Source organism: Trichosurus vulpecula, chromosome 8 (assembly GCF_011100635.1).
Source record: "Trichosurus vulpecula isolate mTriVul1 chromosome 8, mTriVul1.pri, whole genome shotgun sequence".
In the NCBI taxonomy this organism is placed as follows: Eukaryota; Metazoa; Chordata; class Mammalia; order Diprotodontia; family Phalangeridae; genus Trichosurus; species Trichosurus vulpecula.
In genome coordinates this window covers 119,932,196-120,470,402 of record NC_050580.1, presented here as the reverse complement: position 1 = coordinate 120,470,402, position 538,207 = coordinate 119,932,196, and the positions used below count along the sequence as shown (strand labels likewise).

General features: G+C 39.3%; 2 protein-coding genes across 3 annotated transcripts; one reads left to right on the top strand and one right to left on the bottom strand.

The window, feature by feature from the left end:
• Nucleotides 1-24,165: 24,165 nt before the first annotated feature.
• On the bottom strand, nucleotides 24,166-24,345 carry CTXND1 (cortexin domain containing 1). The gene has a single exon (XM_036734543.1). The coding sequence runs from the start codon at nucleotides 24,343-24,345 to the stop codon at nucleotides 24,166-24,168; it is 180 nt and encodes a 59-aa protein (XP_036590438.1).
• A 230,461-nt stretch (nucleotides 24,346-254,806) lies between these two features.
• On the top strand, nucleotides 254,807-515,266 carry ARNT2 (aryl hydrocarbon receptor nuclear translocator 2). Of its 2 annotated transcripts, none has more exons than XM_036737135.1 (19): nucleotides 254,807-255,394; nucleotides 320,800-320,911; nucleotides 328,482-328,529; nucleotides 352,748-352,961; nucleotides 358,459-358,672; nucleotides 406,932-407,034; nucleotides 413,514-413,579; nucleotides 413,745-413,830; nucleotides 447,855-447,931; nucleotides 454,726-454,860; nucleotides 456,399-456,473; nucleotides 467,170-467,321; nucleotides 489,455-489,527; nucleotides 490,379-490,502; nucleotides 496,578-496,677; nucleotides 502,848-502,986; nucleotides 504,187-504,352; nucleotides 512,551-512,687; nucleotides 514,677-515,266. In XM_036737135.1, the coding sequence occupies exons 1-19, from the start codon at nucleotides 255,364-255,366 to the stop codon at nucleotides 514,773-514,775; spliced, it is 2,151 nt and encodes a 716-aa protein (XP_036593030.1). In that variant the 5' UTR covers nucleotides 254,807-255,363; the 3' UTR covers nucleotides 514,776-515,266. The 2 variants fall into 2 exon arrangements, with proteins under 2 accessions (XP_036593030.1, XP_036593031.1); XM_036737136.1 differs by lacking the exon at nucleotides 254,807-255,394 and adding an exon at nucleotides 307,767-307,903.
• The last annotated feature ends 22,941 nt before the right edge of the window (nucleotides 515,267-538,207 follow it).

Here is a 538,207-nt window from a genome sequence, read left to right as displayed (position 1 = left end):
TAAAATATAGGAGTTGAGCTGAGTCTTAAAGGAAGCCAATTAAAGTAAGAGGTAGAAGAAAGGAGAAAGTACATTCCAGGCATGGGGAATTGGCAGCATAAAACAGAGACAAATGTTGGAGTGTCCTATAGGAAAGACAATAGGAAGGTCGATGTTGCCAGACTAGTATGTGGAGGGAGGTAGAGTGCAAGTAGATGATAAAGGTTGAAAGGGGCCAACCTATGAAGATTAAGTGAGCAGCATAGGAGCTTACATTTCCGTTGGAATTTATTAAGTGGGGCAGGGGAGTGACAGAGTCAAATCTATACTTGAGGAATGAAAACTGAGTGGAGGATGGACTGAAGTGGGGAGAGATGAGTCAGGGATACCAGTTAGAAAGGTATTGCAGTAGTCCAGGTGATAGGTGATGAGAACATGAACTTGGGGGTGGTGTCTGTGTGAACGAAGAGAAAGGGTATATTTTTGTTCTTTAGTTGTTTCAGTTGTGTCCAACTCTTCCTGACCCCATTTGGGGTTTTCTTGGCAAAGATACTGGAGTGGTTTGCCATTTCCTTCTTCAGCTCATTGCATAGATGAGGAAACGGAGACAAACAGGGTTAAGTGATATCATGCTTAGGGTGACGTAGCTAGTAAGTGCCTGAGACCAGATCTGAACTCAGGTCCTGAAAGCATTCCACAAGATAGATAGATAGGTATGTATGTATGTGTGTGTCTGTGTGTGTGTGTGTGTGTATGTGTATATATGTATGTATATATATAGATATACATTTATATATACACATGTACATATACACATATGTGTATATATAGAGAGAGAATAATTGAAAAAACAAATATATATGTAATTGAGAATATATGTAATTGAGAAGGCAGAAATGACAAGATATGGCAGTGGACTAGATTTATGATGGAAGAGTGAGGCATCAAGAATGACACCAAGATTGTGTGGCTGGGTATCTGGGAAGGTGCTAGTTACCTCACCTATAATAGGGAAGTTTAGAAGAGGAAGGGTATGGTTTAGGAGGAAAGACAATGATTTTTGTTTTGGACATGTTAAAATTGAGATGCCTAGAAGGCATTCAGTTCAAAATTAATGCAGCAAAAAAGAAGAGGAACCAGGATAGAGCCTTGGAGGATACCCAGACTTAGTGAGCATAACATGGATAATGATCCAACATTCAAGTGATCAGTAAACGTTACTTAAGCACCTATCATGTATAGGGCACTATGCTAAGGGGATGTAAAAAGAGGCAAAGAACAGTCTCTGACCTCAACAAGCTTACAGTTGAACAGGGGAAAAGGTGATCAAGTGTCAAACACTGCAGATGAGTCAAGATGATAAATGAGAAAAGGTCATTAGATTTGGCTACTAAGAGGTCATTTGTAACTGCAGAAGGCGATTTCAGTTGAATGATGAGAAAGGAAAATAGATTGTAGGGGATGTAGGGGTGAATAAGAGGAGAAGTGGAGTCGGCTTTCTCAAAGAGTTTAGCTGAGGGGGGGAGGAGAGATATGGAATAATAACTAGCCAGGATGGTAGGGGCAAGTGAGGGTTTTTTATTTTAAGGATAGGAGAAACATGGTTTGTTGTATTTTTTTTTTTTAGGCAGGAGGGAAGGAACCAGCAGATAGGGAGAGCCTGAAGAGAGAGCAGGGATGATGGTGGAGTAGTCTGATGGAGTAGGCAAAAATGCATTAATCTATGGGAAAACCATAATAAATGTTATCACGACACAAATAAATTCAACATCCTGGTAGGAAAGGGAAGATCAAAGAAATTCATTACAGTTTTTCCATTTTAGAAAAGGAAAATAAGCTATAAAGCAATAGTCAGGGGACTAGAGAGGGAAAAGAATGGAAAAGTAGTTTTAAAAGTCTGTAACACTTTGGAAGCCTAGAGATTATAAAAATTAAAAAAAAATGTACTAGAAGCCCGAGCTTGATTATGTTGAGAATTTCAGAAATGCTTACAAGATAAAACAAAAAACTTGGTACAGCTAATTGGCTGTGGCTGAGAGACTATTGCAAGAAAAAAAAAGTATCCTTGAAAAAAATAGAAAAATAGGCCAGGTGAGGAGAAGTTGGTATATATTTATGTATGGCTCATTTGATACAAATTAGATAGGCTAAAAATCTTTGAGAAGTGTTTGACAAGGCATTCCAAAATGCAAAATAAGAGTTCCTGAAATCCATTTTGAGGGGAAAAGCAGATTATGCAAAGTATGTGCTCAGAGATGAAAAAGAGATAAGCATTAGTAAACTACTTTTATTAGGCAAATGGCTGGCTGGGGGAGTTTTTAGGAACTAGGGGCCTGGTAACAAGCAGCTGTTTCCTTTGGTGGGGCAGGAGAAGGAATAGTTGAGGCAGTAGAGGATTTGATGGAGTGGGGAAGCCATGTAGTGATTGAGGAAGGATAATGTTGATTTTTCTTCCTCTCTTCGCATCTCTTCCCTTCCTACCCTGCATTTCTCTGGCTCTTTCCTCTGAATATCTTTTCATCTTTCTCTTCATAACATGGAATTAAATAATTTGTTTTTATGACTCAGTCATAGAACCGTAAATTTAGAGCTGCAAAGTATCTTAGCCATCCATTACAACCTCTATTTTTATGTATGAAAAAACTGAGTCTTAGGGAGGTTAAGTGATTTGCCCAAAGTTACAAAAAGAGTATATGACAAAGCCAAGTGTCAAACCCATGGCCTTTGACTTTACCAGACTTCTTTTCATTATATTTCAGTATTTAGTGAATGTTTACATTGCCTATTAATTTTTAAAAAGAGGTATGTTGAACCTTTTATACTTTTCAAAGATCCACAGCTCTCTAAAAGAAAATCTAATGAATAATAAAGAAAAAAATTTTTAAACATGTATGGTCTTTGTTTTCTTTCCCCTTCAGTTTCAATGGCCCTTGACCAAAAATAAATAAATAGAAAGTAAAAAGTTGGCCACCCCCAAGCAACTATCTCATTAATAAGGCATTGATTAGTATAGTGGGGAGGACTAAGAAGAAAGGTTAATTTGGTCTTTCTTTCCAGCCAAGTTGGGATCATAAATAATGATATTTTGACAAGTCATCCTAAGTAAAGGTCAGACTGAATGTTCTATTGGGCCACTGACTGATTTAGTGTTGTGGGTTAATGCCAAAACCCACCAATAAGAGCTTATTGCTCACTACAGAGCCAAATGCAGGAGATGAGGGTAATAAAACAGCATACAGTCAAATGATGATTTATTATGCAGCAGATTGGAAACTGAGCTGCAACCTGAATAGAATCGTGATTTCAGCAAATATGACCCAACTTGCCTGTGAGTGTGGTTTTTCTTCTATCTTTCTTGTTAATAAGACATTGATTAGCATTTAGAAAGAACTAAGAGGAAATTAATGAGGAGCACTAATGAGTCTGATGTGATTGATGAGGTAGATAGAAAGAGAGAATTCCTTACGCAGCTCTCTGGAATCTGTTAGAGCTTATACCTTGAGTCTTGAGGACCAGAAGAGGCTGCCATGTTTAGGGCATAGGAAAGGACATCAAAAAAGGCTCCATGATGGTATGGAAAAAGATGAATAAATGAAGGGAGAAGATAGAAAAGAGTAAGTATTAGATTGCAGAAGGGAAGAGAAGAATAAAAAACTGCTGATAAATGTAACTCCTTATTTCAGAGGGTTCCTCCTGACACAAAGAGCCTGGTTTCACTTTAGGAGACTCCTAGTTTCTCTGGCTTGTTGTCTGTACCCAGATGACCTGAGATCTTTAGTATGTGGTACAAGCACACAGTTTTCTCAAGGCATGAACATTTTTACTTTGTTGTTAAGAAAAATGGATAGGACTCATATCTGGAATCCATGGGAAGATAACTATACCTACCAGTAGGCAGTCCTTCCTTCAGAGACCTGATTGGTTGCAGTCACTTACTGCACTGCCATGACTAGGGATCCAGTGGAGGTAACTGGGATTTTCCCTTCCATATCATTGTTCTCCATGGTTTCTCTGTCTGTTTTCATATTTCTAGCAACTCTCACCTCTAGTGTCTCAGGAGACTGGTTGCTGATGACCATCATTTTTCCCATTTTGTCATTGCTGTTGTCCTCAACATTACTTCTTGCAATCTTATAAGCTCCTCCTAGTAGGAGGTAGTTCTGTGTAAGCTCCATTCACTCTCCTTTGCATCTCCATTCAGATTCCAGCAGGTGGTAGTCATAAATCACAATCCCTCCCCCACCTCCTATCATTGTAGTTCACCCTGTCATTCTCCTCAGTCTCCAGCAGGTGGTGCTTATTCCCTTTCTCAGAGGACCATTTCATTAACAAGTACTCCATAGAAGAAGAATGCTCCCAAGGCTGGGGAATCTGGGGCCTTGAGGCCACACGTGGCACTCTAGGTCCACAAGTGTGGCCATTTGACTGAATCTAAGTTTCACAAAACAAATCCCCTTAATAAAAGGATTTGTTCTGTAAAACAGACTCAGTCAAAAGGTTTGACCTAAGGACTTAGAAGGCCACATTTGGCCTCCAGGTTGAAGGTTTCTCACCCCTGCTCTAGAGCTTTTGAATTGGCCGAGTCTGCTTACACTTCGTAAATGAGCCTCTAGACCAGAACACTCCCATTCTTCTGAACTTATTTGCACTGGTTCCACCAGCCTCAGGTCTCAAACACAAGAGACTTCCCTGGGAACCAGAGACATTTTTTTTCCTCTTGTACTTTACACACTGGTGTCTCCACTTTGTTTTATGTAGGCTAATGGGGGCTTGTTACCTTTTGTGTCTTCTCTTCTAGGTGATGTGTCCAGGAGCACTCAGGTGATATATATTCTACTTAGTATTTCCTGCTGACTCTAGGGGATTGGTAGGGAGCATCCCACTCTGTCCCTGACCATCCCTCCATCTTTCTTCCTTCCTCTTAGGCAGCTTGGTTGAGACTTGAATTATCCATGGCTACTTCCTGAAACATCTAGAACAGGGAGTGGAAGGGAGCTGTGTAGTATTGCCTAAAACTACTGAAAAAAAATGGTAATCTCTGCTCCATCAAGAAACCCTTGAGATATGGCAGTGAAGAGAAACAAAAAATAAAAGGGTAAGGAGATGCTCAAGTCTGCTTTGCAAAATAGCTAAGAACCGTGATTCTGGCTTGGTGGTAGGATTTAGCCATAGTTCTTCCTCCAATAAAATAGCTACTTGGATTGGGCTACCATGTTAGGTGATTCTTGTTTTGAGGTATCTCTCATTGGTACCTGGATCTCAAAGGGCTTAACCAGTTCTTTATCAGAGAAGGAAGTGGAGTGTTAAAAATAAAGAAATCTTTCCAAATTGTAGAAAAGAGTAAGGATGAACTCTCTGCTGCAGTCATTCCTGTCTGTATCTGAAGGTCCTTACCTCCCAAGGCTTGTTTCAGGCTTCTTCAAACGCCATAAAGAACTATCTCTACTCAAATTTCTGTATTCACTCAGTAAACCTGCAGCCATTGAGCTCTTGCTCTGAAGGACTGATCAATCAGTTAAGGCTTTATGAAGTATTACAAGAATGAATCAACTCTCTGAGGGAGAGTTTTTAAAAAATGCACCAATTATCCTTCCCTTCCACCCTGCCCCACCCAAAATAATAAAGGACCAAATGCTGAGCCTTGGTGTGTGCCCACAGTCAGAGACAGTAGGAGTTGGAGTCAGTGATAGGAAAAGAGAAAGTTGTTGGAGAAATGGAAAGAATACTAGGATAATGCAGTGTCATAAAAGGCAAAGGGGGTGAGTCCTAGGGAAGGAATCACAAGATTATAGACACAGAACATGAAGGAACCACAGGGCTATCAAGCCCATCCTCATTTTACAGATGAAAAAACAGAGACCCAGAGAGGTTAAGTCACCTGACCAAGGTCACATAGGTATGAACTGGGATTTGAGCTCAGGTTTTGTGACTCAAAGTTGAGTGCTTTTTCTGCCACCATTACTCAAGACAGTCACTGGTTTGAGGTACTCTTGAATGGTTAAGGAGAATGAAATGGTTAAAAGACCTTTGGTTCTAGCAGTATGGAAGTGATGACTTTCAGGTGAATAGATTCAATTGAACGACTGGTACAGAAGTCAGAGTGCTGGGTTTTATGGAGGCAATGGGTGGAGAGATAGATAAGGCAATAGCCGAGACATGAGTTAAGGGTCTTCATAAAGGTGCTTAGAGGAATGGAAAGGAATGGAGATGCCTGAGATACTGTGAGGAAACCAATGACACGATACTTGTAATTACATTTTAAAGTTCATCCAGATACTACCTATAAAACGGAAATACCACCCATTGTGTTCCTTTCTCTGAGTGTCACCAATTTTACTCCTGTCTGCCATGGTATTGACAAAGTGCCTACTGAGCGCCTGGCGACGCGGTATCAAAGATCCCAATTTGGAAAATCTGATAATCAGCCATTGCCCTTAACAAGAGCCTTGATTTATTTAATATCTTTCTCTCAAGAACAACAAACTGCTGATAGAATCACAATGGTATAAAGGACCTTGAGACACCCATCCTCCCTCTTGAAGTAAAACTGCAATGTAACCTTCTCTGAAGGAAGAAAATCTGCCCCATTAATTCTCAAGCTCTCTTCCCTTAGGATCAGAGATTTGAAGGTGGAACAGATTTTTGTTGTTCTGTTGTTTCAGACTCCCTGTGACCCCATTTAGGGGTTTTCTTGCCAAAGAAACTGGAGTAGTTTGCCATTTCCTTCTCCAGCTCATTGTGCAGATGAGGAAACTGAGGCAAACAAGGTGAAATGACTTGCCCAGGGTCACACAATTAGTGTCTGAGGAAAGATTTGAACTCAGGAAGATGAGTCTTCCTGATTCCAGACCAGGCACTCTATCCACTGAGCCATCTAGCTACCTTTAGAGGCCATCTAACCTATACTCTTGTTTTATAAGTGAGGGACGGAAGAGTGAGCTGCTCGAGGTCACAAAGCAGGGGAGGCAGGATTTGAACCTAGGTCTTTTGATCCTCTGCCTCTGCCCACTCCAGTTGAGTCAGCAGCTTAACAAAGCATTTCTGGGACTCAAGTTCCTCCCCTTTCATCAGGGTTTGACTTTCTTCAGGAACAATCTCAAGGTGAGTTAGCATATGTCCTGGACCATAGAATCGTAGATATGTGATCTTGTCCAACCCCCTCACTTTACGGATAGGAAACTGAGGCCCACATGGTGAAGTAACTTTCTCAAGGCCAGACAGGCAGTAAGTAGCAGAGTCGGGATTTGAACTTGGGCCCTTCAATAACAAATCCAGGGCTCTTTCCACTGTGGTTGAAGGGAATAAGCATTTATACAGCACTTATGGTGCCAGGTACTGTGCTAAGTGCTTTCTCTTACAAACCTTATCTCATCCGATCCCCACAACCACCCTACCAAGGTTGGCGCCATTACCGTTTCCGTTTTGCAGTTGAGGAAACTTTGGCAAACAAAGGTTAAGTGACTTGCCCAGAGTCACGCAGCTAATAAGTATCTGAGACCAGATTCCTGACTCCGGGCCCAGCCCTCCATCCACTCTGACACTGAGCTGGCACAAAAGCATCTTCTACTCTTAGCACTTCAGGCCTCAGAGACCTTGCCCGTCTGCATGAAAATGGCAGAAATGGTGGTGGTGTTTTAAGCCGATAGATGTATACATCTCCATTTCTCACATTCCTTCAAGTCTTTGCATGTGCTACCTTGGGACCTCCTGGAGGCTGATTCACTCTCTGAACTAGGTCTAACGAGGAGACTGTCTATACCAGACTGACAACTCAGCAAGAATCTTAACAGTGACATGGCAAGACCTATATGAACCGATGCACAGGGAAGGGAGAAGACTCGGAAGATTAATGTGCATGAATGAGCATCAACTGTGAAAGACTTGGCTACTGCGACCAATACAGTGATCCAAGGCAATTTCAAAGGACTCGTGATGAAAAAATGCTACACTTCCAGAGAGAGAACTGATGAACTCTGAATACCAATTGAAGCATAATTTTCTCAATTTATTTTTCTCGATTTTAATAATATGGAAATATCGTTTGCGTGATTTCACATGTATAATTGATACCATATTGCTTGCCTTTTCAGTGGTTGGGGGAGGTGAGAGGAAGGGAGAGAATTTGGAACTCAAAATTTAAAAAAAAAAAAAGGTTACAAATAAATAATTTTTTTTTAAAAAAAAGGAAAAATAAAGTATCTTGACGGTACACTTAGCAGTTCACTTGGACCCAAGCATATCTTAAACCACACTGATGATGAATCTCTGATGATCTCAGCTGTTTTGTATTTGACTAGTGCTCCTCATGCTTTGATAGTCTCTGTATATACCAATTTACATTTTGAATGCTGCTTCTTGAACACTGAGTCTTTCAAAGTCTCCGTCTCAAATCCAGTAAGTCCTCTCTACATGCAGCTAGAGCTACCTGCATGTTTACTGATTCAAGTGCATTATCAGTGATGAAGGTGACTGGTTCAAAATGGGGCATATTTGATTTTGTGAATTTTTTTTCAACCATAAATTAACAAGTCTAGAGGATTTCTTTGTTCTTCAACTTCATGGCAACCATCATCTTACCTTTATGTGCTGGATTTGTTCTGGGTAGTGGGGAAAGAGGCATTTGGTCTGAAAAGGTCAAGTCATGAGCCCCATCTAGGCTCCAAATTGCACCAGAAATTCAAAGTAAATTTCTAACCAGGTGGACTGGAAAATTCTTGGTTGGCTGGCTAATTGGGGGCATTTATAAGCTAGACTGCCTTCCTAAGTGTTCTTTTTCTTAAGACTTGCTGCAGGTCTCACACTGAGAGTTCTAACTAAATCTCTGGTTCTCAGGCCAGCTATCTGGCCCTCAGCCCAGTCTGCTCTCTGGACAAGGTTAGTCTCTGGAGAATTGAGTAGAAGGCATTTGCTAGCTACTGCTCAGTTATTAATGGGGACTGACCTGATTACACATGGACTAATTATATTTTACAAGTACTAGGAGATATGCATGACAGACAGAAACCTATACATTTTTTAAATCAGGCAAAACCAAATTCAGTTACTTTTTTGCAGAGGTTGAAGCTTATTTGGGGTAGGGGGTTGGCTGACAGCATGACAGATGTAAACCATGGCACTTCTTCAGTTAGAATGGAATAAGAGAGAATCCATTTTCTGACCTCTAGGAGTGTCAGTGATGACTAACCAACAAGACTTCTAATGCAGATGACTTGTGGTAGACACAATCTCACATACGTAGGAGAAACTATTTTATGTGGTCATAGGTTTAGAGCTTGAAGGGTCCTAGAGGTCATTTTATCCAATACCCTTATCTTACAGATAAGGAGGCTGAGGCCTAATGAGACCTAGTGCCTTGTTCATGGTCACAAGTAGCAAACACTGGAGACAGCATTTAAACCTAGATCTGCTGACTCAGGCCCATGTTCTCTCTACCACACCATGTTACCTTCCCTTCTTCCCCAATTCCCAAGCAAGGACACATAATATGGGAGGAACCTCTCAAAAACACAAGGGCAAGGAAAACAGAATCATAGAATTTAAATTACAAGGGCTCTTAGGAATCAGCTTATCTAATTGTCTCACTTTAAGATGAGGGAGAGAGAAGGGATATATTACAATCAGAGATTCTTAATTGTTTTTTATGTCATGGAGCCTTTTGACAATGAAATGAAGCCTCTGGACCCTGTTTCAGAATAATGTTTTTAAATGCATAAAATAAAACACATAGGATTCCAAAGGAAACCAATTATGTTGAAATACATTTTTCAAGATATTAAGATTAAGAACCTCTGCAATTAGATGATATCTAAACATGAGACTGTAAGCTCCTTGAGGGCAAGGACCATATTTTGCCTCTTCTTGTATCTCCAGCACTTAGCATAGTGCCCCAGCACATAGTAGGCACTTAATAAATGTTGATTGATAGATATCTAAGGCCCCATTTGAGCTCTAAATCCTCTGAGAAGATATAATGATTCAATCTGGTTTTAAACTAGGTGAAGTTGACTCTTGTCTGAAAGAGTAGTACTGAGGCACCCTCCATCTTTACTCATTTCGTGTATGGAGAAAAGTGTCCTTATGAAGGGAGTTGTTATATTTATCTTGATGCTATTGAGCAAGGAGTCGAAATATTTATTCTCAGAGCCTTTAGATTCATGTGCTGTCATTGCTTGACTCATAATGTATCTCCCTCCATTTACCAAGGTGATGCTCTGAATCCAAGGTATTTTTTTTTAAGTAATGGAGATGGATATATGCTGACTCATGCACACTAACTAATTTGTTAATCCTTGTTACTAAAGAAGAGTCTTTGTTCATTGGCTAACGGGAATGGGGTAAATAAACCATGCTGACCTACATGGAATTTAGACCAATGGATTTAGTTTCATTGGCACCATACCTGGATTATTCAACATGGGGATAATATTTGCATGTCCTTTATTACTTTCATTTTAGTCCTCATAAGATCTCATCTACAGGAAATCAATATCTTCTTTTATTTTTAAATAGATGGGAAATATTCAGTAATTCACACTCCTCGGACTTGCAAGTTCAGTCACATTTACTAGATATTCATGAAAAATGCTACTGATAACACAGTAGCTCTTCGATTATCTGGTCATCTGTTGAGGGACTTCAGTCATCTGAATGTCTGTTTGACTTCTCTCCCTGCCAAAAGCAGAGATGCTAATAAATTCTTGGCTTGCTTTAATGATGACTTCATTCTTCAAACTATGGAGGAAGCAGAAAGAAGAGTTACAAGTCTGGACAGGATTGTCATTAACAAAGAAGCTGCTGAAGTAGAAATGTTGGGAAACTTGGAGGAAGTGACCACCCCATCAAAGAATTTGTGATAAAGGAGAGAGAAGCTGGACTTCATCTGCCATGCCCCACAGATTTGAAAAAAGCCTATTTCAAAAAGTTTAGATAAAAGGCAAGTGGACTAAAATTTTATAGGACTAAAATGTCATAGAATAAGTCTGTCTGGGAAGAAGGGGAAACTCTCAAAAATGAAATTCTGAAGCTACAAAGAAAAAAAAGATTCTGATGAGAAAGAAAGGGGAGTGTTGTCTAAGGGATCAATGCTGATGTAAAAAAACATCAACTCAGCTTTGATTTTAAGAAAAATTACATGGAAATTATGTATTTGGTGTTTGTTAAGTTCAGAAAAAAAATTAAAAATTCATAGACCTAAGACACAATGGAATGGTCCTCTAAGAACAGTGTAAAAAATATTTAAGTTCAGAATGAGCTGCAAAGGGCAACAAAAGAATCCTTCAGTATGTAGGGGATAAGAAGAGGATATAAGGACTAGGTCTGCCTCTTGTAGTGATTAAAATGATGGTAAGAAACAATTGCCTTAGGCAGGAATATTCAATTTTTATTTAAATTTTTTTCCCCTAACAAGTATAAAATGAAAATGATGAACCTACAGTAGAAACTCAAGATAAGTAGGAAAAAAGAGTTCAGGTCATTAAAGCCCCACTGAACTACATGGTACTGAAAACAACTGGTAGAAATGATTGTTGGATTAGTGATCACTGAAAGACTGTGTAAAGAAGCAGAACAGACACTCATCTATTGGGAAAGGGCTAAACAAATTGTGCTACATGAATGGAATGGAATATCACTGTGCTGTACGAAATGATGATTATAATGAATACAAAGAAGCATGAAAAGAGTAATGTGAACTGATATAAAGTAAAGTAAGCAGAGCCAAATACACACACATGTGCGCGCACACACACACACACACACACACACACACACACACACACACTCTGATTACAATAATGAAAATTGAAAGAACAACCACAAAACAGTAAAAATGAATGTTGTGCAATTGCAAAAAACATGTTTGGCCTAAAGGAAAACAGACCTTCCCACTCCTTTGCAGATGTGTGGAACACTGAATATATTATAAAGGGGCTTTATTTTTTATTTTCTGTTTTGTTGATTTTTTCTCTTCTTCCTCTTTTTCTTTTTGGAAAAAAAATCTGTCGTATGGTTTAGCTCTCTGAGAGAGGACAAGGAGAAGGATATAGGGAGAAATAAGTGAAAATTTTTTAAATGTGTAAAAATGAGAAAGGGCCCACAGAACTGGAGAAGAACAAACTTTGACTTTTTTTTTTTTTAAAGGAAGAGTGGAGTCTAGTCCAATGAACTTGACTTTGCCTTCTGGAAAGATTTTGAAACATATTAAAGGGGTGATTAATGAACATCTAGAAAAGGAAACAGTGATCAATAAAGAGTCCACATATCTTCACCAAGAAGAGACTGTGCCAAGCCAATTTCATTTCCTTGTTTGATTGGATTACTAGATAAGTAGATGCTATAGATATAGTTTACCTAGATTTTAGCAAGTCATTTGATAGTGTTTCTCATGATATTCTTGTAGAAAAGATGGAGAAATATAGGTTACACAATAGTACAGTTACATGGATTTGAAAATGGCTAAATAGGTGGACCCAAAGAACCATCATTAGTAACTTAGTATCTCCAGAGAAGTGCCCCAGTAGTCTGTTCTTGGACCTATAGCGTTCAAAATTTTTGTCATTTATTTGTGTAAAGATATAGACAACATAAATATGGGAGGGACAGCTAAACCTTTGGAAAACATGGTCAGGATCCAAAAAGATCTTGAGAGATCAGATTGTTGGGCCAACTATGGTAATATGGAAGTTAATAAAATTAATTGCAAAGTTTTATACTTGTGGTCAATAAATCAACTCCACAAGGGTAAAAATGGGGTATACTTGGTTAGAGACGTTATCTGAAAAAAAATTAGGATTTCTTTAGTGAACTTCACATTCAGTTTCATTCAGCAGTGATGGCCAAAATAGCTAATGCAATTTTAGACTATTAAGAGAGATATACTATTCAGAAAGCTCTGGTCAGACCACACATATGGAGTATTCTATCCAGTTCTGGGCAATACGTTTTACAAAGGATGTTGATAAGTTGGACAACATAAGAGTTAAAGCTCAAAGAGATCTTCTTGCAGATGATGAAACTGAGACCAAGTGAAGTTAAGTGACTTGCCCAAGGTCACAAAGCTAGAAAGTAGAGTAGACAAGATCTGAACATAGATCCTTTGACCCTCATCCAATGCTCTTTCTTGTGACACCATGCTGTAATCAGAGGAGGATAACCAGGGTGGTGAAGGACTTTTAGGTCATTCTATATGAGGATCAGCTGAGGAAAGTGGAGATGTTTATCCTGGAGAAGACTTAGGAAAGACATGATACAGACATAAACAAACTTTGGTATTTCAGTAAATTAGTAAGAATTCAAAAGATGGCTGCTTGATCAAAATTTAGTCATTAGAGAGCTTAGACATCTGAGGTAGCAAATGACACTGTAGAGTTTAATGGGGCCATGGATACCATCTTAATTCTATGGAAACTTTGATAGGACATGGTAGACAAAGCAGAAGCCTTAGAGTCAGTCATTAGTCTTCCCCATTCCCATTGTCAGAGCCACAAAGCATATAGCTTCTCTGTTAAATGGTGCTTTATTTGACCAGCCTCTCCTTGGATTTGATATGCAGGATTTTCTTCTCATCACCAAAGTGAAAGACTCACAACTGGTTGTGCTTTACAAAATTCTAAAGCTCCTGGGGCGGAGCCAAGATGGCCGCATGAAGGCAGCGTCTTACCGGAGCTCTCTCACAAGGTCTGTCAGATTCCCATAAAAAAGTGAATTTGAGCAGATTTGAGAGAGTCAGAAACCACGAGCAGTCTGCGTGGGGCAAATTTCCGAGCCGGGAGAGTCTGAAAGGCCGGAGGCAAGAACCTGTAGGCTCGGAGAGTGCTCGGTGCGGAGCTGCTCCAGACCAAGGCGGAAGCGGCTGGCCAGGAAATCCACGTGGGAGACAGGCTGGGAGAAAGCTGGGCGCCCGAAACCGGCGGAGATCCCCAGGACTCCCAACACAGGACGGCAGTCTTTGGAAGCGACGAGAGGCAGCGCAACGCCACCCATGAAACACCGTCTCCAGAAGTTTGCAGCCCAAACGTATTAAACGCGGCTTCTTGAACTTCCGGGAGTTCTTAATGTCCAGGTAAACAGCTCTAATCCCTCCCCTCCCCACCCAGAGAATCCCTCGAGAAAAAAAAAAAAAGAACGCTGGAACTGAGCAGAAAGTAGTGGGGCTTCAGTGGTCAAATAGCAGAAGTTCATTAGTCCCATAGGGGCAGAGTCGGCAGGGGTCAATGCCAGGAGCCCAGACATAACCTTGCTCCCCCAGGGGAAGTGCCAGACATCAGCTCAAACAACAAACAGCTGAGACCATTGCTGAAAAGCAAGTGCTGGAGAGCACCCACAGGGAGTGAGACGCCAGGGAGCCAGACCCCTCCCCCACACCTCAGGAAACTGAAGGTTATAATTCTAGACTCACAACCCCCAGAATAAGAAAGCTGGGACAGAAAGCCCTGAGGCCCACAGATAGAAATTCGTTGTAAAGCCAGCAAAAGGCAAACCAACATGAAGAAGAACACAAAAAAAACCGAGGACAATAGATTCTTTTTATGGAGACAGGCAGGATCAAAATACAAATATGGAAGAAGAAAGTAATGATATGGTAGATACATCAGATACCTCAAAAGGTGATATGAACTGGTCTCCAGCCCAAAAAGCATTGCTGGAAGAGCTAAAGGAGGATTTTAAAAACCAAATTAGGGAGCTAAAAGAAAATATGGAAAAAAAGATTGGTGAAATGGCTACGGAGATTCAGAATCTAGAGAGAGAAAATCACACCCTAAGAGGCAAAATCAACCAATTGGAAAAGGAGACTCAAAAGCAAAATGTAAACACTAACTCATTAAAAATTAGACTTGAGCAAGTGGAAGCTAATGAATCTATGAGGCACCAAGAAGTAATAAAACAAAATGCAAAGAATGAAAAAATAGAAAAAAATGTGAAATATCTGATTGGCAAAGCAACTGACCTGGAAAATAGATCCAGGAGAGACAATTTGAGAGTTATTGGTCTACCGGAAATCCACGATGAAAAAAAGAGCCTTGACAGTATCTTTGAAGAAATTATCAAAGACAACTGCCCAGAGGTCCTAGAACCAGAGGGCAAAATAGTTGAAAGAATTCACCGATCACCCCCTGAAAGAGATCCCAAACTGAAAACACCAAGAAATATTATAGCCAAATTTCAGAGCTATAAACTGAAGGAGAAAATACTGCAAGCAGCCAAAAAGAAGCAATTCAAATATCGTGGAACTACAGTCAGGATCACGCAGGATCTCTCAGCTTCCACATTAAAAGACAGGAGAAATTGGAATATGATATTCTGAAGGGCAAAGGAGCTGGGACTACAACCAAGGATCAACTACCCAGCAAAACTAAGCATAATTTTCCAGGCAAGGCGATGGACATTCAATGAAATAAGGGAATTCCAGACCTTCCTGATGAAAAGGCCAGAACTCAATGGAAAATTTGATCTCCAAATACAAAACTCAAGAGAGACATAAAAAGGTAACCGGGGGAAAAACCCCACAAACCTTATTAACCAATAAGGGTAGGTTGTTTACATCTTTATGTGGGATTATATCATCTGATGTATGTTTCATATATATACACACACACATATATAAGTCAAAAATTCTAAAGCTCCTGAAATTGGGTAAATGTATAATGTTGATGCACATTTGGCAGGGATAGAGAGTCTGAAAAGTGAGATTCTTGAATGGTATTGAAAAAAAGTCATTGAAAAAATAAGAGAAGCATCATAGCAGAACAGAATGAACAATGAACTGGAAAAATCAAGATGTGTATTTGTCCCAATTCTTCTATTTTCTGTATGACTCCAAGCAAGTCAAATCTCTCAGCCTCAGTTTTCTTGTTTGTCAAATGCAGGGGTTGAAGTTCATGGCTTCTAAGGTATGTTACAGATATAACTTTCCATGGATCAGTGATTTCTTGTTGCTTATTAAAATTTCATGAAGGAAGGGAGAAAAAAATTCTCTGCCTATCAGGTATTCCCATGACTGAGTTGTTGGAAGGCAGAAAGTCTATTTCTCTCCAAAGCTGAAGATTCTGATTACATGTTAATGACCAGGAAGAGTGCTTGCATTTCTGTAGTGTAGTAAATTTTCTTATTTGAGCCTCACCAACAAACAACAACCACCATAACAAAGACAAACCAACAAATGTTTGGGCTAGGTAGCACAAATATTGTCCTGTTTTTAATGATAAGGAAACTGAGATGGAGATAGGTTATTGTGACATCTATCTACTTGGCTCTGAAGCTAGGCCTTGGATCTCCATCTTTTGAATCCAAGAGCAATACTCTGTCCATTTTAGCAATACTCTGTCTGATACTGATTCTGAACATATTCCAAGCGTCCTTAGTCTATAAAACTTTGAAGTAGGTGTAATTTATCTTTGGCACCCTTCTTTCTTCACTCTGCCTTACAAAACACCCCAGGTCCTTATGATAGCCTGAGCTTCCTACATAGTCTTACTGTAACTATCCATTCTGGTCCATCCTCCCCAGCATTCAGGACCTCTGCCACTTGCCTTCCAAAACAAAACTTGCTTAAGCCCTATGTCATTTTTACTTGGGTATTGCTTTAAGATTTTCAAGGTGACAGGTAGCTAACCTGGTATAACTAATTCATGCAAATATGCAAAGTAGAATTTAGGATATCTCTTTGTTCTCCCTTACCCCCAAGTCAAAGTCCAAACTGCTACATCCGCAGCTTTCCCTCGCCTCCCAGATAACAGTGCTCATTTGAACATTGACCTCATGGAAGCAATGTCTCTAATTTTATGGCTTCTGCACTGCTTTCTGGGAACCATTGTGGAAAACGATGATGGCATCTTGAGATGGAGGAGTTGATCACTAAATCCATAACTCAGCTCACTTGAGATGAGAGAGGAGGGAATTTTCCCAATATGGTGGCTACAGTAAGCATTGAATTCACATTCTTAAAGCTAATCCCTATGGTTTCTGTAGGATTTTTACCTTGCAAGGTTATCTCGGGTCTATTTATGTGTTATCTATTTGTATTTATACATTTGTCTCCCCCATTCCCTGTCTCATATTATAGCCTCTGGTCATATTATGTCTCCACTTTTAGTCTATAGCTAACTTGAGGACAAGGACTATGTCATTTAAAAATTTTTTGTATCTCTAGTACCTGACATGGTACCTTGCAGAGAGAAGGTGCTTAAAAATGCTTGGATATTCACTCCATGTTACTGAAGGTATTGCTGTGTTTTAGCAAAAATTATGACTAGAGTCCTAACCCCTAACCCTGGATTCAAAGGGTCACACTTGAGGACCTAGTGGACCACATGTGGCCTCGAGGCTGCAGGTTCCCCAATCCTGCTGTATATGCTAAAAAGGAGTAAATTCTTGTTTGGTAGATTGTCCAGGTATTCCCTGCTGCTGATGTGAAGTGAGCTGTTTTCATCTTTGTTTTTTCTCGTTCACGTTTCAGAGGATAAGGGAATTATAAATTTAGAGCTAGAAGGTTCCTTGGAGGTCATTTAGCCCAACCTCCTCCTTTTTTCATTTATCATTTGCATGAAACTTTGTGCAGGAAGTACCTTTTGTTCCCCGCTTATTTCTGGGTCTTTAGGCATCAAAGAGAGAAGGAAGCCAAGAGCCTAACAGTCCCAAGGAGGACTGTGGTAGAGGGCAGTGGGCAGGATTTGAGCAGGCCATGCTTCATGGCAAGACCTTTCCAATGGAACGTGCAAAGCTTTGTGATATTAGCCTTTCTGGGCCCTCCGGGGCACAAGTGACTTGTTGAGAAAAGGTGCAGAAGAGACCTTATTGGCTGCAGGGAGCAAAGGGGAACTTTTTGGAGCCAGCTCATGGAAGTACCAAGCGAGTGACTGGCTAAGAGGGGAGTGCAGGTTCTCCAGGCATAGGGGTCAGTGATCAATCCGTGGAGACAGTGTAAGGTGATTGGGGTGAGGCGGTTCCCCCACTTCTGACTTTGAGTCTCAGAATGCTCACTAAAGGGGCCTTTGGATATATCTTTTTCTATGGTAAAAGTAGAGGACAGAACACAAAAGAAGAACTGAAAATCTAGCTTTATCATGGCAACTGTGCTCTGCCCCTTCCAAGCTTTGTGTAACCCTCTGCTTGTGTTTTCACTGCAGTAAATTCTTTTGTCCTATAGGTCAAATGGGTGGTTTTTTGAGGAATTTGCTGAGAAGAGGAATTGGGGATCTAAGTGGATGGAGTTATAATCCAAGAAAATTATGAGTTATTTTTTGAAGCTCATCTGTTCTTCTAGACTTTAAATAGAGTTCCAAGGTATTTGGGAAGTCTTAAATGCCTGGGGCTTCACATATAAACAGTTTGAAATGAATTGACACAGTATGACTAATGAGTTCCTTGTGCTGCTTGGCACAGGTGAAACACCCCGAGTGACTGCTAGAAACCTTGGTGCCACCGTCCCCGGGGGATCCAAAACTTTCTTTGCAAGCAGACAAGTATTACAATAGTGTGTGTGTGTGCATATATATAAACATATGCAACATATATAATACATTAAAATATCATATATAAATAATATATATGCATATGATACACATGTGTGTGCTACGTGTGTACCTACTATATATAGGGGACAAGTATTGTAATATATAATATAACGATATATGATAATATCATGCATGTATACATACTATATACGAGACAAGTATTGCAATATTGTATACAGTATATATTGCATAAAGACAATAAATATGTGTACATACTATATATTATATACAATATTGCAATACATGTGTGTACATACATATACATGCATGCTTGCATATATGTGTATATATACACATACACTTTTTTTTTTGCAAAAGGATCTCCTTACCTGGTAAAGGTAGAATTGTCCAACACAGAGCAATGATACATGAAGCAGGATCAGAACCGATAACATTTGTCATTGGTGGTCCATTGGCCCATTGGTCCTCCCATGCCCTTCTCTATTCCTGTGCAGTGAGGTTTGTTCCTGACTCCCATCTCACAGCAAATATCTCCAGCTCAAGGTGAGGGTCTCAAAAGGACAAAGGAATGATAGCCCCTCTCCTTGCAATTGCTTTTAAACCCAAATGCTGGACAATCTGGTGGGGAGAGGCTTGAAGGGGAGAGTCACTCAGATAATTGTGAAGGGGTGTGTGACTTGTGACTTGAGGTTTGTCTATTTATATTTACACACTTGTCATTCTGACTCCCCATTCCCCCCTACTTTGTAATTTTGTGTTGTTTTTGTCGTTTGCTCACAACTAGTCTTAGCTGCAGCAGAGCCCATCATATGCATAAAGATGAGGAATCTTTGTCCCGGAGAAGTTGAGAGACTTGCCCAAGGTCACACAGGTAGTAAGAGGCAAAGACAGAATTTGAATCCAAGTGCTCTGACTCTCAATCCAGTGGGCTTGCCATTGGCTCACCTCATGACTCCAGTGGCCATGTCTATTAGTCTGGGAGCTCCTAGAACCCACCACTCTGTTGTTCACAGGATGCAGCTCAATAGCCCATTGCTAATGTTGGATAAATGAATGAATCCATGAGGGTGACTGTGCAGATGAATGCCTAAGCCATTTAGGATGTATTAAGAATAAGCTGTATTTCAGAAACATGATTTCTTAAGAGAGCAACCATCCAGGCTTTCAGGGAAGTCGTAAAAGGACCTTCTCGGAGGCAATATCCTCCCTGCTGTTTGAATCTGAGCAGTTAAAGTAATTGAATTTTTGCAGGCCTGATTTAAAATGGCAGAAACTCTTTTGTTGTTTTTGAATTGTATTGATTGTATCCAACTTGTTGTGACCTCATTTGGGGTTTTCTTGGCAAAGATACTGGAGTGCTTTTGCCATTTCCTTCTCCAGCTCATTTTACAGATGAGGAAACTGAGGCAAATGTGATTGAGTCACTTGCCCACGGTCACCTACCTAGTAAACCAGATTTGAACTACGGAAGATGAGTCTTCCTGACTTTAGACCTGGTTCTCTATCCACTGTGCCACCTAGTTGCCCCTAGCAGAGGCTCTCTATATGCCAAATTGGATCCATAAGCAGTGCTTACAGAATAAATTTCTTACATAACAAATCCTAAATGACAAGAAATTCAAAGATATTTTGTATTTATGTGCGTGTTTTATTTCCACCTTTTCCTACCTCCCCCCGCTTCTTGTGCAGAATATAAGCTGCTTGAGGACAAGGACTGGGTTGACTTTTTATCTTTATATCCCCAGAGCCTGCCTAGCACAGTACCTGGCACCTTGTGGATGCTGGACAAGTGTTTGTTGAATTCAAATGAGATTGAGTTAAGCCATGGAGGAATCCGTAAGTCAGCACTCAATCAAAGAGAAGGAGTGACAGGGACTCAGGGTTAGTGCTAGGCATTGACAGATTACATTTTTTCCAGTTGAAGTGATTAATTTTATTATCAGATGGTACATCTGCTATTCATTTAAATGAGTTATTCAGAGTGCATCTCTCTCCAGGGTAGGATAACTATTGAAAACCAAAATGATGACTCAGCAGAGGCACTTGCTACATGCGCTGAAAAGAATAGCAAAAAACAACAGCTCACGTTTGTGTCACGTTTCAAGGTTTACAAAGTGCTTTCCCCACAACAACCCTGTGAGGTAGGTCAGTGGTCCATTGAGTTGCAGAAAATTAATGTCTCTGTTGGCCATTGGTAGATGAGCATTATGGTCAAACATCAGAAGCAGGGAAGGAAGAATTTTTGTTTTCCTTCTTAATTTTCTTGTCATTAGATAAGTAACCTATCTACCTTAGCGGATTTTGGGAAAAGATGGACTGGAGGAAGACTTGGGTTAGGATAACAAGGTAAGACAGGCTTCTCTGAAAATCAGATGCGCTCAACATTAGGAAAGAATTTAATGTGATAAAAGTCTGTAGGGAAGGCATAGGCAAGAGAATGAATCTGCAAAATGCTGACTTTTTTTAATCAACAAAAATAGTCACTCATCTGGACCATAATCTTTAGGAAGGAGGGAGGTTCATTCTGTCTTTAAAATTAGGAAGCATTTAATAGCAGTACAGCTTACATGTTAAAATGTTGAGCCTCCAGGCAGAATTCCACATACCCACAGAGATACCTTGTTTTTACAGAAGCTCCCTCTTTTGATGAATTCCCAATCACTCTAGCTGGGAAGCGAAATTCTGAACTCTGCTCATCTTTGGGGTCTCCAACCTGCTTGTTCTACTCCCTCCCTTCCACTTTGGGAAACTTCTCTCTAACCCTCCTCAGGCTCCAAATACTCTCCTGGTCTTCCCTAGCTCCTCTTTTTCTTCCTCATATAAGGTCCTCACCGGGATATTGTAATAACACTGCCCTCGGGAATTTGCACAATTTCAGGGCTCAAAATCTAAAGGGACCAAGCTATAATGGTAGAATTTCAGGCAATGGCCAGCAGGTGGGGGAGTTGTTGTAGGCTTCTGGTGCTGAAACCTCACCTGTTGTCAGTTGCCTATTGCCTATGTGGGGGATGCTTATGTCTATGGCTCTTCTCCTTCATGCCCCTAGCACAGAAGTTGTACTGACTCCTAAGAAGCTCACCTTATTGTCATGGATTAGGGTGCTTGAATACGGCCCACTGGTATGTTTTTTTTTCTTCTCCAATATTCATGGTAGATTGTTAGGAATTAGCCTTTCTCTATAGTGCTTCTTCCACTAAATTCTTGGTGCTGTTTCATTAATCCCCACAATGGCATGTGAGGTAGGTAGAGGGCAGAGATTTTTTTTTTAAAACTCAAGCACAGTGAAATTAAGCAAATTACCCTCAGTCACATAGCATGCTATTGAGGAAGCTATTGTGTGAATCCAGGTTTCTACTTCTGATTTCTATGCTCTAGTCCCACGACAAAATGAAGGGGAATACTCCTTCTTTCTTCAAAAGATCTCCAGGCACTGCTATATTACTGACAAATCTATCAATTCTGTAAAGTATTTGGCCAGTAGAATTATCCACAAGTTCTAATTGGAGGGTTGGGAGCCCCAGTTGTCTATCATCTGATGAGTGGAAATGAGGCAGGCCTCAGAATTCCCACCTGGGTTTGCCTCTCTTCTGTCTTATTTACTGCACTTTTGTACACAGATCATCATGGCAAAAGATCAAGAAAAGAATGAACAATTAAGCCAGCCTTCCCCAGCAGAAAGGCTACCCAACAGAGAGCTTGGCAGGTTGTTTCCTCTTTCCTGGAGCACACAGGGCTAGGATTTAAGAGCCAATTTCCAGCTCTGGAATTTCTAACTGGAACCCAGTTAGAAAAGCTGCAGGGGAAAATCATCTTAGATCAGACAGAACTGCATGTGGGTGGGCAGAATGAACCCCAAGGGCTCTCCTCTGCTCTCTTCTCTCCTCTGATCATGAGAAGATATTTATTTGCAAAACAAATTCACAAAAATGGGCATTTTTTTCTTAGAAGGTGCTTTGTTTCTCCGAGGTAGACTGCAAACTTGAAGGCTGCTGCATTGGCTGAGTAGAAGAATTTGTCCAGTAGCAGAGGAGAAGATTCCTGCCCCCCCCCGCCCCTCCCCACCTCCATCCCCCCTCACTCCCCCCAGGGACCTTCTCCTTCCTTCCATGGAGTCTAAGACCTGGAACATTCCCTGGGAACTTTGCAGCTTGGTTGATTGCCTTCTGTTTGTTTGTGCTTCCCAGATGAGTGGATGAACCATCAGATGTGTGCCCTGGGACCACTGTGGGACCAGCTGTGTGCCTGGTCAGCTATCTCCAAGTGGTGATGGTGCTCTGAGAGGCTGCTTCCCCCTTGACCCAGATCTACAGATGGGCTTGTAAAAGCTAGGGTGGCTAGAATGCACCTTTTCAAGCAGGTGAGAAGCTATGAGCCTATGATGTCATGATCTCCTGCTTCAGATGATCTCTAAATGTCTGGGTGCTCGGTGATGAAGGGACCCTAGATCACTGAGGGATTAAATCTGTGACCCTTCCTGGTTAAAGAAAGGGTGTCCAGAATAGTTGTAGTTTTTCTCTTGCTCCAAAATAACATGAATAATATTATTAATAATACCACTGATCACTAGAATGACAGCTGTCACTGCCCTAATAGGTCTAGGGCCCAGAAGAAGTGGCTGCAAATACTTTCTGAACAACATTCTAGCTCCTTGGAATAGTCTGGGGCCATAGATGCTTAACTAGCTGTGGGACCATGGGCAAGTCACTTAACCTCTCTGTGCCCCAGTTTTCTCATCTGTAAAATGAGAAGTTTGAACTTGGTAACCTCTGAGGTCCCTTCCGACCTTAAGTTTGGGAGGAGTGGTCAAGGTCCATAAAGTTGGGAAAGAAGCTGTGTCATCCAGGTGTTGGAAGAAGGATCGTTGCTCTTGGTACTAAAGCATTTTCACACCTGTGATTTAATTTCATCCTCACATCCTTGTGAGGTGAGAAAGGGCAAAATTTATCGTCCCCTTTTTACAGATGAGGAAACAGAGGCACCAGAAACAAGTGACTTGCCCAGACTCACCCGGTGAACCAGTGGCAGAGCCAAGATGGCTTCCCAGGTGTCTCTGACTAAACTTCTTTCAGCTGATGATGTTCCCTCAAAAGGCCTAAAGTCACTGCCCGAAGAAAGCCCACATCCATCGATTATCATTCAGTTGGGACACTTCCTGTCTGCTTTCACAGAGGGACTGAGTCTTCACCCCCAAAACTCTGAGAAAGAGAAGCAGGTTCCCAAGGACGATGCCAGCCAACCAGAGCCTTAAAGGTACAGCGCAACCTCCAATGGCTAAGGGTTCTACTTCCCTATACTTGAGCTTGGAGAGAAATAGATCACCTCTATGTAACAATAGGCAGGGGGGACTTGGAAATACCAACAAAAGGGTTCATAAGATCTCTTAATACAGCACTGTAAATAAGGACAAAGCATTTACCAGTCCACATAAATGGTCCTTTAGGCTACCCACTTGCCAGGAGCTACATGGAAACTAAAAAAAAAATTTTTTTAAAGGGACCATTCTCGCTTCCATGCTTGGTTGGATCCATGACTCTCCATTTTGCAAGCGGCTACTTGCAAAGGTTTGCATTATTTTGCATGCTCAAAGACCTTGCTTGGCAAGGGCTTGTGAAGAGCTGGAACTCTCTCATGGCTTTTTTTGGAAAGAGGAGACCTTTGGTCTGAGGCCCCAGGGTAGGGATTTTCATCCAGACCCCCTGAAGGAGGTGAGGTGCTTTCAGTCATCCAGATGCTGTTCTTCCCAGGTTGATGTGGGGATAGCACTGTAGGGGTCCACGATGACTTTGGCACAGCGAATAATCATTAAAATGAGGAAGAGGCAAAGGAAGACAAAACAGGCCAAAGTCAATCCTTTGTCCACATCGACATGCACAGGCATTGGGGTTGGCTCTTCCATTGTGAGGTTGTCTCCTCATCTGGTTTTATTCTGACTGGTACCATCCTTCTATTCCTACAAAAAAAAATTTCCAAACATTAGAAAATGTTTCCTGTAGCCCAGAGGAAGGGTAATAGTTACTGAACAGAAATTGGCTCTTAACTAGTTCCAACCTTGGGAAGTTTTCATATATTATTAATTGTGCAGTTGTTACCTCATTCTCGGAAACTGAGGTGAGAGAAATTGGCTTTGTTTGCCAGGTAGGGTAGCTGACATTCATTCTAAACATTATAGATAGACGTTAAATTTTCCCCACCTAGCAAGCTGAGTAAATGCCCCATAATGCCGGCCTAACTTGTAGGACTGTGTACATTAGCTATGAATGTCATTAGGGCTAAGTCAAGTGTAAGAGCAGATATGGAGCTAAATAATTAACTGTTGCCAACTGCTTTAACTCTTCCTTCATGTTGACCCCTACCCCCACCTCTAAAGGGCAAGCAACTCTATGCATAGAACATTGAATTTAATGTCAAACTTTTTTTATTTGTTGATTAGCTTTGCTGAGTTTTTTTCATTCCTTTTCTTTAAAAAATGAAGTTTGGATTATAAGGAATGGTTCGTTGGTAGAGAGAAGGTGGGGTGGTAGAATATAGGCAATGTAAATGAAATTACATCAACAAAATTATTTATTTATTTTAAAAGTCCAGATGCCCTTGGCTACTGAGGAAAAAAGGTGTCTAAAAGTGGGGCTGAGACAGCCTCTACAAAATAGGTTGGGTAAACTGTCATGATGTTGAATCTTTAGATAAAGGTTTTTAAGTGGCAGGTTACTACTGTTCTCTCTCATACACAAAAACCATGAAAGTGTGGTTGAATGATGGTGCCCCTGAGAGAAATAGTGAAGTCAGGAGAAAGATAACTTAGTTTGGGACATGTTTAATTTGGGGTACTGGTAGGATATCCAGGTAAAGATGTAGTGGTTCCACTGGGCAAAGGCTTGTTGGTTTTGATAGTCTGATCCCGGAATGGAGTAATTGGTGAACACACCTGAATTCATTCTCAAATTCTTCAGCTCTCAGACTCTACCCCATTGGTTTATCTTGGCATAGCACAGGAAAGAACTGAAATGCAGGATAGAATTGGTCACTGTTTCATACAAGGCTGTTGCCTTGACATGCACCTTGGTTCAGACTGTACAGTAAGGAGAGATGAAGAACTTGGGGGTACAGCTGTAAGGTGGAGGGGACCCTAGAACACTAGTTTTATATGTGCTTTTGGACAAATCAGTCCACATTGTCCAGAACTATTGCATTCCACCCTTCTTTATCCTATTTAAATTAAAAGAATTCAAGTGTAGCCTGTAACCACACTTAGTTATCTCATAAATATGGGAAGTAAAAAAAAAAATTGAAAAGAGAACAGAAAAAGAGGTCTGCCTAAAAAAAATTTTGCATGAACTTCACTGGTTTCTTTTAGATACAAACTTAATTTACATAGGGAATGGTAGCATACTAATTTGCATAATAATTTAAAGGGCTATTTCTTATTTATATGACAACTTTGTTGCTCTATAAAAAGCCAGGTGAAAAAATTATCTTGACCCACTCTGTCTTCAACTCCTTTTACTCTGGTTTCAAACCCAACCCTAAGACTCTCCTTTCTTGAAGATCACCAACAACTTCCAAATCCAATGGCCTTTTCTTTTCATTTTTATCCTCCTTGATCCTCTTGAATCATTTGATATTGGAGATCATCCTCTCCTTCTGAATATTTCCTTGGCCTGAAAGATAGTATACAGCTATCTTGGGTCTCCTTCTACCTTTCAATCTTTGTCTCTATCTTTCTCTACCACTTCTTTGCATCACCTAAGGTTCTATAATTCTCTCTCTCCCCCTTTCTCTCTCTCTGTGTCTCTGTCTATCTGTCTGTCTGTCTGTCTGTCTCTCTCTCTGTCTCTCTATCTGTCTCTTTTTCTCTCCCTCTCCCTCTCTTTCTCTCAGCTTTATTACTTATGCCCATTTTTAATAAATGCAGAAATTGAGAGTGAGAGAGGATAAATGACACACTCAGGATTACATAGCTAGAAAATCTACAAGGTAGGATTTGAACTCAAATCTTAACAACTTTAAGTCTTGCAATCTATCCATAATACCTAGCTTCCAATGATGATAATGATGATGTCTATGATAATGGTTGTGGTGGTGATGATGATAACTTACACTTATATAGTGCTTACTACATACCAGGCACTATGCTAAAACTTGGCCTTGCAGTACCGAACTAGGGCAAATCTTGACTTTCAAAAAAGGTAGATTCGATAAGCTATAGGCTGGCAAGGTTACCTTCCATTCCTGTCGAAATTCTAGAACGTCTTATTAATGGGATTGTTTCAGACATTTAGAAAGAGAAATAGCAATCACTAACAGAAAGTATAACATCGTGGAGAACAGATCATGACAGACTAATTTCTTTTTATGGCAGAGTAATTAGACTGGTAGGTGAGGTGAATGCCACAGAAAGAATACCTACATGTCAGCAAAATATTTTACCAAATTTCACATGCTATTTGTGTAGACAAGATGAAGATATTGGGTTAGATGATACAGTAGGCCCTCAGGTAGTACAATGACTGTACCAAAGAGTAGTTATTAATGGTCTGAAGTCCACTTGGAGGGAGATCTCTAGTGGGGTATTTCAGGGATACATTCTTGTACCTTGCTTTGTAATATTTTGAACAGTGACTTAGATGACAATATAATCAATAAATTTTCACTTGATAAAAAAAGTCAAAGAAGGAAGACTACTAATAATAGCTTCTGTTTATAGTTGCCTTAAATTTTGTGAAGCACTTCAGATATACGATCTCATTGATCTTTGCAATAACCCCATCAGGTAGGTACTATTATTACCTCCATTTGATAGATGAAGAAATAAGGTTTTAAGGAGTTTAAGGGAATACTCTGGTCGTGTTTCTTGTCTGATAAGAGAAGCAGGATCTACATATGGGTCTTTCTGACCCAAACCCAGTATTGTGTCTACGAAGTTCTGCTGCCTCTGACAGCTAAGACCTTGGATTATAGAATTAGGATCTCAGAAAGATTTTGGCAGGAACCTGAATGGGAAGAATCTAAAAAGATGGAACTTAGTAGGGACAAATGTAAAATTATATACATAGATTCAAATTAATACCTGCACAAAGGAGAGGGAAGAATAATTGACTACTGTACAAGTTGCTCATGTTCTGTGCAAGTTCAAAGTGAGTTGACAGTGTGACATCAGAGCCAAAAGAACTATTTTCTTCTAGTATGCATGAAGAGAAACCTTAATTTTTATAAAAAGTGATGAATGTCCTTCCGTATTCTGTCTTGATTGGAAAAAAAGAATCTTAATATTGGGTTTCTTTTGGACATCCACCACATTTTGAGAAAGACATTAAATAGTTGGAGCTTATTCTGAGAAGGTCAACCCTTGCTGAAGAGACTGGGGGCCATGATTTACAATGAGCAACAGAAAGAATGAGAAAATCTTTAGCTTGGAGAACACAAGGGGCTGTGGTAAGTTATTTAAGTGTTTGAAGGTTTGTTATATTAAAGAAGGGCTTGGCCCTAAAGGGAAAAACTAGGAACAAAGGATGAGAGTTGCAAACACAGAACTAAGCTCAATGTAAGATGAAGTTCTCTAATAATAAGAGCTATCCAAAAGTGGAAAGGGCTCCCTTGGGATGGAGCAACTGTGGAAGGCTGAGACTTCTAACTTTTCACTTGGGCCCTGGTGGCATCATCATTGGCATTCCCAAATCCCAGCAGTCCCAAGAGGAAATGGAAGACAAGTCATATCAACAGGAACTCCACAGTTCCTTCTTGTCCTTTTCTGTTCCATCTCTGTCCTTCATTCCTTATCAGTTCCCATAATGTTGGAGCTACCATAATAGGCCATAAGAACAACCACAGTTCATTCGACCAAAAAAATAGGCCTTTCCATACAATAAGCGATTGGTGCTACTGTGGCATGATACTGAGGTAAGTCCTATTACTATACCATAATGGGGGATACATGCTGCCAAGATCCTAAGAAACTTGGACTGCAATTTCCTATTGATATTATTGCAAGCTCTATGGTACCATTAATAGTACTATACTTCAAATATATTATGTATTAAACAGGGGTTTTTATAGGCTAGCCTGGGTATATCATCAATCACATTTCTTTTGGAAAACACATTAGAGTTCCAAATAGCCTATATATAATTGAGCTTTTGGGAACACAATCTATTCACACTTTGGGGACTGTCCATATATTACTTTAGTGCTGTCTTACTGTGCCCTCCCCTCAACTAAACCAGCTCCAAGTTTAATCTGGGTGAATCCCCTGAGTAGCACAGGAAATTACAAAAGTAATTTAAGGACAAGGTACATGCTCTGTTATTAGGGCACAGCACTGAGCCCCTTATTGCTAAAAAATGGACAATTAGTGAGTTACTTTGAATTGTTATCAAGGTGAGTAGCTTCAGTTGTCTAAATTCACAGAATCTTAAACTTGGAAAGGGTCTCAGAGGTTGTCTGGTCCATCCTCATGTCTAATATATGAATCTCTTCTACAACATCAAAGAATCTCCAGATTTTTAGACTTTGGAGTCATTTCTTCTAATGTTCTAGTTTCTTTTAATTACATGGCAGATAGGAGTACTACCAATTTTCTAATTTTGTCCAAAACACTGCTTTATAAGTATTTAATGACATAATTGGATCAAATAATTCAAAACAATTTTGTAGCAAATAAAAAAAAGAAAAAACCTACCTGATAAGGTCTAGGCAGATGGGGTCTGCTTTCCCCCCGTCTGGCTTGCAAACCACTCCAACTGTAAAATTTCAGGTTTTGGTGATTCCTCAGAGGAGTGGTCATGCTGTTACAACTCACTCAGGGGTAATTCTGGTTTGGGGAAAAAATACATTTATATTCCTGACTGTAACTTCTGAGCCCCCATCAGTGTACATTTAAACAAACTGGTTACAATGACACTGTTAGCTCTTAAACATAAAACATTTATTAAACAATAGAGCAAAAGCAAAAATAATCACAATATAACATTGTGGAAGGAAAAAGTAGGAAAAACTAAAACATCAGAGAATGCATAAACTTGAGTTATGCTCTCCCACCCATGCACAAAGTATCCAAAGTGGCTGGAGTGGGGAAATGGGTAGGAGTAAGGGACATGAATATGGAAACCTATGTACTTGGAGCAGCTTGACCCTGGACTGTGAGCCTGGATGTTTGTGGACTCTAGGAAATAACCGCACTACACATTAATTATTAGGTAAGATCTGCCTTTTTCTAAGCCTCTCAGCTCCCTTGACAGAGGAAGCCACTTCTCTGTTGTTCTTGAAGGGCCACTGAAGTAATGTTAATCTCTTTTAGACAACAGAAAGTGTAAGTTTGCTATCTAAAGAACTTTGCAGGTGTGCTTCCTTGACTTTGCATTGAGGCAGCATTACAGTTTTCATTGAGAAGCAGTTCTTTCTAATCTTGGATCTATAAAGCTATTTAGCTTTTGTCCTCTAGGGGCTTTGAGGATTTTGTCCCCTTGAGCCATAGATGTAGTAAATGGCAAACCATTGAGGGATTTCTTCTCTCTTAAATTGCACAAGGTGAATAAAGAACAAGGCAACTTTTCCCCCAACCAGCTCTTGCCCCACAGCCAAACATTCTCCTTTTCTGTGGTCAACTTTTTCAAATAGAAATTTTTCTCCAATTTGATTGGCTTCCACCTCTATCTTCATCAACAGCTCTAGTGGCCTGGTCTCAGCTTTTGTCAGCATAGTAGCCCTAATGGCCTGTGTGTTCTGTGTTCCATGTTTTAGCTTCTGATATCTTGGCTTCTCTTATCAACTTCTTTCATGAACTTCTCTCATCTCTCTCCTGAATGTGGCTTCTTGTTTCCTAACTTGATCCAGCTTCAGATTTTGCTTCTAATGCTTCAAATCAGTCTAGTGTCTAGTGCCCCATCTCTAGCTTAGATTGAGAAACCCCAAAACCACATTTCTGTCAGATATGACACAAGTAGTTATTATATAATAGTTCCCAAATAATTCTTTAGTGTCATTTTCCAGCAACGCACTCCAAAGTTTTGAAAGAATCACATTCAAATTAGCCTCTGGGGAAATGATATACTCCTGTCATCCCTAGGCAATTGTGGCTTTGAGTGACCTGCTTTCACTCTGGTCCTCTCAGAACTCTCTGTATGTCTTCTCAAGCACTTTTATTTAAAGGTCTGCTTGTTCTCTCAGAATGCTTTTTTTTCAAATTGCTTTTCTCTGATTCACACCATCTCTCCTTTCCTACCCTTTCCAACAAATAAATTGTCCACCCAAGAGAGGTTCTTACATGCATAAGGTATCTTAACCTAGGATTGTTTGAAATACAAAAATGGAGTCATGATTCTTGCATTCTCCTCTGGGTGTGAAGCTGGAATATAAGAAAGCAAGGATGACTCTGTTTTTGAAGCAATGGCATTTGAATTTGCATGCCTGTGAATGAGATTGCTCACATGTTTTGTCAGTTTGGTAAATGGTTGATTGCCTGATTCCTCGTTTATGGAACCAACCCATGAATACATTGAAGATTCATTTCTCATTACTTGGTTTTCTTATGATCTTTTCTTTCTTCCAGTCTGCAACTTTTTATAATTAAGCATGGTATCTACTTTTTGGGGTTTGAAAATACATCTGCTCAAGAGTGATACACTATGTAGAAATGAAGGCTGAGCTGTGGGGAGCCAGGGCCTTCTGCTGACATAAGCCCTCCCCTTTGGTTCCCCAGCCAATATTTCTCAGCCCTGGCCTTCCACAGCCTCCAGGGAGAAGACAGAGTGATGGAGCAGAACTCAACATGCCCCAGACTGAACCTATTATCTTTCCCCTAAATCTTCCTCTTTTTCTGATTTTTCCATAACTGCAGATACCAACATAGCTAAAATCCCTCAACTCCTCCTCCTCTCTCCCTCCCCATATCCAATCTGTTGACAAGCCTGTCAATTTTACTTTTCATTATTTCTCCTACATGGATTCCCTTCTTTCCTCTGTTACGGCTACCACACTGTTGGGGGCCCTCATCATGTCATGACTGTACCTTTGCAATAGCCTGGTAGGTGGTTTCCCTGACTCAAGTTTCTCTCCACTTCAGTCCACCCTTCTGATCTTCCTAAGGTACAAGTGTGACAGGATCATCCCTATACCACCCACTCAATAAACTCCAGTGGCTTGCTATCACTCTGGCATCCCTCTTCACAACCTGCTTCCACCCACATCTTTTCAATCTTCTTACACTTCATTCCCCATCCCTACCCACATACTCTGTGATCCAGTGATACCGGCTTCCTTGCTACTCCTTGAACAAGACACTCTATCTTCCAACTCCAGGCATTTCCACTGACTTTTCCCCATGCCTGGAATATTATCCCTCATCATCTCTACCTCCTGGTTTCCCTGGCTTCTTCAAGTCTTAGATAAAAATCTCACCTTCTTATTCTGGCTTAATTCTAGTGCATTTCCTCTATTGGTTATCTCCAGTTTATATTATCTACATCTTGTTTGTACATAGTTATTTGCCCATTGATTCTCCCCTTTGTGAGCTTCTTGAGGGCAGAGACTATTTTTACCCAGAACTTAGCACAGTGCCTGTCATATAGCTGGCACTTAGTACATTTTTATCGACTGGCTCCCGAGGTAGTACATTCCACTTTTGGACAGCTCCAAGTATTCGGAAGTTTTTCTGACACCAGTCAATGAATAAAAAAAATTACTAGGTGCTTATTATATGCCAAACACTATGCTAAGCACTGGAGGTACAAATAGACTGCCCCTGCCCTCAAGGAATTCCATTTGAAAATGGGAATGGTTGCCTGGGAATGGGCATTTTGGTCTAAAAAGTCACTGGACTGATAAGTAGAATAGCAGAGAATTTGGTTAATGTGCTCTTTCTAGAAGCAATGGCAATACTGATTTTACTATGGTTCTCAAAGTAAGCAAGAGATGGAAGGAGGAGAGATAGAAAGATTGAGTCTAAATATGCCCCTTCCATCTAATGCTCTTAGCCCCATTGGAGCTAAGCAGAATAAATATAATCTCTCTTCCCTATGACATTCCCACCCCCAAACACTTGAACAGGGCTATCATGTTCACTATAAGACAATTTTGTCTTATAGTACAATTAGTCAGACCCTATACAAGTGAATTTAGTTGCCAAATGACCTAATTTATAAGGTGGTAACATCAGAAGTACCATGAGGGAGTACAGTGAAATGCCTGCTGGTTTATGCCAACACAGTTATGCTTTTGCCTTGATATGCATATTAATGTGATTGGAGCCATCCATAATATTGATTATGAATCTGGGTATATTGAATACTAGAGTTCCATTAAATGTGTAGACACATCCTACAATTTAAGGGACAGAAGATTGATGCAGTCTTTCAAATCTCCTCTGGCTAACCCAAAATTTGCTCCCTGTCTCCATGACCATTTTTTTTCCTTTTGGGACATAATGGATGACAACAATTAAAGTTTCAGGCTGAATGCACCCAACACCATGGCCAACAGTGCAAATAACTCATCTTCAAAACAGCATATCCCCTTTCTCAGTGCAACTTCCAAGAATCAAAGAATGCTCTCGAGGACCTTCTGGACCTTCTGTTCTTCACTTAATAGTTGAAGAAACTGAGAGCCAGTGAGTTTCAGTGATTTGCCTGAGGTAAGCACATATCTGCAAATCAAAACTCAATAGGACAGCTTGCCTCTGTAGCATGCTAGTGGGGATGGGCTCAGAATCCCCAACATGGAAGCTGCCTCTAGCTAGAAGGGACTGTTTTCCTTTGGAACAGGGGTTCATGTTTTCACTATCTGAGTTGATTCCTTTCTATTGGCCCATTTTGTCTGCAGCTGTTGGTTCTGAGCTGCTGATACACCTATTGTTTTATCACTTCCGACAGTGCCTTCTGTTGCCCTTGAAACATTTCTCTGGCTGCTGTGTGACTACCCTCCTCCAGTGCTGAAGTCACAGGCCTGGAAAATTCTCACTTTCCATCTGCCCCAGCTGGGAGTAACATCAGTAGAGATAATCGTCCATGTTCCTTTCCTCTTGAGAGATGCACTTCCCGAACCTAAACCTTGTCAAAGAATGACAGAGCCCACTAAATTGTAAACTCCTGAACTTAGTGACAGAGCCCACTAAATTGTAATAGCTTGAGAATATCTTGTATATCTTTAAACTGTCCCCCTCCACAGCCTCCAACCCCAAGCATGATGTTTTATATATAATAATAAGGTATCATGGGCAGCTAGATGGCACAGTGGACAGAGTGCTGGGCCTGAAGTCAGGAAGACTCATCTTCCTGGGTTCAAAGCAGAAATCACACATCTACTAGCTGTGTGGCCCTGGGCAATTCACTTAACCCTGTTTGCCTCAGTTTCCTCCTCTGTGAAATGAACTAGGGAAGGAAATGGCAAATCACTGCAGTATCTTTACCTAGAAAACCCCAAATGGAGTCACAGAGAGTGACATAACTGCAAATAACTGAAGAACACAATAGTATCATCTTTGAGCCTCAAATAACCTTGTGAAGTAGGTACTACAGATATTATGATCCCCATTTTAGATGAGGAAAGTGAGTCAGAGAGAGGTTAAATGCCTTACCCATGGTCACATAGATAAGTATCAGAGACAAGACTTGAACCCAGCTCTTCTTGACCCTCAGTCTAACACTCTGCCTTCTATTTCATGCTTTCTCTCCATTAAATTTAATGTTGCAGCTAGAAAGGAACCTAAAGCTTATTTAGTCCAAACCTCTTAATTTACAGATGAGGAAACTGAGGCCCAAAGAGGTTAATCTTTCCCAAGGTCACACAGCTAGTGATCAAGACTATTAAGAAAAAAAGAAATCAGTTCCTGATCCCTAAATCCAATGCTCCTTCTATTATACTCATATTATCTGGTGCTCCTCATCTCTGTTCTTTTTATGCACTCAAAGCTGTTAGTGGCTTTGACTCCAAATTCTACCCTGCTTCTCAATTCCACCCTTTATAAGCTGATCTAATCTTCACAGCGAGAACAAAGGTGAGAAAGCAGAGAGTTTCACTAATAATTCAGGTGCTATCACCTCAATCACCCAGCTAATTGATTTAATTTTCTAGTTGGTTTAAAAATTGAGGCCACCCTCAAAGAGAGCTACATTTAAAAAGTACTCTCCCCACAATAAGCCTCTATGGTTGGCACCATACATTATCAAAACCTCCATTTTACAGTCAGGAAGTTAAGGCACAAAGAGAAAGTAATTTGCCTGCAGTCCCATAGATGGCAAGTGGTAGAGCATGAATCCAACATGTCTCCTGCTTCTGTGTTCAGCATTTTCTCTAATACCCCATGCTCTCTCTAGGTCTCTGAAGTTGGAAGGGACCTTAGAGGATATCTAGTCCAACCCCTTCATTTTACAGATGAGGAGTCATAGGTCCAGAAAAATTAAAATGACTTATCCATGGGAACAAGGTAGTAACACTGGGTACAGAGCTAAGATCTGAATCCAAACCTGTAGACTCCAAATCCAGCACCCTTTTCACTGTACCGCACCCCTCTATTGGCCCTACATATATCTATATATCTGTGCTTGTGTGTATGGATTGCAAGTTTTCTTGTCTCTGGAGCAGCTAAGTATAGCTCTGTTGTCACAAGCTTTTAAAGCAGGGAGGATGATTTTATCCCCCAACTTTTTTCATAATTTGAGTCTTTGTCTTTTCAGTTGATGTTAAGAAAATCTTCAAAGGCTGTGGCAATTTGTGGAATGAACTAAGACAATATACCCCTCCTATATTTGTAAATCAAGCCCAAATCCATAACTGGGCTCCTGCATATGGCTTGAGTACATTCTGTTTTCTCCCCTAGAGTCAGGAGGGCTACATCTACCATTTAGCATGGAGTGTCTTTTCTCTATTGCCATCAGCTCAGGCTGCCACTGTCTGTGTTCCTTCCATCATTAGGGGCTGGTGACTGATACCTCAGATCCATTTAACCAGTTAACATTAACTAGTTTTTAACAAAGGAATATTTACTTTAAAGATATTGCAAGAATAAATGTGTAGACATTTTCTTCAATACTTTAGGGACATTCTTCCCCTTACACCACATGAGCAGGGTAGGGAATAGGCTCAGACAAATTCAGTTCTTACACAGTATTAGTTCTATTAAGTTCATGTCCAAAGATAGTCTCTTTGCCAGAGAAATACATATTTTGGCTACCATTGGGTTGAATCATCCAAATCACTTCTTGTTTCTTGGGGTATTGATGCTGGGTTGGCTTTAAAACTTATCCCGGCATGCTGGGACATTGGGGCACCCTGCTAACCTTTCAAAACTCAAAAAGGCCTGATGTTCCAATCTCCCCACCTAAAACAGAAAAGAACAAACAGGCTCATTTTTAAAGGCCTTTTGACCTTAAAGGGGAGAAGCACCAAGGTCACTCCTCTTATTGTATGATCTTTCACTGGACACCATGGGTGGAAGAGTCATAGAATGAGGAATATCCAAAATGACTGGTGCAAGAATGATGGCAGAAGCTGATTAAGATCTTTTCAATGTCCTCAAAACCAACTAAAGAGCCTCCTATTGACCATACGGCTGGCAGACCAGAACCATTTACAGAATGTCTACACGTGTTCTAATGTTTCTCTAAGTACTGACTGCCCTTAAACATCATCACAACTCTCCCAGAAGTAGACTCCCAGTCCTTCCTCATGGAGAGTTGTTATCTGAGCCATCTGCACATTTGAAAGACATCTGTTACTCACTTCCCCTTAATGGAAGATTTTCTTGTATTCATCAAACAGGTAGGGGCGCATTTTGAACATAACTTCCTTGACCTCAATCCAGAGCAGTGTCTGGGGAGGCACAAATATTTTTTTCACTTGTTCCCCCAGTGCCATATAGCAAAGGAATTCAAAAAAGTCAAAATGGCAGAAACTTGTATGGGTTAAAATCATAATTGTCCACACTTACAAATTTATGCAGATTTTACAAAATTTACCAAAGACTGCTGCTTGCTTAATACTCAATAAGTGTCTAATCCAAATTAAAAAAAATAAAAGGTGAAAAAAATTGTCAACTAGAAGGAAATCTAGTCCCCAGAGAGTTATCTAGCCCGTGTGTAGTTCTCCCTGAAGGGATTTTGGTGTTAGGGACAACCAGAAGTCACCCTTTCACTATTAGGCTAGAAACCAAACTGATTTGGTTTGGCAACCCAGCTTTGGGTCTTATTAGGCTGAGGGACTTTACTCTCTTTTTTCAATAGGACTCCTTGCATCTCCTCCAAACCCACACTCACAAAATGAATTTAATCATTGAGGGACTCCCAAAGAAAAAGAAAATGAAGGTTCCCACTTCAGGAAAGCTTGTCCCCCTTTATAATACCAGAGCACTGTCTATGGAACTTGCTGCACAGAGATTAAGAGACCTAGGGTAGATGGAAGTCATCTGATCACGCTCTGATTAAAAACCAGCTGTCCTGGATGAAAACTCTTCCGCAATTCTTCATTTGGAGGGCCATCCGACTGGTCAGGGGATGGACAAATTTTTAAGTGCTCCTTTCTACACAGAGCACACCAAAATTTTGCTAGGAGTACGTGTACCATAGGTGATCAATCCCCTTAGAGGTCTAGGCACCTTTCCTTTGCATACTTATTTCAAAGGCTACCTAATATTCCCCACAGTGGATCCCTGCCACAGCAAGGGTAATTCAGATGGAATCCCAGACTCACCCAATAATAAAACAAGTGGGGATCAGTTAGATAAAATAGCAAAGCAAGGTCAAATAAACCCAAAATAAGGGAGAGGCTCCCAAGAAAAGGAACAAAGTACTAAAAGCTGATTACTTAGGATTTCCAGGTACATAAGAAAACCTTATCCTGTGAATTTGAGAGGCATAAGGATCGTGTAATAAGGGAAACAATCTAGGTCTGTTTAAATGCAACATGAAAATGTGAACATTTCTCAATTGAGCAATATCACTTTATTAAAGCAAACTCCATGCTTTTCATGAGACTCAACATCAGTAAGTATTTAGTAATCTATCGGTATTAATATTTTAAACACTCATTGAATCAACAGATGAAACAGTTTGCAAAATCATCCCCGATGGAACTGACTGGCAAGGAACACACACTGGATAATCTTCCTGTACCATTCCAGCCTAAAGGAATTTTGCCAATTTCTCTAGGTCCCCCAAAATGAAGGTCTCCATAAATAAAATTCCCAGGTGGAGAATACATCTGGAGGTCCACATAAATATAAAGGCCCAATGTTATCCCAGATTAGACCCTACATGTATGAGATATACTCTGCTCTTTCCCCCAGATCCAGTCAGGCTACATTTGTCTGACAGGGTTCTAAGGTACCCTGAGAGATTTGCGGAGTGTTTCTTCTCTATTGCTATTGGTTCAAACCCTGACTAGTTGTGTTTCCCCCATTGTTAGGGGCCAGTGACTATCATACCAGTTCCATTTAACATCAGCTAGGTGGCATAGTAGATAGAGTGCTGGGCTTGGTGTCAGGAGTCATCCTTCTGAGTTCAAATCTGGCCTCAGACACTAGCTATGTGACCCTGGTCAAGTCATTTAACCCTGTTTGCCTCAGTGTCCTCATCTAAAAAAAAGATCTGAAAAAGGAAATGGCAAACCACTCCAATGTCTTTGTCAGAGGACCCCAAATAGTATCACCAGGCATTGTATATGACTGAAAAATGACTGAACCACAATACTTACTTCAAAAACATGGAAAGAACAAATGTGTCAACAGTTGGTGCCCAGAACTGAATACAACATTTGAGATTTGGTCTGATTAAGACAGAATGCAATGCAGAATATCAGGAATTGGTTTGATATTTACAAATACTGATACATTATCCAGGAATAATAATCCTCCTTAAGTGAATAGTTGATTCCCTTTCTGGCTGATTACTTGGGATTTCCAGGTATATAAGAAAACCTCATCCTGTGAATTTGCAACAGCTGATGGAATCAGCCTAGCAGTGTCCTTATACTTATCTCTGACTTTCAAACTCATTTCTACAATTCAAGGACTTCCTCAAAGATTATCCCTTAAAGGTAAAATACTATGTTTGGTTAAAAAAATCAGCGTCATGAGCACAAGATGGGATGTGTATGTGTGCGGCTGGACAATAGAGATATTGGGGTCTTAGCAAACTGGAAGGTCAACATGAAAGAACTATGTAATATGACAGATAAGAGCATTAATGAGAGCTTAGGCTGCATTAAGTCCAAAAGCTTTCCATAATGCCCTCTGACAGAAAATTCTCTCTACCCTGAAGTTCCCCATGGCATTTTATGTTTCTCACATCATGCCTTGCACTAGGTATCTATGTACATGTTTCGTACAAGTATGGATTGTTCATCCCTCCATGGTAGGGACTACATTGTATTAAGAATAAGAGTTCACTATTGCCTTTGAAGATTTAGAAAATTATTTCCTTATAATCATGTGAAGTAGGTAGTGTAAAATCAACCTCATTTTAAAGATGAGGCTCAGAAAGCTTATATTCTTCCTCTATGGTCATACCAGTGTCAGAAACAGGATTCAAACCCAGGTCTCCCAACTGAGTACAGCACTTTCCCCCTTGTGACATCACCTCTTCTGATACACTTTTCATTGTTGTCTGCCCCACAGCACCCACACAGTGCCTTTGTATGGTAGGTGCTCAATGAATGTTTTCTGAGTTAAGCAATAGAGATAAGTACAGAATTCTAAATCATCTTTTGGACAATTCTTCTCTGCTGTCCTCAATCCCTGTTCAGTCTTGGAACTTGCACATGAATAAAAAAAGAAAAGTTAGAGAACAAAGTCGCTGAAACCTCAAACTAACTTGTGAGGGTGACTCCTCATCCTTTGGGACCAATAACAAGCATCATAAACCATAATGTGACAAGAGGAAGATTATTAGCATCTTTCTGGACGCCTTTAGCCAAGGTGAATTCCAATGTAGCATGTGGTGCTGCAAAGACTGGGAATGGAAGTCAGAGCTGTGTCCCAGGGAAGGTTGGAAAATTTAATCTTCTGTGTATTCCTATCTAATGGGAACTTAGAACCTTCCCTATGACAGATTCAACTTAACTTATCAGAAATAATAGAATGTTAAGAAATGGCCCCTGCTCTTATGGAGTTTATGGTTCAATGAAGGAATAAGATGTGAACATAGAGAGCCAAGAAATAATGGATCAAATCTAGGAATTAATGTGGATAAGTGAAAAGTCCAAAACTTAGTCTAAAAAACTCAGCTTCAAAAATGAAGAATAGAGTGAGGCTAGAAGATGGTTACATGAAAAAAATCTGAGGTTTACGATAATAATAATGATAATAATAACTAGTATTTATATATCACTTTAAGGTTTACAAGGTTACATAAATATATGCATATATATTTTCTCTTTTTACCCTCATAATAACCCTGGGAGGTTGTTTCAGTTCTCACCATTTTACAGATGAAAAAACTGAGGCAGATAGAGGTGAGATGTCTTGCCCAGAGTCACACCGCTAGTCAGTATCTAAAGCTGGATTCGAGCTCAGGTCCAGCGTTCTATCCCTTGTGTACTCAGCTGAAGTAGACCATCAACTCAATGTGTCAGCTGTGTGACATGGCAGCCCAAAATAAAAGCTAATTCAATTTTAAAAATGCATTTATTTTAAGTGTATATTTCTAATTAAAAGACTATAGTAAAAAAAAGTGCTTCTTGTGCCTAAGTACCTACCTACCTGTGTTGTCTAAACACAGGTCAGTCAACAAGCATTTATTAAGTGCTAACTATGTGCCAGGCACTGTGCTCAGTGCTGGGGATACAAAGAAAGACAACAATACGGTATCTGACCTCAAGGAGTTCCCATTCCAGTGCTGGCAATGGTACCAGGTGAACAGAGTTTTAGTCTGTAATTAGCTGTATGATCTTGGACAAGTCATTTCATCTTTTTGATCTGAGATCCTCATCTGTCAAATTAGAGGACGGGCCTTGACGATCTCCATATCTATGATATGATGCTTCAAAAATGTCTAACTCAGAGAACTTTTCCTCTTCTTTCTGGTCCCAGCTGGAAGGTACTCATCGTTAAGCTTAATTATTTTAATGGGTAGAAATCTAATCCAGTTTAATGCAGTAAATGGCGCATTTATATTCAGCTGACATTCAGCAAGAAGTAAACAGCTGTCTGGTTCCTGGCCTCTCATTTGGTCAACTTCTATTCCATATAATTATCACTGACGTAATTGCATCGTCCTTCAGCAAATAGCCAATGAGGATCTAAACTCACTTTCTACTTCTTTGGGGTCATTTGATCCAGGAAGGGTGGTGATTCTGAGGGATTTACTGGGAATAAGTTGGCTTGTTTGGGAGAGCTCTCAGAGAGCAAGTTTTCACCTGGGGAAAAATCAATTGATCTGAGTAGAATGGGAATTGTGCCAAAGAAGGAAACCTAAGTCCAGGAAGGGATAAAACAATGCTAAGTCTTATCTGAATACAGAGCTGTATGAATTAGAGACGAGTTGGAAAGGGGAGATATTGGCAAAGACTAATGAGGAACTTAATGGGCCCAGTTCAAAGTGTTCAAAAACAGCATCTCAGACTCATAGAACACATTCTTCCCAGCAATCTTTTGATGTGTACAGCTTTTAAGTGGTAAGAATATATATTATACATGGAAGAAAAGTCGTGGGACAAAAAGGAGAAGGTGCCAAGGCTAATAATCTTATAGTACTGACAGGAAATTAGAGAAATCTGGGGTTCGTTCCTGGCATTACTACTTTCAGTTCGACTCAACCAACATTGATTATGTTATGTTATGTTATGTTATGTTATGTTACGTTATGTTGTTATGTTATGTTACGTTGTGTTATGTTATGTTGTGTTATGTTATGTTATGTTATGTTATGTTACGTTATGTTGTTATGTTATGTTACGTTGTGTTATGTTATGTTATGTTATGTTATGTTATGTTATGTTATGTTATGTTATGTTATGTTAATACAGAGGCAGATATGAATTTCTCTGCTCTCCAGGAGGAATGGTTTTCATTACTCCCCAAGCTGAATACTGTACATTTTCCATTATGCTCCAGAAGCCTCTTCAACCTGGAAGCTTGCTCCAGCCTTGGAATTTTCACACATAAGAAGTACCCCCTGGTCCTGGATGGCTCCCCATTTTAGAGGGTGCCCAGGCCAGCCACATCTCACTCCTCTGTAGGCTCTACTCTGGACTTTCTCGATCATCCTCCATCCCGCCCTACCCCTACCTTTTCAGCTTCCTCTTACGTGTTGTCTTCCCCAACTAGAAAGTAAGCTTCTTGAGAGTAGGGACTTTTTCTTCTTCTTATATTTATATGACACCGAGTGCTTAGCACAGTGCCTAGCAAATAGTAGGTGCTAAATAAGTGCGTGGTACCTGATTGACATTTTACTATGAATAAGTTGGTTGTATACTGGCATTATGCAGCCCCATAAGCATAGTTTCTGCTGCTGGGCAACATAATTGACATCAGTAATATGGACAGTGTCCAGAGGAGAGCAACCAGGATGGTAAAGGGTCTCAAAGCTCATTCCATAGGAAGAACTGTCATGTGGAAGAGCAATTAGATTTGTTCTGTATGACCCCATAAGGAAGAATGGAGACATGGGTAGAAGTTATAAAAAAGGAAAATCAATGTTTGTAAAAACTGCCCAAGACTAGAGCTATCCTGAGTACAATGGATTTTCTTAGGAAGTGGTGAGTCACCCATTATCGTCAGTCTTCAAGCAGATGGCTTGGGGGACTACTTGTCAGGCATGTTGTGATGGGGTTTGTGTTTTGGTTATGGGTTAGGCTATTTGGCTGCTGAGATAACTTCCACCTCTAAAATTCTGTCATTCAGTAGGTGTTTAATAAATGTTTGTTGAGTGAGTTTTCATTCAACAAACATTTATGGGGTCCACTTTAAAAAGTAGCCAGGCTTTATATCATAGATTTGAGTAGGAAACGGACTTTAGGATCGTGTCATTGGGTGACTTCTTGCTAGAATCAGCAGTCATAGTGGGGCACATGAACAGTGAAGGGCCAGGTGTGACACTGTCTTTAAGACCCCAGGCCCAAATGCCATCTTGTGCCAGAACCAAATTCTGTCACTTACCCTGGTGCTGTTTTGCCTTCTCTGAGGAGAGCCACATCACTTTAAGGCACAGAATCTGCAAATAATATCTCCCTCCTCCTACTTGTACCCAACCCAGGGATAGCCTGACTCAGATGGACACCATATTGGAACACGGGACTGGCTGTTAGGAGACCCAGGTTCCATACCTGACTCTATCCCTAATTTCTTATGTGTTTAAGCAAGACACTTCAACTTTCTGAGACCATTTTTGTGGGGGAGGGGAAAGGAAAAGAAGGGTGTTGGACTAAATGGTCTCTGAGCTACTTTTCCATTCTAAAAGTATATGATTTTGTGACAGATTGATAAATGTTGCAAGGGAGAATCTCTGAAGTGGAAGGGACCTCAGAGGCCTTTAAGTTCAACCTCAACAAAAGTCCCCTTTACAACATGCCCAAAGTGTGGTCATCAAGCTTTAGCTTGAGTGAAGGAGTCTTCACTATATAACCTTTCCTCTCCTCTGATACTGTCACTACTCCGGCATAGACTCTCATCACTTCACACCTGGACTACTGCAATAGCCTCCTCATTGATCTGCTTGTCCTAAGTCTCTCCCTATACCAGTCCATCCTCCATTCCACTGCCAAAGTGATCTTCCTAAAGTGCAAGTCTGACCATGTCACCTCCCTATTCAATAAATTCCAGTGGCTCCATATCACCTCTAGAATCAAATATAAAGCCTTCTGTTTGGCTTTTGAAACTCTTCATAATCGGGCCCCTTTTTACCTTTCTAGTCTTCTTATGCCTTATACCACCCCATCTCCATCCCCAACCCTCTCCATGTTCTCTGCAATCCAGACACCTGGTCTCTCTGATATTCCTTGAACATACACTCCATCTATTGACTCTGGGCATTTTTACTGGCTGCCCTCCATGCCTGGAATGTTCTTCCTCCTTATCTCTGTCTCCTGGCTGACTTCTGGTGCCATCTAAAACCCCACCTTCTACAAGAAGCGTTTCTTGATCCCTCTTAATTCTAGTGCCTCCCCTCTGTTGATTACTTCCAATTTATCCTTTTCTATAGCTCGTTTGTATATGGTCATTTGCAGATTGTCTCCCCATTAGACCTCGGAGTTTGTCTTTTGCTTTTTGCCATATCTCCAAGGCATAGCTCGGTGCCTAGCACAAAGGAGGTGCTTAATAAATGTTTATTGACCTCCCGAAGTGGCCCGTTCCAATTGTGGATAGTGCCGTAGTGAGCACCTCCAGATACAAAGCCCAAGTTTGCCTGTTTGCAGCTTTCTGTTGTCTCAAGCCAAATAGAAAACAAAATCCAATCCCTCTTTTGCTGTGTGCAGAATACTAGGCTAGGCACGGGAGGGAATAGACAAGGTGAAGCGTATGAAGAGGAGCATGAGTAGGCTAGGGAGGAGACTGAGGATCATACCACAGGAGGACCAGTTGAAGAAGCTGGGGAAGGTTGGCCTGGAGAAACAAAGACTTAGCGATAGACAACACAACATTTGTCTTCACAGATCTAAAGGGTTGTTAGACGTGTTCTTCTTGGCCCTAGATGGCAGAATTAGAACCAATAGGTGGAAGACGTAGAGATGATTTTGGCTCAATATAAGGAGAATTTTTGTTACTATTATAGCTGTCCCAATGCTTTGGATAGTAGAAGGTGCTGCTACGCTGATGGGGAGGGATCTTCTAGACCACATAAAAGATGTTGTAAAATGGTTTCCTTTTCTGGTGAGCTAGATGACCTCCACAGTCCCCTACAATTCTGATGTTCTATGACTTGGTGAAGGCTCACTATATCTAACCAGCTCCAGAAATGCATTATTCCACCTTTTATGGTGGGCACAGTAAGTCAAAGCTTCCATTGCTATGGTCAAAGGGTGTTTCATCTGTACTCACCATCTTTGTAACTTCACCATGCCCTGGCCACCACTCCCCCGTATGTGTTGTCCCCCTCCATTAGAGTGGAAGCTTTTCAAGGGCAGAGACTCTCTCCTTTGTACTTGCAGCCTCAGTACTTAGCACTAAGTCTAGCACATAGTAAATGCTTAAGAAATACATTTTCATTTGTTCCATCTACACAGTCAAGTATATTAGAGGGTTGAAGAACAAAGTGTTAATGAATCTTATGGCAGTAAGTTGGATCTGGGAAGGGGACAGGACAAGGGAGACTACAGGGAAGGTCTTGGTGATGTTGGGTTTCAGCTGGTCCCCTTTATGGTTATAGACAATGATCAATATGGAGAATTGGATGTAAACATGAGACCTGGGGACCCACAGTCCTGAAGGGACTTGATAGTCTCCCCCATCATCCTTTCTCACTGTATCTCTCTGTTTTTGCCTACTGCCTACTGTCCCTTAACCTTTATCCAGACTGCCATCAGAATTGCTTTTCCAAGGAAGGAAAAAGTATTATTAGATTTACCCTACTGTTAAAGCCATACAAATGAGCAGTCACAGACTCTATTAGGAGGCTGCCTGCTTAATCATCCTTGGCAATACCACAATTAACAGCTCATAACCAATTACCTTCTAGCTGATTGGTTTGGGGAGGTGAGGTCAGCTGAGAGCTTTTTCTACTCTGCCATCTTGGCTCTGCCCTTGGAAATCCTCTAATTGGAGTTCTTGATAATTATTTGATCTTTAGCTAATTTTAGATTTTGATTTGAGTAAGGCCTACAATCTGGCCATGATACAAAAACAGTATGGCCCCCGAAAACCTTTCCAGCTGGATTTTCCATTATTCCCCTTCCTGTACTCTAGAGTCCATTCAAGCAGGTCCTACTGTTCCCACCCCAAATTCCATCTTTTGCTTCTTCTGTTCCTTCTCTCTCACCTCTTCACTTTCATTTCACAGAACTCCTAGTTTCCCTCAACACTTGGCTCAAGCACCATCTTCTACATCAGGGATTCCTAACCTGGGGTCCATGGAGATGTTTCAGGGCAGGGAATTTCAGATGGGAATAATTTACATCTTTAATTCCACTAACATCTAACTGAAACTTAGCATTCCCTTCAATTATGAATGTAGATAACAAACACTATTCTGAGAAGGGGTCCATAGGCTTGCCAAAGGGGCCATGACACCAAAAGTATTAAGAACCCTCATGCTACACAAAGCTTTTCTTGATTCCCTCCTCTTCCTCCCTCTCTTTCCCCCCAAATTTCCCTACCAGGCTGCTAGGGCCTTCCTTCCAAAATCACCTTGTACCTATTTTGGCCAATGCATTTTTTGCATATACCTAGTTTTGACTGTAAACTCCTCAAAGACAGGGACTGTCATACTATTGTCTTTGTATTCCCAGTGACTGGCACACTAGTACTTAATGTATGCTTGGTAATTTTTTTCAAAGATCACTTATAGGATTACACCGGTCACATCTGGCACTTCTTTCAGGATTCTGAGATATAGTTTGTCTAGACCTGGTGACTTGAATACGTCAAGGGCAGCCAGCTTGGTGCTCTCTCACTACTGTCTTTCTTTCAACTCATTATTTCTATTGTATTGTTTACCAATTGGTCATATTTATGTGGGTGTGTATATATAAAGTCTATCATGAAAAACCATCCAACAAATATACATGCAAAGAGTATCTACATATACAACTACCACATGGGTGAATACTTGCCTTTACTATTTAGGTATAATTAAGAGCTAAAGCAGTCTTTCCTGTGGTTTGGAGAATGACAGGGATGAAGTACAGTATAGCTTGACTGATTAGTTCTTTACTTAAAAAAACAATAGAAATGCCTTTCTTTGAGCAGTGGAGAATGAGAGCTTAAACTGGCTGTTTCCATCTACTTAGATTTTACTCCACGATAGTCCTATTTCTAACTTTAATCTTGGCATGGAGGTGACTCCAGGTCCCTGAAGGCTATGTCAGCAGAGTATAAGCCCTGGCAGATCCTGCCTAGTTAGAATACAGGCTTACCATCTGAGGACCAGCCTAGCTAAGTTCAGAGAGGTTCAAGGAATTGATCCTAGAGGGATGACTTTTTTTGGCCCCAACAACTCTTGAAGATTGTAATAACAACTAGTGTACACACACACACACACACACACACACACACACACATCCCTTTAGCATTTGCAGAGCTTTTTACATACATTATCTAATTTGAGCCTTATAACAACCCTATGAGGTAGACACTAGAGGCAACATTGACCCAATTTTACAGATGAGGAAATTGATCTTATAGAGGTTTAAGTGACTTGTCCATGATCATAGTAGCAGGTGTCAGAGGTGAGATCTGAACTCAGATCTTCCTGATTCCAAATCCCTGAGCTAGGAAGACCTGAGTTCAAGTCCTATCTCTGACATATCATGTGTGACTCTGGGTAAGTCACTTAAACTCATAGAGCCCTTAAACTGAGAAGGTTCCAACCTGCATGGGTAGAGGAAGTTTCTGACTGGGAGCTCCCTTCCCTAATGAACTCCCTACACTGTTCTGCTATCTGCCAAGTTTTAAAGGAATGTACTCTGTCAATGAAGGGAGTATTCATACTGATAAAATGAGAAATTCATTAAACATTAAGGGTTTTTTTGTCTTTACAGTATGTTCATGTTTATCAATCTCCTCATTCCAAAAGACGGAAAACTTTTTGAAGCCCAGGACTTTGTTTCTTCCAAATTATTCAACTCCTGTAGTATTTAATTCAGAGTCATATACTTCCTAGGAAAACAATAAATACTGGAGCATCTGCTTGCTTAGTATTCATCTACTTCAATGCAAATATTCTACAAACAAAAACAAGATATATTTTAAAAAATAGAATACTTATGCTGATAAGCAAAAAGATAGCTCCTTGGACTACAATAACATTAAGAGTTCCCTTGGACTACAATAACATTAGGGGGATCATATCTAACAAAGTACAGGAAAAGAGGGTATGTGTTTATAACTAGAATTGAACTCATCTTGAAAGACGACTTTGTCAGAATCACTTTTTCAGCCTACAACAGGGTTAAGTGGATGATGGTTTCCAGTGTCACCAACTCACAGGTATTATTAATTATACTATCACATGGAATTGAAGGTAATAGTTTTGTATCTCTAGGTGAACAGTTTTAAAAAAAAGACTGTCAGATGGAGAATATATGTGTTAACATGCTATTAAAACAATGCCAACTTCTTTTGCTGGAAAGATTAATGGAATAAAATGTGATCTCATTTCCTGCAATCATTGCAAGTAAATGTTCTGGGCCTATCATTAGTTAGCTTCCCCATATATTTGAATTGATAACCCTTAAACAACCTTCAAAACTTGCTGCAGAGAAGCAAGCAACATTAAACAATATATTTTTAGATATTAGTTATGAAAGAAAATGTTTCTGTCACCACGCTACAATTTCATTTCAAATCTCTATTATAAATTACTATACTATTAGTACAAGGCTAGAATATCATTTTAACAACAGGACTGGATTTATATGCAGCATAATTTCAAAGCAGATGCACTTTCACAGGGAAACTTTTTGTTCATTTGGCATGGTCCTATTTCCCTCATTTCCGCTCTGACTTGGGGATTTCTTTCAAGTAAGTCTACTGTCCGCACGTCTGCCAATGACTCACCGTTAGTCAGGTTGCTTCAAGATGGCAAAAGCAGATGTTCCGAGGGAAAAAAATAGAAAAAAAGGTAGGGAAATGTTGTGGTCTGAGTAGAATTTCAGAATTCGTGAAATGGATTCCAGAATAAATTCAGAATTTCATGAAATGATGAGATCCGAGGAATGGTCACATGGGTGTATGACTGAAGCCAGTCAGCATTAAAGGAGATGGAGGAGGTCCAGTAGCATGTCAGCTTCTTGAGAGTAGGGGCTATTGAATTTTTGGTTTTGTGTCTCTAACATCTAGCTGAAGATTAAGAAGATAGATGCTTATCAAATTGTTGCTCAATTGAATTAAGGTCATTAAAGTTAATGAGATTGAAGAGCTGACTTGAGATCACAATGTTAACAGAGTAATCAATGTGAATAGTGAAGTCCCAGATGAAGATGGTAGAGGATGGAGTAAGTCAGTTAACAAATATTTATTAAGTGCCTACTATATACCAGGCATTGTGCTAAGTGGATATGAAGAATGGTAAAAAGACATCACTGCTTTCAAAGATCTGGTCTAATGGAGTCCAATGACTAACCAACTAATGTTCTTTGTAATTTGTAAAAGATACACAAAAGACATAAAATTATGACATAAAATGAAATAATACCTTAAAATAATTTAATTTATTGATACCACACAAAACCTTTTTGCTCAAAAATTTATTATTAGTGTTTTTATGAGGGAGCACTATAATTGAATATACTTTGCTATTTTTGAAAAAAAAATCTGTACATGCTCTGAAGGATAGGGAAGACTGGTAATTATTTCTTAGTAGTTAATTATTCATATAATTATATCAATGTCACTAGCGAATCAGGTTAATTTCTCTTTTTAAAGTTATTTTTAAATTGATGGACGCAAAATACTTAATAAGATTACAGGACATGGACCTATGTCTGAAGGACAGCTCCCATACAGTGTGCCATCACACTTCTGAGAAGACACACAGAACTCCTTTGATTAATTCCCAGTGACTATGGCTGCCTCCAAGATGATAGGCAACTAAAGATGAAAGACCCAGAAGAGCTGCCCCTCTCCAGTGGTAATAAAGGCAAGCTGGCCATGTTACCTCTCTCTTTCTCTCTTGGAATTCCAGACTTGAGTTCAACGGAATAGAACTTTCTCCTGGTGGGAGCAGTGTGTGTGTGTGTGTGTGTGTGTGTGTGTGTGTGTGTGTGTGTGTACTTCTCTCTTCCTTCTACCTCCAGGAACAATAATGGAAAATGAGAACAGAAACACATCGCAATGGAAGGCATGTGCTTCTATGTGGAATGAGAAGGGAGTTCCGTGATACTGTTTCTGGACTATAAGTTGCCATGTAGGTAAGAGAGAAGTGTTTTCTCCCCTCCCAGTTTCTTAGACAGAATAATTCTAGAATCTAGTCTTCTAGTTAAAGAAGAGAGAGTCTCTGGCAGTACCTGCTATGGAAATTGCCTTGTGGGTTAGCTCCAGAGCCTCCCAGAGGGAGCCTTTCCACACCAGCATGCTTCATGGAGAAGAAAGAGGATCTCTAACATGGCCTCCCCAGTTGGAGGACTAGAGGCATATCATAAGGGGACAGATGTACTGGACCATGACAGTCCTCCCTGATAATGCAATGAGTTGCTTAGTCAGTGTAGCTCTTATGTGAAAGGGTAGAGCTTGATAAGCTGAGCTCCTTCCCTCCACTCCCAAAGTGTGTTTTGGGTAGGGGCTGGAAGAAATCTAATGGGTTTTTTTGTTGTATGTTTCTGAGCTCCTGTATCTTCTTTGCAGCTTGTGTCTTTTCTGTGGAGATGTCCCATACCCCAATACATATTACACACTGAGCACCTATGTGAGAAGCGGGGATCTAATTACCTATATTTGGGGAAACTAAGACATGAAATATACTTAAAATTTATTTTGGAGTTTCCCTAGAAGAAAACTCTGGGGTACTGGCCCAGTACTCTTTTTAGCATAGCATTCTAAAAAACTTATGGTTTTACGTTTTATATAGTTACATGTTTTCTACAGTGCTGAGCAAATAACAAAAGAGTTCTCATGTTCATAAAAAAGTCTGGGAGGGGTGAAGAAAGAACCTGCTTCTTCCTTTGTCAATCAAATATAAATTTTGCTCTATAGATTTTTCTGAGGTTCTTAATCTGGGGCCCATAAACTTAAAAAATTCTAAAATTAAATTCTTAAAATTAAAATTCTTAAATTCTAAAATTAAATTTTAAAATTAAAAAATATTGTACTTAAAAATATTTTCCCTTGACAACCATATACATTTTATTTTATCCATTTAAAAATATTATTCTGAGGGGGGAAGTGTCCATATATTTCATCAATGACTTCCATGATACAAAAACATTTAAGAATTCTCTCAGTTAAATTGCCCATACTCTGAGCTATCAGTAGCAACAGTTCCTTATAGGACTTAGAAAGATGACATGGAGTAGAGGGCTATTCTTAGAGTCAGAAATACCTGGGTTTAAATCCTGCCTCTGATATATATTGGCTGTGTGAGTCTGGGCAAGCATTTAATTTCTGAGTGAAGCTAAGTGACTCTCCAAGAGGAGAATTAGCTGATATGAATTGGTAGAGGGAATTTCCTGATGAGGAACAACAGTAAAATTACAGGTCTGGACCAAAAAAAAAGATTTCATTCTAAAAAGAGAGCTTAGAGATTATCTACTTCAACATTTTCATTTTACACATGAAGAAACTGAGGACCAGAGAAGTTGTTCGCATTGGTAGAAAGCGGCAAAAAGAGAGTTTAAACCCAGTAACTGATTCCCAATTTCATGATTTCTCCACTACACCAGATGCTTTTGGCCATTGTATATTTTATTTAATTATCTTCACAGGCTTCCTGAAATAAAAGGTTTGTCCGAATTGAGACAAACCTCTCTTTGTCTTTGCGTTTCTTGGGTTATTTCTTGATATGGTGTTTATTTCTTTATTTAGACCAAGTATTTCAAAACATAGAGCCATTTCTGTCACATCCTTCGTAGAAATATGAACATGGTGAGAAGCTAGAGGACTTAGAGGCTGTTTTGTATAGAGGCTTTGCTGCCAGCTTTTTGGTGGGATGAACTTGGTAGAATCACAGAAAACATTCCTGCAATATGGGATGATGCTCTTTATCCTACAACAACACAACCATGGAAAGAACATTGCTTTTGAAGCCATTAGCTCCTCTGTTATTGTTTGTGTGACCTTGGGCAAGTCATTTAACCTCTTGGGTCCTCCTTTTTCTCATCTGTACAAGAATGGAGTCTTTAAAGTTCCTTCCAGCCCTTAATCTATTATCCTATAGTTTGTAAATCTTTCTAATAGTGCTCAGTGTGCTTCTATAATCTAATGAGGTACAGTAAACTATATTATCATACTGATATTTCTGTCTTTGAATACTGGACTGGGGAGATCCAAGTACAAACTGGTTGATAGAAAAAACCTCTTCTTGTGTCTTAACATAGTCTTTCTCTTCATTTTCCTTCTCTTCATGAAAGAAGAACCAAATTTGATTTTTTGAGAAACTAGTTGATTTCTACTTGGACTGTTTGGCAAGGACTGTCCAATTTAAGTAACTGCCTGATGCAGATGCACTACCACTGAAAGATTTATATTAAAATCTTCCTTTTGAAGCATTTGAAATAATATTGGGGTAGGGAGACTGGGAAGCATCTGATTATAAATCTTCTATTCATCATGCTAAATAAAAATATCATGCCAAAACTTTTCATTTTCCATTCCTCCCAAATTTCAGAAAACAAAATTATAAAAATTATTTTAAAAAAACTAAAATTATCTCCCTTGTGAAATGTACTATTTTCAGGCATAATTGTTAAAACTTCTGGATTCTCAAGGCTATAAGCTAGCATTTTAGAAATGATACTTCTGCCTTTGCTTCATTATATGTTTTTGAAGGAAAATACAGTTTATTACTGGGAGAAAGAGAATAATGAATGGGCCAGATTCTTGTTGAGACAAGAGTGAGGAAGCAAGAAGACTAAGGCTCTTTGTTTCATTATTAAATGAACAGATTCATGCACATTCTCCCCCTCCCCCTATCACCTTTACATGTGTAGATACAAAGAAAAATTATGTTCATGATAGGTGTGGTCTCTTATTTGTTATTTTTAACCCTCAGGGACTTTCTTCCACTAAGGAGGAGGACCTCAGCTTCAGGACATTTTGAGGGTTCAAGAAATCATATTGAGAGTTTGGTTTCTGAACCCTCTGGTAGCTCAGAGGTTTCTGTGAGCATCCCTTTTTAGGGTTGTCCTTGAATTTATTGTTCCAGAGTGACTTTGCAGTGATGGCAAACCCAAAAGCACCACCCTTCAAGATGTCAGGAGATGGAGTTTCTGCAGGACTAGAAGGCAGTGAATGAGTACAGCTGTTGCTATTTCTGATTAAGAGGAAGAATTTCCTCTATTATTCTCCCTACTGTGGGATCAGCTGACACAGGAAGAAATTGTGTTGGCAATTCTGCAAAAGTGTTCAAGCGTCCTAGGAAAAAGGAAGGCTGCTAGTGTTTGAGTGCCTTGGATAGAGAAGAGATAGAGAAGAGATAGAGAAGATAATTATTTAGAGAGTGTATGAGTGTAAGTAAGGAGGATTTTGTTATTCTTTTTAGAGTTGTTTCTCAGGATCCATGGCCACAGGAATGTCTAGTTTCCAGGTGTTAGATAATAACTCCTAGAATAGCCCCATGGATCCTAGATAGTAAGTCCCAGAATCATAGGGTAGGCAGTCCTACCAAGGCTGTGCCGTGAGATAGAGGGGCAACATAATTGATATTTACTACGCTTGCACAGAAAGACAATATTGCTAAAGTTAACTTGTGAGCTTAATGTTGGCAAGATGCTTTCTTTTTCTGTTGCCTTAAAAAGCAAATGCGCACTAGTCAGTGAGGGGGAAATCCATGGGGAACCCATGGGGGAACCCACAGGTAATGCATAGAGAAATGTATGCACCTGCCTCAACCAGCCCCCATTGAGGTTTGAGGGGACAAGCTATGTCTGTCTAGATTGACCCTATCGAGACATAGGGGTAGTTGTCCCCCCTTCTTGCTGGGCCCTGGGAGAAGGGTGATTAGGGAATGCTGTAGGAGTTGGTGCTCCAATTATCAGCACCTTTCTGAGGAGACTAGGCTAGGATAAAGTCTATTATTATCCTCTCTGAAGCTGTCTGCCTGTCTGACCAGATCAAGAGTGAACCTGTTAGAGGCTGGAGTCCAAAAACTCCAGTGCCTCCTGTGCGTTATCTGTGAAACAATGCTGCAGAGTTGTGGTATTTGGTGTGGAGAGAGCATTTGATCAGAGTTGGAGAAAATGATGGAAAAAGAGACCAAGAAACTTGAAATTGCAAGGTGTCTATGTGGTGGGTCTTGGACATCCTCCCATCATATTGCCATTATGCTGGGTGGGGATGTTTGTCAGTCCAGAAAATACCTAGTGGTGTTACTTACGTAAGTACCCAAATAGACTATACAAGAAAGAGAGCAAGCAATGATAAAGCTGTGAAGTCATATCCAGTCTAGCACTTTCTCTCTGAATTATGCTGGCTGGCCTTGAGGTCGAATGCTAAAGTGGAAAGAAAACTGGTTCAAAAATTGACTGTCTACGTGTGTTATCTTGGGCAAGTAATTTCAGCTCCCTGGGCCTCGATAACCTTATCTGTAAAAGAAGGGGGTTGACCTAGATGAGTTCTGAGCTCTAACATTCCATGCTCCAAAATTTCCAGGTCTTTTTGCCAAGACAGGGCATTACTGATGACCATGGAGCATTTGGAACTGAGGTTACTTAACACAAGAGCCTGACTGCCCATCAGCATCCCATCCAGAACTATCAGGTCTATTGGTGCAGAACTCGGCTGTCACAACCAATTTACCAAGATGGACAGAGTAAAGGTTCTTCCCTTCTTTCCTCTCCTTCCTTCTCTCATCTTTTATCTGTTGCCTTAGGCTGTCCCCCATTCCTGAAATGTACTCTCTCTTCACCTCTGTCTCTTCTTTCCTTCAAAATCTTGCTTAAGAAACACCTTCTACCTAGAGGCTTTTCTACTCCATGTCAGCAGCAGATAGAGCATTGGACTTGGAACCGGGAAGTCCTGAGCAACAGAGCCCTGGACTTGGAACCGGGAAGTCCTGAGTTCAAATATAGATTCAGACTCTTAGCAGCTGCCTGAACCTGGACACATCACTTAACCTCTCTGTGTCTCAGATACCTTATCTGTAAAATGGGAATGATAGTAGTACCTACCTCCCCGGGTTGCTCTGAGGGTAAAAAGAAATAATATTTGTAAAGTTCTTTGCAAACTTTAAAGCCCTATACAAATGTTAGTATTATTTTCCACTCAGGTCTTGGTGTGTTTTTCTAACCTTGTATTTATTTTGCATCCATTTTTGTGAATACATTTATTTAAACTCCTCAAAGGCAAGGACTATTTAATTTTTGGTTTTGTATCCCCAACACAGTGCCTGAGGACAGAAGTTGTTTACTGGGCAGCTACGTGGCTCAATGGGTAGAACGCTGGGATTTGGAGTCAGGGAGATGTGAGTACAAAGCCCACCTCAGATACTTTTCAGCTGTGTGACTTTGGGTAAAGCCATCAACCTCTCTGGGACTTAGTTTCTTCATCTGCAAAATGAGGGGGTTGGATTTGAAGGTCTTTTCCAGCTCTAAATCTGTGATCTTATTAGCTGATAAATGGTTTGGACAGCAGGGAACTTGGGTTCTTTGGGCAAGACCTATAGGCCTCCACATCCTCATTTGTAAAATGAGGGGAATGGCCTGGATGCCCAGGGTTTTATTTTGCATTTTATTTTTTTAAAACATATTTTGACATTAGTCATGTTGTGAAAGAAAAATCAGAGCAAAAGGGAAAAGCCACAAGAAAGAAAGAACAAAAAAGAAAACAGTATGCTTCGATCTGCACTGATTCCATAGTTCTTTCTCTGGACATGGGTAGTATTTTCTATCATGAGTCTTCAGGAATTGTTAGGTCATTGAACTGCTGAGAAGAGCTAAGTCTAACAAAGTTGGTCATTGCACAGTGCTGCTGTTACTGTGTACAGTGTTCTGGTTCTGCTCACTTCACTCAGCATCAGTTCCTGCAAGTCTTTCTAGGTTTTTCTGAAATCCATCTGCTCACCATTTCTTATGGAACAATACATCCATTACATTCATATACCACAATTTGTTCAGCCATTCCCCAGTTGATGAGCATCCCCTCATTTTCCAATTCTTTGCCACAAAAGAGCTGCTATAAATATTCTTGTACATGTGGGTCCTTTTCCCATTTGTATGATCTCTTTGGGATACAGACCTAGTAGTGGTATAGCTGGGTCAAAGGGTACGTACAGCTTTATAGCCCTTTGGGCATAGTTGCAAATTGCTCTCCAGAATGGTTGGATCAGTTTACAACTCCACAAACAATGCATTACTGTTCCAATTTTCCCCCATCTTCTCCAGCATTTATGATTTTCTTGTTTTGTCATGTTAGCCAGTCTGTTAGGTGTGATGTGGTACCTCGGAGTTGTTTTGATTTGCATTTCTCTAATCAGTAGTGATTTAGAGGATTTTTTCATATAACTATAAATAGCTTTACTTTCTTTATCCTAGAACTGCCTGTTCATATCCTTTGACCATTTACCAATTGGGGAAGATGCCCTAGGTCTTGGTTGGAGATTAGATTGCTCAAAAGTCAATTATGCCATACTCTGTTACCATGACTCTATTTTCTTAGCTCTAAAAGAAAACAAATTATTTCCACCATCTCTTCTATGAGTCCCCACCTTCCCCAACCTCAAGGGAATGAGTGTTTGTTAAGTGCCTTGGATTTCTTGAGGAAAGATGTTAGAGTTACTCCAAGTGATTAAATTTTTTTTTGCTCTACACTTGTGATTTCACTGATGTGAAGAAACTCCAATGCACATCTCAGAGGCCTTGAAAATGGCCTGAGGGCAGCTAGGTGGCACAGTGAGTAGAATACCAGCCCTGGAGTCAGGAGGACTTGAGTTCAAATGTGGCCTCAGACACTTGATACTTACTAGCTTTGTGACCCTGGGCAAGTCACTTAACCCCAATTGACTTCCCTTCTCCACTCAAAAAAAAATTAAACAAATGAAAATGGCCTGAGAAGAGCTTAAGTGATTTACTCAGAATCATGTAGCCAGAATGTCTCTGCGAAGGGACTTGAAACTAGATTTTCCTGACTTCAGAGGCTGGCTTTTTCTTTACTTTGCCAGACTGCTTATTAATGCCAGTAATATGAAGTGGTATGAGAATATTGTTTTATTTAACATTATTATTATGAGATTTTGTTTTGTGCTCAACTGATTAAAATACAAAAAGCTAAAAAATACAAAACACTGGTTTTTTTTGATGACTGGAATGGAAGTAAACATAACTCCTGATCGTAGTCCTTTTTTCAGACAGCCAATTGTGGTTTGTCGTTCATTCTCGAAGAGGACCAAGACATCAGAAAGATGATGCTATGACTTGCAAGTGAATTGGATTTAAGTGAGGGAGGGCTGTGCAAAGTCATCAGCCTCACTCTCTCTTCTGGAGCCATCGGAATCCAGTGGCCAGATGTAGATCAGGACAACTGAAGATGGCCCAGCCAGGCAGACAATAAGCATTTCTTTAAACACCTCCAAGATGCTGAGCACTGAGCTAAGTGCAAGGGGGGAGGGAAGGGACACAAAGAAAGGCACATGCCCTCAAGGAACTCACTTGTTAATGGGAGAGATAATATATAAATAATTATATCCATACAGGGTACATATAACATACGTGCAAGCCAATCTCAGAGGCAAAAGACTAGCAGTGAAAGGGATTTGGAAAGGCCTCATGAAAAAAGTGGGATTTGAGCTGAGGCTTCTCCTTTAAGGAGGAGCTTCCAGATTGTTTGTCCTTCCTTTTCAAAGAGGATTGATGACATCATGATGGTGATGTCTGAACTTGCCTATGAATTGGATTTAAGTAAGGCAGAGCTGAACAAAGTTGTCAGCTTCATTCTCTCTTCCAGAGTCATGAAGTCCAGTGGAAGACAAAAGTCAAGACCACTGGAGATGGCCAGGGTTGTAGTGGATGACTTTGGCCTTTCAAAATCAAAGTTATGTCCCAGGCCTCAGTTTGTCTCAGGCAATGATCATTCAATGACTGAAGGTTAGATAAGAATTGAAATGAAAATGGTCTAATTTACTTGATTACACCTTTAAGGAGGAGCTCCAGGTGAGGGGACAAGCCTGGAAATGAGCCAGTGAAAAGGCTGAGTTGGAGCTGGAGAGCAGTGTGTGTGACAGCAAACAGGTCCAAGGACTTGGATTACAGAGAATGTCGAGGGGAGTAGTGTAAGAAGATTGCCAAGGTAGGAAGGAGCCGGGTCGTGAAGGGCGCAATACCCTTTTTTCAACCTAAATATAAAACAGAAAGAGCAATTTCTCCCAACACCATCCAACACTATCAAAAATGTCTTCACTGCGCTTTTTTCCTATTGACTTGAGACAAAGTACACTAATAATAGCATTTCCTAGGCTTTTAAAAATGGCTGTAACCTTGAAACTCTTAGCAATCTGACAAGGAGTTACAGCTGGGTTGCATATATCTGTCTGTCAGGCTTGAAAATTAGTAGAATGTCAGGTGAGGAATACAGATTTGATTCTCAAAATCTCCACAGGGCTTAGTAGAAAAGAAAGTCAATTCGTGAAAATGGCATTTCTCTAATGGTGCATGAAAACAGCTCCTAGAGATTCTAAATTTAGCTTCAATGGCTTCTAATCACCGGGATATTTTTACAGAGGTGCAGCATCATTGTTATCACTGCCATCATCATCTCATAAATGTTTGGCACTGTGCTAGTTGCTGGGCCAGTTTTCCAATTCTCTTGAAGTTTTGACAAGTGTTCTCTGCTAAGCTGTTTGCATGGCCAGAAACAACTTTGTGAACCCCAGAGTGCAGTATGGTGAGGTGGAAAGAACACCAGAGTCAGAAAACCCAGGGGAGAGTTCTAGCTCAGTGACTTATCATCTGGTTTACTTTGGAACGTTGCATAACTTCTCAGTTTACATCTTTTCAACTTGTAAAAATGAGGGTGATGCTATCTCTCTGGGTACTTCATGGGAATGTTGTGAAGACCAATGAGATAATGCACATGAACATGCTATGGAAATTGTCAAGTGTTATAGAAATGCAAGATCTTATTAATTATTTTAATCTGTTTTTCTGTTCTCCTAGAGATTCATCCATTGAAAAACTTAAGCTTCAGGGAGAATTCTCCGGGTTACTTCTGAGGGTATCTCATGGACTTGTCTTTAAGAGACAACCTTGGGAAAGCATTCTTAGGTTCTGATCTCACACTGGGCCCTTTCTGATTAGGGAACTTATTTCTTGGGAACTGGGGTGGGTTTGAGGATCTTGGTTGTCTCAAAAAAATGTCACATCTCCCTTTCCCCACAAGCTGCCAACTAGGATTCTGGGCTATACTGGATTAAAGAAGCAGTGTTGGAGACAAGGACCAGAAAAACAAGGACAAGGCTAGAAAGGAAAGGTGAAGGGCAAAAATGGAAGCGAGCTGGATCCAGGACATAACAGGGACTCCAGCAAGTACTCAGGATAGCAGATATGATATTGTTGGCAAGGAGACTTCCAACTAAAGGCAATTTCTGCATGATGCAAGTAAGACTTTTATATGCTTGCTACCAGGTCAGGAGTCATAGAAACACAGGATTCAGAACTGAAAAGGAACTGTGGAGACCAATTACTCCCACAGACCATGAAACTGATTCTCTAGAGGTTAAGAGATTTGCCCAAAGTCAGTTAGATAGTAAGTAGCTGAGCAGGGGTTTGAACCCTGGTTTTCTGATTCAAGTTCCAAGGCACTCTCCGCTGCCTGCTACATAGAAGCTGATGGTAGGAAAAGGTGAACCATATTTAAACAATGGTAAATAAGGTAACTGGCTGGAATGGGAAGTGTGGGGATAGAGATGGGGCAAATATGAACACTCATTTTCAATTCAAATCAACAAACATGTTTCTGAACTACCTGCCATGAGAAAGGCAGCTTGGCATAGTCTTTAGAGCTCTGGATATAGAATCAGGAAGGATTGGCTGCTTGCACTTACTAGTTGTGTGACCTTGGGTGAGTTACTTAACCTCTTCTAGAGGATGAGACCCCACAGTTTAAGAAGTGCTGAAGGGGTCTCTACTGGAAAAACATAACCAACATTGTTCTAAGAAGGAGGCATATGATCAGACAACCAAGTTTATTTCCCAGTGCCTTGCACATATGTGACTACCCGTGGTATGAGAGCTCCTTCTATCCACACAGATCTCAAGCAGTTTATGCCTTAATACAGTGGTGTCAAACTCAAATAGAAATAGGGGCCTCTAATCCATACATAAAGATCCCTGAGGGCCACATATTGACTTAATTTTTAAATATATTATCTAGGTTTTACTGTATTTTTATTTATTTTGTTTAATATTTCCCAATTACATTTTAATACGATTCCACTGCCCTCAGGGAATGTGGCAACAAACTGCATGTTTGACACCACAGAGAAGCGAGATGGTATAAGGCAAAATCGTATACATGCTTCCCCTCTATGGTAAGAAGATTACCCACTAGCCTCTAGTCAGCTCTGCTACCGGCAGCTCAGCTTCGGCTGTAGGTGTCTCTGGCTCCAACCGGAAAAGAAAAGGAGGATCTTCAAGCTGTCCTCTCCCCTCTTATAGAGTTTTTGACATCATCAAGCGCCGCCTGAATGACCAGGGCCGATTGGTTCTTGACTTGGCCCCTCCCCCAGCGTAGACCATGTTAACACACCTCCCCTCAGCCAGCGCCACGACTCATCACACAGGAAGCTCTGGTCCTGCCCCGGAAGAGCAAGCCCCAGCATCCAGGGAAGCTCAACGAGGCGAGCTGAGTCATTCAAAGAAAACAAAGTCCATTCTGGCTACATATGACCTTAAAGATCATCCAGTCAGATCAATAAGTTTATTAAGCACCTACTATGTGCTAGTGTTGGGTATACAAAGAAAGGCAAAAGACAAAGCTCTAACGAGTTACCTAAACCAGGGAGTTGTCCTATCTTCGTTTGAACCCTTCCACCGATGTGCAACTGACCATCTTTCTCACACGCTTTATTGTTAGGCAGCTCTAGTTAGAAAATTCTATCTTATGTTGAGCTTAAACCTGCCTCCTTATAACTACCCTGCTAAAACTTGGGTCAATGCTGGTTTGTATTGAATACTTTAGGTTTACTCTTTAAATACTTCTCCTGCCAGACTTCTTTACAGCCTAGCTTCTGATAGAGACAGCTTGCCTTTAAAGGCACCAGGCTTGCTTTCAAGACCATAACATTTTAAAACACATTCCAACTGCCTATAATGAGGTTTTAAAACAAAGATAAAATGCAACTTTTCTTCAAGCGCATTATTTCAATGGTGGTTTCTGTCCTGACAGAAACTTGGCATCCACAATAGTCATCCAGGAAACAAGAAGGAAAAAAAACAATGAAAAGATAATCAGAGAAAGTAGTAATAGGAAGGGGAAAATACAGATGTGTGACAGCTTTGGAGATGGCCTACAGCCTCTGCCCATCTTAGAAATGTTTCTGAATGTTTGCCTGCATAACCACGGACTAAAAGTTGGAACAGATCGTACAGGCCACTTGGTCTCACCTCCTGCTTGTACAGATGATGAAACTGAGGTCCTAAAACATTAAATTATTTGTCCAAGGTCACACAGGTAGTCACGGGCAGGGCGCGGCTTTGTGTTCACATCCCTTGATTCCAAATTCAATAGTTTCTAATACGCAATACCACAAAATATCGACAGTCACTTAGACAATTCAAGATTTTCTAGGCCATTGAGGGATTGGGGAGGGTTGAATATATGATTATCAACTGCATGACCAGCTGATGTAAGTGTCAAAGAGATTGTTTATTCAAGATTCAAAGATGTTGTTGTTGCTATTGCTGGAAAGTTATGAAGTTATGAAGTATATATTATCTTCCCCTATTACATTTTAAACTCCTTGAGGGTAGGGACTGTCTTTTCCTCTCCTTATTGTATCCCCAGTCCTTAGTACAGTGCCTGGCATATAGTAGGGGTTTAATAAATGTTTATTAACTATGACTATATTACTTTTTACCTAAGTCTAGAAAGGGCAACAGAGAGTTACCAGAGGTTGGGTATTTCCCAGTTCCTATGAGGGAGATAGAGGAATGGAGCTGGGCAGATTGGAAACTGGGTAACAGCTCTATCTCGGGACTTGCTCTGTGAATGCTTGGTAGCCTACCCAGGGATATTATTCATGCTTGAAAAACTCTTATGAAAGTCACTGCACGGGGGCCTTAGAGGTGAGGCAATTTAAACCACCTAATTTTATAGAGGAAGGGGGGAAGGAAGGAAAGTTGGAAGGAAGGGAAGATGGGAGGAAGGAAAGGTAGAAGGTAGGAAGGAAGGACTTATTAAGTATCTACTATGTGCCAGGCACTGTGCTAAATGTTTTACAGATATCTCATTTATTTCCCACAACATGTCTGGGAAACAAAGTGCCGGTGCTCTGAATTGATAGCCAGGGACACAAAGTATCAGATGTCCATAAATGACCAATTAAATGCCAACAGATCATCTGTGCTGATTAAAGATGGCAGATACTTACCTACATGACAGCTGGTACTAAATAGATAAGCAACATAGAGGTTGCTCTACCATGTGTCCCTGTCATCTGTCAACCCAGGCAGCAGCTAGGTATCTTGTACTTTTTGGTTCAGTTATCTCTGGCCTGCCACTAGGAATTGATTGTGCGTTAAAAATCTCCACACCCAGCAGATTTCTTGCAGCTAATTGGTGCCTTTTCCTGGTTAATTCCTTGGTTCCTGTGTTCTGCCCTAGGTCTTGGTTGGAGATTAGATTGCTCACACTTGCCACTTATGGGAAACAGACAAATCGATTTCTGGGAGTCTGAATTCCTATATTTTAAAAATGAGTCATAATATTTGTATCATCTACCTCTCAGTGTTGCTATGAGGCAAAAAGACTGTAGAACAATTACTTCTATACAGGTGCGCCATATTGCTATTAGCTGCTGGGAGTGGGATGGAGCAGGGCAACCTTATTTCCAAGCTATACCTCCAACCTGTCATGTCTGGATTTTGCCTTTGCCCCTATAACAAGCTACCTAGCGTTATCCTTATTTATGTTCATGCCATACTTCGCTTATTGTTAGACAGAGAGAGAATGCTGACAAAAGACAAACAGCTGTGTGTGGGAGGCTGTCATGTTTCAGGTACAGTGAAGCATACTTTTAATGCTAATGTTTTGAGGCTTCAGAGAGGAAACTAATCCCTGGATATGGTGAGGGAGATTGTGGAAAGGGAACTAGTATGGCGGGGTGGAGAGAGAGAGGGAGAAAGACAAACAGACAGGCACACAGAGAGAAAGAGAGAGAGAGAGACAGACAGACAGACAGACAGACACACGCACACGCACAGAGAGACACAGAGAGACAGAAAGACACAGAGAGACAGACAGACAGACACACACACACACACACACACACACATGCAAAGTCAGAGACAGACAGACAGACATAATAAATATTGTATGGAATTGGCAGCCCCTACAGCTGTGGGAGGAAGTCAGATTGTAGTTAGTAGCTGGGGGATTCTGAGAAGCAGGCTGGGAGAAGCAGGGCCTATGAAGGTTAAGGTCACCAGCTCCAGGATGTGCAGATTTGGTTTGAGTTGTGTTTTATGTTATGTTAACTGTCTTCAAGGCTCAGCTCAGGTGCTGCCTCCTACGGGAAGTCTTTCCTGATTCCTCTCTGCTTCCCTCACTATTTAGTGCTTCCTACTCCCCCAAATTGGTGCAGCTAGTGTGTGGGTGGGTAGCTAACAGGAGAGCCAGGGCTGGAGTCAGGAAAACCTAAGTTCAAATCTGGCCTCAGATGCTTACTATCTGTGTGACCCTGATCAAGTCACTTTACCCTGTTGGCCTCAGTTTCCTCATCTGTAAAATGTGCTAGACTAGGAAATGGTAAACCACTCCAGTATCTTTGCTAAGAAAATCCCAAGTGGGGTCGTGAAAAGTCAGACATGACTGAACAACAGCAATATCCCCCCAAGATTTCTTTGTATTTATTTTATACTTATTTATAGTATTTATGTACATCCTGCTCCCCCTGCCCCCACCCCCAGAACAATATAAACTTTTTGAGGGCAAAGATTCCTATTTTGAACTATGAGTCCTCAGGGCCTAGCACAGTGGCTGGCACATAGAAAGTGTTTCATAGATGTTAGTCGAAGTAGATTGAATTGGTGATAAATACCAGCGTCTCCCTGTTCTAGGATAAACGCTGGTGAAAGCAGTACCAGCCTTATTTCAATCTTCTCTTTCAACTGCAGCTTATTTGGAGACTCTTCACATTCAGTGGCAAGACCTCCGCAATCCTACCCCTTCAAAGACAGATGGGTTTTGAGCATCCCTGAAGCTTGATCATTGATACTACCTACCTCTTCCTTTCTTGACATTGAGCTCCTCTTCTACAGGCATCATGGGGGCATCTTGCCCTATCTATCCCATCCTAGTCTAGGGGAGGGGCATTTTCAGATCTACAGAGGCAGGGGTAATGCCATCACTACCAGGTGGCCCAATTCCCTCAACCCCTATCTTAAAAACATCAACTCAAAAGGGCAATCTTCATCTGACTCCTCTGGCTATTGTCTCTACTGTGTCTCCGCAGGCTCCTTTCTCACCTGAAGCCCAGGTCCTGAAGTACTGGTGGGCTTGATGAAAGAACAGGAATGGATTGTCCTACAGTGCTGGCAGGGTATGTCTCTGCCCATACCAAACTGCTCCCAGCTGAGTGGACTCTGGACTTGGGTGCCAATCCAAATAGAGCCCACTTCATTCTTCTCCCCGCCATCCACTCTTCTCTATTCTAGTCTATTGTTCAACTGGATGATCATATCCACCAAACCAAAAAGACTGCCAAGGACCTCACAATTGCTGCCACTCTATTGGCACTGATCTCAAAACTGGTCTCCCAGTCCCACCCCAGGCACTCTCTCCTTACTTATGGAAAGTCCAGGGAGAGGGATGGGGACCTATGGTTAAATTTTTAAAGAGAACTCCTCAATGAGGAAACTCCCATTATTGGTACAGGTTGGCACTTTTCTGCAACTTAGAGCTTTAGAGTTGCTGAGATCTCTGAAAGGTTAAGTGACTTTCCTAGAGTCACAAAGTCAGTAGGCATCAAAGGTATGACTTGAACTCTAGTCTTCCTGACTCCAAAGTCAGCTCATTACCTACTATAACATGCTGTCTTTCATGGAGACTACAGAAATCTGAAAAATTATCATTCAGATAGAGAATCTGATAAAGCATACTCATCATCCCTCCCAATACTGGTATGAGAACTAAAATTACTAACATTTATAGAGTGCTTGCTTTAAGATGTACAAAATGCCCTATGTACATAATCTGATTGGCCCTGATGCACTGGAGTAGTATTAATATAAAAATGAATAAATGAAAAAACATTTATTAAGCCCTTACAATGTACCACACATAAGGTACTATATATAAGCACTGCATATGTATATATATGTGCATGTGTGTATAAATTTGTGTGTGTGTGTGTGTATGTGTGTGTGTGTGTGTGTGTTGGAGAAGGAAGTGTCAAACCTCTCCAGTATCTTTGCCAAGAAAATGACCAGAATGGTACACAGGGTCATGAAGATTTGGATGTGATGAAATGACTGAAGAACAATAAAAAATGTATACGTGTGTGTGTGTGTGTGTGTGTGTGTGTGTGTGCGTGTGTGTGTGTAGATATAGATATATACAATAGAGATACAAATAGAAAATAGAAGTGAGAATGTTCCCTGCCCTTAAGGATCTTACATTCTAATATCACCACCGCCACCACCACTTCTCTGTCCCCATTCCCACCCTGTATTCATTCATCCTGAATCCCTGTGCAACCACTGGGGCTATACTGAAACCAGCCTTCTCCTCATAGTGATTCTTTTTTAAAAATATATTTTTTAGTTATCATGCAATTTTTTCCTCTTACCTATTCTAACCACTGAAAAAAAGAGAGGAAGAAGGAAAAAAAAGAAAGAAGGAAAGAGAGGAGAGAGAGAAAGAAAGAGGAAGGAAAGAAGGAAGGAAGGGAGGGAGAGAGGATGGAAGGAAGGGAGGAAGGAAGTTTCTTCCAATCTACTCTGCTTGTATATTTCACGATTGGGGTTTCAAGTCACTTCCCTTATACACAATCATGCCTCCTAAAATACCACAACACATTCCAAACAAGCTAGCTGTCTATCCATATTTCTTCTCCACACACTCCTAGAAAACTCTGAACCATCTTCCATGATGCTCACTAAACCACCTTAAATCTTCTCAGGGCATAACTGACAGCACCAAAGAAGAGAGGGGTTGTGTCAGAAGTGGAAATCATGGTGAAGAGGGGGACTCGATGGAAATATTCAGCTTAAACATCCATGAATAGATATAGACATATTGGTAGTTCTCAGTATATGGTTTGGAGATTCAAATCAACTTCATGAATATTAAGCGCATATTATATACAATTATAAAAAGCACATACTAAATTCTTACTCTTTGCCAAGTGATAAAGGTACTGAAAGGCATCAATGTTAGGTGCTGGAAATGAAAAAAAATAATAAAGCCCTGTCTTCAGGGGAGCTTAAATTGAAATAAATTGAGCTTATATTATTGCAGGAGGCTCAGTAAGAAGAACAATATAGCCAGCAGTAGTTTCTCCTTTCTGAAAGAGATGCTGGAAGCAGGAAGGTAGAGTCATGGATTTGGAATTAGGTGACACTTGGGCTTGAATCCTGCTTCTAATATTTATTAACTGCATGAACACAGACCAAGCGCTTATTCTCTCTGAGCTTCATTTCCTCATCTCTAAAATGGAGATAGTTATACCTATATCACAAGGATATTGCGAGGATCAAAATTGAATGCATGTAAAATGCTAGAGAATTTTTAAGGCTCTTTATAAATGTTAGCTATTACTATTCTGGTTTCGCTCAGTTTGGGATGTTTTTGTTTCACTGTGCTGTGTGCCCATAGTTAATTAACCTCTAAAACTGGAGACAATAATACTCATATCGACTGCCTCATAGCTTTGCTGGAGGTGGGGACTTTGTAAAACTTTTAAAATGTTATATGAATTATGTTGTTATTCATATTATGACTAGTCACACTTCTGCCCCCTCTTCCTTTACCCCTCCCAATCTCTTAGGGGGCTTCACTGCCTTCCTTCTCTCCCTAGCTAAAAAAGAAGTTCTCTCTCCCCTCGGGTTATAGAATACAATCAAGGGAGGGTCTCATTTCTTCAGTGCCAGGGCCTGGAGACCCTGCCCAGCCCCCTTGCATCATGGGAATTTTTTCAACCTGCTGAGCAAGGGCACCATGACCCTGAGCTCAAGGAGGCAGCCCTCCTCCTGACTACATCCCAGATGACACTGCCAGTGGCATCTGGATTTCCTCTCCAAATGGGATTGACTGCATGCTACACTAATCATTCACTTGACAAAGGAAATTCCATGAGGCATTTTGGCAGCTGTTTCAGTTCCAGAGCCTTTGGGCAAAACAGCCTTCTTTGCAGAAGGTAAAATACACTTGCTTTCTTGCTTAACAACATGCAATTTACATTTTAAAAGGTATTTGACAAAGCCTCACCTTTCATTGGAAAGCACAGCAGAGTGTATTCCAGAGACCCCAGGGAAGCTGCCCTAACCCAACTTTCCTCTAGCTTTTGTCTTCTGACTACCTCTGAAGAAGATTTATGCTGACAGGTGGCTGGGTGACACTTTCCTTTTCATAATACTTTCCCCCAAATTATGCAAATCCCATCTGCATAGATCTAGAGTTCCTGTCTTGTGTCAGAAAGTAAGAGTTGAAAAAAAGCCCAAGATCTGCCGACTATAAAAGATGCTGCTTCATAAAAGGATAAAAGTTGTTTAAAATATTGGCATTTGCTCTCAACAATGAATAAAGGTAACACATCAGAGCCTTTCATAGCCATTTTCCAAAGAAGGTTTGCATTTGTTAAAGACCCAACAGGGATCCGAACTCCCTGAGAGAAAGCTGACATCCAAATTACTATAATAGTAGAGATAAAGTATGAGGCTGCCAACCATTGTTATCCTTAACTTTTTCCAGAGGAAAGGACATCCTGTATTTTCTTCTTTAAGAATCACTCCTCAAACCCAGTTTTATGGGAGTAGAGGCAGAATTGGGTCTAAATTTAGGGAAAGAGCTGAGAGCAGAAAAGCTCAAATCAGGTTGTTGAGTAGTAGGCTAGAACTGGAGGTCAGGGAGTCCCTGGCTGTTTATAAATAATGGAAAGGCTGCAAGAACCTGGAAGAAACAGGGGGACTCACATCAATTGCCTACTACATGCCAGGCACTGTGCTAAGTCCCTGGGAATACAAAAGGGGGAGGCAAAGGCAGTTCTTGCCCTCAAGGAGCTTACAATCTAATGGAGACAACAAGCAAACAAATTATGTACGTACAAGCCATGAACTGGATAAATTGGAAATAATTCACAGAGGGAAGGCGCTAGAATTAAGAAGGTTTGGGAAAGGCTTTCTGTAGAATATAGGATTTTAGTTGGGACTTGAAGGAAGCCAGAAAGTAGAGATAAGGAAGGAAAGAATTTCTGGCATGGAAGACAACTAGAGAAAATGCCTAAGAATTAAATGAGATCTAGGCACTAATTCAGATTCTGGTGCTTATGTAATGTGTGACTGTGAGCAAGTTAACTTAACCTCTCTGAGCCTGAATTTCCTCATCTATAAACTGGGAACTGATCATTTCAATATGTATCCATATGTGTGTCTTTTATAAGGTAATACCGGAACGGTGCTTCATGAATTTAAATCATTATATAAATGAATAAATGTAATTTAATCAAAAACATTTATTAAGCATTTATGTATCAGGCATTGTGCTTATTTTTTGTTATCTCATCTTCTCATTATGTTTAGATGGAGTTAAGATGGAAATGGTCCTGGGGCAGTTCAATTTCCTATTATCATTGTGGTAACATTCTGAAGACTTTGGTGCAGGTGAACCACATGTTATTATTGGTATTCTGAGATGCCCACATATGAGAGGAAAATTTTCTTATGGCCAGGATCTTCAACATTAAGGAGGCAGAAACAGATATAACAGATCTTAGAATGAAATGAAAGGTAGAAAATTAAAGGAAGGAAGGAGATAAGCATTTATTAGGCACCTACTTTGAGCCAGGAATGGTACTAAGTTCTCTACAAACATCCCACTTGATCCTCATAATCCCTCGGAGGTTGGAGCTATTCTTATTCCCATTTTATAACTGAGAAACTGAGGCAGGCAGAAGCTAAATAACTCGTCTAGGTCCACACAGATAGTAAGTGTTTGAAGCCAAAATTGATTTTCCAGACTCTAAGCATAGCATTTTATTCACTGCACCATCTAGCTGCCCACACAAATAGTAGTTCAGACCTAACTTCTTTTTTTCGTCCCTAGCAGCAGATATGATTCTTTTGCCCAAAGATGATTTTTTTTTAAAAAAAGGAATTTGGGATTGATTTGTTTGGATAATGGATTTACTAGTGTGTTTCACCATGCCCGAGAGCATGAAGCTTATAGTTCACATAGGAAGGGTGTAACTAAAGTCTTCCTCTTCCCTCCTCCTCTCCCCATATTGGTGCCGTCTCTGTTGATGGCATTTCCATCCTCCCAGTTGCATAAGCTTATAACCTTAAAGTCACTTTGACCTCTGTCTCATACCCTCTCCCCAATCCCATATCGATTAGTCACTGAATCCTTTTGATTTTTTCTTTGAAGCTTTTCATATATCCATCCACCCCCTTTTCCCCATTCATTGTTTTTACCATCCTTGTTCATACCTTCATCCCCTCATGCCAGGATACAGTGTCTTAAGTGGTCTCTCTGCCTCCTATTTCTTCCCTTTTTCAATCCCTCCTACACTCCACTATCATAACAACTTCCTGAAACATTGCTTTGTTCCTATTTCCTTATTTGTGAGATGGTAGGCGGGGGAGGGGGAAGTTTTATAATAAATGATCTCCAAAGTCTCTTCTTCTATAATTTTATTCTATATCACTTTTCTGCTCCAAAAACCTTCTGTAGTTTCTGGACTAGGTAATTGCTAAGATCTCTTCCAACTCTAAGATTCTATGATTTTATTTCTTAACCTGGCATTTAAGGTCATTCACCATAGCTGCCTTTCAATCCATCAATAAAGATTTATTAAGCACCTCCTATGTGTCAGGTAAGAAGCAGTGTGGCATAGTGGATAGGGAGCTGAATTTGACACTAGGAAGACATAGATTCAAGTGCCACCTTTGACATAAGCTGGCTGTATAACCAGCAGCAATCACTTAACCTCTCAGTGTTTGGGACAACTTTCTGGGGCTCTCAGTTGTAGAGGAGCCAACCTGCATTGGAGGAGGAAGTTTCCTCACCTGAGAGTTCTCCATACCAATGAAATCACACATCTGGTCCTCATCATCTATCTCCTTAAACAAGGCACTGGGGATATAAATACAAAAAATGAAAAAGTCTCCACAGTCAACCTTGATGCTACGGTCTTTCTGTCACTGAATCCTTGTCTTCAGATGGATTGGGGGAGAAGAGAGAGGAAGAAAATAAGCATTTATATCATTCCTACTACATGCAAGACACTGTGCTGAGTATTTTACAAATATCTCATTTGAAGCAGGTGCTGCTATTGTCCCTAATTTACAGGTGGTGAAACTGAGACAAATAGAGGTTAAGTGAGTTACCCAGGATCACACATATAGTAAGTGCATGAGGTTGGAATCGAATTCAGGTCTTCCTGATTCCAGGACCAGTGCTCTATTGGGCTACTTGCTTTCTCCAGAAACTTTCCATTTAAAATGTTTTTTTTTTGCTTTTTGTGTCTTTGATTTATTCTCCCCACCTGAATGAACCCCCTCTTCTTCAACTATATAGACAGTACCCATCTCCCAAACCCAGTTTTCTTCTCCCCCAACTTTCCCTCCCAGTGCTAGCCTCCAAGGGATCTCTCCCACTTCTGAGCTCCTAGAGCAGTTGCCTGCTCATGCGGCACTTTTTCTTATATGACCACATGTCGTTTTCTCTCTGTGTGCATGAATCTCTCGATCCTCACTGTTCTAAGCCCTTTGAGGGCAGGTACAGGGCTTTTACATTGTGTATAGTCCACAGCGTCTAGAACAATGTTCTTGCTGAGTGAATATCTGTTGGTTGACATTCCTCCTAATCTTCTTTTTCAAGCTATCAGATTTCCTGCTGGAGGACTAGCTCCTTCTCCTATCGTATCAGAGAATCTTATACATGGAAGAAAAAAAAAAGATCATGTTAGAAGGAATAGGATGTCTTTAGAGTTTCACATTTTGAACTGGGATAGTGATGCATACATAACTCATTCACCTGACAAAGGAAATAGAGTTCTTAGAAATTTGTCAGTTTTCAATTTAGCAAGCAGCATTTAAAAAAATCCTCTATACCCACACCCTGCAGAGCATGGCCAAATAACTAACCAGGCAGTAATTGTGGTTCTGACCGATGCACATTATTATCAGAATATCAATAGCTGCGAATAAAAAGATTTTGCTTGCAGTTGAGAATGTCCATCTCTTTTCATACAGTTCAGGTTTAATTCTGTTTATTACCAAAGAACTGGAACTCAGAAAAGGAGAGAGATCCTGAGTTATGTGTTGACATTGATCCAGCAAAGGTACATTGTCTTATTATCAATTGCATGTCTTTACTTTATCACGTATGGCCTCCTGTCTCTTCTCTCTCCAAATTATCCTGTACATATAAGGCAGTTATATGTGGATGGACACAGCAGATGGAGTTCTGGATCTAGAATCAGGAAGACTTGAGCCAAATTCTGCTTCAGCTACTTCCTAGCTATGTGACCCTGGGCAAGTCACTTAACCTATGTCTGCTTCAGTTTCTTCATCTGTAAAAGTGAGGGTAATAAGTAGTAGATAGCAGATAATAATAAGTGGGATAAAACTTGGGGCAGATAAGGGACACAGTGGATAGAGTGCTGGGCCTGGAATCAGGAGGACCTGAGTTCAAATCTGACCTCAGACACTTACTAGCTGTGTGACCCTAGGCAAGTCACTTAACCCTATTTACCTCGGTTTTTTTCATCAGCAAAATGAGCTGGAGAAGGAAATGGTAAACTACAGGGTGTTCCGAAAGTCTGGACACATAGGAAAAAATGCATATTTTCAAGAAATGAAATGAATGAAATTTTCAACAACATTTTATTTAATTGGAATTAACAAATAACGTCTTCAATATGATTTCCAAAATTTGTGATGCAAAGGTTGATGTGCTTTGCAAGATTCACGTGAACTCGATGCAATAACTCCACATTGCTGTCAATTTTAGCACATTCGCTCTTTATGCATTCAGTCAAGTGTGTTGCATCTGTGATTTTCATTGAGTGCACCTTCTCCTTTAGCATACCCCAGAAAAAGAAGTCAAGGGGCCTAAGGTCTGTTAATATTCCAAATATTTCAAAATATGCATTTTTCCTATGTGTCCAGACTTTAGGGACACCCTGTAGTAATCATTGTCAAGAAAACCCCCAAATGAGGTCACAAGAAGTTGGATACAATTGTAGACAAAAAAGGGTTAAAACTACCTCTCAGGATTGTTTTGAGGATAAAATGAGATATTTGTAAAATGTTTTGCAGATCTTAAAGAGCTACACAAATGCTAGTTGTTGTTTTATTATTATTATTGTTACATAGCTGCCAGGTTGTACATAGTATTATCATTCTTCATACATACACCTTCAGTAATTCCTAATTGTTTACTGAGTAAAGTTTTGTCCTGGCATTCAAAGCCTTCCATGATCTAATTTCGACTGAAATTTTCCATGCTATATCATGCTTCATGCTTCATGTACTCAACTACTTCACCCAGACTAGTCAACTTGTCCCTTCCCTCCTCCTCCAATACATACCATGCCTTTCATGACTTTGTTCATACTGCCCTCTAGATTGGAAACGCCTTCACTGTCCTTTCACCACCATTTACATCCTACCCACAGGACCATTTTAGATTCAGCATCCTCCATCAAGGCCTGGGAGGCATCAGGTGGTTTTAGTAGAAGATGCAAGTTCAAACAACATCTCTGACATTTAATGACTGTGTGACCCATGGTTTCAGTTTCCTTCTCTGTTAAACGTGGATCATAATAGCACCTACCTTACAGGGTTTTTTTTCTGAACACCAAATGAAACAACTTGTAAAAGGGCTTTGGAAACCTTAACGTGTTTATAAATGCTTGCTATCATCATCACCATCACCATCACCACCATCACCACCACCACAACCACCACCACCACCATCATCATCATCATCATCATCATCACCATCATCACTACCACCACCACCACTGCTATCACCATTATCATCACCATCATCATCACCATCATCACCATCATCATCACCATCACCACCACTACCACCACCACCAAAAGCATCATTACTCTTTCTTTTAGAGCCCTCTCTCTCTCTGCCAGGATGGATGTTATTTCTCCCATCTCACTGTACACTATTCTTATATACCTAGGTTCTTATTCAGTCCTCTAATTTTTATCACATTTCTCTGTGAACACATCCTGTCTATTTGACTACAAGTTCCGAAGGGTAGGGACCGCACTTTCTGTGTCTTTGTGTTACCCTCAGTACCTAATCTAGTGACCTGTTTGTAGTAGACACTTAATTTAGAACTGTCCAAAGGTTGCATGAGCATCCTACATGAGTTGTAGTTTTCCTGTCTCTAGAGTCTCAAGTGAAGTCGAAGGTCAGGGATATTTAAAAGGAATCCTGCTCATTAAAGAATTGGACTAGATGGCCTCTGAGTCCTTTCTAAATTTGGGATGCTGTGACTTTCTGATTCATTTTTTGTTGGATGAATGAATGAATTAGGGGCAGAACTATTGGATACTGTAAGGCCATCTGTAAGTGAAGATCTTCCAGCCCATTGAATAGGCCTCAGGTGGGGCCAACAGAGGGAGGCCTGATTAGAGGCAGCCCACACCCTTTCACTAACTAAGTGTAAGGCCCTAGGCCTTGCACCTTTTTGCTAAGTAGCTCATGAGCCCTCAGGGGCCCTGAACAAGGTATAAGAGCTCTGAGGGTTGGTGTTTTTTTTTCCTTTGGGGGCACACTCATTGAAAGAGTGTTGGTGATAAGACTCTAGGTAGCCATTGAAGCAGCCCCCTGGCTTGTGAAAACCCAGATGTTGGTGCTGTCTCTGGTATTATGTATTGTGATTTGGTTAGAAATGTTGCTCTGTTTATATTGTCTTTGTTTGTAATTTCTGTTTGTATATGCTCTGAAGTTCAGGGTGCTAGCTTTTTCCGCCTGAACTAAGTGAATGGTATATGTATGTTTAGTTAAAGTAAGATTATTAACCCCTTAAAGTTGCTTTCCTTAGAAAAACAGATCAAAGGACCTGTTGCTATCAGCCCTCCTGTGCGCTGGTGTTATTGGCCTTACACAGCCACAGTGCTGCAAGCAGCATTGTTGTTACAGATACCCATAGAATAATGAGCATGGCTTAACCCTCTTGGGCCTGGAAAGTATGATTTACATGTATTCTCCTTAGGAAGAGCTCACTAGCCTTTCATTCAATTCGAGAGGAGTACTGTTCAGCACTGGCAGTCTCCAGGGTCTCCACCATACTGGTTTTTCCATACTACTTTTAGAACAATGCAGGAAGGTTTATGCTACTATGTATTAATGATGAGGCAGAGACTGCAGAGACATTTTATGAGTTGATAGCCTGAAAGGCAAAGCTAGGCAGGAAGCTCTAGATGATGTCCAAATTTGATCACTAAATGTGTGTGCTGCAGAGCAGGGGAAGAGAAGGTGGTGAAGAAGAGGTTCTAGCTTGTGGTGGGTCTCAAAAAGAGAAGATTTGAGGAATCTATGATAGAGCTAGATAAATGATCTCCTCCCAATATTTTCTTGACTTTTCACTTCCTGATGTAGTGCTGATTCCCTTCCATGAGCCTTTCATTCAAAAATTAGTCTTCTTAATTTCAGCCCCTTCCATTTAGTGTCCCATATATATCATAGTACCAACCAGGCCTGGCTTTGGGTTTCTCTGTCTCCTCTCTTTTTTTCCCCAAGGTAGACACCATTTTCTCTTCTTAACATTCCTCTCCACCATCCCAACCCAGCCCTGGAACTTGTCCAATCAGTCACACATGTTGGCTCCATCTTGGGGAGAATATGATAGAAATAAGGGTAAACAGCTGATCTTAGCCCTATCCTAAGCTGTTTCTTTCATGGTGTCTGATTGGAGGCTGCCATAGAATTTCCTAGGTTTAGAGACAGAGGAACCTTAGAGACTACCTATTCCAACTTCTCATTTCAAAAATGAAGACTGTAAATGAATAAAAAAGCATTTATATCTACTGTGTGTCAGGGAATACAAATAAAAGCAAACAAGATAGTCCCTGCCCTCAAGGAACTTGCTTTCTGTAATACCAATATGGTTGGCTGTGTAAAAACCAATAGCACTAGCACACAGTAAGGGCTGCCAGCGCAGGTTCGTCAATCTGCTTGTCTAAAGCAAAGCAACTTTAAGGGGTTAACAATCTCACTTTAAATCAAAACAGTACATGTATCTTCAAATTACAAGCAGAAAATATCACAAAACAATAACACAAACCAGTAGACAGGGCTTCTAGCTTCTGTCCAACATCTTAGTACATAGTTACCAGGAAGCACCATATCTGGGTTTCAAGACAGGAGCTCTTAACAATGGCTTCCCAGAGTCTCGTTTAGTCAAATCACAACATACTCTTCCAGTGAGTGAGAGCCCCAAACAAAACACCAACCTCTGAGTTTATATACCCTCTTAGGGCTAAAGACTTCAAACCTAATCAGCAAAAGGGTGTGGGCCTGGGCTTAACACCTATCAAGACTTAATCAAAGGCACTTGATTGCTTTAGCATTCTAAAAGAGAAAACAGTAAAAAGAAAAAAAAGTCCCATCCTAATTACCACACACCTTCTTATAGAAGACAACACCTTTGGAGGAGTGTTAGCCAAAAAATGTTGTGTTTGGACAGGAAGTCAGAGGATGGCGATTGGAGTCATAAAGCTATTGATCAACACATCTTTCCAGGAATGGTAGAATACATTGGATTACTATTCCCAGAACTAAAGTAGCAAAGAGGGAATGGGGGAGAAAAGGGAATATTCACATAAGTCATGAAGATGGTAGGGAAGTCACGTGTAAACATGGCACTAAACTGGGGTTAAGGTTGTCTGTATGTATGTGGAATGAATAGATCTCTTCCCTTCTTAAACCTGTGATGGTTTTCTCTCCAAATGGATCATCAAAGGAAGAAATCCCTTGCCAAAAAATTGTTAAAACTCTGGAAAAATGAAACAAGAAAGATTATGGTTTCCATATCCCTGAGATTTTGTATGAATATATATCTCATAACATCATAAAATTTAGAGCTGAAGGACCATAGAAATAATTTAGTGAAATCCTCTCATTGATATAGGAAGTAAACTGAGGCCCAGGTTATTTCATAGCAAAGTCAAGATTTGAACCCAGCTCCCCTGACTCCACATTCAATGTGTCTTTCTACAAGATGCTGCCTCTAAGGCTTGGGGACAGAGCTTAGAGACCCTTTCTTAGGAACAACTGAGTAATCCTCTAGAGCTCCACATCAGATCTCTAATTATTATTATGAACCTTAGAATGTGTGTGTGTGTGTGTGTGTGTGTGTGTGTGTGTGTGTGTAGGCTAAGGGAGGAACAGAATGAATCTGTATCAATGTTTGATAAAAGAAAATGTATCATTTAATAATGTGATTCAGATTCATTTTGAAGAGCCAAAGTAATACCAGTATTCACTTAGAAAGGCTCTTCATTTTTAATCAATCGTCCAAGGTCCTAGCCTGACTTTCTAACTGAATTTAATTTAGCAGTAATAGAATCTATTTTCTGGGTGAGAAAGCGAACAGCTTTCATTTGGCTCTGTATTGTGTCCCTTGAATAGGTCTCTCTCCATGTATTTAAAGGAATAGGTTTCTCATCCACTTCAGAAATGTTCTCAAGTTTTGAGTATTTCTTATTCAGCTAAGTAGATTTTACATTAAAAAGGCAAGTGGAGTCACTTACATTTTTCTTCCTCTCCCCCCCACCTTTTTTTAAAGAGTGAGGAGATATCTCTACTTAGTTGGGTTGTTTTGAGATCCTTGCTTCATGTGCCAATGATCTGATAGTTTGCTCATGCTTTGGTACCATTTCATGTGATAGACTGAAAGGAAGGAAGGGTTGGGTTACTAGAAACTTAGACAAGATGTCCTCATGTCCCCGTTGGACTTTAAAATGTATTTGTATTACTTATTTTTACTTAAGAATAGAAAAGGAAATTTACCTTAACATAAAATTATTTTAAAGTTTATGGTCATTGGTTTCACAAGTAATATTTTAGAAAATTTCTAAATAATTTTAGTGAATTTGGCTTGCTACCATTTTGACTTTATAAAAATCAAAACTGTCCATAAGTGAAAGCCCCAATGATGGAGAACCCACTTCAGTAGGTTCCCATCACTGAAGTCTTTCAAATGGGGGCTAGTCAAACACATGTCAGGGATGATCTAGAAGGTATTCCTGTTTGGAAATGAATTTGACTGGATTCTGTGAGTACCTAATTTTTATTATCATTATTCCACATGTAGCTTATCTACCCTCCTAAAATATAGGTGTCTGGAGGTATGGAACAACATTTCATAGATCTTTATATTTCCCACAATGCTTTACGGATAGCATTTTTACCTGGATCAATTTGACAAAAGCAGCCTCTGGAAAAATGAGAAATGAATGAAGAAATGGGGAGGAAAGGGTGTATCACTGAGTATGTCATTACCCAAGTCCTCTCCTGTAAATATCATACATTATTGATGGCTAATAATGAACACAAAGATTGGGAAATACATTGCAAATATCAAATACTGCAATGGGGATAATAGCAAAGGGTAAAAACATCTTCAGGACTTGAATACTTGTTAATGCTGGTTATTTTTGCTTATGCATCTATTAAGTCTTCTGAAAACAGGAACTGAAGAGTCAGCATCCTCTTATATCAGGTAGAAATAAGCATTTACCTATACAACACTTTATGAGGCCTTCTTCAAGTCTCTTCCTGCTCCAATCCGTCCTCCACTTCACTGTCAAATTGATTTTTTCTAAAAGGCAGGTCTAACTCTATTACCTTTCCCTTCAGTACAAGTCCATTGACTCTCCATTACCTCCAGGATCAAATTTAAAAATCCTCTAGTTTTAAAAGCCAAACTCAACTAAAGTCCCACCTTCTGTATAAGTCATTCCCAGTCCTCTTAATGTCTTCCCACTGAGACTACTCCCAATTTATTCTGTACATATCTTGTTTGAACATAGTTGTTTGCATATTGTCTCCTTCCCTCGCTATTCCCACTCACACACACATTCAGGGCCTGATATTTGTAATGTATTTCCCAATTGTTGTGTTCTTTATCTGTCATCCATAAGTGTGATATTTGCAGGTGTGGGACTAGGGTAATTGTCTCCCTCATTAGACTGAGAGCTTCTCGAGAACAAAGTTTTTTTTGCCTTTCTTTGTATCCCTAGCATTCTCTAGGGCCAGTGTCTAGCACATCATAGGTGCTTAATAAATGCTGGTTGGCTGACAATTGAAAGACTCCCCCATCCTCAAAGTATCTATCCCACCAGCAGATGCTGGCCCACTTGCCTGAAATTTGACCATTTTCATTGTCACCCTTTCTGGACAAGGAATTTCCTGTCTAAGCATAGTCCTCTAAATATAGGTAAATAGCCTTGCAAGGAAGAAATCAATAAACATTAATCGAACACTGTATAAGGCCTTGTGCTGAGTGCAGAGGGAGATAAAGAACGAAAAATACAAGATTACTGAAAGACAAGGTGTGAAAACATAAGAAGTTTAGTAATACTAAGGACAAAAATATAAGACATTGATTTCCCAAATGAATGGTACAGACAAAGAGTGATGGTAATTCGAAGAAGAAATGACTCTGAGATGTGCTGACCTGGCATGGCTTCATTGAGGAAAAGGAACTTGAGCTATAGTAGCTCTTAAAGAGTAAGGAGCATTTTTTGTTGTTGTTGTTCAGTCCTTCCTTCCTCCCTCCCTCCTTTCCTTTCTCTCCTCCCTCACCTCCTTTCCTTTCTTCCTTCCTTCCTTCTTTCCTTTCTTTCTTTCTTTCTTTCTTTCTTTCTTTCTTTCTTTCTTTCTTTCTTTCTTTCCTTCTTTCTTTTTTCTTTCTCTCTTTCTTTCTTTTTCTTTTTTCCTTCTTTCTTTCTGTCTTCCTTTCCTTCCTTCCTTTCCTTCCTTCCTTCCTTTCCTTCCTTCCTTCCCTTCTTTCTTTCCTTCCTTCCTCTTCCCCCCCCCTTTCCATCTTCCCTCTATTTCTTTCTTTCTTTCTTCCTTCCTTCCTTCCTTCCTTCCTTCCTTCCTTCCTTCTTCCTTCCTTATTCCTTCCTCCCTCCCTTCCTCCTTTCTTCCTCTTCTTTCCTTCTCTTTTCCTTGTCTTCCTTCTTCCTCCTCCCTTCTTTCTTTCTTTCTTTCTTTCTTTCTTTCTTTCTTATTAGAATAGGGAGCATTTTGGAAATGGATAAGGAAAAACATTCTAGTGTGAGAGATATAGCAAAGGCCCAGAACCAGGAAACTGACCTCTTCAGGGAACAGAAACTCGTTCAGATTGACTAGAACTGTGTTTGAGTAGAGAAGCAGGAGAAAGCTAGCCATTTAGAGTATTGGGTAGCCTTCTAATAGGCTAGACCCTCCCTCTTCTAATCACTGTTACCCCCAAACTATTCTTCATATTGTGACAAACTTGTTTTCCTTATTCATTGTAACTTCTTTCCTGGACTTTTCTTTTTAAAATTAAATTTATTTTATTCTGAACTAAGAAATAAAACGAACATTTCCATAACAGCAGAAAAGAAAAAAAAGATAATTGCCCAAATCTTTCAATGGCTTCCTATTGTCACTGCATCACACAAATCCTTTGATTTGGCATTAAATAATCTCCATAGTCTGGAAATCATCCTACCTTCTAACCCTGTCTAATGCTAGCCATCTCCAAGTACTCTAGCCAAATAAGGCCACCTCACTAATTAAGAACACGCAGACTTTCAAAGATTACAGACCCTAGATGCAATGTTTAGGAAACAGAGAAGTATGGGCCATGGACCCCCGAATTATTTACTTAAAACTCAGTGTGCTTTATGAAGACTCAAGGTGGATATATGAAACCAAAAGACTTTGAAGAGTTTTCAGAAACAGTAATAAGGATTAATTGTGGTTCACTGGTATGATGAGAGAGGCAGAAGGAGACTGAGGATAGACAACCATCTTCAGTCATAGGAAGCCCTAGAAACAACCTCTGTATCTGTTAAATTGCTGTCAATTTACTTAACATCTCAGTACCCTACACAACTTTCTAAAAGCCACCGTGTAACGCAGCTGCCAATCTGCATTAGGTGAGGAATTTCTTTATCAGGAGTTCCTTATACTGATAAAATCATAAGTCCAGAAAAAAATTTGTGGAATGTCTTTAAAAAGAGACATTTAACAATATGCTTCTCATGGAAATAACCCAGATTCAGAGAGATTTAAATAGGTTCAAAATGAAAGGACAGTTTATAATTTACCATGCTGCTTCCAAATCACTAAAAATGGGAAATGACAATAATGATTCTGGACAAACCGGAAATTACTGAATGGATGAGGAAGGACATAATATTATACTAAAAGGTTCCACACCAAATGAATATATCAGACTTAAATATGTATGTACCTCATCGTTTGCAGATTCATAGAGGAAAATCTCATACCCATCTAAGAAGAAATAGCTTTAAAAACCCTCTACAAAATAAGGAATGGGACACATAGCTATAAAACTAAAATACAATTTTCCCTCAATGGCAAAAAGAGACATTACAGGCAATGTATGAGAAGACACAAACTGTTAATAATAACATGAAAGATGCTCAAACTCTTAAATAACAAAGACTATAAAGACAACCTGAAGATGCTGCCCTTATAGATACTAAAATGACCGCCCAAACCCCTTCCCTTTCCCCCCAGTCCCAAACAGATCCACTGTTGAGTGGGGTGTGGGGAATAGGTTCTCTAATATAGCGTTTGTGGGACCACAGATGGTAAAAACCTTTGTGAAGCAATATGGCAATACGTAAGTCATAAAACTGATCGAATCCTTCCACACAGTGATTCCATTGCTAGAATTCTATCCCCAAGACATCATAAAAGGACCTATCTATATGGAAAATATTCTAGCTACTCTATTTGTAATAGCGAAAAATTGGAAATAACCATATGTCCAACAATGAGAGAATGGCTAATAAATAACGCTACATGAGAGGCGAATGGTATAGTGGATACAGAACTGGGGACACAGACAAAAACATGATCTGCCCTCAAGGGGCTGAAATCCTACACACACAAATTAATATGTATCAACTTAAAGAAAATCAATGCAAGGTAATTATTTGGGTGATAGGGGAGGCGGGGAAGATGCCAGCAGCTAGGGGTGGTCAGGAAAATCTCAATGTGGTACTCGAGGAGAATAGTCATTTTGGTTTCTTGGGGACTGTGGATCACAGAATACAGAATCCCAGAATCATGGAGTTGGAAGAGACCTGAGTCGTCATTTAGTTTAACCGATCCCAGAATAACAGTCCCTTTATGACAGAGGTAACAAATGATCATTACTGAAAATTGTTTATTGTGGGATATATTGTGTCCATTGGTTTTCTTTTAATAAGCCTTTCCTCTGAAACAAATAATAACTAGCATTTATGTAGCACTTACAAATATTATCTGGTTTTATCTCACAACAACACTGGGACATAGGAGCTGGTATAACCCCCATTTTTTCCGATGAGGAAACTGAGGCAAGTAGAGGTTAAGTGACTTGCTCAGGGTCAAACAGTGCCCTCAGTGACTGAGGCCAATTTTGAACTCCAGGTCTCCCTGATTCAAGGTCCAGTGCCAGGCAGCTAGTGGCACAACGTATGGAGCACTGGGCCTAGAGTCAGGAAGGACCAAAGTTCAAATCTGACCTCAGATGCTCACTAGCTTTGTGATACTGGGCAAGTCACTTAACCTGTTTGCCTTAGTTTCCTTGTCTGTAAAATGGGGATAATAATGGCATCTACCTGTCAGGTGGTTGCGAGAACTAAATGAGATAATGATTGTAAGTGCTTAGTGGTACCTGACACTTGGCAACACTATGTACATATTAGCTATTATTGTCGCACTATGTACAATACATAATGGATGTAAGGTGCTTATATAAACAATGGCTATGGTACCACCGACATTATGATTTATCCCCTGCTCCATCCCATCCATTAATGGTCCAAAAGATTTATCCTAGACTCCTGGGGTAAGTACCACACTTAGGAGAATAAGTAAAGAGTGAAACACAACTAGAATCGTGCAATTACCTCGTTGGAATTGACTTTAGATACAATAGAGTCCATTTTGAAGATGAGACAAACTATACAGTTTGTTGTCATTGTTCAGTCGTTTTTGGTAGCGTCCGACTCTTTGTGACCCCATTTGGGGTCGTCTTGGCAAAGATCCTTGAGTGCTTCACCATTTCTTCCCCGCCCATCTTAATGATGAAGAAACTGAGACAATAGGGGTAATTGACTTGCCCAAGGTCACCCAGCTAGTAAGCATCTGAGACTAGATTTGAACTCAGAGAGATGAGCCTTCCTGACTCCAGGCTCATCACACCCTATCCGCTGTAACCACCTACCCACCTAGTGTCATCCTGAGAGTTAAAACTTATCCCCAGAAATTTCAGTAGAGTACTTTTCACTATACCACATTGGTTCAATAGTCACAATTATTAATATTAGTAAGACCAACATTATGGCTAATTATTAGGGTTGAAGAGCTTCCTGAGACTGAGTAATATAATTGGGAAATGATAGCAATTATTCTTATTTTAAAATGAGCAGATTATTTGTTAAGCTCATAGAAGTCATACGCAAATATTTTGTTAGCTAAAAAGCAGATTATGTTAAGTGACAAGTTAGGGGCTGATTACACATTCAAGTAGTGTGGTGATGCAACAATAATGTAAATCTGTTTCACATGATGTTCTTCAGTAAATAAGGCTTAGCTAATTATTTTCCAGGCTCCTTTGTAGACTAACAACAACAAAGCAGTTTTTTTTCCATTTATAGGATCAAGAGAAATTTGTTTCTATCGACTATTTTGTCGATTGAAAAGTCAGTTCAATGCAGTAGTTTAGATGGTAAATTCCATGTGAACAGGGACTATGTCTTGCACTATGCTTTTGTATGTCTATTGTATCCTGTACAATATCTGAACTCAATAAATGTTGAATGAATGGAAGTAATGAATGATGAATGGTCTGTAATAGTAATGTGCTGGGTGAGAAGGTTTGTTGCACAGTGGATAGAGCGCCTGGGCCTGGAGTCAGGCAGGCCTTGAGTTCAAATGTGACCTCAAACATTTACTAGTTGTGTGACCCTGGGCAAGCCATTTAACCTTGTTTGCCTCAGTTTCCTCATCTGTAAAGCGAGCTGGAGAAGGAAATCCAACCACTCCAGTATCTTTGCTATGAGTATCCTAAATGGGGGTCAGGAAGAGTCGGACATGACTGAACAATGAATAACAAATTATTAAAATGGTCCACAACATGTCATCCCACCATGCACTGACTTACTGAAGAGACCTTCAACATCATTAAGATCACATGGTATAGTAGAAATGAGCAATCGAGACTAACGGCATTCATACTACCTACTTCTCAGGGTTTTTATGGGGAAGGCCCTCTGTAAACTCTAAAACGATTCTGAATTTGAGATATCATCAGTCACACGAGGCATAACCTCCATCACGGAGTTAAGCAACTTGAAGAAATATGTCAAAGGTGTCAAAAACAAGGACAGACTGATCTCAAGTGTCTAAAACCAATAGCTTCCTTGCCCTTCCATTCTCATTGAGTACATAAGGGGACAACTGGAGGCAAAACTCCTAGCTAAGGAACTGACTTTTCTGTAGGCCAATACGGATAGTGAGGAATACAGAAAGATTTGGGATTTTTCTTCTGTCAGACAGGCATTTCCTTATCCTGGCTACCAAAGAAAAAGCTCTGATGTGACTTTTGGGAAAATGATGCCAATTTAAGCTTATTTTCTCTGCTTCTCCTTTTAAATTACCCAAGACTGTCTGATATATCTAATCACTCAACAAGCATCTACAAGGTTCTTAGATATGGAAGGGACAAAACAAAAACAAAAGCATTAGTCTTCTCCCTCAAGGAGCATTGATGGGGAAAGAATATGAACATAGATAAGTAAGTACAAAACTGCAAAGTAAACACAAAGTAATTTCACAGAAGAGCACACTCCCCTGGGGAAGTCCTAGACATACACACTGGCTTCTCAGAATAACTCTATTACCGAGTGTCTTTCTGACCTGTGTTTGGCTATAAATTGCAGGAACCCTAGTCCTTCATTATTTCTGGCTGGGTGCTTTGAGATCTTTGGACCCTGGCCTTAAGCCAGAATCTCTCTAAGGTCATGTGTCATGACCTCATGTGGGTCAGGAAATTTTCCTAGTCTGTACATATGATGCCCCAGGGAAATTTCTCTGGGTTTTAGTTAATAATGAAAGTTCTCAGGACCCCAAAGAAAACAGGTCGCTTTCAGCAATAAATTGGTCCTCTTTCCTAGTGTGCCTGGAGGCAGAATCAGTGTTTTGCTCTAATCATCTTCTAAACCAGAATTAGTCTAGAAAAAGGTTGGAGTGAAGCATTTTGGCAACCATAAATTCTTTTGATCTGTCCTAGTTCCCCAATTGCATAGGGTCATATGGTACCAATAGGCCTTCAAGAATGCTATTTCTGACATATTTCCCAAATTCTACTAGGGGAATGACATCAGGAAATAGCATTATAGATCGCATCTGGGATGTGCTAGAGCCAACTCTAATAGATAGGGAGGCTTTGTTGTTAAATTTTCAGTGACAGCATTTATACATGGCAAATACGACAAAATAGAGCTTTGATTTATTGATTATTTTATTTCTAGACAAGAAAATTATGGAGAAAATGCAGTGCGGAAATAATGAAGATCAAATTTAAAGTCTGTCATGGGTACATTTTGGGGGGTAAGCCAAATTTTTTTTGTTTATTCTTTTTCCCTTTGTTTTTTACTTTTACATTCTTTCTTCATTCGACAAGTAAACAATGTGGTCTAAGGAAAGTTAACGTTATATTTAATAAGCAAAAGGCCTAAATTCTAAAATCTAGAAGTTCTTTCCTGATCCTTCTCAACTGAACCACTTGCTTATTAAGTGATCTTCAGTAACTTGTCTTCCATCTCTAGGCCCCAAATTCCTCATCTATGAGCAGGGGTGTTGGATCAGATCTCTAAGGTCCATCCAGCTATTTAGGACACTCCAAAAAGCCAGCTTCTCCTCCACACTCCTACAAAGTAAAAAAGAAAAATTCCAACCCTCCACAACACTAAAAACCTAGTATTTGGCTTTTTAAAGGATACCCTTTAGGGAGTTATTATCTGTATCCTTAGACTGCAACTTAAAAGGTCATATAGATTCATGTAAGGTCAATTGTAAAAATGCTTATCATTAGGTCAATAGAGGTGTAAAGTGTCGTACCCTGCTGGCTCATTAGGCAGGTTACAAGATCAACTTTTGTTCCATCCAAAGGATTGTTTCTTCTAGTTAAATGTTGAATGACATTTAAGAATTTTTTTTAAATTTAATTTAATTTAATTCTTTTTACTACATTTTAAATTTCGAACTGTCTACCTCATCTCTCCCTCCTCACCCTGTACAAGAAGGCCACCATTTGCACAGATATATAGATATATGTGTATTACACATACATATGTACATTCACACATAACAATACACAAAAACACACACATATATTATGTAAAACCATTCTATGCATACTTCTACATATCAAGTCCTTTGGTGGAGGTGGATAGCATCTTTCTTCTTCATAGGTCCTTTGTAGTTGATTTGAATATTTATACTCTAGCTTAGTTGTTCATAATTATTTTTGAACAATATGCTGTTACTGTATACAGTGTTCTCTTGGTTCTGCTCATTTCACTCTTCATTATTTCATGCAAGTCTTTCCATGTTATTCTAAAATCAATCAGCTCATTGCTTCTTAAAGCACAGTAGCATTACATCACAATTATATACCACAACTTTTCAGCCATTCCCCAATTGATGGGCATTTTCACAGTTTCCAGTTCTTTGCTAAAATTATATATAGAGATATGAATCACATATACATATACATATACATACATATTTTCCCCTTGTAACATGGGAAACAGATTTAATAGTGGTATTGCTGAATCAAAGGGTATACACAGTTTTATAACTCTTTGGACATAATTCAGGTTGCTTTTTAAAATGGTTGCATCAGTTCATAGTTCCATCAACAGTGTATAGTGTCTCAATTTTTCTACATCCCTTCCAATATTTGTCATTTTCCCCTTCTATCATTTTAGCCAATCTGATAGGTATGAGATGATATCTCAAACTGTTTTAATTTGCATTTCTCTAATCAATAATGATTTAGAGCATTTTTTTCATATGATGATAGCTTGATTTCATCATTTAAAAACTACCTGTTCATATCCTTTGACCATTTTCAATTGGAAAATGACTAATATTCTTATTGGAGAGCCAATTTTTAAACATTTACCAGCACATGCCTGTGTACACCCAATTTGGGGATCTATGGTTTCCTTTGAACTGGCTTAGACAAAGATGAGAACTTAAGAGATTATATAGTTCAATCTTCTCATTTACAGCTGGGAAAACTGAATCCCAGGAAAGTTATAACCCTCCTATTTAGAGGTAGTTCTGTTAGAGTCTCAATCTCCTGATTCCTGGTCCAGTATTCTTTCCACTATATAGTACTGCTTAGTTGGCACTTGCTTCAAAGCACAAAACCCCCAAAGCCATGCCATTACTTGGGTAAAAATAAATTCTGAGCTCCCCAAACTACTCTTTCCAAATCAGTGTTGCCGGTTCTAGTCATTACAATAAATTATAGAATCATGAAATGTCAGATCTGGACAGATTCTTAAAAAGTTCATCAACTGATGCAAAGTGAAGTGAGCAGAACCAGTGGAACATTGTACACAGTAACAGCACTATTGTACAATGATCGACTGTCAGCGACTTAGCTATTCTCAGCAATACAATGATCCAGGACAATTCTGAAGGTCTCCAGAGAGACTCCAAAGGACCTTACGAGATAGAAATGATGGGTCTGCATGCTGATTTTTTTTACTTTATTTTTCTTGGTTTTTTGGGGTGGGTGGGTCTGTGCGTTCTTTTGCAACAAGGCTAATATGGAAATATATTTTGCATGACTGCCCATGTATACTATAATCAAATTGCTTGCCTTCTCAAGAAGGGGGAAGGAGGGTGAGGTAGGTAGGAATTTGGAATTCAAAATTTTAAGAAATGCATATTTAAAATTGTTTTAAATGTAATTGGAAAAATAAAATTAAAAAATTAAACTAAAAAACATAGTTCATCATGTCCAATCCTTTAATTTTAGAGGTAGCTAGGTGGTATAGTGGATAGAATGCTGTGCCTGGAGTCAGGAAGACCTGAGTTCAAATCCAGCTTCAGATATTTATTAGCTGTGTGATCCTAGGCATGTCACTTAACTTCTGTCTGTCTCAGTTTCCTCAACTGGTAAAACGGGGATAATAACAGGATCTGCCTTGAACAGTTGTTACAAGGATCAAATGGGATATTTGCAAAGCACTTAGCCTGGTAGATAGTTATTATGGCTGGTTATTATTATTATGTGACTTGTCAAACTAAAGTCACACAATAGTTAATGGAAGAACTGGGACCAGAATCTGTCTGGGTCTTCAGCCTCCAGTCCATTGGTTTTCCCACATAGCTGTTTATTTCCCAGGGTGGACCATTAGTGTAGTTGTCTCTGACCATATTTAATGGTCAGAATGAAAAAAGAGAAGGCCTATTACTGTCCTTAGATTTCCATTTAGTAGTATAGAAGATGAGCCTTTAAAAATGAAAAACAAAACAAGCAAACAAACAAAAAACCCTGACGTGTCTAGTTCTGGCTTTTTTCACTGGTAGCTCTGAGGGAGCAGAGAGCCTGAGATGATAAATGACATACTGTAATGTATCCGATGAGACTCAGCAAGCCAATACAGGCTGTTTGGTGACCAAAGGAGGGAAGATTTGAGCTCCGTAACCTCATCTTTCTCTCTGTCTTGCTTAACTGAGTCTCTGTGTGGGAGTGACAAAGAGGAGCCATAAAGGTTCCTAGTCCATGTGGGGTGTTATCTCTATGACCAACTCTCTCCAATCAGTTGACTTTGTGATTAACCTCAGCTATTTTTTAAACCCACTCTTTGCCTCCTGCAGAAAGCTTTCTGTTCTGTCTTAAGCTGAGTCTTTGAAATATGGCAGCATAGAAGCATAGATTTAGAGTTGGAAGAAACCTTAGAGGTCATTGAGTTCAACCCTCTCATTTATTCCCTTTTCACTTAAGGAGGCAACTGGGTATCTCAGTGGATAGAATACCAGGCCTGGAGTCAGGAAGACTTGAGTTCAAATCTGGAAGATATTTAGTAGCTGTGTGACCCTGGCAAATCACTTAACCTCTATTTGCCTTAATCCAGTAGAGAAGGAAATGGCAAACCACTCTAGTATTTTTGCCAAGAAAATGTCATGGATCATATGATCCACTGGGTCATGAAGAGTTGGACGCCGTTGAACAACAACAAACTTATTTAAATTAATTTATATTTTTTCCCAATGATCAAGCACTATTTTTTTTCTCCTTCCTATCCACCCTCACTGGAAAGGAAAAGGAAAAACCCAACAAAACCCTCGTAATAAATATGCATGGTGAAGCAATACAAATTTCCACATGGGCCATATTAAAAAATATGTCATTCTGTATACTTAGTCAATCACCTCTGCCTCAGGAGGAAGGTAGCCCAATCCCCTCGTTTTATAAATGAGGAAACTAAGGCACAGAGAAGTTAGGTGATGGCTCATGTCTGAGACAGGATTTGAACCTAGCTGCTCTTGACCCCAAGTCCAGCAGGCTCCATTGTATCCAGCTGCCTCTTACACATGATTTGTTTCTGCCAATTGCATAGCTCAAGTAGTAGATTGTGGACAATTAGCCACTGCTATGTTTTGGGGCAAAACCTTAATCAGTCCACAGCATCATATGATCACAGATTCAGAGCTGGAAGGGCCCTGAGGATAGAGCTAACATGTCATTTTACAGATGAGGAGACCAAGGCCCAAGGAGTTAAATGATTTTGCTGAATATCACCTAGGTAGTGAACATCAGAGGTGGGAGCCAAACATAGGCCCTCTAACTCAAGAACCAATATAATATCTTTTCACTGGACCATACTGTGCCCTCCCAATACACACACACACACACACACACACACACACACACAAACCCCCATTCAAGAAGCATTAATTATATACCTATCACGTGCTAGGTACGCAAAGACAAAATGGAAGTATTATTCTCTGTTGCTAATGTTCTAGGCTAAGACAGAAAGAGGGCAGTGTGGATGGCTGGATGCTGCCATCACTAGACCATATTTCCTTTGGGATGGCAGTGGGTTGAAATGCTAATGAAGTATAGCGACTAGCCCTCCTCCTCACTCAGGGTCTGGTCCACCAATAATCTAACCACCGCTTCTGAAGCCCAAGACTTAAGCTATGGAGCACAGCAGTTAATTAAAAAAGTTGGTAAATTGTAGGTCATTTGGGTGTAGTATGAATCCCTATAATGGTAGCCACAGTGAGTTTCACTTGCCTTTGGTAGTGTGATATGGTAGAAACTGTGTAATGTAAGTCATTGAAAGGAGAAGAACTGAGTTCCATTCACTACTCTAAACCTGACAAGGTGAACGACCATAAGCTTTTAATCTTTTTGAGTCTCAGTCAAAAATACTTGTACTAATTGTGTTTCAGGGGCTAAAGCATTTTGTATGCTATAAGGGGTTTTCCAAATGTTACGTGTTATTTTATTGGCCAACAGCAAGCAAGTACAGGATATATTCAAAGACAAATGAGTCCCAAAGCCAAATGAATTAGATTTCTTAGATTATTTTAGATTCTGTTTCTTAAATCTCTTAGATTCTTAGATCTCTGTTTCTTAGATTCTGTTCTTAGCCATTTTTTTTGCAGAGATCAGTAATTCTTAACCTTTTGGAAGCTGTCATACCCTATTATTATCACTACCAGAAATAATCAGTAATTACCTGTAGTTATATAGCCCTGAGGTACAGAAAGGTTTTTGCTAGAAACACCTTTTATTAAAAGATTGGAAATATGGCCACCAAACCTCAGAGCATGAAAATGATGACAGCAAAAGCAGGAGTAGAGGACAAAGGGGGACTAATTTATGATAGGAAATCTCATTGTATTGTGATGACGGGCAAGTTAACTTTGGACTTTACTAGTTTGGGATGAAAGCTCCTCCTCCTATTTCTCCACCTGCCCCCAGCCAACATGTTGCAATATGACCATGGACAAGCCCCTTCAGCTTTTTCTGCTTCATTTTCCAGCTAAAAATAATATTGACTAATTTTCAGAAGTAATGATCACTTACATTTATAACACTTTATAGTTTGAAATAGCATTTTCATTACATTATCTCATTTGTTCCAATATAGCAAGCATGATTATCTCAATTTACCAGAGACTGGGCCTCCAAGAAGTTGTGACTTGCCCAAAGCTACACAGCTAGTGAGGAGGTGTTTCACAAATAATACACAGGAGGTACTAGAGTTTTTGGACTCCAGCTTCTAACAGGTTCACCCTTGATGTGGTCAGACAGAGAGGACAGGGAAACAGCTTCAGAGGAGTTAATAATCTTTGTTACAGTCTAGTCTTCTCAATGGGTTGCTGATAATGGGAGTACCAACTCCTACAGCATTTCCTAATCACCCTTCTTGCAGGGGCTGTCAGGAAGTGGAGACAACTACCCCTGCATCTTGATGGGGTCAATCGAGACAGGCACAGCATTCCAGCTTATGCACTCCTCTAAATACCCTCAAACCTCGACGGCGGCTGGCTGAGGCAGGTACTTGGATTCCTCTTTGCATTAGCCAAATCCCAAATGGTTCCCCACTCACTGACCAGTGCTGCTTGCTTTATAGGGCAACAGGCAAAGAAGGCATCTTGCCAACATTAAGCTCACAGGTTAACTTTAGCAATATTGTCCATTCAGCGCAATCGTAGTGAGTATCACATTATGTCACTCCTTATCTCATGGCACAGCCTCAGTAGGACTGCCCATCACTATGATTCTAGGAATTACTATCTAGGATCCCTGGGGCTATTTTGGGAGTTATTATCTAATACCTGGAAACCAGACATTGACATGGCCATGGATCCTGAGGAACTAACTCTAAAAAGGGTAACAAAATCCTCCTTACATACGGGGCTGACTCGGGGACTAGATTCCATGCCTCTCTTAGTCTAATTGTCCATGTTCTTTCTATTCTAACCAAAGCTCTAGACAAACAGGTGAAATGGTCAGTTTCTCTTTGTTGTTGTGATAAAAGGCCCAGGTAGGAGGAAGTGTAATATATATATGTGTGTTTGTGTGTGTGTGTGTGTGTGTGTGTATTATATAGCTGAAAAGATACTGCCTTAGGAGTAACAAGACGTGATGGGTTCAAGTTCTGGTCCACCATCTACCATCCTGTGTGATCTTTGGGAAGGTCACTTGTTTATGTAGGCCTCAATTTCCTAATCTGCAAAAATGAGAAAGTTAGACTAGCTCATCTTTCAGGTTTCTTCTAGCTTTAAATGCTGTATCTCATGACTTCTGCTGTCCCCACAGGAATGATGTTTGAAATCTCATCCTTGCAGTTTTATGATATCAAAGTACTTAAGAGTAAACACTAAAGTGGCATAGACAAAGAAATTCAGTTAAGCCCTAAGAGACCATGATTTATGAATCATAGAATATCAGAATGGAAAGGATATTTAAAGATCATGCAATTCCCCTCTGCCCTGCTCAATTTAACAGATGAGGAACCAAGGCACAATGAGAATTTGACTTGTGAAGAGCCAAATAAACTAGTTCTGGATGTATTCTGTTAGAACTATTTCCTGACCTCTTCTCATATCCAGGATCTTCCACTTCAGTTTGCTTTCCTTTGTGCTCTGGAATAATCTCTTTCCCCTAGGAAGTAGGCTGTATTTTGAGGGTTCAAATCTTGCCTGTACAATTACTATCTGTGTGACCTTGGTGGGTCACTTTGTTCTCTTAGTCTCTGTTTCTTATTTGTAGAAATGGGAGAATGGAGTAGATAATCTTTGAGGTCTCAAACCTGCTCTCAGTTTCTTGGTTTTCAGAAAGGCTCTAATGTTCTAACACATGAGAAGAGAAAGAACTGACAAAGACTTGACAGATGAACTCTTCCAGGGACATTTCCATTTTGAATAGAGGATCAAACCTTAACCTTAAAAGCAATGACTTTCTAGTAGTGGAACTTCAGGCTTACATGATAGACTCAGGGGAATAAAAGGAGGAAGGCCTTCCTATGGCCCCTCACAGCACCCAACATGGGTAACCATATATTCAGCTTAGTTATAAGGCTCACCTTTTCTCCAAATTGCTCAGGCTAACAAAAAGTCATGGAAGAAAATGATGTGGATTTCTCTGGGAGTAATTAATCTTTCTGTAATTAACAGCCCTTCACATTGAGGCTATAATTGTCTGAGATTCAAGACTAATTTGCATCTCATAAGAGCTACTTCTTATTGATAAAGAAAACATACCAGTAGTCTGACCTTTATCCACTGGGATTGAGAGAGCAGGTTTAAATGATTCTGTAAGTAATCAAAGAACCAATGCTCATTTTAGCTGAACTCCACTCACCCTGGGAGGGATGGAAAATATCATTCCCTTAGAAACTGAATGGCCACCACTAACTTGCTATGTATGTGACCTTGAGTAAATTGCATAAGCTCTCTGGGACTGGTTCTTCAGCTGAAAAATAAGGGCTTTGGATTTACTCATCTCTAAGGTCCCTCTCAGTTCTGACTGTTCTTGAAAATAAAGTCATCTGTGCCTTCTAGTAGAAGGGACCTTTCCTTCAGATATCTGATAGAACCTTGCCTGGTTCTGTCCTTTGTCCTTATCATCTCCTGCCCTGCCTTATAGCTATATCCTTGTTTACGTGTCTTTTGCCCCACTGTATGTAGACTCTTTGGGCAAGGGCCATATTTATGTTACTTTTGCATCCCCTAGCCCTCAGCAGTGCTTTGCACATAGCAGGCAAGATACTTCCCCCTCCCCCATGCCACTGAATTGAGTTCCCACTTCTTGACCTTAGTAATGTTCAGATATGTAAGTATAAGTTTTGTTTGACAAGAAATACTATGATAATACTCACTCTTCAAGATAATATGGGGACCACATACGTTGGGTCTGAAAGAAATTAGACTGGACCTAAATGCAGTCCATAGACTCACCATTGGAAGAGACCTCAGAGATCATCTAATCCAATTCAACCTGTTGTCCAAAGAAGGAATCTATGAATGATGATCTTTGCTGGACTATCTTTAGTGAAAGGAAACTCACTGACTCTTGATCAATCAATCAAAGAGTGTTTACTTAGCACATACTATGTGACAGGCACAATGCTGAGAGTTGGGGATACAAAAAAGGCAAAAATAATCCCTGCCCTTAAGGAGTTTCTGTTCTAATGGGGTAGATGACGTACAAAAAACTAGGTAATTACAAGACATATTTGGAGTGGATGGGAGAATAATCTTACAAGGAAGCCTATTTCTTTGCTTGCTTTAGGCAAGAAACCTTCTTCTTCAAGTAAAGCAATCTGTTTCCTCATTCCTTCCAGTGGCTGATTCTAGTTCTGCCTTCTGTAGCAACACAGAATACATCTATTTGTCTGTCAGATGCACCGAAGGATAGTGGATCCAGTGTTGAACTTGGAGTCGGGAAGGCCTGGGTTCAAATCCTGCTTTGGACACTTTCTAGCTGTGTGACCCAAAGCAAAGTCACTCTGAGCCTCAATTTTGTTATTTGTAAAAACCTAATACCTGCAGTGCTTACCTCAAAGGTTGTTGAGATTCTCAAATCATTTATTCAAAGCCCTTTGCAAATTTTAAAGCATTAAAGGGATGTCAGTTTTCATTCTCCTTCTACCTCATCACTCTTTACATGATTGAAAGTAGTTAGGTCTTTCCCTCAGTCTTTTCTTCTCCAGACTAAACATTCCTAGTTTTTTCAATCATATGTTACATGGCAGGTCCCGCAGAATCCTCATCATTCTCTTTCGGACCTTCCCTAGTGTTATGAGCTCCTTAAAACGAATTCATTGGGGGCTAACGAAGATATTCTAGACGTAATCTGACGAGTGCATGGTTATTGTGTTCCTGACTTGGATGTTATATTTCTATTGGAGCCAACCTAGACTGGAGTGTGACGTAGTGGAAAGTCACGGAGCTGTCAAAGCAAGGACACAAGGAGTTAAACCCTAGCTCAGCCACTAACTTCCTGTGCTGACTCAGGTAATCCTATCTAGGAATCCATATTTTCCTTTGGAAAAGGGTTGAACAAAATGATTTCTAAGATCCTTTCTAGCTGTATATCTAATCTATATCTATATATTCATGTAGGTATATCTATGTAAATGGGTACATATGGATATATGTGTATACACATACACACACACGTACATGAACACGTACACATACACCTATACACACATACACAAACATATACATATACATATACGTATACATACATATACATGAAGGGAATGCTGGAGCCACGTTATACTGGCTCATGAGAATTGATTATTAAATTTTCAATGTGAGTATCTACATATCAGAAATAGGCAGATACTACATATCAGGGCTTAATGTAGTGTTTCATTGATTGTCTAGACCAAGGGTGGGGAATCTGTAGCCACAAGGCCACATGTGGCCCTCTAGGTCCTCAAGTGTGGCCCTTTGACTGAATCTGAACTTCACAGAACAATCCCCTTAACAAAAGGATTTGTTCTGTAAAACTTAGCCTCAGTCAAAAAGCCATGCCCAAGGACCTAGAAGGCTACATCTCAATACATCAAGGCCTTGAGATTGCAGGTTCCCCATCCCGGTCTAGACTTAAGAGAGTGATGGAGAAAAATTTGTTAATGAAGATTAAATTTAAAAGTGTGCCATGTGTACCTTTCTTTTTAGAGAACCAATTTTTAAGCACTGACCAGCACAAACACATACAATACATATTTATGCTCACATGTATATAAAATCTACATACATAGGAACCCAGATATATATGTTTATAATATGCATAAGCATGTGTGTATCTTTAAACATTGTGTGTATATACCTAGTTATTTATATGTTATGTTCTTCATTAGATGGTAAGTTCCCTGAGAGCAGGGCTTGTTTTTACTTTAAAAAAATTACTAGCTTTTAGTATAGGGCCTGGTATACACACAGACACACACCCCCTCCATGTAACATATGTATGTATACAATATAGTTCTATATATGTATATATCTTCAGATAGATACTTATAGGAAGATAACTCATATCAAGCTTGTTGTTAACTAAAACCCTCAGATTTTTCATATTAACTACTGGAGAGAAAGTCCCCCAGTTTGCATTTGTTTGGTTGTGTTACTTTTTTTCTTTAGCTTAAATGCAGGTGTCTACATTTATCACCCTTTAATTTCATCCAGTTAGTTTTAGCCGCATATTCATCCAATCAGAAACATTTCCCGATACTGTAATCCAACATATTAAGTGCCCCTTTGTTCTGTCTGAGAATTTTCTAAGCATGCATTTTATGTCTTTATTCAAATTAGGGCAAAGCAAGGACAGAGCCTTGTAACACTTGGTTTTCATATCAGGAGCTTCTTTCCTTCCTTCCTTCTTTCCTCCCTCCCTCCCACTCCCTCTCTTTCTCTTTCTCTCTCTCTTTCTTTCTCTCTTTCTTTCTTTAGAAGCAATTGGCTCAAATCTCACTTATGATTTTAAAAGCTATGTGAATATGTCTCCTTGAACAAGATGTGGAATAAAATATCCTTGTCAGTATCCTAGTAAGTTTTCCCCTTGATCTAGACTTGCACTTCTACTGAAGTGCATATATCATATATATCATATAACTTTAAAAAACTATCCATTTGACTTCCATTTTGGAAGAGAGACTGTAAGAGCAATCAGTAGCTCAAGTCCTGGACTTGGAGTCAGGAACACCTGGATTCAAATCCTGCTTCTGATTCTTACTAGCCATGTGATCTGAGCCTCAGAATACTCAGCTGTAACAGGGATAATAAAAATACTTTGCAGGGTAGTTATAAGTATAAAGTGAGATATTGTATGTAAAATATTTGCTAGTGCTAAAGTAAAATATAAATGAATATCATTGTTATTGAGAGTCATTGTAGCATAGTGGACAGAATGCTTGACTTATAAGTCAAGAAGAACTGAGTTCAAATCCTGTTTTAGATGCTTACTAGGTTTATGACCCTGGGTAGCTCACTTATCTTTTTTGAGCCTTGATGTCCTCCTCTGTAAAGTGGGGCTAATCATGGTGCCTATTTAATAAGGTTGCTGTGAGAGTCAAGTGAGGAGATGTATGTAAGGCACTTTGTGAACATATATGGATGTCAGCTACTCCTCTTTGTTATTATCCCTGTGTAACTAGGTCAATGAAGGGAGTGGAGAGATCGTGAAGAATTGGTGAAGAAAGAGGAGAGTGTCCATTAAGACAAGGACCTCCCACAGGAGCTACATTAGGATGGGCTCATGCACGCTAACTCCCTCTTGCATGAATGGGTACAATTCCACGTGAAGTATTAATGTGATGGCTTATTTTCTGTTAATCGCAGACGGTGGGGTCATTCATGGGAAGGTGATGTTAACTTAAGGTAAGAAGGCAGCACATTCTGTGGCAAAGAGGATTTATGCCCAATCTTAACCCAATGTACTCATGGAGGCCAGCTGTAAAATCAACTTGGAAAATTTATGCTCACAATCCAAGCATAATGGGCTACAAATGTCCTCAGGCGCCATTCTGAGTGTGATGGCTAGCATCATTGATTTTCCATTTCAGAAGGATTTGATCCTAAATTGTGTTCATTTGCATAAGCTAATAGCAAACTTAGCTGCATATTTTCTGCTGACAGTTCAAGTAGTGATAACGTTCATTCTTGGCAAGATGCACTGAAGAAAATGAAGCCCCAAATCTCTGTCTTTAGCTCTGACCCATCTCCTGTGCACTGAGTCTCTGGTATCTTTTTTCTGTCTGCTGGGCTTCTTAACCTTTAAACATGTCTAAACCCAAACTCATTATTCTGACCTCCTAAACCTGATTTATATATTATTTGTGATAAATGGGAAGCTACATGGTGCAGTGGGTAGAGCTCTGGGCCTGGAGTTAGGAAGATTCAACTGCCTGGGTTCAAATCTGGCCTCAGACACTTATTATCTTTGTGACTGTTTGCCTCAGTTTCCTCATTTGTAAAATGAGCTGGAGAAGGAAATGGCAAACCACTACAGTATCTTTGCAAAAAACAACAAAACCAAACCCAAATGAAGTCACTACGCTGACTAAAAAAATGGCTGAACAACAAAATTTATGATAAAGAGGAAAGAACACTGCATTCATTGTCAAAAGACCCAGGTTTGGGGTCCTGGCTCTGTCACTTATTGGACGTGTGAACTTGTTCAAGTTCTGAGCCTCTGTTTCTTTATCTGGAAAATAGAGATTGAGATGGGACTTGTTGAAATTGAGAATTCCTTGGTGAGGAACTGACTTTACCAACATATATTGGCAGTCTTCTGCAATTTATAATCTTGGAGAGCTGCCTAGAACAATGACAGGTTAAAAGATTTGCCCAGGGTCACATGGCCACTTTGTGTCAGAGGTGGGCTCTGTAACCAGGTCTGCCCAGCTTTGAGCTCAGCTCTCTGTCCACTGTGCCATGCTCTCTTTCTTGTTTATAAAGTAGAGGTAAAAATTGGACTCTACATAGTACCTACCACAATGTCTTTCTTGCCCTTAGAAGGTACTAAATAAATATTTGTTGAATGAATATTATTCAGGGAAAGATAATCAATGGTAATAGTGGATTTAATAATTTAAATATTGGATTTAAATAATTTAATATTGGATTTAAGTATCATTACTTCTTTATCAATGCTCAGTTGGAAACCAGAACAGTAACTGGGGCAGGTTAATTGGGGCTTTATTCTAAATTGCCAAAATTTAGAAGGTATTGATTGCACTTGTCTTCCTTGAACAGTCAAGGGGAAAAAATTGAGTTTAACACTTAGTTATCAAGAATAATTAGTTTAAACAAGAAACTACAAGATGGTAGCACTTTCTATCCTGCTTACCATACCCCAGGTGTGTTCCTCCCTAGGCTGGCTCAATTCTGCTCTCCTTTCCCAGTGGGAATTAGCCTCCCCAACTCAGCCTCCTCAAAGTGTCCTGGAAAACCATTCATAGGGGATGGTAGTCTGGGATTTTTCTCTGCCCCCATGGGGAAGTATCCTAGGAGCTCTCCTTCCATAAGGACCTTCTGTCCTGAGGTCCAATGTCTCCAATGCCCCACTCCACCCCATTTGATGTGTCTTTTTGCCACTTTCCCCTGGCACATTTGATCTTGCGTGTCTGGTACCAGAATCCATACGTACAGCTCTTTTGGGAGCTACTGTGGTAAAGCAGAAAGGAAGCCTATTTTTTTTTCCTAGAGCAGTGCTTCTCAAATTGGGTCCATGAATTTCGATGGGGAAAAAAATTACTTTTTTGTTTTCATGAATAAACATAGCATTTCCTTCAATTATGAGTTTAGTCAACAAACATTACTCTGAGAAAGGGTCCACAGACTTCACCAATATTCAAAAGGGGTTCATGACAAAAAAAATTGGTTGACAATTTATGTTCTAGAGAATCTAGCCAAGGGGCCAAGGAAAGATCTTAAAAAGGATCCTGGATTTAAGATTGCCTTCAGTCTAGGTACCATCTTGTTGGAGTAGCATTGGAAAACAGGGAAGCTCCTGGGGTAGCCTTTGAGAAAGAGGTACAGTGATAAGATTTAGATTGGAAGATCTGGAGTGTTGAACTTGAATACTGACTTTGCTTTTCATCTGTAGTGCAGGGATGACAATTGTCCCCACCTTCCCTGTTTCACCAGATTGGGAAGCTCGAGTGAAAAAAATGTACATAAAGTACGTTGTGATCTATTAGTCAGTCAGAGAAAATGGGGAAGGGGGCTAGGGGTGGGGATGAACCCTGTTCCTCTCTCACCCAGGTCCAATAGAGCTTTCCCACTGACCTTCTAAGTTGTCTTTGGTGTTGGTGGATTGAAAAGTCTGGAAACTGACAGAGCTGCCAGTGATTCAGTCCCTGAGGCTAACTCCACCCTGTTTGTGCTGGCATGGCCCATGCTAGACTGTGCTGTTCTTTCAGACCAGCACAACAGACCTTTCCTGTTGACTTTCCAGGTTGTTATGGGCTGGAAATTTGTTTCACTCTGTCATTTTGTGAGTTCTGCTGCTCTAGAATTTGTTTAGAGACTTTTTTTAAACAGGTATTTGGAAGAGTTTGGGGGAGAGCTCAAGCGAGGCCCTCCTTTTACTCCACCATCTTGGCTCTGCCCCATGGTTGTTATTTTGGACAGTTTATTGACATGATACATGATAGAGGCAGCCAGGAGGTACAGTGGTTAGAGTACTGAGCCTGAAGTCAGGAAGACCTCAGTCCAAGTCAGCCTCAAGTGCTTATAGTTCTGTGACCCTAGGCAAATCACTTAACCATAAGTCTCTGATGCTGTTTCTTCATCTGTAAAATGCAGATGATAATAATAACACCTACCTCCCAGGGTTGTTTTGAAGATAAACTAAGATAATATTTGTAAAGTATGTTGAATTCTTTAAAATGCTAATAAATGTGAACTATTATGATTATTACAATGAAAAGGACATTGGCGCTGGAGACGGATGATCTGGGTTGAATTCTCAACAGAAAGGTGTTGCTACAGATAGTGAAAAGTGCCTTACAGGTACTTAATCCCTTCTCTTTCATCCTGGCTGGATTGTGGCAAAGCTCAATCCTTCCCAGGCCTTTCTTACCACTTCTGAATGTATTATTTCACCCACTTTACTATGTGATTCACGGTAAGTCACAACCTCCTCAGACCTCAGTCTTGTCATCGAGGAAGGAAGGAAGAAAGGGAAGGAAGAAAGGAAACAAGCATTTATTAAGCACCTACTATGTGTTAGGAACAGTGCCAAGTTCTTTACAAATATTCCCATTTGATCCTCACAACAATTGTGGGAGGTGGGGGCTACTGTTATTCTCCTTTTACAGTTGAGGAAACTGAGGCCAAGAGACTTTAAGTGACTTGTCCAGGATCACACAAGTAGTAAGTGTATGAGGCTGCATCTGAACTCAGGTCCTCCTGACTCCAAACCCAGAACAAAATTCCCTTCCAGGATTAAATCTACAATCCTTATGAAGTCTTCTGATTGTAAAACCAATATACTCTGTGTGTGTGTGTGTGTGTGTGTGTGTGTGTGTGATTTTTTTTTTTTACAGTATCAATGATTGGCTTAAGGGGAAGCTCTTTCTAGGGGATATTGCATTTCATTAGAAAACAAAACTTTAAATATCACTTGCTGTAAGGTCAATGGGGAATAAGCTCTTCCCTGCCCATCAATAGGTCTCATGTGGAGCCCATTAAGGGAAGCTTGCTTGCTTGTAGGAAGGCTTACACACCTTTTGTTAATTTCTAATTAGGCACTGAGCCTGAAGAGTGTATATTGTGAAAGGTGAGCTTTTGCTTGGGGGGCTTGCTTATGAGAAAGATATTGTGATTCCCTGGTCGAGATTCTGAGTGGCCATATGTTCAGAGCTCCCCAACTCCTCAGAGGTAAGGGCTCTCTCGATTCAGTGGTGGATGTAAAGCTTTGATTCAGGCAGTAGAGCCCTGTCTGCTGGTCTTTATTTCTCTGCTCTGTACTATTCTCTGTTTGTATTTTATGTAATTAAAAAAAAAGATTGCTGACGCCTAAAACATCTATCTTTCCTTAGTAAAGCAGATGAAAGAACTTGCACTAGCAGCCATCCTGGGTGTGCCAGGGTGTTGTTATTGCACTTGCTCCCCAGATCCCCCCCACCCAGTTTTTCATCTTTCTTTTCTTCCTAGTGGCCCTTCTCTTCCCTAAGGAAGAATACTTTTGGTTCCCCTCCCTCCCTACACTGTCACCCAGTATTTTTTAAACTAAAGGAATGCAGATTTAATGGAATTTCCAGTAACACTGAGCCAACATGAAGATGCTTTTTTGGACTTTCGGAGGGGAGGGAGGTGCATGGAAAGGGTGTGCCTTCCTGAGATTCTTAAAATGCTCCCATGTAGTGCCTTGGTTCTCCTTATGGCTTAAAACTTACAGCTGCAGCCTGGTTTCTGGTAGGCACTCCTAAAGGGAACTCTAATCTTGCTGTATTTGGTATAGGGAGTTTGAACTGGTTCCCAATCATTGTCCCAAGTGAAATGTGTCTGCACAGCAGTGCCCTTCTTGGAAGAGCTGAAGTTATGAGAACATTTCTGACATTCAGTAAAGGGAAGAGGTTTCTGGTGTTGATATATTTCACTGATTCATTTATTAGGCCTCTTCAAAATACATCTGTTACATGGAGACTTTAGGTGCAGGATATAAAAATCTACTGTAAATATCACAGTTTAATGAAAATAAATCCGGTGATAAAAAACTAAAAGTCCTCGTTAAAGAGAGTGTGAAGAAAAAGAAAGTGATTCCACATTATTCCAAACCATCGAGATTCATTGGCACAGTGGGGCTTAGGGAGATCAGACTGGGGAAGGACAATATTCTTTTAGCAAATGCAGTTGTGACATGAATGGATCTATTTGTAAGACCTGACTCCTACCCTCTAGGATCTTACAATCTAGTTGGGTGTGTGCCTAAAACATACACCTGTAAAACAAGTAAGTTAGTAGGCTGTATGGTTAAGTGCCCAAATGGGTGATCTAGACAACAAATACCATACGAGTTCAGAGAAAGGAGACAAGCATCGGCAGGAATGAATAGGGAAGGCTCCTGAGCAACGGAGTAGGGATTTGAGCTGTACCTTAAAGGAGCAGTAGGATGTGAAAGGTTCTGAGAAAAATACCCTGTGCAAAGGAACAGAGTCACATATAAGCATAGGGGGTTCCAGGGATGATGAGTAAACTAGACTAACTAGAGTGGAGGGTTCCTGCAAGGGAGAAGTGAGAGACAAGATAAGAATTCAGAGACCCATGGAAAGTTTCTAAGCAAGATAGTGACAGGATGGAAATTAATGTTTTAGGAAGATTTGTCTGGCAGCATTTGTAGGATAGATTGGAAGTTGGGAGAAGGAAGGTAGTTAGTATGAAGGGCCTGGACTAGAGTATGGGTGATGGATATGAAGAGGAAAGGGCTGATTTACAAGGTGTTTCAAAAGAAAGATCAATAGGATGTGGTCACTGGTAGATGTAAGGGATAAAGGAGAGGGAGAATTAAAGATGACTTCCAGGTTTCAAGCCTGGGCAACTGGGACAATCATGGGAAGGGGGATGAAAAGAAGGCCAGCTGGTAAGGGGAACTTTTGGAGGTGGATGATAGTTTCAGTCCCAGGACACTATAAAATTAAATCCTACCATTACCACACTGGAAGCAAAGTAATCTCATTTATCTAATTAAGCAGGACGACACTTCTCTTCTAGAATGGCTTTTTTCCTATTTGGGAATTTCCCATTTGGAAAACTTTCCTGGTAAACAGATTCCAGTAGACATAGCAAAAATAAAATAAAATTTAAAAATACTGGATTTAAAGGCAAAACAATAGCTTTGGATTTGGTCTTTGACATTGGCTAGTAAGGTGACCTCAGATAAGTAATTTAAACACTCTGAGCCTTAGTTTTCTCATCTGTATAATGAAAACTCTACTTTATACCTCATTGGGTTGTGGTAAGGAAAGCTCATTATAAACTATAAAGTTCTATATAAATGCAAGCTACTTATTATTATTTAAAAACAATATGTTGCTGTATAGGTGGGGGGGTGCATCTGGACCTATGGTTTCCTTTGTATGGAACTTCTGGTATGCAAATTCCCTTTAGTGCTGCAGATAGGCAACTGAGTTATTTCACTTCTCAATTTTTAGTGTAGTTAGTAAATCATGGTTTTTATGCTGTGTACCTCTGCTTTTCCTTTTCCTTCCTTCTAAACTTCATCATTCAACTAAAATTACTCTCTCCAAAAGTTACCAATAATCTCTTAATTGCCATATCTAATGGTCTGTTGTCAATCACCTGTCTTGAACTCTTTGCTTAATCACCTTCTCTCTGCTCTCTGGCTTTTCACGAACACTGTTGTCTCTTGGTTATCTTCCCATCTTCCCTACTCTCCTTTGGGACATCTTCACCCTTGTTACACCTCCTAAACAGCCCCCAGGGCTCCGTCTTGGGTCATCTTTTCTCTCCATACTATCTCACTTGGTAATCTCATCAGCTCCCATGGGTTCCATCAGCACCTCTATTCACACATTTCCCAGATCTATATATTGAGCCCTAGTCTCTCTCCTAAGGTCCAATCACACATCTCCAGCTTCCCATTCCCATTACTGCTGAAGGCACCACTAGTGTCCTATCACCCAAGTTTGAAACCTCGGCTTCATCCTTGACTCATTGCTCCCAGTCCTTCCATGTATCTGATCAGTTGTCAAACCCTGTCATTTCTAACTTTGTAACATTTCTAGATTTCCTTCCCTTTACTCACACAGTCACCACTTTACCTCAGGCCCTCATATCTCCCTTCTAGACTAGCCCTCGAATTGGTCTCCCTGTCTTAAATATCTCCTTACTCCAATCCCTTCTCCATATGGCTACAAAAATGATTTTCCCAAAGCACAGGTCTGACCATGTCATTAATTAAACTCATTAAATTCCAGTGGCTCCCTGTTAGTTCCAGGATCAAATATCAAGTCCTTCATTTAGCATTTAAGGCTGTTCACAACCTGGCCATTTCCTACTTTTCCAGGCTTCTTATACTTAATTCTCTTTCATTCTCTCTGTGATCTAGTAATACCCACCTACTTTCTGTTCCTTCCACATGATAATCCATCTTCCATCTTCATGCCTTTATACTTGCTTTTCCCATGCCTGAAAAGGTCCTCCCTCTTAACATCCTTGGCCCCTGGTTTCTTTTAATAATCAACTGAGCTAAAGTGCCATCTTCCAAGGTCTTTTCCAGTCTCCCAGTCACTTGAGTCTCCCCCTTTACCTTCCTTCTACTCTATATGTTGCATATACCTATTATTTATATATGTTTCTGCCATTAGGATGTAAGCTACTTGAGATATCCTGTGCTTAGAATAGTAATTGGCAGTAACAATAACAGGGGTCTTTGTTTCTTTGTAGGGCTGGGGTTGAGACAGACGCTTAGCATCTTTGATCATGCTGAATCCTTTTTTGCATAAAATTCTTCCCCCTTTCTCTTATAAAGCATGCAGCAAGAGTCATCTTGATCTATATCTTGCCACTGGACCCAGATGGCTCTAGAGGAGAAAGTGAGGCTGGTAACTTTGCACAGTCCTCCCTCACTTAAATCTAATTCACTTACATGTCATGGCATCACCTCCCTGATGTCATGGTCTTCTTTGAGAACAAAGGATAAACTACAACCTCTGTGAGTACAAACAGGAGCTTCCACACTGGGGACCCAACTGGAACAGGCCAGTTGGGCAACACAGCTTTTTTTTTCTTTCTTTCTTTCTTTCTTTCTTTCTTTCTTTCTTTCTTTCTTTCTTTCTTTCTTTCTTTCTTTCTTCCTTCCTTCCTTCCTTCCTTCCTTCCTTTCTTTCTCTTTCTTTCTTCCTTCCTTTCTTCCTTCCTTCCTTCCTTTATTCTCTCTCCCTCTCCCTCTCTCTGTCTCTCTGTCTCTCTCTGTCTCTCTGTCTCTATCTCCCTCTCTATCTCCCTCTCTCTCTCCCTCTCCCTCTCTCTGTCTCTCTCCCTCTCCCTCTCTCTGTCTCTCTGTCTCTCTCTGTCTCTCTGTCTCTCTCTGTCTCTCTGTCTCTGTCTCTGTCTCTCTCTCTCTCTCTCTCCCCCCTCCTTACCCTCCCCTTGTCCACGTAGGGTATCATACCTTTATCTGCAGGTGCTCTAGCTGAAATCTTTTTTTCTTAAGGACCATACCTTAAATCTAAATCACTCTGGCTCTCATTGATTGGCCAACAATAAATAGGTCCCAGGCCAAGTCCCACTTGGTCATTGCTAGGGCCTTGATTGGCTCAGAGTGCATGTAAATAGCAATTATTTCTGTTTTGGCCAGAAACCCTGAGGATCTTCCCCTCCCATATTGATGTGTGTGTGTGTGTGCATGCAGACACACACACACACACACACACACACACACACGTATATATATTAAGTAAAGAGGCCATTTTCTGCCTCATTTCTTACCTGGTCTTAATCACTGAATTGGCATTGCCTCAATCAAACTGATGCCTGTTAAAAACCCAAGTTTAAAAAAGGCCAAGGTCTCCCACTGCATCCAAGGCCATCTCTAGTCATTCTGATCTATATCTCACCACTGGACCCAGACGGCTCCTGAGGAGAAAATGAGGCTGGTGACTTTGTACAGCCCTCCCTCACTTTTCCAATTCACTTACATGTCATGGCATCACCTCCCTGAAGTCAAACCACCACAAAAGCAGCAAGCACGTATTGAGAGTCTTTGTGTTGTAGTGGGATGAGCTCAGGATTGGGGGTGGAGTGGGGAATCTAGTCCTAGCTCTATATAAATGAATACAAACCAGTAGGTCCTTTTGAACCTCAGGTTTAATTTCTACAGTGAAGTGATTTGAGTATAGGGTGTTTATTCAATGGTAAATAAACATTTATTAGGTATCTGATATGAGCCAGGCCCTGAGCTAAGCCCTGGGGATATAAAAAGAAACAAAAGACAGTCCCTACCTTCATAGAGTTTACAATCTAATAGGAAGGAGTATAAGCAAGCAAATATGCACAAACAAGCTATATATAGGATAAATAAGAAATAATTAAAGGAGGGAAGGTACTAGCGTTTAGAGGGGTTGGGAATGACTTCCTCTAGAAGATGAGATTTTAGTTGGGACTTGAAGGAAGCCAGGGAAACCAGTAAAGCAGAGCTGAGGAGCAAGAACATTCCAGGCATGGGAGACAGCCAGAGAAAATGCTCAGAGTTGAGAGATGGAGTCTTGTCTGTGGGACAGCCAGGAGGCCAGTGTCACTGGATAGAAGAGTACATGGCAGAGAGTAAGGTGTAAAAGACTGGAAAGGTAGGAGGGGGCTAGACTAGGCTATGAAGGACTTTAAACTCCAAGCAGAGGATTTTGTATTTGATCCTGGAGACAATAGGAAGCCACTAGAGTTTATTGAATAGAAGAGTGACATGGTTGGACTTAGCTTTATAGGAAAATCATTTTAGATGAACTGGAGTGGAGAGAGACTTGAGGCAGGCAGACCCCCCAGCCGGCCATTACAATGGTCCAGGTGAGGTAATGAAGACCTGCACCAGGGTGGTGTCTGTGTCAGAGGAGAGAAGGGGGCATATCGGAGGCATGTTGCTAAGGTGAAATTAATAGGCCTTAGTAATGGTCTGCATATGGGAGACCACCCCTCTACTCAAACGCCTTTAGTGGCTCCATATTGCCCATTGAATGATGAATATGGAGATAGTCAAGGATGACTGTTAGGCTGTGAGCCTGATGCATGTGGAGGATGATGCCTTTTACAGTGATAGGGAAGATAGGAGGAAGGGGAGGGTTTAGGGGGAAAGAGATCAGTTTTACATAGTTTAGATGAGTTTAAAATGTTTCCTGGACATCTACTTCGAGACGCTTGAAAGGAAATGTGAAATTGTTGGGCAGAATGGGTGGACTGAAGGATCCTTAGGATAGAGCTAGTAATTAAATTCATGGGAATGGAAGAGAAGAGAAGAGGGCCCGGGACAGAACCCTGCAGGATGCCTCTGAGATTTAACATTCTGTGGCTCTCTGATTTTATGCGATACTGGGGTGGCAAGCTAAGGAGATGTGGTCCCTGCCCACTCAGAGCTTAGAGCTGTCTGTTTCACATAGATCTAAGTCAACAGGCCGAAAAACAATACGTGTCAAGCCAACATGTGGAACTGCAAATTAAAATGTTAAAAGTTAAAAATAGCCAACGTTTGTATGGCACTTACTACATACAAGACACTGTAATAAGTGCTTCACAATTGTTATCTCATTTGATCCACACAACAATGCTGGGAGGGTGGTGCGATTATTACCCCATTTTACAGATGAGGAAACTGAGGCAAACAGGTAAGTGACTTGCCTAGGGTCACACAGCCAGTAAATGTCTGAGGCTGGATTTAAACTTGGACTCTTCCAGACTCCAGGCCCAGTGCTCTCTCCACTGTCCCACCTAGATGGGTTATATAAGTTGTAAATACCAGATAAGACTCATTCTTTTTCCACAATGTGATTCAATCAGAGGCTGAGGGGATGTGGGGAACTAATTTCTGCCTGGAAACAGACTCCTGAAAGGAAAACCAATTTCTTTGGGTACTGTCCTTAGCCTTCTGTGCCTAGGTACGTTGTCATAGATACAGCAGGTAATAAATCAATATTGGCTGATGGACTTGGATAAGCCCCTTAGGAATGAAATGCCTTTCCAATTTGTAACACTGCAAATGGGGACAGCGCTACATCATATAATGAAGAAGTTTTGTGGAGTGGAACATACCTAGCCTTGAACTGCTTCAAAATGAATGTAAAATTACTATATATTTGAATTGGCTTGAGTGGAAATGAATTCCCATGCCTTGGAGTTAGGTATAACCATTGTGGATGAGTCCTAGGGAAATTGATGATTGGCTCTTGTGATTGTGGGGTGATTGTTCAATATAGATATGTCTACTCTAAAGAGAGGATATTGAAGTTGAGTTCTAGAATCCAATCTCAGTTTTCTTCCCCACCCAGTCTTCATTTTCAAAAATAAGAGAAAAATAGAAAGAGAGATGACCTTCCCATCTTTGAAGGGAATCAGATTTCCCCAGGGCCCACAGAACACCCTGAAGGTAGGTTAGACACCTTTTTTTTTGAAAGTGACATTATCTCTAATAGGCCACCAGAGAATCCTTGTCTGAATTAGGACTTTAATGTACCACAGATCAAATTCCTTCGTATTTCGATGAATCTGAAGACACTATCTAAATTATTTGGGTGTACTGGAAGTTTACTGTTGCTGGGATGACTTGAAATAAGGTTCTTTAGTTAGGTCTTGGGAATCTTTTTACTCTACTCATATTTTCCTTAACATTGTATTTGTTGTAACAGGCTTTGACCCTTAAATATAAAAGCTGAAATGTGTCATCCTAATTCCTATTGGCAGCTACATAGACTCTGTTTTTGTTTTTTTTTCTGTACCCTGTCTTTGTAGGACACAGTAGACAGTGCTCCTTGGCTTGCCACCAAATGCAGATGCCAAATAACTGACCTTGTCTCCACTGCCTACTCTGGTCTTCCTACTCTACTTCCTACTTCCCACTTCCTTACTCTGCTTCCTACTCTAGTTTTCTCTTCTTTGGACCACCAGGTCCAGTTGTTCCAGGGGTGAGAGTACAGGGTCTGGCAAGATCAGCGATACTGACTTGGTCTTCTCTTTGGTGGGGTCAGTTATTGATCTCCTCTGAGGTTCTGATCCTCTTGCTGAAGGGGGAAGGAATCTAGCCATGCCACCCCTCTACTCAAACACCTTTAGTGGCTCAATATTGCCCATTGAATAATTCCTTTGGCCAGCATTTAAGTTTCAAGCCTCCACCTTTATCTGATATTACCATTCTCCATTCCAACCAAACTACAATCTTCTCTATCCATCAACCATTTGAATGACTTTGCCCAAGCTGATCCGTCTGATGAATTCTCATCCAGCCTTTAAAACCCAACTCAAATACTACCTCTTCCCCAAGGTATTCCCTGAGCCCCCTTGTTAGCAATGACCTTCTCCTTTGTACCTCATGTAACTCTTTGTCCTGTAACTCTCTAAGGCATTTTTCACATAATATTCTGTCTTATAACTTTCTGTTTGTGCCTTGTGTACCTGTTAGAAGTTATAAACTCCGTGGAGAAAGGGACAAGGCCTTAGCTAAAATTTGTATCTCCCCTACAGCTAGGTTTAATAAGTGGTTGTTGAAACTAAACATGGCTCTCACTCCTAGGTGCTCACTCAAGTCATTGCTTCCTTGACACAGATAGTACACCAGGACATTGTGGGACTGCAAGGGAAGGATGGAAGTGGGAAATGGTGGGCCAATAAATGGACCCTAAAAGAGCTGAGTGAAAACTCTTTTCTCTGTAGTCACAGCAGAATGCTCATTACTTGATAATGCTCTTTCTTGGGAGAGGGGGGAAATTGGGTGGGTGGGAGTGTGGTAAGACAAGAATGAGACTTACAAGGAGATACTAGCCGCAAAGATTTACATTTCTGGTCACTAAAGGGATATGCTTCCCACCTGGTCTTGAGAGGAAGTACAGGGAGTGTTGGAGTTAGTCTGAATGGCTGCATGAGCTGGAATAAAAAAAGTTAGACTTTTGGTGTAGTGTATGTCTCAGATTAAATCAAGGACAAATTCAGAGCTGATATCATTCATCTGACTCTGATCACCCCAGGGTCCCCTCCACTGTTGCTCAGATGTCTGAACCAGATGAGATCATTCTCATTGCCTCCTACTCTGGGTGATGCAAACTTCCATGCTGAAATGGAAACCAGGTTGGCTTTCTTCATAGTTTTGGACCTAGAGTCTTAGAGATAGCAGGCAGTTTAAAAATCATCTAATCTAGTCATTTCAGTTTTACAGGTTAAGAAACTGACCTTCAGAGAGGATCATAGGAGATAACAAATGCTGTAGAATAGAGAAAGTCCTCTCTGGATCTTCTTTATTAACTAATCTTCTTTTTTACAGATTTCTTGGAAAGGTTTGATTGCTTTTAGCTGAATTTACTCTAATGCTGTTTGTAGCCTTATAAAGCAGTAGTTATTAGCCTAGTGTCCATGAAGTTTAAAAAATAGTCTGATAACTGTATTCCAATATGATTGGTTTCCTTTGTAATCCTATGTATTTTATTTTATGTATTTAAAAACTTCCAAGGAAGGGCCCATAGGTTTCCCCAGACTGCCAAAGGGGACCAAGGAACAAAAAATGGTTCAGCATCTGTGTCTTAAAGATTTTTCTTTCAGGGGGACTTGTCGCCATTTTCTAGCAATGTAGAGTAGTTAGTTGATCACACTTGATTTGTAGGTTAAATAATACTTATACCTAAAAGTATTTTATAAATTATAAAAAGCAGTGTGGCACAGTGGTTAGAAAACTGGCCTTGGAAGCAGGAAAACCCAATTTTAAGTTCTTTTATGCTATATTAGTTTGGGGTAAATCACTTCACCCAGGCAATTCTCCAAGTCTCTGCTCTGCATTGATGAAGGGGATTTCCACACCAGGAGTTTCTTAAACCAATGATACAGTAAGCCGGTATAAGACATATTCTCTATATAAATATTTAAAGGATAATAATAGCGATTATTAGGTTATTATGTAATGATAGATTATACTAGTAACATATATTTATGTAAGGCAGCAGATACAGAGCTGGCCCAAGAGCCAGGAAGGCCTGGGCTCATGCCTCTGACACATACCAGCTCTGTAACCTTGGGCAAGTACGTTTTGCCTCAGTGGTCAATCAAGGCAATTCTTTTCATTTGGACTCTAAAAGGCAGAGAAGTTGTCACCCAACAGTGGTAAAAGGAGTTTCCTAAATTGGTGAAATCACAGGTCTGGTCTCCATCAAATAGGTCATTTCCTTTGTGCCTCACAACAATGCTGTCAAGTAGATACTACAGGTATTATTTTATAATTTTATATATTATTATTATAATTATATATATTTTATATTTTATGAAGAGAATCAGAGAAATTAAATGTCTTTGTCCATAGTCACACATCTTTCCAAGTCTTCTTGACACCTGAGACAACCCTCTGTCCACTATGACACACTGCCACTCAAATCACATGGCATCTTGCTCCCTGAAGAATATTTTAAAATAAAGTCATTGCTCCAGCTAACATCCAATGCCCCCAGGTGGTGCTACCTACTATCCGTGTGACCTTGGGTAAGTCACTTCTCTCTTTTTGTTGTTCAGTCATTTTAGTCATGTCCGACTCCTCGTGACCCTGTTTGGGTTTACCATTTCCTTCTCCAGCTCATTTTATATGTGAGGAAACTGAGGTGAACAGCATGAAGTCACTTGTCCAGGGTCACCCAGCCAGTAAGTATCTGAGGCTGGATTTGAACTCAGGTCTTCCTGACTTCAGTCCTGGCGCTCTATCCTCTATAGCACCCAACTCCTTTCTAGGCCTCAATTTCTCTATCTGTAAAGTGGTCAGATTAAATGGATGGAGCGTAGTAGAGTGGAAAGAATTCTGTATTTGGAATTAAGGGATCTCAGTTCAAATCCTGACTCTGCTACTTGCTAGAGGAAATAATTGGCCCTTGGGGAAATCACCGCAGCTCTCGCGGGAGTCCTTAGCGTCTTCATCTGTAAAGTGAGAGGGCTGAACTTCACAGCCTACAAGTTCCCTTCCAGCCCTAAATCTGTGATTTTATGACAAGATAATCTCCAAGGTCCCTTCTAGCTATAAATCCTGTGATATCCCTACAGTAGATATTGCAGCCTCCAGAGTATATTAATTAACATAGCACAGAGGGGACCCATAGCTAGAAAGCAGCATGTTCTGGGGGAGGGTCTCCTTGGTTCCCTTAGAGAGACAAGATTTGCTCTTCCACAAGTATACACATTCTCACGCTTTCAAATAGGTCATGTGTTAATCTGAAATGAGCCTGACAGAAAGTCTGGGGAAAGGAGAACAAGGAGACCTGAATGATAGATACCATGCTGCCTTCGATCCTTGAAGATTCCTCTGTGAGAAAGAAGACCAGCCTTCAGAGTTCTGAAATGAGGCAAGTTTCTGGAATCTTAGGGAAACACTGAGTCTTCTTCTACCCCGTTTTCAAGTCCCCCCTGCCCCCGGCTAGTAATTAGACACATAAGGGGATTCACTCATCCTCTCAGAATGCCACAGCAATCGTTACCAGGATGCCAATATTTTTAGTACTGAATCTTAGAGCTCTAGGGAAAGCTGAGTCATAATCTAAAAGAACGTTTGGGAAGGGACTGTAGAGGTGATTCATTTTACATACAGGGAAACTGAGGCTTGGGGAGTATAAGTGAGTCAGTCAAGAAACATTTATTAAGTGTTTACTATGTGCCAAGCACTGGCGATGGGAAGCGTCTAGAAGATGTAAGTCTAAATCCACTTTCAGGCACTTATTTTGGATGAGTCACTTAAACTTTGTCTCAGTTTTCCCAACTATAATATGGAGATAATAGTAGAACCTACCTCACAGGAGTGCTGTGAGAATCAAATGAGATAATATTTGGAAAGCGCTTAGCACAGTGATTGACACAGAGTAGGCACTTAATAAATGCTTGTTGCCTTCTCTTTCCTTGTTCCCCTTTTTTTAAGAAAAGCAAAAAAACATAGTTCTTGCCTTCAAAGAGTTTACATTCTAATGGGAGAGAGAACAAGCAAAGAACTATATGTGTGTGTGCACACATATATATAATACACACATACATTGTTTGTCCTTTGTCCTTAAGGAAGACCATGACATCAGGGAGGTGATGCCATGACATGCGAGTGAATTGGCTTTAAGTGAGGGAGGACTGTGCAAGGTCACCAGCCTCACTTTCTCCTTTGGAGCCATGGGGGTCCAGTGGCCAGATATAGATCAAGATGATTGGAGATGGCCCTGGATGCAGTGGGAGACCTTGACCTTTTTAAGATAAGGTCTTTAACAGGTCTCAGTTTGACTGAGGCAATGCCCATTGAGGCTAGGTAAGAAAGGAGGCAGAGAATGGCATCTTTACCTAGTTAAAAAAAAATTACCGATCTGGGAGGGGAAGACCCTCAGGGTTTCTGGCCAAAACAGAAACAATTGCTATTTACATTCACTCTGAGCCAATCAGGGCCCAAACAATGGAAGTCGGGCTGGGCCTGGGACTTATTGTTGGTCAATCAGTAAGAGCCTGAGTGACTTGGGTTGGAAGTGTGGTCCTTAAGAAAGAAATCTAACCTGTAAACACCAAGATATCTTAAGATGTTTCAGTGAATGGAACAGGGTATGCTACCCTATCTGGGCATACACATATAGTGTAAGATGGAAGGTGATTTCGGGAGGAAGGCACTAGCAGCTGGGAGACTGGAAAAGGCCTCTCACTGCAGAAAGTGGGATCTGGGCTTACTCTAGAAGGAAGCCAAGGAAGTGAGGAGGGAGAGCATTCTAAGCATGAGAGATAGCTGGTAAAAAAGCACAGAGATTGGGGCTGCAGTATCAGATGGGAACAGCAGGTAATTCCTGGTATCTGAATTATATATAGAAAGGAGTAAAGTGTAAGAAGATTGAAAAGTTAGTAAAGGTCCCAGAAGTGAAGGGCTTTAAATGTCAAACAACATTTTATATTTGATCCTGAAGGCAATAGGGAGCCATTGAAGTCTGTTGAGAAGGAGATTGATACCAGTCAACTTGTATTTTAGGAAAATTGCTTTTAGCAAGTGATATTAACTGGCAAGAATTAATTAATAGGAGGGCTGGGATTCAAACAAAGTCCAGTGGCCTTTCCCATACGTCATGCTTTGTCTCATCGAAAGCCTGTTTTCTTTTCTGTCTCCTTTTTGCTTAGACTTTTTTCCCCCCTGTCATCACCATTTAACTCTTACACTTTTCTGATAATCCTTTCAGGGTACTTCCTTAACAATGCCACTGTTAGAGCTGATCCCCAGTGTTTTAAATGTCTAGTTTACAGATCACTTACTGTCTTTTTCTAATAATAATAAGTAACATTTACACAGCACCTACTATGTGCCAGTCACAGAGCTGAACATTTTACAGATATCGTCTCATTTGATCTTTACAATAACCCCGGGGTGGCCGGTGCTGTTACTATTCTCATTTTCCAGGTGCAGAAGCTGAAGCAAACAGGTTAAAATGACTTATCCGAGTCATAGAACTCGTAAGCGTCCAAGACTGGATTTGAACTGAGGTCTCCCTGATTCTAGGCCCAGTATTGTATCAACTGAACCACCTGGCTTCCTGCTTTCCTTTGCTTATGTATGGAATAAACATGAGATCTTCATGTGTAAAACTTTTCATTTTCCCTCCGCAAATTGTATGTCACTCTCCTCTTCAATATTTCCACATCCTGACAGCTCAGCGAGGGCTAGATTTTTTTATTCTAAGAGTTGGTGGTAATCAAATAGGTATTAACACTAATCCCAAATAGTTCCTCAGTTTAGGTGTCTGAAATTGCATTCATTCCTTGATTCTTTTTTTTTTAATTCTATTCCCTTTTAAGATGCAAGTACTTCTGAGAGGGGTTACTGAATTAATTCACACTAAACTGCAAGTGACTAAACAAAATCAGGAGCAGCCAGGTGGCCCAGTGGATAGAGTACCCGGCCTGGAATCAGAAGGACTCATCTTTCTGAGTTCAAGTCGAGCCTCGGACATTTACTAGCTGCGTGACCCTGGGCAAGGCACTTAACCCTGTTTGCCTCAGTTTCCTCATGTGTAAAAGGAGCTGGAGTAGGAAATGGCAAAACCCCTCCAGTATCTTTGCCAAGAAAACCCCAAATGGAGTCACGAAGAGTCAGACATGACTGAACAAGAAAAACACAGAAACCGATCCTTTTCTCCATCACAGGAGGGATACCAGTTTAAGGAAGGAAAGTGGGAAGAGGCCCCTGCAAAGTTACAGAGGTGGAATTACTGTCACCAAAACCAAGCTTCATATGCTTCAATGTTTTGCTTAAGGCTAGCCTTGAGTATGAGCAGAAATGACCCCCAAAGTTGTATTTATTTTAAGGTTGACAAGTTTGCAGTCATACACAAACTCTGTTTAACAGCTTACAGAGAGAGTGCCCGTCCTAGCCCTTCGATAGATTTATAAACCAAAGACTGTTAGTGCTGGAAGGGACCTCAGAGACCATCTCCCACTACCTAATTTTTCAGATGAAGAAGTTTTACTCCTAGATTTCCTTTTTTCTACTTCCCCTTTCCTACTTACATTTTGAGATATCTTTTTATTTTCCAAATATTCCCTGAATTACTTTCCTAAGAAAATTTTCCCTCTAACAACACATTCCTCTCTCCACTCAAACCCCATCTCCCCACCCTCCAACCCCCACACTGGAAACAGTAATTAGCCTGCCAAGAAAGGATTCACTCAGAGTAACACTCCTTGACTTTGCCAGGGAAGACGAAGTTAAAGGAGTAGCTATAGGTTTGATCTTAACTTGGGTAGGAAAAGGGGAGAGCTACCTGATCTTAAAACATGTCCCTATTGAAGAAATGACAGTATAATCTAGGCCTTCAGCAGCTGCCTGATCCTCCTTCTTCTGAAATGAAGAAAGGTCAGGTTCATGAAACCTGGACTTTGAAAAGAATGGAAATACGAAATGTAAACACCATATTCAACTATTTACAAATCATCTCCCTTTACCCAACAGTAAATCATCCCCTTCACCCCAGAGGCATGTTTGGTTTTGTACCCCCCCCCCATTCAAATGAGATAAATAGCAGAAAGGAAATACATTTTGAGAGAAATAGCTTCTAATTAATTTTTCTAACAATTATCTTTGTCACTGTTATTCTAGAAGCAGGGGTGAAGATGTTAGCTGCATTTGCCAAGGGTAATATACTTTATTTTTTGAGGGGGGAAGGCAGGGCAATTGGGGTTCAATGACTTGCCCAAGGTCACACAGCTAGGAAGTATGTCAAGTGTCTCAGGCCAGATTTGAACTTGGGTCCTCCTGACTTCAGGGTCGGTGCTCTACTCACTGCACCACCTAGCTACCCCAGGGATAATATACTGAGCACTCTTCTTGGACAATCTTAAAACCAGAATTTTAAAAAGACAGAGAGAAGAATGATACAAGAAAGGTAGCATTGTGTAATGGAGAAGAGAACACTGTACCTAGAGTTGAAAGTCATGCCCTAACTCTCTTATTCACTTGGCCTTTATGAGTTTCATTTTCTTCTTCTGAAAAATGAGGATAAGAGTTCTCATACAACCTACCTCAAAGGTTGTAAAGAAATGAGATAATATATACCAAAGTGCTTTGTAACTATAAAGCCCAATGTACCCTATTGGTCAAATATTAGCCACACCCATAAAATCACATCTCTTTGAAAGAAAAAAAGCATGGATAGACATTTAAAAAAATACTGTAAGTTTCACTTAGATTAGATTTGGAAGAGGAAAAATAGGCCCATGTTTGGACTAATATGATGCCTCGCAGCTTTGACCTATTATCTTTTTTTTTAAAGGAATGCAGGCATTATTTAATTAAATGCTGTCGCCATCATTGACTATTACTGCACTAATGTTTAAAAACACTAGAAATTTAGTGATTCCATTTAAGTTCAGTCAGAATGGTTAATTTGCCAAACACTATAAATTAACACTGGGAAGAAGAGAATTCTTTCCAAATATCATCTAGTAAAATAGGTTTATAATTGGATTGTCATCCTTTGAGAGGAAAAATGAAGCCAAGTGCCATCAGACCAGTACTCCTTGTGCATCACCATCTTTATTAGAAGGTATTTTGTGTTTACCCCTTTTCTGAAGCTACTATTAAATCCTAGTCTTCTCTGTAGGTCATAAGTCATTACTGAATACAATGGCGTCCCATTATATGGCTGCTCTTGATGACACAGTATATTGAAACAATACAGGTCAAATCACATTCTCAGAAGTAATAACATACATAAGAGCTGTATTACACATGATCACCTTTAGAAAAGGTTCTAATTTTATACCATAACACCAGCACTAAATTATCTATCCATCTATCCATCCATCCATCTATCCATCCGTCTATCTATCTGTCTATCTATCTGTCTATCTATCTATCTATCTATCTATCTATGTATCCCCTGAGTATGAATGTGTGTATATGTATGTATATGTGTAGGGGGCAGCTAGGTGGCACAGTGGATAGAATACCCAGCCTGGAGTCAGGAAGACCTGAATTCAAAGTTGACTTCAGACACTTACTAGCTGGGTGACCCTGGGCAAGTCACTTCACCCTGTTTGCCTTAGTTTTCCCATCTGTAAAGGGAGTTGGAGAAGAAAATGGCAAACTACTCCAGGATCTTTGCCAAGAAAACCCCAAATGGGGTCATGAAGAGTCAGCATGGCCGAAATGACTGAACAACGACAACGACAAAACTGTATATGTACACACACAGAGAGATAGTATTGCACTAGAATACATAGTTATATAGATTTTCCCCCCAAGGTTTCTGATTTTTCAATATCTGAAAAGAAAAGATGGTTAACCCTCCTTTTCATTCTAGAAAAGGGTGAAAGAGATCGTTATTCTCTGACAAAGTAGTATTTTGAGGTCTCGCATATACCTTACTTATTTGAAGACCATTTATAAGACAGGTAACCTTAATTGTTCAAAGCAATCAAGAGTCAGGAAATAAGCAAAAAAAAAAGGCCCCTAAAGTAGCCAAAAGAGATGCTATAGATTCCTTGCAATCCTTTTTCTTTCAGAAGGGAGCTTCCTTGGAGCCTATTTACTTTTCTTTTATACACAATTATAACAAACTTATCAGATTTCCTATTCCACAAGACAATTGGAGAAGGAAACGTTTGAGAATTCAGAATAAATTCCAAAAGAAGCTAGAAGCAAATGACAACCTCAAAGAGAAGGAAGAGACAGGAAAATTATTCTTTTAAAAAATGTAAATAAGTGAACTTTAAAAAATTTATGAGGAGGCTTATTTAGGGTAGAAGACAAATAACCCTACACAGACTGGTCAATGCACTCTGAAGACTTTGTACACTGTACTATATACAGTACCTGTTCAATATGGAGTGTACTGTGCTTGACATTTATTAACTATCAAAAGGATTCATATTAATGCAGTATAGTGTGAGATTACATAAAATTTAAAATTTATCAAACTGCTTTTCTTTTCTGTTTTAGAACAGATAATCAAGGAAGTTTATCCCCTTGTCTTCTACATGAGGGAACTAAGACCCAGAGAAGTAAAATGATATGTCCATGGTCACTCAGGTAGCAGGTAGCAGTCAGGGTTTGAACCTGTTTCTGACTTCATATCCAGTTTTTTCCCCATTGTAACTTATGTATGATGATGTCCCTTGAGTTGTGTGTGTGTATATATATATATATATATATATATATATATATATATATATATATATATATATATATGTATGTGTGTGTGTTTGTGTAAATATGCATGTGTATACACACATGTGTATGTGTGTACACATGTATATATATGCACATATGTACACACACATATATGTTCATTGCTAATGTAAAGAGACTAAGGAAGGATGTAGTATTTTAAAGAAAGTTTCCTTTGCACAATATTTTTGAAAAAACCAATTTTGTCACTTAAAAGGATAAACTTCAGTTGTCTAGAACATTTACTCACGTACAGCAGCTCATTCCTCAATCAAGACAGAAAAATGAGGCATTACTATACTTCATTGGTCTCAAATTCTTGTTAGAATAATTAAGCACAGATTCTTGGAACAATGACAATTTCATAAACAGCATCCTTTTTATTATGGCAGGGCAAATGAACTCAAGCTCATTCTTCTTGGAGATCACTGCAGTGCCCCCAGCTTCAGTTTTAGTCATGGAAATAATACCAAACCTGACCGTTACTTTGTCAAACATATGGCTCCTATGGATTTAACTATTTTTTGCATTGCCTGAATGTTTGATAGTAGAGATACTGGTTGGAGATAGATTGGGAGCAACAAGCCCAGCATGTTCAAAGGGAATGTCTCTTTCTATTAACATTGCTGAAATGCCCCAGGGATGTACACTCTTTTATTTGCAATTATTCTGTCTGTGACTTAGTTTGCTTTTGATCAATGTCTCTTTTTCTAAACAATTAAGGTTAAAGCTGGAAATGTTTATTTTTTCATAATTGTAAGTCTGTATAATGCCTTTTAAAGCCCAAATGACAAGAATATGCCATGATTAACTGTATTTTGAGCTCAGAGAAAAGTCAGAGTTTTCATTATCTACAGATATAAAATTTTACATCATGTCTAACCTTACCATTTTACCTACCAAATTATGGCCTTTACATATTTTGTTGTTGTTCAGTCATTTCAGTCGTGTCTAACTCTTCATTTGGGGTTTTCTTGGTAAAGATACTAGAGTGGTTTGCCATTTCCTTCTCCAGTTCATTTTACAGATATGGAAACTGAGGTAAACAGGGTAAAGTGATTTGTTCAGGGTAACCCAGCTACTAAGTGTCTGGGGTCAAATTTGAACTCAGAAAGATAAGTCTTTATGACAACAGGCTGAGCACTCTATCCATTGCACCACCTAACTGTCCTTTTGCATATTTAATGATATACAAATGACATGACTGCATGGCAGCATGACTCTAGGCAAGTTATATTTTACTTCTCAGTACCCTGGGCAACTCTCCAAGATTGTAAATTGCAAAACTGTTGCAAACCTCCCTTAATAGAAGGCATCTCCTCACTGGGAGTGCCTCTCACCAATGAGATCTCAAGTTCAGCCCAACATGTACAAAGCAGTGTGGAGTATTGGATAAAGAGCCTTACTTAAATTCAGAAAAACCTGAGTTGGATCCTTCCTGCCTCTGACACATACTGGCTGTGTGACATTGGAGAAGTCATTTAACTTCTCAATAAAGGAAGTTCCATGTTGGGTATTCCCTACACCGAGGAAATTGTAGGTTCAGCTTAAATATATACAAATATGTGTGTGTGTGTTTGTGTGTGTGTGCGCGTGTGTGCGTGTGTGTGTGTGCTTGTATTTATATACACACTTTTTGGCTCAGATCTATGATCCTATGATTTCATTGGTGTAGGAAATTTTCTAACCATGCAGATCTACAACTCATTTGTAATCTATATTAGAGAGTGGCTGGGGGCACAAAGAGATTAAATCATCTGCTCACGGTCACACAGCTAGTATGTGTCAGAAACAGGACTTGAACCCAGGTCTTCCTGATTCTTGGATCAGCCCTCTCTTTTTTGTATCTCTCTTAGAACGCAATGTGATAGAGTGGAAAGGTGGCTGAATTGGGGGCCAGAGGACTTTGGTTTAAAAGTGTTCTCTGCCAGTTGTTTTCTCTTGGATATTGGGTTTCCAAATCTGTAAAATGAGGGGGTAGAATGGGTATGTGGGTGAAATGATCTCTAAAGTCATTTCTAGCTCCAAATCTCTGATCCTATATATAATCACATAAAGGTAATAATTAGAGCTAGATTAGAAATCATGATTGGCGAATTTACAGTTCAGTACAAGTCAACACTGATTCAGCTCCCACTTAAAATAATAAGATGATTTAACCAAAATTTTCATCTCAGACCAAATAAAAATTCATTTTCTCTGTAGTCGGTTCTCAACACAATCTTGTTCTATGTATATTCTCCCCCTCTATTTGTTCTATAAGGGTCATATATCTTGAATAAGTTCACTAAGACATCTTTACAAACAGCCTTAATCCAAACTAAAATGGTAAATCATATTCATGGCTACTCGATTTTTAAACTTATGATGCTCCAGACCCTAAGTGAATTTTCCAGAAGGACTAACAAATCACTTTCTGATAGCTTTCCAATGGCTGCTTAAATAAGAAGAAAAAAAATGAAGAGGGGGGAAGTAAGAGCAGGAACTTAAGGGGAAAAAATCTTCAATAATAGAGTCCAATAAAATTAACACTATAACAAATCTTTGCTCAAATTAAAAGCAGAAAGGTTAGCTAACATTGAATTGGAACCTATCACTGGTTAGTTCATTTGGTGCAGTGGTAAGAACACTGGCCCAGGAATCAGAAGATTGGGGTTCATCTCCTCATTCTTGGGCACTTACTAGCTGTGTGACTTTGGACAAGACACCTAAGTTTCCTGAGACTCAGTTTCCTTGTTTGTAAAATGCAGCTAGTCATACTTTCCTATCTCCCAAGATGTTGGTGAAGATAAAATGAGAACACATTTATAAAGTGCTTCATAATTGTAAAACCCTATATGAATATGAGATAATATTGTTGTTTTGCTAGCAAATGTAAATCTGCAAAAGTACAATTATCCTAGGGAGATGGGGAAACAAAGGTTGTGCTCCTCAGGGACTAGCTCTCTCACATGCCCTTCAGATTACTTAGGCTTTGTGCCTATGTCCAAGTCTCCCCTCAGATAAGAAGCAGTAAATCTATCACTCTATGATGTCCCTAGGAACGGCATGCAGAAAAGCGGTGGGGCCAGCCGTGATGATAACTAGCAATGGGTAAATTAGGGAGAAAAAGGAAGAGTTTTCTCCCTTTCCTTGGTGTTGTGGCAGTGAATCACCATGACCGCTGAGCCAGAGTGGGAGGCAGGGCCATGAAGGGAAAGCTCTGATGGTCCTGACTTTTTATCTCTCTTAGTCTCATTTTTTTCCCATGACTTACAATAACACCCCAGTTTACCCAGTACACTGGAGAAAAAGCAATGTACTCAGAGGTTCAGTTTCATCCCATACCCAAAAGAATATTGTCATAGAACCAAAAATTTTTTGAGTAGGAGGGTATCTCAGAGGTCATTTAGAGCAACCCCTACTCAAAGCATGAATCTCTCCCATGTTGCCAGGAAATGGTCATCTAGCTTTGTTTGAAGACTTCTAGTGACAGTCAAGTACTTACCCAATGCAGCATCCTATTTCACTTGGTACAACTGTCATTGTTAAGAAGTTTTTCCTTAAGTTGAGCTGAAATTTGCTTCCCTATAACTTTAACCTGCTGATCCTAACTTTGCCTTCTAGGGTCTAGCAGAAGAAGTCCAAAATCATTCTTCCACATGAACTTTCTTACACATAGAACTTGAACCAACATGAAAAAGTTTGCTGTAGATTGCAAGGCAAGAATTGTCTTTTACCTAAAAGAATTTTCTATTTAGGGAGAATACAATTATACAAATCGCACTCTTCACTTTAAGTTTATTGCAAAAGTTAAAGCAATTGTGACCTTCAATGGAAACAGTGGGGAAAAAACAACACCCTCCCTGATATTATTCAAAACAGTAAGATAAGAAGAAAGTTCATAACCTCTACTGGACTCAGGAAAATATTCGACTTTTGTTCCACTTCCAGCTTGCAAACCCAAAATGGCAGCCATGTTGAAGGCACTAAGCTAGTGGTCAGCCAAGACAATGATAAGCTGCTCATATCCCCTATGCAAAATGCAATAGATCACTGAACCTCCCAGCACCTTGAAAACTTTGTTTTAGAAAATGAAGTCATTTATACTGGGGGAAGGGGGAACTACATACAGAAAACTAAGCGAAGTCTACAGATTTTCAAAAGGGAATGATCTTGTGTCTGTTACAGGGCAAGCTCCAAGTGCCTTACATTAATTACGGATAAATGAGAGCTTTAACGAAGTTCCATCTTTGTTTCTAAAGTGCCCAGTCAGAACAGCAGCTTACCAAAGTGTCAGAATAGAGGACTAACTGGTGCAAAAAAGTGCTTCTTTCAAACATTTAACCCTTAGAACAAGAGCTACCATAGCGGCAGCCTAGACCCCTTCCCACAGAAAGCTAGGAAGCTAAACCTGGTCCTGGTTTAGCCAAGTGAGTACAGATAATGTTTGTTACCTGTCCAGCACCTATACCAAGTTATTCATACTACAGATAGCTAAGTTAGCTGCCTATTACTTTTCATTTGCAGTGTACAGAGTGTATTTCAATGCCAGATTACTGGTATGAAAAATAGTTTGCAATGGATTATAACGCATAGTAAATAATCAGGAACAGTGGGGCAATCTGGTCATCTTATCACAGCAAACAATTCTGCACAGCATATGTGCGTGCATGCATGCACACACACATACACACACACACACACACACGTGCACACGTACACACATACATACACAGAGTTAACTACCAGAGAGACTAAGAGAAATAAACTAGAGAGAGCTACAGACCTAACAGTTCTTGTTCAGAAACAGTTCTTGTTCAGAACAGGACCAGCCAGCACAACCTTTCCTCTGCAACACACAGGCAAATGTAGCTGGAGATGCCCAAGGTTCCCTGAACCTCAGCACAGTTCCTTCCCCAAATTCACACCGAGGAGAAATGCCGAAAGCTCTGGCTGATAATGCCCCCCTTGCCCAACCTCACTCTCCTCTAGCCCCTGCCTGTCTATCCCCACAAAGCTGCAAGGCATCCATCCCTAGCCAACCCAAGGAAACAGCCGGTGCCTGCTGCAGTATCCCAGTCACTTACTGCAATGCTTTCTTAGCTGTGTGTAAGTGGCTCTTCTCCCAAGCCCCACATGGCTCTGTCAGCTGGCGAGTTGCTGGATCCAGCACAATTCAGCTCCAAAGGATCTGCATGTTGAGTATAATTGCATGCGATCTTGACTGAGAAATTCTGGCTGCAGTGACTGCTCACCCTATCCATATCCTCTGGTGGATGCTAAGTAAGCAATCCACTGGGTCTTCATAATGAAAGAAAGAGAGGAGGCACAGCTTTGGAGACCAGATAAGAAGGTTTTCTATCAATAGCCACAGCGTCCATAACATTTTAAAGGTAAAGAAGCTATATTCCTCTCACAATGTGTTGCTTGGCTGAATCCCTTAAGAAACTGAAGGGCAAACCTTAACGTGAGTGGCAGAAACAATTTTTGAAAAATATTATTTGGGAATTGCCTGACAGCATTTTGAAAAATCAGTTGAAGAGTTATACTTTAGTCCATACTTTCAAAATTTTACCCTTTGGGCAGTGGGCCTGGGGACATTAAGTATAAGTCAGTGGAATTTCCCAGACTTATGACATTTCCACATGGGCTTTCTCTAGCCTCATCCCCTGTGACATTTCTATGTGGGCATTTTTTCCAACTCCTTGTCCAAAATTTTGTGAGTGAGATTCATAAACTATACAATATGTTGCTGAGTTATTATTTCAACTGTGGTAAACTTTTTTTAAAAGCCCCAGCTAATAGAGGAGGAAAGCAGTAGTCCTCTGGGCTTTTGCTTTGAATGCCAGCCCAAATGGAGTAGGAGCTTATCGCCCCCTCTTAGCCACAGATCCTAAAATTCTGGGTTATTTGCCCATGTGTCGCCGGGGTCTAATTATAATTGGAGAACAATTGCTTTCAACAACTAGGATGTCATCTTTTGGTGAAATTAGGTAGTGGTTAGGAGTCACTAAAGCTAGAGTGGGCTCTTAACAGTGATCTCCTCTTGACTATATCTCAGAAAAGAAGTAAATTCCAAAGCAAAGGAATATGTCTCACTGTGTGAGGACAAGAAGGATTAGACTCTCCTAGAGGCTATAGGAGCATCTGCCCTCTGACACATACCACTGGGTAACCCTTTTTTATTCTTTATACTTTCCCTTGGTGGAATCAGCCACTCTCATCTCTGCTGTTGACTCTTAAATCACAGTCCCCAGCTTTACTCCAGCCTTAGTGTCAAAACCACTTCTAGCCCTAAAATTCAATGAGTTAGTGATTTTCATCTGCCTGCGGGGTGTCTTTTCATAGATGTCATGCTGACACTCGAAATTCAAGATGTTCAAACAAAACTGAGTTCATCTCCTAAAACCCCGGTGTTTCCCTATGACTTCCCTGTTTCTGCTAAAGACACCCAGTCAGCTAGGCTTAAAACCTTGGAGCTATCTCGGATTTCTCCCTCTTCCCCATGATACCACATTCAATAAGTTGTCTAATTCTGTTAATACAACCTCAGTAATGTCACCTGAAACTGAAGCCTTCTTTCCATTTCTTCTGCCTTCCTCGATATTGAGTCTCTCCTAGGGCTTTTATAGTAGTTCCTAGTTAGTCTCTGTCCATTCTTTTCCTTCTCCAATCCATTCTATGTATCACTGTTAGAAGAATCTTAGATAATAATAGGTTTTAAAAAGAGAAGGGACTTTAGGGGACATCTTGTTCCACCCTCTCACAAAACAGATGAGAAAATTGACTCCCAGAGAGGTTAAGTGGCTTGTCCAGGTAATTATCTTGATGCAGGTAATCAGTGATGGGGCTTGGATTTGAACCTGGGTCCTCTGATTTTATTTCCATTACTTCTGTAATGAAGCATAGCTCTGATAATGTGCTTTCCCTGTCCAAAACCTTTAGTACCTCTTGATTTCCTATAAAATAAAGTTTACAAACTCTTAAGTCAGACATACAAAATATGCTCTGGTCCCAAGCTACCATACTTCTTTATTCTCTTTTACTAGATTTCAGAGACCATGTCTTCTTTATTTCTTCCATATCACCCAGTGCAGTGCCTTATTTTTGGTTGCTATTCACTAAGTATTGCTGAGTTCAATGTCATGACTGAGGGGGTTGTTGAGTTGTTGTTGTTTTTGTTGTTGTTGTGTTTGTCCTTCATTTTCGAAGAGGACCATGGCATCAGGGAAATGATGACATGACTTGTAGTTGATTTTGATTTGAGTGAGGGAGAGTTGTGCAAGGCCACCAGCCTCACTTTCTCTTCCAGAGCCACCTGGATCCAGTGACTAGATATTTACCAGGATGACTGGAGATGACCCAGGATGCAATGGGAGACCCTGGCCCTTTTAAGCTAAAACCCTTTCATGTACTCACTTAGAGTGAGGTAACACCCTTTCAGTAAATAAGTTTCTTTAAGAAGTGAGTCAAGGGATGGCCCCTTTAATTAGAAAAAAGAATCAAGCTGGGAAGGGAAGACCCTCAGGGCTGCTGTTCCAAAGAGAAATGGTTACCTAGCAATAGGGGGAGTGCTATATCTTGCTTCCACTGACATCAGTCCTAGACTAGTGCTTTGTTTACATTGGAACTGCTCACACTAGATTTGGAATTCTAAGCCCTAAAAAATCCCCCTAGATTTGATTTTCAAATGTAAGACAGGAGACATTATCCCACCCCACTCTTGACTTCCATGTCTTTGGAGTTCTTGTTTCTCTCAGTTTTGCATGTATAATGGAATGCTCCTGGAATGAGGAACTTCCCATCATGGAGCTGACCACATATACTCTTGTTCTGTGTGGAGTGACATGTGCTCTGGCTTAGTGCTGAAGGACTTGAATTTGGGGATGACACAGCACACTTTTTATTGGTGCCTGGAGATTTGAACTTTGGGATAACACACAAGAATACCTTACTGGCTCCTTTGGTTCCTATCACTGGTGATTGTGGCAAAAATGATGGATTACTGAATAGGAGGAACCACCTACTCAGTAGGCTTTAAAGTAGTAGCATCTTCCTTTCTCCTTCCCTCCTTTCCCCCTTTTGAATGTGCAGCTCAGAGCTGTAACAGCCTTAGACTTTTGGGGGGGAGGGATTTATCTTTCTTTTCCCAGTTCCTAACAACATCTATGGCATCAATGGCAGTGAGAGCTTGTGCTTGTCTAGGTGAGTCTGAGCGAGACTAGATTTCAAGTCCCTAGCTTCTTCCTCTGATTTGTTCTTTCCTTGCACACAAGTAACTGGACAGGGACCTGAGATAGATATTCCCAGCCTTGGTAGCTGCCTTGTTCTGTCTACCTCTTAGAACTCTGATTCTTGTTCACCTGTGGTAGAAGTGCTGTACTTACGATCATGAGCCCTTTCCCACTCACACAACTCATTCACTCCTCTGAAGGACAAACTAGAATAAATACGTTTTGAAGTTTTGGTTTTTATTCTTGGTTAGAACTCATATGTAGGGCTGGAAGAGACCTTAGAGATCATCATTTCAGATGAAAAAACTGAGAAGTTCCAGAGAGGTTAAGTGACTTTCTTAGAGTCGTAGTTTGATCTTAAGTTTAAAATTGAGATTGAGTTACAATTCAACTTTAAGGCAAAATTGAGATTTGAACTTAGGTCCTTTGATTCTAAACTGAGAACATTCTGTATTGCAACAGCACTTCACTGCCTTTGCGAACAGTTGTATGGATGGCAACCAGGTCAACAATGATCCAGTTGATTATGTCATGATAAGGTATAGGAGGTTATTCATCCATTGGACAAGCATTCACTAGGCACTACTACATGGCTAGCACCATTCTAGGTAGTATGGAGATGATACAATGTTCCCTCTCTTCAAAGATCTTAAAATACAGTGCAAACCTCAGAGAAACTTAGAGAAACATCTTGAATCAATTAAGAAGAAAATAGGAAGCCTACATAGACTGCAGAGCAGTGATATGGATTTTAAAAACAACACACAAAATGCAGTCTGCTGTTTTCTGCACCTGAAGAAACTTCCAAGTGGTCTCCATAAATCATTTCTGAATAAATAGCAGTAATTCGACACGGTAGAAATGTACTAAGTAAAATTGGTTTCTAGTGAGAAAAGTATCCAAGTTATTTACAGTGGGATCTCACTTGAAAGATATTGCAGCTAAAGAGCTAAGGCAAGAGCATTATTTCAGTGGATGGAATTTACAAAGAGACAGATTTCAACCCACTATAAGAAACAACTTTCTAATCATTAGAGCTGTCCAACAGCAGAATGGGCTGGCTGCCTTAGGAGGTATTCAGACAGAGGCTGGAGGACCATCTGTCGGAGATGCATCAGAAGGGATTCCTGCGTTGGGTGGGTAGGGAAGGGCAGGGGGAGGGGGGCTAGACTAAATATCCTTTAAGGTTATTTCAAACTTAAAAGTTCTAGGATTTTCTTGCTCTTTCTCATTTTGTGAGACAGAAATAAAGCTATATTAAATTGGTTGTGAATCAAAAAAACTTACTCTGACTCACTTATAGACCCTGCTGAATTGAGAGAATATAAAAAGACCAATATCAGCACCCTTAAAGTATTCTTGTGTGGCACCAACTCCATCTTTCTGATCAGATTCAATGGTTTTCACATAGACATGACCTTACTCCCAAAGAGTACCTCAGGGGAATAGAGAATTTGGTTCTTTATGTTGGTTGAATAGTAAATGGTAATATAGTAATAGTAAATTTGGAAATCCTTATATCATTTCTTCTTCTCCTTCTCCTTCTCCTTCTCCTTCTTCTCCTTCCCCTTCCCCTTCCCCTTCCCCTCCTCCTCCTCCTCCTCCTCCTCCTTCTCCTTCTCCTTCTCCTTCTCCTTCTTCTCCTCCTCCTCCTCCTTCTTCTCCTCCTCCTCCTCCTCCTCCCCTTCTCCTTCTCCTTCTCCTTCTCCTTCTCCTTCTCCTTCTCCTTCTCCTCCTCCTCCTCCTCCTCCTCCTCCTCCTCCTCCTCCTCCTCCTCCTCCTTCTTCCTCTTCTTCTTCTTCTTCCTTGTCCTCATCCTCCTCCTCTTCCTCCTCCTCATCCTCCTCTTCCTCCTCACCATATTAATGCTGAACTTAGTGCATATACCCACTGGCTGAGCCTTCTGCAACTCAGACCTAAACTCAAGAGTTCCACCAGCCTCAACCTTCCTGGTAGCAGGGATAATAGTCATATACTTCTGCACTCAGTTTGCCATTCATTCTTATCACATGTTTTGTCCACTTAAGAGAACTACAACTTTTGTGCTTCTGTTCTGAGAATGCTTTATTCTATCCCAGTTGAAAAAATGGAACGCAATTATAAAGTAAAATCTGCTTAAAACAACACATTGTTCCCTGAGGATGCCGAAAAGGACTTGAGATCCCTGGGTAAACTAATGATTTATCTCTTCCTTCGTCTCTCCTTTATTTCTTCTTCCCCTTCTCTCTTTCCTCTATTTCTTCTTATTCTCTTTTTTTAAGGTAATATGTAAATCTTTTCTTGGACAATCTCCAAAATATTGAGCTCGTGTTTTCAGAACACCACTGTTCATTCTCCTTTTTCTGGGCTTCCTGCCTCAACCCAATGACACAGCATGCCCCATGATGTTAGCACATCAGTTTCATTGCATTAGCACAGCATATCATTCCTCAGAACTTCAGTCTCGATTCACTTTGTCAGGTAGACACTATAAATGTAGCCCAGAGCAAGTTCAGGTTTGAGCCCATTTACCATTTTTCTCAGACAATGTATGTTTCATTTGAGATGTGAGAGTTGATGACAGATTCTTAAGTGAAAAACTTGTAAGATGGATTTATTCATAGAATGCTGAGGTTCAGACCAATTACCTCATTTTACAGATAAGGAAACTGAGGCCCTGACAGGTAAAAAGATTTGTTCAATGTTCCCTCCATAGTTAATAGTAGACTTAGGACTCAAACCTGTATCTCTTGACTGTTATTCATAGATGATGATGATGATGATGATAGCTAATATATATATATGCATATATATATGTATATAACATTTATGTTTTGCCAAGCAATTTACACACATTTTCTTGTTTATTCCCCACAATAATCCTCTATTATTATCCCAGTTTTACAGATGAGGAAACTGAGGCATGAGGGCTGTGACTTGCCCAAGGGCACACAGCTAGTATTTAGTGCTTGTTCTCAAAATGCCATGTCATTCCATTCATGCTGTTTAGAATAATGTAATGTCCACACACTGGGGTTCATAGGCGTCTTGAAATTATCTACATGCCAGAACCAAGAGCCAACACACAAAGCCTTTACTCTTTTTCAAAAAAATTAAATTTTTTTGCCAATTTTATTTTTTTACATTAGTTTTCTTCAAAAATTCTGAGTTCCAAATCTCTGCCTCCCTCAAGCCACTCTCCTTCCTATTGAGAAGGTAAGCAATATGATACCTATTATACATGTGAAGTTATGCAAAACATATTTCCATATTAATCATATTTTATGCTTTCTGTGTTTGTCTACTCCCTCTTTGCCATCCTATAGTTGTTAGAGAGGGAAGGAGAAAATGAACAGCAAAAACAGTATAGAGTTTGCCTATTTCTAATCTATCTGATCTAGTATCCTGGTTTTCACCCTCATTCCTAGTGTGGCCCTCATATTCTACCTTCTAATTGTCCCCTTTCAGGAAGAAGAAATGTTTTGAAACAAAATTTCTATACAAAGTATTATATTTAGCAAAATAACTCTGCCTGATACATAGAAACCAGGAGATGTCTGGTAGCTGATTACTTTAAGATTTAAATGAATATGGGATTCATCCCTGGGGATACTTTAGGCCCTCTTATAAAAATATACGAAATACTTAAACTGGGATAACAAGATCACAGAGTCCATAATATACTCAAACATTTTTTAAAGTTTTTAAACATTATAGTGTAACTAGTTGAAGAGATTATAATCTTATGTCCTTTCTATCCATAAACACAACTCTAAATTTGAGCAATTGAAATTAACAGTATTTATTACTCACTGTGTGTCCCCAGCTAGAGTCACTGTCTACCTGTGGGATAGGTCACTTCCCTTCTTTGGGTATCAGGTCTCTCATCTCTAAAATAAAGGGGTTGCAGTACTTTATCTCTCAATTCCTTTATAGCTTTTAAATTCTATGAATCCACGAATCTCTTGCCTTCCAATTTGGAGTCCTAGGACATACTTTCCACATTAGCAAATGTTCAGCTTTCTCCCAAATGGAATCAGGAGCACTGAATGAGCCTTGAGAAAGGGGGTGGTTTAGAGAGAAAGCTGACAGCTGCTCTGAAGCCTTTAAAGTCATAAATGAAACTCACAAATTTGTCTATTTTGGGGCATCACTTGAATGTATATGCTCCTTGAATGAGGAAGATATCAGTCAGACGATGAGCAATCTGATCCAATCAGTCAGATCAATAAGCATCCATCCGGAATAACAATGATGAAGAATGTTAACCAACTCCTGACAGAGAGGTGATGGACTCAATGCGAAGGAGACATGCGTTTTTGGACATGGCCAACGTGGGAGTTTATTTTGCTTGACTATGCATATTTGTTACGGGAGAGAGGAAGGATGTTTTCAGTGTGCATATGGGGGGAAGGTTGGAGGGAGGAAAAATAAGATTGTTAATTGAAAAAAATTTAGTTTTTAAAAGAGGTTTCCATTAAGTGTTTCCTATGTGCCAATCCCTGTGCTAAGTACTGGGGATATAAAAAAAAACCCAAAACAGTTCTTCCCCTCTAGAAGCTTACATTTTAGTGGGCAAGAGAACATATGAAACTAATTTGTACATACACAAAATATGTATTAAGTAGATGGAAAGTAACCTTCAAGGAGAAGGCACTATCAGTTGGAAGAAGCAGAAAAGGCCTTTTACAGGGGACATCATTTGAACTGAGTCTTTAAAAAAGTCAGATACTAAGGAGCAGAGATGATGAGGAAGGGCACTGTAGACAAAGGGGACAACCAGTGAGAAGGCATGGAGACAGGAGATGAGATAGGAGATAGGATATCATGTATAAGGAGAAGCAAGGAGGCCAAGGTAATGTTTGGAAAGTACAGGGAGGAGAGTAAAACAGAAGAAGGTCAAAAGGGCCCATGGATGCAGAGTTTTTTTTAAATTTATTTATTTAACATATTTCATTTTCAGCATTGATTTTCACAAGAGTTTGAATTACAAACTTTCTCCCCATTTCCACCCTCACCCCCACTCCAAGATGGTGTATATTCTGGTTGCCCTGTTCCCCACTCAGCCCTCCCTTCTGTCACCCCACTCCCCTCCCATCCCCTTTTCCCTTCCTTTCTTGTAGGGCAAGATAAATTTCTATGCCCCACTGCCTGTGTATCTTATTTTCTAGTTGCATGCAAAAACTTTTTTTTGTTTGTTTTTGAACATCTGTTTTTAAAACTTTGAGTTCCAAATTCTCTCCCCTCTTCCCTTCCCACTCACCCTCCCTAAGAAGTCAAGCAATTCAACATAGGCCACATGTGTATCATTATGTATAACCCTTCCACAATACTCATGTTGTGAAAGACTAACTATATTTTGCTCCTTCCCAACCCATCCCCCTTTATTGAATTTTCTCCCTTGACCCTGTCCACTTTCCAAAGTGTTTGTTTTTGATTACCTCCACCCCCATCTGCCCTCCCCTCCATCATCCCCCCCCCCTTTTTATATTCTTCCCTCTTCTTTCCTGTGGGGTAAGATACCCAATTGAGTATGTATGGTATTCCCTCCTCAGGCCAAATTTGATGAGAGCAAGATTCACTCATTCCCCCCCTCACCTGCCCTCTCCCCTCCTCCCACAGAACTGCTTCCTCTTGCCACCTTTATGCGAGATAATCCACCCCATTCTATCTCTCCCTATCTCCCTCTCTCAATATATTCCTCTCTCATCCCTTAATTTGATTTTATTTCTTTTAGATAGCTTCCCTTCATCTTCAACTCACCCTGTGTCTGCTCTCTCTCTCTCTCTCTACATATATATATATATATACACACACATACATATATACATATATGCACATTCACTTATATACATATATACATAAACGTATGTGTATATATATATATATATACACATATATATGTATACATATGCATGTTCCTTTCAGCTACTATGATATTGAGGTCTCATGAATCATACACATCATCTTTCTATGTAGGAATGTAAACAAAACAGTTCAACTTTAGTAAGTCCCTTATGATTTCTCTTTCTTGTTTACCTTTTCATGCTTCTCTTGATTCTTGTGTTTGAAAGTCAAATTTTCTATTCAGCTCTGGTCTTTTCAGTGAGAAAGCTTGAAAGTCCTCTATTTAATTGAAAATCCATATTTTGCCTTGGAGCGTAATACTCAGTTTTGCTGGGTAGGTGATTCTAGGTTTTAGTCCTAGCTCCATTGACCTCCGGAATATCGTATTTCAAGCCCTTCGATCTCTTAATGTAGAAGCTGCCAGATCTTGCGTTATTCTGATTGTGTTTCCACAATACTCAAATTGTTTTTTTTTCTGGCTGCTTGCAGCATTTTCTCCTTGATCTGGGAGCTCTGGAATTTGGCGAGATTATTCCTAGATTTCTTTTTGGGATCTATTTGAGGAGGCGATCAGTGGATTCTTTCAATTTCTATTTTGCCCTGTGGCTCTAGAATATCAGGGCAGTTCTCCTTGATAATTTCTTGAAAGATGATATCTAGGCTCTATTTTTGATCATGGCTTTCAGGTAGTCCAATAATTTTTAAATTATCTCTCCTGGATCTATTTTCCAGGTGAGTGGTTTTTCCAATGAGACATTTCACATCATCTTCCATTTTTTCATTCCTTTGGTTCTGTTTTATAATATCTTGATTTCTCATCAAGTCACTAGCTTCCACTTGCTCCAATCTAATTTTTAAGGTAGTATTTTCTTCAGTGGTCCATTGGACCTTCTTTTCCATTTGGCTAATTCTGCCTTTCAAGGCATTCTTCTCCTCATTGACTTTTTGGAGCTCTTTTGCCATTTGAGTTAGTCTATTTTTTAAGGTGTTGTTTTCTTCAGTGTATTTTCAGCATTTTTTTGTGTCTCCTTTACAAAGTCATTGACTTGTTTTTCATGGTTTTCTCGCATCCTTCTCATTTCTCTTCCCAATTTTTCCTCTACTTCTCTAACTTGCTTTTCCAAATCCTTTTTGAGCTCTTCCATGGCCTGAGACCAGTTCATGTTTTTCTTGGAGGCTTTTGGTGTAGGCTCTTGCACTTTGTTGACTTCTTTAGGCTGTATGTTTTGGTCTTCTTTGTCACCAAAGAAAGAATCCAAAGTCTAAGACTGAATCTGGGTGTGTTTTCGCTGCCTGGCCATATTCCCAACCAACTATCTTGACCCTTTAGTTTTTCAGCAGAGTATGACTGCTTGTAGACTAAAGAGTTCTATGTTCCATGTTTGGGGGGGATGTGCCAGCTCTGCTGCACCAGCACTCCTCCTTCCCCAAGAACCCCCAACCCGCACTGGGCTTAGATCTTCAGCAGGCTGTGCACTCCTGCTTTGATCCACCACTTAATTCCTACCACCAGGTGGGCTTGGGGCCGGAAGCAACAGCAGCTGTAGCTGCCCCACCTCCGCTGCCCCAGGGGTGGTGGCCGAACCACGAACTCCTTCCACTCCCGCAGCTTTTCCCACTAACCTTCTCTGTTGTCTTTGGTGTTTGTGGGTTGAGAAGTCTGGTAACTGCCGAAGCTCACTGATTCAGGAGGCTAGGGCCTGCTCCGTCCCCGGCTCCTGGTCTGGTTGGTCCCAGCCGCTCAGGCTGGGCTCTGCTCCACTCCGTTCCCAGCTCCCAGCTCCGTGTGGGATAGACCTCACCCAGAGACCATCCAGGCTGTCCTGGGCTGGAGCCCTGCTTCCCTCTGCTGTTTTGTGGGTTCTGCAGTTCTAGAATTGGTTCAAAGCCATTTTTATAGGTTTTTGGAGGGAATCGGCGGGGAGCTCACGCTAGTCCCTGCTTTCCAGCCGCCATCTGGGTGCAGAGTTTTAAATGTCAAACAGAGGACTTTATATTTGATCCTAAAGGTAATAGGGAGCCACTGTAGTTTACCAAGTAGGGAGATGACATGGTTAGATTTATGGTATAGGATAATAACTTTGGCAGCTCTATGTAAGTTGCAGTGCAGAGATTTGATGCAGGGATAACAACTAGAAGATTCTTGTAAAAGTCCAGGTGAAAGGTGACTAGGGGTTGAACTAGAGTAGTACCCATGTGACTAGAGAGGAGGGTCTATTTGAGAGATGAGAAGGTAGAGACAACTTTGGCAACCAACTGGATGTGTAGGGTAAGGGAGAGTGAGGAATGAAGGATGACAAATGGAAATATTGGGCCCTCACTGTGGTAGAGAAGTTCAGAAGAGGGGTAGCTTTGTGGGGAAAGGTCTTAAGTTCTGCTTTGGAATTGTTGTGTTTGAGATGCTTAGGGGATATTAACTTCGAGATGTCTAAAGTGTGAGTATAGTTCGGGAAATTAGAGTTGGATAGATAGATACATAGAGACATAGATACCTAGATTTATCTGGGAGTCATCTGCATAGAAATGATCATTGAATCCATAGGAGCTAATGAAATCACCAAATGAGAAGGCCTAGGGCAGAGCCTTGGAGGACATCCAGTGTTGTGGACCATGATGGATAAAGATCCAGAAAAGGAGACTGGGAAGGAGCAGTTGGATAAGTAGGGGGACAACCAAGAGAGGAATGTCATGGAAACAAAATCTAGAGAGGGAGAGAGTATACAGAGGACAGAGTGGTCAACAGTGTTAAATGTTGTATAAAGATCAAAGATGATGGGGATTGAGAAGAGGCCATTAAATATGACTAAGGGCATCCCTTGTGACTTTGGAGAGTGTAGCTTAAGTTGAGTGGAAAGGTCAGAAGCCAGATTATAAGGGGTTATTAGGAGGGAAAGGAGAAGTGAAGGCACCAAGAATAACAGTCATAATTTAGTAATTATTTAGCAAAATAATTGAGAGGTAGCCTGGCATATTGAGTAAATGACCAGCCTTGGAGTCAGGAAGACTTGAGCAAGACCTTGGTAATACTAGAGTCTTGCCTTTGATACATATTATGCAATACATACAAGCCATTTAACTTCTTAATGTTCCTGGCACTCTCTGAGGTTGTAAGTTAGAGATGGCTTGTCTGTCTGCATCAGTGAAGGGAGTTTCCATACCAGGAGTTCCTCACACTGAGGAAATCATAAACTTTTTTAAGAAGGGGAAGAAAATTATAGGATGGTAGTGAATATGGCAGTTTCTAGTGGTTTAGTTTGGTTTTTTAGAATGGGAGCCACTTAGGCATGTCTCTTTGGGAAGGAGGGAAAGAACCAGTATCTCTGGAGATACTGAAAATTAGAGAAAGAATGGTAATGATAATGGGAGGAATCTCCTAGAGAAGATGAGGGTGAACAGGATCAAGTTACATGAGGGGTAGAGGGGAGAGTGAAGGCAAGGGAAAAGGACACTTCTTTATCAGAAATGAGGACGAATGAGGCAGTAGGAAGGGGAGGTGTCAAACGAATGTGAGAAAGGAAGAAGGAGCTCTCAACAAATGGTCTCAGTTTTTTTCAGTAAAAAATGAGGTGAGTTCCTCAGTAGGGGCAGTGATGCCATGGGTGGCTTGAGAGAATTAAAGGTTTGGAACAATCTCTGTGATGAGTTGGATAGAGAATCAATTATGGAGGAATATGAAGGATTACCTTGTTGCAATGAGGGTCCATATGTTATTAGACAATATAAATTTGTAGAAAATCTAGTTGGCATGACTTTGTGACTTCCTGCAGCTCTATTTAGCAGTGCATGAGTAAGAGTGAAGGAGTCAGATATTAAAGAGTCATCCAAGGTCATGGTTTGGTGAGGCATGATTTACAGGGCAAGGGAACCCACTTGCAAGTTGAGGATAGCATAGAGTTGAACCGATTTGTTGAGTGGTCAAGAATGTGAAGGGAGGAGAGTGTAGCCTGAACAAGGATGATGTCTGGGAAAGTACTAAGGGGTGGAGGCTTGTTGTCGAAATAAAGACATTGTATGCCAATCTCTAGATTATAGCCCAGTGAAGAGGCCCCTTTAAGCCTCAAGTGGTGGCTATACATACATACATACATACATACATACACACACACAAATATACGTATGTGTGTATATATATACATACATGTATATATGTATGCGTGTATATATGTATGTGTGAAAGAGACCTTTATTAGAAACAATCTGTTTCCCTTCTAATCCTAGCTTTATTAGATTTGTTTGTATAAAACCTTATAATTTTATGTAATCAAGATAATCCATTTAATCTTCTGTGATCAGCTCTATCTCTTGTTTGGTCATGACCTTTTCTTTTTTCAGTAGATCTGATATTTCTTTACATTTCTCTAATCTGTTTATGATGTGACCATTTTATATCTAAGTTACATATCCATTTGGAACTTATCTTGGCATAAAGGATGAAGTGTTGGTCTTAATCTAATTTCCTCCATACTTTCGTGTTCAGTTTTCCCAGGAGTTTTTTGTCAGAGAGATTTTATCCCAGTACTTGGGATTTTCTATTTATCGAATACTAGGATACTAGATAGGGCAGCTAGATGGCACAGTGGATAAAGTACCAGGCCTAGAGTCAGGAAGACCTGAGTTCATATCTGGCCTCAGCTGTGTGACCCTGGGCAAGTCACTTAATCCTCTTTGCCTCAGTTTCCTCAAAATGAGCTGGAGAAGAAAATGGCAAACCACTCCAGTATCTGCCAAGAAAAGTCTAAATGGGGTTCCAAAGAGCAGACACAACTGCCATGACTGAACAGCAACAGCAAGGGTACTAGATATATTTGCTTGAGTATCAACTTTGGCTCTCTGCTTGGTACTGGAGAAATTAAGTTGGAGCCTTGCTCCCCTCTGCTTCGGTCTTTTGAGGATTGGTGTTCAGCCTCTGAACTCCAGCTGTCATTATTAGGTAACTACTACTTAGCTCCAACTATCTGCCTTTTGTCTTCTGCCAGTTAATCCTGAAGCTGTGTTCTGCCCATCTGTGTGGACTTCTGTCTGTGACAACACAGCTATCAAACACGCAACCATGTTGCCCACAACACTCCTGAGTGTGACTGAACAAAATTAAAATGTAATTGGGAACTATTTAACAAAAAAAACCCAAAAATATAATGTAGATGATATTAATTTGTGGTTTTAGAGTCTAATAAGTTACATTATAGCATGTGAGCAGTCTTATATCCAAGTAACATACAGGGGAAGCAAATTATAGGACTTCTTGATAGTGTTAAATCTGCAGAGATACCTTTATGCTTTTATAACCCAGGTGACTCTAAGCATGCCACTTTCTTCTCTGCTGTAATGCTGAGGACTTGACTCTTCTGCTTTCTGCTTCTTGGATTTCTCTTCCTCCAAACCAGAAATACAACCCCACCTTTTGTAGTGTAGCACAGCTCAGTGGTACCAGTAAGAATGTTGGAGGTCTGGGAAATGGACAGAGAAATGCTACCTGTGAGCAAGGTGTGGGATGGATCCTTTGAGTCTTACAGAGGAGCATCTCCCATGGGCAAGACTGAGGCCAGATTTTTCATTGCAGACAGATATTGTAGATCCGAGATAGAAATCTCAGGAAAGTAAAGTACTCTTGCTTTTCTGGAGTAAAATAGAGTAGAAGTCTGGGCTGAACATGGATCAGGACTGCTAAAGGGCTGGGAGAGGCATTTAAGCTGCACAAGATGAAGTATCTGATTGAAAGTGTCCAAGGGTCTGCTTTTGAATAGGTGCCATCTCTGATGGCATGAAACCATGAAGTCACACATCAGGAGTGCTTGCAAGTGCTCTGCCACCTGCTGGGTTATATTATTTTTCTTTTTAAAAAGGTTTATACTCACAGTGACTACAGGGATGTAGACAAGAGTTCAAAATAAATAAGAATTACAAGACATCTTAGCCATTCTTGAGTTGTAAGTGGTGTTAGCCCCTCTATTTCTCAGCACCCTTTACTGAACCTGTCTCTTAATTATTCATCTAGAAAACCAGTCCTATCCAACCACTCTATAGTGTTCTTTCGATTTCTGATGTCCTTGAATTTTTACCAGTCCTAAGTCTCCATCCCCTTCTTCCTTGCAGGTAAGCTAGTTTACTCTGGATCTCTTCTTCCTCATCTGTCAAATGAGGGTTGGTGAGAGTACTGGATGGACTAGATTAGATACAAGTAGACTTTTAGCTCTAGCATTCTAGGATTTGATAAGACAGTAAGGGGAACAATGTATGTGTGTGTGTGTGTGTGTGAGAGAGAGAGAGAGAGAGAGAGACAGAGAGAGAGAGAGAGTGAGAGAGAGAGAGAGAAAGAGAGAGGGGGGGGCAGGGCGAGGGAGGGAGAGATCAGTGTTAAGGCTGGAAAGAATCTTAGAGATTATTTAGCTCAGCACGCTCATACATACATATGGAAAAATCAATTCAATTCCACACACAATTATTAAGAGTTTACCATGTGCAAGATTCTATTCTAGGTGCTGGTGATATAAGGACAAAATGAAAAATAGTCCCTGTCTTCAAGAAGCTTATATCCTATAGTGGTGGGAATGGGGGGATATAACATTTAAATAGATAAATGAATTAAAAATATTACTTGAAAGAGGTTGAGAACTGAAGACAAAGGGGAGACAGTTGGAGCTTAGTAGTAGTCACCTAGTCAGGAGAGTTAGAGTTCAGAGGCTGAATACCGATCTTTGAAAGACCAGGGCAGAGCAGAGTAAGGCTCAGCCTTAATTTCTCCAGTACCGAGCAGGAATCAGAAGGGATTTGTCTTAAGTGATGGACATGATTTGAGATTTGCAGAAGCTTAAAGATTTGAAGAGGTAGAGGTGAGGAAGAAATGCATTTGAGGTATGGCAGACAGCTGGTGCAAATGTAGATGATGGAGTGCTGAGTTTAAGGAATGGCAAGTGGGTCCGTTTGTTGGGAAGTAGAACTGGTGAAGGGAAGTAATGTAAAGTGAGTATGGAAAGGCAGGCTAGAACCAGACTGTGAAGATCTTTAAACACCAAGCAGCACAGTTTCTACTTTAGCCTAGAGATAATAGGGAGCCTCTGACTATACTTGAGCAGGGTAGTGACCTGTGCACTAGGAAAACTATTTTGGCAAGTGGGTGAATTGGAGAGAAGAGAGATTAGAAATAGGGAATCCAGTTAGGGGATTATTGTATTAGTCTAGGTGAGAAGTGATGAGAGCATGAACCTTGAGTAGAGATTGTGGAGAGGGCTGTATGAGTGGAGAGAAGTATGAATGTATGAACACATATGTATATGTATATATGCACACATGCATACACACATGCATGCATGCATACATACATACGCTCATACAGAGATGGGGACTGGGTGGTGATTTCATTAGTACTGTATAGGGAACTCTCAAATGAGGACACCTCTTCTGCCGAGACAGGTTGGTACCTTCTCTACATATAGTCTTAGAGAGATGCTTAGATGACTGAGCTGCTAAATGACTTGCCCAGCCACTATGTACACAGCCAGTATGAATCAGAGCCAGGATTTGAAACCAGGTCTTCCTGGCTCAGAAGCCAACTCTCTGTCCATTATTCTACACTAACTCCCCTGATCATGTATACAACTCCTATATATCACTATTTCTTTGTAAAGACAGCCAGGTAGCACAGTGGATAGAACACCTGGACTGGAGTCAGGAAGACCTGAGTTCAGATGTGGCCTCAGACACTAGGTATATGACCCTGGGCAAGTCTCTTAACCCCGTTTGCCCTAATTTCCTCACCTGTAAAACGAGCTGGAGAAGGAAATGGCAAACCACTCTAGTATCTTTGCCAAAAAACCTCAAATGGGGTCACAGAGAGTCAGATACAACTGAACAACAACAACAAATTTCTTTGTAATCTTTTAAGTGATAGAGAGCTAGTTTCTTGGCAAGTCTGTAGACCTGTATGAGTTTTCCAGAGTCCTGACTATCCAGAATGTATTACTTAGCTCTGCTGTAAATGCCCATTGTAGTGCTGATGTAAGATGATGAGGGCAGCAGTTATGCTTTAGACTGTCTATCATTGCTTTGCCCCCTCTTCAGGAAATCTATGAGAGGTTTCATTTTAGGTCTTAAACTAGGAATAACATTTCTCAATTCTACATGGTGTTATGAAAATTATGATTAATGGGAAAATCTGTTGGTTAATGCATCCTAAAGCATACTTTGCTCTAGAAACCAAGCACTAATATGCATTTCAATCATGTGTTGTATATAATATTTCACGTGTAAGACCACATTTGCATATGAGCAGAACAAAATCATTCTCCTTTTTAAAAAAATCCAATATTAAGGAAAAAAGACTCAAGAAGTGTTGGCTGAACCACAGTTTGATCCTAGCCAAGAAAATGACTTTAACAGAGCACAGGAATAAATGATGTTCCGTTAATCACTGTATAAAGAACTTTTAGGTGACAGTCACATCTCCTTCTTTAATCACTAATTCTAATAGTTTAAAAATTTTAATAGGACTGGTAAATAGATCATTAAAGTATGCACAGTGGATAGGGAAGCAAGGTGCCATGCTTCTCAATTACTTCTCTCTTAAAAAAAGTTTTATCAAGGTCTTGGGGTGGGATTTTTTGGTCAAAGGAATTTTTATCTCCGCCCCCCCCCCCGAAATAAACCTTCCCTAATGACAAAGAAAAATGGTTAAGTGAAAACAACTATCACAGTGAGTATATCTATGCAACATTCTGCCTAAGAAGTCCTTCCTCTGGGCAGTGGGAGGTAGGTTGCATTATCTGTTTTCTAGAACCATTATTGCTTGTTTTTTAAAATTATCTAGGTTCAGCTTCCTTTTACTACTCTTTCATTTTGCACTGTTACAATTGTGTATTACTCTTCTGGTTCTGCTGATTTGATTCTTCATCAGTCCCATACTAATCTTCTCATGTTTTTCTACATTCCTCAAATTTATCATTTCTTACTGTGCAACTAATGGATCAAAATTTTTTTTAGTTGTTTTCCAATTAACATTTATTCGTATTGTTTCTAGTTCTTTGTTCTGTAAGAAATACTATTATCAACATTTTGTTGTAAATTGATATTTGTTTCCATCTTTAACCTCCTTGCGGTCTTCCAGTTGCCTCTTGTGTTGAAAGTTAGGTCCTATTCACATATTTTTAGGCTTCTAGCAATAGGCTAACAATACACTAGAATGTAATTTAGAAGTTATCCAATTTGACCCTATCACTTTACAGATAAGGAAATTGAATGCCAGAAAGGTGAGATGACTTCCCCAAGGTGATGCAGGTAGTAAAGAGCACATCTAGGATTTGAACCTAGGTCATCTGACTGAAAACTCGAACTTGCTTTCTACCGATATCATGTACTCCTGTTCTCCCTAAATGTACAGGTACCCATATCTATCAACACACTTCTATCCAGGCTCTCTACACCTCAATGGTTTTCTTTTTTAGATATATTCGTATCCCTTGGGACTACATTACGACACCATGTTTCCTAGTCATTGATTAAGAGCCTGTTATGTGTAATATCATTGTTACTGGCTCTGAGGATACAAAGATAAAAAAAAACAAAGGAGTCCTATACTGAGAAAAATAGGTTCCTAACTGGTTAATGGACATAGGTGCTTGTGCTCTGGGTTTTCATGTAAGAAGTTAGATTTGGCATGATAGATAGATAGTGTCAGCTTTGTTCTGCATCTAAGAGGGTAATAAGAAAAAGCTAGATGTGCCTCAGATTACACTAGTTATTTATTATTAAAGTTCTAACCCTGTTTGGTTGCAAAGCATTTCTCAAAGCACATATGGAGATAAGACCTCTCTCAAAGGATACTATTGGACTGACACTTAGGATTTGCTTTTTGCAGGTGATTGAAAATTAAACTAATTAGTGAGGCAGCTTCTTTTCCTGCGCCAAAGGCCAGATCTGCAAAAACTAAGAAAATGGAGGCAAATATTCCGATGACTAAGGCTCATTTCCTTCACTCATCTTCCTTCCTTTTCCCCACTCCCCTTAATCCATGTGCCTTTGTCTTACATCTCTAGATATTTCAGGAAAAAGCAATTTTTACTTGACCCACTGACTTCTTTTTTTTCTTCATTTTTGCAATTTTATTTTCTGTTATTTTCAGCCTAGTGCTATCATTAATCTATGCTGGTTCTTACTTAACTCCCTAAATGATCCTCCTATCTATATCCATCTTTCTGCTATTCATCCAGGTTCAAAATCTTAAAATCATTTTGATTCCTCCCTTCTCTTAATCTTATAAGCAAGCCCTGCAGATTCTGTCTTTAAAATGTCACTTAATTTCCATCCATTTGACATTTCAAACTTGATGTCCTGTAAGTATCTCAAACTCAATATACCCAAAACAGAATTCATCACCTTTCCTCAAAATCCTTTTCTCTTCTAAAGTTCTCTCCTACTGTTCAGGGGACCACCCTCATTCCAGCAACCTAGATTCTCAACCTTGGAGTTATCCTCAGCTCTTCATTCTGACTTAACCCATATTCCTAAGTAGTTACCAAATTGTGTTTTTTATACCTCCATAACTTCCTTTAACCATCTACTTCTCTCCACTGACATTGGCCACTGCCCTAATTCAGACGCTTATCAGCTCCTTTCTGGATCATTGTAATAGTGTCCTAACTGGTCTCTCCATGTCAATACTCTCCCCTATTTGAATCTGTCTTCCACGCAGCTACCAAGACAATTTTTTTAAAGCACGGGTATGACCTTGTCACTCTTACTCAACAAACATCAATGGCTCCCTATTGCCTTTAGGATCAAATGCAATTTTCTTTTTTTGGCTTTTAAAACCCTTTACAACCTGGCCCCAATCGTGAAATATATTACCCCTATTCTTGACCTTGAGAGTCTAGTCTGGCTGCTCTTTATGTTATACACACACATATGTGTATATAGATACATATATGTATCTATATACATACATATATACACACACATATGCACGTATGTGTATGTGTGTGTGTGTGTATATATATATGTATACATACACACATAATCATTCATTTGGAACGTAGTATGCAAAAGAATGGGCAGCTAGGTGTTGCAGTGGATAGAGCACTGGACCTGGAGTCAGGAGGACCTGAATTCAAATCCGGCCTCTGATACTTGCTAGCTGTGTGACCCTGGACAAGTCATTTCACCCTGTTTGCCCCAGTTTCCTCATCTGTAAAATGAGCTAGAGAAGGAAATGACAAATAACTCTAGTATCTTTGCCAAGAAAAACCCAAATGGGGTCACAAAGAGTCAGACACGACAGAAAATGACTAAACAATGCAAAACAATGTTTATTGGAAAAGAAGATATATTCCCAAGTCAAATTTCATTGCCAGAAGTTTTATTACTTGAGGTATAAATAAATCATGGGCAAAGGGATACATCCCACAACATGGATTCTTTCTGTATGTTGCAACAATTCAGCTAGAAGCTGCTGTGGGGGTGAGAGACCAACACAAGCCCAACAACAAGAAAGCTGTCAGCACAGGTTCTTTTGATTTGCTTTACTAAGGAAAGCAATGTTAAGGGGTTAACAATCTTATTTCAATCCAACATACAAATATCGTTCACTTAGTTTAGGGTAAAAAGGCAGCACCCCAAACTTCAGACCAAATACAAACAAATTACTAAGACACATTATAAACAGAACAAATACAATTCATAGTTACCAAGAAGGCATCATCAACATCTGGTTTCACAAGCTGGAGGGGTCTTAACTACAGCTGCCCAGAGTCTACACATCAAAACTCCTCCAACAGTAAGAGCCCCCTCACAAATAGCTCTGTTCTCTCTTTAAATACACTCTTTAGCTGTCATCAAACATCATCTGAGTGACCAGAACTTAGGCTCCTACTATTGGCTCTGGTCTTAGCAACTCCTCTTAGAACCCTGAGGGCTTTATGCCCACATAGGCTTAGCACCTAGTAGATAGGGGTTTGGGCCTGGGGCTTTGCTCAATCAAAGACACTTAATTAATTTATCATTCTAAAACAGTAAAAAAAGTCCCAATTTAATTGATATTACGTACTACCCACATAAGTTGTAACATCTTAGTTACTTTGGCCCATGCAGAGATTGTTAGCATGTCTCTGAGGATAGTCCCCTCCTCAGTGATAAGGAAGTCACACGTGGTTATAATCCCAAAGGATCTACCCAATTCCTAGTTGATAAGTTTGTGTGGGTACCTGAGGTTCGTGACACACAAAGAGGTTATAACCCTGCCTTAGATGGAGTATCAAAGGCAGTACCCCTCCTAAATCCCTATCTACTCTTTTGATTCCTGTGCTGGGGAGATTAGCATTCTCCCCAATAGACTGGTTCTACACTCACCTTATCAAGAGGGACTTTGTATCCAGAGGATTTGTTATGTTGGTTATCATCATATTGCTTTGTACCCATTGTTGATTTTCTATGTTTGTATGTATGCATGCATCTATGTGTATATACATACAAACATATATACAATACATATTATATACATATCTTCCTTATTATACTCTAAGCTTCTTGAGGGCAGGGACCATGTCGTAACTATTTGTCTTCTCAGCCTTGTACAGGGTAGATGTTTGTGGATTTGATTTGGTTTCAGGGAAATGAAAGGGACTGAGGAGTTAATGGAGCAGACAAACATTAGCACCACTAGCAGAAGCAATAGCAAAGTTAGTACACTTTAACAGCAGGCAGTAGCATCTGAAAATAGATCATCCAAAATAAAAACATCTCTGCTTCTGCCTCAGTTATCCACTTATATCCTTAACATGATTCATCTGTGGACCTGCCTGTATCCTCAGTGTCACCTTGCATGTGGCCACTAATGGAAAACCTGACCCCTTCAGAGTTGTTGGTTACATGAATTATATTCATTAGTTAATTCTCTCTTATACTTTGTAATATGCCAATACCAGCCCAATCTGCTAGAGAGAAGGAAGGTATAAGGCCTCAGTAAGAAAATAATGTTTCATTAATACAGCAAAACACAAAGCCTGAAGAGGCTGCGATGATGGCATTTAACTGAGTAGAGATTTTTGCCCTTTTCATGGAATCACATAGTGCTATTACTGGAAGAGACCATGGAGACCACTTGGTCCAACCTATTCATTTTTACAGGTAAGAAAGCTCAGTAACTTACGCCATGCCTCATATTCAATTAGTTGAAGTATCTGGACTAGAACCCATATGTCTGATCTCTTAGTATAGTGCTCTACCACATCATACATTGGCTGTCCATGTGGACAGATTAGCTGTATAATTGCCATTTTTACAATGGCAGGCTCCTTTAATTCTATGGAATGCAGAAGAACATAGAGTACCCAGTGGGGAGGACCTCAGCAGTCCTTTTTCTGTCCTTCCTCTGTTTGCTTTCTTGGCTCTTGGTCCAGCTCAGCTGTCCTGGCCTAGCTTCCAGGCTGCTACTCTATCTTTGTCGCTTTGCTCTCCTCCCAGCTTGTCTTTCAATGACCTCTTCTTGGTCCCCTCCCACAGTTTCTCTTTTTCTATTTCCTACCATCTGGAGCAAGCTCCTGTATCTCTTCCCCTCATCAATTCTCCATGTGCTATTTTTGATGCTTTCAGAGACACATGGATTCTCCCTTGCCTCTCTATGTTTCTTTCTGTCCTTCTTTCTCCTGTTATGTAGATTATTAAAATTTTGTGAACTATCTTTAAGCTATTAGGAGATTGACTTGGGGAGAAAGGCAGCTTAGCATAGTAAAAAGAGAGGAGATCCTGGGGGGTGAGGGTATAGCACAGTGGTATCAAACTCAATTAGAAATGGGGGCCACTGATCCATACATAAGGATTCCAGCAGGTTGCACATTAACTTAGTCTTAAAATGTAATATTATCTATGTTTAATTGCATTTTTATTTGTTTTGTTAAATATTAGCTTCCATGACTACCTTGAGAGGATCAGATGTGATAATCAATGTGAAAGTGCTTTTAAAAATTCCACAAATGTAAGGGACTGGTATGATTCTCATGATTATATTCTAAAGGTAACTGTCATTAGTGGTTGGCCACTAAAAACGGATCCTTTTATGCTTGAGCAATTAAGATAAATGGAATTACACAGATGGAGTTAAAATAAATGTTTACCATCACTTGTTGTTTACATTAACACTTTATATAATAGGATTTGCAATTTTTATTAATTAAATTAGCATACTCTTTCAGTACAGCTGATCTCTTTTCTTTAAATCACACAGAGGAGTGAGGTCAGAAAACAATGAGGCTAGTATTTCACTGAATCTCTTTCTAGACTCTTTAATGCGGTGGCCCCCAGGTTTCAAAGACCAATCTGATTGATCTCTGGTAGAAGCCACAGCCCATTACTCTCCCCTTATCGATCGTTGGCAGTCAGTCAGTCAATAAGTAAACAAGCATTTATTCAATACTTACTATATGTTGAGGGCTAGGTCTATAAAGAAAGGCCACACAGTCCCTTCCATGAAGGAGCTCACATTCTAATGGGGAGCAATGTTCAAAAAACTGTTCATTCATGAATGGAAGATATCTTTCCTCTTGTCAGAGGGAAGGCACTAGCAGCTGAGGGGACCTGGAAAGGCCTTCTACAGAAGGTAGGATTTGAACTGAATTTTGAAGGAAACAAGGGAATCTAGGAGGTGGGGGTGGAGTGAGAGAGTAGAGTACAATGAAGGATAGTCAAGGAAAAAGCGGAGTCATGAAAGAGTGTAAAGCACAGCTAGAAAGCTAATGTTCTTGACTTCTAGAGAATATAGACTGAGAAATAATAAGACTGAGAAAGTAGGAAGAGGACACTTACAACCTAGCCTTCTCCCAATTTGGCAGCTTCTCTTATCCTCTGGGGGGCAGCTAGTTGCTACAGTGAGTGCTGAGCCTGGAGTCAGGAAGACTCATCTTCTTGGGTCCAAATATGGCCTCAAACTAGTTGTGTAGTGCTGGGCAAGTTACTTAACCCTGTTTGCCTCAGTTTACTCATCTGTAAAATGAGCTGGAGAAGGAAATGGCAATCCACTCTAGTAACTCTGCCAAGAATACCCCAAATGGGGTCACGAAGAGTTGGACAAAACTGAAATGAATGAACAAGGACAACTTATCTTCTTAATTGAATTACTACCAAGGAATGGATGGCACCCCCTTTTAGCCCTTCCCACACACTGTGAAGGGAGTATCATCATCTTTTCTTTTCCAAAGGACCACTAGCATCGCCCCCACCTCTAGCACAAAAACACAAACTCCCAACTATTGACTGTGTTCTTTCCACTCCCCTACTTCCTTCCACTTAGTCTTTACATCTCATATTGTTTACATCACCTTTGACATTGTCAGCACCTTCCCACTCCTTTCAGTCAGAAATCCTTCTTCCCTACTTTTTTACTGCGTACCCTTTCTCAAGTTCTTTGCATGATTATGAACTGAACAGCCCCTCAACAAAAAAATGTAGAGGACCTCTGTCCTAGCTTGTTTTACAGACCCTGGACTCAAGTCATCAAGGGGACTTGGGTTCAAATTCCAGCTCTAGCCCCAACTTCTGTAACTCCAGGGGAGTGACTGTGAAATGAGAGGCTAGATCTAGATGACCTCTGGAGACTTTTCTAATTCTAGAGTCTGTGGTGTTATGGTTCCAGAAACAGTTTCACTTTTGGTGGGCTCTATTTTCCCTCTCCCCTTCCATCTCCAATTTGGTGTTAACCCTACCCTCTGCCCATCTACCTACTCTTTCTGGGCCAAATGCTCTGAAGACTCAGAACTGGGAGGGATGTGAGAGATCTTTTAGACCAATCCTCTCATATTTTACTGATGAAAAATTGAGATCCAGAGAGGTTGAAGGATTTGCCAAAACTTGGTCAAGGTATTTCCTCTATATGGGCATGAGTTTCCACCTTGACAATATGAAGTTCTTTAAGATCCATTGTAAGTCTAAATCTTATGATCCTGTGGTGAGAGGAGAAGGCCTCCTTACTCTGGTTCTCCCTCCTCTGTTGGGTAACATTTGTATTTTAAAATTAGCTTTCTGGAGACAATGTTCCTACTTTTCAATCAATCGGCCAACAATCAGTCCTTGTGCTAGGCAGTGGAGTGCCAAATAAAAATCAAATGTTCCCTGCTGTCCCAGGAGCTTACATGATCTCAGACCCGGGAAGGATCTTTTCTTTTCTGACCCTGAGATTCTAACGATGGGGGGAAAGGAAGGGCAGTGTTATGACCAGCCAATGGGTCTGATATTCTGTGCTCAGTGGGGCCTAGAATCACACCTATTTTACAACTGACCACTAAGAAGGCATGCCTAGTCTTTCTTCATTGCAGATTCCTTCCTTTCTTCTAATTCACTATCAGTAAGTACATAGTCTTGGGCTCTCTGTGTTTTACCTCTAATATTTCTTCTGCCTGGAGGAAGCAGATCATATCTACATGAGAGAGGAAAATGCCATATGCTGTAAGGTTTTAATTAAAAATTGTATGTTAACAGCTCCCAGGTTGGTATCTCTGCCCTGCCCTTCACCATATTGTTTAGTCCTATCTCTTCCTTAGCAGCCCTCACGTTTGTCTAGCGAAGATGAAGTTTACCTTTCCCCCAAACCCTTCCTTTGTCTAATTTCTCTTCCTCTATGGCAAAACTACCATTGTGCCTTTCTGCTCATAATAGTTACTATTTCTAGAGCAAAGCCATATATTAATATCGGCATATGCTGACATTTATAATAGACTCTGACAGGAATTTTTTCTCTGAATCAAAAAGTGGAATTGACTCCCGGGTACAACAACAGCAGTTGTGGGGTACTGTGGGTATAAGCACATGGTGCAACTATAATTCCCACCCACTCTCTTAATTTAGAAGGTTGGTTTATCCCTTTTTGTGCCTTAGCCTTCCTTTACCACATGATCACAGATTGAAAGTACTTGAAAGGAAGAAGGATTTGGAACCAGAGGACCAAAGTTTGAATCCCAGGTCCACAGTTTACTAACCTGAGGCTGATCACTTAGCCTCTCTGGTCTTAATTTCTTCATCTGTGAAATGATGACTTGAGCTAAAAGATTTCTAAGAGTCCCTTTCCACTCTAAATCCTCCATCCTTTATAGTTCCTGCCCTTCTGTGGAACAAGTTGTGCATGCAGATTGAAGTCGAACCAGGTGACACAACACATTGTAGTTTGAGAGTCTTTCTTCAAGACTTGAGAGATCAGTTGAGCTGCTGGCAGTCATAAGGAGAGTCATAATTACAGAGCAGACTCTTCTTTCATGGGGCATAGGTTCTACTGATCTCCAGGAAGAGACAAAATCCGTGCTGTTCCCAACACAAAATGTTTAGACCATCTGCTCCCTCTCTTCCCTTAAATTCAATGCTTTTTTTTTTTTCCATTCTGATGATCACCCCCAGGGAGAAAACCTCAATTAAGCTTTCTAATCTCCATTTTAACAAGGAAGGCAGGGGATTCTGGGTATACTTCAGTAGCAGTGAGCTGCAGTACGGTACAGGTGGAGGTGAGGATGCATGGAGTCAGAGCCCATACTAAAGGCAGGAGGCATCAAATATTCAAAACCTCAAATCTTAAGCACGGGAGACAGTCCTCTATGCTGGACCTAGATAAACACAAAGAGGGATTAGGCTTGTTCTGCTTGGTACAGCAGAGGTTCCCAAACTTATTTGGCCTACTACCCCCTTTTTTTAAAAAAAAATTACTCATCATCCCCCTGGAAATCTACTTTCTTTAACCCTTTAATTTTTTTTTTGAAATTTGTGTCATTTCAAAAAAATATATAATTTTTTTTTAAAATGACACATCTTAAATTTAATAATTTATTGTAAATTTGTGGTTTCCCCCCTGCATTGCAATTTTGATGACATAATATTGCATCATGTAACCATATAGTATCATATTGTAAACAAGTCATTACAGGCACATATTCCTGTGGATACATGCTGGGACTTCATGACAATGCACAACATGCTTGCTGTCAAGGCTTGTTAAGACCTGCCAGAGAACTTGACCACTGATCTGTTATAACTAGCCTTTTGTGTGTTTATTTGGAAAATAATGTAATCACTACTACTTTAACTCTGTTACACAACAGATGAAACATGTATAAATGGTTTTTCAAAATTCTCTTCTTTCCTTCGGCTTCTGCTGCCCCCTTATTTTTATTCAATGCCCCCCAATTGCATCCAAGGCCGCAACTGACCCCCCATTGCTCCAGCACCCCCAGGGGATTGTATCACCCACTTTGGGAACATATGATATCTTGAGGGTAGACCCTGGAGCCTTGGGTAGAAACTATAAAGTGACCAATTGAGGCTTGATGTCAGAAAAAACCAACTGTCTAACAATGAGAACTCTCCCAAAATGGAATGGGCCGCCTCCAGAGCTGATGGGTTCACATTCCTTGAAGGGCTGGATGCCATAATGCACACAGTTCCCCAATAGAATATGCGATCTTTTAAGGCAAGAATTGCTTCACTTTTGTCTTTGTACTCCTAGAGCCTGGTGTGGTGCCTTGTACAAAGTAAGCATCTACTCAATGCCTCACACATGACACTCCATCTCCTTTGGTCCCTTTGCTCAGGCTGATCCCAGGCGTAGGACACACCCCTCCTTCACCACCACCTCTTGGAATCTCTGGTTTCTTTCAAGACTCAGTTCAAGGGCCACTTTCGGCATGAGACTTTTCCTCATCGCCAAAGCTGCTAGAGTCTCCTCCCTAGCATTACCTTGGCTGTACCTTTATATGGGAATATAAATCAGTAGTGGGATTCAAATGAATTAACAGCCGGTTCTCCATGGAACCCGGCCAAGGCACTGCTACAGCCGCTGACTGGGCAGGCATAGGTCCCACCCCCGTTAACAACTGGTTCTCTAACTCAACCTAAAATTAGGTATCAGTTCTACTGAACTGGTGCAAACTGGCTGAATCCCACCACTGGAATATTGTTTCACCCCATGGTTGGATGTCAGCTCCTTGACCTTCATTTTTGTCGATGCATCTCCAGGGCCTGGAATAGCACCTGACATGTAGAGGCTCAATAAATGATGGTTGATCAATAAACTTAAGACAAAATAAATACATCCTCACCCCATTGAGGAGAATTTCTGATATTAAAATACGTACATTTATAAAAAATATTTTAAAATGTCCCTCATTATAGCCACCTTTGTTCCATCCTAGGTGGCTACCAACCTTGTCTCTCCTTCTTCCTGGATCTGCATAAACAAATAATCTTAATATAAAAAGGAATACTAAAAGTATGCAAGTCCAAACAAAGTGCTATAAAGCACTGGCCTTATAATGACCCCCCCCCACCCTGTTCATTAAGTTTTAGAAGCTCCCTATTTACTCTAGTAAAGTGCCTGGCACATAGTAAGTGCCATATAAGGATTAACAATGGTGATGTGGATGATAAAATAGAAACTTCTCTGGCATTTAAAACCCCTCACATTCTGATTTTAGCTTATTTCTTTTGTCTGATTGCTTGGAGATCATTTACCCTGAACCTATTTGCTATTCCCGAGACATAACCTTCCGTATCCTGTCTGTGTGCCTTAGCATATGTAGTTTCCCCCATGCTTGCAATGATTTCCTTTTTCACTTGAGCCCTTTGGAACCCCTACTTCCTTCAAGGCTCACGTCATGTACCACCTCCTTCAAGAGGCCCTTCCCCATCCCCCCAATTGTTACTACCAACCTTCCCTCAAAATGACCTTGTATTTATTTTGTTTTTATCCTGTGAACTACTGAATCTCTCCTGTAGAATATAAGCCCTTGGAGGACAGGTATTGTTTTGCTTTTGCATTTGTGCCTAACACCACACATGGCATGGCATGGCATATAGTAGGCAGTTAATAAACGTTTGCTGATTGATCATTTGATTCAAGCTCTGAGGAAAGAAAAGTCATCATTTCCCCCTATGCCTGGAACAAATTATTCATTCACAGCAAGGGTTCTTAACCTGAGGTTTCCATAGGTAGATTTCATGAACTTGGATGGGGAAAAAATACATCTTTATTTTCACTAACCTTTAGCTGAAATTTAGTATTTCCTTTGATTATGCATGTAGGTAATAATATGTAGTGACCCATGGACTTCACTGGACTGCCAAAGGGGTCCATGACACAGTAAAGGTTATCTAGAAGAAACATCCCATGTTCACCACTCATTTAAGAGAGGCTGGGCAAGTAGAAAGGACTCAGTAAATACTGAGTGATGGGAAAGAACTTGCCAAAAGGTAGGTCATGTGGTCTATTTGCTCTCTGAGGACAAAAGCCGTCATATTGCATTTCATCTGCAGCTAAGATTAGAAATAAAGGAGGTCTGAATTCAAATGTAGTGCATGCTACCACCTGTGGGGATGGAAAACAACAGAGATCCATTTTCTCTGTGGCTGTCAGAGGCAATCACTTATAGATTTGGAATTTGAGTATCCTGTTGACTGAAACCAACAGAAATAGACAGCTATTTCTTGAGCACCTACATTAATAATAACTGGCATTTGTTTAGTGCATTAAAGTTTGCAAAATACTTTTCAGGTATCTCTTGAGTCTCATAGCAACCTTGTGAGATAGTTATTATGGATATTATTATTCTCATTTTACAAATGAGGAAACTGAGACCCAAAGAGATGGCAAACATTAGGGGCATGATCTGTAGTCAAGTCTTCCTGACTTGACTCCGAGATTCTACTGTGCCTGGTTGTCTCTACAAGAGTGTAGAGGAATCATATTTCCCCCTGTGAGAGATGTAAAGATGCCCAAGACATAGTCTTGTTGCTTAGTCTAGTAGAGCATAAAAGCATATTCACAGACAATTACAGAAGAAGGATGTGTAGAGGAATGAATTCAAGTAGTATGAATTACATGTTGTAGAAATATAGAGAAGGAAGGAATCCCATCTGACTGGGAGTAATCAGACTTAGCATTATGAAGGTGGCATTTGAACTAGACCTTGAAGGATGACTAGGATTTTGATGGATGAAGATAACAATGGGACCAGAGAGACATTTTGTAGGCTAAAGGAATGGCATGTGCAAAGGTATGGGGATGGGTTACAAGTGCAGTACGGGTAGGAAAATGGAAACAAATACATTGCATATAGTGCACATTTAAAATACATTGAATGAATAAATTATAATTAATGAGGCATGGTATTACCAAAAGGAAAAAATGAGAGTTATTGAAGATCACATTTTACTCTTTTATACAGAACATAATTCACTGGAGGCACTTAATAATAATAATAATAATAATAATAATAATAAATAACACCCTCAATCTCAAAGTATATTTGTATACATCTGTGATTTCCTTGGTTATTCCTTCCACCAGCACAGATTGCAACCCAACTGCAACCTATTGTCGATGTCTTTTTAGAAGTATGTCATAGAGGATTTATGTCGAAGACTTTCTTCTGTTGTATTTCTTGGGTCACATTTTATTTTAAATTTCAAAATATTTTACTGATACCTTTTGTTTTAACATCATGGCTATTTTGGAAAATGGTATTCCTTACCTCTTCCCCTAATCTTTATACACCCTCCTTTCACCTCCACAGGAATTGAACCACCCCTTATAACAAGGAAAAGCAAGCAGTTGAACAAAACTCCTTATGTAGTGACCTCATCTGACAATGTATACAACATTCTGCTCTAATAGCTTCCTATTTCTCTTCTAAGAGAATGGAGGTATTTCATTATCTGTACTTCAGGACCGTTATTATTTATTCAGAGTTTGGCTTCTTTTTTTTTAGGAATTCTTCATTTTCATTGTGATATAGTGACATTCCATTTCTTCTTTTACTCTGGATCAGCTCATACAAATCTTATTATGTTTCTCTGCATTCCTTATGTTCCTCGTTTCTTTCAGGATGATGATGTTCAAACATGATTCATAAACCATAGTTTGCTCAGCTAGTCCCAAACTGATATATTCCTGCTTTATTTCCAGTTCTTTGCTGCCATGGTGTATATTGTGCCTTAGTTTCTTTCTTTGACCTCATTCAGGTACATGCCCAGGAGTAAGATCACTGGATCAACGTTTATGGTTACTTTTATTGCATACTTTCAAACTGAAATGGTTGGAACAAATCATAGTTCTATCAACAAAGTATTAGTGGGCTTATCTTTGTATAGTCTCTGATATTTACAGTATTTTTGTCACCTTTGTCAATTTTCAGAGTGAGAGAGAAAATGCTGAAGTTACTTCAATTTGCGTTTATCTTATTTGTGATTTGAAAGAGGTTTTCATGTTGTCATTTATAATTTGCAAATTTTCTTCGGAAGACTCTAGTTTGTATCTTTTGTGGTGTGTATATGATCATTTTAATATTCTGTGGACACTAAATCTATTCAGATATTCATAGGAATAATAGATTTAATTTAAAGGATGGAAAGGACCTCAGAGGTTATCTAGTCCAACTTTTTCATTTTATAAGTGATGAAGCTGCCTGAGGTCACATAGACAAACTATATTTAACAACTAATTAGGTGGCATTCTTCTGGAAGGTCTCACCAGCCAGTTTATCCCACCTCACTACATGTCCAGCCTAATTCATTTTTGGGTCATTCCTGTCTTGATGATGTCTTTGGTGCTACTTCTCTCATGCAAATCATCATTCAAAATGCACGTGTAGAATTGTCTGCCTGTGTTTGGTACCACCTGAAAATCTACCAAATGTAAGCATTGATTTAGAAGTGCTTCTTGTCTGGTGACCCTTATTTTTATCTGGGAAAACCATTTAATTTGCAGATTAAAAGTCTAAATTTAGAAACTCACCTTAATGCTCAGCTACAATGAAGGCTACAGAAGGAAAATTTTCATTTACAGTAGTGCAAAAAGCAATGGATTGTGAATGAAGGGACTGGGATTCTAGTCCTGGTTCTACCGACACTTTGTTACCTTGGACAAGTCACAATGTCTGTGGACCTCAGTTTTGTGGAATTCCTCAACCCAAAGGTCCTAATATTCTCCTGAAAGTAACTCCTTTCATCTCAGTCCATTTGCTGGAGGTGAATAAATCCGGAGGCATGGCTAGAAGATCACAAGTTTAATTAGCATCAGCCAAGAGCAGTTGCCAGGTGGATAGCAACACACTAACATTGGGAAATACATCCATTCAAGATTTTACACAGCCTTTGGGTGACATTACAGGAGATAAAAGCAACCTATCAGGTGAAGCTGCTCAGCCACTTTCCTTATTTGTGAGGTTGAGTAACAGGGGCAGAGTGTCAGGTGATTGGAGGGAAAATGTGTTAACCTTAGGATCTCAGGAGTTGCCAAGATCGGGTTTGCTCTAGGGTGATGTTTTCTCTGTAGTTAATCTTATCAGATATCCTGGCAGGAAATCTGTGAGATAATGGAGGCCTCCTTCAAGACAGAATTCAGTAAGGCTCACCCTGTCAGTGCTGGCCTTATTTATACAACCCTGTAGCTCAGTTTCTTTGATTTCTAAGGTTAGTTTTTTCTACAGTGATGTTTCCCCTAAATGCACAGGTCATCTCACCAGTGTCCTCATCTGTAAGTGATCTCTAAAGGAGAGCTGAGAGCCATGTGGTATGGTAGGAAGACTTAGAATCAGGAGAATTGAGAATTCTAGCTATGTGATCTTGGGTAAGGCATTTTCTCTCCCTGAATCTGTTCTTTATCAGTATGATGGAAATAATAATACTCTCATTAGCTATCCTCATGAGATTGTTTGTCTCAAACGAGATAATGCACATGAAGTATATAAATGTGAGTTACTATGAACTAAAGTCTCTTTCAATTCTATGAATAGTTTGTGATCTCTGGGGTGGGTGTAGGAAGGTAGAATGTGTTTCGTATTTTGATTGAGTTACCTTGAAACTTCCTAATAGCATTTAGGTCAGTTGGTTGGGCTTTTGAAACTAACCAAATGCTGATGATATGCTTTGGCAAGAGTGGAAGTGAGTTCATTAATAAATCCCTAAAAAACAGCAAAACCAGCCTGCCATGCTTTGAAGAAATAAAAGCCTACTTAGTACTTTAGTTTCTTTATTTTAGCTCCATAAACGCTGAATCCATTCCTACACAGTATAGTCATTACCAGTAAGCTGCAACTGAAATACATTTTACCCACCAGGAGCTGTCAATCCCAATCTGTGTGGAGGTAGCATAGTGTTTAATGCCTCCATGGCTACTCACTGACTAACAGTACTTTCCTATAGGTAGGGAAAGAACATGTTCTCCCATTCAAACCTTGAGGGAGTTGAGTCATATATTTATTTTAGTATCCTGCCTTTCATATACAAAGATATTGCCTCTAGTCTTGAGGGAATCACCTTCTTCTCAGTTTCCTTACTCTTTTGAGTGGAGAAGGGTGACATGGTCTAATCAGTCTTTTATAAAGACTAATTTGGCAGGAGTATTCAAAATGGATTAGGAGGAGGGAAGCTAGCTACAGGTTCTCCACCTGAGGTCTCCGAACTTGTTTTTGTTTTAAAATTTGATAACTGAATTTTAATATTGCTTTGCTTTGTAATTCCATATTTTATTTTATTCATTTAAAAATATTATTCTGAGAAGCAATCCATAGACTTCAACAGAGTGCCAAAGGCGTCCAGGACATACACACACAAAAAGGTTAAAACACTTGGATTAGAAGCAGAGAAACCAGTCACTTTGTAACCAGGGTCATACATTTGCAAAGTGCCTAGCAAAGGATCATGGATGAAAAAGAATGATGAATTAGAACAAAACTAATTAGCTACATAGAGATTATATTGATGACCTTGACCTCAACATCATTTGTACACTGAAACTGTTGTAGAAAAGACTTCCTGAACACTAGATAAATGATTTGCCAACTTCCCATCCATCCCAGGTATAACCCCTCTGCTACTGCTCTTTGCTTTAAGACAGGTTTACAAAGAGCTACAGCCTTCTAATTAGTTATTCCTTCCCACTGTCCATGAAAGCTACAGGATTCTTTTCCCATCATACATGTGAGGAATGACAAGCAAATCGAGGAATGCTAAGGACAGAGATTAGCCCAGAATAACACAGGACCTGCGGAAAATTTGATTCCATGTTTTTTTGGGGGTAGGTGGTGTGGGTATCGTTGCCTAATCACCGAGTTTCCATTTCTCATTGTGAAATGTATATATCTCTGAAACAAATACAAGCTAGAGTTTTGTTTTTCATTTTTTCATCCTAAGAGAAAACACTCAAAATCATGGAACTTTTGTGTTAGCATTTGTAAATCATTTTACCCAATCCTCCATTTGACATATAGCCTTTTAATGAAATCCATCCTCATTTTAAAAAGACAGAAAAAAAATCCACACTGAGAAGTAAAATGGATAAAAATTGCCCATTGCTCGTATTATGATATGTAATTGGACAGATTGTCCATTCATACACATACATGCACACATACACATACACACACGCACGCACGCACACACAGAAAATCACATTTATCTACAGCAGTTCCCTATTACCTCCAGAATCAAATATAAAGTCTTCTGTGGCCTTGAAAGCCCTTCACAACCAATCCCCTTCCTTACTTCCTACACTTTTTCCTGCACATATTCTGTGATGCAATCACACTTGCTTACTTGCTTATCTTCACAAAGGACCCTCCATTCCCAATTTCATGCCTTTTTACTGGTGTCTCCCATGTCTCGTCATCCTCAACTCCACTTCCTGACTTACCTGGCTTTCTTCAAAACTAAACTCAACTCCCACCTTCTCCAGGAGGCTTTTCCAATCCTATCAGCTGTTAATGTCTTCCCTCTCAGATTACCTTCAATTTACACTACAAATATCTTGTATGCCATAGTCATTTGCATGCTGTATACACCATTAGATTATAAGCTTCTGGAGGGTAGGGGCAAGGTTTTTTGGTTTTGTTTTTGCCTTTCTTTGTATCCCTAGCACTTATCATAGTTCTCAGCACATAGTAACTGTTTAATAAATGCTTGACTGACTGACTGGTTACAGATGTTCAATAAGCGATGGTAAAAATTGCACTAGATCATAGATTCAGAACCGAAAGGGTCTTTAAAGATCGTGCGGTTGAATGGTTCTCAAATGTTCTGCTCTCCCAACTCCTTTATACTCTTAAAAATGATTGAGGACCCCAAAGACCTTTGGCTTATGTGGGCTACGACTATATTAGACATAAAAACTGATACATTTTAAAAATAATTATTAATTCATTTAAAACAATGTCTATTATGCATGAGAGATAATATATTTTCATGAAAATACCTATATTTTCCAAAACAGAAGTATTGCAAAGAATGTCATTGTTTTATTTTGTTATTATTTTTGGTGCAAATGTCTTTAATAGAAGACTGTTAGATTCTCATCTGCTTTTGCATTCAATCTGCTGTGATGCGTGTTTTGGGTGATGTATAGAAAGAAAGCCCAGGCTCATGTAAATATGGAGTTGAAAAAGGGAGGAGTATTTAATATGTGAGTAACATCTTAATATTATTACAATAATAGGTTTGACCTCATGGAACTCAGTGGTTCTTAGACCACACTTGAAGAGCTGGTGATCTAGTCTAGCAATTTTGTTTTACAAACGAAGAAACTAAGGCCCATAGAGGTGAAGGAAGTTGTCCAAAGTTATATGAATAGTAAGCAGCAAAGCTCTAGGTCATTTAACTCTAAAATATGGAGGACAACAGTCTGATGTTTTTGATGGGATGCCATGAACTCAGAAGGATTGCAGGTAACCCAGAAAGAGAAAGAATAAAATGTACGGTAAGAGTCAGTTGACCATGGCCTCTTAACAATGATAAATTACACAGAAACAGCGTCTAAAGACTTTATCCATGGCATTTGTAACTGGAAAAGGAGGTATGGTGGGCTTGTGGCATGAATAATAGATGACGGTTGAAGAACTCACTGCTATCCATGAAATACTGAAAGGACCTCCAATGTGCTTCCTTGAGATTCTGTAGTATTTACAGAAATATTTGTTCAAGAACTTTGCAGGAGGAGAAGGGTTACCTATACTACTGCGATGAGGAACCCAGGGAATCATCAAAGGATGGCTGCTTGACACAGTGGCCGAGCTGGGACTAGAACCCAGACCTCTTGGCTCCCAGTCTCGTGCCCTTCCTACTATGATGCAGTCTCCAAGTATTAATCAAAAGTTTTAGGAATTCTGTGAATCATGCCTTTCTAGAGGGAAGCATTTTACAGGAGGGTTTTGCTAGAAGGTTTCATGTAGCTGGTAGCCCACCTCCAGCTCTGTTAGTTTAGAGTCCATGGAAATAAAAGATGACCCTCATTCTCAGTGCCTAAGTGAAATAAGACATGGAACCAAATGAAAATCAGCCAGCATACTGCTCAATGGAAAAGTGCCTTTATCCCGTTTCGATTTCATTCTCTTAGAAGGCTGTGCTTTTGCAGTAATTGGAGGGATCCTTTCCCCCAACTCCCCTTATTATGCAGATATTTGTATTCTCTGGCCTAACGCTACAAGGAACAGTAAATGGAATGTGGGCAAGTGAATGGATGATGCTGGTCAGTGCTGATGAGCCCAATGCCAATTTTGCAGATGAGTGGAATTTTGACAAGAAGGGTACTGATGATTTTTAAAGACCATCCATAATGCTGATTCAGATGCTCTGTCCTTTATGAGGCAGGGATACTTTTTCCTGTGTGCAGCTAGGAACTCAGTTCGCTCTTAATATTACTGTCGCCATTATACTTCATCTTTATCTCCTTTCTTCAAGGTAGAATACCTATCTGAAACTTAAAAGAGAAAGAAAAGCACCAGCCCCTGTTCCCTAAGTCCTTTGGTTGGGACGTACAGCTTTTTGGGAACTTCTGTCCCTTCAATGCCATTATACCCTTGATTTCTCATTGATTTCACACCACAATTTTAATAAACACCCCAACTGGTCACAGTGTTGGCAAGAACATTGGGGTGACTGAGGGCCTGTGTATTGATACTTCAGTAAGATGGAGAAAGAATATAAGGTCACACGTATGGCTATGGCTTTGTGGGGGAAAGGGTGCTGTAATAAAGCTTGATCTAAACTCAATTACCCGTGTATTAATAACTGCCACTAATTTAAAGCTTCAAGGTTAACAAAGAACTTTGCGACATTATGTCCTTTGAGCTTCACTACAACTTAAAGTAAATGCTATGGGAATTATTAATTCCATTTTGAAAGATGGAGAAACAGAGGCTGAAAGAGGTTTACTTGTTTATGGTCACATAGCTTATCAATATCAGTCCCAGATCTACCACTAGCAGCCATCCCTTTGGTAATTTTGTGCCTTCCTCATCTCAGCAACATAGATAGCCCTTCCATATGTCTCCTGTAATAAATTTAAATTAAAAAAATATATAAAAAAAGTTCTTGAATATATATTTCTGTAAGCAGTAAAGAAGCTCAACCAAACACACTGGAGGTCTTTTCAGTATTTCATGGATAGCAGTGTAACCCTTGGGTTCTTCAGAATCACTATCTCACAGATATCAAGATCTGAGCTAGGATTTGAACCCAGGTCCAAATGATCGCAATAGACTATCCATTACACTACGCTGCACTGTACACTAATGAGTGAAAAATCATGTGAACAACACACAGCAGAAGGCAATATGGATCTCAAACTCTACCTGGGCTGGTGTTTGTTCTTCAGAATTTCCAAAAACTAAAGCATAATCGACTTTATCTTATCAGAGCAGGTCGATTGAAATTTGTTTTCTAAATATTTATTGGATGCTTGTTCTTAGGAAATATATTTATGTAAATATATTTATGTAAATACATTTATGTAAATGAACATAGATTATGTAAAACACTAAATTGTTAGAACCGAAAGGAATCTTTGAAAGTTGAAGAAACTGAAACTCAGAGTAGAGAAACAATGTCCCCAAGGTCACACAGCCATTTTTGTGCCAAAGTTGGTATGAGAACTGTCCTGACTCCCAGGCCAGGCCTCTTTCTCCCACCTCATGCTACTGTCTCTTGTGGTGCCACCATTTTTATATGTTGTCCTCAAAATGAGGCAACTGTAGTTTAAAATGTTCACTATAATGATAAAAAATACATGAACCCTGAGGATTCTTTCTGCAAGCCTCAGCAGATGAGTCAGAGGTCAGAGATTTGGCATGGGAAGGAGACAGAGTCCCTTCTTTCATTTTCTTGGGTGCTTATTCAAGAACCATTTAATAAGCCTATGTGGGGAAGGTGTTATGCTAGGCATTGGGCGAGGGATGAAGATGAGCAAAAGGTGACCCTCAAGAAACTTTTGGGGGACATGAGACATACAAAAATAACCATAACCCAAAGCAGAATATGGTAAGTACGTGAAAGTGAGACAGAGGGCTGGCAGAAATTAAAGGAAGGAAATATACTTCATCACCTCCCGTGTGGACTATTTTACTAGTTTACTTTTCAGTCTTCCCACTTTTAGTCCCTCACTTCTGCAATCCAACCTCCACATTGCTGCCAAAATCATTATTCCTGAGACACTTGTCTGACTATTTAATTAGTTAATTAATTAGTTTAGTTAATTACTTAATATCGCTCCCTTGCTCAAACAGCTTCATAGCTCCCTATTGCCTCTAGGAAAAAAAATACAAACTCCTCATCCAACATTTAAAATCCTTTTAAAAATCTGGTTTCTATCTACATTTTCAGACTTATTTCATGCTCAGCTCTTTCGTGAACTATATGCCCTCACCAATGTAGCCTTTTTGCTATCCCAAATTCCCTGTGTCTCAACTATTTGCCCAAGTCTTCTCCCATGTCTAGAATGTGCTTCTTCTTTATATCTGTGTTTCAGAATCCTTTTTTAAGGCTAAAATTCAGTTCTATTCCCTATGAGGCCTAACCCCATTCCTCAAGTTAATGCTTCCTTTTGCCTGCATTTAACTTTTTATCATTTTTGTGGAGATTTCACATCTCCTCAATAGCCTGTTAGCTTCTTGAAGGCAGGGACTATTTCATTTTTTCATATCCACATTGCTTTTATATGTATATGCACGTAGTAATTGCTTAATAAATGTTTGTTGAATTGAAGTAGAGAAGAAGAGGCCTATACTTCAGTGAGAAATTTGGCAAATACTCCAGTCTACCAGATGACTAAAAATGTAAAGTCAGGTAGAAGCTGATGGAGGCAGCTAGGTGGCTCAGTGGATAGAGTGCTGGCCTGAAGTCAGGAAGAGCTGAGTTCAAATCCAGCCTTAGATACTAGCTATGTGACCGTGGGGAAGTCATTTAACCTCTGTTTGCCTTAATCCACTGAAACAGGAAATGGCAAACCACTCCAGTATCTTTGCCAAGAAAACCCCTGGACAATGTGGTCCATGTGTTTACAGAGAGTTAGATACAACTGAACAACAGAAGTTGGTAGGAAAACAAGCTCATATCAAAAGCTGCAAAGTAATACGAGTCACTCAGTTTAGAACCATAGATTATTACAGCTGGAAAGAACCTTAAGCAATTATCTAGTCTGATCCCTTCTTCTTACAGATGAAATAACTAAGACTCACTTAGGGAAAGTGATTTGTCCAAAGCCACACAGTTAATTAGTGGCAGAGTCAGGACTGAACCTAGGGTAACTTCTAGTTTTACGTTCTTCCCATTATTTCATGTTTTGTTAAAGTATAATGGGTATTTGGCAAGTGCCTGGATCATCCAAGATAGGGAGACCCCCATGTGGAAGACCCTGGGTACCTGCTCTTGGGAGACAGAAGAACCAGGGCTCATATGTGGACATTCTGTGTTGTCCTACCAGGTAGTTAGCATCAGCAGCTTCTTTCTACTGGCTGCATAGGCAGAACTATCTGCGCCTTTAAATCCACCTGACTAAGCACAATTACCCTTTTTCCTGAATCCTCATGTTGGCTTAGATTCATTCACTCACGGCAGGAGCCATCATGCGGTAAAGTGGACAGGTCTGAAGGCTGCCTCCTCAGCTACCTTTAAACCATGTGGGTCTAAGGAATAGGCTTAGGGTTTGGATCTGTTTGGTTTGTCCTTTTCAGTTCTAGGAATAAGTCCCTGGCTTTTCCCATGGATGGACTCCTCCACCTCACGTGCTCAGAGCGCTCACCAAACCCCAGTTACAAAAGTATAACACATCCACCCTTCTATGCCCTGACCACGATCAAAAGATTTTCTAAAGTTTCTTCCATCACTACATCTGTGATTCTTGGTCTCTTAATGTCATTTGTATTCAGAGCATCTCAAAGGCAGAATATTTAATAAAAAGGCTCAGACTAACCATAACCCTGCTCTAAAGAGAATAGATTCCTTAGCTACAGATCCTGCAGTTGCACTCTGAGATTTTAGCACCCTTGACTTGGAGAAGGAATGGATAAGAGAGGCTCAGAGGGAGGTGGGGAAAAAGTGGGAGAAATGATAAAATAAAAAATCAATCTCTACTCCTCACCCCGTCTAGGTTCATAATTTCCTCCTTCTTTTCCATAACGGTACCCAAGCTGTGCATCTCTTGTGTGCATCAGCAATCCATGCCCCTTCTCCTATTGGGCCTCAGAGATCTAAGGCACACCTTCTCTTTTTAATCTTATTTCCCATCTTCCTCCAGGGCAGCTAAGTTTGTTTATTCAAATTACCCTGAGGAGCTGCTTCACATGTGGGAGGACACACATGCGTACACACCTTAAAAGATATCAGGGCAGGAAAATGGTCCTGACTGTTTACCTAAGCCTGGGAGAGGGAAATTTGTTTCCTTTGCTACTTACACTCTTGGGTACCTTTTTTTGGGAGATTTTCCCTTTAAACATTATTCCCCCAAATAAGCTTACTGTGTAAGGCTTGGAGAGTGAAAAGGCCATGCACAAAAATGGCTTAGACATGCAGAAATACTTTTTAAAAATGCTTTATCCATGCCCTTTTTAAAAAAAAAAAAACCTTCCCCTTCCCCCTTGAATCCTCTAATATAACAAAGAAAAATAGTTGAGTAAAACTACCTGATAAAGTAATTTGACAGCCTATGCAACACTCTCCCTGTCGAGAGGAGGAAAGTGTGTTTCACCATCTGTACTGCAGGACTAGGGTAGGTCATTGCAATTAATCTGAGTCCAACTGCCTTTTCGTACCGTTTTCATTTACATTTTTGTAATAACTGTATATTTTTTCTACTGGTTCTGTTCTCTTCACTTTGTCAGTTGATACAACTCTTTCAATTTCTCATAATCATTGTTCCTTAAGGCACATTATTTCATTATGTTCACATGCAGTGTTTTATTTAGTCTTTCTCCAGTCAATGGCCACTCCCTCTGTTTCCAGGTTTTTGTGACCACACACACACACACACACACACACACACACACACACACACTATGGCTATGGATTTTTGGTATATATGACATCTTTCTGTTTTTGACCTTGTTGAGGGTATATGCCTAATAGTAGAATCACTTTGTCAAAGGGCATGAAAAGTATTAGTGACTTATCTTGCATAATTCCAAAATGTTTTCCAGAAGAGTTGAACCAATTCACAGGATTATCAATAGTACATTACAGAGCCATTTTCCTGTAGCTCCTCCAGTGCTGATTATTTCCATCTTTTATCATCTTTGACAATTTAGTGGGTAGGACACAAGGCCTCCGAATTTCTTTAATTTGCCTTTCTCTCATTATCTATGATGTGGAATGTATTTTTCATGTGACTATTGATTATTACCATTTCTCCTTCGAAAACTATGTCTTTTAACCACTGGAAGATGTCTCTTGGTCCAATTTATACGTTCATGTCAGTTCCTTATATAGCTTGGACATCAGACTTTCATCAGATATATTTGTTGCAAAGATTTTTTCCCACTTAGTAGCTTTTGTTTTTTTTTTTTATAGCAGTAGTATTGTGTTCATGCAAAAGCTTATTAATTTAATGTAATCAAAACAATCTGTTATCTTTTATGATCATTTTATCCTGTTCAGCTGAGGTTTTTCCTTTCAGCCATAATTGTGGCTAAATTCTTTGGTTCTCCTTTAATTTTTATGTGACTTTCTATTTTTAGGTCATATATCCATACTGGACCTTATTATGATAGAATGCTGATTGAATCTTAATTTCTTCCAAATTGATTTACCTAGGAACTTTGTATTGCTGAATTTAGCAAACAATGGGATATTGTATTTGATTGCTTTAGGTTATTATCTAGTCTGTATTATCTAGCTTATCTAGTCTGTCGCACGGATTTAATTTTCTATTTTTTAACCAATACTATTTTTATTATTGTTTTCATGACATATCTTGAGGTCTGAAAATGCCAAGACTCCTTCATTCCTATTTTTTAAAAATTACCTTGAAATTGTCATGAGATTTTGTTATTATTATGTCTAGTTCTATAAAGTAATCCCCTGGTAGTTTGATTGTATAGCACTAAATCAATAAATTAAATTATGAAGTATCATAATTTTCATTATATTGTCATGGTCCAATTATGAATAATGGACTCTCCATTTATTTAAGGCCTCCCTTGTCAAAAGTGTTTTATAGTTACATTTACATAAATCTTGAATGTGTTTTTGGTAGGTTAACACCTAAATATATGACTAATTTTGCAGTTATTGTGAGTGGAATTTCTCTTTCTTTCTCCTGGGTTTTGTAGTAATGTACAGAAAGGCTAATGATTCTATGAATTTGTTTTGTATTCTGCTAAGTTATTAGAGCCATCAATTGTTTTAATTACTTTTTTCATTGCATCACTAGGGTTCATTAAGTAAATCATCACATTCTTGACAAATAGTTATCACTTTGCCTCCTCTTAAGTTCATTTCCTCAATTTATATTTTTGTCTTATTGTTATAACTAGCATTTCCAACACCATATGAGTTATGGAACCAGTGTATATCCTTTCTTTACCCTTGGTCTTCTTGGGAAAACATTTCTCCATTACAAACAGAATTAGCCCTTGGCTTTAGGTAGATTTTGGGGGAAATGCTGCTATGTGTTTTTGAGCAGATAACAGCCTCAGGGGACCCAATACAGGTCTGGCTAGTGAGATGGTCCCCTGGGAAAGATGCTAGAGGAGAACTGAACTAGAGATAGCAGTGAAAGTGAATTAAAGAAAGCACAAGCTGTAGATAATACAGACAGTGAGAAGACCATCATCTGCTGGGAATGAAGAAGAGCTATGGCAAGGTGGGGCAGAGTGGACGGGAGCATCAGCAGGAAGCAGCGGCCGGCAGCATCTCCTGGGAGCTTAGTGGAGTTGCAGGAGATAAGCAGCACAGCTCAGACAGCGTATGTGAAGAGGAGTGCCTGTGTGGGGGAATTAACCCTGAATGTCTCTGCCTAGAGATAGATCCACCTAGGGACCTATTATGTAAATCATGAAACTTGCATGGATCTAATAGAACTAAGAATAGCGAGCATTTACAGAGTGCTCTAAGATTTGCAAAGCCCTTTACATGATTCAATTCAATTGAATAAATATTTATTAGTTACCTACTATGTGCCAGGCACTGTGCCAAGTGCTGGGGATACAAAAAGAGGTAAAAGATATTCTTTGCCCTCAAGGAACTTGCAATCTAATGGGAAAGACAACATGCAAATAAATATATACAAAGCAAACAGCATACAGGATAAATAGGAAATAATTAAAAGCGGGAAAGCATTGGAATTAAGAGGAGTTGGGAAGAAGGTATGATTTTAGTTGGTCCTCAAAGCAACCCTGGGAGGTAGGTGCTATTATAACCCCTATTTTAAAGATGAGGAAACTGAGGTACAGAAAGGTTAAGTGACTTGTCCATGGTCACACAGCTAGTAAGGGTCTGAGGTTAGATTTGAACTCAAGACTTCCTGATTCCAAGTTAAACACTATCTGGAAGGATTGCTAACTACAGGGTATTTTACTTCCTAAGGGCTCAGAAATTTGTCCTATCTGTCTATGAATTTGCAAACAACACTTGATATTTTGAGTTTTGTGAACTTGTGTTTTTGTCAGGCATAGTTACTCCTGGGCAGTGCCAGATAAAGATAGCCCCAGATCATCAGCATGGGGGCACTGAGGCAGGGAAGGGAGAGGGCCACCGAAGTGTGCTCTGGTCATTTGTGGCAGGAGGGAGCCTCTGATTTAAGGTTTGTAAAAGGAAAGAGGGTATTGGAGGAAGAGAACAAAGATTTTGTTACAGGGTGAATTTCTACATAATGCAGAGGAAACTCCATGGGAGGTTGACTAACAGGTGATAAACTGCTTTTCCCTGACGATGTCTATCTATAGGCAGAATCCAAGGAGCCAGCAACAAAGGAAACAAGCCTCATTTCTATAGCTATAAACACCAGTCAGACTAGAGGAGGAAATCTTAGGCTTGCCTGTTTGTATCTCTGGTGCCCAGCTGTGGGTACCCATAACCATGGGACCATCAGAGAGCAATGTAGCTGACTTTACTTCCTGAGAGGAGGTCAGTGAGCTTCTTGGAAAATATTCGTTCTAAGTTCTTTGGGTTGCAGAGTCAGTTAGCCACTTAGCACAGAAAATATAACTTTCACTGGCTTACTTTTATTTTAACAAAAACTTTTTGTCTTGTACATTGTGGCTCACTGCCTTGTCAGTAGGGAGTCGATGCCAGCCTTCTGGGCTCTCTACAGGAGAGATTTCTCCAAGTTTCCGAGTAGAGAGTTGAGCAGAAATAAAATGGAGATGAAGCCCCAGAATATTCGCAGGGTACCTTGGGTACAAAAGGTGCCCCTGACTGGCACAAGGGTTACTTTTATATAACATTGTTGGCATTTTAGAAAGTGCTTTCACATCTGATAACAACCTCATTGTCCCAGTGATTTACTTTCCTATTTTTTTAAGTGATACTACTTTTCCTTATTGCTTTTATAATATATCTTGAAGTCTGAAAATGCTATGACTCCTTCATTCCTATTTAAAAAAATATTTACCTTGAGTGGCACAGAGGATAGAGAATTGGGCCTGAGGTCAGGAAGACCTGGGTTCAAATCTGGCCTCAGACACTTACTAGCTGTGTGACCCTGAGCAAATCATTTTACCCTGTTTGCCTCAGTTTCCTCATTTGTAAAATGAGTTGGAGAAGGACATGGCAAATCATTCCAGTAACTTTGCCAAGAAAATCTCAAATGGAGTCATGGAAAGTCAGATTCAACTGAAATGCTTCAACAACAACAACAACAACTTTATTGTCTCCATTTTACAAATGAAGATTTTGAGATTTAGGGATGTTGATCCTTTTCCAAGGTCACACAGCCAGCGAGTGATAGAGACAGAATTTGAACCCAGGTCTTTTGAATATGAGTTCCATGCTTTTTCTTTGCATTAGTAAATTACTAGGATCAAATTATTTATAACTGGAAGGGACCTTAGAGAATATCTAATCCACTCCCCTCATTTTACGGATGCATAAATAGAGCCAGGGAAGTCAAGTGACTTGTTGATGGAAAATAGGAAAAGCCAGATTAAAAATCAGGTCATTTGACAGCATATCCAATGTTCTTTGTACTATATAATGTCCCCTTACCCAAAATATTTAACTATTGGGCAGGATAGGTGGCTTTTAGTGATAGCTATGAGACCCTGGAAAAGTCACTTTAGTCATGAAGCCTCAGATTCCCTATTTGTGCTCTGCTTACTCTGGAGGTTTGTGAGGATGAAGATAGATGGTGCAAACTATGTAAACTATAAATATAAATATAAGCATCACAAATGTAATGTTGACAGTCACACTATCAATGGAGTTTGTGTATCACATGGGAAGTTGGACTGGAAAATTTCCAAGGCTCCTTCTAATGGCAAAGTTCAGTGAATCCGTACCTACTTCATGTCCATTCTACCATCCTAGCTGAGGTGGAACTGATCTGCTGAAGGAAGAGGCTGGTGCTACAGTTGTCATTATGCTCTTTAGGTTTCCAGACAGTCCAATGTCCTGTCATGGTCACAGCCCTAACCTGGCTGTTCTTGGGCTGGTGGCTTGGTGGGAGACAGAACAAGAAAACAAAAATAACTCGCTTAAGACCTAGTGAAGAGCCACAAAGATAAGGAAAAATCTTTTATGTTGAACATGAAAGCTATATCATACTCAGCATCTACCCAGAACTGTCTCTGCTTTTTTTTATAATCTCTCCCCCATAATAGTTAGAAACTCACTGACAAGCATACTAATGTGTCAAGAAGAAATCCCTGAGAAAACTGCATTTGGCTGTGTGGGGGAAAAAAAGGACAACTTTCCCTTTCTTCTCAGTCCTTTAGGGTTTGTGTTTTTAATCCTTTGTTTATCTTCTAAAAAAAGATGCAACTGAATATAAAAGTGGGCATCAGAAATACTAATAAAGTAGTGACATTTATGCAGAGTTTTACAACCTAGAGAGTGAATGCTCATCTCCTCTTAATCAGTCTTCACAACGATATTGTCATATAGGATACGGCGAATGCCATCTGCATTTGATAAATGAAGAAAAGGAGGTTCAGAGAAACTGACTTGCCCAATATGTGGGAGTCAGTATTACTTAGCTTTTCCTGCTCTCTCACACTCTTATGATTGCTCATCCCATGATTAGTTTGCTGCCCATGGAGGAGTGAAGAGAAGCAATGGGAGGCAGACAGATGTAACCCTCAGGACATGTGTGTGTGTATGTGTGTGTGTGTGTGTGTGTGTGTGTGTGTGTGTGAAGGCAGTGTGGGGTTGACCAGAAAAGGAAACAAAGTGATCATGAAAGCAGGATGATTCAGTTCCGACTGGAAATCTGCAGGGAGTGGCCAGTTGGGGGAGACTCAAGATTGAGGGGAGGTTTAGGATTACTCCATTAGTGAGAGAGACTAGTTCAAAGAGATTTTTGTGAGTAACAAACTAGAGGAGCATTACACGTGGACAGAGGAAGAAAATACAGTATATATTTTAAAAAAAACTACTTGGAATCATTTCTCCTAAACCTGCTCTCTTCCAAAATACCACATTTCTATGGTGGGCACCACCATCCGTCAAGGTTTGCAACCATACTGTCATCCATGCTCATTCACCCCATAGATCCAATCAGTTGCCAAATCCTGCCACCCCTCCATTCACGATATCCCCCATCCATGTCCTCACGCAGCTGTCATCATAGCTCAGACCCTCAACCTCCCTCTCAACTGGACTACTGCAGTATCTTCCTAAGTTGTCTGCCTGTTCAGAGGAAGTAGGGAGATGAAGCAGGGATATAGGGCATCTAGATTTAAGAGCTTCTGTCCCTGAGCTTTGAAGTTCTCTGACATCAGGACCTCTCAGGTACTCCAGGACTGGAGATCGGGGAGGAGGAGGAACACAGACCTGTTAAATTTAGAGGGCCCTGATTCCTCCGAGTCCCCAGGAGCATTGCTGTCTGATTCTTCACCCTAGACAGAAATAGGGATTGAGGAGAATGATGAGGAACTTGCGTAGGGGCTCTTGGTGTTGAAGGGTTGGGGAACCTGCGTCCTCGAGGCCACATGTGGCCTTCTAGCTCCTCGGGGTGGCCTTTTAACTGAGTCCAAGTTTTATAGAACAAATCCTTTATTAAGGGGATTTGTTCTTTGAAGTTTGGAGTCAATACAAAGGCTACACTTGATGTCCTAGAGGGCCACATGTGACCTTGAAGCTCCAGATTCCCCATCCCTAGGCTAAGATCTTCTACTGCTTTAATTCCTTGGACATTCCTTGGTCTTAGGATAACTTTCTGGAAACCATTACTACTATTTTTTGCTTTTCTTACTCCTTTGCTCCTTTCCTCTTGCTCTTCCCTGCCCCCTTTCTTTCAGACATTTAACCAAATATTTCCCTTTCCACTGCCACCATCTATTATTGCATTCGACCAGAATTCATATCCTCCCTGGCTCAATGTGGAATAAAACATAGTTTCACGGATTCTTCCTTAGACTCCCATCCCTAAATCAAGGACAGTCTTCCTGGGATTTTCTGAGGGTTTTTTTAAATGATAGTAATAATGGAAAATAGGGAGTAAATAATTTCTTCTTATATACCTTGAAGCATTCTTTTTTTTCCATTTAGACCTTGCATGAAAAGAGCGAAGATGGAAAGTCTTTGCATAGACACAGATCTGAAATAAGAATCATTTGAGGAGAAGAGTAGAATTAGGGTGTTACAGACATTTATTACATCACAGAGTCCACAGCAGAGAAGGAAGCTTTTCTGGCTGGCAATGAGTGGTGAGAACAAGTCTGGGAATTCTGCTAAGGAGAACAAGGCTTGGGCTCGGTTGGCAGCAATGAGGGGGTCAGAGGAGAGGTCTATTTCCCCCCACCCCTGCTCACTGCTTTCACAATCACTTCAAAACAGCCCTGTTCTGGAGCAGCACTAGTAGGCATAGGGACTGGACCTGTTATTTCACTGATACAGGGAGCACTCCATGAGAATTTCCTCTACCAAAGCAGAGTCTGCCACACTTTCTGTAACTCAACTCAGAGAGTTGCCTATAGCAACTGAGAAGTTAAGTCACTTGCCTAGAGTCACACAGCCAGTTCATGTCAGAGGAAGGACTTGATCCCTGGAACTTCCTGGCTCTGAAGTCCACTCTCTATCCATTCCAACACAATCCTTCTCTGTAAGTACTAGAATAAGGTGACAAGGGTGGAGAGCCATAATGTTTCTAGGCAACATAAGATTCCGTAGTCTCAAGGGAAAAGGTAAGAGAAGAGAGGAGGGAAACTTCGTGCAGAGGAAGGCAAGGGGCCACCAAAATGGAGCTGTAGAAAGCCAGAGGAAATCCTTTCCCTTCCAGAAGACTATTCACAAGTTAAGGAAATGCATGTCAGGGAATGCCTGCTTCTCTCAATAAAATAACCTTTAGTGCTCTAATTTGCACACAGCTTTCAACAGTTTTTCTTTTAACCTTGGGGTCTTTAATAGAAAAAAAAATATTCTGAGCTCCTAAGTTGTTCTCAGGATGGTGTGGCTTAACTGGGTCTCGTGCCAAGCATTTTGCAAACTCATTTTCCCCTCCACTGCTTTTCTCCATTTTGCCAGTTGATGCTACTCATCATTTTCTGTCATCTTCCCCTGTAATGGTTTGCAGATGTGCTTATTTTCTAAACTGATATTGTCCTTGGATGCTATGCCTTTCTGCTTCGTGAGAAACTCTCACATTACTAACTGAAGTGGTTTCCAGGTTCTTTTTGCCTCCTTATTGTGGTGACTTTTATAGTTAAACTCCTCTAAGAAATCAAGATCACCAAAGGAAATGTCTTTACTTTTATCCATTTCCTCATTTTTTCAAAGTTTAAATCTTATTTAACTAAGCCATGTTCAGTTTATTAGAATCACAAACAGTGTCTTCTTATCTTTAGCCTTTCTTCTGATTTGATATTGATTTTTACTTTCCCTTTAGCCAGTTGATGGTCTGATTGCACAGTTGATGGACAGGTGACTGACAGGCATCTAAGACTGAAGTAATTCTGCTGTTGATAATCAGTCATCTTCTGTCTCTCAATATATTTTCAATTCCATTTCTTTTATGATGTCCCTTGTTTACCATTTCTAATTGTACATATCTCTGACAATATCTTTTATTCTCTTTCTCCTGTGTAATTCTCTTTGGGTAATTTGTTGTAATCTATTCATACTCACCACACACCCTTTTGTTGCCTATCAGGTAACCCATATTTCATTTTTTCATTAGGAGGCAGTGGTATTCTAGGACTTGGAACCATAGAGCATCACCAGTAGGAAACTGTTGTTAAAAAGTTGGGCCCTTGTTTCAGGGAAAAGCTTGGGGTCATTAAAAGCACTGTACAATTCCCCAAATGCCACATAACCCACTTCTCTACCCTCTTCAGTTCTAGGCCCAGTTTATCACACAAACATACACTATTTCTTTCTAGGATATATGTACTGTTGAAACAGTTTTATACATTGTTCAACCAACTGCAAATTTTAATCTAATCAATAGTCATTCTTCATCCATTTGGTTTTTGCTATGTGAATAGATAGGCTTATTTCTTTTTAGTGATTACGGATTTCATTTAGAAAGCTCTGCAATGTTCCAAAGCTTGCTTGCAATTAGTTCAATGTCATAGACAAACAGGAACATCTGGAGGACCTAATTAAGCACAGGGATCATACTTTGACCTAAGCTCTTTGTTGGATACCCTCTATGACAGTGGCAAACACATTTGGTGATTGTCTTTCTATGCCTCATTTGATGTCACTAATCAGATGGTAATCAAAATAATTTCTGTTTTATATCAGAGATGCACAACTGGTAGTGAAAGGAAAAGACAACTGATGGACAATTTCTGTGTTCCATTTTGTCAAGCTAGTATCAAAAGATCTAGAAGAAGATCCCTAACATGTTGGGTAGACTTGTTTAAAAAAAATTTATTCCTGTCTTTCACATTTTACGCCACCATTAATTCCTGATTTTGCCTTCCCTTATAACAAAGAAAAATAGTTAAATGAAACTGACCAACAAAAAAAGCCTTTGGAACATACCTAGCTTCCCACCTCTCTACCAATGGATGGAAATTGTATTTTGTCATCTGCTCTCTGAGATCAATATTAGTCACTGAAATTTATCTGAGCTAGGCTACTTTTCTATCGGAACGCTGCCTATTCTATAGCTCTTACTTTCGTCTATCTTCCAGTGCCACTCCAGAATGGTAACAGCGAGGAAGCTGTACTTCTCTTTATCCTCCTGCTTCTTCTTATACTGCGTTTTCCTTTCTATTATGTAATAGCTTCTGAGCTTAATACCAGCACCACATACCCAGTATCCAGTATGCATATATACGTATGTGTGTATATATGTATATGTATGTATAGATAATGTATATGTGTGCATACATATATATAATATATGTATGTGTGTATATATTAGCAAAAGGAGCTTATATTTTTACAGCTGAGTAAACAGGTTAATTGAAAGAAAGTGACTTGTCTAAGGTTCCACAGCTAATAAGTGACAAAGCTGAGTGTGAAAACTGTGTCCTTGCGAGAATGAAGAGTGCTTTCTTCGCTCTGCCCAGTTGCTCTGAAAGAATTCTCACAGCTCCTGGCTTGTAGTAGGGAGCCACTTAGCAATATTCATACACTGCCCACCACACCCATCTAATTTCAGAGTTTGCAGCGGGAATTGGAGAGCAACCATGCCATAGGAAGGAGAAAAAAAAAATAAGAGCAGGGTGAAAAGGCTAATGGAGCAGACTATTTACCGAGGGGAAAAAAGGCAGTGAGGTTACTTAATCAGCTGCTGCACATATAAGGGTTACTAGATGGAGAAGAGTCAGTGACCAGCTGCTTCTTCACATATAAATGAAATGCTCTGAAATTATTGCACACCTGGATACGGGTTAGCTGTAAAGAGCGGCATCACAACAGCCAGTCCCCAGGAAACTGGAATCCTTTCTAAGAGATCTTAAATTTGTCACGAGATCATTGGAGATCTGGAAGATACAGTTATGATGATCTAATCTTGCCCTACAGTTCAGAATACCACCTTACCCACTACTCCCATGTTATACTTGAGGAAACTGAAGTCTAAAGTCCAAGGCTACAACAGTGGTAAGTAGCACAGGTAGGATTGGAATCCAGGTCCTCTTCTCTCAGAAAAGCAGTAGAGTCTTCTAGTGGAAGGTGTGTGAGACTTGGAGCCAGCATTTGAATCCTGCTTCCCACACTTACTAGCTATGTTGCTGTGGAGATGAGTGAGTTACTGTAGGGCTGAATTTTTTAGCCACAGGAACTCCATAAGACATATCAAGAGTTTTGTAAACCTTAAGAAACTACATATAAAATATCTATCTATCTGTCTGTCTGTCTGTCCGTCTGTATATATTATTATTGTTGTGTTTTCTTAGTTCTTTCTTTGCTAGGTTTAAAATTCTATTGCCTATTTCTTTCATCTTTCTAGTTATAGAATCTCAGCTTCAGTGGAAAGAGTACAGGCTCTGGAGGCCTTTGTTCAAATCCTTCCTCTGACACTGCCTGTGTAACCTTAGGCAAGTTAACTAACTTTCCTGGGTCTCAGTTCCCTCAAAGGTAAAATGAAGGCATTAACTCTGATGGCTTCCGAGACCCCTTCTAGCTCTATATCTGTGATCTTTATAGATACCATGGTCCTATGAATTATTCCCTTTAATTGGTTTTCTGTACTTCTCTCATTCCTTTCTAGTATTTAATTCTTAATACTCCTTATGCTGGGTAGTTAGATGGTAGGTATAGTGCATAGAGTGCTGGGCCTGGAGTCAGGAAGACTAATGTTCATGAACTCAAATCTGGCTTCAGACACTTTTATAGCTATATAACCCTGGACAAGTCACTTAACCCTGTTTGCCTCAGTTTCCTCATTTTTAAAATGGGTTGGAGAAGGAAATATCAAACCACTCCAGTATCTTTGCCAAGAAAAACCCAAATGGGGTCATGAATCAGACATGACTGAATAAGAGCAACACCACTCCTTATCCAAACTGAATCTCACTTGTTCCCTTCACTTTCCTACCTTATTTCTGCTTTGTTGCTTCTCTCTTGCTCAGTGTGTCTGTTTCTCCCTATACATCACAGGGATTATTGATGATGCTTGGTGAAGATTTGTTTGTCTGTTTTTAACAGGGAAGCTATAGGAAGGTTCTGGGCATCTTCTTTTGTCTTTTTCTTTATTTAATTTATTCCCTGGTTTACTTATTCCATTACATTGGGAGAGATCAACCTTTCCCTCCTCACCTCCTATCCCCAATTCAGTAGCCATCTTGATTCCTCCTATATATTATCTTTTGTACTTTTCCTCTTATTACCAAAACAAATTATTTTAACCCCAAATAAGACAATATCAATAAACATGCCAGCATGTGAGCCAAGTTCTAACTGAGCAGAAATTATTTTGTTTTAACTAAATTTTTTTTTAAAAAAGGTCTCTCCTCCCCAAATTATCTTTCAATTAACTGAATCTTCCAGCTGAAGGAGATCTTAGAGGTCATCTGCTCCAGCCTTTTCATTTTACAGCTAATGAATCTGAAGTCCAGAAAAGAAAAGCAACTTCATCCAAAGGAGGTTATTCCTTCTTATTCCAGGACTCTTTTCACTATTATGATGCTCCTGATCTATTTATGCACTGAAAACTGACTATATTTTCATTCAATTATTTTTGAGTTTGGGGGAGGATACTGTTGTGAGAGCTAATGCAGTTGAATTCAAATGATCATGTTTATTTCCTAGCTTAATTTACAGCTAAATACTATTGGATTCTCTTTGAAATGGTTACTTTTTCCAGTACAGGGACACATTTCCTCCATGTTTTATTACTGGTCATTCATGGACACTTTCCAAAATTCAAACAATAAATTAGAAGTTTAGCTTTGAAGAATCTTCATCTCCAAGGGCCATATCTGCCCTTGATCTACAGACGCAGCTTTCATTGATATTAATGAGAATTGTTTCCAAGAACTGAGAGTAGCAAATGCTCCAGAGGTTTCCTGGGAGCAGTGATGTGATTAATGCTGCCTTTACTTCCAAATACCTCTATGTGCAGCTTTCAGCCCCTTCTCTTCAGCTCCACCCCTCCTCCTGTCATTTCCCCCACTTTTCTTCATCTTCATGCATATTTGAAGTCAATGCGTGTCTTTCAGAAACTGCAAGAATCTCACAACATTGACTAATTTTATGTGAATCATGCAGATGTATGGGCACATAGCAATTAGCCTCAGCCAGACAGAATAGCTGATGAAATATGATTAACAATTCTTTTGCTTAAATGCAATGTACTATCAATAATGGATGATAGCATATCACATTGGCCTGAAAAGAATACTGATCCTGCTGCATTATACGAAGTTATTGCTGATGTCAATCACTATAGAGAATAGGTGTGTGTATTTTTATGGATGTCTCCCCCCTTTTTGAACCATCTTTTAAAGGGCACTGAGCTTGCCAGACTTGATTTATAAGAAATCATTGATAAATTTCCAAATTTCAAAACAGAACAGGTCAATTAATTTATCAAAGAAGCAAGTTGAATGGGCACTTAATTAAAATGTAAATTCATTAAATAAAAATACATAGCTATTTTTCATCTCTATTTAACAGAAACAGCAATTATGTTCTATAAAAATCATTAAATAATTAATTTATAGGTTTAAGCTGTGACTGAAGGATAAAAATAGATAGTGGTGGATTGGTATAATAGAATGTGATCCTTGCCTTAAAATATGTGAATGGCTATCATCTGGAGGAAGAAATAGATTTATTCTGTGACACAATCCATGGGGTAAATTTAGGACCAATGGAAAAAGATCTAAGGAGCCAAATTTCAATTTAATATAAGGGGAAAACTTCCTTATGATTAGAAATGCCAAGGATTTCAGAGCTGTAGATTTATATGAATTGGGTCAGAGTGAAAAAAGCAGATCCCAGAGGATAATACACACAAATATTATGAGAATACAAAGGAAAAAATCACTAAAAAGAAGAACTCAGAGTAAGTGAAAAACTATTAAAGATGTTAGAGAAAATAAAATGAAGCCTACCTTGTCTCTTATGGCCAAGAGGTGGGAGACTATGAGGACAGAACATCATATACATTGTCAGATGTGGGCTTTTGTGTGTTTTTACATGACTATTTCTATTTATTGAAAGGGACGGTTCAGTTGATAGGAAAGGTGGGAAGTGACTACAATATAAAAAAAGCAACAATAAAATATATTTTAAAAAGATACCTCCAATGAAAAGACTGTTGGAGGTGTAGTTACCGTCCTTTTCTCAGAGTCTCTCAATCTGGGATTAGACAATCATTTATTGAGCCTGTTGCAATTGGACTTCATCTTTTGGGTAAAGGTTGAATTAAATGATCTCTGAGCTCCTTAGAATTCTAGCATTCTATGACTTTAGCATGGCCTCTAATTTCTTGGACTTCAAGGTCATGCAAAATTGTAGATTCACAGCGTTCCAAGATCTTGCCTATATCAGAGAAGGAATATTTTCATCCCTTATATCCTCTGGACCTGTAACCCATAAAGTCCTTTCACTAGTCATATTGACACTGCCACCCCATGCACATTATGAAAAAAATATAAAAAATGCTCTAAATCATTATGGATTAGAGAAATGAAAATTAAAACAACTCTTAGGTACTACCTCATGCCTATGTGGAATAACAGGGATACTAATGCACTGTTGGTGTTGTCCAACCATTCTGGAGAACAATTTGGAACTATGCCCAAAGGGATATAAAAATGTGCATACCCTTTGACCCAGTGATACCACTAGTTAGTCTGTATCCCAAAGAGATTAAAGGAAAAGGAAAATGACATATATGTACAAAAATATTTACATGTACACTAATACATGTATAAAATATTTATAGCAGCTCTTTTTTGGTAACAAAGAATTGGAAATAGAGGAGATGTCTGTCAATTGGCAAAAGGCTGAATAAGTTGTGGTATATGATTGTGATGAAATACTATTGTGGTATAAGAAATGATAAGCAGGATGATTTCAGAAAAACCTGGGAAGACCTATATGAACTGATGCAAAGTGAAAGAAGCAGAACTGGGAGAACACTGTACACAGTAATAGCAAAATTGTATGATGATCAACTGTGAATGATTTAGTCATTCTGATCAATGATCCAAGACATTTCTGAAGGACTTATGATGAAAAATGCTCTCCACCTCCAGAAAGAAAACTGGTGGAGTCTGAATGCAGGTTGAAGGATAATTTTTTTCACTTTGTTTTTCATGCTTTTTTAGCAACATGACTATGGAAATATGTTTGGCATGATTTCACATGTATAATTGACATCACATTTCTTGATTTCTCAGTGAATGGGGGAAGAAGGGAGAGAATTCAGAACTCAAAATTTCAAAAAATAATGGTAAAAAATAAATAATTAATTTTTAAAACCTAGGGGAAAAAAAGGAAAATTTATTAAGCTGGAGAAAATGAATTCAAGACTCCAGACTTAAAAGTTACCAAAGGGGCTAGAAGATGTGGTCAGGTTGAGAAAGTTGTGGATGATGAATGAGAAGTTGGTAGATAAGAGGAAGACAAGTGTCAAAATTTAAAAACAAGGTTAAGTTTGGGTATGGGAAGTCCCAAGTCTAATAAGTTTGACATCTGTCTCTGGCAAAATTCTGTACCAAATTATGAAATATTACTTATGAGCATTTACAAAACAATACATCAGTCAATAGGATGATTCCTGGGTTTATTAATAAATTTATGCCAATCCAACTTAATTTCCTTTTTTGACAAGGCTAGGTTGATTAATAAGGGTGATGCCATAGAAATAGTATACACCAATTTCAATAAAACATTTGACATGGCCACCCAAATTATGTTTATAGATAATAGGGTAAAATACAAGTTGAATATTAATATTATTAGCATACTTGTGGACAAGACAGATAGTGGTAGGATGGATGATAATATTGTTAGGTGCATTTGGATCTGATTTAATGACCAAAGAGAGCAAAGAGACAATGATTAATGGATCAATGTCAAACTGGTAGTAGGTCTGTAGTTGAATATACCAAGGATATGTTCTTGAATTTATTCTATTTAATATTTCTATCAATGATTTAGATGAAGGCTTAGATGGCATGCTCATCTAATTTATATATGACACCAAGTTAAGAAGGATAGGTGGGCTTATTCTGATATTGTGCAGTTTAATAGAGATAAATGTAAAGTTACATTTTTGGGTTCAAAAAGTCAATTCAAGTGGGTGGAGAAGAGTTGAACAGGTAATCATTTTTGTGCAAAAGACATATGTCTTTTTGTGGACTGCAAACTCAACATGAATCAAGACTGTGACATGGAAAAAAGTGAGTGTCATTAAACAAAAAGAGCTAATGAGATAGTAGGCTGCATTAACAAAAGCATACAATCCATGTAGTATTTAGGGAGGCAATAATGCAGCTTTATTCTGCCCTGGTCAGACTATCTGGATATAGTGTTTAGTTTTGGGCACCACATTTTGAAAAATTATCAACAAGCCAGAATGTGTCCAGAGAAGGGTGATTACGATGATTAAGGACTAGAATTTAGCCTGAATTAGGGTGGTAGATGTGTGAGTAGAGAGAATGGAATAAATACCTATGGAGGTAGAATTACAAGACTTGGCAAATGGTTGAATGGATATGAGGGGTAAGAGAGAAGTAAAAAGTAAAAGACAACTTTAGGGGCAGGCGGTCTGGATTTCTGGAGTAAGAGAGAATGAGAAATTATTCATGACACTGAGGTTATGACCTTATTTAACTAGAAGGATATGGAAAGCATTTGTGATTGGGGGGAAAGATAATGAATGAATTGTGTTTTAGACATCAGCCAAATGCCTTTCACAAATAAGATAACTATAAAACAATAATAGCTAGCATTTATATAGCACATTAAGGTTTACAAAGTGTTTTACAAATATCATTTCGTTTTATCCTCATGACAACCCTGGGTAGGTGCTATTATCATTTTTATTTATAGATAAGGAAACTGAGGCAGGCAGAGTTTAAGTGCCCAGGTTGATACAACCAATATGAGTCTGAAACCAGATTTGAACTCAGATCTTCCTAATTCTAGGTCTGGAAGACTTCACCATCTATAGGGAAGCCCTCTTCCATAAGGATTTTGTAGAGCATGTCTTACATAATAGTGGTGAATATAACTCTCCCTAGTTTGTCTTGTTTGATATTGATAATCAGAGGATCATTAAGCCAAGTTTTCTTTGTGATTGTATCTATCAAGGACTCTTACATAGTCTATATAAGCATGCTACACACAACACACACACACGTTTTGTAATTAAGAAACACCGAGGGATTTTGAATTTTCTGAATATTTAAGTAATTCTGTAACTATAGAAATGTGATCTGTTCTAGAGAATAGTTTTAAAAGTATGACTGTTTGCTTCTTGAAGAATAGCATAACATAGTGTAGGGAAGTGCTTGATCTTTTTTTGATTAATTCCCCCTATCTGAGAAAGCAAAGGCCAGATAGAAGTAATGAAGCATTAACATGTTAATGAGATATTTATGTATAAAGATGTGGCCATGCCTGATAATACCTTTATGAAGTACAAAAAAGTTTCTTAACTGAATTAGAAAGGGATCCTGGGTCCCTGAAGGCCTTTGAATAGCTAGGCCTGCCAGCCTTAAAATCTGTCAACACAATTTGTCAGTGCAAGTTAATCCAGACTAATCAGGCAGCTTTATAGTACATGACCTATGCACCTGTACCAGACTATACCTGAAGGTGTGTGTCAGGGTGGGGGTGGGGGAGAGGGAACTTCTCTTCCCCTCACCTCCCTGGCCCCATTTGCTATAGAATTTAGCAACAATCTACTGCAACTCATGCAGTAGATTGGAACCACATTTGTCAGTTTGAGAACTCAACAATTTAAGGGCCAGTTTGAGTAAATCCAAGCAGGAAGCAGAAATGTGCACTCCCCTGGCAGGCACAAACACAGAGTGATTCAAAGGAGGAAGCAGTTTTAAGGGTCATGATGTCTGGCTACAGAGAAGACAGACAACTGCAGACTCAAAGGACATTCAATTCAATAAACATTTATTAAGTGCCTACTATGTGCCAGGCACTGTGCTAAGCTCTAGAGATACAAATAAGAAAAAAAGAGCCCCTGTCTTCAAGGAGTTTACAGTATAATGAGAGAAGACAAAACACAAAAGGAAGCTGGAAAGTGGGAGTGTTAGTAGGGAGTACCAGGAGCTATCTTGTTCAGTGGAGATGAAACCAAGCAGAGTTGCAGATGGGAAGTGCAGTGAGCTGAGTTCAATTTATGCCCCCTATAAAGGAGAGCTTTGATAAAAATTTAGTTCCAGTTCTCTTGTCAGAGGGGGGAGGCTGGGCATAAGGAGATGAGCAGCAGAAAAGACTATATTTGGGGGGCAGAGCCAAGATGGCAGCAGGAAAACAAGGACTTGGTTAAGCTGTCCCCCAAATCCCTCCAAACACCTGTAAAAAGTGGCTCTAAACATTCTAGAGCTACAGAACCCACAAAATAACAGAGGGAGGCAGGTCTCCAGCCCAAGGTGGCCTGACTGGTCACTGAGAAGGGTCCATCACACTGTGCTGGGAGCAGAGTGCGGCGCAGCATGGGCTGCACCAGGACAGACCAGGTACTGAGGAGATCCGGCAGAGCAAGCCATACATAGGGCCCTGAATCACTGAGCTGTGGCAGCTACCAGACTTCTCAACCCACAAATGCCAAAGACAACTTAAGAGGTCAGTGGGAAAACTGCTGGATCTGGGTGAGAGGAGTATGCCGTCCGCCCCAGCACCAGGGGCTGCAGAGGTGGTGTGGTGTGGCCGCTGCAGCAGTAGGAAGCTCCTGCGGCTGCTTCCAGAGCTCCAGCTGTGATTGCTTCCGACCCCAGGCTCACACGGTGGGAGGAATCAACAGTGGATCAGAGCAGGAATGCAGTGAGCACTTTGCTGGCTCTGCTTGGTTCTGGGTCGCATTCCTAGTTGGAACATCTTGGGGAAGGAGGAGTGCTGGTGTGACAGAGCTTACTGTGCAGAAGTGGTTCTGAAAAAAGCAATGCAATGCCCCTGAAACTTGGGACAAAGCACTCATCATTCTGAAGGCAGTCATACCCTGACAAAAACCTCAAGGGTCAAGTAGTTGGCTGGGAACATGAACAAGCAGTAAAAGACTCACACTATTGCATCTTTTTTTGGTGACAAAGAAGATCAAAACATACAGCCAGAAGAAGTCAACAAAGTCAAAGAGCCTAGATCAAAAGCCTCCAAGAAAAATATGAATTGGTCTCAAGCCATGGAAGAGCTCAAAAAGGATTTGGAAAGGCAAGTAAGAGAAGTTAAGGAAAAATTGGGAAGAGAAATGAGAGTGATGCAAGAAAATCATAAAAAAACAAGTCAATGACTTGCTAAAGGAGACCCAAAAAAATACTGACGAAAATAACACCTTAAAAAATAGACTAACCCAAATGGCAAAAGAGCTCCAAAAAGCCAATGAGGACAAGAATGTCTTAAGAGACAGAATTAGCCAAGTGGAAAAGGAGGTCCAAAAGGCCACTGAAGAAAATACTACCTTAAAAATTAGAATGGATCATCCCCATTTCTTATGGCACAATAGTATTCCATCACCTTCATATACCACAGCTTGTTCAGCCATTCCCCAATTGATGGGCATCCCTTTGCTTTCCAATTCTTGGCTACCACAAAGAGAGCTGCTATAAATATTCTTGTACATATGGGTCCTTTTCCCGCTTGCGTGATTTCTTTGGGATACAACCCTAGAAGTGGTATTACTGGGTCAAAGGGTATGAACATTTCTATAGCCCTTTGGGCATAGTTCCACACCGCCCTCCAAAATGGCTGGATCAGCTCACAACTCCACCAGCAATGCAACAATGTTCCAATTTCCCCACATCCTTTCCAGCATTTATCATTCTCCTGATTTGTTATTTTAGCCAATCTGACAGGAGAGATGTGGTATCTAAGAGTTGTTTTGATTTGCATTTCTCTAATCAGCAGCGATCCAGAGCATTTTTCCATATGCCTGTAGATAGCTTTAATTTCTTCCTCTGAAAACTGCCTGTTCATATCCTTTGACCATTTCTCAATTGGGGAATGGCTTGTATTCCTATATATTTGGCTTAGCTCCCTGTATATTTTAGAGATGAGGCCTTTATCAGAGATACTAGTTGCAAAGATTTTCTCCCAATTTTCTGCTTCCCTCCTAATTCTTGTTGCATTGGCTTTTTTTGTACAAAAACATTTCAATTTGACATAATCAAAATTATCCATTTTGCATTTTGTAATGCTCTCTATCTCTTGTTGGGTCATGAATTCTTTACTTTTCCACAAATCTGATAAGTAAACTATTCCTTGCTTTCCCAAATTACTTAGAGTATCAACTTTTACTCCTAAATCATGAACCTAAATCATGATGCAGACTACATAACAACCTGGAAAAACCTACACGACATAATGCTGAGTGAGCGGAGCAGAGCCAGGAGAACGTTGTGCACAGCCACAGATATGTGGATTCCGTGAGGACCAACCCTGACATACTGCGCTTTTCTCAGCAACCTAAAGGGCAAGGACAACTCCAGGGGACTCACGATGGAGAATGCTATCTTCATTCAGAGAAAGAACTGCGAAGTTTGAATACAGACTGAGGCACACTACATGCTCGCCTTTTCTGCTTCTCTTTTGTTTTTGTTTTTGGGTTTTTTTTTTTTTTTGGTTCTGTTTCTTCTTTCTCATGATTCATTCCATTGGTCAAAATTCTTCTCCACGACCTGACTAGAGCATAAATTAATTCAATGCGAAGTTATACATGACAGTTATATGGGACTTCATGCCGTCTTGGGGAGGGAGGGGGGAGGGAGGAGAGAAAAACTGGAACTCAAAACTATGTAGAACCGTGTGTGGTAAACTAAAAATAAATAAAGAAATTTATTTAATTTAAAAAAAAATTAGAATGGAGCCAAGTGGAAGCTAGTGACTTTAGGAGAAATCAAGAAATTATAAAACAGAACCAAAAGAATGAAAAAATGGAAGACAATGTGTAATATCTCATTGGAAAAATCACTGACCTGGTGAATAGATCCAGGAGAGATAACTTAAAAATTATCGGGCTACCTGAAAGCCATGATCAAAAAAAGAGCCTAGACAACAACTTTCAAAAAATTATCAAGGAAAACTGCCCTGATATTCTAGAGCCAGAGGGTAAAATAGAAAAAGATCCCCTCCCCACCAAAAAAACTCCTAGGAATATTGTTGCCAAATTCCAGAGTTCCCAGGTCAAGGAGAAAATACTGTAAGCAGCCAGAAAGAAACAATTTGAGCATTGTGGAAACACAATCAGGATAATACAAGATCTAGCAGCTTCTACATCAAGGGATTGAAGGGCTTAGAATATGATATTCCAGAGGTCAAAGGAGTTAGGATTAAAACCAAGAATCACCTACCCAGCAAAACTGAGTATAATGCTCCAAGGCAAAATATGGATTTTCAATAAAGTAGAGGACTTTCAAGCATTCATGAAAAAGAAAAGACCAGAGCTGAAGAGAAAATTTGACTTTCAAATACAAGCATCAAGAGAAGCATGAAAGGTAGACAGGAAAGAGAAATCATAAGGGACTGTTAAACTGTTTTGTTTACATTCCTACATGGAAAGATGATATTTGTAACTCATGAAACCTTTCTAAGTATTAGGGTAGTTGAAGGGAATATACATACATACTTACATACATATATATGTACATATATATATATATATATATATATATATAGTCAAAGGGTACAGGGTGAGTTGAATATGAAGGGATGATATCTTAAAATAAATAAGTATAATTAAGGGGTGAGAGACAAATATATTGGGAGAAGGAGAAAGGGGGAGATAGAATGGGGTAAATTATCTCATATAAAAGTGGCAAGAAAAAGCAGTTCTGTTGGAAGGGAAGAGGGGGCAGGTGAAAGGGAATGGGTGAATCTTGCTCTCATCAGACTTAAGGAGGGAATAACATACACACTCAATTGGGTATCTTACCCTACAGGAAAGTAGGGGGGAAGGGGATAAGACAGAGGACATGATACAAGGGAGGGCATAGCAGGGGAGGAGGTAATCAAAAGCAAACACTTTTGAAAAGGGCCAGGGTCAAGGGGATAAAATTCAATAAGGGTTACAGGGTAGGATGGAGAGAAATATAGTTAATCTTTCACAACATGACTGTTATGGAAGTGTTTTGCATAATGATACATGTGTGGCCTACATTGAATTGCTTGCCTTCTCAAGGAGGGTGGGTAGGAAGGGAAGAAGGGAGAGAATTTGGAACTCAAAATTTTAAAAGCAAATGCTCAAAAAAAGGGGTTTTCTTTACAGGCAACTGGGAAATAAGATATACAAGCAATGGGGTATAGAAATCTAACTTGCCCTACAAGAAAGTAAGGAGAAAGGGGATGGGGGGGTAGGGTGACAGAAGGGAGGGCAGACTGGGGAAAGGGACAATCAGAATATATGCCATCTTGGGGTGGGGGAAGGTAGAAATGGGGAGAAAATTTGTAACTCAAAATCTTGTGGAAATCAATGTTGAAAACTAAAAGTATCGAATAAATAGAAATAAGAAAGCAAAGAAAAAAAGGACTAGATTCTAGAAGCCCAGCTGAGCAATCCATCCAGCAAAGATATTTGTGCCTATCTAGGAGCTGAGCAAAGACTCCTCAAGTAGAAAAAGAACATCGAAGCCCTAAAATACCAGAGGCACGTGTAGCCTTGGCTACATGTGTTCCCAACATGTGAGCCTCACTACCATTGTGATCCAAGTTTATACTCACTTTGACCATGAGTGTTCTGTGTATTAATAGGAACATGTAGACCAGGTTTATGGAGAAAATGTGCTATAGTTAGCATTCTTACTGAGCCCTCTGCTTTGAGTTAATTTTGTCTAGTGGCTGATTGATAATGGACAACACACTGATGGGGCCTCATGAGCTGCAGTGGTAGGCACAGGTACCCAAAGATATACCCTTTGAATCCTTGAATGGTATTCCTTTGGGATGTTGTAGTAGCAATTTATATTTGAAGATCTTTCCCACCCATTAATAGGCCATGTGACCTACTTATGTCACAGGAAACCTAAGTCATGTGTGGTAGGAGGAGCTTCCTGACAGGAAAAGGAAGTTATATCACAGGAAATGCCAAGAGAGAGAGAGCAGTTATGGCTGCTAATGGCCGCCATCGTGATAGTTAGAAGTGAACAGGCTGACTTAGCTCTACCGTGAGTTTGTCTTTGGGAAGACCCCAGCAGGGGGTTGGAGAGGTTTCGGGATGGTGAGGGTCCATGTTGTGATATTGTGTATGGAATCCTTTACTGCTCTGATAGATTGGAAAATGGCTTGTGGGATATTGTTCTCTGGTCTCTGAATAAATAGTTTACTTCTACCTTCTAAGTGGAGAGTCTCGTGTACTTTGCAATACAGAACCACATAGGCATTTTGACAATTATCACCTCCATTGTTATTATTGCCTTACTGATACAGACTTTAGGAAAGTAATACATTGGGGGAAGGGAGAGAAAAGCTACAGTTAAGAGAGTACCAGATATAAAAACATGGGTCTAACCTATGCCTAGTTCAAAACTTGCCTCAGACACTTACTAACTATATGACACTAAAGCAAATCACTTTTCATCTCAGAGCCTGTTTCTTTATCTATAAAAAAGAGGATAATGATACTTGTACTACCAACTTCACAAGGTTGTTGTGAGGAAAGTGCTTTTAAAAAACAAAGAATTGTGTAATGTGAGTCATTATTATTTTAATTAATGATATCTTTGATATAAGTGTAGACCATTCTCATAAAAATTTCGTAAAGATGCAAAAGTACCCATGTTGGTGGAAGTTTCTGCTGTCTTCTTGGACATATTTTGGGATAGTAGTATAGTAATAGTATAGATTATCTTTTTTTTCCATTTTGGAAAGATCTGCCTCTCTTTAAGAAAATCCAAAAAAAAATCAGCTCTGAGAACCTACAAAATGACATTGCATCTGTCATGGTTTTCTTCTGTGTATATTGGGTTTGGTCCAGCCACTCTTCCTAGTTTTACCTTTTAAAGTCCCATTTCCTCTCCTTAAATAGCTTGTTAGGTACTGAAGTATTAGAAGGTAAATGACATGGTACCACTGTCTTTCAGAGTGAGAACGGAACAATATATAAATGCTAGCAAATTCAAATTTCATTTCATTGTTTTCATTTTCTTTCTTCCAGTTTTGTCAACCACTGTTCTTGGAAGTGATGTGGCTTTTAGGTAAGTTCTCATGCCAAGCTTTTTTTTTAGGCTGGTTTTCCCCTCCACTACTTGAGAAAAGGGATTGTATTTGTATTTAACACCTAACACTTTGTCTGATAATAGGTGCCTAATAAATATTTGTGATTAATTGGTTTACTATTTTATGAATCATTGCTGCTTGTAATCTCCTATCATCTTTCTTTTTTTCCAATAATAAATGAGATTGTATGTACTCCAGACCCACATTGCCTTTGGCTGCCATGTCTCTCTCTGCTTGGCAAAGAGACAAAATCTTTGCTGGCTGATGTGGTTTCTTGGCTATTCTGTCCCATAAACTGCATAAGATAAAAAGTGTTTGCCTGCATGGACCTTACAGTTGACTTAGGAACATATAACCTATGCATACTAAAAATAAATATGAAATAATATCAGTTAGCCAATATAGCCTGGGAACTACTGGATAGCTTCATTTTGTAATCAACTTCTTTGAAAGAAATTAAACTATATTCCTTTTATTTTTGAAGTCTGCATTAGCGAGTTATTCTGTAGTTCTAGGACCCTGAGACTCACAGGGTCATGTAGTCTGGCTGCTCTTTATCAGAATGACTCAGTTTTTTAGCTGCTCCTTGAGTCGTGCAAGGTCAGAAAATCAAGGCTCCAAGATCCAGCATTGGGAAATTGATTTTTAAAATCCCTGAGCTAGCAAAATGTGTGTTTACCAGCCTGAGAAACGTTCCTTAGCCTTTCCCTGCTGTTTTTAGTTTGTCAGCCATGATTCATAGAGGGCTGGAAGTCAGAACTAGTTCAGCACAGGGGTCTCCGTTTTTATTTTTTTAATGGAAACTAGCTGTTTGCTGTAGCCTAGTTCTTTTTAGGCAGAATTTAGTTAATTCGTTTTAGAGTCTATGTTAAACTCAGATCAAGAAAAGGAAAAAAATGTCATGAGAAGGTCTTATTTTCAGCAAAACATCAAACCTAGGATTGTGCTATCTGTGAAGTTTGGATTCAGTCAAGGGGTTGCACATGAGGACCTAGAGGACCACATGTGGCCTCGAGGCCACAAGTTCCCCACCCCTGGTTGAAGTCTTCTCATATGCCTATGAAGATCACCAGTTGGGATCTTAGAATTTGTAAATGAAAGAAATACTAGAGATCATTTAGTCAAGCTCTTCCATTGTGTCGAGGAGAAAATAGAGGTCCAGAGAGGTTTGTGATTTGCCTAAGTAATAGACATATTACATAGAAAAACTGGTATTTAGAATTTTTTCCTGGGACACTAGATATACCAAACTAACGAGCACAAGTTTGATAATGTCCTTTTTGGCAAACCCAGAATATGAAAGGCAGACCCAACAGAACAATTATTGGCTTGGTGAGCTCAAGTGACCTTGAAGAATGATACTTCTTAGTGCTGTACTTTTCTCGTTGTATTTAGGTGGGAGTAGGAGGGATGATGAAACTTTCTGCTTTTATATTTGTTATATTAATTTTGTTTCTAAAGTTCTTTCATTTCATAACATTGTTATGTACAGAGTTTACAAACATACCCATTGGGTGATGGATGGGACAGATTTTAAGAATAATAGTCACATCAGAAGTGTAGCTATTAAGTAGTATAACTCATTCACATCCAAAAACAGAAGTGTAGATATTGTTACAATAGTAACACAAGACACCAATGCTTGGACCAACATGAGGGCCCTGGTGAATCACAAGTGATCTTTGGACCAAATGTTGAGAACCATTGTTCTAGAATTCTAGTAAGCAAGTGTCCCTGTATGGAATCAATGGGAAATGCCTTAGCAGCTTCTCTGCCCACTGTGAAATCCAAGGAGAAAACCAGACTGGCATTCAAGTGATGCATGATGACAGAAGGGGCAGAGGTGGCTGACTCATTTGTTTTATTGGATTCAAAGTTGTAGACTACTGAATATTTTAGAAAGCCAACCCAAGAGTAACCCTGGAACATATACTTGAAAAGTAATTAAGATGGAAAATGTAGAAGGAATGGCTTGTGCCAGAAAAGGAGTGATTCATTGAGCCCTATTTAGTCTTTAATTTTCATCTAGCATGCCGAATCTCAGACCCTGTACCATCTACTAAAATACTAAATAAAATTACGTCAAACTCATCCCTGGTGATATTAAATAAAATAGAAAAACTCAGCAGCACATTAATTGGCTCTCAGGATGTGGCATGCAGTTTAATAAGCCTAATTTAAAAGAACACAGACAGTGACATTTATCCTTTAATTATGTAAAAGGAAAACTTGCAGTGTAGTATCTTAGGCAAATAATTTTTCTTGGTCACTTAAACCTTTATGGCCCACTGCAGCTGCATCCCATCGAAATGTGGTGCTTTTTATAATCCACCCCCTGGTGTTTCCTAATCAAGAAAATGAAAGGAGAAAAAGAGATTTATGGACCTTAGATGTCATCTTGTTCACCCTCCTCATTTTAGAGGAGAGAAAAGTAAAGCCTACAGAGATTAAGTGACTTGACCAAGGTCATGCAGAGAGCAAGTAAGAAAGAGTGGATTCTAACCCCCAGGTACTCTGTCTTCAAGTCCAGTGGCTTTCTACTTCATCCTATTGCCCTTCATTTCAAAAAGGGAGTGCTCATACTACACATAACAACAAGCCCAAAGATAATTAACCCAGAGAATCCTAGGGTCTGTATATGTACAAGTGTGTATATATGTATAAGGCAAGATCATGAAACAACCAGTAGTTCCTTCACCTCTCAATAATATGTTGATGAGTAACTGATATTCTTGAATCATTTTATGCTTATAATGTACTTGACCATTTATTATCTTATTCAACATTCATGGCAAATCTGTGGGATAGATGGCAAAAGGATTATTATTACTATTTTATAGATGAGGAAACCAGGGATCAAAGGTAATAGCATTTGGAGATCATCTGGTTGAAAACCCCATTTTATAGATGATCAAACTGAGGCCAAGGTGGTTCAGTGACTTCCCAAAAGTTATGTGAGTAATACATAGCAAATCTAAGGTCTCTTGACTCCAAATCTAATACCCTCTTCAGTCTACTAAAACACCTCAAAAAAGATTCTCTAAGAAAGGATTCTTTCATCTGGAATAATTTTTCTTCTTAATTCTTTCAGGTTTAAGTTTAGTTTCCTCAACAATGAGACAAACTCTTTGCCAATTTAATTTTCTGACGCAAGGTATTGTCATTATTTGAACAGTTTGGGTGTTGAAAGAAGCAGAAAATGATCTGTTGGATAAAGAAAAATAATTAAACTGACTTGCAGTGCCTTGTAAGTTAGCACCCCTTTTGTGTGTGAACAGTTTTGCTGGGGAAAAAAAGAACAGAATGTGGTATATGAAAGTAATGAATACTATTGTGCAGTAAGAAATGATGAGTAGGTAGATTTCAGAAAAACCTTGGGAAGACCTACATGAACTGATGCTGAGTGAAGTGAGCAGAACCAGGAGAACACTGTATACATTAACAGCAACACTGTGCAATGATCAACTACAATAGACTTAGCTCTTCTCAGCATTACAATGATTCAAAACAATTCCAAAAGACTCATGATGGAAAATTCTATCCATATCCAGAGAAAGAACTGATGGAGTCTGAATGCAGATTGAAGTATACTATTTCATTTTATTTTTTTTTTGGTGTTTTTCTCTTTTGTTCTGTTTTTTCTTTCACAGCATGATTAATATGGAAATATGTTTTACATGATTACACATATATAACCCATATCAAATTGCTTACCATTTTAGGTGGAGGGAAAGGGAGGGAGAAAATGTGGAACTCAAAATTTTATAAAAATGAATGTTAAAAATTTTCTTTACATATAATTGGAAAAATAAAATACTATTTAAAAAAGAAAAGAGAACAGAAAAAGAATGTTTAAGAAAACCTGATAAAAATTGATGTGTGAAAAAAGTTTTTTCATTAGAATTAAAGGCAGACTTTAGGAGGACTGAGTAGAAAACTGAGAAGGACCTATTTGAGGGCAGAGAGATGACTGGGACTTCATTGCAGCTGCATCCCATTGAAATCTGCTTTTTTTTTCTTAATAATCCACCTCCTGGTGTTGCCTAATCAAGGAAATTGAAAAACAAAAAAGACCTAGAGATCTTAGATGTCATCTTGTTCAACCTCTCTTTTTACAGGAGAGGAAAGTAGAGCTCACAGAGATTAAGTGACTTGGCCAAGGCCATTGCAGATAAGCAAATAAGAATGGACTCTAATCCCCACGTCCTCTGTCTCCAAGTCTCTGGGTTCATTTGCATGCAACTGTTTTTAGAGATTGAGAGGTTAAAAAAAAACTCACAAAATGATGAGTTGAATATGTGTTTTGAATCTATGGGATGATTAAATTAGAACTGTTAATTTTTTTAACTAACACAAAGGTGGATGCTGTGAGTTTTTAGTTCATAGGGGAAAGATGAGTCATTCAGCATTGGAAACTCTTATCTGAGCCATTAATAGTATTAAAGAAAAAGCAGAAGAGAAGAAAATAGGAGCCATTAAGGAGGCATCAGATTTGATTGAAAAGATACCAGCAGAAGCATTCAACTGACAGAAAGGCTTCAGCTGCTGTATTTTGGAGTCTGCTAATTGGAGAAAATGATAGTGTTGTAGATTGGCTGGAAAAAAATGTGTGTGTGTGTGTGCATGTGTACATATTTATGCACACTATATAGATATACACATTGTTTCCTCCATTAGAATGTAAGCTTCTTGAGGGCAAGAACTGTTTTCCTTTTGTCTCTGTATCCCCAGTACTTAGCATAATGCCTGGCATATAGCATTTGCTTTGAGAAATGTTTGAGTGGTTGATTGTGGAGGACCTTAAGTTCAAGGCCAGGCCAGAATGCCAAAAAATGCTCTAAACTAAGGTTTTGTGGAGTGTAGGGGCAGACAGTTAGGGGAGTGATGTGGTTAGGTCTATGCTTTAGGAAGATCGCTTTGGCAGCTATATGGAGCAAATAATATAGAGGGTATATAAGCTGATGTTCTGGAAATCAATTAGTAGGCTATTATGATAGTCCAAGTGAGAGGTAATGAGATCATCAATTATTTGGCTGTTTGTGAGGCAACAGTCTTCTGAATTGACTGGGATGTTGTAAGGTCAATGATTAATTGACCATTAATAAGTAGAAAGGTATTCTGACCAACATGATGATTCTAGGGGGCCTAGTCAAGCTGCAGTTTTCACAAAGGACAGATAAATTAGAAATTGTTCTCTACAAGGCTCTGGATCTCATTAGGAGGCACCAAATTCTCTTAAATCAACAAGGAGCCATTTCTTTAGAAAGTTCCACTATTTATTAGCTCTGCCCCTTACAAGATATTTCTTGAGAAAGTCCAACATGATGACTGCTGAGCGCCCAGTCAAGGTTTTACAAGCTGGAACCAAATGCCCTTTGTTTATAGAGTTACTAGGCTTCTGGTTTTTTGTTTTGTTTATTTTTATATTTCAGAGTTTGAAATTAATATTAGTATAAAAGGATAGATAAATTAGAAATTGTTCTCTATAAGACTCAAGATTTCATTAGGAGATATCAAATTCTTTTAAATCAACAAGGAACTGTTAAGGGTTTGAGAGATGAGGTCCAGGAACCCCAAGACTGGAGTCCCCAGACTGGGTAGTTGAGGGGGAGTATCCCTCAAGGACCCGAGTACTGGAGAGGGTTGGGGCTGTCTGGAATAAATTCGGGGACTCGAGCATTCTTTTATGTAAAGGAATTGAGGATTCTTACATGTTAATTATTTCTCTAGTACTATCTAGTAATTAAAAAATATAGATAAAAAGCTACAATGAATTCTGAAACAATATTAAATCAGTGTTTGTTGTTAATCACAATAATACCTAGATATGTTGAAAAATAGTAATATGTATGTGTGAAATGTTATTTATTCAACCTATAGAGGGCACCTATGGCTCCATGGACCCCTTGTGACCGCTCCACTCTTCCCTAAGCATCCCTGGTCCACAAACTGGAAGCCACTGGACTCAAATGACCGCTAAGTTCTCTTCCTTTTTGGAATTCTATGCATCTGATTTCTCTGCCAATCAAAAATAATGTGCGATTCAGGTGCAGAGCTCATCCATAAAAACCGACTCCATCTACTGATGAGTGTGCTGATACTGCTGCTATTTATCCGTTAATTGAGCTCTTCAGAGCTAGTGAGCAAAGTGTTCCAAGCTTTCCTTCCTTTCTCCATTTATTATGCAGATGCTTGTTGATGGGCTGTTTGAAGTGATTTCCCAGATCTTCATGTTTTTAATTTCAAAAAGAAAGGCTACAAAAGTGTAGACTATATACAAATAGAAAATCATCGCCGTCATCTGCACATGAGAGCAGCACTTAATCTAGCATCAATGAAAGCACAGATTAAATTTATAGGAATATTTTCTGGTGAATTAAACGTTTATTCATAACATTAGAATTGCACTAAAAAAGCATTAGTTTTGCTTTTATGGGTTTTTTTGTGGGGGGGAGCTATGCTAATTTTACTTTATTTGTTGGCATAGTAAAGCTACAGTAACGAAATTGGATGGTAATAAAAAGCTATCTGGAGAACCAAGCAATTAAAGAAAGAAAATTGATGCCCTGGTATCATGGCAGTAGAGATCTTTAAGAGGATTGCTGCAATTTTGGAAATACAAATAGATGAATCATAAAGCATATGGTTTGGGAGTGTTCATTGTGTTTAGGGCAAGTATTGTTAATGTGAAAATTAATTATGCTGCTTTATATCATTTTAGGATCAAAATTTTCAGATGAAGTTAAATGTAATGCCTGCTCATCAGTTCTACAACTTTAATTTGCTGCTTTAGGAGGCTAAAGCAACAGTTTCTATAAAATGATCATTGATAAGAGGAGGATTTCTCGAGATTACTAGGATGTTTCATTCATTCGACTTGGTACTTTTATATAGTGCCTATTGTTTAGCACTACTAGACTCCTGGTTTTTTTTTCTTGTATTTCAGATTTTTGAAATTAGCACTTATATTGGCAGTACATGGGTTTGTTTTAGGACATCAAGACAAATCATAGTCTTTTGTCTCTTTTTTTTTAACCCCATCCCTTCTTTTAAAAACCCACCCTGGAAAGTAAACAGATAGAGATGAGTTTCTCTTTCTGTCTCTCTGTGAGTGTGTGTGTGCGTGTGCGTGTGTGTGTGTGTGTGTGTCTGTTTTTAAACAATACCACTCGGCTTCTGTTTTTTAAAGTTTTAAAAGAGGGAATGATGTGTATATAGTACAGCCCGCCATAATGAGGAAAGCCCTAGACTGGAAATCTGGAGATCCAAGTTATAGCTGTGGTTTTGCCAGGAGTTAGCTGTATGATTTGGGAACTCGTTTAACTTCTCTAGACTTTATTTTCTCTCATTTATTGAGGCTTTTGGGATAAATGAGGTTTAAAGTTCTTCTACAGAGGATCCAAAGATTCTATGGTAAGGATCCAATTTCTACCTGTGTGAGTAAGAAATGCATACTGGGAAACAGGTAGCATAAGTGATTCCTCATGAGGACAGTAGAAAAGTAGCCAACGATATAGAAATTCAGAAGCCAATAGCTCTTTGAAGGGAGGGGTTTTTTGTTTTGTCAGGTTGTTGGGTTTTTTTTTTCATCTGCTGTACTTACGTCTAGTACACAGTGTACATATAATACATATTTGTTTTTTTTTTCTAAATAAAGAGGAGCCCAAGAAGTGGCAGAGGCCAGTAAAAGCATGATATCAGAATGTTGTCCGTAACGTGACATAGATCTTAGACCCAAGGAGTTCTGAGTTCAGAAACAATTCTGAGAACTTAAACATGCTCTAATTCTATATCATCTATGATCAATCCAGCAAACATTTATTAAGCACCTTCTATATGTAAGACACCGTGCAAAGTGACGGGAACAAAAATGACAACATAGAGAGCAGTTTCCTCAAGGAGACAGCATTTACTTGGAGGCACACAACATTACTGTGTCTTCCTTTTGTGTGTAGAGCATTAAGGGAATCTCATAGCAAAGGAAGAAAAAGAGTAAGCTACGTGCTCAAGTCTCAAGGGTTAGGTTTATGTGATGATAACTAAATTACTTACATAAAAAGGTCAATCCTTCAATTCCTGAAAAAAAAACCCTCTATTTTCCCTACCCATAGGGTAAATAGAAGGTAGAGGAGAGAATATGAAGATAAAAAATTGTGTATATGCTTGGAATATTTGGCCTCCTAAGTTCATTCTCTCTCTGTCTCTCTCTGTCTCTCACATCTCTGTCAATTGAAGACATTAAAGTACCTACTGTTTTCCAGGCATTGTGCTAAGAGCAAAGGCAAAAAACAATCCCTGATCTCAAGAAGTTCACAGTCCAACAGGGAAGATAACATTCAAATTATGTATTTTTTGTCTCTCTATCTCTGTCTCTCTCTGTTTCTGTCTCTCTTGATATACATACATATGTAATATGTACATATAATATACACATGAAATACTTAATAATTTCCATCTCCATTTCATTTTATATAATTACACCAAATTAAAGGGAAAATTTTAAACAGCCAATGAAGATCCTCTGTACATTCTATTATTGATGGAGTAGAATCTTGAGAATTTCAGAGATAAAAGAACCATAGAAATAACCTAGCTATTTTGCAGATAAAGAATCAAAGGCTAGCAATGAATGACTCATCCAAGATTGGTGCAGATAGTTGGTGGCAGAGCCAGAATGAGAAACCATGTCTCCTGACCTCCAATAGTTTTCCAATATGTTCAGTTGCTACTGGATCACCTGATAGGAAAGATTTTGACCTGTCCCAAACTTCCTCCCAATCCGCCTAAACTCTATCTTGTGTCTCTACCCCAACTTGCAGCCAAGTTTTCATTCCTAAACTTGGAAAAGCAATTGACTCCACAGCAGGGGAGATAAAGAGAGGGGATTTATTCTCTTGCGAAATGTGAAAACTTCAGAACTGAATCTGTGATATCAGTGAAGACTGAAGAGGAATTTCATTTTTGAGTCCTATTCTTATCGGTTTATCATGACTTTCTCTGAGTCAGTTGCTTTGCAACCCCAAGGCTGCTATTTTTTTAACTTAATCAGTACAACACAAAGCACTTTTACTGCTTATGGTAATTGCATCTGAAAAATATTCTTTTAGGACGTGTGAGATATTAAATAAAGCCTCTGCCAAGTTACCAGGGTAGGAGGCTTTGTGAAGATTGCATTAAGAATTTATGGAAAAAAAATATTCCGTGAGTGTCATATACAACAAACCCTTTTATTTGCAACCTCTTCTTTGGATTCTGATATCATTTTAAATGCTATTTTCTTGGTATTGCAGCTTGCAAAAAAAAACACCAAAAGGATTTTCTGCATAGACTTTAAAACCCACTTCTAAAGCAGGGCAAATCTTTTTTGTTGGACTGGATCCTCAGAAGCTTCCTCTGACCTCTTCCTTTATTCTCTCTTTGAAGTAGCCTTTTTTTCCAGTTCAGAAAAGAATAGGTTTCCTATATAGGACTCTGCCTTCTGCATTTTTTCTAGACACCTGGTAGTCAGATAAGCTCTGCCTTTACCCCTCCCCTAGCCTTACCTCTAAGTAGGGCTCCATAGTAAAGTGGTGGGGTCAGCAGGAGTGGAGAAGAAAGTGTTGTTTTTTTATTATCTGTACTTGATTCCCTTAACTATTTAAAATATGATGAAAAGAATGAGGTCATTCCTCTTAGAGTTGGAAAGGATATTAGAAGTCATTTGCTGCAACCTCCTACTCAAATAGGGGCATATAGAATCATAGAGTTAGAAAGGACCTCAGACAGCATCTAGCTCAACCCTCTCATTTTGCAGCTAGGGAAACTGAGGATCAAGGAGGTTATGTGACTTGTCTGAGGTTAGAACCCATATCTTCCGGCTCTAGAGCCAGTATTATTTTCACTGTACCATGATGCTTCCCATCTGTTCTATAATGACCCTAACAAGCATTCTATCATTCTCTGATTGGACACTTCCAGAGGGATTGAGTTCCCCATCTCACAAAACAGTTCATTCTGGTTTAGAATACCTCTAATTGTTAGAATTTTATGCTTTGGACTAGCTTATAATCCACCTTTTTTCACTTTCACCCCTTGGTCCTCATTCTACTCCTCTAAAGCTCCTCTCAAATTATTCCATAACATTTAAACACCTACCATGTGCCCGGGATTGTGCTAAATGTTGAGGGTACAAAAAGAAACAACAGACAATTCCTGCCCTCAAAGAGCTTACAGATCTGGGGGTGGGGGTGGGGAGACAATGAACAAACAAATATATATATAAACAAGCTATATGCAGGATAAATAGGAAATAATTAACAGAGGGAAGGCACTGGGGTTGGGAAAGACTTCCTGTAAAAGACAAGATTTTAGTTGGAACTTAAAGGAGGCTGGGGGCAGTTATGTGGCATAGTAGATAGAGTGCCAGACCTGGAGTCCAGAGGACCTGAGCTCAAATCTCATCTCAGACATTTACTAGCTGCATGACCCTGGGTAAGTCACTTCACCCTGTTTGCCTCGGGTTCCTTGTCTTTAAAGTGAGTTGGAGAAGGAAATGGCAAACCACTTCTGTATCTTTGCCAAGGAAAACCTCAAATGGGGTCACGAAAAGTCAGATGAGACTGAAACAACTGAAAATAACAATAACCAAAGGAGGCCAGAGAAGGCAGGAGGCAGAGATAAGGAGGGAGAATATTCTAGGTGTGGGGGACAGCCAGAGAAAGTGCTGGAAGCTAAGAGAGGAAGGGTCATGTTTGTGGAACAAAGAGGAGGCCTGTGTCACTGGATCAAAGAATACATGGTGGGAAGTAAGGTATAAGAAGGCTGGAAATGTAAGAGGCACTCCATTTGGAAAGACTTTGAATACCAAACAGAGCACTTTGTATTTGATCTTAGAGCTCGTGGGGGGCCACTGGGGTTTATTGACTAGGCGAGTGACATGGTTGGATCTGTGCTTTAGGAAAATAATTTTGTCTTCCACAAGACAACCATTCAGGATTAGAAGACGGAAATACTATGCTAGGATCACAGAGCTAGAAGGGAGCTTGGAGACCGTCTAGTCCGGGGGGAACCTGCGGCCTCGAGGCCACATGTGGCCTTCTAGTTCCTCGGGTGTGGCCTTTTAACTGAGTCCAAGTTTTATAGAACAAATCCTTTTATTAAGGGGATTTGTTCTCTGATGTTTGGATTTAGTCAAAGGGCTGCACTTGAGGACCTAGCTTTATGTGGCCTTGAGGCTGCAGGTTCCTCACCCCTGGTGTAGTCTCACCTCTTCATTTTACAGGTGAGGAGATTGAGACCTGAGGCGTGGTGGTGGCTAATTGACTTGTTTAAGGTCCCACGACCTGGGCCCTCCCTTTAGGTTTTTCCAGATTGAATGGCTCCATGTCCTCCAGGCATGCCTCAGATGGCATAGTTCCCAGATTCCTCACCATCCTGGCTGCCCTCTTCTAGCTGTTTTCTCATCTGTCAAATTCCCTCATAAAATGTGGAGCCTCGGGTTGAACTCCATCCTTCAGATGTAGGAGAACTGGTGCAGGACATAATGGGACTTTCCCTGTGCAGGGTGGATTGCACAACTCTGTGTCATGGCTATAGACAGGATCCCAAACCCTAGCCAGGAATGCCCTTAGGCTGCCAGTCATATTGGAAACAGAAAGGAAAATGTACCCAAGCAGGTTCATCTCTACTAAGAGGAAAGCAGGTGGTGCAGTGGATAGAGTGCCAGGCCTGGAGTCAGGAAGACCTGAGTTCAAATCTGGCCTCAGACACTTACTAGCTGTGTGACCTGAGCAAGTCACTTCACCTTGTTTGCCTTGGTTTCCTCATCCGTAAAATGAGCTGGAGAAGGAAACGCAGACCCCTCCAAGAAGACCCCAAATGGGGTCAGAAAGAGTCAGACACAACTGAACAACAACAATCTTGTGTATGCAAAGATCTTTACTGTTATAAAACTGTCGTGAAGCCTCACTAGGTCTAAGCTAAATAACCATTATAGCTTAATTTATTTGGTGCTTTATGATTACAAAGGCCTTAATATACCTTATGTCATTTGATCCTTGCTCAAGGTCCCCCAGCTAGTAAGTGAAAGTTTCAGGGATATGAACTAAGCTCGTATCATTTCAAGGCCAGCACTCTTTCTGCGGAATGGGCCCTAGAGGCTACAGTAGGCTGAGTAGTCCTGAAGTTGTCTGAAGGCCCAAAGAAGCAGATGGCACCAGGGAAGGAGTGAGAGCGGAAGGGAGGGTTTTCCTTGGGAGAAGGAGAAGAGCAGAATTTAAGATTACGCTAGCCTAGAAAAATAGTGTGACACAGTGAAAAGCTGTTGAATTTGGAGTCAGGATTGTGATAGGGGTAGAAATTAGATCTGTGATTACACTGGTTTGGTGAACCCATGCTGAGGAATCTTTTACCAGTGAAGCTTAGCATATTCTCTACAACTTATAGTCTTAGAGAGGGACCTAGAGAAAAATAAGGGGTCAAATGACTTGGCCACAGTCACATAGTCACACAGTATATGTTAAGGCAGGACTTGAACCCAAGTCATCTTGAGTCTGAAACCAATTCTCTAGTTCCTCCCCCATTCAGCCTCTCTAACTAAAACTTACATTTTGAAAATTTGATCCAACTCAACAAGTATTTGTTGTTGTTCAGTTGTTTCAGTCATGTCTGACTCTTTGTGACCCCATCTGGGGTTTTCTTGGCAGAGATACTAAAGTGGTTTCCATTTCCTTCTCCAACTCGTTTTACAGATGAAGAAACTGAGGCAAACAAGGTTAAGTCACACAGGGTCACACAGCTAGTATCTGAGGGTGGATTTGAATTCAGGTCTTCATGACTCCAGGCCCAGTGCTCTATCCACTGTACCACCCAGCCTATATGCCAGGTACTGGGAATACAAAGGGGAAAAAAAAGGAAAGCAGGGATTTGTATTCTTTTAGAGGAAAATAGAAAATCTAACTTTTGAAAGAGACAATATAATCTAGGAGAACTAAAGTCCAACACTTTAGTGGCTATGTGACCTTGGATAAATCTCGATGTTGATAAACTTCAATTTCTTTATCAGTAAAATAGGGATAGTGATAAATTAGACTATGCACCTTGTAGAGTTGTTGAAAGAAAGCCCTTTATAAATTTTACAATGCTATGTAAATGTTACAGTTATTATTATTCATAAGCTCATAGATCTGAACTGGAAAGAACCTCAGAAATCATCTAGTCCAACTTCATCATGTTATAGGAGTAGAAACTGAGAACCAGAAACAGAAAACTATTTTCCCAGGTCACACATCAAATTTGTTGTTTGGTCATCTCAATTGTGTCCAACTCTTTGTGACCCCATTTGGGGTTTTCTTGGCAAAGATACTGGAGTAGTTTGCCATTTCTTTCTCCAGCCCATTTTACAGATGAGGAAACTGAGGCAAACAGGGTGAAACGACTTGCCCCAGGTCACACAACTAGTAAGTGTCTGAGGCCAGATTTGAATTCACGGAGATAAGACTTCCTGATTCCAGGGCAGGTGCTCTATCCATTGAGTCACCTGGCTTCCCCGCACATCAAGTTGGTAGAGGAGTAAGGATTTTAACCCCTTGAGATCCTAACTTAGTAAACGCTAGTGGCTTCCTTTTGCCTTTAGCATCAAATATAAATTCTTCTATTTGGCTTTTAAAGGCTTTCATTGCCTGACCCCAACCTAACTTTCCAACCTTGCTCTCCATTCCTTTCCTTCCTTTACTCTTTGATTCAGGCAGATAAATGGCTGTTTCTCTCACAGTGTCCTTCATCTCTGTATCTTTGCTCTCATTGTCCCAGAGACCTAGAATGTCCTCCTCCCTCATATCTGCCTCTTAGGATCCTTAATTTTCTTCAAAATCCAGCTCCACAATTTGGAACTATGCCCAAAGGGCAATCAAACTGTGCATACCCTTTGATTCAGCAATACTACTTCTAGGTCTGTATTTCAAAGAGATTTTTAAAAAAAGGAAAAGGTGCTATATGTACAAAAATATTTACAGCAGCTCTTTCTATGGTGGCTAAGAATTGAAAATTGAAGAGATGCCCATCAATTGGGGAATGGCTGAATAAACTGTGGTATACGATTGTGATGGAATATTATTGTGTTGTAAGAAATGACAAGTAGGATGATTTCAGAAAACACCAGAAAGACTTACATGAACTGATGCAAAGTGAAGTGAACAGAAACAAGAAAACATTGTACACAGTAACAGAAATATTATACAATGAGCTATGAATGACTCAGCTATTCGCAGCAATACAATGATCCAAGACAATCCCAAAGGACTCATGATGAAACATGCTATCCACCTCCCAAGAAAGAAGTGATGTCATCTGAATACAGACTGAAGTATACCATTTTTCACTTTTTCTTTCTTTGTTGCTTGAGTCTTCTTGTACAAAATGACTAATATGGAAATGTTTTACATGATTGCACATGTATAGCCTGTATCAGATTGCTTATGGTCTCAGGGAGGGGAAGGGGCTGGAGGGTGGGATGAATAGAATTTGGAACTCAAAACCTTTAAAAAATGTTAAAAATTGTTCTAACATGTAATTGAGGGGAATTTTTTAAAAAAAATCCAGCTCCAGAGCCATCTTCTTCATGGAGTCCATCTTGATGTACTCCCCTCTAAAAGCAAAAATTTTAAAAAAAGCCCTCCATTTTTACCTTTCTGTGTCTCCTTAGCACTTAGCACAGTGGCAGGCACAAAGTAGGTGCCTAATACATGCTTGTTGACTGATTTTATTTCATATGTACACACAGACATATACATGCATGTCTCCCTCAATAGAGTATGAGCTCCACAAGGGCAGAAAATGATTTATTTCTGTCTTTGTGTCTCCAGTACTTAGCCCAGATTCTGGTACATAGTAAGCTTTAATAAATGCTTGTTGATCGATTGGAACTGGGCATAACTGATATATTTGGATATTCTACTTAATTATGTCTCATTAATACAGTATAGGAAGCAATGAGACAGGTGGATGTATACTTCTTGCTCTTTGCTGCTCATCCAGCCACATAGACAGATTATGGTCAAACAGACTGATCAGGGGCACTGTCTTCCAATGCAGGTGTAGAAAAATGGTTTTAATGTCTAATTTCCATTTCCTAGCTTCTAGTGGAGGATTTAATTCCCCATCTGTAATGCTGCTAATGTTCTTGGTGATGATTCATAAAATATGTCACTGGAACATGCAGACATAGATATGGGTTTGAATTAACATAGTGCATATTGAGGTGCATTTGCAAATCCTACTCAGAATAATTTAAAATGATACAAACAATCCAGAGACATTTGATTCAAACACGCTGATGCTAAGTGGAAACCCATGTTTTAGGGAACCTTTTTACATATATATACCCTATAGCAAGATCCTTTGGTACTTCAGTAACTAAAACTCCTCAAATGGAGTCTAAGGCTATTTGGTGTTTTGCCATATTCGGCATAATATAATGTTGGACAATAGTATTATCAAATGGCAGACTTTGGTTTCTTCTTTAGGTCAAAATTTAATTGAAAACTATAAGGTACCTAAACTTCTGTAAAAGAGGACAGGTTGATTAGGGAGCTCCATAATCAATCTCATGAGCCTTTATTTGGAGATCTGTGATGGACGCCTCTCCACAGAGACTGTGCACGTATAGGCTTCTCCTTCCCAACCTCTCAGAACACAAGTCTATTCTGTTGTCTTCTGGTCCATCTTCTAAATAGAAAAGAGGGAAAACAATTCAGCAGTGATCCCTTGGCTTCCTTTTATAGGCTGACACAGGGGAGTGTTTTCTCTGACTAGAGTCAGTCCTTATGTGCCCCAGTCAACCAATCATCTTGGGGGCATTCCCAGTCACTGGGAACCAATCAGAACATGTATCTTGTACACTCAACCAGGTGCAATGGGCATGCCCACACTTTCCAAGGGAGGTGCCCATGTCCTCAAACAAGGCTTTGAGCCCTGAAAGATGATCAAATTCAACAACTAATCTATAGGAAGGAAGGAAGGAAGGAAGGAAGGCAGATTTTATTAAGTACTTACTATATTCCAGGCATTGTGTCAAGTGATGGGGATATAGATGTGAGCAAATAGAAAGACAGTCTCTACCCTCATGGAGCTTATATTCTAATGGAAGAAGATAGCACACAGAAGGGAGCTGAAAAATGAGGGAGGAGGAGGAAGAAGGAACTCAGTGTTAGGGCATGATTTGAAGTCTAGCAAGTAAGTAACAGGGCCAAGATGGGAATGAAGACAAGCTGGCCTCAGCTCCTTCACAAAATGGAGACTCCAGGAGGAACTCATCAATGGGAGAAGCAGAGTGCACACTCTAGAGGTATATTTCAGGGTAAGGAGACATAGATTACAATCATTCATGGGCTCAGTGATCTCATCAATGTGAGTACTTCAGATTGCAACTCATCTTTCTTATACTGCATGATTATGAGTCGTGCACTCACATTAATTCTTCCCATGCTGTCCATCCAACTTATCCGGAATTTTCCTTTAGGTATCTTAACTTTAAACTGATACCAGTACCACATTTAGGCTATCTACATAGCATCATAGACTCTAGAAGACACTTCAGAGAATGTCTAGCCTAGGCTTTCCCAACCTTTTATGTATCATGAACTCCTTTGGCAGGCTGATAAAGCCTATGGATGCCCTCTTGGAATACTGCTTTTAATGTAAAAAATAAAATATGTGGAATTACAAAGGAAACAAATTATATTGAAATATAATTATCAACTTTTTAAAAAAATCAATTCACGGACTCCAGTTTAAGAACCCCTTATCTAACCCAATCTTCTCATTTCATAGTTCAGGAAACCACAGCCCAGGGAAATTGAGTGATTTGCCTAAGGTCGCAGAGGCAATAAGCACCAGGGGCAGGATTTGAGTCCAGCTCCTCTGACTGGAGACACAACTCTTTTCACCATAACACGCTGCATAGTTAGGTTCCTCCCTCTCATTGCATGACCAGCCCACCTCCTCTCCTGGTTACATATATATCTCTTTAATGGCATCTTTGACAGCATCTCTTGAGTACCAGTCATTGTTGGTAAGATGCTATAGACTTTCTTCCCATTGCCATCTTTCCATTACCCTCTGGGTGACCTGCCATCGTGATTCTTTTGAGATTATTTTGTTCTGTGAGTTGCAGCCAGTCTGTGCCTTGTTTTAAATTCCATTCTTCTGTTACAGTTTAAATCTAGTTCTTTGAAAATATGTTGAATTTCAAACCAAGATGTTCGTGTTTTTCTGCTACTTTATATATAGAGAAAGTACTAAATCTCAATCTTTTATCATTGATAGTGACATACTGTTTCTCACAGGTTGCAAACGTACAGTGAGTTTCTCTGCAACAGAACCACAGGCTTGGGGGGACAGAAGAGCCTCCTCCTCTTCTCTTAACTTCTGTTTTTCCACAACACAAAGGATCAAATCTATTGGAAGACTACATGTACAGATCATGAAACAGCAAAATACCAGGAAATCTTATTATGTGAAAACTATGAGGCACCCGAGTTATCTTATAGGCTTTGGGTTTTTTTTTTTGTCCAGCCTTAATTTTCTTAGGATGGCCTTGTTCCCTGTCCACTGACTAGACTTTTTAATAATAATAGCAGCTAGTATTTATAGAGTACTTTAAGCTTTCCAAAACACTTTACCTAAGTTATGTCATCTGATCTTCACAACTGCCCTGCAAGTAGTTGCTATCATTACTCTTGTTTTACATATGAGGAAACTGAGGCACAGAGTGGTCCATTGTACAGGGGCACATAGCTAATAAGTATCTCAGGCAGGATCTGAATTTAGGTCTTCCTGCTTCCAAGTCTAGCACTCCTTGCACTATACCGCCTAGCAACTATATATAAAATATAGCTCATGACATGTGCCATTGACAAAGGAACAAATCTAATTTCTCTGACTTGAGATTTTATTTATTCAACAGGTACTTATTGAATGTCTATTTTGGGCTATGTGCTATACATATATGTGTGTATATAGCTATATACATATATATATATATACACACACACACACATATCTATCTGTCCATCTATGTATCTATGTAGAGAACGAGAACACGAGGGAGGGTGTCTGTGTATACGTGCACACCACCACCTCCACCACCACCACCCTCACCTATCCTCTCATTGACATAGGTGACTCACATGAGGAAACTTCATCTATCAATGCGGATGGGCAACTCCTCTGAAGCTTTTAGTTTTAGGGAACTGAGAGGTTAAGTGACTTCTTCACACAAGTAGTATGTCTCAGAGACCAGATTTTGACTCTAAGGCCAGCTTCCTAGCTACTATACCACACTGCCTCTTGTGTGCGTATGTATATGTGTGTATGAGTGTGTCTGTGAGTGTGAGTGAGAGAGAGACAGAGATAGACAGAGACACAGAGAGAGATCCATGGGAGCAACCTCGGTGGAGAAGCCTTCCTACATCAGCTAGGGGTCAAGGGAAGGAGACAGACAGACAGACAGACAGAGATGCACATAGAGAGCCAGAGAGCCAGACAGGGAGATGGGGAGGGGGTGGGGGTGGGGAGAGAGAGAGAGAGAGAGAGAGAGAGAGAGAGAGAAACATAGAGAATGAGAGACACAGAGAGATAGATAGAGACAGAGAGAAAGACAGACAGACAGAGAGACAGAGACAGAGATGAAGAAGCTTTCATTAGTGAAGCAGGTGGCTAGAACCCCTTGCCCAAGAGCCCTTAGACTATCAGTACTCCCTCTAACCTGTCCCCACACCGTCGTCCAAAGATCAGCCCTAATAGCCCCAGTAGCCCCAGTAGCTTGGCAACTGCCTCTCAATCCCCCAACCTCCTCGATAGCCATAGCTACTAAAAACTTCAAAAAGAAAATTATTGACAAGTATCCTCGGCACTGTCAAATGGTTCAATGTCAGTAAGGAGATGCAATTTATCTCAAAATATGGATTAAAAAATGCTACTAAAGAAGATGTGTTTGTGCATCAGCTGCAGGTCCCCTCTGGATCACTCATCCCCCCATTGCTAGGCCTTTCCATTTGCCCTCCCGCCACCCTGAAGGACCACTAGCCCTTTCCATCCACCCTGCCCCCCTCTACGTGTCGTCTCACCCAGTTAGAACATGAGCTGTGACAGAGCGGGGACTTTCTCACTTTCCTATTTGTATCCCCGGCCCTTAAAACAGTGCTTTGCACCTAGTAAGTACCTAATAAGTTATTTTTCTTTCTTGTTTTCTTTGGTCATTAGAGGAAAAGAATGAATAGATTTCTATAAAACTCTGGAGACTGCTTCATAGTTTACTTTACATGAAGAACACATCACTTCCACTGTTTGTTCTAGCACTTCTTGTGCTCCTGACCAAATGCTCTGAGTAAGCATCAATAATATTTTATTTTAAAATTTTTAGTATTTTTGAAAAACTCAGAAATTGGGGAGTAGGGACAAGAAAGACATAGGAACGTAAAAAAAATCGCTAATAAGCTCGTGTCTTCTAAAACACAGGTGTCAAACACATGGCCCTTATGAGCAAACCACATTAGAATATAATTGGGAAATATTTAACAAAATCAATCAAATACAGTAGGACATTGATAATCTTAATATGTAGTTTTCTAAGTCAATATGTGGCTTGTAGGGGTTCCTTGGCTTAGTTTCTTTTTTTTTTGGAGGGGGGGAGGGCAGGACAATTGGGGTTAAGTGACTTGCCCAAGGTCACACAGCTAGTAAGTGTATCAAGTGTTTGAGGCTGGATTTGAACTCAGGTCCTCCTGACTCCAGGGCTGGTGCTCTACTCCCTGTGCCACCTAGCTGCCCCCCTCGGCCTAGTTTCTGTTTGAATTTGACACCACTGTTCTAAGACATATGACCCCAAACAAAACTTACAGAGGTGTTTCTGAGGTTAGAGCCATTAAACAAAAAGGTTTTTACTCTAGCTAGGCATTTGTTGTCATGAGTCCTGCTGATTCACACTTGCTCCCTGGCCCTTCCCCAGTCCATCACCTCCAGTTTTACTGGGGAATTTCTGTATGGATCTCATCAGGTTTTTTTCTGATCCTTCTCGAAGATAAGACAAGGAAATTGTTTAAGGGGCTTTAGGTTAAACATCACCAGTGGAAGAAAGTATAGAGTCTGTAACAGCTCCACCATTTTTCAACACTTTTCCTTTAAAGAACAGAAAATATTGATAGTGAAACTGTAGAAAAGGACATAGCCAGAATGGGTGTTGGGTGTCTCTGTACTCTCCAGCAGCTGTGTGTTTTCTGATGGGGTGGTTTATTCTCTGGTAGTGGTATTTCTACTGCTATGTTTCATCTCAATGTATTGCTGCACCCTCCTCCCCATCTCCCACCTTCCAAGTTCCAACAAGTAGGTGAACGAGAGATCTAAGAGGAGAGGGAGCTGTATGCAGTCATACAGATCTTCAGGTTTCCTTCTACGTTTTCCTCAATCCTTGAGAAAGACTTCCAGCCAGACATTCAGTTCTTTCCTTGCACCCAGGAGCAGAGAAACAGAGAAGGAAAGCCATTGTTGGGGTAGGTGACCACTGATGTGTCACCTGCTGCTGTTGCGATAGAGCTGAAGTAACCCAAGAGGAGAGCAGTAAAGGCAGAGCTAGGCCAGATGCTGGAGGGAAAGACCAGCAGAAGCAGAGATGGAGTGGGACTGGACTGGCAGATTCTGGGGAACCTTAGCAGCTGCTGAGACCAAGTAGACTGATCTCAGTCTGACACTATCTTTCTCCATTATTTGCAGAGTGTTTACCAATAGGTTCTAAACATACGACCCCTTCGCCTCATCTTCCAACACTTTTACAAGCTGTGAGGAGATGTAGGGGTGAGGAAGGGCAACTGGATGAAGTACTCTTGATAGTAGCTTGGCAACTTTAATTTCCTGTTTTTTGATAAACTATATAGGTCACAATGTGGGTTGCTTGTGTAATATTAACAGAGGGTCAAAGCTGCGTATCACGTTAGTCTTTTTTAAAGAGTTGGTAGTTTTGCTAAATGGTTTTTCCCCTACTTTTTATTCTTTTTTTTCCTTTTTATTCTGTAAGGGATGGCTTCTTAGGAGAAGGAAAGAATACATTAGGAAAGGTAGGTGATAGGATGGAAAAATAAAAGCTATTGAAAATGTTTTTAAAAAGAGTAGGTTGGGCACATTGAAACACAGGGTAGGCTTGGAGCCACACAGATATTTTCCAATGATTTTCCAATAATTTGCAGTAATACTTCTTTTCATACTTTTAGATCAATTTTGAAACAAGATTCACTCTCATTAGGATTGAGAACCAAGAGATCTTGGAACTTTGGGAAGGGGAAGCAGGATAAGCGTTCATAGGTTGAGTGCCCTCTAGAGAGCAGTGGAGATACTGCAGCTTTTGGGGAGTATGCAATTATATGTCTGATACACCAGTTGAAATCACTTGGCTGGTGGTCTGAGTGTAGTGGACAAATTGTCTATCGTACTCTCTAGCTCATAAATTGCTGTCTACTTTTCAGTATTCTTTCAGAAAGTGGGCTAGGATTGAGTGTGGGCTCTTGTTCCTGTAGCACCTCAAATGCCATCTGCCACACCCAGTCACTCAGTCATTAAAATATTTATTAATATTCATTTGGCTAATGTTTTTGGTTACTATGCCTGTGTGTTGCTCTAGTCTGGTTCCTCAGATCTCCATTTCCCATGATATAAAGCTACCACTGCTGGTCCTTTGGTTTATTGGTAAGCTATGTTGCACTCAGTCTATAATTCTGCTTTCTCCAGTATTTGTTTCTAGTGCATTATCTCTTCCCATTGCCCGCAATGTTGTTGTTGATGTTCAGTCATTCAGGTGCATCAATATCTTTAAGACCCCATGGACCATAGCACACCAGGCCCTTCTATCCTCCATTATCTTTCAAATTCTGTCCATGTTCCTGTTCATTGTTTCCACGACAATACTTATCCATCTCATCCTCTGCCATGCCTTTTTCCTTTTGCCTTCAATCTTTCCCAGCATCAGGGTCTTTTTCAATGAGTCCCATTTTCTCAAAGTATTTAAGCTTCAGTCTCAGTGTTTGATCTTCCAGTGAATAGTCTGAATTAACTTTTTTACGTATTGACTGATTTGATCTCCTTGCTTTCCAAGTGTAGCAACAATTTGGCTAGCAGTAGCTGTTGAGATGTAAGACCCAGCAAGACCAGCAACAAGAGCTGCCAACACAGATTCTTTGATCTGCTTTACTAAGGAAAGTAACTTTAAGGGGGTAACAATCTCAGTTTAATTAAACATACATATATCACTCACTTAGTTCAGGGGGAAAGCCAGCACCCTGAACTTCAGAACAAATACAAATAGAAATTACAAACAGAAAATATCAACAGATCAAATAACAATATTCAACAGACAAGCTTTGCCTAATCAAGACATCACATACATAGTTACCAAAAAGAGAAGCACCAACATCTGAGTTTTCTTCAAAGCCGGGGGGCTCCAGCAGCTACCCAGAGTTTCCACAGCAACACTCTTACAGTAAGTGAGAGCCCCAAACAAAACACTAACCTCTGAGTTTATATACCCTGTTCAGGGTCAAAGGGCTTCACAACCATGTGACTCAAACCCATGTAATCTAGGCTTTCCCTTGAGGTAAGCAGGTCATCAAAGACTCCTGATTTAATCAAAGAAACAAAGGCCCCTTAGAAAAGCAGATCAAAAAACCTGCGCTAGCAGCTCTTGTTGCTGGTCTTGTTGGGTCTTATAGCCCTACAGCAGCCACTAGCCAAATCACTGTTACACCATGTCACTCCTCTGCCCCAAATCTTTAAGTGGCTTTTGCCTAACATTCAGGGATAGTCACAATCTGAAGCCATCCTCCTCCAGAAAGTGAGGCCAGAGCAGGGAAGATGGACTGCAAAAGCTGGCAATAGTGGAGTGACCGTTCAGACAAAGAATAAATTGAGGAGGAATGAGACACAGAGAGTTAGAAGTTTAGTGTACCCATAGTGCTGACCTCTCAACACAAATAAAAACCTGCTTAACTAGCCATATATCATGTGGACTTTGAGTAGTCCGAGCTGCCTGAATGGGGACCCAGACAGTTGAGTAACTCAACTCATCCTCTCCCTCTCTCTCTTCTTCTCCCTTTCCCTCTCCCTTTCTTTCTCCTTCTCCTCTCCAAAGGAAGGTAAATTTTGATGGCCAAAAGCTGCTTAGTTAACTTGGGGTTTACTGGCTAGATTTCTTTCTCAAAGGCCAAACATTAAACCCATTTCACTCTGAAGCTCATAGATTGGACAATAGGTTCCTGCCCAAGCATCACTTAACGGCTATTTTTTGGGCCCTCCTGGCTCAGAGTGAATATAAATAGTAATTGTTTCTCTTTTGGCCAGCAACCCTAAGTAAGGGTCTTTCCCTCCCAGTTTGATTTTTTTTTATTAAAAAGTCCATCAATTGACTCAATTCTTAGAGGCCTATTCACAGAATGGGCATTACCTCACTCAAAGTGAGAACCTGAAAAGACCTTAGCCTAAAAGGGCCAGGGTCTCCCATTGCATTCTGGGCCATCTCCAGTTATCTTGATGAACAGAAGGCTCTGGAGGAGAAAGTGAGGCTGGTGACTTTACTCACTCAAATCAAAGTCAACTGCAAGTCATGTCGTCATCTCCCTGATGTCATCGTCCTTTTCCAGAATGAATGATAAACACCACCACAACAACTGGTAACTACTTTCCATCCAAAGCTCTGCTTGGTTTTGTGCCTCACCCAGGATAAACTGATCACTTGAAATCTTATAACTATTGCTGATTGACTCAGCTTTTTGATACTCAACACTTTCTTCAGGTCCTCAATTGCCTCTCCCCTCTTATTATAAGGCCAGAGGGTGGAGCAAGAAACTCCTCTGGAAGCCTGGCTTTATAGAGGATGTAGATCAGAATTTTCCAGGTTACTCTCTATTTTCCATCAGCAGGTGTGATTGGATTTGACTCCAGGGAGCATCATGCCCCAAGACAGGTAATCTCTGCTTGCCCCCTTCCTCCCACCCTTTCTGCTTCCTTGTCTTTCTCCTTAGGTTGTGTATTGTCTTTCTCCATTAGATTGTATTCTTCTTGAGGGTAGGGAAAGTCTTTATTTTCCTTATTTGTACTCCCAATGCTGGGCACAGAGTAGACCTGAAATGAATTACTGATGTGCCATCTCAGTTATAACTCCTGCCAGTATCAGCCCCATACCTTCTACCCAAGTTCTGCCTTTTATTCTACTGTGCACTTCCCTACAAAGTCAAACCTGGCACTAAGACCCAAGTCTCCTGATTTTCCATCTATGACATTATTTTTTCTTGGCTATGCACATTTCCTATTAAACTAGCCAAATGTGGAATATGGGAATGGGATGCATGGGGGATAATAATAATTTGCAATGTATACAATGCTTTAGTGCAAGGCACTATATACATGCTATCTTATTTGATCTAACAACAGCCCACTGAAATAGGTGTTATTTTTATCCCCGGTTTACAGATAAGGAAACTGAGACAAGTTAATGACTTGCCCAGGGTCACACAGCTAATAAGTTTCCGAAGCAGGATTTGAACTCAGGTTTTTCTGAGTCCAAGTCCTACACTCTTACCTGTTATGCCACCTATCTGCCTCATTTAACATTTTCAGAGGTAGTAGAGTTCCTCATTAGAGGTCTTTAAGCAGAAACTAGAAGACATGTGTCAGATATGTCATAGGGAGGATTCTTATGCAGCCAAAGGTTGGACTAGATCAGAGGTTCTTAATTTTTTGTTGTTGACCCCTTTAATAATCTGCTAAATCCTATGGACCCCTTCTTAAAATGTTTTTAAATACATAAAATACATAGAATTACAAAAACCAAATTATATGGAAATACAGTTATAAATTTTTTTTAAGTTTGTAGGCTCCAGATTATGAATCTCTGGAGATGAAGTCCCATCTTAACTCTGATATTATGTCATTTGGGGAAGAGTAGTTATCTGCTGTTAACTAATTACATGACTTTAATTGAATTACTTAATTTCTCTGGTCTTCCATATCATTTATAGAGTGAGAGAGGGAGGACCAGATGATTTCAACTATGGAAGGTGCTTTCTAGCTTTCAGATTTTCCCATATGATTCGCCAAAAAAACATGTACCTGGAGAAATGAACCAGAGCTTCAATGCTGTGGAATGCAACATTCTCCATCTAGTGGTGGCTTGCTCAAAGTGAAGAAACATGATCCCTTTGGCTTAGAAAATGTTGGAAGAGCAAAGTTCTTCAATGGTTACAAAGAAGCAAGATTAAAATTCTAAATATGAAATCTAATAGGTACTAAAATGCTACTTGGGACTCAACCAATCAACATACTGTGATAATTTACACAGAAGTTGGACTTCTATTTCCCTTAAAATGTTTTAAAGAAGATTCTGTGTTCCTGTGCTGGCTGCCAGACTTATCAATAAATCAGTCGATAAACATTTATTAAGGACCTACAATGTGCCAGGCACTATGCTAATTTTATTATTAGTAAGAGACCAAGCCATTTAATCTCTCTGAGCCTCAGATTCTTGTACTTAATTAGATACTTAAAAAGGACCTGTGATCTCACAGTTCAGTTCAGACAGGATTTACTCTAGCTCCTCATCATTTGTGATTCTTGACCATAACCCTTTATAAAGCCCCCATGGAAGATCCACTCAATGCCCTGGGAGCCTTCCTCTTGTTCTTTTAATATCTTAGGGGTAATGAATATAGAGAAGCATGGGAAGAGTTATATGAACTGATACAAAGTAAGCATCGCCAGGAGAATAATACACACGATGACTACAACAATATAATTGGAAAGCTCAATAATGACAAAAAGATTGAAATTAAAGGCTGGGAAATTATAATGGCCAAGCTAAGCCCCAAAGAAGGGGGAAAGGGAATAAACATTTACTAAGTGCTAGACATTGTGCCAAGTGCTTTGTAAATATTTTCTCGTTTGATTCTGATGCAACCCCATGAGGGAAGTGCTCTTATTACTCCCATTTAACAGTTTGGAAACCTAAGGCAGATAAAGTGACTTCCCAAAGTTCTACAGCTAGTAGGTATGAGATACTGGATTTGAACACAGATCTTTCTGACTCCAGGACCAGCATTCACTGTGCCACCGACCTGCCTCTAGAGGATTTTTGAAAAGGGACCTCCCCCACACCCTGCCTTTATTTGCAGAGATGAGGATCTATCAATGTGGACATTTTTTTTAGTTTGTTTTTTTAGTATATATTTTTTTTCCTCTTTAATTCTTTGTTGTAAAGGGGTACTCTGTAGAAAAGGGAAGGAGAAGAGATACTTTGGGAAATGTGGGTGATGAAAAAAATAAGACACCAGTAAAATGAATTTCACAAATAACTCATGAGTACCAAGGTAGCACTTGGGTTACCTGTCTATTGTCTCTCATTTTCATTTCCTGAACAGCTCATACCTTTTCATCCTCATGCACATCCTTAATAATATCTTTTAATTTCACTTCTCATAAGCACGTCTCCATGCAGCAGCCTACTTATACCCACCATATACCTTTCCATTATTCTTTACATCATGTACAATTTTAGTTCTTCTTAGATCATGGTAATCTATGATCTGCAGCTATGTAGCATATTACTAGGAAAATATTGGTTTTACGGTGAGCAATTTGGAATTATTGAAAACCCTGTACCATTTCTCAAATGTAGTGCATTTTTACATCCTCTTAATTCTGAAACCAACTTGTTATCTGTCTGTAGCACCTGTCCAAAATATAAATGTATTTTTTTTTTGTCAGATCTGTGCTTTCATTAGCATAGGAAACCTTAACTGAGCTAAGGAGGCTTTGGAGGGCTCCTGGGGCTTTTCCAGCTACTGGGGCCACAATTCTTTGACCTGGTCCCTTAGCTCTACTTCCATGGGTGCTTTATATACCTGGAAGTTTGACCTATAAAAGGATTAGCCTGGGGGTATGGAAGGTGGTCAGAAACCTTTCCCCAAGCTCCAAATGATTGTAGGTCACTTCCTTCAGTCCTTGACTCTGTGACTACAGGAGGGATGTTGCAGTAGGTTAAGCCTCTTGGGTGTGCATAATATAATGAGCCTCCAGAAGCAGGGGGCCAACAAAGCGCTTAGAGAGGCACATATCAGTCATAATCAGAAAATGGTCAGTAGTGGAATTCTATCCATGATTCAAGCAGCTAGGTGGAGCAGTGGATAGAGTGCTGGAGACAGGAAGACCTGAGTTCAAATACGGCCTCAGATACTTACTAGCTGTGTGACCCTGGGCAAGTCACTTCACCCTGTCTACCTCAGTTTCCTCATCTGTAAAATAATCTGGAGAAGGAAATGGCAAAACACTCCTGTATCTTTGCCAAGAAAACCCCAGATGGGGTCATGAAGCGTTGGATGAGATTGAATTGACTGAGCAACATCTGTTACTGGCCACTGCATTTCCAGCCTGGGTAACCCAGGGAGACCAGATCTGCAAAAAACAAAAGCAAAAACAAAGAACAAAGAAAACTTTAACAAAGTACAGGAGGAACCTAGTAAGCTTCTTTCAGAACTTCCTGTTATTTTCATATCAGAAACAAATAAATTTGCATGGTTGCTGTCAGTCATTTTCTACGACTGACATAAATCCTAGAACAATAGCCTTGGTAGAGTGTGAAGCTTCTTCGGTCCTTAGGAAAACAGAATAGGATGGTCAGAAACTCAAAAAGAAAAATCTAAGCAAAAATGACAGATGTCCTTTCAAATTATATGCAAATATGTGCGTATAACATATCTGACCCACTTATGCTTTAAATATGAAGACGCTTAAGATAAAATTATTCTCAACTTTGGCGCTAGTGATTAAAGTCTTGTAAATTGAAACAATCATAGTAAATACATTTGACACCATTTAAACCATCCTTTTCAGTCTAATTATAAAGCACAGAGATAAAAACACTCTTGTTAATTTATCCAGTTTCCTGTTGTCAAGTGTGGTGTCAACAATTGACGCGATTGTGTTAATATGCTAATTAGATTGGACTGCTTTCATTATATCCTATAGGTTCTCTAAAGCTAGCAAACACTATTATAAATAGGTTTTCACTACATTTGCACTGGAATAAATAGGACAAAAGCACTTTTTTGAGAAGCAATTGGTGTCTATCATGTTGAGCAGGCAAACATAAAATTTAATTTGTCCAATGCAGCCTCAATGGGAGAATGACTGGCACAAATGGAATGTGTAGATTTCAAGCTGTGCTATACACAGCACTTTCAATGTTTAGGGCCCAAAGCAGAGTAGATCTATATTTATATATGGGCCAGAATGTTTTCTCAGTGAAACTACAGGGAACAAAACAGGATAAAATTCAGTTTATGCATTGGAAGAATCACGGAACTCAAGACATCTTTAACTTAGTTGCAGGTGTAGGATTTTTTCTTGTTCAGTCACTTTATGCAGTTTTTTTTAACCTCCTTTCTATGCTTAATAAAGTTTGTCTTTATTTTTGAAACTCCAGACTAATTTGAAATCTAATTTTTGATGAAAATTTCTTTCAAAGAACTAGTTAGGATATATCTGTGTACAGAATTTCTTTTTGATGGGCTGTTTGCTTTTCTCTTGGCAGCTTTATCTCTTTAACTTTGTGATTATGTACACGGTGGATTTTACCATACTGATAAACCTACCTAACTCTTCAATAAAATTAGTTTGGCTATTTTTTTTTTCATTTTTTGCCTGAACTGATAATGAAGTTGCTTCACTTTTCAAAGCCCTGAGTTTCCTTACTTGAATTATGAAAGCATTGGCGTAGATCTCTAAAATGACGTTTAGCTCAAAAGCTATGATTCTGTGATGCTACAACGTTTGATTGGATCTTCCCTGGCACAGTGAAGTCAAATTAAATAAGACTACATAATTTGATAGTTTCAGTTTGCTATTAGCCCCATAAGTGTTAGGGTGCCAGAAATCCTAGGCCCACTCATCATAAGGTCATCTTTTTTTTTTTCAAATTTAACTTTTTTTTCAATTAATAATCTATTTTTTCCTTTTTCATCTTTCTCCCCTCTGAAGAAGAATGAAAAGAATGAAAAGAACCAGAATGCTGCTAACAAATATGCATAGTGAAGCAAAACAAATCCTGCAGTAGCCACATCGCAAAAATATATATATCTCATTCTGCACCCTGAGTTTATGTCAGGAGGTACATAGCATGCTTCACCATCAGGCCTCTGGAATGATGGCTGGTAATTGCATTGATCAGTACTCTCAAGTTTTTCAAAGTTTTTCTTTCTGTGTTTTGATTTTCCCTGGTTTAGGTATCAAAGCAATATTCACCCCATAAAAGGAATTTGGAAAGATTCCTTTTCCTATTTTTTCAAACAGTTTAATTCTGGATCAAATTTGCTTGTAAATCTACCTGATTCTGTTTTTAAAAATCTCATTTATGGCTTTAAAATTTCTTTTCCTGTGACTGGATTATTTAAATTCTCTGAGTACTTCTTAGTTTCATAAGTATTCATTTATTTTGTTTAAGTTGTTGGTTTTGGTGACATATATTTGGGCAAACTATTTTCCGATAATTTTCTTTATTTCTTTTTCACTTACTGTGAAATTACCTATTTCATTTTTGATACTGGTGGAATTGGGCTTTTTCATTTAAACAATCATATTAATTAATGGTTTATCTTTTCTTTTTTTTTAAAACAGCTTTTAGTTTTTTTGTATTAAATCAATAGAATGCATTCAATGTTATTAATCTCTTTTTTGATGTTCAGAATTTCTATTTCGAGGTTTAGTTGGCTTTTTAAAAGTTGCATGCCCAAATTACTTATCTGTTCTTTCTTTCTTTTGTTAATGAATGACTAATGACTACTTTGGCTGCATTTTGGAATGTTTCCTCATTGTTGTCATCATTAGTGAAACAATCTTTTGTTTCTAGAATTTGTTCTTTGAGTCACTGATTCTTTAGGATTAAGTTATGTAGCTTCCCAATAATTTTTAAAATCTTTTCTTCGATGATAGTTTATTGAATATAATTTTTATGTCATTGTAGTCAATAGAAGTTGTGTTTAATATTTCTGCATTTCTGCTTTTTGTTTGTGAGGTTTTTAATTCTAATATATTGTCAGTTTTTGTAAAGGTGCTATACACAGCTGAGAAATATGTATATTTTCTCTTTCCATTCAATGATTGCCATAGATCATCATATTTAAATTTTCTAAAATTCCATGCAGATGTTTATCTTCTTTCATGTTTCATTTTTTGGTCCTGTTCAGATCTGGAAGAGGTACACTGAAGTCTCTCACAATTACAATTTTATTCTCCATAATCTTCTTATTTCCGATGTTTCTTGTAAACATCATATTGATGAAAACTGCTTTCTAATCCATGTTTTGTAATCCTCTTTCTATTTTATGGGTGAGTTCATCCCATTCCCATTCATATTCACATTCACAGTTATGATTGTTAATCATCTATTTTCCTCCCTCCTCTTCTTACATACTCTACTCCCTTCACTTTCTGTATAGAGGGGGCTATGACAGAGAAGGGATGTGCTCAGGACTTAGTGCCATCTGTTTGATGCAATCTGCTTCTGCTCCCATGCTCCTGTGCTCTTCTCCTCACCCACACCCAACCAAGTTCTTACCCCTTCTTTCTTGCCTTTTAAACCCTTCTTGATAATCAACCTTTTGAGATTAGTTTGTTTTGCTTATGACTAATCCTTCCCTAAACCTATCCTCCTTATTTGCTTCTTCTCTCCATTCCCTCCTATTTCCCTGTTGAGTTGAATGTATTTCTTTTGAGTAAACAGTATGATTTGTGGTAATTACCTTCGAAATTACCAAAAAAAAAAATCCATTTTAGTATATTTGTGAATGTGATTTAAAAAGACTCAGTATCAGTTGGTTAGAAAACTTTTCTTTTCTCTTTTTTGTTGATTATTTTAGGCTCAGCTTGCCACAGGTACCCTCAACTAGGTTGCCCAAATGGAACAATTGTGCAAAACCTTTCAAAGATATCTAGTAATAGGAATCACATCAACCTTTATTGAAATTTTATCCTGTGAGCATAAATTTTAGGCCTAGGCGGGCCTCAGAGGAAAAATTATTTCCATGATTACTCTTTTTCAAACACTCCTCAAGGAACTCATAAGCACGCTTCACCTTTGTAATTGTGAAGACTCTCATCACAACTCATAGGAGCAGGTAATTTGAACAGGAATATTTTCTCATGATATTTCTGATTCTAGTTTATCTAGCAAATCAGAGACTGACCTAATTTTTCATATTATTTGATAAATCTTCAAAAGAATCCTAGAGAGTTCTCTTGATCTTAAGGATAAGTAATTCAATTTTGTCATCACTTAATGCCTGCTTGGATTGTCCTAGGAAAGGTACATTCTCATACTGACCTGACCACGTTCACATTTCTGTCTATAATTAACTATGTGGTTCATGGAATCTGAACTGCTTTCATGTTTAAATGGATGTTCATCACAGCCCAATTTATTAGCAAATTGAATTTTCCTTTTCTCCCTATAAATGAATTCCTCCTTTTATTTTTATTTTTTTGAGAGCCATTTGACTGGCCGAATCAGGCAACAGATCTTGATCATGTAGGCAAAGTCATAATTGAAATCTAGTTATCTCTTAGTTATTATTGAATAATAGTTATCCCGTATGCTTTAAGGTCAGACTTCTGTCTTATAAGCCATATGGATAATTTTTTCTTAGTGTCATGCTCTGAATTTTCTTTGGGAGAGCATCTCTGGAGAATATGTTGATAATTCAGAAATATGTTTGGGATATTGGTTAATAGTTTTTTTTTTTAAAAAATATCATATCACAATGTTTTTCCTTTGGTTCCTTGGGAATTTCCTTGGGAATAGAAGAGTAAACAGGTTTTCATTTCCCCCAGGATTGCAAGGATGTAGAAAATGGACATTCTCTTCAATATCTGATGAAGCTACTTTTTAAACATTTTCAGTCCTGCTTGCCATTTTGATGCAATGACCCAATATTGATGATAGGCAGTGATCCATTTGGAGAAAATTATACTAGATTTCCAAGATTTAGGTTAATAATCTGCCAGATCACTATAGAAGAAGCTGACAAATTTGAAGTCTTGCCATCAAAGTCTTCAAAACCATTTTTTGGGGGGGAGGGTTAGATAGAAATGTGGAAAACTGGACATTTTAATAAGTTTAAAGTTTCTAATACTTTTGTCACAAGATCATCATAATAGGCCAGAGTCAATCTGATGTCCAATTCAATTATGCCTCTAAGATATGACCAAGGTCCTACATTTTAGTATTTCTCTTGGATATGGCTTGGGCATAATGAATCTCTCAGCAAATGAGATTCAATATTATAGTATAATTAATAGATTCCCACATGTAACATGGATCCCACAAGACTTTGCATCTTTTCTCTACCTTAGGCTCACTATGAGGTATTTTGTATGGTTATTGTATATATACTTACTGTTCAAACAATCATCTAATGCATGATCTACCAAAGACCTGGAAGTATAATTCAAAGAGCAAAGCTTTTAATTAAGACAGAATAGCAAAATAAGTGAGGGGAAAATTGAATAATAGAATTATTCTCTACCCCTCTTCCTCAAAGAGGCACAGATTTCTGCCAAATTATCAGCAATTCACACTCCTGGGATTGCAACCCAGATGAAACATCTTTCATGGCTTTATCACTCCACTCCATCTCCTAGCAGTGCCTCCCTAATACACCGCTATATATAGGAAGATGTTGTTGCTTCCTGATTCTTTTCTAAGCTGCTGTTGCCATCTACTGGAGCTGTTATCTGATGGTAAGGCTTCTTCCTTTTCAAAGAGAGTGACTACTCTTTTGTAAGACTTTTCCTACCACATGCCTGGAGCTAATCAACACATTTTCAGGTTTGTTTTTTTGTAGGTTCATGGCCAACCCAGCCAGCACAATAAATGGGTCCCTTAAAGGCTATCCAACTTTTTTTTCTTCTGTCCCACTATCTTCCATAATAGGATATCCCTCAAATCCCTGATGGGTTGAAGTGAATAAATTACATAAATGCCTGGAAGAAATCAAATGAGAGATAAAAAATGAAGTTAAAGCTATGAATGACAGAATCGGAAGGAGAATAAATAGCTCAATGGTAAACTTTAACTAAATAATGGACTCCTTGAAAACTATAATAAAAATCAATGACTCCTTGAGAAATAGTCAAAGAAGAAGTGCATAGATATGCATACACATATATACATAGTTTGATGTAGAAATATATGAAGATCAACAGGGAAACAAGTAGGGAAGGAATTTTAGGGTAGAGGGAGGATAAATACTGGAAAGAGAATATTTACAAGGAAAACAAACTTGCTGATCCTGAAGGAGGGATTAAAAGAGAGATAAAGGAAAGCAAAGAATCAAAATCTAAGAGGGGGAGTGTAACTGTCAACTGGGAAACTGGTTGAACAAATTGTGATGTATGACTATAATGAAATATTATTTTGCTGTATGAAATGATGATAGAGATTATTTCAGAAAATCCTAAGTAGCATAAACCAATGAAAAGACCAGAGCCAGAGGAACAAATTATACAATAACTACAACATTGTAAAGACAAACATCTTTGAAAAACAAGAACTTTGATCAATACAATGGCCCACTAAGTCTCCAGAGGTAATGAACTCAAGATGCAGAGAGACTTACATTTTAGGACATGACCACTGTGTGAATGTGTTTTGCTTGATTATGCTTATATATTACAAAGGCTTTTCCTCTCCTTCTTTTTCTTCTTCTTCTTCTTTCTCCTCCTCCTCCTCTTCCTCCTCCTCCTCCTCCTTCTCCTATCTCTCTCTCTCTCTCTCTCTCTCTCTCTCTCTCTCTCTCTCTCTCTCTCTCTCCCTCTCTCTCTCTCTCTTAAATGGAGTGAAAGTAAGAGGAGGAAGCAAGCTTAGCAATAGAGATTTTAAAAAAAGAACCATTGAAACATTTCAAAAAATTCAAAAAAGGGAAGTGAAGGAAGCACAGATGAGCAGGACAGTTTTGAAAGGACTATGTGTAATTTGTTATGTACTTTTTAAAAAAGCGCATGATATGAAATAGAGCTTTGTGGTTTCACATAAAGTCCTTTTTGTGTATTCTGCTGTGTACATGGAAATGCTTGGTTTTCGGGTTTTAATTTCACAAAAAAATCTTTTTTGAAGTAGGTAAGTGCTCTTTTACTATCTCCTTACTTATCATGGATCCCAACTTCTTGTTAGTCATGGTTACTCAGTCATTTCTAGTACAATGGTCATTTTCCTTAGCAGAGAAAACAGAAGGAAAATTAGAATTTAGTAACTCTCCCTCTCTCTGTTGTCAGTTGTCGCCATTCCATCCACCCCAAGGAAAGATCTAATCCCATCTTTGATTCTCTTTTCCTCTCAACATAACTAAAAGACAAAAACAAAACCTTTTTGGCTGTTTTTATTTTTCCTTGCCAGCCTCAGCTCATTCTTTGCTTTAGTACTTCCAAACACTATTTTCATAGGAATGTGTCACACTCATATTCATCTTTTGTAATCTGGCAGCACTGTTTCCACATTTTGCATACTAGCATTGCTATGCCCTGACATGGAGATAACAGATCCTGAGATACCCAGAAGGAATTTTATTACAAGGAAATGAAGCAGAAACTCAGATCTTGGGATACCAAACTCATAGCAGGACCAATGAAGAGTATGATTGACTGAGTAAGCAGTTAAAGCTATTGATCTGAGGCAAAAGATGGTACCATGGAAAGAATAGTGGCCTGGAAGGCAAGAACCTGAATTACAGGGTATCCCTAAAGTCTGGACACACAGGACAATTGACAGCAACGTGGAGTTATTGCATCAAGTTCACATGAATCTTGCAAGGCACATCAACCTTTGCATCACAAATGTTGGAAATCATATTGAAGATGTTATTTGTTAATATTCCAATTAAATAAAATGTGGTTGAAAATTTCATTCATTTCATTTCTTGAAAATATTCATTTTTGCCTATGTGTCCAGACTTTAGGAACACCCTGTATATCTCTTTTGTCATAAATGCTATTTTGAAGGAATCATGACCCTCCACCATCAGGGGTCCTATTATTTTCATTCCTTCTTATTCATCCAAATCAGGTCCAGAAGCTTCCTTTGATCACATCTTTCACCTTTTAAAGGGTGAAATCAGTATTAACTCAAGGAGAAAAATTATTAGTCACTCCTCTTTTGGCATAGGGAGAGCTCCAGCAAATATCAAGATATGCACTGTATCCCTTCACCATAATATCATGTGTCAATGCCAGGTTGGTGATCTATTTCTCAAACTCCTTTTCTAATTCTTGTATACTTGCCCTCCCTCCCCCACTTATATTCATATACATATACTTGTGTTCTCACCTACTAGAATGTTCTTTTTCATCCTTCCTATTATGCATTTTTATATTTCCTCACATGCCTATATCTTCTTAATATGCAATGCTACCTGGAAGTGAGCCTTGAAATTACTGTAGTACCAGAAATCAAAATGACTGTATTGTTATCTAGGGAGGGAGAGCGCACCATAAGGATGAGGTTTCCTGATCAATTATGGGTTCTAGGATGAGTCTTTTGTGTTTTCTGATCAGTTAAATAAGACAGTTCATATTTGAAAAGAAAAATTTAGGTCAATGCTACTCTAGCTCCATTTTTCTCTGTCCTGTTCCTTTTGAATAAGGCACTGTTTCCCATTTAGTGATTTCATGAACCCCCTAAGAATTTTTAATGATGGTCCGAGAGATTCATGGCAAAAATTCTTTAATGGCTCCTTAAGCACTAAGTAATTGCAGAATATTATAAGTGGTATATTAAATTATCTTGAGGGTTCCCAACACATTTTCCATGGTTTTTGTTGTTCAAGGGTGTTCTCAAAAAAAAAAAAAGAAAAGATTGGGAACCACTGAAATAAAGTAGCTTATACTTCCAAAGCTAAATTGAGGTTATGAGCCTCATTCCATCAGCTGTCAGTGATACATACATATATATTAGCAAATTCTGTGATTTAATCAATTTAGGAAACTCAATAAGGAATTATTTTCTCAATGCATACTGGACATCTTCTCTGTGACTTATAGAGAGTTGTCTACAAGACTAAGAGGTTCTGACTTCTTCAGGGCCACAAGGCACTATGTGAACTTGAACCAAGGTCTTCTTGACTCCAAAGCCAACTATCCATTGTCCAACTTCACCCTGCCTTTCAGAATAACTATAAGTTAAGGTTTGTCTCCTGGCCTTAGGATGTCTGATTCACTCTGTTTATTGTTCACACACTACAATTGCAAACAGACATCTGAGACCATAGTTTTATAACTGATTCTTTGAATCTCCTTGGGTCTCATTTCCTTCATTTCTATAAAATGAGGGGATTGCATTGGTCGGTCACTCAAAAAACATTTATTAAGCACCTAATGTGCATCAGTCATTATGCTAAATGCTTAAGAGATAAAGAACAGCAACAAAACAAAACAAAAACAATTTCTGCTCTTAGGGAACTCACAATCTAATGGAGGAGACAATATGTAAACTGTGTACAAATGAGATCGATACAAGATAAACTGGAGATAATTGGAAGAGGGGAGACATTAGCATTAAAAAGGATTGGAAAATTCTTGTAGAAGGTGGGGAGAGAAGGAGATATAGATGAGGAAGGAGAGAATTCCAGGCATGGGGGAACAGCCACTGAAAATTTCTGAATCAGGAGATAGTGTGCTGTCTGAGCAACCATAAGGAGGCCAGTGTCACCACTGAATCACAGAGGTCTGGGGCAGGGGTGAGGGTGGGGGCAGATTGGAGGAAGGGATGAGTAATATGTAAGAACACTCTGGATAGGAAGGGTGCAGGTTATGAAAGACTTTGAATGTCAAATGGAGGATTTTATCTTTGACCCTGGAGGTAATAGGAAACCACTGGACTTTATTGCTTTAGTAGCATCAATTCGACAGCTGAGTGGAGGATAGGATAGATTATACTGGAGAGAGACTATTACATTAGTCCAGTTATGGCAGTGTTAGTGGAGAGAAAGAGTTGAATACAAGAGATATGACAGTGGTGGAATCAACAAGACTTGGCAATATATTGGATCTAGGGAGTGAGAGAGGGAGAAGTCAATAATGATGGCATCTAGGTTGGGGTAGTTAGGTGGGATGGTAGGTAGAGCAGCGGACCCAGAGTCACAAAGACCTGAATTCAAATCCAGCCTCAAACACTATCTCTGCGACCTTGTTTGCTTTAGTTTCCTTATCTGTAAAATGAACCAGAAAAGAAAATGGCAGACCACTCTAATATCTTTGCCAAGAAAACTCCAAATAAGGTCATGAGGAGTCAGACAGGATTGAACAACAAAGTTGGGAACCTGACTGACTGGAAGGATGGTGGTATCTTTAACAGTAATAGGATAAGTTAAGAAGAGAGGAGAGCTGGGGAAGAGGGGAAGATGATGAGATCAGTTTTGGATATATTGAGCTTAAAATGCCTACAAGACATCCAGTTCAAGATGTCTAATAGGCAATTGGAGATGTGAAACTGCAGGTTAGGGGAGAAGTTAGAGCTGGATAAGTATATTTGATAATAGTCAGTCAGTAAACATTTATTAGGCACCTACTATTTGCTAGGGTATGCTAGCACTGGGGATACAAAAGAAAGGCAAAGGATACTCCCTACCCTTTAAGAGCTCCCAGTCTAATAGAGGAGACGATGTGAAAACAACTATATATGAACAAGCTGTATCCAGGATGAACAGAACATAGTCAATAGAGGAAAGGCCCAAGAGTTAAGAGGAATGAGGAAAGGCTTCTTGTGGGTGGTGGGATTTTTCCTGAGACTTGAAGGAAGCCAGGAAAGCCAGGAGGTAGAACAGTCCATGAATGAGGGGAAGTCAACGAAAATGGACAGAGTCAGGAGATGGAGTGTCTTGTCTGAGAAACAAGGAGGCAGCATCAGCATAGGGATGATTCAGACTTGGGGAGTTGATTTCACCAAATGAAATAGTATGGAAAGAGAAGACTTAAATGATCTCTAAATTCTCTTCTAACTTCCTTATATTCCCCTCCCTGTGACATACTGGTACCATAGTCTGGGATAAGATAATACCTATAGATAAGAATTAAATTGCCTCAGCTCTGATGATTAGGGGATTATCAGGATAAGAAATCAAACACAGTGCAGGATTATTCAGTAAGTGCTTAGGCATTCTGAAGTTTTGTAGTAGCAATACTTCCAATATCCTGCATCCATTCTCTCCTATTGTCTTTTGAAACCTCTGAGAGAACTTGATGGCAAGGCAGAAACCAGAATAATATCTCCCTGATTCATTTGTCCTATTTTGGAGCCCATATCTACTCACCCTGAACACTAAAGGACTCGTGACCACTAAGGATTTCTGGGGGAATATTAGGATAAGAATATAGACCTTTACAATACTCACTAGAGTCAGAAATAAGAAAGAAATGGAAGAAAAGTGTAGATAACTTTTTTCTAATGAAATCCTTTTGGTAATTTTCAAGAAACCCAAAAAGACATATTGTCAGTCAAAAATGGTTAATTCAGTTATTTGAGGTGAGATGGTCTTGGGGGAGAGGGTGCTGGGAAGGGGAAAAAGGAGAAGGGAAAAAAAGAGAAGGAACTGGATTTTAGAGGCCCAGGGGGTCTTAATCTTCTACTGCCTGGAACAATGAGCTGAATCTAATAGGATTCTATCAATTCAGATTTTATCTGTCCCCTACAATAACCTTATTTTAAATTCTAATGTCAATACCAGAAGTTTCTAAGGTTAGCAGAAATGGTTAGTCTAGGTCTTGGTCCTCTCAATAAATTTTCCTTTTTATAGCTCAGGGGCCCTATGGGCAATGGTTGTGAGAACCAGGGGGGGCTGGGGTAGAGGGAAGTGCATGCTGAGGTTTTGCTTTCTTTGGACTCTGAAAGGTCTTTAATTTGTCACTATTTAACTCGATTCAATGAACATTTATTAGTTGCCTGCTTTGTGAAAGGCACTGTGGTAGGTGCTAGGAATCTAGAAAGACAAAGACAAAAATGAAGCTGTCTCTATCTATACAAAGTTGGCTTTCTTTTTGGGAGAATACAAAATATACTCACAATAAGTAAATACACAGTAATTTGAGTAGTAAGAGTGCTAGCAATTGAGATAAGAAAAGTCTTTCATCCAGTAGGTAGTATCTGAAATAAACTTTGAAGAAAGATAGAGATTCTGAGAATTAGAAGTAATGTGACAATACTTTCCAGGCATGGGAAATAGTTTTGCAAATGTGCAAGATGGAGGGTCAAGGACAGTAAGGAGTGAAAGAGGGCATCTATGTTGCAAACCTGGGTTACTGGGAGGTTGGTGGTACCCTCAACAGTAATAGTGAAGATAGAAAGGAGGGGTTAGTGAAAAATATAAAATATCTATAGAATGTCTGATTCAAGATGCTTGAGGCAATTGAAGATGTGAGACTGGAGGTCAAGAGAGGGGTCTTGTCCATCTCTCTGTGACCCCATTTGGAGTTCTCTTGGCAGAGTCACTGCAGTGGTTTGTCATTTCCTTACTCATTTTACACATGAGAAAACTGAGGCAAACAGGGTTAAGCGATTTGCCCTGGGCAAATAAGTGTCTGTGGCCTTATCTGAATTCAGGAAGAGTCTTCCTGACTCCAGGTCCAGTACTCTATCTACTATGCCACCTCACTGCCTCCAGGAGTGAGGTTAGGTCTGCGTAAATATATCTGAGAGATGATACTTGAATTTATGGGAGCTAGTAAAATCACCAAATAAAATAATGTATAGAGAAAAGAGTGTCCAAGACAGAGCCTTGGGAGATACCTAAGGAAGCATGACTTGGCTGAAAAGGCAGCAAAGCAGATTGGGAAGGAGCAGTTAGACAGGTAAGAGGAGAACCAAGAGAGAAAAGTTTCCTGAAAACTTAGAGAGGTGGGAGGACCCAGAAAAAGAGGGTGACCAACAGTGTCAAAAGAGCAGTTATGTGATGCAATGAATAGAGTACCAAGCCTGAAGTCAGGAAGAATCATCTTCCTGGCCTCAGACATGTACTAACTGTATGACCCTGGGCAAGTCACTTAACCCTGTTTGCCTCAGTTTCCTCATATGTAAAATGAGCAGAAGTAAATGGCAAACTACTCCAGTTTCTTTGCCAAGAAAACCCTAAATGGGGTCACAGAGAGTTGAACACAACTGAAATGACTGAACAACTAAAACAGTGTCAAATGCTGAAGAGAAGTCAAGAAAGATAAGGCTTGAAAAAAGATAATTAGATTTGTTAATTAACTGTTAACTTTAAAGAGTAAAAGAAATATTAACATGGCCATAGACCAAACGTAACATGGCTTAGTAGATAGAATGCTTGTACTTAAATTAACTTGGGTTAAACTCATCATGTCTAAATTAGAACTCATTATCTTTCCCCCTAACCCTTCTCTTCCTCCTAACTTAAGGGTACCACCATTCACCTAAATACACAGGCTAGCAACCTGGGTTCAAGAAACTAGGTCAGTTACTTTGGATAAAAAGCTTTAACATCTTTGAACCTTACCTTCCTTGTTGTGAGAACCTTTTTTTTAGATTCAGAAGATTTGGTGTAACAGATTACCCTTGCCCTAGGTGAACTCCATCCTCCTGCCTAGCACCCCTCTCTTTCTTCTGGAATATTCTATGGATGTTCTCTGCTAGAAATTTCTATACTCTGTGAAACTTTCCTAATGGGTCAATTTCATGTTTTTGACATCAGAGGTGGCAAAGCAATCATATGCTCCTGAGTAAGACTCAGCCCTTTCCTTTAAAACCCCTGGCCACCATATAAGTCACTGAATTGTCCTGCTACATGAGATACTAGATCCAAGCATTCCTACAAAGAATTAGGAGCTGTGACAAGTACCTGGCATAACATTAGCTAGGTCTGAAAAGTGACCTTTCTCGGGGTCCTGGGTCTCCTTCCTCCTCCTTCTGTGGTCTCAAGATCATCACACTTTAGGCTCAGTGATGCCTTTCCATACAACGAAATATGGTTGTATTCTTATCTCTACGATAACTAAGATCCATAGTATCCTTTGCCTTGAATCTCTCTTCTTTCACTTTGCCACTGGGTATCTCAAGTTAGGTTTCATGCCTTTTTCTTATTCAAGCAAAAATGTACCCATAATCAATGCCAATTGCCTTCACCTTGCTGACCATTCTGTCAAGTTCCTCTGTGAAATTCCCCAAGTCCCCACAGTGGCTAGAAATGCTTTAGATGCCATATAGTTCCTGGCACATAGTGCAATGTATGGGGATAATAATACCTATACTACCCACTGTGGCTGTTGTGAGGAAACCCCTTGTCAAACTATAAAAAACTAGGCAAAAAGGAGCTGCTAACTTTTTGTTGAAAGTGACCCAAAGGACAATAGCAAGACACATGCTGTCAGTGGGATGCACATCAGTAGAAATAAACTTTGTGGGAGAAGAACATCTAGAAGGACATGTGTGATCAGAAAGGGAGGGTGGGCAATTCATATTATAAAGCCTATAACACATATTATAAAAATGAGGAATGACAGATGGATAACCTGAGCACTACACTGCTACGCTCAAGATATAAAAAGAAACTGAGGAAGGTGTTCATTGTATTAGGTGAATACTCTTTGGAGGATTTACAGAAGGAGAGGGATGAAAACAATTATAGGGTCATAGATTTAGAGATGGAAAGGACCTTAAAGATCAGAGTCCAGCTCCCTCATTTTACAGATGAGGAAACAGGCACAGAGAAATGACTTGCCCAGACTTGCCCAGAATCACACAGTTAAGATATAGAGGGATATCACAGATCTATTAAAGTACCAAAAAAATTTTGAGAGAGGCAGACTGGAGTAGTGGATAGGATATTGAGACTTTAAAAGTCATAAGACTTGAGTGTGAATCCCTTATTAGACATTTACAACCTATATGATCTTGAGGAAGTCACAAGTTCTTCTCAGAACCTTGGTTTCCATATTTATAAAATAGGAATTATAACATTTGCACTGTATGCCCCACAGGGCTGTTGTGAGGAAAATGATTTTTGTGAATCTGAAAATACTATCTTAATCTGCTCTTAATAACAGAAACAATTTAGCAAAAAATGGAGAAAATAAATAGAAGTTAAAAAACTAGAGTCAGAAACCAGGATCTCTCTTAGTTTTATATACTTCCCTATTGCTTATGGAAAGGTACAAACTCCTTAGGATGTTACTCAAGGCTTCTCATGACCTTTCCAGCCTTATCTTTCTTTACTCCCCTACATATTCCCAACTTTCCTGCCATATTGGACCAGTTACTGCACCTCAGGCACACCCTGCCCCTTGTTGTCTCTGTGAGTTTATTCATACTTTTTCCTTTCCCTAGAGTGCTCTTCCTCCATATCATTCAAGGCCTAATTAAAATTCCACCTACTTCATTATGCCTTCCCTAACTGCACCCACCCTGAAGCAATTTCTTCCTTTATTGGGCTATATATGTTCCTCTCTAGGAACCTTACCTCCCTTGTTGTGAGAACCTTTTTTTAGATTCAGTTAGAGTTAAAAGGGATCTCCGAGTCCATTTAGTCCAAATGGTACCTGAAACAAGAATGTTGCCTTAACATCCCAGAGAAGCGGTAAACCTTTACTTATAGAGCTCTAGTAGGAAAAAACTCCTTACCTCCAGAGGCAATCCACACCTACCATTGATAGCTCTAATGATTAGAAAGTTTTTTTTTTCCCTTACGTTGAGCCCAAACTTGCTTTGTAGAAACATCTACCGATGTCTTCGAATACCATTCCTAATTCTTTCTTCTGAGGCCAAGCAGAACAATTCTAATTCTTTGTCCATATGACAGTCTGCAAAATACTTGAAAACAGTGATCACGTTGCTGCTTAGTCTGTTCTCCAACTAAATAGTCCTGGACCCTTCAGTTGAAGTCCTTTAACTTGAAGTCCTTCACCATTATAGTTGCCTTCTCTGGATGCTCTCCAGCGTATCAAAATCTTTCCTGAAAGGAATAAATGTACTTACTTCATTCTACCTCATATTATAGCTATTTGTATCTTATTTCTTCCTTAAGTAGGAGATGGAATATCCACACACACACACACACACACACACACACACACACACACACACACACACACTATATCTATCTTATCTATCTATATACACACACACATATGTGTGTGTATGTAAAAGTTTCATTTCCATATCTAGCACAGTGCTTTACACTCAACATATCCTCAGTGAATGTTTGTTGAATTAGATAGAATAAGAAATGCCATTTTGTGTATACATGTGGTGTATTCAGATCAGTTTTATTAACAAAAGCACTATAGGACTTCTCCCTACCTCACCCCTACCCTGTGTAATACTCTCAGGTTAGGTATGTATCCTGAAAATGGAGGTGAAACTGGAACAGACCATATTTTTTTTTAAAAACATATTTTTATCTGTCTTCAGCAAAACTGAATAAATATCCATCACACAATAGAGCTCATACCCTCAAGAATGGAGTTTATTTTTAGAATATCATTTTACAAAATTAAAAGTGAACAAAGCCCAGCAAATTGATGCTATTTAATTTGTGACAGAAAGAACAATTCCATTCTCCTCAGCATGGGGGCTACTGGGCCTATTTATGTGGACAATGGCAGCAAACAATACAATGATATTGGCTCATTTAATTGGTTTTTCTGGTACTGTCAGTGGAACACAGTCTGAGAACAAAGCAACCTTATTGGGTAGCTGTAGAGGGCTAGAAATTCCTTTCATTGTACAGCAAAATAATCTTCTAGATGTTTGCTTATTTTTTTGAGCATCATACAATAAAACTTTATTCTTCCAGAGTCTTTGAGGAAGGACTTATACTGTATATTTGAAAATTTTGAATAACTATGAGTTCAATAATTAATTAAACATTTATCAAGCCTTATTAATGCAGAAATATTTTTTAAAAATTAACTATTTCAGATAGAAGTCTTTCTAAATTCTTAAACAGATTCTGAAAACAATTTGTTCTTTTCCTGTTGACCCAGGTTTGTCATTATGAATATGACATTGTACTATGCTATTATAACACTAATGCCCCCTTCTTGGCATGGTGGCACATGCCTATAATCACAGGAAGGTTGAGACTGACAGATCTATTGAGTGTGGGAGTTCTGAATTACAGTGTGCTAAATCAATGGTGTGTCTACACTAAATTTGGCATTAATGTGGTGAGCCCCCCCAGGAACACAGGGCGACTAGGGTGTATAAGGAGAGGAGGAAGAGCCTGGGTTGAAAACGGAGGTCAAAGCTCCTGTGTCAATCAAAGTGGCATTAGCCCATAAGTAGCCTCTACACTTGTACCCTGAGAGATATAGGGAGACCTGGCTTAAATACACACACACATAAACACACACACACACACACACACACACACACACACATATATGTGAACAATAATGTCCCCAGGGCCTATTGAGATGTAAAAGAGGAGTAGGTTAAATTTAAAAAGAAGAAACTACTGTGCTTTTTAAAAACTTCTTGTTTCTGTTTTTGAATTTTACCTTCTTTTTCCTCATTTTCCAGTTATTGTCAGTGCTCAAGCTTGTCGATGTGCTTACCTATAGCAGTTCCTTTCTCTCTCCCTTATAATTTTCTGTCTTTAATCAGCTGTAGGTGAGTAAACTTTATAAACAAACACACTCCTTTCCCTGACGCTACTCCATATTCCCTTATACCTATCTTGTCAGTTCTATTGCTCTTGGATCTGGGTCCAACTCTATCCTCCCCAGCTTGATGGTGCAGTAGATAGAACCTGGAGTGAGGAAAAAGAGTTCAGATCCTGCCTCAGATACTTAGCTATGTGACCCTGGGCAAGTCACTTAACATTTGTGTAGCTCACTTTCCTCATCTATAAAATGGGAATGATAATAGCACCTTCCAGGGTTGTTGTGAAGATAAAATGAAATATTTGTAAAGCACTTTGTAAACGTTAAAGCACTGTATATTATTGTTTAGTCTTTTCAGTCATGTCCAACTGTCCACAACCCCATTTGGGATTTTCTTCCTTTTTCTTTTAAGTATTTGTTAATTAATTTATTTTTAGTTTTCAACATTCACTTCCACAAGATTTTGAGTTCTGAATTTTTCCCCATCTTTCCCCTCCCCCCAACCCCAAGACAGAATGCATTCTGATTACCCCTTCCCCCAATCTGCCCTGCCTTCTATCACCCCCTCCTTTTCTTATCCCATTCCCTTCTATTTTCCCGTAGGGCAAGATAGATTTTTATATCCCATTCCCCATGAATCTTATTTCCTAGTTGCATGTAAAAACAATTTTTAACATTTGTTTTTAAAACTTTGAGTTCCACATTCTCTCCCTCCCCCTCACCCCCACCCTCATTGAGAAGGCAAGCAATTCAATACAGGTTATACATGTGTAGTCAGGCAAAACACTTCCATAACAGTCATATTGTGAAAGACTAACTGTATTTCCCTCTATCCTATCTCTACCCCCATTTATTCTATTCTCCTCTTTAACCCTGTCCCTCCTCAAAAGTGTTTGCTTCTGATCACCTGTTCTTCTATTTGCCCTCCCTTCTACCATCCCTCCCCCTTACTCTTATCCCCTTCCCCCTTACTTTCCTACTTTGGGTAAGATAGATATCCATACCCAATTGAATGTGTATGTTATTCCCTCCTTAAGCCAAATCTGATGAGAGTAGGGTTTGCTCATTCCCTCTCACCTCCCCCTTCTTCCCTTCCACTGCAAAAGCTTTTTCTTTACTCTTTTAAGTGAGATAATTTACTCCATTCTACCTCTCCCTTTCTCCTTCTCTCTCTCATCCCCTAATTTTATTTTTTAGATATCATCCCTTCATATTCAACTCACCCTGTGCCCTCTGTCTCTCTGTCTCTCTCTCTGTATATGTATATCTATATAGGTGTATCTATATCTATATCTATATATTCCTTCCAACTACCCTAATACTGAGAAATGTCTTCTGAGTTACAAATATCATCTTTCCATGTAGAAATGTAAACATTCAACTGTATAATAAGTCCCTTGTGATTGTGCTTTCCTGTTTACCTTTTCATGCTTCTCTTGAGTCTTAAATTTGAAACTCAAGTTTTCTATTCAGCTCTGGTCTTTTCATCAGGAATGCTTGAAAGTTCTCTATTTCATTGAATGTCCATTCCCCGCTGAAGGAATATACTCAGTTTTTCTGGGTAGGTGATTCTTGGTTTTAATCCTAGCTCCTTTAACCTCTGGAATATCATATTTCAAGGCCTCTGATCCCTTAAGGTAGAAGCTACTAAATCTTGTGTTATCCTGGTTGTGTTTTCACAATACTTCAATTGTTTCTTTCTGGCTGCTTGCAATATTTTCTCCTTGACCTGGGAACTCTAGAATTTGGCTACAATATTCCTAGAGGTTTTCCTTTTGGGATCTCTTTCAGGAAGTGGTCAGTGGATTATTTCAATTTCTAGCTTCCCCTCTGGTTCTAGAATATCAGGGGAGTTTTCCTTGATAATTTCTTGAAAGATAATGTTTAGGCTCTTTTTGGATCCTGGTTTTCAGGTAGTCCAATAATTTTAAATTATCTCTCCTGGATCTATTTTCTAGGTCAATTTTTTTTCCAATGAGATTTTTCACATTGTCTTCTATTTTTTCATTATTTTGGTTTTGTTTTATAATTTCTTGATTTCTCATAAAGTCACTAGCTTCCATTTGCTCCATTCTAATTTTTAAGGAATTATTTTCTTCAGTGAGCTTTTGGACCTCCTCTTCCATCTGGCCAATTCTGCTTTTTAAGGCATTCTTCTCCTCATTGGCTTTTTGGACCTCTTGCCATTTGGGTTAATCTATTTTCTAAGGTGTTATTTTCTTCAGCATTTTTTGGGTCTCCTTTAGCAAGCTGTTGACTCATTTCTCATGATTTTCTTGCATCACTCTGATTTCTCTTCCCAATTTTTACTCTACTTCTCTTATTTGATTTTCGAAATCCTTTTTGAGCTCTTTCATGGCCTGCAACCAATTCATATCTTTATTGGAGGCTTTGGATGTAGGAGCTTTAACTTTGTTGTGTTCTTCTGGGCGTATATTTTGATCTTTCTTGTCACCAAAGTCAGATTCTATAGTCTGATTTTCTTTTCCTGCTGTTTGCTCATTCTCCTAGCCAATTATTTGACTTTTTAGCTCTTTGTTAAGGTAGGATTCTGCTTCCATTGTGGAGGGTGTATTGTCCCAAACTTCATGGGTTTTGTGTAGCTGTTTTCAGAGATATTTCTAGGGCCCTGTAAATTTTCAGTTCTGCCAAGGTTGTATGATCAAAGGAGAGGTGTTAAGTCCTCTCCTGGCCTGTGCTCTTGTCTATGAGGGATCATAAGCCCTCTTTTCTGCCTTGGAATTGTGAGGATTCCCTCTTCACCACTGCCATTAGGTCTGCCACATCAGCACTCCTCCTTGCCCCAGGACTACCACTGAGGACTGCAACCCAGATCCAGGCATGGGCAAAGCAAGAGAATACCGCCTCAGCTCCAGTAAAGAGATCCCTGCAATCCTCCTCTGATCAGCTACTCAATATTCCCCACCATCCATGGTCTGAGAGCTCCAGAAGCAGCTGCTGCCACTGCCACCACCACTGTTGCCACCCTGTAGCTGGGGCCAGACTTTGCTCCTCTCTCAGGTCTGACAGACCTTTCCTACTGACCTTCTAAGCTGTCTTTGGCATTTGTGGGTTGAGATGTCTGGAAACCACCACAGCTGCCAGTGATTCATTGCCCTGAAGCTTGCTTCAGGTTTTCAGGGGCCCTGTCAATGCCGGCGGCCCATGCTGGACTGCTCCCTTCTCTCAGACTTGTGCAACAGACCTTTCCTGTTGACCTTCCAGGTTGTCTTGGGCTGGAAATTTGTTTCACTCTGTCATCTTGTGGATTCTGCTGCTTTAGAATTTGTTTAGAGTCATTTTTTACAGGGATTTGGAGAGGTTTCAGAGAGAGCTCAAGCAAGTCCCTGCTTTTACTCTGCAGTCTTGGCACCACCCCCCTTCCATTTGGGGTTTTCTTGGCAAAGATATTAGAGTGGTTTGCCATAGTCTTCTCCAGCTTATGTTACAGATGAGGAACTGAGGCACATAGGGTTAAGTGACTTGCCCAGGGTCACACAACTAGTAAGTATCTGAGACTGAATTTGAACTCAGGTCCTCCTGATTCCAGGTCCAGCATTCTGTCTATCATCATCATCATCATCATCATCATCATCATCATCATCATCATCATCACCATTATTATTGCAAGGGCAATATGAACTTCCATGGTGAGGAGATTTCTATGGCAAGGTAGGGAAAATCCAGAGCAAGGAGTAGAGGAATAGAAAGGAAATATTCATTCTACAATTTAAGAAGGAAAAGGAAAAGTAATATTCATTCTGTAAGTTAAGAAATAGAAGCAAATTTAACCTCACTTCAATTACAAATTTGATAAAACATTGCACATTTTCCCTATGGAAAATCAAATCCCATTAGGCACTGCAATTATAATTGCAGGAAAAACTCCTGTGCTGACTTAGGTAGGCAAGTTGAGTGGAGTAAAGGACCTCACTAGATGGATTTAACTCCCATCTTAACACTATCTAGCTAGCTAGTATCAAGCACTAATTGGTGATTCCATGACTTAGCTGGGCTCTGTGATACTCTTCCAACTTTCTTTAGTATCAGAAACCAAAATAAACCAAAACAAAAAAAACAAACAAACCAAAAAACAATGGGGTTTTAAAAAGCTTGAGCTGAAAGATTTTCATTGTATACAAGATGAAGAAGTTAATTCAAGAAAACGATTTCTCTGTAAAATGTAATTCAGTTGTATTTATCAATACATTTTTCTAACTTTTTCTACTACATGCAGTATATTATTCTAGGTTATGCCCTCAAAGAGTTTATAATCTAGTAACTATACTTCACTTTCCAGAACTTGTCAGGGCTTTTCTTTGTTGACAAGGAAAACATGGTGATTTTAAGGGCATCCGTCCTTAGGAATTAAGATAATGTTAATAACAAGTTCTCCAGCTTTATAAATACATTTTACTGTGGAAGCTTTAATTTTTTTAATAGGGTTTTGATTGGTAAATTGAATCTTTCATTCTCTCTTGCCTACTTGCTCCCTTCTCTTCTCTTTTTCTTTGCCTTTGTCTGTCTTTCCCACGGTCTCTTTCCATTGGCGTATTTCTTTATCTTTGACTCCCTCCCTTCTTCCACATTTCTCTCCATTAACTGATCATAAAATAGAGCAGAAGTAATTTATTAGCACAATTTGTTTCTTATTTAATACATTTTTAGATTCCTTACTTTTGAGAAGTGGATTAATGAAACATTTTACATTGTTATCTTTCACATTTTAAGCCCTCCCTTTGCCCCCAGCCAAATTTAAGTTGCTTTTCAATTATATGGTTGTTAATTCCCATCTTCTACCCTTGGTAGAAAAGTAGTTTCTCAGACCTGATTTAGAGGTTATAGAATCTTTGCTATGAAATAGACATTAGAATTAATAATCACATATGATAGCTATTAAGCCTGATAAGGAAGGCCATGTGATAGAGTAGGGGAAAAAAAACCCAACTCCACTGTACTTGAACCAAAAGATCATATTTCCAGCTCTGGCTCCACTATTATTTTGCCTTGCAGTCTTCAGTGAGGTAAAGGGGTAAAACGAATAGACCATTTGACTTGGAGCCAGGAAAACCTGAGTTCAGATCTTGCCTCAAACATTTATTAGCCATGTGACCTTAGGCAAATCACTTAACCTCTCTCACCCTCATTTTCCTCATCTGTAAAATGAGGCTAATGATAGCCCTTACCTCACTGGATTGTTGTGAGGATCAAAGAAAATAACATCTGTAAAATGCCTTGTAAACCAAAAGCACTACAAAGATGTTAATTGCTGCTGCTGTTATCTACAAAGTTCCTTCCTATCTGTAAAAGTGTGAATCTGTTAACGCCACAAAATCTTTTGAAGTTAAAGAAGTCAGATCATCATTTGCGAGCATTATTTCTCAATCTGTGAATCTGCCCAGTTATCTGTACATGTATACACACACGCACACACACACACACACACACACAGAGTTATACACAGAAACTTACTTGTTTATTTTTGACAATCTGACCTACAGGAAAGGAGGAAATTCATGCCTGCCCTTTCTTCATGGTAATTTGCATGTTAATGATTGAGCAGTTACAGACCAGTCAGTTGGATAATGAACTTCAGTTAGCCATGTGGTATCAGAGTAACCAGTATGGAGAGCAATTGCATACTGAATATCACAAGGAAAGAAAGATTAATCATTAACCAAACCTATTAATCTACTTGGCATTTTAAGGCAAAAATTACCTATTTATTAATTTTTAAACACTTTGTCTCCACAGAATTAATGTTTCCTGTTGTGGGAGCCAGAGATGAAGCTCACTGACTGAAAACAGATTGCTCACACTTTTGAGGTTTGATTCCAAGATGTGAATAAAGAGGCAAGTGAGTTTCTTCAAAAACAAAAATAATTTCACCTGGAAGTATTTGTCACCTGGAAAAAAAGCCAACTTAACCTTCTAAAACACAGATAACAATTAGTGGGGTAGATACTGAAAGCTAGTGATCTTTGAGGATTTATGAAAACAAGAGAAGTTCAGAAGACCCAGAGTGGGGTGAATGTGGTCCCAATTTTGAAAAAAGGGGGAAGAATGTAGCTTTTGCAAATTAACATCAAAAACAGCTATACCAATTTTCTTCACATGTGGAAGAAAATGAAGAATTTCTGCGTGTGTCTTTTGCAAATCAGTGCTTTTTTTTTACCCAGTAAAGCATTTTTGGTTAACTCGAAAATTGGAACTCCTTTCTGTTATGTATGTGAGAACTGGGGGATGGGGAAGGTGGGCAAAGAATGAGAAGAGAATCATAAGGAAGTTGTGAGGTGATAATGGAGACCAGTGTGCCAAGATGACGACTAATGACTAAATGCCCCAGCTTCCTTTATTTTCTGCCTAAAACCAGAAGCTCCCAGGCAGAATGGGCAGACGAGAACAATTTGTTCCAATGGCCCTGAAGGCTGCTGAAGCAGGCATTGTAGACAGTTTAGAACTTGGTCAGACATCAAAGACACCAAGATCCTCCACTGCATCCAAGCCCATCCCCAGTCATCTTGACTTTTGTCTTGCCACCAGATGTGGATGACTCTGTGAGAGAGATTGAGACTGACAACTTTGTGCAACTCTGCCTCACTTAAATCCAATTCTGTGATATCACTGGTCCTCTTAGAAAATAAAGGATGAATAACTACAACAACAAAGCCAGGAGAAAAAAAGCAATTATAATTTCTATAGCAGTTTCAGATTTTTAAAATTAAATATTTATGACATAATTCACATAAAATATTCTCTTAGATCTGGCTGTGGGCTCAGATGTTAAATTTTATACTCACAAAATCACCGTCGGAGGGAATCATAGGATTTAGAGCTGGAAGCAACCTTAGAAATCATTGAAGTCCCAATCATTTTACATATGAAGAACTTAGGGAGCTAAAGTCCAAAAAAGTAATATAAACAGTAAGTGCCTAAGGCAGAATTTGAACTCAGGCCTTCCTGACTCCTGCTTTGTCTACTACCTGAGGACTAATCTTAATTTCAGCCAGGCTCAAATAAATCTGTTCTGTAGCGTATTTCTTGAACAATACCTAGTGCTGTGCTTGGGTACCATGAAGAACAAAAAGGAATTATTCCATATCTGCTCCTTACCCTCAAAGGCCTTACAGTCTAAGTAGTAGAGACAGAATATATAGAGATGAAGTAGAAAATAATACAAGATAGATTATTATTGTCCAACAGTTATGCTGACAGAAGGGTAGAGATCAATATTTTTCTACCACTGATTTTTTTTGATAACAATGACTCTTACCACTATTAGTGAAACTTCACTAATATATCATTTTGTTATTTAAAGAATGCCTTCACAGACATGATTTCATCTTGATCCCCACAACTGCATTGTAAAGTAGACAAGAGCAGTTATCATTTCCCCCACTTTACAAAAGGAAAAATTAAGGGTCAGAGGATAAATAGCTTGCCCCAGTTCACAAAACTTGTTAACGTGAAGGGAGTAGTTGAGGAGAGTTTAAAGGTACCCAGGGCTTAAGATGGGTCATATGAAGGCTACTATCATAGAACCATGAGTTTAGAGCTGGAAGGGACATTCGAGGTCAGTAACTCCCTCATTTTATAGATGAAGAAAATGAGACACAGAAAAGTTAAGTGACTTACCCAGGGTCACACAGCTGAAAAGTGTCTGAGACAGGTTTCTTATGTGAGTAGTTAGAGAGGATTATAAAATATATACTACAAAGGTTCTAGAACAAAGGTACAAAGTTGGTAATGAACATGGAGCATGGGGGAGTAAAGAAAAAATGTATTGAGGAGTGGTGAGAGAAAGGCAGAGTAAGCAAGGTTAGGCCAAATATGTGGGACCATTTGTAAGAATAGGGACAAAAGTTAGAGAGGAGAGAAGTCTGAGGCTTGTTCATAACAGTGCTTGCTTAGAAGTTCTTTGGGGACTTTGGTTCTCTGCAGGATGCCACTGCCAACCTAGTTGAGCCTGGAAATAGCCTTTTTTTTTTTTGAGGAGGAAGGTAAGGCAACTGAGGTTAAGTGACTTGTCCAAGGTCACACAGCTAGTAAGTATCAAGTGTCTGAGGCTGGATTTGAACTCAGGTCCTCCAGACTCCAGGGCCGGTGCTCTATTCACTGCGCCACCTAGCTGCCCCTGGAAATAGCCTCTTGAACATGTGTTGAGTGCCCAAATTAAAGTACAGAACTATAAAGAAATCTCCTGATATTTTACTGGCTTGTATTAGCTGATAGACTAGTATGGTGCTATAAATGTTTAAAAGCCCTTTAAAGTGTTGGTAATCTAAAATTAGTGGTCTCTAAAGTTGGGAACTGGGGGTGGTGGTGGTGGAGGAGGGAGGGAGTGTCAAGTTCATGTCCTGACCCGAAAGGAGCAGTAGCCTGATTTCAATGAGTATGTGGTCAGGCAATTGAAGAATGGGAAGGTGAGTTGCATATTCCATCCTTCTCTGATAGCCAGTTGTGGTTTTGTCTCCAACACAAATATGCCACCGCTTTCAGCTATCGTAGCTGAACAGTTTGCCCCTCCCATCTCTGGCCTCCTACATAACTAGCATTGGCCCCGTGGGGCATTTATGACCTTAACAAACCTTCAGTAGGATCAAAGGCCAAATTCCTCCCTGAACTTATTGCTTCCACTAATCTCCACCTCCCAGTTTGTATTTTTAATTTTTTTTTCTGTTGAGAAAGCCAGATAAGCAGGTATGGATGAGTTCTTGTCTGAGTTGCAGATTTCATTATGTTATCTCTTCCCCAAAACATACACCTTCAAACTTGGCACCAGCATTTTTCCAGTCTCATAGTTTTTCAATCTTCTTATTATCCTGATTCTTACTCAATCAAAACTGCATTCTCTAAAGTTAATGATGATTTACCAAAACTGATGGCCATCTCTCAATCATCATTTTTTTTTACCTCCCTGCAACATTTAATACTTTTAACAACACTCTCTTCTTAGATATTTATTCTCTCCTCTCTGGGTTTCTGAAAACAATCTAAGTATGCTACCGATAAAAACTCTCATATCTGCACACTTAAAAAACCCCAACAATTTGGAAACAGAATTTTCTAACCCATTTAAAAATATTATAAATGAAGTGTTTAAATGGGTCTTGAAACCATTTGTTAAAAATATAAAAATGCAACAATATTTGATTGGTTTAAAGGAATGATTGATGTCAGGGAAGACAAAAATGTACTAGCTGAATAGCAGCCAAAACTTTTGCATAATTAGTGAATTTGATTGAAAGATGTATATCATGATTTAACACATACATCTAATGATGCATTTCTTTCCCATAAATCTGTGAATCTTTGTGAAGTTTCTTTTTCAGCTATGACAACTATTAAAATCAAGTATAGACCTAGGTTAGCACCAGACTTTCAAATTACTATATCAAAAATGTTAAACCAAGATTTTTTTTTACAATAATGAACCATATTCAATCACTTTTGTCTCACTAAAGAAGCATCATTAGTAATAAAATTCTAGTGAGAGAAAAATAATTTTGTATCATTAATAAATAAAATAATTTGTGTTTTTCTTATCCATTTAATTTCTATTTTTGTGTGAGTTTAATAATGTCATAATTATGAGTACATGTAATTTATAGGAATAGGCACTCCCTCTATCAATACAGATCAGTATTTTCTCTGAAGTTCATAGTCTCAGTGCCCTGGGCAAGTCACTCAGCTTCTCTTTTGCCTCAGTTTCCATAAAATGAGAATGATAATAGCACCCACCTCCCAGGGTTGTAGATTTGCAAAATTCTTTGCAAGCTTTATAGCACTATATAAATGCTAATTAGAATTATTCTTAAGAGTTATAACATATTAAAGGAACTCAGACTAATTTTAAAGATAACTTAAGGAAGAGAAGATCTTAAACAGATGGAAAAAATTCAGAAACAATATTAATGCCAAAAGAGGGAGAGTTCTTAGAAGGTATTAGTATCTATCTATCTGTCTATCTATCTATCTGTCTGTCAGTCTATCTATTGTTCAATCGTTTCAGTCGTGTCTGACTCTTTGTGATCCCATTTTGGGTTCCCTTAGCAAAGATACTGGAGAGGTTTGCCATTTCTTCTCCAGCTCATTTTGCAGATGAGGAACCTGAGGCAAACAGGGTTAAGGGACTTGCCCAGGGTCACACAGCTAGTGTCTGAGACCAGATTTGAACTTAGGAAGATAGATCTTTCTGACTTCAAGCCTGGCACTTTATCCACTGTGCCACATCTTCATACATCTCTCTCCAAAGGACACACATGTGTGGTGGGTGTCAGTCTGATGTATACAATAATGATGTCCTCTAGAAAGGGCATAAACAGTATTATCCATGACATGTATGGCTGGAAATAAGTTGTGCGGGTCATATTGTCAGAGTGAAGGCAAACAGATGGACAGGTGCAGTGTTGCATGGCATCCACAGCACATTAAAGGACTTGGAGGGAGGCTTTCTTTCAGCGTATTTGGTAGATCCTCATTAGAGGATGTGTGTGTTAGAAACGTCAAGAACTAAGGTCTCAGGCACTGAAGTGGGTAAAGGAAAGCTTTAATGGGATTCTTGAGAAGTGGGTCCCCTGGGCTGGAATGCACCAGGGGCCTAGATACAGGAACAAAGCGAGCTTTTATAAGGTTAATCATTCCTGCTCCATCCCTTCAGAGCTGATATTGGTCCCAGCTCTTCTGGGTTACAATCTCCCGGATATTGCCATTACGTATTGCTCCTTGACATCACCTCCCTCCTGGTCATTCAACGCCATGTACAGATAATGAGGCTCTGATTTTATTCAGGTGTGTCAGTTACTATGCATGAAGCTGTTAAGCATGCGTGCTACAGGTCTAGCTTACCCTTTGCCCTACTTTTGATTACAGCTTTACTTCTGAGAATTGTTTCTCCTTTTCTTAGTACTCCCTCCTAACCACGTGACCCTAGATGTTTCTTTTTGTGGAGGCCAAACTTTATCCCTTTCTAACATGTGGAAAGACTTGTACAAGAATCATGCAAGTTGATAGGGCACGAATGGATTGCAGCGGTGGAGGAGATTTCCACGTTTGTGAAACTACATGCATATGAAGTATCAAAATAAGTTCACTTGTGTCAATAAGAACTTATTATAAATTTGAAAACAAGGGCAAATGGAAGTTCCCCTCTCCCCGTGCTTTTTATTTTATTTTTTTTTAAGACAAAATGCTTTCATTTATAGTATTTCATGTCTAGTGCGGGGACGTACCATCTACGTGAATGCAATTTTTGCATATTTTAGATAAATCTTGTGGGACTGAGGTTGGACATCCTACCAGTTGCTAATGGTGGCTCATTTCAACCAGCTTTCTTATAAACATATGCTGGCCCAAGCTCTTTAAGCAAAATGAATTATAATTCACAAAAGTATATGGAGATAAGTGAAGTCGTTGATGGTTTTTATTCATGTATAGATTTCAAGGTAGCTGCAAGCCTTTCGATGATGGACTTGTTGGGACATTTGGAATGTGTGCTGAAGTATACAGCTTCCTTCAGTGACGATGATGCAGAAAACAAGTGAAAAGCTATCACCTCAACAGCTGAAGAGTTTCTTCTTCTTAGGACCATTCAAAGCCAGAAAGAAACATTTTTTTTTTTGGCAAAACAAGCACATCATATGATGTATTTCCATTGCTGGGTGTAGCAGCGATTTGTCTCAGATCTTGGCATTTCTCCAAGAGCATTGCACATTTCACTAACCTTTCATGATGAAAAGCATTTCTATCACACTGTTGATTGCACATAAAAATAAGAAATTGTCTTTTTAATTTCTTCCTGTTTTTTTCTGGTTTCATAAAGTAAATAGTGGATTCAGCTGTCATTAGAGACATTGCCAACAAAGATAATGACGATGCAGCTCGTATTTGTTCTGAGTTTTATAGTGGCAAAGGCCTTTCGCATATACGAATCCATTTGATCCTTACAATAACCCTGAAACATGATCATAGTAGTTGGCATTTATATCATACTCTTACTCTAGTTCATCTGATCACCAGTACAAATGTACAGATGTGGAAACAGCTTCAGAGAAGCTGAGTCTTGCCTATGGTTATGCAGCTATGAAGTGTCCGAGGCGGGATTCTAACCTAGGTCACTTTAGGGCTCTTGCCACCACATTACACGGCCTCTCTTCAGACAGGTGTTAATTAGCCCAATTTAGTAGAAGTGAAGGAAATGGAAGCTCAGAGAAACTGTGTTAAAGAAAACAATGCAGCTAATAAGTGGTAGAAACAAGATTCAAACCTAGTGATTTAGTCTCCTTAACCAAGCCTAGTGATCTTTCCCAAGAAAGACCCTAAGAAAAGTACCTATCCAACAATGTCGTATTGTTAGTCATATATCTATCTTATTTCCCTCATTAGATAGCTTTAGGAGTATGGGGAACATATCTTATCCTTTTCCCTCTATTTCACTGTGTATTATACTTATTAAATACTTAATGCATATTTATTAAGTAAATTAAAAGACATACTTCAATAGCTGTATTGGCAGTCTAGTATCAGTATTACCTGATTTACAGAAATGCCTTCATCACAAAATCTTTTCCTCACACAAATGATTCAACCTTTTTTTCTTTTTATTCAACAAATATTTTTCTTGTTCAGTAGTTACAGTCATATTTCCATCAAAGATTTTTTATAGAGGTGTGTTTAAAGGAAAGTAAATAATTATTGTACTAATGAGCTGAAACAAATCGTGAAATTGTTTCTGTCATAACCAGGGACCATATGGCAGGTAAACAGTAAGATAACAGATATTAAGCAAATAAATGGGTCCCAGGGATACCTGGGTCTGCATCATCCAAGAACTTAAGAGATTCCTAAGAAAATGAATTAAAGAATTCATGGCTTCACAGCTGAAGATCATTAGATGGTTGCAAAAAGCAGCATCTGCTTAGAAAAGACATCCAAAAGACACCTGAGGTATCTATCAGAGTGGCAGGAAGCAGCTCAGGAAAGAAATCCACGAGAGAGCAACATTATGGCATAACCAGAATTCATCAACAATGCTGTAGCATTGAAGACACAATTCCCTATACACATATATTGCCCACTTGCCCCTCCATGTGGTCCATGGCTTATATCTTTTAATCACGTGCATTTTGCTTTAGGAAGATAAAAAAGTCCCCTTTGATAGCAATGAAGGAGCCCACAGAATAACAAGGTCAATAGGCTACTCAACAAACCAAGGTTCATTAATTATAATCATAGGTGGTACATCAAAGTAAAAGAGAAACAGAGTTTACAAAGCCAAGACATGGAATTGTTTGCTTGGCTTTCTGATGATTGATGGCTCTTTTAAACATACTCACTCTAGTACACACAGTTAACATACCTGGGGCCGGAATGGCCCTTTTCATTTTCCTATCTCCATATATATAAAACTATATATGTTTGTCTCTTTCCATGTATATGTGTGTGTGTGTGTGTGTATTCATACATCTGTCTGTTGTTCAGTCATTTTTCAGTTGCGACCAACTCTTTTTGACCCCATTTGGGGTTTTCTTGGCAAAGATACTGGAGGGGTTTGTCGTTTCCTTCTCCAGCTCATTTTATGTTGCCCTGAGGCAAACAGGGTTAAGTGACTTGCTCAGGGTCACACAGTTACTACATGTCTGGGGCTGAATTTGAACTCAGGTCTTCCTGACTCCAGGCCTGGTATTCTATCTACTTCTGTCATCTTGTATCTGTCTGTCTATATATGCCTGTCTATATCTGTCTTTCTCCCTCCATATGTCTGTCCGTCTCTATATATGTCTTTGTGTGCATGTCTCTATATGTCTCTATATCTATGTCTATATATCTGTATATATATATATATGTATAGATATATAGATGTCTTTCTATTTCTCTCTCTCATCTATCTATTCATCTATCTACATATCTGTCTCTGTCTGTCTACCTGGAATAAGAAATGGCAAACCACTCCAGTATCTTTGCCAAGAAAAGTCCAAATGGGGTCATGAAGTAAGACATAACTGAAACAACTGAACAACAAGTCTGTCTGTCTATCCCTATATGTTTGTCTTTTTCTATATACTTTTATACCTGTCTGTATATATATTTATATATTTATTGGTCTTTCTTTCTCTATATCTCTCTGTGTCTCTGTCTCTCTCCCTCTGACCAAAGCAGAACATCTGGATTTGCTTTTCTGATAATTTCATTTCAACAGAAAATAGAAGAACCATTGAAAGGCACTTCTATTCTTTACTTGATTTTGCCCACCACTGAAAAAATGGTTGATGAAGTCAAAATGAGAGGAGATTGTAAAAAAAGTGACCATGGCAGATTGAAGTTCATGGAAAATAAGGAGAAATAGACTGAACATCATCTGATATGTACCATAAACTTTAGAAATATCAGCTGCAGAAAATTTTCAGCAAAAAAAAAACCAACCAGATAAAATTCTATGAAGTGAAACTATAAAAAAAGAAATGGGCTCAGAAGGGATGGGTGATACTCAAAGATGAAATTCTGGCAACATATTTATGAATGATTCCAGTGAAGAATAAGAAAAGAGGCTGAGAGGGACTGATGCATATTGACAAGAAACTCTTCAAGTACCCCAATTTTAATAGGACATGTACATAAGATACACTCAAAATGATGTAACCAAGAGTAAATATAAAAGGGTTGCTTATAGTGTTGGGAATACCAAAAAAGGCTTTTCTAATGCATAGTGGACATAAGAATAATAATAAAAGGTACAGGCTGACTTGTAGGGGTAGATATGTTAGTGTTAACACATAATAGAGAGATAGTAGCACTATTCAAATCATATTTGGCTTCTGTTTTCTTTATCAAGGGGAATGATTTTCAGGATTCTATGGGAAAGAGCAATTTGTTTTATTTTATTTTAATTTTCAGTTTCAAAATCCTTCCTTTCTAGCCCCTCATCCACCCGTTGAAATGGTAAGAACTCTGTTAACCATTATACATGTGAAGTCATGCAAAATATATTCTGCATTAGTCATGTTGCAGAAAAGAAAGCAAGGAAAATAAGGAAAGGAAAAAAGGTGCTTCAATCTGCACTCTGAGTTAATCAGTTCTCTATCTGGAGGTGTATAGTGTTTTTCATCATAAGTCTTTTGAGGTTCTGGTGAATCATTGTATTGATCAGAGTTGCTAAGTTTTTTTAAATAGTGGATTTTCTTTACAATATTGTTCTGTACACTGTTCTCCTAGTTCTGCTCTCTTCTCTTTGCATCAGCTCATAAAAGTCTTCATAGGTTTTTCTGAAACCATTTCCTTCACCATTTCTAAAAGCACAATAATAGTCCATCACATTCATATACCGTAACTCAGAACAAGTTGTTTAAGAAAGGATTGAAACCTAAGATAAGTAAGGAATTGACAAGAGAGCAACTAGATGTTTTCCATTAGATCATCTTCTGGCCTATATGAATTATATTTGAGCTATGGGATGGATTTCAAAGTGTCGTTGCTGAACCACTATCAGTGATCTTTGAGGAATTGAAGGGAACAGGAAAGGTCCTTCTGGACTACAGATGGGAAGAAGTGTTCTGATGTGTAAGGATACGGATTTTGGAAACTAGAGACTGGAAAGCTTGACGTTGAACCCTAGTAAATTCTAGACAGAATTATAAGCACATAGAAGTGTTGGTCCCTTTGAACTTTTGTTATGGTTTAGTTGTTTCAGTTGTGTCTGACTCTTTTTGACCCCATTTGGGGTTGTCTTGGCAAAAATACAGGAGTGGTTTCCTTCTCTAGCTCTTTTTACAGAGGAGGAAATCGAGGCAAACAGGGTTAAGTGACTTGTCCAAGGTCATAGAACTAGTAAGTATCTGAGGCCAGATTTGAACTCAAGACTTCCTGACTCCAGGCCTGTAGCTTCATCCGCTATATCACTTACCTGTCCCACCTTTGGACTAGCATAGATTCAAGAAGAAAAAGGCAAACTGGTCAATCTCGCATCCTTTTTTGAGCACCTTATACACATTTAAAGTACCATAAAAATGTGAATTATTGTTGTTATTATGGGTTCTTGTCCCAGTGTTGTCATTAATTAGTCATGTGACCTTGACTGAATATTCAAACTATCTTAAGCCTCATTATTAATATATTTTAAAATTTTTAACTGAGGTCACAGAACGTCAGCATGGCTCACCAATATTATGAAGTTTCTGAGATTTTACATTGCTATTTCTGGCTAGTCACTAAAAATTCCCTGAGCCTCAGTTTCAACTAGAAGTTTTTAAATTAGATCTCTGAGGTCCCTTCCAGCTCTGAGTCTATTTTTTGGGGTTTCAAGAGGGACCTTAAAGAGAATACATTTTTCTCATATGGGTGATAGGCAGTTGCTAAAAACACAGAGTGAATGGAAGAGTACAGTGGAATAGGGATGAGAGAGGCTAAAAGAAGAGATATTTCATTGGGATGGTGGGTGGAGCAACAAGTGATAGAGGAGGAAAGATAAGAGAGAAATGAATCACTTTGTTCAGTGAAATTATATCTTCAGGTATAGAAAGAACCGCATGTTATATGTGTGAAGCGTTCAGGAAGGACTAGCACCTCTGATGTGAGGGCTTGCCAAACCCTTTACAGGGCTGTCCATCCACCTTTGGTGTCCACCTATCACCCACCTCTCACCTGTGGCTCCAAGAAGTTGTAGCACATACAGTGGCCATACCCTGGTAAAACTGTCTTGGCAGATAGGCTAAACCTGGCTGAGCATCATTAGTGGGCCTCAAACCTGTCCCTGAGTTAGGGTGGTGTTTACCCCAAGTGTGTGAAGATTCCCTGGAGGAAAGGGCAGATGAGAACAGTTTGCTTCAATGGCTATGAAAGCGGAGTGCTGCGGAGTGCTTAGAGCTTGGTCAGGCATTGAAGACGCCAAGGTCATCTACTACATCCCAGGCCATTGTCAGTCATCTTGACTTTTGTCCTGCCACTGGACTTTGATGACTCAGGAACAGAGAGTGAAGCTGATGGCTTTGTGCAACTCTGCCTCACGTAAATCCAATTCACTTGAAAGTTAAGACATCACCCCATGCTGTCATTGGTTCTCTTTGAAATTGAAGGACAAACAACTCTGCCCCAGTCAGGAGAAACCACAGAGCTGCAAACACCAAGTTATTTTTCCACCTTGCAAAAAAAGTGTATGAGAAGTGGATTTTTAAAACGATATGCCAAGTTTGATATGAATTTCTGGGGAAAAATTCAATGGATTTCTAGGCAAATGTCTTGTCAGCACGTAATAGGTCAAGTGGTGAGCCAGCCTGGGTACATTAAGTACTAGTAATAACAGACCAACATAATTTCCTTTTTTGAAATTGTTGCTGGATTAGATCAGAGGAAGGCTAAAGATGTGCAGCGTTCCTGAAATTCAACAAGACATTTGATAAAGTCTCTCATGATGACAGGGTGAGATGCAGACAAGATGGTAATACAGATAGATGACTTTGAAACTGGTTAACAGACCAGACCTTCACAGCAGTGATTCAATGTCAAACTGGATATAAGTCTATGGTGCTGTGCCAGAGGGCTCTCTGACACATTTCATTCTATTCAACATTTTAAAAATAAAACCTTTTGGATGCCTATCTAATTCATAGCTGATCTAAATCTGGCAAAGGTAGCCATTACATTGGATAACACAACAGGGAATCAAAAAGGTCTCGACATGCTAGAATAATGAGTAGAATCTAATAATATGACACCTAATAGGGACAAATATAACAAAAAACCCTGGAGTTTGATTTTAAAATCAGCTGTACAATTACGAGATAGGAGATGTGATTAAATAGCTGTGAATGTGAAAAAAGAAATATGGGTTCCACCAGACTGCAAACTCACTATTAGTGTGACATAGCGACCCCAAAAATGTGATATTAGGATGTACTAATAAAAGTATAGTATCCATGTAAGAGAGGTGATAAACTTAAGATTGCCCTCTGCCCTGGTAAGACCTTGAAGTATTGTTTAGTTTTAGATGGTAATTAGGATGTTAGCACCTTGGCATAATAGATAGTAAGCCAGCTTTGAAGCCAGGAAATTCTAGGTACTTCTTTAGAACTGTGGTCCTTTTTCTAGTTCTAAGTTTCTAGTCCCAGCTCAAGTCACTGAATTAGAAAATTTCAGTTTTGAAAGGTACCATAGAAATCTTTTAGTCTAGCCTCTACCCCCAAGGAATTCCTCTTAATAGATGGGAAGTTCTTCACTGGATAATTCAGTCTTTATTATTTGTACCCTAGCTATGGTGAAAAGACAGGGCCTGAGTGTGTTGCTAGTTTCAGTACACATAAAACAGCAGCGAAAGCACAGGGAAATATTGATTTTTCTCTTAAGCTTTTCCCAGTCTTTTCTTAGTGGAGCTCAGAAAAGTGTTCTCTGTTATGAGCTCACCAAGTCTTTTTTTTTTTTAAAGATGGAAATCTCAGCTTCAGAGTCTGTTGAGCCTACTTTATAATTTAAAAGAGTTCCAGGTTGTTTAAAGGTTGAGTGGAATTCCTGAGCCTGTTAACCGGTCACAGTCTATTTATTCCTATAATTAGCGATAGACCAATGTATTGTATAAGTGCCACCCTACATTTAACAATGACTAACTTATCCATTTCAAATTGTTTACTTTAGAGTAGGGTTTTATATGCATGCATATTTGGTGACTAAGACAGAAAAGGAAAGTTACCACCTAAATCTTGTGCTCCTGGACAATTGCCCACCCTCCCCCTTCCCAAGGTCTCCCCACTTCTTGACCTTGGGAAAAAAATCTAGACAGCATGTGAAATGAGCACTAGACTGAAGAAATCAAGAGATCTAAAAGTCTTAGTTCTTACCACTAACTTAATGTATGACCTTGGGAAAGTCAAAGTCTCTCTAAACCTCAGTTTTTTTTTTAATCGGATGAATGATAATCAGAAGACTATTGCGTAAAGTTCCCTCTGTGGTTGTACTTGTCAAAGAATCTCATGTGATTTTAATGTGTTCATGGAAAACACCTGAACTCTCTAAGACAAGTGCTCAAAAAATAATCAAATAATAAATAGTGAACACTGCAAGATTTTGCATTTTCAAAACCTTTCAGTTAACTATATGACTGATTATATGGTCTTCTATAAAAATAATCATTTGTGGAAGATTGCCTTAAAAGTCTTTAAATAGTTTAAAAAAAAACACTGATTATTTACTGAATGCCATAGTATGATGATCACACACAAAATACAGAAAAGGAAATGATCCTTACCTCTAGTAGGGATTGTGCTTCTTCTGAATAACAAATTGTAGAATGTTAGAGTCTAGTTCTTATAAAATAAGAGGCTTAAAAGGAGTAAATGTCTACTATGGGTCTTTAAGCTGACCATAAAAAGATTTGTTTATAATATCTATTTTTTGAAACATACAACATTCAAAACAATACAACAGAGGCTGCAGATTGAAAAGTACTTTGTAAGTCTATTCTTAACGAACTGCTGCTTGGCCCACAGGGTTTGGGTACCATATCCCATTCCCTGTTCTATACATAGATGTAAGGTTTGCACTAGGTTTAGTCCTGGGAAAATTGTTTTCTAAATAAAGAGGTTTGAGCTCCCTGTTTTCATGCTCTTTAACTTTTAAAGTCTCATCCTTGTGCTCTGGGGACAATTTAACTTATTGCTTAGTTATCATTAACATCTAGTATTTCCCCAATAAAGGTGGGAGTCAAAGGGAACCCAGTATATCAAGTTTGGATAAGTAATGTGTTCCTACATACAAAAAGAATGCTAAATATAGAACATACAAGCATGCATTTGAACAAAAAACAAATGTAAAGTAGGATTCAATAACATTATTACTACATCTGTTAGGAGGTGCATATTTTACTCTATCCAGACATAAAGCAATTTGCAGAACTCCTAATTAAGCATTTTGCATTTCACTGACTAAACAAATCCCAGTACATTTCTGCTGGTAAATTGGTCAGACTTGGGCCAATCTTTTTGTCAGTGACTGAAATTTTCAAAATTTCTAGAGTAATTGCTAGGTACTCCTCCCCTACCACCCTTCAGCTCTGACCTGATGGGACTTCTGGATCTCTCAAACTCAAGAGGTTGCCTCTAAACCTAGACATGTTATTTTGGGATAGGAACTCATTCCTCTAAGATCAGCAAAGAGCAAACACAAAAGGAGTAACCCAAACCGAGGCTCAAGCTTGCCCAAGTGGGACATATGCTTTTGTCGCCATGTGTCAAGGAAGACAGGATTGTTTTAGAGTTGAGGGCAGGGGAAGAAGAAGGTTATGTGGGAAAGGGACATGATAGTACAAATAGTCCTTTTTTCCCACCCCATTTGAGAAATAACTCCAAATACTGCTGACATGATTTGCAATTATAAAGAAAACTGAATGATGGTCATTTCTTCCAATTCCACAGTCAATAAGGGAACTGTTTAGCATTTCAACATATAAGAACTTTAGCTTTGAGGCCCCAGAAGGTGGCCCTGAGGCTCCTACATGGTGGACTAGAAATAGGAATGGGAATTTTTAGCATGCTCCGTGAAATGGTCTCTGTAGGCCAATTCAACTCAGGATATAAGTATATATAGTGAAATACAAAATGATTATAAGTGAGGTCTGTGGCATATAAACTGTTCAGTTTATGCTATTCCCTACCTTATGCTCTCTTTGTCTACTCATGGTTCTTTCAATGAACATGCCTTTTTTATTGTCTTTGCTTTTGCTGCGCCCTTGTCTCTTTTCCAAATCTTATTCATCCTTCAAAGTCCAATTTAAATCCTACCCCTTCCATAAAGCTTCTTCTAACTACTTCAGCCCATGGCAATTCTCCCTTCTCTGAGTTCCTAATACTTGTCTGTACCATTCAGTTATCCTTTATATTGCCCAGTTTGATGCCATTTCACCAAAAGACCCCATCATTAATGCATTATAACCAAATGCCACTGTAACAATATTCAGCTTATCACTGGATGTACCAGTTTGATGATTGCCTTTATCTATAAACCAGTGATTGATCCAAAGAAATAACTCCTGCCAAGAGTCAGGGTACTTACTGTTCCATTTATAACATTTTTCTTATGGAATTAATTGCCCCCTGAAACGTTGTTTCATTTCATATTTTTGTAGAAACAATGATTCATAACTTTAGGTGATGTATGCCTGTATTGCCAAGAATGAATATTTAATTTAAGACCTATGCAGTTTCTTTTTCTTTCCAACTAGACTATAAACTCCTTGAAAGCAGTGACTATGTGTTATAGACTATTTTTTCCTTATCTCTCACATTATCTACTACAGTGCTAAGTATATAGCAGGTACTAAGTATTTGTGTTAAATCAATGAGTTTGAATGCTACCTATTGCCCTGGTCGATACTGACAAATGCATTGTGAAGAAAATTGCTTATTTCAGAAAACAGTAGCAAGTGATAGTACGATTACATGCAGAAACATGCTTTTCTGTCTTAAACATATTTTTCTTTGTGGTGGTGGTGGTGGTGTGTGTGTGTGTGAGTGCATGCATGTATTTGGCAAGAATTCTATACACTGATGCCATTTACACATCCCTTACTCAGCTATATGGGCTTCTTTTACATGGTCAGTCAGACTGCCTGACAAACCCATTGAAATTCTTTCCAGCAATCAGTATCTGGAATCACAGGACTTTAGAAAGTGAAGGGAATTTAGAGATTATTTAGTCCAGCACTCTCACTGGATAAGTGAGGAAACTGAGGACCAGAAAAGTCAAATGGCTTGCCCAGGGCTGTGTGCCCAGTTATTGACAGAGCCGGAATGGCTGCCTGCCTCTTCTAAAGCCCTATGAGTGACTATATTTATTTGTACTTTTAAGAATATAGGTGCATTTCATCATGTCTCAGCTTCTTGGCATAAATGTGCAAATTGCAATGGTTTTGTACTTCTAAAAGTCAGGTAATTCAGAATTAAAGTTTTAGAATTTTACTGCACTCAGCAATTTCAACAGGAAAATAACTACTGCATGATGTCTGAAACCCTTTTCCAGCCCTGAAATTCACTGATTTAAAGGGGGGGGGGGGGCGGTTATTGTGGGAAGAGGGAGAAACAGTATGTCTACTGTTAATATAGTCCCTAGGTATTAACTTTGTCTTCTGGATGTGCAAGTGTTGGGAGGCCTTAAATCAGAGCCATGATGTCATTTTAAAGGCTGTTTTCTGGTACTGAATGTGTTCTGATGTGAACTTTATCAGAAGCTTGCAGCATGCTAATTGGGCTAGGACTGTGATGCCATTGTTTCAATTCTGTCTCTCCCCATCACCAGGATTCTAAGGACTGTGTCTCCCTTTGAATCCTAATGCCTTTTTTTTTTTTTTAAACCCACGCTGAGAGACACTGTGCAGTCCTACCTACTAGGATGTCGCCATCAGAAATACCCTTTCTGGGGAAAAGAAAGATGACAGAGACATCTCAAAACTGAAATAACTGGTAGATCGTGTACAGCCGCTGGGCACCACACATGGAGTGGTTTCGTGGTCCTATCGTGCAATACGCCAGGGGAGTTGCTAATCCTCCTAGGCCCCACGGCTCACCAGGGGCTGGTGGACTAGGTCATTTACGCTAGGCACCAGGCAACTCCCTCTTTGTTTCTATGTGGCCTTTCTACCTGAAACCTCTCCCTACCTTACCCCTCAATCCCTCCCTGTTCTGCCTTGCCTTCTTCACTCCCTTGCGCCCCTTCTCCGCCACTGGGCCACCGGTGGCAGCAGAGCGCTCCAGCCTCGGGAGAGGCGGCCCCCGGCTCTCCATCCCCTGCCTCCAGGACGCCTTCTCGGGGGCAGTTTCACTAAGCAGTCCCAAACTTTGGGGGGTCTTAATGCATGCAGCCCCAAGTCTCGCGTTGTTACGGCTCAGACATCTTGGAGAGGCTGGCATTTTTACGCGGGGATCTGAGATTGCTTTCCTTCTTCTCCTCGACAAAAGGCTGAACTAGAGGGGGTGGGGGGGAGAGGAGGAGGAGGAGGATAAGGAAGAGGAGCAGCAGCAGCAGCCTTGGAGCTGGGCCTGGGCGGAGCGCAGCGCCGAGGGGGAGAGGGCGAGGGAGGCAGGCTGGTGGGTGTGGGGAGCCCTGGCTTGCGCGCTGCGCTGCGCTCCGGCCTCCCTCCCTGTCCCTTTGTGTGGGTGCTAGTCTGCAGCGCCTCTGGCCTCCGTCCCTTTACGCTCGCTCGGGGCATCCAGTCTGCTCCTCCTCCTCCTTCCTCCCCGCCCTGGCCCGCCCCCTCCCCTCCCCTAGCTCCTTGCATCGCTCTAAATTCTTCTTGGAGACAAGATGGCAACACCGGCAGCGGTCAATCCTCCGGGTGAGTAACCTAACCTGTGCCTCCCGACCCCTGCCACTGTAGCCGCCTCTGCTGAGGGAGTCTGGCGGGGAGGCGACCGAAGGGGCGCTTCCTTTGGGGCGGGGGAGCGGGTGGGGACCATCTGGTACTGTCCCGTTCCCCCCGTCTCTCCCGCCCCCCCCCCCCGCCACACAGTGAGCCCATCTCTAGAGGTGCCTGTCACCCTGTGCTCACTAGCCGCGGCAACATCATTGACGTCTCTAGGATGACCCGGAGGAACCAGGAAGGGGCTGTGGAGCCAGGACTCTGCTGAGCATCTTTGGCTGGGAGAAAAGCCAAGGTGGGGGTGTGTGTGTGTGTGATGATGATGATGATGATGGTAAGGCGCCAGGAACAACCATCAGGTTCAAAGGGGCCCATCCTTTTCTCCTCCCGCCCTCAGCCCCATTTGAGCCCAAAGGAGTGATCTCTACAGCTGATTCTTAGACACCCCAACCCAATCAGCCTGGGCCATTGGTCATCAGGTTGTGAGTTATGTTATTGTACTGTTTGTTGTGGGCTCTGATCATGGATACCCAAGTTTAGGGCTCATATTCAACTCCTGGGATTCTTTTCTTTTCTGGCACACAGTAAGTTTGCTCAGCAGCTGGTGAGGGCAATAGCAACAGCGAGAGATGGGCACAAAATAAATGTTGCTATTATGATCATAATTTAAAAGCAAGGTACTGAGTTTCTGCCCAGTCCAAATATTTTTAATTTTGCCTTACCCGGTCTGAGGTTCAGATTCATCTTGGTAGATTTTGAAAAAGAAGGTGTTTCACAGCCATGTGCCAACATCTGCCTGCTTTAGGTTCTGGGCTGAGAGAGAATAGTTTATTTGTAAAAGTACACTACCTGTTAGAGACTGGCTTTTAGACTACTTCATGAACAGAAAAGTTGTGTAATTTGGAACATCACCTTTTAGCAGGAGGTGTGGGAACTGTCTAATGGATTTTGGTTGCTGGACAGCTCAGTAAAACCAGTTTTCTGGTAACTAAAACTTGAATCCCTAATTCTGATCAACTTTTATTACACTTGAAAAGACCATATAGTCTCACAAAAACCTATTAGAGGTGGAAATCTTTTTAAAAGAGAGTTTGGGAATTTGAATACTAATACAGGATTAGGTTGGGAATGAGCATAAAGTCTCAGGGACAGTTTATGGTACAGAATAGTATTACCTCATAGTTTTACTAAGTTTTTTTAAAGCAAAAATCTTTGTACAATATAGTATTCTGCAACTATTAAAAGCAAAATATTAATAAGTGAGTTGAAGTATAGATAGTATCAACTGTAATAGTTATTGATAACTAACCTGAGCCATGGTATAAATTTATGATGCCATTTATAAGCACTTGTCAACTTTCACCTGAAATCATAGAACTGGAAGAAATCTAGACATCATCTATTCCAATCCACTCATTTTTACAGTGAAACCCAGAAGGTTTAACTGACTTAATAAAGGTCCTACAACGAGCAAGTGGCAGAGCTGGGCCTAAAACCCAGGTCTTTTAAGATTCTTCATCAAATATATTTGTAATTGTGGTTCAGTTTCTGCTATCCAGGGAACTCTGTATCTTAGAATCTGTGAGAAATCATGTGGGTTATTACATATATAATAGTAAGAAATTCTGTTTGGATATCGTGTTCATTTTCATTTATCACTTGCTGTAACAGACTGAAATGGGTCTTTATAGAAAACTTAATATGTTTATTCAATTGTTTGGGTTCCTTTGACTGAATGTCTCAGTTTTCCACAGGTGAAATGCATTAGCCTCAAGTGGCATAATTTAAATATGGATTTAAAGTGGAGAAAAACAGATTTCAGATTTTACCTTGGGACAAAATGCAGCATAGAACTCTATTGTCACATCTAGATTGTAACCTCCCTGAGGACACAGGCCATGTTTTGTACATCTATGTGTCCCTCACAGTGCCTAGCGTTGTGCCTTGAATAGAATGCAGCTTTTAACACTGTTGATAGCCTTCTCTTCATGGATACTCTCCTCTTGGGATTTTCATGACAATGCTCTCCTGGTTCTTCTACCTATCTGACCTTTTCTTCTCAGTTTCCTTTGCTGGATCTTCATACATATCATGCCCACTAACTGTGAGTTGCCCCCCCACTCCCACCCCAAGGTGCTTTCCTATGTTCTCTTCTCTTTTCCTTCTATATTATCTTATTTGGTGATATCAGCTTCCATGGATTTAATTATCCTCTTCATGAAGATAAGTTCCCGATCTATATATGCAGCTCTCATCTCTTTCCTCAGTAATGGTCCTACATCACCAACCTTTTGAACATCTTAAATGAGATGTCCCATAGGCATCTCAAACTAAACATGTCCAAAAAGTAGTTCACTATCTTCCCTCCACCTGGAACCCCTGCCCCCAACCCTCCCTTCTTCTGAACTTTTCTATCACTGTGAAGGGTACCACCATCCCCCGGGTCATCTAAGGTTGCAGCCTTGTCATTCTTGACTCACTTTTCCTCATCCATATTTCCAATCTGTTACCAAAGCTTGTTTTTTTTTTACCTTCAGAGCATCTTGCTCCACTCACACAGCCACTCTCCCTTTCTCCTGTTCAGGCACTTATCTCCTCTCACCAGGACTATTGTAATATCCTTCTAACTGGTTTCTCCCCACTCTAAACCATCCTTCACTCAGTTGCCAAAATTATTTTCCTAAAGTGCAGGTCTTCCCATGTCACAGCCCTATAGAATAAACATCAGTGCTCCTCTATTACCTCTAAGATGGAGTAGAAACTCCTTTGTTTGACATTTAAACTCTCGATAACTGAACCTGAACCTTTCCACTCTTTTTACACTTTACTCCCCTCCATGCACTCTGAAGTCTGGCTACCCTAGCCTACTTGCCATCCCTTGCACGCCCTTTCATTGCATTACCCTGGCTATGTCCTATGCCTGTGATAATCTACTCTCTCGCCTCCACCTTAGTTTCATTGGCTTCCTTCAAGACTCTTCTCAAATGTCGCCTTTCCCAGTTCCCCTATTGCCTTCTCATTTGAGATTGTTCTGTTCCTTTTTCATCATGTCCCACTCTTTGTGAGCCATTTGGGGTTTTCTCGGCAGAGATACTTGGAGTGGTTTGCCATTTCCTCCTCCAGCTCACTTTGCCGATGAGGAAACTGAGGCAAGCAGGGTTAAGTGACTTGCCCAGGGTGGTACAGCTAGTAAGTGTCCGAGGTGGGATTTGAATTCAGGAAGATGAGTATTCCTGACTCCAGGCCATGCATTCTATACACTGCTGTGTATATTGTTTGTACCTACTTATTTACATGTTTTCTCCTCTGTTTGAATATTAGCTTCTGGATGGCAGAAGTGATTTTTGCCTTTCTTTGTGTCTCTAGTACCTAGTACATAGCAAGCATTAATAAATACTTTTTGACTAATTGATCAGTAGACAATAAGTATTGGTTGATTGATTTATAGATGGGTTTTATTTGTATTCTTTCATGCTGATTTCCATGGAGGAAGAAATGGGAGGGGGGAAAGATTTTTCCACAAAGACCATGGCCCTAAATCCATTCCTTTCCCCATCTTTCTGATGAATTTCGTAGTACTCCTTCTTCTGCCCTCACTACTTCCCTCTAGCACACAGGAGAGTCAAGTGTATAATCAGACCACCATGGTGTGATGAAATTGTGGCCTACAAGAGGCTTATACAGTTGAAGTGAATCCATGTAGTGTTGGTTACTCACCTAGCTCGACCTGTTGCTTACGGCACTGAACTGTCCCTTCCAGGTGTCCCTGTTGCCACTTTTTTTTGGTCTGAGCCTCTTACTACTGCCTTACCTTAATTGTGATGTGTAGGCTCTCTTTGCTATTAATTCAATAAAAGACTGAGTGAGAAAGGGTCTTAGAGCTCGTCTAGTCTGACCCTCTCGTTTTGCAGATAAGGAAGTTGAATCCTAAAGAGGTTAAGTGATTTGCTGAAAGTTTCACTGGTAGCAAGTTTCAGAGACATGCTTCAAAATCAGAACCTCTGTCTTCTCTATTTTTTTTTCTACTCCCCAGAATGGTTCAGTGGAAAGAACACTGGTTTTGAGAGTCAGAACACCTGGGTTCAAATCTTAGTTCTTCCTGTTCCTATTTGTGTAACTTTAGGCAAGTTATTTAACTTCTTTGATTTCTGTTTAAAGTGGGGTGGGGTAAAATAGATGACCTCTGAGGTCCTTTCTGGTGCTAAAATGATCATCCTTCTATCAACTCGTTTCTTATACTGGTTGAGTATATATTATTTGCAAAGCATATATTCCTATGACCTGGTGCCCTGGATGAAAACATTCTGCACATTGAGTAGTTTATTCTTATCTCTTTCCTCTGGCCTGTGATATATCTTCTAGGGGAATATCCCCTGCCTGTGCCTCCTTTCTATAATTGTCCTATCCCTAGTGACACTGGTTTTCCTTTGCTCTGTATGTCAGGTCTCCACAACACTGTTCCCCTTCCCTCCCCTCCCACACCTTTTCTTTCCTTTCTTCAGAAAACACCTATTAGTCATCTCAGTCCTGATAGTGGTTATTGCCCACTCACCTAGCCAAGCTGAGGGTCCTCTGCCCCCCAAATCAGAGAAGATAGGTCTCCCTATGTCTCCCTATTTCTGTCTCTTTCTCCATTCAGTGATTCACAAAGCACATTTGCATATTAAAAGCAACCCCTGTTGATTTCCCTGGAAACACTGAAAATACTCAAGACCCCACATTTACATTTTAACACTGTCACCTATGACCTTCTGTGGGGGTGACCCCATAATTCAGTGACTTTTTAGGGAATCCATAGTAGAATCAATCACATTCTCCCTGTCCTACTTCCTTCTCTTGCCAAGGCGTGAGAGTGGGACACACAGATAGCAAAAAGGAAAGACATACCTGAGGACCCTAGACCATTGTTGCTCCTTAATTTTTTGTATTGAAAGGTTCTTCCCCCTTCTCTGTTCTCATTGCTTACTCTTTTTCAGAACTATGAGGCCAGTCTGAGAAGCATCAGCAATATTTTGTGCTTCTCCTCTGATTATGATATTTAAATATACTGCTTTCCCTGTGGGGAAGTTGAGGTATACTTTCTGGAGAAGCAGCTGCTTTTGTTCTTTTGCTTGGGTTTCTTTCCCTAATGTTGCCAATATTAAAGATACTTCCTTTCTGTTTTTTTTCATTAATTTTTTTTGGTTACTAGTGAATACAAATGTAAATTTTCTTCTGATGGACCATTTTCTGTTTTACTTAGGAATGCTGTACCTTTTCCAGATACATTGCAGTTTCCTGCCTTGCAAAAAAAAAAGGAGTTGGATATCATGAACTCTAAGGTTCTCCCTGGCTCTAACATGTGATTCTGTGAAAAGGCACGTATGAGAAGGGGGAGACTTTTATCTTCTTCGATTCTCGACTGTAATTTGGAATAGTTGCTGTAGTGATACCTTCTCTCGCAGCAGGGACTCTTGTCCCTAATGTGTCCCTCAGTATGCCCAGTCATTTGCAGAGGGATATGTAGTTGGTAGCTGCAGGCTACTAAAGAGAAAACTGATTTCTTGTGTTTAACTCCTAGATGGATCAGACTTCATCTCAAATCTTACTTCCTAGTCTCATCAACCAGACTTCATCTCAAATCTTACTTCCTAGTCTCATCAATTGGAGATTCATTTGTGAATTACTCACTCCCCATTTGGGGAGACGGATATTCCCCAAGAGGACTAAGTAATTAATATTTCAGCCTCACTTGTTTTAATCAGCTAGTCTTTGAGCCTCACAATGAACAATACAATCATGGTATTTTACCTACTGGAACTCCTGTGGACCTCCCAAATGCATCTCTGGACACACAAAAATTAACCCCCAAAACATACACAAAACAAGGCCTCTGCATACCTCTCCTAGAAGATGTTTACAAGCAGAGTACACATAGAGAGAAGGGAAACAAAAGCATTGGGTTTGATTCTGAGTGACAAATTTGGGGGAGGGTATTGACAAGCTAGGGTCTTCTTGATAAGAGTGTGCCCAGAATGATAATGAAACTGGAAGTTCTCAGGAGAGCATTAAAATAGATTGAAGGAGCTAAGGATTTTATCCAGAGGGAAAAGAAAATTTGGGAGGATGTGATGGCTATTTTCCAATAGCTGAAGGGTTATTACATGGAAGAGAAAGTAGACTTTAGGGGATAGAACTAGGAGCAATGGGTTTGAAGTTAGAGAGAGGCAGATCTTGGTCTGATAGAAGGAAGAACTTCCCAACTCTTAGAATGAGGTGGTGGGTTTCCCTTCATTGGAGATCATCTATCAGAAGCTGTGACCACACACCATTTATGTTGTAGAGAGAGTTGGTATGGATTAGTCATGATGCCCTTGGAGAACCTCTGAGATTTTGCAATTTCCTTTGATCTTTGATCAATATCGTCCCTAGCAATTAAGGGTTTTCATTGAGAAAGGAATCAGGAAAAAGGGGAAAGGAGCTAGATACCAGTGGAAGTGAGAATTCTGCTGATATGACCCTCCCTTATCAATCTGCTCCCCTCAACTCCTCCTTCACCATATTTATAGCATAGTTTCTCAGGGCTTCCTTTATTGGGATTATCTCTAGAATTGATCTTCCCTCTCCAGGATTTCCCTTCACTGATGAAATCATGGACCAGTCCAAGACAAAACAAAACAAACCTCCAACTTCTACCTTACAGGGTTGTTGTAAGACTCAAATGATACAACAGTTGTCAAGCACTTTGTAAAACCTTAAAGTAAATATCAGTTATTGTAGAATGGAATCTTAGCTTTAGAGATGGAAAGAAACTTCTGGGGCACCTAGGTACAACCCCTCATTTCACAGGTGAAGAAACTACAACCCAGAGAGGTTGTGACTTGCCCTAAGTGGCAGTGAGAATGTGCTCTAAGATCTCCCAACTAAAAATCCACAACTCTTTTCACTGCATTCTCAGCTTCTCCTTTTCTCTTCCTTTTCCACCCTCCACCCCGAACTGCACCTGTTTTTCTGGGAGATTTCTCTTCTGAGAACATATTATTTTTCAAGTGAAATCATTCTGGATAAGAAAACATTATCCTTTTGAAAACACTGGGTTGCTACACACTAGATTACTGGTTTTAGTATGTCACAAGGTGGAATTAGTTGGAAATTATGTATCTGACTGACCATATAAAGGGGTGGTGTGTCTACTGGAAGTGAAATAGTTAATTTTAGACCAATTAGTAACAGATCCAAAACCATATTAGATGGAATAGTTGTGAATAGTAAAGTTCCAATAGGACCCTTGTCCAAAAAAAATGACTTGACAGTTTATTTTGAAATCATTCAATCCTCCCTTTAGACCACACAGATTATAATTTAAACACAATCGGTGCTTTGCTTCTGGTTTGCCATTCTTGGTAGCTGGCCCTGGGGATCAGGCTGTTCTTTGTTCTCTCTCCAGAAGAAGGTAAGGTACTCTTGGTAGACTCGCTACTGTTCACTTTTATAATAGGCCTCTTCATTCATTATACTCAAAATTGTTATTCTTCAGTGGGAAAGATGTGGGCTTGAAAGTTTCAAGGTTAAGTCCTTCACAGACCAGCAAAGAACTTTTTTGTTTCGCAGGCTGCTGATCTGACCTTTAAGAAATTCAATTAAAAGTGCAAACCTTTTCCAAATGAAGGAACTGTTATCTGCTTCTGTGGACTTCCCCAGAGCTCAAAGTATCCTTTGTTGTGGTGGTTGTGCTCTGGCTGTAGCAGAAACTGGCTGTTGTTTTCTTAGGGCAGTTAACACTTGCATGGCCCACTTTGAGATGGCTGATTTTTTTATGTTTTTCAGAGAGCAATTTCCCCCTCTACTTATTAAGCAATGAATGCCAATACCAATTACGATGTTGATAGATTTTGCCCCAAACACTTTGGGGTTATGAGCGTTGAAACGCTCTTGGAGTGAGAACAGGTTGTTAGTGACACATTCCTTGATTTGGGAGCTTTGGGATTTCTAGGAATCGAATTTGACAATCTCAGAGGAACATAAAACACCAAAAATGTTCGCCAAGGTGATTGATATGTTCTTGGTAGGTTTGGTGCCATTAAAAAAATGATTATCACACAGTGTGCTAATGCAATGATAATGAATCATCATATAACAATTTATGCTTTATGATTATCCACTGATCAATAAACGGGAGTCAGGCAGACAGGTATATTACTGCCTCCTCTTATTTTTTTTTTATTTTTCCCTGGTAAATCATAAAACAATTGAACAATCTTTATTGTTATCTTTTGTTTTCATATCACATTCATTTCCACATATGTCGTGTCTTCCTTCTTGCCTCTTTTTAGAATTTAGCACATGGGGAGGAAAGGTATTTGGTAGACATGCAGCATTTATTGGTGATATTGACTAGGCCTATACTCTTTCGCATGTTCTTCCTTGCCTCATTGCTTTTTTTGACCTGTATCCTGTGCCTTCTGAGAACTGAATCTGAACCTCCTGTGATTGGTCTATTTGTTCAATGTTTTTCCAGTGCCTACTATGTGTAAGGCATTATGAGATGCAGAGAAGTATAAGGTATGAGCTCAGGCCTTGAGGGTCTCACTGTTGAGCTTGAGAGAGAGTATAAGTGCCATATAAGTGGGATAGGCAATACATGCCTACAGTTCAGGAAGGGAGGAGAGCTCCAAAGTAGGCTAGAGTAGGGGGATTGGATGAGTTTTATTGGCATGTAGTTGGGGTGGCATAAATCTCAAATGTTGAGGTGTTTCAAGATTATGTTTCTGAAGACCTGATTAATACTTTGAAAACTTGAATCAATTGAACTGGCCACAGTAAGTAACTCTGAAAATAACCTCATGAAGTTGGCATGGTTTAATGGGCTTGGAGTAAGGAAGATCCAAATTCATGGGATATTTGTTTATTGATATGGCCAGCCCCTGCTTTTTGCTATATTTGGTCAGTCATATAAAGCCTTTATTATTTGCCCACGCAGTGTAAGCACTGGAGATACAAATGTATACTTGGAAACCGTATTAGAAAGTAGGCAGGGGAAAAAAAAAACATTTCACTCTTCTGGTCACTGTAGCCATAGTTATTCTCTTTTAAATTTTTGTTTTTTTGTTTTTTGAGGTAATCAGGGCTAAATGACTTGCCCAGGGTCACACAGCTAGTAAGTGCCTGATACTGGATTTGAGCTCAGGTCCCCTGACTCCAGGGCTGGTGCTGTATCAGTTGTGACACCTAGCTGCCACAGAGTGTTATGCTCTTTTGCCAATGAGTCAGGGATTCTTAACTTTTTTGTGTCCTGGACACTTTTAACATGTTGGTGAAATTTATGAATTCCTTTTTAATGCATAAAATAACTTATATAGGATTGATTACAGAGGAAACCAATCATATTGAAATAGTTATGAAAATATGAAAAAAAAGCTCATGAACTACAGGATGAGACACTTTGCAATAAGTGGTGGTACTGAGGGTCATCATAATAATAGTAGCAGCAGTAGTAATTATAGTAGCTAGTATTTAGTGCTTTGAGGTTTACTAAATGCTTTCTATATGTTTTTATTTATTCTTACAACTATCTTATGAAGTGTCCCCATTTAACAGGTGAAGCTCAGGGAAAGTGAGGGATTTGTCATGGGTCACATAGCTAGTAAGGATAGGATTTGCACCCATGTATTCCTGGCTCCAATTCTAGCACTTTATTAATAATGAACCAATTGTCATTTGAGTAGATCGAGGTAAAGGTGAAAATATAGGTACTTTTTAGGCACCAACAGATCAGTAGCAAAAGTGAAATTAGCAAAAAGCTAAGACTGCCTTTATTCAACTTCTTCTCCAACTTTCCTCTTATCTGCTGCCAAAAAGCTTTTTGTACCTACTTGTTTGCCGTGTGTAGGGAATGTCATTGGATCAGGTGACGTAAAGTTGTAACAAGAGAAATTAGAGATAAAGTCTCCTTAAAGATGTGACAAGAGAACGCTAAGAATTCTATGCCATGGATCTCAGGGCTGTGGCAGCTGAAAAAAGGAAATGGGCAGGGGGAGGTCATTGGACTTTCTGTTTGTTCTCAGAAGAGGAAAAGAAAATATTGGCCTTTAAAGCTGATCTAGTGTTCTGAGAATGACAGACCCTTGATATACCTTGAATTGACTAAAAATGAAAAAAAAATGCAAGAATTTTACTTATTTTAGGTACAGTACCTATGTTTTCACCACATCAGCAATTTAAAATGATGCCTATTCTGGGATCATTTACCATAACTTGATATGCTTGGCAAGCTCTGAAAGGAAGAATAATGATGGTAAATAAGAGGGATCAAGAGTCAGAGCTTTTTTCTGGCTTGGAAAAAGCAGTTCCTATCTAAAGTCTTTGGGTCCTGCATGTGATGGGTAGTGCGTAAATGGGAAGAGTTGAAGGGCTTTTCTGAATAATTCCTTCCCATCTCCTTTGCCTGCTTTTGGGTAATTACACAGCCTATTCTTTCCCTTTTGCCTTCCTTTTTCATAGCTTCAGCTTTGGAGTCATAGGATTTTGATTTAGGGGGGACCTTGGATCTCCTTGGATTTCTCCTCATTTTGCAGAGAAGGTAACTGAAGCCCAGAAATGATGTTCCCCTAATCACATATGTTGCAAATAGTAGAGCTTGGTTTCAAGTATACTTTTCCCCATTGCAAATCCAGTGATTTTTCCATTAGAAAGTAAAATTCAATTCAATCAACATTTATTAAGCACCTACTGTGAGCTGGGCACTGTGCTAAGCGCTGGATTACAAAAAGAATTAAAAGATATTCCCTGCTTTCATGAAGCTTGTTGTTGGTCCTTCTTTCTCGAACAGGACCAGTGACATCATGAGGGTGATTTTTTGACTTTCATATGAATTGGATTTAAGTGAGGCAGAGCTTCCTGAAGTCATCACTCTCCTCCAGAGTCATTGAAGTCCAGTGACAAGACAAAAGTTAAGATGACTGGTGATGGCCTTTCTAAATTAAAGTCTTTCCCAGGTCTTAGTTTGTCAGGAGCAATAGCCATTCAGTAACTAAGGGCTAGATGAGGATTGAGACAAAAGATGGCCTAATCTAATGGAGGAGACAGCGTGCAAACAGAAGTAGACAGAGGAAGCTATAAATAGGATAAATAAGAAATAATAGAGAGAAGGCACTGGAATTGAGAAGACTTAGGGAAGGCTTCCTATAGGTGAGATTTTTGTTGGGACTTAAAGGAAGCCAGCAAGGTCAGTAGTTGGAGTGGAGGGAAGATAGCATTCCAGACATGGGGGAGCCAGAGAAAGTGCCCAGAGCTGAGAGACGGAGTGTCTTCATGGAACAGCCAGGAGATGAATCACTGGATCCAAGGATACATGCTGTATCAGGCAGTAAGGTTTAAGACCTGGAAAGGTAGAAAGGGGCTAGGTTATAGTTTTGAATGCAAACAGAGCATCTCATATTTACTCTAGGGGGAACAGTCAGCTACTGGAGTTTATTGAGTAGAGGAGTGAAATGATCAGACTTACATTTTAGGAAAATCAAGTTAGTGGCTAAATGGAGAATGGATTGGAGCAAAGTGAGACTTGAGGCAAGCAGACCTGGTATTGCAGTAACCAAGGCATGAGGTGATGAGCCAGTGTCAGAGGAGAGAAGGGGGCACGTTAGAGAGATGTTGCAAAGGTGAAAATGACAGGCCTTGGCAAACACCTTGGATATGAGAGGTAAGAGATAGTGAGAAATCCAGGATGACTCCTAGGTTGTGAGCCTGAGGGACTATGAGGATGGTGTCGCCTTCTATGGTAATAGGGAAGGTAGGAAGGGGGCAGGGTTTAGGGGGAAAGACAATGAGTTCTATTTCAGATGTAATGAGTTTAAGGTGTTGACTCGACATCTATTTTGAGATATCTGAAAGGCAGTTGGAGATACGAGATTGGAGATCAGCAGAGAGACTGGGGCAGGAAAGGTAGATTTAAGAATCATCAGCATAGAGAAAGTAATTAAATCCAAGGGACCTGATGAGATCACCAAGTCAAGTAGTATAGAGCTAGAAGAGAAGAGAGAGCCCAGGACAGAATCCTGAGGAACACCTATAGTTAGAGTCTGTGATCTGGAGGAGGATCCAGCAAAGGAGAGAGAGAAGGAACAGTTAGAGATGTAGGAGGAAAACCAGGAGAGAGTGGCAGAAGGAATACACTCTTAAAGACATGTTCTTTATAGCTTTAAAAGTCTATACTTTATTTTGGAAAAAATGGTTTTTCATTTTCTACTGGTGAAATCAAATGATGTAAGGAATTTAACATCCTTGACAAAAAAGGGGACATAAATTCCTTATAACATTAGATAAATGTCAGCCTTTGTTATATTAAATTGAAAATAAAATCATGAAGAAATGAACCATCAAATATCTAAATAAAAGTTTCATGTGAACAAAAGATGTAGTATAATGCAGTGAGTATTATACAGATGTGTAGTCAGTAAAACCTAGGTTCCTTTCCCAATTCTAACATTTAATAATTATATGACTATGGGTAAATCACTCAGCTTCTCTAAGACTATTAAGTTATAGATGGATTGGGATAAAAGAAGCTCCTATAGTGAGGAAATCACAGATCTTTGACATATAGTCATAGGTAAACATAGAGTCATGGGATCTTTTTTCAATTCTGAAATTCATTTCAACCAACATTAAACATTTGCTTGGTGGAAAACACTGTCCCTTAAGTGCTAGAAGGAGCTTTAAAAACCATTTAGTCCAACTTCTTTTTACAGATAAGGAAAGAGTCCCAGGGATGTTTAGTTCTTGGAAAAGATGATGCAGCCTTTGAGTGATAGGACAAGTACTGGGTCTCCTGACTTTCAGTTCAGTGATCTTTTTAATATACTACATAAAACCACTTTATTCTAGACTGTATAACCAGGTGTCAGATTTTGTATTTTCCATTTCTTATCTGGTTGGGACCTTCCCAATTTGGCTGGGAAATGGAAATGCTACGGTGGGAATCATGGGTTCACAAAATGTTTTGTGACCCACAAACAGGAGTATGGTGGTAATGTTTAATAACCAGCTCTCTGTACAATACACTTTTAGGCTTAAACTGCATTATTAATATTTTCTCTATCACTTTCTTAAGTCTAGACAATCAACAAAACAATATATCAAGCCCTGATCTGTAGCATTTATGGATTCCTGAGGGGTAAATGTTTACACTGAAAATTCAACGATCAAATCTTGCCCTTCCAAGCTGGCTCCAGCATATCTGTGCACTACAACCTAAACTTTAACACTGAAGATGGAACTCTACTATTTGTCGTAGAAAATAATCTACATAATACAGTGAGTACTCCAGTACATCAATATTTCAGCATAACCACAATCACATTAGCAAATTAAGAAGCATTTATTAAATACCTGCTATATACTAGGAACTATTCCAAGCACTAGAGATATAAAAGCAAAAACAAAACAAAAAAGGGAACAGTTCTTCCCTCAAGGAGCTTACATTCTACTTAAAAGCTTATATTCTCTCAATGTAGGTACCTCCTCTGCTGGTGCTGATCATAAGTCATCTGTGCTTATCCGTCCTGAGCTGATCTGTCCTGAGCTGTTCTTGTCCACGGCCTCCCATTATTCCTCTACAGAAGGACGTTGTTCCCAGAACCCCATCTATCTTTTGTCCGGATTGTTTGACAACTAAGGGACATAATGGAGGGCTATGCCTTCTACATAGTAGACTTAATGTTTGTTAAATTAGATGGAAAGATTTTTCAAAAAAAAATATAATACTCTGGTTCAAATGCAGAGTGATTATATTATAAATACAGGTCGTGCAGCAGCATTGGATAGAAGGCCAGCCTTGGTGCTAGAAAGGCCTAGGTTTAAGACCTCTTAGGAAAATTTCTTCAGCACATAGTTTAAAATGCTACCTTATCATTCACAAGGTGGACCACCTTATATTAAATAACCCCAGTATTTTGGACATGCTTGAAAACAGATGATATCCAATATTCCTTGACAAAAATGCTGAACTTGGGAGATCAGAAGAGGTGGTTCGATGCCTGGTGCTGATATTTGTTACTGTGGCTGTGTGGCCTTGGGTAAATATTTTACTTTTCTTGTCCTCAGTTTCTTTCACATGAGGTTGGAGGAAACCTGGGGTGGTGGTGGTGGAGGTAGAGGTGGAAGACATTGGACTGGATGGTCTTTAAGTCTCCTTCTAGTTCTAACATTCTACGCTTCTTATCTCAGTATAGGTTATAGTAGATTTTTATTGAAGCATTTAAAATTAACTCTTTCTTCAACTAAATGACAAAGATATATGACAAATAAAGTAATTATAATCAAATCATGTAAAAATTATCATATCTCTAATGAAGTCAATAGGAAACTGAAGAGTTTAATTACAAGCTTTACTAACATACAAATTGAAAAGCTTTTCAGGTAAGTTGCTCATATGGAATGTCTGAAACAGATAGTAATTAACGATCTGGGATTTTCATTCAAATGTTAATTACTGTCTGATTTGTCCCTTTCTTTGCCACTGTTGCATATCCTGCTTTAGATGCTTAGTTTCATTTTGATATTTTTTCTAGTTACTTCAGGAGGGAGGATGGTACATTTAAGAAGGAACACTTGACTCTCAAATCCAAGGACTCCTAGGTTCAGATTCCCACCTCTGACTCTTACTATGTGTGTGATCTAGGGCAGTCACTTACCTCTCAGAGTCGCAGTTTCTCATCTGTAGAATGAGGGTAGGTGCAAGAAAAGTACCTTCTAGCTCTCGATCTGTGAGTCCATGATCTTTGACTCTGCCTCACACCTCCTCTTTCCCCTCCTCAAGCCTCAGCCAAAAACAAAGCTCTCCATGTTTTCCTAACTTAGACCACATTGAGCTATCCCAGACAAAAGCAGGACGTTCTCAATTGCTAGGTGAATTCAGGCCAGTGAAGATAGTCAACTCGGGTAACTTGACCCATAACTAAATAAGTGGATGAACGATTTAGCAATATCAAAGCAGAGCCTCATTCAGAGGAGATGGGGAGAGGGAGAAGTGCTATCTACATAGATGTAGCTAAGTAGGCCAGGGTTGAAACATTAGGTCTCTTGGATTTACTGTGGCTTGCCTATATGTTTATTTAGAAACTTATATGAGCACTTATTTGACTATATGTTTAAATAATAGGGGTCTACAAATGCTGAACTATCTAAATAAGCATCATAAAGATGACCCCATGTGGAATCAGAGACTTTCAGAGTCAGATGGGACCTCAGAGTCAACCTAAGTGGGAATCCTATTTACAACAGCCCTGATAAGTGACCATTCTTGCCTGGAAGACAATTTGTGGGTAGCTCTAAGTAGTAGGAATCTTTACTTTATTTTGAACTAACATCTGCCTTTTTGCAAATTCCTTCTGTTTTTCCTAGTTCTGTTATATGTAGCCAAACAGAACAAATCTAATCACTCTTCTATATTGAGAATTTTTCAGGCTTTTGAAGACACCTACCATGTGCTCCTTACATCTTTTCTTCAGGGCAGATACCCTCTATATCTTCAATCCATTTTTGTGAGGCATGTCTCTTTGTTGCCTTGTAGACAGCTTTCCAGTTTGACAATACCTTCCCTTCTAGGCCCCATATGTATTAGGGAGAACAATACTCCAGATACGGACTGATCAGGGCATTTCTTTGAATACTGTCCTTGTAATGTAGCCCAAGATTGCATTGGCTTCTTTGACTGCCATGTTATGGCCTGTAAACAAAACTAACATTTCTTAATTTGTGAAATTCATTGAAGGGTAGAAGCCTCAGGAGAGCAGGATAGAGGTGCTGTCGTTTTCCTAGACTGTGTCTTGAGTGGGGTCTCCCCTACTCCCCCATGTTCTCAGATCAATGTATAGGGATGGTGACACCGAAGATGTCTTCTCAGCATCTCAGACAGAAATCAATATGCTATTTCACCAGTATATTTCACTGGTTTTTCTTTTTTTCCAGGTGTTCTAGATGAGTGATGGGTGCATAGGCAAGGTGTCTTCTTTTATTTATGCTGTGGGATCTATGAGCATTAGAATTGATTGAGGAGGCAAAGTAGGGCCCATGACTGATTTTATAAATTTATTAGAACTGTTCTGTAAGGGCCTTCTTTCTTGATCTTGGCTAGACTCTGAAAAACATTTCCAGAGCCCAAGGACTTCTCTAAATAGATAATACAACTTATTGGAAATTTGGATAAGGGGCATCATAGCAAGATGTGGAACCAAAGTGGCTTTAAGTTTGTTCTTGGTCTGAATTTTTTACTTAGCTCAGCTTTTCTGAGCAAGTCTCTGGATTTTAAAGCCTGCTATTTCTGTTAGTGCAGTAAACTGCTTAACATTCACTCCGGACTTTTGCTCAACGTTTCATGTATTGTGGTTATAGCTGTGGAAGCAGCTAGGTGGTTCAGTGAATGGAATGCTGGGCCTAGAGTGAGGAAAACAGGAGCTCAAATCCAGCCTTAATGTGTAGCCCTGGGCAATTCAGCTAACCTCTATTTACTTTAGTTTCTTCAACTGTAAAATGAATATAATAATAGGGCCTACCTTATAGGGTCATTGTGAGGATCAATTGCGATAATGTTTGAAAAGGCTGTTAGCACAGTGCTCGGCACTTGGGGGGTATATAAATGCTTATTCTCTTTCCTTCTCCTCCTACTATTGGGCTAAATGATTGAAATCTTTTTCTGATCCCAATTGTATTGGCCAATGTATTAACTGTTCTCTCTGACTTTGAATCATATACCACTTTGTTAATCATACTACTTATGCCTTTGTCCAAGTTATTGAGACAAATGTTCAACAAAACAGGGCCAAGGGTTGAGTCCTGTAGAACTCTGTAGGTATCTTTATGTCTGGTCATTTAGGCAGCTCTGAATTCGCCTTATCCAATATCAGCCAGCCCATATCTTGCCATCTTTTCTTCCAAGAATATTTTGAGAGAGTCTGTGGACATAGTATTCTCCCTTACTGAAATCCAGGTATACTATGTTCACTTCTTTTCCCTGATCTGTTATTAGTCTAGTGATCCTGTCAACAGATGAAATTTATAACCTTGTGAGACTAAATATTTTGGCCCCAGGCTTATTCTTGTGTAGATCCAGTTTAAGAATTTGTACACTACAGACTGAAAAAGACAACTTCTGTCATATCCTGTCATGTCAGGAAGAAAATGACCAGAACCATAAAAGAGTATAGAAACAATTGATTTTATTCATATTCTTTGGGGGACTGTTCTGTTGAAACCAAATCATTCAACAAATATCTGTTAAGTGCCTTCTGGAAACAGCATATAATGCTAAGTGCTGGATGATATTCAGGTCCTGCTCTCAAGGAACTCAGATTTTTCAAAGGAAAGAGAACATAGCTAGGTAAATATCCAAAGTACAGTGTAGTATGTGATGTGTTGTGGGAGAGGTATAGAGCTCTCTGAGAGTGAGCTCACTTCTGTCTGGGAGAGCTGACAATGACCTTGAACTAAGGGGAAGAGAAGGGAAAAGGGAGAAGTGAGCAGGCATTTATCAAGGGCCTACCATGTGCCAAACACTGTGCTAATTGCTACAAATATAATTTAGCTTGATCCTGACAATGACCCTGCAAAGTAGTTGATAATATTATTTTACAGCCCATTTTACAGTTGAGGAAACTGAGGCAGGCACAGGTTAAGTGATTTGCCCAGAGTTACACAGCTAGTGGACATCTGAGGATGGATTTGAATTCAGATCTTCCTGACTCTAGTCTCAAAGCTCAGTCAATTGTATCACTTAGCTGTCACTGGGATAAAAAGGAGGTGATGGGGCAGGGGGGACGGAGCATTTGACTGGATCCTTCCAATTGCAGTGAGAAAGTAAATTGAGCTCAACTGTTTTTGTTGTTGGATTACTTGAATATAGACAATGTAAGGATCATGGATGGAAGTGGGGACACAGTGAAGAGGATAAAAGGAAGGGCAAATTTCAACTTTAAAAAATTAAAAACTAAACACATAAATCATCTGTCTTTCTATATATTACTAACAAAGCCCAACAGGAAGAGACAGAAAGAGAAATTCCATTTAAAGTTGCTGTAGACACTATAAAATATTTGGGAGTCTCCCTGCCAAAACAAACCCAGGGACCATATGAACATAATTACAAAACACTTTTCACACAAATAAAGTCACATCTAAATAATTTGCAAAACATAAGTTGCTTGTGGGTAGGCTGAGCTAATATAATAAAAATGACAATTCTACCTAAATTAATTTTCTTATTCAGTGCCATACCAATCAAACTACCAAAAATTATAGGGCTAGAAAAAATAATATCAAAATTCATCTGGAAGAACAAAAGGTCCAGAATATCAAGGGAATTAATGGAGAGGAATGCCAGGGAAGGTGGTCTAGCCATACCAGATCTTAAATTGTATTATAAAGCAGCTGTCATCAAAGCCACATGATACTGGCTAAGAAATAGAGGAGTAGAACAGTGGAATAGGTTAGATGCACAAGACTCAGTAGTAAACCATTATAGCAAGCTACTGTTTGATAAACCCGAAGACCCCAGCTTCTGGGATAAGAATTCACTGTTTGACAAAAATTGCTGGGAAAACTGGAAAATAGTATGGCAGAAACTGGGCATAGATCAACATCTGACGCCATATACCAGAATAAAATCCAAATGGGTACAAATGGGATCTAGGTATAAAGGCTGATACTATAAACAAATTAGGGGAGCAAGGAACAGTTTATCTGTCAGATTTATGGAAAATGGAGAAATTTATGACCAAACAAGAGATAGAGAGCATTATGAAATGCAAAATGGATAATTTTGATTACATTAAATTGAGAAGTTTTTGCACAAACAATGCCAATGCAACCAAGATTAGGAGGGAAGAAGAAAACTGCAAAAGAATTTTTATAACTAGTATCTCTGATAAAGGCCTCATTTCTAAAATATATAGAGAATTGAGTCAAATTTATAAGAATACAAGTCATTCTCCAATTGATGAATGGTCAAAGGATATGAACAGGTAGTTTTCAGAGGAAGAAATTAAAGCTATCTATAGTCATATGAAAAAATGCTCTAGATCACTATTGATTAGAGAGATGCAAATCAAAACAACTCTGAGGTACCACATCGCACCTATCAGATTGGCTAACATGGCAAAACAGGAAAGTGATAAATGCTGGAGAAGATGTGGAAAAGTTGGAACACTAATTCATTGTTGGTGGAGCTGTGAGCTGATCCAGCCATTCTGGAGAGCAATTTGGAATTATGCCCAAAGGGCTATAAAAATGTGCATACCTTTGACCCAGCAATAGAGTTTCTAGGGCTGTATCCCAAAGAGATCATAAAAATGAAAAAGGACCCACATGTACAAAAATTGTGGTGGCCAAGAACTGGAAATTGAGGGGATGCCCATCTTTTGGGGAATGGCTGAACAAGTTGTGGTATATGAATGTAATGGAATATTATTATGCTATTAGAAATGATGAGCAGGTGGACTTCGGGAAGACCTGGAAAGACTTTTATGAACTGATGCTGAGTGAAGTGAGCAGAACCAGAAGAACATTGTACACAGCAACAGCCTCACTGTGTGAAGACTGATTTTGATAGGCAGTCCTTCTCAGCAATTCAAGGACCTAAAACTTTTCCAAAGGACTCATGATGGAAAATGCCATCCACATTTAGAGAAAGAACTATGGAGTTGGAATGCAGAGTGAAGCAGACTCTTTTCTCTCTTGTTTTGTTTTGCTTTCTTTCTCATGGTTTCTCCCATTCATTTTAATTCTCCTATGCAACATGACTAATGTGAAAATGTGATTAATAGGAACATATGTGTAGAGCACATATTAGATTGCATGCCATTTTGGGGAGTGAAGGGGGAAGGAAGGGGAGAAAATTGAAAACTTATGGAAATGAATGTTGAAAAGCTGAAAATAAATAAATTAAATATTTAAAAAAATAAATAAAATAAAACAAAAAAATGTTAAAAACTAGCCTGAAGTCATGGAGCATATTTACTTTGGATGCCTGGTTTTAATCTTCCATTATAACTAAAAGAGGAAATGATCATTTAATAATAGTAGTTAGTAATGTGGAAAGAGCCAGGGCCAGGAGAGAGCTAGCATGAATACCATAGATCAGACTTGCTCGATTTCCTTTGCTCCAACAAAGCTTAATTGCTCTGTTGAACCAGGAGCCCTTCAGGGATGTCCTAATGCTCTTCTCTCCCTAGTTTTCACCAATCACTCTCTTTAGAAAGTCTTGTTAGCAATCTAAGACATTAAAACTATTGACCTAAAGTCATTGCTACTGCTGCTACTGCTGGGGCTGTAATTCCTGTTATAGAATATTGGATCCTAAGACATAGGTACACCCATGCAATCTCTATTTTGCTCCCTTTGTTACCTTCTTGATCATAAAGTCATTAAAAATGAAGTGAGGGAATATAACAGTCCATTTGTTAATCAAATTGTTGTGAATAGGCAGTTAGGTCGTGCAATGGGCAGAACACTGGGCCTGGAGTCAGGAAGACCTGAGTTCATGTCTGGCCTCAGACACTTAATAGCTGTGTGACCCTGGGCAAGTCACTTAACCTCTGCTTGCCTCAGTTTTTTCATTGGAATAATGGGAATAATAATAGTACCTACCTCGGAGCGTTGTTGTGAGGACCAAATGAGAGAATAATTGTAAAGTACTTAGCGCAGTGGCCGGTACACAGCAAGTGCTGAATTAGTGTTAGCTATTAGCTGTTATTCATCTTGATTGACTGAACTTCTGTATTGGAATTAACATACTGTAATGAAGAGGGTGCTAGACTGAGCGTTAGGAAGTCCTGCATTCAAATCCTGCTTCAGATACTTACTATCATTGTGACCAATCACTCAAGCTTTATGGAGCTCACTTTCCTCTTCGTTCTTAGAACACAATGAACTCTTAATGCTAATTTATTCATTCATTCATTCAACTGAAAATGAGAGAGTTGGATTTAATGACCTTTATTTATTGAGCATTTTTTTTAAAGTTTTGAGTTCCAACTTCTATCCCTCCCTCACCCCTCCCTAAGATGATAAGCAATCAGATATAGGTTATACATGTACATTTATGTAAAATATTTCCACAGTAGCCATTTTGTACAAGAAGACTCAAAAGAAAAAAATAAAAGAAATAAAGAAAGTGAAAAATAGCATTGTTTCAGTCTGTATTCAAACAATATTAGTTCTTTCTTTGGAGATGGATAATATGCTTCATCATTAGTCCTTTGGGATTGTCTTGAATCATTGTATTGCTGAGAACAGCTAAGTCATTTACAATTCTTCACTGAACAATGTTGCTGTTACTGTGTACAATGTTCTCTTGGTTCTGTTCACTTCACTATGCATCAGTTCATGTAAGTCTTTCCAGGTTTTTCTGAAGTCATCCTGTTTGTAATTTCTTTCTTTTTTAATTTCTTTTTTGTTTTTAGTTTACAACACTCAGTTCCACAAGTTTTTGAGTTCCAAAATTTCCCTCTCTCCCTCTCCTACATATACTTTCTCATTAAACTTATTTACACAATAGTCAAGTTGTAAAGAATTATAAGCAATGGAATGAATCATGAGAAAGAAGAAATAAAACCAAAAAAGAAAAAAAAAGGAAAAAAAAAGAGAGACAGAACAAATAGTTTGCCTCCATCTGCATTCAGACTCTAATTCTTTCTCTGAATGTGGATAGCTTTTTCCATCATGAGTCTTTTGGAGCTATCTTTGAACCTTGTATTGCTGAGAAGAGCCAAGTCCATCAAAGTTAGTCATCACAGATACTGTGTGTCTGTATTCATGTATAATGTTCTCCTGGTTCTGTTCCCCTCACTCAGCATCAGATCACGTAGGTCTTTCCAGGTTATTAGGAAATCAGTCTGTTCCCCATTTCTTATAGTACAATAGTACTCCATTACCTTCATATACCACAACTTATTTAGCCATTCCCCAATTGATGGGCATCCCCTTAATTTTCGATTCTTTGCCACTCCAAAAAGAGCTGCTATAAATATTTTTGTACATACATGTCCATTTACCACTTCTATGATCTCTGTGAGATACAGCCCTAAAAGTGATATTGCTGGGTCAAAGGGTATGCACATCTTTAGCCCTTTGGGCATAGTTCCAAATTGCTCTCCAGAATGGCTGGATCTATTCACAACTCCACCAACAATGTAATAGTGTTCCAGTTTTCCCTCATCCTCTCCAACATTTGTGATTTTCCTGTCTTGTCATGTTAGCCAATCTGACCGGAGAGATGTGGTTCTTCAGAGTTGTTTTGATTTGCATTTCTTTAATCAACAGTGATTTAGAACATTTTTCTTATGACTATAGATATCTTTATTTTCTTCCTCTGAAAACTGTCTGTTTATATCCTTTGACCATTTATCAATTGGGGAATGACTTGTATTCCTATAAATTTAACTCAGTTCCCTATATAGTTTAGAGATGAGGCCTTTGTCAGAGATACTGGTTGTAAAAATTCTTTCCCAATTTTCTGCTTCCCTCCTAATCTTAGTTGCATTGGTTTTGTTTGTACAAAAAAAATTTCAATTTGACACAGTCAAAATTATCCATTTTGCATTTTGTAACATTCTCTAACTCTTATTTGGCCATAAATTCTTCCATTCTCCATAAATCTGACAGGTATACTATTCCTTGCTCTCCCAAATTGCTTATAGTATCAGCCTGTATACCTAAATCGTGGACCTATTTTGACTTTATTTTGATAAGTGTAAGATATTGGTCTATGCCCAGTTTCTTCTATACTATTTTCCAGTTTTCCCAGAGGTTTTTGTGAAACAGTGAATTCTTAACCCAGAATCTGGGGTCTTTGGGTTTATCAAACAGTAGGTTGCTATAATGATTGACTACTTTGTCTTGTGTACCTTACCTGTTCCACTGATCCACCACTCTATTTCTTAGCCAGTACTGAATAGTTTTAATGACTGATGCTTTATAATACAGTTTAATGCCTGGTATGGCTGCTTGTCATTTCTTATAGCACAATAATATTCCATATTCCATTACAATTATATGCCACAGCTTATTTAGCCATTCCCCAGTTGATGGGCAACCCTTTGATTTCCAGTTCTTCCACCATAAAAAGAGCTGCTATGAATATTTTTATACAAGCAGGTCCTTTCCCCCTTTTTTGGATGTCTTTGGGATATAGACACAGCAGTGGTATTACTGGATCAAAGGGTATATACAGTTTTATAACCCTTTGGGCATTGTTCCAAATTGCTTTCCAGAATGGTTGGATCAGTTCACAACTCCACCAATGTGCAATAGTGTCCCAGTTTTCCCACATCCCCTCCAACATCTGACATTTTCTGTTTTTGTCATATTAGCCAATCTGATATGTGTTTTAACAATCCGGCGAGCAACTTCTGTGGGGGCATAAGATCCACCCACAGCCAGCACCCAGGAGGCTGCCGGCACGCTGGGAAAGCACAGGTTCTTTTTATCTGCTTAAACAAGGAAAGCATGGTGAAGGAGTTGACCAGATTACTTTAATCCAGCATTCAGTTAGTTCAGGGGAGCATACAGACAAGCACCAACAGACGGACCAAATACAGATTCATTCACTTACTTCAGGGGAAAAATCAAGCACCCTGAAGTTCAGAACATTCATTTAGTTCAGGGCAAAAAGCCAGCACCCTGAACTTAAGAACAAATACAAACAAATTACAAATATCAACAGACAGACCCAATATAATTCATAGTTACCAACATCTAGGCTCAGCCCGAGAGCTTGGGCTGGCCCAGAGTCATGCTCGCCACCCCTGCCGTTCCAACTGAAAACAGGGAAAAAAGGGATCTTCAAGCTGTCTTCTCCCCTCTTATAGAGTTTTTAACATCATCAAGCACCGCCTGAATGACCAGGGCCGATTGGTTCTTGAGTTGGCCCCTTCCCCTAGGTTAACACCCAATAGGGCGTGGCTCTGGAGTCAACACCTCCCCTCAGCCAGCCCCATGAATAGTCACACAGGAAGTTCTCTGCTCCCAGGCATGGGTCTCTGGGCTTCCTGCCCCGGAAGAGAAGCAGCACATCCACACAGACCAGGTCAACACCCAACAGAGGCGGACCCAAACCCACATGGTCCAAAAGCCTCTGCTGTCCCAGACATGTAAACTAGGCCCTCCCCGGAGTTAGCCCTAACAGGGGCCCAACACCCAGCAAGGCTCAATGAGATAAACTGAGTCACTCAAAGAAAACGAAGGCCATTCTGGTCACAATGTGAGGTGGTACCTCACAATTGTTTTAGTTTGCATTTCTCTAATCAATAGTGATTTAAGCATTTTTTAATATGACTATAGATAGCTTTAATTTCTTTGAAAACTGCCTGTTCATATCCTTTGACCACTTTTCAATTGGGGAATGATTTGAATATTTATAAATTTGACTCAATTCTCTATATATTTGAGAAATGAGTCCTTTGTCAGAGATACTTATCGCAAAATTTCCCCAGTTTTCTGCTTTCCTTATAATTTTGGTTACATTGGTTTTGTTTGTGGAAAAACTTTTAAATTTTATATAATCGAAATTATCTATTTTACATTTTGTAATGCTCTCTGTATCTTCTTTGGTCCTAAATTCTTCCCTTATCCATAAATCTGACAGATTAAACTATTCCATACTCTCTTAATTTGCTTATGGTATCATCCTTTATGCATAAATTATGCACACATTTTGACCTGGTCTTGGTATATGGTATGCGATATTGGTCTATACCTGGCTTCTGCCATGCTGCTTTCCAGTTTTCCAATCAGTTTTTGTCAAATAATGATTTTTTGTTCCAAAAACTTGGATCTTTGGGTTTATCATATATTAGATTATTATGGTCATTTACTATAATATAATTTGTACCTAGTCTGTTTCACTGATCTGCCTTTCTATTTCTTAGACAGTACCAAATTGTTTTGATAATTACCATTTTGTGATAGTTTGAGATCTGGTATATCTAGACTGCCTTCTTTTGCATTTTTTCCCATCAATTCCCTTCATATTCTTGAGCTTGTGTTCTTCCAGATGAATTTTGTTATTATTTTTTCTAGCTCTATAAAATAATTTTTGATAGTTTGATATGGCACTGAATAAATAGATTAATTAATAGAATTTTCATTTTTATTATATTGGCTCAACCTGCCCATGAACAATTAATGTTTTTCCAGTTATTTAGATCTGACTTTATTTGTGTGAAAAGTGTTTTATAGGTGTGTACATATAGTTCCTGGGTTTGTCTAGGCAGGCAGACTCCCAAGTATTTTATATCATCTACAGTTATTTTAAATGGAATTTCTGTTTCTCTTGCTGATGGACTTTTGTTGGTAATGTATAGAAATGCTGGTGATTTATGTGGGTTTATTTTGTTTCCTGCAACTTTGCTAAAATTTTTAATTATTTCAAGTAGTTTTTTTAGTTTATTCTATAGGATTTTCAACATATAACATCATATCATCTGCAAAATGTGATAGTTTTATTTCCTCATTGCCTAGTCTAATTCCCTTATTTCTTTTTCTTCTCACTGCTTTAGCTAACATTTCTAGTACAATATTAAATAATAGAGAGGATAATGGTCATGCTTGCTTCACCCTGATAGTATTGGGAAGGCTTCTAGCTTATCCCCATTACTGATAATGCTTGCTGATGGTTTTAGATAAATATTACTTATAATTTAAGAAAACTCCATTTATTCCTGTGCTCTCTAGTGTTTTTAATAGGAATGGGTGCTGTGTTTTGTCAAAGGCTTTTTGCATCTTTTGAGCTAATCATATGATTTTTGTTCGTTTTATTATTGATATGTCAGTTATGATGATAGTTTTCCTAATATTGAACCAGCCTTGTATTCTTGGTATAAATCCCCCCTGATCATGATATATTGTGGTAATCTCTTTGCTAGTATTTATTTAAAATTTTTACATCAATATTCATTAGGGAAATTGGACTATAATTTTCTTTCTCTTTTCTGGCTCCTCCTGGTTTAGGTATCAGTACCATATTGATGTCTTAAAAGGAATTTGGTAGGACTCCTTCACCTATTTTTTCAAATAACTTTATAGTATTGGGATTAATCATTCTTTAAACATTTGGCAGAGTTCATTTGTGAATCCATCTGGTCTTGGGGATTTTTTCTTAGGAAGTTCATTTAATGACCTTTAGAGACTCTCATCTACCTTGAAATCTATGATCCTGTGAATTTGTTAAGTAAATTCATTTTGTGGTTACCTTGCCAGAGTCAGTCAGTCAGTAAACATTTATCAAGTGCGTATTATGTGCCAGGCACTGTGCTATCTGCTGGGGATACAAAGAAAGATAAAAAGTCCCTGCTCTCAAGTGGCTCATAGTCTAATGGAGGAGACAACATTCAAACAGCTCTCTATAAACAAGCCATGTACAGGATAAACTGGAAATAATCAATAGAAGGAAGGTAATAGAATTAACAGCAATCAGGAAGGACTTGTAGAAAGTAGAATATTAGCTGGAACTTGAAAAGAGCCAGGAAGAAAGAGGGGGTAGTATTGCCCTCTTTTACTTTAGACATAGGGATCTGGAAAGTCAAATTAAGAAAGCAGCCTTGAGTCATACTATAGGCATTCCCTCTTCACAATAAGATACTGCTGGGAACTATGCAATAAACAGAATTCTGTTTTTCCCTCAAATATGGAGAACCTCTGCAACCCTTTAGTTTGTTCCTAGATAGTGTATGATTAAGGTGAACTTCTGACTATTTTACATTTGACTTTTTAGTTTTGATGGCAGGTGACCTGGGGAAGCTGAGGAATGAGTGACCAAGGTACCTCTGTGAAGAGCAAAAGGTGGTGTTTAGGTACCATAAGATGACCAATCAATATAAAAGAGATAGTCTAAAGAACATTATTTACTGTGTACTTCCAGAAATAATTTATGAACCACACTAAAAAATAAGTTTCATTACTTATTTTTGACCAAACGAACCTGTCTGCCCAGTTATCTTGGCAGCATGTTAACTTCTAGCCCTTTGCCATTAGGGGTTAAGAGGTAGAAAACCTAACACTTCTCCCACTTGCTCCAACCAGCATAATTTTTTTCATTTATTCACTGGATCTGGCTCTGAATCAGTTCTTATGGTTTCTAAAAATAAAATTAACCTTGGAGAAGAAAGATTTGCCATCATTGAGAATTTTCACAGGAATATGGCATAGGTTCTGAAGGCTGTTTGCAAAGAAGTATTGTAGAGATGTTCTAAAGAGTGGTGGCAGCCCCTTTGGAATAAATGTAAACAATCTATCAAAGTGACTCTTTTTGAGGTAACATCCCCTATTTGGATGTCAAATTTCTAGTGTGTGTTAATATATTAGTCTTAAAATTTAATAATTATGTGATGTATCTGCACACAGTTGACATTTATATGTTCTAACACTGTACAATGTAATGGGATTTCCTCTCAGTATTATTGTCAGAATAGAGAATTTAGTTATTTTCATTGGAATTTGTCAGTACCTACCTTCATCCTAAGAGGTCATTCCTTCTTTGCAGTAAGCATAATTAGAGTGCTTTCTTCTTTATTTCCATACATGTTATAGTATGTAGAGATTGTCAGATCATCTTCATGTGGTCTGATAGTGCCCCATTCTATCTATCTTCAAGAGCCAATTTTGATTGAATATATGGTACTGTGATATTCTAACACCATACTCCACTAATAGACTTCAAATGTCTCATCATGGTTTGGCGATGACCCTAAATTTCTGAGGCCATGTCAGCAGAGAACAAGTGTTGGTAGGTTCTACCAAGCAGGTAAGGCAAGTGATGGACCATCTATGAACCAATTCCAGCCTAGCTAAATTTGGAGAGGCTCATTGCCAGAAGGCTGGTCACCATGTTATGAATTGTTTTGACCAAAGGAACATATGAAGACCTTCTGCTAAGGCACAGAAGGAGTTGTGAGCCACAATTGTGTGGAAGGTCCTAGATCCTGAGGGTATTAAAATTTTTAAGTTGTAGTATCTTCATCTCTTACTTCATCTGACATCATCTAGTTATTTGTCATGTTCACTAATATTCCACTTGTAAGTGAAAAATAGCAATCCAGAAGTAAAAGGTTCTATTGATGGTGCCTCATTGTGTGAACCATTCCTTGTATTTCCTCTGAGTCATTATTTTTCTTTCATTTATTGGCAGAAGGGCTGTATCTGTTTTTCTCAAAAATAGCTATACAAACAAACAGACAGAAAAGCAAACAAACTGTATTCAGTTTTGCCTCATCAACAAAGCTGCCACCTAATGCAGGGATCTTTCAAAAAGCTTATATTTTGTCAGAAGGTGTGGAAGGGGGAGGAAGGGAGGGAGAGAGAAAAGGAGAGAGAGGAGGAGAAGAAAGGAGGAAAGGAGAGAAAAAGAGGGGAGGAGAGGGCAGAGGAGAAGAGGGGAGGAGAGGGGAGGGAAGAAGAGAAGAAATGTGGTCAGATGAAAGAGATATGGAGGCAGAAACCACTAGATTTAACTATTCTTCACACAAAATGATTCCCAGACTCCTTTTCCATTTGGTTATTCTCTTCTGGTTACTTTTCCTCCTCACTTCTGCCTTTTGACACCCATGGCTTCTTCCAAGACTCAGCTGAAAAGGCATTTAATGCAGGAGGCTTTCCTGGTCTTCTCAGGTACTTGAGCCTTCTTCTCATCAAAATAATCTCCTTGAGAGTAAAGATGATCTTTGTAGTTTTGCCTTTCTTTGTATTCTCAACATAGTACAGTGGCTTGCACATAGTTAAGTACTTAATAAATGCTTTCATATCGATTGATTCTGGAGGTCAATATCTTTTGTAAAACATGACATGATATACACAGAATATAGGGGAAGCATATCAAACAACCTACTATTCTAACTACCTGCCTGCCTGCCTTCAATAACATCTGCCTGTGAGAGACAAGGCTATTAGGAAATTACTTGCTTCCTGCCCAATGTTTCAGGATTTTTTTTTTACTAAAGTAATTTCAATCAATGGTAGGGGATCAGCATCTGTACCACCTGCTCCATTAAGTAAGCGAATACTTATCCTAATATTGACTCATATTTCTGATAAGACCAACTTAGTGTTCCTTAACCTGTGCATGTCATCTATTAGTTTGTATAGCAATCTCTGTGCTTCTGGCACCATTGTGGTAGTTTGCTGAATGTTACATTGTCCAAGAATCTATTAATTGGTATTATAATTCTGGGAGATTCAGTTGCCAGGATTGGCAGTGGTTCTGCCAAGTCTCCATCTATGGGAAGTCTGGATTGGAAAGATTATGTTCCCATGGGTGCAATCTCTAGGAATAATCATCAGAAATAAAAAGAAAAACATCTGGTTAAATTCGTTCATCACCACAACCTTATAATATCAAATGGCAGTCACTGGTATATATTTGGTTGGAATTAAGCTCACTCGTATATTAAGAATATATTTTTCTGATCCTGTAATTGTTAGTGTGGGGAACCCATAGTAAGGACAGTCCCTTTGCCAAGTCAGCTCTGCAACTTACCATTTTAGAGAGCTGCTTGGGATCCATGAGGGGTTAAGTGACTTGCTCAGAGTTGCATAGCCAATATAAGTCAAGGGGAGACGTGAACTCTGGTCATCCTGACTCCAAGGCTATTTCTATCTACTAAACTGCTTCTTATATTTATTTAGAATAATAATAACTAATAAATATTTACAGTTAAGCTTTATGAAGAATTTTATGTATCTCATCTCACTTTATCCTTGCAACAATCTTGGGAGATAGGTGGTCTAAATATTATTATCCCAATTTTACAAGTGAACTACGAGCACGGAGAAGCCAGTTATTCAGTCAGTGAGCATGTATAAAGTACCTACTATGTCTCAGGCACTGTACTCATCTCCAGGGATACAAAGAAAGGCAAAAGACAGTTTCTGCTCTCAAGGAGCTCATGGTCTAATTGGAGAGAAAACATGAAAATAGTTATGTAAAAACAAGATATAGAAAGGATAAATTCACAATAATCAATAGGTGTGGCTTATCTCTGAAGTGGTAGAGACAGAATCCAAACCCAGATCTTCTGACTACAAGTTCAGAGTTCTTTTCACTATATACATACATACATACATGTGTGTACATGTGTATATATGTATGTGTATGTATATATACATATATTCGTTATAGTATATAATATATCTTTTCACCAAATATATATTCACTGCTCTATATTTATACCCCATCCTAGCCTAAGGAATAGAGGAATTCCTGGCTATCTAATAATGGATCACTTCCATATATATTTTTTAGAAATTACTATTTTTTAAGAAAGGAATGAGCATTTTAGATTATGCCTGAAGTGCCCATTTCCTTTTCATTTTTAAAAAACCTTCAATGTTGCTAGTCACAGTCCGAGCATATTCTTAAGTAGAAAGTCAGGTTTTGAAAGATAAAGTGGAGCTCTTCAATTCCTTAATTGACTGTAGGGTACTTTGGAGAGTGGAAATTATGTCTCATTTTTGTTCCTAGCTTAGTGCCCTGTGAATGATAGGTGCTTTATAAATCCTGAATTGAATTGAATCTAACCTTAAAAGCCCTTTAGTTTTTAAAATGTTTCCATTAAATTGATTTAAGTGCCAATTTTAAAATATTGGCTAAAATGAACAAAAAGTTTAGATGTTTAATGCTTTGGAAAATTTAACTGAAATGTGCATATTATCATTTGCTCTAAAAATGTTATATGAATTTATATTAGTAGAATTTTAATATTTCTGAAAAAGTATTTATTATATAGCTATTTTTATTATTCTTAGGTATTTTCCATATATCCCTACAAGAAGGTAGAAGACTACCACTTTTATTAAAGTGAGGCAAAGAGATTTCCTGGTAAAATGGCTGCCTGAATGGGAGCTAGACTGCCCAGTTTCTCCACACTCACTTCAACAATACCCCAAAGTTGGAACCAGACCAAATAATGATCAAGAAACCCAATGAAAAACTACAGTAAGTGACATATTCTAGCCCAGAACTATACAAAAAGGCAACCAGATGGCCGCAGGCAACTGGAAGCAAAGAAAACATCAGTATGACCAGAGAGGGGATATGTATAATCTGTAAGGATATGTGTCTGTAGGGAGCAAGAGAAGAGAGCTTTTCTGATAAAGTCCCAGTTTGATCAGAAAGCCTAAAAGGACCTGGAAAGCCCCAGGAAGTGACAACAAGGCATGTGGTGCTGCAAAGTTTAGACCAGGCTAGCCCAAGCCCAAGGACTCTGAAGTGGAGATGCTGGATCATGCCCTTATAAGATTCAGTGCTATGAACCTCAAAGATCCAAGAGGACCTATATGTGAGAAGCATTGATTGGCATAAGAAACCAAGGGATCTAAGGTAAGGCCAACCAAGGCCAGCCACCCTACCTAAAGTGCAACAGGAGTGGAGCTGGGCCTTGACACAAAGCTCCATTTCAAGAATTAAAGCTAGAGACCTGAGTAAACCAAAACAAACAACAATCAGTATCAGAAAGTATTGCACATCTAACCTAATAACAACTGAACAGTAGAGACTCAAAGGAAAAAAAAAAGACTTACTAAAGAAGTATAGGAATACCTAGAAGAAATGAAGTAAGAGATTTAAAAATGAAAATATGGAGGAAAGAATTGAAAGGAGAATAAATAGATTAGAAGAAAAAGTGGTATACTCTAACTAAGAACTGGAATCCCTGAAAATTAGAATAAGCCAAAAAAAACCCCATGATTCCATGACATAGCAAAAATATATTAGAACAAAATAAAAAATAGAAAAAAGTGAAAAAATAAAAGAAAATATAGGTTATTTAATACAAAAACACAACTGATGTGGAAAACAAGTCGAGGAGAGATAATTTAAGAATCATAGAACTTCCTGAAAAATTATGAAAAAGAAAAGATTGGGTATTATATTTCAAGAAATCATAGACAAAAACTTCCCCAATCTATTAGAACCAGAGGGCAAAGTAAAGAATTTTTAAAAATCCATTGAAAACAGAACAAAAATCCCAGGAGTGTTATCAACGAAGTCTAGAGTTCCCATGTCAAAGAAAAATACTGCAAGCATCCATAAAAGAAGCATTTCAAGTACCAAGGCACTAGAGTCAGGACCACACAAGACCTGGCAGCTCCTACTTAAAATGAAAGGAGATCTTGTAATACAATATTCCAAAAGGCAAAAGACATAGGTATATAACTAAGAATAAGTTACCCTGCAAAGCTGTTAATGATCCTATGAGATGGGTAGGTAAAGGAGTGAAACTGGAACTTGAAAATAACATGTAGACTACTCAAAAAAAATGAAGTTGTAAAATGAAGATTCATGATTTTATATAGAACCTTTTTGTGTTCTGCTGTGTATATGGAAATCCCCTTGTGTTTGTGCTTAAGTTAAAAAGAAAAAAAAAGAAAAAGAAAAAATGAACCACAAGGAGAAGTGATTTTTGTAAGGTTATGTGATTAGGCAAAACTGTTATTATCCTATCTAATATACTTGTGAGTTTTTTTTCATTGAACTAAATGAGTTTTAAAATTATAGAGCTGTTCATAGTCTGTTTCAAGAATGTTAAAGCCCTGTTAGAATCTCATTAAATTCAAATTTTGAAAAAAAAATCAAAGGTACTCTATGGTCTATTCTAGTCATCCATAGTTATATTCATAATTCAAACAATAAAAAATGGTATACAAATGTTAACTGTTACTATTATTGTCATTTCTATTTACATTGCTGAAGTCATTGCATATGTTGTTTTCCAGGCTCTTTTACTCGCTTTGCACCAATTTGTGTGTCTTGCCATGTTCCTCTGTATTCCTTAAAATCCTTTTTTCCTACAGTGCAGTAAAAGTCCAATATTTTCATGGACCATGATTTGTTTCATCATTTCCTCAGTCTGTGAGCATCTACTTCATTTCCAGTTCTTTGCTATGGCAAAGAAATGCTTCTATAAATATATTACTGCATATGGAACCTTTCTCTCTATCTCTGACTTTCTTGGACTGTAAGGCTGATAGTGAGATTTCTGGATCAAAGACTTTTAACCATTTCCTCTCATAATTGCAAATTGTTTTCCAGAATGATCAAACCAAATCACAGCACCATATTGGTGCGTAAGGTCAATCTTCTTAACATCCATATTCTTACACTTACCACATATAGCTGCGTGGAACATTTTTAAAGAATTAACGTTGAGGGCAATGGAAAGTTGTATTGTGGTTTTGAGTAAGCTGCTACATATTACCAAAAAAGCATTAGGTTGAAGTAGCATAAAGAATATAATCAGAGATTTGCATAATTGGAACAGGGTATGGGCTGATCGTGTAGCATGAGCCGGGGATAACTGATGGACACTCCATGTAATGCAATGTTATCCATACAATTTTAAGAGGTCTAGAGCAGAGGTCTGTAAACTTGTTTTAAAAATTATTTTGATAATTATATTTCAATGTAATTGGTTTCCTTCATAATCCTACATATTTTAATATTTTGTGCATTTAAAAACCAGTATTCTTAGAAGGGGGTCAGAGGCTTCACTCAGACTGCCAAAGGGATCCATGACACAGCAACTAATGGTTTAGAGGAAACCCTCCTCCACCAGGACATTTAGTGAACATCGTACGGAGGATTTCAAGGATAAGAAAGCATGAGTGGGCTATAATCTGTCACACCGAAGGGAGTATACTTATTGATCAGATCATAGGTCTATTGAAGGCGCTTCACAGCACCACATCAAGCTAGCCTTGGAATAAGCCATAGAGATCACAAAATTCAACCCCTTGTTTTACTAATGAGGAAACTGAGGAAGAGAAAGATGAACTTTAGAAGTAGTTAGCTGGTGGTGCAGTGGATAGAATACTGGCCCTAGAGTCAGAAAGACCTGAGTCTGAATCCAGCCTCATACTAGCTATGTGAACCTGGGCAAGTCACTTAACCTCTGTTTGCTTCAGTTTCTTCAACTGTAAAATGAGGACAATAATAACACCTAATAGGGGCAGCTAGGTGGTACGGTGGATAGAGCCTGGACCCCGGAGTCAGGAGGACCTAAGTTCAAATTTGGCCTTAGACACTTGACACTTAACTAGGGGCAAGTCACTTAACCCCAATTGTCTCGCAAAAAAAAAAATACAAATAAAAAAATAATAGCACCTACCTTGCAGGGTTGCTGTAAGCATCAAATAAGGTAATATTTGTAAAAGTGCTTAGTACATAGTACCTGGCATATTGTAGGTACTGTATGAAAGGTTATTCCTTTTCCTTCTTTTCCCCTTCCCCACTGAATTGCTTAGAATCAGTTAGGTACTGAGTGGCAACTCCAGGATAAGAATTGATGTTTTCTGACTCCAAGGCTCATCTTCTTTACAGGCATTTTTTCCTTTCTCCAATCTTGCCATTTTTTCTTAACCTGTGTTCTTTTACTGACCATATTTTTCCCCTGTCCAATCCGGTTTTTTTTGTCCATACTGTTATTCTTTTACTAGTACAACAAAATATGTATTCCAAACAACCCTTTATCAGTAAAATGGTGCCAGACTGCCCCAACAGGATTTCTTGTGTCACTAGTCTCATTTTACATAATCACTAACTTAATTTAAAAAAAATTATTATACTCTATAATTTTGCAGCTTCATCTTTTTGTGCAGCAAAGCAACATTTATTTTTGCTGCCAACCCCACAAAACTCAATCCAAACCTTTTGAAACAAATAGTAATATTGATATTTCTACCCAATTCATCATAAAAAATAAAGATTCTGGACTCAAAGTTTTCCTGGCAGGTTCGTTGATGGGATAAAACAGATTCCAGCTTTTTCCCCCCTTCTGTTTGTTTGCTTTTACAGCTGTTTTGGAGGAAAACAGAGCTGTTCTGTCATAAATGAAAGAAAAATAATGACTCAGAGGAGCTACAGGGAATTGTTCCATACAATAACTAGTCACTGTAAACCCAACTGTGTTCTTGTTCCAAGATCCTTGATTTCATGGTCTCCAAATACCTATTGGACCCTAACAGCTGGATATCCCAAAATTATCTCTAAAATCCATTTTTTTTATTTCCTCTGTGACCGTGTTTTTTGCCTCCTACTGAGGCAATTAGTTGACAGAGGGAATAAAGCATTGGGTCTAGAGTCAGGAAGACATGAGTTGAAATCTGGCTTCAGATACCACTTGTGTGCCCTTGGGCAAGTCTCCTAAGCTCTATCTGCCTCAATTCCTAAACTGCAAAGTGGGAATGCTGATAGTATCTACTTCCTAGAGTTGTTGTGAGGACCACATGAGATAAAATTTGTAAAGTCCTTATTGCAGTTCTTGGCACAGAATTAATACTTCATCAATGCTTCTTCCTTCCCTTCTCTCCCCACTATCCTGAATTTCCCATTTTTTGCCAGTGGTAATACCATCCTCCAAGTCACCCAGGTTGAACTTGCAGGCCACTAAAAGCCTCAGATTTTTTTCAATCCAACCATGACTCCCCAATGATGTATTTCTGAAGTTAAATTTTAAAAATCAAGTGAATGCTATTAAATTTCATCTTATTCTGGGCAACTCAATATTCTAGTTTTTCTAGTATGTTTTTTCATTCTGTCATCCAGTGTGTTAGCTGTCTCTTCCAGTTTTTTGTCATCTGTAAATTTGATAAGTCCAAGGATATAATTTAAAATGGCATGCAGCTGCATAAACACCGAGTCTTCTCTGGACGTTTGCCTGTCTTCCCCCGGTTTCTCTAACCTAACACCTACATTTTCAATGTTATGGTATTACTTTCCACCATATATTTTCAGTGCTGAAATCAAACTGGACTGATGTACATACCCTTATCATCCAGTCATTGATAAACATATAAGCATAAGATGATGATAGCTAGTTTATATAGTGCTTTATGGTTTACAAAGTAAAAATGGTATCATATTTGATTCTTAAAACAAAGCTATGAGATAGGTCCTATTATTACCTCCATTTTGTAGAGAAGGAAACTTAGTCTGAGAGAGGCCAAGTGACTTGTTCAAGATCACACAGCTAGTAAGAATTTGAGGTGATATTTGAATGTGGGTCTTCCTGACTACCAAGTCTGAGGCTCTTACCTCTTGCACTTTCATGTAAGTCCTTAATTTTTTGGTCCAGTCTTGTAATTTCTTTGGTATAAGGGAAGCCCTGGAGAGGAAATTGCTTCTAACAATGCATATTAACAACTGTTCTGAGACTCTCTCTGGAAATTTACTTGAGGCATTAAGAGGTTATGTGACTTGACCAGAGTCACACAGTATATATCAGAGAAGGGAAATTAAGTCTTTCCGATTCCATATCTATTATGTCATGTGACCTTGATAAAAGTCTTAAATATCATATGGCCAAGCACAGATTGTTGGGGTCCATCACTGGGGATCTCTTTTAAGGTTAACACTATCACTAATTTTGAATGGCCAAACTCATCTATCTATATTATCATATTACTTCATTTCCTTGTCTTTTCCATAAAAATAAGATTGGGCTCAAATCTAGATCAAAGCTTAGTAGCCTTCCAACCTACCAGTCTAGTAACTTGGTCAAAGAGGGAAATGAGGCTGGTCTGGCGTGACTTGTTCTTGATGAAGTCATACTGAATTTTTATCCCCACCACCTCTTTTAAAAAAAGTTCACTAACCATCCCTTCAATGAAAAGTTCTAGAATTTTTCCCAAAAATCCAAATCAAGATCACTCATCTCTAGACTGCAGACTCTGTTCTCTTTTTCGAACATTTGAATGAATGAACATGTGAAAATGCAATCTATTCAATTTCTTAAATACCTTCCCTGCCCTTTTTTGGTATGTGTATATATGGCAGTGGGTGGGAATTAAATCCATAATTATCGGTTTCCTACGGGGTGGGTCAATCTATACAGAAGGTCCTCGGTTGTTGGGTTTTTATCTTCTCTGGTAGTACATAGGGATACAACCCATATGGCGCCATTTATTTCTATCATTTGTTTTTTTTTCATGAATATTAAGTAGAATTTGGAATGGTATAATCAAAAGAGACCTGTGACTTAGGATTTGTGAGGCTTGAGTTCTGGTCCTTGCTCTGTCCTTAACTAGCTGTGTGACCTTTGGCAAATTGTGTTTTTTTCCTTCTTGGACCTCATTTTCTCCATCTGTCAAATGGGCTTGATGGAGTAGAGCTCTCTCCTAGTTCTAAAATCCCATCTTCTCTGTATAGAAAGCAGATGCAGAGCCAGCACCAGTAAGGCACAAGTTTTTCCTCATTAGTAATGATAAATATGCACAGACCCATCCATTCACTATTGCTTGATTCCCCCTAGTGATTAATAGCTCATGTGCAAGGTGGCCCGCCGGGATGGAGGTATGCTTTTTGGCTGTGGAACAGAGTCAAGCTAATAAGTTTATATTGGAATCTAGTCATTGCCACTGACTTCATTGAAATCACACTGAAAGTAACTGAGCTGACATGTAGCAGTCCTTTTGAAAAACATGAGGCTAGTGCCTACTTGTTGAGAAATATACAAGAGATTTCAGTCTGATAACATATCAGATGACACAGGTAGTTAATAGAAAACATGGTCAGGGTGTTGGAGAAATAAAACATGATGTGATGTGGGAAGTTCTCAGGGGATGAGTTTGTTGGGTGCCTGGAATGGGGGTGGGCTGGGGAGGAAGGGCTGCTTCATGAAGAAGGTGGCATTTGAATTGGAGTTTAAAGGATGAGTGGGAATTCAACCGGAGGAGCAAGGCAAGGCCAGAAGCCAGAGGAGCAGCATAGGGATGAGCATGGAGGTAGGGAAAGATTTGAGGGATTTGATGGGAGACTGAAATCTTGCAGTGAGTTACATGAGATAAGGTTGAAAAGGTAGGTGTTATGGTTGAGAATCCCAGAGGAGGGCAGACAAATATACCAGGAAGACTTTGCATTTGTAGTTCTCTATCATTTTTAATCATAACCTTGATCTTGAAGAGTGTGTCAAGACAATCTTTCTGATGCTATGCTTTAACATAGTTTGGCATCAGGTCAAGATATGGCCCCTAAATATATGATTGATGATGGTAAGTGAGGTGGTTATTGGTGTAAGAACAAGAGGGAGCAGAACATAGAAATCATTCAATATGTATGGAATGGGTTTTGATTATTGGGGAATGAGCATAAGGAAGGATGAGGTATGTGAGGAGGACCCTTACAGTAAATTCTTTGTTTGGTGTGGTGAGGGAGGAAGGTCATCTTGGCACAGCTTCCTTGGACATGGGCAGGTTGTGGCACTAGGCCTGCTGCTGATCCCCATAAGAATTTTGGGAGCTATGAGGACTGAGTCCAAGTACATGCAAATATATACCTAGCTCAATAATAAGCCCTTAGTAATTTCCTCATGAGCCAAATAAAATGCTTGGGAAGAAGCCAATAAAACTAGACTCTAGGTATGTTAATGTCTACATCCTTGAGGTGCAGCAGATCTTGAACGTAGAGATCTTTGAATGTTGAGCAGTTGAGTCTAAACTTGACTCCAAGACCAGATCTAAACACAAAAATGAGTTAAGTGGTGGTGTCCACAATGGATTGGCATGAGGAGAGTTTGATGTCTGGAGACCTATTAGGAAGCCATTTCAGTAGTCTAGGAAGCTGGTAATGGGAACCTGTACAACAGTAGTGGCAGCAGGAGTAGAAGAAGAAAGGGGGAAATGTGAGAGGAGTTGTGGAGACAGATCTGTGGCTTCAGTAACTAATTGGACATGAGAGGAAGAGTCGAAGAGGGCATTAAAATTTTGGTCATGGAAGACTGGGTGAATAGAATTGCCTTTGACAGAAATAATTGAGGCAGAAAGAGGAGATATGGCATGTGTGTAGACAACTAAAACAAAACTTGAGGATTCTAAGTACCACAATATGCAATGGGAATGTGGGGTGTGGTAGGATGGGGAGTGGAAGCAGTTTAGAAGGGGGAATGTCAGGAAGAGCTTCTTGGGGGAAGGGGCTTTTGGGCTAAGGCTTGAAAATTCCATAGGATTTCATTAGGCTGAGATCAGGGATGGAAGGGTTGAGGATGGTTATTTGTAGGCATGAGGCATGGGGATAGAGAGGTAGGAAATCAGGGGATGGATTCTATGGCTCACCTTTCCTGTGACAGTGAATAGTGGTAGAGGGATCTCAGTGCCGTGGTTGGTGATTAAGAAATTGTCTTTAGCCTGGCAGAAGTTTAGATAGAAATGTCTCTTTGAGCAGAATCCATTTCCTGTTTAGACTGGTTTTAATTCTTGTTCCTTAGAGAAAGCCAAACCAACAGAAAGAAAAAAACACAAGAAAGTAACCCCAAACCTGTATTTAAACCTATCCTTTAAACCAGAAAGAAGAGTTCTTAGCTGGAGAAAAGGCAGCTAATAAATTTTAGTTTTGAATTTTAAAAAATGGAAATACAAGAAATACAAGTACTACCCCCCTGCTTTTTTTCTTTCTCCAAATCCCCCTGCCACCCTTTAAAACCTCTGATCTTTTCAGGTGGGTACCATCAGAAGCTTAAACTGGAAATGCAGGGTTATTTATTCTCTTTATAAGCACTGACTTGAGGCAGTATTGTTTTTCAATAATAGCATCTGGAATAGGGATTTTTTCATTCTTTGTACAGGGTATTCCAAAAGTCTTAATTCTGTTTTAAGCCTCAATAGTTTATAGCTCAAAACTACATCGAGACTTTTGGGATTCCCTGTATTCGTAGTCTCTGCTTCCAGCAGGAGACCTGGCACACACTAGGTATTTAATAAATGCTTGTTGATTGATATAACTTGAATGCTACAAGTTATTTATCTATATCAAATTTATTGCTTTTTGAAGAGAATCTGTGACTCTAGGGTGAATGGATTTCTAGAGTCAAATTAGGCCTGCTGGCCTCAGACACACTAATGAGTGTATCTTGGAGCAAAACTATAAATAGACAAGGTCTAATTTCGATGCCATTTTTTAGTTCAGTCTTTTTCAGTCATGTCCAACTCTCCACGATCCCATTTGGTCACTGTTGATATCATAAATCTTGCCTTACTGACACATTAGATGAGGAAACTGAGGCCAGCAGGGTCAAGTGACTTGTCCAGGATCAAGCAACTAATAAGTGTCTGAGGCCAGATTTGAACTCAGGAAGGTGAGTCTTCCAAATTCTAAGCCCGGTGCTCTATCTACTGTACCACCTACCTGCCCTTTATATTCAGAACATTTCCTGGACCTGTAAGACTAGGTCACAAGTAAGATTTGGGGATAGACTTTTTTTGGGGGTGGGGAGGTTGGTTCAGGCCTTCAAGGAATTCCAGATGAAGCAGTTCTCTTTATTAATGCAGATCAGCACCACTTCTGCACCATTTAGCCTAAAAGTGTTTTTTTTGAGGCACCAATAAATTGAGTGACTTGTTCGGAGTCACAACCAGTGTATGTCAGAGGTGGGACTTGAACTCTTGATTTCCTACCTTCAAGGGTGTCTTTCTACCCATGATGCCACACTATTAGGATGAGAGGACCTTAGTTCTAGAGTAGGGAGGGGCTTTATAAGCTATGCAGTTTAGTTTCTTACCTCACTTTACAAACAGGGAAACTGAAGAAGGCCCAAGAAGTTAAGTGACTTGCCCAAAGCCACACAGATAGTAAGTAGCAGAGGGAAAATTTGAACTCAAGTCCTTTGACTGCAAAATCAGCATTCTTTCCACCGTACCACTCTATACCAAGATAATCTCTTGAAACAATTTCCACTAATAGAGTTAATTAATTAGATGCCAGTGGATTTGTGTTAGTCATAACTTAAGCCATTGTTCCAATGGCCTTTTTTAGACCATTATATAACTCAAAAAGATGAATTATTTTAATTTTGGAAATTTTCTCTGAGACCATTTAGGGCATGTGTTTCTTTGAGTACCCTCTAAATGATACTCCCTAGGCAGACACTACTCAGTCTTCTCAGATAATTGGCCTGTCTACTATCCCTTTAATTCTTCACTGGGGTGGAAGGATAACTTGGTTGTAAGTCAGGAGATACAGGACCTGGTACTGTCTTTGCAGTGTAACTGTCATGTCAACAAGCATTTATTAAGTGCCTATTACATGTCAGGCACTGGGCTGAGCTCTGAACCAGCTATACACCCTTAGTAAGCCACTTGCTTGATCTTTTTAGATCTATTTTATCTTCAAAATGAACAGCATAGTTACAAAAGAAAGAACATGACTTTCTTATCTGTGGATATGGGTTTAAATTTTGCCTCTTTATAACTGGGCAAATTATTCAACATTACTGGTTCTCATTTTCCTCATATATGAAATAAGGAGGTTGGCCCTGATATCCTCTGGGGTCCCTACCACCCAGTGATCTCATACAACTTTAAGGTCTTAACAGCATGATGACATTGACTTCTTTGATGAGACAAGGATTAAACTCTATGAAGAAATTAATTCCTATTTTTTAGGATTCACAGGAACTCTCAGCTATGTGCCTTATGTAGCTCTACTGTCAGCTAGATATTACTGTTCTATGTAGTGTCTGTGCTTATGTTTGTAGTAGGTGTTAGGTTCTGGAAGCATGTCGTCCAGGAGAGTTTCTTGACCTGCTACCCTGACAATAATGTTAGGGGTCAATTGACATTCTGCTCAAACTGCTGTATAGCTGGTGGCTGAATCATCTGTAGAAAGAGAGGGGGTGGGTTGGGCAAGAGCCCAAGCAAATGTAATGACTGCAGTATTTGGACTGCATTGCCAATTGCTGTAATGATTTAATATGGTGCCCACGCAGTGTGATTTATTCCCCTGCCTGAAGTTAGGGGTTTCAATGTACAAGGGAAAAATAGCATTGCATTTTTTGAGGTTGAACTAACTTGTGGTGCATTTTTATTTTCTTTTTTAGTGGAATGCTTTTATTTAGCAATAGATTTTCATAACTTTTTTTTTGTTTTCCTATCATCTAAGTTTCTCCCTAAATACTACCCAGTTCCTCCTTCCAGAGACTATACCTTACAACAAAGAATTTTTTTAAAAAAGAGGGAGGAGGAAAAAGTCAGCAAAACTGATCAATATATTGAAAAAATGTGATCTATGCAGTGCTCCACACCTGTGAGCTCCCAACCCCCCCATCTCTGAAAAGAGGTGTCCTCTGATGTCTTTGGGGTCAAGGTGGTTCATGCTTATTTTCTTGTCCTTAACCACAGTCATTATAAATACAGGACCCAGACTTCTGCTCTTAAAAGTGCAGAGAAATATCATGAACCAAAGAAAGGCAAAACAAACAAACGGTTTCTTTTATTGCTTAACATAAAACCTTACTTCTTCTAAGGCAAACTTTAAAAACATTCATTAGAATTGCCTAACCAGGGATTGATTTTCATTAGCGTATCCCCTTTAGACTTGGCCTTTGTAGGTAGCAACAAATGTGTTCTTAGATTATTTAATTTTTAAAGTTATATAGTCACCACACAGCTTTGTGAGTAAGCTGTGTCACCTTCTGTGAATAAGGTCCTGGAGCAAGAGGAATTTATAAGACAGATATGGTTTAATAAAACAGGAATTGAATAAGGCTTTCTGTAGGTTTTTTGGATCTGGGGGTGCATTGTTCAGATACAATAAATGGTGAGGCCATTTATTTCCCTTTCAGAGCCACCTTTTAGAATCCTTAGGTCCAGTACCAAGTTCTTCGTGAAGCTTTTCTTGTTCCACGTGGTTATTGAGTTGTTCTCTCCATCCTTATCTAGGTGTTTTTCATTGTTATCTCTTGTTAATTTCTTAAATCTGTAGTTCTTATGGATATTACTCTAAAGAAACACATCAAAATTATTAAAGAGTGTAATTCCATGACAGAAGTATAGGGACTGTTGGTGTGGCAAGGTCACAGTGAAACAGGATATAGAGAAATGAAGTTAAAAGAATAGTCAAAAGTGGAAAACAAAACCAAGAATTTATAGACTCTTGCTGTGAAACAACCTAGTGAATCCTGAGAAAATAGGCAAAGACTATCAGACAGACTCAGTCACTCCAGCAATTTTAATTGATACCTCCATAGTGAACTTGGAAGAACAGTGAGAAGACCAGTTTAAAAAAAAACAGTTGCTAACCATCACTAAGAAGAAAAACTACTTGTGATGGGCAAGACACAGTTATGGAGTACTGGAATTTGGGAAAAGGTAATTTTTACTGATGAAGCTTACTTTTAAAAATTATTTAGCATTTTATTTTTCCCTAGTTACATGTAAAAACAATTTTTAACGTTTTTTTAAATTTTGAGTTCCAAATTCTTTCCCTTCTTCAATCCACATCCTGCCCCCATTGAGAAGGCAGGCAAATTAGTATAGATTATACATGTGTAGTTGTGCACAAAATTTTCATATTAGTCATATTGGCTCCCCACACCCCCTCCCAGCTTAATTTTTTATTCAAGGTTATATACCATAACTGTTGTCAGAAGAAGGCCAGGTCTGCCCATAAGATCTGAGCATCTTTATCAGACTGTAAAACATCTACCCTAAAAAAATGTTTTTGAGATTTTCTTTTTACTTCCATTGGTTCTGGATGTCTTTTCCCCACTTAGAGGATGATGAACTCTAATAAACTTTTTGGTATACTGATAAATAGAATTCTTCCAGAATTATAGAAATTTGCAAACTGAGATGTAATACTGCAATCCAGCATTTTACCACATTCTCACATATAACAAAAGCTTAAGAGATGGTGATTAACATGCTTCAGTGGTCTGAGAACTCGCCTTATTTAAATCCCATTGAAAACCTATGGATTATCATCAAGACTAGACTTGGAAAAATGGATTATTCATCAAAAACATGCTTATATCCAATCACATAACCAGTGTGATAGAAGTGTGGCTTCATGTTCAAGACTTGAAGAATTTGCCTTAAAATATTGTTAATTCAGTGCCATAAATGTGTAAAATAAGTGATTGAAATAAAAGGACATAGCTCATACTTTTTTTTGAAGATGTAAAAAGTTGTGAGGTTTATTGTACAGGTGAATAAATTTACTTATTTCACCCAGTTAATTTGTACACCACTGTAAGCACCTTGAGGGCAAGGACCATTTTTTCTGCATTTGTTTTTGTATTCTAACGGTCTAATATGTATTTGTGGAATTTATATTTTTAAGGTAGTTGGCCATTTAAAAAATTACTGTTTCTGTATGGGTTGATTATCTCACCCAAAATATTTCAAAGCTGCCTCAGAAGGTAATCAAACAACAAGCATTTATTAATCACTATGTACCAGGGACTATCCTAGGAACTGGGGATAGAAAGCCAAAAACGAAAGTCTCTACCTTCAAGGAGACGCTAGGTGGCGCCACAGTGCATAGCGCGCTGGTCCTGGAATCAGGGAGACCAGAGTTGAAATCTGTCTACATACAGTTACTAGTTAGTGGTCCTGGGCAAGGCACATCACTTCTGTTTGCCTTGGTTTTCTCAATTGTAAAATGGGGATAATAATAGCACCCTACCTCCCAGGGTGGTTGTGAGGATCAAATAAGCTAATATTTGAAAGTGCTTAGCACAGTGCCTGGCAAGTAGTAGATGCTATACAAATGCTGGAGGAAGCTAGGTGGGGGGCAGTGGATAGAGCCTGGAGTCAGGAAGACCTGAGTTCAAATGTGGCCTCAGACACTTACTAGCTGTGTGACCCTGGGCAGGTCACTTAACCTTGTTTGCCTCAGTTTCCTCATTTGTAAATTGAGATGGAGAAGGAAATGACAAACCACTACAGTATCAGTGCCGAGAAAACCCCAAATGGGGTCACAGAGAGTCAGAAATGAATAAAAAAGCATGTAATGCACCCTTCTATCACTGTGTATGGTGTTTATCTGCAGGTTGAGGAAACTTTGCTTCTCCTGTTCAGGAGTGAATTATAGAGCAGGAATATCACAAGCTAATAAATGCAGGAATTAAACACTTTTGAAACAAGACTTCTCTTTGCTTACTTTAAGGAAAGGGAAGTCCAGGAAGACCAAGGGCCAGTTGACCAGGATACTTTATTTATAGACTCTCTTCTCTGGTGTTTCTTTACTCATCCAAACAACTTTCCTGTGGTTTACATTTGGCATGCTGAACTTCTCCTTTGATGGATCTTTATCATGGTCACAGGGGATGCTCTTCAAGGCTTTGTCCTGGGCACACCTCTTTTTTCCCTCTATACTATAGTGCTTGGTGATCTCATCAGCTCCCATAGGTTCAACTATCATCTCTATACAGATGATTCCTGGTTCTAGGTATATATTCCTGCTGTCCCCCTCTGTCCCCCTCTGTCCCCCCTCCCCCCCTCTCCTTCCCTTTCCCACTTTCTCTCCCCCTCATTTGGGGTCTTAGCTTTGCTGGGGAAGTTAAAATCCTATTTATTGGCAAATATGTGCTTTACTAATAAATCGATTGTGCTTGGAACTTTGTGCCTCAGTCTGCTTTAATTTTAACTGTTAGAGCGTTTAATATCTGGCAGGCACTGCACTAAGTGCAGGGGATACAAATAGAAGCTAAAAGAAATCCGGTCCTTGCCCTCAAGGAGCTTACATTCTAATAGGGAAAGACAATACACTAATGGGGAACGGGAGGGGAAGGGGGGAAATGAAGGTGAGGGATGTTTTTGAAATCTGAACATCAGAGTCAGAGCTGAGAGGGCAAAGAATGTTGAACTCAGAATGTGAAGTTGTGTTTGAGTGCTGACCCCAGAGAAAGCGCTTCTAGAATCAGAGACCTTTGGAGCTGCAATAACAACACAGTGGTTAAATAATTACACAGGGCTTTGAGGTTTGCAAAGAGCTGTTCATATATTAACTCATTTGACCCTAAGAAGGTACCTTACTGGCTATTGCTGGATCTTCCCAAAGGATTAGGGGAATGGCGTGGTCCTCCCTAGAAGCTCCTTATAAAAGCATGTACGAATAGACCTCAGATGAAGGAGTCTCAGATGTCATCTCTAACCCACTCTTTTTCCTGTAGTGAGACAAAAGCCCCAGCAAAGGGAAATGATTTATGAGATAATATTATCATGTTTTAAAGTGGATCCTATGGTACTAAAGGCATTCATTAATTTTCTGAGGGTCGGGACAACTATGACCCAAAATGTGTATAATCTAAGGACTGGATTTCATTTTGGGGAGAAGGGAGAATCACACTATTTAATATTTTAAAAACCCTTTTGGATTACTTAAAATGTACTCAGCGTACAATTCTCTTAATTAGATTTCTTTTTATATCCCACTATTACAATCATACATACTGATACTTTGACTTAAGCTTTATATGAATTCTTAGTATGCATTCTCTATAAATTAACTCTATAAATGTGTATTCTACAAGTAAAAATAAAATTGTGCAAGGAAATTGATGTCAGTGCTGGGGGGAGGAATAGAAAAAAAAGGAGGAGGGAGAGGGAAAAACAAAGAGAATGGATTTCTATAAATCGAGATTACTTTTTATCCAGACCAACAGTTTAATTTTTTTAAATCAAAGATAATTATACTTAAACCTGATAAAAAGAAGTATCACAATTATTATCACACTGGAATATATGCTTTGGGTTGTCCCAGCTAATCCAACTCCCTCTTTTTACAAATGGGGATACTGCGGTCCTGAGAAGTTAAATGATTTAATTGAGGTTACTCAATCAGTAAGTGAGGAAGTCAGAACTTGAACCCAAGACTTCTGATTCCAAGTCCAGTTTATTTTTATTATACTACCACTCTGACTGTCAGCCTCTTTTCTCCTCTATATTTTGCTCATCTGTAAATTGTAACCCATTTGTCACAAAACCAGATTTGCCTTCCTCCATGACTGTTGTGAGGGTCAAATGAGATTATGGATATGAGAGTGTTTTATAATTTTAAAACCACTATATAAATTGTTTCTTTCTGTTACTATGATATTTAGAATAATTTTGCGTTATAGTGTTAGGATGGAATCACCAAGGCATACCAATAGCCATTCCTGACTTCATTCTGGGGAAGGGAGAATAATGTGGTTTTCCTAGAAGCATGTATAATGGAGAGGAAATCAAATTTGTATTCACCCACATCTAAAGAACACTGTATGTGCTGGTGCCCACTTCACAGGGTCATAGAATCTGAGTTGGAAGGGACCCAGAAGATCATCTTGGTCAACTCATGACTGACCAGGAATTCTATCTACCATATTCTTAAGAAGGAAAATTAGGAGATTCAACTAGAGGCCGGTCTGATTTTAAATCCGGGGACCTAGTCTCTGTTGAAAGACTTTCAGTGATGGGGAGTTCATTGTTGCCTGAAGCACCTGATTCTCCCCTTAGACAACCATAGTGTTAAGTAGTCCAGAAAAACAAACCAATACATTGATGGATTATACTTATTTGTTACAGGAGAGGATTTCTACTTGGGGAGAGGAGTTGGGGTTTTCTCCATTAGTGGGTGGTGATTAAATGCCGCCCCCAAAATAATCAATAAAACATTTTTTAAATGCATGAAAGAGAACAAAAAATGCAGAACAGAACATAACCAAATGCAGTAGTTTTGTTACTACCTTAAAAAATTTCATATATATATGTATATACATATATAATATACTACAAATTATGTAGATTATAATTATATCATAATACATACTGTATATACATATTATGTACATACTATATGTAATAGAAGTTCAAATTTTTATACAAATTTCTTTATTTTTTGTATATTGAAATGTGTTAATGATTTTTTAAGATTATAATAAAAAGAAAATTAAAAGAGAAAAAATAATTGCTAGGAAATTTTATGTTTATCTGCTTCCTTTCCTATGGCAAAAAACAGCTAGGTGGAACAGTGAATAGAGCATTGGACCAGGAGTCAGGAAGACCTGGGTTCAAATCCAGCCTCAGACACTAAGCTGTGCGACCCTGAGCAAGCCACTTAATTTGTGTTTGCCTCAGTTTCCTCATCTGTAAAATGGAAATAATAATAGCTCTTACCTCCCAGGGCTATCATAAAGATCATACGAAATAGTACTTGTAAAGTGCCTTGGAAATCTTAAAGTGCTATACAAATGCTATCATCGTCATTCTTGTTGTTCCTTTTACTCTCTAACCTTTTCAGATCCTCAATTTCTTAACCGGTATCAAATACTGCTGTGTAGATATGATTTGAGATCTCGTATTGCTAGTCCCCCTTCCTTCTCCCTGTTTTCATTATTTCTCTTGACATTTGACTTTTTGTTCCTCCAAATGAATTTTGTTATTATTACATTTTCTAGCTTTGTAAAGAAGTCCTTTGGTGATTTGATGTGGCACTAATTAAGCAAATTGATGAGGGTAATTCAGTCTTTTTTAAAAAAATACTGACTTGTCCTATCTCTGGGTAATTAATATCTCTAATTATTTGGGTCCATATTTACTTGTGTAACAACTTTGTAGTTGTAGTTATATAGTTTGTATTTGTATCTTAGAAAGTAGACTCTCAAGTATTTTCTACATTCTGTAGTTATTTTAAATGGAATTTTCTTTTCCTTCTTGTTAGGCTTTGTTGGTAATACACAGAAATACTGATGATTTATTTAGATTTATTTCATACTTTGTAACTTTGCTGAAGTTGTTTCAATTAACGTCTAAGTTGACTCTCTAGAGGTCTCTAAGTAAATCTTCATATCATCTGCAAAAAAATTATAATTTTTTTCTTCTTTTACCTGTGTTTATTCCTTACTTTCTTCATATTACCATGGCTAGCATTTTGGGCTTTATATCAAATGATAGTAATGGGTTTGGAAGAGCTGAGGGGGAGAGTGGGGCTCTAGGTGGCACACTGGATAGAGCACTGGACTTGGAATCTGGAAGACTCATCTTCATTGAGTTCAAATCTGCCTGAGACACTTACTGGTTGTGTGATCCTAGGTGAGCCACTTAACTCCGCCTCAGTTTCCTCATCCCCAAAATGAGCTGGAGAAGGAAATGGCAAACACTCCAGTATCTTTGCCAAGAAAACCACAAATGGAGTCACAAAGAGTGTGACATACTGAAAACGGCTGAACAGCCAAAGAACATCTTGCCCAGGCCAGAAGTGCAGCAATCACTCACAGGCCTAGTCCTACTGTTGATAAAATTGGAAGCTTTGACCCACTATATTGTTAAACTGGGTTGGTTTGCCCTGTCTTAGGTGGTTTGATCGCTGCCCCGCTCCCCTTGTCATGGCTTACCATATTGGTGCCATAGTAAGTCTGGATACTCAATTGGCTCTAGCCTTACTTAACTCAGAACTCAAGTGAACCACCAGCCTCAGCTTCCCCTAATCTCTGCAGAGAACAGAAGCATGAACCCCCATATCTGGAAAGAGTGCTAGTGGACCTCCTTGCTGAGCTTGTTAGTAATTCTCTCTTTCCTCAACTTTGTCCATGCCTTCTCCATGTTGTGAATGTCCCTTCTCTCTGCCATCCCATCCTGCACGGCTAGGCTCAGTTCAGCTCTCTTCTTCTTGAAAAATTCCCTGACCTCCCAGGTTAGAAATTATCTGATCCTACTCCGAACTTAATTCAATTCAATAAACATTTATTAAATGTTATCAAATCTATATGTTAAACATTCCGCTGGGAATGGAAATGGAAAATATAATGGAAATGGAAAGATAAAAAATGTCAATCGCTCCGCTCAGAAAAATCTGCAGCCTAGTTATGGGGTGCCATGACAATATGCTGACAACTATAATACTAGTTAAAAACTGATTATGTGCATTGGTGGATTCAAACTGAAAGGCCTGAGAGATTCAAGGGGGCAAGGGATCACTTCTAGCTGGGGAATCAGGGGAGGCTTTCTGGGAGAAGTCAATAGCATCATCTTTGAAGAATGTCCAAAGATAATGTTTGTTCCAAGTTGTAGTGTATGGCTTGCTCAAAGACATGGAAACTCTTAGAGAAGTCAGGATGAAATTAGCAAAAAAAATAAATAGTCCAGATTGCCTAAGGGCACTTATTGTCTATATCAGTGGTTTAACAATCATAACTTGTATTTTTATAATTTAATTTTAATTAAATTAATTTAAATAAATGATTAAATAAATAAATTATATCTCCCTGTTAAGACTAATCTCCAAAAACAGGGGTTATAGAGCATCTGTGTCATGCCTGTTTAAAAAAATACACACTTTTTCCAAGGTATGCTCTCTTAGTAGGCAGCCTAAGGTATTGGTGCCAATAAATGGTGCTTTACTTTTTCTCCCTTTTCTGCAATTCTTTCCTTCTCTGCTTTTCCGTTCCCTTTCCTGTTCCTCTTTTTGCTTGTTTACATAATAGATCTATAGATGGCATCACTGGGTACTTCTTAGGTGTCCAGTGGCACTTAAAGCTTGAAAATTTCCTAGTCTTTCGATAACCTACACAGAACAGTCCAGGTAAATTTTCTTGAGGCAGAACATAGAAATGACATGACAGCTTCCTTTTTGTAAAAGTGAAAAACATAGAAGAAGACAAATATTTATTTAGTACCTGCGTGCCAGCCACACTACCTTTTGTGATAAGTTCTGAAGACAAGACTGAAACAGGCCAGCCCTCAAGGAACTTACATTCTCCTGTGTGTATGTTGTGTGTATGTGGAGATATTTTTATATATATACATACATATATACACATATATATATACATATATATGTGTGTGTGTGTATATGTATGGTTATTTTAAGTATTTTACAAGATGATTTGAAGAAAGAGACCACTGACAACTTGGGGAATGTGGAAAGATTTCACCAAAGAAGGAACATCTGAAATGAGCCTTGATGGAAGCTAAGGATTATGATTTATAATCTCAATTAGAACACTGAACTGGAAGGTACCTTAGATATCATCTGGTCCAGCTTCCTAATTTTACATATGAAATAACTGAAGCTGAGAGAGGAGAGGTCCTATAGTAAGTTAGTGGATGGACCAGAATCGATTCTCCTGATTCTCCAGCACTCTTTCTCGTATACTATGCTCTCCAGCAGGTCACCTCACAGACCATTTGACTTGATTATTTGTATTGGAAGTTCCTTCCTAAATTTAAGCCAGCCAAGTGTTTATTTAGGATCCAGGGCCAGGCTCTGCTTCTCAGTGAGATGCGTATCTTCTTGCTCTAGAACAGAGGTTTCCAAACTTATTTAGCCTACCACCCCCATTTTCACAAAAGAAAAAACTACTCAATACCCCTTTGGAAATCTACTTTCTTTAACTCTTTAATGGGTTTTTTTTAAATTTACATCATTTCAAAAAATATAAATATGTTTTTAAATGACACATCTTAAATTTCACAATTTATTGTAAATTTGTGGGGTTTTTTCTGCATTGAAATTTTGATGTTGTAATATTGTTGTTTGATGTTGTAACTATATGGTATCGTATTATAAACAAGTCATTAATCTCACATACTTCTGCCTATGTATGCTGGACTTCCTGACAATGCGCAACACACTCGCTTACCAGCACTTGTTTGTTAAGACCTGTCTTCGGACTTGACCACTGATTGCTTATAACTTGCTTTTTGTGTGTTTATTTGGAAAATAATGTAATCACTATGACTTTAACTCTATTACACAACAGATGAAACATGTATGAATGGTTTTTCAAAATTTTCTTCTCTTTTCTTCTTTCCTTATGCTTCCAGCACCCTCTTATTTTTATTCAATGCCTCACAATTGTGCTCAAGGCTATTACTGCCCACAATTGGCTCAGTGCCCCCTAGAGGGTGGTATTACCCACTTTGAGAACGTGTGCTAGAGCAGGACACAAGCCTTCAAATTCTCCATTTTCTTGTTCCTAGGAGGTCAGTGTGAATGGGAAAGGAGAAAGGAATATAGCCGTTGGTCTTGACAAGACTTCACATATTTTAGTCATTGAAATGTTCAAAGTTCTTGAAGTCCATTAGTATCTAAGTGGACATTTGCATAACAGATCCCCCCAGACCCACCGGAAGATAGCTATTCTCCAGCCCAAACACCATAATTTTGTGCAGATATCTTTGCAATGCCCAATGACACAGAGTAGACAGTTTGGCCCCTGGCATTTGACAAGATGGCCCTCATGGCCTTATGAGACACATCTGTTTCTGTTACAATGGATTTTGCTTGTTGGAAATGAAAGCCTTCCACAGTGAAGGCAGCCATTCTCCTGAAGAAACCCTATGCTATGTTTCCCATTCGTAATCTGAAGAGAAACCTATATTTGGAGTCGGTGTTGGGGGAGGGAGAGAATTGTTTATATGCTCTCTTGAAATATTCTCTTGAGAAGCCTGCTCTTTAAAATTTTGATTTTCTTAAAGAAATGCATGTTGTTAAAAAAAAGAATCCAAGCAGCTACTTTTCAGAACCTAAATGGTTAATGTTAGAAAAAATTTGCTGCAAATAAATTGATCAGTATGCAAGACGGTTGTCACTGGCTGAATCATGGTCCACAGTTAAGGTAAACAGATCTGGGATGACATTTTCTGAGCAGAATACAAATGGGGCTACGTTTCCTCCCAGAGGTTTCTGACATTTTCACTACACGGATAACATAGTCTCACAAGAAGGTATTGGTCAGAAGGAAGAATTATTACCCTGGTTTAATTCCTCTGAAAAAGGTAGGGCTGTAATATTTGATGATCTTTTCTGTGAGAATAATTGTTCTAAGACTTGTAGGGACTGAAGAAAAATGGTATGCTTTGGTTAAAAGCATCGTTTCCTGGGGAGCTTTTGGATTGTAGCTGGCTTTTACTGTTGTCAAAATAACATGTCTAGTTCTGCTGTTAAAGTTGTCATATAATTTAAAAATAATTTGCACTGCTAATATAGGACTTTAGCATTTTTCTTCTTATTAACACAAAGGCATAATGCGACCAGACATCTTATTCTAGTTTTCACATTCATTTCATCTGCAAACCATTCAACTTTCATTTTTTTTCCAAGTGGATTATCTTGGTATGTCAATGTTTAGAATAGAAATGGGTCTGTTGCTAAATGTGGCACTCCTGACAGAGATTTTTTCATGCAAAGTCCTTGGCTCATGCCGTTTAAGAAATATGAGCACAAAACCTTCTAACTTTCTGTTCAAGAACAAGAAAGGCTTTTTTTTTTCTAATTCTGAAATAACAGATGAAATCTCTCATAGGGATCATGGATGCTTCCGTCTGTCTGCTGTTGATGATCTTAGATCTTCTCTGTCTTGATTTGTGCATTTGGCATATGATAAAGACACACGGTAGCCAGGTAGCTTGTGCCTGAATAGAGAATGAGTCAAAAAGAAAGAATAGGTGGGTTCAAAGTGAAGCCATGACCTTCACACTTCCTTAAGTCTTGTGCAGATGGGGGCACATGTTTCAAGACCTCCTGGTGACTTAAATCCCTCCGAAAATAGGAGAGAATGAATTTTCTTGGGGCTAGTTATTTCCTCCCAGAAATTCCTTAGCTTCTCCAAAAGCAGTTTAGGAATGATTGCATCATCTTAATGTTTGTCAAATGTATTATGTTTTCACATCTTTTTCACAATACATGATCTCTTTTCATCCCCATGGGAGCTCTGTGAAGTCGGCAAGACTGTGATCACCTCCATTTTCCAAAGAAGGATAGAAGCTGAGAGAGTAGAGGTGACTTCACCAAGGTTATTAAGTAGCTATACAATGACAACGCCACTATTGGAGCCCAAGAGTCTCTTTATTGTGAATTCTGTGCTCTTGTTAAGTGCCTTTATTCTACAGGGTTTCTGCAATACAGGAAGATTAAAATTCTAAGTATGTTGGGAAATAGCTAGTGTTTATATTTTCCCTTTTCACCATTTCGAGGCATTTTTGTAATAGAATTGCCAGAAGTCTGGCTCTCTTTTCTTGTGAAGAGATCTAGATTCTATGTATGGTTCTGTTACTAGTATATCGTGAGACCTTGGGTAAGTCACTTATCCCCTCACCATTCCATCTGTGTCCCTTACACATTGTCTGAGTGTAATATTTGTCTTTGTATCCCCATCTTCTAGAACAGGGCCCATAAACATGGTGGATGTTGGCTGTATTTAATTAAGTTGAACTTTGAGGATTTATGAAATAATGACTTCAAAGAAAGTAACTTTTTCAGATCTGTCAGGATGGTCTAACTTAGAGATCCCCAATCTTTTTATTAGGAGAAGATAGTTTTCACTTCACTTAAGTGATCAGAATCACTACCATTATCACTCTCACCCCCATTCCTTTTACCATCCCCATCCCACCCACCATTCTTAGCTCCTTCACACAATTTCAAGATCACTGGAGCAGAATGAAGGAACAGAGGATGGTGGGTAGATGGGGGATGGGAAAGGGAATAGAGATGGAGTGCTCCATGGGATGCTTCTGACCTGGAAATTCTGTTGTCACTTACATCCTCTCCTTGCTGAGAATCATATCAAACATCGGAGAGGAGACCACTGTAGCAGGAATTGACTTGATCTGCCAGTTAAAGCTGAAATATCTACCTGTAAAACTCTAGTCTTTAGATTTTGGAGGTCTTGGTCTGGCTAGAGAATAGGTCCTTAAATAAAAAGCTAGGAAACCCAATTTCCATTTTTGACTGTTACCTACTTGTAAAATGGAATTTAGGATCAGATTCTTCCATTCATGTAAGCTACATTTTGGAAGTTTGCTGGGCCTTTTTGGTATCACTTTCAGCTAATAATAATAATAGCTACTCATGCTCCACATTTTACAGAGAACTTTCTTCATTAAGTGAATAGGTAAATTCTCAGAGGTCTAGCCTGGGCTAATTTGGAATTGACTATTTTAAAAGATCATTGTTGGTCCCTTGGTTCACCTCTGCCCTCTGGACTGGTAAGGATTGAGTGGGGATGAGGCTCTGCCTTTTCCTTTTCATGGGATTCTCAGTACTTACATATTCATCTTTTTTGTTGCTTCTAAGTACCACTGCCACTTGACTTCCTGGGGGCAATCATTTCTCTGCACCATGTGAAACCCTAAAGCTCTGGCAATTCCTTATTTAATTAAGAAAGAAACTTGGTAAGATTTTTGTTTTTGTTTAACTATTCTTAGCAGTTTTGGGTACTTAATTTGAAATTTGGGGTTTTAATTCTCATACCTCACATTGGTTTTTTTTGTTTATATTGTTAAAAAAGGCTTAATCTTATTGACTCATTTTTGAGGATGATATGAATGTTGAATACACCAAGTTCTCAACTCTTAAAAAAAGATGGTTGTTGCAGTTCTGGAATAGATTCTATTTGTTTTCCAAATTTTCAGTACTTTGCAGGGCTTTTTAGAAATTCAAAGTCTGAATGTCTCCCTGTATTATGATGAGCTACATAGAAACCCGAGTTTTGCTTTGGGCTTGTTATAGGAAGCAAGGTAAAAGGGGTTTCATCTGTAAAAAAAAATCCAAAGTTATGACTTCCCCACTTTTTTTGTCAGCTCCAAGCAAATATGACTAGAGATAACCTGTGGGATGTAGGTGGGATAATACTGCAGCAGCTTAGGAGAGGCTAAGAGCCAGAGACAGCTGCAGGTCCTCTAAGGTGATATGATGGCTGTGCTGTTGGATTGTAAGACTCCAGGACTAGAGAAGGAGCTCATTGTGACTAGCCAGAGGGAGCAAGAAGATCTATTTGGAAAGGTGATATAGATCGGTGATGCCAAACTCAAATGGAAACAGGGTCCACTCATCTGTAAATAAGGATTCTGTGGACTTAGTTTTAAAATGTACTGTTATATGTTTTTTAAATTTTTATTTATTTTGCTAAATATTTTCCAGTTGCATTTTAATCTTGTTCAGGCTGCCCTTGGGAGTGTTATGTGCCTCATGGGGCCTGCCAACTAAGTGTTTGACACTTCTGGTATAGATCACTAGGCAAGTGGAGTCATCCAAAAGGGGATCCCACAGGAAGGAACACTTTAAACAATCTTTAATCTCATCAAGGTGACCCTCTTTCCAAGTACAAAGTATAGCTCATCCCAGCCTTTTCATCCTGTGTGAGTCTTTTCTATGTCTTCCCCGAAGGCCTTCACAGGGGTTCCACTCAACATGCTAGGGATCTTCCTTTAGTTATCCTGACATTTCAGGGACACCACGGCAGGGCTGTTTGTCAATTATCCCAGCATGCTATCCACATAATAGATTTACTTTCTCATCATCATTCATCTTTCTACTGATGTTCTTTTTTAAATAATGTAATATTTTCCTCCATACATGTAAAAACAATTTTAAACATTCATTTAAAGAATTTTTTTGTTCCAAATTCTCTCCCTCTTCCCCTCCCTTCTCTCACCCCTCCCTAACAATAAGCAAATTGATGTAGGTTATATATGTGCAGTCATGCAAAATATATTTCCGTGTTAGTCATGTTGTAAAAGAAAACACAGACAAAAAACCCCAAGAAAAATAAAAAAGTAAAGAAAAAATATGCTTTGATCTGCATTCAGACTCCATCTGATGATATTCTTCAGGCTTTTTCTCTTGCACAATTCTTGGTCAGTAGTATTTTGCAACCCTCTCATGCCTACCACGCATCTCTTTATTGTTGTTTGGGTGAACTCTATTAATTTTTTGGCTACTATGAAATATATAAATATGTGTGTGTGGTGTGTGCACACGCACACACACTATGGGCATAGTTGTATAAATAAATGTCTGTGTGCATATATATACACACATATATTAAAGCTTAAAACTGCACTAAGACTTTTGTTATGATGTAGAGAAAACAGAGAAATAGAGACAGAAATACAATATTACCAGATGAATATTGTTAGTAAAAAGAGGAACATTTGTTTTAGGGAGTAACCTGCAATCATTCAAAACACAATGTAATTTCACAAAGTTGGGTTAGCTGGGAATGTGCATGAATATTATCTAGAAAGTCCAAGGTCAAAACAGAAATAATTATGTAGCTCAGAGGTTCAGATCCGATATCAGGAATAGCAAGGTCAAAGTTCCAATCCAAAGTTAAGGTCTCAGTACTATCTCATCAGAGTCAGGATTCAAGGATGGAACAGGACAAAGCTGTATTCATTAGTAACTTTAACCATAGTGGATCTGACTTTATTGCTTATTGAAATATTAGGAATCTACAAGTTAGGGAGAGCCAAGATTTAAAGAATCTTCCACCTAGGGAGCCATTTGAGAACTGACATTCCAAGTGCCTTGGTGTTCAGTAGATTGTGGACTCTGCTTTGAAAGTCAGCATACTTTAAAGCTGAATTTCTCTTCTGTTTTCCTACAAAACATCCCATATAACCTAGAGTCTAGTTCAGTGCTTCTAAGTTCATTTGTCTACCTTTAGTGCATATTCTTGTAAAGAAGTGGGTTGATTTTTTTTTATGTTGACAGAATGGTGCTCACGAACACTTGAAAAATTAATGGTTTATTTTGCTATTCAGATAATTTGAGAATTCCTTTTATAAAGGGAAATAATTCTATCTCACTTTGCATTATAAGTAACTATGACTAGAGAATGGAGCAGTGTGACTTGACCAGGGATTCATAGTGAAACCGGGGGTCAGTACAGAAGCAGAATCCAGGATTGCTTGGTCCAGCTGTTGAATGGCAATGACTGGGTGAATCTCTTTTTCATTAGTCTGTTTTGGTACTATATTTTAAGAGATGGGGAATGCTTATGGCCAAGATGCATGTCTGCATATAGCTACTTTTATTATTTTTTTTACCATCTTCTACCATATTCCTCTCTTCTCTCCCCCACTGAATGAGTAATAGAATTATAAAAATGATTTTATTACTCATACTAGATAAATGGTTGGTGGTAGGGGGAGTGAAGTAGGCAGGAATCGTGATAGAAATGTTTATATAATGACAGTTTTGAAAAAAAATTATTCTGAAAATTTTTCATTTTTTTTTTGCCGAGGGAGCACTATCTTTGCAAGTGACTTCAGTTACATAATGAAATAGATCTTAATGCAACCTCCCAGCCAGTGCGCAAGAATCCTTTGTATAATATGGCTGATGAGTCCTTATCTGCCCTCTACTTGAGCCCTTCCAATGACAGGGAAATCACTGTTTTATGAGGAAGTTCATGCCATTGTTGGATAGCTCTGGCTACTAGCATGTTCTTATGTTGAGATAAAATCTGCTTCTCTGTGGTTGTTACTTCTTGGTATGAGTTCTTACCTCTGCAGCTGATTGGGGTACATATATCTAATGCATTTTCCACAAGATAGCCATTCAGGTGTTTGAAGAATGTACCTTCCCTGGGAAATGTTGCTTGATTTTCTCTTTGTTTCACTTGGAAACACTTAAACTCTGGTATAGATCCATAAATGCTGTCATGGCCTGGGGCTGTGCTAGTCTGGTCACTGAACTGTGATTTTAAGAGTGACACCTCATCCTCTGACTTATCTGCTCCTTTATCTGCCCATCGGTATTTTATTTTCTCTGCTGGTATAGACAGCTGAAAATAAATCCATTTTGGCTTTGCTTTGACTCTAGTTATTATCTCTGAGACAAAGGCTTAATTGCTTTACCTGCCTAGAATTGCTTAACAAGCTTAAAGCTGTCCTTTTCTGAAGAAGAATCATAGAAACATAAATTTAGAGTTGGAAGGGACTTAAATTTTATCTATTTAATCAACTTGTTTTTCCAAATGAGAAAATTGAGGTCTAGAGACTAGTCTAAAAACAGCTTGTAAATGAATTTTGTCTGCTTTTGTTGATTTTGACAGGAGCTATGAAGAAGAGAAATTTGTTTTGAACTTGATTTTGTTTCAGTTCTTTGTGGGTCTATTCTTAAAGGGTATTAAGGATAGAGTATGTAGAAAAATGCTTACTTCCACCTTTTCCACTGTATGACCTTGAGCCAGTCATTTAACCCTTCTAGGACTCAATTTCCTCATCTGCAAAGTGAGGTATTTGGACTAGAAGATCTTTAACATCCCTTCTAGCTCTAGAACTATGATGCTTCTTTTTTAAATTAATTCACTTTTCACCAGTGGAGTGGTCTTTTTTTTTCATTTGAGGGGATTTAAAAACAATAACATAATTTTAGCTATTTTTGAACTCTGATTCTTTGTTCCTGAGCTCCAAGTAAAGAATGTGTCTTAGAACGTGTGAACTCATAAAGGACAGGGAAGTGTCTTTGATTCTGCGTATTTAGAACATAGCACCCTGCTGCACTGGTAAAATCATTGAATCCCAGAGTTAAAAGGGACCTTGGAGACATCAGATTCATCTCAAACTTGAGCGTCCTTAACAAGGGTGCTCAACGTCCTCACAAACTTGCTTTGCTAACAAGGTTGCATCTAGTCTTCACAGGTGGGGAACTTTATACCTGTAGAGAGAAGCCATTCCACTTTTGGACAGCTTTAATTGCTCCAGCATCTTTTCCTCTGTCTAACCTAAATCTGTATCTTTGCAATTGCCACTCATTACTCACGGTCATGCCCTCAGGGACCAGGCAAAGCAAGCCTAATCCCTCGTCCACATGAAAGCCCTTTGGATATTGACAGACATGATGGCTAAATTCAGGGAAATTCATCACTAGCAGGTTAGCCACTAGGTAGATTTTTTGAAACTCTAGAAACTCATGATTAATATCTAAAGCATGGCCCGTTGGAAAGAGTGCCAGATGTAAGTATAGAAAGGCTATATTTGAAGCCTCTCTCTGTTACTGATCTGTTTGAACTTTGGGAAGCCATTTAACTTTTCCAAGACTCAGTTTTCCTGTCTGTAAAATAAGTAAGTTGGGCCCGATGATATCCAATGGCACTTCGAACGCTAAATCGTTGGTTCTATGATCCTATGAAAATCCAGGGTAAGTATCCTGCTATGTCTCCTTATCTGCTTTTGACCACTGCCTCCCTTTATCTACCCTCCCTCCGATCACTGCTTCCTCTTTCTCTTTACCTCTTTCCCACCTACTTCCCTCTTGTCTAAGGTGATTTTTTTTATACCTGTGTGTGTATATTCTTCCCTTCTTGAGCCAGTTCAGATGAGAGTGAGGTTCAAGCATTGACTGCTTCCCCCCCACACACACACCTCTTCCCCCTCCATTGTAAAAACTCTTCCGTGTGTGCCTCTTTTATGAAAATAATTTTCCCAATTCTTCCTCTCCCTTCCCTTTTCTCCTTCTTTCTCACCTTTCCATTCTTATTTTGAGAGCATTCTAGCATAATAGACTCACACTTATGCCCTCTGTTTAAGGAGGCTCCTCTTAACTGCTCTGATGAAGTTAATGTTCTTAAGGATTACATGTATCATCTTCTCACAGTAATGTCATCAGTTTAACCTTGATAAATTCTCTAATTTTTCACTCATGCTTCTCCCGAGTCTTGTGTTTGAATGTCAGTTTTTCTATTCAACTCTGGTCTTTTCATCAGGAATATTTGGAAGAATTCTATTTCACTAAATGCCCATTTGTTTTCTCCTACAGGATTATATACTCAGTTTTGCTGGGTAGTTTATTCTTGTTTGTAATCCCAGCTCCTTTGCCTTCTTGAAAATCACTTTGCAAGTCCTCTGATCCTTTATAGTGGTAATTACTCATTCTTGTGTGATCCTGACTGTGGCTCCACAGTATTCGAATTATTTTTTTCTGGCTGTTTTCAGCATTTTCTCCTTGACCTGGGAGCTCTGGATTTTGGCTATCATAGCTCTGGGATTTTTCCTTTTGGGATTTCTGTAAGCAAATGACCAGTGGATTCCTTCCATTTCTACTCTGTTTCCTGCTTCCATAATAACTGGGCAATTTTCCTTTGTAATTTTTAAAAATATGATGTCTAGGCTCTTTTTTTATCATGGCTTTCAGATAGTCTAATGATTCTTAAATTATCTTTCCTTGGTCTATATTCTAGGTCAACTGTTTTTCCTATGAGATATTTCACATCCTTCCCCCCTCCATTCTTTTGATTTTGTTTTATTGTTTCTTGATGTCTTGATGGAATCATTAGATTTCACCTTACCAATTATAATTTTTAAGAAGGTTTTGTACTTCTTTTACCATTTGATGAATTCTGATTTTTAAGTTATTTATCTTCAGTATTTTTGTAGCTCTTTTACTATTAGGATTATTCTGATTCTTAAGGAGTTATTCTCTTTAGTATTTTTGTGCCTCTTTTACCAAACTGTTAAATCTCTTTTCATAATTTTCCTGCATAGTTCTCATTTATTTTCCCAATTTTCTGCTACTACTCTTATTTGAATTTAAAACTTTTTGCTTTTTTAAAAAAAAATTGCTTATGTTCTAGGAATTCTTGTTGGGCTTGTGTCTAATCTATATTTTTCTTTGAGGTTTTGGTTGTAAATGTTTTCAGGTCATCGTCTTGTTCTGAGTTTGTGTCTTGCATTTCCCTGTTATCAAAGCAGATTTTCATGATCAGATTCTTTTTTTTTTTTTTTTTTTTTTACTGATTTTCCAGCCTATTTCTTGACTTTTGACTTTATATTTTGTGAGCTCTGTTCACTTCTGAGGGGGATGACTGGCACAGCTCAGTCTCATGGCCTATAGGCTTCCAGTGTTGTGTGATCAGCAGAGAGGTCTGGTCATTGTCTCCTGGTCTACACTTGGTGCTTAACACCTATAGGGCCCCTGTTATCTTATGACTGTGACTGCTTCTCTCTGTACTGGAATTGCAACCCATAATGTGACTTTTTCTTGGCTTTCTTACTCAGAATTCTATTTGGTGTTTTCTGTGGTCATTTTTAGGAGAAGTTTTATGTTTGGCAGTTGTGATCTTTCTCTCTACCATTGTGACCCTGTCCTGCCCTCTATGTCTCCTTATTCACCATGAACTCTAAAACGGCATAACAAATTCCCCTTCATATTCCCAGTGTTTCAAATTAGGCAACAAGTTCCTCCAAATTTGTCATGAAATTTAAGTGGTTTGAGCTGAGAGAGCTTTTCAGCAGATATCCAGAAAGTTGAAGTCTTCTATGACTACGATATCATCACGATCTGCTTCTAGAGTTCATTGTTCATGGTCTCCTTATCCTGGATGTGGCATGATGGAGAGGGAACTGACCTAGAAGCCAGAAATGGACTAGGTTCAAATACTGCTCCTGATATGTGCTGACTGTGTGATCCTGGGCAAATCTCTTCACCTCTCAGTATTTTAGGCAACTTTCTAAGACTATGAGTTACAGACCAAGTGCTGACCTGCATTGGTGGAGGGAGTTCCTCCCCCGAGAGTTTCCTACATGAATAAAATCACAGTTACTGGTTCTAGCCCCACCCAAAGTTACAGAATGAAGGCTCCCTTTGAAGAATGAAATGATTGGTCTGATGTCTCCTCCAGGTGACTTTTTCCTGCTATGTATTGTCTGGTGAAGGAAATTGAAGGCTACAATCTTGTGATTTTTAAAGGTCATGAGAATGAGCCATTGAGAGCCATTTAGAGGTAGCTGGTAGCTCAATGGGCAGAGTGCTTGGCCTAGAATCAAAAAGACCTGAGTTCAAATTTGGCCTCAGATACTTACTAGCTGTGTTACCCTGGGCAAGTCACCTAATCACTTTTTGCCTCAGTTTCCATAACTGAAAAATGGGGATAATAATAGCACATACCTCACAGGGTAGTTGCGAGGATCAAATAAGACAATATTTTAAATGCTTAGCATGCCTGACACATCGTATGTGCTATCTAAATTCTTATTCCCTTTGCCTTTCCTATCTGAGAGTTGAATCCGTGCAGGTGTTTTCAGCCAGCCCATCAATGATGCCCCTTAACCCTGCTCTAGCTAAGACAGGGACCCAGGAAAGAGGTCAAATTTGGATATAAACTTGGGAGGACCAAATACTATATAGGAACTGGATTAAATCTGAACCTACTGTCTCCAGAGTTTGGGATAGTATAGTAAAGAGTATGCCCCTGAGGTATTGGGGGGGAAATATTCTTACTTTTGTTATTGTTCATATCCCAAATAAATAGCCCTTTGTAAAAGTTTAAAAAATGAAATTATCAGCAAAAGTCTAAAATTTATCAACTATGTAATCCATCTCTGTGCTTTTAGCAAAAAGAACTCTCTAGCAGATGCTTGGGAAGTTGAAATCTTCCATGAAAACTATGTCATAGCTCCATGTCAACTCTGTGAACTACTTTCAGAACTCATCTTCCTTTTGTACTTACGGTTGTGTGGTTTGCAATATAACTTTGCCCACAACATTGCCTTTGTTCCTGTCACTTCCCCCACGCCAGATTTGTTCTTCACCCAAATGTTTTTCATTATTCTTATTAGTATCTTATAAGTATACTTATCTACTATACTTATCCTTCTAGATTGTAGATACCCTCACAGGAGTATGTCCTCTTAACTTATAATGACAGTCCAGCATTCCTTTTATCTAATTTCCTCTTTCAGAATAGAGCACATCCTTCCATTGCCAATTTCAGTCATCAGTCACCCCACCAAGTCTCAGTGATACCTTTACGGTCAGGTTGACTTTCTTGTATTAGCAACTCTACACTGATTATTTTTTTAAATTTATTTTCTCTTTTCCTAGAGAGATATTACCTCTTGTAAATCATTGACCCTCTTTACTATCTTTCTTCCTTTGTTGTATCTGCTGATCTTTCTTCTTTGCCATCCCATTTTAGTATATGAAGATCTTTTTAATGACATCGGCAAATCTCCAGGCAAATATGGTCAGGAGTCTGCCATTGATGTATCATAACCGGTGATCCGTAAATCCAAATATCATTTTTTAATTCTGTATTCAAAAACTAATTGTTAATGTCAAGGATATGTTTATGAAAGTGCTTATTGATGGCAATGATGTACCACTGTTTCGCTGATTTCACTTGTTAAATCGTTTATAACCAAAATGCATAACTTATTGACCACAGAAAACTCTCTAAATTGGTTAAACATTTGAATGGTCTTAGGACTGTAGGAGGTGACAGTATAGGAGTATGATTATAGACTACTTAGATTAATATTAGATTTGCCCCAGATCTTAGACCCAACCCAATAGTTTGATGCAGTAACTTCATCCTGGGTTTGCAAGCATGTATTTCATTCCATCTTTTAGAAAATAAAATATTTTCACCAGAAGGGTGTTCAAGTAACATAACTAGTAGATTATTTGTTGATTTTACATTGCTGCTGTAGAGCTATTGCCACCTAAAATAAAGCAAATTTGTGAGGAATTAAAGGGAATTATCTTAAAGAAGAGATTATTACTTAAATATAAATTTCAGTGTATATTTATAGTGCAGTAAGTACTATCAAGGAGAAATAGCATAGAAAAGAAAGCTGGCCTCAGAGTCAAAAAGGTCTGAGTTCATATCCAGGCTTTGACACATTCTGATTATATGACCCTGAGCCAATCAGTTGGCCTTTGAGTACCCCAGGCAATTCCCTAAAACTATACGTTTCAGAGAAGGTATTCACCTGTATGGATAGAGGAAGTTCCTCACCAGGAGCACCCCGGATCAGTGCAGTCATAGGTCCAGTAAAAAACGAATAGGGAAAAGTAGGAGTCTTCATCCATCTCAAAGTTCTATAGGAACATTTATGTTAAGATTCCATGTATTAAGGTTTTGCATTCTTTTGTGATAGACTCCAGTAGAACTGTTCAAGTTGACCTTCAGTCATACAGTATTTACAAAATGTTGTGTGTTTTGACATGATTAAGTGATGACAGTTACACGGTTCATTTTCAGATTGCTGTTTGGGAAGGAAATAGGACATGTAGGAATGAACCAGATCTCACACACAAAGAGTAGTGCACACATCACCCAGGTCTTGTATCGTGCTGTCAACATACCATGATATTATTTTTCTATTAACTTGGGCACTGATTCCTTTGTTTATCCTTGAATGCCTTTCTGAAATGGATTGTTTTAAGCTATCACTTCTATTATATCCCTGAGTGAGAGTTGAACTAATACAAGTAAATTCTTGTGAAGTCATTCTCAGGAACAATTGTACTGCTTACAAATATACATGTTCTCATAGAGAGGATGTGTAAAATATGTCAGGACTGCATAACATCACTAGAATTTATTTTTAAAAATCCTTTTAATTCTCTGTATCCCCTAAGCAGTATGCGAGATCCTCCTTGGGAATCCTTTACTTGCTGGGTATAAATTAAAGATTTTGTACAATGCATTAATATATTTGCAAAGGCACTTTATTTACCTTTTGCAAGGCACCCTATGGGATTATTTCAGTCTCTGATTACCAAGGGCAAAGCCCCCATAGACAAGAAAATTAATCTCCTCTCAAAGAGGAACCATCTTTGTTGAAGGAATATGATGCCGTAGTTTTATAGCAAATTGGCCAATGCTTGTATAGCTACGAGCAACACACTACGATTCTTCTTCATTTGGCAATAGCCATACTGCTCGGGAAAGTCAGATTTTCCCATTCACTCTCTGAGTTGAATGTGAGGCCCCTTTGAAAGTGATCATTTCCTCTTTAAACCACTTTCTCAATAACTAAATTCTTAGTTCCTTGGCTTGAAATAGTTAATAGTCCTTCCAGAGACTCCTGTGTCTTGTTGCTTGTTTTGGGGCCTTGTTGGCACAGATAACTAATGGAGTTTTGTTTTGAATTTGCAGAAATGGCTTCTGATATCCCTGGATCAGTGACTTTGCCCGTCGCCCCCATGGCAACAGGGCAGGTGAGAATGGCAGGAGCCATGCCTGCTAGAGGAGGAAAGAGGCGTTCCGGGTAAGCAACTTCAGTATTTCAAGGTCAACTTCACCCTGGTAAATGTCACTCAACCCTGATAGCCTTCATGCTGGGGGCTTGTTTGGGAAATCAATTTTGTACTCTCTTCTTCTAGAATGGGAACTCAGCAGTTTGCCTGAGGAATGCTGAAATTTTTGTAAGTTAAAGAAACAGGCACATGACTTTGCCAATATAAGTGATTGTGAATTCTACACCAAACTGATGAGAACTCTGTCCTTGGGAAAATCTGCTTCTGCATCCTGCCGGACTCTAATTAAGCCATTTAATAGGCACTCACTCGTCTGCAGTGACCTCACTGAGGATGAGCAGTCCTGATCATAAACACAGAAGGGAAGGCAGTGACTAATTCACATTTCTTTGTGTGGCTTGTGGTGGGCTGAACAAGAAAAAAAGCCTCTGCAGCAAATACCTGCCCTTTGTTTTGAAATCAAGCTTTGTTGGCGTTTCATTTCATTTCATTTCAGGAAAGTTAATGTTGAGCAGCTCAATTTCATAGGGTTTGCAGATTGTAAGGGTCCTTTTGGGTTCCGATGACCCGGGTTTAATTCCTAGCTCTGGTCTTTATGATGTGTGACCTTGGGTAAATAATTTTTCTTCTCTTAGCCTCAATTTCCCCATATGTGAGATGAGAGGGCTGCACTAGATAATCCTAAGACCTCTTTCCTTTCAGAATCCATATTTCAATGTTCTCCGTCAAAAGAATATATAAGACATTTGTTTTTAAAATTGCTAAGCTACTAAAGTATTATCAAACTTAAGCTTCAAGCACACTCTGGGTCTTAATTCTGTGGAAAAGGTATGTTAATCAGATGATCTGGGTAATGAATAATAAGTGAAAATATTTATGGCATGATTAACTCTCCATTATCCACAATTCATTTATGGTTACTGCAGAAGAATTGCTTTTTTTCTCTTTCTTCCCAGTCACTAGTCAGACATTAAACATTTATTAAGTGCCTACTATGTGCCAGGCACTGTGCTAAGCTCTGGGGATACAAATAAAAAAAAAGAGGCCTTGCCCTCAAGCAGCTTATAGTCTAATGGGCAAAGACAACACACAAAAGACAAAAGGGAGCTGAAAAGGGTGAGAAGGGAAGGTACCAAGCATGGGGGCCATGATGGAGATATCCAGCAAAGTCTAGCCGACTGGGATATGAAGAGATGGCTGGTCTGGGCATGTTCCTTAAGTGCAGGTTTGGGGAGGAGCTTTTTGCTCCATCCTCCAGTCAGAGAGGCAGAGGTTGATGATGAGGTCTGAAGGCAGGGAACACTTTCAATGCAGTTCATTCAGGGCCCTGTCAGGGAAGTAGGTGGATTGCTCACAATTAACCTGTGAACCAGAGTCAGGTCGTAGGTGGGCAGGATGGGCCCGGGTGGGTGTGCGCCACCTGTTACAGCCAGCTGTTTAAGGGCTCACCTTTATGCTGGCGATCTGTCTATTGAGCCCAAGTTGGCTGCTTCCTTTACTTCTCTTAGTTCTGATGCCCTGAATCCTGATTTTTGCCTTCTTCACATGTTGGAGTTCTCATAGGATCGTTGATTTGGAATTGGGAAAAACCATTGAGGCCATCTAGTCAAACTCTCTCTCATTTTACAGATCAGAAAACTGAGGCTCAGAGAAGTAATTTGCCTAAACTTACACAGCTTGTCAGTGCAGCACTAATTCAGCATCACTTCTTCTTCAGTCCTCACCCCCGACCCCCGATCAGGAAGGTGTTGGCACCTGTGAGTCTGAACCAATCTGGTGACCTAACCCTAATTCCTGATTGCCCTCTTTGCTTGTTGATTTAGTGTAGTATCACTGACCATTCCATAGTCACTCAGTTGAAAAGACTTGAACCCCTTAACCTGATAAGGTCATAGAAATATCATTTCTTGGCCATGGTGTTAAACTTAAAAAGCTATAGCAGTAGCTGAGACCTAACTTCTATTTTTCCTTAAAAGCACTCCCCACCAAAAAGCAAAAGATGAAGAGAAAAGCAGACAGAGAAGACAAAGGGAATCAAGGGGAGAATCAGCTCAAGATGATGAAGAGAAAGCCCAAGATGGAACTAGCTTATAGAATAATGGTAGATCCCAATTGCCTCATTTTTGTCACATTTTATGTGATAAATATGTGATTGATAATTTATGTGATTGATAGGTTCATGATTAATTTTTTTTCCCTAGGACTAAATACTTTACTATGACTCTTGGCTACATTTGCCTACCTTTTCTCTATGTCAGGCCAGACTTGGGTGAACTTGGTGAAACTTGGGTGAAAAGGCTCTTAAAAGTTCTGTTTCAATAAGTTTTCCATAGCCTCATTGTCTAATAGGAAAGCTGTCCTAAACAAGCCAGCACCCCTATATGAGTTTATCTTCAACAAATTTTGTTGAGTTTTTTTTAACCTACTCTGATTTTTCAAATCCTTTATTGACAGTCTTGCCCTAACATGATTCACCATGAAGTGGGATGTGGTTTAAGCATATTGTTCAATGTCCAGAGATATTAGTTTATCTTAAAGACATCCAGAGCTGTATTTTCATCAACATATGGAACTTTCATTAAGGAACCTTCCTCTATCAGTGCACATCTGCAACTGTTCTGTTGGTCTTAGAGTTGCCTGGGGCATTTAGGTTTGCTGCTTTGCCCAGGTTCATACAGCCAGATGTGTCAGAGGTGGGTCTTCTACCCAGGTCATTCTGCCTCCAATCTTGTAACTACCATTATTCTTCACTGCCTGTCTTTCTTAAATACTTCACAGGCCTTGTTATGAGATGGTCTCAGGTAAAAGGTAGTCCTATAGCTCTGATCCCCAGGACTCAGTGTGTTAATGTATATATTTAGTACTTAATACAGCCTGTAGTCTAGCAAGAGTCTAAATCATAAAATATCAGGGCTGGAAGGGGCCTCAGACATCATAAAACTTTATCTTTTTGTTTAACAGCTAAAGAAACTGAGTCTCAGAGACATGAAATTTTCTAAGTGACATGGTAGCAAATCTGCAACTAGAACCCAAGCTTCCTTATTCTTAAGTCCTTATTCTTAGTCACTTACCTTTCTGTTTCCATTCCGGAGAAGCATGTGACTCAGATAAATAACAATGAGAGAGAGAAAAGAGAAAAATCTATGCTTAGTTAATGTTTTACATTAGGCTGAGGGGATGGTGCATTTCCATTATGGAAAGGAGAAACAGGGAAAAGCTGAGCCACAGACAGGATCAAGACTCCTAACTGTTCTTCTGCCTGGTCATCGTGCTGTGACTTAGTAATTTATTTATGGATTTCCAAGCCAATAGAAATGTTTATTCTCATTTGGATTATCCATGTCTGCCACTAAGGGTTGATTATACTTCGAACAGTGCTTTGACCTTGAGAACCTCGTGCAAACAAACCATTTGCATCCCTGTGTTTGCCATTTAGAAGACCTGGTGAAGGTACATCAATTTTAGACTCCTCATAGACTTATTAGAAAGGTATTGATGCAAGTAACTTAAAATGTCCTTTCTCAACCTTTCTAATTTCAGTGGATGATGCCTATGTTGGAGGTAGCTTCATTGCAACTTGGTGTCAGATGAAGAACTGGATATTTTTTAAAAAAAGTTAATTTCATCACAATTATGTCTGGTTATTACCCTTCCCTTTTGGGAGCTTGCAGATCTTAGCCTCTCTCCACCACTATGAAATTAGAGGTTTCTTTCCCAATAGATATACCCAATTTAAGCACTCATTTGCTGAAATGTTTTATTTGATTTGTGTTTGCAAATGAGCTCATTCAAACATTGAAAATATATACCATAGTAAAGGCATTTTATCATTGCTTTATAGAAACATCAAACTGTTTTTGATTCTTTCTTTGCTGCAGTGGCAAATTACATGAAGAATTAAAAACTACAGTTGTTACTGATATTACTTTAAACTAAACATCCATGATTGCATGTTTTTTGTTCTGGTATCAGTAGAATCTCTTTTCTTTGGCCATAACCAGTGATACATTATTGCACAACAATAATTATAAAGATCCTTATCCACCATGTCTCCCCAGACTAATTTTCAACCCAGAAGTGCCTTGCCCAATTTTGGGGGGAAGGAAAAGTTCATTCTCATCAATAGTGGAGTGAGGCAATACATTTTCAGCCAACCTCATCCATTAATTGTATTGCATTTTTAAGTTGAATAAAATAAGACTTAAAAGTCACATTTTGATTCATTGACTTTATTATCTTAGCTCATTCTGAATTATAAAGACATATTAAAAAGACAGACAAAGTGAAGGATGGTTTATTAGGACCTTTTAGAGCCAAGGAAATAAGCATAGCTCATTTTTTTGTCGTGTTTTAAAAATTAAAAATTTTCAGTGGAAGCAGAAGACACTATCTGGGCCAACAGATTTCTGAAACATCCTTTGTCCTATTGTGTGAGCTGCTTCTGTTGTATTGCTGACATGCATTCTGCCCTGTATGAATAGGCAATCTCGTGTTTTGGTTACAGGTGAGTTGTTTGGAGGATTTAGAAACTCTGTGTTATCTCCTGACTTCAGCCTCCACCCTGCATCCATTAGTAAGATAGAGACACTGCATTTTCTTTTCCCATTTATAGTTCAGTCTGACTCCCTGGGATTTCTGACGAATCTAAAGAACTTTGGGTCCAGGTAGTGGTATTGTCCTTTGCTTATACCGACAATGGATCGTAGATGACTTGAGCACACTGAGGACTCAAGCTGTAACATTTCATTCCAATACAAATGCAAAGAGCTGCATTCTTCTAATTTAGAAGGATATGGAGCTGCCTTAGCATTTCAAAAAAACTAATTGTGGAGACTGAGGATGAATATCACTAAAATACAAAAATAATTCTATCAGGGCTAGTTTAAAATTTATATGATTATTATTCATGACATATATATATTAACACTGTGTATTAGATGACATTTCAATAATAGCACAACTATGGAGCATTTTAAGGTCTACAAAATATTTTTCTCATAACCATGTGAGGTAATTAATACAAATATTACCATGCCCATTTTACAAATGAGGAAAAAGGCCAAGAGGTCCAACGAACTTGCTCAGGGGTCACACAGCTAGTAAGTGTTAAACTGAAACTCAAATGCAGATCTTCCAAGTTCCAAGTTCAGAGCTGTTCTCACCATATCATGCTTAAGTCTCTTATAAAATGTCACTCACATTATAAAGGTTGAGACATTTGAGTTTATAATAAAGCACAATTTTAAAGTTGAACGGACTTTCTGTATTACCAAACCTTGACAAAGGCTTTCATAGACAACTTTCCTTAGAGTTTAGCAGTGCCATCTATTTTTCTAATGATTTTGGTACATTTTTGCTAGCTCTAAAGTGGTGTCCTCATTTGATGTAAAGGCTTCAGTTTCCCATAATGACCACTGGAGGGCAGTATATCTCTACTGTATTTTTGTTTGAAGACAACTACTTGTTTATTTTTTGCTGATATCTTTGAGTGAAGTGTAGTTTTCAGCAAAGCATTGATGACAGCAGCGATGACAACCATTACATGCAGTATAAACTATTTTCACTATAGCTTCGCTTTAAAAAAAAATCCTGTCTGGCCACATTTTTAAACAAGTAACCACTTTCATAATGCTTTTCTTTTTAATAGACTTCTTCCAACTTTTCTTTGTTTGCTTTTACTCTATCTTAAGTCCTCGTTCTGACTTCTTGTAGATCATTGACACTAAGTTACACCATATGGTATGTATGTTTCTGGGTCCTTGCAGTAGATTGTATGCTCTCCGTATGTATGTGATTGTATATGCACTTCTCTTTCTTTCATTTCCTCCCTTTCATGCTTTATCACTATACACAGACGTTATTTGTATCACTGTTACTGCCCAGACCCGTTATCTAACTCTTTTTGTTCTTACCTCTTTAGACTAGTGTGACCCTTGTTTCAGTTACCCACCGTGCCCAAAGCCAGAGTTTATGGGAACAGAGCTGGCCGTTATGTAGGAAACGAAGGCGAACCTCAAAACGACAGCTGCTCCCCCTGGAAAACACCATTAATGATAGTCCACTGCCCTTCACCAAGGTTTCAAGTTTGTTCCGTCAGTTCTTTAGAGTAAAACATCATTTTTCTATACGCATCTCCCATCTCTTCCATTGCCCTGTGCTAGGAAGGCTGTTCCCACCTGGTCTGTCTGTAGTGAATGGCCTTCTTCATTAAATCTCCATTGTCTTCTTCAGACACCATGGATATGAGACAGGAAGGGGCCTGGCAGTTCCCCTTTGGATTTAGTAAGAGGTGATCGCTTTTTCAGGACAACTCTTTTTGTGAAGTCTCTGCTTTCCCCAAAGAGGGAGCATCCCCTGATCTTATCTTTCTTCCCTAATGATACATAGTATATGGGGGGGAGGGAGGTATTGATTACATTCACAACCTCAAATTGGTTCTCTGTGTTCCATAAAGTGACGATTCCTTCTCCTCTGGGGGCAGACTGAGCTGGGAAGGGAGAAGAGAGGCGGGCCCATTGTTACTGACTGCATGCTCAGGGTGACTTTTGCCTTACTCCTAGTGATGCCTGTGATATCCTTCCCTACCCCACCCCACCCCGACTTCCAGGTGAGGGCATCTCTCCCAAGAAGCCACAACCTACCTGTTCAGAGGCACTCTGAATTATTATTCTGTTAACTTTCATAAGGCTTTGGATGTGTACTTTATGTATGTTAAACCAAATATTTTAAAATAATAATGGGTTATAATAGTCTGTATTGATAACAGTTTTAAAAAAACCTTCCAGATTTTATTGTTCCTTTTTGTCATATAGAATTAAGTAAAGGCCTAGACAAATTAGTTTAAGTAACTAATTAAATTAAGTAAGCAGACAGTTTGAATCACTCAGGTCAAAGCAGATTATTCTTTTTTCTCAATTCATCCTAAGCTAATTATTGCCTTAAATCTCATTTTTTTACTTAGCTTTTAGGTATTGCCTGAGGATTTTCATGCAATGGATTGATATACTTTTATTTTAAGTAATTATTTTCAAACTTTCCTTTTAAAAAAACCTTGAAGTTGTATAGGTTATAAAACATCCATACAAAGATGTTGAAAAAAAATTATAAAAATAATATTATACATATATATACATATGTAATATATCCAGGTTATACACACATGTAACAATACAAATTATCTAGAGCAGATATCTTCCAATCCGTTGGGAAAAAGGAAACACTGGCTCTTCAAAACCTCTCAAGTGAACACTGACTCAAAGCCATCTGTGGTATGGTTGCAGAGACCTTCTTAGGAGATTTGCCTTAATTTTTCTGTGAAAACTCATGCTTGTGAGTCCAGTGTGACCTGAGCTATAATATCACCTCTTCTCACCTGAATGAATGTCCCTGAACGTCACTGCCCCTGGCCAGTGCCTATGGCAGGGTGGCGAGACTTCATTGTCTTTACATCTTTGGTGACAACCCAGTGATTTTATTTTCAGCACTACAAAGGCCGGGACTCATTTTGGATTACCCGCTCCGGTGCTAAGGTAGAATTTTACCCAGTTAGATAAAGGCTCACCAGAGGTCTTGCTTTTTCAGAATGGACTTCGACGATGAAGACGGTGAAGGCCCCAGCAAATTTTCAAGGTGAGTTATTTTTTTTTCAATACTTAAAACGAGCCTCTCCTGCCAGGTAGGACAACCACACATAAATGAAGGTTTAAGCCCAAATCATATTATAACATTCATTCTCTGCATCTTGGATATATTACCCTTTTCTAATTGTTTTTCCATTTTTTTTTTTTTTTTGCTTAGACTGTTTGCGTAGGCTGGTGTTTAGTCACGTGGCTGCCAACTGAATGCTTGACACAGCTCTTCAGCCTCAAACCTATTTTATTTAAAAAGATGAAGTGAGATAAATAATTAGCTGTTTTTTGTTCTCATTGACAAAAATTCTATTCAGTAGATTCATTTGTTTATACTTTTTAGAAAGGTCAAGAATTATAGTTAAAATATCTCAGGAGGAGGCATGTTTTTCTACCCTTGAAAATGAGGAAAATGTTAGACACTGAACTTGCTTTCCTCCAACAAATAAAATGTCAGGCTGTCAAGTAACTCATGACTCTTTTGTGGAATGTCTTTTATAAACAGAGATCTTTTTTGATATTAATGGCAATTTGTCTAAAACATGGACTTTTAAAGTGGAGTATTACGCCCTGTTTGAGCCTTAGCATTTATAATTAAATTGCATTTTGGTATTTTTAGCTAACTTTGTTGGGCTTATATGTATGTATTCCTTAAAGTATGTAATTTTATTTAGGAGAGGCAGTGTGGTGCAGTGGGTAGAGAACTGGCCTTGGACCTGGAGCTCCAGTCTGTCCCCTGGTACCTATTGGCAGTGAGGACCTAGGCAAGTCACCTAAGCCTCTTAGTGCCCCAGGCAGCTCTCTGAGACTTTAAGTTGAGGAGAAGGTGATATTCAATACTGGTAGAGGAAATTCCTCACTGGTAGTTCCATATGTCAATGGAATCATAGGTATGTTTTTTTTTAAATACCTGTTTCTGCTGGGATAGAAAAGCGAGATGATGGAGGATAACTTCATCATTCACGGAACTTTATGGCAAAGAGGCGGCACAACGGTGGCCCTCCCTTCCTAACAACGCAGGTTAGGAAGACCTGAGCTCAGATTTGGCCTCAGACTTTGTACTTGCTATATGATCTTGGACAAATCACTTAACCTCTGTTTGCCTCACTTTCTGTAAATGGGGTTCATAAAGGCACGTAGTCCTCAAGGTTATGAAGATCTTTTAAGGCAACATTTGTAAAGTGCTTAGCACTGTGCCCTACACATAGTAAGTGCTATATGAGTGCTAGTTATTATTGAAGTTTTGGTAGCAAATTTAGAAGTTTTGAGAAGACAAAAACTGTTTTGTTAAGGTCTGCAAATAGGTAGCCTTACACTTAGCTGTGGTAAGAGATTTCCTCTTCTTCTCCTCTTTCCCACCCCCATCTCAGTGACAGACAGGGCCATTTATGGACTCAAGAAATGGATGAGCCAAATGAGGGGACCTGAGAGAACACTGTCAAAGACAATCAACATAAATAAGCTTTCTGTGCATTCTTCTCTAAACTCAGGAGTCCTAATTGGATCAGGTCCTTTCTTTGTTAAAAAAAAAATAAGCTTTAGAAGTATAATTTGGAATGCTAAGTGTGTTCTATTTCAGGGGCTAAGCTGCTGCTACTACTACCACCACCACCACCGCTATCACTGTTGCTCCCAACACTTACATAGTGCTTTAAAAAGTTTCTTTCATCTACATTGTCTCATTTCATTCCCACAAAAACCACATGAGGTGGACAGAGTATTACCTCCACTATTACCTCCAATTTATTAATATTAAATGTTATTACCTCCAATTTGCAGATGAGGAAACTGAGATACCAAGAGTAAGTGACTTTCATAGATTCCACAGCCAGTAAGTGGCATAGTGAGATCTCAAACATCCATCTTCTGACCACACATTCAATGCCCATCCCCCAGTCCAGAGCTGACCTGCCTAAGTATTAGTTGATCTGCTGGTGGTAATCCCAAGAGCAATATTCCGATTCTAGCTCCCTAAAGAACTCGGGAATATCTCATTACTGAGGTTATGAACATTCCATGGACTTTGTTATGGCAGCCTTCATAACTGGATACCAATCCATAGCCTGCTTAGTTTCTTTTTACCCAAAGCAGCAGGTTTCTGTCCTTTAATGAACTGAAGTCCTCCCTTCTCTCTTTTTGCCAGTGGAACAGATTTCATCTCACAGCTGTTTATAATGGGGTAGGAGGATGAGTCTGATATAATGAGCGTGCTATTTTGGGGTGACTTATGGAAATCAGGGTGATCATATCTCTTAATACAGGTCATCTGAGGATGCCTTGGTAGCATTTGCCTTTCTTTAGATACTGTCTTTGGTAGAGAAAGCCTTCTTAGTGCAATATCTTGAATAGGTCCCTTTCCTTAAAATACATGCTTGGGTAAGGGATCCCCCACTTAAGTCACTGGAGCACAGTCTCAGATTTGGGTGAAATCAAAGATGTGAAAAAGAACATCGACATCTGGTCTGAAGATCTTGTAGTTCCCAGTCAAAATAAATATATAACTTTTCAACAATGAAAGATTCTTAAAATTTCAATAAAATGTGTGTATCTGCACACTTAAATTTTGTAATATATAACTGCATACTGGTGAGGAATCTTTTATTTCTATATACAAAGTAGCCTTGAAAATTAGCATCCATCTATATATACCTCTTTTTGTTTTTCTGTTGCTGTTTTTGAGAGAAAATTCTTACCACAAGTAATTGTGTACCAATTCCTTCTTGACATGATTTTCCTTTAGATAACACTTGTTGATCTCAGGAGATCATGATTGTTGGTGTCCAAGAATTTATACTTTTTCCCCTGCAAGGAATGAGGATCAGAGATGGAGAATGACCTTTAGCAGTAAGGGCCGGTGTCAGCAATAAAATGACACGGTGGTAATCGCTATAAACTGATCAAATAATTTAGTAAAAAAAAAAAGCATAGAATCTCATAAGTTTCCAGTATGTTCATGAGTCAGTCTCTAAATGTTTCTGGTCTAGGTTTAAAGCTATGCAATTATGAACTGTATCTGACTAAAAAATACTTGCAGTGTTTGCTGTTTTGTAGGTTTGAATTTGCAAGGTTAGCAAGTATGAAGGTTTTTTTTTTTTTCAAAAATGGCAAAGTCTTTATGGAAAGGGGCCAGTTTTTATTCCTCTCTGTATCATGTTACCCATATCACCTTCCTCCCCATCCCAGAACCTAGCACACCTCCATGAGGCAGTCAATAAATGCTTGTTGAATGAATGAATGTCAGAAGCTAGGTGCTTCTGTGATATGCAGAGTCATAGGATCATAGAATTTAAAGCCAGAAGAAATGAAAACCTTTCTTTCTAAAGAAGAAACTGAGGACAAAGGAAGTAAAGTGACATATCCAGGGTCATACAGGTCATAAGTAGTGGAGTCAATAGAAGTCCTTCGACATCAGTCCTATTGCTCTTCCCATGATAGCAAGGAGGAAATTCCCTGAATTGGGAAAAAACTTCCGTATTTCTAGAACCCAAGAAGCCAGAAGGAACATATTACATCCTTGCTCAATAAAACCCAAGTAAGATGACCAAGGGAATTCTGATGCGGCCCTCTGTAGTAGCAATTTAGAAGGACGCATTTGCATTTCATTGACATAAAGGGCCAAGCATCAAACTGTCATCAAGAGAAGATTGATGTTTCTATGGAGAGTCCTTGATGCTTGCCAATATTGGTTCTTTAAGTCCAAAGGAGTCAGCTTTGCTTTTTAAAACTGGGTGATTTGCCGAAGGGGTATTCTTGACTTCTTGAAGATCCAGCTCTGTTCCTTGAATTGTCTTTGATTCATAGTCTTCTATAGTATCTCCTGGTATCCTCTGGGAACCCTTGTTCCCAGCACTCTATATTACAAGCCAAGGGACCATAGGAGTAGTCAAACAAAAAAACCTTAGACTTTAAGAAAGCTGAGTTTTAAAATTTAAACTAGTAGGTATGATACAGTGACCAGAGAGTCTAAAAAAGATTACAGGTCATAAGGAATGAATTTTTGTGAAATAAAATTCTAACTATAAAATCATCAATAACCTAGTGAGAAGGACAAGATGGATAGACGGTCATATCAGCAAGGAATAATTCAAAAGCATGTCTCAAAGCTATGAGAATAGCATTTAAAAGGTTAGATTCCAGAATGAGCTGAAGCTTGCAACAATGTTAAGTATAAGGAAAGGGGCTTTTTATTGGGAATGGAAGGGAAGGGGAAGGACTTGGAGTTTAGGGTAGGTAGTGATGCTGTTAATGGTGACGGTGGTTTTTTGCATGCCTGTGTCTGAACTTGGAAGAACAAAAACATCAGCTGTGACAAAGAATCCAGAATTACCCATATCCTGCATGGTTCTAATTTTCTCCAAAAAGCCAGGTCTTCAAAATGAAAAAGGTCGAGTAAAAGGGCATAAAAGGAATCATAGCCCATCTAGGTGAAGATATAGTAAGAGAGCACTTTAAAGGAATTCACCGCCATTCTTGGTAATGTTCAGTAAATTTTGGAGAATGGCAGAGATATCAGGAAACAGGATAGACAGATATCTACGTGTATGTTAGGAATTATAGACCAGTAAGTTTGATTTTGGCTTGTAGAATTCTAGTCTCTCTCTCTATATATATGTAAATTATATGTTCACACACACATATATAATGATTGGATTGGAGTCATGGAACAAAGAGACTTAACTAACAACTGAGGGAGTCAGGAAAGGCATTTTGAGGGTGGTTGCACTTGGGCTAAGCCCCAAAGAGAACTATGGCTTCCAAGAGGAAGAGATGAGGGAATGCATCTGAGGCACATGCTGAAACATGGAGGGTGGAGGTGAGCAATAGAATGTCCTGATAGAGAGAGCACTGAGTAGTGTGGTTTGGCTGAAACATAGAGTTCATGACAGAGAAAATCATGTATAATTAGCCTTGAACTATAGGTTTGAGCCAAACTGTGAAGGGCATTAAATATCACATGGAGAGATTTGTTTTTTATCCTGGAGACAGTGGGCAGTTTAGGGAATGACACGATCAGATGAAAACTTTAAGAATATCCATTTGTCTGCTATGTGGAAGATGGATTGGAGAAGGGGCAGACTTGAACTCAGGAAAATAATTAATAGGTTGTTGCCAGATGACTTAGTAAAAGATCTCACCAAGTGAGAGGTGATCAAGGCCTCAATTAGCATGACTGTGGTGTGAGTGGAGAGAAGGCGATGGACTAAGAGATGTAGAGATGGTAGAATCTAAGTTTGTTAACTGGTTGGGGGGAGTAGGGGGGTTGGGGATGAATAAAGGTGAAGTTAATGTTTTAAAGGATCAGAGATTTGACATGCCTGGTCAGAGCTTTGGCTTTGGACAAGATACTGGTGAAGTAAGGAGCAAAGGAGGGGGGTTGACTTGGCTGTGAAAGGGGAGAGAGAAAAGAATTTACAAACTCTAGCCCTCTTCCTCTGTAGAAATAAGCTTAGTGATATGATATAAAGGGAAATATTTGGTCCAAAAAATTTCTCCCCCACCTGCTTGAATTTCACCAGCATCAAAGTGACTTGTTTCCACAACCCTTAGTTGAAATGAATTAAGGGAATAGGAGTTTTGATTGGTGATAGTGGTGAAAATGAGCGAAATATGAGTTGGAACGTGGGGCTCCCACAGAAGATGATGAAGAGAGAGGAATTTGGGCAACCAGAGGACAATATGGCAGCCTGGGATATCTGGAGCTGTTCAGAAGAAGGAAATATGAAATAGAGAGGAGGATGTTTCAGCTGTCTTCATGTACTTAAATGATTTTTATGTTGAATAGAGACTGGCCTTGTTCTGTGTGAGCTCAGGGTCAGCAGAATGAGGGCCAGAGGGTGGAAGTTGTAAAGAAGCAAATTTTGGTTTGGAATCAACAGGTGGAAGGATTGTCAAGATAGGCTGTGGGCTTCTGCTCCTTAGAGGTCTTTGAGCACAGGCTAGATATCTATCTGTTGCATTTGGTATAGTAGCCATTCCTTTTGTGTGTGAGTTGAGTTAGATGGCTGCTGACGCCCCTTCCAACCATTGAATTTGGTAATTCTGAGGATCATAGAAAGGACACAGACCTGTGTTGCTGGTGGACGTGCACATTCATGTGCAAAGCTTAGTGGGAATTTTGGCAGCCTTACCCACATTCGCTTTCATGAAACATCATTCCCTGGTCCTAGCCTCTTGCCAAGGGAATCAGTTCAGTTTTGCATTCTCACACAGCATTTATCTTGACTTGACCACACATCCTGTCCCCCGGTGGTCCAGCTATATATTTATCTGATATAACAGTAAAAAGAGATGAACTTTTCATCTTTGGGGGAAAAAAATCCAATTTGTACAGTTTACCTTTGTTTCACCAAAGAAGAATTGTCCCTTATAACTTTATTATAATACTTTCCCACTAATGAAACCTTGGCAGATTTCTCAGATATCTCAATTCCACCCTTCTGGTCCTCAAAGGGTATTAGGACAACTAGAAAGGGCCTTGCTCTGTGGTCCCTTATTGAGATGAAAGGCAAGATCACCAGGCCTCTTTTGTGAATTAGGTAACTGTAGAGATCTGAGGTAGGGCAGAAAACCCTTTCAAAACTGAGCAATATAGGAGTGCATACCCTAGTATCTGGCAGGGAACAAATAGCTTCAGAGAAACAAATTTAATGGTAAGTTACTAGAATTTTTCCACAAGTCATTCAGATAACTTGCCACCAGACAAGATGGTGTCTGAGCGTGACCATTTAATAAGATCTTGGTGTCTGTAGGCACAGTCAACTGAGTCAATAACTATGGCATACTTAACCACTTAATTATTCTTTTTCCTCTAAAAGAATGATTTGCTACATCAATAAAGCAAGGCTATTAATCCTGTCTAACAATGGCATTTTAAAGAAGGCTACAAATGCATTATCAGATTGAAAGATAACAGGTAAAATAAGGTTCTTATTTAGTGTCTTTTAGCAGTAATCACAGCTAATTATTGATCACTACTAATTTAATACTTGGTTTCTCTCCAAACACCTTCTAATGCAATCTGGACTTTTCTTAAGATCACAAGACATTTAGGCACATAAATGTAGCTCTATGATCCCCTCTGGCAAGCTCTTGCCAATGCCTCCCATAATAGCTATTCAGACTTTTTTTTTTTTAGCTCCAGAGAACATCTCTCCAGCTTAATAAGAAAAAAAGAGATATTAAGTTATATTCTTATTGCCCACAGCTCTGTGGCTTCCTTCTTCCTCCTTCTTTTGGTTTATGGCAAAGTTAAGAAAAAAAAATCACATTGCAGTTTAGTGACACTGGTCTATGGAAAATCCCATATAAGGTTTTTGCAATTGGCAGTATCATAGTCACAGCTGGCTTCTCAACCTCAACTTGCCTGTTTGAGGAGAAATTCTGCAGGTTCAAACTCTTCTTTTGATCAAAGCTCTGCATCTGCTTAGACCTGGTAAAACAACATGGTTATAGCACTGGCCACTTCTTGCATTCTGGCCTCAGATGAAGATTCAGGAGTTGGGAAAATCTCACCCTGTACCAGAGCTTAATGTCTCAGAACACATTTAAGCAAAACAGGGCACATTTTAAAGTAAGAAATATCAAATGATTTCTTTCTAGTGCTCATGACCTGTCTCTGGTCTGGTACAATATTTAAATCGAAATCTCAATAAAAACCACACCCAATGCCTATTAATTCCTTGCATAACAGGAGTATTTTAAAGGCACATGCAAGTATACGTACATACTCATAGATGCATAGATTTTTAGAAGCAGCCCCTAGAGATCACTTTGTCTAACCCCTACATACATATGTATATTGGTAACCAAAGCATCATTTTAAAAACTGTACTGAGCATTTCTTAGTTTGGCAGTGGATTCACATTTAGTAGATGATGTCTAAGACTTGTTTGGAACCACTTGGTATGTCTCCAAGGAAAAAATTTTCTACTAATGAGCCGAGTTTTCAATGACTTAACTTTTATTTTTTTTCCTTTTATTTCTGTTTTATAGGTAGCTGGTGTAGAGAGCCAGCCTAGAAACCAGGAAGACCTAAGTTCACATCCTTCTTCTGATACATATTGACTGAAACCCTGGGCAAGTGACTTAACTTCTCAGTGCTCCAGGCAACTCTCTAAGACTAGAACTTGAAGAGATTGTGCCGACCTGCATTGGTACAGGAAATTTCCTCACAAGAGAATTCCATATACCAATGAAATCCTAGGTCCCAGTCCTTACACTTCTCTTTCTGCCTTAAGACTTTTTTTCTTGCTGCCAAATGTCTTATTTCCACACATAAGCATTTTCTAGCCTTCTGCTTTGCAATAACATTCTAGTTTTGATCTATTCCTTTGAATTTACTACCCTATTTTGTTTGTAGGTATGGTGATGTTCAAAACTCTGGGGATAAGGAAAAATTTGCAAGGTAGGAGTGTTCTGCAGAGATCTGCTGAGAGGGGACTTGTCATATCCCCGAATAGTCAATCTATGCAGCTTAGCTTAGATAGCTGCTTATCTTCTTTCCAGGTGGGAACACGCCCCAAGTATTTCTGATGCAGAGAGGTTGGCGAGGTAGGAAAAAAGAAAAGCAAACATGGTGGCCTTTTTTTGATTTGTCTGGAGTTGGCCAGTATCCCTTTAGTGGGAGGATAACCTTACAAGAGCATTTTGAAAAGAGCAGTCACTCTGTGGCTACCTCTGCATGATGTGCCATCATATATAGAGGGAGACAATAATTTTTGAGGTCTTTTGCAAAACTTGTATCCTTAAATCTGTACTGTACTCTTAAATCATAAAATAGTATTAGTATTTATGAGAGTGGATATAAATAATTAGAGTGAGACCCTCAGTATAATTTTGGGCAACCAGTCACTAAGTACTTGGGTTCTAGATCTGCCCATAACATAGCAGATGGCTTCCATCTGGATACCTGTGAATGAGATACTTATAACGGAAAAGTCATTTCTTATATTAAGGAGCCAGCTTTTGTTATTATGCCCATCTACTCTTGCTAATTTTTATCTAAAAATATCTGGCTCTTTTCCAGTCTAATGTACTGCATTTACATGATAGCAAATGGATATTCAAATCTGACCTCCTATACCTACTATTGGTGTGTCCTTGGACAAGTCATCGAACTTTCTGGGCCTCAGTTTCCTCATCTGTAAAATAAAGTAATTGGAATAAATGATATTAGAAAGTACAAATATTATCGTCCCTATTTTAGAAATGAGGATCCTGAGACTCTGAGGTTAAGTGTCTCATTATACCACACTGTTTTCATGAAGTTGTGTGAGAACTTGACTGAGCATAGTAAGATATCCTCTCATTATCTCTTCCAGCTATCACCTTGTGGAATTTTGCTGTCACCAAGGTTTTACTGTTTTGGCATATTCCCTGTTCCTAAGGCCCAGGGATAGGATGTCTACAGTTTCAACAAATAACCACTAGATGGTGAACTTGCTCATTTTAAAAAGTCTACTTTATCTATCCAGTTCGAAGTCTATTTTTTAAGCGAACATTTTTATATTTTATTTTTCCAATTATATGTAATAAAAACTTTTAACGTTCATTTTTTAAAAAAAGTTTTAGTTCCAAATTCTCTCCCTCCCTCCTTCCCTTCCCCACTCCTTGAGAAGACAAGCAATTTGATATATATCATACATGTGCAGTCATGCCAAACATATTTCCATCTTAGTAATGTTGCAAAAGAAAACACAGACCAAAAACCAAAAATAAATAAAGTTTTTAAAAAGTTTTCTTCAATATTTATTCAGATTCCATCAGTTCTTTCTCTGGAGGTGGATAGTATTTTTCATCACGAATCCTTTGGGATTATCTTGGATCATTGTATTGCTGAGAATAGCTAAGTCATCCATAGTTGATCATTGTCCATGGTTGCTGTTATTGTGTACAGTGTTCTCCTGGTTCTATTCATTTCACTTTGTATCAGTTCATGTAAGTCTTCCCAAACTTTTCTAAAAGTATTCTGCTCATTATTTCTTATAGCACAATGGTATTCCATCATAATCACATACCACAAAAATTTGTTCAGCCATTCCTCAATTGATGGACATCCCCTCAATTTCCAATTCTTCACTACAACAGAAAGAGCTGCTGTAAATTTTTGTACATAAAAAGTCCTTTTTCTTTTTTATCTCTTTGGGGTTCAGACCTAGTAATGAAGTTGCTGGATCAAAGGATATGCACAGTTTTATAGCCCTTCGGGCGTAGTTCCAAATTGTTCTCCAGAATGGTTGGATCAGTTTATAACTCCACCAACAGTGCATTAATGTTCCCATTTCCCCATATCCCCTCCAACATTTGTTATCTTCCTTTCTGTCATATTAGCCAATCTGATGTGTGTGAGGTGGTACCTCAGATTTGTTTTAATTTGTATTTCTCTAATCAATAGTGATTTAGAGAATTTTTGAAGTCTATTTTAATAAGCTTGCATGAACTCCCTTTTTATCAAGGTATGTACATAACTCACAATGATACCTAATCTTGGAAAGTATATTCTCTTTTGAAATCAGAAAAGAAAAGAAACAAAGATTGATATTTAATTGGCACCTTCTATTTGGCTTGTTTCTAATTTGTTAATTTTATAGTTTATGATTAATTATTAGGTTTTTTTTCTCAACACCTTAATTCTCATTTACAATTGTAGGGCATGTTGCTCCCATCTAGTCTAACTGACTTGCTGGCTGTTCTGCATATACAACATTTTTTCTCTCATCTCCAGTGATGCTTTTATACAAGTGATCTCTCATGTCTTTCCTTAAGATTGCTTGGTATTACTTTATATTTACTTACTTTTGGATGTAAGCTCTCAGTAGAATGACAGTTCCTTGAAGGCAAGGAATGTTTTGTTCTTGACTTTATATCCTTAGCATCTAACGCAGTAACTTGAATATAGTGGATATGTAAAGTTAGGTTGTAATGTCATAGGGTAGAAAGAGCTCAGCCTCTCAGGTTGGAGGACTTGGGTTCGAATTCCACCTCCAGTACTTATTGCCTATGTAACCTTGGGCAAGTTTGTGGACTTGAGCTTCCTTATCTGTAAAATGAGAGCATTGGATTGGATTGCCTCTCAGGTCCTGTTCAGTTCTAGATCTATGATCCTGTGCATTTTAATTAATGCCCACCCTCATTTGGTTGCTGCTGCCTGCAGTGTTAACAGTCAAGAACCTAGGTCATTAATGATGACATTTAAACCATAGCTAATACTGAGCCATTTTTATTCCTTCTGAATACTAAAACTCAGCTTCTTCCTGTAGCTCTTCCTTTTCATTACCTTGGTATTCGTCCGTTATCTCCTAGCATCCTGGTATGTTTGCTTGAATTGAGTGTCTCATCACTGCTTTAACCTGTATGTCTTCCTTTCCTATTGTACCATTCCTACCTTACATAATTAAGGAGCAACTCGCAATGTCTTATTTTCCTATGAAGCACAAAAGTGCTAAGTCTCTTTGACTTAGTATGGGATGGAGGAAAGAGGGCTGGATTTGTCATTGGAAGACCCGGGCTCATGTCTCAAGCACTAACATTTACTAGCTGTGTGACCTTGCAGGTAATATTACTTCTAAAACTCTTTTTCTTTACGAAATAAAGATAAAAGCAGCTAAGTTACCTACCCCCAAAACGGTTGTGAAAATCAAAGGAGAGAATGCATATCAAGTATTTTGTCAAACTGTAAAGAGTTGCACAGATCCCTTCTTAGACTTTAGGGATCTTTGCTTTCCATGGTGGGCTGCTCCCAGTATATTGACAAGCTGCAACCCATCTATGACTTGGTGGGTGGTGTTTGCAACTACCCTGATGATGAGCTCTTCTGAATTTAGCCAGACCAATCCTTAGAGAATAGACATACAGGCCATCATTCTCAGATCCTTTCTATCTTGGTAGGTAGGATCAGATAGAGTTTGTACACCACTGGCATAGTTTTTGAGACCCCAGAGCCCAGTGCTGAAGTAAACCAACAGATAGGGACATTAGTGGAGGTATACAAATATATGCCTTCATTGAATTCTGGATGTAATGGGTAGAGAACTGTCTTTAGAGCCAGGAAGACCCAAGTACAATTCCTGCCCCTTACACATACTGGCTACATGACCCTGATCAAATCACTTTACCTCTCAATGACAAATCTTGAGACTATGGATTGTGGAGAAGATACAGGCTTTTGTTGAAAGAGGTGATTCCTTCCCCAGAGTTTACAATACCAATATAACAAGTGCAATCCCTATTCCTATACAAGCTTTTATTCTTAAATAACATTTCACTATGATCTAGATAAAACTTTTTTTCCACCAAAGTACCACTTTTTCCTTGAAAACTGCTCTAGAAATCATCTGCTTTTTTCCATTTCTACAATCAAATCTCCAGTGCTGTGCATTACCTCACTCTAATACCAACACTGTTGTAATCTACTCTCCACCAGCCTCCTATTTTAAGTCTTGGCATGCTTTTAGTTCATCCACCATGCTGCTGCTCAAATCACCTTTCTGAGCTAACACCTAAGTTTGATGCTAACCAGCCCCCTCTATAGCCGTTGCACCAACTTTCCTATTATCCTTCAATTTCTCACTATTGTTCAAAGCTGCCGTCTTCCCTTCCATCATACTTTTGTTTTCTTTACTGGAATGTACTTTTTTCACATCCTGCTTCCTTCTCCACTTGTCTTTTTTCTTCCCTGAAATAACTGTCTACTTCTCTGTCTCACTTCACACCTACCTTAAATTTTATTTTTCATGACTTCTTACCTCATTCAAGTAAAAATAGAGCATGAATTTCTGATCTCTTGCAAATTCAACCAAGAAACCATTCATGCTGTAACTGAGGACTAAAAGATTGAGGGAACACAGAACTTTTGATTTACAAAAAGATACCTGTTGGTGTTTGTCTCATCTCTTTTTGAAAGGAATCTCCATGATGGCAAGCATCACACTTTTTCATGCATATTTTTATTGTCCAGTCTACCCAATGTGCTCCATTCTGGCTTGTAATTTGTACTCCCTGAAAGATTGTACTTTTTGATAGAAATTCTGTTAGAGGTCTGGGATCTTCACACACAAAAAAATTGAGGGTTTAGGATTCTAGGTTCAGAGATCCTGAATTCTGTTCTTTGTGGCATAATAATAATAGTGTTAACAGTGCGCATTTATATATTACCTATGCAGCTTTATAGCTTACAAAGCACTTTATTCCAACTTTGCTAGGTAGAAAGGGTGTTATTATCTCCATGTTACAGATGAGGAGACAGTTTCATACAGACGAAGTGACTTGCCCGAGGTCAGCTGCTGAGCAGGTGAAAATGGGACTTTACTTTTCAGTAGACAACAGCAATAAAAAGGAATTATGTGCAAGGCACTGTTCTAGGGCCTGAGGCTACAAAGATGAAATACACCATGTCTGCCCTCCTGGGGCTAAGAGTCTAATGGGGGAGATCCATCATGGATGTAGAAAAAAATATAGTAAATGGTAGAGTACAATAAGTCAAACAAGAGACATGAAATATGAAGAAGGAGAAGTTGCTTTCTGTTGGGAGGCGAGACATCAGGAAAAGCTTAGTGGAGGTGGTAATGCCTGATTTGAAGGATTTCAGCAGGTAGAGAAATGGACCAGTGCGTAGAAGGCATGAGAAATAGCCTGCACTGATGCCCAAATCCTAAAGAGTAGGATGAAGTTAGAGGATCACTTGTAGTCCAGTTTGAGTAGAACATAGAGTAGATGACAGGGACTGTTGCAAAAATAAATCTGGGAATGTAGGTGGCACAATAGATAGAATGTTGTGCCTGGAGGCAGGAAAACCTGAGTTCAAACCTAGCCTAAGACACTTACTAGGTGTATGACCCTGGGCAAGTCACTTAATCTCTCTCTGCCTCAATTTCCTCATCTGTAAAATGGGGATTATAATAGCACTGACCTCTCAGGGTTGTTGAGAGGATCAAACTTAGCACAATGCCTGGCACATCGTAAGCACTATGTAAATATTAGCTGTCATCATCGTCATCATCAGAAACCAGTTTGTGAAGGATCCTAAATTCCCAGGTCAAAAAAATGTATATGTGTATATACATGTCTATTTTATTTTAAATATATGTTATATATACATATTTTCTACCAATGGCAAGGTCAGACATAGGCAGATTATGTTGACCGTTGTATGATGGATGGAGGAGAAAACTGAGAGATTGAGGGAAATGAAATCAGCAGTCTGTTATATGAGTTCAGGGAAAAGGTGATAAGGGTGGTAATAGGAGTGGAGACATGACATATAGAGGATAATCGATAGAACTTGGCTGTTGATGAGGTATGGAGTATGAGGAGTGAGGTGAAGTTTTCAGCATGGGGGAAAGGGGGATTTTCAAGGAAAGCACATTTTGGGGGAAGAAGATTTTTGTTTTGGGCATATTTTTGGCATGAGGTGCTAGAATAATATGAAGGCAGAGATGTTCAGCAGGCAGTTGGAATTGTGGGAATGCAGCTTAAGTGAAGAATCAATGCAAGTTTTGTAGATTTGTCAATCATCTGTCCAGGTGACAACCAAAGCTCTGGGAATGGGTGACAACATGGAAAGAGCAGAAAGTGGGAAAAAAAAAAACCCAGGCCAAAGCCGTGGGGGATAAACTATACACTCAGGGGGTAAAAGGAGGAAAATGAACAGAAACTGACAAAGAAAAGTCAAGTTGGTAAGAAATGATCCAGAAGAGGGCAGTGTCAGAAAAGCCCAGGAGGAGAGAAAATCCAGAAGGAGCGTTCTATTAGTCCACGGTGTCATATCTTGCAGATGGGTCAAAAAGTATAGGGAATGAGAAATGATTGTTAGATTTGGGAATGAAAAAGCCTTTGATGACCTTGGAAATAGCACTTTTAGCAGCGATGGAGATAGAAGTGTTAAAATGAGTGGGCAGTGAGGAAGTGGCAGTACTATAGTGGAAATATAGAAATTTTGCAGTGAAAAGAGAGGAAAGATTTCGAATGACAGCTCAAGGAGAAGATAGCAGAGACTTGAGCCTGTTTACAAGCAAAGGGAAAGTAAGCAGCAGAGAAGGAAGAGATTTCTGAACCATGGCCCTGGAGGAGACTCAAGGGAATGGGAGCAAGGGTACAAGCAGAGGAGTTAGCTAGGGTGGAGGGTTTAGACTTGGTGGGGTGATAGACTACCTTCCTCCAATGAGACTGAAACAAAGTTGTATTGAATTGATGGGATTTTGTCTTCACAACATCTCTCTCTAGTCATACAGTCATCATGCAGCCACCCTTGGATCAGCCCACATCATCTCTCCTGGACTATTATAATGGCCTTCTAAATGACCACCTTGCTCCAGTCTCTTTTTACATCAATCCATCTTTGACTCAGCTGCCAAAGTGATTTTCTCAAAGCACAAATCTGACCATGTGTCTCCTCTACTCAATAAACTTCCATCACTCTCTCTTATTTCTAGTATCAAATATAAAGTATGGCATCATTTAAATCTCTCTACAACCTGACCCCTGTAATTATTTCTAAACTTTGTAGACTTCATTCCCTTCTACACTCTCTGTGATCCAGTCCTGATTGGTACAAATGACAGTGTCTCCCAACTCAGTGTATTTCTACTGGTTATTCCCCATGTCTAAAATGTTTTCCCTGCTTACTTCTGCCTCCTAGCTTTCTTGGCTTTCTTTAATATCCAACTCAAATCCTACCTTCTGTGAAAGGTGATCACTGATTTCACCCCACCCCCCTTCCCTCTGTGATTACTTTTTACTTACTACATACACACACACATACACAAACAGGTATGTCACCTATATATTCACATATATGTATATATAACTCTGTCTCTATCTCTGTCTCTCTCATATCTACACAGTTATTCTCACAATGTTTCTTTCATTAGAATGTAAGCTCCTTGAGAGCAGGAGTGGTATTGCTTTGCCTTTCTCTGTAACCCCAAGGGCTTAGCATTGAGAGAGCCACATATTAAGTCCTTAATAAATACTTGTTGTCTTAGTGACATGGACAGGTTTGAAGGTGTGGAGAGAGTTAAAGTAGCATCTGAGGTCTCCCACCATGGCCTCGTTAACCAACCATATGTGCACCTCTAGAAACTGGGACTTCACTATTGCCTTCCCCTGACTCTGATAGGTGAGCCTTTTGACTTATCTAGCCTGGACTCAGGCCACCAAGCCACTTCTTGCTATCTGCCCCTCATTGCCCCATGATATCCCCCTACTTTGTTGTCTTTCCTCTCCCTTCCCAGTACTTCCTTCTCTGGTGTCTTCCTCTATTAGCACGTAAACTTCTTGACGGTAGGGACTGTGTTGTTTATTTGTATATGTGTCCACAGCTTGGAACAATGCCTGGCACACAGTAAGTTTTATTATGTTTATTATATTTATTTATGTATCTTATATTTACATATTATATCTATTATATTTTAGTTATTATCTATCAATATGTCTATTGATCTATCTATCTGTCTACCCACCCATTTTTCTATCCTGTGGCAGGTGGCTTTAATCTCAATAAAGTCAGTCATCGTCCAAGTTTCTTTGCAAAATAGAGTTGGGGGATTAAAAGAAGAAAGGATTTGGATTGGGTGCTATGTGGAATATGATCAGCAGGCAGATCTGAATAAAAAGATTAGTGTGTAGCAGGGAATACTCAGTTCAGATCAGATAGCATAAATGTGTAGCAGAGCTAGTCAGTATGGTTTTGTGACTCCCTCCAGCAGGGCTCTGAGTCTCCGAGGTACGTCCAGACAAGGCAGATGGCAGGGGTGACCCAGGGTTGAGGATTAGGAAGACGCAAGGATGAAAACAGCAGAAAGATGAAGCAACATGGGATTCTTGACATCCTCTGTGCCTTTACGTAGGCTGTCACTCATGAATGGAAATCACTTCTTCCTTGATTTTGTGGTTCAGTCGTTTTTAGTTCTGTCCAATCTTTGTGACCCCATTTGGGGCTTTCTTGGCAAAGATACTGGAGTGATTTGCTATTTCCTTCTCCAGCTCATTTTACAGATGAGGAAACTGAGGCAAACAGGGTATAGTGACTTGCCCAGGATCACACAGTTAGTAAGTGTCTGAGGCCAGATTTGAACTCCAGGCCTGGCACGCTATCTGCTGTGCCCCCATCTTCCTTGATACCACCTAGAATCTCTCGGTTCTTTCCAAGCTCAGCTTACACACCAATCTCCACATGAGGCTTTCATGCCCATCAATCTCCCACCTCCTATCACCAAAATTATCTTGTTTTTACTTGTATGTGTTTTGTACATGTTCATATGTGTTCATTTTATTTCTTCCAATAAAATGTAAGTTTCTTGAGGGTAGGTATTGTTTCATCTTTATCTTTGTATCCACAGTGTGAGGCACATAGTAGGTATTCGTGTTGAAATTGTACCTTGTTATGGTTCCACAACCACCTAGCAATTAGTAAGTAGGTGTATAAATAGCCCACGTAAGATAACATAAATAAGAATTAAGAGTGTATAGGGGAACATAGAAGCCACTTGCAAAAAAATGCCTCCTAAATTGGTTAAGCCCCATTATGCACTAAATTAGGAGAAGCCATCTAGGTTCCACTATAACTCTGTCCCTTTAGTCTATAAGGTGCAAATAAGCTCCAGAGATATGCAGCAAAACCAGAGAAATATTTTGATAATAAGGGATCATTGATAACTTTGAGATGAAATCGATATGTAAATGGGCTAACCCAAAGGTTAAGCTGCCCACCCAGAACATCATAAAAATGGGACCCCCAAACCTGCCATGGCTCTCTGCTGCCCTGACTCCAGTCCACAGTTATGTAAGTGACTCTATATGTTCCTCTCCCTCCCTTGTCTTCCCCGTGCTGCCTGCCTTTCCCACCCCTTTCCCTGCTCCATCCCCACGCCACCTTCCTCTGTCCTCTCTGTGCCTTATTAAAGTGTGACTGATGCAACATCATTCTCTCCTTGCTGACGGCATGAGCTTTCCCTGTGAGTATCCAAAGAACCAGTGTATTTGCTCTGACCCAATGAGGGACCCCTTTGTGGCCTCTTTCCCTTAGGTATGAACTGAAGACACCAGGACTGGGAATAGTTGTTCGCAGCCACACCTCTCAGTGGGCTAATGGGTCACTGTAACCCACTGGGTGAAAGCAAGGGCAGACAAGGAACCCTGTGCTCACCTTGGGAGAGACCTCCCTTCAAGATCGGCTCATCATAGAACAATATTTAATAAATGCTTGTTGATTTGTTGATTGACTTGAGGATGGAGAACAGTGTGTTGTTCAAATTACTGACTTATAGCTGTGGCATCAGACTCAAATAGAAACAAAACATTAAGATCCCTGGCCTGTGTATTGACTTAGAAAACCACATATTAACATTATCTGTGTTCTATATTTATTTCGTTAAATATTTCCCAATTACATTTTAATCCACTTTGGGCAACATTGGGACCATATGTTTGAAACCTTTGACTTAACAGGGTCAGGGCTGTGATGGAAGGAAAATAAGCTGGAACAGGAGTGGATCAGGGGACTAGAGGTCACAAGGAAAGCAGAGGTCAATTTTAGCAGGAGTGGAGGCTGTGGAGGAGGTGGAAGGACAGGCTTTTGTGGTCAGAGAGGAATTTGGGGGTTCTGGAGGGGAAGTGGAACACTTTTGTTCGATGGTGAGATATAAAGTGTGACTTCCCCAGGGGATTTTTGAGTGGAGTTGGAGGTTACAGGAATTAAGGAGGCTGATGAAGTAAGAAATGCCATGAGCATGAATGTAAAGTGACCAAGGATGATCCCAAGGGTTAAGTGTGCAAATTAAGGTGTTGAGCCAAGTGAGGAAGTCATTGAGACAAGTGTCTGGGCGTCTGGTAGAGGAGACAAGGATATGGACAAAGTGATATAACCTGATGACATGGACTTTCAAGGGGAAATTATTGAGCAAATGTGGGAGAGCAAGACCCTAGAAGTGGCAGAGAAAAGCAAGAAGTATGCTGCCCTGTGAGTTGGGCGGTCTTTGCTTCTGGGACTTTCCTGGGAGATCTGCTTCTCCCTGTTCCAGCTGGCCCACCTGTGGCCTCTGTCTTTGCCTCTCACATGTCCTAGGGAGCATTATTTTGCTCTGATACAGCCCCAGCTAGCCACCATTGGTTCCTCTGGGACTTCCCGGGATTGCTACTTCTCCAGAATCCAGCCTTGGCTGCTGCTTGTGATTTATGTCTTTGCTGGTGGCCTCTTTACCCCTGGCTCTTCCTCAAGAACCATGGATTCAGCCTGCCTTCTTGTACCTTATGCTTTTGCTCTTACTTCAGTGCTGACCTCTGTAGATCTTGCTCCTGAGTCTTCCCAGAGTACCTGGTAACAGCTACAGATCCCAGGTCTCTAGCTTCACTCTTTGCCCCAGGGCCTTCTCCAAGGTTATAAAGGCCACTTGTTTCCAGATTAGACCCACTTCCACTTACTATGAGGTGGGCCTCCTGGGCCTCACAAAATTTAACAGCATAACCTGCATCGTAAGGTTGGACATCAAGCTAGGTCCTGGAACAGTCTAATCCTCTCCCTCCTTTCATGGATTTGTTTCCAGGCACTGATAATTTGCCTGAATTCATTCCTCAGTGACTAGCATTCTCCTATCCCTGTGATTCTGAGCCTCCAGCTACTATGGTTCAAACCAGTTCACTGCCTTCTCCATTACTCTTTCTCATCCCTTCCCCCTCCCCACTCCCCACACAGTGTCCTACTCCAGATCTAATCAATCCTTCCACTGCACTGTATGGAATACATACCCTGCAGGTAGCAAATTCTCTTTTATCTTACACCTTTTCCTTCCTCACCTTTTATACCTTCTGGCAGTCACTGAGATCTGGGCCCTCCCTAATGACATGGCATCTTTAGCCACCCTTTCTGGCACTCCAAATAAGTTTCATGATGGAGGAGTTGAATATTCTCTCCTTTCCCTTGCTACTTCCAAGCTCTACTACTCAGTAATCTTGCCTCCTTTAAGGTTCATTCAGTCCATTTTTTCAGCTCATCTAAGTCATAGCCTAGGATTACTGTCACCATCCACTGACTTTGCTACTATTTAAATGCTACTGAATAAGCTGGAGAAAATCAAGAAATTGTGCTGACTGGATCTACTACAAAATTATGTTACGTAATCTCAACTGGGCCCTCCCTGGAGCAAGGCAATACTTTTATACCACCCTCATTGATAGCCTACTCATCATAGTGACTTTTCCAAACCTTTCCATTCTTCCTCAAACTTCTCATGACTCCCCCTTCCCCACCTTCTCAGTTGCCTTCCCTGCAGCCTTTGACGCTGTAGATCACCCTCTTCTCTCGGTTTTTCTGACATTGCTCTCTCCTCATTTTCCTTCTTCCCGTATGCTTCTTCTCAGTCTCAGATTGTCATCTGGGTTATACCTGTTGACTGTGGGTGTCCCGCAAGGCTCTATCCCCGGTCCTCTTCTGTTTTCCTTCTATGCTATTTCTTTTGATGATTTCATCAGCTCCCATGGATTCACTTATTATCTCTATTCAGATTCTCAGATTGTTTTATCCATCTTCTACCCGCTTCCCCAGTCTCACATCTCCACCTTCCTACTGGATACTTTGAACTTCCCCTGTAGACATCTCAAATTTAACATGTTCAAAACTAAACCAATTATCTGTCCTCTAAACTTTCCTATTACTGTCAGGAGCACCCAAGTATCCTCTCAGTCACCCAAGCTGAAAACCTAGGTGTCATCAACTCCTCACTCTCACTTTTTGTGTCCAGTCTATTAAACCTTATTAAAAGTCCTAACTATTAAACCTTCACAACATCTCTCTATATGACCCATTCTCTCCTCTGACCCTGATGCCATCCTGGTGCAGAGCTTTACCACCTCTCTCCTGGACTACTGCAGTAGTCTACTGACCATAGTCTTTCTGCTTCAAGTCTTTCCATACATCCTCCATTCATCCTTTATTCAGTGATCAAAGCGACTCCAAGTCCAGTATTCCACTGCTTAACCCTGCGACCTCAATTCTAGTTACTTTATTCTGTCTTAGATTTCTCTTTTCCAAAGGGCTCCTGGTCGCCTTGCTTCTCCTCTTTCCACTAGTATCAGTGCTATAGTGTTCCCGACAGCCCAAAGTCTAGCATTGTATATGGCTAGCTGCTCAACACAAAGGGCCAGTCTGTTTCACAAAGCAGTAGGAGCCATGTTCATATGCAAACTGATTTTCCAATCTCTCTACTAATAGAAGTTTTATTTCACTGGTATCAAAGTACAATTTTTTCTTTGCTTATATAAGCTTTTTGAATAATTTTCAAGCCTGTATTAAAAATTTATTTTAGTATTTTTATTTTTTCTCTATTTATTGGGACACATTGATTATGTCATCTAATAAGAATAACCATGTTCTTATTTATTGATTTTTTAGATACTTGGGTTCACTGGAGTTAAGGCAGATCAAAGTAGATAATAGCTAAAGAAGATATTTGCTTTTACTATATAAATTGATTTTGAAATTTTTTCCTGATTATTTAGATGGGTGGCATGGGTATTATAAATATCCCTTAATTCAGTTCAAGTTAGTTAACACCCTTCTTGGTCTCCATGCACTTAGGTCCTACAACCAACAACAAAAATTAATGAGTGCCTAGGCATACATGCTGAAGTTTGTTTAATTCTTGAATTTGATACCAAGGATACAGTGAGGTTTTTAAACACATGTGATTCCAATTTTATTTAAGCTTTATTTAGATTCTCTGGAGAAAAATAAAGAAACCTTTTCCCTAGCTTCCTTCCTTGCAACATTTAGTAAGCAATGGCAGGCTTCTAAGGTGCTGTGCTGGGCAGTTTGTTTCAAACCTGCAATCTTAGGTTTTCATAGCAATGGCCTATACCTTAACCAAAACATGCTATTTTGGTTCAGCTTCTCAACCCACAGAGTATCTGCTTCCCCAAGTTTCTCTCCTGTCTCCACATCTGTAATCTTAGGCACCAAAAAGAAAAAAAAAGTCAAAATTAGTTCATCAAAGCAAGCATCCTTGTTTTAAAGTTTCCAATGCCTTCTGTTTTCCCCTAGGAATAATCCTGGGCCCGAGAGTCAGGAGACAGGGCACTACCCTGCCACTGCTTAGCAGTGTGGTCTTCCATAATTTTCATCACTTTTCTGGGGCTCAGTTTCCTCAACTGCAAAATGTGGGGAAGGGGAAATTAAAGTCCTTTCTGACTCTAATATTCCACTCTAGGTTACCCAGAGAACAAAATAGCAAACAAGAAAACACCAATTTTTATTAAGACAATTTTGAGAGCTTATAAACAGTAAGCTGGTAATTCCACCTTGACTCTAACAAAATAAAACCCGACCGGGAGATGATGGGACCTCATTTGAATTTGCCTGGTCTCTCCTCCCCATTTACAAATGAGTATCTTGCCACAGATGGCCCATCTCATATTCCTAACAAAATGAATAGTTTGTGGGAAAGCCAACTGTATGACATCCTTGGATGCCTTACCAAATGTTACAGATTCTCAGGTGCTTGATATTGTCAGTCCCCTCACCATTCTCCTAATCATCCAGAATAAAACCTAGAAGCCCTCAATGACCATCCGAAGTATTCCAGTCATAAGCAACATCAACTCTAAAACTCTTCAGGATCTCCAGTAGATTGCCATTGTTTGTAGGATTAAATCCAAACTCTTCAGGTGTCCATTCAAAGCTCCCCAGAGTTCGAGGTACTAGTGTACCTTTTTAACCTAATCCCCCAATATTTGCCTACACATATTTTCCTCTACAACCAGACCAAGCTCTTCACTTATCTCTTAGCTTAGCCTACCTTGTTTTTCAGTCTAACCTTTTGCTCATTCTGTTACCTTGGTTTAAGCTACTCTTCTCACCTCTGCTTTTCTTGATCTTTTCCATCCTTCAAGGTCAATCTCATAAACCACTACATCTTTCCCATGAGGTTTTCCCTATCTACTCCAACCCAGACTGATCTCCTTTATCTGACCACTTAGAGCACTTAATGTCTATAAATCCCAGTTGATCATAATTGCTTCATATCTTTACTTAATTATTCCATATGTGCATGCCTTGCCTTCTAATTCCTTGCCTTGAATTCCTGGAAGGAAAGAGCTACATCTTAGTGCCTCTTTGTGCCTAACCTGATGCTATCACATCATAGGAGCTTAATAAGTGTTTGTCATGTAGACATTAATCAAGGAGAGCCAGGCACTAGCCAGTCCTTTCCTGGGGATGGCTGGTTAGCGTACTTTAAAATGGCCTCAGGGTGTGCTTTGTGTGTAAAGGTGTAATCAGCAAAATAGTCCTTCAGGTTGATAAAGGATGGAATGTTAACCCAGACTTACATAGGCAGTGTTTGGAGAGAGCCTTGTTTAAAGATTATTAGTAGTCACTGCTGTCACTGGCATCACAACTAGTCATTGGATATCCAGATGTGCAGAAAGTTTCTAGGCATAGCCTTTGTGCTAGATGTCAATTTCGTATCATTGTTAGTTTAACTTTGGTCATCAGTTGGCATACTCTCACTGACCATCAAGTTAATTATCATGACAAGGAGATTGAGTATAACCACTTCTGTTAGTTTTATATTGAGTTTGTTAACAAGAGAACTCCTCATAGAGATATTAGTAACTGCTTTTTGGAGGATTTTAACTGGTCATTTTAGACAATTAAGGTATAAGACTTCTATACTTTCCTTTTGGCACCGAGACCAGTAATACTAAGACCACAAGCTATAAGCTATAATCTTTACAATTCTTTGTCCCAGGCCCAACAGATTTTCTACCTTAGCAGAATAGCTGTACAGTTAGTTGGCCGCTCAGTCTAGAGTAAACCACTGTCATTTCTTTAAATTTGCTCCCAATGGTGGGACATTTTTCTGTTACATGTGTTAAGCCTGCTAGATTAATTTTATGCTAGTGAAATGTAATGTATCAGGTTTTATCACTTACTAAGGAGGGACCTTGGAGCAATTAGAAAATCCAAATAAAAATTCAGAGATCCAAGAACAAAGTTTTTAAAGAAGTCTGTCCACAGAGTCAAGCACACTAAAATTATTCTATACACCGTTTTTTTTTTTTTTTGCGACCACCCCTCCTGTTCTAAAATATATTGTTCTTAAAATTCATTAGATCTTGATTACTTGAGTACTTTGCACTGGCTAGCTGGGCTTTTAAAAAAATATTAGCTAGCAATACCCAGACTGATGCTTCTTTTTTCCCCTCCCTGATTTCCTTTTTCTCCTGTAGAGAGAATCACAGTGAGATTGAAAGGCGTAGGAGAAACAAGATGACCCAGTACATCACAGAACTGTCGGACATGGTTCCCACATGCAGTGCCCTGGCTCGAAAACCAGATAAGTTAACCATTCTGCGCATGGCAGTCTCACACATGAAGTCCATGAGGGGCACAGGAAACAAATCTACCGATGGAGCCTATAAGCCTTCATTTTTAACCGAGCAGGTAACACTACCCCTCTCCCTCATTGATTTATCATCTGATTTTCTTTTTCAAGTAATTCTCGTATGTTGGAGCAACAAAAAGAAAGAATGACATTGAGACAATACTCCTGAGCTCTTGACAAATGCCCATAGTTGTGGGGAGAAGGTAGGGGAGAGGTGACGCAGGATGTAGGAGGAAGATAATCCATAGAAAAACATAAAAGAAGAGGCAAAAGAGACAGAAGGAGAACTAGGAGGGAATGATAATAGAAAAACCCAAGGGAGGAGAGAATTTAAGAGGACACGTTACTTAATAGTTTCAAAAGCTACTGAAAAATCATTAAAAATTGGAACTGAGACAAGATCATGGAATTTGACTTAGGAGGTAACTAGTAACTTTCTGGGGACCAGTTACAGGGATTCAAGCCAGATTAGAGGAGCTTATGGATGTCGTGGGTTAATAACATATATGAATTATTGTACTTCATGTAGGCACAGTATTTTTAGTACTAGGCATTTAACATTAGATGTTATGAATAAACATCTTTATTCTTTGACTTGATCAGTACAAGGTAAAGACAGTCTCTGTGAACTGCTGGTAGACAGAACCTTTGTGCTCTGTATACAGTCTAGCATATTAAAGCATTCAATAAATAATGAACATTTTAATAAATATTTAAGTAGTCAATTTGATTTTTTCTTGGCCAGCATTTTTAGTCTCTCTCTGTTGATTGGCTTTTTGTATTCAGATGTACTCAAGCTGCCACTATCCTGAAAAACAAAACAAAACACCCTAAAGAGTTTTATGTGACTTTGTTGTTATTTAGTAGTTTCAGTCATATCGAACTCTTCATGACCCCTTTATGGGGTTTTCTTGACAAAGATACTGGAGTGGTTTGCCATTTCCTTCTCTAGCTCGCTTTATAGATGAGGAAACTAAGGCAGACAGGGTTAAGTGACTTGTCCAGAGTCACACAGATAGTAAGTGCCTTTGGCTGGATTTGAACTCAGGTCTTCCTGACCCTGGTGCTCCATCTGTTAAGCCACCTAGCTGCCTTCATGTGACTCTACCATCCCTTTAATTGCTTACCTACTTCTGACAGTTTCACTTCCAAATGCTTCAAAGTGATCTACCTGCTCCATTTTTCCCAGCTAATGTAATGGAAGGAACTTTGGACCAGGAAGCAAAGGACTTGGTCATCTGTTCTCATTCTGATGCTTAAAAACAGGTGACTTCTAGTGAGCCATTTTTCCTTTTGGTGCCTCAGTTAGTACCTCTGTAAAATAAGAGGGTTAGACTATTATCTCCTTTCCAATTCTCAATCCTATGTTTCTTTTCCTTTTTTTTTAACCTAACATCTGGCTTAGAATATTACTGAAGCTACCAGACTCCTCAAACTAGTAATTTAATGATCCATAGACACGATCAAACTGCAGTTACTTAATGAAGAGTTTACCTTCACATTGGTAGGAAAAACTATGATCTGTACCTTTTGCATGTTGAATTTAAAGTGAAGATGGTTCACATGAGTAGAGATGCTGTAGGGGAAAGCACACCAGACTAGGAGACAGAAGACCTGGTGTCTAGTCCCTTTTTGTGTGCCTAATTAGCTAAGTGACTTGGGGTGAATCACTTAAATGTCCTGCCCTTCTGTTTCCTTATCTGTAATATTAGGTGTGTTCAGAATAGATTGTTTCCAGTGTCCATTTTGGCTTTTGAAAATCCACAGTTCTATTGTCCTTTTGAACTGTTTATTTAAAATGTGCGTTATTAATGATCTTTTCCCCTATTGAAGTTCCAAAACTAAAACCCAGGGTGGTTAATTGGTCAAATGACCTAAAGACATTGAACTGGTCTGTGGTGGAGCTGATCTGGACCCAGGGCTTCTGACTTTGGCTCTTTGATCTATATGACCATGCTTTGGGGATGGGCTTTGGGAACCACACATAACAAAGCAAAGATCCAAAAGAATCTTGATGGGCCAGAAGGTGAGGCCAAATCTAATAAAATGAAATTTAGTAATGAAAATGTAGCATCTTATTCTCAGGCTCAAAGAATCATCTGCACAAGTGCAAGATGAGGGAGGTATGGCCAGATAGCAGTTTGTATTAAAAGAGATCTTTGATGCTGTAGTGGACGGCTGGCTCACGTTGAGTCAACAGCGTAAGCTAAGAAAGCTAATCCATTTTAGGCTGCATGAAGAGAGGAATTACGTCCAGGATTAGGGAAGTGATAATCCCTCTTATCAAACCACATCTGTGATATCGTGTTCAGTTCTGGGCACCACATTTTAGAAAGGATGTTGATACGCTAGAGAGTAAGAGTGTGTGTGTGTGTGTGTGTGTGTGTGTGTGTGTGTGTGTGCGCGCGTGTGTGTGTATACACACACATAGATACACATATGCCCATAGGCATGCACATATATCATATACATATTAAACATATGTATACATATATAGTACGTAGTATATTATATTAACTTATATTTTATGTTATGCTATGTCATATTTATTTTATATTATATATTTATGTAAGCATTTTTATATCACTTTAAGGTTTGCAAAGTGCCTTACAAATATTATCTCATTTTTATCCTCACAACCACCCTGGGAGATAGATGCCATTATTCTCATTTTACAACTGAGGAAATTGAGGCACAAAGAGGTTAAATGACTTGCCCAGGGTCATACAGCTAAATAGGTGTCTGAGGCTGGATTTGAACTCTGATCTTTCTGACTCTGCAACCAGCACTCTGTACTGTGCCACCTAGCCACCAGTATGAGAATTTGTTGAAGGAATTCCTTTTTTTTTTGAAAGGTGGAGTAAAGAATACAAAGAAAGGACATGATTGTATTCAAGTATTTGAAGAGCTGGGTCATGGAAGAGGGATTAGATTTACTCTACTTGATTTCAGAGAATAGAATTGGGTGCACTCCATGCCAGGAAGTTTTCTAGTGGCTGCTTTAGGTTTTATATAAGGAAACATTTCCTCACAATTGGATCCATCTAGAGGTAGAATGAGCTGCCAAAGGAAGTAATGGGTCCCCCCTTATTAAAGGCCTTCAAGCAATGGCTAAATGACCACTTGTCAGGCCTGTTATACCCTTTGTTAGCTATAAATTGAACTAGGTGGCCTCTGAAATCTCTCATAAGAGTCTGTGATTCTGATGTATGAACCTCAAGCTTGTATCTAGGAGAGGATTATTTGAAATCTGAAACTCTGAATATAGTCTGAAATGAATATAGACTCTGAAATAGTCTGAAATACTTTTTGACTGATAAATTGTTGAGTCAAGTAACAGATATAAAAAGTAATGATGAAATGGGGCCCTTTCCTCAAGAAGCTTATAAAACCTCCCTTTTATAGAGGACCTCACGGGTAAACCCAGTCACTAAAATGGTCCAGCTTTAAATGCATCTCCCTGTGAGGCTTGCCACTACGCCAGACATGCGTCTCTGACCTCTATTCCCTGAATAACTGATTTATTTAACCAGACAGTTAGTTCCTCAAAAGAACACCCAACATTTATGCTGCTGCTTCTTATATATCACTTGGCCTATCTTTGTTTCTGCCTTTGATAACAAGATGCAAAGTATAGCCAGATGCCTATTTGTTGTTTGAATTTATGCTGCATATTCCTAGTGAGCTGGAAATGGTTACCATATTTTAGAGAATTATAACTTCAATTAGTACAAATTTGAATGCGTGCCACCACTTCACAGTGATTCATTATTCTCACTAATCCGGGCCTGGCAGAAAATCTGTAAGCAATACTTTGTATATAGTAGGCGATCAAATAAATACATTTTAAATTAAATTGACAACCTGGTCACTTTGAAGCTCTTAATCACATTCCTGATATATTATCTATCTACCTGTAGAAAAACTAGTCAGGATCATGTGCATATATATTGCCTGATCTTCTTAGACCAAGTAGCAATAACTTCCTTATCTTGCATCAGGAAGGAAGCTACACCTCATTCCTCTGCTGTTTAGACAGTATGAACTGGTCTCAGTGAAACTGATTTAGTGCCATTCAGCAAGATGATGTGTGGCATTCTGCAACCATAATTGATTCCATACAGCTTCCTGCTTTCAGTTAAAAATAGCTCTAAGACCTAAGAGGCATTTTAGGGTGTGTATTCCGTTTCTCCAGGTTTTATCTTTATGAGGCATTGTGGCATAGTGGTCATAGGAGCTCTGCACTCCAAAATCAGAAAATGCAATAGTCCTGGCTCTTCTACACCTGCCTGCTGAGTGAGCTGGGAATTCCCTTCCCAGTCCTTCAGTTTCTCATACATAAATTGGGGGCCATGTGATCTACACTACTCGCTTTATAGGACTATTGTGAAAATCAAATGAATCTTGGAATGGTAGCACTGGAAGAGGACTTAGAGATCATTGAGACCAGTCAGTCCCCTCATTTTAATTTTTTTTGAGGTTAAGTGACTTGCCCAAGGTCACGCAGCTAGTAAGTGTCAAGTGTCTGAGGCTGGATTTGAACTCAGGTCCTCCAAACTCTAGGGCCAGTGCTCTATCCGCTGTGCCACCTAGCTGCCCTAGTCCCTTCATTTTATAACCAGGAGAAACAGAATTCAGAGAGGGGAGGTGACTTGTCCTAGTCTCTATAATGAGTTAGTAGCAACAACAAGACTGAGATCTTAGGATCAGAAATTTGGAGTTAGAAAGGATCTGAGAGGTCATCATGTCCAACTGCGTCATTCCCAGATAAAGTAACAGAGGTCCAAGTCCTCCTGACTCCAACTCCCATCCTCTACCCCCTGTGCTACACCGCTTCTCAATGGATTAGAAAGCTCTTGATTCTCAGTGTGGCCCTGCCCCCTTCAGCTGCAGCACACAAATAATGAATGTGAATGGGGGCCTCATGAAATAAAAAAAAGACCACACGATCAAAGGGGATTGTTTTTACATCATGATTGTTGTTGTCATATTATCATGAGGACAAAGATTCAGCCTGGGAGGGACAGGAAGAGGATACAAAATGAAGGTGAAAACCATAGTGAGAAGCAGCGTGACCAACAGTTGGCAGGCAGATGTACATACGGGCCTTCCTTCTTCGGTTGCTCTTGGCATATGCTGTTCTTGTAATACTGACACTATTTGAATATTCACAAAAAGACAGTGTTGCTACAATGAACAGAATCAGTACTACTAGTGGTTCTGTACTAGATGTAGGAGCCCGCTCCATAGCAGTCAGTCAATATGAGTCAATAAGCATTTATTAAGGGCCTTCTATGTGCTAATTGTGTCCCAAGTTCCTAAGGTTAACTTTGCAAAAAAAAAAAACAGAGTGGAAGATGGAGGAATAGATGACCAGTCTCCTTTTCTAAACAAATCGAGTGGTGTCTATGCATTATAAGTCATCCATATAGTGGAATATTCCCATAAATAGGGTGGCCATAACATAACCATCAGACAGTCAGAGACAGTGAGAAAAGTGAGCTTGCATCTGTGTTTGCTTTTTTGAGTTTCCTAATTGTAATCTCTTCTTCCAAGGAACTAAAACATCTCATTCTCGAGGCTGCTGATGGATTTCTGTTTGTAGTTGCTGCTGAAACTGGGAGAGTTATCTATGTGTCTGATTCAGTCACGCCAGTTCTGAACCAACCCCAGTCTGAATGGTTTGGTAGCACCCTCTATGAACAGGTTCATCCAGATGATGTGGAAAAATTGAGAGAACAGCTCTGCACGTCTGAAAACTCAATGACAGGTCAGTGATCTCTATAGTGTTTCGCGTGTAATATAATTCCCTCTATATGAGGCTTATTTTATCATTCAGAACTACTTACGAGGAAGGACAGAGTAACTCAAAGCTGCTTGTAGCTTAAGGACTGACTTAGATTGGAAGGCTTTGCTATCACGTGGGTTTGTGAATTCCATGCTCAGTACATTGCTTTCCCACTCTCCACTTCCCAGGGATTTTCTTCTGGACACTGACATCAGTTGGTGGTGGAATTGTAATAATAGCCACCTACTATGAAGTAAAAGATCTTAGTGTCATAGATTCAGAGTAAGAAGAGACCTTAAAGGTCATGGTACCCAAACCCTTCATTTTGCAGATGAGTAAACTGAGGCACAGAATACTTAAGTGTACTTAAGAATACTTAATACTTAAGTCCAAAGCCATGTGGCTAGTAAATGGGTAGAATTCAAACTTGGGTCTTCCTAATTCCACATCTAGTCTATCCACTATACTAACTGCCTTTTTTAAGAAGGAGGTTCATAATTTTATCTGGGGTGTAGATCACAGTAATGCCATATTCAGGGCTTAGTTAAAGGAATATATAAAAATAGAGCATTGTAGTAAATATTAAATAGCAAAATAGTAGCACTGTATGTTAGGCTTCTTAAGGAGACAGACACATATGAATAATTGATACATTTCTCACTGATCTTTAACAGCTGTTGTTATAACTTTATCTCACTCTGGTCTTACCCTAAGACTTAAAGAATGATTTCCATGGCTTATTCCCCTCTTTCAAAGATTGCTTCCGAAGCAGTTTCCAACAGGTTTTGTGAAAGCATCTCTTTCCTCTTTTTGTATGTGAAATAGTCAAAGGAAAAGAGAGGTGGTGTTTCTGTCTCTTGGGAATGTTTTTACCGATTGGAAATTTCTCTTCCAGCTTTCTTCTGCCTCTCTTTTTCTGAGAAGCTACTTGTGTTTTCACTTCCTTCTTATCAGTACTTCATTTGTGAATAGTGACCTGGCTTAGAAGAAAACAACAACTTTAGAGAGTTACTCAGAAGTAATTTCTAAAAGAGCTAGTATTTCAGATGGAGATAAAGATACAGTTAAATACATTTTCCCACATATTTTTATGAAAGTCGTTTAAGAACAAATTGACATGGAATATAACAAAGAGAAAATATTGGTAGCATCATAAAGTATTTATCCTTTCTTCTAGGTGGTGACTGCCACTAAATATTTATTTTATTCTATGCTGTGTTCATAATGTACACTAATGTCATTTTTTCATTGGACGTCTCTCCAGGATGCTGTAAAAGAGAACTGGGAAAATGGTCTAGATCAATGGGGTCAAACTCAAATAGAAACAAGTGTCGTTAAACTGTATATGAGGATCCCTGTGGGCCACATATTGATTTAGGAAGCCATTCATGTTTATATACCAATATTATTATTATTACATTATTATAATATCATTATGCTGTTATTAATTAATATAATATTATTGCAATTATTAATATTGATTTGTATATTGCTACATCAGCACGTTAAAATCAGATAGGAACTACATCTTAATCTAGTTTGGGTCACACTCAAGAGGGTTGTGGCCACCTGTGTGATATCACTGGTCCAGGTGATTTCTAAAGTCTTTTTAAACTCCCATGTTTTGTGATTCTGTAAAACTGTGTAAATCCTAGAAAAGTTTAAAAAGTGTAGGGCATTTATTATTGAGAGCAAGGACACTAATGAAATGTTATCCTCCAGATAAGAGCCTTAGGAAGATAAAGATGGCATAGCATTTACACTGAACTCTTCAACTCAGCTTAGTTCATTATGTAGCTATCATTATAAACTGCATAGATACCAGCTGTTTATTACTTCTTGAACCCAGCCCAGAAAACCTGTTAGAAATTTCTGAGAGTTTTAACACAAAAGAATAGATGTAATGAAGTGTTATTACTTTACTCTGTACATAAACACCTATTTCTCTTTAGTAGCACTTTATGTTGATAACACATTTTTTAAAAAAATGTTTGAAAACATAGGTCATTGTTTCAAGTGCTAGCACAGTTCAAGAAGTGCCATCCAGGAAGGGTTTGTGTGTGTGGCAGTGGAACCATGTCAAGCACAGGGCACCAACGATCAGCTGGTGATACCACCAGTTCCTAGGCAACCTCTCCTACTCATCTTCTCTTCTTTTAACTAAATTGAGGCCATCAGAATAGCTCTTACAAAGCCTATGGGCCGGGCTTCTTTACTGACTCTGACCTGAGCTAGCTGGTATCATTTATCTCCTGTCCTGCCCTCACAACCCACTGTGCACTATCCCACCTCACTTTGCTACCCCCTAAAATAGTCTTCCACTAAGATACGGGTACTATTCACAGTACACACATGTAGATATATACTTATATATTATACATATATATGTATAAAAGTTTAGCTATGTCTTGACTCATGTATTTACATCCTTGCCTGAAAAAGTGTCAGTCAACCTTAATAGAAGTGATTGAATAAGAGGGTCATATAGCACTTCTAAAAGTTTCTAGAGAGAAAAATGATCAGAATCATCATAGTGGAATATTTTCCTAGATGTCTTCCCCTGAATAATTGGATTCCTTATGTGACACCTGTGTTGTGAATCATCATCATCATAGACAAACATTTATTAAATATTTATTACTTGATACATAGCATTATGCTAAGGGCATAGATATGTATGTATATATATATGTGTGTGTGCATGTATGTATATATGCATGCATGTGTGTATAGCAATTCTCCAATAGATGAGTGGTCGAATGATATGAAAAATGGGTCTCAAAAGAATTGCAAACTATTAACAGCAATATGAAAGAATGTTCCAAATCACTGATAATAAAAGATGAAAATGAAAACAACCCAGGGGTTTTACCTCCTCCCAGAACATTGGCAAAGAAGAAAAATAATGGACATAGTTAATGTTGGAAGAGTTGTGGAATGATAGGCACACTAGCACATTGTTGGTAGATCTGTGAATTGGTATGACGAACGTAATTTGGAATTATGCAAAAAGTGACTAAAATTGCCATACCTTTTAATCCAATGATTCTCCTCTCTGGTTTATACCTCAAGAATGTCATTGATAAGAAAAAAAGTTCCCATATATGCAAAAATATTTGTAACAGTATTTTTATAAAAAAATAATTTAAAACAAAGTCAATGCTCATTGATGGGGAACAGAAGAGTAAGCTGTAGTGCATAACTGTAATGGAATATTACTGATATATAAAGAGAAACATTGCAGGATTTATAGGATCTGATGCAGAGTGAAATAAAAAATGGCCAGTAAAACATTATGCATATACAAAATGATAACAGTGTAAAGGGAAAGAACAACTACAGAACACTCAAAAGTGAATATTACAAAATTACAAAGAATAAACTTGTTCCCCAAAGAAGAGGTATGAGAAGGCATGCCCATCCCTTTGCAGAGGGGGGAGGTTCAGAATTTTTTGATGTGTCGATCAATCCATTTTACTGATTTTTCTCTTATTTTTTTTTCTTTAAAGGGATTATTATGTTTGGATAGGTCTTTGGCGGAGGGAAAAGAATAAATACTTGGAGTCATCTCTAGTCATTGACATGATATTTGAGGGCTACCTGGTGAAGAATAATAATTAAGAATTAATTTTATTTGCTATTTTTCTCTGGCACTATAATCATGCACTTTCATGGACACCATCATTTGGGGAATATGCACCATTCATTCAGCTCTCCCTGGTCATTATCAATCAATATTTATTGAATATAATCCATAGCAGTTACTTTAATAGATCAAGGGTCCTAACTGTGAGATGATACATCATAATGGCAATGATTTTAAAGCTGAAAGGATTTTGTTGTTGTTCAGTCGTTTCAGTCATGTCTGACTCTTTGTGATCCCATTTAAAGTTTTCTTATTGAAGATACTGGAGTGGTTTGCCAGTTCCTTCTCTAGCTTATTTTATAGGTGAGGAAACCAAGGCAAGCAGGGTTAAGTGACTTGTCCAGCATCACCCAGCTAATAAGTGTTGGAGGCCAGATTTGAACTCAAGAAACTGAGTCTTCCTGATTTCAGGCCCTGCACTCTATCTACTGTACCACCTATCTGCCCAAAAGAGATTTTAGGGGTCATCTAATCCAACTCCCTCATTATACAGCTGAAGAAGTCAATGTCCATATTGTTTGGGTGACTTGTCTAAGGTCATATAGCTATTTAGGGGCAAAATTGGGACTAGAACCTTTGCTCTTTTATGTCAAGGTAGCCAACTAGTTTAGTTAGGTTAGCCAAATGAAGATCTTAGAATACTATACTGAGGTATTTTGTGATTAGATTTCCTGTTGCATACTCCAGTTTTTTTTTTTACTTTAAGTCAATGCTTTTTACAAACTATGCCATGCTATCTCTATATATTAGAAATTATATAACAGAGTTATAATTTATGAAGTCTCATGATAGAAAACAAGATACCACTTTGGAGTAAAGTGGTTATAGTCCTACATCTACAAAATTGTGTTTGGTCTTGGGCTTTACTCTTTAAGGAAGACATTGATGAACTATAGAGCAGAGGTGTCAAATTCACAGCCCAGGCTGAAAAACTCCCTAAAAAAATAGATAATGTTAACAAATTATGTAAAAGTACAATACAACATAGATAGATTTTCTAAGTCAATATGCCGCCCACTGGGAGCTGTTTCTAATTGAGTTTGACACCACGGCTGTAGAGCATTCAGAAGAATATCCAGGATATTGGAGGACCTTATGTCCTTGGCATATGGACTTAATATTTAATTTGATTCTGCCTGAACATCTGGTGAGTGGGTGTGGGATCCCCACTTGGCAGAATCCAGAACATTCTGACACAGGGTTGAATACCAATGTACATGTTAAATAATAAATATATGAGGATTAGATGAAGAAACTGGCAGTATTTAGCTTAGAAAGGAGAAGACTTAAGAGGGACTTGATACCTCTCTTTAGAAATTTGAAGGGCTGTCATGGGAAAGATGGAGTAGATTTGTTCTGTTTGTCTAAGAAGGAAGAACCAGAAACAACCAGTAGAAGTTACAAAAGGGAAAATTTAAGCTTTATGTCACCAAAAACTCCCTAACCATTGGAGCTGTCCAAATGTTGAATGGACTGCCTTGGGAAGTGGTAGATACCCCTCACTGGAGGGCTTCAGGAAAAGTTTGGATGGCTATTTGTTGGGTAAATGACAGTAGAGATTTCTTTCAGGTCTGGTTTGAATTAGATGACTTCTGAAGTCCTTTCCCACTAAATTCCTGCAATTCTGTCAATATACCAGCACTTTGCTTGCTAATGGTCAGCATTCCATTCCTAAAAATTGATGAGACATTTTTCCAAAGATGAAATCTCCAAATTTGGAAACATACAAAAATATACATTTAACTGGAGAAAGACATTCATATCTAAAGCCTACTTGATTTCTTTTTATTGTAAGCTATTTCCCTTCCCCCTTTGGTTTAGTGGGATCCATTTATCATTAAACTCTGTAGCCTCCGAAAAGATATCTTTTTCTTTCTAGCAGTAGTATCTATGGAATCCTGAAAAAGAACTCCTTGGTGAAACCCCTATTATGAGATCTGCTGACAAAACATAGAATGGCTCAGATTAGGTACCTAAATCACTGGTACAGGCATTAAGTTTTCTAGGCATTCTGAATGCTTTCTTGGTTATAAAACAGAGGCTAAATTTTACTCCTCATTTTAAATCTCAGGGGAAAAAAGTAAGGGTTTTCATAAACAAAGGGTTATTTATAGCAATAGTGGCATAAGGTGCCCCCATAATATCAACAATTTGTAAAGGATACTTAGGGAAGCTCTTTATCAGACTTTGCTCCCTCATTCCCCATGGGTTTTCCTTTTTCCTTTTATTGAAATACGAAACTACTATATAGCAAAGAAAAGCCGTTGCACAGAATCAGAAGAACTGAAGCTATCCTATGTAAATAACTTCAACACACAATGATATCCATCTCCATGTCAGAATGTTCCAGATTCTGCCAAAGTGGGGATCCCACACCCGTTCTCCAGATGTTCAGGCAGAATCAAATTAAATATTACTAGTGAAAATACCAGCAAGACAAATACTGGCAAGATTAAAATGGGAAAGCATGTGGGTTCCAGTAAAAACTACATGAGAACAAGATGCCCCCGGTACTGCCATCTTTCCAATAAAACAATATCCTTTGTATCCTTGAAGCATGCATCAATCAGCTTGACAAAAGCTCAATTTCTCCACTATATCTGACTAGCCAATCAAGTTAGGTCAGCCAAGTCAAGGCTGCACTGGGCTGTGTTTTGATTATTCAGTAATTTTAAAGTACCTATTATGTTCAGAAAAAGCAATATGTTAGGTGCTTGAGTGGGGAGGAGGAGAGAAAAGGGTGAAAAGTTTAGATAACACATGGTCCTTGACCTCTTGGAGTTTACAATCTTGTATTTAGAGTGATAAATAATGGTTTAAGAAAGGTCAAACAGTCAAAATTCTCAATTCCAAAGAGTTTCAGAATTCTTATTTACACAATTCATATGCATGATCCTGTTATGATTGGCAGTCTTGATCTCCCTGTGAGTCGTGGGGCCAAAGTACAGAGATGCTTTTAGCATTGAATCAGAGTCTTTGACCGAGACAAATTCCAGGCTCTGATAACACTTAGGAGTAGGAAACTGGTGAGAAATTTTAAGCTGACTTGCAGTTCTGCTCATTTAAATTTCAACAGCTTCTATATTTCTCTAACAGGCCAAAGATGGTGTAATACACTGATTTGATTTTCCTCCTACACATGTGTAAAAGAAAACCAAAACGGGACTCTGGATAGTTCTTGCTACTGCTAAGTTTTTCAGTAATAGTTACAATAAAGACCTTACATTTGTACAAACCTTGCAGTTAAAGCGCTTTCACATGCATTTATCTCACTCAATCCTCATAATAATCCTGTGAGTTATTACATGTTCATCATTTCATACACATCCTTCTCCTAAATACTTTAAAAAATCAGATGAGGAAACAGAGGCTTGGAGAGATTAATGGACTTCCTCAAGATCAAACAGCTTGTTTGGCAGAATTAGAATCCAAGTCTTCCTGCTTCTAGGTCAGTGTCTCTCAGTGACCCACTTGACCTACTAGGTCTAGGTGTCACAAGCATCCAATTTCCCTTTGTATTGGTTGGATTATTTTTATTTTTGGAGGCAATCAGGGGTAAGTGACTTACTCAAGATCACACAGCTAATAAATGTCTGAGGGTGGATTTGAACTCAGGTCCTCCTGACTCCAAGGCTGATGCTCTATCTACTGTACTACCTAGTTGCCCCGATTGGTTTATTTTAACAAATTCTGGAAAGTAGTATCCAGCAATACTTATCATACCACCTTTTTGGCATCTCTCTTTTCTTTCTTTGAGAGCTCATCTATTTTCACAGTGTCAACTTCTCTCTTACTGTTGATGGCTCTGAAATCCATATCTTCATATTTTGCCTCTTATCTAAGATCCACCTCAATATTTCTCACTCCTAAACATTTCTATGTACTTATCCAAAATGGACTCATCACCTATCATTCTATTTTCCATTCTCCTCTCTTCTCTTCCCTCCCCCCAAATTTCACCTTCCAACTTTCCTGTTCACAAATGGTATTATTATGCCTTCCATCATTTTCTTTGCCTATCTAAATCCTATTCATAATTTAAGGCCCAGCCCAAGCTGCCCTCTATGAAGCCTTCTGTGATCACTCCAGTCTAACATATTCTCTTCCATCTGTAAATTACTGTGGCACTCACCATCTGTACCTCTCAACTGACATTTAATTATCTAACTTTATTGTGTTAATATGTTCTTACCGTATCATCCCAGATTGGTTTTTGATCATTCAGTAAAGATTTTAAGTACCTGCTATGTGCAGAAAAAGAGCATTACATGAGATACAGGAGCAGGAGGAAGTATAAAAGTTTAGTGTTGTTTGCTCCAATTAGATATAAAGCTGCTTGAGGGCAGGGAACACATTTTTTTTATTTCCCTGTGCTGTACAGCATCTAACACATTGCTGGACACATAGTAATTGTTTTCTTCATAAATAATTCTTGCTCGATTAAATTGCATAATAGTTTCTCCTTAATGGATTCCTCTTTTCAACATGCTGACTACAAGGAATGAAAGGAATCCTACTTCCCTTGTTGAGTTTTTAATCTTAACACTAAATGTCTTGTGTTTTGCTTGGTAAGCAGAGCAAGTGAGATTGAATAACACTCTTGTTCTATGAAACAGTTGGATTGGGTACCATAATTCTCATGTCGCATTGTCTCTGCAGTGGGGAATCCGGTCAAGTATTTATGATTGAATGACTGATCTCAAAATTAAACTGAAATAACAATTGAACCTGAAGAGTAACACTTGCATCAACCCCCTTTTGTTGTTGTTCATTTGCTTCATTTGTGTTCAACTCTTCATGACCTCATTTGGGGTTTTCTTGGCAAACATATTAGAGTGGTTTGCCATTTCCATCTCCAGGTCATTTTACAGATGAGGAAACCGAAGCAAACAGGGTACAATGACTTGCCCAAGGTCACACAGCTAGTAAGTGTCTGAGACCAGATTTGACCCAAGAAGATGAGTCTTCCTGACTCCGAGCCTGGCATCCTATCTACCGCACCACATGGCTGCCCGATGAACCACCAGTCTTCTTTAGATCATGCATACTGACAAAACCTTTCTGCATTCCTAAATGCTCCAGCTCTAATCAAGAGATTCATGCCTCCTTTTGAATTTGGTTTGCTGTAGCCATAGATTAGAGTGTTCTAGATTTTTTTTCTTCCTTTATGACGCTGCATCACATACAGTGTAAATGAGTTGGATCTGAGAATCCGAAGAGAAGAGGGCACCTAGTAAACAGTGGAGGTTTGTTCAATGAAACACGTGAGATGTGCTACTTGAAATTAACAAAGCCAGTAAACTCAAGAGGAGTCCTAAATATGGATGAAGCATTTGTGCAGCCTCAGAAGTGGTAATGCACCAGGGTGATGGAGGCTAGTACCAAGGAATCATTTTGTTTCTAGCAGCAACAGAGCTGAGCTCTTTGGGTTTTTGTTGTTGTTATTATTGGGTTCTTTTTTCTTTTTCTACTTCTGGTGTCTATGCATGACTGTTTGTTCAGAGGCTCCCTTCTGTGTTCACCATTTTCTACCTCTGTGACAACCTGGGAATCAGGATTCCTATATGAAAAAAGAAACCTAAATCTTTTCTTTTTTGAACACAGCTGTATAGAAAGCTCTTGACATTCACCAAATGACCTGGAACTCAATTTTTCTTTTTCTGTGGCACAACTTTCAAAAGTCCATCAGACCAGTATCTTTAATTAATTATTATTATTGGAGAATGAAGTCTAAGGAACCATGAAAGAAATGTCTAGTTTGTTTTTTCAATGGAGAGGTAGCTTTGCCTCTAACTGCTCTGAATAACAAGCAGATAGGTAAGTCATCACTGTGGAATGTGTTATAGTGAGCAATAGCATGATGCAGTTCTGGGTTAGGAGTAAGAGACCTGGGATTCTCTTCTAGCCTTAGCTTATCCATTTATAAGTCGTGGAATCTTAGACAAATTATTCACCCTCTGGGATCATAGTGTTTTGCACTCAAATACTTGGATGGCTCCATGATTTGACATGGGCACTATCCTTAACAGTACAGAATATAATACATCTTTGCTTTCTCATCCTGTGAGCTTTATAATAAACTAGTCTTGGGGGGGTGGAGCCAAGATGATGACTGGAAAGCAGGGACTTGCTTAAGCTCTCCCCCAGATCCCTCCAAACACCTGTAAAAAATGTCTCTGAACAAATTCTAGGGCTGCGGAACCCATGAAATAGCAGAGGGAAGCAGGTCTCTAGCCCAGGACAGCCTGCATGGTTCCTGAGAAGGGTCTATCACAGGGTGCTAGGAGCAGAGCTCAGCCCAGCATGGGCCATGCCAGGACAGATCACACCAGGAGTCAGCCTGGAGCAGGCCTTAGGGCCATGAATCATTGAGCTGTGGCAGTTACCAGACTTCTCAACCCACAAATGCCAAAGAACATGGAGGAGGTTAGTGGGAAAACTGCTAGATTGGTTAGAAAGTGGTGCAGCCCCAGCCCTGAGGGAGGTGGAGGTGGTATGGGGGTGGTGATAGCTGCATCAGGAAGCTCCTGTGGCTGCTTCCAGAGCTCTGGTGTCAGCTGCTTCCAGAGTCCCTGGCTCACACCGTGGGAGGAATCAAGTGGCAGACCAGAGTGGGAGTACATGGCTTGTTTTGCCCTGCTTGGATCTGGGTCGCAATGCTGGTTGGCGGTTCTTGGGGGAGGAGGAGCACTGCTGTGGCAGAGCTTGTGGTGACAGTGAAGTAGAAGTAGTTCTGAAAAGAGCAGTGCTTGGACCCTAAAGCTTGGGACAAAATACTCTCTACTCTACAGGCAATCATACCCTGACAAAAAGCTCCAAGGTCAAGTAGTTGGCTGGAAACATGGCCAGGCAGCGAAAAAGGACTCAGACTGAGACTCTAGAATCTTTTTTTTGGTGACAAAGAAGATCAAAACATACAGCCAGAAGAAGTCAATAAAATCACAGAGCCTACATCAAAAGCCTCTAAGAAAAATATGAATTGGTCTCAGGCCATGGAAGAGCTCAAAAAGGATTTGGAAAAGCAAGTTAGAGAAGTAGAGGAAAAATTGGGAAGAGAAATGGGAGTGATGCAAGAAAACCATGAAAAACAAGTCAATGACTTGCTAAAGGAGACCCAAAAAATACTGAAGAAAATATCACCTTAAAAAACAGACTAACCCAAATGTCAAAAAAGCTCCAGAAAACCAATGAGGAGAAGAATGCCTTGAAAGGCAGAATTAGCCAAATGGAAAAGGAGGTCCAAAAGACCACTGAAGAAAATACCACCTTAAAAATTAGATTGGAGCAAGTAGAAACTAGAGACTTTATGAGAAATCAAGGTATTATAAAACAGAACCAACGGAATGAAAAAATGGAAGACAAAGTGAAATATCTCATTGGAAAAACCAATGACCTGGAAAATAGATCCAGGAGAGATAATTTAAAAATTATCGGACTACCTGAAAGCCATGATTGAAAAAAGAGCTTAGACATCATCTTTCAAGAAATTATCAAGGAGAACTGCCCTGATATTCTAGAGCCAGAGGGTAAAATAGAAATTGAAAGAATCCACCAATGATCTCTTGAAAAAGATCCCCAAAAGAAAACTCCTAGGAATATTGTCACCAAATTCCAGAGTTCCCAGTTCAAGGAGAAAATACTGTAAGCAGCTAGAAAGAAACAATTTGAGTATCATGGAAACACAATGAGGATAACACAAGATCTAGCAGTTTCTACTTTAAGGGACTGAAGGCCTTGGAATATGATATTCTGAGGGTCAAAGGAGCTAGGATTAAAACCAAGAATCACCTGCCCAGAAAAACTGAGTATAATTCTCCAAGGCAAAATATGTATTTTCAATAAAATAGAGGACTTTAAGCTTTCTCAGTGAAAAGACCAGAGCTGAACAGAAAATTTTACTTTCAAATATAAGAATCAAGAGAAGCATAAAAAGGCAAACAAGAAAGAGAAATCATAAGGGATTTACTAAAGTTGAACCGTTTTGTTTACATTCCTTCATGGAAAGATGATGTGTGTAATTCATATATATATATATATATATATATATATATATATACATATATATATATATACATATATAAAGAGGGACAGAGAGAGAGAGTGAGGGCACAGGGTGAGTTGAATATGAAGGGATGATATCTAAAAAAATAAAATCAAATTAAGGGATGAGAGAAGAATATATTGAGAGAGGGAGAAAGGGAGAGATAGAATGGAGTAAATTATCTCACATAAAAGTGGCAAAAAAAGCAGTTCTTCAGGAAGGGAAGAGGAGGCAGGTGAGGGGGAATGAGTGAATCTTGCTCTCATCGGATTTGACTTGAGGAGGGAATAACAAACACTTAATTGGGTATCTTACTCCACAGGAAAGTAGGGAGAAGGGGATAAAAAAGGGGGGATGATAGAAGGGAGGGCAGATAGGGGGAGGAGGTAATCAAAAACAAACACTTTTGAAAAGGGACAGGGTCAAGGGAGAATATTGAATAAAGGGGGACAGGATAGGATGGAGGGAAATATAGTTAGTCTTTCACAACATGAGTATGGTAGAAGTGTTTTACATAATGACACATTTGTGGCCTATGTTGAATTGCTTGCCTTCTTAGGGAGGGTGGGTGGGAAGGGAAGATGGGAGAGAATTTGGAACTCAAAGTTTTAAAATCTGATACTCAAAAGAAAAAGTTGTTTTTGCATGCAACTGAGAAATAAGATATGCATGCAATGGGGCATAGAAATCTATCCTGCCCTACAAGAAAGTAACAGGAAAGGGGATGGGGAGGTGTGGGGTGACAGAAGGGAGGGCTGACTGGGGAATGGGGCAATCAGAATATATCCCATCTTGGAGTGGGGAGGGGGAGGGTAGAAATGGGGAGAAAATTTGCAGCTCAAAATCTTGTGGAAATCAATGTTGAAAACTAAAATATTAAATAAATAATTAAATATGGAAAAAATAATAAAATAAACTAGTCTTAATTTGGGTCAGCCAAGCCAAGCTGGTAGCTCAGGTTCAGGACTATAATAAATGAAAACTTGTAGGTCTTTCATCAGTTTGCAAAAGGAGATTTACTTAGCTGTTGCATTTAAAAGGTGCTCAGTAAGGATAAAACAGTTGTTTAGGAAGACATAGTCCCTTCTTATCCACGTAGAAATACAGCTGGTCAACAGAACTGCCAGTTCTGAAGAGACCAACTCCATGTGGGCTGGCTGTGTTTATGTCCTAAGGTGACCAAAAAGCCAGTCAGTGGTGATGGACTTAGGCTTACCTCCTGAATTATTAAGTGTTGGGACAGCTTCCTTACCTTTTACAGAAAGAATTAGCCTAGTCTACATGTCAGGGGGCCCTGGTAGAAATTGTTCTTATCACACAACCTTGTTCATATCTTCCCATGTATCCTCCATAGGGGATCCACCTCCTTGGTTGAGGGTCTTCCTTTAGATTGCTTGGCCATGGGTGCATACTGAAGGAGTTTGTAGATTGTCCATTGATTAGCCTCTTTCTGGCTACATGACTAGTCCACTTAGTAGGTACTTAATACATGATCAGGCAGCTAGGTGGCACAGTGAATGGAGAGGTGGGCCTGGGGTCAGGCCCTCTTCATGAGTTCAAATCTGGCCTGAGACAGATACTAGCTGTATGACCCTGGGCATGTCACTTAACCCTGTTTGCCTTAGTTTCCTTATCTGTAAAATGAACTGTAGGAGGAAATGGCAAACCATTCCAGTATCTTTGACAAGAAAACCCCGAAGGGGGTCATGAAGTCAGACATGATTAAAACGACTGAACAGTAACAACAACAAATGATTGTCAAATGACTAAGTTTTGTTTTCCTCATTTATAACATAGAGATAGTATTAATTGTTTTATTTTCATTCACATGATTGCTGGGAAGATCAAATGAAGCCAGATAAATGAAAGCACTTTGAAAACTATAAAGTTTTCACAGATCAAGATGTTATTCTTATAATTTTAAATGTTATATTAACTACTGGGTACTTTTGAAGAGAACTCCCAATGCCTGCCATAAAACTAATGGTATTGCACTTTGTGAGTGAAAAGTTGTACAGAATCCTTGTGACCAAAGCAACTGCGTTGGGGGCACACCTTGGCTGGGACAAAGGGTCACTCAGTCAATACTTTTATAGTTCCAGGAAACTCAGTGCCTTTGTGTAGATGTAGAGACACAAAACTGAAATACAGGGAATTTATTTTTGAATTGCAGGCATCCTCACATTTCTTCTTTAGGCCTAGAATGAGCTCTAGAGTTCTGGGAACTTTCCATGGAAATGGTTGCAATTTGAGGCCACCCAGAGGGAATACTGAGCCACTTGTAGTACATCTGGATAGAACTTGGCCTCCATAGGAACATCATAGAGCTGCTTGGAAGCCCTAGACCAGTCCCAGAGTTATACTGTAGTCTTATAGACATAGTAATCCACCTGAGTAGTCTTGAAGAAAGCCAATTATTTTAAGAGGTGAGGAGAAAACATTCCAGGCATAGAGGCATCCAATGCAAAGATATGGAAGTGGAAGAGCTAAATGCTATGATCCTTTGACTTTACTATGAATCCTGTTACTGGATGGTAGGAAAGTAAGAGTGTGTCCCAGACTCAGTCAGTAAGCATTTATTAAATACTATACACTAGGCATGAATACAAAGAATGAAACAATCTTGAACTCAAGTGAATTAATAATGCCCATGGTTTGGAACTGTGTGTATTAGCAGGTAAAAACATAATAGGGGTACCGAAGGTGATAACAGTCAAAACTTTGGCTTCTGAAACACTTAGCAAAAGTAAAGATTTAGCAAAAAACCCATTGTTGTCTAGAAATGATTATGAGTTACTATCTTGGAAGAAGATTTGGTGGAGGTCACCTTGATGTCCAGTGATGCATAAAGTTTAGGCACTATACAGTTAATTCTGGAGAAGATCGGTGTGTTTCCAAAATATTGGTATTGAAAGTAATCAGACAATTAGTTGGTATTATAGTACATAGAGTATTGGCCCTGGAGTCAGGAAAACCTGATTTCAAATCCTGCCTTGGGCACTTTTGACCAGCATTGTGACTCTGGGTTCTCAGTCTGCGTCAGTTTCCTTATTTATAAAAAGGGGGTTATTATATCAGTTAGAAGATGGGTTTAAGGGCAACCAGGTGGCACAGTGGATAGAGCTATGGGCCTGGAGTCAGGAGGACCCAATTTCAAATCTGGCCTCAGACACTTGCTAGCTGTGTGACTTCGGACAAGTCACTTAACCCTGTTTGCCTCAGTTTCCTCATCTGTAAAATGAGCTGGGAAGGGAAATGGCAAACCACTCCAGTATCTTTGTCAAGAAAACTCCAAATGGGGTCATGAAGAGCAGGACATGGCTTTAGCCATGTTTGTTGTTGACGTAACAACAAACAAGACGGGGATAATTATAGCACTTACCTTCCAGGGTTGTTGTGGGAATAAAATGAGATATTTGTAAAGCACTTTGTAAACCTTAAAGAACTATATAAATGCTAGCTAGCTAGTAGTAGTAGTAGTATAATTGTTATTATTATAAATATTGAAGCCACTTCCCTTCTTCAACTGTATAACTTATTTTTGTTAATTTATATGGAAATAACAATCTCTGGGTAATTAATCATTTTATTAATAATGTTAACATTTTATTACTAAAAGGAATGGTCATTTGGCTGTCTCTCTCCTGGACCAAAGACAGTCATGGTGGCCGGTTCATGGCTCATATGCTCTTGGAAAAGTGGGCATTTGAGAAGGTGGCAATCAACTCCGATTGGTTAATAAGTAATGATTGCAGGACCTATTCTAAGGAAGGGCTGGGAGGGCGATATCGTGTCATTCTTTGGAAATAACAATTCAGGGGCAGCTAGGTGGTGCAGTGAATAGAGCACTGGCCCTGGAGTCAAGAGGACCTGAGTTCAAATGTGGCTTCAAACACTTGATACATACTAGCTGTGTGACCTTGGGCAAGTCACTTAACCCCTGATTGCCTTGCCTCCCCCCTCTCCGAAAAAAAGAAAAAGGAAATGCCAATTTAAAATACTGATACCAGAAAATAAAATCTTGAGCATTCTAACAAGCCATTTTCTAATAATATTATATAACCTAGATAAATATGATAAATGATTTTTCGTAGTTAACCAATCAATAAACATTTGGCACCTACTTTGTCTCAGGCACTGTGCTAAGCATTAGGAATACAAAACAAAGTAAAAGATAGTCCCTGCTCTCCAGGAGCTTACACTCTAGTGGGGGATTATTTTTAAGGACCAGTTTTCCAACACTGTTCTTCTGCTTACTTTGCTAAGTCGCTTTCCAAAATGTTGTTTATTGTTTGAAATAGCAATGGTATATTTTAATGAAAGAAAACCACATCTATTTGACTTAGGCATTTTGGGAAGCTGTCCAATTATACAGTAACACTTAAGTAACAGATAATTGCATTTTAAAATTGGTTTACAGAAGGTGCTTGGAATGTGTGTATCAAATGGAATTTCAATTGCTATCATCTTGGTAACCTTCCTGCTGGTTTTTTCTCACTAGAAGTTGTAGCCTACTTAGATCTGTTATCCCAGATGTTTGCTGGAGCCAGTTCCTTTTCATTCTTAAATATTTACACAACTTGCTTTGTTTTGCTTTACTGCATACAAAGCATGCTAACATTGTTGGACCATTTATGTTTTTCTCTCATATTTTAGATCTAAAAATATTTCATGAATTCTAGACACAGATTTCCAGCCAAGGCTGCTATTTCCATTAACATTCTAGTGTCGTAGCAGATAAAGGAGGCAGAACAGTGTTTGGACAAACATTGCCAGGTTCAAGGAGAGTTGTCTCTTCTTGCACGTCTGGAGAACCGGGACAAACCGGAGGATTGATGTGTTAAGCGGAGAGCTGCTTTTTCTCCCTTCCTGTTAATCAAGAAAGGTTGTTTTTTTTAATTGGTTTTTCAACTTTTAAATTCACCAGTTTTTCTCATCACCAGAACATGATGAAGGAGGAGAGGAATCAGGGCTGCTCTTGAAAAGGAAATAGATAAATTTTTTAAAGAAAGGAAATAGATAAGTGGCCCCTTCCCTGAAGAGAGGGAAGAGGAGTCAGTGCAAATTCTGGTTCAGCTAGTTACTTCCTTTCTTAGTGACCTAATCTAGGGAACTTTACCTTTCTGGGCCTTTAGAGCCATAGTGCATAGCACTCTGGACCTGAAGCCGGGTTGACCCGAATTCAGATCCAGCCACAGGCATTTATTGGTTGTGTGACCCTGGGCAAATAGCAACTTCTGTCTGCCCCAGTTTCTTCATTAGTAAAATGGGGATAATAATAGCTCCTACCTCAGCAAAGTTGTTGTGAGGCTCAAAGGAGATGATGACTGTAAAATGATTAGCACAGTGCCTGGCATATTGTGAGCGCTCTATAAACTTAGCTATTGTTATTGTTAAATGAGGTAATAATTACAAAGTGCTCAGCACAGTGCCTGGCACACAGTAAGTGCTGTATCAATGTTAGCTATCATTATCAGTATTAATTATTATTATTAAATGAGTTCATAATTGTAAAGCATAGTGCCTGGCACACAGTAAGTGCTGTAGAAGTATTTTAGTTTGGACTAGTTTGGCTCTAAGGCCCCAACCAAGGCTAAATCCTATAAGACCTCATTTTGTATAGCGCACAAAGGATGTACTCATTTACACTGTAACCACTGGAAAGAACACAAGGGTGGACACCAAGAGACCAGAGGTGAAATTCAGGCTCTGCCTTTGACCACCTTTGTGTCCTCAAATACACAACCCACCTCACAGGCTTGTTATGAGGCTCCAAAGAGATAATGTACAAGATAAGAGTATCCTAGGATTTAGACCTGGGAAGGACGCTAGGGCTCATTCATTTCAAGTTCCTTGTTTCAGAGATGAAGAAAATGAGGCTCAGAGAGGTCACAGGTCACACAGGTAGCCAGTGGCCCAGAGAGGTCACAGGTCACACAGGTGACCCTGTGACCCAGTGGCTGAGTTGGAATTTGAAGTTAGGTCTTCTGATTCAAAATGCATTGTTCTTTCTATTACAATATGTGCCTTGTCACTTTAATATGCTATAGAAATGTGAGTAGTTGCTGCACTAGTTGTCTCAGCTGTTATTTGTAAATGGAGGGGAGAAGGAGGGCACTGTCACTTTTGAGTGAGGTCACTGTTTCTTTTTCAGGATCAGGATGAGAATCATGACTCAGGTCCTTGTTCTATTAGCTCTCAGGGTCTTCGGTGACGTGTGTGTTGCAACTGAGTGTTCTAGCTGAACGGTGTACAGCCTCACTGGGTAGAATAATTTCAACAGGTTGTAGATCCCATCAGCTAGTTCTGTCTAGTCCTTTCGTGGTCCTAGCTTGACTTGTTGAAGTAAGCTTGCCCAAGGGAAATCCCTTGTGTGGCTTTTACTGTCTTCAGTCCTTCTGTCTCACTAGTGATGTCTGGGTACCATGAATGCATATATTCATTGGTCATTTTATTGCCATGTTGTTACATGGGTTTGGTTTGTATTGTCTGGATTTTTAAATAACCATAATGCTTTAATGGAAAGGAAGAGCACACTGATTTAGGGGAAAGAGGCTTCGGTTTGGAGTCACGAGAACTACATATGAATTCCAGCTTCTCTGGAGTCACTTAATTTTTCCGAGCCAGTTTTTTTTCCTCTGTGAGGTAATTATGCATATAATCCTTCTCATCTCTAAGATTTATTGTATTACATGTGGGTTAATTAATATAAAATTATAACTATAAAGAATTATTTAAATTTAAACTTTTATTCTTGTTGATTGGTATAAGCATACATTACTCCACTAGGCATAGAAACACAGTTTAAGGAATCTTAGAGATAATCTGCCCCAGGGGTCCTTAACCTGGGGCCCATGAACTTGTTTTTACAAATATTTTGATAACTATATTGCAATATAATTAGTTTCCTTTGTAATCTTATGTGTTTCATTTTAATGCATTTGAGAACATTATTCTGAGAAGGGGTTATTAGGCTTTGGCAGACTGCCAAAGGAATCCATGACCCAAAAGGTTAAAAACCCCTGAGCTAGCTCAAGCCCCTTCCTTATGTATAAATCAATACATATGTACTAGTCATAGTGTGTTGTTTTAAAAATTATTTATTTATTATCATTTAGGTTTATTTAGTATTATTATTTAAGACCTCATCATCACCACCATCATAATCTAGAGGATGACTATTCTAGATATAGGGCTGTGGACCTTTTGTTATTCTTTTCTACCTCTTGATTGCCCTGCCAGCTCTGGGTCGCCTTATAGCATATCAGTTTGGAGAAGAACATCTGTCGGTTTGGGTGAGTCAGTGGTTGATTGATGCTGACTTTAGCGGCCTCATCACTAATGGAATTCCAAGTAATACCAATGGCATTTTAGCTGGAGTAGAGTCTAGACTTGAAATTGACGGAGAATGATTGCTACTAAATCCCATAGAACAAATGTTCGTACAAGTAACCTGCAAGTAAATGACCTAGTCTATGAATACATTGATCCAGAACCTTTGCAGAGGTTAACTGATTGCTCTGGATGCCAGAGCTATTCCCAATACTGAGATTTCCTGATTAATCACCCCTTTAAGACATAAACCTTTTTGTTACTTTGGAACATCTTGGATGAAAATCTTTCCGAAATATAGTACGTACTTCCTTCCATTCCTAAATGTAGGATATTGAACCTGATTTCACCTTTTCTTATTTACTCAGTCATTTTTATGAACATTAAATATTGCTATGTGTGATAATACAACATGCACAGCCAAAAATGACCTCAGACAGCTGTTTAATTCTCAGATCTGCTTCTGTTTTCTACCTTGCTGTTAATTGCCACTTCTCTTTCTTCCCTTCTAGACTGGAACATCTAATCTGCTATGGGCTAGAAACCAAAAAACATGCTTATCAGAATTTGTGTGTAAAATATGAGGTGTTTTTTTTCCTTTCCAAAAGCATTTAGTTAGAACCTTTACTATAAAGTAGGCAAGCTTTAGGGAGTGGAATTTGTGGTATTTTGTTTGGCTCAACCAGGACTAGAATCCAAATCTTCTTATTTCTACTAGGGCCAGTGATTTTCTATTGCAAAGTGTTGACTCCTTATTGTACTCAGCTATCTGACCACAAGCATTTATTAAGTACCTGTTGTATGCTAGACATTTGGGTATACATAGACAACGTGAAGTTCCTACCCAAGGAGCTTATATTCTATCAGGGGAAGGGGAGGATAAAAGGTATGTATGCACAGAAAATTAAATACAAAGTAGATATACAAAGTAATTTCAAGGAGGCCATTCAGCAATAGTTTTCCATTAATTCTAGCTTCTTGATTTATCTTTCATAATATGTCTTGAATATAGTCACATCCATGTGAGATAAATGTAAAATTGGGGCAGCATTCTTTTCAAAAAGGTTTCTGACTTTTCCTTTGCAAACTGCAGTATTGAGAAAGACAATTACATTCTTCAGTTATGCATTGGAAGGAATTAATTGATTTTTAAATACCTCGGCTTCTTGAGAGGTTGCTCTCGTTAGTAGGTTATCAAGGTGTTTTCCGTACAGCTAATATCCTCCTCAGGTCTTGGCAGGCACCCAGTGTAGTTTTCTTCCAGTGACTGTGAAATGTTTTGACAAGTGAGTCATCTTCTCTCCTAGGATGAATAAGACAGGATTCTAGTAGAAAGTGGTACTTGAGCTGAGCTTTGAGGGAAACTAGGGATTCTTTGAGATTAAGGTGAGGAGGTAGCATAGGAGGCAGGCATGGAAGATGACTTGGGTAAAGTCATGGATATGCGAATGGAATGCTATGTATTGAGAGCACAGTTCTGGTTTGGTTAGAACTTAGAGCTTGTAAAGGAGAGTAACATAAGGCAAACCTGAAAAGGTAGCTGGAGCTGGATTTAAAAGGGCTTTAAAATCCAAACAGAGGAGTTCATACTTTACCCTAGAGGCCTTCTGAAACACTGAAATTTTTCGAGCCTAAGAGTGGTGTATTTTGACCTGTGCTTTTGGAATATCAGTTTGGTAATTGTGGAAATAATGCCTTGGAGAAGGATGAGATCAGAGGCTGGGAGACCAATTAGGATGCTATTAGCAAGAGTCCAGGGAAGAAGAAACAAGGCCCAGAACTAAGACCATGTTTGTGCGAGTGGAGAGAAGGGGACAGATCCAAGCGATGAGGAGGAGTAGAAATAACAATATTTGGCAAACGATTGAACATGATGGGTGAAAGTGAAGGAAGAGTTAAGAATGACGGGGGTTGTGAATTTGGTTGACTGGAAAGTGAGAGGATTTGGGGGGGTGGATAATGATTTGTTTTGGACTTATTAAGCTTGAGATGCCTAATGGAACATCCAGCTGGTCCAATGGGAAGCTGGAAGTCATCTGCATAGAAATGATCATTGAACTCATAGGAGCAGAGGAGAGTGCAAAGAATGTGTAAAGAGAAGAAAACAAAGCAATGTGGTCGGAAGCTAGATTGCAAAGAGTTGATAATTGAGTCAGAGTTGAGAAAGCAGAGGAAAGCAGTGTGGAAAGTTCTTCTCCCTAGGAATCTGACTGTGAAAGGAAGAAGGGATATAGAATGATAACTTGAGTAGATAATAGGATCAAGTGAATCCCCCTTACCTCTATCTCCTAGTTTCCCTGATTTTACCCATTGCAGGAGGCCTTTCCCAGTCCATCCAGCTGCTAATACAGCCCCCTCTCAGGATACATTCCATTTACTCCAACCTGAACATACCTAGTTGTTTGCATGCTATTTCCTTGTTAGAATATAAGCTTTATTATTTTTGCCTTTCTTTTTATTCCCAATGCTTAACACAATGCCTAACATATGGTAAACACTTAAATGCTTGTTGACTAACTGAAAATTTCTAAAGGATGGGGGAGAGATAGGCATATTATATGTATTAGGGAAGGAGTCAGTGATAAAAGAGGGATTCAAGAAGAGAGGGAGGGGATGATTAAAGAGGCAAGCTTCTGGAGGAGGCAGGAGAGGATGGGATCAAGAAATACTTGTAAAGCAGGATGACCACTTCATTCTCAGACACTGGAGCAAAGCAGGAGAGGCTAGGGAATGATCAATAAAGGATTAGAGTCAAAGGATTGGGGGATGGGAAAACTGAGAATAGTTGGCTTCAGTTTCCTTGGTAGAGGATGAGGCAAGGTCTTTTGCTAAGAAGAAAAGGAAACAGGTGGCATGGGTAGTCTGATAAGGGAAGAGAAGGTTTGGAACAATTCAGAAAGAGAATATACCAGGGAAGAATAAAAGGACTGGCTTGCAGTAGGGCAGTGGTGGGGAGCCAGTTGAGATTAGATGACATAAATTGATGGTGGATCCAGTTAACATGATTATGTGACTTCCTCCATCAGCATTCAGTGGTAGATGTAGGAGTGGGATAGATGGATGGTGGAAGTAATTCAAGGTTTAGATTTGGAAAATGATTAGCAATGAGACAAGGGAGTAAGGGGTAGATGACAGTGCATAAACGAACTGGTTAACCATAAGGTCAAGAGGTTGGAGGGCAGGAAGTGAGATCAGAACAGGAGTGATAACCTGTTGAATTGGAATGACTAGAGGATTCTGTGAGGATGAAGAGTGGGTTTAGGAGAGGTAAAGTTCAAAGTGATGAAGAGACCAAGGTTATGACTATCCCTTCGTGTGCCTGGGTAGAGTAACAATGCAGATCATGAGAAATCTAGGAAGCAAAGATGCTTGAAGGGACATTAACATGTAAATTGAAAGTGTAGAAGAAGACTAAATCTGCTATTAAGCCCTCACAGATAGGAGGGAGAATGACTTAGGAGCCAATAAAATAGCCACCAAATTCTGGATAAAATGACAAATCTGGTTGGAGTGAATCTCAAAAAAGGAGAAATTAGTGAATGAAGTTGTTAGTAGGAGGCTCTGGAAGTGGCAATGAGGAGCAAGAAACATTTCTATTCTTTCTTCTAGGGCTAGTATATATTCTTCTAGTGTATGTATTTGGGTGGAATGAATAAAGAATGGAATGAATGAATTTCTGTCTGGTATCAGAGAAGGTTTTAGCCAGGGATTCAGCATCAGGGGTAGTAGAAGAGCCCCAGGTTTCTGCTTTTAAGTGGATGAGCAGAGCATTAAGAAAGAGGTAGAAAAAGAAAGCCAGTTTGTAACAATAGAAAGGGATGCTCTAGGGCACAATGGAAGGAGATGGTGGACTGGTCTGGGAACATAGACATGTGTAGCCTGGGACTCTAAATCATTTGGGATTTTGAGAGCTGCCTCCTCCAATGGTACTGTTGATTTGCTATTCAAAATACAAGATTGGCGAATTTTTTAAAAGTCATTTGTATCACAGAAACTTGTCAACATACATGCTGATTTTTAAATATAGGAGAACTAACAAAGGGAGCCATGAAAAACTAAAAATGTGATTTACCTGTATAAAAGTAATACCAGTACCAGTACTTTATATGAATTGCATTCTGCAAACAGTTAGGTATGTCTTTGTTTCTCAAAATCTAACAACAGAATACATCATTGCTGTATGGGGTAAACTCAAATTTTCTTTGTCCCAACTTATAACATCCATCCAGAAGAACTTTCTTTTTGTTCTCTGAAAGGATGGGTTAACCAGGCCTTGTGTGTCTTAGATAGTATAGATGATTTATTTTACACAATAGATGTGTTCTTGAAAAAATATATATATATATACATATATACATATATATACACACATATATAAATTAACTTATTAAAATTAATTAGTGAGTTACTGAGTAAATGCAAAATGTAAAGGAAATAATGAATTATTTTGTCAAACAACCAACTCTATAGTTCAAACTGTTTATATTTTTTAAAAGCAAAGAATACATATGTTTATCTAAGGAGCTTTAATATACCCTATAAATAAATTTAGAAAAAAATAACCAGTTTACTCTTTGGAAAACTTCCATCAGCCAACTCTTTTCCTGGATGACACATTGGATGCTACATAATTGAATTCAGAAACTCTCTCTTTAAATTATCAATTAAAAATATTTATTTTAAATCAAGCCAACAAGTATTTTTACTTGAGCAAATGTTTATTTGCAAACCTACTTTAAGATGTGGTTAAGTAACCCAGTATAGTTGGGCTACATTGTAAGCTCCATGAGGGCAATGCTCTTTGTATCTCCTCTTGGTTCTAGAACAAATCTCTGTAAATAGAAAGCACTTAACAATTTGCTGAATGAATGAATTTAAGACATTCTCTTTTGGGGATTCTTGACCCCATACTGAGTTGAGTCATGACTGTAATTATAGATAACCAGAAGGCTCATATTAATAGCAAAAAAACAACCTAGACAAAGAATTTTTACATGTGAAAAAAAGCCATCCATTACCAACATTGCTTAGAGGTTATCTTACTGGTTTTTTTTTATTCACATGTATTTTTTTTGGAACCTTAAAGAGATTAATTGGAACATTCTTTCCTGTTGGTGTGATTTAGATTTCAGGAAATCACATGTGATGTTGGTCATGTTTTGTAATGCATATGTTAAAAATAACTATTGCAAGATTTAGAAAAATTAAAATAGTTTCCTTTAGCTTTGCTGAAAAAAGACTTATTTCTTCCAAAATGGCAAATATTGTATGACTCAGACTGATGAGTTAAATTTATAAAAAACACAGGAGCTACAAGTGAGACATTTTGATTTTATTGTTTTTAAGTAGAAGTAACCTGAGAAAAACATCTGCATAAGGTTTTGCCTGAATTTCTATATTTGAAATCAGAACACTCTCTTGCCAAGACTTTTTATACAGGAAGTTACAAAATGGACAGATTTCAGTTATCTTCATTTGGTTGTTGAAATGAATCACATACTCCGTTCTACTATAAAAATGTCATCTTTTTGCCTTAAATGCAGCACATGTACCAAGTATCGTTATATTTTTAAACATTGCATTTTGTGTTAAAGAGATTGGACATGCAAGGTGGCTGCCAGGAACTGTGTAGTGTACCATAAAAAACATTGGACTTGGTATCAGAATTTCTGGCACCAATGCTTGCTGACATTGTAACCATAGGGAAGTCAATTAATAAATGCTGGTTGATTGACTGACCTTTTAGAGTCTCAGCTTTCTTATACAGATAAAAATCATAGTGCTGTAAGTTTGTATTTACATAATACTTTAAAGGTGTCTTTAGGACAATGTGGTACAGTGGAAAGAAAACCTACTAGTCATAGAGAATTTGCCACAGGGCTATGAACAAAATGCTCTGTAAAACTTGGAACATTATAGACAAGTGGATAATTGCCATTACAATGTTCTCTTCACAATTTTATTAACTGCAGAGCACAAGGCTCAGAAAGGATCAATGATTTAGGAATTAGGGATTGCAGTGCAGGGATGGCTTTTTAGTTACCACATCCCATATTCCCAAGCCCATCCAATTCCCACCAAGATCTTTCATTCCCAAGATGTCCCCCAATCTTGCTATTGGTCCTTGCCACTACACCTTCAGTGGGTCTTTCAATGTGCATTGTCTACCCAATTAGAGCTGTGGGCACCTGATGAGCACTTAACACAGTGCTTGGCATATGGTAAGCACTCATCTTCCTCAATTCAAATCTATCCACAGACACTTACTAGCTATGTGACCCTGGACAAGTCATTTAATCCCATTTGCCTCAGTTTCCCCATATGTAAAATGAGCTGGAGAAGGAAGTAGCAAACAACTCCAATATCCAAAAAAAAACCTTCAATAGGATCATAGAGAGTCGGATACCACTGAAACCAGTGAACAACAAAGAAAAAATAGATTAGTGAGGGGAAAGATTGAAAAGAGAGAGATCAGTTAGGAAGTGTCTGAGGCTGGATTTGAAATGAGGGAGACAAGTCTTTCTGAATCCCGGAGAAGTGCATTTCTTCTACTATTGCAGAGTTGGCTAGGGTTAGGGAGATGACACCGCAGATACAGCACTGGGCCTGGAGTCAGGAAGACTCATCTTCCTGTATTCAGATCTGGCCTCAGACATTTACTACCTCTGTGACTCTGGGCAAGTCACTTAACCCTGTTCGCCTGAGTTCCTCATCTGTAAAATGAGCTAAAGAAGGAAAAGGCAAATCACTCCAATATCTTTGCCAAGAAAACCCCAAATGGGGTCCTGAAGAGTCAGACACTACTGAAATGACTGAACAATAACAAAGCACCTAATAGATGCTTTCCCATTCTATTCCAAATTCTAGCTCTGCAACTTACTACCTTGTGACTTTAGGCAAATCATTTAACTTCTCTGGGCCTCTATTGCTTCATCTGTAGAATAAAGGGGTTGGAGAAGGTGACTTCAGAGGTCCCTTCTAGTGCTAATTCCACGATCCTGTGCTTTCCCGAGGCACAAAGCCGGATCTTCAAACACCAAATCCAGACCTTCTCGCTGTGCGGCATGCCGCCTTTCTAGGCAAGTGACTCTTTCAGGGCCTTGGTTCCTCTTAGTAGATGGTTCAGATGTGAGCCACAGTACCGGGTCTCTCTTCTGGAGCTCAGGGTAGTGATAAGCCTTAGCAAGCTATTGGTGCTACATCCCTGAGTGAGAAAAGCTGGCATTGGTGGTAGAGAGAAGGAAAGGGGCAAAGCCGAGACCGACTCTGTGGTCTTCAGTTGCAAGCACACCTCCCCATGTCCCTGAGCTGATTATCCATGTTCCATATATATGTAGGACAATGACCTGCCTTTGTCTTTATGCCAGTCCCTGCTCCTGGAGAGCTGTCCCTATCCCATTACCACCCGTCAAAATCCTACCAGGCATTCAAGGCCTAGCTTTCATGCCCTCCTTCATGGAACATTCTCTAATGAGCCCACCAGGAGCAAGCACTTTCTTTTTTGAACTCCTGTAGTATTTTATATGACTCATATTTTGCACATTACTATGTATTATGGTTATTTGTACATTTATCTGCCTTATTAGACTGTGCTATTGCTAATAGTAGTGTTAATGTTCTGTCAATAGCATTTATATTGCACTTTAAGGTTTGAAAAGCATTTTTATGTTTATGTAACACTTTAAGATTTGCAAATCACTTTCCTCACAATAACACTTCTAAATGTATTGTTAATTCTCCTACACATTAGGCTGCTAGCTGGTGCGGTGAGTAGAGAGCTGGAGTTTTAATTAGAAGACTTGAGCTCAACATCTGACTTTGAGCCTTACTAGCTGAGTGTCTTTGAGCAAGTCACTCAACATCACCCCCCGCCCAGATTTCTGACATCTATAAAGCGGAGATGATTATAGCACCTACATCCCAAGTTATTCTGAGGATAAAATGAGATAGTCTTTGTAAAGGCCTTTACAAGCCTTAAAGGGTTATATAAATACCAGCTGTCATTATTATCATTGCCATTATCATCACCATCTTACAGAGGAGGAACTAATCTGAAAGCTCAGAGAACTTGCTCAAAAACACTCAACTTAGAAGTCTTAGAGTGAGAACTTGAACTCAGATCTTTTAACTGCAGGTCCATCTCTCCACTATAGTTCAATTCAGCAAATATTTATTAAGAACCTCATATGTGCAAACACTGTACTGGGGACCAGAGATACAAAGACAAAAAAAAATAAAAAACAGTCACTGACCTCAAGAAATTTACTTTGTCTCAGAGGAAATAACAGATATACAGATAGGTAAACATATGACATAAACAAAGCAGAATCAAAGTAATTGAGACTGCCGAATGGATACGGGGGAATCCAGAAAGGCTGCTCTCACAGGTGGCTTTAAAGGGGATTATGGGGTCCATTAGGCAAAGATGAGCAGGAAAAGCATTTCAAGTTTGAGAAACGGCCTTACTAAGACTGACATTTTGTGTGCAGAGAATAGCAAGCAGGCTGCTTTGGAACATGAAGCATGGGAATTAGAGTACTGTAAAATTACTCTGGAAAATAGGTTGGAACTAGATGTAGATGGCTCTAGATTCCAAACAGGGGAGTTCATATTATGTCTTAGAGGTGATTGAGAATCTCTGAAACTTCTTGAGTAGATGAGTGATAGAATCAGGCTTGTCTTTAGAAATATCAATATGGCGGCTTATGATAGATTGGAGATGGGAGACAGAAACGGGGGGAAAGCAATCTATTAATGTAGTCCAAGTGAAAGGTGCTGAGGATCTGAATGACATTGGTGGTCATGTGAGTAGAGAGAAATGAGAGAGATATGAAGGTGGTATCCACAAGTCTTGACAATTGATTGCATATTGGTAAGAGGGTGGAGGAAAGTGAAGATTCAGGTATGGTTTATGAACAGGCAGTTTTCAGAGGAAGAAATCCAAGCTATCATCAACCATATTAAAAAAGTGCTCCAAATCCCTAATAATTAGAGAAATGCAAATTAATGTAATTCTTAAGTTCCACATCACAACTATCAAATTGGCAAAAATGATAGGAAAATGAAATTTGTTGGAGGGACAAATGTTGGAAGGACTATAAGAAAACAGACATATCTATGTGCAGTTGATGATGCTGTGGGTAAATCTGGCCATTTTGGAAAGCAATTTGGATATATGCCCTGCAAGTTACTAAGCTGTGAATACTCTTTGACTTGGCAATGCTACTACTGGATCTATACTTTTAAAGAGGTAGGAGAAAGAGAAAAAGGGCCTCTATGTACAAAAATATTTATGGAAAGTTCTTTTTGTATTGGCAAAGAACTGGAAACTAAGGGCATGCTCATAAATTGTGGAATGCTAAAAAAAATTATATGTTGTATTCTAAGAAATGATGAAGAGAATGGTTTTACAGAAATCTGGGGAGACTTGTATGAGTAGATTCTGAGTAAAGTGAGTGAACCAGGAGGACAATTTTTGTAACAACAGCATTATAAAAAGGTAAAGACAAACAACCTTGAAATACATGAGAATTCTGCTCAGCACAATGACCAACCATGATCAAACATGATACCTACCACAGAGAGGTGATAGATTGAGTGCAAATTGGGATGTGTAATTTTTGGACATGACCAATGCAAGAATTTTGTTTTTTGCTTGATTATGCATATTTGTTATGGGACAAGAGGTAAGATAGAGATGATTTTTTATAATTGAAAAAATTAATTATTTTTAATTCAGGGATGATTCTGAGGTTGTAGACCTGGTTGAATGGAAAGATAGTGGTATCCTCACAGAAACAGGGGAAGTTAGGAAGAGTGGGGGCAGGCAAAACTTTGGGGAAAGGGTTCCGTTTTGAATGTGTCTGGTTTGAGATGTCTATGGGACATCCAGTTGGAGAAAACACAATTTCTCTTCTCGAGAGTAGAGACTATGTCTTATAGATCTTTATATCTACAGCCCAGTTCTTAGCATGATGTTTTATATGAAGTAAGTATTTCTTGAATGAATATTGCAAGGAAAGGCCTCTCTCTAGTGTTTGTGGCAGAATAGTGCAGCAAAGAGTTAACCATTGCCTGTTAAAAATCAAAGACCAAGCCATTGCATTTCTGGCATTTTTCTAGCATGATAGCTGGAGAGGGATGTGTTTTTCCATAGTCCCCTAGTGTATTTTAAACAGGATGAAGAATTTGTACTTTTATGTAGAGATTAAATCCCAGAAGAGGTGCTGGCTGCAAAGAGACAGAGTAGTGGTGATTTTCTAATGGAGAACAGAGCGGCAAGATGCAATGAGCTTTGGTCCCATGATACTGGGTCATGTTTTGAGCATGAAGGCTGTAAAAAAATGATATAAAATGGTATGTTTTGCAAAATGCAGAGAGCACCATTTGATGAAGTGGTTTTGTAGACAGTGGATACTTCCACATATTGGTTACTATTATATTGAGTGCAGTATTATAACCAATGCTTGATTATTCAGAGAATGATTATCTAGTTTCCAGTTGCTTAGATCTTTTATTTTACTTATTTCTTCTTCTTGCTGCCTGTCTATTGGCCATCTGATGTCTAATTAGCACCTTTACCAGACAGTAGGGAGGAGAAATAAAAGGAGGTGAAATTCAAACCAGTCTGCCTTGCTACTTGGCTAAATCAGTTGTTTAGATTATCTGTGGGTATCGGTTATCCATGATATCCTGTTCCCCATTGCCACACATAATCAAGACCTCCCCCATGTGGGCCAGTTAGCTTCACTGTATCCTGTGGCCACAGACTGTAACTTGAACCCCAGCTAGCCATCTGGAACATGTGTGCTGTTGGTCGCAAGTATAACTGGACTGGAGAGATTGGATGGATCAGGGTATATCCACACCCAACTCCTGGAAAAACAATGTGACAATCGTGCCCCGCTGTTGGTAGGGTAGCAGTATCACCATCAGGCATAAAGAATACCTTTATTATTAAGACTTGCCAGAATGTATTATGGATGAAAAGTCCTTTCGCACCATTAATCAATTGAGTGCCCCAGGTGTGAGGTCTTTCACCAAGCATCTAATCAAATAGTGTAGCATATACTAATATCATGATTTCTTCTGTATCTAAACATTTGGGATTTTACATGTAAAATAGGTATATTTGCTTCTCATAACTAGTCAGTCAGTTGACAAGCGTTTATTAAGTGCTTACTACATTCAAGGTGCAGTGCTGAGTCCTGGGAATTACGAAGACCAAAACAGTCTCTGTCTTCAAGGAGCTCAAAATCTCATAATGATGTAAATACAAGATATATACAGGTAATTAATCTTTAAGGGAGGGCACTAGCAGTGTGTGTGTTTGGGGGGCGGGGAACCCTCCTGCAGAAGTTGGGATTTGAGCTGAGTCCTGAAGGAAACTAGGGAAGGCAGGAAGCAGAGCTGAAGTGGGAGAGCACTCCACGCTATCTTTGGGGAGACTTTGAAAAGGCATGAATCTGGGAGCATCTGGGTGTGGCAGAACAACAAATAGGCAAGGATGGCTAGATGATAGAGTCTCTAGAGTATTGAAGAAGAATAGAGTTTAAGACTAGGAAGTTACAAAGGAGCCAGGTTGTGAATTGGCTTTAAATGCCAAACAGGATGGTTTCATATTTGATCCAGGAAGTAATAGGAAGGCACTGGTGTTTACTGAGTGGGAGGGGAAGGGACAGGCTGGTGATATGGTCAGACCTAAAATTTAGAAAAATCACTTTGGCAGGAGGGTGATGGCTACACAAATGGAGAGGAGAAAAAAAAATATATGTTTGTGTGTATATATATATATATATATGTATATACATATACATATATATACACACACATATATGTGTGTGCATGTGTGTATGTATATGGAGAGAGAGAGAGAGAGAGAGAGAGAGAGATGATAAGAAGGTCGAAGCAGCAAGATTTGACCACACATTGGATGTGTGGAGTGTCTGCAAGTGAGGAGTCAAGGGTGAAACTGACTGTGAGCCTGAGTGTCTGGAAGGATGATGGTGCCCTCGATAATAATAGGAAGTTTGGGGAAGGGATGATTTTGAAAGGAAATATAAAGTTCTGTTTTGTACATATGAGGCTTGAGATGCCTATGGAACATCCAATTTGAAATGTCCCGAAGCAGTTAGTAACAGAAAAGTTGAGCTCAGGAGAAAGATTAGGGCTGGATACATACATACATACATACATACATATTCTATGTAGAGGAGATAATTGTACCCTTAGAAGCTGATGAAATCCCCAAGTGAGATAGTATAGAGGGAGAAAAGAAGAGGGCCTATAATAGAGTCTTGGCAGACTCATGGTTAGTGGGTATGACCTGGATAAAGATACACTAAAGGAGACTGAGTAGGACCAGTCAGAGAGGTAGGAGAACCAGGAGAAATCAGTGTCACAAAAACCTTAAGAGGTGAGATTATGGAAAAGAGAATAATAGATGATATCAAAGGCTACATGAGAAAAAGCCATTAGATTTGGCAGTGAAGAGATCGCTGGGTGGTAGTGGTAGTGGTAGGAGTAGGAGTAGTAATATTTGTAAAGAGTTTAGCATAGTGCCTAGCGCATAGTAGGTGCTAGTATAAACATTGGCTAGTGGTATTAGTGGTGCTGCTGCTGCTGGTAGTAGTAGTAGTAGTAGTAAAGATGAACAGAAGTTTTGATTTCTTTTGGAGCTATGTTGCATATGCAAAGTGATATCATTAAGTGTGATTATGTGAATAGATCTGAGAAGATAGGGGCTATTCAGAAGTAGTTTATCTTAACATTCTGAATACTCCAGGTTTTCTTGTGTAGTTCATAGAAATGATGAAAAGGGGAAGAAAGAATTCAAAGATTCTGAGTTTGTGCCTCCATGATATTATCTAATTCCTTATCAACACTGTATGAACAATAATTTTGGCAATTTTTACATTCATTTTTATAAGATTTTGAGTTCCAAATTTTTCTCTCTCCCTTCCCTTCATTTGATAGAGGTTATATATGTGCAATCATGTAAAATGTATTTCCACGTTAGTCATGTTGTGAAAGAAGAAACAGAACAAAAGTAAAAAAAGCTACCAAAAAATAAAGTGAAAAATAACATGCTTTGATCTGCATTCAGACTCCATAGTTCTTTCTCTGGGTGTGGAGAGCATTTTCTATCATGAGTCTTTTGGAATTGTCTTAGATCATTGTGTTGCTGAGAAGAGCTAAGTCTATCACTGTTGATCATCACATGATGTTACTGAAGAACAATAAATTTTAAAATGCTTGGAAAGCCCATGTACTCTAGTGGATAGAAAGCGGACCCTGAAGCAAGGAAAATCTCAGTGTAAGTCCTACTTCTGATCCATACTGGCTGTGTAACCCTGGGAAAGTCACTTCACTTTTCAGTACTCTAAGGCCTGGAGCAGAGCTGGGGGACCTGTGGCCTGCAGGCCACATGTGACCCTCTAGGTCCTCAAATGTAGCCCTTTGACTGAATCCAAACTTCACAGAACAAATCTCCTTAATAAAAGGATTTATTCTGTAAAACTTGGACTCAATTAAAAGGCTGCACTCAAGGACCTATAAGGCCACATGTGGCCTTGAGGCCACAGGTTCCCCACCATCCCAGTTCTGGAGTCTAGGCCACTTGGATCAGTCTGTAAATGGTAGAAATTGTAAACCTGCTTTGATAAAAGAGGTTTCCTCATCTGGGAGTCACCATACCAAGGAAATCAAACTATCCAGTCTTTGTCCCCAACCCCTTTAAGGTTACAATGCACTTTTCCAATATATGAATTCTATTTAACAGGTATTTATTGAACACCTCCCTTGTGCTTGCTGCTGTGTCAGTCATGGTCAACCAGCCTACAGTCCATCAGGTCATCTCATGTCATCCTTATAACAATCCCTTGATTCAGTGAAAGTGTTCTCCACATTTTACAGATTCAGAAACTAAGACTCAGAGGATGTGGGGACTTGCCAACAGCTAGTAGGTGGCAGAGCCAGTCTTTCTGACTCCAAACCTAGGTCTTGTTTCTTATTTCTAATTCAAATTCTTTCTACTACATCTTGCTGAAACATTCTAGGTCAGTGTTTCCCAGATGCCAGTCAGCAAAGCTTTCACTACCAAAGAAAGATCTTTCTTCTTTAAAAACTATAAAATTTAAAAAGCGCTTCTGCTCTACCTCTTGTTCCTTGCACCCCCATCTACTTTCTTTTCCCTGTTCCCTTTCTTCTCCCTCCTTGTCCTCCAGAGCTGTCATCTTGCTAAGCCTCCAGGAAAGAATTTGGGTGTTTTACTACAAGGTGTTCCTAAAGTCTGGAAACATAGGCAAAAATGCATATTTTCAAGAAATGAAATGAATGAAATTTTCAACATTTTATTTAATCGGAATATTAACAAATAACATCCTCAATTCATTTGTGGTGCAAAGGTTGATGAGCTTTGCAAGATTCGTGTGAACTCACTGCAGTAACTGTACATTGCCATCAATTGCCTATGTGTCTAGACTTTAGGAACACCCTGTAGTTTGCAATCTAGTCTAGTTTGGGGACCGCCAATCCACAGCATCTTCCTCCTCACAAATCCTTGAAGTCAGTAGACATCCACTTGTCTTCTCTATATAAGGTTCTGTCTAGGGAAAGCCTGCTACCAGCTGTCTTCTCTACTGAGTTAGGAGAATCAGTCTTTACTGTTTCAGTTACTTAAAAGATAGATAGCATGGAAAAATGGATAAAGTACTAATCTTGGAGTCAGAGAGACCTCAGTTCGAATCCTGATTCAGACCCTTCCTAGCTGTATGACCTTGGAAAAGTTGTTTGATCTCTCTCTGGACCTCAATTTCCTTATCTGTAGATAAGGCAACAAACATTTATTAAGCACGTACTATGTGCCAAACACAGTGCGAAGTGCCCAGGATACAAATCCAAGCAAAAAGAAAGATAGTTTCTACCCTCAAGGAACTCACATTCTAATGGAAGAAAACTACTTTCAAAAAGAGAGTTGCCTTTAACCAACTTTTATTATGTGCTTACTTCATGTAAGGGACTGTGCTAAGCACTGGAGATAGAGAAAGAAAAAAATGATATAGTCCCTGGCTTCAAGGAGATATCGGGGGTGAGGAGAAGGCTGTACAGTGTGTATAAAGTGAAGTTGAAAACAACATGGAATGTGATGGAGTCAGATGAAAGATCAAGACAAAATGCTCAATGAAAATTTTAGGAAGGGGAGACTGCTTTTATTTGGGGTGACCAAGGAAGGCTTCATTGGAGAAGGTGACGCCTGAACTAGATTATGAAAGAAACTAGTGATAGGGATAGGTTCTGATGATTTCATGGGTATAGAGAACTCCAGAGGGAGGAAACTTTATACCAAACAGGAAATAAAGATTCTAAAAGGTGGAGATGAGGAGGGTGCTCATTTCCAGAATAGGAGATGGCCTGGAGGAAACCATGGAGGCAGAAGAAAATATGTCAGTTTTAGGAACAGTTAGTGGACAGTCCAATTTTGCCAGAATGTAGTTTGTGTGAAGGGGTAGGTTGGAGGCAGATCATTAAAGACCTTAAATGCCAGAGTAAAGGGTTTATATTTTAAACTAGAGAAAATAAGGAATCACTGAAAGTTTTTGAGCCTAGGAGAATTTTAACCACAATATAAAGGACAGATTAGGGGAGGAGATAGGAATCAGAGAGATCAGTTGCAAGGCTAATTCAGCTGTCCAGACAAGAGATGATGAAGATCTGAGCTAAGCTTATGACATGTGAATGGAGAGAAGAATATATGAGAAGCAGAGGCAGAATTAATAAGATTTGCTGATTTTGGATGGGAGGAGAATACGGAGAGGAAAGAATCAAAAATGATTCTGAGATTTTTAAGACTGTGTGATTGGGAGGATGGCCATGCTGTGACCATAATAAATAAGGAAGCTATGAGTTGGAACAAAGAAGGTGATGAATGTAATTCAGGGCTTGCCAACTTCAGGGCGCCATTAGAACATTTAGGTAGAGATGTCCGGAAGGTATTTTGAAGGAGGAGAAAATTTAATGGATGCTCTTTTATGCCCTTCTTTAGCACTGTAAGGGTCAGCATGATCCTAAAATAAAATACTTACTTTTTATTAAAGTGTCAGTCAAGGCGATGTTAGAGATTGTTAACTGTTGAATCCATTGTTCTCCAAAACAATTTCTCCTTGAGAACCAAGCTTTCTAATTTTTGTCTTGCTAGGGCAACCAGTTAACCCTAGTTGCCATTAAAAGAATCAGCATCCGGCTGTGTCACCTCTTCCTCGTATGAAGCTGCCTATTTAAGGCACTGTTTCAGTGGTACATAATTTTACTTTGGAACACATGCTTCATATTTCATGAATTCTTTGTCCTTGCAAGAGAAAGCTTCCCCAAATTTTGATGGATGCTTTTCCTAATATCGTGAAGTTTTTTTTTTTCAAGGTCAACTTCATGTGCACATCTGTTAAAATGACTGTTCTACCTTTTGAGAATAAGAACATTTTGTCACGGCAATGAATAGAATTTTTTTATTCCTCTCTCCCCTCATTTCAGGGGACTGTACATATTTGGAACCACTTCAGATGTTATCTGTAACTTGACCATTGCTTTGCTTTTATTTTTAATCATTTCCTCTTGTTCTCTCCTTCCCCCTCCTACTCGCTATCTTGGTTTTCCTCATTTTAACTAAGATAAGATGTTTTCAGTTTTCTTAAGAATTCTTTTGGTGAAATATTTCTATTTTCTATTTGTCTTCCTCTTCTAGCCTGTGGAGTATTTTTTTATGTGTACAAAGTCTTCTTTTGTGATCTTATCCAAGGCAAACTTCTAATTTGTCTTTTTTTAAAGTCAGTATTGGCCAAAAGACTGTTTGAAACCCATCTGGCTGACAGCAATTAAAGAAGGATCCTCTTCCTTTGGAAAATAGACTGTCCTGTCCTAAGGCTATGGGCTCCTTAGGATACTGAAGTGGATAGGCCACCATAAAGAGGATCTAGCAAACTAACCTACCGTAGAGTTGGAGAACTGGTATTGTCAGCAGTGGTCTGCTTTCAAGGTTCCTATCTGGCTTCATTGTAATTCTGACCCAGTCTCTCATCCTCTCCTGGTTTCACCTTTCGTCTCTCACAGGTAATTCAGCCAAGTTATCTTTCTTAATAGCACACCTATAGTTGCATTGATTCAGACTGATATCTGACTCTAAGTGTCTGCCTCCTTGGGTCTGATACTTCTAGCCCTCTTTCTTCCCTGAACTTAGACCCTCAGTAAGTGGCACAGGCTAATGGAATTGGCTTCCCCAGAATATTCTGCACTCCCACCACTTCTCCAGTTGACCAGTGAGTCCCATAGGATCACAGGTAGCAAGACTTGGCAGTTTCTTACTGTTATCTGCCGTAGTTAATCAAGATTAACTCTTTGCTCCCAGTGCCCTATACCAGTGCTCAAATAATTAGTACCTTTACATGATTCTTCAGTGAAAACTGACAGAACTGCCTTATAGGGCCATATAGAGAAAGGTCCAGTTATCCTAATAGTATGTACAGTCAAAATGTTACCAATGTGTTGATACTCTCTGGATGCAGTTCTGCCTCTGTGTCTTTGAGAAATTTGTCAGAGAGCAAAACAGCATCATTGTTAGGAGGTTTCTTGAGAATTGTAACTGATCAGAGCTATAAAAACAAGCTAAAAATTTTTAGTCACAAAGTTGTCTGGCTTAACAGTTTGAAAATTAAGTGTATCCTTGAAGAACAAAATTCATTGTGTCTAGGGAGCAGAGTTATGTTTGACCACAGTCTCTCACTTTTGTTTAATGTAATCAGAGGGTTGGATTCCAAAGGAAAGGTTTATCAACCTTGTTATGCTGTTTGTTCTCTTGTTATTTCAACAATCCTAAGCTGCATCCTGCCACCAAAGCCCAACATTTTGGCATTATTTCCTAATGATACTACATGGCTGCAAATCAGGAATACCATGTCTTCTGGGAGAGGCAGTATGGCATGGTGGATAAAGAGCTAGGAATACCTGGGTGCAAGTACCACCTCAGATACCATTTGTGTGACCCTGCACAGGTCACTTATCTCTTAGTGCTCCAGGTGACTCTTTGATACTATAAATTGAAGAGAAGATGCTGATCTCTATTAGTAGAGGGAGTTTTCTTACCATTCTATATAGAAATTTCATTCCAAATAGAAATGAAATCACAAATCCAGTCCCTATCCTATGTTCTCTGAACAATCAAAATGGCAGGTGCCCTCTTGGGCAACTCAAAGATATATATGCAGCAAGTATATCACCCATGATGATTGGCATGCAAGAAGTGATGTAAAAGTACGTTAACAAATATATGTTTGACTGGAAAAAAGAGGTGAGAGGATGACAGAGGGATAGCTTAAATGGTGTGCAAGTATCCATTAAATATTAAAAGACCTCGAGGAAAGCCTCTGGTAAATTGTGTAAAATCCTTCATTAAAAAATATAGAGAGAGAATGACATAGATAAGAAGCATACAAGATGAGAATGCATGGAATGGGTTGAGATCTCCTTGCCAACTAAGCAAGTACCATATCAATAAAGTTCCAGACACGTTGGAGTGATATTAAAATATGTGATCTCTCCATCAGGAAACCTAGAACTAGAGATTTTCATTGTCATCTCTTATGTTTCCTATCATCTCATTCCATTTCTAAGCATCTATAAGCACTTTTTTTTATTATCCATAAAATCAACTCCACTCCTACCCTGACATTTAAAGCCCTCTACGATCTGGCCCCACTGCATTCATCCAATGTTACTTCCCACTGTTTCTCAACATCAACTCTCCACTGCAATCAGGCTATGACTACTTTTATCCCAAACCCATCATGCCGACAGGGGCCTTGGGACGTCTGCTATAAATGCTGCCCTGGGAGAAAGGGAATACATCCAGCCAGAGTCTGTGCCATCAAGCTGAACTCTGTGGAAAAGATTAGAGATATCTAGGTGGCATAGTGGATAGAACTCCACACTCAGATTCGAGAAGACCTCAGATCAAATATGCCTTCAGACACTAACCATGTGATCCTGGGCAAGTCAGTTAACCTCTGCTTGTCTTAGTTTCCTCATCTATAAGTGAGAATAATGATAGTTCCTTAATTCCAGAGTTGTTGTGAAGATAAACTGAGATAATATATTTGCAAAGCACTTTGCAAACCTTCATGTGCTATATAAATACTAGATGTTTTTGTTGTTTATAAAGCAGATTGTCCTTTGTGAATAACATTTCCCAAGTCTCTATGTCAACCATATCTGCAATCCTGTATAGCTACAGCTAACTGCCATCCTCTGTAGGGAACACAGACCTAGACATGCCCCCGGGAAGTCCAATTGAATCCATCTGGATGTGGAAAACATTTATATGAGAATGGGAAAACCCAGACTTCCCAAGATGAAATGTGTGCTTCTACAACATATGGGGAGAATCTACTCCCCTTTCTCTCATTTGCTTAAGCAATTCAAATGCATATTCTGCTGCTACAGAATGAGAGGGAACTTTAAAAAACAAAAAACCCTTCACCACTCCCTTCTTCTGGCACTCCTGTTACATACTCAGCAAAGTCTTTACCTCCATGGACAAGGAATTATTTCAGGCATATCTATAATTATTAAGCCTTGCGCTCCAGCACACTACCCCCATCCCAAGCTATACCATTTTGATATTCCAAATCTAAAGCCATGAGACTGCCAATAAATGCCTTCTGTCTCTCATCTCTGTGCCTTTGTTCATTTTATTTCACCTCTCTGAGAACCTCTCTCCTAACCCCTCTACCTTTCTAATCATTTCCATGCTTAAGGTCCAGCCTCCATAAAACATTTTAGTGCTGTGGCTCATCTTAATCTCTAAATTCCTTGAAGTGGCATCCCTATGACATTCACTGACTATGCTCCACCATCTTATTCTCTAATTGCACCTGTGTGTCTTACCTTCTCAATTAAATTGTAGGAGTCTCTGAGGATGGGGTCCAATGTAATACTTCCTTTATATATTACTCATTCATATTATTGAATGTATAAATTAATATATTTTTCACAATGTCATTTTGCTTTTCCTTTAAAGGAATTCTGATTGGTGTTAGCTTCTCCCTGCAGAGCCCTCCCTCTGGTTATTTTAATTATAATAGTAAGGCAACATTTGGACTATCCATTTCTGATCCCCGTAGAGTCTTTCCACTGGCTATTTTAATGAAAGTAGCAATGAAATACTTGGACTATCCATTTCTAATCTTACTACGTGATGGGCCCACCTAGTTTTTGGTTTTACATGTACATATTACTGATCAAATTCAACTTCCTTTTTAATTAATCTATTGAGGAAGAGGCATCATATTGTCAAATTGACTATTGCTATACTTTGGAATTATACTACAATATAGAAAATTGCTAAAAAGTTCTGTATTACGTCCCCAATCCAATCCAATGTTTGCTTCCCCTATGATCAGTAATTTATGTGGCTTTTAACTGTCGTGAAATTTGAGTTTTGGAGTTGCTATGGGGAAAAACTACCAAGGTCATGCAGAGAGAGTTCATCATTAGGCAACAAGCCTTGCCTTAATCATAGTATTTTAAAATGAATGAAAGTGAAACAGAACACAGCCCTTCCCTTGATAAAGGCTAAGAATCAGTGTAGCCATTTGCCTTTTCCTGTCACAAGTCACAACAATCACAATTAGATTCTCAGAAGCAGGGAAAGATGCTAGATAGTCCCATGAGGAGCTGCACCCTTGAATTTGGGTGTAAATGCTACAGTTTGGGATTTAGGTATAGGAACAAAATTCTCCAAAATTTTAATGGACTGATGATCTAATTGGTATGGGCACTCCTTCCACCAGTGTCAGTCTCACCCATAAATTCTCATCCTATATGATTCTTGTCCATGCCCTTCCATAAATCCTCCATTGGAGAGATCTACCTAGTGCCCTCGAGGCCTTGCTTTGTCTACTTTATGATAGCACCAATGCAATACTTGCACTATCCATCGCTGATCCTTCTGTTTAACTATATGATAGGTCCACCTGTTTTTCTGATTATACATGTCTTTGAGGTAGCATGGTATAATAGAAAAAGACACTGATTCTGAAGGCAGAGTACCTGCCTTCAGGTTCATTTTTTGGACAAGTCACTTATTTGGACAAGTCTCTATACCTCAGTTTCCTCACCTGCTAAATGAGGAGTTTGGATACGATGGCATCTGAGGTGTCTTCCAGCTGTGACCATTTGTGTCTTTTGTCACTTTTCTTAAGTATGAGTCATTATTGGCAATATGCTTCAGCCTACTTACAGCCACCACCTTTCAATGTCCGCTTTGGCCATTGATTCTTCGTAGAGTATGGTTTTCCATGATTCACAGCCATATAGCATTACTGAGAGAATATTGGTGTTAAAAAAAATGAAAAGGACTTTGGTGGCAGGAAGTGACTTGGGATCATTGAAAGTGCTGCAATATTTCACATTTAATCCATATCACTCTTCTGTTCAGTTTTTTACCTAAGAGAGATTTCTATCAATATCTATCTACCTGTATTCCTTCCTTCCTTCTTTCCTTCTTCTTTCTCTTCTTTTCTTCCTTTCTTTTCTCTTTCTTTCTCTTTCTTTCTTTCTTCCTTCCTTCCTTCCTCCCTCCCTTTCTTTCTTTTTATCTTTCTTTCTTTCTATCTGTCTGTCTGCTTATGTACTAACTTAGTTGGCTACCCATCCACCTGCATGTCATAGACAATCTAAAATCTTTACTCTAATTGTTAGTATTCAGCTAGATGGCACAATGGATAGAGCAGTGGTCCTGGAGTCCGGAAGATCTGAGTTCAAATCTGGCCTCAGACACTTACTAGCTGTGTGAACCCGGGCAAGTCCCTTAATGCTATTTGCCTCAGTTTCCTCATGTGTAAAATGAGCTGGAGAAGGAAATGGCAAACCACTGTAATATCTTTGCCAAGAAAACCCAAATGCGATCATGAAGTAACAGATATTATTGAAAACAGCTGAACAACTGAAATTCTACATAAAAGATCTTCATTCAGATTTTGGGCCAGAAGATCTATATTTAAACATCAGCCTTTATACTTACTATTGTGTCTTTTATATAGTACTACTTACTACTACTATGTGTCTTTAGACAAGTCACTGCCTGAGAATCAGTTTCTTTATTTGTAAAATGAGAATTTAAATGGCATTTCTTACCATGGTAAGATTATTGTAAGGGCCAGAGTGAGATAGTATCAGCAATATGCTTAGTAAATTATAGAATTATATAAATATTACCTATTATGTTGATTTACTAGAATATAAGCTTCTCGAGGGTGATGACTATATTGTTTTCATCTTTTTTCCTCATTGTTTGCCACAGTTATCTGCTCAAATGTTTGTTGCATTGACTTTTTATTGTTATTAGGTACTGAGTACTCCATTGTATAAGTTATTCATGCAGAATCTGAATGAACATCTGTGAAGGTTGTTTTCCCGTCTGCAGTTGGAGAATTGTGTTAGGTGTCCTCTAAAATCTGTTCTACTTCTAAAATTCTGTGAGGGATTAGAATTCATTGTAATCTGGCTTGCCTACATATGTCTCTGGGTTTTCTTAATAGTCAAATGAAATTCATATGGACCTCACAGGGATTTCATGGGCCCCATAGCCAAGTAGTCAACAACTTGAGTAAGAGAATGTTATATAACACTGAAGGAAATAGAAGTTACTTTGAGAGTGGGGCTCTGAAGATTCACACATGTGTTATTTGCATTTTAAAAGACCATATTTGAACATCAAGCATCCCATTTTACTTTTATGTTTGTTTTTTCATGTCCTTTACTCCTTCCTGTACCCAATTTCTCTTAAATCTATTCTTCATTCTCATCTTTCATCCATTCCTGCTTCAGCAGTCAATTGATCAAAAGCATTAAAGTGCCTGCAATGTGCCAGGCATTGGAGGTACCCATCCTCCTAACTTTCCTATTATTATGGACAACGCTGGCATCATTTCAGTTACCCAGAATTATCCTGGCGTCCGTCTTCCCTCACCTCCTATATCTAATCAGTTCCTAAGTCTTGCTAATTCTGCCTTCACAATATCTTTGCAGTCAATCTCTCCAGTCAACCTCTTACTTTATTCAGGCCCTTAACCACTGGGTAAGTTATTCAAGACCGCCTCTAGCCTAGATTATTGTAAAAGCCCCCCAACTGGTCTCTCTGCCTCTAGCCTGTCTTCTCTCAAAACCATCGTCCCAATTGATATTCCTAAAAAGCATAGCTCTGCCAATGTCACTTTTTTTTTTGCAAAAAAATCGTCCTTAGCTCCCTATCGTTTCTAAATGACAGACTCTTCTCTTTGGCATTTAAAACCTTTTATAATCAGTTTGCAATATATTTCCTGCTGCTTTCGTATTATTCCTCTTCATACACCCTACATTCCAGGCAAACTGGCCTACTGGCTGTTCACCATACACAACATTCCACCTCTCACCTCCAACCATTGCACATTCCACAGCTGGAATGCTCCACTACATCTTGGAATCCCCTCTCTCCCTTCAAGGTTCATGTCAAGTAGTACCCCCTCACAAGACTTTCCTGATCTCTTCAGTTGTTAATATTCTACTCCTCTCCTAAAGTGCTTTGTGTTTCTATGGCATATACCCCAATATATCAAAAATCATATTATTTTAAGTTTTTTCATTCGCACTCAAGTTTTTAGGTACCCATTTATTGCATAAAGTTGAGTGAAATTGGCATTTGGAAGGGGGTATGTAAAGGACTCCATTGTTCCTACTGAAATTGGAGTATAACATGGAGAAATAAACATTGAAACAGTTGTCTTATAGAGTCGTGGCTGAAATATCATGAAAATATGTTTTCTGATCTCCTTGTGTTCAGCGGCCCATGTGGCACACAGCTGTGATTTATTTTCAGAGTGCTGGATTGGAATTTGACAGACTGCAAGGTTTGCCTTCCTCACAGCTGAAACCATTTGCCGTTTGGGTGATGATAAAGCAAGTGACAATTTACACTTAAAATGCTGTTAAAAAAACACACAGGAAAAAAAAAACACAGAATTCTTGAGTGAGAACAGACAAGCACCAAACTGTATTTGTAATATGAATTATACAAATGACAGCTATTCGTTTATTGGAAATTATATAGGAATATATTTATTTCGTAGCACAAAAGCTAGATAATTATCAGAACTTATAACTAAGCCTCTCCTAGCTGAATTATGTTCAGAGGTACACATCTAACTCAGCTGTTTCTAAATTGAATTTTTTTTAAAATGCCATAACACTTTTCAGAAGTCCTGCTCTGATACCTTACTTTGGCTCAGAGGTAAATCTAAGTTCATGAAGAAGCATCATGGTACAGTGGAAAGAATGTTGAAGCTGAAGTTAAGACCTAGACTTGAACCCTGGCTCTGCTACTGGGCAAATCTCCTAACCTCCCTGGTCTTTGGTCCTTCTTTGTAAAGTGAGGGGGGTAGTCTGGATGACCTCTGAATTCCCATCTAAAATAATGGTATATGAATGTAATCGCATATTATTGTGTTATAAGAAATTATGAAGGTGTTATTGCTATGTATTTTGAATCTTCTCTTGAATCTTCTGTGCACATGACATGCTTTTTTTTTCTTTTCTTATTTTGTATTTAGGTTTCACTATTTAAGTTTATAATGTTTCTTTTTTCCTTATTATGTATTTTAAGTTTCAGTAATTAAAAAAAAAGAGAAATTATGAAGGAGACAGTTTCAAATGAACCTAGGAAGACATATCAACTAAGGCAAAGTGAGGTAGGCAGAACTATGGAAAGAAGGAAGGAAGGGAAGAAAGAAAGAAAGAAAGAAAGAAAGAAAGAAAGAAAGAAAGAAAGAAAGAAAGAAAGAAAGAAAGAAAGAAAGAAAGAAAGAAAGAAAGAGAAAGAAAGAAAGAAAAAGAGAGAGAGAGAGAGGGAGGGAGGAAGGAAGGAAGGAAGGAAGGAAGGAAGGAAGGAAGGAAGGAAGGAAGGAAGGAAGTGAATAATCACTTATTAAGCACCTACTATGTGCTGGCATTGGCTAAGCACTTTTACGAATGTTATTTCATTTGATTTTCACAACAACCTTGGGATGCAGGTGTTACAAGAAAACCGAGTCAGACAAAGGTTAAGTAACTTGCCCTTGGTCACACACCTAGTAAGCGTCTGAGGCTGAATTAAATGGAAATCTTCCCAATTCCAGGTCCAGTGCTCTATGAATGCAGTGACTAACCATGATTGCAGAGGATTCATAATGAAACACACTAGCACATTTCCTGTTGAATATGTGATGGACTTACAATATGGATTGACATGATTTTTTTTGAATATGGCCAATGTGGGAAATGGTTTTGCTTGACCATGCATATTTTTCACAAGGCTATTTTTTTTCTTTTTCTTTTTCCAGTTGGGGCAGGGAGGTGGAAGGGAAAGAAAGTGTATTTTTTTGTTCATTAAAAAAAATTAATTTAGGAAAAAGAATTTGCTTCAGACTCAAAATCTATCATCCTATATCAATGGTGCACAAGCCCTGGCAAATTCTACTAAAGTAAAAGCATTTGAGAATGTTCCAGGTGATAGACTGTATGTCTGTCATCCAGGGCCCAGCATAGCAAAGTTTGGAGAGGTTCATCATCAGAACAATTGCCCAGTAAATGAAGATTTTTCTTTTTAGCCAGAGCATCTCATTAACAAGGGCCCCAAAGGCATAGATGGGTTTTGTTTTATCTTAGGAAAGGGGATACCTACATAGATGAAATCACAGCTGCCTCAAGTATTAAACTACTACTTTACCCATGCTCCTTGCCAGAATGAAATAGAGAATGACCTATTTCTTGCCTAATTGAAGTCTTAGGTCTGTGATTTAAACATTATAGTTTCTATAAAAGGTAAAAGAGACAAACAGTTATGTCTTACCCTGACATAACACTTGCCTTCGGGGTGCCCTTATTGTACACATTGGTGACAGCTAAAACAAGCTGTTCACAGGTACTGTAGGTGTTAGGACATGTCTGTTGATTATAATTTATTTCACTAGATGGTAGAGTGAGGCATGCATGAATTAAAAAAAATGAAAGAGTTCTAAATAGCTGTCTTTGTCAAGATACCATCTGCTTGTCTGAGATAGGGTTGAGTTTGATGAAGATTTAGCAGAATGAATTCTGGAGTTCAAGACAGATCTGTCACTGGAATGTGGAATGAGCATAGAGCCAGAGAGGGTGTTACAGAGCCTGGTTAATCAGGGCAGCTGAGCAGATGCTTGGTTAGGTGAAGTGCAGATTAATACCAGATCCGTGTTGAAGCCAGAGGTCAGGGCTTAGAACAGAACATGGATCAGTGGGTAAGACTAAAATAATAATAATTGTCATTTATACCCCTTATGACAGGGGTTCTTAACGTTGGAGTCTGTAAATTTTTTTTAAAATGTGTTTGGATAACTGTATTGTAATATAATTGGTTTCCTTTATAAACCTATGTGTTTTTTTAATGTATTCAGACACATGATTCTGAAAGAATTCTATAGGTTTCACCAGACTTCCAAGGGAGGTCCCTGGCACAAAAAGAGGTTTGCAGCCCATATTTTAAGATTTAGAAGAGCACTTTATATATACAACCTTATTCCATCCTTATAACAACTGTGTGAAGTAGCTAATACAGGTAACTTTATCTTTGAGGGAACTGAAATTCAAAGAAACAAAAATGGCTTGCCCATGATCCCAGGGCTAGTAAGTGTCCTAAGCAAGATGTGAACCTTACTTCACCTTCTGAATCCAAATCTAGCCAATTTCCATTACCCCATAACTGGGGTCGCCATAGACAGGGCTTCTCCCTAGGTATTAGGCTTAGAGTGGGTTCCCTATGATGTGTCTTTTAATGGATGATTTAAATCTTTCTGGGGAGGTGGTGACTTGTGCCAGCCTTAAAAGGGGCTCTAGCCAGGATGGGCAAGACATTAAAACTAGAATGGGGATAATAATAGTGCCTATCTTGCAGGGTTGTTGTGAGGATCAAATGAGGCAATATGTATAAAAAGCATTTAGCACAGTGCCTGACAGATAGTAGGCTCTATATAAATATTTATTCTCCTCCTCCCCCAAACCCCAATCTTAGAGTGTTTGCTATGAGATTTACTTCTTAAAGGCAAAGCCTGTAACAGGGCACGCATTACGTTAGGGCCTTGATCTTACCAGAGGTGTGCGTGTGTGTGTGTGTGTGTGAGAGAGAGAGAGAGAGAGAGAGACAGAGACAGTGACAGAGAGAGAGAAAGAGACAGAGAGATGCAGAGACAGAGAGAGAAGGGGAGGAAAAAGAGCGGGGAGAGAGGGAGAGGAGAAATGGAGCAGAGAGACAGAGAACGCAAAAATCATTTAGTAGCCATTAATTACTATAGAGGGAGTTTATTTTTAAAATTTTTTTTATTTTTTAAAATTTATTTAAATTTATTTTTCATATTTAAAAATAAATTTATTTAAAATTTTTCATCTTACTGGATAAAAGTTATTTTTAAAATTTTCTACTAATGTATTCATGACAGCAATCTGTATTAGTGAATTTAATTTTTAAAAACAAACGTGTCTTGTAAATGACTTATCTCTCTATTCTGTATATCATATTTTGAAATCCTATATTGCAGGGAGAAAAAAATGAAGGAAAAATTCTCAAAATAGTGGGACTTTGTCAATATATTTATTGACCAACAATTATTTATTGCTTACCTACTTTGTGCTCATTGATATGGTGTATGTATATTTGTATAGTTGAAAGAACACTGGATTTGAATGATTTTGTGATTTTGTATAAATCATTTTAAAACTCCTCTGAGCTTCAGTTTCTTTATGTGTAAAACAGGGATAATAATACTTAAACTACCCACCTCATAGAACTGTTGTAAGGAAGCCATAATACTTTTTAAATCTTAAAGTGAATGAATGAATGAGCAAGTGAATGAAAAGGCACTTATTAAGCTTTTATTGTGTCTCTGGCGCTGTGCTAAGCACTAAAGATACAAATGCAAAAGTATAATAATCCTTGCCCTAACAGAGCATGTACTCTAATAGAGGGGGGTCAACATATCCTGGGGAATGGTGGCCAGAGAAAGGAATTTTGGTCTTGGAGGGTAGAAGGACAGTGAGTTTATCCATAGGGCTGCTCATTAACATGCCTTTTCTAGCAGCAGTTGTAGCATTGATTTGATTCTTGGGCAATGAGGAAATCAAATGATATTGATTTATACTTTGCAAATCTTCAAGTGCTATATAAATGTTACCGTCATCATCATCATCATAGGTAGGATGGTGAAGACCTCTCATAAAATCGAAATCGTAGCCTTTCTGTAAATTGAGTGGGATAAATAAAAGTGAGGACTTTTCGGCGTGGCTCAGGGCTTCTGATGGACAGCTAGACCTAAGTTTGAGTTACTAAAAATCACCTGAACTGTGTCCTTGCCAAATAAGGATAAAAGTGTTCTTAAGAGTTGGTGTTGGCTAAATTAGCATTTCCTTGTTCCTTGTACCAGAGGCAGATTTCCGCATTTAGATTGTGAGCCTGAACTCCACCAATGAGAGTGAAAAGGTCAGTGGTGGGTGGGGGCTGTTTGCTTTAGGGTATATAGCTGGGGTTCTGCCCTCTGCGTGCAGCCTTTCCCTACTGATTGTCTATCGGTTTGGAGACTGCCCTTTCCCACAGGATCATAATAAAATTCATTTCTACTTTCTACTTGAGAAGCCTCTGAGTTTAATTTTGGGTGAAGTTGCTGTCCCACACAATCATCATCATCATCATCATCATCACCATCATTATCTCAGGAGAAAATGCATACTGTTGCCAGGAAGAGAGAAGTGTTTGTCATTTTGTTACATCTTCATATAAAGAGCTAAAACTTTTTCTAGTGTCAGATGCCTACTACTAGAAATTTGTAAGGAACTGTGTATGACATGAAAGTCAGCAGCTTGATCTCTTTTATTCTGTATTAACAACTCTGGGAAAAGCTTTTTCCTTTCCCAGGAAGGAAAGAGAAGAGGAAGAGCTATTTATTGCGGCAAGTCATTTTATTATGAGCAGATCTCATTGATCCATGTGTTCCTTGCCAAGGCGTTGGAGACTTGACTGTACTAAGAAATGAGCAATGTATATAGTTCCTTTTTTCTTGGGACTCAAGACTAGAGAAGAAAGTTGTTCTTGGATCTTGTTGAGAAAGTTTTATGCCAACTTTATTTTCTTTCTTTTTAAGGTCGGATTTTGGATCTGAAGACAGGGACAGTCAAGAAAGAAGGTCAGCAGTCATCTATGAGAATGTGCATGGGATCCAGACGCTCTTTCATTTGCAGGATGAGGTTTGTAATAACATTGCTGTAGTTAGCTTGTCTCAAGCTACTCTTTGCCATGGATGTCCCTTATGGGAAGGGTTGAATCCTCGGTGGCTCCCTATTACTTTTATGACAATAATAGTTCACATTTATACAGTGTTTTCCTCCCTATTGTTACCCCCATTTTATTGCTAAGGAAGCTGAGGCTCCGAGAAAGTAAACCGTTTGCTTAAGGCCACACAGAGCAAGTGGTAGATTTAGGACTAAATCTCATTTTCTTATTCAGAATCCTTCCATACCCTATGATGCCTCTGTTTCCTCCAGAGCAGCATGGTGCTTTGCACCTAGTAAGTGCTTCCTGAGGTCATTAAATAAATGCTAACTATAAATGAGGAATTTCAGCATTGGAAAAGACCAGAGAGATAAATTCCACCCACAGTTGACTGACAATAGCCTCCACAACTTCCCTAACAAGTAACCATCGACCTTTAGATCCCTAGTGATGGGAAACTCGTTATCTCCAGGCCATTCCACTTTTGAACGGTTCTAATTATTAGGATTTTGTCCCCACTCCTTACAACTTCCACCAATTACTCCTAGTTTTGTTCTCTAGGGCCAAGCTGAACCTCCCTCCAAGTTGACATGGTGTCATTAATGACTGAAACTGTTCATTCCACCAGTTTCCAATTCAACTGAACTGTACCAGTGGCTAGCCCACATCTTTTCATCTTGCCCAAAAGAATAAAAGCAAAATGTTTTACTGAAATCTAGAGAAACCTTATCTATAGCATTCCCTTGGGATTCAGGGTCTTCCGTAATCTGGCCCCAACTTCCCTTTCCAACCTTTTATTTTGCTAATGTCTACATAAACCATCCACTTGAGCCAGAATGGTTTACTTACTGTCTCCTAAGACCTGTCTACCTATTTGTCTACCTACCATCTTGCTTACATTCTGTCTCCACCTAGAATTCGCTTCCCTTCTTTGTCTACCCAAGACATATTCACCCTTCAAAGCCTAGCGCCATAATACTTTCCTGACTGTTTCAATGCACAGTGAAACTCTTCCCTCTGAAATCATAAAGCTAATTGCCCCCAGCACTCACTTGGCATTTAATTATCCAATAACTTGATCTCTTGTCACAAATATTGTTCTTTGACTATTCTTGTTTATTTCTTGTCTCTGCTACTAAATTATAAGTTCCTTGAAAACAAAGGGGGAGGGAGGAATATAAGCATTTATCTAGCACCTACTATGTGCCAGACACTGTGCTGAGTCCTTTACAAATACTTCATTTGAGCCTTTTAACGACCCTGGGAGGTAGGTGCTATTATTATGTTCACTACTTTACATTTGAGGGAACTGGAGCAAACAGAGGTTAAGTGACTTGCTCAAGGTAATACAGCTACTAGGTGTATTTGAAGCAAGGCTGAATTTGAACTCTGATCTTCCCAACTCCAGGTCCAGTGCTGTATCTGCTGTGACACTTTCTCTCAATGCCTAGCACATTGCTTTAGCACCTAGAAGGTGTTCAATAAATATGTACTGAATGAATAAGTTAATGAATGAACTTAGGAACAGGTGGGATGAATGGTTCGGGTAGAATTATAGCTAGAAAGGGGGAAAATACTAACTCTTTTAGAAAGGAGCTTTAAAAATCATTGAGAGGCCTGGATAAAAGTCCGACCTCTCCTATTTATTAGCTGTGTGATTTTGGGCAAATTATCTTGCCTCTCTGGGCCTCAGTTTTATTCCTTTGTAAAATTAAGAGGTTGGACAAGATGGCTTCTTGCTCTAACATTATATGATTCTATATGAGGCCCTCTGATTTCTATATGAATCCATATTTTTCTGTACCTGTTTACATTACCATAATTCCCCTGCCCCCAAATAATACAAGTAGTAAGTACATTGGACCAATTGTTCCCAAACAATATAAGCCAAACTAAGCCTATTCATATGCCCATTGGTACCTAAAATGCCATACTTGGTAGCAGATATGTAAGGTTATCCATTTCTGCTTCAGTTTTCTACTCCAAACTATAAATAAGCAATTCAAACCATATTCTACAACAGACCTGTCCAACCTTAGGTTTCTATTGAAACAATAGACAACATATTTTGATTTGCCATTTTAGTGAGAGCTTCTATGCTTGTAGGTGGGGCACATAAACTGCACTGCCCGCTGACTGCATTTTGGACAGCCCTGTTCTACAAGCTAAACAATAAGGGCTATTTAAGATAATATGAGCTGGCATTATTCTGATTATTCTGTAGTCTTAGTGAATTTCGGACAAAAATGTCAACTCATCCTTATGGAGTACAGAACAGGATTTTTTAGAGCTTATCAATGAGATTCTTGGCTTTGAGCACAAATCCCTAACTCATTCATTCTGTTCAATTCACTATCTCTTGAGCTTCTATCACTTGCAAGGAGTGGTGCCTAAGGAAACTCAGGAGAGATGTCAAAGACGTAATCCCTGTGATGCAGAACACATGATTCCCCATCCTCAAGGAGCTTACCATCTTGCAGGCCTGAGCAAGGCACACAAATAGCCATGCAAGCTTGAGTGTGAAGGGGCATAGGTTGTATGGTCAAAGTCTAAGGGATTCCATAGAGGGGGGAAGAGCCACTTTTTACTAGGAGAATCAGGAAAAGCTACAAGGAAAAGATAGGTGGACCTTCCAAGGAGGAGGAGGAATTCCCTGGCAGAGTTGTGGGAAGAGGATATGTGTGTATTTTTTCTTGTCAAATAGTTAGTACAATACGTGCAGCAGACTGAGTACAGACTCCCGCAGAACTTTTAACTGCTTTCATCTCTGTTTTTTTCTCCCTCTCTCTCAGGACTATCTGTATTTTTATCTGTATTCATGAAGTATCCACTTACCTTACAAGGACTTACTAAAGTGAAAACATTAGTAGGATAAGGGATAGTTAGACTCACGATCCTCTAGAGGAAAAGAGCTAAGGTGGTACAGTGGTTAGAGCACTGGACCTGGCATCAGGAAGACTCCTCTTCTTGAGTTCAAATCTAGCCTCAGACACTCACCAGATATGTGACCCTGGGCAAGTCAATGTTTGCTTCAGCTTCTTCATCTGTAAAATGAGCTGGAGAAGGAAATGGCAAACCACTCCAGTATCTCTGTCAAGAAAACCCCAAATGAGGTTATGAAGAGTCAGACACGACTGAAAAACAACAACAAAGGAGATGTCTGAATCTGGGAGAAATTCAGGTTTTCTGCAGAGACTGAAAATTGCAGAAGCACATAGAATAGGAATAATAATAACAATATGTATTAATTATTTACCACTTCACAGTATGGTGAACACGTGACATATTTTATTCTCGTAACAGCCCTGTGAGGTAGGTTCCATTTTTAGCCCCATTCTTCAGGTGAGGAGCCTCGAAGTGGGAGACATAAAATCATTTGCCCAAGGTCACGTAGCTCTTGTGTTTAGTTAGGGTCTGAGTGCAGGTGTTCCTGATTCTGAGTGAAGCGCTTTAGTTACTACATCACCTCAAAGCCTCTGAAACTGAAGCCTGCATGCTAATGAGTATGTTTAGGAGTAATTTGCTAAGCCTGCTTCCTTCCACTTGGATGAAAAATGTCTTCAGTACAGGCAGACAAGGATTACCCAGCAATTTGCTACCCCCATAAAGCCTCTTCTCTTGCTTTGTGGAGATAGCTCTCACTCAGCCTTCCCTAATTTACCCAGATGCATGAATTTAGGAGTTGGTGGTGAAAAAGGTGGGAGGTAGTGAGGAAGGACTAGGGCTCAGGAGGCATGCGATAAAGAGCCGGACTTGGAGTCAGCAAGACAGGCTCATATCCTGCTTTGGATACTTTAACTCCCTGTCCGACCCTGGACAAGTCACTTAGCAGCTTTGTGCCTCAGTTTCCTTCTCTGTAAAATGAGGGGAGGTTGGATTTGATGACCCCTAAAGTCATCACATCCTGCTCTAAGTCTATGATCCTATCATCTTTCCTGCTGTAGACATCGTGATCAACCAGTACAATCGCTGCTGCCCTTTGCGGCATTTTGTACTCTCTTGCCTTTCTAACTTTCCAGCAAAACCACCATGTGAATCCTCAGTTCGCTTGCTTCCTCTCCTCCTGTGCCTGGGCCACAGGATTCTGGTGGAAGAAATTCAGAACCGTGCAGACCTAGTCCATTTCATATTTCCACTGGCTAACCAACCTAATCCTCACTGCTGCTCAATTATCCTTCAATCCCTCCTCCTTAGACTCCCTAGTGGTTATTTCAGACCATCTCCCTGTAAATGCATATTTGTTCTGCACACTCATCATTTTCAACAAATGATCTTGCTTCTTACTTTACGGAGAAAACTGACACCATCCAGTAGGAGTTTCCTCATAAAACCTCTTCTTTACCTTAACATAATACTTGTCCTAAACCAAATGGCATTCTTCCTTTAGGCACAAAGGAGGTATTCCTGCTTCCTTATAAAGCTAAGCTTTGTACGCTGTTCGCTGCTCCCTATTATCTTCTGGATCTCTAGCATCTTTAGCACTGTCTCTAAACATGCTCTGGTCTCCCCTTTTCTGGGGGAAAAAAGTTTATTTAATCTGTTACCCTATCCAGAAAATGAGGGGTTTTTCCCCTATTAAGATTTTTCTCCTCCTCAGTGAGGGTTCAATACCATTGGGAGGTGGTGGGACTGCATTCAAATAATCTGAACTGTAAGGCAGGTGGTTTGGGTAGTTGTTAATTTTATCCAAGATAGAAATAATTCCAGTAATTAAGTGGATCCATTTTCTCATTGATAAGATTGAGATTAGAACTATGGATTTTCCAGATGATCCTTGTCTTCCAAATATCTCTTTATTTAAATAACTGAATTTAATTCAGCTTAAGTTAACATTTATTAGAAACCTACTATATGCAAGCATTTAACTCTTATAGAGAAATGTTTTAAAATAGTCACAAATTTGGTACTTTTTTCACTAATGTTTAACTGTTATAAATACTAGTCCAGTCCAATCCTGGGTTTATCCTGAAATTTTAAGTGGGAGATTTATTTTTCATATACCCTGAATCCTATCTTGGAGTCAAATATCTTTCAGGACTAATATACAAGTTTTGAATTTTAACTTCAGAATTTCAAATGAATTTCAGATTTAGAGACAGCTGGTGGCACAGTAGGTCTGGCCTCAGACACTTGCTGGCTGTGCCACCCTGGGTAAGTCACTTAACGTTTGATTGCCTCCGTTTCCTCAACTGTAAAATAGGGATATGCTATCACTAATTTCCCAGGGCTGTTATGAGAATCAGATTAAATAATATTTATAAAAGTGTTTAGTACAGTGCCTTGAACACAGTAGGTAATATATAAACGCTTATTCCCTTTACCATTCAGTTCTAGTGCTTTAGCATAGTTTGGCATTCCAAACCCTTGTAGCTTTCATAACGACTAATGATAAGGTTTTAGAATCATTTCTGTGACTTCCTTCTATTAGATCCTGATGCTGGGATAATTTGTCACAGGTTTCATCTATTTCAAACTCTATTTCTATAATAATAAGGGTCATTTACATATACTATCTCATTTGATTCTCACACAACTATGTGAGGAAAGTACTATCTTTTTCACTGCTTGACAGTTGGGGAAACAGAGGCTGAGAGAGATTAAGTGACTTGCCTAGGGTCACACAGCTAAGTAAGTGTTGGAGGTGATATTCAAACTCAGGCCTTCCTGAATCCAAAGCCAGACTTCTAACCACCATGCCAAACTGCCACTCAGCTGCTAAGAGGTCCAGTATTTCAGCTCCTGCTTTAACCAGAATCAAGCCACACCTTCTGGGTCCTAATTCATGAACCTGCTGGCCATGACTTGTCCACGCATAATGTAAAAGATGATAGAAAACAGCCCTTTTCTCTGGGATCCCTGAGCCCCTTGGTGTCTTCTTCCTAGGACTGCTATCTCTAACATGGACCGCTCTTCTGTGGCTCTCACCTGCCTAGACCTTTGAGTCTTGCCTGGTTCTTCATGCCCTTGCTGATTCCCTAGATCTGACCAAAGGTTGGTTAACCGGCAACACATGATGAATTCCTTCAGCCTCGTTAAACCCCTAGACCAGACTCATTGTGTCTCTGATTCATCAGAAGGCTTCCAGAGCCTTCTCGTCCCTCCTGGGCACCCTTTCGAAGCAGCTAGCCATGCTTCCTTTCACATAAGCATCAAAATAGTATCACAGAGCAAACATAAATCCCTACAGAGCCCAATGGAAGGAAATCAAAGTTAGCATCATTTTTGCCAGCCTGTTGCTTAGCTACTAAGGAAAAGAAGTGAAAATGGATTAATTGAAAACTACAGTGTAAAAATTTGGTGATATTGTGCTGAAGTAATTAGCTAAACTGGCATTTTTGTTTTGTCTGTAGGTACCCGTGAGCCCTAGACAATTGATGACTTGTACCGAGTTTGTGAATAGTGTTTTGTGGCATTTGTGTAGGTGTTAACTACTGTTGAATTGATTTACTCTTAGGTGTGGAAATGCCCCTTTGGATCACCTTCCTCTTAACAGAATAACCACAATGCGGAAAAGATACAGGTTAGTTTATTTCTCATTTGTAATATGTGTTATCATGAGTTCTTTTGGTCTGGGGTGGCCTCTCGGTCCTTACTCTATTAGGACTATGATAGGACAGGGTGTGACAGTTGGGGTGGGAGCAGGGTGGTCCTGATGCAAATTGTTTCACAAGTGCCTTTTGTTTAGGAATGGTCTAGGCCCAGTTAAGGAAGGAGAGGCACAATATGCTGTAGTCCATTGCACAGGATACATCAAGGCCTGGCCTCCAGCAGGTAAGAAAAGTCTGAGTTCGCATTTTAAAGTGAATAGTAAGAGGGGGGCACTTAGAACTAACCATAGCTTGTGATGAACTAGCTCAGAAATCAGCCAATCATTTCACAGGAAGAGTCATGGGCCCTATTTATAACTTCTTAGAGGCCAAGAGAGGAAGCCACAATGACTGGCCTTCTATCCCTGAAAAATCTGAGTGGTTGTCTTGCTTTAAGGGTGTTTCCCCGGCCCATTGCTTTATAGACATCATTCCACCCTTCCTTTGACTTTAGTTCATAGATACCTGAAATTGTTATTGGTGATTGATCATTTAAAGCAGGGGTTCTTAACCTTTTTTGTATCATGGACCCTTGTGGCAGTCTGGTGGGACAACTTCTCAGAATAATGTTTTTAAATGCATAAAATAAAATACACAGAATTACAAAGGAAACCAAATATATTGAAATATAGTTACCAGAATATTAAAATAACAAACCAAGGACATGGACACCAGGTAAAAATCCCCAGGTTTAAAGTAATCTGGAGCTTTTAGGAAGCATGTAAATTAATCTGTATGTATTTATGAAGTACTTATTATGTGTCTGACACTATACTGAATAACAGAGATACAAATAAAGGCAAAAACACAGTCCTTGCCCTTAAGGAGCTTACATTCTAATAGAGAAGACTATAGTATATGTATATATGTATATAGTAAATAATTCTGTATATATACAAGATACATAGATATCTATATCTATACTCTAGTATAACTCTCGGAAGGAGGGGGAGAGAAAAAATGGAGGGTGGGACACTGAGAGGCCAAGAAAGGCCTCCTGCAGAAGAAAGAATTTGAGCTGTCTTGAAGGAATCCAGGGAAGCCAGAAGGTGTTGGTGAAAATGAGAACATTTCAGGCCTAGGGGATAGCCAGTGCCAAAGCATGGAGTTGAGAGGTAGCGCCCTATGTGAGGATGTGCAAGTAAGACAATGTAGCTAGACTGTAACATGATTAGAGTGAAGTAAAGTGTGAGAAGATGGGAAAGGTAGAAAGGAGGGGCCAGGTTGCAAAGGGATTTAAATGTAATATAGAGCATTTCATATTGAAGCAATAGCCAACATTTATAAAGCACTTTATAATTTCCAAAGTAGTTTCCATATAACTTTAGTACTCAAAAAAATTAATGTTTTAATTTAAACATTAGAGAGGTGATAATCCCACTGTACTCAAATCTAGGTCTACCAGAAGTGGATCATTTTGTTCAGTGGTGAGTTTCACATTTTAGGGAGGAAGTTGACAAACTTGAACACAACCAGAGGATAAATTAAAAGAAGACTCTCCCTCTCTCTCCTCTCTCTCTCTCTCTCTCTCTCTCTCTCTCTCTGTCTCTCTCTCTCTCTCTCTCCCTCTCTCTCCCCCCTATACACACACAATATATGGTATGTTTATGTATGTATATATATATATATATATACATACACACATATATAGATACATCTACACACATATATCATACATTTAGAGGTATAAAGAGACTCTGAGAATACCTAGTCTAATCCCCTCATTTTACAGATTAAGAAACTGAAGCCTGTGGAGGGTAAATGTAAGTAGTAAAGGTGTCAGAGGTGGAATTGAATCCTAGTCCTGACCAAAAAGCCAGTGTTCTTTCCACTGAGCGAGACAGCCTCCCCTGGAAAATCATATGGTATCTGGTATTCCTTCCAAGTACTATGTCTGACTCTGCTTAGTTTCTGGAATCAGATGTGTTGGGGCATATTCTGGGTGCTGTGGTTAAAGACTGATTTTGTTGGAATTGATAATCCTTCCCTTGACATCGATCACAGTTGCCTCCATGCCATATCAGATAGTCTTATCAAGTTGCTACTGCCAAAAAGTGTCCATTACTTGTTGACTCACCTGCAATTGTGTTGCTTTCCAGATTTAGTTAGGCTAGACCTCAGATAACAGAAACAAGAGTTCCTCATTGGCCGGTTGTCCAAGTCATTCAAGCTTTACCATAGCTTGGGCAGCTAGATGGTGTAGTGGATAGAGTGCTGGTCCTACAGTCACAAAGACTTATCTTTGTGAGTTCAAATCTGGCCTCAGACATTGGTGCGTGACCCTGAGCAAGTCACTTAACTCTGTTTGCCCCATTTCCTTCTTCAGCTCATTTTACAGATGAGGAACTGAGTGTGGAAGTATCACACAAATAATAATAATAATAAATAGTTAACATGTATATAATACTTACTATGTGCTAGGTGCTATACTAAAAGCACTTTATAATCATTGTATCATTTAATCCTCACAGCAACCCTAGGAGGTAAGAGCTCTTATCATCCCTATTGTACAGATAAGGTAACTGAGACAAACAGAGATTAAGTGACTTGCCCAGGGTCATAGAACTAGTAAGTGTCTGAAGCCAGATTTGAACTCAAGTCTTCCTGACTCCAAGTCCAGTGCTCTATCCACTGAGCCACCTAAATGTCTCCAAAATCCTGATAAACTAAATTTAGGTAAACAAAAAATGAAACATATATGTTCAAACTAAAGAATATAGTACTACACAGCTCTCCGTATAAAGCAGGCATGGAAATTTTGGTGGATTGTAATATGAGTCAATATCATTGCTTGGTCCCCCCTTAGTGCTAGAGCCTTCCCTCTGAGATTATCTCCAATTTATCTAATATAGATCTTATTTATACATACTTTGTGTATTGTCTCCCCTATTAGACTCCCTGAGAGCAGGGACTGTTTTTGTCTTTCCTCGTATTTCCAGTGCTTACATAGTGCCTGGCCCATAGGAGACATTTAATAAATGCTTGTTTACTTGATGTGACTTAATATGAATGTACTCCTAGGCTGCCTTATACAGGAAAGAACATTGCATTGGTAGTCTTAGTACCTAGGTATGAATCCCAACTGGACTACTTGCTACGCTTCACCTTTTTGGTCATAACTTCCTCAAATGACATATTTTGTATTTATATATTTAACATATTTATCATTACTTTCTATAAAATGACAAGGGTTAACTATGTAATCTCTAAAGTACCTTCTAGCCCCAAAGCTTATGATCCTGTTTTAATTAAAACATTACAGTAGTGATAGTCCTGCCCTACTCAATCCTAGTTAGACCAGAAGTAGGTTGTTGTGTCCAGTGGTGAGTGTCACCTTTTAGTAAGGATATTGACAAGCTTGAACACATCCAGAAGATAAGTAGTGAAGACTCAATACCAACCACATAGGGTAGATTAGTTGAAGTATATTAACAAGGACAAGACAAGATTTGGGGGAAATGTGATCATTGTCTCAAAATATTTGGTCAATTTTAATAAAGTAGAGGCATTTGACTTATACTACTTGGTTCCAGAGGAGAGAACTAATATTAGTGGATAAAAGTTCTAGAGGCAAATTTCATCATAGTATAAAAAATTCCTAACATTTGGAGCTATCCAAAAATAGAATGGATTGCTTTAGGAGGTTAGGAGTTTCCTATCATTGAAGGTGTTTATAGATGATCACTGGTCAGGGATATTTTAGAAAAGGTTCATATTTCAAATAAGATATTGAATTAAATGAGACCAAAGTTCCTTCCAACTCAATAATCCTAGATCAGAAAGGCAGTATTATTATGTTCATTTCACACATAAAGATTGACAGGTTGCCCAGATCATACTGTGGGTAAATGGTAGAGCTAAATAAAAAACAAAACAACTCTTTCACCCATGCTTCCTCCGGCTGGCACCCATGAGTCTTTCTGTTTCATAGCAGCTATATGAATGGGCACTGAAGTTCACAGGGAGCTAGCAGGATTGCTTTTTCAAGTTGGAATCTATTCTCACCTTAATATTTACACAATTCTACTTTTAGGAGTATCTACATGTAGGAAGAGATACAGCCTGTTTTTTTTTTCCCTTTAAAGATAAAATGTAATGATCTCAGCATGTTAATGAAGTTCCTTTTGTTTGAAATTATTTTAAAGAGAAATTTGATACTTCTTCAGTGAGCGATCTATCAAGGCCACATTGGACCTTAGTATATTCCAGATTAACTTTTGGAAGACAGTATGACTATGGAAAACTTGGTCTGTAAATTCAGGATTGAGCTCTTCCTCTTACTATCTATGTTACCATAGTCCAAGTCATTTAATTCCTCTGTGAAACCTCATTTTCTCATTTGTAAAATGGGAGTAAAAATACATACCCAACATGAGAAATAAACAAGATCGACTATACATGTTTGTAACTGGGGTTTTGTTTTTCTTTTCTTTTTCTCATTGGAGTAGGGAGTGGATAAGAGAGAGAAAAGGTGGGTTTTTGCTGATTGAAAAAAAGTAAATGTAATTAAAAGTATAGACTATTAAAAGAATTAAATGAGATTTACATATGTAGAACTATATATATACATACATATATATGTTTAGGCTTGGAAAACTGTAAATCTCTATCTTAGAAGTATTTTCATGATTATAATTGGGAGATTTCTATCATATACCTGTGCTTCCTGATATATAGATGTACTTTGGTGGAGGTAAACGCACAATACAAAAATCAATTAGCTGGAGTATATCAGAAGATTGCTGGGTTGATAGTTTTAACTACCTTCTAGCCAAATCCAATAGAATTTCTCAATACCTTTCTTCATTTACAGTCTGAGAGAAACTGACACTACTGACCAAACCTTACCTCTTGTAACTAACTCCTCCCTTGATAGGCAATGTAATGTCATGGCTAAAAAAAAATCTCAGGATTTGCAGTCAGAGGATATAGGTTTGAATATTGGCTCAGCCATTCATTAGCCTGGGTCAAACTATTTCACCTCTAAGCTTGTTTCCTTGTTTTTAAAATGTGTTATTGCTGTTGTGTTAGTCATGTCTGACTCTTTGTGACCCCATTTGGGGTTTTCTCGGTAAAGATACTGGAGTGGTTTGCCATTTCCTTCTCCAGCTCATTTTTATGATGAGGAAACTGAGACCAACAGGTTTAAGTGACTTCAAGGGTCACATGGCTAGTAAGTGTCAAAGGTGAAATTTGAACTCAGGTCCTCCTGACTATAGGACTGCTATTCTATTCACTGTCCCACCTAACTGCACCCTAATGTATTACTTACCTTATAAGATCATTATGAGGATTAAATAGATAGTTTGCATAAAATTCTTTGTAAACGATTCGATAATATGTAAATGTGAGCTCTGCATTATTTTGTTGCATTATCCTTTTCTGCTTCTCCTAATTCTGAGTGTTCTTTCCTTTTCACTTTTGTTGCCTCCTCTTTCTCTTTCAAATCATTAACTTTGAGTGCTCCACTAAGGGTCCATCTTTAGTGCACTGATCTTCTCTCTGCATATTCTTTTACTTTAATGAGTTTATTTGCTTGCTTGAAGAAAGAAAGTCCAGAGAGGTGAAATCACTCATACTCTCGTCCTAATTCAGTTCCAGCTAGCATCTTGTGTTTATTTATGAGATCACATTTTAAGAAGGACATTGAAAAGCCTGAGGGTATCCAAAGAAAGGCAATCAGGATGGTGAAGGACCTTGATTGAGTTCATGGAACATAAGGATCAGTTGAAAGAAGAATGGATGTTTAGCCTAGAGAAGAGAGATATCAGGGAGGGTATGATAGACATCTTCAAGCATTGGAAGGACTTTCATCTGAAAAGAGAGTAGATTTGCTCTGCTTGATGCCAGAGCAAAAACTCCAGAGCTTGGAGTAATGAGTAGAAATTGAAAAGAGGTAAATTTAAGCTTTATGTAAAGAAAAACTTCCTAACAATTACAGCTAAGCAAAAGTGTAATAGGCTGCTTTGGAAAGGCAGGAGGTTTCTCCTTTATTGGAAGTCTTCAAGGAAAGGTTGAATGACATTTTTCAGGTGCATTGTGGATCACTGGTTCTTAACAGAGGATATGTGGGTTTATTTCAGGAGTTCTATGAACTTGAATGGGGAGCTAGGTGGCACAGTAGTAGATAGAGTGCTGGGGCTAGACTTAGGAAGACTCATCTTCCTGAGTTCTAGTCAGACACTTATTAGCTGTATGACCCTGGGCAAGTCACTTAACCCTATTTGCCTCAGTTTCCTCATCTGTAAAATGAGCTGGAGACTTCACCTCAGTATCTTTGCCAAGAAGCCCGAGTCAGACATGACTGCACAACAAAAAAAAATGAACTTCATTTTGATATAGTTTGGTTTTCTTTATAATCCTATGTATTTTATTTTACACATTTGAAAACATTCTTCTGAGAAAGGTACACAGGCTTGTCAGCAGATTGCCAGAAGAGTCCATGCACAAAAATTACCTTAAGAACCTACATTGTAGATGGAATTCTTTTTCAGGTATAGAGCAGACTAGAAGCCCACTGAAGTTCCTTCCATTTAAAAATTTCTGAGTTTTTTGCAAAGGGTAGAGCCAGGACTCAAGCCTCTATCTTCTGACTCCAAATCCTGTGCCATTTCTACTCCAAGAGATGGTCAGTAAATACTGAACTACTTTAAATTTGTCTCCAGGCCAAGAAAAATTACATTCCACAGTACAGGAAGAATCTTCAGATGTCATTACAGAACCATTGTTGGGAAACTTGAGAAATCATGGAGAATGGGAGAGTTGCCAGACACCTAAGGATAGTCAAATATTCTATTTTTCATTTTTAATGAAAAAGTAGAGTCTGGAAAACTACAGACTGGTGAGCTTGCTGTCAATCCTCAGCGAAATTCCAGAAATAATTTTAAAAATTGATGATTTTTGAATACACAGAAAAGAAATAGCAATCATTAAAAGTAAGCATGGGCTCCTTAAGAATAAGTCTTGCCCAGATAAACTCATTTCCTCTTTTGATAGGGCTGCTAGACTAGTGGAATGCTATAAACATAGCGTATCTCTCTTTTAGCAAAATCATTTATGATATCCTCATAGCAAGATGTTTTATTGGGTACATTCCTAACAACCATACCCCAAAAGTATTAATTAGCCACTTAGGACCACCCCAGAGGGAGAAATTTAGTGAACTGCCATAGGTCTATAGCCCTGAACTTCAACATTTTTACCAATGACTTGGTGAAACAGTAAGGCAGTAATAACAATATAGATGACAGTTGTCAAAATGCCTATACAGTTCTGTATCACAAAGTATATGAGACTTTCCACATAGAAGGTAGAAGAAATAAACCATTTATTCAGACACCAGAAAATCATATCCCATAACCAAATGCTCAGCTCCCACAGTCAGTCAGTTCACTTCATCATAACAGCAAGGAACCCAAAACATTCAATACAGAAAATCACAACATGGAGCCTCAACATCCCAAAACCTCTCCGACCCCCTGCTAGGGTCTTCCCCAAACGCAAACTCACAGTACAGCTAAGTCAGCCTGTACAGTTCTAACAATCATGAGGGCAGCCACTAGCAGCCACAGCAGCCATATTGTCTTTCTCTTTCTCTCAACATTTTCTGTCACATAACTTCCTTTTCCTGTCAGGAAGCTCCTCCCACCATGTATTTTAGGCTTTCTGTGACATAAGCAGGTCCCATGGCCTATTAATGGGTGGGAAAGATCTTCAAATCAAAATTGCTAATACACTTGGATAAGAACATCGCAAATATGTTTATCAGATCTATGAATAAAAGCAAGCTGGGAGGGATAATTAATTTGATGGATTACAGAATCAAGTTTCAAAATGATCTTAACAATCAGAAAGATGAAATTTAACAGAAAGCAATGCATTTTAAAAATAGAAAAGTGTACAAGGCAGCAGCAGGCACTGTAGTTTTCTTAGCTCCTGTGTTAAATTAAAGTATACCTTTTTTTAAAAAAAGTATGTTAACAGATATTCACAACTTATTAGTATTTTTAAATTCATATTTGTTGACATTAAGTTTAGAAAGATGAAATAAATAATGTAGGGTTTTTTCTTTTTTGATCAATTGCTTGATTACAGAATGGAGGAGATCTGGCTTTATGTGAAAAAAGACAGGAGAAGTTAGCTCATCACAACACACTTATCATGGGCCAAGAATGTGGTGAAGCTGCTGAAACAACTGAAACCACATTATGTGACATTTCTAGAAGGATAGCTCCCAAAGGGAAATAGTCCCACTAGAGTCTGCACTCATCAGACCAGTTTTGAAGAACAATGTCCTATTCTGAGTGCCACATCTTAAGAAGAAAATTTTCAAATTGTATTGTATTTGAAAGTGTGGCCAGAATGATGAAAAGCTTTATAATCTTATGAAGAAAGAAATGTTTGAAAGAGCATTGGGATGGTTAGCCTGAGAAAGATTATACTTGGGGGGAAGAGGATATATCTATAATGGGAGAGTCAATAGATTTGTTCCAGGGGCAGCTAGGTGGCACAGTGAGTAGAGCACTGGCCCTGAACTCAGAAGGACCTGAGTTCAAATCCGGCCTCAGACACTTGACACACTTACTAGCTGTGTGACGTTGGGCAAGTCACTTAACCCCAATTGCCCTGCCTTCTCCTTTCCAAAAATAAATAAGTAAATAGATAGATAGATAGATTTGTTCCAAAGGGAAAAGCTAGGGGCCATATTTGGAATTATAGAGAATCAAATTCTGGATCAATAAGAGGAAAAACTTTCTGAATGAATTAGGGCTATTCGACAATAACATGAGCTGCTACCTTGTAAGCTAGTGGATTCTCTATCACTGGAAATATTCAAGGATAGGCTGGTTGACAATTTGTTAGGGATTATATAGAAAAAAATTTTAAATGTTCCAGCTGAGGTGGAGCCTTGAAACATTCTAGTCAAACCCAGAAAAAAGAGTACCATGTGAAACAATAGAACCAAAGAAAACTAACACTGAACTCCTCCGTCCCATAAGTGGCACAAGAGGATACAGTAATGATTATCACCAGAGCTAGCATTTCTGTTATGATTTAAGGTTTATAAAATGCTTTATGATTATTATCTCGTTTGAACTGAAGTGTGGGTTACTCCAGGGATGAAGCCTCCTACTAGGGAGGGTTCTAGGAAACCAGGCTAAGATTGGTTCAACTAGGTAGATGCCCTAGGAGACTAGCCTGAAGCCAATGCTATCTTTGTCTCTACTGGGGCTGTTCCAGGGGCTAAGGTCTGAAGCCACAGAGGTCCGGGTAAGTAATATTACTACTTCTACTACTACTGCTGCTGCTGCTGCTGCTACTAGCTAACATTTGTAGAGCGGCTCACATTTTATTAGATATCACAGTTATTATCTCATTTGATTCTCACAACAACCCTGGGAGGTAGGTTCTATTATTTTCCTCATTTTGTAGTTAAGGGAACTGAGGCACCCCCAGGGCCCCCCCCCAAAAAACCCAAAACTAAATGAATTTGCTGGTGTATTCTATCAAATATTCAAACAACAGCTAACCATAATATAACCTAATTGTTGCAATAATAGGGAAAGAAGACATCTTCCAAGTTTCTTTTACGAAATGTATGATATCTAAATGTATGAGAGACAAAACAGAAAAAGAGAATAGATCAGTGTGTCTAATAAATATTGGTGTAAAGATATTTTTAAAATATATTAGCAAAGAGCAATATATTCAAAAGTTATTCGCTATCATCAGGCTAGATTTATTTCAAGAATGTGAGGTTAGTCCAATAGACTATAAGCAACATAAACAACTATAAAACAATACAAACAAAAACTATATAATTATGTTAATAGATGTGGGAAATGCTTTTGACATGATACAGCATTCATTTGTTTTTAAAACTCTTGAAAGCTCAGGAATAAGTAGATCTTTCCTTAAAATGATTAACAATGACTGTCAAAAAACAAGAACCATAATTATCTGTAACGGAGAAACACTAGAAAAAGGCCTTTTCAAGAACATTAGGGGTAAAGCAAGGATGTACATTGGTACCTCTATTATTTAATCTAGTTTTAGAAATATGGTAACTATTACCGTAAGGCAAGGAAAAATTGAGGGAATAAACATAAACAAAAAAGAAACAAAATTATCACTATTTGAAGACAATATGATGATTTATTTAGGGAACCCTTGAGACTTAACTGGGGCAGCTAAGTGGCTCAGTGGATAGAGCACCAAGCCTGGAGTCAGGAAGACCTGATTTCAAATCTAGTCACGCTAGCTGTGTGACCCTGGGCAAGTCACTTAACCCTGTTTGCCCATTTCCTCATTTGTAAAATGACCTGGAGAAGGAATGGCCTTTCAGTATCTCTGCCAAGAAAGCTCAAATGTAAGAGTCCTTTGTTCAAGGCCTGAACTCTTTGACTGCCTTGAAAGAAGACCTAACTTGCCTGGGAGTTGTATTTCTAAAAAGAAGAGGAAGTTAACACTGATCTGTGAGTTCAGCACCGTAGGGTAGGGTTTTACCATTGCCTCTGGATGTTGGCCACATGAAACCATGGGACAGTTCTAGAAGCCACATACAGGAGACAGTGACCTTTCCTGACAGTGACAGGGCTGGGATCCCAAACCCCTAGCCTATTTGTTAAAAAGATTTTGCCTTCTAACTAGAGGCATCGTTATGACATTCATGTTTTATAACTCCAATTCCATTAGATCATGACCCCAAATCGGTTACAAGCCCTGGTGGTTACCTAAAAAAAAAAAAACAAAATAAAACAAACCCCCCCCCACCAAAAAAAAAACAGTAGGAAGAGATAAAAGGTACCATTCAAAATAACTTCTGAATATCAGGTAATCTACTAGTTAAGCCATTCTCTGAACAGCTACAAAACATTTTTTAAAGAAATAAATGAAGGCAGATAGTTGAAAGACTATTAATTGCTCATGTTTGGGCCGTGCTAATATAATGCAAAATGATTATACCTAGATTAATTTACAGACTTAGTGAGATACCAATCAAAGATCAAGGACCTGTTTTATTTGTTGTCGTTCTATTCTTTCTCAAGCATGTCTGACTCTTCATGACCCTTTCAGGGTTTTCCTAACATAGATACTGGAGCAGTTTGCCATTTCCTTGTCCAGGTCATTTTATACATGAGGAAACAGGTAAACAGGGTTAAGTGACTTAACCAGGGTCACACAACTATTAAATGTCTGAGGCCATATTGGAACTCATGAAGATGAGTCTTCCTGATTCCAAGCTCAGTGCTCTGTTTTATAGAACTGTACAAAATAATAAAATGCATTTGAAAGAACAAAAGGTCAAGAATCTTAAAGGAAGTGATGGGGAGAAGGTAGAAATGACTAACCACAATATGACATAATTATTGTGATAATAGGGAAAGAAGACATCCTCCAAGTTTCTTTCATGAAATAAATATGGTTCTGATAGCTAGCTGTATGACAGACAAAGCAGAAGAACATAATAGACCAACTTGTGTAATAAATATTGGTATAAAAATATATTTGCTACTTTGACAATGCTTGTATAACAGCAGTCACCAAAAACTATTTAGTACAGGTTAAATATCAGAAAAGCTAATGCGTGGAATAGATTATATAAGGAAGATCCAGAAGTGATCACATAGTAACTAAGTGTATGATAAGCCCAAGGTCTCTAACTCCTAAGTAAGGGCTTTTGACCTGACAAAAACTGCTAGCAAAATCGTAAAGCAGTCTGGCAGAAGTTAGATTTAGAGACCAACATACTCCAGATGGATAGATGGAATTCCAAATGGATAGATGAAATCTAAATATAAAATATAAACCTAAATATAAAAGGACATGTCATGAGGAAAAAAAGAAGGAAATTAGGGACTAAAGAAACTCTAGGTCTTGGATTTTGCGATTGTTTGAGATATTGACTTGTGCAGCAGATGAAGGTGAAAGCCTTAAGAAGTATATTTGTGAATATTCTTTTATTCTGCTGCCATATTCACTTCTGGGTTTGAATAGACATGCAGGGCTGCAACATTAGGTCATAAAACCACAGTGCCTGTATGTTTGGCACTGTAGGAAAAAATATTCTTCTCATGAACATTAAGGGTATCCATTACATGCTTATAACAGTCTGATCCCTCAATGTATGGGAAGAGGATATGACTCTTTGAATTATGGATATTAACCACATAATTCTGTAGGGTGTTTTTTTCCCATAATAATACTAATCAGCTATAATATGCATTTCCCAACTAAATTCCATAGGCATTTGGCCCCTCTAATTGGCATCACGGTATCACTGCAAGCTGATGTTCAGTATTTCCAGTTTGTTTTTAATTTTCCAGTGGTAGTATCCTTTGATATGTTAGCCACACATGGCTTAAATATTGAGGAAATATAATCTGTTGACCTCTCAATTTCTTCACAACATTTCTAACAATTAGAGCTCTCCAGAAATGAAACAGACAGCCATGCAAAGCATTTTTCTGCTTGCCATATTTCCATGATAGGAACAATGTGAGAAAGAGGCCAAGTAACTGATGGTTTTTCCACCTTATACAGATTGAAGAAGAGATTGAGTTAAGTTTAAAGAGGAAACTAAGTAAAGTTAAGGATAGAGACTAGACCTGTAATTTCATTAGTATAGGGAATTCCCAGACTAGCAAACTGTCTCCCTTTTCCACAATGTATCATCTTGGAGGGCTGTCCCTAGAACACTGAGAGGCTAAATGATTTGTGTAGGGTCACAGAGCTAAGAAATATATCAGTGGTGGGACTTGAATCTGGGTCTTCCTGGCTTTGAGACCCACTCTGTATCTACTAACCATGTTGCCTCTAGGTGAAGTAGAATTCAGTGGGATTCAATTCAGTAAATATTAAATACCTACTATGCGCAAATCCCATCGTGCCATGCTTTGGGGCAAGGAGAGGTCTGCAGCAGTTCTGAGAGCCAAGACTGGCCTGCTATGAATAGTGTTAATATTTTTAAATACAGTAAAGCTTTATTTAAAAGTGTATAAAAAACTACTCTTAAAGGACCATAAAATCAAACAGGCTAAATTTGGCCTCCATGCCATAGTTTGCCAACCCTGATAGGCATATATAAAGTTGAAAACAAAACAGTCCCAGCACTGCCTCAAGAAATTTACATTCTGCTTATAAGAACCATACTCTGACAGTTATAGAATCTCAGAATTGAAAGAGACCTCAGAGGCCAACTCTTCCAACTTCTACCTAAGAACGTCCCTGATAGCCTTTCCAATAAATGGTCGCATAGACTGTGCTTAAATACTTCTAGGGTGCTGTCTTTCCAGGAAGCCTATTCCATTTTGGACAGTTTCAAGTGTTTGCAAAAGTTTATTCCATATGTTGTTGTTCAGTTGTATCTGACTCTGTGACTCCATTTGGGGTTTTCTTGGCAAAGATACTGGAGTGGTTTGCCATTTCCTTCTCCAGCCCATTTTTAGATGAGGAAACTGAGGCAAACGGGGTGAAATGATTTGCCCTGGGTCACACAGCTAGTAAGTGTCTGAAGCCAAATTTGAACTCAGGAAGAGGAGTATTCCTGATTCCAGGCCTGGTACTTTATCCACAGCGCCAACTAGCTGCCCCTTTAGTCCATATACTATAAGGGCTTCCTATTCCATAATAATATAAGGGTTACATAGCCCATCAAATACTTGGAATTGGCTATCGTGTCCCCTATATGTCATCTCTTTCCCAAGTTAAACACCCACAATTCATTCAACATATCATATACCTTGATTATAGAATTAGCAGTAGAGTTTGTGAAACCTGCTTCCCTACAATTCTGGAAAAACAGGAGAAATGTTGCTCTGGCCAGGGTGTTTTAGTCAGAGGGAGGTTCAATGTCATGCCCTGGTCTTCTAAGTTTCTTTGATTTTGCACACTTGAGCAGAACTTTTATTCAGATATCTGTTGTAACCTTTAAATGTGAATGATCAAAATTATATGCTTTGGAAATGTTCTTCAGAAGATGAAAGGATTGTTCTCATCAACTGCTATTTCAAAGGGAAAAGGAAATCCCATCTTCTTCCAAAATCTACTACTCATGGTGTAGAAACCTAAATGGAGCCATTTCTTATCCCCCAAACTAGCACTGCTTTGGATAATGGTCATTCTCAAAGTAAATCAGCTCTGGTATACCACAGGAGTTAATAGTCTGCCCTTAGCCCTTCTATTTCTAACAGACTCATTTTGTGGTGGGAGATTTCCTCTGCTTATCTAAGTGGGTGCTGGATCAGAGGGCCCCTGCTTCAGCCTTACAAAGCAGACTTCTCCATCCCCTTCTCTGCCCTTAGATACCTTTCTGTCTCCCTTGGGTCTGCCCCAGTTATGGTCCCTTCGAATGGATACTGTTCTTCTGTCAATTTCTCCTCTCCCAGCCCAGACCAGGAACAGAGGGAAAATGAACTTCCTAGTAAAAACTAGGCTTTTCTTCTTTTGCATTGAATTAGCCTCCTTGGTATTATAGCTTCTCCCCAACGTAGAAGAAAATGGTAATATTATAAATTTTGGTGGAATCAAGCTGTACTTGCTGAACATGTTCGATGGTGTCAGGCCTGTTTTTGGAAAATTATCAGCAGCAGTACCCATAAAGCCTTAGATTTAGAGTTGGTTTAGACCTTAGGGCTTCCTTCATCTAGCCCCCTCATCTTACAGATCAATGAACTGAGACCCTGAGATGTTAAATTTTTTATCCAAGGTCGGGTCTTAAGGTCATTGAGTCACCTCTCTCGTCTTAAGAAACTGAGGACCAGAGATTATATGACTTGTCCAGATACATACAGCTGGTAAATGTCTGAGGCTGAATTCAAACCCAGAGCTTCCCGACTGTCAAATCCAGCACACTCTCCTCTATGTATAGTCTTAGAGTTTCCTAAAGCATAGACAAAGAGTTAAAAATGACTCGTCTAGAGACTCTCAGACAGTATAAATCAGAGGCAAACTTGAACTCTGGTCTTTCTGGCTTCTTTACCAATAATACTTCATCCTCTTCCCCATAGTCACTCTCAAGGGCAGTGTGACCTCTCATCAGACAGAGCTGAACTTTGAACCCCAGCTCTCTGACTCCAAACAGCACTCTCTCTGCTACACCCTACACTTGGTCATATTGGAAACTCGTTTGCTCTCATTTCCAAAGAAGTTAGTAAGATCGCTAATCTTTTTGGTGCTGGCTGACTCCATATTAGAAAACAAGAGATGTAAAGTAGTTCTAACACTCACCAGGTGGTGTTTTTATTGTGCAATAACTCTCTATATTATTTCTATTTTCATATGTCTCACCATATTACATATATGTGTTTTATAAAAAAAACAATTTGAGGGAAAAAAAAAGAAAAAATAGGTTTACTTCTCCTTGGTAAACCATTGTCTAGTCTTTCATTTGTTTAGTCTATAGTAAACCAGCCATAAGAACCTGTGTTTCTCATTTCCTAGGATATGTTTTAAATCATAAAGAAATTTAGAAAATGAATAGATGCTAATTCCCTCATCCCACCACCATACACTCCCCCCAATATATAGGTGGTATTAGCTCTTTCATTTCACCACCATAACTTTCTACCTAGGATTTCAGAGATATTCATTATTGAAACAAACACTTTTGGGGAATAAAAGGGTACTTTTTCCAGGAAAAGGTTCATGTGATGTTTTTTTGAATCATCACATAAAAATCTATGGAAAATATTTGGTTAACTGTAGTGCATCAATATTTTAGTGGTGTTGCAAGTTCCAAAATAAGGCCAAAGTCAGGCTATTGAGGGAAAAATACCCCCTAAGTGCTGGCTTCATTGTCATAGTGCACAATGAGACAATCCAGGTCACTAAGGGTTTCCAAGCCATTTAAAGCTCCATCTTTATCCCTAATTTTACAGATTGCAATAGTTTTGTTTTCAGTCTTAAAGCATCCACATTAGACTTTCAGTAACTACTTAACCGCAACATGCCAAAGTAGTTATGTTATTTTGGGGTTTTGGCTTGACTCTTGAATTATTACTCTGACACAGTTCCACTTTACTAGGCAAAACATAATCCTGCTGTTAGCCTATCATTAAAAGCACTGTCATTCTTAAGAACTTTGCAGTTGTTTTTTTCTTTCCTTTTAAAAAATCTCATTAAATGGTTTTCTACAACCCATTTATGTGAACTCACAAGACTACAAGGTGGTGGTTGAATTCTTCTTGTGTGAAGCCTACAGCCATTTATTTAATGCTCGTGTTTTTATTAAAAGGACTTTTCATTATGGCAACTGGAACCTTGGATCATAGAATCATAGAGGTGAAATGAACCATAGAAACATAATATCATAGAATCCTGGAGCTGGAAAAGAAATTTACTTCAGGGATGCTCCAACCCAACCCCTTCATTTTATAAATGAGGTAGCTGAGAATGCAAGAGGTCATGGGACTTGCCCAAGGTCACACAGGTGATAAGTTGCAAGTTTGATTTGAAACCAGGCCTTCTGGCTCCAAATCTAGTACCCTGTGCCCAGAGCCAATGCCTGGGCCCTGACATGACAGGCTACCAAGACTAAAGGAAAGGAAGTAAAAAACTTTAGCTGAGAAGTAGTGAAACCTTCTTAAATCCAGATGACCTTGGTAGGGCTGAACAGAAAGGCCCAAAGTGTTCTGACTTAAAATCAGCAGATGCTCCTAGGTTTTTGTTGGGAGAGTACATTATTCCACCTCTCTGGGTTCCTACTCTTCTAGGCTTCAGAGACCTCTCACTGTTAGCCCTTCATCTCTACCCTTGTTGTTTCTGGGGATACTACTGCCCCAAGTCATCAAATTCATAAACTAATTTTTACTTCCTGACTTGTACTTGTATTTATATCCTGGTGACCCCCAGCACAGCCATTTAATTGGGCTTCATAGACTCAGATCAGGAGTCTAGGTCTGCAGTGATTAAGCATAAAGTGGTAAGAGAGTCAGCAGACTAAACTGAATAAAGCCCAGAGCAACAGTGTCACCTTAGAGTCACTCATTAAAATTATCAAGGGCCTACAAATCATATAGCATTTTGGATCTTTTGTATGAACTCATCATTTATTATTATGGCTCTTTGTGTACATGGCCTAACCCCCTATAAAAAATATAAACTCCATGAAGGCAGTGACTTTGTCTTCTCTAAATTTTCTATCTTCCTCAGTGCCTAGGATAGTGCTGATTCATGTCTGATAGGTCATTTGAATTGAACAGAAGGTTTTGTTGGATTTTTAAAAGACTATGTACGTGTAGAATTTTAAATATGGAAAATTTTAAATGTGACCTTGGTTCTGACACAATACTTAGGCTACTTGCCAGGAGAGTACAGTCATATCTTCCCCTGTATCACTGGTAAGTATAAGCAGGGTTCATAGAAAATTATATGGATGATGTGAACTACTAGACAGTGTTTAATTTTGATGCAGTCAAGAAATGAAAGCCCTTCTTGGACTTGGCCACTGGTTTAAACTGGAGCATGAATACCTTGGTTTCTCCATCTTGAAAAATGTGGGTTATGTTCCTTGCCTCTTTCTAACCTCACTGTCAGTTGATCTATGTTCATCTTAGAGAATGGAATCACCAAAGTATTCTGTATGATTATGATGTATGTTTTTCAATTAGTGGTGTCCCACTTGACTCCTAGCTCTGTGATTTGCCATCATTTATTCGTCTGAAGAATCTCATCCTTAATGCTCCCCATGTTGATACTCAATAATTTGTAGCTTGGATGAAGTCAACCATAATTGGTTGCATGTTTATGAAGTGGAAATTTTTCCTTGGTTTGATAAATTTTCCAGGTTGTTCTTGAGATCTCCTACCCTGTTGTAAAGCTGGAGGATTTTATGTGAAAGATAACTTTGTTTTTTTTAATTTAAATTTTTATTGATAACTTTAATTTTAACATCACCTCCATTCCCCAATATTTCCATCCCCACTCCTCTTCCCAGAGAGCCACTCTTTATATTAATAAAAAAAGGAAAATAGTTCAGCAAGAGTAATCAAGGCATCATACAAATCCCACGTTATATTCAGTGTTCCAAACTTACAGTTCTCCACCTCTGCAAAGAAGGGAGAGAGGTGCTTTCTTATCTCTCTTCTTTGGAGCCGAGCTTGGTCATTATAGCTTCATAGCATTGTTTCAGTTATTGTTGTTTCTTTTGGATTGTCATCATTATGTATGTTGTTTTCTTGGTCCTGCTTATTTACCTTTGCATCAGTTCATATGTCTTTCTATACTTCTCTGTATTCATCATATTCATCATTTCTTACAACATGGCAATATTCCATTGCATTTACATTCCATAATTGGTTTAGCTATTCCCCTATCAATGTACATCTACTTTTTTTCTAATTCTTGACTATTAGAAACAACTATTGTTAAATATTTTGGTACTTTTCTTATTATCATCGTCCTCCTTGGGGTACATATGTGTGCCTAACAATGAAATCTCTAGGTCAAAGATACTGACCTTATAGCTGTTTTAGTAAGATAATTCCAAATTGCTTTCTGGAAGGGTTGGACCAGTTCACAATTTGAACAACTATATATTGTTATGCCTTTGTGAAAGACCAAAGATTTAGTTTTAAAGTGAACATGATCTTCCCAGGTTGATAAGAGATTAAAATAAAGGCCTAAAATTCTTTTGCACTGGCAGATTTGAGAGAGACATTCTATTCCCCCCATTTCTGGTACTATGTGAATGTTTGCAAGTAAATTCACCTTTCTGCTCCTTAGTGCTCACATCCTCAAAATGGAGTTAACAGCTCCTGCTCTCATCTATTTTAAAGAGCTATGGAAAACTTCTTGACAGATGTGTTTATTAGTTTTACTGAAATTTTTTTCTTGGTCATTTGTTACTAGGGATCACTTGTTGGGTTGAAAAAATGGAGATATATATTTGCCAATAAATATATTGGAAAAAAACATTAAAAATAAGATCAAATGTTTATGAGTTATGAGAAGACATATAGGACCAATCAGCAAAATATTTTATTTTGTTTTGTTTTGTTTCAAAGCAAGTACTGTGTGATGAGCACTGTTAGGCATTATAGAGAATATAGAAAAAATAGAAGCCATGATACACCTGTCAAGTACTTTACAATATATTTGGGGAGACTAGTCTTAACACATGGGAAACAATATTTGACCACAGAAAACAGTATCTAAGTAATAAAATATGTGATACAAACCATAAGTGCTACAGAAGGTGAGGAGCGAGGAAGAACAATGAAGGCTAGAATCAAAATGAATGAGCTGGGCCTGAACTGGTCCTTTAAGAATGAATGGTTTTGGGACAAGTGGAACGGAGAATTGAGGCCATTCTACTAAAGCTATTCAATATGTATGCAGACATGGAGGGGAGAATGAGTAGAGTAGTAGTTGTTGTAAGAGTAGTAGTAATTGTAGTAGTAGTATTTATTGTAGGAGTAGTAGTTATAGTAGTAGTATTAATTATAGGCATAGCAGTGATTGTAATAGTAGTAGTTGTCATAATAAAGTAACAACAGTAGTGGTGTGGTAGGAGTAAGAGTTGTAGTATTGGAATGGTTGTTGTTTTAGTAGTAGTAATTATAGCAATAGTAGTAGAGTAGGAGTAATTATTGTAGTAATAGAGTAGTAGAAGTAACAGTAGTAGAGTAGTAGTTTTTAGAGTAGTAATTGTTCTCACTGTCATAGTAGTAGAGTATCAAAGTAGTAGTAATTGGAGTAGAGTAGTAGTAATTGTAAAAGTAGTACTAGTTGTAGGAATTGTAGTAGTAGTTATAGTACTAGAGTAGTAGTTGTAGTCGAAGTAGAGTAGTAGGAGGAGTTGGTGATTGATAGTGCGTGGTTTTAGTAGAAGCAGTTATTATAGTAGTAGTAGTTGTAGTAGAATAATAGTAGCTGTTGTTGTTGTAGAAGTAGTGGTAGTAGTGTGGTAGAGGGTGTGTTTAGGAAAGCCTAGTACCTCTGGGGTGAGGGCTGCTGAACCCTTTTCGGGGCTGCTTTCTAGCTTTGGGGTTCACCTGATCTACCTGGCTCTCACCGGTGGCTCCAAGAAGCTGTAGCATGTGCAGTGGCCACACCCCGGGAAGCCATTTTGGCAGATGGGCTAAACCAGGTTGGAGGTAACTGAGGGGTCTCAAACCCATTGGTGAGTTGGGGGGTGCCTACCCCTATCATGTGAAGAATTCCCCTGGTGGAATGGGCCTGGTTCCAATGGCTATGAAGGCAGCTGAAGCAGGCGCTCTGGAGCCCCTTAGAGTTTGGTTAAACATCGGAGATGCCAAGGTCATCCACTGCATCTTGAGCCATCACTGGTCATCTTGACTTTGTCCTGCCACTGGACTGTAATGACTCTGGAAGAGAGAGTGAGGTTGACAACTTCATGCAAATCTGCCTCACATAAATCAATTCACACACGATTCAAAAGACATCACCCATACCATTTTTACCATTTCTACCTATGTCAAAGTCCTATGGCAACAGGCAGGTGACAAAGCAGCAGGTGTAGATACCTTGGGAGCCATAGTTGTACATGTAGCACACATTTTCACTTTAAAACTACACAACGTGGCACATAGGCAGCCCAGGCCATAGGGTGTCTTCTCACTGGAAACAGCTGTGGTACTCTGCAGTCCCCTAGGCGTCTGAGCAGCCTTTTAAGGATCATGCTGCTCACCTCCTGGTGTAAGAAAGGGGTTAGAAAAGGTGCCCTAAAAATTGTCTGCTTACTCAACACTGCCCCGATTGCCCCAGCAGGCAGAGATCCCTGTCCTCAGTCAAAACACGCCCCAAAAAATGTACAAAAACTTCTGCAAAGATGATTCCACTTACCATCAGCACATGGAATGTGTGCACACTTATAGACAACATAAAATCCAGTAGAACTGACAGACAAATGGCAATCATCACATCCAAATAGTTGTCCTGAGTGAAACAAGGTTGGCAAATGAAGCCCAGCTAACTGAAGTCGAGAGCTGGATACACATTTTTATGGAGTGGCTACAGTGAAAGGGAGCACTGTGAAGCTGGTGTACATTTTGCAATCAAAATCTATCTAGTCAATAAACTTGTACGCCTACCAAAAGGAATGAGTGATGGGCTTACAACAATGCAATTTCTGCTTGCAGGAAAATGTCATGCCACCATCATCAGTGCATATGCTCCCACCATGATGAATGCTGATGAGGTCAAAGAAAAATTTTATAAAGACCTGGATACCTTATTTCAATGTGCCAGAAGGGTACAATCTTATAATTCTGGGTAACTTTAATGCTAGAGTAGGCTCAGACTACCAGACTTGGCAAGGAGTCCTAGGGAGGAATGGAGTTGGAAACAGCAACAGTAATGGTCACTTACTACTAAAGACTTGTGTATCCCTTGACCTTCTCATCACCAACACTATCTTCTATTTACCTAAATGCAAGAGAACTTTGTGGATCCACCCTTACAGCAAACATTGACACTTAATAGACTATGTGATTGTAAGGAGAAGAGACAGACAAGATGTGAGAGTGACAAAGGCAGTGTGTGGCGCAGAGTGCTGGACTGATCATAGACTTATCCTCTCCAAGCTAAATATTCGCATTCAACAAAAGCAGCAGCTCCAAGGCAGAATGACTACCAGAAGAATTAATGTCAACAGATTAGAGTGCCTCTCTCAGTGGGAACTATATGTTGCTAACTTGGAGAGAAAGTTGAGCCAACACACAGTTGGCAACAGTGGAGCTGAAAAGGAGTGGGCAGCTTTCAGAGATTTGGTGTACAGCACTGAATTTGCTTATCCGAGTCAGAACACTCACAAACACCAAGATTGATTTGACGAAAATGATGGAAAAATTCAGAAGCTGCTAAATGAAAAAAAGGAGAACTCCACAGAGTTTACAAGCAGGATAGTTCATCCATCTGTAAGAAGCCAGTATTTAGTACAAGTGAAGCTTAGAGAGATGCAGCATTCTTGGCTCAGTAAGAAGGCAGATGAACTTTGGTTTTATGCAGATAATAACAATCCAAAGCACTTTTATGATGCCCTGAAGGCTATTTATGGACCAAAGACCTATGGTGCATCTCAACTAGTCAGTGCCGATAGAGCCACATTAATTCGTGATAAGGACATGATCCTATAAAGATGGTCTGAACACTTCCATAGTTTTCTCAACAGACCATCATCAGTCAGTGCTGAAGCCATTGACTATTTACCTAAGATTGAAGTCAATCCCTCCCTAGGTGAAGTTCCAACGGAAGAAGAGATTTTGAATGCTGTTAGGCTCCTTTTGTGTGGCAAAGCACCTGGTGCTAATTCTATTCCAGCATGGTGGATGGGGGTCCATTGCTCATACAAAAGCTGACTGAAATTTTCTAGGTTATAAGGCAAGAGGAGGTTATTCCCCCAGGAGTTCAAGGACACTTCAATTGTCCATCTCTACAAAGGTAAAGGAAATAGATTGTCCTGTGACAATGACAGGGGGGTCTCTTTCTTAGTCATTGCTGGCAAGATTCTTGCCAGTGTCCTCTTTAATAGGCTGATCCTTCACCTGGAAGATGATCCTCTACCTGAGAACCAGTGTAGCTTCAAAAAGGGCCAAGGAATGGTTGATATGGTGTTTGCTGCCAGACAACTCCAGGAGAGATACAAGGAGCAGAACAGAGGTCTGCACACAATGTTTGTAGATCTGACCAAGGCCTTTGATACTGTCAGTCACAAGGGCTTATAGAAAATTATGTCAAAATTTGGTTGCCCAGAGAAGTTCAGCAGTATTATACATCAATTTCACAATGGCATGCTTGCCCATGTTCTGGATAATGGATGTTGCTTTTGTGCTTTCCCAGGCACCAGTGGAGTGAAGCAAGGCTGTGTGCTTCCTCCTGTGCTTTTTAGCATGATGTTTTCAGCAGTGTTGTCAGACACCTTCAATGAGGATGAACGCGGCATCAAGGTCAGCTACCCTACTGGGATGACAAATTCTTTCATTTGAAAAGGCTACAAGACTAAGATGGAGGGAATGTTGGTGCATGATTTTTTGTTTTAGATGATTGTGCACTCAATGCAGCCTCTGAAGCTGAAATGAAACAAAGTATGGACCAATTATCTGCTGCTTGTGCTCATTTTGGCCTAATAATTAACACCAAGAAAACACAGGTGCTCCATCAGCCAGCATTGAACCATCCATATGTGGAACCATTGGTTACAGCAAATGGAGAAATTTTGAATACTGTGGATAAGTTCACTTAGCATGGCAGTCTACTTTCCAGAAGGGTACACATTGATAATGAAGATGATACATACATTGTCAGAGCTAACTCAGTGTTTGGGAGGCTCTGAAGGAAAGCGTAGGAGAGAAAAGACACTACACAAGACTGACTACCAAACTGAAGGTCTACAGAGCTGTTGGCTGACCTCATTGTTGTATGCCTGTGAAACCTGGACAGTCTACCAGCACCATGCCAGGAAACTGAATCACTTCCATTTGAATTGTCTTAGGAAGATTCTAAAGATCATCTGGCACAATAAGATACCAGATCCTGAGGTCTTTTCTTGAACTAAACTGCTAAGCATTCAAACTCTACTGCAGAGAGCACACTTCCAATGGGCTGGCCACATTGTTCAAATGCCAAACGTATACTTGCCAGAAAGACTATTTTATGGAGAAGTAACACAAGGCAAGCACTCACATGGTGATCAAAAGAAGCAATACAAGGACACTCTCAAGGTCTCTCTTAAGAACTTTGGAATTGATTGTGTGACATGAGAGACGCTGGCACAGGCCCACCCAGCATGATGTGCCCTCATCAGAGAAGGTGCTGAGCAAAATGAACTGAAGTAGCTCAAATGAAATGCAAGCTGCACAGATTTAGAGAATCCACTCCAAATGTTCCCATGGATTATTTGTGGCCAACCCGTGGTAGAGCATTCTGAGCTCATATTGGTCTGATCAGCCACAGTCAGACACACTCTAACTTGATTCTGACATGATGATGTCATTTTAGTCCTCTTCAAGAATTAAGAACAACAACCAGTAGTAGTTGTTGTAGTTGTAGTAGAAGTAATTGTAGTTGTAGAAGTAGTAGTAATTGTAATAGTTGTAGTAGTAGAGTAGTATTTGTAGTAGTAATTGTGGTAGTAGTAGTAGAGTAGGGGTAGTTGTAGGAGTAGTAGTTATAGTAGAATAGTAGTAATTGTAGAAGTAGTAGTAGTTGCAGTAGTAGAGTAGTAATAATTGTGGTAGTTGTAGTAGCAGTAGGAGAAAGAGAAGAAGAAGAAGAAGAAGAAGAAGAAGAAGAAGAAGAAGAAGAAGAAGAAGAAGAAGAAGAAGAAGAAGAAGAAGAAGAAGAAGAAGAAGAAGAAGAAGAAGAAGAAGAAGAAGAAGAAGAAGAAGAAGTAGTGGTAGTAGTAGTGGTAGTGGTAGTGGTAGTAGTAAAGAACCATTGTTTTTAGAGGAAAGGAGAGATATGAAGAAGCTATGCATTAGGAAGATGAATCTGGCAGTAGGTAAAGGATAGGTGGGAGAGAATGGAGAAAGAGAAACTCAATATAAGACTGTTAACTAGGGTAGTGACAGTAATAATGGACAGAAGATCCATAGATCATAGATTTCAAACTGGAAGGGGCCTTTAGAGATCAACCCTTCCAGGCATCTCCTTTTGTAGATGAGGAAAATCTAATCTGTTGGTCAACATCTAGAAAAGCACTTATGGAACATTCTGTTATGCAGGAAAACACCACATTGAGCAATTTTCCAAGAGGGCTAAATAGTGTTAATAGGATCCATATAAGGAGAAGGGGGAGGGGGGGAAATCTTGTCTATATTATGTTCCATCAGAAACAGCAGTTTTAAGTTATATTTAATTTGGATGTTTAGATTGTTTTAAATTTACTTAGACCTGGTGTGACTTATGTTTCCAAAGAGGAAAATATAATTTACTGCAGAGACTTTAGCAAAAACGATCTTGGGAAACAGATTATGGAATCACTGAAATCAGTTGAAATATCTCCAGTTATCTTCTTAATACTCAAAGCCACTCCAATGAGGGGGAAGGCTTCTTCATGCCAGAAAATGTCCAAATTTTTTCTGCCTGTTGATAGATTACAATGCAGCATATATAATGATAATAATAATATTAATGATAATGATTAAAACAGAATTGTATGCTGTGCTTTGTTTCAAAAAGTTGTGTACATACATTATCTCTCACAATAGCCTGAATAAGGAGAGGCTGAGGGTCTAAGCATTTTGCCCAAGGTCAGACAGCTGGTTAGTCAATGTCCGAGGTAGGATTGGAACTCCAGTCTTCCTGACTCTAAGCCCAGCATTCTACCCTCTACTCCATGCTCAGCAGTAATATTATCAATGAAGTATGGTGAATATGCAACATAATAGGCTTTTTCTGACTTGTCAGGATGAATTAAGAGACAGCATATTGTCCAATGACTTGACTTATTGTATTTTGCCAGTTTCTCAATTAATTAGATGATGCTGCTTTGTGAGACTCTTCCCATAGATTAGTCATTTTCATTGGCCACACATCTTACAAATAGGAGCCTTTGGACACAGAAAGGACTGAGTGAAATACGGAAAAACAACTCAAAGTGTATGCTATACAAATAGTAAATAGTCATCTTCATTTACAAATCATGGAATATTTGAGCAATCAACAAGTAATTGAACAAAGTATTTTCATTTGTTAATTTATATCCTGGTGATTAACTGGCCCTTGCTTTTACAACAGTTGCATTGGTGAGCATTTAGATGAAAAGGGGTTCTGAAACCTTGCACATTGGGAATTTGTTTTCGAAAATTCATTGCTCTTATAGGCAGATAATGTTAAAGCCAGACTAGATGGTTAGAAAACTAAGCACTTTGCATGTAATTATTTATTATGCCACTTTCAGCATAGGATGTTTAATCATTGCAAAAGGTGATTGAGAATGCCCTCAAGGCTAGGGGTTAATGGAAGTCATGAATGGGGGAAACACATAGATCCATTTGCCTTTTGAGATTTGAGAGAATTTTATTGTACGGTGAACTGGGTTTGGTCAGGTATATCTCATTCGGGCTAAGATGAAACTTGAGGATCCAGTTTCTTGTAGTGGAGGATAATTTATGAGTTGCTCAATCCATTCCATCTGAGTAGGAGTTAGAAGGCTTAAACTGTGGCTAGCCAGAACTCCAGATTGATTTTAATCTGTGGTTGGAGACGATGAAATGAGATGTGGGTCATCCTCAGTAACAGAGCTGTCAACTGAAAACAGGCAAGAAAATTGCCTGGAAGAGTGGGATGATAAGTTTTACTAGATGATCCGAGTAGGGCAGGATTCCCAATTGGGTGCACATGAGGGAAAACCTGACAGAGGGACAGATTGATTGGGAATTTCAAGAGATAAGAATACTGCTAGGCCAAAGTTTCATCTGAATGGGATTACTGTCACGTGCTAGGCCCAGCATGTCGGGCACTGTTTTGAATATCTCAAACCTACTCAGGATGACCTCCTGCTTTATTCCCAAAGAGATGTGCAAAAAAGTTCAGGAGTTTTTTCCAGCTGGCGCCTGATAATCAGGAAATCCTTTCATTGAAAGTTTTGGAACCTGGCAGAGTAAGGTTTATTGCAAGTGTCCTATCAAGGGGCTCACAGAAAGGCTCAGGGATTCTAATTAACTATAATAATAATAATTCATATTCATGTAACACATTCAAGGTGACCAAGTACTTTCTTTGTGAAAACCCAGTAAATAGTAGTGTAAGTATTATTAGACCCATTTTAAGAGGGGTAATGCAAAGGTTAAAGGGGTTAATGACTTGCCCAAAGTCACATGGTTGTGAATGTGGAAACCTGTACTCAAACCCACATCAGACCTTCTGTCTCTAAGACCAATGGTCTTACCACTACACTCACTGCTTTTCTTCATTGGTTCCAGTAAGCTTTGAGCTTCATCAGTTGAAAAGTAGTAAGGTTAATCCCTCATGGGTACAACATGCTCAATTATAAAGACTCACCTGGAAATTATTCCAGCATCAACTAACTTTGCATTTGTTTTCATGGATCAAGCAGAAAGACTAGGGGAACGTTGAACAGAGTAGGTGTTTGATAAATGCTTATCGACTGACCGACCTTTTAAAATCCTGCTTTGATGGTAAATAGATCAGGATGGTCAGATCTCTTCTAGAGGCAGGCCAGGGTATAGGCCTAACTTGAGTCATGGTCTTCTTGTATCATAACATGAGATCAACTCCTTGCCTGAGTGACAGAACGAAATAATAATTATTGAGATTTTTGAAAATAAGTGTAATATAAAAAAACACAAAAGCTGGTCATTCTTTCTTCATAAACCATAGCCCCCTGTCAAACATGCAGAGAACTGGAAATATGCTATAATGTTTCTGTTTCTGTTTGTTTTTTGATGTTGTCCATTCTACTACTTTCCCACTGCTAGGCCTTCTGAGTTCTCTTTCAGTGATATTAAAGAACCATAATGCTGGATGTGCTCTTAGAAGTCATCTAGTTCACACTTTTATTTTACAGGTAAAGAAACGGGCCCAGGTAGGTTGCAAAGTTCGTTGGTGGCTGAGCTTCCAGCTCCCAGTCCTCTGTTCTTTTATCATGCTGCTGTTTCTCAATGATCATAGCCTCTTGTTTATTATTTTTATTTTTTTTAAACAGACCATATTTAGCAAAGGAAAAATATTGCTGGCAAGTCCAGGTACATGTCCAAAAAAACACTTTGTAACTTTTCATCTGTGAAGAAGCAAAAACAAATAGAATTGGTTGTTTTGTGTATGTACATTTGGAGAGATATGTCTAAGTGATTTATACCAAATGTTTTCAATTCGAGATTCTATTGTTAGCAACATTTCACCATCATTTTGCACTAGTAATCAAGACACATGCTATATGAATCACTGGACAACACAATCCAAAGGAATCAAAAGTACAGGTAACAAAAGGTCAATGGAAAGACACATGGTAGGTACAAGGAAGGCTGCAGCATATAATCAGTAATTATTCACACATGAAAATTACAGTAAGGAACATTAGGAAGCACATGTGCCTGGAAAAGAAGATCAGTTAGTCAGATGGGCTGCCCAAGGGGTGCACTGATTGATACTCAAAATATGGAAGAGAAACAGTGAAAAGACTTCAGAATGTTAGGTGAATTCTCTGTTGTAGATTTAAAGAAAAATATATGGAGGATAATCATACATTATAGGAAAGCATGTGATCTATAGCGAGTGGGATGGGGAAGAACTGTACTCAAACCAAGGATCAATCAAAGTAATGTATTCAAAGGGAATAGTTCTGAAAACTAGTTTTAAGCACATTCCATTTTTCTGGCACCATTTGGGAATGAGCTGTTCCACATAAGCAAATTTTTCAAATACCTTTGTCAAGAATTTTTTTAAAAAAAAACTTTAATCACTTTAAATGGAAATCTTTCAAAAACATGATACATATCCATGGCTTCTTAAGTAAAATATGAACTTAATTTAACCTTTTTCTTGTCATAAACATCCATTGTTGTACTGGACTGCAATATAGCTATATCTGGAGAGAGAGAGAGAGAGAGAGAGAGAGAGAGAGAGAGAGAGAGAGAGAGAGAGAGAGAGAGATCATTTATTAAGTGCCAGACACTGTGTTAAGTGCTAGCATGCAAATACAAAGAAGAAGAATGCTCCCTATCTTCAAGGAACTTACGTTCTAATAGGGAAAGACAACATAGAAAGGGTACCAATGATAAGGGAGGAGGGAGACTGCAGTAAGTGGTATGGAAGACTAGACCCCCAACAAGATAAGCCAGGGGACCTAAAAATGAAATCTAAGTTTTTTGAGGGGGGGGTTGGGGAGGAGTTGGGGGAGAGGAAGTATGATGGTCAAAGAGTAAGTTCACCGCGAGGAGATGGTTATTGATGTGTTTGCACCTATAACAAATGGCCTCAGATTGTTGTGCTTTGTATGTTTGTCTACTTTTTAATTTAGTTTTTTTTTCTGCCACCACTCTTGCCCTCATTATCAGGCTGTCAGCCATCCCTTTTGCATCTTTTAGTTTGAATACATAGCATGTCCCACTAACACCTTCCCCCAACCCCTTGCTTTCTAATTTGACATTCCTAATCTGTTGTAGGTTTAGAAATCACAAAAATGGGCTTGTTAGAATTTTTACACACCGTGACTCAAAATAAGGGTCTAAAGAACTCTTTTATAAGTAAAAGGCATAAAAACTTTAATTTACGGACTTAATAGCATCTATGTTAATAGCTTAAAGGGATTTTCTGCTTACCTAATTTTGTGCCTGACAGATGAAGTTACTAGATAAATGACATTCAGGTAAGTAAAGTTCTTCTGTGTCCTAAGTTAGAACTGGCTCACATTTAAACAATACATTATCAAGAAGAGGATGTGAACCTTCTGTGGCTTCCCAGAATCATGTCACTTGTTCATGCTGTGCTTAGGCATGAGAGTGTATTAGAGACTTTTAAAAATCTACAGTCTTTGCAGTGTTAATCTGCTGTGGCCCTATAGGGACAATTTTTCCCTCTTGTACCTTTTTTAATCTATTACAGATAAGATAGGAAAGTTCCCCCATCATCCAATCAGAAGGCTTATTTACAAAATAAAAAGAGACAGAAGAGAAAAACAAGTATCAAATTATACCTGTGGTGGCATGCAATGAAAAAATCCCCAACATGACCTACTTAAGCTAGTGAAGGTGAAAATGGGAAGTGGATAAAGGAACAGAAATTGACAGACTATCTTCATTTTCTATGGAATTCAGCCAATGTTGATCAGGATTTGAACTCAGTCTCTCTGATTCTAAAGTAAGGGTTTTCCCCTGCTTTTGTAGTTCATCATGTCTATTAGTGTACATCTCCACAGTGATTTTTAGTTGATATTGATTAACTAGCCAGACAACTAACTTTTAGAATGGGCTGCCATTGGAAATCTTAAAGAAGAGGCTGAATTACCAGTTGCTGAAGGTACTAGAAAAGGGATTACTGATAGCTACCAACTGAGTGCCTTGATTCTAAATTAAGGATTTTGGGAGATGTGAAGTTTGTTAAGTCTCATTTCTGTGATTCTGAGCTTTTCTAATTTACTTCATCTTGAAAGTATTATTCCTGAGTCTTTCTTTTTAAATGTTGGGATATTGGCAATAATGGTGGAAAAGGTAGAATTGCTGGTTGTAACTGAAGCTTGGAAGGGTGCCTGTAAGTGCAGAAGAACACATATTTTCGATTGCCACTGCCCTCACTTGAGTAGTTAGGAAGGTGGTTAATGGTATATTTGAGGCAAAAGCGGGTATCATCCAATGAAAAAACAAGCATCTACTAATTCCACGTGCCAGGCACTGTGCTAGTTCATGGGGAAAGAAAGACAAAAATGAATTTGTCTCTGCTGTGAAAAAGCTTATGTTCTCTTGGAGAAGCACCCGATATTGAAGCAGCTGATCCTCTGAAGGCCTTTTGAAAACCAGAATCATAGAATTGGAATGGAAAGGAAAATGAGAGATGCCATATTCCAACCCCTTCATTTTACTGTTTTGGAGGCTGCAGCCAAGGGAGAGTGAGTGATGTGCCTATAATCCCAGACCAAGCAAGGGTGAGATGAGAGCACGATTTTCTTGACTCCTCCCTCTAGTTCTCTTTTTACTATAACACATTGGTGAGAGAAGTAGCCAGAATACCACAACAGAATGCTTCTCTGTCAATGCTCGAAGCCCCAAGGTAAAATGAATGAATCAGCTTCAGCAGGTGACCAGGATATCATGGACATTCCAAGACCTTTGTTAGTCAGTAAATATTTTTTAAGTATCTAACATGTGCCAGGCATTACGCTAGGTGGTGGGGATACAAAAAAAGACAAAAGATAGTCCTTGCTTTCAAAGAGCAAATAGTGTAATATGGAATACAACGTGCAAATAACTATCTATAAACAAACCATATTCAGGATAAATTGGAGTTATCAAGAGAAGGAAGGCACAAGAATTTAAGGGGGTTTGGGAAAGGCTTCCTATAGGAAGGATAACTGGATATGATGCTATTGGGCTACAAATGACATAGAAAGAATGGGAAGTAGACAGAAACAAGTGTAGCATTGAATATGAGGAATAAACTAAAATAGTCTGTCTCAGACTCTTTCCAAATACTGAAGGAATTATAGGAATCTTATACTTTAGCAATAAAAAACATTATCATAGGGCTGTGCTACAGACCTCCCCAGAATATTGATACTAGGTCAGAAATGTTAAACAAGATTGAGGAAGCTGGGAAATTAGATCAAGTAATCAATTAAGGATCTACCATGTGTAACACACTCTTCTAGGTGCCAGGGATACAATGACAAAAGTATATAAACACAAGTAAATACAATATGGCTTTGGAAAGGAGGGCACTAGCAACTGGGGAAATCAGTAATGAATTATAGAGATATCTTAAATTTATATAGCACTTTCAAGTTCATAAAGGCCTTTCCTCATGTGAAGCTACTGTCTGAAACAGGTAATGCAAATAGGTATTGTGTCCATTTTAGAGCTGAGAAAACTGAAACCATGAGTATCGAGTGTCATGCCCATATTCACACAGGTAGTAAGTGGGAAAGGTAGGATCGAAAACCAGGTCTCTTGTCTCACACCCTCTTTCCATTGAAAGATATCTTCATTATCTTCACATAGATAAAAGTATATTGAAGAAACACCTCATTGGGATTCTGTGTGTCCTGAGAATTGTGGATAGAACAAACTATCGCTTTCTAGAACGAGTAACTCTAGAATCCAAAAAAAAAGTACTCTTGACTTAGACCTAAGTATAGGCATATAGAGGAAATATTTGTTGGTGAACCACTATCACAACATATGTAGCTTCAGCATTTAAGGATGCCATGGCTGTCTTCTGATATTCAAAGGAAGGGAGAGTAGTTTTGTTCTATGTTGCTCCAAGGAACACAACTCAGATGAGTGGGAAGAAGTAAGAAGGAAATAGATTTCAGTTCAATATGTTGAAAATGTTTAAACCATTAGAATGTCCAGGAGTGGAAGGAAAGGGCTGGCTTTTGAATGTTGAGTTGCCTCATCCCTAACCGAAGAGGGATCTGATAGGAAATTTTGCATCGGGTGGGAGGTTGGACTTTGTTACTCCTTTGAGTACAATTCTAGAATTCTCATTACTAGAATTCTAATTCTGTATTAGAATTCTAATAATAGCTAACATTTTATAGCAATTTACAGTTAACAATGTACTTTCTTTAAGTCCATGAGAGTTTATTATTAACACAACAAGCAGAGTGGGATTGTGGGGGAAAAAAACAGAAAAAAACCACTGAATGTGGAGTCAAGGGACCTCAAATCCCAGCTACTCGACATGAATGACATTGGACAAGTCATTTCATCTGTCTGCATCTCAACATTCTTATCAATAAAATAGGAGCTCTGGACTAGATGACTTCTAAGGGCTCTGTCTGCTTTAAAGCCTTGATGCCCTGAACCCTGTGAACTGGGCAGGGCAATATTATTAAACTCATTTTACAGCTGAGGAAACTGAGGCTCAAGCCCAAGGCCACATAGCTGGTAAGTACCAAAGATGAGATATGAACACAGGTGTCCCAATTCTCCGCCTTGTGTTCTTTCTACCATACCACAGAATTTGTTTTATTGAACATTCTGGTGGGGGAGGAATCTATCAGTGGGAAATTCAAGTTTAAGAAAGGAAAATATAACAAAATACTGGAGGCACAAATAAAACTTATTTTAGATAAAACAAAAACAGGCATTAAGAAAATAGAAAGGGAGCTGTTTGAGAAAAACCTACAAAAAGCTTGTAGACTGTTTTAAAAACTCCTCTTTGGAAGCCCATTATAACTATTTGCCAAAGACTGAAAAGAATGGGCTCTGTGAGGGTAAAAACATCATACTTTTGGAAAGGAACATAGAACTCATTTTACAGATGAGAGCACAGGACACAGATTGTGAAATAACTTGTCCAATGTCACACAAGTTGAGTAGGTGGCCCAATAGAAACCTATTCTGTGTAGTATCGCTAAGATATTTCCCATTACCCATCAGTACTTTCATCTATCTTTCAATTTTGAACTTTCCCCGTGCCTAGCAATGTGTTTTGTACATAATAGGGATTTAATAAATAGTTCCTGGATGGAATGATTAAGTTCTTTAAGTGATAAATATGGACATTTCTATAAACATTTTAAGGTTTACAAAGTGCTTTCTTCACAACGCTCTTGTGTTATGGTAATACCATTATTCTCAGCACGATGTAGTAGTAGAAAATGTACTAGACTCAGGGGACCTAGGTTTTGAGTTCTGGCTCTGCCAATTTGTAAAGTTGGGCAAGGCGTTTCCTGGCATTGGGCTTGGACTAGATTATCTCTGAGATTCCTTCTAGTTCTTAATCGTATGAACCCCATTTTGACAGCAGAGGAAACTGACTTGCCTAAGATTACATTGCTAGAAACTATCAGAACAAATCTAGACTTGAACCCAGGTTTTGTGACTCTGAATTTAGTGCTCTTTCCATATCCCCATTACTGCCTCTCCAGCCCCTCCATCTTGTTTCCTTGGCTTTGTCTCTACCTACCTAGTCTCAGCTGCCAGCCTTCCCTGTAGCTGCTTCTCAGGGGCCCAGCATGGACATAAAGTTCTTTGAGCAGGTAACATATGTATGTGGAAATGGGGAACTTATTTATTTAAACTTTTGAAAGCCTCTGTCAAGATTCCACACCAAACATTTTTATTTAGTGGAATCATCACAGAGTTAGATAGACTGTTTTTCCTGGACAGGAAACTAGTGGTTAGAAACAGGAAACAAAGGGTGAGAGATGACTGAGTATTTCTTCATATGGAGAAGTGTAAACAGTAGGCTCCCCCAGTTCATGTGGCAGCCAGGTTTACTTAATGCTTTTATAAATGATCTGGAGGAGTCTCCATACATAATCCAAAAAGTGTGTGATGAATGATAGCTTCAATTTCCTCTTCACAATGCACGTTACTCAAGCTGTTAATAAACAGCAATGATGACTGTTGATGACGATGAGTCTTGTTTTATGTAATTTCCTTTGCTTAGACCACAAATAAAGGTTCTGGCAAACAGCGTAGTGACTAAGAGGGGCTAATTCGCAGACCAGATAATTAACCCTTGGATAATTGAGATTATATTTGTAATTGAGTAAATACGGCCACTTTTCTTATTATTGATCTCACACACAATGGTAATGGTGGTGGTATTCCTCATTTCAGGAATGACTATACCCGAAGAAGATGCTGATGTGGGACAAGGCAGTAAATACTGCCTTGTGGCAATTGGGAGACTTCAGGTAAGACCAGTTTCTATCCTTATATTTTTATCCCATCTTCTACCATGTCACATCAATGTTTGGGATTTCTAACAAGTTTGGTATCATCTTTGTAGATAGTATAAAGGGCTCCTGGGTAGAAAGAATTTCATTTACGTGACTGTCAACATAAAATCAGTCTATATAAGCCATTGTCATCCAAGAACCAAAATGTTTGTTGCCATCTAGTCCACTAGATTGATAATCAGAAATCTATGCCTTCTTTTATCAGTGCACAAGCTCCCTTGGAACCTTGACCTATTCAGCTAACTGCTGTATTTCTTGTATCCCCATGTGTGAGACAGAAACATTTTACTTTATGTGGGCTTAGCTCTCATTTGTATCTAGATCAGAAATAATAAAGTACCTGCACAGAATGTAAATCGTGACTAAAATGGATTTTGTTTGACCACACTACCTTCCGCTTTATTCAGGCTGGCCTCAACCCACCTGGGAAACATTAGGGACTCATTGTTCACTCCAGGCCTTTATTTCATGTTGGCATAGTAACTGTCATGAATGTAGTGCCTTAAAGTTATAAAGGTACCGCAGGTATTAATGGCCTAGCTTTACAGATGAGGAAATAGAAGCTCAGAGAGTTTAAGGGATTTGCCAGGCACATAGAGCTCATAAGTATCAGAGGAGAATTTGAATGTCAGTTGTCCTGATTCCACGTTCAGTCCCCTATTGACCATGCCTTGCTCTCTGTCATTGCTTTTACCTGGAATGTCCTCTGCTTGCAGCTTTACCTACCAAAATTCTACCTGTCCATCAAGGCTTAGGTAAAATCTTACATCCTTCATGAAGTCTTCCCTGATTTCTTCAACCCTCACTCTTCCCTGAACTGCTGTAGCGTGTGGCCCATATGCAGATCAAACCAGTAACTCGTGTAAAACATTGTGCTAGGTGTACTGGGTAACAATTTTTCACTGCCATTACCCTGAGACCCTTCTTACCTATCACCTGGTCTATCATAGTAAGAATCCTTAGAATGCAATCTCCTTACAGGAGGGACTGTTTCCCTATTGTCTTTGCATCCCTAACAACTAGCAGCTTAGCACATACAAATTATTCAATAAATGCTCATTTATTGACCTTGGAAGCTGTCATGTGAGCTGTTGCCAGATGAATGATCCTAAAGTAAACTTCTACTTTTTTTGAGGTAATCAGGGTTAAGTGACTTGCCCAGGGTCACACAGCTAGGAATTATCAAGTGTCTGAGGCCCGATTTAAACTCAGATCCTCCTGATTCCAGGGTCAGTGCTCTATCCACTGTGCCAGCTATCTGCCCCTAAAGTAAACTTCTGATCATTTCAATACCCCTTCTACTACAGAAACTTCTGTGGCTCCACGTTGTCTATGGAATAAATTCCAAATTCCTTGAGATATTATTTAGGAAACTCCATAAGGCCTTGAACCAAACTACTTCACCATTCCCCAACTACTCACCATACTCTGGTCTTATGCTACTGCCTTTCTTTATGTGCACAATTGTCTTGGATGGAATTCCTTTCTATTCATTGCTTACTGTGAACTCCAAGTCATCATTGAACACCCAGCCCTCCACAAAGCCATCTGAAAGTAATTCTCTTTGTCCTCTGTGCTCCCCGTAGTACTTTGTTTACTTCTCCTAGAGTGTTTAGTATGGTGTACTTTATAGTTAGTTATTAGACTATAAGCTCTTTGAAGGCAGGCACTGTGGTGTCCTCTACCTCTGTGATTTGGCCAGGTTCACGTAGCTTCTAAGGATCAGAGGAGAATTTTAACCTTGGTCTTGTGCATAGTGTATGTTCAACAAATATTTGTCGAGCAGTTGAATTTAATTGAGCCTAGTTAGGGATATAAGACAGATATTTGAAAGGTTAAATAACAACAAAGGATTTAGGTAACAGTTAAAGGCAATCAAAGACGGCAAATGATTAATGGCCGAGAAGATTATCCAGATGCTAATTGCTATAGGAATTCAAAGAACTGAGAGATCATTATAATTAACACTTAATAGTACATTACCTCATCTCTCAGCATGGTGCTAAGTCTTAGTGCAGACATGTAATAAATGTGTAAAGGTCGATTCACTCATCTGCCTTCTAATTCTTTGAAGAAATGGGGTGTATGTGACCTTGGGTGAGTCAGTTAACTTCTATTGGTCTATTACCTAGTCTCTAAAATGAGGAAACTAGACTGGATGGCCTCTAAGGTTCCTTCCATCTCCAAATCTATGATTCTCTGTAACATGACCCATTTCTCCTTTGGTGATATTATGTGTTAGAGAAGTTGGGCAGATTTCTTTTCTCAAACTGTGAGTGAAGGATATATTTTAGAAGCCCTGAGCATTCTCTCATAGTCTGGATAAACATCCTCCTTCAGAATTTTTGAATAAAGTTTCTCTCCTTTTCAGACTGCTGTGAGACTGAGTGATTCTTCCTCCAGTTTCCATTAACTTTGCACCACAATAGAATTCCCAAGCTGTCTGAGTCAAAGTAGCCAGAAAATCTGTAGCACAAGCAGGTTGTTCCATTTAACTGTGCATTCTTAGGAAAGCCACAGGAGTGCACATTTAACTGCGCATTCTTAGGAAACTGCATTTCTTAGGAAAGTTGAAGCACAAGCTCTGTAGGAGGACATATTGATTGCAGCATAGAGTAGCATCAGAGACCAGACAAATTGAATGTCAGAGGAGTTCAGGTGCTCAGGTTACAACTATGCTTTCCTTGCCAAAAAGACATTTGTCCTCGGCGAGCTGTTCTACTGTCCCTATACTGGTGGTTTGGGTCCTCCTGTTTCTCAAAATAATTTATTAAACTCTGTAGAAAGAGGAAGAGGTGCCAACTGAATATCAAGGATTTCTTCAAAAACTATATAAACATTCTAAACCTAGGTCAGCCATGTGGCTCTTTCTTTCTTCATTCCAACAATAGTTGAATTTTTAATTCAAATAAAACAAAAGAACATGTTACATACAACATGGGCATGCATGCATATTAACTGCATGGCAAGTCATCTGGCTAGATTCTTGGAATACCCAAACTAATCCTTCATTGAACATCAGGTAAAATTTACCATCCAGAAGTATTATATTGAGAGAACTAGGGTCCTGAGGGTGCATGCGTTGTTAGAATTATGCTACAATGTACATTTAGTTTTGTAGTGCCAGAGGAGAGCATGTCCTTGGGGCTGTGTGAGTTCCAATCTTGACTGTGGCCAGTCTTTTATTTATGGGAGTATGCACATGGAGAGGTGGGAGCAAGGAAGTCAGAGTACCAATGACCTTAGCACATGGAGATACATCCTTGAGGTGACAGGAACACTATAGGTTTAAGACATGGAGAACAAAGTAAGCTTGGGGGTGAGTGCCTTCATGGAAAAAGCAAAGATACGAAGGTGAGCAAGAGTGTTTTTAAACATATGAGATAATGAGATACATGGTGGGGGTAGGGAGATAGATAGATAGATGGATGGATGAATAGATAGATGGATGGATAAATAAGATAGATAGATAGATAGATAGATAGATAGATAGATAGATAGATAGATAGATAGATAAATAGATAGATAGATAGATAGATAGTGGAAGGTAGAAGTAGAGCAACTAGATGGCACAGTGGATAGAGTGCCGGACCTAGAGTGAGGAAAACTCATCTTCCTGAGCTCAGTTCTGGCCTCCGACACTTACCAGCTGTATGACTGAGGGCAAGTTTACTTAACCCTGTTTTCCTCAGTTTCCTCATATGTAAAATGAGCTGGAGAAGGAAATGGCACACCATTCCAGTATCTTTGCCAAGAAACCCCCAAATGGGGTCACAGAAAGTTGGACATGATTGAAAAACAACTCAACAAAAACAAGGTGGAAGAAGACTTTTTTTAATCTTTTGTCCAGACTTGTAATTCCATTGGTGTAAGGAGCCCCCTCCTTAAAATCAGCAAATGCTCTACATCTTAAAGTTTTAGAAAGTTTTAGGCCACTGAAAGATTAAGTGGATTATTTGCTCTGGATCACATAGCTAGTATAGTTAAAGGCAAAACTTGAACCCAGGTCAACCTGAATTCAAGGTCAACTCTATCCATTATACCCTGCAGCATCTCGGGGGTGGCTAATAAAATGAAATAAATTTATATGACATGTAGTGTCATGAAAAGTCACTCCTTTGAAAACATTTTCTGTCAGCCAGTTCCCTCTTCTCTCATTTTCTACAGTCTATTAATACCCCACACACTGTTTTTGCGATTTTGCCTCCTACCACAGCTCTTACTTAAAGACAGTGTCCTCTCCATCATTGCCCATGATACAAATGAAGAACCACCCATTGTTAGGTCAGCCACAGAAAAGGGACTAGAAATAGAATCCTCTTTCTTTGGCTCTTAGGTTAGTCTGTATACTCCCAGCCTTGTAGGTCTTCAGAGCCCAGCTTCCTATCCTGGTATTTGGAACTTCCTACTTACTCCCTTTTCACAGACCACAGTCCTAGTGGGAAGGTCAAAGACTAAAGTTCTGAGGGATATTACTTTCCACACTCTTATCTCTCACGTCCCTTCCAAACTCAGCATCCCCTGTGTGAAAAGGCTTGGTCACTTCTCCAGCTGTGACTTTTACCCTTGTTCCTTTTGATCGTCCCCCTGCTCTCTGTATGGAGGGAGACATCAGCACAAACTGCCTGCAGAGATTGTGGGAAGGGTGGAGAAAACTATCCTGTCCCAGGCTGAAAGCAGAAAGAGGCTCCAACACAGTTCATCATGGGAGGCTTTGGATATGGCCCTGGCTCCTTTCTTTCTGGGGAAGCCAGGGGCATTTTTGTGCTTCATTTGCTACGGATGGGTTGCACCTGCTGGCACCCTGCTAGGAAGGCAGCATTCACAACAGCAAGGCTGGGAACAGTAGATACACAGTCCTATTCCCTGTCTCTTTGACTTAGAACCACACCTATCTGAGTCTGGAACTCAATATGAAGAGATTGTCCATGATTCAAATACACAAATCCCAGAGACTGATGTGTGCTGTTTCTATCTTTGTGTCCTAGAACAGGGCATTGCACTTAGCAGAAATTTAATAAATGATTGTTAAATTGGTTGAATGATGAAATCGTGGTTACACTTCTCTGAATCTAAAACGTTTCCTTTCTTTTCTCCATTCACCTCTTTGCCTTATTTTCCCCAGATGAACCATTTGCCTTCTGCTGTTTCTCAAGGAAGCCTCTCCTTCTATTCCCTCTCCCCCAGCCTCCTGATCAACCACGTGATTGTTGCATTCAAGAGCTATTTGTATATTATCACAGATCACGAACATTGTTACTTCTCATTTGCTATCCATACCATATCTTCATATTACTGTCTCCAAATCTTTATTGCTATTGTATATTTGTTAACATTGCTCAGATCTCTCCACCTGTGTGTGTATGTGTATTGCCCCTATAGTAGGCGAAATTAGGGCTGAATTTGGGGAGAGGACAAGAAATGGGGTTCCCTGTCCTTAAAACTTTAAGAAATAAGATTCTTGATTCCTTGTATGATCATAATTTTTCCCATGGAGACAACTGAATTTTAGATTGTCTGTACAAGATGAGAAATCCCACTTTGCTCTTATGCACAGTTGAAGGGAAAAAGCTAAAAATCCTTGGGGAATAAACTATTATAATTCCTTTAGAGGCATGTATTTATTACCAGAGGGCTAGCCATAACAACAACAACAATAATAACTAGAAATATAGTGCTTGAAGATTTGCAAAGTGCTTTTCAAATATTTTATCCTCATAACAACTCCATTTTACAGATGAGGAAACTGAGGCTGACAGGTTAAGTGACTTGCCCAAGGACACACAGCTAGCATCTGAGGCCAGACTTGAACTTATTGCTATCATTTATCTGTCAACTTCCCTCATATCCTTCCATCCCCTCCTACTGCCACAGCCCAATTTCTAGCCCTCATTAGTTCTTTATCCTGGATTATTGTAATAATCTCCTAAGTGGCCTCTGCTCTTGTCTCACTTTTCTTCAATCCATATTTTGCACCACTTGCAAAGTGATGTTCCTAAAATAAGCCAGATTCTTCTGTTCCCCTGAGAAAAGAAAAAGAAAAAGGAGACCCTTACTAGCTATGTGACCCTGGGCAAGTCACTTCATCCTGTTTGCTTGTTTCCTCATGTGTAAAATGAGCTGGAGAGGGAAATGGCAAACCATGCCAGCATCTTTGCCAAGAAAACCCCAAAAGGGGTCATGAAGAGTCAGACATGACTGAAAAAAATAAACAGCAACATCAGCCAACATGGCTGGAATAGATTTTCCCCTTCCCCTGTCACTCACTCTACCCTCTCCACCACGAAGCCTTCTTTAACTCCCTTCTTCTACTTCCTAATCTGAAAGCGATCCTTCCCTTCTTGAAATGCTCACATCACTTTCTTTGGAGCTCTGTGATGTATTGTAAAGTACCGAGATTTGACTCCTGGCTTTGATATTGTCTAGCTTTGTGACTATGTATAGGCAAGTCATCTAAACTTAGTTTCCTCATCTGTAAAATGGACATAAAAATGCTTTCATTTGTGCATTCTCCCTATATTGTTAGGCTTAATATTTAAGCTGAGCCACCTTTCCCCAAAACATCTTTAATTCACAAAGTTTATTTTCTTATAGATCCAGCACTGCTATGCCTAGACGAACAATTCATGAATTCAAGAATCAAGATAAACCATGTTTTAACATTTGCTTGTTAACAGAAGCGTATTGATACTTTTTTTTCATTTCCCCTCTGAAATTCAAATGTTCTGTGCTGATTCTACCTTTCTCAGGTAACTAGCTCTCCTGTGTGCATGGACATGAATGGGATGTCTGTCCCTGCTGAGTTCTTGTCCCGACACAACTCTGAAGGAATCATCACATTTGTGGATCCAAGATGCATCAGTGTTATTGGCTATCAACCACAGGTCAGTAGGTGATCTGGTACTCATGATTCGTAGCTAGCACTGTTTAGAAAATCCATCTTCCCTCATGTACAATCAAAAAAGGGCTTATCTTTGCTAGCAACAATATCAACATGGTTGGGAAGCAAGGCTCTTTAAGCAACATGCCTAATGTAGGTAAAGTATTTTGCTAGGTGCACCTTGAGGTCTTAAGCAACTCTAAATGAAAACCTCTCTTAACCCATGGGGACATTATATATAATAGCTTCTATAATGCCTAAAACACCAAGTTGTTTTTAGCAGCTGTGAATTCTTTGCTCATAGCCACACTACTCACATGGATCTTTTGTTACTATAACCTTTTCAGCTAAAATCTTGGCTCAAAACTTCTGAGTATCCAAAGTGAATTTATCTTGTCTTTTGGATAAAGTTGATGGGCAAGTAGTTTTATTTCCCATAAAATATGACATTATATGGGAGGGCAGTTAGGTGGTACAGTGGATAGAGCACTGGTCCTGGAGTCAGGAGGATCTGAGTTCAAATCCAGCCTCGGACACTTACTAGCTATGTGACCCTGGGCAAGTCACTTAACACTGTTTGTCTCAGTTTCTTGTCTGTAAAATGAGATACAGAAGGAAATGGCAAATCACTCCAGTATCTTTGCCAAGAAAACTCCAAATGGTGTTATGAAGAGTTGGACAGGACTCAACAACAACAAATAACATTCTATTAGCAGAGTGCTGCCATGATAATAATCCATGTGCTCAACCACACTGGCCACAAAAGATGCATATTTTTGGGTGGGGGAGGTTTATATCCAGCTACTGTTTTCCCAGTTTTCTCAGTGTAGCTTCAGGCTTAGCTGAATTCTTAGATTTGACCAGGAAGTTAATAATGGCTTGACTATTTTGGATTCACCAAGCAATAATGGCTCCCTGTGCATCCACTTGAATTCAGTGGTTTGACTTTACACTGGTTGATTTCTGTGTACAAGTATTCATTCATTATGTTAGATATTTTCTTTCAGGATCATGCTTGCTCTTTTGAATAAAACATCAAATAATAGAACTAGGTAGTAAATGTTCTCTTAACTACAAAATTGTTTCATGTAGAACAGCCTCTTTTCATCCCTAAGAGAGCTACAGTTTCCACATTTAAACAATTACAGTTTTCATAAGCAACACATCCTGTCTTCACTTGGTCATTTTGCTTTCTCTTAATGTTTATTGGAAACATGTTTATTATGTTCTGTTCCTCCAAAGCAAACAGAATGTAAAAATCCATCTTCCTAGAAAAAAACAATGGTTCTTTGGGCTATTAATGTATTGCCTTATACAGGCACTGATCTTGCCATCAAATATGTCTGATTAACATAGTATTGCTAATAGGAAGTTTCATATAGACACCAAGAGAAGAATTTGCAGCTGTAATTTTAAAGGGCATCTTAGGGGGACTGGTAGGTATAGAAAAGACTGAACAAACAACATTTCCTTACAACAAAGAAATGAAATGTGAACAGTGGAAGTTGAAATTGTGTACTAAAGCTTTTCTTTTATGTCTAGGATCTTCTGGGAAAGGACATTTTGGAATTCTGCCATCCTGAAGATCAGAGCCATCTAAGGGAGAGTTTTCAGCAGGTACTATCCTAAAAATGAGTCCATAACTAGTGGATAAATCTGACTTTTTCCATATGGCCAACAGGATGAGTTTGGGTGTATGGTAATGTATGTGTCCATATCTAGTACATAAATAACTGTCCCCTAATTAAACTTGTACTAACAATAGAGAAAATTTGACTCCATTTAAAATTCGTAAAAGTATATATAACAGGGATGTGTTGGTAAGTGTTTAACAAGTGGCTGTCTAGGAGGGAAAACGTATGTGTGACATATTCTTAAGTTTCATCTGCATTAGTACCATTTTCTCTATCACTTTCTTAAATCTAGACAATCACCAAAAATTAATTTAAGTACTAATTTGTAGTGTTTGCTAACTTCCAGGTGCAGATACTCCCACTGAAAATTTAATAATCAGCTCTCATGAGCCAATTCCAGTTGGCTTTAGCACAGCTTTGAATTATATGATATTTTTAGAAACAAAGAATTGAAAGGATCCTCAGAAATTATCTGATCAAATCTTCCTACTTGACTTATCTGTGCACACGTCTTCAAGTGGAATGTAAGGTCCTCAGGGGCAAGCTCTGTTTTTCTTTTGGGGGACTTTGCACGGTGCCTTTTATGAAGCAGGTGCTTGGTGAATCTCTGTTGATTTGAATTGACTTGGATTGGATTTGATGGACTGGATTTTTAATCAGAAGGAGAACCTGGGTTGGAGTATACATTCTGATTTCCTCAACTGTTTGTTACATATCTGTGCATTTAAAGCCATGCTATGACTCATAGCCTCCCAATATAAAGAACTCTAACAGTTAATGTTTTCAAGAAAATTTCTCCCTACACGTAGAGGTGTTTCCCACACTTAAAACACAGCAATGATCCATATATATATATATATGAATGCCTAAAAGGGAAGGCCAAATCTAGAGTTCCTCGATCTCCATGGGGATCTCTGCCTTTTGTTCTTCTGGTTAGAACACCTAGGGAAAATTGAGGTAGAGAAACCACTTCTTATAAGTAGTTCATAATAGGATTGTAGAATTTAGAGACCCTCTAGTTTACCTTCCCCCCCCATACCTAGCCTGTTTTTCAGATGAGGAAATTGATGCCCAGAGAAGTAAAGTGACATGAACTTCATTCCCTAATGTACCACCTATGTTTCCTACCTAGTAAACCATCCCTTGTGACAAACAATGAAAGGTAACTCCTTCCTAGGATTAGCTGTCTAGCTTGTACTCTAGTTCCTGGTGCTTTTCCAGCCTTTCAAAGTTTATAAGGTCGTAGTCTTCTCTGTTCCAGCTCCAATACGCTTTCTTCTAAGACAGGAAAGAATAGACAGATACAACAGGGACAGAAGCAATAGCAGGGTCATGAGTTCTTGGCTTCATGTTAGTTGATCTTGGTGGGGAGAGTAAGCTATTGGTACTCTCTCCATCTAGAGGCATAAAGCAGTAATTGCTTCCTCACTTGAATGCAATCAGGAAAAGAAAGAACAATTTGGCCAGTTTCTTTTTTATGTGCTCTTAATGCCAGTTCAGCAGCCAAGCCAAAGGCCTTTCTTCGCAACATAGTAAGTGGACAGGAAGCAGTCATAGAATACTTTTTTATGCTCCAAAGTCCATGGGAGGGATTCCATCAAGCAGAGCGTGCAGCATATGCTCATAAGGACTGGTTTCTCATTGACCAGCCCTGGTTACTGCAAAATGAAGGAGCAGGACTCTAAGGTCAAGATGTATAATTCTATGATCCTTGTTCTAAGAGAGCCCCTGCTTCCTATAGCCATAAGCAGAAGAGGTACCATCACTGAGCTGGAGGCAAGGAGGTTCAGAGGAAGTTGTGTCAACACTGGACAGTGTTGGGCTTGGAGTCAGAAAGACTAGGTTCAAATCTCACCTCAGACACTACTAGCTACATTACCCCGGGCAAGTCACTTAACCCCTGACTGCCTCAGTTTCATTAGCTATAAAATGGAACAATAGCACCTACATCACAGGGTCAGTGTGAGGATCAAATTACATATTTGTAAGTGCTTAGCACAGTGCCTAACACAAAGTAGGTACTTTATCAGTTCTGGTTTCCTTCTTTCCTTCCTAGCTGAGTTAGAATACGGACCACATTTTTTCATAGAGGCAGACTTATAAAAAGGGTCACTGCCTGTCCTCTCCATCCTGAAAAGATCGATGGAATAGAAATCAGAGGACCTGATTCTAGCCCCAGTTCTGCCACTAACTCAGTAGGACTGTCACTTTATTTCTATAAGTCAAGGCTTTGTTCCTCTGTAAGGTCAGTCAATTGAGTAGGATCATTTCTAATGTCTTCCAGCTCTAAATTTTCTGGTTATAGCACATGGAGTTGTGTTTGTTTTTGCCCTTCATTTTCGAGGAGGACATGACTTGCACTTGACTTTGATTTGAGTGAGAGAGAGCTGTGCAAGGTCACCAGCTTCACTTTCTCCTCCAGAGCCATCTGGATCCAGTGACTAGATATTCATCAGGATGACTGGAGATGGCCCAGGATGCATTGGGAGACTGTGGTCCTTTTAGGCTAAGTAAGGCCTTTTCATGCCCATTCAGTGAATAGGCCTCTTTAAGAATAGAGTCAAGGTGGAGAGGATGTGGGAAAATTGAAACACTGTTACATTGCTGGTGGAGTTGTGAACTGATCCAGCCATTCTGGAGAGCAATTTGGAACTATGCCCAAAGGGCTACCCTTTGACCCAGCAATACCACTTCTAGGGCTGTATCCCAAAGAGATCACACAAATGGGAAAGGGACCCGTATGTACAAAAATATTTATAGTTTTGCAGTAGCAAAGAATTGGAAATCAAGGGAATGCCCATCAATTGGGGAATGGCTGAACAAGTTGTGATATATGAATGTAATGGAATACTATTGTGCTATAAGAAATGGGGAAGATACGGACTTCAGAATAACCTGGAAAAACCTATATGATATAATGCTGAGTGAGCAGAGCAGAACCAGGAGAACATTATACACAACCACAGATATATGGATTCTGTGATGACTAACCCTGATAGACTTGGCTCCTTTCAGCAATACAAGGTTCAAAGACAACTCCAAAGGACTCACGATGGAGAATGCTATCTATATCCAGAGAAAGAACTATGGAGTCTGAATGCAGATTGAGACAAACTGTTTGCTATCCTTTTTCTTTCTTTTGTTTTTTTTCTCCCTTTTGTTTTTGTTTTTTTGGTTTTGTTTCTTCTTTCTCATGATTCATTCCATTGGTCATAATTCTTTTTTACAACTTGACTATTGTGTAAATAAGTTTAATCTGAAGTTATATGTAGAAGATATATTAGATTCCATGCCATCTTGGGAAGGGGGGGGAAAGAAAATCTGGAACTCAAAATCATGTGGAACTGAGTGTTGTAAACTAAAAATAAAAAATCTTAATAAAAAAAGAAGTGAGTCAAGGGATGGCTCCCTTATTTAGAAAAAAAAAAATCAGGCTGGGAGGGAAAGACTCTCAGGGTTGCTGTTCCAAAGACAAACAGTTATCATTAACATTCACTCTAAGCTAGGCATTAAGTGGAGCTTGGGCAGGGACTCTATGAGCTTCATAGTGAACTGCATTTAAGGTTTTTAAGACGGAAGGAAGGAAGGAAGGAAGGAAAGAAAGAAACCAAATGAAAGAAAGAAACCAAAAGAAAGAAATCTAGCTAGTAAACCCCAAGTTAAGTGAATAGCATCTGGCCATCAAAATTTACCTTCCTTTGGAGAAGAGAGGCACAAGGAGAAAGAGAGGGAGAGGGCAAGGTAGAGGACAAGGTGAGTTACCCAACTAGCTGGGTCCCCATTCAGGCAGCTCGGTCTACTCACAGGTTGTGTTTGTCCTTCATTTTCTTTTCTTTTTTTTTAAGGTTAATTTATTTATTTTTAGTTTTCAACATTCATTTCCACAAGATTTTGAGTTACAAATTTTCTCCCCATCTCTCCCCTTCCCTCCACCCCAAGATGGCATGTATTTGTCCTTCGTTTTTGAATGGGACCATGGCATCAGGGAAATGATGACTTGCAATTGACTTTGATTTGAGTGAGGGAGGGCTGTGCAAGGTTACTGGCCTCAAACTGTTCTAATCATCATTTATGGCATGATTTCTATGGGAGAAATGAATTTTGAGTTCCAAACAGCTGAGTTGGAAATTTGAAACAAGCCCATGGTAAATGGAGGACTCAAATGCTTCACAGACTATCATCACTTAACTTCTGCTAATGAACTTTTCATTTTCATAAGGTTTTTTTACATTTTCATGAGTTCCTCCAGAAGTTTGTTTATACTTCCACTATGATGTTTTATCCTGTGACCATGACAAAGCTGTTCTTATCTTTAAAGACTTCAAGGAAAAAAAGTATTTTAAAAAATTAACTTTCCAACAGCATTGGGAGACTTAAGCTGCGTGTGAAAAGCAGTGAGTTTGGGCTTAAGGGAATTGCTTTTGGAACCTGGAGATGCCTTCAATTAACATGCTTTGGAAGTGATGGGTGCTGTTAACATCCCAAAACGGCCAATTTGGAGAGTTGTTGGCAGGAGTAGGGCTGAATGAAAATGTCTGGTGTGTTTCATCATGCTTAAATATAGGACAGCACAACCATAGACTAAGATTTTTGGAAATTCTTATTCTTCCTAGGTTATGGTTCATTCTTCCTGACCCCAAAAGGAGCTACTATGCTCTATAACAAAGTCTTATATAAAGCAAGGAAGTACAAGGCACATTGAGGGGGGTTGGAAATGGGGCCATAGGGCCTGGGTCCCATCCCTATTTTTTGAGGGAACTTTCTTTTTCTTTTTTTTTTTAAACATTTAAATGGATTTATTTCGATGAATAAAGCAGCTGCATAATGCTTTCTCAAATCACTTCCTCTAAGTCCCAGTGATAGAAGCTTGGGTGGGCTTCTGGGGCTATTGCAGCTGTTGTGGCCACAATCTGTCCTCTACCCAGCCCTTTGGTTCAGGCCTACCGGAAGTTTTGTGGACTGGTGGTATGAATTACCAGGATAGGCCTTGGGGCAGCGAGAGTTGTTAGAAGTGTTTGACTGAAGTCTTACTAGCTTCAGGATGTTTCCTTTACTTCCTGATTGTGGAATGGGAACTTTTTTTCCACTCCCCTCTCTCTTGGAAGCCATACAATTTCATCACCATGTGGGCTATACCTTCTCTCTCCACTTTTCTTTCTCATTTTCTTACCTCTTTGTCCTCCTCCCTCTTCCCCTTTTCACCACCTACCCTCTAGTGACCTCCCAGTTTCCCTCTGGTGGCTCTTCCTTTTTTTCCCCATCCTCCCTTTTCTCACAGTCTCTCCCTCCTCCCCCATCTCCTAATATTTCCCTATCTCTCTTCTCCTTTATCTTTCCTTCCCTTTCTTTTCCCCTTTACCACATTTATTTACTCTCCCTTTTTCTCTCTCTATTTCTTGCCTTCCTTCTTTTTTCTTTCTCCCTCTCCTTTTTATATTTTTCTTCTCTATTCTCTACCCAATTCCTTTTTACATTCAATCCCTTTGCCTTATTTTCCACCCTCTTCTTTTTACCCTCTATTTCGTTGTCTTTTTCTTGTGCTGCAAAACCTTATGACATAGTGAGAACAGTACTGGATATGGAGTCAAAGGACCTGGGTTCACATCAAAGTTCTGCCGTTTTGCTATATGTGTGACTTTGAGCAAGTCATTTAACCTCTCTGGGCCTTCATTGTCTCATCTATGAAAATGGGGAGGGGTCATACTCCATGATAGCTAGTGGCCTTTCTAGATTTGGTCTTAGAACATAATAATAATTCATATAGCACTTTAATGTTTACAAAAATAAGTCACTCTCTTGTAAAGGCATGGATCTTTTTGCACTTGACATAATTTAAGTTCATAGCCAGTTCATCTAAACCCTAACATGGTTAATTATTTTAGGATATAGTATTAATTGTGCCTAAATGTAGTCCTTTCATGTCCCAGTTAACCTACTTTCTTCTACGGCTACATGTTTTACCTCTAACCCTGTCAATGATGAATGTCATTGGCCACAAAAAGAAAGAATGAGAAAGTGTGAGAGAATAAGTGAAAATCAATCACCACCGCTACAAAAATAAATCAGAACATTGGGATTGCTAATCTCGAGTCAGCATAACTTCTGTGCATAAGTATAGTGTTATCTAAAATCATGTTACTATCTGAATAGCAAACTAGTAAGTACCCTCTTAGATCCTAGAAAGGTAGCATATTAGATAGAGATGGAAGGGACCTTTTAAATCATCTATTGCAACCTCTTCTTCATGGTATCATGGAAAGAACAATGGATTTGGAGTCAATTTTGTGTTTGAATTATGGCTTTGCTACTTGCTATCTCTGTGAACCTGGGGAGTTATTCCCAGAGTTCTTTCCTTTGCAATCTTCTGTCTTCTCTCTACCTCCTCCCTCCAATTAATATTTCTTATTTATGTACTTATATGAGTGCATAATATGATATATATTAGTTCACTTTTATGCTAGTGATCAATTTTTGAGGATCTTATTTGAGAAGAATATGAAATGTTTTAAAGATTAAGGATTATACAGTTAAGTTTTTATGTTTTCCTTTTTAATATATTTCAAGATTTTCCTCAAAACAATTCTCTCATATTTTCAAATATATCAGTACAAAATTAGTCTTGGCTTCACTCAGTCAATGAAAACCAACCAAACAGGAAGGCTTATTTTATTATTGGTGCATCAGCTTAAAAGAAACCCTTTAAATTAAAATGGTAAGCATGATTTCAAGGGATATCACCATTTTAAGAGCCACAGAGATTGCAAACTGCTGAGGTTTTCAGAAATTGGTTGGTTCTAAAAAGAAAAAAAAAGAAGGATTTAGCATCTGATTTCTTGCCAGTACCCAGCTCATATAGATCAGTTCCTTGAGAAGGCAAATTTATTCATATGGTGGGAAAATTAAACTAGGACAATAGTGCCCTTTGGCCAACAATAATAAATGTAGCCCAGAATCAAAGGATCCACTGGCCAGCTATCTAATATCCACTAGGAAATCCTTGGGCTGGACATTGACACAGCCTTTGTATTCTTTGGGATTCTGCCATTGGGCGTGGTGGTTAGAAATTGTTGATGAAGGGAAATGTCTTATTCATTTGAAACTGCAGAGGAGCTTATTTCAAATAAAAGTGAACTCTTTAATTTTAACAAAAGTTCTCCAATATCCTATGCTTAATACCTTATGCGACATGATAGACATATTCATGAAATCTTTGCTTAGCACAACAATACTGTAAAACTTGTATATGACACAAAACTGAAAGTAAAATTTAAAAAGTAAAAAAAAAAATTCCTTGACAGCCCCGAACATCTTCAGTCAAATAAGATGACATTTAGTAGGAACAAATATAAAGTCTTGAACTTAAAATTCAAAAAATCAACTTCATAAATGCTAAATGGAGAAGGGTATGGCTAAACAGCAGTATATCAGGAAAAGATCTGGGGCTTTCAGCGTATAAGCCAACAGGGTGCTGATACAACCAAGGAAGCTAATGTAATATTAGGCTGCAGCTAAAGAGGAAGAGTGCCCATGACTGAGAAAGTGATCACTTTACCCACAGTTAAAGACATTTATAAGCTGGAAAGCATCCAAAGAAATTGAAGACCCTTGACTTCTTGCCATATAAGAATTGAAGAAAATGAAGGTGTTTGTCTTGGACTGGAGAAAATGTAGGGAGGGCATGATAGCTATCTGTATGCATTTAAAGAATTGCCTTGTAAAAGAGGGGTTAGGTTTATCCTGTTGGATTCCAGAGCTAGAAGAAGCAGTGAATAGAAGTTATAAAGGAGAAAACTGATATTCGATTTAAGGGAAAACTTTATAATATCCAGTTTATTGTCACTGTTGGTTAGTCATTCAGTCATGTCCAACTCTTCATGACCCCATGGACCATAGCATGCCAGGACCTTCTATCCTATGCTTTCTCTTGAAGTCTGTCCAAGTTCATGTTTGTTGTTTCCATGACACCATCTATCCATCTCATCCTTCGCCCTCCCCTTTTCCTTTTTTGCCTTCAATCTTTCCCAATATCAAGGTCTTTTCCAATGAGTCCTGTCTCCTCATTATGTGGCCAAAGTATTTAAGCTTCAAACTTCAGCATTAAACCTTCTAGTGAATAACCTGAATTAATTTACTTAAGTATTGACTGATTTGATTTCCTTCTTTCCCAAAGCTATCCCAAATTGCAATGGGCTGCCTCAGGAGGCTCTGGGTTTTCCTTCACAGGATGTCTTTAGATAAAAGCTGGGTGGTCACTTGTTAGGGAGAGAATTCATATTCTGGTACTGAGGTACCTTCTAACTCTGACATTCCATGATTCTGTGAAATTCTATCTAGGCGTTATAAGAGTAAAAGAATACCTTCCTGTTAATCAGGAAACCTGGGTTCTCTCTGTCTGTAACTAGCTGGGTGACCTTGGAATAGTCAGTTAACCTCAGTGGGTCTCAGTTTTCTACTTAGTAAAATGGGGAGACTGGTGAATGATCAGATATTAATAGGGTATTGAGGGGATATATAGACTTTTAGAGACATAAAGGAATATGTCATAAGACAACCTAGCCAAAGGCTCACTTCAAGAAATAAGGATTGGAGAAGAGGGGGAAGAGAACTTTTTTTTGATACAAGATAAGATCATTGGCTCAATATATTTATTAAATGTTTGCAACTAGGAAAATTACCCCCATTTTATCAGGTTATTTAGTATATTACCTCTGGAGAACCCAAAGGAAAGGAACAAAAAGTATGGAGGAAAAACTGAAAACATTCATTCAGTTAGAAGAACTAGTCAAATAACTATGGAACTGCGATTGAGAAGACTGGTTTACACCTACCTGAATAAGGCAAATCTGACCATGTAACACACCTATTCAGTCAACTCCAGTGGCTCCCATTTGCCTCCAGGATTAAATTTTAAAAATCCTTTGTTTGGCTTATAAAGCCCTCCATAATCTGGCCCCTTCCTCTCAACTCTGAGTGTCTTCTCTGGCTGTCCCTCCACACCTAGTATTCTTTCCCTCTCATGTCCGCTTCTAGTCTTCCCTGGCTTCCCTCAGGACTTGGCTGAAATTCCACCTTCTAGAAGGCTTTTCCAATCCTCCTTAATGCTCGTGTCTTTCCTCTGTATATATTTTGTTTGTACGTAATTATTCGCACATTTCCCCCCTTAGACTGTGAGCTTCTTGAGAGCAGGGCCTCCCTTTTGCCTTTCTTTGTATCTCTATTATTAGCACAATGCCTGGCATACAGTAGGTGCTTAATAAATTCTAGTTGACTGGCTCGATGACATTTTGAGTTACATTATGCTGAGCATGACCGGCATCTTCCCAGACAGGCTTGATGATTTCCCAAGATCATCTGAGAGTTAGAAGACCATCAGCCTAATATGATATCAGCTTTCAAACCTAGTATTGCTGATTTGGAATGAGCTTTGCCTGTATTCATCTATTGTCTTTTGTCTTGTTCTTAGTTGGAAACTATATCTATCTGCTGTTTAACATCACACACCCCTAAGCTTCTCTCTCTGTTAGGTAACCTAGCCTGCCCCTTCAACAGTTGGACACCCTCCAAGCTTATCATATCAAGCTTCAGCTGTGAATACCCAAGTGAATGTGCCACATCCTAGAATGAAGACAGTTGTAATCTTGAAGGCGGAAGGTTGCTTTGTAGTATGTCCGTTGTAGGCAGGGCAGAGAAATGGAAAAAGGACTGGCCTGGGGTCTAGTATGCCCTTTGTCCCCAGTACTTTTGTGTCTTCAAACAAAAGACCCTTAGCTTCTGAGAGACAGCTAGGTGGTGTAGGGGGTAGAGTGCTGAGGTCCATTGGCACCTCAGACACTTACTAACCCTGTGACTCTGGGAAAGTTGATTTCTCTCAGCCTTAGTTTCCTCAACTGCAAAACAGGGATAATAATTATGCCCACATCACAGAATTGTCGTTAGGACCAAAGATAATGTATGTAAGGTGCTTTACAAACCTTGAAATGCTATGTGAATGCTAGCTGGTAGCAGCAACAGCAGCAGTAGTAGTAGTGGTGGTACCAGTAGTAGTAGTAGTAGTAGTAGTAGTAGTAGTAGTAGTAATAGTGGTAGTATGTAAAATTTCCTCAGTTTGCTGTTCTGTAAATGACAAGTTTTTGCATAATGATCTTTAAGGTGGCTCTGTTCTCCTTGCTACCTGTGTGAATATGGGCAGGTCACTTAACCTTTCTAGGCCTTATCTGTAAAAGGAAGATGTTGGATTATGATCTCTAAAGTTCCTTCCAGATCTAAATCCTCTTATTTTTCTTATTTTTATATTCTAGTATCATGCTTGATTTGGGGGAGAAATCATCTCCTTGTGGCCATCTGTGTTCCCAGGCAGCTAGGTGACGTAGTGGATAGAGCTCTGGACAAGGAGTCAGAAAGGCCTGAGTTCAAATCTGGCCTGAGACACTTGCTAGCTGGGTGACCCTAGGCAAGTCACTTAACCTCTGTTTGCCTCAGTTTCCTCCTATGTAAAATGTAGATAATAATAGTACCTGCCTCCCAGGGTTCTTGTGAAGAGCAAATGAAATAATTATTTGTAAATAATTTAGCATAGGGCTTGGCACATAGTATATAAATACTACAAATATAAATATTTGTCCCTCTTCCCACCCAATTTCACCCTTCTGTCTGCTTATCTCTATAAACTGTTTCCTCAGGTTGTTAAGCTGAAAGGCCAAGTACTATCGGTCATGTATCGATTTCGGACCAAAAACCGGGAGTGGATGTTAATCAGGACCAGCAGCTTCACTTTTCAGAATCCTTATTCTGATGAGATTGAATACATCATCTGCACCAACACCAATGTCAAGTATGTGTCCTCCCTTCCCCTATGCATTATTCCAAATGGAAATGATTTTTCATAAAAGAATGTTTCTTGTTTTTAGGTGGAATATCGAGGTATTATTTCATCACTATTGCTTTGTAAAAGAAAAAAAATGTGGGGCAGCTAGGTGGTGCAGTGAGTAGAGCACCGGTCCTGGGGTCAGGAGGACCTGAGTTCAAATCTGACCTCAGACACTTGACACACTTCCTAGCTGTGTGACCTTGGGCAAGTCACTTAACCCCAATTGCCCTGCCTTCCCCCCTCCAAAAACAAACAAACAAAAAAAAAAAAAGAAAAAAGAAAAAAAATGTGCCCTTCTGCAGGGTTCAACTGTGCAAAGTGATTCTTCACAGAGACTAGTGTATGTATAAGGGGTTGGGGTGAAGGAAGTTCAGGATGCCAAGTCAGGTTTGCTGCTTCACTCCGGGGTCCCCATCTTTGCCCCCCCTACACTATCTAGGATGAAGAAACAAAAAAGCCCGGGAGTCATGGTTCCCTACCTTCCCCTCTCTAGAGGCTCCTATGTCTTCTTCCTTCCCCCACCTCTACCCCCACTAAATTGCTCATGCATTGGAATGAAATCCTTCTTTCTGCTGTTCTGGCTGCAGTTGCCCAGATTTCTCATCCTGCCAGGATGTTGGGGGATGTAGAGGTTGTGCTACTCAGAAACCTCTTTGGAGAATGGGGTTAAAATACCAGGGCACTCAGCTTGAAGCCTGTGGTCCCCTATTGCATCCAAGCATGGGCTGCTGGAATTCCCTCCTCCAGTCCTGGGCTTTTTCTACAGAGAATAAGAATGGGATATGCCACAGCTGTGGAAGGGTCTCATAAGCCAGACCCATGACCAAGAGACTAATTACTACCCAAAGAGGGGAACGACATGGTGATCAAAGTCATGCCATATGCAAGGAATATGTATGCTTGGTTTATATCTAAAGCTCATATATTCTCTTTAATCTTAGTTGTATTGGATCATTTTCACAAAATGCTCCAGCACTATTTTTAGCACTGTAGTTTAGCATAAGACTTAAACAAAAAAAGAGGTACTGTCCCAACTGTTTGAATAAGATAAAACTGTGGGATAAAACAAAGGCTCCAGGAAAATTGGATTTTTTTTAATTTTTCAAAAGAATTTTAGTTAACTACCTAATTCAGAAGTCATGATGTGGAATTAATACATTGTTTAAAATTTTCTAAACATCTCTGCATGCATGACCACTTTCTTCCACCCTCTCTCTCTACCATGTCAAGTCAAACAGAGAAGTAATGAAGTAGGCCAGAAACCCCTGCAAAAAGAAAGCCTTGCACAGTCATGGTTGATTCACTGGAGAGAATGAACAATTTTTATGCCTTTGAATCCTTTGAATTTAGGAAAAGGGACATTCTCTTAGAGGAAGTATGTCTTCTTTTCTCTGCTTTTCTTCTTCTCCCTTCCCCCCTCCTTCCCTTTCTCCTTTCTTCTTTTCTTTTGCCTTCCTCTTGCTACCTCATTTCCTCCATTCCATGCATGGTTTTCCTCCTCTTCTTTTTTTTTTCAATATTCATTTCGATGTGTTTTATACATGATGGCTATTCAGTAAATATTTATAAATTGATCGTTTGATTTGAAAGGAGTTTTTATAATCTCTCTTGTACTGGTATATTTTGAAATGTTGCTGAGTGCCAAGTCACATTTTTTCTTTTTGAAGCTCCTTGGAGAATAAGCCTGGGCATTACATTCTTCAGGAAACACAATAGTACAAGCGTTTGGAATCCAACAGAGTCCTCTAGACTTGGCTCAAAGAATTGAGTAGATTGGGCCACTCTATTTTCCCCAGTGTGCAATAGAAGGCTAAGTGTACCGTTTAGTTTGGTGGGAAATAATAGAATGCAGCTGTGGGTCTGTAAAGAGTTTAGGAGTCAGAGTTTCAAAAATCTTCATCAAATTGTACCCCAGCATATGGCCTGTGTATAGAGACTTCATTTCTCAATATGATGCCACAGGTAAATTCTGAATTAATTTGTGGGCTAAGAATACATTCGTGCCAATAACAATGTTTGTATATGTATGTAATGGGCATGAAAATAGTGATGGTCACTGTTTTTGCATCTGCAGAAATGGAAACTGGAAGCCTTGTTGCAAAGCCTGACATGGGAATATCTTGATGTTGAGGGAATAGATACTTCCATTGTTTTTCTGTCTCCCAAGATCTGGGGTTCTTAATCTTTGTTTGTGTGTGTGCGTGTGTGTGTGTGTGTGTGTGTGTGTGTGTGTGTGAGAGAGAGAGAGAGAGAGAGAGAGAGAGAGAGAGAGAGAGATAGACAAGGCCCTTTGGCAGTCTGGCATAGCCTATGGACCCCTTTCAGAATATTTTAAATGGTTGAGGAAAATGCTAAAATTCAGTTAGGGGTTAGTGAAAATAAAGATGTAACTTTTTTACAAACCCTTACCCTGGGTGGTATTCTGCTTAAATTATAATGGTAGTTTCAGTTGTTACTGTTTTGTTAACTTCTTTTGTTATTGTGAATCCTGGTTATTAATATTGCCTTGATAGTTATTATTTATCATAGTAATAGCTAAAGACATTTATACTGAATTATAGAAGAAAAACCTCTCTCAGAAAAACCCATTAGACAAAAATTAATCAGAAAAATTAGAGATTTTTTTCTTAATGTAACAAAAAGGTTCTCTGTCAGGTTTCTGTAAATAGTAGACTGGAGGAAGTCTATGTACTCACAGTTCTGTGACTTTGGAGTAATGTTTATATTCACCACTTTCCAAAAGAACCACATGACCACCGTGTGCCCCGGGGAGTCCAAGGCAATGGAATATTCAAAGATAGAAATGGAGGGGTAGAAAAGTTTCAGGCAGGTCACATGGAAAAGTTCCATCTACCATTTTAAAGCTGGTGCCTAATTATCTGACTTGGCACATTTAAGTGTGCTTTTTCATTCATTCAAAATATGATTTGATTTGCCAAAATAAAATTGAGTTAAGTCTTCTAGCATTAATCTGTTTGTTTTAAGTGAGGTATCTCTTTTGTACAGATCTGCATGTACATATTATCTTGTTCCTTGAGGGCAGGAACTGTTTCATTTTTATTTTTTTAATCCCTGGCACCTACCGCAGGGCCTGGTACATTGTCGGTGATTTATAAATGCTGTTGATTGATTCATCTAAGTAATTTCCACTGTTTCTGATTCATTGAGGTTACATTAGATGAAGAGACATCCTTCTGAGGTTGACTTAGACAAAATTTGTTTACAAAAGGCGGCCTCTTAAATGGAGTTTTCCCTTTGCATTGTTCAGTGAAGGTAATTTGAAAGTTTGCTTTTGTCTGTAGTGGGCAGTTCCCAGATGTGAACAATGCCACCTTTGAGCCTATGGACTGAACTTTACTAATGGTAGTTTGGTATGGAAAGATCATTAAAGTCTGTGCCCAAATGTTCACCAAGTTCTTTGGGGCAGGGCGGGGAGGGGGGTGTTGGAAGGGAGTGAAGGGGAAGGAAAGGTAGCTTTGTTACTTTCAGTCATAGTCATCCAAAAGAAACTTCCTGGAAAAATAGAGGACCATGTTTACTACTTGTGTTGAGCTGCTAAGGAAGACAGCTCTTCATCTCCCTACTACTTTTTTCATGTCAATTCTGATCAACTTCCAGAGCATGGAGAAAAAAGGAGAAAAGGCAATACTTATTTAACCTGTTAGCTGAGACGCTTTTTAAACAAGCCCATCTATCCTGTGTCCTGTGGTCAACTCAGATTTTTATGAAGACAAGTCATGGAGTTATTTTCTCAGTATTAGCTGTTTCAGTATTTTTCCATTTCTACAACCCAGCTAGTTCATAACCCATTAACTGGTGTGTGGCCCTCATTTCTAGAGCTACTTTGGGTCAGCGACCTGATGTCAACTCAGTCTCTCTTGCCTGCTGCTGCCCTAGCCCCAAACCTAGTTCTTCTTATACAGATACTTTTCCAAAGAAATATTTTGGCTCTCATAATAGCAGAGTCTCAAAACTGTTATTTTTTCCCTCAAATTCTTCCCCTACATAGTCAGTTTTGTTGTCTTAAACAGTCAACAGATGCTTAGAGATATTTATTGAGTGCTTGCTATAAGCCCAGCTCTGTGATGAGCACCTTGGGAAAGAAATTTCAAAAGAAGGTGACATTTTCCCTGTCTTCCAGGAGCTTCCAAATTAGCTAGAGAGAAATAACTGACATTTTATCGGTGAATCAATCAACAAGTATTTTTAAGCACCTACAATACTGTTCTAGGCACTATGCTAGGCAGAAGAGACACAAAGACAAAACTGAAATAATCTGTGCCTGCAATGAATATTTACATAAATAAGCACATACAAAATAAATACAAGGTACATTTTTTGGATGAAGGGCACTAGCCGTTTCTTCATATAAACAGTGGTACTCGAGCAGAATTTTAAAGGAAACAAGTCATTCAAACAGGTGGAGGTGAGGAAGAATGCATCTTAGGCATGGGGACAGCACTGGGAAAAGTATAGAAATGGGAGTGTTCTGTGTAAGGAGCAATAACAAGGCTAATTCAGCTGGACTGTCGGATGCAGAAAAGGAAGTAACGTGAAATAAGGTTGGAGAGGTAGGTTAAAACCAGGTTGTAAGCAAACAGAGGAGATTCTCCTTGATCCTGGACAAAGGGTCCTTCACCTTTTTTAGGCCATGGACCCCTTTAGTAGACTGGTGAAGCCTCTGTACCCCTCTCAGAATCATATTTTAAACACATTTATTACAGAGGATTACAAAGGAAACCAATTATATTGAAACACAAAAAGGGGGTTCACAGGCTCCAGATTAAGCATCTCATTTCCTAGAAATAATAGGAAGCCAAAGAAGTTTATTAAGCAGGGAAGTGGCATGCTCAGACCTACACTTTAGAAAATCACTTTGGCTCCTATGTGTAAGATGTATTTAAAAGGAGAGAGATTTGAGACCAATTAGAAAGCCATTCTAATAGTCCAATAAAGAGAGGGCCTGAACTGGGGTGGAGGCTTCATGATCTAATCCAATCCAATAAACATTTATTAAGTGCTGCCTACTATGTGCCAGGCATTATGTTAAGGGCTGGGGATACATTTAGTAAAAAAAAAAAAAAAAAAAAAAAAGAAAGAAAGGAGGAGCCAACACACAAAAGAAGGCAGGAAGTGGTGAGGGGAATGAGACACAAGGGGGTACCCAGAACAGAGGCATCTTGTTCGTTGAGTTGAAACCAGGCAAGGCAGCAGATGCAAAGTGGAATGAACGGAGTCCAGTTTCTGCCTTCTATAAAAGAAGGCATTGGGAGGAGTTTGGTAATGTGCCTCCAGTCCTCCAAGAGGGGAGAGTAGAGTGAGGGAGGTGGTAGCAACTGAGGCTTGAGTTAGCAGAATGGTGGTGAGTCTAAAAGTGACGAGTTTATCCTGGGAGGGGAATCTTGTTCCCTGGAGTTGAAACCATGCAGGGCAACTGAGGCAAAATGGAATCTCATGAGTACAGAAAATGGGAAAGATGAAAGCTATTGGCAATGGATTGGATCCCATGTGGAAAATAAAAAGACAATTTGGATTTTATATGTAAAACATGAAGATAATTTAGTGCTAAATGATATGGCACTTTTAAAACTCGTTTCTTTAGAGTTTTATAGCTAGCAAAGCAATTTCATGTATTATCTTATTTTATCCTTTCAACAACTCTGTGAAGTAGTAAAATATCACTGTCCCCTATTTTAGAGATAAAGAAACTGAGACTCAGAGATGAAATGACTTGATCAAAGTCACCCAGTTCCTAAATGATCGAGTCTTCTGATCCTGTTCTTCTCAGATACCTGGGCTTGAATTCAGATCTTGCTTCTGACATTTACTGGGTTTTTGACCATCAATAAATAAGTCATTTCATTCTCAGAGTGTCAGTTTCCGTATTTCCATAGTAGGGGTAATAAAACCTGTGCACCCACCCCATAAGATTGTTGTGAAGAAAGTGCCTTTCAAATCTTAAAAAGCACTATCTGGATGTGGGTTGTTAATATTATTCCTACTTGACATTGTCAGTACAACCAAAGATTAGTGAAAGGAGAGAGGACATAAAGGGCTTTAAAGAAGAGGTAAGAATGTTAGATGGGCTTTGAAGAATAGTTTAGATATAAATAAATGGAAAGGGAGAGGAAGAAGCCTCCTGGTAAGGGGAATAGCATGAGCAAAGATAGGAATACTACTACTTCTGTTACTACTACTACTTCTGTTACTACGACTACCACCATCACCACCACCACCACTGCTACCATTTCTATAATATCTATTATACGCCATGCACTGTGCTTAGCACTTTTCAAATACTATCTCAGTTGATCCTCACAACAACCCTGGAAGGCAGGTGCTATTATTCCTTCCATCTTAATCGTTGAGTAAACTGAGACAGAGGTTAAGTGAATTGCCCAAGGTCACACAGCTAGTAAGTATCTTGGGCCTGATTTGAACTTGGTTCTTCACACTCCAGGCCCAGCACTCTATCCAATATGCCACCTAACTGACCACTTGAAGGTAGGAAGAAGCATGATCCATGTAGAAAGAATGGTGAGACCTGACGGCAGGTTGGAGAGTAATATGGAAATAAGGTGAATTAGATAAGATGAATCTAGGTTATGAAGATTCTTTAGCACCAGTCATGTTGGCATGGGCTTGGTGGTGATGCACGGAGGAGCAGAATGGACCAGGACTTAGAGAGGCCAACTAAGTAGGAGGGATCTGGGAGATACTGTGGGTCTAGGCAGTCAGGCAGAGTCCTGAGTCTGTGGAGTCAGGGAGTCAGTAAGAACAACCCTAGTAAGGATCTGCCCTATTTTATGTTGCTTTCTGAGTGTGGGAGGCCTAGGACGTAAAAGATGTTCATTATAGCGAAGAGCTCAGAGGTCTAAAAATAAGTCTTTCCCCAACTGGGGCAAGGATAGAAAGACTGGAATCATTTCCTAGCATTTCTCTCATAAGGAAATATACTAACCCTTATTTGAGAGTCCATTGTTATGAAGATTCAGAAAAGAAAACTCTTGCTCCCAAACTTCTTGGCACTGCCATATGGTTTACTATTAGAAACTGATACTTTTATCAGTGGAAACAACATTAAAGAAAAGGCATTACTGTCTGCTTTATTGCTGTGTCCTAAAGATATGAGGCCTTTCCATCTGACTTGCAGCTGAAACTTTCCATATATGTTGTCTTCTCCATTTGAATGCAAGCTTATTGAGAGCAAGGACTACTTTTGCTCTGTTTGTATTTGTATCCCCAGCATTCAGCCCAGTACTTTGCCTATGGTAAATGTTTAATAAATGCTTTATATATTCATTTATTCATTATGTCAGAAATGCTACAGGGCAAGTTCCAGATTTTTTATGACTGAATAATGGAGGTGCCTCTAGATCTACTTTGAATCAAGAATACAGTTTCCCGAATAGTCACCAAAAGAGAAGAGTAATGTAACCCAATCCATGGAAATGGTTATTTCATACAGTTTGAAGAGGGAGACATGGAATACCATATATGTTGGGAAGGAAGCGCCATTTTGGTTTGGTTTAATTGTCATCCTTCATTTTCCTAAGAGGGCCAAAATGACGTCACTATGTTAGAGTCAAGGTACGGTATGTCTGACTGTGGCTGATCAGATGGATCTGAGCTTAGAAGGTTCTACCACAGGTCAGGCACAAGTAGTCCATATGAACATTTGGAGTAGAGATGTCTCTAAATTTGCACATCTCACATTTCTTTTGAGCTACTATAATTCTGCTTTGTTCATAGAGTGCAGTGCCTTTTTTGATGCAGGCATGCCATGCTGGCCAGTCCTTTGTCATTGTATATCATGTCATGCAATTGATTCTAAAGCTCTTCAGAGAGATCTTGAGCGTGTCCTTATATCACTTCTTCTGATCTTCACGCAAGCATTTGCTTTTTGTTAATTTTCCATAAAACGGTCTTTTAGGCAAATGTACATTTGGCATTCAAACAACATGGCCAGCCCATTGGAGTTGCACTACTGTCTACAGTAGAGTTTGAATGCTTGGCAATTTAGCTTGAAAAAGGACCTGAGTGTCTGGGACCTTTTCTTGCCAAGTGATCTTCAGAATCTTCCTTAGACAATTCAAATGGAAGCAAGTCAGTTTTCTGGCATTTCCCCTAGTACACTACCCAGGTTTCACAGGCATACAACAATGAGGTCAGCACAACAGTTACGTAGACCTTCAGTTCGGTAGGCAGTTTAATACTTCTCTCCCACACTTTCCTTTGGAGCCTCTCAAACACTGAGCTAGCTCTGGCAATGCGTGTATCAACCTCATCACCTGTGTGTACATCCCTGGAAAGTATACTGCCAAGGTCAGTGAACTTATCCACAGTATCCAAAACTTCTCCATTTGCTGTAACCAATGGTTCCACATATGAATTGTGTGATGCTGGCTGGTAGAGAACCTTTGTTTTCTTGAATTTGGTTGTTAGGCCAAAATTATTACAAACATCAGAGAATTGGTCCGTACTTTGTTTCATCTTAGCTTCAGAGGCTTCATTGAGAAGCACGATCAAGTATGAACAAGAAATCGTGCACTAACTCTCTCCCTCCACTTTAGTCTTGACTCGTAGCCTTTTCAAGTTGAAAAAATTTACTGCCAGTGTGGTAGCTGTTCTTGATGCTGTTTTCATCCTCCTTGAAGGCATCTGACAACATTGCTGAAAACATCATGCTGAAAAGCGTGGGAGCAAACACACAGCATTGTTTTATTCCGTTGGTGACTGGGAAAGTGCAAGAACATTGTCCATTATCCAGAACCTGGGCAAGCCTGCCATCATGAAACTGACATACAATACTGATGAACTTCTCTGGGCAACCAAATTTTGACATAATTTTCCATAATCCCTCATGACTGACAGTATCAAAGGCCTTGGTCAGATCAACAAGCCTTGTGTACAGTCCTCTGTTCTGCCCCTGGCATTTCTTCTGGAGTTGTCAGGCAGCAAATACCATATTGACTGTTCCTTGGTCCTTTCTGAAGCCACACTGGTTCTCATGTAGATGACCATCTTCCAGATGAAGAATGAGCCTATTAAGGAGGACTCCAGCCATAACTGCCAGCAATGACTAAGAGAGTGACACACAGCTATCACAGAACAACCTATTTCCTTTACCTTTATAGATATGGACAATGGAGGCATCCTTGAACTCCTGAGGGATAACCACCTCTTGCCATAGAACCTGGAAAATTTCAGTCAGCTTTTTTATGAGCACTGGATCCCCTGCTTTGTAAATCTCAGCTGAAATAGAATTAGCACCAAGCACTTTGCCACAGGAGAGGGACCCTAATGGCATTCAAAACTTCTTCTTCATTTGGAAGTTCCACTAGAGAGGGATTGGTTTCAATCTGAGGTATACAGTCAATGGCTTCAGTGTTGATTGATGACAGTCTGTTAAACACTATGAAAGTATTCAGACCATCTCCCCAGGATCATGTCCTTAACACTAATCAATATGGCTCCATCAGCACTGAGTAGTTTGTACCATAGAGCTGTGGCCCATAAATAGGCTTTAGAGCATCATAAAATCACTGGATTGTTACTATCAGAGTAAAACTGAATTTCATCTGCCTTCTCCACTGAGCTTAGAATCCTGTATGTCTCTAAATTTTGCTTGCACTTTACTTTTGATGGAGCTAAATACTAGCTTCTTAGAGATGGATGAACTATCCTGCTGGCAAACCCTATGGAGTTCTCATTTTTCATCTAGCAGCTTCTGAATTTCCCCATCATTTTTGTCAAACCAATCTTGATGTTAGCAAGTGTTCTGGCCCAGATGAGTAAATGTAGTGCTGTACACCAAATCTCTGAAAGTTACCTACTCCTTTTCTGCTCCACTATTGCCAACTATGTGTTGGCTCAACTTTCTCTCCACATTAGCAATGAACATTCCCACTGGAGAAGCACCCTAATCTGTTGACATTAGTCTTCAGGTAGTTATCTTGCATTGGAGCCACCACCTTTGTAAAATGTAAATATTAAGCTTAGAGAGGATAAGTCTATGACTATTCCAGCATTCTACATCACACATTGCCTTTGTCACTCTCACATCCTGTCCATCTCTTCTCCTTACAATCGCATAGTCTATTAGATGCCAGTGTTTGCTGTATGACCTCATCCACAGAGTTTTATTGCATTTAGGTAAATGGAAAACAGTGTTGGTGATAAAAAGGTCATGAGATACACAAGTCTTCAGCAGTAAGTGACCATTGTTATTGATGTTTCTGACTCCATTCCTCCTAAGGACTCTCTGTCATGTCTGGTAGTATGTGCCTACTTTTGCATCAAAGTCACCTAGAATTATAAGCTTGTCTTCTTTCAGCACATTGATGATGAGTGTCTCCATAAGATTTTTCTTTGACCTCATTAGGATTTGTCATGGTGGGAGAATATGCACTGCTGATCATGGCATGGCGCTTTCCTGCAAGTAGCAATCACATTGTCATGAGCTTGTTGTTTACTCCTTTTGGTAGGCATATAAGCTTTTTGTCTAGATTAGTTTTGATCGCAAAATCTACAACAGCTTCACAGCACTACTCTTCACTATGGCCATTTCAGAAAAACATGTATCCAATTCCATCTTTGGTAAGCTGGCCTTCATTTGCCAGCCTTGTTTCACTCAAGGCTGCTCTTTGGATGCAATACCTGCTGAGTTCTCTTCCAACAAGACCTGTTCTTTCAGGGAGACATGGAACACCAGATACATTGGGAAGAAGGTACCATTAGAAGAACTCTGAGGGATCTTCCACCACTTAGATTCCATGACTCTAAAACATGAGACCCACTAGACTTTGTTTGGATTGGTGGGTTTATGGACAAGTGGTATTGATTGATGGAACAATTCATCTACTCTAAGGTCCCATCAAACTGCTTAGGCAGTGGTAGAGATCTAAAAAGACCTAGGTTGGAGAATAAGATACCAGTTGATAAGCATGCCCATTGAGCATACTCCTCATTCTTCAGTGTGGCATATTTATTCCAAAGCACATACTGGCTAGACAGGTTCATGGTAACTTCAGCTAGGGCAAAGAGAGAAAGCATTAGAATACTGTCACAACAGGGGCTCAGTGGCAGTGGGATATGACTCAGGAAGGGTACAAGACTGACAGTCAACCTAAATAGGAGGGATGATCAAATGATAGAATCATTTCTAGGTCAGTCAGAGAAAACATGGAAGAATAGACAGGTACCATAAGGGTCTAGGCAAGTGTAAAGTAAATCAAGGCAAATAAACTTGTGCAGTCAATGAGAAACCAAGAGAACTGACTGTAGAGTGGGATAACAAGTAAAGGAAGGAAGGAAGGAAGGAAAAAACAAAGGAAGGAAGGAGGGAAAGAAGGAAGGAAGAGAGGAAGGAAGGAAGGAAGGAAGGAAGGAAGGAAGGAAAGAAGGAAGGAAGGAAGGAAGGAAGGAAGAAAGGAAGGAAGAAAGGAAGGAAAGAAGGAAGGAAAGAAGGAAGGAAGGAAGGAAAATGCATTTACTGTTTACTGTGTGCCAAATGCTGTGATAAGAATTGGGGATGTAATTTTAAAAGTGAGAGTCCTTGTTCTAAAAAAGCTTACATTCTAAAAGGAAGGAGACACCACATGTAAGAAAGTGATAGTGAGGGAGAAGTATTTTGGTTTAGAAAGTCAAAGAGAGATGGTAAGTGGAGCCATTGGGGAAGTGATTGACATGCCTTTCCAGTACAAGGGTAGGGCCCAAGAACATGGCAGACAAAGTGTCAAGAAGATGGCTAGGGTATAAACTGAGGCACGACCACATCCTGCTAGAATAGTGAGCCATGTGAGACACTTGCCAGTCGACATAGTGTGGGAGTTCCAGAGCTGACAGGGTTAAAGCCCCTCCCCATTCCCTGGTCCAGAGGGTTCAATAACAGCCTAGATGGCAAAAAGATGGCCAGAGTTTGGAAGTTAGCAGTTTCACTGCATATCACTCTGGTGCCTTCACAGTTTTCAAAGATCCTCATACATAATCCTGGGCTTTTGCATCAGCTACAAGATATTCACCTCCTCTCTTTATCTCCCTTGTGCCTGACTTTAAAGAAACAAGCACTGCATTTGGAGTTAGAGCACCAGGGTTTGAAGCCTAACTCTGCTATTTATTTACTGTGTGACCTTGGAAATTCATCTCACTAGGCCGCAGTTTCTTCACCTTTAAAATGAGGAGTTATGTTAGATGATCCCCAAGTCCCTTATAGCTTTAAAGGATATCATCTCTTTTTAAACCATTTTAAAATACCCCATGTTGTATATGGTTGATTTAAGTGATGCTGGAATCTTACTGGAAGTCAATAAGTTATAAGTTCTAAATAAATTGCTAATTAAATTTTATCAAACACCTAATACTGATCCTCTATTAAGGCTTGAGTAAAACACTTTCAATTCACACTGAACTTTTCTGGAATTTCCAGAGTTCATTGAGATCTGTCCATGGTTCTGAGACCACTAGTCATCTTGGCATCAAAATTCTTTGTATTTCCTCTCATCAAAGGGTTAGTTTTGTTGTTCGCCCTGTTTCCTTTGGACTTCTTGATTCAATCCTCAGGCTTGTCCGTAGCTCATTCCTGGCTTCAGTAGGTGTTTAAAAAAGTCCGTTAGTTTCCTTTGTAGCTGAACCATTCTGGGAATGACCTTAGACTGCAATAGCTCTCTGTAGTCTCATATCATGTTTATTCTACAGGCAGAACAAGAAATCAGTCCTGGCCACATATCATTTATATTTGGCAGTATAACTTCCAATCATTACTATCCTTTTCTCCAGATGAGAGCTATTTTTCTATCAGCTTTCAATTCTGTGATCTGTATGCATGCACTAGCATCAAATCTGCAATTCACTCTTAAGAGACTTTGTTGAGCATTGTATTGAAGTCACAGTACTTGCACATCTATCTATTTAACCTAATGGGTCTTATCGAAAAGAGGAAAGAAGGTTAATTTAAATGACTAATTCCTAACCCGTGTTGGTTCCTAGCGATCAGTTCATTCTAAATATCCTGAGCCCATATATTTAATAGTGTGTTCTAGAAATGTGGGGATTTACTCTAAATTTGGCAACTCCCAGGTTCTGCCCTCTTCTTCTTTTTTGGGAATCAGAATATTTTCTTTTTTTAGAGGCAGCTGGCGGCATAGTGAATCAAGCAATGGTCCTGGAGTCAGGAACACTTGAGTTTAAATCCAGCCTTAGACACGTACTAGTTGTGTGACCCTGGGCAAGTCACTTAAACTTTGCATCTGTAAAATGCTAAAATCATAATCATAATAGCAATAGCACCTACCTGGAAGGATTGTTGTGAGAATTAAATGAGGTAATCTTTGTAAAAGCACTTGGCACAGTGCCCAACGCATAGTAGATGCTATATGAATGCTTGTCCCGCCCCCCCCCCCACATTTCCATTCTTTTGCTACCTCTTCCGTTATCCAACTCCAGCTTTCTGGGGCTCTAGGAATAGCATCAGTTGGTGCCACTGATATAATATTTGTAATTTCTTTTAGCACCTAGAGTCTAATTCTTTGCTATCTAGCAAACTCTCTTCTTTAGGTTGTTTTTTCTTCATCCTTTGACGTTAGTGCTTTTGCTATTCCTCATTTCAAGACAATGCTTAAATTTATTCATTAAACACTAATGCTTCTTGACTTCTGATTCCTGCAGAATAACTGTGTGTCACGTGAATGTTAAAGAACATTGATTTCCTTTAAAACTCCTGGGATAGAGAGGACAGGTTGATAGGTTGGCAAGGACAAAGTGCACATGTGCATGTGCGTGCAGGTACATGCATGCATTTGGGGTTAGGGGATAAATGTTTGGCACTTGTGACCAGAAGTGACTAGTCAATGCAAAATACCAGAGCAGCCTGGTCCAGTCTCCTTATTCTACAGTTCTTTTGCATCTGCTGTCAGTAAACCCTTCAATATTAGCTATGCATGGTTTCTCTTGCTTAGGAATGTACAGGCATTCCATGGTTTATTTTTTTATAACATTGCAATAAAAAAGTTTAAGGAGCCTCCTACAGTGCTCTTCTCAGCATGAGGAAACCTCCCAGAACAGTGCCTTATGTCCCATGGCCACTCAACAAAAGCAGTGCAAACAAATGGACTCCAGGCCCAGGAAACCGGTGTCCTGACTGTGCTGAGAGTCAATTTCTTGCAGTTTGACAAGGCTGGAGAGGTGGACGACCTTGTTTCCCTCAGTGTCAACCCCACACAGAACTGGAGCCAAGAACAAAAATCTTTCAAGTTCAGATTGTTGGATGGAAGACAATTTCTGAGCTCTGTGAGATTTAAGTTGTTTTTAATTCCTTTCATTGTCCTGGAGGCATGCAAGAAGCACTCATTGTGTAATGTAGGCTCACTTTGAGCTAGAAAAACACTTTTAAAATTAAATGTTTTCTCCTAATATAACTGGTTAAAATTAAGGAAAACTGGTGGAGAGAAGTTTAAAAAATAAATAATAATGCCACTCACAAGCACGTTCCATAAGCAGGCAAAATTTTTACTGGTACTTTGAATAGTGAATATCCATGAATAAATGAATGAATGTATCAATGCAAAAGCATTACTAAGAACTTAGTTTGTGCCAAGCACTGTGCTAAGTGCTCAAAACACAAACACAAAAGTGAAGAGGGTTTCTGCCACCTTCCAAGAGTTTAAATGATATTAGGAGTAGAGAATACACAGGGCAGGGTAGTGGCCAGGGAGGGATTTTTAATTTAGAAAATTAAGGTGATAATTAGCAGAACTCTATGTAAGCAGACTGACACAGAACCATATGGAAGTAGACTGATATATACTTTCCAGTAAAGATGGCAGTACTGATTGGATTATGGTTCCAGAACTAGAAAATGGGGGACCATGGGAGAGAGTAAGGCCTCTGGCCAGAAGATATCTGAGGAGTGAAATGAACCGTGTGTAACAACAATGCAGCTACCAACTGCTGTTGAGGTGTAAGACCCAACATGACCAGCAACAAGAGCTGCCAGCGCAGGTTCTTTGATCTGCTTCTCTAAGGAAAGCAACTTTGAGAGGTTTACAATCTCAGTTTAATCAAACATACACGTATTATTCACTATTATTCACTTAGTTCAGGAGGAAAAGTCAGCATCTCGAACTTCAGAGCAAATACAAACAGAAATTATAAGCAGAGACAATATAAACAGAGCAAATAACATAATTCAACAGACAGACTTTGTCTGATCAAGATATCACATACATAATTACCAAAAAGCAAAGCACCAACATCTGGGTTTTTTCAAAACTGGGGGGCTCTTACCAATGGCTACCCAGAGTCTTGTCTGATCAAATCATAGGACACTCTTCCAGTGAGTGAGAGCCCCCAAACGAAATGCTAACTATACTTTTCTTAGGGCCCTAAGGCTTCATACCTAATCAGCAAAAGGGCATGGGCCTGGGGCTTTGCACCTAGTAAGACTTAATCAAAGGCACTTGATTATTTTAACATTCTGAAAGAGAAAACAGTAAAAATAAAGTCCCACCCTGCTTAACATTACACCATGGCAAGAGGAATCAGCCCAGTTATAGTGGACCCAGGAGGCACTCACTAATGCCACTTGCCTTCCATTGCTGGAGCCCAAGTGCTGGAGTTTCTAGAGTCAAGGGTTAAGTCCTCCAGAGTATGGTCTTAAAGTTATAAATAGAAAACTTTTAAGGAAACAACCTGATTTCTCTGACCTGAAGACTGGGTATTATAAAGCTTCATAAAGTAACTCTCTGTGGGTTCATGGAATCACAGAATGTTAGAGATGGAGGAATCTTCAAGATCTCTTAATGTAAAGGCCAAGGGAGGAAAGTGATTTGGCCAAAGTCATATAGCTAATGAGTGGTACATTTGGGACAAGAACCTTCATCTCCTGGCTTCATGTCCAGTGTTCCTTCTGCTATATGAAGCTACCTGGAATGAGTGGAGAATTTGTTTCTCTAAGCCCACAGAAATCATAGAGTTGTTTCCTCTGTGTAGCTGTAAAGGCTATATTGGTGTGCCTACAGAATTGGAATGAAAAAATTATCATGATATCCTGTACAGAGAAAATGCATGCCAATCCAAAGTTAGGCATTTATTCTGAATATATTCAAGCTAAAAAAAATTCAGTGTGTATTCTAGGCTTGCATATAACATTAATCCAGACTATATTCTTGAAAAGTGGAATTTGTAAGACTTTTTTGAGGTGGGAACAGATTAAGGTAATAAAATATGAAAAAATGATTCTATATTATTCAGCAGAGCTCTGTATTACAGGGAATGGATAGAAAGTGCTGTCTTTTCATTTTACTGGGATTTAACCATATTTCATTCAGATTATAAAAGGAACAGGAAGACCGCAAAAGGTTTGGTTTGCAGCGCACCCAAAAACTTGGCATATGATGTATCCTTTGGTGGAAAATTCAACAACAAAAACCTTATTTGTGCTATTTCAGCACATCTCTGCTGTTGTTTTCTTGCTCTAGAAATTTGATAAGTTCCAAATATGGGCTTGATATTTTCCCAAGTAGGACACTGAAAGGGATTTGATTTCTTATGGACTTGCTCATTTTTTAAATGGGGTTAAGAGAAGAGGGAAGAGGAGAGGGCAGGCTGTGTTATTCAAAGAACCGTCATTAGCTAACTGATAGTCAAACAAACCCTAAAAGCTGAGTATATACATGCAAAAGTGAGAGTCCTTGCTCTCAAATAGCTCACATTCTAATAGAAGAGATAACCACGTATAGGAGAGTGATAGCCAGGAAGTGTTTGGGTTTGGAAAGGTGCAGGGATGGTAAATGGAGCCGTAGGGGAGTTCCATGACATGCCCTTTCCAGGGCACATGGTACCCTACTGGGTCCTTGAGAAGTAGCAGGATAAATGTCAAGAAGATGACTTGGGCCAGATAGATAATACTATCGTACATTTTTATTTAAAAACAGCATGTTCTGATAGAAAATGCTATCCACATCCAGAGAAAGAACTATGGAGTCTGCATGCAGATTGAAGCAGACTGTTTTCTCTGTTTTTGTTGTTTTTTTCTTTCTTGTGGTTTTTCCCTTTTGTTCTTAGTCTTCATAACATGACTAATGTAGAAATATGTTTAATATGATTGTACATGTATAACCTATATCGGATTACATGCCATCTTGGGGTGGAGAAGGGGAAGCGGTGGGGGTGGGGGGAATTTAGAATTCAAAATCTTATACAAGTGAATGCTGAAAATTAAAAATAAATAAATATATAAATTTAATTATAAAAAAGAAAAATAAAATAAAAAGAGAAAGAGCATGTTTTATTTTTTTTTTCTAAAATGAGTGAAATTTTAAAGGGGACAGCTCCTTCAAAAATGGCTGCTGATAAGGTCTGTATCAGAGGTCAGAAAACAAAATTGCAGAAGTTAGCAAAGAAACAATCACATGTTCATTTCAGGCTTCCTGATCAGAGCAAGAGTTGAATGTCTTACCTGGAAGCTGATTTTCAATGAAGTCTCCTTTCTTTTTTGGAAGAGGACCTCCATAGGAATTCACACTGTAGAAAAATGGTGTGGTAGAATATGGAAAGAACCTTGGACTGCAAATAAGACCTAACCCCAATGCTTATAAACTAAGCAGAGAAGTCAGAGAAAATTCTGAGCCTCAGTTTTCTCCACTGCAGATGGGGATGATACCGTAGCATGTATTTCACGGGATGATTGTGAGGAAAACTCTTTGTAGACCATTAATTTACCCTATTTGTAAGTTTATAGTTTATATCAAAGATCTGTGGTTTTGTTAGTGGGGCTATTCTCTGTGAAGTTTGGATTTAATCAAAGGGTTGCACCTGAGGACCTAGAGGGCCACATGTGGCCTCAAGGCCACGGATTCCCCACTCCGGGGTTAAACCATAAAGCATCATAGAAAACGCGAGTTATTGTTATTTCTATTATCATCAGCCCTTAGTGCATGTATGTGATGGGCACTACTGCTGGTAAAAAGCCTCGAAAGTTCCTCATCCCTACACTAGACAATTTTTTTCCAGTTATCTCCATTTGTAAGCTTCCACTGTGCCGCAGTAAATAGAGTACTGGGCCTGGAATCGGGAAAACAAGCCTCAAATATATACCAGCTGTGTGATCCTGGGCAAGTCACTTCACCTCCATCTGCCTCTCTCTGTTTCCTCATTTGTAAAATGGGGATAATAATAGCACCCCCCTCAGAGGGTTGTGATGAAGAAGTGAGATGATGTTTGTAAAGCTTTAAAGCACTCCAAGAATACTAGCTTTTATTATTAGCAGGTTGTTGTTGGTTAGTCATTTCAGTCATGTCTGACTTTTCATGACCCCTTTTGGGGTTTTTTTTGGCAAAGATACTGGAATACTTTGCTATTTCCTTCTCCAGCTCATTCTACAGATGGGGAAACTGAGGCAAACAGGGGTAAGTGACTTGCCCAGGGTCACACAGATAGTAAGGGTCTGAGGCCTGATTTGAACTCAGGAAGATGAGTCTTCCTGACTCCAGGCCTGGTATTCTATCCACTGTGCCACCTAGCTGCCCCATTAGCAGGTTAAGAAGATGATAAAAGTACCAGGACCCAGTTGGGCTCACTGTTTTTGACTATGTGGGTTGGAGGGTGGAATGATTCAACAGAGGAATTGTAACATCCATCTAGAAAACTTTCTTGGGAATGATGGTGATGTTTGTTTGTTTCTCTTTTTGCTTTTAGGACCAGAAAAGGAGATTAGGCAGTACTAAATATTTAGAGAATCCTTTTTGAGTCCTGCCTTGATGGGAGATGCACTAAGTCTCTCTTCTAGAGACAGGCTGATTGTAAACCATATTCCAGTAACCTAAGTAATGATCTCTTATCTCTCATCTTGTCTCTAGTAACCTTACACCAGACATTCTTAGCCTTTTGTGTTACACACCACTTTAGCAGTCTGAGGAAGCTTAGGAATCTCTTCTCAGAAGAATATCTTTCAATGTATAAAATAAAATGCACAGGATTATAAAGGAAACCAATTATCTAAAAATATAGTTATCAAAATATTTTAAAACAGTTTCACAGACCCCCAGATTAAGGACTCCTGATTTACAGAGAAATTGCTGACCACCTTATCTTGAATTTAATTTAGATTTAAGAGGGGGATTGAAAAAGAAAAAAAAAGATTAAAAAAGAAAGAAGGGGATTGAATTTCAGAGCCTTCCAAGGACATGGCTCCCTATTAGCTTCCTTCTTAACTCTTAGCTTTTATTGATTAGGGGGCTTTGACATTGAAAGATTAGGTAAATTAAACATCATTATTTTTATTACCAGGTATCTTTTTTCATATAAGGATTACATCAGAGGTGTCAAACACACCCCCCACGAACTAGACTAAAATGCAGTTGGGAGATATTTAATAAAACAAATAAAATGCAACATAATGTTAATTTGTTGTTTTCTAAGTCAGCATATAGGTCTCAGGGATCACCTTCTGTTTGAGTTTGATAGGACTGGACTAGGTAGTAATAGACACGATGCTGCTGCCCTGTTCTAATAGTTCTCCTGAGCCATTTGAATGGTCTGGGCTTATTCTCAAGAGCTAACTTTAACTTGAAATCTAGTTGCATTTGCAGGAACTACCTTTAAGGGTGGAGCTTTCAGCCTCCCCCAGAAAGCAGTCTGTTAAATCAGGAAAGTTATTGTGGAGTGAGAGGCCTATTTAGAGAATCTGAGAAGTATATTGTTAAATTTTCACAACTAGCTCTCAAAAGAAACTGTATGCAAGGCACATTTTTAAGTTTAATCTGCATTATTAACATTTTCTTAAGGCTAGACCATAGATGAAATGATAAATCAAATCTTGATTTGTAGTGTCTGCTGTTTCCTGAGGTGTAAATGTTAACACTGAAAATTTAACTCTGGAGCAGACTCCAGCACACTCCTGAAAGGACTTGAGGCAACAAAGAAGGAGGGGAAATGGCATCTATTATCCTGTGCCTGGGACATAGTCAACCTGCTGGCTTATCCCCATCACCGTTGTTGCTTTCTGTTCCCCATAAATTAAAAGATAGATAGATAGATAGATAGATAGATAGATAGATAGATAGATAGATAGATGCTTTGATAGATTTACTATCTCATTGGCATCAAGTTCTCCCTCCACTGATTAAGATTATGACCCATTTATGCCTTCACATTTTGTACAATTCTTGCACATAACCTTCTTTAGCTTCTCCACAGTAGAACTACCCAATACACTGGAGATCTTCCTCTGGGTCTTTTAATATTTTGTAGATTTCAGTGCAGCCCTAAGGCTGTCCATCTCTTATATTTCACTGTTCTTGGTGCATTTAACCCACATGCCTCCTTTTCTAGGAATATATGTCATGAATGATGTCTTCTCTACTGCTTATTTACTAGTCATATTTAGTAATATGCTACACAGGCTTCTCAGACCACCCCTACATTGCAGTAAAAAGATCACTGGGGGCCAAACCAGAACAGGTATTTAAGCTAAAAGGTCTAAATGCTAAGGGCTAATGTGGCTACCTTACAACTTAAAGCTTATGGCAGTTGTCTTGAAGATCATAGAAGGTAAGATTCTTCAAATAAGCTCTTACCATTCAGCTCTAGCTTTACGCATTAAAATCTCACATTTTGTAACTAGGAAGGTGGTGTTGTTGAGTCATTTCAGTTGCATATGATTTTTGTGACTCCATCTGGGTTTTTCTTGGCAGAGATATTGGAGTGGTTTGCCATTTCCTTCTCCAGCTCATTTTACAGATGAGGAAACTGAGGCAAACAGGGTTAAGTGATTTGCCTAGGGTCACATAGCTAGTAAATGTCTGAGGCCAGATTTGAATTCAGGAAGATGAGTCTTTCTGACCTCAGGCCTGTTGCTTTATCCCCTGTGCCACCTACCTGCCCAGGATAGTGGTAAGAGGTGATTATAAAAATTTTTAAAAACCACATAGGAGAACACTACTGACAAATAAATGATATAGACAATAAATGAAATAGAATTCTTGAGGAAGGAGTGGTGAGTGTGGATCTGGGAAGATCTGACAGCGATACTGAGCTGTCCCATGAAAGAAGGGCTAAAAGGGTGAGCAGATATGATTTTGGGAAAATATAAAATACAGTGCTAGTTTTTTAATGCTATATGATTCTTTAATTTAGTGAGAGCATAACAATTAGCATAATTATACTTCAGTAATTCAAAAGATCAATGATTCATCAGTGTGGCTACTCTCTCCCTTAACAATATAGATTGTACACCTTCCACGCTTTAGTATATAGTTTCCATCAGTCCATACAGTCCAAAAAATTCATCATTTGGGGTCTAACCTTCTGGTGTTAGCAATTATTTTATATTCATTCATTTAAAAAGGGTTGGATCTACTGAAAAGGATTAGTTTTCACCAAACTTACCAGTGACCTGCTAGACTCTATAAGATACCAAGTGACTGGATCTATAGGAGACAAAGAATAGGGAAAGGCTAATAAAAATGAGATATTCTAAGTTTCAGTATAAGCCTGTGATTTGAAGAACATTGCCACATTCCCCTTCACTAGTGTTCTAGAGAGAAGCATGGCTCAGTGGAAAGAACTGGATTTGAAGTCAGAGAACCTTCATTTGAATCCAGCCCTGCCATTATTAGCTGTATGTCTTGATACAAGTTACTTAGTCTTACTGAATCTGTTTCTTCCTCTACGAAATGTGGGAGTTGGGATTAAGGGATCTCTGCGGTCCCTTCAGGATCTAAATCTATGATCCTATGATTTTAGTCCTTTAAAAGATGATTCTCAATGTAGTTTTATGGAAAATGAACATGTAATTTTCAGAATACATGCCTTTAAGAAATGTTTCATTGCAGGAGAGTGATTCTTGTCTTTGTTTATCTTTGTTGGGAAGAAAGAAAAAGTTCAAAGTTTGCAAGATACCTGTCCTTCGACTTGCTGGAAGAAAAATGAAGTCTTATGTTGAAGAATAGAGAAAGTTATAATCAATTTCCAAATGCACCTTTTCTAATAATAATAATTGCATCTGGCATTAATATAGCACTTTTAAGGCTGACAAAGCACCGCACGTGTTATCTCATTTTATATTTTTTCATAACTCTTATTTCTTTCCATGTTTACAGACAGCTTCAGCAACAGCAGGCCGAACTTGAAGTACACCAGAGAGATGGGTTGTCATCCTATGACTTATCTCAGGTGAATTTTGATGTAATTCTTCACTGGTCTTTAAAGCAGCAATGGAACACCTCCGAGCTGTATGTCAGAATCATTCCTATACTTAATTTTTATCTTTCCTAAGGGGTGATATTGCTTTGGCCACCCTTATTGGGCCAGATGATGATTTTCTTCTGGTGGGCTACTCTGGTGGCACCATTCAGAATGGAGCCACCAAAGACTTTAGAATTGGAACACATGAAGAACTGGACACAGTACTGAATCACCTCACTTGTGTTTCCAGTAATAAGAGTAACAACCAGTTGCTTAATCTGAAGTCCAAGCAAAGTGTTACAAAAAAATTTTCTGATCTTCCCATATTAGAACCTACTTAACTCCTCATCTTCACCACTTTATCTCTCCTCTTCCTTTTTTTCTGTATGTCTCTCCCTAATCATATATTTCTTTTTCCTCTTCTCCCTCTATCTCTCTCCCTTCTCTCTCCTCTACCCCCATCTACACTTTTCAACTGGCTACACACAACATGGAACTGAAGAGTCTCTTCTGAGTACTTATTGTATTTATAACTTTGTGTTCCCACTTCATAATTTGAAAAGCAAATAAATTGAGCATTGGTCTTTCTCTCCCTAAGGGGGAAGTTGTTTTTTTATTCCTTTGTTGCCCTTATTCGACTGTGAGTTTTAGCTTGGTTCAGTAGCACTCAGGAGAAAAAATATTCCTGACAATTGTTTAAAGAATAAAACAATACCACTATCTAGATAGAAGGAGAAATCTAAGGACAAAGAATTGGCAATCATTAGTAGCCACTACAGAGAGATTGTCTGTGTCAAATTGTTGGAATGTTGTTATTTTCTTCTTGTATATTTTAATAGGTACCCGTCCCAAATATATCAGCTAATGTTCATGAGACTGGAAAGCCAGTAGAAAAGGCAGACACAATCTTTTCCCAAGAAAGAGATCCTCGGTTTGCGGAGATGTTTGCAGGAATAACTGCATGTAAGTGGCCTTTAGAATTCTTTTTTAGTTATTTACTTTTTTTTAAAGCAATAACTGTTAGCGCTACCACTGGTGACTCAGAATTCTGCTCCTAGAAAGCACACAATGTGACTGTAAAGTTCATTCTCAATTTAAACAGTAAGATGACCAGATGACCATAACTTTTCATCAGGAATGGAAAAAAAATGGATGGAGAATTTGAATCTCTCACAATTGGTACTTTTTTTTGGCTGCCTGGGCAGTTAAGCAAATTACCAAGGTTTTCAGAGGTTACAAGGGATAGTTTATTCCTCATTGCAGCTAGCCAGACTCACAGCTTTGTTGGGTACCCAGCAAACTGCAGGGGGAATAATTAAATTGGTTAGAATCTTCCCTGGACTTTCTCAAGTCGCTTGAGGTGTGAGCAGTTGTCCTGATAGGACCAGCTGTGAAGCAAAGATCTGCTATAGCTTGACAGCTCCAGGGATGATTTTAAGGAAACTCCCAGGCAAAAATTCTTCAGTTTTATGGATATTGGCAAGCCCTGCTCAGGGGCAGGGGAGAAAGGCATCTTTCTGCTTCAACGCTGGAGTTCTTGTGTGACAAGAACAAAATTAGTGCTGCCTTTTTTGCCAATTTAGTTTTCCAAAGACCATGCCACATTTCCTTTTTTTTTTTTTTTTAATTTTTTTTTTGGAAAAGAAAAAATGTAAAAGATGGTTTTATATGTTGTTGTTATTTGGGCAGTTTGGGAGTATTTTTTTTTTTGGTGGGCGGTACTTCTCTTGTCCCCTTTTGAAACCAAAGTCTCTCTCTCTCTATTTTTCCCCCCATCTCTTTTGGCTTTTTTTTTTTTTAAATAAACTCTGCTAAGTAGCTTGGAATGAAGGAAGAGATTCCCCATAGGGCTCCCAGCAGGGGGCAGTGTTCCGGCCTATGAGACATCCATACAACTTGACCTTTCCTTAACTGCCTGATCCCCATCACTTCTGTTCTGTTTATTTGCTTGAAGGATTGAATGTTCTGGGACTTCTCCTGTTGTGAGACAGGAACCCAAGCAGGGCAACTCAACTCCCACCACAGGCTCCGGAGCCTGAAACAACAGGGGCCCAGGCAGGGTGGTTCAATTCTCTCCCCAGGCCCTGGAGCTTGAACCCAGGACAGTCCTGCTTTAGAGGGGCTTCCAGAAATTCTGATGCTGGAAGAGAATGGGTGGGGTCTCAGAGCCCAGCAGGCCCTCAGTTCAGCAGGAGGACAACCCCAGGTTCTGATGCATGCCAGTGTTCTTACATTCTACCCCAGTACAAACTACAGTTTCTAATCCTGGTGCTGAGGGAACAACTAATGAAACCTAATCAAGTCTTCTTAATTATTTGTTTAAGAATAAGAGGAGAATTTTTCCCAGAAGACATGTGATAAAATATCAAACAAAAATAAAAGGGAAGATTTGAGTTTATATAGCTTTGGTGCTTCTGACCTTAACACTTTTTTTTCCTTGTAGTTTTATTGGAAAAAAATAAATTGGAAAAAAATTTAGGGGAAAAAAACTGGGTTGCAATAAAGAGCCAAAATCTTATTTCAGATCGTAGGATTTAGAGCATGAAATGACCTTTGAGATTATCTGTCTCAAGCCTACTGCCCACCTGTTTAATTTTTGGAAATTAATGGTCAAGGAGAATCAAATTGCCCAAGGTTACATAAGTAGTGAATAAAAGATCCAGGACTCAACCATGGGCCCTCTGATTCCAAATCTAGTGCTGAATCTGAAAGCCAGCGTCATTGACAGGAAAGACTCCCAAGATATTTAACACTTCTGCATACACAAAAATATATCACGTTACCACACACGGCCCAGTTAAAAGAGTGCTGAGTGGGATTCCGAGGGCCAACGTTCAAGTCCCAGCTTCAGTACTTAGCTACTGATGAGACCTTGGACAAGGTGCAGTAATGGTGGTAGTTGTAGTCATAGTCATCATAGTACTAATAATGAGATAACATTTCTAAAGTGCTTAGCATGGTGCCTGACACACGGTAAGTGCTCTGTAAATGTTAGGTGGTAGTAGTAGTGGTAGTAGTAGTGGTAGTAGCAGCAGCAGCAGTGGTGTGGTGGTAGCGGCAGTAATGTGATGATATTTGTTAAGGGCTTAACATAGTGCCTGGCACGTATGAATATTAGTAGTAGCATTAATGAGATATTTGTAAACACTTAGCACAGTGTCTGGTACATAATAATAGTAGGTGCCAAATAAATGTTAGGTGGTAAGAAGAAGGAGAAGGAGAAGGAGGGGGAGGAGGAGGAAGAGGAGGAGGAGGAGGAGGAGGAGGAGGAGGAGGAGGAAGAAGAAGAGGAAGAGGAAGAGGAAGAAGAAGAAGAGGAAGAGGAAGAAGAGGAAGAGGAAGAGGAAGAAGAAGAAGAGGAAGAAGAAGAAGAAGAAGAAGAAGAAGAAGAAGAAGAAGAAGAAGAAGAAGAAGAAGAAGAAGAAGAAAGAAGAAGAAGAAGAAGAAGAAGAAGAAGAAGAAGAAGAAGAAGAAGAAGAAGAAGAAGAAGAAGAAGAAGAAGAAGAAGAAGAAGAATGTTTATAAAATGCTTAGCATAGGGCCTGGCACATAGTAGGTCCCATAGAAATGTTAGCTAGAAGAAGTAGTAATAAACACTTACCTTATAGCATTTACGTACAGCACTTTTAAGGTTTACCAAGTGCTTTACATGTTATCTCGTCTTTACAACAACTCTATAAGTGCTATTATTATCCCCATTTTACAGACGGGAAAACTGAAGCTCAGAGGTTGTCACTCATTGGTAAAAGTGAGGTGTTGGACCTCACAATCTCTGAAATCGTTTTTAGTTCTAGGTAGGAGTATCAGAGTTTCAGAAGTAGAAAAGACCTTAGTCCAACCCCTCATTTTACATCTGAAGAAATTGAGGCAGAGAGGGACCAAAGGATGTTCCCAAATGATTCCAGGTAGATTGGAGAGGTGAAGACCAGAGGTTAAGCCCCAAGGTGCCTTGATGGGAAATTGGGAGAAATGAGGTCTGGCATTTTTACTAATGTATGAAAATGTATCCAAGCTTCAGACACTTTTTTTTCCTTTTGCACTGACCTTGGAATCAGAAGAACCAGGTCTGAGGGCCAATTCTGTCACTAATTTGAACTGACCAAAAGTCGCTTAACCTTTCTGAGCCTCACTTTTCCTAATCTGTAAAATGAAGATAATAATACATGTAGTACCACCTTAGGAAAAAGCTTACAGCATTTTATAAATATGGATTTATTATTACTGCACCCACAGTTTCAGGCCTTTAAGTCTCACAAATTAGATTCTCAAAGGATAAAACCAAATTGTATTTGTTAAGAATTACATTTCGAGTCCAAAATCTGAGCCATATTTCAAATTATAATGCTAGAAAAATAATAGCTAGCAATTATTTATAACACTTTTGGGGTTACAAAGCACTTTATAACGATCTCATTGGATCCCTGCAGCAACCCTGGGAGGTAGATGTTTTTAATTATCCCCATTTTACAGATGAGGAAATTGAAGAAGGCATTGAGTGAAGTGACTTACCCAAGGTCACATAGCTAGTGAGTGTCTAAGGCTGGATTTGAACTCAGGTCTTCCTGACTTCAGGTCCAGAATGCTATTCACTGAGTTATGTGGATCGGTTTATCCAGTCCTCTGTTTCAACAACAATGCAATAAACACACCTTAAGCTCCTATTATGTGGTAGGTACTGGAGATACCAAGAAGAAATTAAAGAGATGAATCAGCCCTCATGGAAGCTGCAGCCTAAAAGAGTATCCCTAACCCAGCTGGCTTTGTTAGATGTCCCTCTGGCTTTTTAAAATGTCTGGGAAAGGTACTCTTTAGCCTCCGCTGATAGCACAGTGTGGAATCTCAGAGATCCCCTATTGCTTATTCAAGACACATAGATTTGAGGGATCTGCACTGGGCTAGAGCTACCTGAGATTAGAGGGAGAAAAGAAAGTTTTTTTCTCAGTTTGGACCAGTCAGAAATTTAGAAATAGAATTAGGAGGTCCAAAGAAGTACTCTCAACTGCTCTAAAGGGAAAGCCAGAATCCCTCTTCATTCATTCAGTTGTACCCAACTCTTTGTGACCCTATTTGGGGTTTTCTTGGCAAAGATCTTGGAGTGACTTTGCCATTTCCTTCTCCAGCTTATTTTACAAATGAGGAAACTGAAGCAAATAGGGTTATGTGATTTGTCCAGGGTGAAACAGCCAGTAAGTATCCGAGTCCAGATTTGAACTCAGGTTTTCCTGACTTCTGGCCTGGCACACTATCCACTGTGCCATCTCTACCCCACCTGAATTTAATACCATAGAATTTAGAGCCAGGAGAGGCTTAAGAGATTACTTAGTTAAGGCCCCTCATTTTCTTTATAGAGAAACCTAGGACCAGAGAGGCTAAGTGATTTGGCCAATGCCACCCAGGTGGTAGGTAGCAGTGATAGCTTTCAAACTTCAGGGAGATCCCAAAGCAAACTCATTCTTGAAACTGCAAGAACAAGAGTAGGCTGAGGCCTCTGGAGCAGCTATCCATGGGGCAGTCTAAGGAGACTAGGTTTCTCGAAGTACCTTAGGGTCTGAGATACGGACCTGATGTTGAAACATAATCATCCACAGACACACAAAACCTCTCATTAGTAAGAAGAGGGGAATAAAATAGCGTGGTGTTTGCCCTGGTTTTCTCATCATGACCATTTTGCTTTTTCTCAATTTTTTTTCCTTAGAACTAAGTTAAATCTCTGTTGTTAAAATAGGCCAATTTTCCTTGGTTATTGTTTCAGTTGAGACCATCAAGAACCCCCCTTTTCTGTATAAGGTTGTTCATGCATTTAAAGAAAACTGTTACATGGTCCTTATCCTATATTTCTTTGCCTTTCTCTGGGCAGATTTGATTTATGTACATATATGTAGGATTCTTATTTCATTAATGTAGGTACTCTCTACTGACACTGAGGGGCAGCTAGGTGGTGCCATAGTGCATGGAGCACCAGGCCTGGAGCAGACTCCTCTTCCTGAGATCAAATCTGACCTTAGACACTTAATAGCTCTGTGAATCTGGGCAAATCACTTAACCCTGTTTGCCCCAGTTTCCTCATCTGTTAAATGAACTGGAGAAGGAAATGGCAAACCACTCCAGTATTTTTGCCAAGAAAACCCCAAATGGGGTCACAGAGAGTCAGACACAGCTGAAACAACTGACTAACTAATGCTGATCTGTGCCCTATGACATTTTCTTAAGAGGGGGGAAATATAAAATCATCCTGCTGTGGCCAGTCTGGTGATGAGCCTTTCCAGACTTAGCCATGCTGGTCCTCAGATGAGAGTCTTATTATTCAGTGCTGGCCCCAAAACAAAACCTACAATGCCACAGACCTAAAAGAACAAGTATAAAACCCAGAATCACTTTCATGCCACAGTGAGGAATTGGGTTAGGACTTTGGTGGAGACTGAATGGTACCTGCTGAATTTTTAGTCATGGGAACTAGATTCAAATCCGAGGCACTGTTTCACCTTGGGCAAAGTTGAGTCACCTCTCTGTGCTCTCTCTTTCCTGTTCTGTTGAATGAAGGGATTGAACTAGGTGACCTCAAAGGCTGTTTCTAGCTCTAAGTCTATGTACCTGTGATCACGTGTAATGAAAGGAAGTAGGATGTGAAGACAAAAAAAGCAACAGATTGAGACAGTCCCCAGTTATGGAACCCTCAGATAACTCTTCCTGTTGAGTGGCTGCAGAATGCAAAGCCCTGTACTATATGCAAAACCCTGGACTAAAGTCCCTTTTATCAGGAGGTAGAACACACACTCTATAACATGATTGTGTGTAGGGGTATAAAGAGAGATGAGACTCCTGAGATATGGAAGAAGGAGAGAAGGATCTTGCATCACCACATCTTAAAAAGCAGAGACAGTATCGTGTGAAGATGGTCACCTCTCAGGCTAAGTACATTCTGTATGTTCCTGATAGTGATACCTTCTATCTCCATCCTCAGCTATAGGGAGCTTCCTACTTACCAGGCAATGGCTCATTTCATTGCTCTCCTATAACAGTCTTCCTTGGTTTTCCTAGCTGAGAAAAAAATGATGGCCTCCGCCTCAGCAGCTGGGAATCAACAGCTTTACTCACAAGGAAGCCCGTTCCAGCCAGGACACTCAGGAAAGGCATTCAGGTATGGTACTAGAGTGAAGAGCATGGCTATGGGTTAGAAGTCCATTCTTTCTTATAAATGTGGCCAGTGTCAATAACTGGCCCACAGGGTCAGCAAGTGGCTTCTTGAGGTGGGTTTTATGTTTGCTTGGGTCTTGTTTTTTTAATGCCTATATTTCTGACCTTTCAATGCAAACAGAGTTGTGGTAATTAGCAATTTATTTGTACATATATGGTGTTTTGTTTTGTTGTTCAGTCCTTTCAATCATGTCCAACTCTCTATGACCATTTGGGGTTTTCTTGGCAGAGATACTGGAGTGGTTTGCCATTTCCTTCTCCAGCTCATTTTATAGCTGAAGAACTGAGGCAAACAAGGTTATGTGACTTGCCCAGGGACCTATAGCTAGTAAATGTCTGAAGCCAGATTTAAACTCAGGAAGATGAGTCTTCCTGACTCCAGGCCTAGCACACTATCCACTGAGCCACATAGGTGTTTGGTGTTACTGATTCTTCTTCCTTCTGTTTGAAAGTAGTTTGCAAAGAGGCTGTACCATTACCTACTCCAGATGCATGATGCAAGGAGGTCAATATTAGGCCTTGTTTTTGCAGCTAATTATATGTTTCTGTGTATTCCATAGCTTGATACCATTCAAGACTATAATTAGTGCCATCTTTTGGCAGGATCCATGACCTTGGATAGGGACAAAACCGGAAATCCTGTAGGTAAACCTTACAAAATTATAGGTTTTAACATGCCTTTCCAACTCCTCCTAAAGGTCTCTTAAATATTGCAACTCTTTAGCATCAGCAAATATTAATCAGGCACCTACAATTCACTGCTCAGTGGAATACAAAGAGGTTTAAAGCATGATCCCTGATCTCTGGCAGCTTACCAACTAATTGAGGAGACAAAACGTGAGCAAAAAGAAATGAATAAAAAATGCAAGGTAACTCTCACTTACAATCTGGCTTACAAACCTACCACAGAACTAAAACTGCTTTCTCTAGGGTTACCAGTGATCCCTTATTTGCTAAGCCCGATGCCCTTCTCTTGGTCACCATCTTTCTAAATCTTTCTAAAGAGTTTGACACTTTAACCAACCACCGTTCCCAGATACTCTTCCCCCCTGGGTTTTTGTGACACTTCTCTCTCTTGGTTCTCCTACCTATTCTCAGTCTCCTTTTCTGGATCATCATCCCCGTCCCACTCCCTATTTATGAGTATGTCTCAGGGGCTTTGTCCTGGACCTTTTCCTGTCCTTTCTCTATTCTCTCAGTAATCTCACCAGCTCCCAAATTTCATTTCATTCTATACAAGTGTCTCCCACATCTCCGTATCCAGCCTCCATCTCTCTCCTGAGCTCCAGACCCACTTAACCAATCACCTGCTAGATCTCCACCTAAATGTTCTATTGGCCCCTCAGCATATCTGAAGCATATCTCATTATCTTCTCCAAAATACCCAACTATTGTTCCTAATTTCCCTGCTTCTGTCAAGGGGACCACCCTCCTCATAGGAGCTGAGATTTGCTACATTGGAATCATGCTTGGCTTTCACCATCTCTCCTCTCTCACTCCAACTCCATCTGTCCAGTTGACTAAATCTTGTCACTTCCATCTTCACAACATACCTTATATATCTATTCCCTTCTTTCCACTCACAGAGTCGCCAGTTGTGCTCAAGCTCTTGTTTCCTCTCATTTGCGCTACTTGAAGGGTCTCCAGTCCCCATTCTAAAGCACAATTCTGATCATGCTGCTCTCCTTCTCAAGAAACTTCACTGGCTCCCTTCCACTGATAGAGTGGTAGTGGAGGAAGAAATGAATGAGAGTGAAACTGAAAGACCCCAACCACACAGAGTCGTGGTTTGGAGAAACTTCTTTCATTGGGCTTTCTTGCATTTAATAGAACAGTCACATAAGGTGACAATACTGTCAGATTTACATTGGCTTTTTTATGTGGAAGGAAAGAGAATAGGAAGAGGTTTAGTAAATTTGATGTAGAATTTGCTAAATGGAATGTTGGAATGATGCTTCACGCTATTAGCAGAAGGAAGCATTTTTAAGTAATCAGTGCAAAAAGAATAAAGTTCAAACTCCTCTTTTGGTGGGGGGAGGAGGGTAGGGGGGCACTGAAAGCCCTTCACTGTCTGACTCCAATCTATCACTCTAGACTGATTCCAAATTACTCCCCTTCGTGTACTCTATGTTCTAGCCTCTGCCCAGGCTGACCCATGCTTGGAATGCCTTTCATATTCCCCTTTATGGAATCCCAAACTACCTTCGAAGTTCAGCCCAAGTACAACCTCCTCTAACCTGCTCCCATACTCCTCTTCTCTCCCCCAAAAAAGAAAATGGCTTTGCATATATTTGGTGCTCATTTATCCGTGTGCTTACATGTTGTTCCCTTGCAATAGAATGCTAAGCTCCCTGAGGCAAGGTCATGTTTAATTTATATCTTTGGATCCCCGGAGCCTGTCATAATGTCTTACCTATACTATGCACTTAAAGATGTTTATTGAATTGAGTAACATAAGCCAAGCACCAAAAGGTGATATGAGAGTCCAAGGAAGAATTATCCCCAAGGGCTGGGGTTGTTAGATGGAATGTATGAGACTTAAGCCAAGACATATAGGAAGGGGAAGTCTTAGACAAGTAGAGAGGGGGTGAGAGGAGCTTTTGGATGAGAGGAACAATGTAAAGCAAGATATGCATGTAGGAACATGCAGGAAGTGTTTAGGGAACAGTGAACAGACCAATACACTTAGAGAATAAGGGGAATGGGGGAGATGAGGTTGGAAGCTAGAAGGAATCAGAGTGGAGAGAATTTCAAATGCCAGGCTAAGGAGTTTGAAATCGACCTTGTAAGTAGTAAGAAACTATTGAAATTCCCAAGCAGGGAGGTGACTTTTATAAAGTGGCCTAGAAAGATTAATCTGGTGATGATATGCAGGATGGGCTGAAAAGGGTGGAAGCCAAAAGTAAGGTTAATTAGGAGGCTGTTACAGCCTTAATAAGATAATAAATCTCACATAAATCTACAGCTGGAAGAAACCTCAGCGGCCATCTAAGCCAACCCTTTTATTTTACAGATGAAAAAAACTGAGGTTGAGAGAGATTGGGTATTTATCCACGGTCACAAAGGTAGTGTTAGGCGTGAGATTTGAACCCAGCTCCAGACAGCTAACAATGAGGTGACAAGAGCCTAGAGTAGGTCATGTTGGTAATAGCAATGGAAAAGAAGGGATGAATATAAAAATCATTGTGAAGTAAGAATCCAGGAGATGTGATGACTGACAGAATGAGGAGGATAGGGAAGATGCTTCAGTCTGAATACTAGAAAAATAGTAGCATCCTTGACACAAATAGGGAAGGGTAGATAGAAGAAAGCCTGGTTTGAAGGGAAAGACAGATTTTAAACCTTTATCTTACATTGCAACTGCTTCTTTAAAATACAGGCCTATTATCCTAGAGTATAGATATGAAAGCATTCTTCAAAAAGATGAAAGCATTATAGAGATGCATGGTAGCATTATATCCTAGAAAACATGCTTTTGATATAATACAGAGCACATCTGTTCTTGGCTGAGTCTCTTCTGAACTAGCTATGTTGCAACAGAGCAACCAGAAACCAGAACTGGGTCAAAGAGAAACTTCCTCTGGGCTCTTGACATTCCACATTTCCTTTAGCAAATGGCTAATCTTTCTGTCCTGCATAAAAGAAAAAAGCAGCACTGGCTCTCCTCCCAGTGGCGGTGGGGGAAGAAATGAATGAGAGTGAAACCGAAAGGGCCCGGCCACACAGAGTCATGGTTTGGAGAATCTTCTTTCCTTGGACTTTCTTGCATTTAATAGAACAGTCACGTAAGGTAACAATACTGTCAGACTTACATTTGTTTTTTATGTGGAAGAGAATAGAAAGGGTTTTAGTAAATTTGATGTAGAATTTGCTAAGTGGAATATTGGAATGATGCTTCACACTATTATCAGAAGGAAGCATTTTTAAGTAATCAGTGCAAAAATGTTTATGTTTAGCTTTTTTTTTTTCAGCAAGGAAGTTGAAAAGAATATCTAACTCTAGCACCATCACCCTCTTTAGAGAGATAAACCATGATCCTAAGAAATAGTCTGGAAGGCATTCCTTAACACAATTAATAAAATTATAATGTTCAGTTAAGTAGGTTATTCGTAGTAGTAGTAATAATAGTTGACTGTTATTCAGCATTTTGTTTTGCAAAGCATTTCATATACATTATCTCACTGGTTCATTATCTCATTTATTATGAATTACTCAATTAAATCAACAAGCATTTGGAAGGGGCTACTGTATACCAGGCACTGTACTTGGGATACAAAGACACAAAGGAAATAGTCTTTGTCCTCACACAACTGAAATGTGCACAAATAAGTATATTCAGAACATAGAAAAAATAAAGCCAGTGCTCAGCCCAGTGCCTGGTATGCAGCAAGTGCTTAATAAGTGTTTATTGAGTAACTTTGGGAACAAAAGAACTGTTTGGAAAAATCAAGAAATACTTCATATAGAAGGTGTGGTTGAGCTAAGTCTTGAAGTAAATAAGAGATTCTCAGAGGAGAAAGTGAGAGGATAGTGCCTTCCATTTGTGGGGGCCAGCTAGCACTGAAGGGGATATGAAACATGGGATGTGTTATATGAGAAATTATATCATAATAGCGGACATTTATGTAGTGCTTACTGTGTGCCAGGCATTGTGCTAAGCGCTTTACAATTATTATTTCATTTAATATTTGCTGTAACTCTGGAAGGCAGGTGCTAATAGTGCCTAATAATAAGAGCTAACTTCTTATGGCATTTACTATGTGCCAGAGTTCTGTGATTATTCTCTCATTTGACCCTCACAAGAACACTGAGAGGTAGGTGGTATTATCATTCCCATTTCACAAATGAGGAGACTGAGGCAAACAGGATTAAGTGGACATGGACACCCAGCTATGTTCTAAGGTCATATCTGAACTCGGGTCTTCCTGCCTCCAGGCCCAGTGCTCTATCCACTATGCTATCTTACCCGTGGACGGACAGCTAGCTTAGCTACACCTTAGAGTACAGGGAAGTGTTTATATGTGATAAAGTGGAAAGGTAGGTTGGAGCTAGGTGATAAAGGACTTTAGTACTGAACAGGAGTTCATACTTGATCCTAGAGACAATAGGAACCATTGAAATGTATTGATCAGATGAGCGACATGGTCAGACATTAGATATATTTTCAGAACTATACTTGAAGCCACCTGGAGTAGAAGGCAAAGGGAGGAGTTAGATCAGTAAAAGAACAACATAAGATTTGCTCTCAACAAACTTAACATCTAATCAGGGAGGATGCTCACAAAACAGACAATAAAACAAGCAGTATTTGATTAGAAGAGCCAATGAGTAATATAAATATTAAGACCTATGGGGGATTAAATTATGGAGATTTATTATAGGCTGGAGAAGTCAGGTAGAGCTTGAGCTGGACATTAAAGTACTGGGAGGATCTAGACAGGAGTGGAGGTACATTCATACAAGGATGCACCAAAGCAGAGAGATCACAATGAACTTGGTAGTGTTATGGGACTAGGAGTCAGTTAGATGATCCTGGTTTGAGCAAGAATCAGAGTATGGCATTAAGAATTGTTGTTTTCTTTAACGTTCATACTTCGGCTTGATGTCTTCTCCCTTTGCAGTTAACATGACTTCAGCTAGCATTTCTTTTTGTATATGGTTAGAAGTGAAATTAAATGGTTTCTCCTCCCCCACCCCCCAAGTAAAGAAACCTAGTGCATTTTGGAAGAGAAGACACCAGTGGAAAAGGAAAAACTGAAGATGGCACAGGAAGGGATAAGTCAACATATCAAGTCAACAGGCATTTATTAAGTACCTACTATATGCCAGGCACTTAATACAAAGAAAGGGGAGAGAGAAGTTCATGCTCTCAAGAAGATCACACTCTAATGGATAAGCTTGGAGCAAGGTGACCTAAGGGTTGGGTAAGGATAGAATTTATGTGGCCTCCCTCCAGGACGTCTGTGATCCAAGTAAAGAGAAAATGGATTCTGGATGCAATCATACATTGGCGATCGGCATAATGGGCCAGTCAGTTGATAGCTCTGAAATCTGGCATTATTATTAGTCACGACATCTCCCTCACATGAGTTTTATTTTTTTTTCCCTTTCTAGCTCTTCGGTAGTTCACGTACCTGGAGTCAATGATATCCAGTCCTCTTCTTCAACAGGCCAAAACATGACACAAATTTCTCGTCAGATAAATCAGAGTCAAGTTGCCTGGACTGGGAGTCGTCCTCCATTTCCTGGACAGGTATGGTGATTCATAAGGAAATTGGTACGGTCAGCCAAGAGTCCGTGTCCTTTGTAATTGACATTGTTCTGAGGGTTGAATGTGCTCTGACTCATTCCCTCTCCCTTTGAAACTTGGCTGGCTAGACTAGCATTATTAGTGATCATCATATCTGTATTTTTCCCCTTAATGATATCCAAGGTTAACCAATCAGAACATAGAATGCTTTTAGTAAGATCACTCTTTCCCCCAAACTAAAGGCAACAATTTACTGCCTTATTTAAGTATATTTCATCATCTGGTTACCTGCCAGACTTTATCTGGAGATTAGTTCCAATTCAGTCTGTAGATTCTCAACACCATCATTTTTTTTTTTACAGTACCTAAGTACAGCTACTGCTTTAACCTTCAGCGGCTATTCTTATGTTAGGTTGTCTTGGGGAGTTTAAAGAAACAAGTCAGTACTGCAGAGGCATCAGCATGCTATGAACAAGTCTCTGCCTCTCCGTTTAGCCCTTTGAACCTTCTGGATGTAAAAATAGCTGTCTCCTGAGTATGAGGTGAGGGCCAATTAGCCCAGTTGACCTTTCTTACTGAAAAATCTTCACCTCCCCCCTTAGATGGCTATGAGGATCTGTAAGTAATCATATTATTAAGTGTTTTGAGCTCTTAGGAGGAAAAAAGCACCAGTGTCACCACAACCAAGGTAAATATAATGTTAAAGGAGGTACCCAAGCCATTTTTTAAGATAGCTTCTTTACCTTCCTTTGGCCATGAAGAATTGTGCTTGTTAAGTATTACCTTTCTTCTTTCAAAGTAGCAGCAATAGGAAGGCATAGTCATATCAGCCAGTGAGACACTGAGCAAATAAAGGGGTCTTCTTCTATAATGACCTGGGTAAAGCCTTTGTGCTGCCTTGCTAGATATTAAATCAATACTGTCCATCTGAGCTGGTGCCTAGAAACAGCATTCATTCTCTTTGCTGCTCAGGTAGCGGGATATGTTTAGATATTAATTGTCTCTTTCCTTAAATGTCTGTAGCAGTAAATGCGGATCTCTGGATGTCAAAAATGTTTAGGGTTGGCAGAATCCATGGAGCATTGCTCTGCCAACACTTGTATTACACCTGCTAGTTTTTAGTGATGTGGGTCTACCAGGAGGTATAAAACAAGGAGAACTTTGTGATGTTTTTGGTTTGTTTTCTTTGTGGGGGGTGCTTAGCAAATCCCATCGCAGTCCAGCAAGACTCAGTCTTCTCCCTTTGGGATCGGGACCAGCCACACCTACCCAGCAGACCCATCCTCCTACAGCCCTCTCTCCAGTCCAGCCACATCTTCGCCCAGTGGGAACGCCTACTCCAGCCTTGCAAACAGGACCTCGGGGTTTGGTAGGTTGGAAATGATTTGCTGTGAGGGACTGCAAAAACAGAATCTTTCCTGAATATATTCTCATCAGTGCCTTTGCCCCTTTAATACCAATGGGTTGTGGAATATTCCCTTCGAATTTGGAAGAAGCTTCTAACGAGGCTACTTTTCAACCTGCGATGTTATTTAGAAATTTGGTCCTGGGACTCCTATCCTGGTAATTTGAGTTCCTCTCCTTTTAGGAGGTTGCAAAATGTCTCCCTGTGTGAGAGTGGGTTTTATTTAGCAGGGTCCTATAAAGCAACTAACTGCCTATTCTGGTGCATTTCCCAGAGGCCCTTGCCACATAGATCATGTTTCATTTTAAAATAAATTTCCTCTATGTCTTTCCTAAGTGAAGACTTTTGCCTTTGCTGGCAGTGAGAAAGAAGGAAAGAATCAGTTAATCTATTGGTGAGAAGCCTAAGGTGATGCCCAAGCTTCCTAAATGCTATAGACACCTTCATGACAAGGCATTTATCTAATGAACCTATTATCCTAAAGTCAGTGTGGCATATAGACCTGGGTTCAAGACACATACAAGCTATGTGACCTCATATGAGCAAGTCACTTAACATCTCAGTGCCCTGGGGAACTCTCTAAAACTTTAAGTTGCAGACCAGGTGATGTTCTGCATCTGTGGAGGCAGTTTCCACACCAGGAGTTCCCTACACTAATGAATTGATGGGAAGCTATGGCATAAAATGTAAAAGTCTGTCTGACATAAAACTGCAAACACTCTGAGCCCATGTCAGGCATTTTGGTAGTTCGCATTTGGGTTTGATTTCATTGTCATCTGATTAAAAACAGTCTAATTCCTTCAAGAGAAAATGTTTACTTATCGGTAGTAACCCCATTATTGCTTTTAATAGCATGATCCAGTGTCATTGAGTGCAGCATCTCTTGACACTAATCCAAGATGGCTGATTTGTTTGTTTGGTTTTTACCCTCATGAATTCAGATGCTTATCCAACTATTAATCTTATTACTTGTAATACGAAACTCACATATGATTTCAATCTGTTGGAGTATGTACAACAAAACAAAACAACCCTCATCTTAATAGGAAACTCAACAAAGTTTGGGTAAATAGCCTTGCCCCTCTGAAGAGGCTATGGGGATAGTGCCTCCCTAAGAATTTCAGGTATATCAGTCTGCGGGCATTTTTTAAGTTTGAATTCACATCGCCAAATAGCTTGAATTCCAGAAGCCATCCTGTGCTAGGGATGGGAGTTGTTAACTGAATTTGCTTCTGTCCTGTAGCAACTTTGTACATTCTTGCTTTAACACAAGCTTGGACCCATCTTGGTTCACCACTTGCGGGGGCAAAAGGTCCATTGGGTAAGTGAAAAGCTTCAAGGACCGTTTTATGGCTGCTAAAATGATTGTTGATGAGGGTTCGGTAGGCTTTCCTTTAAAGTTCAGAGGTACAAGCGGGTGAGGCAGCTCTTCTTGCATTTTATCCCAGGACTAGCTACAGCTTACTGCCTGTTTGCACATGCAGCCCCATATGGAAGGTAAGGAGGGCAAGGGCAGTCACATGCCCCATTGTCTTGGGAGGTTTTTAACATCTGCCTGTTATCCTTTCATTGAATAAACGGCAAATAGCTAAGTGGAAATGAAGAAAAAGTGAATATTAACCATCACTAGGCACATATGGGAGAGATAGCATGGGAAGCAATCTAGCATAGTGGATACAGAGCCAGGAAGATGTTGTTTCAAGTCCTGTCTCTGAAGCATATTATTATGTCTGTGTGACCTTGGGCGAGGTCACTCAACCTCTCAATACTCAGTGCAACTTTTTAGGACTGTAAGTAACACAGAAGGAACCAACCTACCTTGATAAAGGAAGTCTCACACTTCCTTTGAAATTGAAATTGAAATCTGAGGTCCAGTCCCTATCCCTACCTCTGTACACAAGAATACTCACAATCACACTTATTCTCACACACACACACACACACACACACACACACACACACACACCAATAGGGCAGAGTTCAACAGGCAAATTCTTACTGCAACTCTCTTATAGGTATCAGACATTCTGAAAAACCATCAGTCTCTTTTTCAGGATGTCTTATATTTTATAGTAAAAATGACAAGCAGAACAATCTCCAGGTGCTTCTATTGATAAATAAACAGTACTTACAATGACCCCCTACCCATGTATGATGTACAAACACAATGGGTATCCATGCTGACTGGATTAACCAGTGACAATTCTGAAGAAATGTGTAGGTCAGCTATGGGACTGGTTGTACATGGTTCAGGGGTGGGGAAACTGTGGCCTCGAGGCCACATGTGGCCTTCTAGGTCCTTGGGTGCGGCCTTTTGACTGAGTCCAAGTTTTACAGAACAAATCCTTTTATTAAGGGGATTTGTTCTTTGAACTTTGGATTCAGTCAAAGGTCTGCATTTGAGGACCTAGAAGATCACGTATGGCCGCCAGGCCACAGGTTCCCCACCCCAGGTTTGAAGAATGCCATGACCTTCCAGCTTATACCCCTCAATAAGCTACGTAATTATTCAGTAGCAAATGTCAAAGACTCCAAAAGGTACCAGAAACAAAAGCTAAAGGGAAATGAAGATGATTCAGTTCTCTCTGACTAATAGTCATGCAGAATTTTCTGCCGGCCCGGTAAACCAAGGATGTTTTTCACATGACAGTTGCCCAAATACCAGCTAGTTGGCAGTTAATGCGGTAAGTTAAAAGGAAAAGAAAATGAACATTCACTAGACCCCCCCCCCGGGAGAGTTTTTGTGGAGATGGTGAAAATCATACATTTAAAGGGGAGAGGACTTGGCTTATAGCATCTTTGATTAGTGAAATTGAAATGAGGTTTTTGTAACCCCTAATTTATTTCTCAGCCTTTTAAGCGTTAGTTCTGGGACTCTTTATAGGCAGACATCCCCTCTTAGTTCTAAGTCAGGCGGTGTTGACTTAAGCTATATAACCATTCATAGTGAGGCCTCCCAGCCAGGACCATTTTATTTGAATATGAGATTTCTACAGAAAACTATTACAATGCCAAATCGCCCATCCAACCCCCAAAGAACTAAATTTTCCCAGCTAGCTGTTGGAATAGTTTGCCATTGAAGCTAAGACTGGAAAGAGTACCAAAGCCAAATGTGGGGCTAAATGATGTGAATAACCACCTGCAGAAATCCAGTGTGTTCTAAACAGCTTAAACATATAAAGTACCAATGTCTTGGCAAATTATTTAACCGAAAGTAAAATAATAAACTATTTATAGTTAATGGGCCTTTGGGGTCTGGGATGTGCGTGTGCAAGTGAGAGGGGATATTAATAAGACGTGTCTATTGATGCTAAATTTTTGAAGATAATCTTATATTTTTGGATATAACTCTTGGAAAGTTTCTGGTCTTTATCGTAAGCACCATTTCTTGCCATATGCCTGCTATGAGTTTTATGCCAAGATGGTGTTTATAGTTAAAAGTGAGTGCTTACAGAGAGGCAACAAGATATAGTGGATACAGCCATGAACTGGGAGTGTGGAAGAGCTGGGTTCAAATCCTAACTCTGACATATATTGGCTTTGTGACCCTAGACAAGTCACAATTTCTCAGTATTCCCAGACTACTCTCTAGAACTCTTAAGCTACAGAGCAAGGGCTGAGCTTCATTGTTATAGGTTCCCTATACTAATAAAAGGACTGGCCCACTCCAAAAAAAAAAAAGTGAGTGGTGGTCTCTGCCCACCATTCTCTGTTTTGTTATTCACTGCCACTGCTAGTCCACATGGTGACCTCATCCAATTAGATGCCACCAAATGGGATCTCTGAGGGTGAACCCCAGAGATGTGAGCCTTTTAAGAAAGCATTTTTTAAAATCTCTTTGCCATTAGTGGTTGTCAGCAGGATTCCTGAATCAGCTGAATCTCTTGAAAGGGAAACTGTCAGCAAGCGTAAGGTTGCAGTGATTGATCCCAGATGAAAAAGGAGCATGCCATCCCACTGCCTCAGCTCCCTGGGATACCACAAGCCTCCGTCAGGATACATTTCTCTCAGTGGGGGTTTATTCTTACCACTGTCTGGAGGAGACACCCAAGATCTGGTATGTTCTTAGGAAATGGTGCTTGAAACTCCATTACAACTTCCAACGGCCTCTCTTTCCATTTTGCTGATGGAGATGATGACTGATGATTCTTGGAGCCAAAATGGCAAGTCTGTGTTTTCAACAGGTCTAGGATAGCTCGATTCTGATTCTGATATTCTGGTAGCAACCTAAGCCAGCCAGTCAGGGAGCACTGTGGAGCTGCATAACAAGAAGGAATGGAGACTGAAGAGAAGGGGCAAGATACAGACAAGACACCTTAAGAAATGAGAACTCAACTAATTAGAACGTTTAATCAGATTTTTTTTTCCACTTGCTTTTGGGGAAGAAGCAAATTCCAAGAAAAAAGAACTCAAATCAAACATTCCCCACCCCCCGAAAAAAATAAACTTCCAGGGCACGTTCACCTGAGCCTTTTATATTTTATCTGTAGAATTGTCAGGTTATAATTGAGTTCCAGAATAATGGCCCTGGAGCACCTTATTATACCACAGAATCAAATATTATTTTTGCTCTTCTGTACTTAATAATTTTTCAGTAAGGATTAAAACCAAAAGGGGTTTCCTGCTTTACCAGGAACTCTGAAATCCTTTGTTGACCTTTAAGTGGTACATAAATATTATTATTAATAACCAGAATACCTCATTGCCCCCAGTGGCTATAGTTAATTGAGATATTGTATAGACATGTATATATAAACATATATGCATGTGCATGTATGTATACATATATGTTTAACATGTTGACATATACATGTATGTTGATATACATGCACACAGGTGTAACAAAATCTCGATTAACTATAGCCACGATGAGGCATTCAGTATAGGACAATGATGCATTCTGGCTAATAATGGTAATAATATACAGCAAATATATATAATATATATAACAAAATCTTGATTAACTATATACATACATACATACATACATACATACATACATATTTCTGCAAAGATTTAAAGGAAAGGCTTTGGGACAGGAAAATGATGTTTTCCAGAACCACCATAAATGTTCTGGTTTAAGATAAAATTCTTATTTCTGATGATAGGTGATTTTGTTGATGTTCACACTCCCTCTGCTGACACAGAGTACAGCCCCTCCAAAGTCTCAATAGACAGTCTTCTCAAGTTCCTATTCCCAAAGAAAGTTATTATCTATAGCCATAGTCTAGTGCACACAAAATGACTTTGAGCAGCTCATCAAAAATGTAGAAGAAAACATCCTCTACGTTTTTCATGGGCCACCCAAAATCCTAAGGCATGCCCATGGGCCACGTATGGCCTATAGGCTGCAGGTTGTGCAGGCCTAGTCTAGAGATATGTTTACAGCTAATGGTCACCAAATGTAGTCACCACTCCCCCGGGCACTTTACAGAGATTTTTAATATTGTACTGTTGTGAGATGTACCATCTGTATCTGACACATCCTTGGTCTTGGCATGTTTGTCCCAGCATACCTAAATGACACAAGTCTACACACATAGAAAGGGGAGTTACCACTGCATAGATATCATTAGGCCGAATTCCAACTGCTTGGTATCCATTTGCCTTGAATGTGAATTCTGTATAACTCAAAGACCCAATTTGGTTCTTCTCACTGAAAAACAGATCAGTAAAGACATAGGTTATAGGGCAGCTAGATGGCGCAGTGGATAGAGCACTGGGCTTGGAATCAGAAAGACTCATCTTCATGAGTTCAAATCTGGCCTCAGACACTTACTAGCTGTGTGACCCTGGGCAAGTGACTTGCCTCAGTTTCCTCATCTGTAAAATGAGCTGGAGAAGAAAATGGCAAACCACTCCAGTATCTTTGCCAAGAAAATCCTAAATGGAGTCACAAAGAGTTGGACATACCTTGAACAATTGAACAACAAGAAAGGAACAGGTTGAGGCATCCGGAATTCTGGGAACATCTTCAAAATCTATAATAAGGAAGTGCTGTTTGCCATGGCATAATTCCATCGCACTAGCAGACAGCAACAGGGGAGCTGATTTTGCCACATTTAGGTCTTGATTAGTGGAATAATGAACGCTATAAAGTGTTCACATGTATTCAAATTCTCACTACTTCAGATTATAACTGTGTTAAATATGGTCACTGATTCTAGCTCAGTAGATAAATGCAGTGGGAATTCAAATAATAATTCTACTTCAGGATATTATTCACACTAAATGGTGTGCTTTATCTCCCCCTCCCCCCATGTGATCAGGCCTAAAATTGGGGGGAATCAGAACCAGGCCTTTTGAAATAATTTAATTGTCTGAAAGAGTGAACGAGGTTTATGAACATGAGACAGTAGTGTGGGAAAAAATCATTAGAGCTTGCCATGCACTTTTTAGTGAAAATAGTTTTGCATAAATGATGGTAAAGTTCTGTTATATTAGAGTAAGTGAATGGCCATAAATTAGTCTAGATAAAGTACAGCCTCTCCTGATTTTTAGAATGCTCTTAGTACTATGGTTACTACCTAGTAGTCTGTAAACACCAGTGTTAGGCTAAGTAAGAAATCAAAAAAGTTGCTATAGCAAATGTACCGGTAGCAACCTAAGCCAGCCACTTGTGTTTATGAAGATATGGCTGTATATTTCTTTTTCCTGAATATTTTCCATCCTTCTCCAAAACTGACAATGTCCATGCTTCAGATATTGCATGCATTGCTTATTGAGGTCAATTGGAGCGATGTAGTGGTTGCATTTAGCTGATGTGTGCCTATAGAGACATAGCCTAATGTCTTGAAACCATTATTATAGTGTTTTGAACTGGAAAGAACGTCATGCTCCTTTTTGATGTGGTTAAAAGATTGAAAATAAACCAATAATTCCTGGTAGAATAAAAAAAATGTTTACCTAACATTTTTATTGTACTACTTTGCATATTTTCCCCATCAAATGTTCTTTAAAAAATAATACAAGAGCTGATTTGCCTTTTATCAGCAGATTTGCTTTCAGATGACCTTAAAAGTGCACTTGCTCCTTACAATATGTAAGCATGACCTTCTGGTCTGTATAATGGCAAAATTGCTCTCCTCTGTCAGAACAAATAAGTGCCGGGTCAGATAAATGCTATATTTATTTATGCCTCATTTGCTACCAAAAAGATCTGAGACTGTTTAGGAAAAAAAATATCGAATTGACTAGGAATATTAAGAATTTTAAAAAAAAAGGATTGTCCAGGAGGAGCATAGGAAGTAAGTTAAGATGTTATGAGGCATTAGACAAAAGAGTAATTCCTACATTTGGATACCAAATTTGTCTCTAAACTTCCTGGAAGCTAAGGCAGAAAGGGAAAAGCAGGGTTACATCATTCTCACTGATGGACAAGAGAAACTCATTACAAAGCCATTTACAGAAACAAACTCTCCTGGGATCAAAGTCAAGGATAAATTTACTGGGTGGGTCTTTGTAGAGGGGACATTGGGTAACATAGCAGACAATTCCATCAACTATGAGAGACAAAGAAATGCTACTGGGATTTATTTTGCTTGTATTAACTGTCTTTAAAAGGTATGGGGACATTATCACCTTAGCAGGACAGACTTACCTATGAAGTTACAGCCGATTTCAGGACTGTGGTTCATTTTGTTTCTCGATGATAGCCCAAAAATCTGGCTCTGGTTGAGGATGCTTACAATCCTGGGGATAGCTGGGGATCCAGTGTAAAAGTGACTCTTTTTCACAATTCCTAATAAGTACATTGCCACAGATAGTACTAATGAATGTCCCTGTTAGGTGTCACAGCAGATGATCAATGGACAACCAAGATTTAAGCCATTTTATTAGACTGACAGGTGGTCTCCAGAGCAGGAATATAACAGGGCCCTGGGAGGAAGCATTGCCTTATCTCATCTCATGGACACAAATGCATAGAGGGTTTCTCTTTCTCCCCAGCCCATCTGCCACCTGAGTGCTCGATTTCATCATCTTTTTTTTTAAACCAGAGAGAAAAAGAAAGACTCTCCTGTATGTGGCAAGTATATAAGCTGAATTCTAGGTGAACTATTTTTTTCAGATTTGTCAGAGACACTAGAGCTGAAGTAGTTCTTAGAGATCTCAGATCTTTAGTATCCATTTTAAAGAAACTGTCCTGCATCGGAATCTTTCAGCTGAAAGTGGACAAAGTAGCGGGCAGTTTCAAGGGAGGCCTTCAGAGGTCTGGTCGCAGTGGCAAAACCAGCATCATAATCAGCAGAGCAGTGACCAACATTCACATCAGCAGCCCAATCAGACTGAAGTATTCCAGGTAAATAGAGTACCTTCTCATAGGTACCGAATACTTTTATCTGCTACCTCTTCTCTTTTTCCCTGCCGCAGCATTCAAGTTTTTGCTTGTCCTGGTACAAGACTATAACTCTGCCCTTTGATTAAAAGGGAATTGGAGGGGGAGGGGAGAGTTCCAGGATCCCAAAGCTATAGGAAACAAATCTCCAGTTATTTTGTATTGGACATGAATTCATTAAACATTGCTATGACAGAATAAACCTTTAAACCTATTCATTGTCAAAAGAGGAAATGCTTCTAATTATTACAAGTTTCATGAGGGTAAGGGTAGTGTCTCATCTAAACTTCATATATCCCCAGCACCCTGAACATGGTAGATCCTTAATGAATGTTTGTTATGACTGAGAATATGCTCAGAATCTCAGAATTCACCAATATGACAAAATGAAATTCTTGCACATGAAAATAAATGTCCATTATACCCCATGTACGGTAATCTACAATCTTGCGTGAGTTCTGCAGACTTCTCTGGGCTTTAATCACCTCCAGCAGCTAAGACCTGTCCACCCTGGGAGGAACTCCCATTTCTTCTCTCTTCACAAGAGATAAAGAGTTCTAGCCCCACCCAGCCTTTTGCCTTTTTTCTAATCCCCTTAATCATACTGCAGTCTGATTAGTCACTGAGGCATCTTTTCCATGGGATGTTTCACTCTCTGCTATGATGTTGGCTACTCCATCACTTGTGCCCAGGGTGGACTTGACCTGGCTTTCTGGATGTTGTCCCACTGTCTTGCAGTATAACCCAGCTAAATGGTGATCTCTCCTTTCTGATTTCAATGAATCTACTTACAAAACAAAAACAAAAACATCCAGAAGGTTCAAGCAGGTAAGATGAATTTTGTATCTTTTCCTAAGCAGTACGAAGAGCACTCATCCCTACCCTACCATCCCTAATTTTAGGACCAAGCCTGTTCATTACCCACTTCATCTCTTAGTCTCCTTTTTGGCATGGTCTGGCCTTAGCTGCATAATATACCCTGTCCACACTGGGAGCCTCAACAGCAGTGAAAATGAAAATACTTTGAGTTCGGTCATCCTATCTATTCAGATTTCTTACTCTCTTTTTTTAATCTTTTATAGACTGTAGTAAAATGATTTGCGTACTGATGAAGCCATGGGTTTCCAGAACTATATCCCTTCCTCTGTCAACCACTCAGGTTCCCTTTTCCATTATTAGCTATGCCACTCAGTGTCCCTACGGATGAATGTTTACAGCTACAGTCGCTTTGGCCATCATAAAAAGGCCGCAGTTTCATCTTACATGTACAGAGTATCATACCCAGGTATCATACCAGGTCTTTTGTGAGCATTTCCTTAGCTATCAAAGGGGGTAATCCTTTGTGCTTCCAAGGTAATTCCTTACCCTCTCCAATGGATCTTGAAGCACTTGACCAACATTAAACCTCACCGCAGCCCTGTGAAGAATGTACATGTTTCTGTCCCCATTTTCTACATGGGTAAACTGAGGCACAGAGAAGTTAACTGATTTGTTTGAAACTAAATACAATAAAGCTGGAAGCAGAATTTGCCCACTGTAATCATTATTTTTCACGTAAATAAAATATAGATTGTATCCTATAATCTTCTGCTAGCCCTTTCCCCTTCATGTGTCTGTTGCTTTGTGAATGTCCACAATATGCAATGGACACAAGACTACCCTGCATTTTGTGCCTTCTTCTCAACTTAAAATTGAACCTGTTCATGTAGCCTATATTCTCATCCATAGTAATGCTCTTAAATGAAAAGTGTTTCCAGTAGAAGGAGAATCCGTAACAATCCATAGAAAACCGTAGTCTGATCTGAATTTTTTAGAGGTTTGTGGAGCAATTCCAGGTTGTGCCACTTAGAAAAATGAACCTGAGCATATCTGGCAGGCTGGCCTCCTGGGATCTGCCCAGTTCTTTACCAAGTAACCCAGCTTTCTCTTCGGCTTTTTTCCCTTCTTCTGCAGGACATGCTACCGATGCCAGGAGACCCAACCCAGGGAACAGGCAATTATAATATTGAAGACTTTGCTGATCTTGGCATGTTCCCACCATTTTCTGAGTAACATCCGAGAGGAAAAAAAAAATAAAAAAGAAGAAATCTCCCTCTACCCAGCGCCATTCTGTGAAACCATCCCCAACTGTGCTTGGGGCCTGGCTTTGTCAGTGTTTTATTACCATATGACCCACCAAGAAAGGGATCTAATTTCTTGTATTCCAGTAGAAATTCCCTCATCTTAGTGCTCACATGTAATCTGCATTAATAGTGCCTGGGCTTCTCTATGGCTATCAGATATGGTACTCTGGGGTGTGGTAGAAATATTTTTTTTTTTATTTCATCCTATTTTATTTTGCCTCAGAAGTGAGTTTTGAAGGGTTCTTCACATTGGAATGTGAACCACCTATGAATAGACACTTTGGGTATTTTTTTAAAAACAATCAGTGATGAATTGAGTCAACACCCAAAGGAGAGGTCAGGTAACACCCAGTGCTAAGACCTACTGCCAGGACAGTTAAAATCGTGTTAACATATTGCTTTTTAAACTTCTGTTTGGCAGTTGGGGTGGGGGTGGGAAAGAGCAGGAATTCAGTTTCTTTTTGCCGTCTGCCATGCTGTTTTAGCTCATTTTAAAGATGAGAAGCAAAAGCCGTTAACATGGGCCAGACGAAGCCCAAGAGCCTTTTCCTTTGCCTTGCTCAAAACAACTAAATCTGAATGTGTGTACATCTTAGTGCCATTTGTATATTTTGTGCTGTGTGAAGTGAATTTCCTGTTCTGGTAGATTCATTTTTACCTTGTGTCTGTCATGTGAGACCAAAGTGGGGGGGGGGGGGGTAGGGGAGGGGAGGGGGGGTTAGAGGGAGGGGAATGGGAAAGAAGATAGTCGACTGGGAAACACAGCCGTGGCGGTGGATTCTGCATTCCCTGAGCTCAGAAATGTTTTTGCAAATTGATAATTCACATTCAGTGGGATAGAAACTACATACTTGCATATGCTTATGTTCCTGGTTTTTCACTGATTGTATGACTAAGGCTAAGATTTCAAGAGTAACCAACTAGAAATTAAAGATGAGTGTTAATCATTCTCTCCACTAAAGTTACCTCAGTAAGGAACTTCTAGAGTCTGATCATCTGACAAAGGATGAGGAATTTTCTTTTTCATATCAGTTATCCCATTTCCTAACATAAGTGACAACTGTAAGCCGCTTGGGATTCTCAGAACTGTCAGATCCAAATTTGTTCACAGTAAGAATTTTTTCTCTTTCTCATGTTTATAGTTTATAGTAAGAGAATCTCTCGCCTCTGTCTATCAATAGGATCCCCAAAGGAATAGCTCTGTGCTGAGCACAGCTTCTTTCTGTAAACTAGAAAGCACTGAATGATGTCACTGATACTGCATCAACCAAAAGGCCTTCCTGAAAATACGATCCTTGGAGCTTGGGTTGTCAGGGTCATCAGGGACCCTTTCAATGAACATTTCAAGAGAAGTGAATGGTATTATAAGCTGTGAACTTGACTGTGATTCTCTGGTCTGATCCACTCCAAATATGCAAGCTTTAACTTGAATCAGGATTCGCAATCCTAAGGGGAAAGTGTCATCATCAGTTTTTGCTGTAAGGATGGCCTTGAGAGTCAGCTCATCAAGCTGAAATGAATTCCTGTTACTCAGAATGATTTAGCCTCTGCTGTCTCACCCCTGGCAGGGATTTTCTTCATTCTCCAAGCCATGGTATTCCTGTAAAATTGCTCCATTTTTCAACATCAAATTATGTGCTATATGTAATTAATACCTGGAGCAGTAGAAAATCACTTATAAGTGACCGTCTCCTCTACTTTTTAGCTTTTTTTCTTCTTTCAGGATTGATTGGTTTTTGCCCTTTGACTTAAGAAAGGAATCAAATGAATTATTTTAGCATTTCATATTCTGGTTATTGAGGCATATCTAATCCCTGTTCCCATCTGCATCCCTGGTGTGGAAGAATGAAATATATTAATTCATCAAATGGTTAAGACAAAAGGGTTACCATCTAATAGAAAAAGCAACACTTAGTTAAGCCTTACGCAGAAATATACGTGTTCTCTTTGAAGTCTCTGAAGACTGAATGAACCAATGATTGTTTAATGAGTCAGTCAAGAAATAGCCTGTGCTTGCCTTCCCCATCCATTCCGGTGAACATAAAAAATTCATGCATTGCTAGGACTGTCTGGATGCAGAGTGGGCTGAGCTCATAGGTTACAGGCAAGGTAGGGACGTGTACAGGATCCTCCCATTGCATTGTGTTATAGAACCCTGAGACCTTGTCACTTACAACTCTAAATCATTTGCTCCTATGATTAACCTTGAGGTTGTGACTTCTATATTCAGAAATGTTGGAAGGCTTCAACCCCTAAGATCTCATACAAGTGATGATCTGTGGAAAATGTTTTGCAAAATACTTTCATACCATTAGCAGCCTGGAGGTCCCAGTTTACATTCTGAAAATCAGTACTGTCCTATGTTTGTATATGTATATGCATACATATATAACAAAGAGAAAAGAGAAAGATACAGGTCACGCACATATAGTGAGATTTATAACTTAATGCATCTAATTACTTCTTTCACACACAATCTGACATCAGGGATCATTATGCTTCTGGGAGAAAAGCAATTCAAATTACTTCCCCAGAACTTCCTGAATGTCTTACATTCAGACAGAGCCAGAATATCCTGAAACAGCTTCCGCTTGCCTGCATCTGCCCCTTTTCACCCTTGGCAGTTTTATTGTCATAATACTTTTCAAATAAGGCCTAGGAACTTTTAGATCAAAATGTTGAGGATTCCTAGTAAAATGAGAAATAAAATGAAACCAAATTGCATTGATGGGTTTTAACATGAAAGGCACAACAGGTTTATGTTAAAATGTGATTAGTAAACCAGTAAAAGTCTCTTGAGCTGCCTACTGTGTGCCTAGCATTGTAGCAGGATCTGTAGGAGAATATAGAATAAGCATCAGAGAGGGTTCTGCCCTCATTTCTCCCAGTCTTACAAAGGGTTTAGCCAATCCAACTATTCTTAGAGGCAGAAGACTAGGATCACATAGGTAATTAAAATCTAGACGTAATCAAATAATCCCATAGGCCTAACACTCTTCCATTAAAACATTTGATGAGGATGAGTAATAAGTCCTGTAACATCCCAGATCTTTGATTCGGTGACAACAAGTCAAATAGACTGGTCTGAGATATATTATTTTCTATTTTTTTCCTGCCTACCTGTAGGGCAAGAAAATGGCTAAAAAGCAATTTTTTTTAAAGAGGAGAAGCAAAGAACCTAGATAACTCTCAAGCTAGGTAATTAGCTCAGCATTTATCTAATCAAGAGCTGAGTATGGGAAAGTGATTTTCTGTAATCCCACTCTCATCTCATGGCAGTAGAGGAGAATAGAAATAAGAATCAATGTCCCAGCGTGCAAAGGAAAAGTACTTACTGCACCATGGCGTCTGATCATTTAGTTTTGAATAGGAAAAAAATCAGTTATTTATCTTTTCCATGGAGTGTTATGTATTTGAAGCAGGAATTCTCCCAGGCTTTATTTGGGCTGTCCTGATGTCTGCCAACCCATCCTTCCTCTGTGCCAGGGCAATGGAGTTGACGCTGGGTTTGGTAAAGTGGGTGACCTCTTCTAGTCTTCCTGTAGAACACAAAGCAAAAAATTTTTCCCCTTTCCCTATTCTGTAATCTTGATAGATTCCATGGTCTCCTTCTCTTCTCCTACCCTCCTACTTTGTCTTGACTGCTAAATCTGGAATGGCTTTCCTTGAGATAGCCAAGCTCAGAAGGGGTAGTTTTCTTTTTTCTTTAGGAAAAAGAACCCTGTGGGTGTCAGCCTACCTCCTGAGGATCAGCAAGAACATTTGATAGGGACCTCTACAGAGGCCACATTCACCTCCTGGTGACAATGGAAAGAGCATGGGAACTATGATTTTGTTGTTGAGTCATCTCAGTCATGTCTGACTCTTCATGACCCCATTTGGAATTTCCTTGGCAAAGAGACTGTAGTGATTTGCCATTTCCTTCTTTAACTCTTTTTACAGATGAGGAAATTGAAACAAACAAGGTTATGTGACTTGCCCAAGGTCATACAGCTAATACATGTCTGAGGCTGGATTTGAACTCAGGAAGATGAGTCTCTCTGACTCCAATCTTGGCATTCTTTCTGCTGTGCCACCTACCTGCCTGGGAACCATAATTACTTCATCAGTAAAGGCTATTTCATGTAAGCACTGGCTTTTAAGCCTGCAAATGCAGCCTCAGTCTCCACTTTGCTTATGCATTTATGGTATCTAGAACTGGAGGGAACCTTAGAAGTTACCTGGTCCAAACATTATATTTTATAGATAAGAAAATTGAGGCTCAGAGAAATGAAGTGATTTGCCCAAAGGCAAACAGATAGCAAGTGGTAGAGTCAGGATGCAAACTCAAGGTTGTGTGACCCCCAAATCAGCACTCTTGGGGAGTTATCTGGGACATTTCAGTTGCCCAGGTTGCTTTCTTCAGGAATGCTGTTGACAGTGTGCTGACAGTGTCAAGAGCCCACAAAATTCACATTTGGAAGCTTATGTTTTTCCTGATGAGTTAGTTGCTGTCCAGTTGTAAGAGAAAAATAGGGAACCAACTTTGCATATCACCCTGCTCCCAGTCACCAAAGGGGAACACACTGAAATCTGCTTATCTGGCAGTAAAGGAGAATGATTTTGTCTAATTTTCATTCAGTATCTCTTGCCAGAAGGAAAGACTAGTGGAAAAGGTGCAGAGCCAGTGAATACTTTCTACCTGCGGTGAAGTCACTTTGCAACAATTGTAGTGTTCTCCATGAAGTGAGTGTGAACTAGTAACTTGATACATTGGCTTTGCCAAGTTACCATGTCAAAGACGTGTCTGGTGGCAGAGACTACTTCTCATTTTCCCAGGTAATGATTTTATTAGAAACAGGATCCTGTTTGTTGATGTGGCCTGATGAGCAAAGCCATGACTTCCCACATCCCAGAACTAAACTTGCACAGGTGATTTGCCTATCACTACCACTCCCACCCTCCTTTCCTGAAAGTCCATCCTGAAACCGTACAAACATTTTGCAGTACTGCCTTGGTCAGCAATTGTTTTGGGGGCACAGTGCCACATGGTATGGGATTTACCCAATTGCTCTAACATATATTTTTATACATGAGTGTATGCTTTTTGGAAAGTAAAGACAGCCCCTGAATTATAAATGCCTTATCAGTGTCATGTTGTCTTTGCGATGGTTGAGCTCGGGTTGATTTCCAAGGATTTGGGTGAATCCTATTTTCTAAGTCATCAATTTAAGGTTTCATGGACTGCATGGACATGGGACATCTCTATATTCCTTTTTTGAAAAACAAAAATCAAGAAGCCCCAGACTGGCTTCAGGGGATAAGTTAAGCACTTAATTAGTTCTCTGGTTAAATTCTTCATACGGATGTGAATTGTGCTGTGGATGAAATGTACTTTGTACTTCTTGAATGTTCTATATTTATGACTAACAGTTATAAAGTCATTTGTGTAAATGTGTAACTAATAACTGACTTTTTAAAGTTCACTACAATAAAAAAAATCATCAGCTGTGATTGACTGACCCTTATTTTGTAATTGGCCAATACTTATTCCATCTTCATTATGGTGAAGGACATATCTTCCAGGGATTATTTTATGTTACAGTTAACCCTTTTAGGTAGCTAATATCCAGAAGAGAGCATCACATTCACAGATCCTTGGCAAGGTACTAATGTTCACCCAGAACTATAAAATACTGGAGAAGAAAATGACATAAGGTCTTCTAGTTCAAACCACCCCAAACCATGGAGGAATCCCTTCTATAACATTCCTGAGAGATGGCCATCTATCTAGCCTCTACTCAAAATCCTCCATGGAAAGGAAAGTCATTACCTTACAAGGCATTCTATTCCATTATTAGACATAATGTCTTAGAAAGTGCCTGATACTGAGCTGAAATCTTACCTCTCTATAGCTTCTACATATTTTGATTCTCCCATTGAGACCAATTTATCAAAATCATTGTATTTTTAGTCAACCCAAGTTAGCATTTTAATGTGCCAAAACATACTTACTAAGGACTAATGACTTAGGAAGACCTGAGCTCAAATATAGCCTTAGATACTTACTTGTAGTGTGACCTTGGCAAATCACTCTCTGTTTGCCTCAGTTTCCTCAACTGTAAAATAGGGCTGAAAATAGCGACCACCTCTCAGGATTGTCACAAGGAGCAAATGAAATAATAGTTGTAAAGCACTTAGCACACAGTGCTTGGCACATAGTAGGTATTTAATAAATTCCTATTTCTTTCCTATTTGTTTATATTTAATTTGGCTATACATTGTACATGTTTAAAGATCCAGTGAGTCAATCAATCAACAAATTTTATTAAGTATCTTCTACACGTGCTGTGCTAGACATTATGGGAGATTGCAAAGATTGATAAAATTAAGTTCTTGCCCTCAAAGAGTCAGTCTAGTTAGGGAGACAAGACGTAAGGGAAAAGTTAAATAACAATATAAGAATTAATTAATAATTCATTACACCAGTAGGAGATGCCACTAGATTGCACATGATTAAATGCCAAATGAATGATGGAGACAGTACGTCTTGAAATGGTTTAGTAGAAAAGGTCGTTCTAAGCTGGAATGTCTTTGTGAACTTTTGGGATATGATCAGGGTCTTAGTAGAGGGACAGAACATATATATGTTGTTCCAAAGGCAACTCAGGTTTAGAAAGGTATTAAAACTTTTGGAACACCAGAGAGAGAGAGAGACAGAGAGACAGAGACAGAGAGAGCATGGCATTCCAAGCAGAGAGAATGATGACCCAAAACAGCATTAAAGAAAAGTATATTCAATGATTCAGGGAACATTGAATAAATAATTTAGACTGCAGCAAAAGTTTTATATGAGGAGTTCTATCACTAACCAGCTTAGTAGGCCCTACACAAGTCACCTTTCTGAAGTTCAGTTTCCTAATTTGTAAAACGAGAGAATATATTGGATTTCAAGGTACTTTATCATGGGCGGGGAATCTGTGGCATCTTGAATTACCCTCATTCTTAAAGAGAAGCTCAGAAGGGTTGTGTGACTCCTATAAGGCCACCCGGGTAAGTAGAGTTTTTGAGCTGACAGGGACTTCAGGGGCCATATATCCCAACCCCTACACTTTATAGATAAAGAAATAGACTTAAAGAAATAAAATGACTTGTCCTAGCAATAAGTAGCAAAACTTCAACTAAAATGCTGGTCATTTGACCCCAAATCCATTATCTCACCATACAATGTCTGAAGTGCTAACATTCTTTGAGTCTAAGAGATGAGTAATGCAAGGTAAAGTTCCAAGGTTTCACTGAATTAATTAATTAATTCCTTAGTAAAACCCATTTAGTAAATTTCTCACTTGATGCCAACTTCTGGGAACTCAAATCAAAAAGTAAGATGGTCTTTCTCTAGGCTAAGGAGACTGGACTGAGGATTTTTGAGGAATCTTTCAGGAAAATTTTTTTTCTTTAATTCTAGACCTGTATTTCATCAGCGTAGGGATCAATTTGTGTGGAAATCTCCACCAATACATTTTGGTCCCTTGTCTATTATTTCTAGTCTTAGAGAGTCGTCTGGGTCACTGAGAGGGTTAAGTGATTTGTCCAGGGTCACAGAACCAGTTTATGAACCTAGGTTTTTCATGATTCTCTCTATCATGCCTGCTGCTCCCATTTAGGAAGCTACTTTCGCCCTACTGAGGTGAATGGATTAGTGAAGAAAGAAACTGAAGACTCAAAGATCAGATGAAAAACCATTGCAATAATCTAAAAAACAGAGAAATAAAGGTCTGAAATAGGATGGTAGCAGAAAAGAGAGAGGGCATTCCAGAGATATTGAGAAGTAAGATTCAACAAGAGTTGGTTGAACTAGGATATGATGAATCATTTAGTCAGTTAACATTATTAAGCACCTACTATGTGCCAGGCACTGTACTAAGTATTTTACAAATATTATCTCATTTAATCCTCACAACATCTCTGGGAGGTAGATGCTGTTTTGATTTAAGATAAGGAAACTGAGGCAGACAGAGGTTAAGTGATTTGCCCAGGGCCACTTCCTTTTCCAGCTCATTTTACAGATGAGGAAACTGAGACAAACAGGGTTAAGTGATTTGCCCAGGGTCACACACTAGTAAGTGTGTGAGGTCAGATTTGAATTCAGGTCTTCCTGACTCCGGACCTCGAATTTTATCCATTAGGCCACCTATCCACCAATGTTGGTTGAAAGAATAGTGTCAAGGAACACAAGGGTGAACTGCAGACTGTCACTGTTGCAGACTAAGAAGATTTCGAATGAATCATTGCTCAAGTCCCTTCCTATGCTAAGTATATGATTTGGTGCATCTGTATTGGCAAAGCATTATATAAGTACAAGCTATTATCATTCCCAAGAACAAACAAATGCAAATACTTAGGAAATTAAAATTTTTGCAAGGTACAAGAGTGTTTTGGAAATACATTATGCAATAAGTATGCTTTCCAGAGGGCAGCTAGTTGGCACAGTGAATAGAGTGCCAGGCCTGGAGTCAGAAAGACTCATTTTCCTGAGTTCAAATCTGGCCTCAGATGCTCACTATCTGGGTGATCCTGGGCAAGTCACTTAACTCTGTTTGCCTCAGTTTCTTCATCTGTAAAAAGAGCTGGAGAAGGGGATGGCAAACCACTCCAGTATCTGCCCAAAAAACCCAAACAAACCCAAATGGGGTCATAAAGAGTCAGACACAATGGAATGACAAAATGTTTTCCAGAAAAATGTTTGGTGCCGGATGACCAGTCCACAGCTGCTCCTGTTGGTAAGAGAACTATATTTATCACTGGAGGCTAACAGTGGAGGATCTAGGCTTCATGTGACATCTGTGAGTCACAAAACACGTCATGCTTGAGATTGTAGTGAGGGAAGATGGATGGTGATCATCTATCGAGCTCTGGAACTGTACCTGTTAAGCAGTAGCTTCAAGGAAGGAAAAATGTTCTGTCTCTCTTCTTACTTTAGATGGAAACCAAGACTTTGTTTCCTGAGTTCCATTTTCCTTTTTCATATTTACACAGGGTCACACCAAGATGGTGGCATTCCTATGGCAATCATGTAAGATACGTGATGAAAAGGCATTTAATTATTGCTAATCTCTCATGGAACCCATGTAGTGGAATATAACATTTCAAGCTGAAAATGAAGCCCTATTCACCTTTACAATGATTTGGATTATTAAACCCAGAAAAGAGAAAACTCAGGAGAAACCAATTAACAGTACTTAGATAAAGGTAGATGTTGCTGGCTGCTCTCCATCTTCATTAAGATGAAAAGAAGTTGACTCAAATGACGAATGATAGAAGTTTTCTCCGGGTAAGGGCTTTTAAACATAAAAATCTTCTGTGTGGTAGAAGTGCTAGGAATTCGATTTCACGTTCTTGTTCCAGCTGCTCATGTAATAGTATGTGCTCTTGAGGAGGTTATTTAACCTCTCTCAATCTCAGTTTCTTTATCTGGTAATAGGGGATCATTTCTACCTTATCATAAGATTGTTGGGGAGAACAAATAAGAAATGTGACAGTATTTTGTAAATCAATTAACAAGAATTTATTAAGTACCTCCTATCTATCAGGTACTATTCTAGGTGCTAGAGATAGAAGGACAATATTTGAACAGTCCCTGCCCTCGATAAGCTTATATTGCATCATAAGAAAACATACACAAATAGAGAATATATAAAAAATGGTTAGCAGGTAATTTGAAAGGGGGGGGGGATCAGGAAATACTTCATGTAGAAGATGCCACTTGAGCTAAGTATTGAAGGACTTTAAGGATTCTAAGAGGCCGAGGTTATTTCAAGAGAGTGAGTCTTAGGGAAGCTAGGTGGTACAGTGAATAGAACAATGGACTTGGGATCAGGAAGACCAATCTTCGTGAGTTCAAATCCAGCCTCAGACTCTTATTAGCTGGGTGACCCTGGGCAAGTCACTTAACTGTGTTTACCTCAGTTTGCTCATTAGAAAATGAGCTGGAGAAATACATGGCAAAGCACTCCAGTATTTTTGACAAGAAAACCCCAAAATGGGATCACAATGAGTAGGAGGACATGACTGAAAAAACTGAACCACCACAATAACAAGAGTGTGATAGGAGGCACCAGGAATGTGCCAATGCCAAGGTGCAGAGATGGGAGGTGAAGTCTTGTGTATGAGGAATAGTAAGGAAGCCATTGCGATCATATCACAGAGTGGCTGAAAGGGAAGGTCGTGTCAGATTTTGAGGAGATCTGAACACCAAACAGAGTAGGCCATGTTTAATCCTAGAAGTACTTTGGAGCCAATGGATTTTATTGAATAGGGATAGCAGAGAGACCTGAGCTTTAGGAAAAATCACTTTGGCAGTTGTATGAGGAGACTATGTGTTTGGCACTTTGGAGGACTGAGGAGAGACTGGAGCAGGTAGGTCCAATTAAGAGATCATTGCAGTATTCCAGGTGAGAGGAGATGAGCACTTGAAATAAGTTAATGACTCTGTGAGTCGAGAGATGATGTTTGTGAGAGAGTGTGTGGAGGTAGAGGGGACAAGATTTGACTATTGAATGGCTACGAGGGATGAATGAGTGAAGAGCCACAGACGCCACCAAGGTTGAGAATTGGACTGCTGGAAGCATAGTGGTGTGTTATAGATAGATAAGTGATTATTTTCATTGTCATTCTGTAGATCTGGTTGCACTCCCTAGGGGCAAGGAGAAGACCATGATGGTTTGCAGAGGTACCTTCAAGGTTTAGAAATGTGTGTTTCAAGATATATAGGGAATGGGGCATAAAGATCTATCCTGCCCTATAAGAAAGTAAGGGGAAAGGGGATGGGGCACGGGGAGTGGGGTGACAGAAGGGAAGGCTGACTGGGGAATGAGAAAATCAAAATATATGCCATCTTGGAATGGGGGGGAGGGTAGAAATGGGGAAAAAAATTGTAACTCAAAATCTTGTGGAAATCAGTGTTGAAAACTAAAATATTAAATAAAAAAGATTAAAAAAAGAAATGTGTGTTTCGCTCTAGCACTAACAACTCAAGTCCCAAAGGATTTACGAGCCAATTGTGAAATGTAATAGGAAAGCATGGGGCCATTTAGTTTGGGTTCCTTGTCTGCCTGCTTCTTCTTCAGGACTTCTGTTGTTGTTCAGTCATGTTGAACTTGAGGTTACCCCATTTGGAGTTTTCTTGGCAAAGAAATAGAGCTGTTTGCATTTCCTTCTCCAGATCATTTTGCAGATGAGGAAACTTAGGCAAACAGGGTTAAGTGACTTGCTTAGGGTCACACAGCTAGTAAGTGTCTGAAACTGGATTTGAACTCAGGAAGATGAGTCTTCCTGACTCAAAGCCCAACACTCTATCGAGATGCAATGTAGCAAGCATTTATTAAATATTTACTTTTGCAAATACTGAGAGATGGAGGAAACAAAGTTTAGATAAAATACCATCTGTGCCCTCAAGGAGATTATAGAATGGTATAAGGATAGCTGTAAGTCACAGTTCACGTTAGATACAAAATAAAAACAAAATTGTATGAAGCCTGAGGCTGAGGAGTTAGTTATGTGGGGGAAGGATGGTGGTTCATGGAAGGTCCTAAGGAAAAGGCAGCATCTGAGTTGAGTTTGAAAGGATGAATAGGACAAGCAAATAGAGGAAGGGCATTCCAAGGATCAAGAATAGTCAAATGTGTAGTTTGAATAGCATATCACTTGTATGGTACCATTTCAGGGGTGTCCTCTTTCCCCAAAGAAAAAAAAAGCCTCACTCCCCAAGCCCTGCTGCTACAACATACTTTTTTTTTAGAGGTCTCAACTTAAGGCTTTAGCCCATATTAAAATCCATATACTTCTGGGAAGGCACACATGTTAAATTATCAAAAGCTTCCCTGCTTGCCCTCCTTCTGCCTCCTCCCTTCTCCCCTTAGGAGTAATCTCTCTCCTCTTTACTCCCAGAGCTTTCTCTCTGTGGGGCTTGAACCCAGTTTTTCCTGGCTCTGAGGCCTCTTTTGAGCACTGAGCACGTGACTCTTTTGCATTTTTCAATTCATCAACAACAAAAAAATGTATTTAGTGTCTCCTATGTGCCTGGTGGCATGCTAGGCTAGGCCCTGGGTACACAAACAGTACCTGAGCTCAACCAGTTTGCATCCTATTGAGAGGAAGGAGGAGAGATGACCATGTACACCAATAATTAAAAGATAATTAAACACCGAATATCTTCAAAGCAAAACAGAACTAATAACTTGGGAAGGAAGTGGGTGGGAGTGGGAGGGAATCAAGGAAGGTACTTTTGAACATGGTGTGAAGGAGGCTGGGGATTCCATGAGGCAGATGTGAGGAGGAGGTTCAGGCCAGGTCTGAGGGGCCTCTTTTGTGTCCTCTACTAGGTCGCAAGGTCTTTCAGTGGTGTTTTACTCATGTTTGTATCTTCACCTAATTCAGTAAGAATCACTGAGGTTAAAAAGTGTGTGGAGTGAGATGAATAGGAGACACGGAGGTGAAGAAATTTCCACTATCAGTGCAGGTCTGTGCACTTTCTCTACAATTTATAGTATCAGAGAGTAATCTAAAGCATTGAGAGGTAAAGATTTGGCAAGTGTCACATGACTACTCCATGTCAGAGGCAGGATTTGAACCCAGATCTTCCTGGCTTTTCAAAACAATTCTCTCTCCAAAATATGATACTATTATGTATCAATAAAGAGTCTGAGAGCAAATTTTGATAGGGAAAAAAGTGTGTGTATGTGGGGGTGGGGAGATAAAAGCACTGAGAATCTGAATGACAAGGGAAAATCCCCTTCTCTGTAAGCCTTCCCTCTTATCTCCATATCCTCAGAAAAAAGTAAAGCTCCAAATTGTCATGGTACTGTCCTACTACACTTTCACATTTTGCTTTCTACTATCCATAGATAGTGCAGTTAGGTGACTAAGGCATGGCGAGCAAGCCTGGTGTCTGGAAGACCTGAGTTCAAATCCAGCCTCAGACAATAACTAAGCTGTGACTTGACCAGGGTCACGCAGCTAGTGTCTGAGGCTTGATTTGAACTCAGGAATACGGGTCTTGCTAAATGAAGGCCCAGCACTCTATCCACTGCACCACCTAGCTGCCTAGATATATACATAGTCTTGGTAGCTATTTGTTAAATAAATGGATGAATGAATTTTTCCCAGAGGATCAAGTAGGAACCCTGATTAGTGCACAAGGTGTTGCCTTTAGGAATGGTGAGGGCATTGGCATTTTAATCTACCTGCATCTTTGTCTGAATGACAAAATGCACTTGAGGGAAATTGACTTGACTTGATATGGAGACCCAATTGCCCTGGCCAATTCTCTCTCTGTGTATGGGTTAGCATTCTGATGATTTCCACGTGAGGAAATGAAGCTCACCCACTGCATCCTGGGCCATCACCAGTTGTCTTAACCTTTGACTTGCCACTGGAGTCTGATGACTCTGGAGGAGAGATTGAGGCTATTTTATACAGCCCTGTCTCACTCAAATTCAATTCATACACAAGTCAAGGCATCACCTTTTGATGTCATTGGTCTTCATCAAGAATGAAAGACCAAGAAGAACAAAAACAGAGGGCTCTGTGTGAGATCTCTACACAGAGAGAAAGACTTCCAGAGCAGGTGATGTGAATTAAACCTTGCCACACATGTTTCTTACATGTGTGCCTCACTGCTATTATGGTCTAAGCTTACTCCTCCCATGGGTGCTGTGTGTTACTTGTGGGGAGGAGTGAACCAGGGTCTTAGGAAAAGGTTTCGTATTAACTGTCTTTACCAAGTTTTATCTGAGAGTAGTAGTCACTGCCCTCTGGGGACACAATCTGCCTATTCAAACAGAGGTTGGGAAATGCTACTATTATTATTCTTTCTCCTTCCTTTCCTTCCTCTCCTTCCTTCCTCTCCTTCTACAGCTCCGAAAAACAGGCTTTTAAAAAGCCCATTGTGTTTGAAATGGATCTACTTGCATACATCTTTAAAGCCAAATCATCCTGAGTTTCACTGAATGTCCATCCCAAGTGTCTCAGTCTCATTGTTTAGATTTTGATGGCTTGGAATGAGTGTAAATAGCAATTGTTTTCTGTTTTGGCCAGAAACTGAGGGTCTTCCCCTCCTAGATTGATATCTTTGGGATGGTAAATTGGACCATTTTTTGTCCCAATTCATACCTAGCCCTTAGTCACTGAATGGGTGTGGCCTCAAACAATCCAAGACTAGAGAAAGACCTTAATTTAGATAGGCCAAGGTCACCCACCACATCCTGGGCCATCATCAGTCATCTTGACCTTTGCCTTGCCACCTCACTCAGATGACTCTGGGGGACAGAGTGAGGCTGACAACTTTGTGCAGCTCTGCCTCACTCAAATTCAATCCACATGCAAGAACAAGATGCCACACTCAGGAAGTCATTGGTACTCTTCAAGAATTAAGGACAAATGTGGGGGGAGGGGGAGCCAAGATGGAGGCTAGAAAGCAGGGACTTACTTAAGCTCTCCCCCAGGTTCCTCCAAACACCTGTAAAAAATGGCTCTGAACAAATCCTAGAGCTGCAGAACCCACGAAATAGCACAGGGAAGCAGGGCTCCAGCCCAGGAAAGCCTAGATGGTCACTGGGAAGGGTCTATTACATGGAGCTGGGAGCAGAGAGGAGTACAGCCCAGCATGGGCCATGCCAGGACCAACCAGACCAGGAGCTGGGTGGAACAGGCTGTAGGGCCCTAAATTATTGAGCTGTGGCAGTTATCAGACTTCTCAACCCACAAACACCAAAGACAACAGAGCAGGGTAGTGGAAAAACTTCTGGATAGGAGTGAAAGGAGTGTGTGGTTGGCCCTAGGCCCACCCAGTGGGAGGAATTAAGTGATGGATCAGAGCAGGAGTGCAGAGCCAGCTTGGATCTGGGTCTTGTTCCTGGCTGGTGGTTCTTGGGGGAGGAGGATCGCTGGTGTGGCAGACCTTGCTGTGTAGAAGTAGCTCTGAAAACAGTAGCACAGCCCCTCAAGCTTGGGACAAAGCACTCTCCACTCTACAAGCAGTCATACCCTAACAAAAAGCTCAAGGGTCAAGTAGTTTGCTGGGAACATGAACAGGCAGCGAAAACAGACTCAGATTCAGACTCAAACTTTAGAATCTTTTTTTGGTGACAAAGAAGATCAAAACATACAACCAGAAATCAACAAAATCAAAGAGCCTACATCAAAAGCCTCCAAGAAAAATATGAATTGGTCTCAGGCCATGGAAGAGCTCAAAAGGGATTTGGAACAGCAAGTAAGAGAAGTAGAGGAAAAATTGGGAAGAGAAATGAGAGTGATGCAAGAAAATCATGAAAAACAAGTCAATGACTTGCTAAAGGAGACCCCCAAAAAATACTGAAGAAAATAACACATTAAAAAATAGACTAACTCAAATGGCAAAAGAACTCCAAAAAGCCAGTGAGGAGAAGAATGCCTTGAAAGGCAGAATTAAAAAAAAAAAAAGAATTAAGGACAAACAACAACATGGGTGTAAGAAATGGGGGGAGCAGTTTTATTTCCACAGAAATGAAAGTATCTCTCTCCCCGCCCCCACTTCCCCCAGCTTTAGCAGAATATAAGTCAAGTGACTGATTAGAACTAGTTCTAATCAGAACTGTGATCTAGCAGAGACCAGGCTTCTGGTCAGGTGAAAGGTTAAAGGCTTGTATGCATACTTAAATGAGCCATTTGAGGAGGACATGATGTAGGCAGTCAGGCAGTTGTATCTGGCCAATGAAGAGCCTGGTGGGAGATTCGAAGTGGGAGTCAATAAAAGGACTGGCATCCACTTGAGTCCTTGTACCCTTCTGTATTCTGTTCAAGGGACTTATCCATTTATTCAGACCAAATAAGTGTAAAATATAATTAAAACATTCCTGGATTCCCAACGAGTATTGTTTATTCCTAGACAACATGAGTATTTTTATAACAATAGGGAAATATCAAATTCATTGACAACCTACAACAAAAGCCACAAAAGAAATAATCATAAATTGTAATGCAAATCCTTTTCAACATAAATTCCTAAAACACTAATTATTTTAATAGGATCATGAAGCTGAAAGGTCATCTAATCAGTTCCCCTGCCTTCACTTAAACCATTCTAGATGTAATAAATTATTGGCTATTATTATTGTTGCTGTTATCATTACGTTATTAGTAGTAGTAGAACATATATAGGCATTCTGTCCCCTGGGTCTAGATGAGGACTGAGGGGTAGGGGAGTGTATTGAACCTAGGAAGAGACTATGAGACCAACAGTGAAAAGGTTGCAGAGATGAGGAGGAAGTTATACAAGGCAAAGGAAAGCCTGGAGAACTGACCTAAGCGGTGTTCCATTTAACTTGGTTGCACCATGAATAACTTTCTTGTGGGCTATTTATGGTTGTGGACAGTCACACCAGGGGAGTATGGCCTGTGCCTTTTGAAACTCACACGATGACAACTGCCCCTCATACTTCCAGCCTCTTGGCTGTGGAAGTGTGGCATCTCCCTTGACTCTGGGAGAATTGCTGAGTCATATGCTAGATGTGGTAGCCATTCACCATACTAAACCACCAGGCTAGCAGCTTGGTGGCTGCACCAGGCAAAGGAACTTGGTCAATTGATTTAGACAGGGGGACTTGGAGGTTCCATGGCATCTGGGAGGATGAATCCCCCCAGTCTGTACCCAAGGTTTCAGTATACTTAGCTACCCCTCCCTGTACTACATTCTTCTTTGACTCCCTCTTTTCTGGGTGGTCCCCTTCTTGTTTGGGCAGGTTGTTAATATTGAAGCACTTCAATCTTCTTTGAAGGAAACAACATTTGTTTGTATGGAGAAGTTTATTTTTTTTTTGGAGGCAATTGGAGTTAAGTGACCTACCCAGGGTCACACAGCTGGTGAGATTGACTCAGGCCAGAGACCCTGGGCAAGTTACTTAGTCCTATTTGCTTCAGTTTCCTCAACTGTAAAATGAGCTGAAGAAGGAAATGGCAAACCACTTCAGTATCTCTGCCAAGAAAACCCCAAATGGGGTCCTGGAGACTTGGACGCAACTGAAAAAAGACTGAACAACAACAATGAGGAAATTTCACATTTGTTTCTAGCCCAGTGCTTATTATCTGCCAGTTCCTTTCTCCAGACATTTGAAATGTGTCACATCTTCCATGAACCCTGAATGTTGGACACGAACATGTTTTTTTTGAGCTCAGTCTGTACCAATTGCTTCCTTCTTTGAATTCATGGTGCCTTAGTTGTGTTTCTGTCTCTCTCTCTCTCTTTTTGGCTCTAAAATATGTCTTCATCAATGTGGTAAACTCAGTGTAGAAACTCTCTCCTCCAGTGTAGATCAGCAACTCATTTGTCACTTAGAGTCAGAGAGTTGCAAGAGGCATTGAGATGACAAATTTCTTGCTCATGGTCACATGACCAGTACGTAGCAGGCAGAACTTGAACCCAGATATTTCTGAGTCCTAGGCTGGCTTCCTTATTTGTTAGACCACACTGGCTTTCACATATTTCTCTTGTGTATTTATATTTGAATTTGTATTCTATTTGTGTAGTGTTTCATCATCTCTATTAGAAGCTCCTTGAGAGCAGGGACTTCGCTTTTCTGATTTATTTTGGTACCTTCTTCAATTGTCTAGCCATGCATTGCACAGAGGAGGTGATCAATAAATGTTTTTTTTAATCAAGATAATTCAACATGACTGAAATAGTAATGTAGTTTGGGATTGCGGGGAACCCCAAAATGTCAGGGTACAGAGCAGAGTTGCCTGGAAGGAATTTACTCATTCAAACCCAATCAAGGAAGGGGCAAATTTTCTTGTAATGCCAACAGAAAAGGGCAGATTCCAAGTGAACCAACAAATTGATGAGGATGGTGCTTATGCACAAAAGGGACAGTAAAAGGATCTGGGTGGGATTAAGAAGTGGTAAATAGTCTGGGGTCAGCCAGGTAATTTGGGAGGAGACCAGTGATCTGGGCTCCTGAAATGTATGAGAAAATTCAGGGACTGGGTTGCTTGCAAAAACATGGTCCTTTCCTCTTAGGGGTCCAGGTCCTGTCACCCCATCAGTATCATTCCTAAAAAAGATAATTTCACCTTTATTTGGAGAGAGTGCTCCTTGGGTTATATATGTAAAATAATATGTGAATTTCGGTCCACAAAATAACTAGGTTATGGAGACATCTGTCAGTTTTTGTGTGAAGTGAGTTGCCCAGGTCACACAGCTAGTAAGTGTCTGAGCCAGACTCTAGGCCCGGCACTCTGTGCACTATGCCCCACCTAGCTGCCTAATCATTGTGCCTATGAGTGATTACTTCAGCTACAATACCTCTTTCTTTGAAATATCCTTGAAGTCACTTAACCACTGTTTGCCTCAATTTCCTCAAATATAAAATGGGAATTTATTAATACCACCAACTTCATAAGGTTATGAGTATCTTTTGTAATATCTGCCACATAGCAGGCATTTAATAAATGTTTATTCCCTTTCCCCACCCTTCCCTTGCCCTCAGGGGTCCCAATCACTGTTGTATATATATATTTTTCTGGATCCAATGTGTCATCATAACCTTTTGGATCCCAGCTCCATAGACTCATTACCTGGAAGTCCTGGCTTTGACCAATAGAAATACTGGTATAGCAATGAGCTTTGATTCACCAGTTACTAAAGGGCAAATGCCTGAGGTTTTTCTTGCTTGGAAAGAGAACAGATCCCAATCTGAAAGAAATCAAAAGAGCTGTGAACAATGAATGACAAATTAATAGGCAACCAGGGCTCAGGAAAAATGGAGATGGAAGCGGACCCAGGCAGCTAAATGTCTACATACATTAATATCATTTTAGAAAGATTTATCTTATTGGTATCTTTTGTTTTTATATTTCTTACATTTCCCAGTGTATCTCTCTCTCTCCCGGCTTCCCCTCCCAGAGAACCAGACCTCATAAGAAAGAGAAAAAAGTGGGGAGGGAGAAGCAGCTCAGCAAAGCTAACCAATCTGTTTTAGAAGCCTGACATTGTATTCAAGAAGCCTGGGAAAGTTACCTTTGCCTTCCTCTTCTTTGGGAAGAGTTTGGTCATTATAGTTTCACTGCATTTAGTATTGATTGTTTTGTTGTTATGCTTCTTTACACTCATATTCTTGTCATTATCCATATTGTTTTCCTGGTTCTTTGGACTTCACTTTGCCTCAGTTTGTAGAAATCTTCCTATGTTTCCCCGTATTCATCATAATCTTATGGCACAATAATATTTTATTACATTCATATACCACAATTTATTTAATCATTTTCCAAACAATTGGCATCTGTATTGCATCCAGTAAGCTCCTTGAGGGCAGGGACTCTTCTTGCCTCTTTTTGTATCCCCAGCTCTTAGCACAGTAGTGGGCACATAGGCTCTTTTTTTTTAATCTTTTTTTTTTTGGAGGGGGGAAGGCAGGACAATTGGAGTTAAGTGACTTGCCCAATGTCGCACAGCTAGTAAGTGTATCAAGTGTCCGAGGCTGGATTTGAACTCAGGTCCTCCTGACTCCAGGACCTGTGCTCTACTCACTGCGCCACCCACCTGTCCCACCACATAGGTTCTTAATAAATGTTTAATGACCAATTTATTCTTTGCTAACACGGAAAGTGTTACTATATTGTAGGGTGTATAGATGAAGCTTTTCTTTTTGTCATTGACTTGTTTTTTAGAGGTACATGCTGCAATAGAATGTATGAGTCAAAAGGTATAAACGTTTTAGAATAGATGTAGCTTTGTAATTAAAAAGTGATTTCACATATACTAACAGAGGCAGAGCACTGGGCCTCCAGTCAGGAAGACTCATCTTCCCAAGTTCAAATCCCGCCTCAGACACTAGCTGTGTGACCCTGGGCAAGTCACTTAACCCTATTGGCCTCAGTTTCCTCATCTGTAAAATGAGCTGGAAAAGGAAATGGTAAACCACTTCAGTATCTGACAAGATAACCCCAAATGGGGCCAGGAAGAGTAGGACACAACAGAAACAGCAACAACATGAATATGAACCTCAAAATAGCCATATTAGGTGGGTCATAGGGTAAATAACCCCAGTAGCTTGAGAAGTAAAGACTCCCTTACCACTTCTAGGTACTATGATAGGTATCTAGCTGACTAGCAAGTATTTACAGAGTGCCTACTATATATAAGGTACTGTGTTAAAAGCTGTAGATAGAAAGATTTTAAAAAGCATAATAATGGCCATTTTTAAAAATGACAATTTGGCCAAAAGGGAGTTTTTAAATTAATTTTTAATAATAACCATAGCTAGCATTTATATAATGCTTTAAGTCTGACAAAACACTTTGCAAATGTCTCATTTTATTCTTACAATGCCCCTTGAAGGTGGGTGCTATTAATCCCCCCATTTTACAGATAAAGAAACTGAGGTAGATAGAAGCTAAGTGATTTGCCCAGAATTATATAGCTAGTTAAGTGTCAGATTTGAATTTGGGCCTTCCTGACTCCAGATCTCATGCTCTATCCACTACTGACCTAATTGCTTCAAAATCAAGCAACAGGGATTCTCCTTGAAAGATGAAAAAAATCCAAGACACGTTAAATCTGTTTTATGAGTGACTAAGCCATCCAGTAAATATCTCAGTAGGCCCTTGAGATGATAGCAAAGAGCAAACATTAGGAAAGTTCTTTTCCATTTCTCATAGCCAATTTTTTGTTTTTCAACTGGAGAATTTCCTAAATGCCACTTTTTTTTAAAAAATTGAGAAAATACAAACACAAATTAGCTAGATTTTCTATGGTTTTAAATCCACTGCCATTCCTTTTCCTGCCAGACACAGGCCGTAACATATTGGCATCATGGGATTGTATACAAGTGATCGGAGCGATTTCCTTTCTTTTTCCCGACATCGCTATTTGTGGAGACACAGTCAACTTTCCAGTTTGTAGAAATATTTCAAATGACGTCAGTCTACAAATCCCAGCATCTCATAGACAGCAATCTAGTCATATGAAGGAATCATTCAAATAAATATCATCTCCTGCCAAAAAAACAAAAAACCCAGAACAACAACCAATTAGATGCTGTGTGAAGATGGAGAGTTGCTTCATTTTCCTCCTATTTCCTTTCCTCACTTGTCCTTCCTGTAGAGGCAGTGTGACCTACTAGGGAGTACATTGGACTTGGCATCAGATCCACATTTGACTCCTACTGTGGGCAATCATTTGATCTTTCAAAGCCTACGTTTACTGTTACATAAATAAGAGTTATTATTATTTCTCAGAAGGCTTTAAAACCAATTCAATTTTTTAAAAAGTTTATTTTCACAGAATAACAGAATTTCACAGTTGAGGGTAACCTTAGAGGTCACCTGGTCCAACACTTACCTGAATCAGAAACCCCTTCCAAATTATCCTAACAAGTGGTCATCCAGCCACTGCTCGAAGACTTCTAGTGATGGGAAATTCAGTACCACAGACTGTATTTACCTCATCAAGGCCTCCTGTTGAGGGAAATGATCACTAATAACTAATGATTTGGGGAGATCCATAGTTCTCTCCTTCTTCTAAAGTCCTGATTTTTCAAAGTTCAGTCTCTTGAAGGACATTACTGATAATGAGATTGCACTAACTTTCTGGTTCAAGACCCCATCCTGGTGGAATAGCCATTGTGTTCTTCTCAGGTTTGGGTAGGGCATAAATTCTTTGAATAGATTGTCCAAGGCTGAGGGTGGTCTGGGTATAGAGACAAGTTCTCTATCCAAGGGCACCTGATGTTACTCTCAGACCCTCATTGTAATATTCTTTCTTAACCAATTGGAGTTGATTTCCACTCCTCTTCCAAAATAACATATAAGCCCTGAGCCCACCACCATGATTGTTTTTGGTCTAAGAAAGACGATCAAATATCCATCTTTTTATTAATAATGTGCTGGCCTTATTAATAAAATTATTAGATTACTCAGAAATCATGTCTCTCAGACCTTTTTAATCATCACACTCTTCCATTATTAGAAAGTTCATTCCACTGTCTGGAAGTTCTTCCTTATGCTGAACTGGAATCTGCCCTCTTTACATTTGTCCTTGCTCTGAACAAGGACAGAAAAAACTTGATCCCTCTGTCATAGGCATTGGGCTAAGAAGAGCTTTTATAATTCCTGATAGTGCATAGTGCATATCCAGAACTATAACTAGGGCAAAGTAGCTGGGCCCATGACCCACAGTGCTTAAATTTAGAAGACAACACCTACATTCCCTCAGGACTGAAGAAATAGATAAATTTAGAATCAAATTAGCAAGATTAATTGGTTAAGGTGGGAAGTTCCAGATGGCCCTTGCTTAATTCTCCAGATTTACACTCAGGTAAGCCCCACCCTCAATTCCACTGGCAAGTGGCCTTGCAGTGTCCATATGTCTATGTCTTTCCCTAATATTTCAACTGAATTTGTCTTGAAAAGTTGATTTGAGGAAGACTTTTCAGACTGCTTGCCCTGGTTCAGATGCATTTTATAAAACTTGCTTCAGTGGGGGAAAAAAAATGCTAGTTATGCCTCGCTATGCACCCCACCGCCCCAATCCCTAAGTGATGGAGTAGACCTGGACAAGTTACATCATCTATCTAGGCCTCAGTTTACTCATCTGTAAAATGTGGGAGATGAAGATTAGGTAATTATTAAATTCTCATCCTAATCTACCATAGCATAGTTCCATTATTCCTTTGACTGATCTCAGCTGGCAGCAAAATGGCAGAAAGAAAATTCAACATTATCCTTGGCTAAGTTATCCTTCCATGAAGATCATATCTACCAAGCTCTCACCCAGGAAGAAACTGTAGAGGTCCCCTATTCAGGACAGGCGTCTTAGTCCATATCATCCAAGGCATCGGCCCCTGTTGAGACAGCACTCACAAGTCTACAAGATGAAGATTTAGGCTTCCAGGAAGCAACTTGAGCAAGACTTGGGCAAAGCGTCGTATTTCCTCAGCTTCATACTCTTGACCAAATGCTAGCTCTCATGCTCACCTATGCTGTTGCATTTCTCTATCCCATGATCTCCTTGGCAACTATGGTCTGGTATTATATCAGCTCATCTTGGATCTCCAGCTTTACCTCCCTCTCCCACAGATAAGGTTTGATCTTCCTTTCTCTCTATTTCTGTGCCAGCCCTGCCTCAGACAGATCCTAACAGGAAATCTAACTGGAAGACTAGTAGGAGTTATTGTAGCTTTACCTGTGAAAAGAAACATGTCTGCAGCTAAATGCTACAATTCCACTTTAAAGCACAGTCTTCTTACAGGTTAAATCCCCAACTATACATTTAATGGGTGCTGAGTATAACATCATTAAGAATGCAGTTGCCAAGGAAGTGAATGGTGCTGATCATTGCCATCAGTCAACAAA

What these genes read in the sequence shown, in the direction of transcription:
- ARNT2 (XM_036737135.1), top strand. Translation starts at nt 255,364, where the DNA reads ATGGCAACACCGGCAGCGGTCAATCCTCCGG. An exon ending in TCTTTCATTTGCAGGATGAG is followed by an intron (nt 407,035 to 413,513) that starts GTTTGTAATAAC and finishes ATTTACTCTTAG; the next exon opens with GTGTGGAAATGCCCCTTTGG. An exon ending in CACTCAGGAAAGGCATTCAG is followed by an intron (nt 496,678 to 502,847) that starts GTATGGTACTAG and finishes TTCCCTTTCTAG; the next exon opens with CTCTTCGGTAGTTCACGTAC.
- CTXND1 (XM_036734543.1), bottom strand. Translation starts at nt 24,345, where the DNA reads ATGGAAGAGCCAACCCCAATGCCTGTGCATGTCGATGTGGACAAAGGA.